The sequence below is a fragment of the Filicampus tigris genome, chromosome 12 (genome assembly GCF_054856515.1).
Source record: "Filicampus tigris isolate MCC_2025a chromosome 12, RoL_Ftig_1.0, whole genome shotgun sequence".
NCBI lineage: Eukaryota > Metazoa > Chordata > Actinopteri > Syngnathiformes > Syngnathidae > Filicampus > Filicampus tigris.
Window position 1 is genome coordinate 21941603 of NC_141228.1, and position 463417 is coordinate 22405019.

Consider the following 463417-nt stretch of genomic DNA (forward strand, 5'->3'; position numbering starts at 1 on the left):
AGTGACCTGTCTGGGGGTCCGCTGAGAAATAATTGTGATGTGCACCAGCTGGGCGCAGAGAATTCAGATGGAAATTGTACAAAAAAAGAGAAGCAGTGGTTTCATTTTTTTTTTTTTTTTTTTTTTACAACAGAATGTAACCATTTTTTATGAAAACGATATTTGGGCCAGAATTGCAGTGTTGGAAAATACAGTCAACGACAATATTGCGGGCTGAAGAAAGTTTTGTAATTAACATCCCCAATTTTTCAATTGAAACCTTTTCCCCCAATACATAACTTTCCTACTAATGATAGTGCAAAAATAATATGGAATCTTAAGTGTTTTTCATATTTGTTTTTCCTAGTCAACCATTTTAATGGAATACATGACTCGCAAAAAAAAAAAAAAAAAAAAAAAAAAAAAATCTTCCTACTAAATGATTTTTCCTTGTTTCATTTGACATGGACATCAATGTATTACAAGTAAAAAAAAAAAAGGGTGTGTGTTGCGAGACAAGTGTGTGTGTGTGCGTGTGTGTGCAGAAAACGGCAAGGCCGCAAAGAGATTAGTCATCTGCTGAGCTTTCCGACCAGGAACCTTGGCCATCCTTCCGCCCTCAGGCCACATGCGCTCATGTAATCTCACCAGTCTTACTCACAGGCCCGCGCATATTTACTCGGAAATCATGAGCTCATCCCGTGCAACTACAACTAGAATGTCATGGTAGACTTCCGCTCAGGCCGAACAATCCGAAACGTATGCATATGCTTAGCCGTCTCATTTGGCGACGCCGTTCCACTCCAATCCTGTAGGTGGCAGTAACTTATAAAAAAGAAATATATGATGCTGCTCTGTGTGTGTTGACGTAGCAGCTGTTTGTAGGTTTAGAATTACGGTTATGTCGATGCCATCTTGTGTTAGCTCGTCAATAGCTTTTTGCATGGCATGTTAGCGTTACTTTCGTCAAGATGGAATTATGGTTCGGGAGAACATTTAGGCATTAACACGCGGCACGTTTAATGCTCTTTTGTTTTATAGGTCACGATTAAGCACAATTTGCCTTATTTGGGGGACACCGAGTAAGAGAATGAGAGCGGGCACTAAGGAATACTTTAAAATGTGTCTTTTATTAAGTTTGAGTGTCTATGAATAAGTTTAAATCTGCAAGGAATGCGGGAAGGGTCAAACTTGGCAGCAACTTCTTAGCGTCAAGATGCCACAAGATGGCGTCAAAGCAAATTTTTTATATTAGACATGACTGCAACGACGGTTTGCTTTCCCTCTCTATAGTTACGTCTTTAAAAAAAATGTCACATTCACATTCACAGAGGTTGAAAAAAGTGACACGCACCTTTTAGAATATCATGTTTCAAAATCAGCACAAAACCTACAAAAAGTTGACTCTCTTCTTTCACCAGACACAAAAAAATTTGGTTCTATTTTTACCCCATTATTTTGTAGTTTGGAGTAGAACATGAGTTGGTTTCATCCAAAACAGCCATTTCTGACCCAAAAGTGGAGAAAACAAGCTTTTAATGAACAACACTGACTTTGACGCTAATATTTTCTGCTTTTGTGACTATAAAACAAGAAAAGCAAGATTAAGAAAGAGATTTTGATGCCAAAACGATTATTTGTAAATGACAAAAAAATGGCGGCATAGCACTACTTACGTGTAAATAAGACTCCTCAAATCACTTCAACAAACTACCCTAGCACCATTTTTATAATAGACGGAGCAATTTGCAAATCGTGGCTGTCCTGTGAAAAACACTTATCTCCAATTTTGGAAACTTTTTTTAATTTTCACTTTAATGCGACGTCTGTGACACGGAAACACGATTCATGTAAAAATAAGAAAATGAAAAACAAATGGAGATAAGTGTTTTTCACATGACAGCGACGAAATGCTGAACTGCCAATATGCTCGGTATTGTTCGAACACGGGCGCGGGTGTTCCTAATGAAGTGGCCACCGAATGTGGCTACGGAGCACGCATGCAATGCAGTCGACAGGGTCGAATGTAAGCCCAAAGTGCATCTGTGCTGGCGGATAACGATGAGGATTAAAAAAGAAAGTCATAATGGCGCATCCGACATCATACAGTTTGCTCGATAAGCGATATTTGCTTTTTTTTTTTTTTCTTTTATTCATCCCTCCCTTGCCTTCGTTTGTTCCTCAAAGCCAACCATACGTTGTTTGTGTTTGTGTGTGCCATCCCAACACCCCCTCCCGGGCTGAGTGTAATTGTTGTCTCAGTCCTGCTGTGCTTCAGTCAGTGTGAAAAGGAAGGAGCAATGTCTTCCCCCCGCCTGGCAAACAAAACGGTGGGAGCACAATGATGCTGCCGCAATCAGCCGCCGCCTCGCTTCCACCTCCTGCTGCTAAGGTGGAGACAGCACTTTTTGGGCTCGCCCAATTTCAGCAGCGGTGCAATGGAATGAAATAGAAATGCAGCGAGGCCTTGAGATAGGAGTTGAATTTGTTCCACGAACATATTTGTACGTCAAATCATGTTTTCCCATTGAAATGAATGGGAAAGGCAATAATCCGTTCTTGCCCGCCCTCAGAAATGGTTTGCAATATGTTTTTTTTAACACAAAAACACTCTCCAATATTGTAATATTGTAATTTGTTGGAAAATATCATGATAAAAAGTAAGGATATAATTGAATAGAACATAAAAAAAGAAAATGTTTGGCACATTTTTTGCTTCAAATCCAACGGAATTGTGCTGCTACTAGTCTGCTTGCCTTGGCCACCTTATATACTCCCCGTATATACGAATATACGGATATAGATAGAGACAGTTATATCGGAGACATTTTTCACAAAGGATAAAGAATACATGTATAGCGGGCAGTTTGGAAATGAGTGCCCTTACTTACGATGTTAATTATCTTAAAATATTGATTGATTTACAGATGTTTGGAATTACGGATGTTTGATACCACTTATTTTTTCCAGACCCATACCATCCACTCTTTGAGTAATCACCGATACGATACCTCTCATATTTTGACATATAACATTTCTCTGCACACAATGACAACCAAATCGTGAACAACGACTTTTCTTTCTGCGTGCTGATGGTTCGCCAGGTGTATCAATCTGTCGCAATATAGCGCCTACTACTGCCCAGGACAACTTACAGATTACTATTTTCGCTTTTAAGTATCAGTAACTGTTATCGACAACCTCCAGAAGATCCTGACACCTGAACATAATATATTGGCCCGATACCGATACCTGATATCGGTACTTGTCTGTCTCAATTTGGAATTAAGAAAATTCTGAGGAAAACCGCAAGTAAACATTGCAATGTAAAGAACTAAGACGCTATTGCAGCAATGACATTTTCAACCACTCACCGGAAAAATAGCAAAAATGGAGTTAGCCACTCTACTCATGTAATTGGCAGTGAAATTCACTTTACTTTTGTACATTTCAGGGACTTAAGTAGTGAAGTGGAATCAATACTCCTGGCAGTCTTTTTGTTCCAAAAGTATCCGTACGTCTACTTAAATATGAGTACCGCTGATTTTCAGCCAAGCAACCCGAGTTGCAAGGAGAAACGAGGCTTTCTTTTAACACGTCGCCCAGGCTTTATTGCGCAAATATGGAAGTAGCATTCCCCTGATTGCTTTAGCGCCGCTCGCCGACTGTATCAATAACAAGTGGAGCGGGATATTAAACATTTATGAGGAGTACGCCGCACGGCTAAGAAACCAATCTTGGCTGTCATTGTAAAGTATAACGTGCCGGCTCCGAAGTGGCTGGCAGCGCTCCCCTGTTAGCGTTACGCCTCGCCACTTTGACTCCGTGCTCGCGGCGACATTAGAGCAAAGCTATGAAAGGCCACAAGTGGGGGTTCCCGTGGGGGCACCGTGCCGCAGGTGGGCATCTGCGGGACGTTGTCGGTGTGAAGAGCTTGAAGGTTCCAGCTTAAAGCGATAAACAGGAAGTCACGCCCAGACGTTTTGATTTAGCTCAGGCCATTGGTGCAATGCTACGTTACCCAAAGGACAGAGCTTCACATTTGAAGTTTGCCTAAACATGTACAGAGGCATGAAAGGACAACAAGCCATTTTCACAACGCAGTGCTGCCGATCTCTCCACTTTGCGGTTCAAATTTCGTAGCAATCGAGCAAAATTTGTCTTTGAAGGATCCCTGAGAATGGCCGAAGGGACCCTAAAATGGCCGCCTCAAACCAAAATGGTAATCTTCCTGTGTCTTTTCAGGCATGGCTTCTTGAGACTTTTTTTTTTCCCGGTCGACTCATGACAGACATGCCTACAAAATTTCATTTGGCTATGTCAATTTATAGCTTCAAGGGCTTTTAAAAATGTGCAGCTATTAGTTTCATACTTTATGGCGAGCCAACAAACTTTTTCCATGCTAGGCCAACTCGCAGTGACGAAGTCTATCGGTCTAGTATGTGGTTCAAATTTAATAGGAATCGCACAAAATCTCAAGTTTGTTCTTGAGTTACCCGTGGCCAAAAATTACCCAAAAATCGTTGCTTCAAAACAAAACGTCAGGCTTCCGGTATTTTTTCAGGGATTGCTTCTTAGGCTTTTTTGGTGGGTCTACTCATGATAGACACACCTGCCAAAATTCATATCTTTAAGTCGGACTAGCTTCTGGGAGCAGAATTTTTTTTAATTGTAGTTACTAGTTTCATACCTGATGGCGAGTCGTCAAACTTTGTTGCCATGTGCCTTTTGTGTGCCTGTGCCCACAAGTAATGACAAACATTTAAAGTCTTTGCAAAATAAGATTCATTCATCTGTCTTAGTATACAAGATTCTGATTTAGCAGCAATCAGACAAAGAACCAACGTAAATGACCAAAATTTACCCCCAAAAAGCTGCTTTTAACAACAACAGACATGCTTTTTTGTGGGTCTACTTGTGATAGACCTGCCTACCAAATTTCATGTGGCCCAGTGAAACACGCTACACGGAGTGATATTTTTAAAATTGTGCTGGTCTTCATTTCATAGTTTACGGCGAGTCATCAAACGTTCTTGCTATGCTTCAACCGCATAAAAAAGACAAAAACTAACATTTTTGGCAATTTTGTGTTGACCATCTGCCTAGTATATGTGGTTCAAATTTGGTAACATTTGTACAAAATCTCTAGAAAATCTAGAAGACAAGTCAAGTTTTTGAGTTTCGAAAAAGGCCCAAAATGATACTAAAAGTGGTGCTTCAATCCTCGGTTATTTCTTTGTTCGTGGCTTCTTAAGCCTTTTTTTTTGCAGGTCTACTCGTGATAGACAAAATGTCATACTGCTATGTGCAAATGGCCTTATGTACACCTTTCTTCTATGAATATCTACCGGGTGTGACATTTGTCCCACGCGCAATGTTTGGACAAGCTCTGCCCTTGTAGTTATGAGTTTCCTGTTTTATCGAAAGTCATCAAATTTTGCAAGATTGTCTTTGAAGGACACCTTTGAAATGACCAAAAATAAACCTCAAATGTCCACTTCAAACTAAAACGCCAGACTTCCTGCGTCTTTTAAGGCTTGGCCTCTTGAGACTCTTGAGACAAATTTCATGTTGCTGAGTGAAACTGACTTTAGACTGTGAACTCAAAGCCAAGCGGCATTGAGCATCTCAGGCAGGAAGGAGACGCTAAGAAGGAGATGCTAAGCGACAACAAAGACAAAATCCAACCGCCCCAAGGCAGTTTCAAGGCACCCTCTGACCTCTGTATGAGTCCTGTTCCTTTTGTTTGGTATGTATGATCATTCTTACGCCGTTTTACTCTTTGACTGTTTCCAGATTCCCGCATGACCTCTCAAAGAACAACAGGCTTATGTTTCTGTGTGCAAAGGTGGTGGTTATACAAACAGTTCTCAGTACTGTTTCGAGCTCCTTCTTAAACATGCTAATCGGTTTCAAGGGAGACTACGGTTCCCAAGAAATCACTGCTATGAGGTTTTTACTTTCACACATGAATACATATAGTCCTGTGCGGGGGCGGCCAAAACGATATAAGAGTAGCAACCATTTTGGACGGATTAGGCCTTTTTCTGCATCTGGCAGGTAAGGGCTCATTTCAACTAAGAATCTGCAGTCTTCTGCTAGTTACTATTAGTACGATATTGCAAGCATTAGGGATAAAAGGAGAAGTTCGCAATTGGTGCCGTGACCCGGATTGTTGGATAACTGAATTGAATTTGAAATGTTTTTGGCTACTTTGTGGATTCCGTCCGTCACAGGGGTGATCTGAAACGTAACTCCTGCAATAAATGAGGGATTACTTTATTTTCTTTTTTGGTGTATTATAGGTCGCTGGATTTTGGTGAAAGAATGATATTTAGGGGTATTTTTACCGCGGTCAAATGTCAAAATTTGACCCAAACAGTGTGTAAGGGTCGAGGAAAGAGGCTAATACGTGAACCAGAAATGTTAGTCATTTTTGTTCCACTTACCCGTCCGATGAGCACCGGTTCGGGGCCTCGATACTCCTCAATGACGAAGAACTGGTTCCACAGCCAGCTCCTCTTCCGGCGAGAACGCGGCCGCCTGGTTCCTCGCAGTCTTCTGCCGTCGGCCTCCGCCTCCCGCGACCCCTCGTGACCCGCCTCGGAGCTTAACCGGAGCGCGGTGGAGCCCTCCTCAATCAACCCTTCAACTTCTCCACGAGTCCTCCGGTGGGTCACGGTTTGTCCGGCGGCAAATTTAGCCGCTAAGTGGGAAGACGGACGAAGTCCTGGCAGATCTTGCGAAATGACACGGCCGGCGCACAAGAAGAGAAGAAGAAGGACGACGTGTCCTCTCATCGCTGAGATCTCAGTGGGCGAGCGTTGGGGAGTTGACGTCCATCTTCTTCGTGCTCCACTGGATCATGTTGAGCGAATTCTGTGTGTCATTGTGATTTGGGGAGGGGGGGAAAGAAAATTGGGGGATTCTTAGTATAGAGGGAAAAAAAGTCAAAGAAAGAATGCGCGTTCAACGAAAAATCTTCTCCGTCTCCTTTTTCCACTTGCTCATATCATGGCAGCAACATGATTACATCTTGAGCGAAATACCAAAGAGCACAAAGCAGAGAACCTTAACAAGCAAGACATTTACTAAGCAGCACCTTTGCTATGTCGACGTTTCGCAGAGCACAGCAGACACTTTCATTGTCTCCCCACAAAGACGGGGGAAAGGTTGCTCTTATCGTTTCAAAGGACACATTTTCAGAAGGCTTCCATTCACAAGTTAGAGAAAAAGAACATTACATGGTTGACTTTAGCAATTTTGCTCTCAGACTCACCGGAGAGAAGACATAATTAGCTCATTAACCTTGTGGGCTCTCCACTGGCCACTTGGACCGTTTTCGCTGTGTTAACACAAATGTGATGGAAAACTCCAAGAGTGGGGACTGTTTTATCTGATTTTGTCATTTCAACTTCAGGTCTTTAAATATATATCGTTGAGATCAAATTGTAGCTTTTGGTTCATTGCCGGACAATTTTTGGCTAATTGAAACGGATGAAAATCGTTATTTACTGGATTGGAACATGCCATCTGGGAAAATGGGTTTCATTCTACTTGACTTAACACAAACCTTTTTTTTTTTTTTCTACCAGATTATATCACTTATCAACTTTTGCATAAGGGAGCAAATTCATGCAATATTCTTAGTTCCCCTAAAGAGGCGTTTAATGGCTTACTGCACTCCAGTGGAACAAATGAATGACGCAATTTGGATTTGAAGAAGTGGAGGTGACCATGGAGAACAATTACAATTAAAAAAAAAAAAGTTAAAAGTCTCTCTGCTGGCTGTAGAGAGGCTGTACTATCAGAGAGAGAGAGAACAAGGTGGAACTGTTCCGATAAAACTACAGTGTGAAAGTTTGAAAAAAAAAAAAAAAACGAAATTGATACATTTCATACGAATGAAAAGAACCGGTGTTAGTAATAACACTTCATGCCGTAAAAGACGCCAAAGAAAAAACATTTTTAAAAATCTTTAAAACGACAGACTACGGCCAGAAATGTGCACGAACGAGCTGAAAGGCCAATAAAACACCCACTTGAGGCCTTTTCAAAAAAATTTGCAGGTGCTTGGCTACTTCCGAGTGTCGGAACACCAGTGACCTCCGCTGACCTGACCTGAAAGCGTGACAAAAACTTGCTGTGCAAGTGATTGCGCCGCCTCGTATACTTTTCACTTGATTTCTTCTTTTCTCCCTGGAGGGAAGCCGCTTCTGCGGTGAGATAGCAAAAACTGTACATGCAAAAAGGGAGTAAAGGGGTGTGTTTGTGTGGCCGCGAGTACAATGAAGACAATCAGAGGCAGGCTGAACACCAATAATATATTCCGAGCCCAACGGGAGGGAAAAATCTTAAAAATGCATCCATAAAATTACTAAAATGATGTCAGTGTCAGTTCTCCTCCTAAAACAGTCTTTTCCTGTAATCGGAAGGCAAAAACTGAAAGGTTTTACTGAATCCCATTTACTTGAAAAAAACAAAAAACATTTGCGAGCGAGGAGGATAAAAGGGAGCGGATGTCGCAAATAGTTGTACAGAGAAGATCGCAAGACTGCTTGTCGTTGCCCAGGTTGCCTTTTTCTTTGCGTAATTGAGCAAAACATGGTGGCTAGCCTGCTAGCTAATGTCGCGTCTACAGCGCACTGTTTCCGTTTCAGTGTCAAAAGAACACGCCGGGGTCATAATCAGCTGGACATGTCATGTCAAAAAGGTCTACTGTTACTGAGTAAAGACGATATTTTCCATACTCATCGCTTTTGCTCTGTTGGCTGTAAAACAATTGTGGACTAAAAACAAAAAGCAAAAGCCACCATCTGCAGACCAAGAAGTGTGTTAGGATGATTGACTTGTGTGGTGATTTTTACAATTGCAACGTCACGTTGAAGTGGAAAATATTCACATTTGTGACTTTCGATCCTGGACAGCAGTCGAAATAAAAACAAGGAAAAATATTTACATTGATTGAATGATTTAAAGAAACGTTTTATTTTATCACCATCAAAAGGTGCAGTCGTGTTTTCTCCACTTTTTTTTCTCCTCAGTTTGAGCACGACACAAGTTAATAAAAGAGGGAAACTATTTTGTGTGCCGTGATGTATTTTGTTCCTTGTGCTATGTTATCAAAACGAGCACTGTAAATAATTGATAGCGAAAATTCCTTTTCTGCTTTTCACTTTTGTACTGAAGCACATTTGAGACTGTACTATTTTTCTTGTTACTTTGATTCAGTATTTTCACTTTGACCATAGTCTTTTCTTTTTTTTTTGACATAAGTAGGCCTGTCAACATACAACATAATGAGGGCCGGTAGGCAGTGGGCGGTGGGAAGGCCCCCCCCCCCCCCAAAAAAAGCTGTACCCCTCTGCAATGCGGCTTTTTCATCTCAAACTTTAAAAAAAATCTCTGTTTAAATCGATTTATTTCAATCACTAAAGGTGACGTAAAGATAATAATGTTTCTGTAGGTCACTGGCATAGAGAGATCAACAAAGATATATTGACTGATCATATTTTCCATTTGTAATCCAACCATTTACTGCCACTGCCATCAAACATGTTCTATATTATGCCCAATATGTAGAAACCCGTGTTCATGCGTAGTCAAATTGTTCTATTGCTGATTACCCAGGAAGGGAAAATGTTAGAATCAAATTCAATAAAATTGGATCACCGGTGTGCCATGGCACCCTGGTTGTGCCCAGAAAACTCATTTTAGTTTTCCGACACTGATATCGCCTTGAGGTGAGGGATGATGACCTCACTAAAGACGTCCTCCTCCTTACTCCGCCTTCCCTTAAAACGCTCAACACCAATGACACGACCTCATCTCATCTCATTTAATCCTCCCCCCCAAAAAAAACATGACGTGACTGCTTCGTTTTCCGTGTCGGGACGCCTCACCTGAAATCCGACCGCCCGCCCTTCCCCTGCCCCCCCCCCCCCCCCCCCCCCAACCCAAATTGCTGGCATCTGTTATCTCCTCTTTGCACGCACACATGGCAGGCGCTCAGGCATTATACACACACACACACACACACACACACACACACACACACGCACGCGTGTGCAAACAGATCCGGTTAAAGTTGTGTGAGTCGGATTCAAATGCGGAAATTCCGCCACGTGCGTGATCAATGCGGCGGCTAAAACGTGGCGCGAATAATGGCGGCGGCTAAACAAATGCGCTTTGATCCATTTGCATGCAAATGAGCCCCGAGCCGCTTTTTGATGACGGCGTAAAACAGCAACGCAACATTGTCACGGCAGTTAACGCCGCGCTACGTAATAACTTGTGGTTCAATTAACCGTTTCATGGTGATGCTATGCCAGCCTGTGAAAGGCGAGGCGACGCGCTCATTGGTTGCCATGTCAATCGCGGACTCTTGGCTCATTTATCAGGCGAACTCGGTTGTTGCGTTAGCACTAGCGTCACGACTGAGCTCACCTCGAAGAATTGCGCGCTCTAAACTTTACATTAATGAAGTAGACTAGCTCCATATCATCATTGATCATTCCAGCCCTGGAAAAAAAAACAACAACTACATTTCCTTCGTAGCGTGTCCCAAAAGTCACTACGCGCTCTCTTTTTCTTTTCAGTATCATTTGGACAGATGTGAAGCCGTGAGCATTTGGCAGCTTAGGCTTTGCAGTTTTTGTAAGCACGTCGTTCCTTTGCCCAAGGCTGGCCAAACGATACGCAGTTTAGCAGCAGCTTGAGGAGCTTCATTGCCTTCACAATGTTTCAGTGCAAACAAATAGGAGGCTGAAAGCAGACTAAACATTAGACCGGCTGGTCTAAGTTGTGGCGCCGGTGGTGGAATGTGACATCGGGTGGGGTGGGTGGCCGAGTACACAAACCGGCACGGACGATCGGGTTGGGAAGCAGTGTCCAAGTGTCTCTTTACGGCGGTGATCTGTGATCACCCTGGCCAATTTACCATCATCCGCAAGTGGCGATCTCGCAGTCCCTTATAAATGTAGTTTGCACGTCAATCTCCTGCCTGGACTCTAGCCTGTACGCCTCCCCTGCGCTCATTTTTAGGGAAATCAAAGGAGCCGCTTCCATTGGCCGGGAAGCAAGTCGGCTGTGTTTAACGCCCACTACGGCGCAAGCGCCTGCGAAAATACCAAAAGAGAGAAAATTCCACCCAGGCTTGCACTCTGCAAGAAAATAGGGCCCAGTGACTCTGGGTTATTCAACGACTTCAAGCGAAAGATTATGGTGCCCAACAAAGTGAATCTGGTCAAAATAATGTCTCTTTACTGTCCGAAGCTGCAGCTGGATCTAGTTTTTGTTCTTGCCGAGTTCCAGTGCAACCCTCTGGACTGACTTTCCCGGCTTTGAGTTTGGCGTTATGTTTGTCAAGAACAGATCAGGTTATGAGAAATTGCCATGGATCGCGTCAGTTGTATTGAACTGTGGAGCAGTGCGACGGCCATAAAACTTCCCAAACTGCCGCTGAACTGCAGCCAGAGACAGAGCAACGTCTTTCCAGCTGGCAATTTAACAACATTGCTCCCGTGTCGATTGGTCAGCTGTGGGCAAGGCAATGACATGCTTGCGCCACTCCATAAAATCACCTGGACCCAAATACATGATTTAAGCAGACTATATGCCGATTTTTTAAAGGTAGCTGGATCCAGATGATTTGATTTGATCAAATTCAAAACACCATTTTTTTTTTTCAACGTACCATTAAAGCATATCATCCGATCTTCAGAAATAAAGAAATAAAACAATAAAAAGTATTCTTTTAATCGTATATTTGACTTTTTAAAAAAAAAAATGTTTACAATAAAAATCTAAACTGGATTATATTTATTTGTAATCGTTTGTCACTAGGCCAGCATTGTAATATAGTCTGTAAAATTGTCTTTTTAAAATGACTATTATTAACTCATTCACTGCCAGACATTTTGAGACCCTCTTTTACACTAACGTTTGAAAAAAAAAAAAATTGAAATAATATAAATAGGTTCCCGGAATTGAATGGCTGGAGTGTGAAAGGACAAGTGAATTCGCCAATGGCAGTGAATGAATTAATATAACAAATAACTTAAAAAAAAAAACACGTACATTAGGACTTTCCCCCCCTATCTGTTGATATAACACATCACTACTATTTCATTTTAAAAATGTCATCCTTATGCAGGCTCCATACTGGACCACCCACTTCAGTTTCCAAATAGAGTTTGTTTCCTTTCGCCACGCCAGACAATTGCCACTGCAGTTCCCTCCCAAGGAGATGCCTGCCTTGTGGATTAGCACATTTCTGACACCATTTATCATCATCCATATGTAACACTTCGCGCTTAGCGATGTAAAAGCCTCTTTTTAAATCCTTCAAAAAAAAAAAAAAAAAAAAAAAAACCCTGAAAAAAAGTACGTCTTCTGGAGCACTTTTGTCTCTGGCGGTTATTGTGCTTTTTTAGCACAGCTTAGCTTTGGCGGCTTTGTGTCATTCACTCTTGTGGCGAGTGTGCGCCCGCGCCCGCGCCCGCGCCCGCGCGCGTGTCTAAGCATGAAACTGAAAGCGTGATTTGCTGGTCGGGATGATGAGTGGCGACATCACTCCAAATGGCAAATCGCTGTTCCCGTCGCACTTTGCTCTGCAACAACTTCCATTTTTATTAATAAAAATAGAACCCGCCGTGCAATGCATGCCAGGCCTTTTACACATAGTAGTAGATGGAGCCACTGAGTAAGAGAAAGGGATGAATGGTTGGATGGTTGGATGGATAGATGAAGGGAGGGAGGAGTGGGGGTTAATGGTTAAAGTACATGAGAGGGTACAAGCTTGGCGGGCTGAAATGACCAAAGCGGAGACACATTCGGTCCCATTTGAGCATCTCTGGTCGCCTTAGTGCTTATAGAGCTCTCATCCATCCTTAGTGCGCGCGCACACACACTCACGCCGATAGGCACGCACATACGCACGCATCTAAAGAAGTGGAAAAATAAAAAACGCTCAACCTAGCTTTTTTCTTATGTGGACAAGACAAAATGTCCCCATAAAGGAAAATGATTTGTGCCACATATAGGTAGAAAGACAAGGACACACACAAATCCAGGCACACATGCATGTCTAAAGGGGTGAACGGAGCTCATAGCATTTAAAAAAAATTTTTTTTTATAATGTCCCCATTAATAAAAATATTCCAACACTAAAAGGTAAATGTCAAGATTTGTGCCACATAAAGATAGAAAAACAAGAACACACACATGTGTACACATCCATACAGCGACGCAGGGAACCATCACTATTTACTGGGCTTGATCGAGCCCTGTCACCAATCGCCAAAATCTGGGAATAATTGACAACACCCAAAAGGGTTTGTACTTGCATATTAATGCCACAAGATGGTGGCAACGTACTTAACCGAGAAGATCATAAAGCATCGATAGGATGCATCCAGCATGTATACAATCGTGATCCCATTTTTCATTGCCATATTCCGTCGTTAAATTATTCAAAACAAACAAACAAACAAACAAACAAACAAACAAACAAACCACCTTCACGAGGCTCATCAATAGTAATAGCGTACCAGCCCTGACATCACGCAAACTAATTACGCACTAGCACTTTACACAAACGCTACGAAGACATTAATCTTCACTTTTGACATTTCCGCACAATGATAAATGCGAGCGAATACGGGCAAGGTAGAATAACGTCAAAATAGACGACACGGGCCATTAGTAGCTGCGTTGGGAAGCCGAGATTTCGTTAGACTTTCTGTTCCTGTCACCCAAAAAACCCAAGTCGTCTATATGGGGTGTTATAATTGTGCCCCTGTGAACTCTACCTAGCAACAAGTGACCACTGTGCTGCTGACCTTTGTCGCTGGTTGATCATCGCATGTCATGTCCGACCTGCGACACTTACCAAAGTTTTTGTATCTGGACTGTACGTGAATCACTCAGTGTTATTTTTACGTTTTACTACTAACAGGGGTTAACCTCTGTCCTTTTAAGACACTTTGGCAGAGTTCGTTTTTCAAGACTTACTCGAATTGTTTAATCGTTGTTACATTTTCCCATGAGCTGCACTTCTCCTTACAATTGAACGACAGTCAAAATTGAGGGTCAAATGCGATGGTTTAGATGATATTTTTTTAAGTAATTGTCTTCCAGTGATTAAATAATATAAAAATGTATTAAAATGTAATAAAAAAAATATATAATCGTGCACTTAACATCATTAATTTTGTGACTTTTTAGACTTACAACATGATCACGATTAGCCATGAGTATGTATTATCTTTTTACAACCATCATTTATTATTATTTTAGAAATATTAAAAATTGTCATTGAAAATATTCAAAGTGAGGGCAGGTTTTGGGGGGCCTCAACAAGATCAAAAACTGACCAAAGACGTTTAGAACCACGACTCCCCAAAACTCGCTGAGTTGTGTTCACCCGGGAAAGTTTAAAAAAAGATAATAATAAAAAACACTAGTTTCACGAATGAACACGAAATTATGGGGAGATGTCAATCATAACCAGGCACACAAAAAAAGTCTCAAGGACCCATGCCAAAAAAATGAATCTGAATTCAAACGTTTTGGTTTGGAAAAAGCCATTTCTCCAATCATTTTGCGCGTGGGAAAGTTGGGAAAACTGAGCGTCCAAGAACAGTTTCACTGTTCGACATGAAATTTGGTGTACGTGTCTATCAAAACAGGACACGCAAAAAGTCTCAAGGGCACATGACGAAAATTGCCCAGGAAGTTGACTGTTTTGGTTTTTAATCAGCCATTTCTCACTCAGTTTTTGCCTCTGGAAAGTTTGAAATTTTTTTTTTTTTGCCCCTGACGCCAGTTTTACCGATTGACACGAAATTGGATGGACATGTCCATCACAGGAAGACACGCGTCTCAAGGACACGAAATTCAAGGGGAAGTTATTTTGCTTTGAAGTTGCAATTTTGGGCCATTTCAGGGCTTTGAAGTCAAGGGTCAATCATTATTTGTTATTAATATCATAAAAACAATATAATAAAAATGGGGGGGGGATCAAGTGTATAAAGAAGTTAACCACAGTTTGAAATTAGACTTTTTTTTTCCCACGCATTGCCTACAGGATTTGGTGAACGGTGACGAGTGCACGCGTCCCCACTTTCCTAGGGGACTTTTTGAATTTCTTTCTCGCATGATCCAAGAACTGACAATGCACATTGATGAAACATGAGCGTCACACACATGCACGCATGCACGCACACGCGCGCGCGCGCACTCCCGCATTCGCACACGCACATCTGGCCCTGCTTGTTAGTGCTTCCCAAGTTAGCGGAGAGACGCACTAAAACAGCCCGCGGCGTGACCTTGTCTTGTTAAGAGGCCGGACAGTATAATAATATTAAGAACAACATGAAATAAAGTGACCTACTTGATGTACCCCCCCCCCCCCCCCCCCCCCCCAGCCCCCCACAACTGCGCCCCCACCCCTTGATGTGATTCACACACTCGAGCTGAGTCGTGTATTATAACCAAGCCAACACTGCTGAGACCGATGATGATGATGATGATGATGATGATGATGATATGGCTCCAATGGCTGCAGGTGATGCTGTGATGACTACATGGATGAGGATGATGATGATGATGAGCACTTCCTCCATGCACGTGCAAGCAAAAAAGGAAAATTGGTGGGAAAGAAGAAAGAAAGAAAGAAAGAAAGAAAGAAAGAAAGTCAAGCTCGGTTTGCCATACCGTCCCGGTGTGCAGCTGAAAGCGATCCTGCGCGTGGAGGAGGACGCGGAGGTTCATGTGAGCTTGACGCGAGGTCTGTCCCCTTCACCCACCCTCCCTCCCGCTCGCTCGCTCGCTCGCTCGCTTCCACTCTCTCTCTTCATCACTCTCATCCTCCCTCACTCGTCTTTTCCCTCCATTAGTCTTCAGTGTGGAGGAGGCGGCTCTCTAAAAGCTTGCTATTTTTGAGGAGGGACACTTTGCCAAGCATTTAGAGGGGGGGGGGTCTCGCTTATATACAAACTACACGCACATGCGTGCACACACACTCAGATTTGAATCAAGTTCACTTTTGACCGCTGGCGAGCTGTGCATTTGGTACCTGGGCCTCGTCATGTACAATAAAAAAAAATGGAGCATAACGGCACACAACTGTGCTACGTACATCATCTGGAGGAGTTCAGAATCAATATTTATCAAATAACCTGGCAAAAAAAAAAAAAAAAAAAAAAAAAAAAAAAGATTCGTTTTTGCTTTGATTTGCGAGCACAAACTTGATGGGAGTTGAACTCAGTTCATAATTGGATGGAAAATAATGTCCCAAGAAGCCGTGATAAACAAGTCATAATGGTTTAAAATAGCACCCCTGGTAAAATTACACACACACACAAAAAAAAAGAAAATTCACTGTTCAATACAAAATTTGATAGTCACGAAACAAAAAAAGTCTCAAAAACTCATACTGCAAATTGAACAGGAAGTTGGCCAATTTGGTTTGCAGCAGCCATTTCTTGCTCAGAAGCGTCCATTGGAAAGTCTTTTTTTTTTTTTTTTTTAATAGCCATGACACCACTTTCACAAATCGGTACAAAATTTTGTGGACTTGTCTCTCATGTTAGGATGCGCAAAAAAAGTGTCAAAAACCCATACCGTAAATCAAACAGGAAATTGTCCGTTTTGCTATGAAGCAGCCATATCTTGCTCAGAAGCGTCTATTGCTACAATATTTGGTGGTAACGGGATACGGGGAAAAAAAGGTCTCAAGGACCCATGCCCGAAGATGAACAGAAAGCCGTCCGTTTTGCGACTAGGGAATTCCCCCATACGAGCTCCAATCGAAAGAACGCATCGACGACAGGTGGGCGACGTCAACATTTTCTTTTGACGACGGATGCGGTGGCAGCATGGCGTCATGAGTTTGATGATCATTTGGGGGATTTCCCACGGGAAAAAGGTGTTTTGGGCCCAGCAAAATTTGCTGGCCAAGCGGGAGTCGTTAGTCAAGGACGCGTGGAACAACGATGGCATTTCACCGTGAGCGTTTTTTTCGCTCCCACCCGCTACACACCAATGTAATTCCTCTCCTCGGCTTCACGCTTCTGTGATGGGATTTTTATTTCCCGGCTGGAGGAATAGTTTTAATGAAGTGAACGTTTCTCAGACAATTTATGTGCCGCCGCGCTTCGCTTGCTCACGAAGCTTATTACCTCCATCACGGAGCTTGCGTGCGGAAAAGCGCTCTTGTACGCGTTCGACTCAACGCGTTGGAGTTCAGAGAGGAAGCCTCTCTGGAGGACCACTAGCTGCTCTCAAAGCAGAAATCCCGACGGAGGCAAAAAAAAAAAAAAAAAAACACTAGAGGAAATCTCTCAGGAGGGGAAAAGTCTAACATGGCGGACGGCGGAGGACGCATGCTATCTTGGCTCCGTTTTTAAAATGAGGAGTCTTGACTCGCAACTAATCCGTGCGGATTACAGGACGTTAAGCCCAATCGAAAGGTCGGGAGATCTCGCGGCCGTCTTGTTTATACGGGGAATTTAATATCACTTCTTTGTGGAAACAAAAGCGTCTTACAAAGCTTTTTGCATAGACACGCGGTTCTCAAGTGGGTTTAGTGAGAAATCCTGTCATGTGATTCGACTTAAAGCTTTGATGTTATTTATCGTTATTATTATTAATGTCTTAAATGTAACTTTTTTTTTTCAATGAACTAAGCATTTTTTTTTTTTTTTGGGCACAAAACCAAGAAAAACGGCTTCCTGGCAGTGTTGCTTGTTTTTAATCGGCTTATGGGGCAGTTATAATCGAGCCCCGCCAATTCTGCCTAGCAACAGGTGACCAGCCGTGAAGAATTCGAGCCAATCTGTTTCAATGTCTGCTATCCAGCGACAGCGATATTATTTTCCAATGGGAAGCAGCAAACCAAAGCGTCAATGAAGCATTTTCTGCCTTCATGCGAAGGACGTACACGACACATTAGCGTCGAGTGCTAACAAATAGCATCAGTGTCAAGGCTACGAAAACACTGTCATCAGATCAACAATCAACGACGGGACGGCGGTATTAATCGTTCTCAGATAAAGTGAAAAGCAATGTTCCCCCAGGGCATTCAGCCCGTCGAGTGATCCGTTAAGAGAGAAGAGCCGACTCACTCCAGTCGCTCTTCGCATGCCTCGTGGGGTCGCGGTGCGGTTATCGATGCTAAAACTTGCGCGCAAGCACATTGCAAAGCCAAGAGGCTATCGATCCCTCGCTCCTGGTTTGGGAGGAAACGGGGGGCAAACTTCAGCAGCTTCTTGACCGACACAGCAAAAGAAATGAACATCATCTTGTCATGTGGTGCTGGAAAATTTACTTTGAAAATGTGATAGATTAGGGCTGGGCTATTAATCGCAATTCAATCATGATTTTGATTTTGCTTTCTCTTAATTTTAATAAGATTTAAATATAAGAAAAACGATTAACGTGCCAAAGTTTCTGAAGTAGTGAAAGTACGCTGAATTAGGGCTGGGCTATTAATCGAAAATGTAATCATCATTATGATTTTGGCTTCTCTATATTCTATTTAGATTATAATAGAAAAATATATATTAATCTGCCAAAGTTCCTGACGGAGTGAAAGGACGCAGGATTAGGGCTGGGCTATTAATCGAAAATGTAATCATGATTATGATTTTGGCTTCTCTATATTCTATTCAGATTATAATAGAAAAAAAAAAACCATTAATGTGCCGAAGTTCCTGAAGTAGTGAAAGTACGCTGAATCCAATTTATTGATTCAATTAAAAAAAAAAAAACACGTTAACTTCCAGTCAACGCTCAATCACTGTCTGCTGGAACAGTTCATTTATTTCAAGTGTTCCATCTCATTGTACCGGTGCAGTTTTGAAGTTTGCTAACGTTGTTTGCTAGCTTACCATTACTTCATACAATCGAGTGAAGATGAGCTGTACGCGTGTACAACCGCTCAACTCTTGGTGTGTCCCATTGTTTATTACAGTAACACTGCAAAATATTGGCAGGGCAAATGTGTTTTTGTTCATCACCCAGTCATACATTATGTTATTAATAAGATTTCCAAGTCAGGTTTATTATGGATGAGGCTCGCTCCATTCAATCATACTTGTCTCGTTAAGAGGAGGCTTTGGATGCGCCGAGCGTGGTCTTGCAACTCCGCCTGGGATTTATTTGTAATGATGCACACACGAGCTAAAAGAAAAAAAAAAAGGGGGGGCGGGGGAATCTCACACTCAATTATCGCGTCGACGTTTTGACGCCTTGCCGTAATCCATACGCGCAGCCTGCAGGCCGTCCGCTATTGTGCTATCTTCACCCTTAAAATGACACATCAGAGCTTTGTCTCGTTTTCCTCGGCGGGCTGGCGCGATGACTTCATTTACGAGCAAACGCCACAAACGGGCGACTTCAGCACAATCTCGCTTATTCATTAAGCGGCACCGGGAAGTTCCGAGGAATCCCCGTGGTGTAAGGCCGCAAATCAATTTTCGTCTCATTATCGTTTATTGCCGCCCTATGGAAATCAATCAAGACGGTCGCACAAGTAACTGGCACCAGTGGAGATAGTTGCACGACGGAACATTTCATAATGTTTGTAAACAAGAGGCACCGGGGTGGCAGGAAAGACATTGGATACGGCTGACTTTGAATTGAAAACAATGGCACTGCCAGATACACCCTTAATTAAATATGTCGTTTATTTCCCTCTACAAGAGAAAAACAAAGTTAATCCATTGGAACAAGGACGGTTAATTGAGTGGGTGTCCTAAGTAGTTGTACGGAAAAGATCGTAATAGTGCCCAGCGGCAATTTGTAAAGCGACAGATCGAAAAATAACATTTTTCATCTTATTTTTGATTGACGCTCGACACATTCGTAAAGTCCTCATTCAAGCTAGTTAGCCTTTTTTCTCAATCTCAATTGTTTGCATTTTTAGGCAGGCAGGCCGCGTTCAGGCAGATAATCTTCGGGTCCTTCGTGTCTCCTGATGTTATGGCCGAGCAAGCGGGTAAAAGGAGGAGTGTTGGACTATTTTGGACTTACAGTATGTTGCGCAGTTTGAATCGCGTGGCGCAGATTTAGAAAGTTAAGAACAGAAAATGCGTTTGTTTTCCTCACGAGGTACTGTCACGTCCTCGTATTTTCCCGGAGTGTGTGTTGACATTGCCCTTCCGTGTTTGTATTATCAAAATATTTTTGGGGGCGAAGTTCAGATCACTCGTTACATGCCGGTATTCGCTAGCAGTAGCATTAGGTGCTCTTTGCTAGCTTAGCTCGAAATGGGATTTGCTACAGCATTTTAGACCTGTTGCGCTATCTACCCACAAAAACAACAACATCAAAAAAATAACAAACCGGCTACAGATACATCATTTGGACTCTTAAATAAAGATCAAACAGCTCAAGCACAGTTTGCTTATTTGAAAATTAAAGGCCATTCTGTTTCCTTAACATGTTAGAATTTTGTCAAAATGTCAGATAACATTAATTATAGTTTGTAATTAAAATATAAATGGGAATTATTATTATTATTATCTTGAAATGACTAATATTTGACAAAGCATTGTTGTCCAAAAGACTAAAACTAAAATTGAAATGGCTGCCAAAAACAACACTGCATAGAAGGTTTTATTTACGAATGGTGTTATTTCGAAGTTCGTGTGACGTCACGGTTAAATAGTCCTCCACAGTGGGTGAACCATCGGTCGTAGCATGGCACGATTAAAAAAAAAAAAAATGTCCACATCAAAATGCCGGGCAGTGCGGTGTGCCGTTGAAGTACATTTTATTGTCCGCGCAAACAAAGCGCGAGCTGTTTACGGGAGGCACCGATATATGCGCGGCCAAATCAGATGACAAACAAGCCTGGAGGCGACTGCCTGTGCTCGTCATTAATTTACTATTTGCTGAAAAGATGCCTTAGCACGTTCCCGCCGCTTCACAACGTGGAGAGACATTTCTTATCTGCACTGGGACCTGCGAGGTCCTTCGAGGACATTGAAAGAAATAATCAGAGGTGACCTAAGTACTCGCACCCTGCACAGAAACGGACGTAATACGACAAGTACCGATTCAAATCCTTTACTCGGGAAAAAAATTCAATAAAACTTGATTTTGCCCATTTAAACGTGACTTGCAAGTGATTTTCAGATAAGCCTCGACTCAAGTGAAGTGAAAAAAAACCAAAAAAAAAAAACAGGAGAGGCACACTCACGATGCACTTTCAGCTGTTTATTGAAGCGGACAAGCAGCCAAAACGCACAAATACAAAATAAAGACAGTCACAAGGAGCATGAAGTAGACATTAGTGTGTGACAAATGACCCAACGGAGCAGGAGTCAGAGCTCCTTAAGTCACTCGCTTGGCCATGACACACTAAAACGCACACGGTTCACGATGCTACGACTGTGTGGGCCGCTGACGTTTGGTTTAATTACACCTCATAATACTCGCTCAGTTCTTTACATTCACCTTTATTATGTTTTCAGATTTCATTTGGGGGTTTTAGAGGTACTGGAATGAGTTACCAGCTTGATCACGCAACAAATTAAACAATGAGTACCGTTTTGTTTTGGTTGAATTTTTAAAAAAAAAAAAGGGAAGTCAACACAAACATATTTTTTTCAAGAATATGTTCTATGCAAGCCCGCTAGTTGAAACACGGCATTCTGATGAATATTGCGTCTGATAAATATTGCCTTTGTGGAATAAGCGTTAATCCACTCGTTTTTAGCCATCTCCGGGGGCGGCCATTTTGCCACTTCTGTCGACTCAAAATGACATCACAAAATGTGGCAAAATGTTGTGAGCTATAACATGTAACCCTGGATTGATTGCCAACCAATCATAGTGCACATATCAACAAACACACACACACACATATAAGGACAATTTAGCGTCATTCATGAAACTCTACATGTTCTCGGAATGTGGGAGGAAACCAAAGAAGAGCCACACAAGCGTGGGGAGAAGATACAAACTCTACACCGGATTTGAAAGCCCAACCTCAGAACTGCGCTAGCGGATTAGCTAACCACGAGTCCAGCATTTGTCATTTTCAGAATTCAGACCTCACTGGTCTTCTTCTCTCTGTAATATTCCTCTTTCAAGTCCTCCCGCTCCCTGCGAGACCACCCGGTCGAGGTGACGAGATAGACGTCCACGCAATTGCCCGAGTAGGCGTCCCTGTGGGTGGCTCTGTACACCGCCTCCCTCGCCACCCTCGTGGCCTCCTCCACCGTCATCCCCCACTCCACCGCTTGATCCAACACCGAGTAGGCGTAAGGCGATCCCGACCCCACGGAGAAGAGCGTCCCGCGCAGGCGTCTACCGTTGCTGTGCACGTAGAAGACGCCGGCGCCGCTCTCATCCCAGCCGCACAAGGTGGTGGCCACGCACAGCTTGGTGCCCTTGAACGGGAGCAGCATGTGCCACAGCAGCTTGGCGGCCCCGCCCGTGGACAGCCGGCGGCCGTGTCGCAGATGGTAGAGCCGCAGCTCCCGGGCCAGGATCCGCTTCCAGATGTCGCAGTCGGCCGACGTGCCCGAGCTGGTGGCCACCAGGTGGCTGTGGATGGGCTTCACCTTCTCGACGTCGGGGTTGGAAACCTGGCCCTTGCAGCTGGAGCGGGTGTCCCCGGCGGCCAGCACGCCGCCCTGGAAGGTGAACGCCAGAGTGGTGGTGCCGTGAGACATGGCGAACGGCAGGGGATCCGTCGCCGAACTGGATTGTGGAGGATTTTCTTTAAGACACTCCGCAAGCGGGACGTAAAAGTCCAGAAGGCTCGTAGGCCGAGCGCAGTCTCTGGATTGACACAGGTCCTGTAGCGCCATCGCACACAAGTGCTTTGAGATCACGCTCAAAAAGATTATCGGCGATACTTTCTGTGTCGTCTGCCAGTCGTAGGGCCTCCGATTTTTAAACAAGAAGGAGCAGCGAGATTTACAGTTCACTGCTTCCTCTATCCTTTTGTTCTCCGTCAGAGACTTCGGTGTCTTTGTCGATCTTTGGTTGTTACGATCTTACGATCTTAAGATCTCTGTCGTCTTCAACATTGATCCTTTTTATCGTCTTTGTTGATTTCAATTCTTCAAGTTCTTTGGTGGACCGTCATGGGTTGACCCTTCGCGGTTGTTGACCCTTCGTCATCAAAACTTTGTTGCCATTGCCATCGATCATTGGTCGTCTGTAAGCTGTTGGCCCTGCGCCTTTGTCGTCTTCGGCAGTCCTTTGCCAGCGTCTTGGCGGATCCCAACAACCTTCCTGACCAATCTTCCGTAAGTTGTACGCCCTCCACTTTTTATACCCGTGGCATGTGCAGCGTTTACCATTTTCCCGCTTCCCTTCTTTGAAGCCAAACAGTCAGCAGCCCATGAGTCATTAGTCCCAGGTCCTTTTTCAGATCACATTTCTTCAAAGACGCGTCAAGGCAAGGCCGGCGAGTCGGCGGCGGCCGGCGGATCAAATGGAGTTAGACTCGGCGGCTTTTGAATGCGTCTCTCCTGTGGCTTGTTCTCGGGTAGAATCCCAAATAGGGCGACTAACGCGGCATCAGTCCAGCCGAGCGTGCGCAAAAAAAAAAGTGAGGTGTCCCGTTACGAGAGCAGCATGTAAACACGCACCACCAGAAACTCTCGGTGGTCCGACGGGCCGCGTTATCGCGCATGTGCAAGCCACCGGCAGCTGCTGGAATCGACGTGCAGCTGGATCATGTCTCCGCTTTTAATTAGCCCGGAAGCCAACACGCTTTATGCTATCGCTGCTTAATGTATCTCCATTGACTGCATGCAACATTTAAAGTGTACCCGCCGAATGCTCCCAGTGTGGCTCATTTGGCTGAAGTTTGTGCCAGTGTTCCCTTTGAGCGCATGTCGGTTGTCTTTTATAACCAGCGTTGAAGTTACAATAAAACAGGAAGGCGTTTTAAAGTTCACCTTGTTCATTTTCCATGCACAGCTTGTTTTGGGTCATGAGTGGGCCGAGAATATTCTCGTAATCATTTTGTACATCATATGATGGACTCCAGATCTTTTTCAAAAATGTATTATTTGACTGTCCTACATTCATAAATGAATGATTTTTACTAGCTACAGTGCAGGCGCTCGATTTTGCAGGTGCAGATTTCTCTGATCTCTTTCTGACTTCCGTATGTTGAGTACATAGGATCGATCTTACGCTGGAACTCTTTTGGGATTCCCTTAAAGAGTCTTTGTGCGTGTTCTGCGGGAACCTGGGCAAATGTGGTGGGAACACTAACAGTTCGCATATTTATGGCACCTGCAGAATGACGGTTTGACGATTCCCGCCTTTTCGACGATTTTCCTTGATTTAACAGTCGACATACATCAAATTTGATTGTTATTTTGGGGTCATCGAATTTCACGACGAATTGGATTGATGTTTGGTTGCTGTTGTGGTTTTTATGCTCGTTGACATTTGATCTTTTTGTTGTTGTGTCCCCTTCGTCATCCATCCTTTCTATCCATCTTTATTGATCCTTCTTTTTGCTGATCTATTTCCATATTTATTGTCAATCCTTCGAACTTCTCAGCACAAGTACTTGGAAAGTTAATGAAAGAGGGAAACAATGTCTTTCTCAGGATTTTTTTTTTTCTATATCCCATGTTAGCAAAACTGGCTAATGCATATAACTAAGTATCTGTATGTTCCCAGCAGGCCCACTTGTTGAAACACGACATTCTGATGAATATTGCGTTTGTGGAATATGAGTTTAGCAGCAAAATCCACTCGTTTTTAGCCATCTCTGGGGGGCGGCCATTTTGTCACTTCTGTCACCTGAAAATGACATCACACTTGCTCAGGTAACGACCAATCACGGCTCAGCTTCAGAAAATAGGTCAGCCATGATTGGTCGTTAGCTGAGCCCTGAGTAGTTGTGATGTCATTTTCAGTCGACAGAAGTCACAAAATGGCCACCCCCGGAGATGGCTAAAAACGGGTGGATTTTGCATAAAACATATTCTTGAAAAAAAGATGTTTGGGTTGACTTTTTCCCTTTAAGTACAGAGTGTGACTACTTTTGCCACCTAAGGTTGCTCAACAGGTCAGCTTCCTTCTCAGGTGGTAACGTTGCTACGATTCCACCTTTTGCAGCATCCTGTCCAGTGTTGCGCCTGCTCTTGTTTTATGGTCACTGCCAGACAGCGAGGTCACTCGTTTTTAATTCAGCCTCACGCCCGGCAGCCCGCGAGGTTTCAAGCCTCACGTGCGCGGCCGAGGCTTGGAACGCGTCCGCCGTCAGCTGCTCTGTGGCGCCATCCATCACCTTGATGGCGACAGCGTCCGTGACTGCGTCGTGACGCCGCTCAACGGACGCCGGCGGGCCGCGGCTCGCGTCCACCTGATACCGCTTTGGGGTCGCGTGAGAAGAGCGTGAGTGATGATGTGTGTCTTTGTGAGATGAGAGAAGTGTGCGAGTGCAATGGCGTATTTATCACGAGCCTTACGGGTCTCCTGCGCTGAAATATACGAGTGTCATAGCTTCCGCGGAGGGTGTGTCGTCGTTGAAGTGCCCGTGACACAAAGGCCAACATGAAGGATTCATAGTGGATGTATCCATGCTTATATGAAGGCAGAGGTGGCAAAAGCACTCTGTACTTAGAAGTACAGATATTTGAAAAAAATTATTGTAAAAAAAAAATTCTTGTAAAAAAAAAAAAAAAAAATCAGTGGTCCAGATGTGAATTTTGTCATTCATCGAGGTAATTGTATTCTCAGGAAGATCGCAAGTGGATTGGACCAGAACAGTTGTGACCGCTGCAATGTCCCGAGAACACTTTTGAGATTTTGAAATGTAACCAAGTACAATAGTAAAATATCAATTATGTAGAATATTCTCTGCATACAAAACACTTTCCCCTCTTTTATTAACTCGCAATCAGTGGGCGCAGCTTTTCTTCAAGCTAAATTCTGTGACGATAACCAGAATTGAGCTGGCAAGCTGTCCTACTATGAGCAAAACAAAACAAAACAAAACAAAACATCATTACAAAAAAAAAAAAAAAAAAAGAAAAAAAATCAAAAGAATTTTTGAACACCAGAAGCTAGCGCTCTTCAGGCTGGTACAACCACCCCCCTCCCCCCTCCCATAAATTTCTCAAGAATCCTTGAAATGATCATTAAAATTTCGCACCAACCCTCCCAGCAAAATCAGGCCATGATAAAAGTTCAGTTAAAAAAAAACAACAGACTTAATTAATATTTTACAAAACAATAGAACCAAATGCCTTTACTGTCATTGCAGACTATTATGACGAAATTGTGCTCCCCCACAAATGCTGATTATAAACATTTGTTTAATGGTTGCATGCAGAACTACTTTCCATTTGGTGAATTGTTGTGATTCCATTTTGGAACAGCTGCCAAGTCCCAAGAGACGCTCCCTTTGCAACTGGGAAAGTCCACGCCATATGGAGCAATTCTCTGCTGAAAATCACACACACTTTTAGGGCATGCAACTTAAGATGGAAAAATGGCTTTTCATAGAGCCATTTGAGCATTTAATCGACATTGTGGATATACTGATGCGCTCCTTGTCCTCAGGCAAAACTGTGCATCTGCGTACAATTAGTGACATTACAAAATTGTACTTATTAACATTACTTTACTAGTGGTGGAAATCAATAGTGGAAATAAACATGGCTAGTGAACTAGTGTGTCCTACGAGAGCCTCTTAATAGAAGAGAAGCGCTCCGCAGGATGCAAGGCCATATCTGACAGGGAACGCCCACATTTGAGGTTTTCCCCGCCCACAGCGCATAGCCGGCACGAAAGTGTGCAAATGACAGACTGCAGTCGATGGGAGAATCTACACAGCATGGCTGCTTTTTCCCCCTCTTACGCACAAGGGAGAATTTGCCCCTTCTGTATACGAACAAGGCTTTAATTAAACACCACCGGGTGGACATGACATGGACACAATCAGTGTTCCTTGCACCGCATGTGCGGCGTGAAAAACACCCATCGGCAGGGTGCAAATAGCTTTGATTGGCAAGTTCAAGAGCAATAATTACTGGAGGTGCTGCAACTCAGCCAGTGTGCGAAGGCACCGCGGAGACAACATGTGTCATGTTGCTACACAACAGTCACAACAATTGCACAAGGAAAAAAGAAAAAAGAAAAGAAAAAAGAAGGTAATTGAGGTGCTTCCTCCTTCTCTGCGTGCAGCTTGCAAGAAAATGACGCTCGCGAGTAGGATGATGAGGATGAAGAGCGGCACCACTTTGAATAACATCTGCTCAATTGTGATTTCATGAGCACTTGGACTGACAAAGACACCGACGCGCACTCTCAGCTACAAGATTACCGCTGCTCACACCAGTACACCGTAAAAAAGAAAAAAGAAAAAAGAAAAGAAAAAGAAAAGAGTCGCAGTCCAGCACTCCAGGACTTAATAGCAACCACACATAAATATGAAACCCCTGGAAAAAAATTTTTGGGCCATTCTCCGGTCTGGCCAGTTTCCCTGGTGTGGAAAAAAATCAAAAATCTATATGTTGACACTTGCTGTCGACTGAAAATGACATCACAGTTGCTTAGGGTTTAGATAACAACTAATCACGGCTCACCTGTTTTCTGAAGCTGAGCCATGATTGGTTGTTACCTGAGCAGCTGTGATGTCATTTTCAGGCGACAGAAAGGACAAAATGGCCGCCGCCTGAGATGGCTAAAAACGGGTGGATTAACTATTATTCCACAAACACTATATTCATCAGAATGACGCGTTTAGACTAGTGGAGGCAAATCATTGCGAAGAATTTTGGGGAGTTGACTTATTCTTGGAAGGATGAAAAAAAAAAAAATTAAAATAATTAGTGCGTAAAAGTAATCATTCTAATAATGATACATTCTGAATAGTTCATATTTTAAAGCAAAAGCAAAAGCCAGGATATTCATGCTACTCTCAATCTGGACCTGAACATTTATGGAAGAACTTTACAGTCTTCTTTTACGATGTTGGATTATGTAGCCTTCCTGAGTTCTGTCTCGCCTCACATAGTTTTCAAATTTATGTTAAGTGAAAATCTATTCCAAGCTTTAAAAACAAAGTGCTTACCTAGTAAAATATTTCAATAAACAGCATCAGTGCCGTTTATGAAGTTTCACAGAGAATGAACTGCATCTTTTGTTTTTTTTCACCCACGTAAATCCATTTCCTCAAACGTTTTCTCAATGTATCCCCTTAAAAGGAGGACACAATCTAACCCCGTCGATACAAGTGTGTCAAACAATCTGAAAAACAGAAACAACAGAAACAAAACTCAGTGGACTCAATTCCCATGTAACATTTCCTACAGGGGCATAAAAATTTGAAATCATCAAAACGGACTGCTTGAATGTCGCCACTTCTGAGTCCGGCCGGGTTCCCTCGTGTGTGTGTATCGCTTGGCTCGTTATTTCCAGGAGCGCTTTCGAGGGAAAAAAAAAAAAAAAAAAGGCGTCACGGCTACTCGGCGGGGGGGTGGTGGGCTTCATGTGGCTGTCATCGTTTGTTTTTTTTTTTTAAACGTTTGCTGTGGCAAATCTTCAGCTTAGCCACGCGCGCGCACCGGTGCGCACACACGCCGTTTGCTGACCACATGCTGCTCTCAAAGCTATCATGTCGTTATTTGAGCCAGCTGTCGGTGCCTTCTCGATTCGATGGATTATCCTCCAATTAACACGCACGCAAAGACATTTCACCTCTTTGCCACTTGTCTGAAACGTGTCTGCCCATTTGCGTTCACGTTTCATACAAACATCAAAAGACATCATAAACAACTGTCCTCCAGTCGCTAATAAGGAACGAAAGCGGCCTTATATTCAGGTATCGGGTGCTTGTGGAGGCTGCCGATACCAGCACCCGATACTTATACTGCGGCAGTTTGACACATCGGTGAATCATTATCTCTGTCAAAAAAAAACGTCTTTGTTGACATTTTTTTTTGTCATTGTGTTAAATGAGATCGTATTCTTAAAAGCACCAGCGGTATCGGCGGGTATCGAAAGGATATCGGTCTGAAAAAGTGCAATCGAAAACTCCTGGTTTTGAATGTTGGGGACAAGCTTGAGTGTCTCCATGTTGCTGACGGAAGCACTTTGAGTCTATTTGGAAAGATCAAATGGAATGCTTGATGTTTCATGCGCCGCCTTGCAGTGGTTGTTGTTGTTGTGTGTTTTTGGGTATGTGTGAGCGCGCTGGCACTTATTGATTGGCTGATTGATGCCCGTTCCTTCTGGGGGTGCGAGAAAATAAGATCCACCCGCACGCTCGCCTTCCTTACGAGTGCACTCATCAATCTGTTTGCCGTCGCACAAATTCCACTTCCCGTTTCCTAGCTGGGGGGCTCAATTAGCGGCAGGAAGGATTCAGGTGGGTGCACCGCTGGGATTTGACGCAACTTACATCAAAAAAGTGGAGGCAAACATTTAACCTTGGATTTATTTATTTTTTTGGCGCGAGAACAGCCCAGGTGTTCCGTGGAGGAATCAAGTCCACGCCACATTAAACAAACCGGAAGGGGAATATTCCACTGCCTGTCTGTCATTTGCAATTTTATTTCCCTCAATGCCCAGGTGTGACCAAAGTATGGCCTGAAGTCATTTACTTTGCATAATAGTATTAATATCCTGCATAGGTTCATATTTTGTTTGCATGACCGACAAATTCATTTAACTGCCATCAACTCTTTCACTGCTGTGGACGTTTATAGTCTGACAAATATATTTATCAAGTACGTTTTTCGACGGGAAGGCAGCGTTATATCTATTCAGATTAGGTGGTATAATCTTGGCTTGTTGTCAACCTGATTACGAGGGAAGTACTTTAATTTAATTGATTATTTTGTCATCAAAAGCCTTTTTTATTTATTTATTTTTTTTTTTAAATGCGGAAGTCAACCCAAACATATTTTTTTCAAGAATATGTTACCAGCAGGCCCACTAGTTGAAACACGGCATTCTGATTCATTTTGGGTTTGGGGAATATAAGTGAAGCAGCAAAATGCACTCGTTTTTTAGCCATCTCAGAGGGCGGCCATTTTGTCTTCTGTCAACTGAAAATGACATCACAACTGCTCACAACGACCAATCGCGGCTGACCTGTTTTCTGGATCTGAGCCGCGAATGGTCACAGTGAGCCGTTGTGATGTCATTTTCAGTCGACAGAAGTGACAAAATGGCCGCCCCCGGAGATGGCTAAAAACGGGTGGTATAACTCTTATTCCACAATCGCAATATTTATCAGAATGCCCCGTTTCAACTCGTGGGCTTGCATGGAACATATTCTGGAAAAAAAAATGTTTTTGTTGATTTCCCCCCCTTAAAGTGTTGTTTTTGTTGATTCAGGGCACTGGTTAACATCAAATTTTAATCAGAGATGGCTTTATGTGTCCCTAAATGTATTTTTGATGCTGATTTTAAACATGCCTTTACTTGTTTTTGAAACAAGGGCCGATTCGGAATCAGCGCAAAAGAAATCATTTCGAAAATTTTACTTCCTAAGAATGTGTCGACCAGTGTAATTTGAGGTGTCACAAAAGGAAAAAATACTAGCATCAAAGCCAATTTTCTCCGCTTTTGGTCAGAAACCGGTGTTCTTTGGTAAAACCAACAACAACAAAAAATCTCGTCCAATCAAGGTCAATTTTATTTATGTTATGTGAATGGCAGATGTATGTATGCATGTAAATGGACAAATAGAGATTTCTGTTTGGTATTTTACGTTTAATACAAAGTGAGTCCAGCTATTATGACGTTTTTAAGTGTTCTTTGCTTTCTCGTTCATTCAAACGTCAAATGGCTGATGGCCCAAAAAAATTGGCGCTTAAATGTATTTTGCCTGGCAAGAAGTGGCCTGTAAAGGAAGTAGGACAAACATTCTGAGGTAGCCAATGGCGGCGCGGCATCCGGCACACCCGTCGCCTGTTTTGTGGAATCCTAAAAGCCTCCAGGCAAAACGTACTGAGAATGAACTTTCACTATTGTCAAACACACATTTGCATTTTCATTTCAACCGGAATTTTTAATGAAGTTAGACTAAGTTGCATTTCAATGATCTTTAAAACGGCTTTTATATGCAAATTGCATACACGTATCATCGAAGACTATAGATGTCCTCATTGCCTCCGAGTTTCTTACTCATATAAAAAACAGTTGAAATAACATATTTACTAAAATATTAATTCAATATTCGTTCGAATCTTGTTGAGCATTATTTTTGTTATTCGGTGACTTGCAACATTCAGAGAAAAAAAAATGTCAACTCCTCCTCTGGGATATAAATGAAATATAGTTTAATTTAACACAAATGTGCAGAAACATATAGGGACGGACAATATAATACTATCTATAACTATATTAAAAATATAAAACTCACAGGCATATATTCTTTATCCTCTGCAAAAATGGACCAATATGATTGCCAATTACTGTGGAGCTGCATATAATTTACATCCATTTGTCTGTATTATATTTATTTTTTGCCCGGCTAAAAACACGATTGGCCGCTGTGGTAATTTATAAATAAATAAAATAATAAAAATAAGATAATACAAATAAAATAGGGCAGCTGTACGAGCACAATTGCAAACATGTAAACAAATGTGTCTGACGCCGCCAAACGAAAGTGAGCATTCGTATGATTTCGATTTTTTTTTATTTTTTATTTTATTTTTTTTAAACTGCGGCTCTTGCATCCGACCTCATCCAAGTGCGGCTCATGACGAGCGAGTGTGTCATCCAGTTACTGGCGGAGCAACAGGACGCCTGCGAGTGGAATCCCAGGATGCAATGTGATGTGAGGTGCTCTCTCTCTCTCTCTCTCTCTCTCTCGCTCTCTCTGGCCCTCTCTCTCTCTCTCTTTCTCTTTCTCTTTCTTTTTTATTGGTGCAGCGAAGCAGACGGCCTGCAGCCTGCAGCTCATTTCAATGACAGCGGCTAATTCAAGGTCGCAACCTCATTTTATTTGCATATCTAAAAACGCCGTGGTCGTCCGGCTTACAGATTGCCAAATGTTTCTCTTTTATCTCATGAATATAAAAAAGGAGCTGCGGCTGCTGCCAGAGCTTCAGCAGCTTTATTCTAAGGCGACCTCAACAAGTTGGAGACTATTTTAGGGGTTGATATTTTTCATCTTTACGCGGGGTGAATTATAAATCATTTGTCTTTTTTTTTTTTGCTTTAAAAAAAAAAAAAAAAAAAAAAAGCTCAGTGGAGATGTTGAATTTATGACCTGGGGGCTCGCAAGCATCCCCCAGGGACTAATGTGAAGACATTAGCTTTAGTTACTGTTCTCTTTATTACCAGCATCCGTCAAACATGTCAATACTGTGATTTTTTTAAAAACTGATTTTTTTTTCTCTGCTCCCGCCTGAAAACGTGTTTCCAGCTTTTGCCGTTCTTCTCATCAGAAGTAGAACGTGCATTGTATGGTTTCAGCAAAAACAAGAGTTTTGATCAAAAAGTGAAAAAACAAACTTTTCATGCAAAGAAAAAACATGCCAAGTAGAACAGTGACTTTGACACTCATATATTTTTTGTTTCGCTTTTGTAACACCTCAAACTACAAGTGGAGTGCCAGGTGCCCAGACTTGTCGGACTTCCAACGTGTTGGCATTTCTCTCCCACATAATCGATGTGACAACCCAAGATTCACCCGCTAATCTTTCTCTTCTACTCACAAGCTGTGCTGATCTCAAATCCAAACTGCTGCAACACCGCCATCTACTGGCATCTGTTTGTCATTACGGTGGTTTACTCACCTGAACTTCACAGGAAAAAAAAAAGCTCGTCCACGCCCACCCATCGAAAAACAAACTTGACTATTGTATATTATATTATAGTTAACCCTTCCCAATCATTTTTTGAGTCACGGTCAGAAATAAGCAAAGAAAAGACATTTCTTTCAGATGAATCCTGGTTTTTAGTTCTCAGTGGCTCCTTCAATGGAATGCCAGAAAACAGAATAGCATTGTTAGTTCACGTTGCAAAGCTGCAAAATGAACTCACATTAATATCACATTTTGTGGTCACTTGTTGCCAGGCAGTTGACAGAAAATCATTTCATATGGGTGCATGTGCATGGAAAAAAAAGAGCAGTGTAAGTTAAAAAAAAATAAAAAAAAATGGAGCAGTTAGCACTTAGCTTTGTTGTTCAAGATCTCCAGGCAGGAAAAAGAAGTACAAGAAACTCCAAATGTCATCCATCCACGATTTCCAGAATCTGTCAGCATTCCATTTTTATACTAATATGTGACATGTATCATTTATGAGTTCACGTCACTTTCCTTTCCTCACTTGTCTCCCAGCTGGGAGCTCACCTGTGCGTCCCCTTTTATGTCTTCCCCACTTCCTGTTACTTGCTTTTTCACTTCCTGGAATTTTCCCCTCCTACTCATTTAAGATAATTCAGACCACTTATAAACTATTGTGATCCCACCTGGAAAAAGGATGTTTTATTTACGATTAGGATGGATTGAAAAAAAATAAAATGTGTTTTTAAAATCTCAACCTACCTTTTCATCCCCCCCCCCGCATATTAATCAACAAATTATATTTGCCCTACTAAAAAGACAATTTTAAAAATTCCGTAAAATGAATGCCACTAAAATAGAAAAATAAACAGATCTGTCTTGATTATGAATGATCCAGAAGTGCACTCCATATCAATAGATGGCGCCGTTGCCGTATAATGCTTTGCCAATTAAAGAAAAGAAATAGTTTGCTATGCTCCAAAAAGTGACTGTTGTGTGTGTTTCTACTGAAAGGCATTTGAATGTACAACCAAGTAAATACTTTTAAAATATGTCTCCATATTGTGTGCGACCATGTGCTACTTTTCACCCGATAGTCTTGAAATATTCATGACGATATGCGGTCATGAAGGCGCCCTGGCTTGTACTTTTCATTCATTTCCCCCTAAGAACCAGAACATGTTTGCTTCATGTGACCACAACACATTTTTCCACTCATGCGTCCACTCGCAAGCCTTGAAGTGCATGATTTCTTCAGCTTTCTTTTGCTAACGGTAAATACACTTGCATTTTTTTTCCCCAATTTTTTTTTTTTTTTTGAATGCCACCAAGGTTTTATATGTGTCAATGTCTCCCATGGTGAAACCGCCATCCTTTAAATCCTCTTCAAAAAGTTGATGATTTTTTTTTTTTTTTTTTTTTTTACAAACCCCAACAATCCTCCACTTAACACCGATAAACATTCATTATGTGTTACCTACCGAGAACGGCGGAAAATGTGAAAAAAAATACTGGAAAAATTGGAAAATAGCCAAAAGTCAAATATCTGGCCTGGCATTTGGGTGTTCCAAGCATATTACAAGGGGGGGGCCAGTGCCCCCCTTCTTCCCACCTCTACTATGCTACTATACTATGATATCCAGCTTGGGATGATGCAGTCTTTAAAAAAAAAATGATTCAACGAAGGAAAGCAATCTGCCGGCAAATTAGCAAAAGAGTTACGATTATGCAGTAATCACTTCCTGGTTCCAACTCATTTCTGATCGTCAGCAAATAAGCTGTAAAAGTCTGCTGCCCTATTTTCATTTTGGCCTCGGCCTCCGTGCACGTGTGGCGTTTATCTGCATGGCGCGACGCGTCCGTCGCCTAACTCCTCATTATCGCCGTGGCGCCGGTCAGAGCGGATGCACACTCTTGGGGAGGGGGAGGGTGGTGGACGGGTGCAGCGGGGGCCGGGGGGGGGGGGGGGCGACAGATTTACTCGGCCGTAATCTCATCGCGCGGCGATAAACTTAATTAAACTTGGCCGCTGCCGCCATAAAAACACGCCAGTGCATTGTGCCTGCTGTTTATTATGATTGTTGTTATTATTACTATTATTAGTTCTGCTGCTCATCATCGGCCCCGGTGTTAAGCGAACCAAGGACAAACTTGTATTTTTTCACCCACCATCAGAGCATGGCCCACAGGGCTGTGGGCTAGCATCGGAGAGTATACCAACAGTGTAGCATAGCATTGCATTTCCTAATACACTTTAGCGTATTATAGCGTACCGCTTAATACCACCTTAATGCACCTACCACTAGGTGGCAGTTTATTTGTTTTTACTGATGATGTGACTGCTAACAAAAGGGAGAGGGAAGTCTGGCCTTCCCTGCCGACCTCGGATAAGAGGCAGGAAATGAATGGAAATATGATCAAATTTGGATTTTTTTCAGTTTTTGTTTTTTTTTTCATTCAAAAGTACAATTACTAACCCATTCGAGTTGGTTCAACGGTAAATGGAGTGGGAGTCCAAGCTCTAATATATGTGCGTAGTAGCTGCCTGCCAACAGCAACGAATGATTCAAGAAAAAACAAACAAAAAAAAAAAAAACAACAAAGTAGACGTAAGCCTATCATCATCATCATCCGTTAGGAACTTTGTCAGTGGATTGACATACAGGGCAGCTAGTCGAATACGTCACCGTCCGGTGGAAGTTGTGGAGCGCCAAGTATTTTTTTTTTTTTTTTTTTTTATAGATGGTTCTTGGTGTAAAAGGTCTATCAAGCGCTTCACAAGATTATCCCCGAAGGTTGAGGATGAGCATTATTCTCTCTGTTTGGCATTCAGAAGGGGAAAAGCATGAACGCTAAAAGTGAGTCACAGCGTTGCACCATATTCCTATACTATACTATACTATACTATACTATACTATACTATACTATACGGCAGACCGACCAACCCTCTTCCTTTGTTAACTGCGGCGTAGGTCTACTTTTAATAATTGAAATATGTGCCAATGCAAATGGGTCGCGCGCCATGAATAAGACATTAAAGAAGACGCTTTGCTATTTCCAGAGCGTCACACTGTTCGAACACAATCTGCATTTCTTCTGTTTTGGAGGCCTACCGTGGCTGTCTGCTGTCATTGCTGAGAGACTTGCTGTTGCCTCGCCTGCCTCCAGATGACGCTGTTTGCTCATATTTGCATGCGAGCCTCAGACCCGGCGCGACAGTTTTCCCCGCGGGAAATCATGTCAAGTGCATTTGAATCTGTCCAAGTTTCAATCTGTCGACCTTGTATAAACGTCAAATAGTTTTATAGTCACATGAGGACATTTTGATTGTTGTGCAAACACGCAGTCACACGCACACACACACACAAGTGGTCCCTGGGTTGTGGATAGATTTGCAAAAATGTTAGATACAATTGTTTGTGTTGTTTATTTTGATGTTGTTTTTTTTTACTATACTAAATGTTATGGTAATATTTAGTATGATTATTATATCGTATATTGATGCACAACCCTAAACAGGATAAGACGTATACTGAATTAATGTTAATATACATCACAAATATCACATGTATTATTATTATTATTATTGTTATTATTATTATTATTATTATTATTATTATTATTATTATTATTATTATTATTATTATTATCATATTTACACGAGAGAGTTAGAGAGAGAGCGAGAGAGGGAGAGCTGTAGAAATAAAATATATGTAATTATAATACATTTTCTCTAAACAATAAATGTAAAATAAAATTAAATAAAAAAAGTAATTGCATATTTTCTCGGGATAAAAATTCAGAATCTTGCACTATAGTCATGTTTTAAGATAGCCATAACATTATGATATTGTAGGCAAAGTTTAACAAGGGGTAAAAGTCATATTTTAACAAGTGAAAAAAACCAAAACACAACTATGATCCATAAACCCGCCTTGCCTTTATTCTCCCAAAAATGGGACTGTACTCTTGAAGTCCAAAATTTGTTAGCCCCTTGCCTTGTTGAAATAAGGTGGAAGCTGCACTTGAACAAAAGTAGTGCTTTGGTGCCTGTGTTGAAGTGAACTAAGGAGTTTCCATTAGAGACAAATTGTGCTTTGCTGCCATCTTGGTACCAAGAAACTGTTGAAATGAGTTCAGGAGCTTCCATTGGACAAAAGCAGAAACAGCTTTCGATTTGCGATGTGAACGGAAAGTTCAATTTCACATTGAAACTGAAGAGAAATCCACGACATTCAAATAGTGAAAATGTACTGATGGATGGCGAGTGTACGCAACATATCTAAGTATGTGAGATACGTGTTTATCTCACACGCAGTGGAAGGTTGTTGTATAATTGGATTGTGAATGAGATGACAACGATGACAATGATGATGACGATGATGATAATGATGATGATGATGATGCTAAAGGCTTTATAAAGGCAGCTTTATATGACAGTGCTGATAATGGTTCCTTAGCAACCATCTCACCTTTCATTTGGCTTGTGGAAAAACAACGTGGCAATCGGGGGTGGCAAAAGTCCTCACACCCAGATGCAGTACTTGTCGAAAAAAGAAAAAAGAAGACTCCGGTAAAAGAAGTATTGGTTCATCACCTTTACGTTTTTAAGTAAAATAGCACCGACCTCTTAAATGTACACAACTGAAAATACATTTTTAGTCTCCTCTAGACGAAAGCCGTTTTTGATCATTTCAGATAGTTCCCACGTCTGCGACATGCTCTCTCTTGAACAAAAATGCACACGTTTACGGCAGTTTCAACATTCACACCATGACTAGCATTTGCTTGACTTGAAAGACATTTGGTGAATCTAATACGCAGGGTCCAATTTGACGACGGTTAAAGACCCACCTTGCTGCTGCTGCACGTTCCAATAGGTCAGCTATTCAAACCTATGGCCGTTCGTCTATCAGTAGATGCACTGAGCGATAAGCCCGAGTGGACGTGGACAAAACCTTAAGCTAAAGGTCGCTGATGCTAACTGGCCCCACGCTAGCTATACCGTAAGGCTCAAATTAAAGTTGACCAAAGTTCAAGATTGAGACAATTAACTAAACACATACACGACAAAAAGCTAGCAAGCAATGTTAGCAAACTTACCTTCAAAAATATGACTTCACTCGGACACCTTTGCGGAGACAACACAGATGAATGAAACAATATTCATCCTGCTCATCTTCAGTGCTGCTTTGAGATACAAGTTCAATTTGTCGAGTGATCACTTTTCGCGTCAGACCTCTCAGCTCCTTGCAGAGGATAAACAAAATATATTGCTGCGCTGTTTGCGTTCAAATATCAGTTGTTTGAATGGTTATACGTTACGGGATTCCCATCGTGCGTTAGCATTAGCATTAGACTAGTGGATGAAAGGCGAAGCTCAGTATGTGTGGGTGTGTATGTTATGTTTAGTTTGACGGTAAACTTCAACTTGGTGTGGCAACAAATTGCGTGAAGCCTCTTTTTTTTGCTAAGTGATTTAAGTTGACATTACATAAGTTTATATTTTCATCGCTGGGTGTGTCCGGTATGTATGTATGTATTTTGGAATGCAATTCTCCATTATCAATTTCATTTTTTAAAAGTTTAACCTCTTCCTACTCTTTCGTGCTAGCGTTAGCGACTTGAGGTTCTGTTTTGGGATATATTTTTTTTTTATTTTTTTAACCGCATGTCTGGAATACATTTAGCGCATTGAAGAATTTGAATTTAAAATGGGGGTTTGGTAATTGAAAAACAATCGCCCAAGCTATGATTTATAACTAGAGAAGGTCATATGTGTCAAGTTGAGCGCTAACAACAGTAACAAAGTCAATTATGTAAATTAGCTGTCAAGCCACCAAAGGCACAAGCGATTGGATGTTCTTTGGCTGCATTCATTTTTTTTTCATATTAGAGTTCAGGCGCGGCAAACCGCAAAGTTCTTCCATCGGCGATCACGCTTTTCACCAAGGAGCCGCACGTTTTTGGTTTGGGTGTTTTGGTCACGTTGACCAAGTAAAATAAATGTTCTCAATGGCTCCTGTTTTCGCAACAATGCAGTGTCGTTTACATTGTTTTATTCAAGTTGACAGCTGACTGCGCGCATGGGAAAATGACGACAGAAGAAGGCATCATTTGTGGATCAATGAAGTGGATCGTTTGATTTCATGAATACCAGGGGAACTCATATAGACATTTTGACTGTTCTATTTGAAAGGAAGTTTCAATTCAAATGTTTTTATTTACATGCAGAAATAAAATGTTGTGTTACCTGCAGCAGTTTGTCATTGTTTTCTTGAAGGACACACCACAGTTTTTTTTTTTTTTTTTTTTTTTTACACACACAGGTTAAGAAAAATGAAGGCTTGAATGAACGAATGAATTTTATTTGAACATGTAGATGTCGACAACACAAGGCATCTTCAAGAAGAAGAAGAAAATCAAATTAAAAAAAAAAAAAAAAACACAGCATCAAGGCTGTTCAGCAGCAAAACAAAAACAAAATTACATTTCACAGTCAATAATGGAAACACAAAAACATTTCAGAGTGGTTCATAACAAAATAAAATGATATGCAGTTTTATCCTCACTTTGGTGTCAATCTAAGATGTTAGCTTTTTTTCTGTAAAATTCCTGCAGATGGTCCTGATTTGTTTTCTACGTCAGATAAAGAAAGACCCACATTTTTGCGTAGCTACGATGCGTTTCAACTTGCACAATTGAAACTCTTTCAACGGCGTAAGTGGACACTTTGTATTTGCCTATAAAGTTGTTAAAAATTTGATTTCATCGCTGTCTGATAGTGACGCCGATGAGTTGTTTTCATCACGGCTTGATTGTTCACATTTGTTTTCGGTTCCAAAAATTACACTAGATTTTAGACTCGGGAAAAGCAGGTCTAACACGTGGCGCACGTGGTGTGATGCATATAAACACAATTGAGCACGACTTAGATCTTAATATTTGCAAATGCTAAATATCTAAAACGGTATTGATATGAAAATATAAATATTATCTCAGCTCTGTCATTCATCCATGGAAAGTTTCTCTCACCTTACGTCTACCATCTGAGTGGATTAACGTGGATAAATTGCAATTTACCATATGAACGGACATGTTGACCTACGGCTCATTCACTGAGAAACGCGTCGAAATGGTTTTATGGACTGCAATGAGTTTTTCCAATTCAAACGAATTGAAAACCCATGAATCAGTTCCAGCCTCTAACCCCGCCCGACATGTTTTTAATTAAAAGCAATTAGCACTGTGTTAACAGTCATTATGTCTATTAGATGGCAAGCCAACGGAGGGATGAGGTGTTCCCCGAACGCAATCATTTTTGACATATCAGCTCGGTAACCACAAAAATACTTTCATCCACCTAGCAATGGTTGCATAAGATTTTTCTCTCTATGAACTGTCACCTTCACGTGAAGGAGCCATGTGCCTGTTGTTTTTGTGTGGTTTTTTTTTTTTTGTTGTTTTTTTTTTAATCTGCGTGACAAGATGCCAATATTCAAATGAGATGGCTGAAAGGTGGGTTAAGATGAAATGTTTAGAATGTAAATGACAGGCGTGCTGTGTCACAAAGGTTTTTTAAGGACTTTCTAGGTACACTCCGACGCAATGTCACCTGTTGGGAATTTTGCTGTTCAGATCGGTGCTACGGATTAGTAAGTGCAAAAAAAAAACAAAAAAAACACTTCAAACAATCAAAAGTTGAACATTTAAAAGTTCGCAGACGATCCATTTACAATCTCTTGCAGCGCATTTTAAGACCATTGAGAGAATTGTCATGCGCTTTCTTTTAGTCTTAATGAATTGCCGAAAAATCGGATTGTGACTCGGTATTGCCAGATACCAAAAAGCAAGTGCAAAAAAATATGTAACCGGGCCATGGGGAGTATGTGCAATAACACACAAACAATCAGTTGAAATGCACTTAAAATGTTTTTGGGGAGTCCGCCAGTCCTCCCTCAAGCAACTCCAGTTGGTCCAAAATGCTGCTGCTCGCCTCCTAACTGTTTTAGTGTTTTATTTCGGGGTGGCCGCTCAACTATTTTGTTGCTTCAAAATTTTCGAGGCTGGCTGTCATTTCTCTTAATTGTATCAGTGCTAGGTTAATTGTATCAAAAGCAACCTGGAAATTGTTCTCACGTACGATAAGAAGCGGCTCATTTGTCTTAGATGGGCGTTGAGCTTTTAAGCAGGCGAGCTGAAATCGAGGGACCGCCGGAAATCGTTGAGCTCCTCGTCAGTGACGTACAAAACGAGGCGGACTTCAAATAAAATAGTTCATCTTTATGAAATAGTTCATGTCTCATCGTTTAGTTTGATTATATTGCACATACCTCGGCCAGTAGTTCGACGCGGTTTTCTGCATTCAACGTAATCCAAAAGCAACATATCACATCAAGCATAAAGCGGAGATATATGACAGTTTAGGATCTCTTGTCTTAAATTCATTCCTTTGACATCAAACCCAAATGTTTTCATTCCACGGTCGAAATAAACCACCGGGCCTCACTGGACTTTTCCTTTTGGAGGACAGTGCCGATCATTCGTTCCACGGTGGCCTTCGCGTGTCCCCTGAAAACCAACCCCGCAAGTGCAATGCGGCGATAAGACAATTGCACTAGTGGCCTAAAAATAACACTTAATGGCAAAGAAATTCTGCTGGACTTTGGCAGCGTTAGTGTGTCAAATGACCCTTATTAAGTGTGAGATGGCCCCCACTCAAGTCATAAAAGAAGAAAAAATGTGAACAGAACAAGCAGTTACTGATGCGCGGCGTGGCGTGACGTGTGTAAAACGGGCATCGCAAACTACTTCGGAAAGCAGGGAATTGTCAAGGACCACATTTCATGTTGGTGCCATTATGAAAAACATTGACACGGGAAAATGCCGGCTTGTGCCGGAAGTGTAAAAGGGGATTATGATACTACCTCCAAAGGCGGAACATTGCCAGGGTGAAGAGTCGAATCCAGAAAAGGGGCCCTATTTTGGTCGGCGTAAAAACAGGCGCATCTTCATTTTCGTTCCGGGGCAAGACAGGTTTACCGTGTTTGGGAATTTGGCAGATCGTGTTGCACCTGGCTGTGGGCGTTCTGGCGCGTGTTTTACACAATACACAAAACAATTGTTTTTCACAATTTGGTGACCGAAATTAGACTGGATCATAGAACAGCAGGTCTAAGTTGTGGCGCAGGTGCTGTAACGCAATTTTGATTGAGGTGCAAGCAGACACATTCAGAGCTTTGTGGACGTGTGTAGTTGATTCAAAAAGTATACAATACAATACAACTTTATTTATAGAGCGCATTTCGCAACAGCTAGAGCTGTAGACAAAGCACTTTACATCCAACAACAAAATAGCAATAATATAACAAGTGAAAGCAATAAAAGAACAGGAAATGCTATGGCCCGTGGCAGAGATGAGTTGCCACTCTGTGGAATTGTGCGTCGCTTCCAGGAAAGTGATCGAGCGAGTCCTCCTCCTCTTTCCCGGCACAATTTCCACAACCCAAAATTCAGCATCGTGCCAAGAACATTCTGTATCGCAACCAAGACATTATTTTCCAACAAGTTACTTTTGGTTATGCTGACCTTGACCCGGTCGCACCTTTTTTTTTTTTTTCCTTTTTTTTGGGGGGGATGCTGCACTAAACAAGCTAAGTTGATAAGATTCCTCAGTGGCCCCACACATTGTGCTATTGTTCATTCACTCACGCCGCAGCGATACCCGACGTTTACTCACATATTTGGACTTTTGTGGAATGGAACCGCTGAACTCGGCACGACCTCGGATGTTGACAGCCACTGTTTACCCGAACGCTGACAAACGACAAGCGCCACTGGCCGCGCACTTTGAGTCATTTTGAGTCGGTGTTGATCTCGACTAAGAAAATGAAACCTCTTGATTGACTACGTAAACATACACAGCATAACAATGCAAAATGTCAAACAGATCGGTTAAATCGGTTATTCAGATTGCGCCAAAAACGGAGTGCCGGTTGTCGACGCTCAAACTGGGGACTCGGAGTGCCAGCACGCCAAGCACTACTGATGGAAACACAAAACAGAAAATAACGCCTTGTGTTATTTTGCGCTGCAGTATTTGAACGCTATGGCTAGCCACTAGCTCTTGAGCTAGCTAGCTAGCTGCTTGGGACTTGAGGATAACTTAACGCCATATTCTCATGCGTTATTTTCTTTCTTTTTTGCGTGCTAAACAGCAAGTACATTTTGATGTCCTGTCCTTCGCATTCAGCACCGCTTGATGAGGTCCAAATGAAATAGCTGAAAAAATATATAGCATAGCCAAATATAGCAATTGAGGCAGGTAATAAGGATAATGTCCGTTAACCGTCTTTCACCTTGTTCACCACCTTCCGGTGAATTATCAAGAAACACAAAATTATGAAAAAGTCATCATAATAATAATTAAGATGGACTGGCAGCGCTAAGTAGCTAGCTAGTCTGCGCTCCAAGTTGCCCATGGTCCACTCCATTGAAGAAGCTGACCAACAGTGGTTATTTTTCACCTTGGGGTGGAATAAAAACCTGCAAAAGGCTGGCAGTGTCAAAAGGACACAAATACTTTTTTGTTTTGGACATCAGGAATTGTTTTCTTTTTTTTTTTTTTTTTTTTTTTGCAAACTTGTTGGCACGCAGCCACCAAAACTGATTAAAAATGTTTGGTGTAACCCACGCAGATGCTGACCATTGATGTTAGTCCAAATTAAAAGTTTGAAACTCCTGTGAAGCGGAGTGATTTGTGAAGTTAAAAGTCTGAGTCCTATTGTTGTTGTTGTATAACAGCACACATGGAATGATTCAATTCAATCAAATTACTTGATCAGAAGCAACTCTCGTATGATTCTGACTGGCCATATAAATGGTATCATGTTAGTACACAACTTTTCAAATGTATTTATGGCATGTCTGACATTCATCTATGGACGATGAATACTTTCAGAGAAACGGGAAAGTGAGAGGGAAAGTTATCCTTTACCCTCTGATTTCTGCAAGATTGCCTGTGTTCCTTATGTTTAGTATGTATGATCAATTTTGGCCTGTTTCACTCTTTGACTGTTTCAAGATTCCCCCATGATCCTTCAATGAGCAACAGGTGCACTTTTCTGCGCTAATCGGCACACATATGGTGGGAACCGATAGTTCTCTGAACTGTTTCAAGCTCCCTTTTGAAAACTGTTACGGAAGAAATACACACATTTTTGGCCTATAAGGTTTTTTTTGTTGTTGTTTTTACAGTTTTAAGACTACCACCATTTTGCTTGATTGGACACGAATATCAAACTTTTCCATGTACTTTCGATCACTTTAGGAAAATTGGTTGAATTTCAGGGTGAGAGAATGACATTTAGGATATTTGCTTTACTGTCAAATGTCCAAATGGGTCAAATTGTATGTAAGTGTTAAGCTCCACTCGAATGCATCGCTGTCTTGTCTTGTGATTGTCAGTGAGCTTTGAAAAAGTGAACATTGCACCCGGATAAGAAGTTCAATGCATTGTGTAACAAGGACGTCTTCATATGGACTTCAGAAGAACTCTCACTCTGTACTTCAGTAGAAGTACGGTTTCAAGTATTAGTATTAGAGTATTGCTGACCCAAGTCTCAATCGGGAAACTACCGTTTTCTGAATAAAAGGATTTCCATTTCACTTAATTAATCTATTCAGAAAATCCATTTATCCTTTTGCTCACCCATGGTATTGCAGCGTGATATTGCTGATAGATTTTGACCCGCCTGTGCCGTGTCATATGTGTAGTAGCGCATCGGCAAGTGATGCTAAAGGTTCCTCAATCATTCCCTCAGGTGTGTGCTATCTGTGGTTTGAAAGCTGGAGTTGTCATAGCAACCGCCCCTTTTGCCAGTTCCAATCTCCACATGGTTTTAAGCAATATGGGGTTCCCCAGGGCTCATTTTGCGTGCCGTTTCGGTTTAATATAAACTACCCTTCTTGACACAGAATATGGCTTTTTTTTTTTTTTTTTTTTCCAACTTTGATGGTAGTGTCATGCAGGTCGCCAGCCATGAGAAGTGGAAAGCCAAAATCGGGGTGTGTGAAATTCAGCCAATTTTTTTTTACCCAATTCTAAACAGCTCAAAATGAGATGGCGGCCACAGTTTACCGATACAGTAAAATAGTGATATCGGTGTCTCGTCACGTGTTGTTTACCCCTAAAAGCCATGAAAATCAAATAACGCTTTTATGGACAATAAGACGCCAGTCAAAACATCTTACATAAGATGCAGGAGGCATTCAAAGGGGGGTGTCCTCGGCGTTTTATTGTTTGCAGATCATCCCTGCCACGTGAACATGATAGGAGATTACACTTTATGATTTGATGAGACTTTATGAGGGATTTGCTTTATACAGCATTAAAATTTAAACGCCACGGCGACGGGGCAGCCTGTAAATCCTGACGATGACTGTTTGGAAACGCTCTGGACTTGAACATTTTTCGTGTCGTTTTAAAATCACAACTTTGCCTTCTTATCTTATTTTAACATTGAGCAGGAGAGAATGCATACCACGGCTGACGAAGATTTGATGACCACACAAACACACGCACACACGCGCACACACACACACACAAATGAAGCCATTTACTCGAAAATGCTTTATATTCATAAGATTGGTGCTTTTGTTACGCTGAAAAAGTAAATAGAAATCGTACACTACTCATGGATAGGAATTTCAACAAAATGTAACAGTTTGTATTCAGGCAGAAAATAACTTTTTTTTTTTTATCTACAAATAACAAATGTTATTAAAATAACTAGAATGCCACAATGGGAACCATTTGGACTGATTAAAAAAAAAAAGTCATTTTGGTTGGCAAAATTATCTTCAAATGCAACCCCAGGCTATTTAAAAAAAAAAAAAAATCAAATTTAGTTCTCCGGGTCAAAGCGTAAATTAACTAGATGTAATGCTGTAAATTCACCAAAATTCACTTCATGTTTATCATTTATTAAGATTAGTACATCAGATTGCCTCTAGCCTAACTGCTTGGAAAAGACACCAAACTGAAGCATTCCCATGGCAGAATTAGAAGGAAGTTGAAGTAATCTTTTTTGTCAACAAATGTAAATGAAATGTAATGAAATGATCAAAATGTAAAGTGGTGTTCAAATGCAACCCAGAGCTCAGCTATTTATGTGTGATTCAAACAAAATTCTCTTACGCTTATAAGCAATAATGATATTATATTGCTGTCACTCATAAACAAAAAACAAAACCACTTGCGTTAAACGTTCTAAATCCAAAAGTAATTCATACAGATAATTGCCATCTACAATCATGTGCACAATGACACTTATATTTATTTCCTGCTCAGATTTATTTTTCAATCCTGTGCAACGGCATGCCACTCCTCCAATGAGTCGTATCATCTCAGCGCATTGTGCAGATGTGCCTAATGCTGTTATCACATCATCTAATAACTAACGGTGATAAAAGACGCCATTTACGCGGATTGGACGCGCTCATTGAAGTGATGACCTTGGACTGGATCCGTCACCGGAACATATTGTACTCCATGTGATTGGAATGGATTGTCCATTTCAGACACCAAAAATTAGATGCATTCCTTGAAAAAAAACAACAACTTTTTGTTGCTAGTAGAGTGATTCTCAAAATGTGCTAGGCTAATGTATGGACTACACTGGTGTCACAAGTGTGCATTTGAGGTGGTGGTGTGCAGGCAAAAGGTGGACTTAAGCGCACAAAAACAGGAGAAGTCATCTCAAAAACATGGATTTGTTTACAAAAAGGGCAAACTAGGCAGGCACGCACAAAGTCCCTCCCCCCAAAAAACACAATGTACAAAGTCACATAAAAAAAAAAAAAACACACACACACTCACACATACTCAACACAAACAAATCTCATCTAGATTAGCATGATTGACAACAGAAATGATGAACACAGACTGAACGAAGGCAGTGAACTAAATACAAGCAAACTGGCGAGACAACGGCACGTACACAAGACACGAGTGGCTGGAGGGAGTTGATTTTTATTAAAGCACTAAAAGTGCACAATATGGCTTCTATGAGAACCAAAACAATTATCTGGAGAGGCCACTGGATGACACTATAAAGTTGCTGTTCAAAGGCACATCAGATATGAAAAGCAATGAAGCCGTTATCAATTGTGTGTAACACACGCGTGTGTGTGTGTGTGTGCATGCATCTCAACGCGAATGTGTGCGTGGATGCGTATGGGGCTCGATAATCAAGCAAAGTGAAGGACTACCACGAGTAACACCATCTGCAATTTCCAGCCTTGATTCCACCCCGAATATATATGCATACTGTATATCGTCGCTGTCATGTGAAAAACACGTATGTCCATTTTTTGCAATTTTCTTATTTTTACATGAATGGTGCTTCTGCGTTACAGACATCACATTAACGTGAAAATATTTTTTTTCCTCAAATTGGATATACATTTTTTTTTCCACAGAATAGCGACCATATATATATAATATACATATTTCCACGACCAAAACCATGAACAATTCCTGATCTATTTTCTCAACCACAAAACAAAAAGCTGGGGCGTTGTATTTTTTCCCCTTCCATTTTTTTTTTTTTGTATGCGGCCCCAAGGGGAAGACGTTTGGACGCCTCGAATTTGGAAAGATGCTATGTTAACTTTGGATACCTCTGGTCAAATCAGAGGACCCGCAGTACAGTAATAATAATTTTTAAAAAAAGAGTTGTGATAATTTTGCTGCGGCAAGCAAATAAGTACACTATACTTAAAAATAAAAACAGTAATTAATTTTATTCACAAACATTTTCGTCTTAAATAGTGAAGCATAACACAGCTGTAAATTGTACATTTAACATTCAGAGTTAGAATGATTTTTCATCCATCCAGAAAAAAATACAACAAAAAAAAAGTTCCAAAGTGAGTGCAGATAACGACAGAAGGCTTTTTGTAGGCAAATATTCACCCGGTCCGGTGTTTAAGACAGTTCATAGCAGCCCAACTCTGAGATTACGGCGTGGAGCGGATTGTCCGGTCAGGGGAATCATTAACGCCAAGAGATGACTATGATGACAGGCCGTGTGCTTTCAAAGATGAGTTCCCTGGATGACCTTGGGGTTGTCGTCGGTGATCGCGGCCGGGTTGTCGTACAGCTCTAGGCTCTTCTTTCGCGCCGTTTGGTCCTTCTGGCAGCAGCTGCAGCACTTGCAGATGCAGCAGCAGTAGCGGCCGCAGAAGCCCAGACACGACGTCACCACATCGTCCCAGGGAGCGAGCGAGCGCAACGGCCGCGGCAGGAAGTTCCAGGTGCGCAAGAAGCGGGGCAGGAAGCGGGGGCAGCGCGACTGCAGTACGTTGATCACGATGATGAAGATGGCGATGACGATGACGGGCACCCCGATGCCCACCAGGACTTGCCAGCCGGCCAGCGACAGGCCAAATATGGTGAGGGGCAATATCAGGAAGCACAGAATGAGGTAGAGGGCGGCGAACCAGCGGTACTGCGCCGTGCGGTTGCCCAACCCCCTGGCCAGTCTGATGGGTATCCGGGTGAACGGGATCGGATACCACAACATGATGCCCATGATGTTGAAGAAGAAATGGCAGAGCGCAATCTGACGGGAAATGCAGATGATTAGATCTCCGATTAGTCATCGCAACAAAGACGCGCTAGGGCGGAGGTGGGCGACGCCGGTCTCCCGGGGCCGGTAATCCTGGACACGTCGCCCTTCTCCAACGCAACTGGTTCAAATGATCAGGATCGTTATCCAGATTCTGCGGAGCTTGCCGGTAAGATCATCATTGGAATCAGGTGTGTCGGCGCAGGGAGTCATACAGTTTTAACCCATTAAGGACGGGAGCGCATAACCGCGTTTCTACCACTAGGGCGGGGAGATCGCGGGAGCTCTCAAACGAATAACGGCAATGATATAGACAAGGCGATTGTGGACTTTGAACCAGTAGAACCAGTCGAACGTGATGTATGCTTAAGATGTATGTTTGTAGATAATGACAATATCCATGTCTTTGTAACAGAAAAGAGGATGGTAATTACCACTCGACTTTGATATTTGTGCCCAATGGTGGTAGTCTTAAAACTGTAAAAACAACAACAACAAAAAACCCTATAGGCCAAAAATGTGTGTATTTCTTCCGTAACAGTTTTCAAACGGCTTGAAACGGTTCAGAGAACTGTCGGTTCCCACCACATGTGTGCCGATTACCGCAGAAAAGTGCACCTGTTTACACACTTTATTTTCTTCGATTGAAATGGTAAAGATGAATAAACTCGAGTCTGCGTGAAAGCCACACGTCCAAGCTCTCAAATTCTTTGGGAATTATGTTTCTGTCTGCTACAGGGGCCGAGATAGTCGTTATTTTGTAGGTGTCGAATTTCTGGGGGAACCTCAGGTTTTCAAGGGTAATTCCAAAGACGACCGACGGGTTTTGGCGAGCTGTTGAGTCAGGCGCTTTGGGCCTTAATGGGTTAAACATCCAGGGTACCGGCCCTCGAGGACAGGAAAGCCCACCCCTGGTCCAGGACTTTGCCTTCTCTCGTACCTGCAGTGAGTTGGCCAGCGTTTCCCCCGGGCTCGCCATAGCCGCAAGGATGGCCGTGGTGGTCGTTCCAATATTGGAGCCCAGGGTTAGAGGATAGGCCCGCTCAAGGCTGATGACACCAATACCTAATGACAGACGCAGGTTTGGAAACAACGTTTCACTCCTTCACATTTTGTGCGCAATAACCCGAGTGAAATAATGCGCTCGGACTCACCGACGAGAGGCGTTATCGCCGACGTGAAGACGGAGCTGCTCTGAACGATGAAGGTCATCCCAGCCCCCACCATGATCGCGATATAACCGGTGACCCAGGTGAATGGGAAAGGGAAGTCTGCGGAGATCGCAAAGACGACAAATAAACGCCGCGGCGTGAGCAGGATGCGCGCGGGTCGGGTCGTGTCGTGTCGTGATTTGTTCCTGAGCTTTGTTCATCACACAGTTCAGGATAAGAGGAGCCTGAAGGTGAGGTGTTAAGCGCCAGGAGTGGCTTTGCCTGCTTTGCTCATCAAACATCACCACCAAAGTAGATGTGCTGACTATCAAACAGGCGAGAATGTTCATATGAGTACATGCAGCACGGGGGGAAAAAAAAAAAATGGAGAGAACACTGCAAGATGATCCGTTTCTCTGCTCTCTTACCTTTTTCCAGGCTGTAGTTGCATTGATTTTTATTTTTAGTTGGTTTTTTTTTGTTTTTTTTGCAGGATACACCAAACTTTTGAAGACCTCTTAAAATCTTCAAAGAGCGCAACGTACACCATTTTTTGCAAACATGAAAATACACCATGTGCCGCTTTAATCTTTGAACTACTGACAACATTCATCCTGAATTCCAAATCCAAATGTTGTCATTTAGAGCACTAATTTGCAGAGAATAATCGCGGTCTCTTTTTGCAGAGCTCCATGCTTTTAACTCATTCAGTGCCAGACATTTCCACGACCCTCTTTTACCCTAACATTTTAAAAAATACTTAAAAAAATATATAAATAAATTGCTGAGATTGAATGGCTGGACTGTGCAAAGACAAAATAAACACGTCAACGGCAGTGAATGAGTTGATTGAATATTGAGTGATTAACTCATTCAATCCCAAAGACATATAAATACGTCCTTGGCACAGAATGAGTCCAACATCAACACAGCAGGCCCGCAAGCCCAAAAACCAATCTGTTTGTTTGTCTTTCACCTGTGTTGAGCACCCTCTTGATGACGAGGGCCACCTGGCCCTTCAGCATGGAGTTGAGCAGCTTGACGATGAGGATGAGGCAGCTGCAGAGGATGACGAGAGACATACCCAGCAGAATGAGGCCCACCGCCAGGTCGGGCAGATTGGCGTTGACGAAGATATGGGAGCCTGTGAGCAGGGGTGGCAAACGTACTTATTTTTTTGACATTTTTTTTTTTCTTCTTCATTTTATTTCAAACATACAAGAAAAAAACAAATACAACTAAAATAAGAAAAAGAAAAAAGACAAGACACGACTTACTTACACTCTGCACTTGAGCAAAAGAACAGATAGATTGAAAAAGAAAGACTCCGGGTAAGTACTTATTCAACTCCTGTGCATGAGTAAAAAAAAACTAAAGTTGTTTTTTGCTGCCATTTATATAAAATACCAACTTTGTTAACTCGGCGCACCTGGGGAAAAACTCGAAACAACCTTGACTTTTATGATCCCACCGCTTTACTAATGTTGTGAACTGACCGGCAAAAATGCTACATTAGCTAATGCTTACCTTGACCATGTTAGTCTAGATTACAGAGGGAATTTTGGAACGTCAGAGGATGGTGATGATTTTTGACCCGGCATTAGACCCAACACCAAATCATTCTTGGAGCTGACACGAAACTGTTCTCTTATTAAACTAAGAGCGTAGCTTGGTAATAGCTTACTCCTCCACAATCCCTTTTCTCATCCCTCCATGTCACTGTTGTGACTGTTCTCCGGTGTTGTGCCAAAATGTCCTACACCGGTGCAAAACTTCCAACTGGAGGCTGATTTGACGGCCTGTTCTGACAAAATGTCTCCAACCCCAACCCGCAAGCGCACTAGGGATCGGTTTGACGTCTCGACAGGTCGAAAGGATTTCCAGAACAACGGTTCAGTTGGCCTCTCACTATTTTACGTCTTCCTTATGTCGCCAGGTGCCGGTACGTAACCGGTGGACCAATCGCATTACTTTGAATTCCAGACCGGGTTGTGTTTAGCGAGGCACCCCCGATCGGCATGAATAGCCTCTTTGAGCGGGTCGAAGGTATTTGCAGGTTAGCAGCCAGGAACAGTCAAAGGTGGTCATTGTCCAAGTGGATCTCCGTTGGGTCGGGGCGAGGGTTGAATGTCTCATATTACACCTCAGGGCTTGACTACAGGTATTTACCAAAAAGGCGATGAGTCGAGGCTTACATTTCTCTTGGTAGTCTGTCCAGGTGGTGTTCTTCTCCATCCACGTTTGGTTGCCTTCCTCCCAGCAGACGGCGCCGGCGGGGCAGCTGGTCACCGTCTCGTTCCAGAAAGTCTTCATTTTCCCAAGGGAGAATTCATTTTCAACAACCGTTGTACACCACATTGAGACATAACAAGCCATCAAAATGCTTACCCTTTGATTTACAGGTTTTTAGTTTGTTTTGTTCCCAAGCTCGTAATTCACTTTACTTGTACAGTGTTAGCTTGATTTTACGAGAATCCCTGACAGGTATCGGGATAAAGCAGACGATTCGGTTTTGCTCATTTCCTACTGGTTTTATAATTCTATGTCGTAAGCTGAGACAAGGCCAGGGATCCACAAAAAACAATCCCCCTTGAACTATAGCGTAGCAACATTTGCTAGCATAGCAACACTTGCTATGCTAGAGTTTATGACCCCCAGAATAATCGCTTCTGATTGTTCTTTTGCGATTCGTTTGAGTAGCGCGATGGGCATCAGCTCAAAGGGGGTGCGTCATATCAACGAGTACCTGTGGAAATAATGTCATGGGTAATACTGATGTGATGTATAGCGTAGCGCGATGTTTGAAAATATCATTGGAAAGCTCATTTTACATCATAGCAAAACCGCATTTCTGAAACACGGGGCACTGTGACTCATTTTTCTACGTCAGGTCACATAGCGCCGCTCTTATTTGTAACGAGCGAAATGAAATAATCCAATCTTTCCCATCTGGTATGATTCAGCGTCCATGCAGGTTTTCTTACCGTGTTGACCTTCTTCTTGCACCAAATTTTGATCAGACTCTTGTTTCTGGCGGCCTCATCGCCGGTGGCAATTCCGGTGATGACCGATTTATCCAGCTAAGAAAGAGAAAGCGGCGTTAGGGGAACATCACAGGGCAGGGATGTCCAACGTGTGCTTGTGTCCATGATGGTCTGCTAGAATCATTACTTGGGGTGCAATCGTACATGTAAACCAGGTCCTCAGCTTATGACAAAGTTGTCTTCCCATGGGAGGGACACAACCTGAATTTGTACTACTGCAACTGCGACTGCTATCGATATTGCACTTTCCCCAAAGAATGACGATAAAAAGGTCTGAATGGTCACGCAAAAGAATAGCTGCGGGACTGCAAATCAAAACTGAGCACGGATCATAATTCATCCAGTGCTTGTATTTGCTCAAAAGGCTTTTATTGTGAAGCATTAGCGCGGGTGCGTTCAAGAAGAACAACAATGATACTTGTGTGCCAAAAGGTTTCATGAAATAGAATGAAAGCCAAATTCCTTCCCGTGCCTTTGATTTGCCTACCTGGATAATGGAGTCTGTGAGCGGCTCGGTGATGATCTTGAGCAGGTCGGGCGCGTCCTCCCCCGACTGGATGTGGAACGACTTAATGATGAGGTGGGTGAGCTTTTCCAGGACCCCCGTGGCCACCTCCAAGGGCAGCAGCACCAGCACGGATAACCAGTTGAAGAAGTCGTGCACGGTGGCGCCGGCGAAGGCCCTGCACGGTGGAGATGGGGCGTGACGTTCTTCGACGCGTGCGCCCAACGAGCCAAAGTTTTGCCCGCCTTGGCGCGGAGCCACTTCTTGTACCTGCGGAACTCGTTGCGGTTGCCTGCCTGCATCATGGCCACGATAGTGTTGGTGACCGATGTTCCGATGTTGGCGCCCATGATGATGGGCACTGCGGACCTGACCTCCAGTACTGCAAAAAAAACACAAAAAAAAAAAAACACATTCAAGGGCATGTTTCATAACATCAAAGACGATTTAGAGTCTCTGATGACCCAATCGCGCAGGCTTTGGTAAACATTAACTCATTCGCTGCCAGACATTTTCAGACCCTCTTTTAACCTAACCTTTGAAAAAAAAAAAATGGAAAAAAAATATAAATAAATTCCTGGGATTGAATGGCTGGACTGTGAAAAGACAAATTTGTCAATGGCAGTGATTGAGTTAAAGGCATTTTTAGTCTTCGAGTGTCACCAAAAAGGACAATTAACTCAACTCAAATGGAATCCAACTGCTGACTGCCACGGACAAAAACATTTGTATGATTTTCAACGGATGGGGCTGAGGTAAAAGATTTTGCAGTGGCGTCAGAGCGGTCACGTACACGGTCATATACCGAGAATTAGAATAAACGTCCGGCAAACAATCCTTACATCCGGAGGACACCATGCTGACCACGATGGATGACGAGGTGCTGGAGCTTTGCACCAACACTGTGACCAACACCCCGATCACCAGACCGGCCACCGGGTTGGACAGGATCACGTTCTCCTTGAAGATGTCCCCGGCAGCTTTGCCTGCGAACCAAACATTCAAAGATGACCCCCAGCGTCTCAGCGACCTAGCCAGAAAAGTCGGCGGAAGACGGAGAACCTCTGTCTCACCTCCGACCAGCTGGAAGGCCGAGCTGAGCACGTCCAGAGAGCAGATGAACAAGTAGAGAAGTCCGAGTAGTAACGCCGGCTTTACGATGGCGGTCACCACTCGTACGATCTTCCCCTTGGTGTCCAAATCTGAACGGGTAGATGAGAGACGTTCCTACTAAATGTCATAATGCTGAACGAAACTGGCTTGGGGAGTGATTAGCGTTTAAAGTTTGATGGCAGATTCCGTTTGCATTTTGCGTCGTAAGTTCCTGAGAATTTTGGATCGCTTGATGAAACTAGCTCTGGTGAAAATGTTTCGATTTTAAGTGGTCCTAGACCCAAACTCTGTGGTGTTCCCCCGAGGAATTTGAAAGGGCTGCCTCAAACCAAAACCGCAGACTTGTGCATCTCAAAGCACGGGCTCTTGAGCCTCTTTTTGTTGGGCGACTCACGACCGACCTCTTGACCAAATTTCATGTGGTTTAGGGAAAGTGGCTTCGGAGATGAACCTGCTGCACTTTCAACATTAGCAGACCCAGGACCCCTCCTCGGTCCAAACAATCTTACCCGACCACTTGACACCCATGTCCTTGAGCTCCGGCAGGTCCCAGGGATCCTCTTCAGGCACGTCATCATTGACCAGGTCCACAGTGGAATAGGACGCCAGCATGGCTCCTTCCTTCCTGCCCTTTTCATTGTCTTCTGCTGGAGAGATATGAAGTCAGAACATTACAGAGAGGAAAGGTGGAGACTCAACGCGTTGAGCGCGATGCGACATACCAAGGCCGCGCGAGGACTCACTCCCCAATTGTGGTCTGGGCGCCATGACTGTATCTAGACAAAGACATCACCTTTTAGTCAGTTGGGTGTAACAGAATGTCTGGCGCATCGGACAGTCACTTTTATCATCCCGTCGCCTTGAGAGCAAATGTTGTTACTGCGTCCAACAAAGTCGACTGTAATTATCCGGCCTCGGGGGGTTAGTATTTAAAGCATGAAAGACGTGGTATGCCGATTGTGTCTGGAATGCCAGGGCAGCCATTTTCCCGCTGTCTTACGGAGAAAGCAATTGTCACTTTGCCACAAATCAATAAGGCATTTCTTTGGCAGTAGTCGCAGAATCATAAAAGAGGCACAATCGCTGCCGGCGCTTCTCTGGTCTTGCCATCATTCCGGTTGCATGTGAGTTGGAGCCGATTTTAGTTGGCAGAAGAAGCAGGATACACCTTGGACTGGACGCAGCCACACGCACCAGATCTTACAGACAACCTCACATGAAGTTTCTTAATTGCTAAATGGATACTTTGTTTTCTTTTGGGCAGAGAATCCGTACCAAAATGGGCACATTTTCTTCAGTCTCAACAGAATTCGATTTTTGTTTTTTTTTAACATTTAACAGACGGACATTGCTGTATACTTATTTGGTTGTTTGTAATTTTAGTGATTTCTGATTTCAAATTCAACGGCAGAAAGTATGATCTGAACCAGCCAATGATCTTCACTTGGAACTTACATACCTTAACTTTCCCGCCCCAGAAAATCTCTCCTTCACATAAATTGAACAATCGTGCTTGGTTGTCAATCGTTTCGAGCCCTGTGCCTCGAAACTATAAACCACATATTTATATCTTCAAATCAACACCTTTCGACGAGCAAAATGCAGCGTTCTAACACAACCTCTACAACGGTGCCCATCAAGATGTGTCCGATTGCTTTGAAGTGGGCCTTCCGGTCTCTTTCATTTTCATCTGGCCTTCAAATTGAATCATGCCTCTTCCAACAAAGTCACCAAAGCACAATTTTGTTGGATTTCTAATGAAACGAAAAAAAAAAAAAAAAAGGACTGATATACAGATTGAAGTCGCACACGCCTTTTGAGGAACCTGGAATGCTGAGTATCAGATTGCACGCTAAGACATTTCTCTGTTGAGTGCGTGGCTCACTGCGTACACAATACACAACTGCAGGAAATTAGGACCACTCAAACTCGTTTTCTTTGCAATTTCCAAAAGCTCATATTGCTTTCAACTACGCCTTTTTAGAGCCACGAGCACAATGTGACAAGCAGCTCTTTTCCCAATGTATGCGCCCATCGCCAATCACTTGACAATTCCAGTGAGACTCACCCGACTAAGCGCGTCTTTATGAAGGGCGAAGTTTATTCCCGGGCTGCTTGGCTGTGCCGGAGTTTTCGTAGTCTCGGCAGAACCGAGGGAGGTTGCGCCACTTGGTGCTGAGCTCCGAAAGCCGAAGGGGGGGCGCCGCACCTTGGGACACCTGTTGCTACGGGGAGGGTGGCCCTGCCTCCTGCTCTTATAGGTCCGCCACACACACACACATGCACACACACTCGCACACTGGGTGCAAAGGTTGGTCACACACACACACACACATACGCACGTACACACACACACACGTGCACCCACGCCTATATCTCTGCATGTGATTAGCATTGTGTGGAAGAATGAGGCGGAGTTTTTAATTTGAAGTACACACTTTATAAATATAGATCAGCCATAAGTAAATATCGGTGCCAAGCTTCGTAAAAAATTGTAGTTGGAAAAGAGGGTTAATCGCGATTTTGCGATTAATTAGTTTAAACATTTTAATCGCTTGACAGCACTAATATATATATATATATATATATATATATATATATATATATATATATATATATATATATATATATATATATATATATAATGACAGGAGGACATTAATCTGTTCCAGCCTCCCCAAATTAACCAATAAAACAGTTTAGTAATGAGAAAAAGAAGACTTTCTAATATTGACATCACTTACCGAAATCAAAAAGAATTCTACGGTTTTTTTTTTTTTTTTTTTGTCACGCTTTGTCCGACAATGCACATTGTGCCGCTCGTGCTGGTGTGCGCCTTGGTCACCTGGGGGCAGTATCGGAGAGACATTGGGAAATACTGTACTGGAGGTTCAGCTCCTCTCTTGGCTTCTCAGACAGAAGGATCATTAATCGTTCTTCTGGGAGGATAAAGAATATATGCCTGTGTGTATTTTCGTATTATCTGTTTGTACGCGTTGCTGCACATTTTTGTTCCGATATCTGTGGCTTGAAGGGTAACAGCACCACCACACACAGTAGATGCTAATTGATAGCCCAAGCGCCTATATGAGTTTCCTATTGTGTGTTAGCATTAAGCTACCGGACGCTATGTAGTTTTTGTCAACACACAATGTATAATTGTCTTTGTTTTGTGTTTGGTTTAAAAGAAAACAAAACGGAGTGATGCCTCTTTGCAAGTCAAATCAATCTCGAAACAGTCGTAAGTTAGGTCACTCAAGGCACCACTGTAAATCTATTTGAATCATTCAGTTGCCATGAAAAGTGGTTTAGACTGCCCTCTAATGACTGTCAGTGGAATACTCATTGCGTTAAACAACAACTAAACACTTCCTATCTAAAGTGGCGCCTCTACTTTTCAGTGCCCTAATCTTTGACTTTTTTGAGATACAAGCGGCTGATTTTTGTCTTGAGTTGCAAGCATAAATCTGGATAATTGTCCCTTTCAGACACACGCACACACGCGTACATGTGCACGCCAACTCACACAGCCATGGCCTCGCACGTTAATGACTCATTAGCAGTGCATTTACGGGGCCTCGATAGGCCCCACAAACAACTTTGCCTGTTACAGTGGGCATAAATGGTGTGAATAGTAGTTAATGTTTCACATGAAGGTTACTTGCCAGTAAAAAAAACAAAACAAAACCCAATGCCTCCGACCTTTCACCTATAGTAAAAAAGTTACGATTAAAAAAAAAAACAGGGTTCAACAGGTTGATTACGCTATGACGTGTTTTACAGCGTAGTGGTGGCAGTTTGGAAAATGTGGGAATGTGCCAACGTTCTGAGCGGAATGACCTTCAGACCTGTAAAGTACTGCTGTAACCTATGAGAGGAAAAGTCACTATATTGCATCATCCAGGAATTAGACTGCACCCGACTACTGAGCAGTGTAAACTCAGATGAAAACAAACCTGGATAAATATGATCAACTTAACTTGCTCCGCGACCATGCTTATAACCGCGGGCGTCAATCTGGGGGGGAATGGGAAGACCTATATATATATAGATATATATTAGAATTTTTTTGCCTGATCAAACTGTACAAATAAATCAAATGCAGCTCATTGTCTGAAATGTATTCAAATCGTGTTTCCAGATACGCCGCCTCTTCTTCTGGCGCCTTCGCCCGGCTGCGTTTGAGCGACTTCATCATTTATCCGGCGGCGCCACAGCCAATAAACGCGCGGTGGCCGCGTGGATTTTAATATCTATTTATCACGGCAGATGCTGATAACCTCTGCGGAAAGAACATCAGTGTTTGTTTTAATTACTATTTCATGAAACCTTGACCTTAGCCTGTAAAGTGTATCATTGGGAGAAGGGAAGATGGGGGTGCGGGGGGGGGCTATTTGGGGATGAGGGCGGGAGATGCAGGCATCCTACACTTTTCCGCGGTTATTTATTGACTAACCCATTAAACGGCAGGTTTTCCCTAGTGTAGGCCAACCTTTGACTTTTGGAATTCTGCCTCCATAAAGGGCCTGTAATCACACACACGGGCAGACATACCAGCACGCGTGCAGTGCTGTCACCACTAAGCCGTGCAATAATCCACACTTGTCACTCATCTCATATGTTTTCATAGTGATGTGGATGACTTTAGGCATAGGGTTAGCCTAAACCCAAAGGTTAGCCTAACAAAGGTTAGCCTAACCTAAAGCATAACAGTCAAGCGGGTACAAGTGCGTTATTGGGCGGACCCTCCCAATAATTAGGTGAGAGGTCGTGGTGTTTAATGAGCATTTGCGACAACTGATGATTTCAAAAACGTGTTGTCATTTGGAGAAAGGAAGCGTGTCCTCCAACAGTTGTACAAGAGTCTGCTGCCATCTATTGGTCAAAAGGTCACAGCACACACGTGCTTCTGCTGCATATCAATTCCAGCTATCTTTGCTATATGATACTAGCATGCGTCATTGAATAAAGACATTTAACATAATGATGAATACAGTTTCTTGCCTGTTATAATCAGTCGAATAAATGATATTTTCCAGAAAATAAGCGGCGTTCATACAAAGAAAAAGTCTTCCTTTTACTTATTTTTAAATATTTCATTTAACGAATGACAACATAACATCAATAACACGTATTAAATAAAGTCTCTTAAATAATCGTGCTGTATGCGGTGGCAACTGCAGTAGTGGAAAAATCCATCTTCCCAAATTTGAAAGATATCATAAAAAAAACAATAATTATGACATAATTATTGATGTTCTACATGTATATTTTTAAGTTGTGTTTCTAATTTTCATTTTTGGCTTCTTCAGTAGTGCAGCATCACCTGAGGAAACATGAACATATGATTTACAAATAGCACTCACGCCACTACTACTCGACCCCCCGCCCATGAATAAAATGACGAATACCAAGAAATCAATTTAAATAATAATACAAATAAAACATAATCAATGAAGTAATTAAAAATAAATGTGGAAAATTCAATTTATTATCATTTCTATTTAAACTTAGAAATGCCATCTCTTTCTCTCTTTTTTTGCCTTCTTAACGCTGTTAAAAGTAATGAAAGCGCTTCAAATTAATGTTGAAATATTTTTTTTTGTAGTTCAAAGTGAAACCGGTAGGTGGTAGCAGACGCTCACTTGTGGTTTAGCCTGTGCCTCTCTCAATCGGTGTCTGCAAAGGGTGAGCACTTGAACTCTACTCTTTTACTTGTGGTGAACTTATTTTGACACTTGCATGAAAGTTAAGAATTTTCAAAAGCTTTTTAAAAGCTGCTTTTGTAAATTTGACTTTTTAAATCCTTTTTTAATGAGTATTTACCAAATGGTAAACTCATTTAGATGCCCACTGAGCTGATGTCTGATGAGATTTGCTGACATCACACATGATGGTTTGATTTGGGCAGAAAATTTGGGCTAAACTCCAAATTGAGTCACTGCTACATTTTCCAGAAGCAAAATTGTCCTTTTTGCAAATATATGGTGAAGGTAGTGAGTGTGTGCGCGCCGTCTTACGTCGCTGAGCCACTGGGCAAAGGCGGAGGTGCGAGTGAAGACGGTGGGCTTCTTGGCCTCGTTGCACACTCGCGACGACACGAAGCTGGTGACGCCTTCCACGTACCAGCGGCCGTCCTCGCCCTGGCAGTTGAGCGGGCCGCCCGAGTCGCCCTAAATAAGAAGACGGGAAACGCTTACAGGCGGGAGGAAGTCAAAAGCGCCCCCCCCCCCCCCCCCCCCCGGATTGCGACTGCCGGCATCCTCAACGTACATGACACCCCGACACGGCGTCCCCGCCTGCGCAGATCATGGTGGTCTTGACGGTGACGCCCCACCAGTCGCTCTGGCTGCAGACGCTGTGCTGCACCACGGGCAGCAAGGCCTGTTGCAGCTCGGCCGGCATCGGACCGTGGCCTGCAACAACAACGCGACTTTTAGCCACATGAAAGCGCAAATGGATGTTTCTCCTCGCAAAGTTGACTTGTGAAGTTTCATGGGGTATGGTGACTCATCAAACGTCCAGCAATAACAAAACCTGAAATGACTCATATTTTTGTGTCGCCCCTCCGTCTAGGAAACGAGATTCCAATTCGGGGACAGTCAGACAAAAGCTTTCGACGTTTGTCTCGGAAGGATCCCTGGTCATGGCGCTAAAATGGCAGCTTCAAGCTAAAATGGTACACTTCCTGTGCATGGGCTTTAGAGTTTTTTGGGTGGTTCTAATCAAGGTAGACATGTCTACAAAATTTCATGTTGTTAATTCAAACTGGTTTTGGGAGTTGAATTTAAAAAAAACCATATCTCCAGGGCCAATTTTAAAAACGCTAAGGACCCAATTTTTGTGGGTGATGCCCATGATGATACTAAATGTCAACATTCACCAGGTTGAACACACCTGCCAAATTTGGTGAGCTTTGAATAGTGAAAAGTCATCAAAGTTGTGATTTATTAGGCCTTAAATGGCCGAGGACTAAAGTTGCTGACTTCATGTATCTTTTTGCACACGGCTTCATGTGACTTTTTGTGGGTCTGGTCATGATAGACGCGCCTACCAAATTCTATGTGTCTGCGTGCAAAATGTTTCCAAAATGACAGAGATCTTACTGTAAAGGTTGCCCCAGCCGGTGATGTAGCACGCAGCCCCGTGGGCGGGGATCTTGCCGGCCGGCGGGAGACAAGCCGGGCCAACGCTGTCCGTCATGATGGGACTCTTAGACAGCTTCAGCAGGGCCAAGTCATTGCTGATAAAATAAACCGGGTGAGCTGTTAAACCTTACTGCGCAGAAAAGTCAACTTGGACCCATTTTGACATTTGACATCACTAGAAAGGAAGACCTCAACTGTTGGTTCAAACTCACCCGTCGCCTACGTGGTCAATGTCCCATTTCGGGTGGACGACGATGCGCAGGATGTCGCGGATCTGCTCAGTACCTTCCTGCTGGTTCATGTCGTGCTCTCCCAGCACCACGCGGTAAATGTCCCCCGGCCTGACAACACCAACTCAATTCAATATGATTCAGTCCTGCTGGTCTGATGTCATACTCGATACGTAAAATGAGCGGTTGCTCACCAGATACAGTGGCCGGCCGTCAGCACCCACCGAGGCGCGACCAGAGTTCCTCCGCACGTGTGGTGGTAGCGGCTGCCGTGCTTCACCTGCAGGGAGATCTGACAACAAACAATAGCTTGTTCATGTTGACGAGATTGCTGCCGAGTGGCCGCCAGTCAATCGCAAAATTGATCGCGATATATGCCTGCCACGTCTCGGAGTTATCGAGCATACAAAGTGCGGGATTCAAACACGTAAACTTTTGACCGTGAGGCAGGTGTGCTTTCCACATTCCTCACTGGTTCATGTTCAGTTCCGTTCGTTACGAAAGGCGTCGCTTTTACCTGCCAGGGCCAGCTGTGAGGCAAAGCATCCTCTCCGTTTACCACCCGATTGGTGTTCGGCTGGATTGCTGGTGTACCACACCCAAGTACTGAGAAAATGAAAACAGTCGGCCATTTCAGAACTTTGGTAAACAACGCTCAAAAAAGGTACTGTACATGTGTATCGTTAATAGTTGTGTACATTTTATAGTTGCTAATAAGTAGGCCTTATGGAAGCATATGGATATTTGAACAATAAAGGGGCTAAGGATTGAACCCTGGGGATCTCCACAGGCCATTTGGTGTAAGACATAGTTATCAATTTCAACAAAGTATGCCGTGTTATCCTTGAGTCACTGACTATGACTTAGTAGAAGAACTCACCCAAAGCTATTTGCAGGATGAGGAGGCTCAGAGTCTGCAGCATGATGTCTGTCTTTCTCTCTCTCTTCTCACCTCGCACCGCCGTCTTATTATAGCTTTATTCCCCCCGCCCCCACACACACACACACACCCCACCACCATAACACATGGCAATCAGGGTCAATCCGAATGGGAAGAACTTCCTGTTTCACAGATGGCCGGGCGATTTTGGGGATCTTGAATACAGCTGCTGGTATCGTATACAAACAACGCGCCATGTGAGCCACAACAGAGGCACACCTGCTCAAAAAAAAAAAAAAAAAAAAAAAAAAAAAAAAAAATGAGGGCCAATGCAGAAGAAGAGCCGTGTCAGCAATTCTGCTTTTAAAGTACTAAAAGTATGTATTATGTTTAATCTATTAGAGTTTTCAATTATTGCCGATTGTTGTGAACTGATCTGAAAGTATCCAAAAGCAGTAACAACAACAACAACAGCAACAAAAAGGTCCAGCATGAAGAAAAGGTGAAAAGGAATCATAAATATTTCCCACATCAGACAGGGGACGTTTCCTTGCTTCTCATCCTCATCAGGTTTCACTATTTTCTCAACCTTCCCACCCACCACCATCTTGCAGTCTTGAAAGTGCGGGTCAAAGGTGGACTCCACCATTCCATGACAAGTGGGAAAAGTCCATCTGCTGCTGGAGGAAGCCAGCGAGAACTCTTCATGCATTTTCAAGGCGAGCTCGTAAAACTTTCTTTTGCACTTTGCATGATGGGGATGTGGCGAGCGAGAGATAGCAGAGGTAAGGAAACACTCACTACCGCAAGTGTCAATTATTGATATTGATGTTCAGAGGTTCAATTATGCACTTTATGACACCAAACCATGCTACTAAATCTTTTGTTTTCTTTGAATCCACAAAGCATATTGTTGCTGTCCTGTGAAAAACGCATGACCATTTTTTTTTCCTTCTTTTTAAAAAAAAAAAAATTACGTTAATGAGGTTTCCGTGTTACAGGCGTCCGATTAACGTGAACATTTAAAATAACGAAAGACGCAGGAAAGCGATGATATTCAATACATAATACCAGACAATTGAAGGGTCATTTTAGATGTGATAACTTTGTATAGGCTGGATAAAAATACATATTTCGCATTTATTTATTTACCTCCTTATTTTATGAAATAATTTAGTTGATCTTTTCAACTATCATTTCATATTCATCAACTGCAGGAATATATTACTCTGGCATTAGTTCCTTTCTATATTTATTCAGCCCCGTCTTTTCAGTTACGTATTTTATTTTACATATCAAGAGAGAGAGAGTGAGTCCTCCTGCTGTGACCACCAAATTTGAAACTTGATGTTTTTTTTTTGTTTTTTTTGTTGCTCTATAACGACTTTCCCTCCTTGAATAACATTCGGAAGATCCAAGAAGAGGCCTGTACGCACAATCTGGAGGCAATTGTTCACGCCTGGCCGAGATGTGCGTTTGGTCTTTTTTCTTTCCTTTCTTAATATGGCTCTCTGGGGGAAGACGGTGAGCGTGGATAAATTTCCTGGTTTTATGAGGCAAATCAAAGCATCGTTGCCTCAACCGTCGACTTGTTGCCGGTTGTCCACACGTCTGCTGGGGGGGACGTTCAAGAAGCGCTCGTTTGTGCAACACTTCCACGGCTCAGCTCTCAAGGATTTCAAAGCTGCTTTTGGGCGTAAACAAACAAAGCTTGGTCCTTTAGCGTCGGCCATCTGTTTTGGATATCTACTTCCGATCTGGGCTCATTTGAGTGAATTCCATAGTAGAAGTTCCATTGGAAGTATTTGCCCTAAAACGGCGGCTTCAAAGCAAAATGGCCGCCTTCAGTTCTATTTCCGGCTTTAGACAATTCTTGAGTATATGTCCACCAAATTTCACGTTGATCAGTGAAACAAGTCAGAATTTTAGTCAATGACAAATGGCTGCTTCAAACCAAAATGGCCGACTTCCTGTTCAATAGATATGCAAACCAATACAAAACTGGGAGCACATAACTGGCGTCAGGGTCTAAAAGAAAATTCACAACATTCCAAGATGTGTTATTAATTTCAAAATAGCTGCTTCGAACCAATATGGCTGACTTCCTGCTCAAAGTCATCCGTGGGTCCTTGAGATTTTTTTGTTCCATCCTGCTATGAGATACATGTACACCGAATTTCATGCCATATGTTGGAACTAGTTTTGGTGGGTTTTCCTAAATTTCCATTAGCTGCTCCCAAGTAAGAAATGACATATTCACTCCAAAAACAGTTGGGTCAAAAAGAATCCAATTTTGGTCAAAAATGGTCTTATCCACTACTTGGGTCAACCTGACCCAATTTTCTGGGTCGTTTTGTTTCAAACAACTCCAAAAACTGGGCCGTTGGGTTGATTTGTTGTATGCAATTGACCCTAGAAATGTATCGGTCCATTTTTTAACCAAACTAGGCTATTTTGTGACCCAACTGTTTTGAGAGTGTTTAAACAAATTTGATTGACTTCCTGTTCAATTTTGTCCATGGGTCCAAGATAGTTTTTAGTGTGTCCAATTATGATGCAAATGCTCATCAAATTACATGTTGATTGATGAAACAAATTTTCTTGAGGGTTGGTACAGAGTGAGTTTTGAATTTGGACAAATATACCAAAGAGAGAGAAAAAAAAAAAAGATTACATCATGAAGATGTTTGAATGTTGGCTCAAAGCAGACAGCTGGTACATCAATGCACAAGTTAAAAAGGTATCATATTCCAGGACGTTAACATTTACGGCTTTTATACATTTCAACCAGCTGGGAAAATGTGTAAGATTTAAATGAAGCCTTCATAAGCTCCCTGTACTGCCTTTTCTTTTATTGTATTTTATTCGCTGCAAAATGAAAAAAATAAATACATAAAAAGATTCCCATGGAGACATTGTGGTGGTGGACAGTGTTAAATCATTGCTTCCAACGAGGAATAGTGAAGCGGGATAAAAGATGGATGACGTGCCAGCAGCCTCTGCGGAGTTTGGGGCCAACGTTCCCTGCCAATTAGACCTTGGCAACATAAATCACACTTTAGGGCTGCGTGTCATCAAGCCGACCAAATGCAGACTCCGCTGCCACAAAAAGACGCGATACCGTCAACCCTCACTACGTCGCAGTTCACCTTCAGCGCTTCACCGATTTTTAATCGATACTTAATTTTTTGGGGGTGAGGTTTTAAAGGACCGTATTCAGTCAACGCCCTGTGTCCGTTTCAGTGTCTGGGTAGTTGCTGCTGTTTTGTTTAACAACTGCATTTTTGCATGGGTTTTAGTGCTCATTTCTGCCAATGCGGGATTGTCAATCTTGGCACGTGATGCAAAAATAAATGAATACGTTTAAAAAAATAAAATAAAAAAAAAAAAAGCAGCACAGTCTACGTCGTGTCCGATTTCAAATTGATTCCACGCAAGAATGTGGGGCAATTTCAGTTGGGTTACACATTAAGATGTCAGTCTACATTGGAGCGCATGCAGCTATTGGGTTGAGCTCATTTCACCCCAGGAGGGGGAGAAGGGGGGTCGCCCCAAATGAAAAGCAATATTTCAGCTTGTTACGTTTCGGTTCAAGTCGAGTTGCTTCAATCCTCACGAGTCTTGTTCTGGACCAGGAATAATGGCGGGCTTCTTTTCAGGAGGCGGATCAAACGTGAAATATTTTTTAAAAAATGTCTTTGGAGGTTCCGAACAGATGAAAGAGGCGTCCAGGCTGGTAATTGTCGCTGATAGATGAAGGAAACCCGATTCCAAAATAAGCGCGGCCCCCCGCTGGGGCTGAGCGGGGCTACGTCGCCCCTGCCAACCTCATCTTTTATTACAGGCTCTCTGTTTAATGATAAACCCTCAACACCTCGGCCACCTGCTGGACACTTGACGTTTTACTGGTAATCCACTCCACCGCCCCCCCCCCCCCCCCCCCAACCCCACCACCGCCGCCCTACTTCCTCCCCTAATAGAAACCTCATTGGCAGAATTAAAGGCAGTTTAGACTTGCATCCGAAGCACGTAAACAATCCAAAATGTTGAGCTATAGATCTTTTCGCCATGACATCAAGCGTACTTCCGAGTGGCAAAAAAACTCAAGAATTCAAAAAGTCAGACTAAAACTAAGTACGTAACTGTACGAAAATCAAAGCAATATTTGACATAGGAAATACTGTAAATCCAATAAATCGGTTCCAGATACCCAAAATTGTTAACGAAACTAAATCATACGAAAGTCAAAGCAATGTTTCCCATAGTAAATAATGTAAATCTGATAAATCGGTTCCAGACAACCATAAATATTGACAAAAATTTTAGAGAGAATAACTATAGTTCGACATGCAGAACAAAATGTGAAATAAATACAAATGACAAATGAAATGTAGACATAAAAATTAAGCCTTGGATTCCAGGGAATGAGTGGACCATTTTCAATCGAACAAAAACAGCTGGGGCAAAATTTTAGCCCCCGAAAAACTGGGCCACGCGAAAACCAAAGTTCACTGAGGGACTGGTTCACTTTTCGACTTTTCAGTTACACGGATTAACGGCGCAGACATGCGCTTTGGAGGCTGAAATAGAAAGCATGCTATAGAGCTGATGTTAGCTAGCAGGCTAGCCATTATTCTCAGCTTGCTGGATGACAACCCAACCAAACATTTTATACATATCTGTGGGAAAATGTTTTCCACAAACCCGATGATGGAGGTTCGTTTCCCGGTCTGTCCCTTTAGAAGTGGCTACAACGCCACCAGGCAGTCTTATGATCTTCTTTGTACAACTATTTATGAGGTCCACTAAATTTAGCCACCTCAGCCGCAAGTTCCGCTGGATTAATTTCCTTTTTCTGAAGGAAATCAAACAAAAAAACCTTCAACATTTTGTCAATGCGACACGTTTTTGTCATTGTTTCCAGGTGAGGTCAGCTGTAGTCACTCGCGCTTTGCCCCCTGGAGTACGACTGTTTGACGCCTAATATTCGCAAACATTATGAAAAGGTCACTTGTGGCTGAAATGAATGAAGATTTGTGCTTTCTTTACGTCCTGCATCCAATTTCCCAACCATATTTAACATGTTGCGTCTGGAGACATCTGGCTAGCGTGAGATCAAATTGGAGCGAACAGATCTACAATTTGCCGGCGTGCGACATCAAAAGCAAATGGACATAATTTGGCCTAAACGGCGACTTTGTGATGGCTAATGGCCCCCAAAATAGCCTGTCGGCTCCCATTAGACGGCTCGTCGCCTAACACGAACCGAGCGGAGTCGGGCTGAACTGTTCCCGCCTTTCGGACGTCGAGGGAAACGCCAAAGAGATGAGCCGCCCGAGTTAGTCTGCCCCCGCGTCGGCTAAAGTTTCGTAGCAGTGACTGATGGATAAAGAAGACCCTCCCTTCTTGACGACTCACGATTGAATCCATGCTACATACCGTACTGGACCCCCTACCCCCCATTTCATGTGTTGTCATTGAGCATTATTGCAGGGTTGAAATGGGGAGACTGCATGTCAACAAAGCAAACATCTAAGATCCATTTGCACTCCAACATATTGGTTCTGATTTTGTTCCACTTAAATAAGTTCCAGAACTGGGGATGAGCGGTTAGCATTGCTAGGTGCCAAGGAGAAGGTTCAGAATTTGAACAGCACGCAAAGTTGCCAACCCCAGTTGAAGTTTACTCGAAAAATAAACATAAAGCTAGGAGAATTTAAAACAAACACATAGCTTAGCTTGTAGTCCGCTAGCTTAATGCTAACACAAATTGAGAAATTCATCTACATATTAGCCCTTAAAGAACTAATATTTGAAGACTTTTAAAATAATAGAACTTAGTCATATACACTACTCACAAAACATTAGGTATTAGGGACTAATATTTATTTTTGTGTTGTACAAAAAAATTTGCAGAATGAATTAACATTTGTGTGAAATCTTTCCACGTCAATTTGTGCTAGCATGTTATCCAGGCTAGTGTGCTAGCGAACACAATTGATGAGCCACATGTGAACATGGTTTGTTCGTGTTGATTAATGCATGTAACACCTGTTCCTGATTGTGCACATGCTAGGTGCATGGTGTTGATGCTTTATGATCCTCTCCATTTCAAGTGATCGGCCGCCATCTTGTATTATCCCCTGAGCTAAGTACTTTTTGAGGTGGTACTTTGTTTACATTTTTTTTGCAAACATGAAAGCCAATTAGTCTAAAAAAAAAAAAAAATGTGAAAATGAAGTTTGCTGTGTAAATTTTGAGCACCACAAAGTGTGTGTATAGGTGCATGTACGTGTGTGCGCGAAGACAGAGGCCTCACTGTGTGGCTGCTCGACCTTGGGCAATGTGCCCGCAGGCTCCAGCTTAGTGTCGCAGACTTTGCCAACATATTTGTGTAACGTTTGCATAAAATGATAAATAAGCAGGTGTGTTTACCTGTCGGGTCGGCACGGGTTGGACGGGGGGGGGGGGGGCGTCCTGTGAGGGCGCCCACTGTGGCGTCGTTGTGATTTGTACGTGTTTGTCTAAAGCGTTAGGTTACGGGTCAAGCTGCCACTTTCATTAACACGCTTGGGAGGGGTGATGTACTATGAAAATAGAAAGTAGAAATAGAAAATGACATTTAAAAGTTATGTCGTTTCCAGAAAGTTAGCTCGTGAGAGTCTGAGCTCTACTGTTCTTGATCTTGTTTTTGCTAAATAAATTCAAATGCAACTTATACTACAGAGCGACTTAAAGACCATAAAATACGGTACACTATATTACAAGAAAAGAAAAACTACATTTAGGAGAACAAGTTTGATATTTAGGGTAAGGGTTCTATTTGAAAAACTCTATATTAAAGAAAATGGCATATAGTATTACCAGAATAAATGTTGTTTATTTTGGGGAGAAAAAATAATATATTTCAGAAATGTTGTGTATTGTCCAGGATAAAAGTTGAATATCTTTAATTTTCCAGGGTGAAGTCAAATATTTTAAACAAAAAAAATGTTTTTCTGGGTGGCGGGGGGAGTTGCATTACTCCAAGAAAAATGTCTTATTTGAGAAAACAAAAATGAAATGTGTATTTTCAAGTAAAATGTCATAGTTACAAATATAAGGTTGCACATTTTTGATTTTGAAGTTGTTGTATTTCAACCCAAAAAATTGTGCATTTTGGGAGGAAAATGTCTGATATTTTCAAGAAAAAGTTAGAATCAAACAATAACAGTCATGCATTTTTGAGGGCTTTCTTTTTCAAAAAAAAAAACAAAGTCATCCATTTTTAAGAGTAGAGCTGACAAAAAACTAAGACATTTTAAAAAAAAAGTATAATTCCATGAGAGTAAAGTCATAGATTTTTTTTAGACATTTTAAAAGAAAAGTCAAAAATAATATTGAATATTTAAGAAAAATGGTGGCATGTTTTTACAGTGAGACTACGGTGGCCTAATATAGAGCAAAATCCTCCTCATTCCAGTTGCGAGCTTGCTCAGGCGTCGTCATGATTGTGAAAGTTGTTTTTGAGAGTGCAACGGTGATTTATGGCCCCAGGGGCGCTCACCATAAAATGAAAGGCCCGACCCGTGTGGCCGGCCAATTTGCAGGTGTCAAGCGCGAGTGCGACTTGTATTCAAGCTGCTCAATGGCCCCATTATGAACCCGACACCTCCAGACGGGGGCGGCCCGAAAAACGGGAAGTGACACTCTTGAAATGCTTCAATTGTAACTTGAATGTGACGGAGGCTTGCCGTAATCCACGTTGTCATCTGTTTGCTGGATGTGCGGAGGTCATTTGAAGGGGATCATAATGTTCGAAGAAAGAAGAAAAAAAGGAGGTTTTTATGAAATTTATATTATCAAGCATTTTTTTTTTCCTTCAATTTTTCCATTTCGTTGCTCTGTATGAATGGCAACAACATGGAATAATAGTGAGGCAAAGCAATTTTCCAATTTTGGTAACATTACTTTTCTTTATTCTTTCTTCTTGAAATAGTCATTTAGATCAGGTATATAAACATATTTATTCGTGTTTATTCATAAAACATTGTTTCAAAAAGTTATTTCTCAAACAAATCACAGCTTTTGTTAATCCAAAATGATTTTTTTTTTAATTACAGTACGTTACTTTTTTTTTTAATGATCACTTTTTCTAAATCCTATGAATATAAAAAGATTCTGATAATTGTTTTCTTAAAAACATACAAATTTTTCTCTCTAAGAATATCAGCCTTTTTTCACAAAAATATGACTTAAAAAAGATTTTTTCCCCTCAAAATGACGCATTTACACTTTTTTTTCTCTTCAATATATACTTTCAACTTCGTTGAAAAATTGACTTTTCCCCCACTTTTAAAAAACATATATATTTAAATTTTTTTGGGGTAATTTTTAAACTTTTGTTTTTACCCTTTTTATGTCATTTTAAATATTTTATTCATCACTATTGTTTTCCACCCAAAATACAAATTCTGTAGTCTTTTCCTCCAAAATATAACTATTTTTTTAAATTGTAAAGTTTTGCTCAGTTTTTTTTCTCTCAAAAAACAAAACAAAACAAAAATCCGAAAAATATTGCATTTCTCCCCCCCACAAATATATAACTTTAATGTGTTTCCACAGTGTAGGTCTTTTTTGAAAGTATATAACTTCCCCCCCCCCCAAAAAACAACTTTATAAACATAAAACATCAACAACTTTTAAAACGTTTCTTTGCGGATTTTCCACAAATATGATCATTTTCCCTCCCAAATATCAGCTTACTTGACGGCAACACTGGATGGTGGGTGTTGAGGGGATCGGGGGTGTCATCATGGACCCGACAATTTCCCGCAAAGGCGTAAAATGTAATTGATGCCTTTCCTCGCTGATGTCATCATCACCCGTAGCCAAATTATTGCGGTAGGAGGTTGATGACGACACATTTTTTCGATTAAATCCAGCGTGTAACAAAGCCGTTGCGAACACGATCCCTTAAACATGGTTTGGGCTGCACATGTCCACTTTATGTGTGTGTGTGAGTGTGTGTGTGTGTGATTACTTCCAGGAGGCGGTAACGAAAGACAAATGACGTCACGCTAATAAAGTCGGACAGACAAACGATTTCTCAACGACGTTATCGGCGCTGACCACAAGTGACAGGCGCCCGTTGCATTAGCCGCCTATCGGCCAATTAGCATCCGAGGCTAAAAGTCAGACGCCGACAGTGCTTCATGGAAGCCATTAAAAGGGTGCGGGGGGACGGGGGGTGGGGGTTGTCCCTGACTCTGACGGGGACAGAAGGTCAGAGTTTACACAGGGCCATTAGTGACGAACGAGACACCGTGCTTCAGTGTGTGTGTGCGTGTGTGTGTATATGTGTTGGGGCAAGTAGGACAGTGCCCCACTGCCTCGGACAGATGGCGCTATTGGGTCACTGTTACAACCAAAGGTTTGTAGTCTCCTATAATTGCATTTGCATTAAGCAATTTTCTTTTTCTTTTACTGAAATGCTCTCATGTGCAGAAAGTTCTCACAAAGATTACTGAAAAACTCTCACATATATACATTACTGCAACATTCTTGTCATTTTCATACGCACGAAAGTCTCTTAGGATATGCACTGATCGTACTGAAACGGTCTCAACCCCACTATTGAAATGCTCTCATACACACGACTGAAATGTTGTCATGCGCACTACTGAAATGCTCTCTCCTAATAAAATTCTCACATTTCCACTACCGAAAGGCTGTCATACACTCCACTGAAACACTCGCACACACTAATAAAACCCCGGTTTCGACTGAAATGCTCTCATACACGATTGATGCTCACGACTAAAACAACTGTTTAGTCCAGTGTATATTATATGAGCTCACTTCACTAGATTGTGAGCATTTACCTCTCACTTTCTCGCATATAACTCTCACGCTCAGGTTAAGTGCTGTCACACAGACTAGTGTAGGGCTCGCACACACTACTAAAACACTCGTATATGCTACTACCATTTCAGTGTGTTACATGAGTGCATTTCAGTGGTGCGTGTGAGAGGTAATCCCAAATGACGCATGTTTGCTCAATCCGATGCAACTTTATTTATAGAGCATGTTTAAAACAACAACGTTTTCGAGACTACAAGCTTGGGTTACTTTGATTAGGCGGAGTTATGTGACAGTTCAACGCGCGCACACACGCACACGCGCGCAAACACGCACACACACGTTGACTGGTTGGTGTGCGTACGTGACGGGGGCGGCCTCTGGGGCCACGTTTAATTGTTTGGTCATCGTCTCCGTGCTCAGTTTGTCACAGTCAATAAAGCCACATTAGACCAGACCATTTTGGGGGGGCTTTTCTTGGGAGGAGGGTTTTTTTTCGCTCGGGGGCCAATATAAAGCGTCCTGCCTGAGTCGTCTGAGACCAATTCTTACTCAGGAACAGAATAGGGATGTTCGATACCTGTTTTTTTTTTTTTTTTTCCCTTTTTCAGACCAAAGTATTTGCTCTAGTACTTATCGAGACCGCTAGTACTTTTCACACATACAATTTCAATTAACACCCTCTCACCAGCCGCTAGGTTACTCAAGACGGTTGAAGACAAAGTTCAATAAATCCAATTGAAGCCGGAATTTTGGTTTTGGATGTCACTGAACTGCAGTTTGAAACTGTAAAACATAATATAAAAGTTGGAAAAGAGGAAACAGGCTATGAAAATATTTGCCTTGAGTTCTCTTTTAAAGGGAAAGTCAAATGGATTCATCATTCGGATTAAAATTACGTTGTGGAATATGAATTAAGCAGTAAAATCCACCTGGCGGCCATTTTGCTACTTGCTGTCGACTGCAAATGACATCACAGTTGCTCAGGTAACCGTCACGGCTCACCTGTATTTTGGGTTTGGTCATGTGACGTATGCAAGTTGACTTGCCCTTCAAGTAAATGATTTAAATCCATACGTCTGCGTTAACCTGAGTCTTTATTTAGTATCTTTACTTCAACTTAAGTCCGGTGTGAGTACGTTTGCCACCTTTGATAACTTGAAATAAGTAATGCACAACATTTTATACGTAAAAAACCCCGCATTTCATCGAGCCAATCAGACGCCCAAAACGAGTGGCGCTAGCTTGTCATGTAGCTCTGATGCTAATGCTATCAATGATACTAATGCGCAGGAAAAACAAACAGCAAAGATTTCATCGGGCTCACGTGACTGATCAAAGCACTTTTTACACGCATGAGCGCAGCACCTTATTGGCTGGAGCCTGTTGGTCCTAAGCGCCTGTCACTGATAACCGCGAGCGACCGGCGCGACCGTAGCCATAACATGTCACCGAGCGCACGATGGCCGCGCAGATAAGATGCGCAGCCCCCTCGCGCTCCGGGCCTCGACCCCGTGCCGCACAGCCTCACTCGGCATCTGCGGACCACCAAGCGAGAGTCCATCTGACCTCGCCCCGACCTGCCCCACCTCACTGTCGTGAACTCTGACACGCACGCACGCGCGCACACGCACACATAGGTTAAAAGAACCTTTTTCCAACCACAATTTTAATATTAATTTAAATGATATGAATACAAATGTGAATAGCAGTATATAAATATAAATATAAATAGTAAATACAAATTTTTCCACTAATATGCGTACACAGTCTAGGTTAAGGGAGCACATCCTGGTATTTTCAACCCCAAATTTGAAAACGACATTTAAAATATAAAAAAATAACACTTGTTTTTAACTTTAAAAAATATTATACCTAAACCAGCCCCGCCAAATATTCAGGTGCCCCGCCCCCTAAGGGGCATGCGTAGCGTCATGCTTTTTTTTTTTTTTTTTGCCATGCTAGAAAAAACATGTAACTGCACATCCGCTACAGTAGATGGCAGTGGTACTCTCATTGTCAAAGTGGGCACAGGTCGTATAGACAATGTTAAAAACGTTGTTGAGCACATCATTTAATTTGTTTGCTTTAATGTTAATAAGGATGCAATGTTTTGCAGAGGAGTACTTATAACAATTCTATAGACAAATGATTCTATTTATAGTCGTGATGGAGAGTTGGGGGTGGCGCGAAATATTTTCACGTACGTAAAAATTACGTAGCCACGTGGGGACCGACCAATAGCACGGTTGCATTGAAAACTACGCTTACGTCATGATTGACACGTCGCCAGTGTATGATGGATGACTTAAAATCCAGCTTTACTTTTCTCTCGGCCCCAAAAAGTGGACATCTCCCGGGGAAAAGATGAGCTGTGGTCCACCCTGTTTGATAGCGGCCCTTTTTGAAAATATGGCGTGAAACGCGGGTAAGTGTGGTAATATAACACGTCGTGTTTTACGGCACCGTCAGAGGGGGGGGGCGGAGCACGGAGGCCTTCGGTGTCCAAGACAACACGCGGTGGAGCGCTGACCTTGGTCCATGCGCGATGGGGAGGGGACGTTTGCAGTCCACCCGGGGATCGTAAATTCGCACAGATTTACAACAATGGCTGTTGAGTCGTGCGAGAAAGACTTTTTAAGACCTTTGTTGTACACTTGAAGCGGAGGAAAAACAAACAAAAATGAAAGAATGCAATTTCTGGAGGAATTGTGTGCAGATGGTGAAAAGCTGAAACTGAAATGAACTGAATTACTTTACTCATTTCTAAGTTACTCTGTTCCTAACTTCATTTGAACTGTTTGTTAGTTAATTCACTAGTTAGCTACTTTGTTTAGTCAGTAAGTTTGTTACTTTGGTTGGTAAGTTATTTTGTTGGCTTGCTACTTTCATTTGCCTTTTTCTGTAGCTTTTCCGTTCATGTTCGCATTTTTCATGTGAACTATGCGCCATTTGCTAGTTACTTCAATGAGTTTGTTACTTTGCCCAGTACTTTTTATTACTTACTTTGTTCATGCACAATTTATTTATTTAGCTGCCGAACAGTTAGCTAGCTACTTCACGTAAGCCCATACCCCATTGAGCAGCGAAGGTTTGCGAGTGTTTGCACGTGGCCCGAATGTAGATTTTGTTGTCAGTGTTGGTTCAGTTTTAACAACATTCACTACGTTCACAAACACTCGCAATGAATTAGCCGCTCAGTGGGATATGCGCTTTGGCTAGCTAGCTGTGTCAGTTAGTGAGCTAGTAAATTACTTTAGGTTTCTTAGTTGGCTCTTTTGGTGTTTCGGTACTTAGCTTGCGCATTCCTTACTTTGTTTGAACTGTGAACTGTTTGTTTATGAATCTGTTAGCTCGCAAATTCAGTTACCGGTAGTTTGTTAAATTAGGTTATGAGTCACTTTGAGGATTCTTTACTTCATTGGAACCGTGAACCATTTGTTTGTTAATCCGTTTGTTAAACAGTAATTTATTCCAGTAAGTAATGACTTCATTTGCTTTGTTTGTCACTTTGTTCAATACTTCATTCATTACTTTTTTTTACTTCATTGACTACTTTGATGCGTACTTTATTTGTCCACTTGTTACTTTGCTAAATTGACGTACTTTTTCGTTGTTTTCAAAACGATCATTTATGAAGTCGTCAGAAAAATAAATCCTCAAGTGTAGTACAAGTAGTTGTTTGGTTTAGTTAGGAGGCAGAAGCTGGAAGTCCCAAAAGAAAGTGACAACGGCCAGCAGTGTTTTACTGGCTTGTTGATTTTAGCCACCTGCAGACTGGACGGCGGTGCATTCAAGGACCTTGCCATCATTCTCAAACGCAGATGAACATAAAGCATCCACAGCGACACATGACCTCGCTTACCCAGCCACAATGTGTCTGACGAGGCTACATTTAAAAAAAAAAAAAAAAAAAAAAAAAGATTAAAACACTCACTCCTGACCTGCATATCACCCCCACGTGGTGATTTGAATAAACGCTTAACATCGGTGAAATTAACAAGCAGGAGTTTAAAACCTCTTTTGTCCCGGTGAATTATTCTAATCTCTCCCAAGTATGAGAAGACGGGCGCGTTAAGCTCGATATTAGCTCAAATAATGATGTCCCGTCTTTGGTGAACTTTATCTGGAGTAAAACTTTTGTTTGTTAGTTTCTTCATTCATGGATTACTTATGTTGTTTTTTCTTCCCTCACCCATACCGTGAACTGTTTGTTTGTTAATACTTCAGTTTAGTTTATAAATGACTTCAAATCATTAGTTACTTTGTTCGCACGTTACTGTCGCCGGTCAAGATTTGAGTTATGACCGAGTATCACATATGCTTAAGTGAAATGAAAAGTTTAGTAGCACCAAATAACATTTTTCTCCCCAAAATATATATAAATATATATATATATATATTTTTTTTAAAGTAAAATTGGCATCATGTCTTTCACTTGCAAGGAGCTGCTGTAGTCCACAAGTCATGCCCAGAATCTCACACGTAGACGAACACAAGTCCTGACGTCACTCGCTGGGCCGAACGTTCCCAAGAGAAGCTAGCTCACTTTAACGGGAAATTTGTCAATTTGGGAAATGTAACATTGAGTTCCCGGCGGGGGAGGGCGTAACCGAAAGGGGTCAAAGGTTTTTTTGTGCGCGGCGGTGAATGGAGGCGCAATGAAGACAGAGCTGCATTTAAGGGGCCCCACAAAGCCCGACGCCTGGAAATAAACAGCCCCGCGTCCCGTCTCCTTTTGGGGCCGATGGAGTCCATCAAAGAAGATGGTAATGTCGACACTCAATGCGAGCAGACTGAAAGAATGTCACATAATAAACACGGCCCAGGAAAAAACAGACAGAAATTGAGCTTTAAATATTTCCCACCCCGGTTACAACTTTCAATCATGAGTGGCGTTGCCATGCGGGGCCCTCCTGCTTTGTGTCATTATTTGTGGGGGGTGGGGGGTGGGGGGGGTGTACGTGTGGGTTAATAAGCTGTGTAGTAAAAGCGTGAATCAATAACGGCGTCTGCGGGGCAGTGGGAAGCGCGTCGGAGCGTGAAGTCGCGGCTGCCTCGCTTCCTGGATTATCAGATGGTTGACGGGGGCCGCCAGAGAGACGACCCCCCCCACCCCCACCCCCATCCACAATAATTAAATATGCACAGGACAATTGTCAACATGGTCGCTAATTACCAGAGCTGGGCATTTTACAACAAATTGAGCGTCCGTTATTCGTCGTCCGTCTGCAGCGTGGGTACCTTTCCGTCGTCCGTCATTATAGTAATATCAATATATTACTAATTACGCTGCATTCCGCAAAAGTGTTCAACGTTTCGACTGAGGCTGTAAATCTGCTCACAAACAAACTAAATGGTGACTAAATGTTGTTGTTGTTTTTTTTCTCGATGACTGGTTGGAAAGTTTTGAGGTGAGACGTCGTAAATTCCAGCGCGGCTATTTTTCAGTTCGCTTCTTTAGTTAGTCGAGTAATCATTAAGTCGGACAGTTACGCAGTCAGTTGATAAGTTCGCAAACATCATTCAATTAGCCAGTCTGTCGGTTAGTTAGTCGGTTATTCGGAAAGTTTACCATTCGCTTTTGTTCATTTATCCATTTTGTCCGTCTTTCATTCAGTTACTACATATTTTCAGTTAGTCCGTTTGTGAGTGTATCAGTCAACCAGTCAATTCGTGAGTCACTTTTTCAGTCAGCTGCTCGATTACTCCGCTTTTCACTCAGTCACTTAGTCTGTGAGGGAATCCATCAGCCAATCGGTTAGCTTTTCACTTAGTCACCTGCTTCGTAAATGGTTCAAGTCAGACAGTCAGCCATTTAAGTCAATCAGTAAGTGAGTTAGAGCGTCATTTAAATGGTTAGCTTACTAGCTGGTTTGTTGGTCTGTTAGCCAGTCAGTGAGCGAGTGAATCACTCGGTTGTTGTAACGCCACTCGGTTCATCGCTAACCAAGAAAACGCTTGCTTAATGCAATCGTCAGACACGTTTCTCTTCAGGTAATTATAAATGGATGCGAAAATTACTTGACATGACCATCTTAAAGACAAAAAATAATAACAAAGCTGCATATGTGAAGCCCTTTGAGACTTTCCTGTGATTAAGAGCTATAGAAAATAAATTTGACTTGACTTGACTTGAATAAACGTGTGTGTATTCCCACATCAATGAAGTTACTAGTCAGCCAACACAGTTGATGCCAGTCTCAAAGACAAAACTCTAACTTTAGACGCGGGCGTGTCCCCAGTTTGGTCTTGATCTCATTTGGCCTTGGAGGTCTTTGCTCCTATTGTTGCCCCTGGAGGACATACACCCACATGTCCGCGTGGACGATATATGAGCAATCCTCACAACAACTTGCATCCTGTTTCTGAGCAGCTGTCCAACATGAGACAAATATTGACTCTCTTTTTGCTCTCCCGGGGAAATAAACAAACACGGACCCCCCCCATCCCACCCTGCCGGGTTGCTTGTCATCTATTAGCCCACGCACACACGCGCGCGCGCGTAAAATGTTGTTTACGACACCGTGCGATGTTGGGAAAACAGGTGTCGCTGTGCATTTTGTCATTTTATTGTATTTTTTTTTTTCCTCCATGACATGGAATTTCAAAATGGGGAAGCGTGTCTCCCTTTGCCAGGCCTGCTCGGCCGCTCTCGACAATGCGACAGCCGTGGAACGTCAGATCGGGATCACCTGGAGCCTTCCCGACAGGTCGCAGTTAAGTGTCGTTAGTGCCCGACCGCATCGCAATGTGACGCGTGCGCAAAGCAAAGCAGACGGCAGAAACTGGAGACATCTTATCCGGAATGTGGCATTGCGTGGGGAATGTATGTGATTTGATTTTTCATGGAGTGGGGGGAAGAAAAAGCAATTAGGAAGTGAGGAGGAGGTAAAGAGTTTTCATTAGAAACCGGTGACACAGAAATGACACCCAAGGGGAGGAAAAAAAAAAAAAGAAAGCAATGAATGTGAATTGATGTTATCTAATGGAAATAACACCAGTGGAAATAATCTGTCGCCAATCCGAGACTCTGTTAACTGCACAGGCCTTGCTGACTGCAGCGTTTTATTATTCTTATTTTTGGCAAATTGGAATTATTGTTGCGAGAAATTTGTAGGATTTCATTCTGAATGATTGGAGTCCTATGTTCAAATAAATGGGGTTGGGATGTTTGATTGGCAATAGACATGAAATGAAAATTAAAAAAAAAAATTATGAACAACTTGAAAGTGTCCAAATTAAATAAAAATAAAAGTAGTCAATATTTTTTTCCCCAAAAAATAATCAACATAAACTAAAAAAAAAGTTCATTTTAAAATGCAGATTTAAAAAAAAAAAAAAAAAAAGTTAAAAATTCAAACACCAAGATAAAAAAAAAAAACATTTTACTGTATTTGTTTGACTTCTTCATCCGTGAATAACAATCCGACGAGTGAATACGACTTTGCTGATGGTCTAACCACGCCGTGGACTTTTTGCATTTTTAGGACTTCCTGTGTGAAAAGGAGACGAAATCTCCCGAAAAGAAAGTTTGCGTTCACAAGTGGAACCATTTGGTGAGCAAGCGGTTGGAGGTCGTTGACCTTGGTGCTCCCTTCCAGACGTTTTGGACTCATGTCAACTTGTTCCTTCCACGGCTCTCGCCAACGCACTGCACTCATCCATCACGAGGCCAAAGCTGCGGTGTCCTGCTCAACCTGGTTGCGTGTGCGCGATTGTGTGTGCGTGTGTGCTGTGCTGGGTGGGGGTGCTGTTTGATGTGGAGGGGTCAAAAAGGCACCTCTTTCCTTTGTAAGGGCACAAACAATGAAGAATGGAGGTGTTCTTCTTGGGTTTTTTTTTGGGGTGGGGGTTAACATGAAAGTGGTCAAATAATTTATTTATTAATATAACTCTCAGACAGTGTCAATCAATGCAATTGCGTTTCAAATGTACTGAATGGGTGATTTAATATTTACATGATGATATTGCTGCATTTTTCAAATGTGAGTTACTTTATCAAACGTCAACTGTGTTTCTCTAATTTAGTGTAGTTTTTAATTTAAACATTTTCACTTAATTTCATTTCATTTGTACTTTAAATGTTCCATGTTTATTTTTAATGAAAAATGTATCCCTCTATCTTAATGCAGTGATTTTTATTTATGAAAACATATTTAAATTAGGGGTGTTCGATACCACTTTTTTCAGACCGATACAGTACGTGTACTCAACTCTTGACCGATACCAAGTACCAATGCCACTAGTCTAGCACATTCGACACATAAAATTTCCCCCAAAACGACATAAATTTAAAGAAAAAACATATGTATATCCCAATATAGCACTTTTCCTGAAAATGTCATGAAATTCATGACAATTTTCTATAAACCTTTTCTATTTCTATAGATATACAGTCCCTAGAGAATTTGCATCTTAATGGTCATCTATCCAACATGTATGAGTATTTCCCAATTGTAAAACGGCCCAAGAAAACGATACTGGTATTAACTCCTGCTGCGAGTATCGATACCGTCGGGTATCGTTCTGATACCGATACCTGATCATTGGTACTCGCCCATCCCTAATTTAAATAGTTAAATCGCAAGAATATTTTTCTCACTCAACAAAATATACTAAAACATTAAAACATAAAAAAAAACTGGAAAAAAAAATAAGTTTCTCTACGAATTCTGCTGTAATGTTTGTATGAAAGCCCACTAAACCGTCCAGTGATGTTTTTACGCTGGATGGCGCGGCATTTAATTAATCAGGACTATCATGTGGCGTTGCCCGCCGCCTCCGCCTCGACACCGTCACACGCTCTCGGGCCAATTCGCAGCTGGATATTTTTGGCCTCACCTCTTCACCCTGCGCTTCATTTTTCTACGCCCCCTGGGGGACGGGAGGCGGAATCATTCATCCTACCAACGGGCAAAAAAAAAAAAAAAAAAAAAAACTGGATTTAGTTGTCCTGCGTGACTTCCCGACACGTTTGACGGCCGCGGTCGGGGAGCTTTGGGAATGGCACTGCGCCGCCTTTTTGTCTCCCTCGTGTTTTCTCTCCTGTCAGGAGGGAAGTGTGATAAAGTTGCCGATTGTTTTACACGGAAGGTCACAGGAAGGTCAGATCCGAAATCAATGAGGAAACGGCTCGGCTCCCCACTCTATTTCTGCCGAGCGAGGGCGGCCTGCGATATCGGGAACGGGGAGGGATCGTTAACACGACAGATGGAGGAAGGATGAGAGGCGTGTGAAATGTGAAACACAAAAAGCTTGGAATGGAAACACAGTGGCAGTGATAAGCACAATTTCATCCGCCATTGGAAACAATATAGCATTACTCAACGGCATATATTCTTGATCCTCTGCAAAGAAAATGAATATAATTGTGATTCCCCGATTCAGTACCCCCCAAAAGCAGAGACAATAAAACACGTGAACGTGTCATGGTAATATGCCAAGAATTAAGATATATGTGATGGAAACCATATCTTGAGTCACAGCTTTTATGTTTCAACAAAAAAACAAAAGATGTTATTTGCCCTCATTTATAAAATTAGAAAAATGAATGACTGTCAGGTTTTAACCTTTCAAAGTGATTTTGGTGTCATGCAAAAGTTTATTTAATGCTTTTTCAGGCGAAAATAGCAATTTTAGCATGTACCGATTTAGAGGCTTACTTTAGGTACGCATATTCTGCTTACGAATAAACAAATGCGGCTGCCTGGAGATTGGCGCTATATTTTCCTCGGTGGTGCCACTAAACACTTTCTTTATACGTGTCCCAGAAGTGTGAATGTATTTATTGCCATGTCCCAGGGTGAAGTTTGAGACTCTCCGTGCTGTTGTTTTCAGAGGCGTTTAACGTCCTCCTGGAGAGCCGTGAAGTTGGACCTGACCCGACTCGAGTGTGCTCGTAAATGCCACTCTGCGTCTACATCGGCCTGCGCTCACCCTGAAAAAAAAAAAAAAAAAAAAAAAAAAGGCCTGATCCCAAAGTCATCACGAGGTTAGTAGTACATTGAGTTCAGATAAGTAGTGGCTAGGACCTTTGGTGCATGTACTCAACTGCTGAGAGTACCAGGAGGCGTTTATTTAGTGAGGGACTCCGACTTACTACACTTTTTTTTTCACGTGTAAAAAGGCAGGCGTCTAATTGAGGGAGGTGTTATTTTTCCCAAGTAGATGGACACACGCGTTGACAAATTGTGCCACGGCATCTATTTGAGTGAGGAAACAGTCTCGGGCTGTTTTTTTTTTTTTTTTTTTTTTAAAGAAAAAGTAAGCATCAATTGGAGGGAGGTGTTCATTTGTCTTAAGTAGATCATGAGGCCGGTGACGAGAGGGGCAGCGTCTTATTTGAAGGAGGCATTTATTGAGGGAAGGAGTTACTACCTGTTTTTTCGTGATGGAGAAGGTAGGTGTCTATTTGAGGGAGGTTTTAATTTTTCTGAAGTATATGGACACATTGGGTAACAAATAGAGGCGCAGTGTCTACTTGCTTTTTTTTTTTTCCTGATAGGCAAAGCAAGCAATCTATTTGAGGGAGGCATATATTTGTCTTTCATTGATGATGCACCTGGCAAATAAGAGGGGCAAAGTGTGGTGCTACTGCATCTATTAGAGGGAGGTTTTCAGTTTTATGAGCACATGGATGGTATCTATTAGGGGTTCGGCATCTATTTGAAGGAGGCTTTCATTCGAGTAATGGGCTTCCAGTTTCTACCCATTTTACTCATGATGGAAATGGCAGGCAATCTAGTCTAGGTAAAAAAAAATGGTGTGTTGAATTTACTCAATTTCATTTCATCAAGTGGTTGCATGAAATATGATCATGTGGATCGCGGTACATTTTAGAAGCAGACTACTACTCTACTTAAAAATATATATTTGGATCCATAATAAAAAAAAAGAAAAAAAGAATTTTGCAAAGCATGTTGATTGGTATTTTTTGCACGACGGATCTCCGCAGATGAACTTTTTGGCGCAGAGTGCCCTCCAAGTGTTTGATGTGGCGAGAGCAGGCAGCCGATTGGCCGAAGCAAAACGCCAATTACGGCAGATTGTTGTCAGGGGGGCCTCCTTTGGTTTTGGTTTTGGCTGGCGGAGGAGCGAGCCCAGCCTGATGCGTTTAGTGCGCTCTGACACGGTCCAGATCTCCGCAGATCACTCCGTTTTGCTCTTTGGGGAGTCGGGAGATTGACGCCGCTCCCAGTGAACTCGGGGATATCCGTGTCCTTGGTGGGGCATCGTTTTGGAGGCGGTGGGGGCTAATCGTTTCCCCCCTCGGCTTGTTAAAACGCAAGCATTAGATGACATTATGCGCTGGCCTCTGGGACGCCGTTTGCGTGTCATTGCTTGCATCTGTTGCAGGGCGTGTCCCGCTCTCGTTGATGTGGACGATTTCGAAAAAGAGCGACAGAAGCGCGTGTGTGAACACGAGTGCAGAGGATGTTTTTGTGGTGTGAAACATGCTTCAAAGCAGCTTGTCCACAGTGAGGCGCGACGGGGACCACACAGGACTTGATGTAACAAGGAACCGCATTCATTTTCAGTGATATCGTCGCTGCAGTCCAAAAGTCAAATCGGGACATGTTGCATGTCTCGCTCAGCTCGATTCAAATGTTGATCTGCGACGACTAAACTGTTGCCAGACTGAAAACCCCAAAATGTTTTGCATACTTACATGGTGTGGAAGCCTCTTAAAAAAAAAAAAAAAAGATTTTTACCAAAATGTACACAATAACGGCCTTACTGTTTAAAAATGTAAATATTCTTCAAAGGTTATAAAATTAACACACAAACAATGTTGCTATATTTTCTGTAGAAAGGTGTTTATTTGAGGGAGGTATTTATTTGTCAGACGTGGACGATGCGCCTAGCGACCAATATTTTAGGGAGGTGTGCATTTGTTTTGGTTGGCAGATAGCAGTTGACACACTCAATGACTAATTGTGGCGAGGTCTATTTGAGAGAGGCATTTATTCGTTTCGGTGAGACGAGGCAACCGGAAACAAACTAGGGCATGTCTTCTATTCGACGGTGGCATTTATTTGTGATAAGTGGATGACACACCTAGCAGCTAATTAGGGCATGTCTCTATTTGAGCGAGGTGTTTATTTAACTTGGAGTTAGTGGATGACTCACCCTCGAATAATTGGAGCAATTTAAGGGTGGAAAACATTTTTCCTTAAAATGATAATGCTTCTGCTAAATATTTGCAGAATGGCAGTTATTTGCCTCAAGTGGATGACGCACCAGGCAGATAATTGGGGAACGGTATCTATTTGAAGGAGGCATTTATTTATTTATTTTGATTAGATGATGTACCTGGCCATTTGTTGATTCATGGCATCTGTTAGCGTGACATTATCTATTTGAGGGAGACGTTTGTCCTAAAGACATTCCTGGCAAATTGGAGCTTCTGATAGACTGGCTTCATTTATTTGAGAGGGGCTCTTTTTTTTCCTCAAGTGGATGATGGCTAGATCGACACCAAATTCAAACCACATATCGTAGATAGATGAGAAAATAACAGTTGTTTGTCATGCGTGTGGATGAAACCTGGCAGCAAAGTTTGATGACTCGCCATAAAAGACGAGGCCTAACTTGACGAGGTCAACGTCTCGAATCCCGTTGATCATAAAGAAAATCTCCCTCAAAATGGCTGCGGTCTAAACCCAAATCCGTGAAAACGTTCAACCCAGATTAGCATACATTTCAGGGATTATTTCCATTTTCGTCTTCTCTCGTCTGGAATTTAGAGTGATATCTGCTCAAAGTTCAGAGCAGTCTTTTTTTTTTATTTCTTTTTTTTCAAGAAGGGCTGTCTAATGTGTCGAAAGTTAGTTTTTCTAAGATATCAGGAGTCAAAAGTTGTTTCTTTAAGGTAAACGATCCCAAAAACAACAGGCTGTGACCTCTTTCCTCAGGAAGACTTTAAAGCGTTCCTTGGTCCGTCAGTCGGTCCTCCAAAAAAACGTCAGAAAAACGGCCGTCTGTCAGGGACGGACAGACGGACCGATCCGATCCGGATCTGACATTCAAAACAAAGTAAAGGATTTTAAAGAAAAAAGACAATTTGACCAATTTGGTCCCCTATATTGGATTATAGGGGACCAATTTTTTATTTAAATTTTTTTCAATATATTTCGAATTGACCCCCAATATTTGAGCAAAAATAATTTCCTTTGAAAATGGATTGGGGGGGAACAACACTTGTATTTTACATATATATATATTCTAAATTCATCGTTTAATCAGAAATCAGCCTAAAAAAATCCATATCAATCGGGCCGTAGCTAACAGCATAAAAGTTATCTTGAGCAAGTTATTTTTCAGTGTCGTAAGTCACCATGGATCAGTAAAAATGAATTCGCTTTTAGTAGATTTCTTGGTACAGGAGTTTTTTTTTCTTTTTGCTGTTTTTTTTTTGTACACAAGTATCTGTACTTGAGGACAAAGCGTGAGTACTTAGACTGCGCCTGTGCACACTTCGGCGCTCGGGAGGAGTCCGTGGAGCGTGCATGCTGTTTGGGATGTTCTTCGGAGTTACCGCTGGGCCGCGTTCCCAGAAATAACAACCTTCTTGGAAGGTGGCAAGAACGGCACCAGATGCGCGCAAGAGACACGGCGGCTTTCCGTTGCCAGATCACACTTTTTCGACCGTATCGCTCCCGTGGCAGCCGATGGACTCTTATTAGGTCAGCTTGAAATGAGCACAATCCCCCCCGGGCTGGGATTTATCCCACATCTCTTCCAATTAGCTTCCGCAGAGCTCCGGGAGATAATTGTGGCAGCGGCGGTGCCGAGACAACCTCTGCAACTGCTACATTCCCCATCTCAGCAACGGGATCAACATCCCCATCGCTCCCTCTTAATCCAGCTCGGAGCCCCCCCCCCTCCCCTCCAAAAAAAAAAAAAAACCCCATCACATCCCGTGAGCCTGCTTCCGCTAAGTACTTACATACGCTAAGCAAGTTTGGAGAAGTTTTGCATGCGTTGTCATTTCATCATCTCTAACGACGGGGCGGGGAGGGATTAGCGACGTTGCCTTTTTGATCCGATAATCCTCCGCTCCACTCCAATCCCAAACTTTTTTTTTTTTTTTTTTATCGCCTTTCTTCGCCGGACCCGCTGCTCAGACACAGATGGAAAATTGACCCTCAGAAAGGAAACGGGATTCAGGCAGTGGCAGGGATGAGGCCTTCAGGTCTTCTTAATGGCGCCGCTGTCACGTCGCAATGATGCAAAGCATCAATAGCAAACAACGCAGTACATTGACCAGTTCGAACTGGTTGACAGGCTTCATACCAAGTATGGGAACTATGGAAAAGTATGTATGGAATTTGATTCCAAACATTTCCAGGTGTGTAAAAAAGTAAAACAGCTCTATTTTCTAAAACGATGTTTCTTCCAAAATATCGATAAATCGGTTAATGTGTGTGTGTTTTTTAAGGTGCTTGGAAGACGAGGAAGAAGAAAAGGTACCACTGTACATCATACTCAGCAGAGATGCCGATTCTGAATTGTATTTGCGGGTGCAGATGGGTTTTGCTCATTGAATTTGGCTTGAGCTGACCGACCAACCAGAGGACGGAAAAATGCTGACGTCATTGTTGGCCAGCGCCACTGATTGTGAAGGCGGATTAGATTGACATGGCAACAAAGTGTCTTCAATCTGATTGGACCCAAAAAAATCCCAAAAAAATTCCATACAATTACATGGAACGCATCGTCGATTTTGACTTGTGAATGCAGGTGAATTCTTCTGAAAGTGTTCAGACTAGAATCCGGTGACAGGTGAGGGCGGTAATTCACGGCCCAACGAGAGAGATGAGCCCCGTCCGGGCCGTCGCGGAGGAGATTAAACGGCTTCCACTTTGCGTGGAGATAGATGACCGGGTGGCATTCATCAGCAGCCGGGCCGTCCCAAGGTGCTGGAATTGCATCTGCAGATGAACTCCGATGACTTGATCCCTCCCCCTCCGCACACACACTCACGCACACATTGTGTCATACATCACGTCTGGGAAATTCCACACGTGATCGATGGCCGCATCCTTCACAGCATGCCGACTAAAAATATTGACTGCGTCACTTGGTAGACGAAACGTTTGCCGAGGGAAGTCTCCCGTATTTGTCCTTGGACATGAATTGCCATTGGGGTAGACCGCTACGACGATATTTTGTTTTACATAACGGGACCCTGCACTTAGTAAACACCATACCCCAATTAGAACTTCTGGATTCAATTTTATTGCATTGACTGTACCTAGTGTTCGAATTGGCTCATTTATGGTTTTGTCGATCCTCTAACCTGCTAAGGAAACAACTGGCCTCCACTCTAATAAATGCCATACCTCAATTCGATCATTTCCTGGCTGAAACTTGAAGGCACTGACTCGATAGTACCTAGTTTTGAAATCAGGGTGTCTACATTTTCAGCCGTCCTTTAACCTGCTGACAAAAGAACTATTATATTTTGGCCTCCACTCTAATAAATGCCATACCTCAATTCGATCATTTACTGGTTGAAACTTGAGGGCAGTTACTCGACAGTGCCTAGTTTTGAAATCCTATCCTTTAATCTTTCAAGGGAAAAAATTACAGTAGTGTCACATCTTGGATTCAACTCTAATAAACACCGTACCTCAATTCGATTTTTTACTTTTTTTCTCCCGTCCTTTTTGAAAAAATTATGAAATGAATATCTGGTTGCAGCAAACACAGCAAAATTCATGAAATAACAAAATCTCATTCATTGATTGATGGTTAAGCTGTACAAATTCAATGGATGTTACCTCCCCTGTTTTTCCTGAAAACATAAAGAGAAATTTTCTGAAATAAATGCTCCTATTTTGAAATACATGAATTGTTGGCCAATTCCGCAATGACTTCACAATGTTTGTAAAACCTTTGCATTGTGCCGCTTTCGTTTGTGTCTCTAACGAAGTGGCCGTTGGGTGGAGGCTTCATTGTCCGGCGGATCCATGTCCCACTTTTGCCGTGCGCGACCCCTCCCTACCTCCCTCCCTCCCTCCCTCCATCCCACCACCAGCGCTTGCTTTCATGGGGCTCGTGGTCGCACACTGGAACTAATTAACTAAACCCGGGCCCGCGTTTTATGTCGACAACGTCTGAGAACGGAGAGCGACAGGAACTTAATTACATGGTGCCGGAGCCCAGAATAGCCACTGAAGGTTTCAACTGCAAAGCGCGTGTGCGTACGTGTGTGTGTGTGTGTGTGTGTGTGTGCGTGTGTGCACTTTGGAAGCCGCAAGGGGGGATATTAGAGTCAAGTGTTGCATTGTGGGACTGTGAGCTTTGCAAAGACTTGAGTGTCATGAGGCGCATACACTAGATTTATGTCCTCCTTTTTTGGGGTGGATCTACAAGGACTTGACTTGATTTAAGAGGCCGAGGGACATCACAGAGGACGTTTTGTTGGAAGGACTTTTGCGGCAGTGTCGGGCAGTCAGGGCCAGGACGGACTTCTCGACTGGCTTAAACAATCAGGAGTACCGTCTTCGATTTTCAAGCTAATTTCCAATATTTGTTCCGAGCTTGTGGCCCTAATTTGAAACGGAGCAGAAAAGGCAGACAGATGAATTGATTAGAATTCGATTACTGATTTGGAATAGCGGCGCTAGAGTGGGGTACGCAGGCGCACTGCCCTCCCCTAAAATATGCTTGGACCCCCAACACCCCAGGTGCCAGACCAAATAATTAAATTTTGCGTACTTTCCAATTTTTTTCCAGGATTTCTTTTCCACATTTCCCATCGTCCTTTGGAAGGAACACATAATGAATTTTTATCACTGTTTTCTGAAGAATTTGTGGGGACAACTTTTGTGTTGCTGTGGTGCGGACCCTCTGAGACATCCTTGGTCCCCCCAGCAAAATAATCCTAGCTCCGTCAGTGCTGGTTTGGTCCGTAGCATGTCATAAAAAAGGCAAATCTGCCTGCTTTCTTGGAGAACTACGGAAATCGTAGAATATTTACTTTTGAGAGGCTAAAATGACAACGATTTGGACCATTTTAAAGTAACCAAGGTGTCGCAATGACTAATCGATGATCAAAATAGCTGTCGATTAATTTGTTTATCAATTAGCTGTCCATTGCTCGATTCATTGTTGCACCTTGACTTGAAACACTGACTTAAATCTCTGAGCTTGTCTGAAAACCTACAATTCGAATGTCAATTTGCCACATAAAATCTTTTCAACTGACACCTCCCACAATTTTATCATGTTGTCCCCGTGTCTGTTTTTTCATGGCTGTCTCGTTTGGTTTTTGTGTCCACCAGTTCTCGTCAGCTATTTGCGCCTTCCAATCAGCTCCCTCTGTCACTCGTGTCTTATCCTGGCGTTGTCTCGTCAGTTTGCTTGGTTTTAGTTCACTGGTTTCTTTTCGGCATTCTTTCCCGTTTCCTGTTTTCGGTTTTGTTTGAGCTCATCTCTTGGTGGTCGGTTGTGTCACGGCAGCGCAAAGATTGAAAGACTTGTGATAATGTCAAACATGTTTGATGTCGTAAGGCCAAGACTAGGAAAAGCCTGATCTAAAACAGATGAGATTACCACCTTACACAAAATGATCAAGATGACTCCAGAAAAACTCTAAAACTTCCTTCTGGTTTTTAGTTTTGAGACTACAATCTCAGATCAACTTTTGTTAATTTTGTATTTTGATCAATCAAAGTGGCTTGTTTTTTTTTGTTTTTTTTGTTCTTTTGAATGTTGGGGTTATTTTGGAATGCAACCCTGCCTTGCCTCCCTGCTTGCGGGTCCTCAACCACGCCAAACCTCGACCGAAACCCTAATTGGAAACCCCAATTTCAAAACTTCAAATTGACAATGGGACTAGTCGTAGATGCAAAGTCCTTGGTGAGTTCAACCATCAGTCGGCCTCCCTCACGTGAGCCACCGCTACCTTCCTACCCGGTTGCAGCGAGCGGCAATTGCGCGACAGCGTCACGCTCCGACTCCCAGCTGTCAACACGAGAAAGCCGCACGGAATTCCCCCGAGCGTGGCGAAATGGCGGTCGAGCGCTCACCGGCTCCTTTTTGTTGTTTCCCCGCTAAAAAGACAACATGCATATTTTTGACAACCGGCAAGCCGGCTAATTACACACAAATCAATCAAGTGGGTGTGGCCCCGCCCCGCCTCCCCGATCCACAGCGCGGGTTTGTCGGGCGATCCCGCAAACCTCACTTATCCACTGTCGCACGCCGCACTCTTTCGAACGCCCGCTGTGTTCTTGCGGGGAGCAAATTGAAGGTTTAAAGATCCGCCTTTTGATGGACGGGAACAAAAAACAGGACGTCGCAGCTGCGTAATCTGCACTTTGACAAATGTATTTCTGCACTACAAAGCCGCGCTGTAGCACACCCTCCTTCCCACGGTATGTCTCCCCAAAAATTGGCTCACTTTTACACAAGTGGTAGGGACAGTTCAATTTGGTCTGTCCAGGACGGCATAAATGCCTTGTTGACGCATGACCCGGTCTGGGCTGCACCTATTTTCAATTCAACGTTGTTTACGCCACTGATGTGGGAGCAGGTGCTGTTCTCCTCCAAACTGGGCATGATCGGGTAGGGCACCTTATTGTGTACTTCTCCCCAAAAATTGTAATCAGAATCAACGCTCTTGCCCGACAATTAAGAGGCCCGAGCGCTTATTTTGGCACCGAAAGTACTTTGACTTCTACTGATTGTAGTTTCAACCAACCACCACCTTGTTACATTCCTCAACCAGATGTGTCAGAGTTTCAGTAATCAGATTCTCCCGTATGCTTGAATCAGAAAAGGCGCACGGCTTCGCAAATCCTCCCATCGACTTAAGCGTGCCACTTATGCCCCTTCATGAAATGGACGCATGCTGGGTGAAGCAACCTTGAAATCGGAGCACTCCCTCATTTTCCCCCATAAACGTCGGCGTCTTTTGTCTTCCGCTCTCCGGAATCTGTAGCCCACTAAAGGTCTAGCGCCTCTCGAAGATGAAATATCATATTGCAAATTTCGAGTTATTTCCCAGCTGCTGACAAGGATTGCAACAGAGTGCCAATCACAAACAATACAGTCATCGTAATCTCCATGAGTTCTACTTTTTTTTTGTGCCACGTGTGCAGTGTTTTTGCCTGGCAACCTGCTCAACTCAATTTGCACCATCTCCTAAGCATTCCGTTATGAGCACGGTAGTCTGATCAAAGTGTTTGTATTGGCATTATTAAAAAGTGAGTGCAAAAACCCACGCTCCTTCAAAGCAGCCTGTAGAGAGCCGCGCACCCGTCACTGGCTATGACTTCCGGATCCACGACGCAAGTTTATTTCACAATCCAATTGTGGCATATTTGCAACATCTCTATGGAATTCACGACTCGTGAAAAATCCACGATGCGAAAACTTGTGCTACCCTTGGACTTCACCAAAGCAGAAGTCTGGACGGGAGAATGGCGGCACCTTGAAAGTCAGTTAAGAAATTGACTTCAGTGCGAATGGGAGAAACTGCCCCTTGATGCGTTGGGTTTTCTTTTTGCAGGCCTTCGACACTGAGGTCAGGCGTATTAGAGGGTGGTGATAATGTCCTGGCCGACACGTCGTCAAGGTGTTGATGGATTGTGAACCTGAGTGATGGCAATCCCAAGTCACTGCTTTAGGGCAGAAGGATAAGCAGAAGGATCCGCGGATCCCAGGGAGGCCCCAAATAAAATACCGACAAAAGATTACTTCTCTCAGTCCGTATATGTACAATCCCAAATCTACCGTGGTCCATTTAGGTGACAGCACAACCTCTTTTCAAGAAGTAGCTGGTAGGTGTTTTGTCCATTTCATCAGCTGGAACAACACTGCTGAAAAGGCAAGAGAGACGTTTTTGCTCAATTAAAAGCTGCTTCTGTGACATCCTTGTCTCAAACTGGCCAACAGAAGAAACGTGAGTCACTGTGGCCAAATTTGGAGAGCCAAATTCGTACAGGAACCGATGGCGGAGGACCCAAACAGTCATTAGCAACCCGAAGAGTCAGCTAAATCCACCTCGTCAGGAATAGAATCTTCTGCTCCCGAACATCTGGCTGCTCAGGCAAAAGGAACCACAGTCACTTCCGAATTCAGAAGCACCTTACCACCAGCTACATCAGTCCCCAAAATAAAAGTCACTCCATTAATGGGACTAATTGTGGACTAAGGCCTAGTACACACTTAAGAATTTAAAAAAAAAAAGTGTTTTATGTTACAGACCCCACACAAAGATTTTCTAAAAATCTGTTCAACCACTGATCCAGCATCTAGTCCATCAACACAGAAATCTCGTGAGTTCTTACAAAAGCAAAAGAGAACAACGCGAGCGAGAACTGGTATGCTCAAGACGCAAAGTGTAACAGGACACACGAGAGAAGGGAATGATGATGAAAATTCACACCTAACACAACTCAGACCACAAGATAAATTCAAATAATAATCTCATAAAACAGAACAATCTGGCATTTGACGTCCATGGTTGGAAAGGGGCAAAAATCTGAAAAAAAACCCCATCCAGATTTATGTCATGTGTGTATGAGGCCGGTCAAGATGTCATGTCCAAAGTGCCTGTAAAGTCAATTCAGATATTTGTGCTGTCGTTTGCGCCAGTGCTTATCTGGCGCAATTACGACATGCGGTTATCTAGCTAGCTATGCCTACTCCTCGAAAATATGCTTTTTCCCTACTCATGTGGCCGCTCTAGAGCGCCTTGTTGTCCGCTGTGAGTGCACGTATGTAAAGGAGGAAGGCTTTTTTGTTTTAGGACTTTGAAGCCTCATTTTATATACTTTGCTTTTGTTTTTTTAAATCATTCTAACACGGCAGAGTTGATTACAAAACTCTTCTCTGTAGTGTCGAAGTTTCGGGAAAACACGGCAGGATGTTTTTGCACAGATTTCCTCGAGGCTTCCCCATCCAGGCTTTTATTTTCCTCCCTTTTCAGTTTGACTTCACAAAAGACATTCTGGTAATTAAAGCCAAATGACACATCCCTCCATTAGCCTCACAGCTGCTTGCGTTTAATCCCGTGCAATAAAAGCGTCCTGTTCTTCGGCTACCAAAAGTTATTTGTCACCACCGAGACAAAAGCAACATTGAATTAGCAATCAGACGTCTTAAGGAAAAAAAAAAAGAAAAAAAAAAGGACCCTTAGAAGCTCAACTTGTAAATGAACGTCTGGAGTGTGACGCTGGCGGGACCACATCAAGAAGCGCCACAAGCATCCCTTTTAGGAGGTTCGGAACCGAAAACAACTCACGTCTCCAAAGTTGACACTTGCGGAAAACATACAAGTCAAGTGTTACTTGATATTTTACACCCCCCATGTCACAGATTCCTCCAGATGGGATTTTTTTCCGAAACCTTGCGACCTTTGGAAACGTGTGTGATCCCGCCAACTACACCCGACCACAAAAGCCAGAGCACAAGCTTGTTTTTGTTGTCGGACGGCTTTCCTGCTGTTTTGACTGGGACTCTGAGCTCATACTTTGACATAAATGAAGTCCATCAGTAAAGCTTATTAAACCACACTTGGGCTTTAAAAAAGAAAAAAAAAATGTTATTCAAAAGGTAACGCTTGACTTGCGCCGCGATTGGTGCAAGCGACACATGATGAATCTCAGCTGCTAGGTGAAACGGCACATTTTGTCCAATCGGAACGATTTTTTTCCCCACCATTGCTCTGTTTTGAAAAGCCCCTCCGGTCCTGTTCAACATGTCGAATGGCGCATGTATCAGTTTGTTTTCTTGAAAGGAACAGTCATAGAAAAGGTTGTGGCAAAACAAGAATGATTTGAAGTAATTGAAAATATGCCAGTTGACTGCAGGAAAGACAAATGTCATACATGTTCTTGACGATCACGTACACCATTAAAGAAAACGTCCAGTTTTTGCTTTTCAAGATACGAGTAGTCATTTGGTTGATTTTGGCTTTGACTCGCGAGCAAAAATTTCAGATACAACCGCTGTATAGTGACAGTAGACTCAAGTCACTTAAGTAACAGTTTTACAGATAGTGATCAATTCTCCAAAATGCACGCTTCGAGTTGTATATTTCCACCCCAGTTGATGTTTACTTTCAAACAGAGAATAGCACATTGCGTCTTTGAATCAAACGTAACTTTGCATTCAAATTCACTAAATTAGTGCTTTAAAATCAACAATGCAAAACATGAAAGAGAAAACTGCGATTTCACTCGGAAGTACACATAAAATCTACTTCTTGAGACACAAATCATAACGCCAACTGCTGGTGTTGACTTCCTGACAACAGCCCACCAACTGAGGTGGAGGAAAGCCAAAGCACATTCGGATTCCTTTCCTTATATACCTTTAGGTAGTCTGATTGGCACCAGGTGTGGGAGATGAACCCAGGTGCACTCAATAGCTCATCATGAGGTGTGTGAAGCAAGCAAAAGTTTTCTTGACTAAAATTGAGAAAAAAAAAATCTTTGTTCATGACGTAAAATGAAAACAGGCGTGTTGAAAAAGATATAAATAACGGAAACGGAAAGTTGGAAAAACTAATCAAAATTAACAATTGGAACTAAATTATCATTCATTTTGGTCTTGGTTAATTACATACATGAGCTTTTTTTTTTTTCTTTTTTTTACTGAGGTGAGGTTCTGTCTGACTATATCTACCGGTATTTCTTTTGAGACAGCTACCTGTTTATCAATCCTTCCACCCCTTCATGTTTTATAATTTTGAGACAAGAAATACCCCGAATTTAAAAAAAACCCACACAACTAACACTAAAACTAATATTTAAAAAAAATGTAAAACAAAGCATTTTTGAAATAATAAAAATCGACAAACACACTCTAACAACTAATTGAATTTGAAAAAACAAAGTAAAAACACTATAAAAATTACTCTAACTATAATGAAAAGTCCCAAACAATTATAACCATGGCAGTTTTATATTTTTAATATTGCAACCATTACCGCAATTACCCTTGATTTAACACAAAATCCATTTTAGTTGACGGCTCAATTGCCTGATTGTTCACAAATTAACACTTGTAAAAAAACAATGAATTTCAATTGTGTATTTTGGATCATTTAAACCAACGTGATCACATTTTCAGGGTGGAAGAATGACATTTAGTATTTTCACAGTATTTTTATTGCTGCCCTATGTCAAAACATTGGACCTGAAAAGTGTGTAAAGATGAAATTGTTGTGACACGCATTTTTTAAACTGCAGTTTCAGTCGAACAAAAGCAAATAATTGTTGCCAAGACTATGTTAGCCCTGACCGGTTGTCACTCTGGTACGTCGGCAGCAGCGCCGGAACTCGGACCGTGTCCCAGAGACGAGGGGCCGGCCCGATCAACTTCAATCGAGTGCGGTGGTTAAACTGTTCCCAAGTAATAATGAGCCATTAGAGCAAGAGGCGGATGACTGCGACCAAGTCATTCCGCATGAAGTCAGGACTAACACACACACACGTACGCACGCACACACACACACACACACACACACACGAGCTGATGAGTGGCCGATGACATGAATGTGCACCAAGGCCGCTTTAGTGCTCAATCAGCGAATCACGTGCGCGCTCGGCGACGCCATCCAACACGCAGCGAGGACGCCGTCTTAGACTTGGATTTGGATCACTGTCACATTATGTCAACGCGCTCATCCCTCACACTCAATGAGGCCATTAGGCTGCAGACCAAACACACCAAGTGAGCGGCTACGTTCCATCGTTACAGAGAGACACAAAAAAAAAAAAGACATTGAATATTGCAATTTTAGGGTAGGTAAGAAAAGTTTGTCCATTCATTCGTAAGTTCGTTAGTTCACTTGTTAATTCGATAATTTGTCACTTATTGAGTTCATCGGTTTACCAGTTAGTCATTCAATAAATTATTTTGGTACGAGCAGTAAAAGTGTGTACAGCGAATCCTCGCCTATCCGCGTTTTGCTATTCAGGGATTCACATCATCTTCGGGTAGTAATAGAAGAATCCTCGTTGACACTGTAGCGTGGCATTCTAATGTGACATTGCATTGCGGTATGACATAGCGGCGAAACAGACATCGCTGCAAGACAGCATAAAGCGACTTTGTAGTGAGAGGAATGTCGTAGCGCAACATCATAACTGGACATTTTGCTGTAGCATGACATCGCAGTGTAACATTGTAGCAAAAAAAGGTAGCATAACATTGTAGCATAACATTGTAACGTAACAATGTAGCAAAACATCATAGCGTAACAACGTAGCGTAACAACGTAGCGTAACAACGTAGCGTAACAACGTAGCGTAACAACGTAGCGTAGCAACGTAGCATAGCAACGTAGCATAGCAACGTAGCGTATCAACGTAGCGTAACATCATAGCGTAATATTCTAGCAGAACTCCCTGGAACACATCAGCATTTTTAATGAACTGTCAAGTTCCACACCTTTGGGTGTGCTACCACCTGCACAAATTTTCCACGACATTAAGACCGGTATGATTCATATCTCAAAGTTACTTGAAAAAAACACTTGACAAAACACAAAGCAGTAAGCTGCCAAACACGTGCAAAGGCCCATAAAGCTGAGTCGGGATCCCAGTCAGGTGGTTTTGTCACTACAGGCGAGAAGAAGAATAAGAAGTCATTTGATCCATGGCTAATATAAAACATACTGACATTAGCAGCTTTAAACTGGATCCTCTTAAGAAGCACGCTGTGGTCATACCGTCACGCTGGCTGCCGCTCACGCCTAAAAGCACCTTAACACACTTTCCCCTGCGGTGTGTGCGTGCGTGTGTGCGCGCGTGTTCTTTAATGAGCGCTAACTTCGGAATGTGTGTGTGTGTGCTGCGAAGTCGATCCACACTGGCGGCCCTTTCCGTGTCGCGGCATGTTTTAGAGATTATGGTGACTTTTACTCTTAATGACATAATTTGAATCACATTTCTTCCACAGAAATTCATTTGCAACACACATTTTCCCTCTCGGAACTCTCAAGAGCCCGAAACACGTCTTGAAAGGGTGCGCCCAATTGTCTCTGCAGCGCACCAGCCACTTCGTCTGGTATACCTGCACAATCCGATAATCAAAATAACTGCCTTTCAAATGAAAAACTACAAATATTCTCAGCAGATCAAGGCCCTCATCCATGGCTAAACAATCCTACGGACCTTTGTCGCATGCTAAAATAATCTTCTAGACTTTTCCGAAACCGACGGCTCTATTAGCGTGATGAGGGACATGAGTATAATGTGCTTTGCTGATGATAGAAAGTAAGAAGCGGAAATCCGTTTGCGTCACAACGTTGTCCGTGCGTCGCCGTTTAAATCGGGATATTCCAATCGTCGTGTATACGGGACTAATTCTGTGCGGGTTATCCCAAATGTTTCCGAATTTGGACCTTAACCCGGATCTTGGCCGCATGTAAACGAACTACCAATTATACTGAATCCTCGTGTATTGTATTAACGTGACGTGATGTCAATCAAGTCAGGATGAGGTCGATAATGAAATGTTTTGTTTGATTGTTAACATATTTAACCTCAACTCGGCGTGATCCTTCGCTCCTTACTCTCTTTTCCCTTTCACTTGCACATAAAAGGCTAGCTCGCATGTACGGGCCGACCCCTAAAAGTTCCCTGAAGAGTCAGCGGGTGGCCCGGGAGGAGGCTATGTGAATCCCCCCCCACTTCTGGTCACTCATGAATAAGCTCCTAATTGAATTCACGGGAGACAAACGAGAGTTAATTGGCAGGATAACGATGACGGCATCTTACTATTCACAGGCCAGCCTTAAGAAAGAGGGGGGCCTCTTGCCCACCGCGGGGCTGTTCTTCACAGCGGGGGAGCCGAAGGGGGAGGAAGCGGGGGTCCCCCTGGGGGGCTTTTCTACAGTTCTTTGTGCTCTTTCACTTTGGCAGGAAGCAATAAAGCAATAAAAAAAAAAAAAAAAAAAAGTCCTACTAGATGAGTGTTGTGAGCTGCAGTCCCACTCCCCACTTTTGGCCTCATTGTGAAGGATTGTGCTATGGGACTGATTTGTAGCTGTCCCTCCGCTCAACACAAACACACATACATACATACATACATACATACATACATACATACATACATATATATATATATATATATATATATATATATACATATACATATACATATATATATATATACATATACATATACATATATATACATATACATATATATATATATACATATACATATATATACATATACATATACATATATATATATATATATATATATATATATATACACACACAGTATATATGCTAACGTAGGATGCTAACGTAACCGCTACGTTGGCCTTGAAGGGCGCTGGGTAGTTGATATCACTGCCACTCTTTCCCTTTTATTGCGCTCCTTCGCCGGCCCGTCGATAATAAAGAGGTGGCGAGCACGGTGGGCAAATATCTCCGCTGTCGCCGCTGCCGCAGCGGCTTCATATTGCTTTATAAATTCTTTATGAGGTAATATGATAGCAAATGCTAAAACGCTGAAAAAGAACACGGTGGGGCAAAAGAACTGCTGAGGTTGCGAATGCTGATGAAGGGAATGATAGGAGGAGTAACTTTAGCTTTAGCCGCTAGCAAGATGGTGGTTGAGGGTGGGAAATTGCTAAACCGTGCATTCTCATAAGATGCTACTATGCAAAAAAAAAAAAAAAAAAAGAAGCCTACTACTAGATTTGAGGTCTGTACAGATATTGAGTTGACGATACAAATTTGGTGGTTCATCTTGGTTTGTCACTATAATTATTAGAGAGAGATAAATGCCAATATGTTAGACGTCGGACAAGCTAAGGTACCTGAAATTCGAACAAATTATGCGCACGTGTGGATGCGTGTTGCAGTTCATGGAGTGAATGAGGAACGGCGTGTAAAAAAATCACTCTTCAACTCCAACCATGCAGTGAGTCACCGTCTCTCGCAGTCATTTCATTTCGGCTGTAAATAAATCCTTATTTTGACATCCAAAGTCCTTTATCACTCTTGTTTTTGTTGCTTTGTAGTTTGAGGCGTCACAAAAGCAAAAACATGAGCATCAAAGTCATTGTTCTGCTAGACGCTCCTTTTCACAAAAAGCTCATTTTCTCCGCTGCCAGGCAATACTTTCATAAGGCTTAAGAATAACGATGACATACTCAAGTTTCGCACAAAATCGAAATCTCAAGGTCAGTTATTTTTTATTTATTTATTTTTTTTGTGGGTCTACTCATGAGAGACACACATACCAAATGTCATGTTCCTAAATCAAACTGGCTTTGGGAGCTGGATTTTTCGAACATGACAGGGGCGCTAGCCAGCCATTTTTGGCTAGTTCCACCCCCAAATTTACTAAATACTTTCAGGATGGGAAAGCCCTGAGAATTTGTTTGGCTTCCGAACAGACGAAGCAACTTGAAGAGCGATGCGCGCATGAAAAGTTGAGCTGTCAGGCTTCGGCCGTCCTTTGGGAGCGCCGCGGCACTTTATCAGCCACAGCATGACCCTGCATCACCCAAACAAATGTGTCCGCTCACCTCCGCCTCCCGCCGCCTTCCTCGCTGGCATCCTTTCTCAACTTATACATCACAGGTGAGCGCTGACCATAAAGAGGATTTAACCTTACGTGGAGCCTCTTTCCAGTTGATTAATGGACACCCCTACTGCCCTTTCTAATCGCTCGGATTCTGCAACTTTTACTGCTTTTAAAGTCTTAACCCTGACATACAGTTGGGGTCAAATTTGACCCATTTTGCCATTTGGCAGCAAGAAAAATACCTTAGTCGTCATTCTTTCACTCTGAAATGTGATGACTTTGTACTTGAAAACGTCTTATTTTTTTGGACAGATGCTAAAAACTTTATGTATCTTGAGGTTATGTCTACTAAAAGGAATTTGAGATTGACCAGTGCGTGTTAAATGAAGAAGAATGGCGGGAATCTGGAAACATTAAGTCCAACTGGTGAGTTTTTCGAGTCACACCCAGTTGACGTTTCCTGTCAAAACCAACATCAAACAAAGAGAATAATATGCTGTGTATTTTAAACAACCACATAGCTTTGTCTTAAACAAGCGTGTTTAGCTCAGTGCTAACAAACAATGCAAAACCCCTTCGGCAGGCTAACCAATAGATTTGGAGTTATCACACTTTAAGCCTATTTGGACACAAACTATGAACCAACACATGTCAACAGACAATATAACAATAGTCTAAACCCAAATAAACATGCTTTCTTTATCCTCTGCAAAGAATGTCTAATACTATTGCGGCTTACTAATTCGGTCCCAGTAAACAGTCAAATTTGAGACTCAAATATTCAGCGTAAAATTTACTCTGATAATTTTACCCTCAAATAAATATAGACTTAATATAGTCTTTTTAGAATAAAATGTTTTCTACGAAATTTACTGTGCAAATACAGAGATTAAGGATTAATCATAAATCATATTTTGAATGTCAACGTTATAAATACATTTCAAGAATCCGTAGTTTATAATTTGATATAGAAAATGATGATGAGGATATTCCTAAAAATGATTTGTCTGATCCAGGGACTGAAGATTGAGTGAGAGAGTTTTGCAGTGGCTGTGTGTGGAGGTTAACTGGAAGACCAGGTAACGCTTGACTGGGCCGGCGGTGCTAAAAGCCGACCCGAAAACACGGGAATGGTTTTCGCGGCTAACTGCCGAAAAGTCATTGCATAAGGTAGGCTAAAATGGAACCTCAGGCTTCTCGACGTGCTATAACACGGTCCTGGAATGTCATTTTGGTTAAAGCATCTAGAACACACTCAAAAGAGGCTGTGGCTCTCAAAAGAACAGTCAAATTGCTCTCAAATCGCTAACCATATGGGGAACTCTGCTTTGAAATCGTCTGGCACCGAATCAGGTAATTGTGTTTTGTTTTTTCGGCATCCACAGGAGCAGATAGGATTACGTCGACCAACTGAGGCAACAAGAGGTTCAATATCTTGCCCAGTGACAGTGGTCCCGGGGATTGGCAATGGAACCAGCGAGCGGAGCCAAGCCTCCTCAAAAGTAGCTCAAAAACAAGCGCCAAAGGCACGTCGACGCGGACGTTTGAGGTTTTCCACTTTTCCCTCAGAATTATTTGGTACGATTCAAACAACCCCGTCGGACGACTCCCTCGAGTCAAATTTGTGTAAACATGTCAGAAAGCATTGGGCAGAGTCGGCGGCCAATCAGTGGCTGGCGCGGGGCGGCGGATTTTCAACAAATTGTCTTGAACTGATTAAGAAGTCAGGTGACGTTTCGCGCGTCTGTCCGGCTCGTGAAGTCACGTCTGTGTGCGCCGCTGTGGGCATGGAAAAAAACCCAACCAGTATCCCCCCAAAAAGCATACTGGGTACTTTGTGTGATTTGTGGTGGCCGGGAGGCAAAGTGAATGTTGCGGTGCTGACGATGTGGAGAGGCGGAAATTGTGAAAGTGAAACGCTCCCCTCAAGGAGCGCTGATTATGTGTTGGAAGTTGGAAAGTTTCAGAAAAATGTTCAACCCAATCATCACGTCTTTGGTCAAACTTGATATGGACACGCACGTTTCTAGTTTTTCTATGATGAAGCGTGCTTGTGGTAGTTCCACATTCTAGAAAGTAGCAAGTAGCAAATGATGTTGCACTGAAAGAAAAACTCAAACTATTGATGTTGCACTTCCCTAAAAAGAACACGCAATTTTGATGTTGCACGCTCTTAAAAAGTCGACAGTATTGCTATAACAATTCACCCCCCCAAAAAGTAGAGCAACTATTGAGGTTGCACTTTGCTAATAAGAAAATATGATGTTTCAATTTTCTAAAAGGAAGACAAACTATTGAGGTTGCACTTCCCTAAAAAGAAGACAAATGAGTGATGTTCCCTTTCCCTAAAGGTAAAAAAAAAACACTGAAAGGTGCACTTTTCTCAGAAAAAGAGCCAAAGTATCAAGGTTGCGCTTTCCTAAAAAGAATAACCAAAAAGTGATGTTACACTTTTGTAAAAAATGTTGCACAAACAAGTGATGTTTACCTTTCCTAAAAAGAAGACAAATGAGTAATGTTGCACTCTTAAAACAACAAAGTATAATTTTTTTCACTTTCCCAGAAAAGAGACAAGTGAAGTTTCCCTTGACACAAATGATGCTACACTTTCATAAAAAGAACAAAAACTACTGATGCTACACTTACCCAAAAAGAAGAAAAAATATTGAAATTGCACTTTCCTAAAAATGTTGACTTTCCCAGAAAGAAGACAAAACAATTAATGTTGCAATTTCCTAAAAGGAAGACACACTGTTGATGTTGCACTTTCCCAAAAAGAAAAAATAAATACCACACAAAACAAAAGCAGTTTCATGTTTTCCTCTACTCAAAGTGAACAGAATCAATGCCTTAAAATAAATGTCCGTGCCAAATGAATGATTATTTTGTTTATTTGTTTGTTTTTCCACTTTGTTTTTGGGGCGCACACCCCAGACCCATCATACATTCCTATAATAGTATGACCTTGGGGGATGCTTGCTTTTGGAACCTTCCGTGGTAAATTGTGGCCTTGCTAACACACTTAAGGAGCCCTCATTAAAAACTCTGCAACTTCTGGAAAAATGCTTCTGGAACGTTCCATTTTCAAATGCCTGCGAGCTGGAGCGGGGAGGGGGGCAAGGCGGGAATTCCCATCTTGCCAGAAAAGTGCGGCCATGTATCCCTGTAGCTGCATCGCCTACTGTGTAATTACCAGACGGGTGAGGCAACTTTAGACCTCACACACACACACACACACACACACACACACACACACCCATGCACACGCACACGCACAGTATCAATGTCAAAAGATGGACGCGAACACGAGCTCCTCTCGGCCGATGACAAATGGCGTCAAGAAAACAGATGCTTCCCCCGAAGGCCGATGAATCACATTGCATGTTATATTCATTAATGTGTCAATCTTCCAATGATTTTTCATTCTGGGCTCGTAAATATCAGCGGCAATAAATTATGCTTGAAATGAACTCGTGTAACAAAAACGGAGGCGAGAAGGACCCACAACCAACCCCCGCCTCCCCGCCACCATATATATGAACGTCGAGCTAAAGTGAAACATGGTGTCAAAGATATCCGGCGTAAAATTTACTTGGGGATTTTGGGGAGGGATTTTTTTGGTTTGTTTTTTGTACAAGGACACTCTCAATTTTTTTTGGGGGGGGTATTTGTTTTCCAGTTTAATTACACTATTTTATTTTTTGTACTTACATCTGGAGTTTGAACTTTTTTTTCATCGTGACAACTTATTCAAATCCGTATCATGAAAAAGTGACACTAAAAAATAATTTTTACTTTTGTTCTTGAGTACATTTGTGACTCATTTCTTTTTTTTATTGTCATTTAAATACTGGAGTGGAAAGAATGTCTTTCTTTACACAAGTCTCTGTACTCTGATTAAGTTCAATACTTGTACTTTTGCCACCTCTGTACACAGGCTTTCAAATGTAAGTATAGTAACCGAGTATTTGTACTCGGTTACGACAATTCCTTCAGCGCTGGCATTTGCGATCATCCAGATGTTGCTCTGTGGATGGGCGCCTGGGATATACGATCCAGCGCTTATTAAAGTGAGCTTATGTGTAATTAAGCCTCCCGATGGCTTTTCGCCGGCGGCTCATTTTTAAGCCCTCTCGCTCCGGCTGTCGCCCTCCTGGTGACGAGTGAGGCGTAAAAGCTTTTATCGGGTGGCGGCGGGAAAAAATGACAGGCTGTTGAAAAGCGAGCGGCGGCGGCGGCGGCCGTGGGGAGGACGTGCCCCCCGACGCGACCTGGCCATTCCCAAATTGTCCTTAATTTACCCCGGACGGAAGTGGAAAAAGAATGGCGCGATGACGGTACTGTAATGCTCTGGCATGTGGGCAAGGAGAGTCAAATTTGCAGATGCACTTTAAGCCAGAAACCTGCTGCTCGCCACAAGTCACACGCAAACTAGCCGGCTAACCCAACTCCAGCTTCTGATTTCAGTCACTGGGCCACGCCCTATAAAGGCACACATCCAACCTACAACACCTTGACCTTCACACACACAGTATGCTGGTCTACATCATTCACCTCATTGTTATTATTGGTATTATTGTGATTATTATTACAATCATTATTCGATTTTATTTTACCCACTATTTTACACGCTATTACTTCCACCTTTCTCAACCGATTCTCACCATATTCCAAAAATACACGCCAGGTGTGCTCCTTTTTTCCTCATTCCAAAAATTCAGTTTTCGACAAAATTCAACATTAATTCCCAAAGACACATTCGACATAACAGATTCACGTCATTCCCATTGTAGATTCTATTTCCTTCTCTTTGTGTTTAGCTCATTCAGGTCACCTCGAAACGACTTTCAACTTTCCCAAAATTCCGGCATCGCCAAAAATTCTCATTTTTCATCATTCTATATTTTTTTTCCAAAACTTCTCCGCTCATTCCAAATGACTCTTCAATATTGTTCAGTACTTTTCAACATCATTCTTTATCATTCAATATCATCCCACATGAGTGCATTTTTTTCATTCAGCATTTCAGCCTGCGCACACAATTGCTCCAAAAATTGCATTCTCGAGTGTTACTGAGAAATCACTCGGGTACAGTTTTAAACTGTGGAGAAAATTACATAATATGTCTCCCTAAATGTGCTTTACGTCATAAAATGAACTTGTAGTTTTGGTTCCCATGAACTCAACAAGCGGCCGCACCTGCCACAACTAATGTTTTTTTCTTCGACTTCTTTTTTTTTTTTCAGTGCTTTCATCAGTGCAACACCACGATTGGCCTGATAAGTGCAGTTTTTTTTTTTTGTTGCCTTTCTGTTTACAATCAAGCCACCGCCGCTCCAGGAAGACGAGAGCAACTGTGAACAATTTGATTATATACGGGCCAAGTAGATTTGCCAGAGCTTCGTCGCTAACATCAACGAGAGAAACAACAGCGCTTGGCAGCCGGATGAGTCCGTGGATCGGCCGGCGCTTACTCAAACTCTGGACCATGGGTAAGGTTAGGGTTAGGGTCTAGGGTTAAGTAGGTCAGTAGTGTGTGAGAGGATTTCAGAAGAGCGTGAGAGCATTTGAGTAGTATGTGTGTCAGTGTGTTAGTAGTGTGTATGTTAGAGAGTGTTTCAGCGGCGTGTGAGTGTTTCTAGAATGTGAGTTACAGCTTGTGAGTGTATGAGACAATTTGACTGTGTGAGAGCATTTCAATAGTGTGAATGAGAGTTTTGCAGTAGCATTGATGAGAGCGATGTGTATGAAACCATTTGACTGGTGCATGTCAGCATTCAAGTTTTCAGGAGTGCGTATTTGAGAGTGTTTCAATAGAGTGTGAGCATGTTTGTTTAGTGTGTGTGAGAGCATTTCAGTTGTGGGTGCGAGACGGCATTTCAATAGTGTATGAGACTGTTTCAATAGTGTGTGAGAGCATTTCAGTTGTGTGTATGAGACGTTGTAGCGTATGTGGGCTTGAAAATAAATAGTGTGTGAGCTTGTCAGAAGTGTGTATGAGAGCATTTCAGTTGTGTGTGTTTGCCCGGGAGCTTTTCAGTTATATGCGTGTGAGAGCATTTCAGTAATGAATGAGATTGTTTTAATAGAATGTGAGGGTGTTTCAGTATGGCGTGTGTGAGAGCATTTCAGTTGTGGGCATGACTGGGAGCTTTTCAGCGGCATGCGTGTGAGCATTTCAGGAATGTATGAGATTCAATAGTGTGTGAGAGCATCTCAGTTGTGTGTATGAGACAGTTTGAGAGGTGTACGTGACCATTTAACTGTTTCAAAGTTGAAAGTGCATTTCAGTTGAGTGTGTGTGTTTGTGTGTCAAGGAGCTGTTTCAGTGGTGTGCATGTGAGAGCATTTGAATAGTGCATGAGACTATTTCAATAGTGTGTGAGAGCATTCCAGTAGTGTATATAAGAGTTTTTTGAATTGTTTATTGAAACAAATGCAAATAATTCAACACAAAACATAATTTACTTTTCCGGAGTGTGTGAGAACGTGAGTATGAAAAATGAGAGAGTATGTTTCAGTCTATGAGTGTTTCAGAGAACATTTCAGTAGAGTATATGAGACAATTTGAGTTGTGTAAGTGGGCATAAAAAAATCACTAGTGTGTCCCTGATGGACTCTCACGTGTAGGCCAGCGTCACCTGGCCGTGTACCTGCGCTCCTCTCTCGGGACGTCCCGGGTGACAGGTTCCATGCTGCACTTTGGTCCCAATTAGCTGCCCTGTGCCGCGTTCCCGTGCCATGCACTAGGGAAAAAAAAAAGACATGAAAAGCAAGAAATTGAACAGGCTCTAATCCAGCCATTTTTTTTTTCAACATGCTGTTTATTTTTACAATCTCCAGCTGGACTTGGGTTGGAAGTGTGTGGAAGCAATCAGCAAACACACAAAGAGGGAGGCAGGGGGGCGGGGTTAGCGGGTGGCGGTTCAGGGAGTGTGCGAGAGCTAATGTCCACAGATTCGTATGTGACTAAAGCCTGAGGGATAAAGTGCAGAAATACATCACGGCTCAATTTGATGGCGGAGCAGCTCGCGTGTCACAACTGCCCCCAGAAGCGAAGGTCACATTTTGCCCTTGGTCTTTGTCCACTGGCCTTGTCAATGCAGTACTTGTGAAGACATCGACTTTTAATGTGAAGATTTTTTTTGCGTGTGTGATTTTCAAAAAAAAACCCACTTAATTAACAAAAACACATTGCCACAAGATAACACAAGATAATGGCAACCAAATATAGTTAACAAAAAAATCAAACTGATACCAAAACTAATAAAAACAAAACTAAAATGAATCATTTCCCCCGCCCCTCCCAAAAAAAACCCGAACAAACCTGCTGTAAAAACTAATTAAAACGAACTGAATTTTTAAAGTAAAAATAAAATCAAAAACTACAACCCTGCAGATAGCATCTATCAGTGGACACCAAAATGGATCTTTGAACACAAACGGTGCAGCAACACATAGACAGACAATATCCTATAGTCTTTAAAACAACATATTACTGCAGCTTAACTGACTACTATTCCATCTTTACACTTTGTAATTGTGAAACTCTTCGTACGTACGAATGTATTATACTGCCCCCGGTGGCAGAAGGAGCAACAATGAATTAAGCACTGTTCTTCGTACTTGAAGTACTTTTCTGTTGGAATGTGTTGCTGCTGTGTGTCAAACTAGCAGTTGTTTGAAGACGTATAATTCTGGCACCGTTGATGCCATGTCTGAATCTAAAATGTTGAGTTCCCTTTTGTTGTGTGTGTCAGTCGTCAAGCCGCGTAACACATGCGAGAGCGCTCCGCGCCTGCAGACGTCTTCATTTGAGCTGAGGATGAGGAGGATGAGGCTTGGCGGGAGCTTTGCACAAAGAGGAAGTCAAAACGCTGATTCAGCAACGTCTCCTGGATTTGCTTGTAAGAAAGCGCTTTGGGCATGTCTTTAATGTCGAGCTGAAGGTCATACGAGTCGGCCAAAAGTGGCACTAGTTAATGAAAAAAAACAAGACAAAGTGGTACCTGTTGATAGTGAGGACAAAGAGTTTCCAGTCTGTTTGTTATGTTTTTGTCGCCACCTTTTCTCGTCAGCCATGCTCCTAGTATTAACCAATCAGCTTTCTCCGGCCTCTAGGGTCTTTTTTCGTGTTTAGTTTATACTTGGTTCTGTTTCACATATTTCTTTGCTACTTAGTATCTTAGTCGTTTTATAATTTGCTTCGCAGTTTTTTTAACCTGCACTTGTGAGAAGAGTATTGGTAAAAAGCCTGCCAAATTTAAATAATTCAAAAAAACAAAAACAGAGTAAGCGTATTCGTATATAAAATTAGGCTTCAGGAGACTCCGCCCCATGACTACTCCACCCCGATCTAATGGACGCGCACCGTCTGCCACGGTCGGCCTCGCGCTTTCATCGTCGGCCGAGACAAAACATCGCGGGGCCTCCCAGTGCCGTCCCGTGCCGCCTGAGATTAAAAAAAAAAAAAAAAAAAAAATGGCGTTCCCGCTTCTTCACAGGTCGTACATCAGCATTAGAGCGTCTGACGGCAGGAAGCAGCAAAGCATGCTGGGAAGATGACACCATTTTGACGGATGGGGCGCTTCAATCGGACACACGCATTATCCCGGGGGATAATATTTCATGTGATGTCTCACGCTGATGAAGTCGTGATAGAAATGTAATGTGCAGCCACGGGTGGGCCAACGTTTACTCGCAAATTGTGTGTATGTCATACATAGTACAGAATTGTTTGCAAGTCAACAACCTGGTTGGAAAATCTGGAGAGAAACCAGGAGAGAAAGAAAAAAAAAAATGACTTCAACAAAACCCGTTGGAACCTGGTTTGGTTGCCTGGAGATGAACAAGCAGAAAAAAGCGCAGAAAGAGCAAAACATTACAATTTCCTCCCTGGTGCGTTTGGGTGTAGAGGTCGGGTGGCGTTGTTTATTTGCCGAAGCCGACAAAGCTCCCGCCCGAGTGGCCGGCCAGCTCTAATTAGCGGCGTTTGAAATGAGGCTATTAAAACCAATGACCTTCATTAAAACGGTATTAAGGGACAGATGCCTTCGCCGAGCATGGGCGAGGGGGGAGGGGCGAAGGGGGGTGTTCTCTTGTATAAACAGCTCTGTATCTGAGAGCGCCGCCGGGATTACAAACACCTGGACGACGCAAACATTCTTAATCATGGATGAAATTCATTTATATGTTGCAATAATTGGCCGTAATTGTTTCTTTGAAGGGCCTATTGCATCTGGCTGGCATGTGCTTAAAGGACTAACTCCAAGACCATGTTTGGGGGATTCCACAGGGTTCCGATGCGAGTACACTGAGAGTAAAACATTAATTTGGACCAGCTTTTAAAAAAAAAAAAAAAATACTGTACAGCGGTGCCTTGAAATACATGTGACAAGTTTTTTTGACATGCGTTTTTTTGTTTTGACTTGCGGGCAAAAATTGGAGATACAATATGGCTTCAAGCTGTGTTTTGACACAAGTGAAGTTTACTCTCAAAGTAAATAACAAACATAACATCTTAATGCTAACAAACACTGCAAAACACCAGTGGTGGTCTTATGAAAAGCACCAGTGTTGTAATGTTATAACGCTTTACGAAACAGATGTTTGATCATAAACGGTAGCGCAACACATGCAGACAGATCACAGGCACATGTTCTCTATCCTCTGCGAAGAATGGACAATATTACTATGGCTATGTATGTATTCAATGTTCACCCAGGTGATCATGGTGTGCAGTGCGCACCAGAACGAGCAGCACAATGTCCATTAAATTGAAAGGGGAAACAATATGGGAACAATTGTGTATGTCAGGGTATTAAAATATGATTTTATGAAGCACAAAACTGTAGCGTGCCATTTTTACAATTGTTTTTTTTTTTTCTTTTGATGGGCTGGAAGGATCGTCATTTCAGCATGCTCAAGAAACAAACTTGCAACTCAAGGCACCACGTCTCAACTTATATTTATGGTTTAGTTCAAATCTTAACCGTTGATTGGATCCAATCACAGACTGACGTGACTATTGTTTCTTGCATTCCCACTTTTTTTATTTTTGAATTTCTTTCTTCCTATTTCCTTTGCTTGATTCCTTTCTTTCCTTCTGACCATCCATTGTGTCCTAATTCAGAATATCTGATTTTTGTTCCTTTTTACCAAAAACTTTTGTCAAATATGATCTACAAAAAGTATGTCCTCGATTTGTGAGCTTTGAAAAGTGTAGGTACGCTATTTCCAGCAGCTTTCTTGCACGTGTCCCCCAGCCTACTTGCTCGGAGGTGTTCCGAGCCGGACGTGCAATTCTTTTTAGGAATTCAAGAAGGCTACGTTTAATCCAGCTGGGCTTCCACTTTTTTTTTTTTTTTTTTTTTTTTTTGGAGGGGTTGGGCGGCCAGTTGGGTTCCATATGGCCCGCAGACGCACCGCAAAAAAACACACTTGAGCACGCACTTTGGTCAGACATGCACCCTCACACGCTCGGAATCCTGGGAATTAGATTCATTACGCGCAATTTAGCCGCTATATGCTGCCAGTGCAGGACATGTGTGCAGGCGTACATGTGTGTGTACAGCCAGGTACGTGTGTGGAATGTGAGGCAGAAACGACTATTTCAATGTGGTGCACAGGTGAATCCTCATTTTGCTGACACAGTGGTACCTTGACTTAATAATGAGCCACTGTATACATTTTTTCAAGGTCTTTTCAAGACAGTCACTTGTTAGATTTTCAATTGAAAGTAATTGAAATTCTGGTCATCTGTTTATTAGAACCCCCCCCCCCCAATTTATTTTTTTTTTTTAATGAAAAATGAATCAAGGCACCACTCAGAGTGTGTTTGCAAGCCGCATGCACATATGGTTAGTGACCCTCCGCCACTGACAGACACCGGTTTTGCTGACGATTGACGGGACACTTTTTAAAAATGACGGACTAAGCACTGACTGAAGTGGATTTTCGCCCGTCAAAGTAAGCGTCACTAACCGCACCCGGCACCCGTTTTGCTGACGTTTTTTGGGGGGAACCGACTGATGGACCAACGGACTTCTAACGGAACAACTGACGGTTACAATTCAGTTCGTCACGGAAAAATGACGGTCTGACGAATGACGGACGGGTACCCAGGCCTCTGACGGATGACGAATGACGGACCAGCAACATTTTGTAAAACACCCACTTCGGTTAGTGAGTAAACTATACACGTACTATACTTTTGACAATTACTGCTTAAGATCTCAATTGGATTTTTACGGAACAAAATGCCTAAACTGACTCTATATCCACATGGCCCGGCCCAACACAACATATCTTTTGTCGTCACAATCTTCCTCTGCAGACTCAAAGACAAGTTCCCATTGAAGTGATGATTATTTTTCCTGTCACTCCTTGAGTGATGTACTCATTTACACGTAGAGCCTGTCACTCAGTAAGTGACCCCAAACCCGCCCCTTTCTACACTAACCACCCCCCCACCCCCACACACACACAACCTCCCAGCTCATCCACAGTGAGTGTCGCTGACGCTGACAACGTCCCATCTGGAAGCTCTTCCCTGAGATGTTTCTGCGCTCTGGCCCTCCCAGGAGGCCTCCTAAGCCCAAACCTCACCTCTAATGATGTGAAAAAAGCGGGGGGGAATATTTGCAGACATGAGCAAATCCCTCTCCCAGATCACTTTCCCCTCACATCAAAACGAGAGCAATTTGCAGAGGGATCCGTCATTTTGGCGCGGCGCGGTTCTTTAACACCTCCTTCGCCGCTGTGTGAAAAGGTCAGCGGAGCGAAAGCCACGGTGACCTGTGCCAAGTCAAATTGTCATCAAGGCCAAGTGAGACATTTTTCGCGGGATGCTCGCCTGCGAGGAGTGTCTGGAAGCGGCACCACTCGAGTGTTTCCTCGATGGAAAATATCTGCAGAGCGTACGATGGAGGCAGACCGACGCAGTCAAACAATGGTTGAGTGATGCCATTCATATGGAATACATGACTCTGCGCACAAAAGCAACACTTTGGACCATTTAGCAAGACAACAACACCTGCTGAAACCCGGGTGGCGGCAGCATAAAAAGCAATACCATCAGCCAACAACCTCACTGATTGGAATCTCGTGGTAAAGAAAGAGAAAAGAACTTTTGGAAAGTTGAAGGTAAACAAGGAGGAAAGAGAGCATAAAAAGCAATAACATGAGCCAACAAGCTCCAAAGTTAGAATCTGGGCGGGGAACCCGATGGGCACAAAAAGCAAAGCCACAGACAACAACACCTGTTTGAACCTAAATGGGAGGAAAAAGAGCAGAAAAGGCACCAACCCAAGACCATAAACTCAGCTGTTTGCAGAATCTGAGATGAAACAAGGAGAAGAGAGAGAACAAAAAGCAACGATGGAAGACAATGACACCTGTTGGAACCGGTTTGGGGCAGCTTTGTGGTAAACAAAGAGAAAAAAGAGCAGAAAAATCAATAACCTGGGCTTTTTCTAAAGATCTCGAGCTGATCTGCTTCCAGTTATCTCGCACCAGTGTTCCCGTCGGCCGCCGACAAAGAGACGGATCGAATTTCAGGAGGTGATTTTAATGCGACTCAAACCGAAACATGTTTTTCGATTGGAGAACAAAGGTGAGGGATGTGGAGTTGTTGGCAAAAGTGACAGGCGCTCCAGAAGGTCCGCCTTTCCAAAAACAAGGCCCCTACAAAGTCTTCGGTTTCCACCCAGACAAATTTAGCTCAGCATTCTGGTTTTTGTGCCGTCTAGAGTTTCAGCTTGTTTGGAAACATTTGGGACAAACAAGCACTTGGGTTTCCTCAGAAGTCCCGAGATGAAGAGGATGTGAAACAAGAGGTGCATGGGCCAATCGGTCAGTGCGGTCACCGGATTAGAAACGTTTCAGAAATCTAGCTAGGAACATGGCCTTGATTATTCGGATGGATGCCCATCAGAACCTGCAGACATCCTACAGGTAAACAGGTCACTTGGTGTATAGTACTTTAGTAATGGAAAGATGGATGGTCAATCGGTCAGTCCATTCAGAATTTTAGAAATGTTTCAGAAATATAGTTAGGAACATGGACTTTGGTATTCGGATGGACGCCCATCAGATCGTGTAGATATCCTACACTTGGGCAGGTTGCTTTGTGTACACTACTTTAGCAATGGAAAGATGGATGGACAAGTAGGTAGCGAAGTACTTCAGGTGGGTAGTTTGGTAGGTTTGAACACATACTCGACAAGTCGATTTTACCCAGTCCATACATCTGTATTTGTTTTAACACTTAACAACATTGGGAAAAGCACGTTACAGACAGTACATACGTATCTCCTTTTTCAATGTTTACATTTTAGGTCAGTACTCTTATGGAACACAGATGTATAAAATATATATCCTACACTGCATATCGGTTGATTGTTGCCATTGTATTATATTCAACGTACAGTACATCCATTTCAGAATGATTCTGCTCACTCCTGCTAGGCTAACCGCTATCTAACCTTGAGGCTACTGTCAGGCAAAGTAAAGTCTTTATTTTCATGTTGGCCAAACTGTCAACGATTCCTGGTCATTGAGCAAAACTTGGTTTCATTTCCGGTGAAAGATGTTTGAATGGCATCCAAAGTTTTGTGACACCCTGTCAACTTTTTTGCCTTCATCTTAGCACATCTAAGGAGGGTGGAAAATGTATAACAGATGATATTAACATGACTAGGGTGATACAAAATGAACAAAAATCAACACGACTTGGTTGGCTAGTCTTTCCGTATCAAGCCGAACTAATCCTCCCGATCGTGACCTCCATCACGGCAGACAAACAAATACTGATGCTTTGATCGACAACTATCTGCAGCGGGGATATATTTCCCCCGTATATATTACTTCTTCTAATCTTTTCGGATTGTCAACAAGGGCTCCAGTGCAAGAGTAAAAGTCTCTGGTGTCCGGCGCAAGAAGAATAACTCCTGAGATTTTCTGGCCTCAGCAGTTTTCCTAGTTTATTTCTAACAAGCATGTAATTTACGAGCACGTGAAGGTCCCGACTGGCGCGGACCCTCATCCTTCCATCTGACGCATGACTTATGGGATCAAGGCCGATGTGTGGCTCGGTGTCTTCTAACTTCCTGATTTGATCAGCCCTGCGGAGGGCCGCCGAACGGGTGCAATAAATCTGCCGCCGGAGCGTTGAGGGGAGCGCCCCATTTTCCTCATTCATATGAAGCACCTGCATGCCAGTTGCCGTCTTTTGCTCCCATTTCTGCAATCTTAGTTGTTCTTGCTGTGTACTAACCAAAGATCATCCCGTATATTTGTAAACAATGGCTACCATTGATTTGGTCTGAAAACCAAAACAAAAACACTGACATATACACCCCAAAGGTTGAAACTTGAAAGTCGCGGTCCCGCTGATACCTTAAATCTCTACTTAAGTACAATATCAAAGCATCAAACTTGATTGACCGCCACCATGAGAGATGACCTTGAGTTTTCCACTCTTGTGCTTCTGTGTGGGCGACTGACACACAGGATGCATGTTTGTCAGTGTGTGTGGTGCGTGTGGAGTCACGGTCAACAAGGCACGAACAACAGAGCCATTTCATTTGTTTGACTTCCTGTGCAAGATGTGTTTGGCCACAGCAGCTGCTCGCCATCACAACATAGTCGACGTATGTATACTCCTTTTCAAAGTAGGGTTTCAAGCCAGGGTTAGGGTTTCAAACAACATTTGTTTTTTTCAATTGATAGCTAACAACATATTTTAATGAAATGATAGCTGAGCCATGCGTCTCTGAAAAATCACCAAAGTGGGAGAATTAACGATATCACCACTCAGATTATTCCGTAATGGCACTGTGTTACTAAAATAATATTTTCTAAAGTCCAATTTAGAACGTTTAACTTGAAGTTTTAAATTATGACGTCTTCTACGATCCGACAGCGCATACTCCGAAAATGAATGAAAGTTCATGCCCACTAAACCGTTGATAATTCTGTATACTATAATTAGATCAAACATAACATGACGATGAATTAGAGACTGAAGATAGGGTTTCAGAATAGGGTTTTAAATCTGGGTAAGTGTTTTCAAAGTAGGGTTTCATGACATGGTTTTACATTAGTTTGGGGTTTTTTTGGGCTTCGAATATTGGTTAGGGTTTCAGATGGGGGATTTAAGCCTGGGTTAGGGTTTTAAAGATTGATTTCAAGACAGAGCCAGCTCTAAATTGGGGTTTTAAGACTAGGATGGGGTTTTAAAGTAGGGTTTCATGACAGGGTTAAAGTTATTAGGATTTAAACCAAGTTTAGGGTTTAGAACAAGTGTTAGGTTATTGGACATAGTTTAGGGTTTCAAATTAGGGTTTGAAGCCCGGGTTGGGAGGTTAAGATTTCAAACTAAGGTTTTAAGAAAGGGTTATGTTTTAAACCATGGTTGGTGTTTCAAGGTCAGTCAAGTCAGGGTTTGGGTTTTAAATAAAGATTTCCACGCCGGGGTTTGGGTTTGAAAATAGGGTTTCAAGGCAAGGTCAGGGTTTCAAGTTAGAGTTTAAAGCCTGCGTTGGGGTTTTAAGCATTCATATCATGTGTGTGCGTGTGTGTGGTCTGTGTTCAGTGGTTAATTCGCAGGCCTCAGATGCAAAACCTCGTCCAAGGGACAAAGTGAGTGGAGGCGGAGAGTGGGGGGGCGAGGGGGGGCTGGAGGACTTCTCGCCGCAGAAGTTAGCACCCCTGCTAGTGTGCACGTGTGTTTATGTATGTGAGTGTGTGTCACGGTTCAGTCGAGCGTAGCGCAAATCAGCACATGAAAGGTGGGTGGGTGCGTATCCCCCCTGCCAGTCCCGACAGGAAACAGGCCCGGGTGGCGGCAGTGTTGTGTTACGGCTCCAAACGGGCAAATTCAAAACATGAGCGAGGAAAGTGGGGACAAAATTATGTCAGACGTCGCTCACACGACAGCGGACGGCACAACTTGACTTCGCTCATTCACTCGTTTATCGTCATAGTAGGTTGGGTATTATTAGTTTCCAAATAGGGCTTCAAGACACGACTGGGGTTTCAAATTAGGGTTTTAAACCAAGGTTACGGTTTCAGAGTCGGCTTTCAAGACAGGGTTAGAGTTTCAAAGTAGGGTTTTATGCCAGGAATAGGTTTTGAAAGTAGAATTTCAAGAGAGGGTTTGATTTTTAAATGCAGTGTTAGTTGTTATAGGGTAGGGTGTCAAGCCAGGATTGGGGTTTTAAACAAGGGTTTGGGTTTCAAAATACATTTTTATGACAGGATAGTAGTTTCAAATTTGGGTATTAAACCGGTGTTTGGTTTTCAATTCAGCTTTCAAGGCAGTATTGGGGCTTCAAATTAGGGTTAAAATTCAGGCTTGGGGTTCCAAATTGAGGTTTCAAGTCAGGATTGGGGTTTCAAAAAGGGTTAGTGTAAGAACAAGTTGGGTTTTTAAAAAAAATGTATAGTTTCAAAGTAGGGTTTCAAGCCAGGATAGAGGTTACAAATTAGGGTGTCAACTGTTAAGTTTTTGAACAAATGTTAAGGTTTGAACGTAGAGTTTCTAGCTAGAGTTCATAAAAATCTAAAAGAGTTAAGAGTTAAAAGTTAGGGTTTTAAGACAGGTTTAGAGTTTTAAGATAGGGTTTCAAGCCATGACTGGGGTTTCAAATTTGGATTTTAAACAAGGGCCATTTTAACCCTAACCATTTAAAAAAGGGTTAGGGTTCTAAAAACCCGAAAAATGGGGTTTCAAGACAGTTTGGGGTATTTGAAAAAAGGGATAGTGGTTCCTATGTAGAGTTTCAAGCGAGGGTTGGTTTCAAAGTAGGGTTTAAAGTAAGGTTTCAAGCCCTCATTCCATCATCTCTATATGGCCACATGCACCATCAACTGGAGCCACGTCACAATTATGAAGATGTAGCAACTTGACCTTTGAACCTTTACATACTGCTCACATAGTATTTGACCTCTCCACATAATAAGTGACCTTTGAACCCCCTCGGTTGTGCGTGCGTGCGTAACATTTACCTGTTGCCACGGCAACACCTACTGCCGCTGTGCGTGCCGGCGCTTGGCTGTAAAGTGGCGCTGGCGGCGGCATAATGACAATCCGCGGAAAGTGGTGGGGCGCATGCGAGGGTTGCGGGGGGCAGGAAAAGTGAGTTTTTCCACCGCCAACGTACAATTAAAGGCACGCACGCGCACGCAGCGTTGTGAGGGGTGCAAAACGGTTCGAGTGAAGCGGAGGACGAGACGAGGGAGGTGAGCGGCGACGTCACGGCCGGCTGGGAAAGTCCCAAGAGAAAATGACATGTTGGGAAAGCCAGACGCAAAAGTGGGAATGTTGAGGGAAGACAACAGTGGACACAGCGATACTTGCACTCGCATGCTACCATACTACACTACACTCGCAGTACACTCACCTACACTACACAGTACTCTGCTATACTAAACCACAGTATGGTTTGGTACACCGTACTGCACTCCTTTCTTATCTGCTATACTATAGACCTGCTATCTTACATTGCACTTGCTGTACAACTTAAACGGCACCATATTAATACTACACCGTATTTCACAACTATACTCCATTGACCTTGTCTCCCATTCGTTTGTGGGAAGACTTTTGTTGGCAAGCATCTATGGGAATGTTTTTATTTTTTTTTTCTTTCCACTCGAGTCCCAAACAAGCAAACACAGACGACATTGTGCTCACAGCAGCTGGAGCTCCAAACAAGACGGTGGGATGAAGGTTGGACCCGTCCGCATCTTCCATCATCTCGTGGTGACGCAGACGCGGCCGCGTCCCGTAACCAGAACAAGGCGCACAACAAATCCTCCCACTGCACAATTTATTGACAAACACGGCATCTTCTCACACAGCTAAATCCGGCACGCCAGTGCACGGGCTGCTGGGAAGCGCAGATCACAGAGGCACCTTAGCGTGACGCCGCTCGGGCCCAATGAAAGGCCTCAATTAGCCCGGCCCGGAATAGAAGACAGATTAACAACAAGACGCAAACACTTTTAATCAGCGTCTCACTAACATGCCATTACATGAACTCATCAAAAACGCTGGAGGAGAACACATCAAACAGGACTTCAAGTGAAAATACATCCATGTTTACCGAAGCGTATTGCTCCCACACAAACGGAAAAAAGGCTCGATGTCGCGTAATTACCTGAAAAAGTTTGTTGTGATAATGATATATACTTCTCGTTGTGTGAATTTATCACATTATTTCAATATACTATGTTTTCACATTATAAGGTGACTGTGTTACATTATTTCAAGATACGACGCTTTCACGTTATAATATGCAATCATCACGTTATTTGAAGATACGATGTTTTCACGTTATAAGGTGAATGTATTACGTTATTTTAAGATACGCGTTCACCTTATAAGGTGAAATTACCATGTTATTTGAAGAGACATTAAGGTGAATATTATGTTATTTCAAGATATGTTTTCAAGTTATGTGAAATTATCAGGTTATTTCAAGAAATGATGTTTTCACGTTATAATGCGCAAATATGACATTATTTGAAGATACGGTGATTTCACGTTATAAGGTGAATGTATTGCCTTATTTGAAGGCATTGTTTTCACAATATTAAAGTGAAATTATCACAGTATTTCAGGATATGATGTTTTGACGCAAATAGGAAATTACCAGGTAATTTCTCGGTTTCATGATGTGTACGACTCTATTTTCATGTCCAGGACAAGCCAAGCACAAAAGTTTTCTTTCTTTTGGTATTTTCACACACGCGCAGCTAGAGATGAGCGATTTGTGCTCTTGTGGGCTCCTCTCTTTCCCTTTAAATTCAGCTCCCGACAGGTGCACAATCCATATAGCAGAAGTCTACGCAAGAGATCGAACATTATGATTTTGCTACTTTATGTTGTCAACGTTATTACCTGAAAACATCACATCTTGAAATAAGTTCACGTTGTGACATGAACGATATTGTTGATGTGCTTTTTACGTAATTATGTGATATTAAGGTCTTATTTTTAGTGTGGCAGAGATGTGCTTACGTAGACGTTTCAACAAATATAAATTAAATACTCCCAATACATACAAAATAAAACCACAAGGCACCAATATTCACTTTGGGAAAGTTGTGCGGTACAGTTTTGCACCTAGCTGCGCCTTAAAACAATCGACCATTTCATAATGCTTGCAAACAATAAGCGCCAAGGTCCTTCTGGGTGGCAGAAAAGTGAGTGACGATAGCTGACCTGAACTCAAGACAGTGACAGAAAATAACTTGGAGTTGGGCTACCAGACAATCAGCAATTCTTTTTTTTTTTCAATTTACTGAAGATTTTAAAAAAATGCGACACTAAGAAGATAGAGTGGTCTAACTCCATTTTTGTCATTTTTCATTTAAGTGCAGAAATATATACTGAATAGGCAAATCTATGTAGGGGGCAGTCATTGCTTCAATGCACTCATCACTTTTCCTGATTCTTCAGCGGAACACTGGGCCAACTCCACCTCTCAGAAGCACATCTCAGAATGTCAGGTTCAGAGATTGATAGACTTGACGGATATTTCATCCACTATTACATTTAAGTCAATTCATTAGCATTCATTAGCATGTTCACTATGTATGAATTTCCACCACGTGTATTTCTGAACTTACGTTCCCGCTCAATTTACCTCACGTAGCATCATCTTTTCGATTGACGCTTCACATATTCTCTTTACTTAATCGCTCTGCTTTGAGGACATACAGTAGAAGGGATTGTTTACTCGTTTAAGATCCGACACCTGCCACCCGCAAGTTTGTGACATCATGGTGAAAAGCTCTACACATGAGCGCCTGATGCTAAGGAAGTTAGCTTCTTAGGCCATTTTGTTGATACATTACAAGCTACAGACGTTGCTCCGCGATCCAGTAGATTTGGATAACTGTCATTCCACGGAGCAACAAGCACCATTGTAGGGAAACAAAGGAAAGATACATAACAAAAACAAGCGGCTAAAAAAACAATACAGTACTGTGAAAAAAGTCCAGTGGGTGCCACGTTGAACACATCGCTAGTATACAATTTTGGTTAGGATCTCAATAAAGATGCCTATTCAACGATTTATGCTCAACAAAGACTTTTACACAGTACTGTTTCTTTGGGACAATGAGTTATTCCATACTTCTGTTCATCCATCGACACGTCCGTTTATCCATCCGTCTCTCCGTGGACGTTCTCCATGTGCACTTTGAGGTAGTCGTTGCGCGTGAACTTCTTGTGGCAAAGCTGGCACTCGGCCATTGGCCGGTTGGGGTTGTGCGTCAGCTTGTGGCGACTCAGCATCTTCTTCAGGCTGAAGGACAGGTCGCACACCTGCAGGGACATCCACAGAAAACGTTTGAACAATGCTAGCAGATGGCATGCTAAAAACCTGTGTGGTCAGATTCATGTCAATCTGGGAACAACTAAATGGACGGGTGCTAAAGTATTATTCAGATTGAAAGGCCGGATGACAGTATGCTAACAGTTAGCATGCTAACAGATAGCATGTTGCATTTGTTACCGGCTTTATTTTTGTGGGTTTCTGCTTCCGGCTTTTGCTCCCTGTTCACGTTCTATTTTCAGATGCAAATTTTTGTCAACAGAGGATTTTAATTTTGGATGATATAAAATCCTACGTTACCCACCATATACTTGTAACTTGTGTTCCATGTGCTCCCTTTTTCAGGAGTGTGTGTGTGTGTGTGTGTGCGTTTATTGGGAAATTTCTCCCTGTGATCATGTCAGTGTGTTTACTGGAGATCAGGCCCAAGCGAGATCGCTATCACTTGTGGCTCCGCCCCACATCTGGACTCGCTCCAGAGAATCTCTCAAACACACACACAAATACGCACACAGTCGCAGATGACCCATCCATGCTAACAACCTAAAGTACTATTGATATAGATGAGTAGGATACTAGCCGTTGCGATGCTAACAACTAGCATGCTAACAACCTGTGCACACCCAGCATGTTAATCTGGTAACAAATCGTGCCAAAGGGTGCTAAAGTGCTGCTGAGATGGATTGGGTAGAATGCTAACATGCTAACACCTAGCATGCTGACAAGCTGCATGGACCATCCACGTTTTGTCAACACGGGACTTAGCCTACTAGTTTGGTTCTTTGGTGACTTATGTGATACATTTAAAACTGAGCACATATGCATACGACTGAAGTCTCTCTTTGCCAGTTTTACTTTGGTAGGATTCTACTTCTGTCGTTCTCAAACAATAGTTGTGTAGCATGGAGCTGAGGGATACTCACGTCGCACTGGAAAGGCTTTTCTCCCGTGTGCGTCCTCATGTGTTCATCCAGGCCTCTTTTCTGACTGAAAGCTTTGTTGCACTCGCTGCATTTGTACGGCTTCTCCTGCAACGCAAACATGCGCACATAGACACAACGTTACGTAATAATACACCCCTGACCATGTCAACGTATCTGTGGGTTAGGTGATTTCGAGTGGTTCCGTTGTTTTTTATTGTGCACATGCACGCTGTTATCATGAATAACTGTCAAATGACAATCACATGATATTACAGTTAGGGTTGGGCATTGAGTCTCAATCCATCGGTGTGCGTAAATTCATAGTACTTGAAGGCCTTAAGTAGGACTAGTAGTGAAAAAAACCTTACTCGTAAGACACTTATTCTACTAGTGCGCTGATTTGTTTTACTAGCGAGGACAAAGAGTGTACTATCACAGGGACATAAAGTATATGGCATGGCTGTTCAAACTGAACCACACCACAGTTCCAGGAAGAGATTTAATTGCGTATCAGAGCGCAGGGCGCCTGTACCAAGATGGCTTCTTCACCTCTGTCAGGGCGTGCCTCAAACCTGCAGGCCCACCCACGCCCTGATTGGACGCCGCTGTTAGTCATCGCAAGCGCCTTAAATCGCTGTGGGTGCGATAGCAAAGGCTATGGGCATGTTCAGAGCCGAGTTGTCACGGCAATGGGGGTGAATGCAGGAAGTTGAGGGCCTGGGAAAAAGCGCTATCATGTGGGTGGGGCTTGGCTGACAGGATACAAAAGGCATTGCGTGTGCGTGTGTGCGCGTGCACATCTAATTCAGGGGTGTCCAAAGGTTTTTTTCCAAAGGAAGCATACAGAAAATTGAAGGCTTTAAAGGATATTTTGGCATTCTTCACCTTTAATTTAATTATAGAATAGAAAATGTGATACTATTTTTGTTGTAAATATTTCCTTTACAATTTTGCAAATCAAGGAAACCTCTTTATGAAAGCAATGCATTACGACCGTTTTTACCAAAAGATGTGTAATTGGTGTAAGGAACAGCAGGCCGCAAATGGCCCCCGGCCCGTAGTTTGAACACATTGGTCACATGGAATTTCTTTTGGCCACTAAAAGAAGAAGGTTAAAGTTGAAGGGTCAGGAAACATATGGGCGCAGGGCTTTTAGCGTACCCACAATGCATCAGTGCGTGTGACCCCGCTAACAGGCAACATCTGTACCTGTTGACCTTCACTCTGCGCCAGCTGTTCTGCCAGGTGACCTCTGACCCGATGGAAAAGGCAAAGCCGAGAGTCTTTGTTTGTTTACGGGGAAGAAACGCTCACTTCCTCGCGTGGCGTCCTCGTTTGTAAAGCCACGTGCAAACAGGAAGTAGCCACTTGGGGCCTGTAGGGTGTCAGACGCCAATCTAATTGTTGGTTTTCTACACCGAGTTGAGTGTCAAGGCTAGTAAGCACTTCTAAAGGGACAAACTGGAAACCAAACTTCATCATGGGGAACGTCAGCTCTTCAGTGTGTTAACGTTAAAACTACGGCGGGAGAGACGGAGGCTAAAATCATCAAGCAGTCAGATGTTGCATTTTACGGAAAAGAAGACAAAGTATTGATGTTGCACTTTCCTGAATGAAGAAAAAAAATCATGATAACACGCTTTCTGCAAAAGAAGACAAATTATTGATGTTACCATTTCCCAAAAAGAAGACACACAATGTTGCACTTTCCAAAATATAAGACAAACTATTGATCTTGCACTTTCCTAAAAAGAAGACAAACTATTGATGTTGCAATTTCCCAAAAGGAGATAAACTATTCGTCTTGTGATTACCTACAGATGACAACCTAATAATGTTGTAATTTCCCAAAAGGAAGACAAACTATTGATCTGAAAAAGAAAACAAACTATTTCCTAAAAGAAGATAAACTATTGCTGTCATGCTTTCCTAAAAAGAAGGGACAAAAAGAAAGACAAACTGTTGATTTTGCACTTATATTGCAGTTTGATTTTTTTTTTAAATCCTAAGACGTTGCACTTAGCTCATACTATTTAAGTTGCACTTTCTTAAAAAGAAGAGGTAGGTACAGAATTGATGGGGACACATTTGAATAGATCACGGTGAAACTTTTCAACTTTTGATTTGCTTGTTTGGTCTGGTGGTTTGTTGTTATTGCGCAAAGCGTGCGGTCGCGCAGCTTCTCATTACATGCGGAAGTGTCCTTTCATAAGCCCTTTTAAACACACATGGCAGCATGTGCTTGTCTTTAATTGAGGTTGACGCAGGTCACTGTTGAAATCTAACAAAAACATTTGTGCTGGATGACCTGCCGTTGGCCCGCCGAGGCAGCTTTTAATATAAACGTCTACCCGTTGCGCCGCCAAAGCCACGCGACCGATTAAAAAAAAAAAAAAACTTTATTAAAAAGCTCCTCGTAACCATGGCCGTTCAAATGTGTTTCATTCGGATTCGCCGCTGATGTGGTTTTGCGCCCGGACACGCAGAACAAAGCGTAGCCCTGAGCCTTGCGTGCTAACGTTAAGAGCTGAACAAGCCGGCCAAATACAGCGAACCTCCGTTTAATTGCAGGGATGCGTGAAAATCCCGTGACATGAAAAGATGGACAAGCTGATCCAAAAAGTGGAAATTGTGGACAAGTGAAGTGGGGAAAAATGGAGCATTTAAGTAAAACACTTCAATTTCTTTACATTCTATTTTAATAAGCTAATGTTTGCGTACAGCACAATACTGTACAGTGCTATTTTCCCTCTTTAAAAGTGTATTTTTTGAATTTCTGTTTTCATGGTTAAAGTTAATCATTTTTACGCTATCCTCGCGATCCCGTTGACCCACTTGGTTGCAACCAACATCGGCAAAGGCTTCCTCGCAGAAAACTCAAAAACAGCATCAAACGAAATTGAACTTACAACGGTATGCCCATGGTCACAAGGTGAAGAAAAAACAGCATGAATCCTCTTACTTTCTCCTATGCTAGCTTTCCATTTACAGAGATTGATAGTATTGCCCTTTTGGGAGCTGCACGCACCTCTCACCGCACTGTCTCAATTGTGACTGCACAAACCGGTTGCCACGTAGCTGTAGATGAGTCCAATCGTAATAAGAGTCTAAGTTTCAATCACTGGAATGTTGCTTATCTGGTAAGGTGGGGAGAAAAAACTTGACATGCTAGAAAAAAACGGACTGCAATTTTGGAATCAGCATGCCAATTTTAGTTTTAATCAGCATAAAAATCGAACTCAACAGATTTTTTTTTTTCAAATTGTTCCCCAGTGTAACAGGCACTCTGCTAGTAGGCGTGGCTGTACTTTCGGCGAAATAGCGCTTGTCAGCTTTTGCGCCCGAACTCGTCATTAGTTTTACTAAGATCAATGATGACTTCATCGGGCAGCGCTGCTGAAGCGCTCAGGCGTGTATTTCACCGTGAGCAAAGGCAGAGCGGGCGGCTGGGAGTTGTGGAACGTTCATAAGCTAATCAGCGGTGCGCTCGAAAATGACACCTGCGTGTTCTGGACAGCGTTAAACGGCAAACAAACGTGCCGAGTGAACAGTGCTGACAGGATCGTACTGTCATCATCATTAATGGACAACTATGATGACATGACCCCAAAGAACAGCAATGTTTTAAGTCTGAAAAATAGCAGAAAAAAACAGAAATAAAATAAAATAAAAGGTCAAGAATTCAAAGGTTTCTCCTTCGCTTTCGCTGAATTTGATCTTGACTGTATTTGCCTTTTTCGTCACACTTGCCTCACTTTCAGCTGTTTTTCCATCTTTTCATCTTTTTATTTATTGATTCCTGCTTCAGTGTAGTGCATTTCGTAGAAATACAGCACTTTTACTGCTACGCCAATTGGACTACACGCACACCTGACTCATGTTTTTGCAGATTTCAAGCTTTACTCTAATGGACATTGTCCGCTTCTTCTCAGAACTCATTTTCTTCGGACACATGGTTACAAAAAAAATACATTTGGCAAAATTCCTGCACAAAAAAAAAGAAAAATTCCGGCACAAAATCTAACAGATACTTTTGCTGTACAACTGAAAATTCCGGCACAAAATACAACAGATACTTTTGCTGTGAGCGAACTATGTGACGTGATGGTGGCTAGATATTATGTAGTTTCAAATTTTTGACGCAAAACCTAATCGAGTGGCAGCGCGTAACTTGAACAACTCGTAGATTTTGGCTACCGACATAATGAAAATCGCACTAAATCCTGAAAGTCATCTTGACTGACCCCTGGAAATGCTGAAATGACCCTAAAATGGCCGCTTCAAACCAGAATGGCAGATTTCATGTGTATTTTCAGCCACGAGACATTTTTTGTGGATCTACTCATAATAGACATGCCAACTAAAATTCATATAACTAAACAAAACTGAATTTTTAAAAGATTTCCAGGTGGCATTAAATATACATTGTACGAGAACGACTAAAATGCATAGAGCACGGGAACGAAACGACGGCTGAATTTTCCTTCCTGCTCCTCGGCGACTTTACATTCACACGCTCGTATGAAAAGTTCACAGTCGCCTTGTTGAGTCGACTGTTTACAAAAAGGATAAACACCGTCTACTTTTAAGCATGTCAACGTATTGCTCGACACAGACAGCGAGTCTGGCTACTTTCCCAAGCTTGTATATACGGCGGGTGTATACATATTATAGGGAGGTTTTTGTCACCAAGGACATGGATAAAAGCTAAACACATACAGTAGAAGCCACTTCCCACATGTATTGACCCACAAGCTACTTTTTGTGGCTTAGAGGAAGCTTTTATTGGGGTAAATGTGTGGTGAGTCAGCGTGAATCACGACGAGTGGCGGGACGGCGGGTCGTGGAGAGGCCACAGGACAAGCGCAGTCGGGAGAAACAGTCGGTTGTGTCAGTGATCAGGATCGTTATCAGGTTATTTTCAAGGCATCGGCCGTTGGAATATCATTCAAATGTATTTGGACAAGCCCCCCCACTGATAACAGTTGCATTTGTCATAAATCATGTGGAGGAGGACTCAAAAGCAGGAGGAAAAAATGAAGATCAATATAAAGTAATTTAACTTCACGAAAACAAAAAGGCAAATTAGGCACTGGGATGATACCAAAACAACCAGGACCAAAACAAACTAAAAAAAAACACTAGGACTAGGACTTCACTTAACTTGACTTTTGAATAATGACCAACCACAAGCGAACCGACAAGGATTGAAAGAAAGCAGACAAACTAAATGCAGACAAGTTGACGATACAACGAGGAACACCTGGCCAAGATACAGCAGGTAGGAGGGAGCTGGTTGGCGAACACAATGGACCGAGATGACAAGCACAGGTGGACTCAATAACTTAACGAGAGACAGACAAAGGAACACAAGGGAGAACATGAAACTGAAGTGAAAAAAACCAAACTCAAAAGACAGACTGTGACCGCATTGTTCCAAATTGTTTCACAAAACAGTGATAAGATATTTCACAGGTTGCGAAGAACTGAAAATAGTCATTTGTAGAGTTTGCAGCGTTAGGAGGTCACGTTCACTGAAATTCAAGTACTTTTTTAGGTGCTACTTGGTGTAAAATGTTTGAGAATCACTGACCTAGGAAGTTTTGCTGAACTTGTGTTGCAGATTTCGCAGCTCCGTGGATTCCAGCCATCGAAAATGAGTTGGGCACATAGTTAAAGTCAAGAAATCGGGCTTACGTTCCGTGCTTAATCCTACCAACACGTCGGTAATGAGTATGCCGGTGAGATGATCCAGATGTTGGACGTTGCATTGAAGTTGTGCATTTTGGAAGACAACAATGCCAGCTGGCCAAAGGAGAGGAGAAGGCGTGTAAGACTTACTCGAGTGTGGGTGCGGATGTGCATCTTCAGGCCGTCGTTCTTGCTGAAGGCTTTGTCGCAGTAGGGGCACTGGTAGGGACGCTCACCTGAGGGATCAGATCGATACGTTGAAAGCAACATTTGGTCGCTACAATCCTTAACATTGAGCCAAAAAGTTAGACTGGACAAAAGCCTTGAGACCACCACTTCAGCCATCATTATGCCTTTAATTTTACCTCAGAATACCCAACCCTAACCCTCTCTAACCCACATAAGTTCCTTAAACACAAGATAGCAAGGCAAAAAAAAATAATACTAATGAGCCTATTTGGATGAGGAAAAAGTTTGAAGTACGGATATGTATTCAGATGTAGGGAGTAAAAGTAAAATGTCATTAAAAAAAAAATCTATATTCAAATATACAGTACAGAATCCTGAAAAATCTACATGAATACAAATACTTGGTTTGCCCCCACCATTTATGTGCTAAGGCGTCAGCATTCACACTGAACAAATCCAAAGCGCTAACTGCTGAACACGTAGCACTGCAATGTCTGACGTTGTGTCCTGTACCAAATTGACTCAAATTGTACCGCTTGGTGGAAAACCGGTAAAACAAACAACTTGCATAACCTCCAGCAAGTGCCGGTAAGAAGAACACACGTCTTTAATCAGGTCGTCCCGAAACAGCTGCTTCAACTGTGCGTCTGCTTTATCTCTGTGTGATCTCCAAAGCCGACTTGACCCGGCTACCGGCGGAGCACAAGCGTTTGCTTTCCGAGCCACACAAACTCGCTGCTGCCTGGCGAACGTTTGTGTTGGCCAGCAAAAAACGTATTGGCTCGCCGTCCCTACGCTTCAAGAGCACTTCAGAGGCAGGCCCAGTCGGAGTGAAAAGCGACTCCGGCCCCCCAAAAAAATGTAAAAATCCACCCCCCCCCCGATGGATCCCCATCTGAGCGCACCCCCGAATGATGACAAAGGGGAAGTGACAGGCTGTCAGTCAAAGGCCGCACCGACACATGGATCTATTTTAGCGTGCGCTTGATCCGCTTGCACCACACTTGATTGCTGATCTTTAAAAAAAAAAAAAAAGAAGCAGCATGAGGTCACTATTTATGAGCCATGAAAACCTTTTGACAGGATCCACTCAAAACGATCCTGGATTCACATTTTATTGCATTGTGAAGATTGTACATAGTGAAGCGAGTCAACCATATGTGACACTAATGTATCAAATATACCTTATAAATTCAACAAATGTCAGCACAGTGAGCTTTAAAGCATACTTTAAAATCGGCTAATGCTCGTCTACGAACCGAGGTTACTGGCAGTCGATTTGAGATCAGCACAACTTTTGAGTAGAAGCTAAATGCTTCGAGATATGCTAACATGGAAGTCATACAAGTTTAGGCACGTGACACTCCAACAGAATATGCGTGTGGTGTAAACAAATGATGCGTCGCCATAGCAAGCAGAAAGTGTTGCTATCATGAAAAAAAAGATCACACAGCTGATCGAGTGAATAGCGAACGCCATGTAAAAATGCCACTGACATTCAGCTTGAGCCACGTGATGAGTATAACGGTAAATAAAAGATTTTGCCGAGTGGAATATCAGTGAATAAATGATTGTTTGCCACCAAAATCCCTTTCCCAGTCTTGTTTTCATTGTTTTATAGCTTAAAGTATGACAAAAAGCCTAAAATGTTAGCGTCACGGTCAGTTCTTTTCACAAGAAGATCATTTTCTTCACTTTTGAGTGTTTTTGGGGAACCCAATCCATGATCGACTGCTGATTACAAAAGAATGGAAAAAGTTAGAAACAAATATTTTCATTCTCTGGCAAAAGAAGAGAGTCTACTCTTTCTTTTTGTAGGTTCGCTGCATATATTGTCACAGAACACAATTTGTGGGTCTTAAAAGATCAGTCAAATTGCTCTAAAACGTCTGGCAGTAAATGACTTAAGGCATGGATCCAACTCGCGTTTGTTTTATGGGTCGGTTTTGCAGAAAAATTCAACAGGAAGTGATGAACAGCTTTAAACTAGCTTGCATGTGAGAGGAGTAAAAACTATTATCATTATTATTATTATTATCATTATTACCTGGTCTATGTTGCAAATGTTCGCCTATAGCAGGCGGCTGCGGAACGTAGCATCTCCCGTCGGCCGCAAATTTTTGCAAAGGCAAGCGAGCACTTTATTTGAGGTTAATTAGCTGCATTATCTCGGGGATGTGCCAGGCAAACGCTCTCAATAAAGCCAAAGGCGTCCTGGGGAAAACAATATATAATGACTTCTTGGCGTTCTCACAGCTAAGCAGGCAAGACGCCAATGAAGATGATGACAATGTCGTTAAATCATTTTTTTAATTGTTTCATTAAAATCCAATTATGAAGTTGTTCTCTTGACAAGAGTGTGTTGATTTTGAATTACTGGATTTATTTTGATCAGATACATCTAATGTATATTTTTTACACCCTATCAAATGTATATTTTTTACACCCTTCCGTTTTACTCAGATTGCAGCTAGTATTCAATTACTCCGCTGCAGAGGTGATTGGTTGTCTATGAAACATTTAAACAGGGCTTTAATTGTACAGACCTTTTGAAAAAAAAATTGTAAAATATATAACGTGGGCAAGGGCTTCACAATTCATCGAATTGTAACCGTGATCACAATTTGGGCTGCCAAAATAACCAAAATTGTCTGTGATATTTAACATTTTTTCAACCAGTAGTCAGCCAACCATTGAGTTGCCTAAATAAAAAACGAGCGCACCCTGCAGCAGTGCCTTTAAAGTCACTCGGTGGACTGAGGAGAGCGAGTCATGTCGAGAGACGAAAGTACAACAAAAATTGGAGATGAGGAGCATCATGGTGAGGAGCTAGTGCCTCCAAAGGGATAAACATCTGTTGTCTGGAATTTGAGAGCTCTGTAAAGCCATATTTATTCAGTTACACCTTGGTAAATTTGAAATTACGGAGGATTTTTTAAATTAAGATGAATCGTTTATTCTTCCAAAGCTGGAGAAGCTTCGTTTTACATTGACAACTGTTAACGTGCAAAGTGTTTGTTGAAGAGTAGTGCAACGAGAATACAGATGTTTTCTTCAACCTAATTAATAATTATGATCAATAATTGTTTTGTGTCTATCATTTCAGCCATAATGTGGACCCTTGCCTATTTGGGGATTCACCTATTTCGCGAATTCATTTATTGGAGAATTAATTGCAAGCACTTTTTGTGTAACATTCATTTTAATCAACTTTAAACTTGTTCCTGCTTAAACAAAAAGAAGAGCAGAGTCATGTTTAGCATTTAGCCAGCTAGCAATTTGAAGCTAGCTGGCATCGGTTGGCTGGTGCGCGCCTGGCGGGCGGGGCCGTCTGCGCCGCACATTGGCGGACAATAGCCAGCTCCTGAGAGGGCCGCCATCCAAAGCCACAGCGTACCCTGGCACACTGTCCTGCGCCGCTATTAGCACGCTAATGCCTTCCCCAGCACTCAACCCGATACCACACACACGCACACGCTACACAAGGCATCGGGTTTACTCGCTTTCGAAACACATCTGCCCTTCACATTTTCCTGTTTGTCAACAACAACAACAACAACAACGGCCCGCAGGCTGAAAGCGCAACGAGGGAAAGGGGATCTTCGGGACATGTTGCGGTGCGTCATCGAGCTGCAGAAGACATTTACACGCCAATGTGGGGTTATGCGTTTTATGGCATCGTGTCACTGAGCTTACTCCTCTGGAGACCTCTCGCAGGGAAGTTTTCTGACCTGCGAGCCTTTGCGGTGTTTGAGCGAAAAGACAGGCCTCGTGGAATGTTTGAAAATAGACCACGGCGAAAATCTGATATACACTGCGGTATTTATAGTATGAAGTATTTCCGCATTCGCTGGGTGCGCCATTCGCTTGCAAAGTCCTGCCCCCTCAAAAAACAACAATTGTTTTTCACACGTTTTTGATCGATGGAAATGGCACTGCATAGTATAAAAACAAAATAAAACAATGTGCGTCTTTACGTGGCATGGCCGGGTAGCATTTTAGTCTGTGTGAGCGTCTGGGCGTGAGTTGTGGCCAACAGCAGCTCCTTGTGAGTGTTCTCATTTTGTATTTGTATGTTTTGACTATTTGTCCCCATTATTTTTTTATTTTTAATCCAGCAATGGCATATGTCAAGCTTGCTTGAACTTAAAATTTAGCTCGTACAAATGCCTCTCCCCAAATCAATTGTAATTACCTTAGTTTGGTGACGGATATTAAAAAAAGAGGTTACTGCTGAGCCCGTTTGAGCATGTTGCTAACCAAAATAGCATCACATACTAAAGCACCATGGTTCATTTTTGAGGGGGGAAAATGTTACAAAAACGACGGTATCGATCCCTGGAAAAAAAATAATTAATTGTTATCTTTTTCTGATTCAGCAATTTATCTGGAAGTCAAATGAGCATTTTAGAAACCACTGACAATGTAACACCCAAATTACAAATATTGTCATTTATAGGAGTTATTTGCAACTAAGGTCCATTGTTTTTTCTGTCTCTTAATTTTCAGGCGTTTATTCAGGCGAATAATTGATGTTAATTATAATTAACGGGGATGGATTCCAACCAAAAAAAAAATCGCACAAAGGCGAATTTGCGAATGCCAAAGCACAAATGTGGGGGCTCACTTTAGTGGATACTGGCCTCTTCTTTTGGTCTCATTTTCCTCAACTTCTGTGGGGGGGAGGGCATTTGGTATTTTCAGGCGGAAGTAACAACTGCACCACAGAGCTGCGATCGTTCTCTGTAACCGTGTTGCCTTTCAACCAGTGAGGTTGAGTGAACGTAACGGGAAACCTGCACTTATTCTCCAGATTGAGCCAGATTGCTCGGGGATTACGAGGAGGCGGTGGCGGTTTTACGAGTGCCGTGACGCTAACTGATTTAGCATGTGCTGAAATGAAACACCGTCTATTTGACCCCCGGGCATCTCGATGCAACAACCCTCGCGGCCCCCCCCACCTTTTCCCGCCGTGGCCCTCTTCTGCTAATCGATCCGTTTGGCGTCCCACCCTTCCATGACAAGAGATGAGAAAAGTACTTATATTCTCATTTTACCATAAATTGGAGTACAGACTGCTTGTGAAGAAGCGTTTTTTTTGTGCTAACTGTAATTATGACTTTACAACTGTGCTAGCATAGGTTAGTGATAGGCTAGAGCACGTTCAGACTTATAAATTCGGGCCCGCCTATTTTGACAAAGAAAAGAGTCGAAAGTATAGGTGTACTTTTCCAAACGTACGGCGAATGAAAAATTTTCACAAAAAAAAAGTACTGGCACGAGGAATTTGTACTTGATTAGCATATCTGCCTCAAAGTCAGGAGCTTCTGGGTTCAAATCTCATGCGGAGACTGAGCTGTTTCATAACAATTTAATCATTTTCTCATTTGTCAGTGAGATGCTTTTGTCCAAATACCCCGAAGATTAAGACTCGCGCTTCACTTTTTACCCTCCTCGGTAACGAAGTATTTGTAATTTATTACTTCCCCACCCCTGTCGGTGGGTCTGTTTAGCAGATGGTCGGGCTTTGTCGTGGTCTGCTGTTACGGAGAACGCTTTTGGAGCTTCGGGGCCTGAAAGACATTAGCACTGTCTGTCACGATTAATCCCCCGGCTTCCTCCGCTTGAGCCACAGTCCACTCAGTCCGCCGTCCTTCTGGCATGCCAACAGGGGGCTGCAGAGTAATACGATATCGTGGATAAGAGATTGCCTTTGATGCGCCCCGAGGAATGCCTGACAACTTTTTCAACTTGACCTTGGTGCTACAACAAGCGCCTCCACTTCCGAAAAAACTATTCTCGCACCCTGGCACGTGTGACGTATCCATGTCCATCAGACATTTGAGGTATCCGTGCGTACGTTTTCTAATGCTTATTCATGGGTGAGCTGGACCTCATCCCAGCCTATTTTTGACAAGAGACGCGCAGTCCGGCCTGGACTAGACAGACAACGATTCTCAGTCACCAGGTTTACAGCGATTTGTCTTTCAGTGAACCTCATGTACGCTTTTGGGAAGAGAAGAACGGATTCTCATTTTGAAATGCCAAACTGGCTGCAGAGCGCAGTGTAAAACAAAGCGACAAACTGGACACTGTGACATCAGTTAAATAAATCTTACATCACAGTGCGGATGGTGGTATGCACGGTGAGCAGCGAGTGAGGATAGAGTGGGGTCTTGCCTTGAGTGGGGAGTTTTACAGATAAACATGAACCTGTGAATTTGTCTGCCACCCGCCAGCCGAGAGAGGATAAGCAGTATCCAAAATCGATGCAAGAGAAGGAACTGAAGGACCACAGAATGAAACACAGAATCTTGGACAGTGAGGCAAATATGCTATTCACATTTTACAGCGTAATAACACATACCAGGCTGTCACCATGACCACAGCGGCGACAAAACAATGCGTGTTCCCGATTTTAAACGGTCTTTCCGTACTATTCAAGTCTGGTCTGCGCACAATTAGCTTTAACAAATGACAGCGAGACGGAGACTATTATGTGAACGAGTAACTTCGGATACCAGGACCCGAAAAAAAAAGTGAACTGTATATCAGCTTGTTTATTGGAAGTTGTCTCCCCTGTGAATGGAACATTTGCACTGGCCGACTCTCTGATGCGATGCCAGCGCCAGCTCAGCACGCACGGCAGACATTTGTAGGACATTAGACTCAATGACAAGCTTGTTTGTGTAATTACAGCAATGCTTCATAATCTCAAGTGGCAGCGCTTTCCTTTTTGGGGGGAAAGTCTGGAATGGCCTGTTGAGCTTGATTTGGAAACTGGCTATTATGCCGCGATTACACTCCAGCTGACAATGGTGCAACGGTTTGAATAGTGATGACCCAGTTGATCATTTGGGTTTGTTGATGTCATTAGGATTGCAATGTCAATCGCTCTTAGTCTCAAAACTTGAGTGGGGAATGACTAATTACTGGGTCAAACAAAGCACTGTGTTGCACTGAATCCAAGGACTAACTGGGAAGAAATATGCTTCCCGTCGTACCGCGGCCCGCTTCCAAGTTTTGATAGGCTCTTTTACGTACTGTCAGGTTTAGTTGCACCCGGTTTTATTACGGCCAGCCAAGTTTCTCATTTGCATCGTGACTGCCGGGGCGAAATGTTTTACAGTGGAAAACGGCAATCGCAGCCACGTTTGCCTCTCCCTATCCTTGATTGCCGTAGACGCGGGGAAGTTGGAGTTTAGTAGGCAAGGTAGACATCTTGAAGCAGGCCAGCCAATACACAGTCACATCTCACACTCGCCTCCCGCAACTCCTCTAAATTCATTCGTATGAACTCAGAAGTTCATATACATTTTGTATTCGTGGCAAATACATTATTTCTTTGAGGCAACCTAGATGATACTGAACGGGATTCAACTCGGCAAACTGAAGGTGGTGACAGTACTTCAGTTGTGGATGAAAGTGTCATAATGCAGGATCGTATATCTCACCACACAAGTGCTAGGAAAATGGAGGCATCAAGCATCTTTCTTATTCCGACACAGAAACACAAGTTTGAGCTGCGAAAATATATCTGCTTAAAGCCTAGAGTGGCTGGAACATGTCCTACCGGGTCGTAGCGGGGTGAGGTGCTTTTTTTTTACCTCTCTCTCTCTGTGACAACGAGGTTCTCTAAAGCTCTCATGTTCTTACTTGTCAAATTGTGTGATTGGGCACCGGTTCAGACTTCTCAGTCTGCACTTTTTCAGCAATCATTTTTAACATGTACATATAACCTGTTTAGAAACAAATCTCTGAATACACTTTACTTTGCTTCCTTTGATTTTTCTCTATGCAGCACCACAATTTTGGACAGCCCCGGTATAGATTGCGGCTGCTCCAAAGTCGATTTGAGCCTCCTGGCTTTTTTCACGAATACACGCAGTGACTTTTTGGAGGGTTGGGAAGCATGAAAGCCTGATTTGTTCAAACGCGGTTCGCCGGGTTTACACTGCAAACTGCGCCTAAACGAGACTTTTCCAATGATGTCAGAGTGACACTTGAGTTACGGCCTCAGTATTCTCCACCGTCCCACGTTTGGTCGTTGGCCATATTCTGCATGTACACACACATACGCGCACGCTGGGAAAATCCACCCTCACCGCGTTTTGATGCAGCGACGGGGCCATTTTTGCGGCAGCGTGGAGGCCAAGAGAATAAATGAGCAAAAGACGAGAAAGATTCATCACGACTCCCGAGTTCCACAAGGTCGCGGGCGCGCTCCGTCCAGCGTTTTTTGACAGCTGGCATTTTATGGCTTGTTGGTGATCTCATAGCGGGGCAGCTCGGCCAGGCCGCGCCAGCCGCTGCGGGACGACGACTAATTTGTTTGACTTCAGCATGATCAAACACCATTAAAGGGAAACTAAATCCAAGCTAAATATACAGCCACGAAGACGAGATTTACGGCTCCGCATTTTCCCTGTATTCCATTTCTCGGCTTGACCGGCTTCTCTCATCAGTGGTGGGAAGTAACAAAGTACAAATACTTTGGTACTGAACTTCATTAACTCTTACATACTGTTTGGATCAAATTTGACTAGTTTTGACATTTGGCCGCAATAACAATACCCTGAATGTTGTTTTTGCACCCTAAAATTTGATTACGTTTCCTGGAGTCACCCAAAATACACATTTTTAGAATCACAAATATTTAAAAATGTCACTCTTCTGCAGAGATTCTACAAAGTTTAAGTACTCGGAGGGCATTCCAGGTCATATTTGACCCGTCTATTAAAACGGATCATAGACTTACCACTGCGTGTGTAAAATTCAACCCACCTACTAAATACTAAAAACTACTGAGAGATGTTTTTACCCAAAAACAAGTGGTGTAAAAGATTACAAATACATGTTCCTTTTTGCCTTGTATAAGGACTAATCATCCATTTGTTAATGTCATAAAGGCTGTTTACTGTAATACATTTAGAAAAGAACGATCTGTAGTGAACAGTTTGATGAGGACAATTATTAAGAACGACATTCTTGGCTCAGAAAAGGTGTGCATGGAAAAAGAAACCGAATGGAAGGGTCAAGTAGACATTTGAAGTACCTGTGCTTCCTTGAGTATTTGCTTTTCTGTTGACTTCTTAACTTTACCAGGCGACAATTGAAGACCGATATCTGTCTTGTCAAAATGGGCTGCTTACTTTTTTCAAAAGCCAACAGCAAGACTTCAATGGAAAAGAAGAAAAAGCAACTGAAATCTTGATTCATTGATTGGCGAATTAAGATCTTGGAATCTAATGAGGCGTTAAAAAAAAAAAAACAGTGACAGTAGTACTTGAATCAGTACCTTGTAACGCAAGTATCTGTGCTTGTACTTGAGTACAGAGTGTGTGCGAGTACTTTTGCCACCTCTGTCTCTCATCGCGCCGGCCACTGTTTGATGGGATTGAGACGAGGGAGAAGAAAACTCCTGGGAATCCTTTTACAAAGTCATCTGTGTGGAGCGGATAAATAATCAAGGGCCAAAGGTTCCTGTGCAGCAGGAAGACAAACAAGATGAGCCGAGCGTCGTCCGTTGAGGAGGTTTTGGGCTCAGCTGGAGGCCGTCTTTCGCACATTACTGACAGCCAGGGCCGGAGCGGCCGCTTGCCAGAGCCCCGGGGCGAGTCAAACAATTTGCGGATATGATAAAAATATGTTTTCTTTTGCGACGGACATTGGAATGGTGGAAAAGGGAAATAAAACTATCACCACGGGTTTAACTTGACGTCTTCATTGTAGATGAGTGACTCGCAACTGGTGTGTCGTTTGGATTATTTTTGCATTCAAAGTGTAGATTTTTATATGGATAGCACAAAAAAAACGAGCATAAAGTCCTTCTTCTGTCTGAGAACGTCCACGTCAAATTGACCAGTGAACTTATTGCTGTTCATGACCGGAGGATTGAAGTTCTTTCTAACGACATGAACTGCTCATGCTCTAAACATGCACAGGTCAATTTGACCCAGGCTCCGTTGATACAAAATTAACTGGAGGGTTGAAGTTGTTTCTCACTACATTAGCGGCGTTGATTTCACACTTTTCAGAATTCTGACATAACATCTATACAAGTCTGAGAACAAGGTGACCTTGTCGGAATCGCCGCTTCGGGAACGACTCGCGCCTTTCACCGTAGCTTCGCACACGAAAACACACACACACACAACAAACACGCGCACACAAAAATCTCCACCTATAGAACGAGGGGACAGATTTACAGCCAGTCGGGGTCACGGGTCGTCCGGCTGGATGCTTTCTTGGAGTGCTCTTTTCTCCCTTTACTCCTTTCTTTCTTTGAGGTGTCCCTTTGGCTCCCACCCCTCCCCCAGCATTCCTCGCTTTTGTTTATTCTACATAAATACAATCGGACCGGGCCACACGGCTTTACATTCCCTACTGCCTTACACACAGACACACACATATACAAAGGAAGCTGCTGACAAAGATGGAGACCACACTGAGAGCAGCAACACCTGACGGCAACCAATGAAACGGAAGATCCGCCAGTGACGTTTTTACACAGCAATTGCCACAAAAGCATCGCACGGATCAGATCATTTCCACCTGGAACTTGTACTGAGTCCAAAAGTTCCAGGGTCAAGCACCTGGAGTAAAGTGTATGTCAGGTGTTGAACTTCGCATCACTCTCCTTGCCTATTGAAGATAAATCGTTGAATGCGAAGATGAACGGCACAGGCAGCTTGTGGAGGGAGGACAAAATAGGAGCTACAGTTTGTGCTTCCTCTTATGTGTTCCGGTTAAGAGTCAAGCAGCAACAATTTGAACCAACGGGAGATGTTTGAGGGAGGGCTGGCTGACTCCAAAGTGAAGTGCATTACAGTAATCCAACTGAGACATGAAGAAGCTATACAGCTTATTGTCTCAAAGTGCTGCTGTGTAGGAAAAGTCTTCAAATGTTGCTAGCTGCTTGAACTGGAAAAGGTTGTTCCAGCCAGATATGTTCAGCTGTAGGCCCCGTCCCAACAAAGGTCCCTGGATCTCTCAAAAGTTCTACCCCATTAGCAGAGTCTTCTTTTTGACCCGGACAAATCAACCCAGAACTACCATTTATACAACTGTTTTTGGGTCTGAATTAATGATGGGAAAATGAGGCTAAAAATTTGCCTAAGCCTCTTTCACACAGATAAAGAGCCCGTAAAATTGGCATGTCAAAGCCAGAAAAGAAGATCCGGAATTGCTTTTTACAGGGACTATGTGCACTTGAACAGAATGACATGGCATCCAGCAATCAGATCGCTTCCACCTAAATTTTCCGGAATTGTAAGTTCTTCCCACTTGTACTGTAGTTCCTGGAACTAACAAGGTTCCAATCAGTATACGTTCAGCATTGCTGTACCCCCTACAAAAGTTGCAGGGTTGAGTTCCTGCTGTTAAGAGAATGTGACTGTTCCTGGACCTCTTGAAAGTACTACTCCAGTCTTCTTTTTGGCCTGATAAGTTACCCCCAGGACCACAATTGGTTCCTTTGGTCCAAACATACAAAGGTCCTCCAAAACTTTGGGGTGTGAAAATAATATTAAATGTTCTTCCCACCACTCAACATTGTAGCATTCCTTTACACTATGTGACGGATTTGCCGTCTTTCAAACAGATATCACCGGAAGACATAGGATAGGAAGATCCAGCATTTATATGTCAGTGCTTTTCACACAGAAACCACAAACATTTTGTGAATTGTCTCATGAGATTGCAGGATGAACCTTCAACATTTACAGGTGAACTTTATTTGAAGTGGGGGCAGGTCAGTCACTCTATCACTGACTATGTTGTTTTTACCGTGCGTAATTTGTATAACTCTGTCCGCTGACGAGAATAAACTGACATCATTTGTCCAAACATGGAAGGAGAGAACACCGCGGAGAATAAAGATGGGGGGAGAGAGTTGGGGAGCCAAGTGTGTGTGTGTGTGTGTGTGTGTGTGTGGTCATGCCAGGTCTCGGCAGCAGTCAGTTGGTAAGGAGATGCGCAGGAATGCGTAGCTTTCCAGTTTAAGGCCCTTTAATGAACATCCAAGTGCTCCATTCTGTCTGGTAGCCGTGTGTGCGGCGCATTTCGAGATCATGTTTGGGGGTTGAGAAAATCCACAGAAAAATGTACCAATGGTGGATGTATCAAACTATTGGATGACTTTTTGTTCGCGGTTGATTTGAACACATTTTCATCTCGAAAAATTGGGTAATTTAAGCGAGAAATGCAGTGGAAAAAGTGTGCTGTAGTTGTTGATTTGGGGGTATTTCGATGGAAGCATGTCGGAAAAACATCTGGGAACTGTTTTAAATTGTGAAAAAAAAAATGCAGCATATGACTCGCTGACTCGTTAAATTTATCATTACTGCATGTTTACTCTTTAGTCCTTTACAATTTTGTTCCATTTTGGCTTCTTAAATTTTACGTTATCCTTCTTTAAATGTGCTTTAGGGTTTCCAAGCCACACCCCCACCTGAGTTGCAGACCAGCCAATCACAGCGTGGCCCAGAAAGGAAAAAAAGTATACGAACGTTAAATGCAACGTATGCCTTTGTAGACCTTTAATATTTTTTAGTTATTTGATAAAAGATTTCTTCTTATAGTTTTGTTTCATTTTGGCTTCTTTGCTTTTTCTTCTAAAATGTTTGAAGTTTGCTAAGCCACACCCACAAAGATGCAGACCAGCCAATCATAGCGCAAAACTGAAAAGAAAATGTGCGAATGTTGAATGTATTCAAGTAAGGTTCATCTTTGCATTTGCTTTTTAACAAATTTCAGACCTTTTAATTGAACAGTTTTGCACTTTTATATTAAACCACACCCCCTGAAACACAGACCGGCCAATCACAGCATGGCACAGAAAAGCGCTCGACTGCTTGTCCGTCTGTAGAAAAACACTAAGCGTTGTTGTAAACTCATTTGTCGAAGTGCTAACGTTACGCTACTAACGTGAGATCTTAGCCAGCTAAGCTAACGAGGCTAGCATGAGACGACTGACCTGTGTGACTGCGGATGTGGACCCTCAGCGTGCCATTGCTGGCAAACTTTTGTCCGCAGTACGGGCAGATCTTCTCCTTCTCGCCCGTGTGAGTCTGAAAAAAAAATATTTCTGCGTCAATACACTTTTGGTCACACTTGTTCCTTCCACATATACACCAGAAGGTGAAAATATTGCTCTATAAACACCTTTGTGCTCACTCTCTGGTTTAAAACATCTTTTAAGGGTGAGCAGTTTTACTGTATTTTAGATTTCATTCATTTTTGTACACTCCTTTTACAGAATGTAGACGATACAAGATGTCACTTTGACAAATTGTTGACTTCATGCTGCCAGGCAAAAATTGAAAAACTCACATATTTTCTACTCGAGTATAACTTTCTCGTGCAATCTTGGTATCAATGAATGTTGAAGGGAACGGTTGTTCTTGTTTTGCTTTTATACAATACAGTGCTATTTTTCTTAGTTCTTTTTTTTTTTAAATCAGAATCACGTAACAAAAATGTGATGTTTGTTGGGAGGGCTTGAACGAAAGAATAGCGTTTCAATGGGGAAAATGTTGAAAAACGAATAAATTGTTACAAGCTTGTCACAGAATGAAATGAACAGGAGGTATCACTGTATAAGAAAATATTACCCTGTCACAAGGTTGTAACTTTTCCGCACCGAAGGTCACGGCGCACATGTGCCCTCATATCCTTTTTCTTCATCTCCCGTCACCTCCTGACCCCCATCGCGCTCGCCGACCTTCCCGCAAACACCTCCACCCAGTCGAACGCACGCAAACCCGCACATGCTTGGCCACCGAGCAAATATCGCCGGTGTTGCCGCGTCGTAAACACACCGCCGTAGGGGAAATGCCTCGAGTGGGGAATGTGGGGAATTTACTGGTAACATATTTTATAGCCCAGTATGGATGTGACTGCTCAGCCAGCGAGCCTGTCATTTGTACTTCTGGCAGAGATGAGATAATCCGCTGCAAAATGTACAATGCGTGCATGTACTTGTTTGCAGCCAGACGGGAAACTACCAGCTGAAATGCCAGATAGAAAAAAAACAATAAAAAATGTGTAATGTGTTTTTTTAGGGGGGGAAAAAAATCCTCATGTAAAAAAAACATATAGTAATGACAGAATTATGAAACACTTTTTGTCATATTTTTTACATACAGATATACATGGAGACTGCTCCTCATTAAGATGTCGTAATATTAGCCATTCTTTGCAGAGGATAAAGAAAATATGCCTTTAAGTACTACATAGAGATACAGAAACTCCGATGCAATTCGTTAGCCTTACAACGGCCTTTCGCATTATGTATTTGCATTAAGCTAGTGGGGGAATTCCTGAAGCAAAGTTCATTGGTTGATTTTAAACAAACATTATGTAATTCTCTTTGTGTTATGTTTATTTTGACATTAACCTTCAGCTGGGAATGGCATTAAAACAGCTTGAAGTGGGATTGATCTCTATCTACCAAACTGTTGCTTGTTGTGAGGTGAGTAGAGCTGAGTTCACCACCACCAAACAGTGCTCTTATCTCAAAGTCAAAGTAAAAAATCAGCCAAAGTGAAGACTTGAATCTGAAAAAAAAAACCTCTCAAATAATATGTTTTTCAAATAACACTCAACTAGATCTCTCAAAGTCACACATTTACTTTTCTTTGTAGCCATCCGCTTCTCCTCATTGACAATTGCACGATGTTTTTGTGGTTCAGCAAAAAAATAACAGAATATATTGGAACCGCTCGGAGGACGGTGAGCTCAAACCGAGTGGAATATCGCAAGACTCACTGGTGGCATTGTAGCCACTTCTAGAATAACTACCAAAATACTTTGATTTTCAGCGGCAGAGCAAGAACCGCGATTGGTTTGGAAGGATTCCTGAGCACTTGGCAGCGTCAACACAATGTCCTCCAACACTCGGCTTATTGATTACAATTGTTTCTGGTGAAAATATCCACCACTAGCCCCGTTCCAATTTTTTTTTTTTAAACCTGCGGCCGGCCGGTTGAACTTTAGAAGACATTTTTCATTTGTACAAAGTCACTTGTCAGTTGAAAAAAATGATTGAAAGCCCAAGAAGGCCTCACGTTCCAAGGCGAACGTTTTGGAAGAGCAATGGCAGCGAGATCAAACTCGGAACGTGCGCCGAGCTGTTTGGCTTCACTCGTCGCTGCCATTACTTTTGATTTGCATCAGGCCGGACAAAATGTGAGGCGGCGTAGCAAGTCTAAACGAACATGGCATTGAGAAATATTTGACACGGTTTTGTGACGGGCAAAGTCTGCGGTCAGCAGGTTGTCGTTTCCAGCACCGGCACAACTTTGATAGTCACGAGGACCAGCTGGTGGAAAGGCCGCATTGGTGTCGCTATTTAGGAGTATTCTTTTCTTTGTCCAGTGTATTATTTTCTTACTGTAGTTTCGTCCAGTTTTTGTTTGGGTAATATTTTTTTTCAATATTTATGTATAATTCATCAAATATGTTTTTAGTTTTGGTCTAACAGACAACGAAGAAATTAATATAACTAAAAGAGAATACATTTTTATCTATTTTGTAGTCTTTATTCAAAATGGTAGTTTTGTTCTTAAGATTTTGTATTATTTCCTATTATGGTTGAATTTTTTTTTTTGTAAATTTTGTGTATTTTTCAGCATTTTTAATTTTTAGTTTTGTCTGATTTAGTTTTGGGTTTTTCCTAATATTTATAGTTTTTTCACAAGTTTCGAATGTTGTTGACAAATATTTTTCTTTCTGTTAATGTGTTTTGAATGTAATAGCTGTGTTCTTTTGCGTAATACTTTGCCATTGTTGTCTAATTTCTGTCTAGTGTTTTTGTATTTTGAAATCACGGTTTTCATCTTATGTTTGTATTATTCACAAATATGTCTGTATTTTTCATCTAATATTTTTAAATATTTTTGTTGCTAATGTTTATCCTTTTGTCACATTTGTGTATATGTTTACTTGTATTTGTATATTTTTCATCAAATATACAGTCTGTGTATTTTTTTGGTCTATAACTTTGTTTTTCCCGGTATTTCTAATGTTTCCCGTTTCTGTCTAACATTTGGGCAAAATGAGAGCGGGCGTAGTCAGCCTAAGCGAACATGGCATTGATAAATATTTGCCATTATGTTCCACGGGGCAAAGTTTGCGGCCAGCAGGTTGTCGTCTCCTGCGCTTGGGCCACTTTGATCCCGATCCGCGATCCCGCAGCGGCCTCCGCGGTCCCCACTGCTCTGAGACGGCACCCGTTGGCCACGCGGCAAGAAGCCGCTGACGATTTCAATCTGGACACACGTTGCCAGATCAGGGGGCTGCTAATCAGCGGCTGGATCAGTTTTGGGGGCTCTGTAAGCCCGCTGAGCGAATGGACGAGCTGCCATTTTGAATCAAGGAAGAGATCAATTCCGAGCTTTTGTACTGGCCTCCCTACCCGGGCGGAGATGGACGTTTCTTGACAGCCATCAACACTGCTGCGCTTACATTTAGTAGCGAAGTCATTTACGTGGCCAAGGCAAGCCATAAAACCTGCTTGAGAGGCATTACACAAGGCAAGAAGAAGTTCAAAGCATTCCAAAGTCATATGACTATCCAATACATAGAGGCACATATTGCCTAATATTTTGGCATTGTTTTCTAATATTGTTGTCCAGTGATGTCGTATTGTTTCTAATATTTTAATATTTTCTGTATTGTATGTTTTGTAATATTTTACAGTAAATTTATTATTTTTGCTATGATATATCTACTTGTGGATTTTACATTTTTTTCTAACATCTGTGATTTGTTTTCTTGTAATACTGCACTCCTTTTTAGAGGCATTTATGGGGTTTTGTCTAATATTTTATTTTTTGTCACTATTTTTCCCAATTCTTAAAATACTATTCTATTTTTCCAAATATTTTATTCTAAGATTGTTTTGGTATTTTTGCTGATATTTTTCCAAACTTTTCTAAAGCTGGTTTATTTCTTGTCTAATATTGCATGTATTTATTTTTCACAACTAATTCACTAGTTTGAGTGTAATAGTTATACATATTATGCTCATATTTTATTTTTGTCCCCCTTTTTAGTTTTTGTCTAATATCTTCCCTATTTTTTTAAATATTCCTATTAAATTTGTATTCATTTTATTCTTAAGCAATATTTTCTAAATTATGCTAATATTTATGTATTTTAAGAAAAATGTTAGTACTTTCCCTAGTATACTGTATTTGTATTTTTTTTTTTTTTTACAATATTTCCATATTTTTCTAACTCATACGTCACTTTTCTTTCGAGCATTTGGTTATTTTTTTCGTCTTTTTCCCCCTTAATATTTCAGTTTTTCTCCAGTGTTTGCGTATTTTTGTCTGACATTCATCCTCTCATATTATTGTGTAGTTTTTTTTGGTTTGGTTTTTTTACATATTTAGCTCATGTATTGCTTTGGCTTTCATTTGATTCATAATTTTACCTAATGTTTTGACATGAGCGTTTCACCCTGTAACCAAACAAAGAGAAGTCACCAACGCTCACCTTCTTGTGGCTCTTGAGGACGGAGGGCGTAACGAAGGCCTTCTCGCACAGGTCACACTTGTACTTCTTGTGGCCGTCGTGCACCACCTGGATGTGCACGTTGAGCGTGTCCTTGCGCTTGAAGGTGGCATTGCACTGGTCGCACTTGAATGTCCGCTCACCTGCCGAGAGAGGGCTTCTTTGTCAACAAAAGCTTTTCCCAGGCTAGACCTTTTTTTGTCGCTCCGGAACAATTTGTCCGAGGCTATTACGGCGACTATAAAGGACGACCCTGAGCCAACAATGTCCTCCTGTATTGCGCGTGACGTAAGTTTAAAGTAAACATGAAATGATTCTTTGACAGAATAGAACTAAAAACAGACAAAGGTCCAGACAGCAAATTGGGCTACAATCACAGCTTTTTCTCCTCATCGAACCCTTTCGTTGCATTCAGGAACAGCAATAATGTCCCGGGTCAAATAAATCTTAAAAACAAAAACAGCTAAGGCAGCAAGAAAGAGCTTTAACCCTCCTGGTTTTTTTTTTCAGTCACAGCAATAATGCAACTGGGTCAAATTGATCCAAGCGTGCATGTTTGAATCAGGTCTACTTTGTGGTGCAGGTGGTGTAAATGAATTAATTATTATCAGCATCTTTAATATACACAGTTAATCAGTACCTTATGTAGACACCACAATAACATCATCCACTTGATACTACGAAGGAGCACTGCTATCATATAGCCTGCCTCTTCATACTACCGTGGTGAGAAATGCCTTGAGCTTTATCGCGCCTTTGTCGTTTGTGACAATGCGGGCCACACAAACCGATGCAGTCACTCGTCCTACAGCGAACACAATATCTTGATGCTAAACTAACAGATACGCGTGAGACTCTTTTGCTACTGTATGGCCTTGAACAAACAGGCATAGTGCGCAGCCATGGGGAAAAACAAACCTTATTTCGCCATGCAGGTTTCTGTATTGCTATACGTTAGCATAGCAACAGTTAGCATGCCACCATTGTATCAAGTCTCATAGTACACGACCAAAGCGAGAAACGTAAAATCTTTATCAATCTGCCTCAGCGCTTTCTCGTCCTAGGTTGCTGTCTTGCTACATGTTAGCATACCAGCTGATAGCATTTGCGCTAATCTCGGTCAAAATATACCTGACCTCAACTCCTTATCCTCCTTTGACTCCTTTAGCCAAATGTGGTTGCTTGGTTCAGGATAACCTCCTAAATCAGAAGCAGTCTGATCTGGATTGGTGATGTTATTACTGACCTAATCACTTTAAAAAAAAGGGAGACCCACAGGGTTCCATTTTAAGACCGCTTCTTTTTCTTTTATATGTAATAACATCTGTGATTAATCATGGCAGGCAAACACAGAGAAAACCAAATATTTTTTTGAATCACATTTCTCCATAAGATTCACTTTTTTCCCCAGTAGGCCTACACTCACTGTAGACGTGGTCATTCCACATGCCCCTGAATAGGACCCTCCCCTCATACACAGTTCAGTAAATACTGGAAATGCTCTCCTGATACTACTTGCAGAAATCTTGTTCTTTAAGCAAAGCGTCATCTCATCTCCATCCTGATTATTATTTTTATTTATTTATTTAGTATTCTTAACACAAAACCATCAAAACTGGAGATGATTAGATTGTCCTTACTGTTATGGATGAGGAGGTGGCGCTGTAGCGAGAAAGGGGTTCGGAAGAGGGCCTTGCACTCGTCGCACTGGAACGGTCTTTCCTCCGAGTGGGTCTACGAGCGCAGAGAGCGGGAAGCAGAGAACAACAGAGCGGCGTCAGCGTGTTTATCCAAGTCGACGTGACGGGATCATCCACGAGGCTCTCGACCAGCGCCGCTCAGCTCTGTTGACTTGATGAAGACAAGCGGCTCGGAGGGGATTAAAGTTCAAAGTGCTTCTGTTTTTGCTCCTCCGCCACGCTGCCCTCTATTTATCTGCCTGAGTGACACCTCAATCCCCAAAGTAAACACGGAGGAGTCCAAGGGGTCGCAAGTGCGGAGCGCAGATTATACTTGCAGCCACCAGTGAGACCCTGATGGACAGCTCGGACGGCAGCCCAACTGACATGACGCTGTTTTCGAATGAAAATTCTGTCAAACTGCGAATTGGAGCCTGAAAATGTCAGCATGTAAAATTAGCTCTTGTGGAACGTTTACATTGGGGCGTTCCTCTGAATGTCTTTTAATGGCCCACCGCCATGTTCTTATCATAGATTTTAAATAAAATGGTTTGGTTAAATATTTAGGCGTTTAAATAAACAGTGTTTAATTCGCTTTTGTTGCATGCTTGATTTATGTGTTGCTCCTCTGTGTGTTTAAAGTAGCACTTGTTTAAAGGTTTATAATTGCCGTAACTTTTAAGGATGTATAGCACATTGAGTTATCTTGTGTATGAAATGCGCTCTGCCTTGCCTTTATATCTGAGTTTTACTGTAAGCGCCAACTGGGAGTGACCAACAGCTTGAAGCGAGCACGCTGAGCTTCTTAGAAGTTGTGGTGTGCGCGTGTGCGTGTGTGTGTTCGGATATGGTCTCGCTGTGAATGTTCACTTTTCATTTTGTGTCAACTTCTCACCTTCTTGTGGTTCTTGTAGACGTTGCGGTGGGCGAACTCTTTGCCGCACAGTTTGCACTTGTACGGCTTGTCCTCGCTGTGGATGATCTTGTGCGCCGTCACCTGGTCGAGGCGCTTGAACGAACGGCTGCAGATCTCGCATGTGTACGGACGCTTCTCTGTCAAGCCAAGAAAAAAAAAAAAAAAAAAGGTCAACATTTTACAAATGATAAGAGACGCTCTGAAGTGATGTTTATGAGGCTGGTTTGTCTCACCTGAGTGTGTGATCATGTGTCGTTTGAGCTGGTTAGTGGAGATGAATTTCTTGTCACATGCGTGGCAGTCGAATATTTCGTGTATCTGGGAGATTGTGAAAGAAAATGCTTGTTTTAGTAAAAAAAAAAAAAAAAAAAAATTATAGTATTTTTGCATTATTCACGCTCACAGAAAAGCATCCATAGCTGAATTGCACATATCATAGCAGCTATTAGAGTACAACCTAGTTTGTCCTAGATAAATATGACATTTTTTATAGTTTTAGCTTGCAGCGCTAAATTAGCCTAAAAAATGTCACAGTGAGGAATCATGTCCCCAAATGTAATCTTGCTGAGTTGCTGTTAGCCTGGGAGCTAACAACAATATTAGAGCTCAGCCCAGATTTGGCAATAATGTGTCACATGGACACAAAACTTGGAATTTTACTTCACAAGATGAGCAATACGATTTTCCCATTCAGATGCTAACATAAATAACTTGCATGGAAATGATCAGAAAGGCTTTTTTTTTTTTTTTTTAATCCAAACAATATTTCTCCCCTTTTCGCAATCAACCCTGTTGAATATACTGTTTGTCAGACATCTTCCAAGGCGAAGTAGTTTTATTTTATTTTAGTTTTAAAAAAACATTAACACTTCTCAAGTCACAAGTCAATAATATATATTGTGTTTATTTTCATTTAATATTGTCATATTGCTGTCTTCATTTTTTTTTATTCTTCATTTCATATTTTTGTTTTTATTTTCTGAATCCAATTTAACAATTTTATATTTTTCCTCTAATGCTTTTGTCTTGTTTACTCAATATTTTTGTATTTTTCATCTAATATTTTTGTGTTCTTTTAATATTTCTGTACTAGTCATCTAATAATTTCATTATTCTACCATCTATTTAATAAACGTTTCAATCTCTAATATTGCTTACCTTTCTGTGCTCTTGCAGATTTAGAGACGACGAGCACTTCCTGTTGCATATGGTGCAAGTCAGTTTCCTTCGCGCACTTCCTAAAAAAAAACAATTTAAAAAATTGTGTTGATTTCTTATATGTTCTGTTTGTATGCATCGCTGCTTCTTTATGTGTTAAAGAATCAGTTGTTTGAAGAGTTATAATTACTGTGACATTGATGCTAATTTCCATTATCCCATATTTGGTGTTTCATATCATTAAAACGACTAAACATCTGGTTTATTCAAAAGTAAATGAATAAATACTGTGATGGCGATTAGATCTTATTTGGTGATCACATGACCCTTATCCGTCCTGTCTGATCCACTTCCCCCCCACCCACCCACCGTCCAGACCACACCGGGGACCTAAATCTCAGCTCAATCACCCGGTGATATCAAAGTCTCCATCTCGGCTCACCCGTGGCCTACATCCTGCCCTAAATAGCCAAATTACCCGCAGCCCAGAAGGTGCCGCTGCGCAATTACGTGGTAATTAGAGACGAAGACGGCAGAGCTACTGGAGGAGCCGTAAAAGCGCCGCTGACCTGTGTGAACGTTCCCTTTATGTTTCTTCAGCGCGTCCTTGCTCTTGAAGCGTTTGCCGCAGCTTTCTTCCTTGCAGATGAAGCGGGCGTCGCCTTTACACGCCTCCTTGTGCTGCTCGAAACTGCAGGGATAGGATAGTATGCTAAGTCAAATGCAAAGTCTGTGCGAGAACTAAATCTTGAGTCTGAAGCTTCAAGTCCAAGTTACTGTGGTGCGAGTCAAGTGGAGTATGCAATACATTTCAACGTAAGTCCAGTAAAATCACCCCCACCCCCCACCCAGCTGACATAGTGTATGCAGAACAATGTGAAAGTCTACCTGGATTCTGAACTGAAGGAGCTGTGGCACAGGGAACACTGGTGATGGGCTTTGGAGTCTCCCGAAGGGCTCACCGATTCGGAACAGTGCAACACGCTGGAGGAAAAGTCCAAATCAATTCGCAATGCTTAGAAGTTGGGTAGTAACACTCAAGACACACATTTTGAAGGTCTTGTCTCATCTCGGTCCAGCCATATTCTGGAACCGCTCTTCTATTGACTTCATTCATGTGACAATAAGGAAAAAGCCTTCTTCCCAGAAGAAGAAAAGTGAGTGACTACCTGAACTGAAACAAAGGTAATCCGTGTGTCATGATCAAATCATCCATTTCGTTTAAGACTATGGTGCTACAAGACTGCTGACCAGGATGTTTTTCCTTCACTATCACGGCGATATATGAAGAGGGAACGCACTGTCGCTGCAGCGCTTGCTTGACGGGGAACTTCTTGCCGCAGTTCCTGCACTTGAACTCCTTCTCGTCCGTGCTGGGCCTCTGGTGCAGGCTCTGCAGGTGAGCGGCCAGGATCTCCTCGCTGGGGAAGCTGCTCTCACACAGCAGACACGGGTGGTCCTCCTTCTTGATCACCAGTTCTGGGGTCACACAAGTCAATGGCGGCGGTAAGATGGAGGAGTTTTTGCTGATGCGGCAGGTGTGGAAGAGTCTCGCCGAGCTTCTCTTTGAAATTCTGGGTTGCCAACCACTTCAATGACAAACTGTTGTCTGTAGATGGCGGCGTTGGGTAGATTTGGATTAAGGATCAGCACAGTTTTTGAGTAGAAGATAAAGATCAGGTGGTGGATTTCGGCCTGTCAATTATGAGTGAGAGGAATGCTAACAGTACGGGACATGTATTGCATAAGCTAGAGCTGCAACGGTATATTGGCAACTAATCGATTATCAAATGAGTCAATAAATATTTTCGTAATCGATTAAGCGTTTAGAGAGCTCGTTTAATTCAAAATGTCCAAATCCTCACAATTTCAGCCTCTCAAGAGTAAATGTCAGATTTCTGTAGTCTTCAATAAAAGCAGACTGATTATGTTTTTCAAAAGAAGTCATTTGGAAACATCTGCTTTGATTTTGGACAACGATGATCAACGTACCCATTTCAACCAGGTGCTTTGCCTCTTTGCTGCTCTCGTCCTCATCTTTGCTGACCTCCTCCTCTTCCTCCTCCTCCTCCTCCTCCATGTCGCTGTCCAGGAAGCCGATGAGGAGCTCCGTGTCCGTCTCGATGTCATCCACGGCCAAGTAGAAGATGTTCTCGCCATCCTGAACACCAGAGGCTGATTTGATTGATAGAAATTGCACAGCTCTCCGGAACATCAAAATGGATGCACAACAACGCTGTGGAGTGATCACAAGGATGACTCGAAGGCTAATCTCGAAAAAGTTTCCATTAAACAATGCAAGAGGGTCTTTAGCCCTTAATATACCGTTCGGGTCAAATTTGACCCATCTTGACATGTGCTTAACCATGACAACGTGCCTGCTTACAACACCCAGAGCATCCCACAGTTCCTGACGCAAAAGACATATATATTATTTAAATATTTTTTAATCAGCACAGTTTTTGAGTAGTTGTCACGTCGATTACACTGGCCAACATTTTTTTTTTTTTTGGGGAGTGCCAAAGATATTTTAATGGTCTCTGGCTAATTCTGGGCTGCTGAGTGCGAAAACTGACATCTGTTTCTTTTAAAAAGACAAACAATGCTTTTTTTCCTCCACATTCCTTCGATTAAGGTGATTTAAGCATTTTAGAAATCAGTTTCACTGTACAGTCTTTTAGTCATTTCAAAAAGCTACTAGTCACTGAGTTAATTCATTTTTCGCATGCGTGTCTGTGACGAGGAGATGATCGTTCGGCAAAGTGAAAAAACAACAGGTCAAAGAGGTGTACTTCACTACATTAATACCCCCAATAGCCTGCGTGATTGTTCGCCCGGAGGTCACCCGCATGCGTCGTAAAGTGCTGCCTTTCGTCAGCGCTGACATTTATTGTGCCGCTTAATTGTTATTTATGCCTATTTGAAATCCCCTCTGTTTGGACAAAATGCAGGTTTGACGTCATTGGCCGGATGTCTCGGGACAACAAAGTTAATGAAGGCATTTTTTGAAGGTTTTGATCTGGTGAACTTTGAACCCCGCTCACTTGTCACTCAGCGTGGTCGTAAGGCTCAAATATATCACCTTTGATTTTCGTATGTTACCTCCAAAAGCAGCCACGCTGGCCTGAAGCCCCAAACTACACACTGGCGGTCAAGTCAGTCTTTTAAAAAAAAAAAAAAAACTTCCGACTTTTTCTGCGTGACACGTGTACACTCAGGGCAAACAATGAGGCGCTCTAAAGTGGGCTCACCAGTATAAAGAACCAATACTCACATTGTATTATGACTATTTTGTTGTTGTGTGTAAAGTGCTTTGTTACAGCTGTAGCTGTTGGGAAATGCGCTATATGGAATAAAATTGAATTGTATTGTATTGTATTGATTTGTTGTATGCGCCTTCATCAGTAATTGAAGTCTCAAGGCTTTTTGAATATGATGCCACAAGCTTGGCACACCTATCTTGAGGCGCTTTGGTGTACAGCCATGATCGAGAGCTCCCCAGAGATGTTGAATGGGATTCGAGTCTGGGCTCTGTCTGGGCCACTCAAGGACACTGACAGAGTTGTCCCGAAGCCACTCCTTTGATATCGTGGCTCTGTGTGCTTCGGTTTGAAAGATGAACCGTCGCCTGAGTCTGAGCTCAAAAGCGCTCGGGAGAAGCTTGTCATCAGGAATACTTGTTCCAAAAAAAAAAAAAAAAATTCACATCATCACTATGGCGTGTAGTGTGTAGAATTTTTGGGGAAAAAAAAAAAGAATAAAAGTGGGAAAAGTGGGAGATTAAAATGTATTAAATTCATGTAGCTCATGATTTATTGTAAACAATACAAAAAAAATACATTAGTGGCACAAGCCATTTAAAATTTAGCCTACAATTGACAATTATTTAACGGTTGGATAATTTCTAAATAAAAATAATTACATGCCAAAAAAATGTGTATTTTATTGTTAATATAAATATTTATATACACATTTTAATGGTCCTTGAGAACAAAAATTTTGCTCACCGGACATCCAATGTGGGAAGTAAGAAGAAGTAAGTCTTTTTTTTAAACAAGTATTTGCATTTATGCTTAAGTACAGAATGGGAATACTTTTTCCACCTCTTATGGTGGATTCATTAGATGCAGCTAATGGGATTAAATTCTTTGCAAAAAAAAAAAAGATTTTGCAAGGATAATGATCGGTTTGGTTGCCAAATGACAAGGATAATCATAATAATAACAATATGCGGTACACACCACAACGATTCTGGAGCAGAGAAGCACGCTATTGTCTGGCGCGACTTATTAAAAGTGGTATTAAAAGGCTCCATTGTGTCCGCTGGAGAGAGGAAACGTACCTGAATGGCTGCCAGGTTCTTCTGCTCCTGCGAGGGCGCCTGGTGGACAAAACGCAGCCAGTTGGCGTAGCGCGGGTTGCTGGCGTCCAGGATATACAGGACGTCACCCTTACTGCCACGAACCTGCAATGGGCAAAATAGCACACGACAGTGTGATGCTTTATACAAACATACAGCAATAAAAACCTTAAGCAGGTTTTCCATTATGATCTCATCGTAAGGCATCAGCACAGTATCAATGCCAGTTTTGTTGACCAGTCTATGGCAATCTGCATCGTGTGTTAGCCTGAAGCTAGCAAAGCATTCTTCACATGTAGAAAGTAGCTTGTTCACCTACAAATCACACACAATCCAAATGGCAAAACGTACACTCACCTCCCACATCAGTCTCGTGTCGGAGCTTTCATCCAGCTCGCACGGCAGCTTCTTCTCGCCTGCGAAAGGGCCAAACTTTTCTCCCTTTGGAGATAAAACAAAAAAAAACGTTGTGAAACAGAAATAAACATTTTTTTAAACACACAATAATAAAAGTTGATAACATATCTCGTTAAAGTAGAAGTCTAACCAAAAATGTTACTTTACAGTAATATGTTCTACAAGCCCCCATTAGTCTAAACACGGCATTCTGATTAATGTTACGTTTCTGGAATAAGAATTAAGCAGCAATATTTATCTATATTCATCCATATGAGGAGGCGGCCATTTTGCCACTTGCTGTTGACTGAAAATGACATCACAGTGCCTCAGGGCTCAGGTAACTAGTTCAATCACGACTCACCTAGTATATTCTGGGTTTGGTCATCGGGTTTTGTACGCTGAGCTCTTATGATGCATTCGAGGAAGGTGGGAAGTCGGATTGATCCCTCTCGTAGCAGTTGCAACCTCAAATCTTCCAGGTGAATGTAAATAACAAAGACGTCTGATTCTGATTGTCCTTCATATTTTCTCGTCTTCATATAAATAAAGGATATCCTCTCTTCTAAGCATTTTAGACATTTCTGAGAGTAAATTGATGAAGTTAGCACAAACTATATTGTGTTATGTGAAGTTATGTCATATAACTTCATTCAGACTTCCCACTTTCCTGGAACGCACCATTAGGCCCTGTGATGTCATTTTTAGTCGAAAGCAAGTGGCAAAATGGCTGCCACCTGAGATGGATGAAAACAGGTGGATCGGTTTCTGCTGCTTAATTCATAATCCACAAACACAATATTCATCAGAAGACTACTGAGGTGAATAGAACATATTATTGTTAAGCAAATCTTTCACTTGACTTCCCCTTTAAAACATTATATTACGTTATTACACGATTTTGATTTTTTTTTTTTTGTGGCAGCAATATGCATTAAACCCCGAAATATTACATATTCGTAATAATATTATTACATATTGTATTTTGCAGTGGATATCACCGCAGAAGTCATTTGTCCCACACTTGTGTGTAACAAGTGAACGCAACTTGCCAAACTTCAGGCAGGGGGCGTGGGGACCGACACGTCATCTTCCCCCCCTTTTTTAAAGAACTACTTCAACTAAACAGCGAGGAGATGCTCCCTAAATGCCTATTCGCACGTCATTTGCTGTAAAGTTGACTAATTGTGTCGAAGTGATGTCGTGAAGGAGAACTCGGCGAACGTTAGAGGGGAAAATGGTGACGGTGGAGTGTAGAGGAAAAAACACACACACACAAAAAAAAGTTGTGTTGCGACGTGGCACTTCACGTCACAACTCGCTCGCCGCGTTTGACAGCCACTTTGAAAAGAGGGGCCAGCTCGAAACAAAACACGCCGATTTCGAGAAAGTTCGATCGAGGTGGGGAAATTAAGACAAACCTTTTTGACCCGCCGCGCCGTGAACAGACCGATTCCATCCTGGACTTTGGACGACTGGAGGGAGAATCTGTCCGGCACGTACATCCCCAACATGGTGTGCTGTCATGAGCGGCAAACAAAAGCAGAAAAGTCGACAAAATGGACGTTTTGGAGGCAGGACGTCAGAGGCGAGGGAGCATTCTCACTTAGAATTTCTTCACGTCCTCCACGGCGGGGATAGTCCAGGTGCGGGTCCGGACCCCGGTCCAGGTCGGACTTGTTGCTACTCGGCTCAGGGCAGGAAAGGCAAACGACGCCTTCTGATTGGTCCAAAAAGTTTGTAACTGGAAGCTGGACCTTTTGCTGCATCCAATCAATGCCGCCTCAGCAAAATCGTGATCGTTAAATTCATGGAATATGGATTGTTCTATTTATTTCTATTAAATATTTTGATACATTTCCATTTTGATATTTTGAGTATTGTTATATTGTACATATTACATACATATTTTATCATTACTTTTAAGGTGCAAGTTTTCTTTTAGTTTCTTATAGTTATTTAGATTATGATTATGTAATTAGATGCATTTATATTTTCTTGTATCGTTTCTTTATCAGATTTTATTGTATGCTATCAGATTTCATTTTGATCAGTTAACATTGCTAAAAAAAAAATACATTTTTTATTTTGAATTATCGAACATTTGCATTATTATATTTTTATCGTGTTTTATTTGTATTATAGTATTAGGTAATTTAATAAAAAAATATGATCTTACTGTATTTATTTTATTGGTATTCTCATATGAAATAAGACTGACAAGCTGTATAACGTGCCTGCATTTTGATGTGAGTGTGTTATTATTGGCATTATTTTATTATTCCAAATCAGACCTCCATCAAAAGTTAATTAGTTAGCAGGCTATTTGCTGGTTCACAAGTTGGGCAGCGCCATTTTTATTTTGGGAAGGACATGAGACAAATTCAGCGGGTTAAGGTTAGGATCTGTGTTCTCGTAAATCGAGCTCGCCAGATTTGGGTCTTTTGGGGTTCACTGATGATTTGCGTGACACCAAATCTTGCTCAAATTCCCAAATTATTTGAACATCTTTACCTATGTAGTGTGAGTGTATATGATGCTATTTATATTTCATTTTAGACAGACGGGCGTCACATTCTTTGGCATCGGTGAAGTGAATGTCTTTAAAATGACAGACTTCTCCCGTGGTTTATTATAAATCTCCAGCAAGATCCGGTCCAGACATCGCAAACCGCTTCAGCCTGATGGACGAGGGCGGCACTGTACGTTGAACAAATTGACAAAGCAGACGACAGAGACGCATTTGTCTCTTAATTAAAGACGTTCCCGACCAAGACTTGGACTCTTTGGGACCGCCGCCAGCCGTCGCTTTTTCTCGGACCGCCGGCTGATGTCAGCCCGTGCCAAAAATGACAAATCACGTTTAGGACACAGCCGAGAGGAGATTCTTTCAGAATGGAGCAAATATTTTCTCTGGAGGAAAAACCTCCCGTTTGGCCAACGCACAAACGCTTCCATACACCATTTTCCCAAATTGATGTGTGCATTTTTTTCCCCCCCTTCAAATGGCCCAAACCTGATACTGCTACGTTGGGAGGGGGCCCGGCCACCCCCGCCCGCCTTGCTGCAACTCCCTATTTCAAGGCCGAATAAACCATTTCCTGAAGCGGCGAGGTCATGGGTGTTTTCATTTGGATGAGCCTGTGTCGTCTTTTGGGGGAATTACAGAGCTGATGAAGCAGGAGAAATTACAAGGTGGACCTCACTTGTTGTTTTGCAGCTCCAGTTTTTGCAGCCTGGACACGAGCCAATGCTAATGTTAGGAAAACTTTGTTGTTGTTTTGTAGTACCATTTTCACATCAATGAGTCAGTCAGTTTGTTTTGAAGAACGGAATTGTTACTTTTGAAAACAGCTCAATCTGTTTTAAAAGTACTTTATAATTTTGATACAGTTAGCATGATTTCCTATGGCGAAATGAAGGTCAACCAGTGTTGTGAAACATGAATTGTTGTTGCTTTTATTTTTCTGGATGTGTGTGTTGAGGCCGACAACAACTGACCGCATAATAGCTCCCATTCACGCATGCGGTGAGTACAAGCATCCGCCTTTATCAGCAGCGCTTTCCTGGGCTACCCATGACACTCTGGCAGCTCCCTGGAAGCTCCTCCGCATTGTTGCGGGGCAACGGGAGGCCAATGGAATTCAGGTGGCAGGAGCCTCTGAGCATTTCCTCCAAGTGGGGAGCGCTCCATTGACGCCGAGCGTACTTGACGACATTCACCTGAACTTTTCGCCATGACGTCACACACGGACGTCCGGGTGGAATAAGCAAGATTGTCTGCCTACACCATCAAACAGGAGTGACACGTAGCACCAAAGGTTGTTTTAAGGATTCTCCAAAACATGGAAAGAAAAATTGTCACCAGTTTCACCTTTCAACACAAAATCAGATTGCAGTGGGAAAGTAAAGTTTCAAGGATGCTAGAAACTGAAAAGGAAGTCGAATTGTGTGATTTGAGGCGGCCATTTTAGGGTGAATCGTAGCCCTCGTACTTTGACAAAATCCTAGTAGGGAATTCAACCAACCAAACCCCATTTGGAAGCAGGTATCCTAGATAGATGGGTGGCAGTATATTGCCAAACTTGCTTTGCTATACCATCTAACGTGGGCAACTAACTTTCCACGGGCGCATTACTGATTGCGAAATGGCTGATTCAATCAAAAATGGCCGACTTCCTGTTCATTCTCATGCATGGCTCTTTGAGACTTTTTTGTGCGCTTTGTTATGATAGACATGTCCACTCAATTTTGTGTTGATGAGTGAAACTCATACTAGGGGCTTTTTTTTTTTTTTAACCTTTGAAGGGATGTTACAGAGCGGGAAATGGCTGCTTCAAACCAAAATAACTGACTCGGTTACATTTCCAGAATGGGACCTTGAAACCTTTTGGGTGCGTCTTGTTGCAACAAAAACGTCCACCCAATTTCATGTTGACTAGTGAAACTGGCGTTGGGGGAATTTGTTATTTCTATTTTCACGTTTTATGAAGTGAGAAATTGCTGATTGAAACCAAAATGGCTGACTTCCCATCCGATTTCGGGCATGGCTCCTTAAGTGTTTCGTCCACCAAATTTCATTTCGAGAGGTGAAACTGGTCTTGGGTACAGATTTTTTTTCTAACTTTTCAGGGGGCACTATTGAGTGAGTGAATTAGATCGCCTAAATCCCATGGACATTTACAAGAGTACACGATTGCAAAAAGTAAATGCTGCGTTTGCCGGTACGTTGTTGAACGTGTCAAGGTGACTTGTCTGACATGATCCTTGCGATCATTTCAAATGTCTCTGCGGACTATCACGTTCAACATAAACATGAGTCGCTTTCATCTCGACCGCGCTCCGGCGAAAAGAACACGACACCCGGGGTGACACAGGGATTACGTCTTCTATATTTAGTGTTTATGTACATGAATATTGGCAGGACAACTCTGTACACGTGACACACACTCGCGCACACATTCGGGCCATCGCACGCACACAACGCACACGCGCGCACATTGATACAGTGATAACAACACGACATCGGCAAGCACGGGACACAGTTACAAGAGAGCGATTACACAAGGGAATGTCATGGTAACACGTCATTGAGAGAAAGACACAGAGAGAAAAAAAAAGTATAAAATAATTTAAAAGTCCTGGTTCAACTTGGTGGAGAATCGGCAGCGAGATGTCTGTACAAGATAGCGTCCTCAATCCGTGGATCATTCTTTCTTCCTCTTTTCGGTTGGCCAGCGAAAATCCCAAAAATGAAAAAGTGACTGATTATTTTCTCATTTGTTTTTATAATCTAGCACTAAACAACAAATGAAAATGTTGTGCTTTTGCACGTTCACAAAATGAAATATAGAGAGACTGTATAGTATAAAAGATATCTCATAGGTTTACCCTTAACACATGCTTTGAACACATCGAAACACACTTTTTTTTAACACATTGTACAAATTTGAACACAAACGAAAAAAATTGCCAGCATAAAATGTACAGAAAATACCGTACGTATTGTAACATAGCCGAGAGTCTCCATCTGAGTGTCTCTGCGTGAGCTGTGGCCGACAGCAGCAGCGCTTATGTGTTTTACTGTTCTCCCGCCATTTCACTGATGGCTGAAAAGTGCATCGGCGACTGTGGCTGTCCTTTCCCGCATGCAAGGGCATCACAATAAGTCATTATACAACAAAAACGATCGCTTAAAAATCTGCGAGATAGTGAGGCGAAACTGTACAATAACACTTCAAACACATTTGTCTTTGATATAACACGGCGGGTGGATCACTTGATGACTAGCGATCGTGGTCTGGACTGATTGTGTCGTGCAGTGGTGGAAAAGTAGTCACACGCTGGAAGTCGAAGTACAGATACTTGTGTAAAAAAAAAAAAAAAGACTGGTAAAAGAAGAAGTACTGTTTCAACTGCAGTAGAGTCTTTCCATGCCAGATCACCCTGTGGGTTTAACCAAGCAGATTTGATTTCAATGAACCTTGGTGTACTTGTTGATAATGATTGCACAGCGCTAAATCTCAAATTTTAGGTCAATCAGAGCAAGGGAGTGAGAGCTACGGCTTGCCGATTGTTGACGTTTTCGTCAAAAAGGGGCGTGGCTGCCTCCCCGAGAACTACTGGGTCAATGTTCACGAAGCAGGCGTTGTTGGAAAGCGAATTCAACAAGGATTCCAAATCTGCAACCTTGTGGATCACATGACCTGACAAAAATGTTCATGAAATGTCTCTCAGATTCCTTTTTGCCGCTAAACAAAAAAAAAAATCAGAAAATAATTTTAGTGAACGAGTGAGAGATGACATATCATGAAAATGATGTCAAGGTTACAAGGTCGATTTCAAGGTCAAAATGTCAAGTGACGAAAATATGCACTAAACTTCTAAATGATTACATATTTGCAATCCCTCTTGAATTCCCTTTCCAACAATAACTCTCTTGTGAAGATTGACCCAGTAGTGACCCTGAGGCTTCAAAGGAAGGCAGCCACGCCCCTTTTGACCGAAAATGTAACGATTCGGTGGGCCGTAGCTCCCAAACCCCTGCTCCGATTGACCTCAAATTTGAGGTTTTGTGTTGTGCCATCACTATCCATAAGTACACCAAGTTTCAATGAAATCAAAATCTGCTTGCTTAACATTTTCAGATTTTTTGAGGGTGATTTGGCATGGAACGACCCAGATTCTAACCCATGCAAGCATGGAGAGAACTCCACACAGGAATGCCCGGATTAGAACCCTCAGAACTGGTGAATGTGACTTTTCTTTTGTGTTTGTGTGTTCCACAAAACAAAACCCCCAAAACATAACAAAATAATCAGTCACTTTTTTTTTTTTTTTTGCTTTTTGATTTCCAATAGTCAATAGTCGTGCGGCGACGATGAAAGACAAGCCTGCTCACGAGGTGGGGGGCGGCGGGGGGTGGGGGGTAAATGTAAACATAAATATACAGGTCTCCAGCAACAGTTCCGTCTTCCGCCACAAGTGAGTAGTCAGTCTGTGTATCTTTCAAAGAGTTAAATAAACTTATTCCATATATATATTTATAATAGATTTCTTCCTCTGTGCGTAGTCATTTTTAGCAGTACTTCCTCGTTTTCACCAGTTTGCTCTGGTACTTGACTGAGTGGCCGCTGTGCGCCACCACGTAGACGTCCAGCAGGTAGCTCTTTCCGGGCTCCAACCCCGCGACCGTCTCCGTGGTCACCGCCTTCTGCAGGTTGGGGCTGTAGAAGTACTTGCAAAGGACCTTCTCCGACTTGCGCCGCGTCTCAGGCCCGGCGCAGCGGTTCTGCTCGCGCCGCCTCTGCTCCTCACCGTAGTCGTCGGCCACTTCCTTGCGGTACACGCAGTATTTGTTCCGTTCTTGCGTTCCCAGCCAGGCCACGGTGACGGAGGAGCACGTCCGCAGCTTGTCGAAGGCTTTGATGCGGGTGTCCTCGGGCAGGGACGGGAAAGGCTGCTTGCTGCCCGCTCGGGTGGTGGCCAGCACCTTCAGGGTGGACGCGCCCTTGCGGCTCCCCCGAAGGCGGATCAGGTACTTGGCCTTGGGCTTGCCGCGCAGTTGGAACTGTCGCACGCCCTCCACGTTTTGCGAGAGCAGCAGCTTGCCGTCGCGCCTCACCTGCACCTGTACGGCGTCCAAGCAGGCGTGCACGAAAAGCGTCACCCGCTGGTGCGACGACACGGGGGCGAAGCGAAGGAACTTGCTGCCTTTTCTCTTGATGAACACATCCGACACTTTGCCGTCCTTGAGTTCCACCGTCTTCTGTCGGGCTTCTTCCTTGGTGCGGGCAAAAGTGCCCACGTAGGCCGTGCTAGTGTTGGTGGCCGAGTTGACGGCGAACACGTCAAAGTAGTACTGCGTATCAGGCTTCAGGTCGGAGACGGTGAAGATGTTTTTGTTTCCGATGCACAACTTGTGAATGTCCGACATTTTGGGCCTGGCCGGGTACGCCCGCGAGATCTTGTTGCTCATCGGGCCTCGGTCTTTGCCGGGCGGGACGAAGCCGAAGTGGGCGAAGTCGAACGGACTGAAGTCCCTGCCCGGCTTGGGCGCCAGCATGAAGGCGTCGTCGGCGCCAATCTTGGCCTCGGCCGCACACATGCTCTTGAAGTTGTGCTCCTTGTTGATGACCACGCAGTACTGCACCGGCTGGCCCATCAGGAAGCCGGTGGGCGTGGGCTTCCAGGCCAGGGTGACGGTGGTGCGACCCAGCGAGGTGACATCCACGCGAGGGTCGTAGGGCAGCTCCGGGTAGGGCTGGTCGGACTCTGGTGTGGTGGAGCCGTACACCTTGAAGTTGCTGTCCTTTTCGGTGGACAGCAGCTCCAGCTGGTAGAGGCCGGACGGCGTGCTGGTGGCCACGTAGGACTCCACGTCGTTGCCCTTGTAGGTAAACAGCTCCGTGCCCTCGTCCACCGTCACCTGCTGCTTCTGTTGGTCCAACGGTTCGGGCTCGCCTGAAAACAACACAGGCGCAACAATATTTAGTGATACGGTCAGTGTCAGTGTCAGTGTTGTCGGTAAAGTACTGCGATATCACCGGTATTGTTGGCAAAGTTTTACGACGCTAATGGCAATACTTTGCCAAACCATTGGAATGGTTAGCAAAGTATCTTGACACAATCGTTACTGTTGGTACAATTTTACGGCGGAAATATGTCGTGATACAATCAGTATTGCTGGCAAACGACTGTGATATTATCAGTGACTTTGGAAACATATCGTGATACTATTGATATCATTGAAAAAGAATTGTGCTAATATCGGTATCCTTGTGAACGTATCGTGATACTATCAGTATTGTTGGCACAGTAGCATTAATAGCAGTGTCGTTGGGAAAGTATTGTAATACTATCGGTATCAATGATAAATTAGTGTGATACTATCGCTGTCTCTTGCAAAGTTTCTTGATGATTGACACATACATGTAGAAGTTGGCAAAGTAATGGGATAAAATAACAAAAGCAAACTGCTGCTCATACTACCTACTGTATAACTACTTACTATTGGTATCGTTGGCAAGGTTTTTTCCATATTATCAGTGTCATTGGCAAAGTATTGTGAAACTATTTGTATTGTTGGCAAAGTATCTCGATACGGCAGTGCTGGTATCCCTGACGCGAGGAGTTTTTCCTTCCTCGTTCCGTTGAAGTTTGGATGCAGCGAGATGACGAGGAAGCCTCACGCGTTACAATTATCCGCAAACACGCTCGCCGTGTTTTCACTGCAAACATCCCAAAAAGATCAGAGCCCATGTCGTTGACTTGGCCTTGGCTACAAAGGAGCGCCTTGTGGCTTCGGAAACAGTTCAAGCTCTTGCTAGAGAAACCATAATATTATGTTTGTCAACCGGAGAGTGTTCTCGGCGGTGTACTAAAAATTAACGCTCCACTGATCTGCTCCCAGCACGGCCATGAGAACAAACTCCCCAGTCCAAATTTGAAATGCTTGCTCCACTTAAGGAAGCAACTGTGCTCCTTTTCATGCCAGGAACAAGTCATCAACAGTGAGCGCAAGCAATAAATCATCTGGATGAGGTCAGATGTGACATTCGGCCAGGTGTTCACCTACTGTGTATTACCGTCAGATGCTCATATGGAAAAGTGTCATGATACGATTTGCATTGCTCTCAATAAAACGTTGCGCTATCGGTGTAATCGGAAAAGTATCATAACATGCTATCCCTACGGAAATCTATAATGTTGGCCAAGTATTGTGAAAATATTGATTTCCTTGGCACGGTTTCCACCTATTCATTCTATTCAAGTATTGTGATACTATGTGTACAATTGGCACAGTATTGTAAAGCTGTCTGTAAGGCTGGCAATCAACTTCAATCAATTTCATTGGCAAAGTTCCGTGATATGAAGAGTATTGTGATACTGTCTATATCATCGTCACGGTATGATAAGGTTGGCAAAGTATCATGATACTATCAGTATTGTTGGCAAAGTTAAATGATGCGGAAAAGTATCATGATACGATCTGAATCGTTGGCAATCAATTGTGATACTATTGGTATCAATTATAAGAATCATGATACTCTCGGTATCTTTTGCTAAGTATTGGTATAGTATCTATAAAGATGGCAACGTTTTGTGATATGGAAAAGTACCAAAATAGACTCTGTATCGCTGGCAATAATTCATGATACTGGCGATATCAACGACAAAGGTATGTGATATGGAAAAGCATTGCGATATCATCAGTATCGCTGGCACAGTATGGTGCTACCATCAGTATCGTTGGTATAGCATCTGTGATAGCACGGTATCAAACTGAACAGAACCGGAGGATGCTTTAGGACTCTAGCTGAATTGCTCAAAGGGAAACGAAAGAGGAGGGAAGACAGACCCAGACGAGCAGAGCAAGACCCAACTTTAAACAATCAGGGCGGCCTAAGTAAAGGGACGCGATGGCTTTGATTCACGCGCGCCGGGACTCAAATTAAAGGCGAGCCGGCCCGCAAGCGGTCAGACGGAGCGACTTAATGAAAAGCCAGCCGACGCGCGCACTTTTCCACTTCAGACTAGTCATTAAGGTCCGCTTCGTGGTTCCTCCTGGTCCATTACCTGACGCCTCGCCGCTGGCCTCCTCGGGCAGCTCCTGCAGCGTCAGCGTCCACTCCAGCGGCGCGTCGCACGGTGTCACCGTCACCGATAGCGGCGTGTTGTCTTCTTCCACCACAAAGTAGTACCTAGAGGAACCCGCATCGAATTTTGCTTAAAGCAGGATAGTCAAGAGCTGAGCCCATGTGTTGCTAACCAAAACCGCAGCACATGTCAAAATGTCTCTCAGATGAATTATTAATCTTGTTGTAAAGCCACACGGTGTGAAAGTTGATCTTCGAGAATGTGGTCGCTCCACAATGTTGTGCGCATCCATTATTTGTTTGGACCAGTCTTCCTCAGTTGTGACAGTTTTTCTCCACTTTTTTCATCATAGTCCCTTTTTCAAAGTAGACTTTGATATGTGGCCGCTCCACAACATTGTGTGCGTCCTTGTTTCTGTCCTTTGGGGAGCTACACAACTTCATTTTACTACCTAGTCTGCCTCATTTCTTGCAATTTCTCATTAACAGTCCCTTTTTTCCAATGGCTACACAATGTTGTTTTCCTTCCGAGGAAGCTACATGACTTATTTACACTGCCTAATGTTCTTCAATTCTTCCCATTGCTCTACATTACTCCTTAGTAATCCCGTTTTCCAAATACGCAGTGATATTTGTTCACTCCACAGTGTTGTGTGCGTCAATGTTTACGTTATTTGTAGCAACACATCTGTGAGGTCTGCTTTAGTGCTCGCAGTTTGTTTACATTTCTCTTTCATTCGTGCGTTTTTATTTTCAGGGGACTCTGATATGTGGTCACTCCGCAATGTTGTGTGTGTCCTTGTTTATGTTATTTCTGACAGTCCCTGTTTTAAGTAAATACTGACATGTCGCTCCACAATGTTGTATGCATCCACGTTAATCTTCCTGTGAGGTATACAACACATTTTCTATGCCCGGTCTTCTTCCTATTTCTCTCCATTTCTTCATAATGGTCTTTTTTTTCCATTTGATGCTAACATGTGGTCACTCCACAATATTGTGTGCAGCCATATATTTTTTTATGAATTTACCAAAGTTATTTTTGTGATTTTTACCTTTTGGGCGTGTCCCTGAAGAGGTAGCCACTGATCTCGGCTCCATCGGGAATGACGGACGAGTCGTGGAAAATGGATTTGTCTCTGATCTGCATCTGGAAAAGTCCCTCATCTCGCGTGGGCAGCTTCTGCGCCAAAGTCCCCACAACCCCCAGTAGAACGAGCAGCAGCAGCCCACTCCTCCAGCCTTTACACTGCCTCATTCTGGAACACACATGGGATAAATTGTCAACTTTCATCAATTTAGCATCATCAGTTTTAGCTTCGCTCTTGGCAAAGCAATGCTCACAACAGCTAGCATGGCTTGAAAAAAGTTTTTTTCAGGCTCATTTTTTGACACGAGCAAAATCAGTCTCTTATTTATTTGAAGCTATATTTGTATAATTTTTTTGCCTTGCGGATGCGAGACCTTAATTAACGCTACGCGTGAGTAACAGATTAGCTATTGCGTGACTGATAAAAAGTGAAAGGATGGCGAGCGACCAAGCGGACGGAGGGATTAAATTTTAAAACACGGATGCGTGAAGGAGGGCAACCACAGCAGGTTCATAAACCGCTTTTTAAAAATCCCCCAAATCCGTGTCGTTTAACATTTATTGACATTTTTGTTGGCGCACAGATGGACGCGCTGTTGAGAGGATCTCGTATGTCCTATTGATTTTGGAGCCATTGATTGCGGCTGATGGGAACGCCAAATCCCTGGCGATTTAATCAGCGTAATGGCGGCAGATTAGCCAGATACTTTACCGCCATCCACGCCGTGTCCTTTAAATGACCCACGCAACCAACCAAAAAGCCACCCAACAAAAACACCAACCAAGCAGCCTCTCCCTTGCTGACTGCACTCACACACACGCCCACACACCCACCCACCCCCACACACACACACACGCACACAACTTCTTCTTGAACAAAACACCACTTTTTGTACCAAACTTCAATGTTGAGAGCAGTTTAAAAAGGCAAACAGCCTCTTCAGCTAACTAAATGGAACAACTCCTCATCCAAAGCATACCACATCATTTGCCCAACAACTCTCCATAGTGATGGAAAGAAATAGCTTTGACCTATATTATGCTATTAGTGCTTCTCAACTATATTTCTCTTGCACCTCCACCTAGAAGAAGAAAAAATTGTGCGCCCCCCAACTCTCTGTCACCACTATAAATAGTATCATAATTTTATTAACATAGACCAAAGATTTGAAGTGTATTAATTTGTGTGAAATTAAAAAAGAAATAATAAATGAAGCACAACACCACTGCCACCTACTGTAGTGGATGTGCAATTACAGTTTAATCTACTTTATGGCAAAAAAAAAAAAAAAAAAAAGCAGCATGTTGCAAGGGGTCAGATGCACCCCCCCTGGCATCACATTCACACCCCGCATGACCATATTTGTAGTGTCAAAGAAAGAAAAATAACAGAAGGCTTCGTAATGTTGCAGTCAAGTGTGGAGCGTTTTCACTTGTAGCGCCGATGTCACATTAAGATTTGTGCCTTGAGTGTCATGACTCATCACCATTAGGAAACACACACTCGCACACACACACAAGCACACGTGCTGTGCAGCCGTGCTGAGACACACTATTATGTCAACATAGTCACGTACACACATACAGTCATCGCGTGACATAACAAAAAAAAAAATGCATCTGGAACTTGTGAGCTACATTTGAGCAAATAAGAATGTATGATGATAGTTTACTGGGGGGGGGGGAAGGTGGGCGGGATTAAGGGCATTCATAAAGGCATGAGCATCTCGCGAACTAAAAGGAATAACTAGTGATCCAAAGCATACCACATACAAAGTAGTACGGCTGTACGGACTACAAGGCAACTAGATGACTTTGCAGTCATGATTTGAATGAAATGATCTTTTCTTGAGCTGGAAACCACACCACAATAAAATGCCAAATGTACCAGATCCTCCTGTGATGTTTTTAATTACAAAAAAAAAATAAAATCAATGACATCATCAGGGACCAATCGACGATAGCATAACTTTTATCACATTAGTGTCGTCTTCAACAAATTTGAAACCACTACCATGCAAGAAACAGACTTTAGTTTGCTCAGTTTTTGACGGATTTGATTACTTTTTGGGGAGGATAAATGTTATATTTTGTTTGGGTTTTTTTCTGGTTGTTTTTGTCCAAAGTTAGTTCTAGTTTTGTCATATTTTTGTGGATTATTTTCTTATCTTTTTTTTTTTTTTTTCATTTTTGTGAACTTTTTTTTTCAACTTTTTTGCCACACGTATACCTGTTTCTGTCATGTCAACGTCAACCTGACTTTTATCCCGCTAGTATCAACTTGAAAAAATATGAAGTCATGCAACCTCTCGCCTTTTTTTTTCCTCATTCTTGCCAGGTTGGATTTTTTTTTTTTTTTGTCAGTTTATCAAATTTGGAAAGGTTAGTGTAGTTTTTTTCAGCTTTGTCTTTCTTCCCGATTTTTGTCGAGGTTCTTCTTTTTGCCTGATTTATTGGTATTTGTCACTGGTGTCAATTTCACTCATTTAAAAAAACAAAACAAAATATTTTTTTCTCCATTTTGCCAAGTTTCTCTAAGTTCCTTTTTCCATTTTTTTGCCAAAGCTTTTTGACAAAAAAAATACATTTTTTAAAATGTTTTTGGTTTGTTTTTTTGGGGGGTTAACAATTTCTTTCATTATTTATGACATTTGTATTCATTTTTGTCATGTTTTTCTTACTTTTTCCTCATATTTTGAAACCAGTTTTTTATTAGACACTAAAAACGGTGTGTTTTTTTCCCCAAATGTAGTCCTATTTTTGTCTATATTTTGCCTGTTTTTTTGAGGGGGGGTGTTGCCGTGAAAATCCTTTTTTTCTTTTCATTCGTCGGGGGGTAGTTTTTTTGTCACATTTCTATCCATTTTACCATGCTAACAAAGTGGCTCTGACCCCCTCTGTCACTTCAACTCTCCCTCCAGCTCCTCATCAGGATGGAAACTAATCCTGCTCGCAGCCACATGGAATTCATTACCAGAATAAAAATACAGTTTGATTTCAAGTCAAATAAAGACATTTTGCATTGCGTCCAGCCGCATCGCAAGCCTGACGTGTTTTCCTTTCCTGCAGGCAGATTTGGGTGCCAGGGTGCCGTTTGGAGGAAGACGAGTGCCTGCTCCTCTTGGATGCTCCTCAACCCGCTTTGAAAATGAACACTAAGTAAGGCTTCAAGATCCATGACAGCGAACAAGTTGTCGGTTGCGTATCTTGGCGTCATGGCTGTCCCCGTGCCATCCCAAACAATCATCCAGAGCTCCCGAATTTTTCCCTTCCCTTGCTCTGCGCTTAGCGCCGCATTTTGGAACGTCGCTGCGTACCGTGGGGTCGGCTGGCGTCAAAATGTCATTCAGGGAGGGCAGGAAGGTGGAGTGGATTGTCATATACACTGGGAAAAAATTGTGTTGCATTTATTTAGTTTGATTTTGTCAAGTGGTTGCAATAAAATAAAATCATTTGGATCCGGATATTATTTTTTAAGTAGATGTATAGTCTACTTAAAAAATGCATCTGGATGCAGATAAGTAAATTCAACCAAAACTTTTTTCAGTGTATTTGAGTTGACTTTTGACAGTATTTGTGTGTCTACATACTTTGTATGTATGTATGTTTTGTCACCCTTTTCTCTGTTGTTGTTGTTGTTTTAGGGTAATTTTTGTGAGCTTTTGACATTTTTTGTGTGATTTTTTTTTTCTAGCTTTTTTTTCCAGTTTTTTTTTTTTACAAGTTTCTATTTTTTTGGAGCCAATTTTTCAGCTTTTTTTTCCTGAAAAATCCATGCAGGGAAAGGGAGGCAAGGCAGGAGGGAGGGCCGTCCGAGTGATGTGGTGGCTTTGTGGCCCCGGCTAAGGGAGGATGGCCCATGGGAAAGAGAGTCGTCCCCAAACAGCCAAGTTGAGGGGAGCCTCGTGGGAAAAGGCACACTCTATCCCTGACTCTGCTCAATGACTGGCTTCGCCCAATGAATGAGGCTTGGGACTTAGAAGAATTATCCCTCCATCCATACACGCATCCATTTAGCATTTATGCCATGATCCAAAGCATCCAGCATCATACGTCCTACCTGTCTATCTAAGGAACAGATCATTATCCAAAGCATACCACATCATGTATCCAACATGTGTTTATCTGTTTATCCAACACGCTGTAGAAAGTAACAGGACATGATCCAAAGCATATCACATCATATGCCATCTACAAATACAGGCTATATATATATATATATATATGCAACTGTATTACACATGAGTTAAATACAAATTGCACCTATATTGGTGTTTGCAAAACAGTTGTCCAAAGCACACGGTGACTGTAACAGTATTGCACTTAAAAAGTTAAATACGACTGAATTGTTCTTAACAAATGCCCCGCCCTGGATTAAAGCACTCACATTATGCATAGTTGTGACATTTAATCCGGTGATTCTTCACACAGTCCACTTTGAGAATGACGGATTTAGGCAACAGCGCTTCGCCTTAGCGCAGCCCCGACCGACAATAACAGCAGCAACACTGTCGGAATTTCTTTCAGCGGCAAGTTTTCAGATGCAAATGTGGCTTTAGTTACGCTACGCCATGCCGACCTTTTCCATTTCAGCACTTTTACTCTTTTTTTGTCTTGTTCATCATTCATTGTGGCCTCACCCCCCACTACCAAACTCACTTATTCACCCCCCCCACCCCCAACCAACACCCCACCCCTCACGACCTCCTCCTCTCCCACCCACCCATGCAACCTGCGACACTCAGTCATTGCCTCTTCCCTAATCACTAGTTGGGGATTTTTTTATATACTGGACATAGTTTGTTCCTTAAAATGTGCACTACAAATCCCTTTGCGGTGATTAGGGTGCAGGGAAGCAATCCCCACTCCCTACTTCATAACCACTATAGAGGGAGTTTGATATAGTGGACTGCATAGCTCAAGTCAAATGACATTTCGTTTTGGAATATGACGGGTGCGCTGTTAACTCATTCACAGACGAGGACGTTTATATGCGCCAACTGCCGCCGACGATATTCGTCAAGTACGTTATTGAACAGGCTGGCGTGCAAGGGGGTCGGGCATAACTCATCTGTGAAATTCAGGATGACTAACAGAGCCCTGTAGATGGCGACATTGTATCGCTTTGGATTTGCAATCAGCAGAGCTTTTGAGTAGGAGATAAAGATTTGGGGGTGAATCTCGGCTTGTCATTGTCGAGTAGGAGGGAGAGAAATGGCAACACGTTTTAGCACCTGAAACTCCAACGATGCATGTTTATACGTGGTATAAAGAAAGTATGCACAATTCGTGGAGTGAATGGCAAACGGCGTGTAAAAAAGCCACTGTTGTTCAACTCAAGCCAGGCGGTGAGTCAATGTCACTCATGGCGATTTTTTTTAGTTGTACAGCGTATCTGTAAATAAATTCTTTTGCCATCAAAAGCCCTTTCTCGTTTTTGTTTTTTTTGTTGTTGTTTCGAAATTTGAGGTGTCACAAAATCAAAAAATATTATCACATCACATCACATAAGTCACATCTCTTTTCACAAAGATTATCTCTGCTTTTTGGTCAGAAACCAGCGTTTTTGGGTCTAACCAATCCGTGTACAACTGTGAATTACTAAAGAACGGGAAAAGCGAGAAACAAACTTTTAATTTTCAGGTGAATGGAGAGAGTCTATTCTTTCTTATGATAGATTATCTACTTATATTGTCACAGAACATAACCTTCTGTGGGTCTTGAAAGATCAGACAAAATGCACTTTTTGTTGCACAAAATTGCTGGCTGTCAATGAGTTATGAACAAAATGCTTATTTCCTTAGACATTCAATAAAATTTTATTCATTTTCAATGAATATACATCCATCCATTCTTGTCCATGAAATGTGGGAGGAAACTGCATTACCCGGAGAAAACGCAAATCAGGTACAGGTCCGAAGCCCGGATTCAGACCAACAACCTCAAAACTGTGAGACGGAGGTGCTAACCAGTATACTGTAAACTAAAAACACAGTGATTTCATGAATAAATAATTCATGGTGCATTCAGGGTCCAATTCAAACTTTACAATGCAGGTTTAAAACTGAGTGATTTCATCAATCAGAACATTTGCATGTTGCATTCACGGTTTGAAGCTCCACAAATGTACAGTATTTCTTAGATTTGAACATTAGTGGTACTAATGGTCCACAAATCCACAACGAGATTTCTTGAATTAAATCAACGGAGGTGCGTTGATGGTCATCAAGTCCCGTTTTATGTACAAATTGAAATCAAAGTCCTTTCATAAATCAAAACACTTAAGGCGAGGTGCGTTCACGCTCATCAAGTCAACAATGTCATTTCTTGAATGAAAACAATTAGTGATGCATTCAGTGTCTGCAGTTTAATTTCTAAATTTGTCAGTGAGTTAAAACACTGGTGTTGCGTTCAAGATCCGCAAATCAAAATCTTTTTTTTTTTAATACACTATTGGTGAGTTCAGTGACTGCGTAAGTCAAACTTTTGAGAGCAAACTGAAAAAGTGATTTCATAAATTCAATCACCTTTGGTGCGTTCAGAATGCTCGCTTCAAAGTTGTAATTTCTTGAATGAAAAACACTTAGTGCTGCGTCCAGGCTCCGCAATTCAAACTCTGCGCACAGATCAAACCAACAATTGTGATTCAAAGCACTCGTGTTGCGTTCAAGCTCCGCAATTGAATGAAAAACCCCAATGTTGCGTTCAGACTCCACATTTGAAACATTACCAAAGTGACGAATCTAAACCTTGCCTGCAAACTCCACTCGTCAAAGTCTGCGTGCGAGTCGCGTCTTAACTCTTTCAAACGTCCATCTTTTCTTTTCTTTTTTTTTGGGGGGGGGGGGTCCCGGAGATGCAAACTTGAGCAAATAACAAAAACCAAAAGAAGCCACTTCCTCTCCTCTCTTTTTGAACGAGCACTTGGAGAAGCCTGAAAAAAGATCCCACGAGAAGAAGTCGTTTGAACGCAGCACAGATGCAAAGAAGACAAAAGTTACCTTTTGAAAGAACCAGCCGATGGATGTTGTGCTCCACGGAAGAAAAAGTTCCTGTTCCACGGCAGTAGTCCTCTCCCTCACACTGACACTCTCTCTCTCTCTCTCTCTCTCTCTCTCTCTCTCTCTCTCTCCCTCTCTTTCAGTGTGTCGTGTGTGCCTGCGTGGGAGCCAAGCGAGAATGAGGGAGAGGAGCGAGTGAGTGGGTGAGAGGGTATCCCGCGTGCATGCGTCCCTCCCCCGCCGCCCCGGAGACCTCCAGTGGATTGGACGCGCCAGCCCACTCGTGGAAAGAGAGAAAGTGGTGGTGGCACGAGTATCCTAAGGGTGGGAGGTAGCCAAGTAAGAATTCTCCATTCCTGGATGGAAGTCTATTGCTGAGGATAACAGAGGATGGGTCCCCCGAAATAAAATGGGCAAATTCGCATATTTTTGGGGGGGGTCTGGTTGCATATTAGTGCCAAACAACTATGTTGAAATAAGGCCATATCCTTGTCTAATAGGGGAAAAAAAATTGCTTTGCCGCCATCTTGTGGCATCTATAGGCAATTCCAAATCTTTTTGCGCGTGCCTCAGTTACTCTGGAATTTTCGTTTTTAAGGGCAGGACTTCACTGTATGTGCTTTTCGGGAGTGTGTAACTTTTCAAACAGATATGTGTGCTTACTAGTCTTTACTTTGCCCATTTTGGCTAATTATGTTTTTCAACGTCACGGAAGACAACACGATGTTAAAAAGTGTGGGGGGCGGGGGGTGTACAGGGATGGAATATTCATTTATATTACTATTTTGGGGGAATTGCTATTTTACAAGAATGAATATTTAACTTTACAATGACAACTTTATTTTATGACACTATCTTCATAATTTTCAAAAATGAATTTGTAATTTGACCAGAAATTTGCAATATAACAAGAGTAAAATTGCTGTTTTACTCTCAACTAAACCGAACTTCATTTATAGAGCACTTTCACAACCACCATATAGCTGCATACAAATTAAGTCAAAATCTGACCAAATAAAATAAAAACTAAGACATATTAAAAACAATAAATGAATTTAAAAAAAAAACAGAAAACACAATAAAACAATCCCGAGTCTCATGCTGAGTCAAAAGGTAAACAATAAAAATGTGTCATTTTAAGTTTAAATTATGCAAAAACGAGAATGAAGTTGTAAATGTGTAATATTAACATACATGCTTTTCATTTGTATGCAAATTACATTTAAATTGAACAAGATTACGTGTGTTATTTTACAATGGATTTTTATTTCTTTATTTTTAATGAACTAATTTTAATTTTTTTTTTTTGAAAATGAATTAAGTAAAGTGAATATTGCGAACACAAATCGGGCGATTGTGAGGAATAGGTTGATCGATGTCATCAATTGTGCGCCCCAAATTCCGCCGGGCAACTGGCCGAAGAATGTGAGCCAATTGTGTTTGATTGTTTTTTTGTGTCTGCGCCACTTCCCACTGTGTCCTCCTTGTTGATCATTCCCTCGGAAAGACAAAAAGCAACACGGCTAAGTCAATATTTGGCCTCAGATAAGAGTGAATGGATGCTTTGAATGATGGAGGGGAATTATGGGATGCCGCCGTTTCCTGCTCCCTGCGCGCACCCCACTGTGTGCACACGCATTCCTCTAATTACATTTGGACACTTTGGATCATGTCAATAAAAAGCTGTCCATGTATTCACGGGGAAGTGGATGAAGCAGCCTGGTAGCGAAACAAACTTGGTGCAATAGCGACATCTAGCGTATATAGGCGGTGTTTTCATTTTTTTTAATTAATTTTTTTTAGAACTAGAGTCTTTCACATCTCTGAGGAGTTATTTTGGCCATGTTGTAAGTGACACTAGCTCCTGGAGCTGAATTTTTGTAATTGTGTTGTCATTAGTTTCATTTATTCATTCAGTGACTCAATTATTCACCTGCATGCAATGACAATTTTTTTGGTACTTTTTGCTCTCCTGTCAAGGGCACAAGTTTCCAATTTTAAAGAAATTTCTAGGACAAGTTCATGTTTACTGGAAATGGCCAAAAGAACTCTTGAGTGTGTTTTTGGGGTATGGCTACTTGAGACTTTTTGGTGGGTCTACTCATGATTGAAATGCCTACCAAATTTTACGCTTCAAAGTGAAACTGTCTGGCTGAAATTTGCCACAATTTTGAGTATGGCAAAGCGTGAAAAGGCAACATTTCCAAGAGGGCCTCGTCCCCGAAATGGCCCCTGGTAGAACAAAGACAGCTTTTGCCGTTTGCGTTTGTGTGCCGCGGTGTCATCGGCGTGCGCTGACAGACGGGCTGTTTGCCGAGGGCCAGGTGGGCACACGGCACAACACGCAGAGGAAACGCGGTAGCAGAAGAAGGAAGCCACAACGTCCTCATTCGACCTTTCCCATCAGCTTCCTTCATTCTTTCCCTGCAGTCGTGCTCAGAGTCACACACTGTCTCTATACCACGTCACATCCTCTAAACTTTTTGGGGGTCCGTTTTTTGGGCGGATCAAATTTTATCATATCATTGTCCGTTTTTGTCAGGTTCTCTCTTTTTTTGCTGTTATTTTGTCAGCATTTTGTCCATTTCCATGCCAGCGTTTAGCTTTTTTTAAACCTTTTTTTTTTTAATGTGTTTAGTATGTTGTTGTTTAGACTTTTTGGGGGGGAATTTATCAGGTCAGATTTTTGTCCAAGTTTGATCATATTATTGTGGGGTTTTTTTTTTCTTTTTTTGACATTTTTGTCATTTTTTCCCCAGGTTTTGTCATTGCACAACATGAGAATGTCAAGAAACTCAAAACAGTGCCCAGTTTTATACACATCACAAAAATACACAACATAATCTGACCAATGGCAAAACACAAACTCAAGTTACAACGTTCCCCTTCAAAATAAAAGGCGTGTGGATGAGTTGATTTTGAAGAATACGATTTTAGCTGTTTTCTCTTCAAAACTTTTTTGTCTGACAAAAGGGTTGTTGTTTGTTGTTATTGTCACGTTATTCACATTTCGATGTTCCTGTACTATCCGCATATAATCCATGAAACTAGAATATGTTGCTGTGAGCTGGTTAGCCAAAATGCTACCGTGATGCTCCTAACGATCCCCACATGGCCCTGCAGCCGCAGGTTTCCCACGCTAGCATTAAGTCAGGCACTCGGAAAACATCAGAGCGTCTTTTGGCTGCCGATGAGAGAAAAAAGCTCAATTGAAAGCAGACGTGGAGTGGACACGAGCGAGCGCCGTACGTAGACATTATCCAATAAGAGGGCAGGAGATCGGGACATTAGGCTCAAAGGGAAGGCCGGGGGGGGGGGCTTGGGGGGGGGTGTCGCGTGTAAACAAAAGGCCAAAGTTTACATTGACAATGGCACAAGCTTTCTTGAGTCCTTTTAGTGAAACGTTAGAGCTGCGCAGCTCCGGGCTAGGAATGCGCAGAGTAAACACAGACAACATGAGGAAGACGACGAAGAAGAAGAAGACGAAGACGAGGAGACGCTCTCAGGTTCTGGGGTGGATTACAGAGGAGGAAAACATGACATCATCAACCATACGGAGAAAACGATACACCTTACTCAGGACTATCTGAAATTGTGACTTTTATTTTATTTCTGTACTTAAAAATACATTATTAGTATTTTTGTCAGTTAGGTGTGGTTTTTACAATTAAAAAAATATATATATTTTCAGGGTTTTCTCATTGTTTTTTGTGAGACTTTTTTCCTACAATATCAGTATTTGATATTCGTGTCTCAAAAAACTTTATCATGACCGTTAATGTGTCACGTTATCAATATATGACACTGATGTGGCAATACAGGTTTATCGATACTTTTTTATTTGATCAATAAAAATATATTACAATATTGATGTTTATGTTAATGTCATGTATGATAACAATATCTGATGACGCTGTATTGATGCTTTACCTTGAGAGACAGAACAATATGGCACATCACAAAGTCAATATTTGATACCGTACCATGAAAAATAATGACGCGATACATTGTGATACCAGCAAAATATTTGAGGCCAATATAGCGATACTTTACGGGATAATGCTCGTTTATCTCCCCAATTAACTCCTTAAAAATGGATGTAAGGATTCATCCATTTCTCTTCAGACCTTTTATCATATTTTCAGCCTGTTATTAAGCTGGTGGACACTGCCCTCAGATGGCTTCACATGTAATTACAGCTACGAAAAAAATAAATAATTAATGTCGAGCTAGGGGTGAAAAGGTCACGGCAGTATATATGTTCAAAGCAGTCACACTTCAATGTATATATATATATATATACTTATGAATTAGAATTAATAATTATTGTATATTAATAATTAATTCTGAATTCAAGGTAGTGTTTTTTCTTCTGTAACCACACACAGTCGCCGCTGGGTGGCAGTGATGTGACAGTTTTATAGACCGAGGCCTTGAAATAAGAAACTGAAAAGATTACAGTATATTCAACACGAGCACAAGTATCCAAATATACTTCATTCGCCAGTTATTGATTTATGATTTTTAAAATATTTTTCACCCCACATTAACAACAAAAAAACATGTATCACCATCCTTTTTGTGCTATACAAATAAATGTCTCAGTTTCCATAGAAACAAATGATAAACGTACTGTACATGTTTCAGGAGGCACTGCAGTAATAAACGTTTGGATTTGTTCGAATGTATTTTTTTTTTTTTTTTGCCTTTTGATGCGTACAGTATCTGTGTAGTCGGCATTGAGTTTAAAAAACAGCCATTGTCCTTCACTTTAGATTAAAAATCAACAAGTGTGAACCCTGCCTTAGATGTTAAAAATGAGTACCCCCTTTTATCTTACACAGTATGTCAAACACGGCATGTACAGTACACCTGCTGGCTCCATAATCGGCATCTGGAGACCCCCTCTGCTTTTTCAAGGGGCACTGGCGACCAACTCCCCCCCACCCCATCCCCCACCAGGCCCCCCGACATTGTATAGAAGGCAGATGTACACACACATAACCGCATTACCTGCACTAATGCAGACAGGTGCTCCCGCTTGATTTAATCACAAGCCCCCTGCCAGGAAGAACGCGCGGCCTTGCCTTCTTTTGCCCCTGACACACTTCACACTACACTCACTCATACTCACTATAGAACAATTCAGTGCACTAGTACAACAACAGATTTTTACTAGTGATATTTTTCCTGATTAATGTGTGTGATGACGAAACAGATCATGTGACGATCACACTCACGATCGAAGGAGCAGGACACTGGAGGAGTGGTGTGAAGATGCGGGACGGGATTAAGGGAGGCAAAAGTCTAAATAACTTAACATTGATCAATGGCAGTGGAGGGAAGTAATCAACTATACCAGAGCTGGGCGTTCCGTTTATGTGACGGACCGGTCCGTCTATCCGTCACGGACGAACGCCCGTTTTGCTAACGGTTGAGGAATAACGGGAATATTTTTCAAATAGACCGACTAAGCATAGTCGGAATCCCCTTTATTTAATTCATCACTCGTCTGTAGTCCATCATTAGTTTATTTTTCGCGGCGGGGCTTCGATGGTCGCGGCGAGCGCGGCGGGGAAGAATCGTGAGTTGTAGTTGCCGGGGGGAGAGATTTGAGTGATGGACCAGGCTGTGAATAGGCGTCCATTGCGCAGTAAGTCACTCTTTCTCTCTTTCTGTTCAAATATCGGCCAGGCAAGGAGGGTGGGAGTGAAAGTTTAGTCAGAATTGCCGACAGAAGACCGTTTAAAGTTAGATTTGGATCGGCCTATAGACGGGGAAAAAAAAATCCCCCCCCCCCCGGAAAAAGGCGAATGACGGAAGGGTACCCACGCTGCAGACGGATAAGGAATAACGGACGCTCAATTTTTTGTAAAATGCCCAGCTCTGAACGATACATTTTGAAACCCTAACCGTATTTTTGATTAAATGTAAATGTAAACATGTTTTAATATGTCTAAACGTAAAGCGTGTCAAATGTTTTAATGCAGTCTTCCTCTATCACAGATTTTCACCTATCGCATGTGTATGTCAGGAACACTGTTGACTGTATTCCCGTGCGAATGGAGTCGCATGCGGACAGGAGGCGGCCACGTGCCAGGGTGAAAGTGTGACCCTCGCAGATAAAACAAAATAGGGCAAGATTGCCATCTGACGTGGTTACGGCGAGCGTGCGGCGGAGCGACAACAAGAAAAGAAAAAAAGGCTGCAAGTGTCAGCGTCACAGAGTGCCATTCAGCTCCCGGGGAGAGAGCGGCCACAAAGCGACAATTGAGCACAACAAAGACACCACAGTGGGCCTGCAGGCTTCCAATACGGACAAAACCACCACGGCAACACCATTAGATGCAGCGATAAAAGCCATGACAGAGATGCCAAAATATACAAACATCCAAAATACATGCAAGCACATTAGCCGCTGATACGGCTATGGTCTTAAAACAAAATCGTCCGTTCTTTTGCTGATTTCCAGAATGTGTCTTTTCTTTTCAATAAGTAAGAAAAGGTAAATGACAATGACATTAATAAAACTTCTGATTTTTTGATTCGCTTTATTTATCCTGAAATCCAACAGCGTTGATCTTCTTTTTAGGTGAGTGTGGCATCGATATTTGCTCTTCTTTTTAGAAAAGTATCACGTCAATAATTTGTCTTCTTTTTAAGAATTTGAAACATCATTTTCATTCATTTTTTTTTAAAAAAAAGTGTGGCATCAATAGTTTCTCTTCTTTTCAGAAAGTGCAACATCGTTAAGGTGTCTTCCATTTAGGAAAGTGCTAGATCAACTGTTTGTCTTCTTTTTTTAAGAAAGTACCAACAGCAATAGTGTGTCTTCATTTTTTTATAAAGTGTGACATCAATAGTTTCTCTTCTTTTTAGAAATGTGTAACATCTGTAAAAAAAAAAAGGATTTGCATCTGTTTTTGTCTTCTTTTTAGGAAAGTGTGGCATCGGTGGTTTCTCTTCTTTTTAGAAAAGTACATCAATAATTTGTCTTCTTTTTAAGAAAGTGCCGACAACAATAGTGTATCTTTATTTTTTCTAACGTGTGACATCAATGGTTTCTCTTCTTTTTAAAAAAAAGTGCAACATCTGCAAAAAAAAAAAAAAAAAAAAACGACTTGCGCCATTATTTTGGGATGGTGACGATATGCAAAGCCATTTGAACCAGCCTCACTGATTTTGAGTGGGACACACTACTTGCCGCGTGTTCCCAGATGGGATTACAGGTACAAGGGCCACTCCCAATGATGGAGTCATCACGCCTGACGGTCAACCGGGATGAAGTGATCAATGCCCCCCCCCCCAACGCTCACACACACACACGCACAATGAGCCTGTCGAGTAATCAAGCGCAGCCAAAGCAATGCAGATGACCTGTTGCTATGACGACAAGCCTTACAGACGCGGCGACATTTGATAGGCTTGAGCAAGGCCAAGTGTTCGTGAGTGGCAAACGCGTACAAATATTTTTTTCACACCGATACCAGTCCAAGTAGTCAAGTCTTGAGTACTCACTGATACCACTAACACTTCTGATACATACTATTTTTATTAAAGCAATGACATATCATTTTAAAGGACGATCTTTTGCTTAGTTCTGACGAACGGAAGAGCAGTCCATCTGCAATAGAGTCCAAAATAAAACAAAGTTTACTCTGAATTTAGCATTCTAAATCTAAATCAATCCCAACCAACGGTCTTGTACTTAAGTGTAGAGCGAGAGTACTTTAACCACCTTGGTTTGAAATATCTTGCAACTGTTAGGAGAATATGGGCATTTTTTTTTCAGTCACTTTTGGATTGCTGTGTCACAAATTGTATGTGGTGGAGGCAGCTGGAAATCGCCCACACTCACCCACCCTCCAAATACACACACTCACACACAGAAAAGCCTTCATGCAACTATCAGCAGCTGGCGGCGTGCCCCATTTCGCCCCCCTCCAGCACTGGCTAATCACTGGTGCACCAAAACGTGGCCACCACACGGCCTGTAACCATCTGGGACCTTGCGGTGTGAATTTTCAGGCTGAGATGGTTTGAGACGGGCGGGTTGGTAGATTCCTCTTACATCCCAAAAAGGCTCAAGGTGCAGTGAGAAGGGCAGTTACAGTATGTTGCATTTGCGCATTTTGACGAGGTGCATGGGGTCGGTCTTTCTAGATCAGTGCTTCCGAGGAATTTCGCATTGCATCCTTATTAACATTAGAGAGAGGAAAAAAAAGAAATAGAAATTTGTCGAATAACTTTTATTGACATTGTTAATACTCCCTGCGCACAGTTTGACAATGACAGCGCCGCCTACTGTAGTGGATGTGCAATTACACTTTATCCTAGTACAACAACAAAAAAAGCATGTTCCCTGGGGTCACACGTAATGAGCCCCTCCGGAGGGTCTGCGCCAGTATTTAAGACGGGCTGGTCTTTTGTATGTCTATCTGTTGCAGTTGTTACTGTAGGCAGAGAAAAAGAGTGGCGAGAGGACGTAGCCTTGGGGCGTCCCAGTGCTGATAAATGTCCAACATCCATAGCGGTCAAGGCAAGGTTAAGGCTTCAAAGTAGGGGTTCAAGGCAGGGTTAGGGTTATGAGCTCTACTTAGGATTTCGAACCATGGTTTCAAAGGGTTAAAGTTTTAAACAAGGATTATGGTTTCAGGGCCAGTGTTAGGTTTACAAACTCGGCTTTCAAGCCAAGATTAGACTTTCAAAATACGTTTGGTGGTGACCCTTCCTGCACGTATTCCTTCCTCCCAACTTTAATAAGTTATTTTTATACGTTTAAAGATGCAAAAGGGGTGTCGGCCCCCCCCCCACTGCACTTTATGAATAATGAAGGTCCAAGGAGAAAAATGACGTAAACTCTGCGGCGCTCTTCGCAGGCGGGCGGGCAGCGAGAGAGGCGAGGCGAGGCGAGAAGAGGCAAAGCAGGCCGGCGTCGAGGCGCGCGCACCCGGGCGTGATGCGCCCGTGACGTCGGTTCCGTCTGAGACCTTTAATCCCTCTGCCGCAGCAGCCGAGGGGCGAGGAGGGGGGCTGCCAGCAACCGACGCGGACCGCACGAACTAACGGACCGCCCCCCCCCTTATCAAAATACCCCCCCCCCCCAAAAAAACAATAAAAACGCATACCCGGTAGGTCGTGGTTTAAAGCTCACCATATCGACCATACCAAAGCGGGAGCCGGTGCCGGTTCCGTACAGGCCAGACCCCCTCCCTCCCTCTCTCACCCGCCGCCAGACATCCTCCCTCCACATTGTCATCATTTAGAAGCGTAACGAGGCGGATCGGTGCTGCAAAACATGCAGTATGAGCCTGCGGGGCTGACACACACTCCGACGCCGCCGTCCACCGACGAGGAGCCCGCCAGCCGCGGCAGAGAGCCGGCGCCAACAAACCGCCGCTGCCCGGTGCCGCCGGATTACGAGCAGCGAGGCTTCCGTCCGACACGGCCCACCCGTGACCTTCAACTCGTCCGGGAAAGACAGAAGCCATTCGGCGAGCTCGCCCCCGAGTCGGCGGCGCCTTCCTTGCCCCTCGACTCGCGCGAGGACACCGCCGATGCCGCGACGCCACCGCCGCAGTCGACTTCCGTGATTCCGCCCCGCGTCGTCCCAATGGACTCCCCCGTGGGCCACCACGTCAGCAACAGCAATGAGTGTAACATGTTGTCCGGAGGTCTGGGCGCCGCCTTCCCGGAGATGCAGAGCACCGGCGGCGGCGGCGGCGGCTCGTCCTCGCCCATCCTCCCGGGCTTCGGCACGCCTTGGTCGGTGCAGACGTGCGGCTCGTCGCCCCCTCCGCCTCCTCTTCCTGCTCCCCCGCCTCCGCCCGCTCCACCTGCGCCCGCCTGCACCTCCGCCGACAGCAGCGGCGGCTTCTACGCTGGGATGCCGTCGTCATCGTCCGTCAACCCGGCCTTCTTCCAGGGCTTCTCGGCTAATCCGTGCTCCGGGATTAACGTGCAAGGCTTCGGCGGGGCCTTTTCACCGCAGATCCGCCGCTCTCCCATCAGCCCGCAGATGCACAACCAGCAGGGCGCCTTCCTGCAGCAGAGGAACAACTACAACCAACATCAGGTGGGCTCCAAACATTATTATTATTGTCCTATTCCAGAAGGGAATGTTTTTCTGCATACAGTCAACCTACACTATTTTAATAAGCAATATTTTTTATTTTTTATTTATAGAGACAAGTCCCCATTTAGAGTTGTTCGCTTTCAGTGCAGTACCACGTTATGCCGCAACATGCCAGGCAGTACTGAGTTTTACTGGAAGAGATGCAGTGTAATTAACAGCAAGGAAAAGAGGTAGATAGGTCCCCAACAGAGTTAAAAAAGGACAGCTTCTCCTTTGACTAGTTATGGAACCTTAAGACTGTGATAGTAGACAATGCATGTCCACCCAACATTATGTCGATTGTTTTAACTAGTGTTGTTGTTGTTGTTGTTGTTTTTACAACTGGGGCACAGTAACCGAGTAACTCATGTGAGGTTGTGTTGGGGACCCCTAGAATAGGTTACGTGCATTTTTACAGAGATAAGTGCGATTACAAAATGTTTCCGGTATGTAGATGTATTTCCATGACTTCTGATTGCAAATTCGTTGTTTACAATATATCTCATTAACAGGGATAGGCAACTTGAATGATGGAGGGGGCCAGAAATGTTTTTTACTGGAAGGGGTGTCACATAGGACCATGCACTTCTGAACCAGATGTATGACAAAAATGTCATTTTAAATACGGACAAAATATGTGCATAATTATGTCCGTTTTTTATTGAACCAATGCACATCATAGTGTCTGAATATATTTCATGCTCAAAGCATTTATAAAAGAGCAGCCTTCAACAACAATGGGTTTGAACTATCCCAAAATACCCATACTGTGATTTTTTTTTTTCTTTCAAAGAGCACTCATGCACAATAATTACCATTCAAGGACGGCACAAAACAGCTGAACAGCACACCAACATGAAGTGCAAGAACTCATTTTGAGCATTTTTTTCCCCCCGCAAAATTCAACTCACTCCAAATTGTAATATTAGTCAGGTACTATATTTGCCCTGCATGACTTTCCAAGTTCCAAAGACTTTCCAAAGTATACATCTCTATGGTGTTCACAGTCAAAATAGCCCTTTGAGAGAAAGCACAATGTGTGTTAGAGCGACCAAAATTTAGCATTGTCAATTTGTGATCTTACTAAATAAAGTACCAAGTGTTTTACAAGTAGAGTAAGAGTGTGTAACTTAGACGCGGACACAATACTTAGTGTAAGTCTCAAAGCTGTAAATCTTCTTAATGGTGACAAGTCAAGTTGCAGCCGACCGGGAGGAACTAAACCATGGAAATGTAATTAAAGTCTGATTATTATTATATTTCATCATCCATCATTATATTGTGTCACTGTCAACACTTCTTCACAATTTGCACCAATGGTTTTAATATTCCAACATGATTAGATTACATTTGTTTCTGTAGAATGAATAAACGTGTATACGTGTGAATATTCCTGCCAAAATACATGATTGGCTAGGTCGGTTAGAAAGTTAATGGAACGGAAAAGATCCAAAGCATACCACATCATATAATGTGACATTCACTTATCCATCGACTAATTGCTTTGGTTCCCCTCCCAGCCTATGATGAAGCAGTCTCCCTGGGGTGCTCACCAGGGCAACGGCTGGAGTTCGGCCGGCGTGTCCTGGGGGCGCGAGAACCGCAAGGGGGCCGGCGCGCCGGGCCAGGGCGGCCACGCGTCGTCGCCCCACAAGAAGAGCAACGTCATCGCCCCGCCCAAGTTCCCGCGCTCGGCCGCTTCGCTGGGGCCCAAGTCGTGGCTGGAGGACAACGTCTTTCGCACGGATGGCAACAGTAACACTTTGATGCCCTTCCAGGTACGTGACCGGCCAGCCAGATCCGACCCCCACCCCTTATTTTTTTCCCTTTTTTTTTTTTTTTTGGTTTTACACAACAATCGCATTTGTTTTTGGAATGTGAATCTAAATCAAAACAAATGAAACTAATACAAGGTTTAATTCAAATGTTCCCTTCTGGTGTGGGTGCAAAATGTGAAAACGCTCTGAAAAACACTCGCCACCTCTGGGACAATCTGATGCAACCCAATCCGCGCGGAGTGTTTCATGTCTTTCCCGGAAAATGAAATGATGTCATTTCATGCCGCCGTCAGACTTGGGGAGCGACGTGATTGGACGCAAAGCGCTCGACGTGGCCCGTGTGTCATCCTGGTTTGGTGATCATATCTCGCCAAAATGAGATTACTGTTGTGTGAGAGGGAACAAAAGTCTACTAACCACATTTCTGTCAATATACCGCATCTGCTTTGAAACCTCCCTTTTGTACGCTGGATGTGAAAGCCTGCATATCATTTTGATATGGTTAGAACTGAAATCCACTTATATTTAAGAATGCGTTTTTGGGCCCGAATCTATCCTCTGTTACCATCTTATGTCTGTTTTTAACGCAGGTAAAAAGCCATTTCTAATACTGAAAATATATGGCGGCATCTTGTTGCCAAGCAACTCTAATGAACTGAGGGGAGGAGCTGCATTTAGTCGCCATACCCCTGTTTATTAGAATGAAGTAATTTGCTGCCATCTTGTGGCATCTACAGGCAATTACAAACCTCTCAGGGTGACGTCAATTACTCTCGGTTTTCGCAATTTGTTACTTATCACTATAAAACTATAAAAACGGTCAAATTCATTTTTAATAAGATATTTTATATTTTTGTCTGAAGCGATACTGTTCTCTTGATATACACTGCATTTTGCTCTGCGGTACGGCATTTCAGAAGAAACGACGTTCACCACGCATTACTGAAAGAACCAAAATACTTCTGATACAAGTGCGGTGAAGCACAACGCTTCCCGTTTCAGGAAGCGGCGGCGACATTGCGGATGGTGCTGATCTTCATTTCCATAAACACTGTCACATCAGGAATTGTTCAGATTCCAAGACCTTTTCCTTCCTTCCTCTCTGCTTAATGTTTGGCAGTCGGTGACAAGCACTGCCAAGATGGCTCTCCGCCTTGAGCTAAGCCGTTATAAGAATACGTATACAGTCGCTCGGCCAACAGGCTGTTTGGCTGGAAGAAAAAAAAAAGGGAGCAGTTGATAAGCCACAGGTCTCATTGTGTTCACTTTCCTGATTGAAATCAAATGTTTTCAAGAAAAAATATGTAAAAGAGGGATTAGTATGAAATTGCTTGATAATCGTAATATCCATCGTATTTCCAAAAGTGGTGGCCGATGCTGTTAATTTACTCAATATATGGATACGTGAGCGTGGACAGTATGTAAGACTGTAGCGGATGACTAATTGGGTCACACCATCTATTCGAGGGCCGATCCCATTTCAACATGCATGAGCTCATCATGTTAGCCACAGACCAGAATAGTCGCGTATGAGGGCCTCATGTGTTTCGTTGCGGTACCCCCCGGTTCTGGTTTCCTTGGCCCGTGAATCTGGGGAATTGCCTATATGCAGCGCTGGCGAGCATACCTTGCGCACCCTTAAACTGATTAAATACGGAAAGAATGTTAATCCCGGCCGAGCCAAATACTGCCCAGGCTTTATGATTGTTATTAGAAGTATTATTACTGTGATGACATAAAACCCACTTACACCTTTTCCTTTTGTGCTTCCAGGACCGCTCCAGGTTGTACGAGAGTCTCAACATGCATTCGCTGGAGAGCTCCCTGATTGACATCATGCGAGCCGAGCAGGATCCCATGAAAGGTGAGCACTGCCTATCACTTTCCTGACTGCGTGTGTGTGTGGAACGGGAGGCCGCCCGAGAAGCTGTGCAGTGTCTCAGCACCAAAGCTGATTTCCTCCCCCGCTGAGAGCCTAATACGTGCGGGGCCTCCAGCTGGGTATTTACACCACCAAGTGCCTCTGATCACGTTAGCCTGGAAAATACGGGAGAGACGGGAGGGTGGGCATTACCGGTGTACCGCACAATCAAACCGCCTTATATTCGCAATTTTTCATTTTCATTTTGAGCCTACCCTCTGTTATTTGCGGTTTTTGGACTCGGGCCAAAGCAAGAAAGTATTACTTTGGTGCCTTGACATATAAGTTTAATTTGATCGGTGACCATGTTTCTTAACTAAGAACAGTTTTATCTCAAATCATCTTTTCCCATTGAAATGAGTGGAAATGCCATGAACCCGTTACAGCCTCCCCAAAAATAACAACAAAAATGGTTGTACAATGGACCCCCGCTATTAGTAAAAATCTCCACATAATTGACGGCCATTATCAATTCATTGAAATAAATAAATGAATAAATAAATAAAATGACATTTTTAACCCCCAAAATTGACTCCCCCGCACCCTAAAAAAAAAAAATCATATTTATAAAAATATTTTTGGGGAATCTGTGAATAGGTGAATCCGCTGATGCTGAACCACCAATATGCACGGGGTGGGGGGGGGGGGGGGGTCGGGGGGACACGCACTAATGTGTATTTCATTATTGTAGGCTACTTTATACAAACATACAATAATGACATAGCTAAGGGATTAATCCGTTTTTTCTTGTTGTTTTTCTTCGGTTCATTGCAATCATTTTTGTAGTTTTGGGGTTGGGGGACTGAAATGAATTAATGACATTTCCATTCATTTCAATTGAAGAAGATTATTGATTTGAGATATGAGTGTTGTGAGTTACAAGCATGGTCATGGAATGAATTAGACTCATATCTCAAGGCACCACACTGTCTTTCCAAAAACATCATCTTCAATTCCCATGGAAATTTACCAGGACTTTTCCACCCCTTTGCAGCCCTACTAACTACTTAGCCACCAATGTCGCCCTATTCTGGGACCTTGTAATAAAATCAACCATTAACACATATGGTGCCAAACTGACGTAAACCGTACTGCTTGATGGAAACGGTGCTTATACATTCAAATTATACCTTTGCACATTACCCAACCGTAGCAAAATTTCATGCAAATCGTCCTTTCTACAGTGTGCGTAATCCTGCTAACAAGCTAACAGGGATGTATTAAACATAACCACCCTGGGGGAGGTCATAAACGCACCACCGGACCCCCATTTCCACAGGCAGCTTTGTTGTTCTTCCTGGTGCAGCAGATGGAGAGGACACGGGCTAATTTTAGATGCCGTCGCCCTTTCGCACGCTGTGTTTGACAGCCAGGAGAGGCAAGGCCGAAGGAGAAGGAGGAGAAGAAGGCGAAGAAGGAGGGCTGGCTGGGGTGGGCTGCTGTTGCTATTTTTAGCAGCTCCCAAACGCACGGGACCTCATATATTGACATGGAGTCGCTTTAGCTGGCTTTCCTCTTTAGAGCAAAGCGATAGGCCAGTGTTTCCCAACCTTGAATGAAGCAAGGACACGTATAAAAAAAAATACATATAAGAGTAGACTTTGTCTTGGCAAAGATGATAGTACAGGTAAACGCCACTGTTTAGCTTTCCTGATGACGAGGTAAGGATTTTTGGGGTGGAACCTATTCCAAAAGTTGTGCTTTGCCGCCATCCTGTGGTATCTATACTCAATTACAAACATTTCAGGAGGGAGGTGTCAATTACTTGCGGATTTTTGCTATAACAGCTGCAAATAGTTGGTGTTCATTGTCCTACTTTTTGATATTTAGCTATTTAGCTAGCATGCAACGTTCCACCTCAGTGTGACTTGTGTGTTTCTTTGTCCAGGCCGAATTGGATGCCTGAACCAGGCCGCCGACGGTCTCCTCATGCTCAACGGTAATTATCTTTTCATGTTCACTTCCAGAGACACTTCTACAATAATAATTAAGTAGCACAAATGGCGCAATCTGCCAATTCTCGACGAGAGCAGAGATCCACGTGTGTTCCACTAGTGGTATGCCAGAATGACTGAATTAAATGTGATTTTTAAATTCAGCACAGTACATTTGTTAAGTTCAGTTCAGTTGTATTTAACTTTTAAGTGCAACAATTTTTTTTTCTCCAGACATTTATTCAGGTGCATTTTTAAAAAATCAAAGTCACAGTATTTGCAATGTATTTCATCGAATCATTATGTACAGTTTCATTCTTATTTTTTTCTATACAGAATGAATCGTGTTAATGTTCAAGTATTTTTTAAGCTCTTTTTTAAGCTCCAAATACCTGAAACATTCTCCTATATTTACACGCAGCCAGGAGCTATGGCAGACGTCGAGGTAAACCTCCAATTAATTCAGCACGCTTGCTTGTAATGTGCTTTTTTTTTTTCATTTTAGATATGGCTTGTTTTTAATCTGCCGTGCTTTTGTTTTTGTGGATTCAGAAGCCCCAGCAACCCGTAACTAATTGATTAACGTTCAATGACGACGAACACAAGCCCATTTTATTTCTCACCGTGTTCCAATTGTATGCTCGTTTTGCTCATTTTCCTAATGAAATGAATGCATTTTTTTAATAGATAGATAGGTAGATGGATATAGATTAAAGCTAGCTAGCAAGATAGATAGATAGATAGATTAAAGCTAGTTAGCTAGCTAACTATATATATATGATAGATAGATTAAAGCTAGCTAGCAAAATAGATAGATCAAAGCTAGTTAGCTAGCTAACAAGATAGATAGATAGATAGATAGATAGATAGATAGATAGTGTTGGTATTGTATATAAGACAGGCATGCTTGCTGTTGTTGGATTGTGCAGGAAGGCTTTGTTCTTTCCAGCTTTGTCTTTCAAATAAATTGTGCATAATCCTCATAGGCGCTGAAATAACACAACAACACGTGACTGGCCTTGCCCTTGATGTCACCTGCTCTCAATCTCTCCTCCCAGGCCGCTCTTCTCTTTTCCCCATCGATGACAATCTCCTGGACGATGGCCACGGCAACCAGGGGGTCCCGGGGGTCCTGGGCTCGGCCGGCTGCTACCCACATCAGAACGGCGAACGCATCGAGCGCTTCTCGCGCAAGGTGTTTGTAGGCGGGTTGCCGCCCGACATAGATGAAGGTGAGAATGACGGGCCCTAATCGGGTCTGCAAGGACAGCGATTCTTAAAAGTGTGGTGCTCGGGCTCCCTCTCGTGGTAGGCCCAAAAACGGACTGCTATTGTTCAGTTGTATTTACCTTTCTCATTTATACAGTTGCAGTCATAATTCATACATATGTACAAACAAGTGTTTTTGTTAGTGTGTCAACATTTACAGCAGGGGTGTCCAAACGTTTTTGCAAAGAGGGACAGATTTGGTGAGGTGAAAATGTGGGCCGGCCGACCTTTTAGCTTGACATTCTTTTTCACATCAACGCCAATAAATCCAAGCACATGTAAGCAAACCAGTCTGCCTTTTGTTTTTGACTTTTTTATTTAAATTTTAAGATTCTTAAACGTGTCTTTTGGTCCATTTGAATCGTGACATATCACTGACAAATAAACGTTCACTGAAATTTTTGATTTAAAACAGGGAAACAAGTAAAAGTATTCACCAGTGCAAGTTACATTTCAAACACCAATAACACCAATAGGGTTAATTTGAAACATGGCATATTGTTGAAAATAAATGTTCAGTGAACTTTTAGATAAAAAAAAAAAAAAAAAGGGAAATAGGTAACAGTCTCCTTGCAAATGAGGCAGACACAGTTGTTGCATATTTCAGTGAAAAATAGTCCAATTTCCGCCTTTCCTTAAATTGTCGGCCCTCGCTGTCAACTTTCCCTTTTTTTATTCATTGTAACCATTTTAGAAACTGTCTGGCAAGAGTCCCACAGGGTTACGGAGTTGGACAGAGTGCTGCTGCCCTCGTGTGTGTATTGAGCGTATTTTATAAGGCTTGTCAACGGAGCTACAGGCCAGACGTTATTAATTCTATGACAGAGATAAAATTTGACCGCGGGCCGCGTTTGGCCGGACTCTGGACGTCTGATTTACAGTCTGGGCAATACTGAGGAAAAACACTTGACTATTTTTCTGACAGACGTATCCTCTTCTTCATCCCCTGCAGATGAAATAACCTCCAGCTTCCGCCGCTTCGGTCACCTGGTGGTTGACTGGCCGCACAAAGCTGAGAGCAAGTCCTACTTTCCACCCAAAGGGTACGCCTTCCTGCTGTTCCAGGAGGAGACGTCAGTGCAGGCCCTGATTGAAGCCTGCATGGAGGAGGACGGGAAGCTCTACTTGTGCGTCTCCAGCCCCACCATCAAGGATAAACCTGTGAGTCCAATAGCATTGGAAACATAGAAATGATACATTCTCATAGGAAGTTTCCCACTTTCAAAATTCTTGACATGCTTGCAAGCCCAACCGTAAGAAAATATAGTCAAGGACTATTTCATCCGCAGGTGCAAATCCGCCCGTGGAACCTGAGCGACAGCGACTTTGTCATGGACGGATCTCAGCCCCTGGACCCCCGCAAGACCATCTTTGTGGGAGGAGTCCCCCGTCCCCTGAGAGCAAGTAATGACCGCCATTTTGTCTTTTCCGCGTCAGGAATCTTTGAGATCGGTAACGCTAATGGTCTCGCTTGCCGCCTAGTTGAACTGGCCATGATCATGGATCGCCTCTATGGGGGCGTCTGCTACGCCGGGATCGACACCGACCCGGAGCTCAAGTACCCCAAAGGGGCGGGGCGGGTTGCCTTCTCCAACCAGCAGAGCTACATCGCCGCCATCAGCGCCAGATTTGTGCAGCTACAGCACGGCGACATCGACAAGCGGGTATGATGAGTTTGCCGAGCTCCCTGCATAGAAGCACCTGTGGCAAAATCCAAACTGTGGCAGGGTTTTTACTTTCTGCACCTGGATTCCCCATCTTTGGACAGAAAACACCCTCTGATATGCACATTTCAAGGGCTCTCTGTGTGAAAGAGGCTCCTGACACTTCTTGTGCCCGATGTTGCAGGTGGAGGTGAAGCCGTACGTGCTGGACGACCAGCTGTGCGACGAGTGCCAGGGCGCTCGCTGCGGCGGCAAGTTTGCGCCCTTCTTCTGCGCCAACGTCACCTGCCTGCAGTACTATTGCGAGTTCTGCTGGGCCAACATCCACTCGCGTGCCGGCCGTGAGTTCCACAAGCCCCTGGTTAAGGAGGGCGCCGACCGCCCGCGCCAGATCCACTTCCGCTGGAACTAGAAGCTAGCTGTGTAACCCCCAGCTCATAACGCCAAACCAGGGGTGTCCAACCTGGAGCCATTTGCAGCCTGCTATCATTTGTTAGCTGCTCATAGTAGCATACTTAAATTCATAGTCAACTAGACAAAGGTATTTCAGTCACAAGTGATGGCAAAAATCAAACAATGAGTGATTCATTCATTTGAACAAAATAGGCTGAGTCACATGTATCGAACTGTACGATTTTCACTCCCTATACTCTAAAAAAAACAAAAAAACATGCAGACTGTATGGCCCTCGGAAGAAAAACGTTTGGACACCCCTGCACTAAACCGTACATGCGCCACTCTAGATGGCGGCCAAGCTTTTTTCGCAGCCACGAGCATCGCTTCTTTTCCACCCCACATCTCAGGCTCTTTTTTGTGGCACTGTCATCTTTTCATAGATGGAAAAAAGAAATTGAGTTTTATACATTTTTTTTTTTTTAGATTATTATTTTTTTTTAAGTGAGACGAAACAACGAAGATATGGGAATGTTTGCACGTGGGATGGTGGTCCGCCGCTTGCCACCCCCCATGCAGTGCGCGTCCTGCACTCACGCCCGCTGAAGACACTAACCAAAGGTAGTGAAACATGATAGGACGCAGAAATGCCGACACACGCTTTTAGGATGCAAGACTACTGACCTTTAGCCTCTTTCACAAAGGAGATCCTGCAAATTTGCAGAATCTGAGTTGTAAAAAGAGAATTTATGCACGTTTGCCTTTCACACGGAACTAGGGATGGGCACTAAATTTCCATGATAGAAATTTTTCCGACAGCAGACTATTTGAGACTGTACCAACAGTCAAATGCTAACTCTTGGTTCTGTCCTGCAAAATTGCCGCATCAGATCCGTTGCGATTAAGTGGAATTTTTGTCTTTTTGAAACAAGGGATGGGCAGTCAATTTCCTTGATAGAGATCTAGACAGGAAACGAGTTACGACTGTAGCCTCGTTCGTGCTAAATTGCTAGCATACGCCAGAGCCGTAACAGAATATGTCCGCCTTTGCCTTTCACACAAAACTAGTGATGAGCACTAAATGTACTTAAAGTCCCTGTAAAGTGACAATAAATATCTTGTAAATTGGACACACCCCAGAGAAGAGCGTTGTTAACAACCCTGCCAAATTTGAATGATTAAAATCATCGCCAAGTATATAAAATGAGGCTACTTCTACAAGCTTGAAAAATAGACTCTACTTCGTCCAGCATCTTTCATATGCCGACACATATCTAAATCTCTTTAGACGGATTTTTTATATACCGTAAAAGTGACATACATGCACTCTCAAGAAGCCACATCTGGGGACTATCTGAAGGGAAGATGCGTTTTCGGGATAGCTAGCTCTAAAAAAGCAGTTAGCTAGCTAGCTAGCTAACTAACCGCTCATCCCAATTGTACCGGATAAGTAGTGAATGCTCTCTTAGTTCTGCTGGATGCCGAAGTGCTTCACCGGGTGCCATCTTAGCCACACCCAAGCAGTCAGGAAATGGTGAAAGACAATTGAACGCTAAATCTCCATAATTCAGTACTACATAGTTCTCAATCTTTGTAAGCTTTGTATTTAGAAACAAATCTATGTATTCACTTAACAGGGTCTTAAATGGATTCATTTGGGAAACTAATGATTGGATACACTAGTATTGTGTTCATTAGATAGCCAACAAGTTCAGACCGAATGACCAGTTATCCTCTTTTTCAACAATTAGATGATAGGATAAGTTCAGCACAACGTTACGGCTCTGATACTACCTCCCGAGGCAAAATCATTTTCTGGCTCGACTTCGCCCACCTTCCATTTCCGCATCGATGCCGTTTATACAAAACAGTGACATGAGAAGAGGCGAAAAAATGCCAGGCATTGTGATTTCCATGGACTATTACCTCAGAATCTTTTCACTGCTCTCTATATTCAACGATTTTACAGTATACGCAACAAGCTATCGTAGGAAACCTCGCTGCTATCGAGAAAATAATAACGCATATACGAGTAGTAGACAAATATTTGATGCCGTTTAACCCTCCTGTTACATTGTGGGTCAAGATAACGCAAGAAACCAATTTTTTAAAATCGATTTTGTTGATTTTGTGGGAAATGGTTAGTAATTGATTTTAAAATGACATCAACAGCTCTGGGGGAAAAAAATAAGAGACCAAAAAGAGACCAAAAATATTGTCTCTAAATGACAATATTTGTATGTTCAATTCAGGATTCATGTAGTCATTAAAACAAAAATGTTCATTTTATTCAAACATATAAGGCCGTCTGGCTGAAACCAAATTGTATGAAAACTGTTAAACCCTTTTTACACGATTCATCAAACGTGTCAGATGAACATAGCCTACTAAATGTAACGAGGGTTAAAAAAAATAAAGAAATGTTTAATGCAGTGATGTATTTATGGCAGCGCATTTTTGGAATCAGCTCGCATGCAGGATGGACGTAAGGAAATTAACAAACGATAAAAAAATAAGACAAGTCAGTTCTAAGCACCGGTAGCATGAAGTTAAAAGGAGTGTGTGTGGCGGGGTGAAACTCCGGAGTGAAATAGTATTTAAAAAAGAAAAAAAAAAACCATATTTAAACTTGCATGCTTCAATGTTTATCCGTCCGTTTACGCCGAAAACGTGATTCTGCTGTAGACTTTTAGTGGACGAAAAAACAAAAAGTGTGGTGTTCGGTGGTTATGTGTGTGCGTGGTTTTTTTTTGTTGTTTTTTTTTGTCGTCCGTGTGTGCGTGTGTGTGTGTGTGTGTGTGTGTGTGTGTGTGTGTGTAGACCGAGGATCTGGTTAACAGACATGTCAAGGTATGGGGTAGGAGGTGGGGTTTACTGTTTCCAAGGTGACATGGATGCAAACGATTCGATTGGACGATGTCGTCCTGGAAGGTACTGTACAAGTGCGTATTTGCTGTGTTGTCATGGTTACGCTGTTGCTTGTGTTGACTACTTCCCCTCACTGGACCTTCCCTGGTTGCGTTTTTTTAAATACAGTAATATATATTATTATTATGCACTACTTTTCTATATCTTATATTCACCCGATGTAATTGAAGTGTAGATGCTCTGAAAAAGCCTCCTGTTATTTATTGTCCCACAGATGATTTATTGTGCAATTTTTATTTTTTCATGTGTAGCGTGTGAAGTCTTAAGTTATGTGTATGTGTGTGTGTGTGTGTGTGTGCGACTAGAGAAGGAAGTGAATATTTTCTAATATATTCTTAATGTTGTCCCTAATGTTTGAATACGGTCACCTGTAACACTTGACTTCCGTCGTATTTTTGTTTTTTTTGTTTGTTTTTTTTCTAAACGTTTGTTGTCTGTTTTTGTAAAGGAGAAAAAAATATCACATTTATTTCACTATTTTTGTAGACAAAAATTTGTTGATTTTGATTGTATTTTTCTATTTAAAAATGATTCTATTCCCCTCCTATAAACCCTCCTGTTACAGCGATGATGTTCTTGGGTCAGTATGATGCGGGGATCGTTTCATTATCCAAACGTGTCAGAAACAAAACAAAAAACAAAGCAAAAACAAAAAAATCTCCGTCCTTATTTTACTTCTGACTTTTTAATGACCCAATTTAAGCCAAACGGAGGTTGCGCTACAAAAAACACATTTAAACATTTGTTTTTGTTTTTTCTTTATTGTAAAATGCAACACAACAGAAAATCATGATATTTGTATGAAACTTCTGCCTTACATAGTTGTGCATTTTTTTTAATTACAAGAAAAATTTAATTACGCTGAGCATACACTAATTTGTCAAATTTAACGCACAAAATTATAGTGCTGCCTTTAGATACGCGTGACCTGACTTCTGATTTTCTTGACATGCGCGACACCGTTGGACTATTTTTTATTTTTTTTTGCTTTGACATAAGAGCAAAAATTTGAGATATGAGCACTGTACGGTCAGTGAACCCAACTCAATTAGATACAGTAAATATTCAAAAAAGAAGCTTCAAGGTGAAGTTTACTGTCAAACTCAACAACAAAACAAAGAGAATTGCACGTTTTGTCTTCCGCTTACTTAATGCTAACACACAATGCAAAACGTCATAGACAGGCTAAAGGAACCAGCATTGATGGTGGGGTCATTTTAAACCTTTAAACAACTGATAAGTTAAACAGAAACGAGTCATCAAACAAATGTAGACAGAAAATATAACAATACTCCTGGGCATATATTATTTGTCCTCTGCGAAGAATGACTATACTATTACTTAGTTTTGAAAGTCTTCTTTGTTTGTATCTTTATGACCGTATTATGCTTTCTGCTGTTGGCCAAATTGCACCACACTCCAGACGGAGACGCAATGAATGAATCATGATACACAAGCGGTTTAATTATTTATATTTTATTTATGTCTTTATGTTTTTATAAAGTACAATAGACATTTACCATGCCCCAGGTCAAATTGACCCGGTAACAGGAGGGTTCGTTATGTTCAAACCTTTAGTTCCAACACAAAAGGTTACCATACATGAACAAACACGCACACACACACACACAGACATCTGGATAGTTTTTAATATGCTTCTTATTTTTTCATACACATGCGTGACAGAAGGCAACATGAAGGTTTTGTTCTTCTTGAGATTCTCCCACTCTGAAACTTGAATTATTCTTCTCTTTCTCTCTAATAACACATTTTGAAAGGCTGACTAACCTCGATTCTGTGTTGTGACGTGCAATACCATTTCTAATGTTTGTACAAAAAGTAAGGATTACCGTGTAAAACCTTTTTAAGATGCAGATTTTATTTTTTTCATTGCATATTTTGCAGATTTTCTGATCCACAGTGTCGTTTTTTTACTGTCCAATGAGGAGAAAAAAAAGAAAAAGGAACCAGACCCCAGTTTTTTCATTGCAACTATTTTTAAATCCAGATATCTTTGTACTGATGTAAATGATTGTAGTTATTTTGAAAAGTGTTTTGCTAACAAAAGGAGAGACTTTTTCATGCATATTTTCACCTTGTTTTAACCTTCTACTTTTTTCACCCAACCGTAGCATAATTCTTGGGAGGTTTTTTTTTATTTTAAATAACATTGGTGTTAATTTGGTTTTCTGATGTGGAACTACAGAAGATTTTCATTGCTAAGATATTTTAATTAAGCTAAGTATTTCTAATTTTGTTGTTGACCTATTTCTAAAATCAGAGTTTACATACAATACAGGCTCACAAAAGCTGATTGTTATGAGGTATTTGGATGGTAATGATTTTTACTGAATGGTTATTTGATATGCAAAATTAATATTGTGTTTTATTTTTTATTTGGCCTTGTTTTGTATTTAACTTGTGATTACATTTTTTGTTTGTTTGTTTCAATTCACTTGCTAAATAAAGACCCACTCTGTTTGGACACACTATGGCCGTTTTTATTTTGTAACGGAAACAACTCTGGCACACCCCATTTTACAAAATGGATTTTTTTTTCACAGAAGGGAATTTAAACCCACTCAGGCCAGAATACGATACAAATTATCTTTTGTTTTTGTATTGGAACTGAAAACAAGAAAGTCATACAGGATATTCTAAAATTGTGCCTTTTTCTATTTTTTTGGTATGATATTATTTTGAAAATATGATTCTATTTTAGCGTAATTATTATGTAGTTTTTATTTGCATTTAATGCATTTTTCATCTTTTTTTACATTGTTTTCATTTTTAGATTTTTTTTTAAATAAAATAATATTTTTAATTAATGTATATATATACATATATATATTATTTGTGTTTATTTTAGCATTTGCATTTAATTTATAATTATTCCTTTTTCTCTATATAATCATATTCGGGTGTGAATACTGGATTGTTCTAAATGTGTTCATTGTTTTATTGACTTTAGTGTATTTTTTTTTCCCATAGTCTTTAGATGCATGGAAGTCAAGTGTGTCTCAAGTGCGTCTGCGTGTTCCCCATTGATGATGTCAGCTCACTTTAGAACTTGTGGGGCACAGAGAAGGGAGTGGATCCAGGCCGAGGGGCGGGCGGGCGGGAAGGTCGGGATGGAGGGTGGATTCCATGGAGGGAGTCCATCCAGCTGCTCTCACCGACTCACGGCAGGACGCCGTCTGCAGAAACAACGCTTGCACATATCTGACGGACGCAAAAAGACCAGGAACATGTTAGCGGAATAAAAGTGGAAGCGCTGCACATGAACGGCTTCCACATGGGGGGTAAGACTGACTTGCTACTCCTGTGGTGGCTCGATCATCTATTGGCAATCTGTGCGTACGTATGCATGTGCAGGAGATTTTGCCATTAACGGTAGTCATGCATGCGATTGGCTCGGATTGTGTTTTTCAAGAGACGAATAGTGAATGATTGCGGAGAAAAAGAGGCTTCAAGTTGTTTATTGCCACTCCCAGCTGAAGTTTGCTGTCAAACTGAAAATAATTCAAAGAGAATGACACTGCGTACTGTATTTCAAACAACCTCCACTAGCTTAATTCTAACATACAATGCCGAACACCAAAGACAGGCTAATGAATAGCATCAATGTGTAATATAATACTGTAACACTTTTTATTTGAACACAAACAGTGAAGCAACATATGTAGACAGCTAATACAACAATACTCACAGGCATATATTCTTTATCCACTTACAAAATACAATATTACTTGTTTTTTTTTTTTAACCGTTATTCAACCAGATAAAACCCAGTGAGATCATGATCTCTTTTTTTCATTCCCATTCATTTGACTGAGAAATCAGTGTTTTGAGTTACAAGCATGATCATGGAACAAATTCAACTTGTATCTCAAGGCACAGCTGCACACTAATGTCATTTAATGGCACAAAATGGAAAAGATTAACAAATGTACTCCAAAGTTGTTCCCAGTCAAACTTGAACCGTGTTCACGTACATGGATTTGAAATTTCCAAGTGTGTGCGTTCAATCAGGAAAATGTTGGTCATGCTGGGAATCTTGAAACTCATCTTCAAATGCATGCGGCAGTGGGAGCCGTGTTCAACAGGGAGCTTGAAACTGTTTCGCGAACTGTCTGTGTTTCCACCACATACGGCACAATAAAACGGCGGCTGTATCGAAAGTACGTTTGAAAATCCTCCGTCCGCACCGTCTCTGGTTGGCCTTTCGAGAGTCATGGGGGGATCTCGCCTTAGTGGACCGTGTGTTCAGCAAAAACACATTTTGAGCGCAAATCCAACTAAGTGTGAAGCACAGAAAACACAAACGCTTTGTAGTCATTTCTGTGCATGTTTCTTGAGGGATGGCCATCAACAAATGATGACATCATCATTGCTCTGGAGGCAAATGCTCAGGCGGGGTTTCATTCTTCAAAACCGCACTGACGCCACCGCAAGGGCTCCGGGTCAGGATCATTTTGTCCGTCCAACGCTCACTTCCTGTTTGTGCGCAGATCAACTTGTCCAGCGTGCACGCTTGATTTACGCTTGCAGGGCTGACACACATGTTCCCTTCTCCGCCCCCTTTGTTGGCATTGATCCATTTTCTCACACCGACACGGGCAAACGTGCGAACGCCACGAACAATTTGATGGCTGAAACCTCCGTGTTCTGGTTGGACAACCGCATGCTTGCCAGACAAACGGGACCGGAGCCCAGCTGTGTTGCAACTCGCACACGATGGGGATTGTTTCCCCGTGAGCAACATTCCTGTTTGGCTTTCTGTCTGCACAAGTGCAACCGCATGCCGAGGTTCCCCTGGACGGACAGAAAAATAGTGCCTGGCGTGATGTCATCTCTCGGGAATGTTTTGGCACGAGGACCGCAGTTGGCTCATGCACAAGAGGTTTAATTTTGAGGTCTTTTGACTCTCTCACACACACCCACACAAAAGTCCGCGGGTGCTTGAGAAGATGAGAGTGTGAAAATGAGTCAAGCCGTAATCTTCTCATTGTGAGAATCACATCTGGCCTCTTCAGAATTCCATCGCCAAATCAGTTTGGCTGACTAGATAGGTTTTGTGGATGCAGTAACTCATTCACATGTCACACCAGAACCTAACAGTTGAATAGATCAACAAGTAGGTAGAGTCCCTAGGTGGATGGGTTAGTTAGTCGGTAGGTACGATTGCTAGGGAAGTGAAAGGGCAGGTGGGAAGATGTGCTTATAGGCAGAGGTGGGTAATCCAGGTCCAGAAAGTAAAAATCCTGCCACAGTTTAGGTGCTTCTACTCAACCGGCAGGTAAACGAGTTCAGTTGATTAGAAGCACCTGTGGCTAAAACCAAACTGTGGCAGGGTTTTTACTTTCTGGACCTGGATTACCCACCTCTGCTTATAGATTCAGAGACTGCATTTTCCAGAAGACGAGATAACTAGTGGATATAGTATATTTACGGCTTTGTCGTGGGTTGGTAGGTATCTAAGTAGTAAGTAGTCGGGAGGTCAAGGCAACCCACTGCATGGTCTGTACCTCAGTTTTTGGGCCACAGTTCAGTACATTTGCAAAAACTGCCAAAAACTTTGCAGTGTACTAAATAATTTTGTCTTGGACAAAAGCAGCAAGACCGCAGAAACAAACAGCGGAAATCAGTCCTCGACAGGGTGTCCGTCCAGGCTCTCCCTTGAGATAAGGTAAGAAGTTCGATCATCCAGGAGGGACTCAGAGTAGAGTCGCAGCTCCCTTGTATCAAATTGATAAAAGGACAGATTATTTTCTTGTGTTTATCTTAAATGGCACCGGCACAGTAGGTGCGTTCAAAGGCATTCTCAGTAGACACTAGTTCAAATCGCTCGACTGTTGTGTATCCGGCTAGCATTCTATCAGAATACCAACGCAGGAGAAGCTTGATCATACTGCTTCTGTTTCCTTAAAAGTATGATTCTATTCTGTTCACAGTTGTCACTCTCTCGCCGTTGTATTCAATGGTGAAACCAAAACTTACTCCACACCGAAATTTTGAATGAAGCTCTTTCGTCTTCAGATTTGTCTCTCTCAACTCTTCTGCTCATGCTAGCATGTGAGAGCGCCAGTACGAAGCGAATTGCAAATGACTTGCAAAACTGTGGTCAATAAGGGGCGTACCGAGTACCTTTCCATCCCTGGTATATACCGGTAGAACGGGAGGTAGGTACCACAGGTAGTTAGGTCACATTATGTTCCTATAAATGGTGGTTAAAGTTGGTAGTTGGTAGTTGGTAGTTGGTAATGGGTAGGTATGTTGTTCAGTGGGAGGTGGCTAAGGAAAAAGCGTGTTCCTTTAAACGGTAGATACAGGGTAGGTAAGTAGGTAGGTCAGTCGTCGGTCAGTAGGTAGGAGGCAGGCGTCAAATTAGGAAGGGGGCAGTAGGTTGGAAGATAGGTTGTTTGTGAGGATTAGTTTGTTGGTACAGTCGGTACCTTAGTAACCAGACAGATAACATCATTTATGCTTGGTAGATAAATAACTTAGCAACCTAGGTACATTATTTTCGTCCCATATGTTTGGTTCAGTATCTTTGTTGTTTGATTGTGCAGATGTGAAGATGTGGGCCTTGATGGGAGCCGTGTGCCTGTGCCACTGCGTCGTCGGACAGCTGCTGAAAGGAGCGCCGCGTCTCCTCTGCAGCGTCCCGGGGGTGCCGGGACCACCTGGCAAGCCCGGCCCGGGCGGGACCCCGGGAGCGGACGGGAACGCGGGCGTCCCCGGAAGAGATGGCAGAGATGGCAGGACAGGGGAGAAGGGACAGAAGGGAGACCCAGGTATAATACATATAGCATATGTGCGCTGTTTGCATATGGTTTCAATTTAAAGCTATTATTATTATTAGAAAAGGTGGGGCTGTGTAAGCCTAAATAATTACGTTTTCATCCATCAGGCTTGTTTATGTCTTCGTACAGAGTTATATTTATTGAGGAAGTGAACACAGCTGTTTTCTATGAAGCATATATTACACCTTAACATGCAAAAACACCGCGAGTAGAGGTTTTCAAAAGCTGCTTGGTTGCGGCGTATTGATTGCATGAAATGAGGCGGCTGGAGAACAGATCGTTTGGCCCACGCGTCCAGCGTTCCAAAATGTCAACATGGCCGCGTTCCGAGGTGATTTCATGCGTGACACCGCATCACGGAAATGTGTTTCCGTTGTCTTTCCTTAAATAGCCAACCAGTTCTGAGACAACCCTGGTGTTTAAGGGGATACGTTGTGATAACTTGGCGTTTTAATTGCCTGTGCAGTACACAACAGTTGGGTCTCTGGTTACATAATCCACCAAGTTTTAAGTTTCAAGTAGCCAGCAAGAAGGACTTTTTCTCAGTTTTTCCGTGTTGGCCCTGAGCAGTCTGTATCCTCCTGTTTCCCTGATGGCAACAGGGAAGTGTCTGTTGTCGGGGTGCCTGGAAGCCTGGCAGTTCTTCATGGCTTTGAACTGCTTGGTGTAGGTGACCTGAATATTGGAAAGGATGGTCAGAGTCTGGTGATTTTCGAACCTCGGGGTGAGCTTGAAGTCCCTCAGCTTTCTGGGATTGCAAAATCGTTGATTGGCCTTCTTTACCAGAGTGGTGAGGTGATTTAAGCATGACAGGCCCTGGGAGATGATAATGCCGAGGTACCTGAAGCTATCCACCCTCTCCTTCTGGGCCCCATTTATGCTGAGTCGAAGAAAGACCCTCAGATTTTTCTTGAAGAAATCCAGCTGCTTTGATTTGGAGGTGTTCAGCTCAAGGTGGATCCCCCCCACACCAGTTTGGCAGAAGGATGATCTCAGCACGGTAGGCTACCTCATCGTTAAGATCAGACCTACAGTACGGCAGTTGTGTTGTTGGCAAACTTTACTATGATGTTGTAGTCGGCAGCTTTGTTTAGTCATGGATGAGAGGGAAGACACCAGCAGCTCAGCACAGAGCCTTGTGGGACCCCAGTGTTGAAGATGAATGAGGATGAAGTGTGGTCACCCTCACACAATCTGTGGTCTGCCAGTCAGGAAATTGAGGACTAACACTCAGCAGCTAACTCCTTTATGAGGGAGTCATTTATTTGTCTGTCTTAGTTACAAAATGAGTTTCATCACCAACTACTGGTTGGCATCTAAATTACAATGATTTGATACAAGACCGTTTTTTACTGGATTATTGTCAAAAAAAATTTCCCTGAGCACTGAATGCTAACGCTTGACTTTTGTGTTTCAGGTTTAAAGGGCAGGGTGGGCCCCACTGGTAAGATTGGCGAGCGAGGTGAGCGAGGTCCTACGGGTAAACGAGGTCCCGTGGGGGAGAACGGAGATTTAGGCCCTCCAGGTCCTCTGGGCCACAACGGCGAGAAAGGACAAAAGGGTCAACGTGGCGTTCGCGGGATTCCGGGCAAGTGCAAATGCGGGAGTCTCACACCTAAATCAGCTTTCTCCATGGGCATCACCAACAGCTACCCGACAGAGAATACACCCATTAAATTCAACAAGGTCCTCCTCAATGAGGGCGGCCATTACAACCCCCAAACGGGCAAGTTCATCTGCGCGTATCCCGGCATTTATTACTTCTCCTACGACATCACGCTGGCCAATAAACACTTGGCCATCGCTCTGATGCACAACGGACAGCATCGCATCAAAACCTTCGACGCCAACACGGGCAACCACGACGTGGCTTCAGGGTCTACGGTGATGTTCCTCAACCCCGAAGACGCCGTGTGGCTGGAGATCTTTTACCACGACCAGAATGGTTTATTTGCCGACCCGGGCTGGGCGGACAGTTTGTTCTCGGGCTTCTTGCTCTATGCTGACACAGACTATTTTGACACACTGGCAGCAGACTACGCATAATGAAAAGCAAGAATCAAGTTCAGCTAACAAGCTAATTACTGTGGGTTTCATGGTTTTATCATGTATGAGAAACTGTTTTTCCGAGGACTTGTAATATTACTGTACTGTACTGTACAGCACGGACAGACTCCATGTTGTATATTTGAATTTCAATCGCAAAATTTAATTGAACAACTGAATTTGAATTTGTATTGTTTAATTTGAAACATTGCGTTGAAAAACTGAATCTCAATTGTACAATTTGAATTTGAAGTTTTTCGTTTGGAACTGAACTCCAATAAACTTGAAAATGGGTTTAAAATTATGAAATGTTTTTCTATTTTTCTGGAACTGCATTCGATCCTCAATGAAGATAAGTTCTCTATAGTTTTACTTTCAGCTAATAAAAAGCAAATTCAATTCTCCAAAATCAGATTCAATAATTTGTGACAGATGTCCGGTTACTTTAGGAACAGCAGATAGATCTCCTTTTCGTCCAATCGGTACCTTTGGTACATTTTCAAAAATATTTTCACTATAAAATTGAACGATTTTTTTTTGTCCATAACAAAGTTTCAATAACACTGTGAGAAAAGTATCCGAAACAAATACTGTAAATGAATACCCCCAGCCCACACACACACACACACACACACACACACACACACACGCGCGCGCGCGCTCCACCGATCCCCCCCCCCCCCCCCCCCCGCACACACACAGACACATCAATACACCGTTCTAGTGTATAATTTATATAATCTTGCTCAAAGTTACTAAACGGCATTTCACCACTTCGTTGGGGGTTAGGTCAATCCTGGCTTGTCGCTTTCCGTAGAAAAGCAGAGTGGAGTAGATGGCGTCATGTCGTTACTAAGCAGCGGGGGGAGAGGCGGCATTTGGTGTGGGCGGGCTAATTGACACAAAAGCGAATAGCAGAGCGTTGTTTGGTGACAGACAGTTTTAACCAGCCAATGAGAGATCGCATGCATCAAAACGTCACACTGTTGTCGGACAACCGGGGATTAGTTGAAGTCACTTAAATGTTTGCTCTGTTAGATTCAGAATTACTTTAATTTAAATATGTTTTTCGGAATTATAGCACGGGAAGCACAAGCCTTTCAAACGAGCCCAGTACACCCACATAAGAGGGTTATAATGGACCAAACAGTTGCAATGTATTAATCATATTTTAACGTCAAAGAAATCCGCTACGGTCGCCATGGCTTCCCCGAGGTAATGTAGAACAGTTAGCATCTTTTTAGCTTTAGCCAATTGCGTTAATTTAATGTAATTCCACATGAAACCACGACAATTAGCCACGCGGCTAAGCTAACGCTAGCTGTTTCCATCCTTTCCCCCCCAGCGCCATCCGAGATAAGCTGCGAAAGCAGCGGCGGTCCTTGCAAGAAACATTGGGCAAACTCAAACGTGAGGGCGACGACGAGCAGGTAAAGTAGCACGAGAAGAGGCTTTCAAATGTGGTTTGATTTAGTCACGATAAAATACACTGGGGAACTTTTGATGCTGCTGGAAGTACAGATGGTTTGAGAAGCAGCATTGTGACTAAGTGGTGGGCACGTCTGCCTCACAGTTCAGCTCAAATCTCGACTCCAGATTCTCTGTGGAATTTTGTTACTGCTTGCGTGCGGTGTTGATTCTGTCATTTTCCCCTCGATTTGATTTAAAATGTGTCTTTTTTTTCATGACATTTGTCATTTTTTTGCCATACGTTTTGGGGGTTGTGTTTTTGACACATTTTTTCACTGATTTTGTTAGACTTTCTTTGTGTTTCTGCCATGTTTTTTCTTTTGTCGTAGTTTTCACATTTTTGTCCATGTGTTGTCATATTTTCAAAATGTTATGTTTTTTGCCATTTTTTTGGTCACATTATTGTCCAAGTTTTTGTTTTTCATTTTTGCCATGTTTTTATCAACGTTTTCTCAGTTGCTGTTGTTTTTTTAACCAGATTTCTGTCATCTTTTAATTGACTTTTTGTCACACTTCAATCTGTTTCTGTCATTTTTTTTCTCTCTTACTACCGGTACTCCTCTGTTAACATGCTGCCTTGGTAGGAGCAGGGCATTGGGGGCAGCATCTTAGGGCCAAAGGGCCCGACCAGAGTAGTTTTACTTCATTCTAACTTTATTTAGTGTTTAGGTAGGAAGCCTGAAATGCTCGGATGTGCGTGAATGAACCACCTCCAACATGACTCAACATGTTCTTTCCAGGCTCTTGTTCCGTCCTCCAGGCTGAGTGAAGAGTCGCTACAGACAACGATGAGGGTTGGTGTGCAATAAGATTCCTGTATTTTCAGTGTCTTTTTGACAACTGCATGTTCTGTGTCGTGTTGTAGGATCCTCAAAGCAGCGAGGAAGACCCCGGAGAAACCCTGAAGCGAAAATTACGGGCCCAGAGACAGATGAGAAGGAAAAGGGTTTGTCTTGTTCTCACTTAATTCTTATGTCACACATCCATCCGGGTGGCAATATTAGCAACTTAACACCTCCATGTCATTTACCTGTTTTGATAACTTGCAAATTGTGGTTGTGTAATAGCTATTGGAGCAGATTTCCACCCAGGAGTTCCCCGGTGATGACGTGGAGGAGATTTCCAGCGCTCAGCACCCCAGTGAAGATGAAGGCTCTTCACAGAGGACCACAGACCCTCCAGGAACGAGTGAGTCCCTTGTTTCCATTGCCACAAATTCCTTGAGAGCTTTGAATAAAAAAAAGGGATGCTATACGAGTAAATGAGCAAGTACCATGTCATAACCATGACATACTGTTCGGATCAAATTTGACAACAATCAAAATACGAATCAAATTTGACAGCAATAAAAATACCCCAAATGTTTTTTACCTTTCTGAAAATGACCCACAATACACAAAAAGGAAACTATTCAAAAGTGGAATTTGTCAAGTGCTACTGAGGCTCCTCCGGGTCAAATTTGACCCATGAAAATGGAATTTAGATTTACAAGTGTGTGTTAAAACAATTCACTTTACCATCTAGGCCTTGCCTCCAAAGCCCCAAAGAGTCGCACCTCGCAGCAGTTCGACCGCTTTGTGACGCGACGTTTGGAGGAGAAGCTGAGGGCGGCCAGGGTGAGCGTGGAAGAAATTTCGATTGTGTTGGGCAGGGCGAGAAGGATTTAATTTGCGTGTTGTCGTGCATTCCAGTCGCAAGGCGAGAGTCTCCAGCGTCAGGAGGCATCGGTGGTCGACGCCACTCGCCTGCGGAGCCTCCGGGACAGGCCGGCGGTCGTGAGGTCCGACCGAGAGGTGAGTTCAGGTGTCAAGATTAATCCACAACTAATCAATCATCAAATCAATCGGCAACTATTTTCATAATTGAGCAGCGGTTTGTTGAACTTAAAATTGTCCAAATCCTCTACTTTCAGCCTCTCAACATTTTTTTTATTCTCTGATGTCTGTAGTCCTTCATGAAAGCAGACTGATGAACTTTTGTGCTTAATCAAAATAAGACATCTGCTTTTACTTTGGAAAACAATGACCAAACCAGTAACTGATTCCGTTTTGAAAGGCTTGCTAAGTACAAGATCAATGCCTCCTGTATGATATTGCGTAATTTCTACGTTCTTTTTTTTTAAATCACTAAACAATACCAAATAAACAGCAATAATTGGTAAATAAACAGTAATCGGGAAAAAAAAGTTTTGCAAAACCCTTTGATGCAAAATAAATTGTATGCGACTGTGACAGCCCAAGAGGGAACAGATGACTGACGTTGAGCGTGCGGCTCAATTTCTGCTGCTGCGTTACAGGCGGATTCGGAGGGCGATTCCGGCACTCAGTTTGTTCCTCAGGCCGCCAGCACCAGGGTGAAGTTCCAGGAGACCACCAAACGAGTAAGATTGCAGCTCTTTACTGCATTTCAAGCACATGCCATTTTTTTTGTGTAAAGGCCTGGAAAAGCATTTCAAATGAAGAATGCATTAGTCCGGTGAAGTCAATGAAGTCAATTGAGATGTAAACAGCAAACAAACATCTCAAGCCCCAAAACAAAAACAAAGGAATTGACCTTGCTGTTCCAATACATTTGGTGGGAGCGATTTGTCCGCATTTATTTCTATTCCACGGGGCATGTTGAACAGGTGGAAAAGGATCGCCTAACCACCGAGGAGGCCTACAACTTCTTCACGCTCAACTTTGAGCCGGAGACGGAGCCGGAGGAGAGCACGAGCGGAAAGAGTTGCAAGCAGAGCAAAACGGGTGAGGAAGGTGGCGAAGAGCCGGACGATTCTGAGGAACCCAGCCAGGACCAAAGCCAAGACCAGGTAAGATGGACTTTGATCACGTGGCATTCAACGTGGTGGAAACGAACCATTTCACCATGACGTCATCTACTTCCGAGTGGCAGAAAATGGAGCTTTCCACTCGTAAACGAATTCTTCCGGGCCATTTATATTTCAACAGCCGTCATGTTTTGCTAAATTACTCCAGGGCAACCCGAGTAAACATTTTCTACATAAGAGTGAGAAAGTCTTTTACCTCAAGTGGTGTTTGTTCTCGTGGCCCGCCTTTAGAACGAGGAAGAGCCTCTCATGCAAGACGAGGATGGCAACGTCTTCGTCATCGAGCAAACGTCCAAGGACTTCGTGGAAGTGAGACGCGCCGAGTACATCGGCCTGCGGGCGCTCGCTCTGCGCCACCGCGCGCTCGTCTACACGCCCAGCTCTCAGACCGGTATGATAATCGACTACTGTTTGTTTCCTGCTGCCCGCATTTTTCGTGGTTTGTCGTTTATGCTCTTCGTGACTTCAGTGCTTTTATTTGGGATGGGCGAGTAGCAGGATCGGTATCGAGCCAATACTGGCCTTATTTCAAGGTATCGGTCCTTGTGAAGGATGCTGATACCAGGCTCTGAAACTTAAAGCAAAAAAAAAAAATCCCAGTTGGTGCCACCCTAACCCTCAAGAAATAAACTTGTTTTAGAAAGTTTGACTCATTACAACAGCATTCGTAGTGTTATGTTGCCTTTAAGGGGTATGGCCTGCTGATTGCCGTCATAGCCTTTGTGTAAGTGTCTGGTCATGAGTTGTGGCTTACAGCAGCTCCTTGCGAGTGTTGTCGTTTTTGCGTTTGACTGTTTCTTCTGTTCAATAAACGTTTTTAGTCCGCAAAAACCCCCCGTTTCATTACTCCACGTCATAGTGCCGATCTCAGCGAAACTACCTGAGAACATGAGGCCTCGCTATCTGGAGGAGGAGGGTCTTTACGTGGGCGAGCGGCCTGTCGTGACGCCCACCAACGAGAACATTCAGGAGAACCGCATTTTGAGAATGGAGGAGGTGAGGTCGCCGCCGCCGTCCTCCGTGTGTCCTTTTGACATTTTTTTCTGCTCTTCCGTTTAGGGAGCCAAGTGGTTCGGAGATGACGGCAGGATCATCGCTCTGCCAGACCCCATCAAGGAATCCTCTACCAGGCCGCCGCTCTTCCACATGCAGGACGACCTGGACCCCGCCCTGCAAACGGTGTACAGGAAGGTCAGCTTTTCACCACACGTCATCCAAAGTAGGGTTGTGAAATTCCGCGGCGTTTCAACTGGAAATCTTCAATGGCATTCATGGGAATAAGTTAAAATTGAAGGTTGTCTTCTTTTTTTAAAATTATTATTATGTTACGACCAGCTTAAGGTATGCCGCCTCTTGAGTGAAGTGAAAAAAATGAAGCGGTTTAGCTATAGATTACTCTCAATTCACAGTTCACCATGGCAAGTTTCCTATTCGTGATAGAGTATATCTATTTCCAAAATTCCCAAGTTTAAAGTGGAAGTCAACCCTTTCTTCTATTATTATTATTACAAGAATAAGTTCTATACAGGCCCAGTAGTCAAAACAAGGAATTCTGATTGATAATGCGATTATGGAATATGAGTTAAGCAGCAAAATCCACCCATTTTTAGCCACCTCAGGGGGCGGCCATTTTGCCAATTGCTGTCAACTGAAAATGACATCACAGTTGCCCAGGGCTCAGATAACGACCAATCATGGCTCAGCTTCAGAAAACAGGTGAGCTGTGATTGGCCGTTACCTGAGCCCTGGGATGTAATTGTCAGTCGACAGAAGTGACAAAATGGCCGCCCCCTGAGATGGCTAGAAAGGGGTGGATTTATCTGCCTGCTTCCACAAATATTAATCAGAATTCCATGTTTAGACTAGTGAAGGCGCATAGAACATATTATTATAAATAATTTTTGGGTGTTGACTTCCACTTTAAAGTCTCAAAAAAATGTACTCGCAAATGTCCCACCCCTTTGTAACCCTCATGCTATGCAATCTAGTTTGTTTTTTTGTGTCATATTTTGTGAGCCGCAGTATTGCATTACAGAATTTCTGTGCACACCCGTTCAAATCAATCGTTACTTTCATATCTCAGCCGCTCAATTCCAAGCACGCACAACATTACATCACCGGCGTGGCGGACGCGGTCACCAAGGGAAGCTACCAGCTGGATGTGGACGTGTCAGGACTCATCTTCTCCCATCACCCGCTCTTCAGTCGCGAACACGTGCTGGCGTCGCGCCTGGCGCAACTCTTCGACCAGTACCTCAGCCGACAGCGCAACAACCTCGCCGAGCACCTCACAGATAAGGTGCGGTGATGCCATGACGCTATAAGCAGAAGACGCGTCGCGCTAGGCAGTAGAAAGTGTCGCAATCGTGAGAGCGGATGACCCAGTTCGTGGAGTGAATGGCGAATGCCTTGTAAAAAAGCCATGCGGTGCGTCAGCATTGCTCTCTTAGTTGTATATCTGTAAATTAGTTTTTTTCTCAAGTATATGAATGATTTTTACATTATAGTCACTATTAACTCATTCACTGCCAAAGACGAATTTATTTGTCTTTTCACTGTCCAGCCATTCAATCCCAGCAACTTGTGCATATTTTTTAAAATAATTTTTCAAACCATAGTGTAAAAGAGGGTCTGAAAATGTCTGGCAGTAAATGAGTTAAAAAAAATGGAAAATATTGATTTCTATTTGTGTTGGTGTGCTGCAGTTGAACGGCTTGAGGAACACCATGAGGAACATGCTGGAGATCCACAGCGAGCAGAGCCTCTCCCAGGCCATGCAGCAGAGGATCGTGGAGTACAGCGTGGAGGTCAAGTGAGTGCTCTGGCTTTCCCCTCCCGGCACGATTCCCCGATTCCTGCACAATGTTCCCAATGCGTCGGGATGTCGCGAAAGGAACACGCGCCTGCTGCGGGACGGTGAGCAGGAGAAGGACAGGATGCTGCTGAAGAACTTGATCAAAGTCTGGAAGGAGCTCAAGGCCCTCCGAGAATTTCAGAAGTTCACCAACACGCCTTATAAGCTCTATCTAAGACGGTAATCTTTTTTTATTTTTTCCCCTCTACTGTCTTTGTGCCTTAACAGGCCAAAACATTAGGTACACCTTTTTTTAAACATAGGATAACATCTGCTGACAAGTGTGTCCGGTTACTTTGCTCCACACTATATGTGTAACTGATGTCGCGGGCCCCAGGGAGAACGTGGACCGCCAGTCGGACGAGCGCGAGTACGAGAGGGACATTTTGTCCGAGGTGTGGGAGCTGGAGGCCGAGGGCGAGGTGGACTACCAGAGCAAGCTGGCCGAGTACAAGAAGCAGCTTGACGAGTGGAAGGCCTGGAGGAGGAAACAGGTGGCCACACATGTTCATGCCTCCGCCGCGCTTGTTCTGTTTAAACCAGTGGTGGGTGGTCAGGAGCAGCAAGGCCGTCTCGGCTTCGGAAGCACTGACCTACATTTACAAGCAAACATTCCTCTTGGCTGCACTGCTTCCCGTAAATGTGTGTTGATGTTAAGATTTGTTTCTGATTTGTTTCCGTCCAAACTTTTCATTTGAAATGTCCCCCTTGGCTTTAGTGGCCTAGTGCTTGCTCATGCTGCATTCTTTTGGTCTCTTAATTCAAGTCAAGTCAAGCAGGAGAGTAGGGCGGGTGGGCGAGTGGAGAAGCACCAGTAAAACAGGCCAAAATCCCAGTGTCAGGCAGTGAGGAAAGTTAAGAGACAAGTAGCATACTAAAAACAGATCTTACATCGCTCTCTACAGAAATCCAAGAAGAAGAAGAAGAAGCGAAAGAAGAAAGGACAAACTCCGGATGAAACAGAAGAGGAAGACCAGGAGGCCAGCGAATCCGAGGGGCCAGACGATGACGGGCCGGCCAAGCCCGAGCCCCCGGAAAAGCCGGACTTGGACGTCATCGAGCAGCAGGTGCGGGAGAAAGCGTCCAGAATACGCCGCAGGCCAGGCGAGGCCAACCTGCTTCCGGAGCTGACTGCTTCTGGAAAGATCTCTGAGGCGGAGCTCTGCCCCAGGTATGACAATCGGCAGAGAAACACTCATTAGACACGGGTAGTTGTGAAGTGTCTCGTTTTTCTGATGTCATTTGTTCTCTCCTTTCCCAGGGGCGAAGTGGCTCGACGAGAGGACGTTGCCAGACGCTCCGTTTTTGTCAAGCTTCTGTACAACGACAAAGAAGTGTCGCAGACCAACAGCTGCATGCTCACGTCTGACTTCAGAGTGCACTTTGGGCAGATTTTCAACCTGAAGATTGTCAACTGTCCCCGAAGCATTACCTTGCAGGTACTGCATTTGCTTCATCCACACAGGATGGACTTGGCCCAGACCTTTTCACCATGACAGGACATTTATTTGCGGGTGGCAAAGGACTGCGCTTTCCCCGAGTGCCCTGCTAGTAAACAACCCCTTCTATGTCATGTTAAATCTCAACTTAAGAAGTATTACCTCACCCCTGATATTTGTATTTTGGCCTGTTTTACTGCCGACTTCCACTCGATTTAACCTCCTCACCCACAGCTGGATTAATTACGATTTTTTTTTTAAAGGAAAAATTGAAAAAACTAAACCCAACCCAAACACAACAAATGTTGGTCATCATTTTCACTTCACGTCAGCGCTAGTCACTTGCGTTTTGCTAATCCGGAAGTACCCTAGCTGGCACTCATTGTTGTGGAACATGACAAGGTCTACTTCAAGAGCTATTTCACATCCACGTTATCTTGCCTGTTTGTGCTTTTGTGCTGTGCAGGTCTTCGAGGAGGTGGGCTCGTGGTGCTCGCTCCTAGCACAGGTGTATGTGCCCGTGCCGCATTCGTCTGTGTTGCTGGCCAACGCCTCCATCGAGGAGTTTGAGTTCAGTAGCAACCAGAGGATGATGTTTGACCACGAGGGCGTGGGCAGCGGTCAGTGTCTCGCTTTGATATTCTGGTTCATATCGAAACACACACTACAAAAACGGTGACACCGATAGCTGTATTTTAGTGTAATGCCTGCAGGCCGTAATGATAAAAGTCCCCCTGCGTATTAAACTGGCTTGACGTCAATGAAGCGCAGTCCTCCATCCAAACGAGGGCCAAACAATCAAAATTTGGTTGAACACCAAATTGTACATTTATTTTTTTTCATGTGTTATTTTTTTTCCCTATTTTAAATCTTATTTCATTTGATTGTTTTGATGATCAAATCCACAGATGTTCCGCTTTCCTTCACGGCCGAAGGCAACGACAACGTGATCCTCCTCACCTCCGGTAAGGTGTCGTGCTGCGTTTCCTGGGGCGTCGACGAGGACGACGTGCCACTCGCGCCTCCCATGTCTCAGCATCCCAGTGCCCCTCACGGGTACGAGAGACGTTCTCGTGCTGTTTTACTTTTTTGATTTGCTCAAGTTGAAGTGCTGGACTTTGCACGCATCCAGGTTATGATAGTTAACAACAACCAATGAAAAAACAAAAATTGAAATAGAAATGAAAATGCTTTAAAAAAAAAAAAAAAAGTAACTAAAACAGCATGTTATGTTTATAAAACATTTTCGTCTTTGTCAAGTAATATCAAACGAGCTTTTGGAGTTAATTTTAGATGTATTTTATTTATTTATTTATTTATTTATTCATTCAGTCATTTTGCCATTGCTGTATGTCCATGCAAAAGAAGGAAGGTCATACGGTTTTTGGAGAATTGTACTTTACTTTACATTATTACACAATACTAGCACTTGACAAATATTCCATAGATCTAAAAACAAACAAACAAAAAAAACGAATACTAAAACGTATTAAACTAAAATTATGCATTTTCTAAAAAATAAAAACTAACAAACCTGCTCTAAAAACAAATTAAAATTAACTGAATTAGAAAAAAAATCAAGTCAGAACAAAACAAAAACAAACTTATTATGAAAAATCCCAAACTGTTCTAAATCTGTCGTTGACAGACAACCATCAGAAAGACCTTCTGGTCATTGTCCATTTGGAAAACCCATTCGCACCCACACTTGAACTTCTTTCAGGCCGATGTCTTGATGTCGCTTCAGTATTTCCATTTTATTTCCTGTCCTCATGATTATTATTAAAAATTAAAAAACGAATTATATGGGAAAAAAAGTAAAATCACATTTTGCCATATAATCAAAACAATAAATAAACTCCAATTTAATATGCAAACAAACGATTCAAGTATTGTATGCATTTTTTCATTTCAGTGGCATCGGTCAATTTCACACCATCCCCCCCGTCGGGTCGTCTGGCGATATGAAAAAAATCAGCGAGTGGGCCATGCAGTCTCGACTGGACCCCAACGATCCCAAAAATGCCTCTATTATGCAGCTGCTAAAAGTATGCACCCCCCAAAAAACTCAGTGTGTTACATCCTTCTGTCTTCATTTGTGTGCGTGTGTGTCAGGTGGCCAACAGCGGCGAGGTGACGGCCCCTGACTACTTCCGTCTAGAGCAGCTGCAGGAGGAGTTCAACTTTGCCAGTGACGATGAATTGGCGTGCTCCCGGCGCTTCCGCCTGCTGGCTCTCCGGAACCAAGAGGTGCCGGAGTTTCGCAACTACAAGTGCGTCCCCTCTCGCGAGAGAGAGGTCACCGATAAAGTGTTTCAGGTAAATCGCTGCCACTGAACGAGACGGGAAAAGACCTGTTGCCTCATCGAGAAATACTTTTACACATTGGTGGCATCCTGTAAATAGCATGAAAAATACTTGGAAAAAATTAAGCTTTCAAAATGTGAGGGTACGTAGTTTTAAAATTTTTGAATTATTTTTGAATTATTTGTTCATGAAAAGAAAATCCTGTGAAAATTACAGTGGACCCCCGGCTATTCGCAGGGCATATGCACTTTGCACAAATTCTCCTGTGCTGTCAAATTGCGACTGAGTGTTTTCCAGTTTTGAAAAAATGGTGTTATTCTACACCCAGTTTTGACAGGACGTGGCCAAACTACCCTTCACAGACATCGTCTTTGTGAAACGTCCTCCTGAGCATCGAGCAGCAAAGAGAACGTTTAAGATATGCGCTCTCTTACCTCCACAGATATTATGAGTCACGTGTAACGTTGAGAGGTTGTATGGGGACGGTTTAAAATTCTTAAAGAAAATTCCCCAAAATACTGAAATCTTCATCCAAATTTATGTGGGCATCTCTGCTTATGCCGTTCGTTGTGCGTTCTCATATTTTATTAACTTTGAAGTGGGCATAAGTAGAGATGTCCACATAAATCTTGTAAGTGTGACTATCCCTTTATAGCTACATTCAGTATAAGTTATCACTATGCTAATAAACAATCCAGGTTAGTTGACTTGAGAATTAAAATAGGGCGATCTTATAAAAAAAAAAAAACACACAACTGTATTACATTTTTACGTCACTTTGACATATAAAAAACTGAACGTGACGGTTGATTTGTATGCAGCAGGCGGCACAAGTGAGCTTCAGGTACAAATAGACACAAGTGAACAACTACCACCGAACAAATGTTCGCATTTGTCCCTGCATTGCATGCCTGTAACGATCACAAGAAATAACGATACAAGAAAAGCCTGTAGAAAAGTCTTGGGTTTTTTTTTGTTTTTTTTCCGACAGGACTACGAGAAGAGGCTGAAGGAAGGTGAGATCATTGACACCAAAGAGCATCTGGATTCCCACAGAGCCTTGGTGGCCAAGTACCTGCAGAAGGTGATTGAGCGATACACTCTGATGTCCCTTGAGATCAAATGTTTGAATAAGGTTGTGTGTTTAAAAAGTGTGGGGGGTATAAAAGGATTTTTTAAAAATCGTTTTTTTCCCCCACAGATCCGTGAGGCGGTCATCCACAGGTTCCTCCTGGCCAGCCATCACTTCCTGCTGTCCGACATGGTCATCGAGGAGGAAATGCCCTGTTTTGGGTAACCCATTCCAAAAGTGCTCATCCCACTCACCTACGTTTGCATCGTTTTAGCTCACCTCATGTAATAGACCTTTTCATAGTGTTTGTTAGCAAAGGCTACTTCCAGGTGGCAGAAAACGTGAGCAGCTACCGCTGACTTGAACTGAAAACGATGACAAAAGCTTTGGGTTATTTGCAGTAAATAAAAAATGGGCAAAATAAGAAAAAAAAGCTCCAATATTTGATTGTTGTTTTTTTTTTCCATAGCTGCGTGTATAAAATGTTTGCTTGTGCTCTGGGAGTATTTTAGCGAAACGTGGCTATCCTGCTAGCTAACGTCAGCTCTATTGGGCGCTATCCGCTTGAGCGTCAAAAGAGCACGTCTGCGCCATCAATCAGAGCAACAGAAAAAAACAATTAATTAGCCAGTCCCTCAATGATCAAGATACAGTAACTATGTCGGAATTCCCACCATGTGTAGTACGCGTGGGAACACGGTGAAAAGGTCTATTCTGTCGTGTGTTTTGAATGCATGCTCCATGTCCTTTTGGACAAAGCACTAACTTCATTTTCTGTGTTGTATTTCCTCTGCATGTTTTTCCAATCTGTGTAACAAAAACAAAAACACAAAAATGAAAAGGGGAGCACATTTACAAAGAGTGCCAGAGCGCCACCTTCGAGATGGCAGTGAGTTTTTAGAGCTGAGGAGCCCAGAGCCAATAGAAATGACTGGCAGGGCAGAGTTGCTGATGTAAGTACGAGCGACGTGTGTCTACGTCTTGAAAAGTGGATCTGAAAGCTTTTTACTCTGGGTCCAGTCAAGGTGCCGTTTAGGAGCAGTTTGCAATCACAAAGAGGGTTGTCAGGGTTTGTTTTTTTTTCAACGCTAGTGTATTTTGATCACGTTTTCTGTTGTATTTATCTCTTTTGTTTTCTTCTGCTATGCATGTTTAACAGTGGTGCCGGTCCAGGGTATGTTCAGTTCTTGTTTACCGCCCCCCCACCCCTTTCCCAGCTAGCTTGAAACCATGACCCATACTAGTAGCAACAGTCGGTTGTGTGTAGTATTCTATTCACTCCCGCCACGACTTTGCTGGGATATTTTCTCAAATTTTGTTGCAAATTGTTCACAAATATTTCAGTGTTTGAGTTTTTGATTCTGGTCAGACTAAGAATCCGTCTGGTGTTGAATGAATCCAATCCCAACTGACATACTTCATTGAATTTGGATTACTTTGAAGTCCAACTTTTTTTTGTTCGTGCAAATTCCTGGCGGGACTGAGCAGTGTTAGCAGATCAAATCCTGTTGGCTTTTGTTTCTGTGAAGACAAACTGTCATCAAATGTAGATCTGGGGTGTCCAAACGAGGGCAGCAGACCGAAAAATGAAATGCAAGGGCCACTTTGACATTCTTCAACTTTTCTAACCAATGCATCAAGCCATTATGTATAATATTGATTTGTTATAGTTTTTTGGAGGGAAATTGCTACATTCCAGCTTTCTGTTCAAGGTGATAAGTTTAGGATTTTCAAAAGTTTGGGGTCAGGCCTCCAAAATAAAAGCAGGCCAGTATAATAAAAGTTTCACCACACTTTGTTTAGGCACACAGTGACCTTTTTTAGCAGTCACACTCAATGAATAAATTCAAAATAGTGAGTGTGACTGGTAAATAATCCACCATGTGGCTGAAGAAAGTGTGGTGAGCCTGTTATTAAACTGCTGTGATTTTATTTTGAAGGCCTGACTTTTGTCATTATACTACTTGCTTTTATTACGCAGGTCTGACTATTGACAGGTCGTATTGTGCGGATGTTGCCCCCCGAGTGTTATTGAGCATATCGGGAGGCTTGTAATTGCCTTGAGCTGTTATTCACCGGAGCATTATGAAATGTCAGAAAAGTTGTTCCTACATCAGTTGTTGCTTTGCGTTTTTAAAAAATTGCCAACAGGCCAGACTTTGGACACCCCAGCTGTAGATTGACATGACTCCACCACTACTGAATTTGCTGACTAAATGTTTTGTTGGGAACAATCAGGATTTTGGGCCTCAACCTCTTCCACCTGGCTGAGCCCAAGCGTCCTCTGAAGCCTCAGAGGAAGGAGAGGAAGAAAGTGACGGCTCAGAACTTGTCCGACGGCGACATCAAGTTGCTGGTCAACATCCTGCGGGCGTACGACATCCCCGTGCGCCGCTCGCAGAGCAGGTGAGCGGCCCTCCGTCGCACAACTTTGCACTATGCAGTGGTGCCGTACTCCGCCCACACTTGTTTCCCCGAGTCACTGATACGAATCTGCATTTTCTTATCAGCACTCACTTGAGATAATTTGGCAAAATACCTGCACCAAAAAAAACGTAAAATGCGAGCACAAAACACAGTCGATACTTTTACTGCAAGAACTGATGGTTTCTTGATGTTGTGAAGTTCAATGCTGCCATCTTGTGGCAGAATACCTGAAACTCATTTTCAATTTTTGCAACATTGCAACGAAAAAAAATTGACCGTGCAGCAGCGTGTTACTCGAAAACACTTAAAATTGGGCCAGGTGTAAGTCAGGGCACCGCTGTATAGCTCCTGACTTCACCTAAAGTGTAACCCCATCGTTATATTTTAGTAAAGCAGGACAGTTGTCACAGGGCGCCATGCAGGCCAGCGACTGGTACGTCAGCCAGGTAGGACGCAGTAGCCGACGCCGGCACGTAAAGGTCAACAGCAAGCGGTGACGTGTTTGTGCTGCGACACAGGTCCAGGTGAGGCCCTTCGTGGAGGTCTCCTTCCAGCGCAACGTCTTCCAAACCACCACCGCCGACGGGCCCAACCCCTGCTGGAATGAGGAGCTGCAGCTGCCTTTCCGGTCGGTACAGTCGACCCTCAAATTTGAAGATAATAAATGCTCCTTTTTATTTTATTGCTTTCTTATATTGTCCGCTTCTTTCCCCCCCATCAGTGCACCAAACGGGGACTATAGCATCGCTAGCTTGCAGTCGGTCAAGGATGACGTCTTCATCAACATATTTGATGAGGTGGTTCATGAAATTGGGGTGGTGAGTTGTATGGTTTTTTTTTTTTCCACCCCTCCCAATGTCACGATCGATGTTGACAGTTTGGTCGGAATGTGAGAGCTTGTTGTGTACGCAGAGTGACAAAGACAAAGGCAAAACGCTGCACACTCGTGTGGAGAAGCACTGGCTGGGCTGCGTCAAGATTCCCTTCAGCACCATCTACGCGCAGTCCAGGGTCAGATTTTGTTGTTTTTTTAATTGTAGAGATGATGCTGTGTGTGTGATGCGTACAGATGTAATTGTAATTATATTAAGCAAAATGATTGCAGTTATCAGTATTCGATCACAGTATTGATCAAAGAAATATATCCCCCCAAAAACTTGATAAAATTAAAATACATGTTTTAACAAAAAAGAAATTCATATTTGAGAACATCAAAGTAAGTAAGAAATATCAATATAATAAGATATTTGAAAAATATTACACAAAAAATACACATTTGAATAAAAAACTGAAAGAGAAAATAGGTTTGACTACCGGTATATGAAAAATATTAATATTAATGTAAACATTTGAAAAAAATGTATACAAAAATGTAAACATTGGATTTGGGTTTTACAAAATGTGAGATGAAAGTAACTGATTACAAAAATATTACATCAAATATACAAAACACTAAAGAAAAATGCCAACTATTCTCACAAAAATATTAGATGAAATATATGCACATGAAAAAGTGAGAACTGTATCAGCGGGAAAAAAAAAAAAATACTCTGGAAAAAAATGTCAGAAAAAAACAAACAACTTATGAAGTTACAAAAACATTAAATGAAACAATACAAAATAGTAAAGAAAAAATACGAAACGTTTTCTGACAAAAATACACAAACATTGACAAAATACAAGGGTGTTTGAAGAAAAATACCTTATGACATTCCCAAAATATTAGATGAAGCAAAATTACAAACGTATTCTGACTAAAGTATTGGTCGAAAAACGCAAATGTCGAAAAACAAATGGGATTAGCATTAGACCATTTTTTGGGTGGGATGGATTGATTTAATATACGTGTGTGTGCTTTGTATCAGATCGACGGCACGTTCAAGGTGAATACGCCGGCCGTGCTGCTGGGTTACAGCAAGGAGCACAGCTACAGCAACACGGGCGCCTACGAGGCCATGCAGAGCCTCTGCCAGGGAGCCTTCATCACGCTCTTCATCACCATCGAGCCTCAACTGCTACCCGGCGAGTCCATCAGGGAGAAGGTCGGCCTCGTGAGGCGTCACCACGCCAACAGTCACTCCTTTGCATGCGTGAACACATGGACCTCCTTTAGGCCACTATTTCGGAAGTCTAGCATGCCGTTTTTACATTTTAACACATTTGTTTGCATGTTTATGATTCAAGACCAGGGACTCTGCACATATTTGCCTTTTTTTTTTTTTTTTTTTTTGGAGTCCTTTGTTTTGAATCTTTCCCCAGTAGTCCCCACGCCGTCATTCATTTCTCTCCTTTCTGCTCCTCTGCATGTTCTAGATAAAGGAACTAAAGGTAACCGTCCGCTAGCGTCGCGCGTTAGCCGCTCCTTCCCCGCATTCCTCTCGGCCCACCTTTGCATTTTTCCTCCCTAGTTTGACAGCCAAGAGGACGAGCGTCTGCTGCAGGCGGCCGAGCGCTTTGAGCGCGTGGCGGCCGCCGAGTTCCCGGGTCGCCCGTGCGGCACCACCGTGGTGGACCTCAACGGCAAGACGGTCTTCATCACGCGCTACATCCGGCCTCTCAACCCGCCACAGGAATTGCTGGCCGACGAACCCCAGGAGGCCACGGTGAGTGTGACGACTTCACCTAGCCGTTGATCCGCTTAAAATTTGTAAATGATTATCATATTTATTAAAATAAAATATTTGTTGCGTTTTTAATTGGAAAAAAAAGCAACGTATAGGAGAAAAACATTCAAAGAGGACATCAAATGATAAACTGATGTTCTTTTTATTACTGTCTGTACTGTACTTTTCATGAGTTGGGTGTGTCCCTTTAAGGGGTGTGGCCTAGTGAGTGACATCAGAAACTGGAGTCAATTAGTCCAGCGCGAGTTGCGATCTACAGCATCTCCCTGCGAGTGTGGTCATTTTGAATTTGTGCGTTCTGTTTGTCCCATTCAATCATTCATTTCCCTTAAGTGGCGGCAGAGCCGGAGTTTGCTCTGACCCTTTTGTGACACGACACAAAGCAAAAATTGGACCAAGTGACAGCTTTTAACTCCCAAAACGTGTAAGACATGCTCATAGTTTGTTAGTAATGTTTTACATCCAAACAGGCTCACGTGGCGCGCTTTGTGTCCCTCATTCCGTCTCTACCGGACAGAGTCTCCTTCGCTGGCATCTGTGACCTCTGGAGCACCTGTGATGTCAGTATAACGTACTTGATACTATACTGTGTGTGCATGCGTATATAATAATAATAATAAATGCCCCCCCCCCCCCCCCCCCCGCCCCCAAGATTTTTTTTTTTTCAATAATGAGATTGATAAAAAACATCTCACCCTTTTATATCATATTAAATGGAATATTTTTGTATATTTGTTTTTTTCCAGCAATTCCTGACCTTGCTGGCTGGAGATGAAGAGGAACACGCCGTGTTGTTGTGCAACTACTTCCTGTTCCTAGGCAAGAAGGCCTGGCTCGTTATCGGCACCGCAATACCAGAGGTTCGGCAACCATTTTGTATATACAGTCCGACATTGACCTTGATTTTTTTAAAAGTTGGAATATGTGTGTTTTCTTTTTAAAATTAAACCAGAAAAGTAACACTGGCCTGGTGTACTGTATTCAAAATATAAAGTAATGACAGAAATGAAAATGAGAAAAGCAGACAAAATAACTGCACGGAAATCATAAAATGCCGCTGGCCGGATGTTGTGCATAGTTGTTGTTTTTTTCCCGAAAGTTGTTTTGTGTTGGCAGGGATCCAGCGCGTACGTGCTGACGCTGGAACAAGGCCGCTACCTGATCTGGAACCCCAGCAGCGGACAATATTACGGACAGTACGACACCTTCTGCCCCCTGCAGACTGTCGGCTGCCTCGTCAATGCTGACAACGTTAGTAAATAACCGCTTGCAACATATACAGTACACAGTAATTTCCGAAGAACACACAAAAAAGTATTTTAAAAATGAATGTTTGAATGATGGTTGTTGTTTTTAAATTTGGACATTTCCAAAAGGGTTACCATAATTTCCCTAATATAAGGTGCCCTCTAATATAAAATGCTCCCCAAAATCACCCTTAAAAAGCATTGTTTTTTTAACATGTATGTGTACATGCTGCCCCAAAACTCAAGGAAAAGACTGTAATGACTCCATCTAGTGGCTGTAAAAAATACTTACACTTAGTTACCGGTGTATGCTGTATGATTAGGTGGACATATAATTTAACATAAATTCCACACCCTCCCTTGCAATGTGAAACAATCATTACATTAGGTGACTCTACAGTATGCAAATAGCTTAACAACATTCGCTGGCATAAAAGTGCCACGAATGGCTGTTGCCATTGCTAACGGGCTAATGTGGCTAACTGATCCACAGCCACAGGACTTTTATAACTGCAAGATATAATCACAGATTATGTACTTACTTTTCATCATTAGCTCAGTGCTGAGAAGTCATATTCTTATATTCTAAGAATATTATACAGGGGGCATTTTTTGTTTATTTGGGGCAGGTGTGGTTCAACATTCAAGAGCATGTGTCCCCCATGAGGATAAGCTTCGATGTGAGCCGAACCAATGGCTGGAGGCCCTTTTTTACGCGCTCTTTCGTGCATCCCGGACTCTCCAGTGTGCAGGTGACAATACTACACTCTGGTGTACGCATGGCTGCCGATTATTTTATAATAAAAATGTGTGTGTTTGTGTGTGCGCGTGCAGCCAGAAGAGCTGGTCTACCGACACTCGGACAAAGCAACCGCAGCAGAGCTTCAAGAGAGGTGACCCAAGCCACTTATTTTGTAAAAAAAAAAAAATAATAATAATAAAACGTATTCAGTATTTTAATGGTCATCACAAAAACATTTTCTTGTCCTGTTTGGGTCATCTGACAAATCTCAATTTGAAGTAATGGAATTGTTGTCGCGTCAGGCTGGAGAGGTTGCTGCGCGACAAGCTGATGGAGTGGCGCCCCCACCGGCCCACCCGCTGGAACCGCTACTGCACCAGCGCCCTCAAGCACTTCCTGCCCAGCCTGGAGCAGGGCGCCAGCGGCCCGGGGGCCGGCGCCGGACGCGACCTGGCCGAGGGCCACCGTCACGAGCTGCAGAACCTGCTGGGTGACAACCGGGTGAGAGGCGACGACGACCTTGAGTTTTTCCGGGATATAAGCCATTCGGACATTTTTTAACTTATTGTTCCAAAAAGAGGCGTAAAGCTTTTCATTGCCATTGCTAGTTGAAGCGCACTGTCAAATTAAACAAAAAACAAGAGAATTATGTTGTATATTTAAATAACTTTCGTTGGAAAGACTGATTAGCTTAATTACCAACAAACAATGCAAAGCTCTATTTGCTGGCTAACAAATAACATCAATAGTAATGGCGTTATAAGCCTTTATGCAACATATATTTGAACATGAGGACAGACAGTATAATATTATGACTCGCGAGCATATATTCTTTATCCCTTGCAAAGAATGGCTACTTTTACTGCATCTTACATTCATATCCATAAGTATGTATTATACTGCCCCCAGGTGTCCAAGGTGCGTATAGCACCATGTGCAGTGAATTATTATTCACTTATTTTTGTACATTTCATGGGCTTTTTTCATTGCTATATGTTTTTAGAAAGTAATATTTTAGTCCTGTTTTTCCTATTCAAAAAAAAAAAACATTTTTGTTGGGATTTTTGAAAGGTGGGAGCAGTTTAATGTTATTTCCATTCATTTCAATGGGGAAAGATAATTCATAATGATTACTGAAGTCTAGTAGTTGAATTGGGTACATGTAAAAGTACTAAGCAGTGAGTGTGAGAGGTCTGACGCTTCTTCTCCCTGCCAGATTTCAGGGTTCCCGCTTCACATGGCTTTCTCAGAGATGGGCCCCGTGGTGGAGGCGGTGCACAGCACGGGGGTGCACACCATTCAGACGGCCAACGTGGAGTTCGCCCTGGCCGTCTACGTGCACCCGTACCCCAACAACGTGCTGTCCGTCTGGGTGTACCTCGCCTCGCTCGTGCGCTCCTGACGCGCACAGAAACCAGTAAGAAAACTTTTTGTCATTTTGTACAGTCAAGCGTCGGAATCCGCGGCCGACTCGGCGTGTCGGGACGCCCTTGAGCTGCATTAAAAATGTTATTCAATTGTCATTTGACTTTTGGGTTTCATTTTGTGTTGTGCACATACATTTTCTCACCCTTGCAGGATTTTCAAAAGTTTTAAAAGGTCATCAGGCAAAAGCCATGCATTTCGTTTTGGAGATTCAAAAATAAAGTAGAAGGCATTTCAAGATCTCGTAGACATTAAACATAACGGCAATAAAGGAAAATCATGGAATTTAAACATAACGGCAATAAAGAAAAATCATGGAATGTACCAGAGAGTATTTAAATTTATAAGCACAACTCACTATACTTACGCGAAGGAAATTGCAGTTATATTTGTTACAGATGTCATTCACATAAAATGCACCTTTGTCGAAATATTGACTTTATTTGCACGTCTTTCCCCATTTCACCAAAAAAAAATTGCAAGCATGTTTGTAACATTTCAATTTTCGTTTTGTATAATTCTGGCTTTTTTTTTTAAATGTACAACCCCTTTTTTTTTATGTCGCCGTAACTTTTATTTTTCTGATCAAATGACAACCTTACTCTCTGCTCTTCCTTTTTTAAATGCGTGACAATGTTTCTAATCTGCTTCTAAACCCTTTTGTCAGGGTTGTCAAAATAAAAAAAAAAATCACCAAACACATCATATACTGGGAAAGGTTGGATGGGGTTGTTAGGATGAAAGAGTAGCTTTTGAAACACATGGTCCTTGGAGTGTATACAGAGAAAAGACGTCTTGACAGTTTCACACAGAAACGTACAGCAAGTGACACCCAGTTGGATAAAGTGCAATTAGAGAGGGAGAGGGCGGGGGCTAATGTTGGTTCACTCTCCGGAGCGACAGCACGCCCTGAATCCGCACTGCAGGTTCTGGCATCCGCTCGCCGTGTCGGCGTTTGGACCTGGCCACACACACACAAAAATAAGCAAATAACGTCAGTCACTGTACGATCAAGTAGACGATGTACCGTGCAAAAAGAAGTATACTAAAAATCCAAAATAGAAAGTAAGGGATGAGTGAATGATTGCAAATGCAGTAACTTATAATAGTATCGACTTATTTTTGTTACGTGTTTCAATAACGTTATTTTCATTAGACTTTTTTCTAAAGCTACTCTTATTCTTCTTGCAATGTGACTTGTTTCTCCTGAACTGAATATCTTGTTTGTAGTGAAATTTGCATTCTTGGACAAGGCATTCGATGTGGTTCTCTACCGTTGATGTTGTCGCAGTAGTAAAAATGTTCGTCGTTGAGGGCGGGGCAAGCAGACACCAGCTGGTGAAGCCCCGCTTCCGTGACCGACAGGCAACCTGACAGGTTGAGATGCTCCAGGACCGGTAGGCCTCCCAGCTCAGACATGGCCCTCAAACAAACAAAAACAACAACAGTGACAAACACTCAATACTCTTGGTCAAAGCTAAATTTGATTTAAAAGTTGTGAAGTTTTAGGTTTTTTTTAAAATACGCTTTTAAAAATAAACTGTATAGGGTTCCCCCTGAATTAAAAAAAAAAAAAAAAGGTCGAAGCTTTGCAGTGATCATTTTTCAGTCAACTACCACATGATCATTTGTTGACTCCCACGTCACTCACCAGGCCCCGCCTTTTAAAGCCACACACGTTCAACGTCAAAGGCAATTGTGGCATGTGAGGACAGCGCCCCCAAATGGACAACAATTATAACTGCACCTCAAATGCACATTTTGCTATTTGATACTAAAAAGATCAAGTATTATCCGATTAATCGTTGGAATAATCAGTAGACCTATTGTTTATTAAAAAAGAAAAAGAGATCTGCAGCCCTACCTGAGTCCCACGTCTGTGACCTGGTAGCATCCAGACAGACTGATGAATTTGAGCGTGCGTCTGGCGCCCGACTGGTTAGTCCTGTTGTCGGGGCGTTTAGCGTCCATTGGTGAGCGGCGGCCATTAGTCCTGAGGGCCCCGTCGCCGTTGTCGCCGCCATTGCAGCAGGCGGCGCGAGCGCAAAAACTGTCTGCCGACACGGTGTAGTGCAAAATTGCGGCGTTGCGGCCAGTGCCGCGGCCCCGCCTGCAGCAGCACAGGCTCCCCACCAGCTGAGTCTCCACAAAGCGCTCCTCCTCCTCCACCTCCTCGCACCCTCGCCGCGTCCACTCCACAGAGTCCTCGATGTCGGCCGGCACCCAGGCGGGCCTCCAGCCGCCGGCCCCTTGCTTCAAGATGACGGCCCGCTGCCGGCGTTGGCGGCGGCGCCGCGACTGCCACGGGGTGCTGAGGTCCCCCAGCGCCAGAGAGAGTCTCTTCAGGGCGTGGTCCGTGATCTTGTCGCAACCCGACAAGTCCAGGTGCTCCAGGGAAGCGCAGGCGCCCACGTACGACCAGCTGAGGACAATGTGGGGAACGGGCGTTAAGCTTTACAAACGAGGGCGTGATTATCAAGTAATCAAGAACCAAGCGGCTTGGTAAAGGTGTGACACGATCTTTGAGTTTACCTGTCAAAAGAAAAATCGGTGACATCCGTCTGCGTCAGGTCCAGATGAGCCACGTTAGGACACAGACTGAAGATCTGACGCACCTGAAAAACGACACGGCACTTAACACACTGTTCCTTCATCACATAAACACGGCGTTCGAGTACACAAGCACAAAAACAATTCAGGGATTTTTTTGGGACAATTTTTTCCCTTCTAATATTTGGGTATTATTCATCTAATTGTGTCTTCTTGTGATATTTTCTCACACACTAATATGCTTCTTTTTTTTTTTAAAACCAAAACATTTTCCCAAGTCCATTTTCTTCAAAAGATTTAATATTTGTCTTTGTGACTTTTTGCTAATTTCTCATACCATTGTATTTATTCTCACTTATTCTTTTAATAGTTTGAAATTAGCTTGAAATTTTATCAAATGTGTATATTTTTTAACAAGTATTTAAAAAAATATTTTTTCTCTAATATTTGTGTTTTTTTCCCCCCAATATTTAATTTTAATATTATAGCTATGGATATTTATGTATTTTCAAAATGTTTATTTTTTTTAACATCTGTGATTAATGTCTACATTGAAACATTTTTGCGATTCATCATATTATACTTCATGTGCAAATCTTTGCGTGCAAACATACGCACCATTTTGCTGGACACGGTGGAGCCGTATGCCAACACGAGCGACTTGACGTGCGGGCCCACGACCGGGAGAAGATTCTGGATGATTCCGTTCAGCAGTCTCTTCTCACGCTGCGCCGTGCTGATGGCCAACGAGTCGCCCGAGTCGCCACACTCATCTGAGACGCAAACAGCAGCACGTTTGACGGCATTTAAAGAAGCATAATAACAGTAGCGCCCCGTTGTTCATATAACGTGCTACCTTGACTTACGAATGCCCCAAATGACCCGTTTTTTACAGTTACAAACTGTCGCCTCATCAAATCTTGCTTTGGGTGTTTTTTTGTTTTTTTTTGCAGGGCTGGAGTGATTAATGGTATCTCTGTTCATTTTATAGGGGCAAGATGATCTGAGTTACAAGCTTGGTAATGGAAGGAGTTCATGTCTGAAGTCAAGGTATCACCGTGCGTCGTCATGGAACGAAAATAACAGAAGGTCACCAGATTCATCAATGTCGGCATCCTCATCCCACTCCTGGTACGCGCGCACTTCCTTCTCGCGACTCTTCACCCAGCCGTCGTCCGGCTCCTGGTCACAATCGCCAGGGGGGCCGTTGTAATAGTCACCTAAACACACACATCACCGTTACAGGTGACAAAACGTTTGTTGGAAAATTCATACAAAATTTAACACTTTTCGGGAAACATTACGACTTTAGTCTCAGAAATTGTCTATTTTTTCACCCTTGAGAAACAATTTTTACTTCGAATCCTTTACATTTCTGACTAGCTGTATTAAATTACAAATTCAGTTACATGAATTGTGTGTTTTCGTTTCGTACAATACTTAATATGAAGTAATTTCATTTCACTTTACCTCCTAATAAAATTAAAACTGTTTACCTAAAATTCACATCTTTTCCTGTAAAATTTGATTCTTTTTGTTATTGTGGCCTTTATTACAACTTCTTTTGATTCAATTTGATTACATTTACAACTATTTGTTCATTATCTAAATAATAAAATATATGTTCAAAATTCCTTTCCTGCAGCCTTTTTATTGCGATGGGAGTTTTTCCCTCTTCAAACTGGATTTATTTTGTTAAAACATTACTATTTTATTGACATATTACATTTTCCTGTAATGAATCACGCACTTGACAAAAAAAAAAAAAAATGTGGTTTACTTTTTTTTTTTTTTTTAAATCCCTTATTTGTAATTCCAACTTTATTCAGACACTCTGAAATGCCTTTGTTTGTATGATAGGTCAACAGACAGCAGTAAAAAAGATGACTTTTTTTTTTTCCCTGCATATGAATGGCGTTGATTACCTCTGGCCCAGCGTACAGGGTAAAGGTGCCGCCACAGAGAACCAGTCTTGGCCAGCTCAGACCAGGAAGTGCACACTTGGCTGCAGCGGCAAAGATCTTGAGGGCCCAAATAGCGCAAAATCCTCAAGATGACTTCAGCCGGAAGCTGTGAGATGTGCACGCAACAAGAGCCATCGTGCTCCACTTCTGTGGAAAGACCAGCTTGGCATTAGAAAAACAAATTTGGGACTACTACAAAGTACCACTCATCTTAAATTACGGTTCAGTAGAACCTGCAGAGACTCCTGGAATTTTTTTTTATTTTTTAATTAATACATTTTTACATTGAATTGTATGTTATGCTATCATGAAATCCAGTTTAAGTGCTGCTAACCATAGTCAGTTTTCTCGTGGTCTGCATATTTGAAGGCCTTCTGCAGCTCCTCCGCATGGCTCCACAGGCTGAAGCCTTTGAGGACGTCTGCGGCGCAGTTCCACGGCTGCTGAGTGCAGTGCTGCGCCATCACCTGCTTCTTGATGGCCTTCAGCTCCTCGTAGGTGAAGTGCTGCATGAGCATGGGCTGAAACACCTGCAACGCACAATCCGTGCTCAACTCCATCGCACCACTAGGTCAGCTTTTGCACTTTTTGCCCAGCCCCTGACAACACTGTGGCAAAAATATCCACGTTATCATTAGCATGTTATATAAACTAGCTAAGCCTCATGTGAAGGTGGGTTGTTAGCACTGCATGATTCAATTACTAAATGCAGTCTGTGTGACATGGGTTTGTGATAGTGTAGTTTTAATAGTGTGATAGATGTGAAAAAAAAATCTGATATTTGATGATTTAAAGGGTCTACCTCTTCTTCCTCCTTCATGTGGGGCAAGAAGTCCTGAGTGAAAGCCTCCAGTCTCTCCTTCAGCTGCTGGGCGTAGTTGAGCTGCTCATATTCACTCTAAAAACGTCAAACAAGCGTCACTGAGTGATTACGATACGTCAAAAGTGCCGTAGCTGGAAATGACAAAATGGGTTCACTGACAGTAGTATCAAGAACCCTTGAGGGTTGCAACCTCTCTCAGCTTTCACTTTCACCGTGCAATGAGTCAGCGCTTTGTACATTGGAATAACCGTCAGTGCGTGCCTAAACGGAGCACGGCCGCATTCTAAGTCAACACACACTCAAGTGTCACATGAAGACTAACTTTTTTTGGTGAATATTTTTAAGAAACCGTGCTTCTAAAGCGGCAGCATAACGGCAAGCCAACCTTGACGTTGTGCAGGCCCTTCTCGAGGAGCAGCAGCATGTCAGAGAGTTTGTTGTCCGAGTGCATGTTGTAGACGGTGCAGCAGCGCTGTTCCAGCAGGCCGATGATGTACTTGTTCTCGATCTGCTCGTGCATCTTGAACTCCTTGAAGGTGGCCAGCAGCGACTTGAGGAAGGAGCGGAAGTCACTGATGTTGGAGAAGTTGGTCTCTGACAGCTACCAATCAGAAACAAAATGTCAACCTCAAATATTTGTCGGCGAATTAAATTAAGAGTTATATATAAAAAAAAAAAATAGATCATGTTTGAATTTGTGAGGGAAAGCTCAAAATTAAAACTGTTTTTTAAACCACATTGTTAGACATTTGATCGTAAATAACTACTCAAGTCTGGTTAAAAAATGAATAAATAAAAGAAAACCTCAACAGCGTCTTTATTCGTTTCAAAACAAAGATGATTCCCACAGTTACTTTCAATTCATTAAGTGAAAAGTAAATCAAATGAAAAGAAACTGTTATTATTCGAGTTTGTGGAGGGGGAGTACGTAATCACAACATATTTGTTTCTATTCGACGTCATGATACGCAACAGAAACACCCCTCCTTCACTAACGCTAGTTTGCGTGATAAGCGCACGTTACGTGGCATTGCCGTACATAAATAACGTATTTTTGTTTTTAAATTAACAGATATTCAGTCTGATTATACGCTACACGGCAATAAATCCGTACCCGTGTTGTCGAAATAAAAAGCCTGTTGCATAACCACGTCGCTAGCCCCTCAAGCTAACATGCTATGGCTCGCGAGCGTCGTCTTTTGGAACCAACGTTGCCGCGATCTGCGTCTTAAAAGAAGGCATTTGGAGCACAAACCCTCTCTGGCAAACTCACCTTTTCGGAATAAAGGCCCACCAGCTGCTTCATTCGCCAGTGCGGGCCCGTGAAGACATCCACCTCGTCCGGAAAGGGAGCCATGTTGCGCAGACTGGAAGATGTGTATTTAGCGCCGTTAGCATTAGCATTGAGCTCTTGCGTAGTTGTCGTCGTCACTAAACTGGTGACGTCCTCTTTGGTCGTCAGGGGGCGTTGTTGCGTTTGTTCTGACTTGCCAACTCTGATTTAATCAAGTCGATTCATTTGATGAATACATTTAGATATTTAATGTGATCACAATTTACACTGTTAGTCTTTTACACCGTTCGTCTGTTGCCACACACTAGTTAACGAAATGACAGTAATAGTCAAGTAATGGCGAATCTTAGGGGGTCATGACTCATGACGGCCAACAATTGAGGCACTGTGTTGCCATGTGAATCTAATCCAAAAGAGTTTCTTTAACCAATCGCATTTCAATTTCAATGTTAAATTCGCCTTAAAGGGCCAACTACAATAACGTCAGCACATGTCTGTCCTCTGATTGGTTGGTCAGATCAGGCAAGTTCGACTATCTTAGCACGCCTGTAGCAATTAGTGCACCTTAATTTTAATTTAAGAATCTCTGGTGAGTGATGTATTTCACTGAAATGTTTGATGTACAATATTTGTTATGTTACTTATTAGCTAGATATTGATCGGGAACTACTCAGTCACGTGCCGTTACATTGCCTTTTTAAAAAATATATGCATAGGCTATAGTATTGATGGTTTCTATAATTGCACCACGACAGTGGTGGTATTAAGAGTTAACGTCCAGATTTGCAAAACGTTGACCGAATGTGCTTAATAGATTGTGTCATTCAGGACCCAGTTAACAATGTCATTTGCGCCGCCTTAATTGTACCCTGATTTTCACGCATCTAGCTCAATGTGTGAAGCTGTAATTGTAACACACATCACTCAAAAGTTTCCCAACCTTTAGCCAAGTCACATTGTTTTTCCATCAGACCCATAAAAAAAAATGGGCCACTGTAAAATGGGTTTTCTGATACTACCTCGGAAGCTGTCCAATTGTTGCAGGTTGACTCCAACACCTTTTGCACGTCAGTACCTTTCACTTAGACTCTGCTTGGAGGAGTTAAACTGTGCCTTTCACACAGAATCCAGAAAACCAGATTTAGATGCATGCATTGTACTTATAAATGTATAAATAGTGTAACTTATTGATTAGTTTCATGCTCAAATGAAAAGTAAATGCTGTAAATCATCAGCAAGGTCTGTTACATGTGTTAAACGTACAGTGTCAGAAAAGCTGTGTATGTGAAGTCCTGTACTCACAAAAGGTTTATGATATTCCTATTTTGGGTGAAATTTGAGGACAAACCTAAAATGGACTCTTTTCCTGTTTTCAGTTTGAGGAAATGAACCTAGTCACTGAAACGAAAACTCCCACAGAGGTCAAGAAGAAGAGGTGAGTGCACGCACCTTTTACTTGGAAGTTTCTGTTGTTACGATGCTGATGCTAATGGCATCGTTCTGGTGTTAATTGTGGAACCGGGCCAAGCTGTCTCTAGCTCAGAGGAAAGACCGTGTCGGCCAGACGAAAGCCAGCTTCCTTCGGGTTCAGGAGAATGGTGGAATTTAGTTCAAATGAATTGATGGAAATTCCCATTGATCCCACATTTATATGGCGTAAATCAGGCTACAATTTGATATTCAACCAAGGATGAAAAAAAATTTGATCCAATTGGCGAATCCCACAAGAGTCAATAATTAAAAATGAGACAAGAATAAATCCCCCCAAAAGATCTACAGCTGAAATAAGAGCTCTTTAACCCCCCCCAAAATTGTACAGGTTAAACGAATTCTTCTTAAAACCCCCCAATCCCTACCAAGTAGCACTAGTTCAAAAGAATCCTGTCAATCCCTCCAAAAAGAGAACAATAATAAGAATAAATCAATCTCCGAAAAGTTACTTTAATTGAAACAAGACTACCCTAAAGCCTACAAAGCAAAAGTAGTTAAACGGAGAATACCGTAATCCCCCCAAAACTGCCTCAATTAAATCAAGACTAAGGACTGTAAATAAAATCACAACATGTTTGGTTAAAATAAGATGACCTGAAATAGTTATGGGTCCATATAAAAAAGGCATCTGCATCTAGATCGAGATCAATTGACAAGAAAATGTTTTGGCTAGGAATCTGCGTAGGATAAAGTAAGACACCCGTAAAGCCTGCCAAAATCCAAAATTCAGCCTACAATCCTCCACCTGAGGACTCCAATATCTTTTGGTTAGGAGTCTTTGTTGTGTGAGATCTTCTTCCATAACAACATCTTGAGGTTGTTGAGAACCAGCGAGTGTTGGATCTCGGCCTGCTCTTCCCATCCCCGCAGCGCCATGCAGGCGTACAGCTGCTTCTCCAGTTCCTCGCGGATGTCCGAGGGCGCCCCCTGCAGGACGTAGTCCTCCAAAACCCGGCAGGCCTTAGCCAGGTTGGGCTTGGCCACCTCGGGGGTGCAGCGCCGCTTTGTGAGATCGCAGGAAGTGAGGCAGTCCACGCCGTAAACGCAGTCTGTGTCCTTGTCGCACCTCTGCTGCCGGATGGCTTCCTGGAAGGTGGCCTCGGGGACGATGTTCTGGGCGTTGGTCACCCTAAAATCGTGACGGCCGGTGTACCCGAAGTGGGCGGCGCTCAGGTCGCACATGAGGAAGCTGCCAAAGGACCCGTGAAACAGATCCTCTACCAGCTCCAGTAGCCCAATCGAGATCTTGGCTCTGTGGGGCCAGGCGGGGGTGAACCAGTGGTCGGTGGCGCGGCGCACCCAGGCCGGCACCCATGCTGGTGCCCTGACACCGTAGAGCGGGGCGTTGGGTACCTTCTCCGTCATGTAGAGGTCACCGCAGAAGCCGAGAATCTTTGGCATGTGTCCGCGTTCCTGCAGCGCCAACGCCAGCAGGAAATCGTTGAGCTGCAGCAGCGCCCATGAAGACCGAGCCTCTGCTAGGGAAATGTGACCGTCCCTGTTGGCGTCGGCCGCCGCCAGGGCGCGGACGGTCAGCTCGCCGAGGTTGGCCTGCTCCTCGTCCACTTTGGCCTGTGAGGAACACACCCGCAACTGTGTCAGACGCATACTGTGACCCCGTATAAAAGACGCCGGCTGCCGGGAGAGTATCAGAAGCCCTTTTTACCCCGCTAATACCAAGTCCGCTTTGATGAAGAAAGTTCCTTGTTTCCTGGAACTCCAAGGTTCGTTCTGCCGTGTCCCCACTTTGCTGAATTGGACAATAGCTTCTGCCACCCAAACTTGAATCAGGTGTGTTAGAAGAGGGAGACAGGCTGAACGGGGGCTCTCAAAGACCAGACTTGGGCAGCTGTGGTCTCTGAGTTCACGTGCCCGGGTTTATTGTACCTTCTGCCATCTGGAGAAGCATTTAATTGTTTTGCCCATGATATCATTTTTGCACCAATGAAGTGAAGGTGGAGAATTTCCTGTGATACACCTTTTCATTTCTCAATGACGGTGCCAGGGTACGTGGTTTGGGAATCACTGGTTTCACGGTCCCGCTGCCTACCTTGAGGTGGTCGAGGATCATCTCCCTGAACTTTTCCACCGACGTTCCCTTTGGTGGGGTGTCGAAGAGGGCGGCGGCCTCCTTCCTGGCCTCCATCTGGCTCCCTACGTCGTAAGCGGGGGCGTCGTCCATCTGACACCTGACCACGCCTTCCAGGTCGCCCCACATGCCCGAGTACACCTGCAAACCACATTCGGAAGAGAAAATGACAAAATAAACGTTTAAGAATTGCTGGATTAGCTCGCCACGAGGGTCTCGGATGGCGGTCAGATTAAGACGAGTAACCGTACCTGCTTGGTGGCATGTGTGCTGAGACACTTGTTGAGCTCCAACGTCTTCTTTTCACACAAGCTGCTGCAGGCTGAGCCGTCCAACAGGCCTTTTCTGTATTTGGCGCACTTCAACACAACATCAGCATCAGACAAAGGTGGCCGCGTGGCCGCCAAAATCCGCGGGAATGTTTTCTTGTCCGTCGGCTCACCAGAGCTGCGGTGCACTGGCGTCCTCGGCACAGCTCCGAGTAGGACGAGTACTCGGCGTAGATCACCCAGCTGCCCACCAACACCGCCAGCCAGCACGCGAACAAACACTTCAGGTGGGCTGACGACAAGCGCGCCTACGGGAGGGACGACACCGCCGAGAGTGCTTGAGGTCGGCTTCAGGAAAAGGGTTCATCGCGAATCCAAGAGGAAACCATCTCCCTGTAGTTTCATGGAAGCGCTTTTTCCTTTGGACGCTCCCTTCTGTCATCTTCTACTAACTCAAAAAGCCTTGAAACTCTTACCTTTGGTTGAGACTCTCACCAAGGCTTGAAACCCAAATTCTGACTTGTAACCTTAACGCCGGCTTGAAAGCAGCGTTTGAAACCCTAGCCACTTATTTCAAATCCTACTTGGAAAGCCTAACCAAGGCTTGAAACTCTACTTTCAACTCTAAATAAGCCCAGAAACTCTCATTTGAAGCCCTCTCCCTGACTTGAAACCCCAATTTTTAGAGTCTAAAGCCTCCCTCTGTCTTGAAACCCTAAACGAGACTTAAAACTCAACTGAAGCCCTACTCCTAACTTGGAGCTTGACACCCTAACTTTGACTTGAAAGCCTTGTCCTTGTTTGAAACCCAAATTGAGGCTTCAAACCCTACTTTGAAACCCTTGTCAAGGGCGTCAACTCTCTTTTGAAATCCTATCCCTGACTTGAAACCCTCACTCTGATTTGAGATCTTAACTTGCAACCCTAACTGCGGCTTGAAACCCTTACCCTTGTTTGAAATCCTGATCAAGTCTTAAAACGCTCATTTGTAGCCATTACGCTGACTTGAAACCTTAATTTGAAACATTGACCCTGGTTTGAAATCCACATCAAGGCTCAAAACTCTGCTTTGAAACCCGAATCAATTGATGCACTAAATGTAATTGTAATCCCTAACCCTAATTCGAAAGCCCAACCCATGCTTGAAACCCTCATTTTTAACCCCAATTCTGATTTCAAACACCAACCGAGGCTTGAAAGCCCGATCCGCTTTTATAACCCTCCTAGCTCTGGCTTAAAGTGCCAACCGCGCAGGCTACATTAACCTGCCGCATCCCAGCTTGTTTTTCCTTGCGTAGCCACAAGGCCGCAATCAATTCTCGCGGCCTTCAATTTGCTTACAGCGGCCTTCGCGCCACCGCCACAACCTGGACGGACGATCACGTATCGATCGCGACTGGCCGGCCGGCCATTAATTAGAAGAGGCTGCTGCCCTTATGGATAGTGACTCTGTTTGAATAGCGTGTATGTGACAATTTCTTATATTTTGATCATTTTTACTGTTACTGTGTATTGTTGAAGTAATATGGATCACCCTGCGTCTGTGTGAGTGGCATCCCTAATGACGTGTCCATTTGAAACGTACTGCTGCTGTGCAGTTGGAGGTGATGAAGAGCAGCACGTTTGACTTGAATGTTCACTGTTCATACATTATGGATGGCGATAAAGCTCAGAGCTTAACGGGCTCCCGATGGAAACATGGAGGAGGCGCTTCCGTGAAATGATGCCATTCGCGCGACACGTGCAAATAATAGCGCAAATATCAAAGTCTTTCAAATCGGTCGCAGAGAATTCTTTACTTGAGCCAAAATTTTGAGTGCGCAAAAGTATTGCTTTGCCAAACAATATTTGAGGCGTTTCATATAGACAAAAGTGGCGCTTTGCCGCTATCTTGTGGCATCTTGGCAGGTATGGCAGTGCCTACCCTGCACATGAAATAACTACATGATAATCTTTTCCCATTTTATTGATTTTGATTTGATTTGATTTTGCAACAGCACCTCCTATTGGTAACACTACCATACTACAACCAAGGTTGTCATAGTTAACGAAAAGAAACAAAAAAGAAATAAAACGGAAGTTGAAAAAAATATTTTTCTTTACAAATAATAAAAACAAAAATGCTTTTAAAAAAAATAAAATAAAACTAACTAAAACCATTACTACACTGTTGTACCATTTTTGAATTTCTGTCTCCTGATTCAAATATGTCACTTTGAGCGGCTCATAAATGTATTTATCTGGCTGTAATATCAGTGCCTCGCAAGCCACAAACGGTCTCTGTAGCGTAAATCACAACTTCCTTATCCATCTCTGATCTCTTATCTAAGTTTTCGGTGTTTCCCAGCAGAGTTCCTCTTCCGCGCTTAAGACCACCAGGGACCTCTTCACCTCAGGTCACCCTCGTCAAGTACTGCAGCTCATCAGGTACTGTAAATGGTCCACGTGAGTCCATGGAAAACTGTCAATGTACAGTACATGAATCTGTACAGTAAATCTATGAGTCCATGCAAGTCTGTGTGACTTAACGAGTTTTCCTTCAATCCACATATATACTTTGAGTGCATATTCAGTTATGTGGACTTGCATATTATGTACGTCTACACAATTCAGTATGCGTCTGTGAGCCGGGCTGAGTCTATCCGAGCCTACGTACTTGAAGTCCATAAAAGTCAGTTCACGCCTCGCCGCCTGACGGGAGGGATGGACCCTTGCTTCATCGCGGAAGCGGTCGCCGTAGCAACGGCGATGAGCCAACCCCTTCGGAGACGTATGTGTGCGGCACACGCAGCGGCTTGACTAACCTGCGTGTGGAGGGGCTTCCGGAAGAAGAAGAAGATGAAGAAGAAGAAGAATCTCCACGGCAGCTGAGCTCTCGCCATGGCCGAGCAGCAAACTGGCACCGAGCTGGCGTCAAGCCCCACCGGCCCACACGTGACGTGACGCACACCACCTCCCGGAGGAGGACGCGGAGGTGGTGTGCGGAGAGGCTGCTTTCAAGCGAGGCTCGCATCTGTCGTGATGCTCCCCCTCCCGCCCACTACACGCACGCGCACACACGCACACACACACACGCACACAACACACCCTCCCTCCCCATCACATTTTCATTTCTAGTCCAAACAGTCTACTCATTAAAAATGATATCAGAACAACACAAGAAAACTCCCAAAAGGTTTTATTATTAGAAATGAAAGACAAAAAACGGTTATCTCAGCAGTCATGGCAATGCCCTGGGATGCAAACAGAATCCCAATCTCTTCCATGGGCGCGTTCAGAAATACGCTCTGAGCACGCACTGGTTCACCCTGACCGGTTGGAAAGTCAAAGCTTTGCTCAAATTTGTTGTTGGCTTATTCAGAGTGCAACAAAAAACAGAGTGGCAGTGCGCGCACTGGATGCTCCAACTGGGGACACGTTCGGAAAGGAATTGGAGGGAAGTGCAATCTGCCTCTCAGAACGCACCCACTCTCAGAGGCGCGGGTGTCTAGTAAATTTCCCAAACGCGCCCTATAACGTTGAAAGCACGTACAGTGGCTCGCTTCATTGCTAGCACCATGTATTAAGGTACTTGACGTCAGTAGCGTAGCGTTAGCATAGCAGGTGTTTTCAGGGGAGAGGCTGGAACAGATTAAAAGACATTTTCATTCATTTCATTGTTGAAAGATGACTTGAGGTACGAGTGCCAACTTAAGGGCTCCACTGTACAGTAGTCTTGGAGCAGACAGAGATGTGCGTGTTGAACTTTACAGGTTCCTCACATGAGTAGTGGTTAGCATTTTGAGCTAACCACAATGTAGCATTAGATTTTGGGTGTGTGGCGTAGCATCAAATATTTTTGTGACAGGTTGCTCACACCTGCTGACCTAGATTCCATCCACAGATCTGATTGGCTACACTGTTGCCACCCACTGCTCAACAGAGATTGTCAGCGAAAATAGCTTTACTTTTATCACAACAATAAAATGGTATTGAATCAGATTTGATTAAAAAGAGACCAAATATTCTAAGCAGCGAGAAGGTACAAAGCTGCTGTGTGGGAGTGCAAAAAGCCAAAGTGGAAGCACAAACATGCTTATTTCCTGCCATTATGTCATCAGGATGCTGATTAGCTGCAGATTAGCTTCAGAGTGGGAGGATGAACAAAACAACAACACAACAACAACAACACTTCATTTAGGTACATCATCTATTGACAAGCAATTAAAAATATACGCAGTAATCTGCACTGTGTGCAGACTGCAGTGAAACACAACGTTGTTTATACTGATTATTGATTGATTATGCTGAGATTTGCTTCCAGTAGCTAAATAAGATGGTCCAAATCCCGATGACTCAACAGACTGACCCATTGGTGTTACTATAGCGCCCTCCTTGGTGAGAAATCTGCACCGGATGTAGACATGGAAAAATGAGCCACATTTTTACAGCTCGCGTAACCTAAGTCATGTACCATGAATCAATTTAATCCGCAATGTCTGTTTTTATAAAGAGCAGCAAGGCAAAATAAAATGTTAAAATATAAACATTAAAAACATTAAAAAAAGAAAATGATAAGGACAGTGAATCACCATCATAACATCTTTATTATTAACTTTAAAGGCCAACGGTTCAAGTAAAATTTCATGAGTTTCCCAACCATACAATTAAAGTCGAAGTAGCAGTCAACCAGTTTAATATGTTAAAAATAATAAAAGAGTCCTATTTGGCGTCTAGTAAGCTAGTGGCTAACATGAGAAGCTAACAGTGTGGATTTTACTACTCCAGATGGACTAGCAACAGAAGATCCATATTCAAAGTATTTTTTTCACAAATGGCTGAAAAAGTATAGCACAATGTAGCATTGCTCACACCTGCACACAAAAACAGGAAGCAGAAATTTGTCAGTCATCCAGCCGCCATAATGTCGTCACTCAGCAGCCAGTTGTAGAGGCTTTAAAACAGAGGACAACTTTTGTCGTTAAAAATGTTTTTTATATGGTCTGACTCTATGACAATTTTTTCTGTTAAACATTTTTTGTTGGGTTTTTTGCCTTGAAATACATTCACAATGTTTAAATGTGTTCAAAGCGTGTGGGAGGAGTATTTTACGGCTTCAACTATTTAAAAAAAAAACAAAAAACAACAAGGTTTTTATTTGGTCTCTCTCTATTGCACATTTTCGGCGTGTACCTCAGCTCATCCACTCCTCATCAAGGTGTGTCAGCTCGTCATATTTTGAAGTTAAATTCTTTCAAATGAACAACAGATCTCTCAGGTCACAAACACAGCTAGCTTGAATGGCACCCTGGGCGAGACCCTTTGGCACCCCCTAAATAATGTAAAATAATTTTCTTTTTGTATTTATTCCATTACTTTTTAAAATGTTATCTCTTGAATATGTCTTTTAATTATTTTCTTCTTTACGTTTTTTTTTTGTTTTGTTTTTTTTTTTTAATTTAAAAAGCATTTATTCAATCAGATTCGATTCGATAGTGTTATCTTATTGTTTCTATTGAGTTTTTTTTTTTAAATCTTGGAATTTTCTTTGAAATGTATTTTTGATTATTTGATTTCTGTTTTAACTGCCCATTCTAAAGCGCCTTGGCGGAATGCAGCTTTTCAGCGACAGGGTTGTCCATGTGTGTTCACAAACTAACCTTAGGAACTGAATGCCTTTTTACACTGCAACGGTGCAATGTCAGAACCCCGCTTTTCATGGTGGCGGTGCCACACCTCAAATTGAAAAATGTTCAATTCAGGAACGGCGATACTTTGATGTCAGACGGTACATCCAATGGGAGAGGGATTGGCGGAGTGATGTCAGAATCCTAACAACAAATTATTTTGGCGGACTTGAACAGTAAAAGGCTTGAAATAAATGGAGGAAGTAATGATGTCCCAGTATGCGGAGCTTTGGGACACAAGGGAAATGACACACAATCTTCCACACCTCCAAACCAGGAGGCCTCCAGGCTACTTCCTGGTTGGCTGCCGAGCAACCACTTACCAATATGGGCAGACTTGCTCCGGGACATCGACCCCTCCCCCTGGTGAACAACCATGAAAACCAAGTGCAGTGTGAAAAGGACTTCATGGACTAACTCTTCAAAGTGGTGTACTGTAATTAAACCCATCATAGACAAGTTGAACGAGTTGTCCATGTTCAACGAGTTGAAAGAACCACGGACTCGTTAGAATTCCGCCGCCTCATCTTTTTATTTTGCTCTAGAAAACATCTTCAAATCAATCAAAAAGAAGAACCGCTGTTAAAAAAAAAAGGCAATCCAAACCTTATCCTGGCATATGAAAAACATACAATGAACCCGCCCTGGTGCAATGCACATCCATTAGCATCCATATATACAGCACGTCCTTAAAACCAAGTTTGCTCACCAGTTAGCAGGATATTTAGCATCTACAGAAATACAACGTCCTTAATGTCAAATACCCTACATGGACCAAAGTCTGGGAAATGCCTGCTCATCAATCAATCAACCATTTAATCACCCCATCAGAGGTTTGAGTTATATAGGCCTTAGTTGTGAAATTCTTGCATTTTTCAAGCTGCTGTGTGAAAGGCACTGCATTGAGTTTCCCTGGATGCTGATTACTGTTTTCTAAATGACACATACTTGACTACTCGGTAAAGTTGTCAACATAGTGAGGGTCGCAATTGTGTTTGGCAGTATTTCTGCCAGAGAAAATAAGATTCATACTGGATGGCTCAGCTGACTGAGTCAGTGCCACCCACTCAAAACAAAGCAAGAAGGTGAAATGTGTACTGTAATACTTGATCCTTGGATCCTTGGGGTATGTTGGCAAAAGCATGTGGCATATCTGTTGTTAAGACATCTGGGAACTGTTTAATTAAAACAAAACTTGGAATATGTCTCAGGTCGGACACAACAAGTGAAGGAAATCTCCCCAGCAATGCAGCAGTCTTTCTGCCGATGTAATGTTCAGGTGTTGCAACACTTTAGTCCAGAAAGTTCACAAAAAGAAAGTTGTTTTTTTTGTAAGAAAAAAAAAAAGTCAGGAAAACCAAATATTTGCCAGTTGATTAGGTTGGTTATGAGAGCTAGCAAAGAGTCGTTTTTGTTGGTTCCTCGCAGAAACATGGAGGCCCAGCCAGCCTATTCAACAAAGAGATTTCTGAGCACTTTGCTCACTTTTAGGGGAAATCCCAGAAGAATATACAGGAACTCTGAACTTTGTGGTTTCCGTTCCTATGCAAACCGACACGGGATCTCCATGAAGTGTCTGGTAGGGTCTCCACATTCTTCTGAGGTTGCTCGAGAAAGAGCATCGCATGTATGACGGGTAGGAGCTGTATAGCATGAACGTGCAGCCGCCTGTAGCTTCGCGCCGAGGCAAGGCTGCTGCAGAACATCCACCACCAATAAAACCGGCACCGGGACAAAATACTTGAGGAACCGCCTTGACAAAAGTTGCTTTCAAGTGTGATTTTCCCCATGTCACAGTTCAGTGAGCTTCTCTTCCTGTAGTACCACCTTGCGGTATGTCGGGACTCTGCTCACGCCGGTGCTGGATGATGTCATCGTGGTGCTCTGAGCTCCAGAGATGTTGCTCATCTGGGGCAAGCCAAAATCTGGCAATTGGACGCCGCCTTGTTGGATGGAGGTTTGGCTCGTCCTCACCACTTTCCCCACAGGGACCTTGCCCTCTAGTACGGTGTGGGAGCTTGAGAGGCTCCCGGCATTGAACAGGTTGTCAGCACCACTCAGTGGGGCTTGTCCCCTGGATAATGTGGATTTTCCTTGAATTGTCACACTTGGTAAGGTTCCCGCCTGTGTGCCAGTTACCAGCATCATGCCAGGCCCCTGGGCTTGTTTCCCTGACACAATCTTCTTTCCTTTGACTACCATGCCTTGAGTTGTTGACCCCGGTTTACCAGTTACCAGCATCAGGCCAGGACCCTGGGCTTTTCCGCCGGATACCACGGTCTGTCCTTGTACAACCATGCCTTGTGTAGGTGATCCAGGGGTACCTGTAACCAGCACCATGCCAGGGGCCTGGGCCTGCCCCTGAACCACCGTTTGTCCTTGCATCAGCATGCCTTGCGGAGCTGCCAGCATCATGCCCTGGAGGTTGGTAGCCGGTGCCTCAGCCAGCACCATGGTGTTCTGGACTTGTGGCTGGACCATGTACTGCATGGGCTGCAGCACAGGGGCAGCAGCCGTGTAGTAGACTGGCTGCTGCTGCTGGAGCAGGAACATCTGACCTGGATTTTCCACCGTTTCGATCACTGTGGTCCTCCCTTGGTTCCGCTTAGTTGTGTTTTCCTTCAGCACCTGAGTCACGGTCTGGTCTACTCTTGGGACAATTGGTTGCAGCTTGGGGGGTTCCGGCCTTGGTTCGATCACGACTTTTGGGGGCAGTGGCGTGACATCTGTTTGGATCTTTTTGCCACCACACACCTCTGCCAGGGTCTTGAACTTGGGTCCAAGGTTGTCGAGGAACTGCAGGTCGTTGTCATTCTCCAGGAGGCTACAGCAGCCCACTGAGCCGGCCAAGGAGCCTTGGCCCTCATTGTCGTACACCAAGAGTGCATCCTTGACTGCAAGGTCCTCTCCCCTGCTGCCCATCTTCTGTTGAGGGAGGACAAAGACATGTTTTGATCAGTGGTGGGAAGTAATGGAGGACAAATACTTTGCTGATGTACTATTTCAGCGTGTATTTTTTGAACAAGTTAAATCAGTACATCAATGTTTACCAGAGTCTTTTTCTACACAACTATCTCCTTTATTTCTGCTTAAGTACGCAGTGTGATACTTTTGACACCTCTGATTGACATATAAAGGGACAAGTCCACACCTGAGCGTAGTACTGTGCAAGGATGTGTTGCGGCAGACCGATCTCATCATAAGCTGCCCCTGACTCTCTTTGGAACTGAGAGTAAAGCCTTTGCTGGTTTCTCATTCCCATAGTAGTATCTCTTTTGATACTGGAGAAATCCTCCTGAAAGCCATGCATGTTCCTCCCATCCATGTAAAATTGTGCATCCTGTTTTTGGAGGTCCACAGCATCCATTTGCGTCGGCATGTTCATGATCGGCACCTCCTGTGACAGTTCAAACATTGTCAGTACGTTTCTTCCATAAGTAAAGATCGCAACATTTTTTAGTACACACCGTGTTTTCTCCTTGGCCCTCGGTGCGGTAATTAATGAGGTTTGATTTGGTGTCAAAGGGCAGATCGGTAAAGTTTCCTGGGAGGCCTGCAGCTCCACCGCATTGGCAGAAGAGCAGCAGTAACGGGATGACTGCGGGAACAAAAATGGTTTTGATTAGCCAGACTATCAAACCAGCTGGGTGTTATGGCAAGACATTTGAGTATTTCTTCAATATCCTACTCGTGTGCTGTATTGTCCATGTACTAGTATGCCCTTTGTACTCAGAAGTAATTTAGCGGACAAGTTGAACGACTGTTTGCTGCCATGGTCGAATATACCCGTTAAGTACATCAGTAATACTTGTCTCACTGGTAACATGTCGTTGTCTCACTAGTAATTCTACTCGTGCGCAGAAATGTCTACAGTAGTGTAAGGCAGTAGTGGAGATAACGTGAGTTGAGTATATTAATTTAGACAAAAACAGTGGACTCTGCTCTCAACCAAACCAAGACAATAAAGAGCATTCCATTCCACCATGTTTAACTTACGCAGTAGCAGCAGCAGGCCCAGTAGCAGCAGTCCGATGCCTGCGGGTCCTAACTCAGATTTCTTGTCGGGCTGACCACTTCCGCCTCGCTTTCCGCAAACCACTCCATCCTCGCAGGTGCACACCTGGACTATCACTTTCTGCGGTTCCGGGCACGCCACCCCCTGCTCATCCTTCACCAATAATTCCACCTCGTGGGGACGAGGCCATATTGGATTTTGGGCTCTCAGGATGGCTGCAGTATCTGCCCACACAAATTCATTCATGAGAATTAGCTTGAAGATTAATGTCGACTGAGATTCAGAACACACCGGACGTTGTCTCCTCACCATTGAGATGCTCCACCTGCCAATTTCCCTCAGTTCCCTCTGGTATGATTTCAAAGGTGAAAGGAGCTCCGTTGGGGAAGTCATCTTCGTCGACGGCGGTGACAATGACTGCATCATCGGGAATGCACAGAGTCTCAAGGGTACTGGTCAGGGTGGGGCAGTGGTCGTTGAAGTCTTCCACCTGGATAGCCACAGTCCCAGTGGCGGTGCCCGATGGTGCATCTGTTTGTGGAGAAGAGACCAGCAAGAATCAGTGTCTTTTTCTGCTAAGGATTAACATAATAGTAACAAGTGAGATGAGACCTTGGTTGTCAAATTACTCCACAATGACAGATTTCAGCAGGGACCTGTGTTTGATGATTGTTAAATGGTGAGATGGCTCATTTCAGGAAGAATTTGCCTAATCTTGCCTATTCTTACCGACTTCTATTAAAGGGGACCACATCCAATTTCCTGGGGAATATAAATATTTGAGAACAATACATGTCAGAAGGCTAAGATTTGATGCAAACTCTGAGGCTGTCTTCACAAAGACTGGCAGGGCAGCACTGGGGTGTCTCACAGAATCTTCGGATGACTATTTTTTGAAAAGCAGATCCTCATAAAGACCAAAGCCATACTGGTCTGGGTTAGGACATCCCCTTCACCACTGCTTTGTGGTCCTTCTCTTCGAACTGAGATTTGGCGTTCATATAAAAAAGAGGACAAGAGACTCCTTTGTCCTCAGAGCAATAAAAGAGCTACATTTTCAAATACATTTGCCGTTTGCAGGTATCCGAACTGTCTTTTAAAAGTTTCCTTTTCGGACAAAAAATGCTGGCGTGAACTGACACAAGGGTCAGGAGCAGATTGTTGTCATGTACCTTCAGAAATGCAGAGTACTTTGGCATAGTACGTGCCATTCACTAACAAAGTGGACTCTCTGTCAGGCATCTTGTTCAGTCTGATATCGGCGGTCTTTGGATCAATGGTGAGCCAATTGTCAGGATCCGAACCTTTGACGTACCTGAAACACAATGCACATACTTAGCCTGTTTCAGGTCCGCGGGTATTTTTTACAGTGTTCCTCCACTACATTACGGTTCATCGTCGCATGAAAGACTTTAGAGTTTAGAGTTGAGTTAGTTTAGACCGAATTTAGAGCTGCTTGCTTTCGGTGTACTAGCACATTGTGCCACAAAATGTACTGGTGTAGCCACTCACCTGACATTCTCGGCCGGTTTCCCTGTGTCGCCATCTAGCGCGGCGTAGCGAGTGATGATGTTGTTCATGTTGAAAGTGGAGCTGCCTCCCTCCGACATGGTGATCACTTTGACTTTGGGATCAAAACGCGGACCCTCACGCTGGTTCTTGACATTGATTTTGATGGGATAGGTTTTGTATGTGTTGCCTTTCCACGTGACTCCGCCAGTTGAAGTCGTCATGCCGCTGCTGAAACCTTGTAACCAGCTGGTACTTCCGCCTCCCCCTCCTGCTCCGCCTCCCCCTCCGCCTCCACCTCCGCCTCCTCCACCTCCTCCGCCTCCTCCACCTCCCCCACCCCCTCCTCCACCTCCTCCGCCTCCTGCTCCACCAAAATCAATGTTAGCTGTGGATGGGTCGGATGGATCAAAAGGTGGAACCATGTTCAGCACGGCGATTCCCAGGTCCAGGTTCTTCACGTCTTCATAATCCACAGCCTGTTAAAGGACACATGCTTTCATGTACAGTGGTCAAGTTGAAGACCCTATTTACTTGAACAGTGAATCCCCGCCTATTCACGGCTGGGAATTTTCAAATGTGCCGATTTCCAGATTTCTTTCGGGACCCTATCCTCCATTTTTGCTGCTTTTGTGCTAAAGCCAAAGTTGTGTCTATTATAAAACCACGGCTTTGGCGTCATCTTGTGGCCAAGGAAATATTTCCAAGTCAAGGGAGTAGCTCCATTGAGGCCTTGTTAAATAGGAAAAAAGAGTTCAAGTTTTGGGTTCGGGTTTCACAGGAAGTTTTAAGAATTTGGTTAGTGTTTCAAACAAGGTTTACAATTTGATTTTCAAGCCAGGGTTGGGTTTCAAAATAGGGTTTCAAACCAGGGTTAGTGTTTTACAGTTTCAAGCCTGGGTTTAAATTTCAAATAAGTGTTTCAAACCATTTGTAGATTCAAATCTAGACAAGGGTAAGGATTTCAAATTAGATCGTTTCAAACATTGGTTATGATTTCAAAGGATGGCTTTCAGATTTGATTAAGGTTCCAAATGAAGGTTTTAGGCCCGGTTTAAGTTTTCAAGGTGATGTTTCGAATGATAGTTTCCAGTCTGGGTTTCCAACCGATGGATGCTGCTCTCACAGTTCCAGCTAATTATCGGCAGGGGGTTCATGTCTCACGTTTGACACAACCGGGACTCGCGTAACCTTCCGGAATGTTCCCAGCTGACATAACGTTTCCTGTCTCAAAATCTTACTTGGCATTTTGTACCTTATCGAGCATAAGGACGCCCTCGTTGGTGGTTGAGTCGGTGATCATGCTGAAGTACCCGGCCTCGTTGCCTTTGACGATCTTGAAGACACTTTTCCAGTTGTCCGTCCCGTGCAGGTCCAGGTCTTGCGCTTTGATCCGCATCACCTCCACGCCTTGCGTGTTCTCCTCGATGCTGCCCTCATACTGCCGGGGGAGCACAACGGAACATGATAAAGGCTATGACTGTGTACTAGCCTCACTAAAATTAAGGCATTGCAATTGGACGTGACATACCACGCTCTTTTCCAGGGTGGGCTGGTTGTCGTTGACGTCGAGTAGTTTAACGACTGCGGTGCTGGTGGCGCTGTTGCCGCCCGGCGCGCCGTTCAGGTCCTGACCCTTCACCGTAAGCGTGTACTGCTCCGTTTTCTGAAAGGACAAATGGTGGCGGCGCAAAAACCCAAGGGCATAAGTTTAAAGTAGGGGTTTGAAGCCTGCGGTAAGGTTACAAATTTAGGTTTAAATCCGTGGCTAGGGTTTCAAACAAGATTGTTAGGGCATCACATGAGGGTCTCGAGCCTGGATGGGATAGGTTTCAAGGGTTAGGGTTTCAAATTTGCATTTAAAAATAGGGTTAGGGTTTCAAGCCTGGTTGGGGCTTCCAAACTAGGCTACAGTTTCAAATTAGGTTTTTAAAACTGCATTAGTGTTTCAAGTTAAGGTTTGAGGTTTGGGCAAGGTTTCAAATGAGCATTTCAAGCCAAAGGTAGGGTATAAAAGTCTGGTTGAGTGGTTCAAACAACAGTTAGTAAGGGTTCCAAAGTAGGATTTCAAACCTGGGTTGGGGTTGAAAATTAAGGTTTAAAGCCACGGTTAGGGTTTCAAATAAGGTTAAGGGCATCAAATTAAGGTTTTAACTCAAACCTGGGTGAGAAAGTTTCAAAGGCAAGGGGTTCAAATTTGCATTTTAAGCTATGGTTAGGATTTTAAGCCTGGCTACTGGTTTTAAAAGAGGGTAGGGTTTCAAATTAGGCTTTTAAGTTTGTGTTAGTGTTTGAAGTGAAGGACTGAGGTTTTGACAAGGTTTCAAATGAGTGTTTCAAGGCAACGTTTGTGTTTCTCATCTGGCTGAGAGTTTCAAGGGCTGGGATTTCAAGGCTTGTCCACGCCGTACCTCTCTGTCCAAGTTGATGCGTTTGACGTAAATGGTGCCGTCATTCTCCATGTAGAACATGTCGTCAGGCGGATCCTGAGCCACCAGGCTGTAGGCGATCTGAGAGTTGGGATTTCCCGGCTCGTCGGCGTCTGTGGCCCTGATTTTCATGACGTAGGTCCCTGCAACAAGACGAGGGCGACCAATCAGACATAGGCGGCGGCGGAGCACAACCCCGCCGAGGCGACCTGTCCGTCCGCTTACCCACGCCACTGCGCTCGTTGATCGAGCCGGCCGGGATGACGTCGAAGACGGGAGAGTTGTCGTTCTGGTCCCCCACCCTGAAGCGGATGTCGATGTTTTTCTCCGCCTGACGACCGTCCATGTAGGTCGCCACGCCTGACAGCTGCAAGCACGGTGACCGGTCAGTTCACACTTCGGGCTGGACCATGCTATAAGGCTTTCAATCTCGGTTACCGGTTTCAAGTTTAGGTTTCAAACCTGGTTTCAAATTAGGGTTCCAAATAAGGATTGTGGTTTCAAATTAGGGTTAAGGGCTTAGGTATAGGGTATAGGGCTTTAAAACTGCAGTAGGGTTTCAAGCCTGGGTTATGGTTTAGGGCCTTGGGTCGGGTTCTAAACGAGGGTTAGAGCTTCAAGCCAGTGTTAGGATTTTCAACCAAGTCAAACAATCAAACCTGTTTTAGGATTTCTATCAAGGGTACGGCTTGCAAATTGGGATTTCCAGCTTTGTGAAATTAGTGATGGCAAATTAGGGTTTCAAACCAGGGCAAAGGCTTGAAAATAGAGTTTCGGTCCTGGTCATGGTTTTCCAAGTAGGGTTTCAAGGCTGGTCTAGGATTTCAAATGTTCTAGTGCTTCAAACTTGGGTGAGGGTTTCAAATCTGGTCTAGCATCCCAAAATAGGGTTAAGGTTTCAAATGAGTGTTTCAAGCCTGATTTTGATATAGTTGTTGATATTTGATGGCACCTCCTCACCCTGTCAAACAAGGACACTGATTGGCCCTTCGTCGGAGGACCCATGATTGGTCCTCGTCAACTCACATTGTACATGCTGTACTCCTCCCTGTCGAGCTTTTTGGTGAGCTTGATGTAGCCGGTTTTGGGGTCCACCACGAACAGGTGGAAGGGGTACTGGTTGGCACCCACGCCCTCCAGGGAGTACGCCAGGTTCCCCTGGCCGTTATCAAAGTCCGAGTGGATCTGAAACGTACATTGTTGATTAAGACACACCTTTCCTTGTGCTCAATTTGACCACACGGTGGCGCCAAACAAGTCTTCAATTCCCGGTACTGTTCTGTCCTGTAGCGTGCAGTACTGTACTCACTTTAGCCACATAGAGTTCATTGGAGTAGTCCGTATTTTCCGTGAGAACTTTTGGCGGTGGGACCCAGTGTCTTTTTTGTCTGGATAAGACTTTATCGCCCTCCACCGGGGCAACCGTCTGGAGCTGGGAAAACAATTCACATTGTGACATTTATTTAAAGCATTTACGAATGCATGTGCAGTCTCCTCATATAACACTGCTGGACATTCTTGCTGCCTTTTGTTTACATTCACAACCCGAAATTATGTATGGCATTGTAAAGGCTTAGGCAAAATGCGGCCCGGGGGCCACATCTGGCCCGCCCGCGTTCTCTGACCAGTCCTCGCGTCGACCATGAGGTCAAAGTAAAAACATAAAATATACAGTGCTTTACTGTCGAGAGTTGTGCTTCTTATGTATACACGTGTGTAGCGAGCTAGACTTGGCGACGTTTTCACGATATTTAGCGACTTTTCCGAGCCCTCTAGCAATTATTTTCCTTAAAAAGATACTCGCAGAAATGACAACAGTGGTCCTAATGCGAGCAATATTCTTATTTCCTGCACAGTGGAGGTAAGAGGGCCGTGAAGGTTTATCGTGATAGAGCTGCATGCAAATCTACAGTTTCACAAACTGTACAGATTGGGTGTAGTGTAAGTTGTGTCGTTATACATTCCCACTCACTGCACTATATTTGTATAATCTTTAAAGGGTAGAAAAATGTCATATTTATGACTGCTTATAACTGATGAAAATCAGTATTTCCTAAATATAACATAACATATCCAAACATGTAGCAGCAATTCATTGAAAATTGAGATTAGCATATTGGCTTGGTCCTCAGCAAGCGTCCCAGTTTTTCATGTGGCTCCTTTGCAAAATTCATTGCCCACCCCGAGTTTAGTATTTATGGGTCCTTTATAGAGTCTATGTAAAAGATTGATTGATGCCAATGTTGTTGCCTCAGATAACACCACTGACTATTCTTCCTGCAGTTTTCTTGTATTCACAACCGCAGACATGAACATGATAGGACTTATGGATGCAAGTACAGCCGTTGACTATCCTCGCTGCTCACATTCACAAGCACATAAATTTATGCAAGCCTGCACAGTTGCTTCATATAATGCTGCTGACTATTTCTTGCAAGGTGCTTGAGGTTTTGATAGTGAACGCGTTACTCTTCTTCCCACTGTTGCGTGAGCCTGAGGCTCGGACCGATGTCCTCAGGCGCTAGTCGGCGGCTTAATGCGGACAAACCTGTCGGGCGTGCAACGGAAAGTTGAGGCGGTGGTGAGGTGACAATAAGTCAGTCGGACTCTCAGTGCACACCCTGCTCTTGTCAACAGTCAGCAAAATGAAGTCCGCAGTCGGAAAACAACCATCATGAGTAATAAATAATACAGTAATAAAATGTCATGCCCGCAATATTGCTCGCATGAATTACGCCCTAATGTTCATAATGTTCATATTTCCCTGTAAAAAAAATGTTACATTGAACTGGGTTGCGTTCACTCAGCAATGGGATGTTCATAATGTTCCTTAGCCTAAAATCCTAAAATCTGAACACCCCAGTCCTAACACCCTACCATACAATTTGAATTGCCTAACATCCTAAGGCCCTCTCACCCTAACCCGGACGTCCTTACATCACAAAACCTGAACATCCAAACATCGTCATGGCCGATAATCCTGACACCTCCACACCCCAAACTCTAGCACGCCAAGAGTCACCCCAAGTATAACACATCCCCCTAGACCCAACTCTAACATCCTAAAACTGTATCCCCGACACTCCCATCACAACACCCAGACAACCTAACCTAGCACCCTAAGATCCAACCCTAATCCTAGAGTACATCGCTCCTCACGCGTGCTACCAGACACACGTGAACCCAGCGAGGCGCGGCCGACACGCCCCAGCTACCCGACAAGCTGCCAACCTGCCTGTCTGCCTGTCTACCTGCCACGCCCGCAGACTGAACCCCGCGCCGGCGCTCGCGCGCAGGTGAGCAACGGTGACACAGACTCACACAAGCGGGCGTGGCAACGTATCCTTCGGCTGCCAAAATCATCAAGTCGACACAGGCAGTTTGCAAAGAATGTACAGAAGAAATTTTCCCCGAGGGAATTGCTGCTGCTACGTCTTCGCCCACGTAGCAACTCAAGAGACAGGTTAGCATTAGCTAGCAACATCAAAGTTCAAATTGTAGCCCTAACGCTAAACTACCCTGAAAGGCCCTACCCTAAATATAAAGTAACCCGAACGTCTTTAACCCTACCGCTAACCTATTTCAAGAGGCCCAAATGCCAACCCTAACTTAATGCAATAATATCCTAACCTTAAATTATTCAGCATAGGGCTGCACACTGTATAAAAAAACAAAAAAATACCGTCATCACGATAATGGCACGTGCAATATGCGCACAGCAAAGACGTGTGATAAATTCATATGGTTAAAGAATACATTGATCCTGCTTATATTTACACATGAAAAATGTCTTTCTTTCATTAGATAGCAAAGATGACATTTCTTTAGGTACATGTTAAATATCGCAGTGTTTCTTTAGGTACATGTGAAATATCGCAATAATATCGCCATTGCAATATTCAACACCCATATCACTTATCGCATGTTCTTCCAATATCGTGCAGGCCTAATTTAGAGGATCTAAACCTTACATTAACCCTACTCTAATCCTGAACCTCACCGCTAACCTTAACCTAACCCTAAACCCCTAAACTAGCCATTCCGAGCGACCCAAACACTAAACCTAAGATACATGCTGGGTGACACAAAAGACGCATTTGACGCAATGCGAGTTGGGCAAACATGCGAAAATTTGCTCCTTCGCCAATTAGCTTGAGTTGGAAAACTTGACCCACAGATTTGCGTGCCGCGGCATCGCTACAGCCAATCGGCGTCGAGAGTGTCCTGCGTCACACAATGTCCCGGAGTACTTGAGGAGGACAAGGAGGATAAAATCATTGTTGCCTTTTGTGGCCACCCGGAACCTTTTGATAACTCCTGCTAGCAATACCGGGACCGTACGTAAAAAAACGTCCTCATCCTTCCCGAATGTTATCCTGGCATTAAATTAGTCCGATAGGCCCTAACAACATTTCAAAGTAACATTTTTTTCGTATATAAGTACATATACTGGCATGCTTCGAAAACCTGACTAGGAATTTTGCATATCGTCGCTGTCCTGTGAAAACACGTCCATTTTTTTCAATGTTCTTATTTTTACGTGAATGTCGCATTAACGTGAAAATTAAAAAAATTTCCAAAATTGGACATCAGTGTTTTTCACGGGACAGCGACGATATGCTCCATGTTTTGCAGCATTCCTGCAGCTAAGTTTGAGATGGCCAAAACACGGCGATACGTGGCCCGCTTATCAGCTGATATCAATACGTTATCATCCAATATCGATACGTTAGCCTCCGATTCAATCCAGCTTCAATACGATATCCGATATCGACAGTGTTGTCGTTCAACGTCCAACATTGTGCACTTGATAACGAGTTAGACTCTGCAACATGATGAGCTTATCTAAACGACCTACGCAAATATGTTTTCTCGGGTCATGCTTTTTACGAGCGGAGCCAAACGCTCATATTTTGCTTTGCTGCAAGTACAGACAACCTTGGAAAACGAATGCGGAGAGTTGAGCGCATTATTAGCCAGACAACTTGGGAAATGTTACATGGTAAGATTTCTGTGGAATTTACATTTTGGAAAGATCCCGAGCTTTTGTGTGAACGTCTTCCTTTGAACGCAGTCTTTAAAAGCTCATAGAGTCGATGAAATGTTTTGAAAATCAAACATTTGACACTATTTGATGTATTTATATCTTCGCCAACACTTTACTTTGACTTTAGATTTGACACCATTTCATACATTTGATGCAGCACTCTACCTACGTTGTTCCGCCATTCGTCCACATTATTACCAAAGTGTTAACATTTTTCTGCCATTTTACTCCATTTCAACCAACATTTTGCACTATTTACTCCATTTTGACCAACATTTTACACCATTTTGATCTATTCTGATCATTTTATTTGAATTTTAGTCAATTCATTGAACTTGCATTCGACACCAACATTTTACACGGTTCAGACGACAATTTTACCGGCATTTCACTCATTTTCAATCATTTTACGCCATCTTACGAACATTCAACCAACATTTTACACCATTTTCACCAAGATCTAATCTCCTCTGTTTTTTTTGTTTTTTTTTAAAACAACTTTGGCCTACTACATTGTAACCACAGACAAGTGATGATGATGGTCGTTCAACCTGCATCGCCAAGACAATTAGGAATCAACCTCATTCAAGTGTCAAGTAAACACACCCAAATAACTTTCCACATTTACGATGATCTACATTCTACATAAGGTATGAATATGTAACACATGCCCGGGAGGTCCAGGTTGACATTCCAAAATTCCACACCCCTTTCCTGCGACGGTGAACAACTGTAAAAATGTCAAAAGTTGTCAAAGTGGGTACTTACAGCCAGCAACAGCGACACAAACGTAATAATCATGACTGCTGCCCGCATCCATGAAACGAGGCCCGCGTCGCTTCCTGATAATGTGACACGGCCCGGCCCTGGAGGAGGCTTATTTATCAAGGGGAGGAGTCATTTCTTCTCACCGCGCACACGCGCGCACACCCTCACACACACCTAGCAGGCAGTGACAGGTTAGTGTGCGCTTATGAGAAAGCTGCTCGAAATATTTGGCCTCGCAGCAGAGTGAGAACACGTCGGTCCTGTCGAGACGTCGCCGTTCACTCTTGAACTCGAGAACATGCCTTCGACGTGATCACAACCTCGGCTTCTCCCATTTTGTTGCCGTCCTCGCTGCACTACGATTACGATACGCAAAGCGTAGTTATTCGCCGCCCAACGCTGTGTGCTTTCTTTGTGCCCGTGGGGACAGCAAATGTCTCCCATGTTGACAATAATAGCAAACGGAAATGCTTTGCAAACGCGTTTTGTCTTTTGCGCAAGTGACCTTTCACTGATATTGTATTGCGTTTCACCAACATTTCACGTCGTTTCACACATTTTGACCCAATGTTTTTACTTACATTTCTCACCGGTTGCAACATTTTCCACACTTGATCCATTTTGACCCAACATTTTACATGTGCTACTTTTTAACCCGTGTTTAACACTTTTTACAGTCAATGCTGTACTTTTATCCATGGGGCTTTTGGGGGGGGGCGGGGGATCCGCAAAACAAAAACTCTGAAACACATTATCAACAATCAACATCCATTTTTATGTTGAACACAATTTACACACACACATCTAAAACATTGGCAACAGCACTTTGGAATATACAGACAAAATATTTTTCAATAGCTACAATGTCAATAATAATTGAATTTAAGATTTAAAATATCTGCTTTTGCTGTAGCACACCTGTATGTGATGGAGAGGTGCACCTTTTAGAGTCCCTCTTGTTCTCGCCGCTAAATGGAGCAGAACTTGACCAAACACGCATGCAGTGACGTGAGCTGCTGATAGAATTTGAAAAAAAAAAAAAAAAAAAAAAAGCACGGGTGTAAGTTAGCAAGCAGATGATTGGATAAGTAGGCTTGGGGTCACGATCTGATTGGATGCTTCGGCCCTTAAGACTTTTAGCGTGTTTGGCGCCAACTTGATGTTTTGGCCCAATGAATACAATTGTTTTTATTTTTATGCTGTACATTACAAAAAAAAAGGGCAGTTGCACACCACAATATTTTGATTGATATATTATTTATATCATAATGTGGCCAGTGAGTGGATTCTGCCATCTTACAGTAAAACATGAAAAATCGTCATCGGGAAAAAAAACAAATATTACCATTAATTTACCATACTTACATCTTATTTAATATTCTACATATGCATTTCTAATGTAGCATCTAATCGACATCCTATTTAATCTCTGGGCACATTTTTGGAGGCCGCATCACATGTCAGAAATGCCCCAAAAATATCCTGACGTTTTGAAAGCTCCAAAAAGAGTTTCTCCGCAGTGAGAGTCACCGTCTCGCCCCAAAACTGCTGACAGGAGCGCCACGCCCAGAGAGCGTGAGTAAGTTAGTAAGTTAGTAAGTTAGTGTAGGTGAGTTTGCGGTTGGAGCACATTCCAGCGGCAGAACAATGTGGCTCTCACTCCACGCTGGGCTTCCACCGGCTGTGTTGAAGACAAACAGCCGCCTCGGTCGTCGGGCCTGTTTTGTTGCCGGATCATGTGTCATCGGCTCAGTTTCACTTAAGCCTCGTGATTGGTTCCCCAGCCTTGTAGGTCTGTCTCAAAAGTTGCAGAAATGCCGGAGGAAAATGGCGGTCCTTATTTCAGCCGTTGAGTCCCGAAATGGCAAAAAGACCTCAAATGACAAATTATAATCCATAACTGGTGGTATGGAGAGAGGAAGGATGGAAACAGTTTCTGGTGCATCTTTCGATCACTTTATTCAACAAACTTACAAAACAACAAACAGAAGCACATTCATAGAACACCTGCCGGTAGCCTCAACTGACGCCGGCACCACAGCGGCTAATGCTAATAGCCAAGCGACAGTACGTCCTAATACGTTCAGTTCCGCATCAATCAACAGAGCAGGCACGTCTTTTAAAGGTATACACACGGTCACAGTTACTATAGTGTCGAATGTGTAGATGGTGACAAAAATACGACCTGCACCTCACATGTATCTACTGTATTGTTTGTTGCTGATGAAGGCGGGCGGCTGCTAGCGGCCGTGATGACCGGCCCCGGAAATACACTGGCGGTTTGGGAAAATGAACATCTTTCCCGTGTAGTATACTCTCAAGAACCCCTTCCCCCACTGGGGGTGAAGGCTTGTCTCAAGTCCCCTCTTTTGGGGCCTTCACCTGGTGTTTTGAGTACAAGTTGCCAGAGTCGGTGTTGGTGTTGCCGAGAGTCGGCAGCATAAACGAGGCCTTGAGTCAATGAGTCACATTTAAGTGACTCACATGATGACTGAAGACTGAAGAGCAGACTAAGTTTGGATGAAAGTCTTAGCCACCACGCCCAAAACAAGTCATTCATCAACAACAACTTGTTTCGCTAGCTGGTGAGAATTTTTCAAGCGCTGAGAACTAAAGTGAGCTAACTCCAATTTTGTCGTTTTGCGGAAGAGTGAATTCCAGTTTTACAGGGCCGCAATCAAATATGCCGGCTTTTTTTTTTTTTACCGAAATGGTGGTTTTACTCAGATTTTACTTCAGTCCACCGATCTGTCAAATCTATAAGTATTTCATGAAAGACGATCCGTAACATTCACTCATGCTAATATGCAGTTGCACGTCCTTTACGAATCTTCTGTCAATCTCCAAAGGTTACTTTCTGGAATGGTGAAGCCTGCTTTCACGGGCGCAGCCATCTTGGAAATGGGAGTTGGGCTAGTTGCTTCACTGATGATTAGGAGAAGTGCTGAGTGCAATAATGGACTGACTGCCCCCTAATCATTTAAAATTGGAACAAAATATTGATTTAGACCAGGGGTGTCTAAATCCGGTCCTCGAGAGCCTCAATCCAGCCTGTTTTCGATGTCTCCCTCCGCCAACACACTTGATTCAAATGACCAGGATGGTAATCAAGCTTCTGCAAAGGTTGCTGATGATCTGATCATTTGAATCGGGTGCGAAGGAGACCGAACTTGAGCAACTCTCATTTAGACCCACCAGCATTCATCTGAAAGATATGCCTTTTCCCTATTTATTTCTGCACCTAATTTAACTCAAAAAAAAAAAAATGGAGTTAGCCGATTTCAATTCTCAGTGGCCTATTTATGTCGCGTTCTTGTGTTTTTGGTAATTTTTTGTTTTTACAAATATTTATCCATAACACAAATCTCGTTTTCCTTGTTTTTTTTGTTTTTTTTTTGTATCAGAATATAAAGCACACAAAGTGTGTTTCACCATTATGGTGGTTACAGTTGGGATTGGGGTTCGAGAAATGAGCTCAACGGTTGGTGATCGGGTTAGAGGGGAACGGTTTGGGTTAGAGACGCATTTAGGGGTTGGTTTTAGGGTTCCGGATTAACATATCATAATCGAATCTAGCGTGCATGTTTGCAGATGTGTTCTAATACCAGTGTGCATTGTAGCACTTTGCACAACCACTATGTGTCAAATCGTGAAAAAAAACAACACTGCAAATATGACACATTTAGGATTGCTGGTTGTGTTTAACCTTAGTCCCTAATCTGAAATGCATCAAAGTGAATCCCCACAAATTCCACCAGGAGCACAGTGGTCTTTTTTTTTACCTTTGAAGTATTTCTGTTCCACTTTGTAGTTGCGAAGATCATCTGAGCATAGGCGGGGTGTGGCCTTGAAACCTGCTCCGTTTCCCCCCCCCCCTCCGTAGGTGTGTCGGAGCGTGAGTAGTCGACAAACTGACACCTAAATAGGAGAAACTACGAAATTATATAAATCAAGATGACACATGACAGAAAGATAGCAGAAATGCATCCATAGGGACACGGGCGTGGCTGCTCACTGCAATATGAAAAATACTTATAAGGACATAAACTGACATTTAAGCTCACTCGTTTTAGCAAATGAGCAGATACGCTTATGAATAATAATGAAGCTTCCTGTTGAGCTTTCACGCAGTGACAGCAGGAAAAAATGGTGGTGAGTGGTGCCTGTTTGTGTGTTGGGGCTTGAAAACCGGTTCCGCAGCGAAAGCTCCCACATGCACAGGCACACACAATCTCGGCAGACACACCCAAAGTGCTCTTGTTTTGTATGTGTGGCCAGGTGCTTTCGTTTATTTGGAGTTCACTTGAGCTCAACAACTTGAATGAATCTCAGCATTAGAACGCACGTGCTGGCTAAAATGGCGTCTTTCCTTGACCCTAAAATTGGTTCATTGACTGTGTTTATTTATGAATTCGTTTTTGTCGCCATGGCCACCTGCATGCCGAATCCCCAGTTTCAAAATGACCGGCACTCAGCGGAAAAAGCCACGTTAGCGTGCGGCGCAAACTTTTTATCGACAGTGTAACCAACATTTCTGAGGGTGTTCTTGAAGTTCAGTTCATTGCACTGGAAACAGTCAGCAGGAATGACTCATAATCCATCTGGCAAAAGTTCCAAGTTTCAAATGACCACCTCATAGCCGTTTTTTGCGTGTCTCCTGCACCACCACCTTGCTGTAAATTGGGATTTTGGACGAAGCGACCTGAGGTCCAGTGGACATGGTGGTGTTGCTTTTGACGTTGAAGGACTTTACAGACCCCGAAGTGTTCCTCTTCTGGAACACACTCCCAGCTTCTTTAACGCCGGATGAGCCTTCCAACAAACGGACTCTCTGAGCTCCAGGAAACCGTTCAGCTTCTCCGCCTCCTTGCACCAGGGAGGTTCGGCCCCCCCTGAGAACTTTCACAGATCCCACAGGCAGCTTGCTTTCTACCACTACCATATTCTGGAGGCTGGGATGATTTCTGCTGTGGATCTTGGTCTGGACCTTCGGGTTCTCTACCAGCACCACGCCGGCATCCTCGGTGTGTCCGCCAGACAGCAACATGCCTTGCGCGGGCGCTGCCAAAACTAGGCCCTGGAGATTGGTAGCTGGTGCCTCAGCCAGCAGCATGGTGTTCTGGACTTGTGGCTGGACTACGTACTGCATGGGAGTGGCAGCCGTGTAATAGACGGGCTGCTGCTGGAGCAAGAACATCTGGCCTTGGTTTTCCATCCCTCCCATCACCGCAGTCATCCCTTGACTCCGCGTAATCCTGTTTTCCTTCGCCACCCGAGTCACCGTCTGGTCTACCATGGGGACAACTGGCGGTAGTTTCGGGAGTTCCAGCCTTGATTCAGTCATGACCTTTGTTGGTGATGGAATGACATCTGGTTGGATCTTCTGGCCGCCGCACACCTCCGCCAGGGTCTTGAATTTGGGGCCGAGGTTGTCGAGGAAATGCAGGTCGTTGTCGTTCTCCAGGAGGCTGCAGCAGCCCACCGAGCCGGCCGAGGAACCCTGGCCCTCAAAATTGTACTTCAAGTGAGCGTCCTTTTCCGCCAGGCTGCCTCGACCACCTTCGCTGTACACCCTCTGGTGAAACACGACAGAAAATGTGTCAATTGTGATGCTCGCAACTGCTCCAGAGATTAAGTTCATCCTGTGGTTGACCAGATGTCACTATTAATTCCACTCAATATACAATACAAATGCTTGGAACGTCCCTTACTGTCATATATACAGTACGAAGCTTTGATGTGTCCGGCTCCAAAAAGATTGGGGGAAAAAAAGTAACATTGACATGTATTGGAGGTTCAGGTTCCTCGAGAGCCATATCCTGCTTGTTTTGGATCTCTCCCAACTACCACATACCTGACTCAAATCATCAGGATCGTTTCAGACTTCTATAGAGCGTGCTGATGATCTGATAATTTCAATCAGGTGTGTTGTAGTAGGGAGGGATCCAAAACAGGCAGGGTATGGCTCTCGAGGAACCGGAGTTCTCTACCCCTGTGCTAGAGAATGGATTGTTGGGAATAAACGAATTATATAAAATTATATAAAAATAAAAAAATCCACAGAATAAATATTAAAAGTGAGCTAGTAAATGACAAATCCAAGCGTAAAAGCTGACAAACACCATTTAGACAAAGAAAAGCCACTCCTACTAGCAGACTGCCTATCACGGCATCACTTGATGGTGAGCCCTATTTGCATTTGAACTCTTCGAATGTAGGTCATTGCTTTTGCTGTTATTTAGGCCAGCAGAGATTGGGCCACCACTGGTGCAAAGCTATTTCTCACCTGTTGGTAGTATTGGGCAATCAGGTGGTCCGGTAGAGCAATGCTGTCGCGCGCTGCCACGGCCTGCCCTCCTAAGGCTGCACCCCCGAACCTGGAGTAGAAGGTGTTCATGTTGGCCTGCCTCCTTTCCCAGGACTGCTCCATGTTCCCCTGGAAGGTGTCCGCAAAGGCCGACTGGTTCATGTGATCGCTCACGTCTTGGGCGACCAGCTGTGTCGGGATGAGGTTTAGCGGCACCTCCTGCCACAGACCCGGCAAACAGACGGACAGAAGTCAAAAACTCCAGAAGTGTCCTCAAGAGTTGGCGCAGTGATCAGGACTGACCGCATTGTCCCCCTGTCCTTCGGTGCAGTAGTTGACCAAGTGGGACTTGGTTTCAAATGGTATGTCCGCAGCGCCCCCTGGCAGGCCCGTAGTGCCCCCACATTGACAGAAGAGCAACAGCAGGGGAACCACTGGAACAACAACACACTTTCTCCCGTATCTGAAAATCTCAATCTGTCATTGATGTTATATTAACTACCGGTAGCACATAAACTACAAATGCCAACTTGTTATCTCTGTCTTATTGCTATCAAATTTGAACAAAACATGTGAGAGAGATGGCGGACCCCCCCCCCCCCCCCCCCCTTGGATTTCTTTAAAAATGGAGCTCTCAAAGCCATTTTCCCTTTTCAACAACAAATTTGCTAGGCTTGTTTATCATAAGCAGACCCACAAAAAATTCTCACGAAGCCGTTCCTGAAAAGACCAACGATACCTCCCATTTGGGTTTTAAAGCCGCCATTTAAGAATCTTTTGGGGTATCACCAGGAGTCCTTCATACATGAACTTCTAGAGATTTGATGCTACCAAATATGAACCATATGTACGAGACAGATAGGGGGTGCTAAAGTGAAAACAATTTGAGTTTTTGTCATTCAGTGCGGCCAAGTTTGATGACTCGTCGTAAAACGAAACTCTGAGTCAGCTCCACAAGGTCGGGACCAAACGTCTTGAGCATCAAACGCTTGTGTGTGTTTGTGTGTGATGAAGGTGTGGTCATAAAGAGATTCAGAGGCTCCCCCTACTGGCATAAGTATTTGTATGCTATAACTCTACTCCTGATGCGCTGATTTCCATCCAACTTCCAGTTTGATTGCACTTACGCAGTAGCAGCAGCAGACCCAGTAGCAGCAGTCCGATGCCTGCAGGTCCTAACTCAGATTTCTTGTCGGGCTGACCACTTCCGCCTCGCCTTCCGCAAACCACTCCATCCTCGCAGGTGCACACCTGGACTGTCACTTTCTGTGGTTCCGGGCACGCCTCCCTCTGCTGGTCTTTCACCAGTAATTCCACCTCGTGGAGACCAGGCCATAATGACTGGTGGGCTCTCAGTATGGCTGCGGAATCTGCCCACACCAATTCATCCCTAAGATTGAGCTTGAAGATGAATGTCGACTGAGACCAGACGTTGTCTCCTCACCATTGAGATGCTCCACCTGCCATTTTTCCCGAGTCCCCTCTGAGATGATTTCAAAGGTGAAAGGAGCTCCGTTGGGGAAGTCATCTTCGTCGACGGCGGTGACAATGACTGCATCACCGGGAATGCACAGAGTCTGGAGGGTACTGGTCAGGGTGGGGCAGTGGTCGTTGAAGTCTTCCACCTGGATCGCCACAGTCCCAGTGGCGGTACTTGAGGGGATGTCTGTTTGTGGGAACCAGAAGGGCCAATAAAACTCACACCGTACATAAGTTGAAGTTCTGTTCAGATGCTTGTGTGAAAATGGACTCTGTTATAGAAGTACTGATTCACGTCTAGCAAGTGGATCAATACCTTGCATCTCCGATTCTGTTGCCGACGTCGTTACTGCTGCCGTGTAAAAATGTTTACATTTCAATTTAAGGCGTATTTCCACACTCACGCACCTGGTTAAACCGCAGTTAGTTTGCAACTAGTCTCTTGCCCTCACCCTCTGACAACTGGAGTTTGGCCTCTTTTACTGCCAATTCCCCCCTGAAGACTCTTTGGTGGATAAAACTCATTTACTGACAAGCCTCCCATTTGGCATCGCCAGCCATAAATGGCAGTGAAGGAGTTATGGGCTGTATAAATAAACTAATACTAATAAAGTACAGATAGCTGAAAATCTACTCAAGTACGGTAACATAATTATTTGTACTTTTACTTGCCACTGCTGCTGGGACTACACCAGAATAATTCAGCGTCTTTACAGCAAAAGAGACTGTGCATTGCTACAACATTGTCGTCGTGTACCTTCAGAAATGCAGAGCACTTGAGCATAATATGTCCCGTTGACCAAGAAAGTGGACTCTCGGTCGGGCATCTTGTTGAGTCTGATTTCAGCGGTTTCCGGGTCAACAGTGAGCCAGTTGTCAGGGTCCAAACCTTTAAGATACCTATAACAGACCATCACTCTGATTCATACATGTGCAAAATCCAGTTGCATGCTGTGCATTTGTGACCCGTGCCTTCAGCAGGGACTTAACTGACTTCATCCACCTTCTAATACCACCACTATCACAATTATAGAAACCATCAGTACAATAAAAAAATGGGATAGAACAGCAGTGGTGGCGAGATTGATGGGAATAAATGAATACACTTTCATGGGGAAAAAAATGTTACCCCGCTGGCAGAACTCACTTGACGTTCTCAGCTGGTTTCCCAGTGTCGCCATCTAGTGCTGGATAATGAGCAATGACGCCCTTGCTAGGAGTGCTGCCTCCCTCCGACACGGTGATCACTTTGACCTTGGGATCAAAATGTGGACCTTCACGCTGGTTTTGCACGCTGATTTTGACAGGATAGGTTTTTTGCGGCGTGCTTTGCGGAAGTCCTTCATAAAGTGGGGCCTTGTTCCTCACACTGAGTTCAAGTACAAGGTCCTTCACGTCTTCATAATCCACAGCCTGTGAAATAGTGCATGTTCTTTCAAATTGTGACTTTTGAAGCGAATATGGATCGCTTGTGTGGTTTTGTTTATTTTTCATGCGTACCTTATCAAGCATGAGGACACCCTCGTTGGTCTTTGGGTCCGTTTTGATGCTGAAGTACTCGGCCTCATTGCCTTTGACGATGTCAAACACACTTTGCCAGTTTTCGGTGTCCTTCAGGTCCAAGTCTTGAGCTTTGATCCTCATCACCTCCACACCCTGCGTGTTCTCCATCACGCTTCCCTCATACTGCAAGGGGAGCACGACTGCTCAGTTCATCACCCGACCACGGCCTTCTGCTTCTTCTACTTCTAACGCATCCAGTTCAACATCCTTCTTACTCATAAAGTACACTGATAATCAGACCTCCTACCACCTCTCTGGCCACCAGATCAAGCATGCAACAAACCTGGCGGGACAGAGCCTTGGCCCTCTCTGCCCCACGGTTCTGAAACTCACTCCCCAAAACCCGACATGACCGCTCAGATCCCTCCACCTTCAAATCACTCTCAAAACTCATGTTTTTCCAAACAGATTTGAACTTGTAAATACACCACATTTCATTCTTACAGCAAGTACCTGGTCTTTTTCCAGCGTTGGAAGGTTGTCGTTGATGTCCAGCACATTGATGGTCAAGGTACTGGTGCCTGTAAGTCCGTCAGGGTCACCGTTGAGGTCCTGAGCTTGCACTGTCACAAAGTACTGATCTGTTGTCTGACAGCGCAAAATCACAATGTTTAGCAAGCCTTTTAGACTCGCCAATTTTCACTCGTATCATTTCTTCGAGAGGAGCTGGTACCTCTCTATCCAGAGTTGATTTGTCCACATAGATCTTTCCGTTGTTGTTCATCTGGAACATGTTGTGAGGTGGGTCCTGCTTCACGATTGTGTAGAGCAATTGAGAGTTGGGGGTGCCTGGTTCGTCGGCGTCAGTCGCAGTCACTGTCATGATGGGCGTCCCTGGAAAACACAGACATCCAACTCAAGTATGCTGTTTTTTGTGTGTGTTTTTTTAATGCCTCTACCAAGGAGACATGTTAGTTTGCCAAGCAGAGTAATGAAAAAAAAAAACTGGGGCCGATCAGGAAGAAATTGCACAGAGGCCAAACGATCCAGCCCATCACTCTGTAAGTTGGCACATGCAGCAGCGCCATCTACAGGACTGAAGCGAAACAGTAATGCTCGGCCAGTCAACACACATTTAGGATTGTTCTGTGTGACATTTTAGTTTACTTTAAGTTCCAATTGCTGTGGCATTGCCACTACATGTCTCTTTTACAACTAACCCATTGCCCTAACCTTAACCTTATCCCTTAACGCTGTCCTTATCCTTGTCCTTAAACCCTATTTTTGTCCGTAGGCCTATAACCTGATTCCAACCCCTACCGCTAGTCCTAATCCACAGATATTTCGGTTGTGGATGTGTTTTAAGATGGGAATCTATTGTGTCTATCATGTCTGGTTACAGTGCGAGATGGAATTTTTCACCATTTTGCCCTCATTTTTCCATTGAACTATACAATGATCAGAACCAGGGAAATGGTTCTGTTGCTTTTCTACAAATGCCTACATGGAAATAGTCCAGTCACTGGTGGTGTACTATACAGTCGCATGGCTTCAGACTTTGGTGGGTTCAATTCCCACTCAGCCATAGGATGATGATCAGGATAAGCGGTATGGAAAATTCAGACAAGAATGCTGTACCAAATAAAATACAAATCAAGCAGGAGTTATTGTACTTTGCCCAACCAATGGAGCCTAGATGCCGCAAAATTCTTCATTTATGGACCTGTACGTTATTGCTCATCTGTTTTCTCACCTGCAGGGCTGCGTTCGTACACGTCCACGGGCTTCATGGCGTCAAACTGCGGTTCATTGTCATTCTCGTCCAGCACCTTTACGCGGAGGTCAATCCTTTTCTCTGCTTCGGTGCCATCGTTGAATCTGGCGATGCCCAACAGCTGTACAGGAGGAATACCAGCAACTTGACTTGACTTGACTACAGCACCACCATGGGGCGATTTGAGGTATTGCAATTTTCCCCAATTTTATTTTATTTTATTATTTTATTATTATTTTTTTTAGAGCAACACACCCCCTCGGCACCCCAGAGTTGGCACTACCATAAAACAAAAACAAAGCCTGTTTAGAATTTTTTTTATTTTTTTTTTTATAGTCTGTTTAGGATTTTGTATAGAGCAGTATCAAAACTTCTGCCTTTACAAAGACATTAAATGAAGTTCAAAATATTAGGAACAGGTCTTAATATGATGCATTAGTCATACACCAGTGCAAACTACAACCACAATTTGTAATAACTATCATCAAATGAATAAAAATGACCATTCTCTAAACTGTAATTGTATAATTAATTTTAAAAATAGTGTGCAGGTGTACCTAATGAAATGGGCCTTTTGACAAGCATTGTGATGCTTATCAAAACAAAGTCAATAAATTCACTATGATTCAGTAGTACAAATATATAATATGATATTAAAAAGTTGATTAAATGAAGGCGGGGTCGCTCACATTGTAGGTATCGATGACCTCCCTGTCCAGCACTTGGGTGACACGAATAAGTCCCGTTTTGGGGTCCACCACGAAGACGTTGAAGGGGTACTGACTTGCACCGACGCCTTCCAGGAAATAAGTGATGTTTCTGTCGGTTTCGAAATCTGATCGAATCTGAAACAGACACAGAGCAAAAACTGAGTACCAGTTGCAGAAATGGAACCTAAATGCTGGGATGCTAAACATGCTCCAGTAGTGCCTCCTTGTGGACAAAAGTGGCTCTTACCTTGGCTATGGACTCCTTTCCCGTGTGGTCTTCATTTTCCTTGAGTGGCCTTGGATGGCGGAGCCATTCTCTTCTTTTCCGGACCAGTTCATTCCCAGAGTGGAGCGACCGCACAAGTGCGCTCTGGAATGATAATGCAATAGACAAAACACAAGTACATGACATCAGTAGGGTCAGGTTTGTCATTCAATCCACATATATTTCAATGCACTTCCATTTAAACATGACCTCTTGTCTTTGCGGTCACTTTTTTAGCAGCTTGGTTTGTCCATTGCTAAGATCACACACTGCACTCGTGGATGAAAAAAAAAAGAAAAGTTTAGTCACCTATCTGGCTAGAATACGTGACTGAAATTTGGTGGCAATTGGATCAAACATCAAAAATGAGCCTAAAACGACCGCTTCATAGCTAAACGGCAGACGTCCTGTGTCTTGTCTCTTGCGGCTTTTTTATAAGAACATGAAATGTCATGTTGCCGAGACAAAAAAGCTTTCGGGACTGAATTAAAAAAAATGTTGTTGAATTACAGTTTTGTGTTTTATGATGAGTCCTCAAACTTTGCTGCTGTTCACCAGCCGAGCACTATGGTATTTTCAAACATCAAATTCTCACAATTTAGCATCATTCGTCTGTCCAGTATGTGTGGAAAGGCTTCAAATTTGGGTCACATGAGTTCATATTTGAAGGATCCCTACCTACGCCCAAAATGACGTCTTCAAATCAAAATGTCAGACTTGTATATTTTTTTGCTTAATGAAACTGGTTTCTGGAGATAAATGTTCAAAATTTGTATTCATTTTTAAGGTTATTTTCCAGCCTTACGGTTTCTTTTCAGGCATGGCTTTTGAAGACTTTTTTGTGGCTCTACTCACGAAATGTCTACCAAATTTCATGTTTTCTAAATTAAACTGGCTTCTATGCCTGAATTTAAAAAGAAATGTCCTCTTCAAATCCAAATGTCAGCCTTACAGTTTCTTTTCAGGCATGGCTTTTGAAGGCTTATTTTGTGGATCTATTCATGACAGACATGCCTACCAAATTTCATGTTGCTAAATTGAGCTGTCTTAAGGGGCTGAATTTAAAAAAAGCAAAAGTGTCCTTCAAATCAAAATGACAGCCTCACGGTTTCTTTTCGGGCATGGCATTTTAAAGCCTTTTTTTGTGGGTCTGCTTATGATACATGCCTACCAAATTTCATGTTGCTAAATGAAACTGTCTTAAGGGGCTGAATTTTAAACAAATGTCCAAAATAATACTTGGTGGCAAAATGTCAGACTGTATTGTTTTTTTTGGGGTCTACTCGTGATAAACACACTGATCAAATTCCGTGCCGTTAAGTGAAACCTGCTTTAATTGTATGGCTCATAAAAAGTCAATGAATTGTCACTCTGTCTGTGTGAAACCTAAGCCAGGTCAGTTTTAGCCTTTCTTCTTCCCACAAAAACGCCTTTTGTGTGCGCCCATGTCCACCTTGACACATTTCCACCTGTTTGCGTACCCAGTTCACCCTCAGTACACCTGTGTGTTGAATCAACATTATTATGTAAGGTAAAAAAAACAAAAAACAGTTGACTCCTTATGTGTTATAACAGCAAGTTACTGTAAGTAGGTTTAACGCTTTCCACCTATATACATTCCTAGCGTACACCTGTACATCTCCTTTCCTCGTCTGACTGACGCAAAACTATTAATAATTCAAAGTCACTCACCATTAGGAACAAAACACTTGCTGGAAAAAGCACTCGGACCATAATGATGCCTTGCAGGAGGTCCTCATCAAGTCTGAGCTGAGGAAGAGGAGAGGGAAGCTTTTTGTACAGCTAAACCCCCTCTTGTGGTGGCGTGTGCGTGCGTGTGTGTGTGTGTGGGTGGACGCATAATGTTATAAACCTGTGACATCAGGACCGCCTATTAACCGTCAACTCAAATGACGGCGAAAAAACTCCCAACATTAAAGTCGACACCATTTTTGACTTAACTTGTTCGGCACGCTGAAGGATCGCTAGCATAAGTCAAGAACCTTAAGAAGGTTTTGTACTTTTACTACAGTGAGTTTTGCGTGAATCAAAGATTTTAAAATCCAATTAATTGCAGAGTAGATCACATTTGATTGGATTTTAATGAATCCACGTCATTAAAAACGTGTAAAAACATACACATATACCGGTACATTGATTTTACGCTTATATTATTGTGCATTTATTTGTATACTATATACATTATAGTATATGCATAGTACATACTGTACTTAACAGTAGATCTCAATTTTTAATATATTTATAGTTTTTTATATAGTGTGTACTGTATATATTAATGTATATTTGACTTCTGCTTAACGTTTAACAGTGAAACATAAAAAGTGTTTTAAAAAAAAATATATATATATATATATATATATATATACTTTTTGCAGTTGACGTGTCATGTCCCCGCCTGCCAACAGCACCAACAAAAGCCAGAAGAAGAAAAAGAAGACGACGTGGAAGCTTTTGCATGGGAGCATCAGTCAAGCGTGTCCTGCATAAGCCCTCAGTGACTTCACAGAAAGAAACTTCAACTTGACCTAACCTGTTATAGCTTCCCTGGAAATGAAAACAGGTAAGATAAGCTCTGCCACGTCGACCAACAACCCAGCAAATTCGACTCGTAAAAAAACATATCCAGATCGAAGGGTCGCACATTCCAAGCAGACCATCCTTCTATCTATAGTAGACCTGATTATTGTTCTGGTCTTCTGACTGGACTCCCCGAAAAGAGCATCAAACAGCCGCAGCTCATTCGGAACGCTGCAGATCGGGTTCTGGCCAGAACAACGAGATCAGAACAGATGACCCGAGTCCCGAAGGCTTTCAAATGGTTCCCAGTCAGTGGGAGAATGAATTTTTAAAGTCTGCGACTGGTCTATAAACCACTGAATGGTTTGGGTCCCGATTACATTAAAAATAGCAAAAACAAGGTATACAGGCAGAACTAATTTTTGTTGTAGCTCCCTGGAACCTGAACTTGGGTGCCCACAACATTGTGGGCAACCACATAGCCGATTCTTCTGGGGAAACAATCTGCATAATTGTCTTAATTTTTTTCACCGAGTTGCCTGTTGAACTCTTGCACATATCTCAACCACTGGAGACCACAAATGCCTCAGAGGACTCAAAACTGGTTGTACTGGTCAGAGAGGCACGCACACACATTCATTGTGATATAAATCAATCAAAAAGTCAGCGGTCCAGCACACCTTGGGTGTGTTATGAGCTTTCCAAAGAAAAGTCTTCATGCAGTAAAGTCCAATGCAAACATTCTTGCTTCATTCCGTCCCCGCCCACAAATATTTCCAACTGCTTGAGGTGACATGTTCACACATGACCTTTAACATCGTTGCGTTACAATCGTTGCAATATTCGTCATTCCCGATGTTTGCTTTCTATTTGCGGTGGGAAAGTGCGAGAGACGACCACATAGGCAATACCAGCGTTGCCGCGGGAGACCACGTTGATCGACAGGATGGTTTGGAACAGACGCTCATTGTTGCTGTCGTTACTTTATAATCATACCACTCATTATGCTCGACCAATCAGAGCAGAGAGTGTGTAGAGCCCCGCCTTCCTGCAGGGCGCGGAGACCAATGAAGAGTTGTTTCACAGCATGCTAGAAGCGTACAAGGCAATCATGTTTTTTTTCTTGCTGTTGTTGCTACAGAGATGAAGAAAAGTTGCTAGCATCATAGCATGCTAAGCTGCTAAGTTAGCGTACAAAGCAATCTTGGTTTTTTTGGGTCTGGTCGCTACAGAGAAGAATGAAGAAGCGCTGCTAGCATTATTTATCCACTGTGGGATCAATAAAGGCATTCTTATTCTTATTCTTATTCTTATCGAGTGCTAAGCAGCTAAGTTAGCATACAAGGCAATTACCGGTATGTTGTTTTGCTCTGGCCACTAAAGAGATGAATGAAAAAGACTTGCTCGTATCATATCATGCTAAGCGGAAACCGATTCAGGCCCACTGCCCGAAGACGGCCGGGAAAGGCTCCAGCACGCCACCACCCTTGTGAGGATAAGCGGTTTGGATAATGATGGATGGATAGCATGCTAAGCTGCGAAGTTAGCATAGAAGGCCTTCATTTTTTTTGTTTTGTTTTGTTTTGTTTTTTTTGCTCCGGTTGCTAAAGAGATTAATGAAGAAGAGTCGCTAGACGAGCGGCAAGCTAAACTGCAGCCTCCATCTCCACTGGTTAGCATGCGGCTCCGCTAGCAACCCTTCTTCCTCTGTCCGTGTAGCGACCCGTCCCTCACAACTTAAACAACATTTGAGGGAAATCGGCTTGTACAATGGATGAACTGTCTTCGCGTTACAAGTAACTTTCTAAAAGTCTGTTCTTTGTTTGACGTACCTTCTCATGTTACTTACTGAGGTGGGTTGAAGGTCTTCGAGGAGCACAGAATCAAATTTCATTGGGGTGACAGGAGAGGAGGGTGAAGAAGAAAAGAGGAAGAGGAGGAATGCGGACAGTAAAACGCAATCAAAATGACTCATGATTCTCTTGAAACACATACATACAAACACACACACACACTCAATTATAAACAAAGACATACACTTAACAGTACAATGCATACAAATTACATATGGACACACACACAAACACTGGCCAAAAATACACACTAGTACACGTTAGGTGAGACTACGTGATCTTCTGCACGGGTGTCCAAACTCACTCTCATCACCTCCATCTTGATTTTTTAAACTAGCTTTCAGTGTTTTCAGTGTTCAAATGTCTTTTTTTTTTTTCTTTTTAAATGCTGCTGGCCACTGAAAAATGGATGGCGGGCCACAAATGGCCCGCGGGCCATAGTTGAGACACCAATGATGTACTGGATATGAGCTATAATTGACATGCAGTTCCCTCAGGAGCCCGTAGATGTCACTACTTGCCTACCCATCAGACAGCAGCATGCTCTACACTCATGGGGGGGGGGGGGGGGGTATTAGCATGGAGGCCACCTGCCGGGAGTAGCTCAATGGAGATAAACCAAAGCGACACGAAATAATTTGCAGTTAAAAAAAACATACTGTGTCATGATTTGGTTTGTTTGTTTTTTTTCTTGTTCTTGTTTTTACTCCTGATCTTGTTCTATTTCTTTTTTTCTTCCCGTTTGGTGTCATTTATTATTTTTGCAGTTGTTGTTTTTTGTTTCAGTTGTTGTGATTTGTTTGAGTTCTTTGTGTTCTTCTGTTTTTTTTAGGTTTTTATCCATGTTGTTGTTCATTGTCCTCTTTTGTTCCTGGTCTTGCTGTTATTTTTCTTGTTTTTGTTTTTTTATTTCATGTTATTCTTGAGCTTGTTCTTCATGTTCTTTTCCTTTTTTGTTCTGGTTGTTGCTGTTGTCACCCTTCTTTGTTTTCTTCCTGTTCATTGTTTTGTTCTCCTGTTTTTTTTTTTACTTGTTTTTTTCTCTTGTCGATTCTGATGATGTTGTTCTTCATTTTTGTTTTTGTTCATTTGTTCTCGATCTTGTCAGTTTTCTATTTGTTCTGTTTGCTCTTGTTGTTTTTCTTCTCTTGCTCCTCCTCTTGTTTCTCTCCTTGTTCTTGTTGTCCATCTCCTTGCTCACCTTCACTTTGTTTTTTGTTTTTTTGTGCTCCTTCTTCTGCAGGCTTTTTTAGCGTTGCCCGTAAACAATCTTCAGCGGATTAGACAAGACCTTGAACATCCCCGCGGCGCTTTTGTGACTTCAAACGCGCTCGTCCTCTCTCTTCTTCTTCTTTTTTTTTTTTTATTTTTTATTTTTTTTAATGAAGACTTGTTTATCATAAAAGCCGCTTCAATTTCAGCACCTCTGCGGAGTCGTTTACGCCTCACCTCTGCAAATGTGCGTGTTGGTGATAAGGATGGACTAAATCAACGGTGCGATATGGAAAAATGAACTCACACAATCATTGAACTAATCATTCACGTCGGCGATATGCAGTATGTACTTATAGCAGAAATGACTCCTTGATGTCAATACTATGAATCGGTCATGACGGGGAGATTGTACTGTACGTATGTGGTGATGTCGCCATCTAAATTGCGTTTAACGACGTGCGGGGCCGCTCTAATGGAGGCGCCGATTCCTGCTGGTTGTTGCGCCCGCGCGCCTCACCTCCATTAATTCCCTGAAATGGCTTCCGGCTGCTTACTGAGGCAAATCGAGACGGATGCAACGTGGAGCCGACTTTTAAGGACACGCAATTAGTTCCACCGGAGCAAACAGCAGCTTTCGTTAAACTCCTCCTTTGATGGAACCTGCGCTACACGGCACACAAACTCACACAATCCTCTACGTGCATACACACACACACACGCACATTTACACACACGCCTTTCCGCATTAACATTGTTTCTCACACACTTACAAATGCACGATTAGCCAGACACTGTCGTACACGCGCACAGTTTCTCATACACGTAGATGCACGCACACGCTTCATACACACGCAACCACACACCGTTCCTCATAGCCGTCCACACTGCATCAACAAACATCATTCAACACACACACACGTGCCCCCGGGAGTGTCATGACACCCCATTTATCAGCGTATCTATTTTTAACTCATTAATTCCCTGCACTGTAAACGACAAGAAGTGTTCCCGTACCCCGCCTCCATGTCCATGTACGATTGTGCCTGTTCTGCACCAGGAACAGGAACAAAGTGACCTCATTTGTTTGCCCTTTACTATTTGATTGACTTTTTCCTACATATTTTACAGTGGCGTCCATGTGGAATTTCGTCGTTAAGCTTTTTGGCTCGTTAAACTACGTAGCTGTTCCTGCGGCGTCCCAACAACGTGATTAATTAGCCCGCTAATGAAGTGTTTGTGAAATGCGGCGGTTAAAAGTGGTGCTGAGGCGCCGGAAAAGTCAGCGGCTTGGTGGCAGGAGCTCGGTCAAACGCCTCACAAAGTGTTCACTCCATTACGTGGCTAATTAGCTTAGCGTCAGGCGCGCGGCAGGGGAAGTTGACGAAGTGGAACGCTATTGCTATCGATCGGGCGCCTTCCATCAAGATGTTAGCGCCTCGTGCTCCGGGCCCGACTAACGCTTACGCCGCACCTTCAGCGAATGAGCGACACTCAAATTAAAATGTCAACACATGCGCAATATTTATTTCAGCGGATCTTGATTGCATCGCCTGTGGAGGTGGGGGGTGGGGGGGAGGTTGTGTGTGTGTGTGGGGGGGGAAAGTTTAGGGGTTACCCTGCCGGAGTTATTCAAGCATTTGGAGCACGAATGCCGACTTTGCCGCATCTCAACTTTGAGATTGGTCAACCTTTAAATGGAATGCGCTAACCATCTGTTAGCTGAGCTAGCGCTTTACTGACTTTAGCAGAATGATGGCGTTTGAAAGGACAGGCTACTGTAGACAAGGCAAAAGAAGACAGTGGAAAGTTTGGCCGGAAACTTGTTTGCCGGCCCCACATATAGAACCTGAATAAAACAATGACTGAATTGTTTCAACCACCCCTCCTTGAGGGAGTTGTGGGTCCCAATGATCCAAGGAGCTCAAAACACCCCAATGACGTCTACAGATATTGGATTACCTTTCCCGTTTCCGTATGCGGGTCACTGGGTCCCCAAAGTGTTGTCAGGGACTTCTGGGAACGCCTAGCAGAGCCCCCTGTCACAAAGAGTTTCAACTCCCACCTCCGGCAGAACTTCACCCAAGTCCCGGGGAAGGTGTTGGACGATGTTCTGCGCCTCCATTGTCGAGGCTGGAAGGTGGTCCGTGCCTGGCACGGCGGCAGGACCCGTTGGTGGACGCCAGCAGTGAGAGATGCCGTCAAGCTGAATAAGGAGTCCGATCGAGCCCGTGGGACTCCGAGGCAGCTGACGGGTAGCGGCTGGCCAAGCGGAAAGCAGCTTGAAAAAAAGGAGTTCGGTGACGCCAGGAAAAACAACTTCCAGACAGCTTTGAGGAAATTCCGGTCGGATTCAGAAAACAGGTCAGCCGTGATTGGTCGTCGTGAGCAGTTGTGATGCCTGTTTCAGTCGACAAGACAAAATGGCCGCCCCAGAGATGGATAAAAACGAGTGCATTTTGCTGCTTCGCTTAATATTCCACAAACGCAATATTAACCATATTGCCTTGTTCAACTAGTGGGCCTGCTGGGAACATATTCTTGGAAAAAAATAGGTTTGGATTGACTTTCACTTTAATGTAATCTACTTTTTTAGTAAACAATCATTTCTCCCCTTTCATAATGCATCGTGTTGTATATTGTTGTACAAAGCCCGAGTAGGCATCGTTTTAGGTAAATTAATTTGGTAAAACGTCTAAGATCATGTTTTGTGGAATGGGCAACACTTCTAAATGACTTTGAAGTAACGTCTCCGTGGAAGCCTTATGATGCCGATTTTAATCGATTCTTATTCGGAAATGTAGAAAAATAGTTTTTATATGCGATGATTTATGTGCTGCATAATTGATGAAGGACGCGGCGAAGCAACAATGACGGCGTTTGTGACACCGTAAGACAATAAGTGCGCCTCGGCCATTAATCAATAGCATGCATGCGTCTTGTCATGTGACTTGACAGCTCAAAATGATGTCATCAAATATTCATGAACCCACTGCAAGCCGAGACACCAAACAGGAGATGCTGACGCGTATGTTTATTTATTTATTTACTATTCTCTCTCTCTATCTCTATCTCTATCTCTTTTTCTGTCTCTCTCTCTCTCTATTTACTATTCTTTCTCTTTCTCTCTCTCTCTCTCTCTCTGGACGACTTATTGTCATTTTAAATTCTCAAACTAGTTTTTTTTTTTTTTTTTTCTTTTTTTTTTAAGCCAACTTGTTTTAATAAAAAAACAGGCCATTAGGGGGCACCTTAGAGCATTAACAAGCATCACATACGTGAATCCTGCACGGGTCTATTTTGCATGTTCGACCAACCGACCCCGAATGCAAAATCATGCACGTAACCCAAAACCTATACGTCTATACATGAAATTAAATGATGCCATTTTGAAAAGAAATGTGCTGTGGATTTGCATATTCAGTTTGACTGAGCATCATGGAATTCGGTAGACATGCCTATCATGATGAGTAGACCTGCAAAAAAGAAGTCATGCACCACACAAAAGAGGAAGCCTGCCATTTCTGTTCAGCTATTTTAGGCTTGGTCATTTCAATGGGTCTTTTAAAATCAAACTCAGACATGACATTTGGGGAAAATCCAGCCCCCAGAGCCAGTTTTATCCAGTAATATTTGGTAGAATTGTCAACCATGAGTAGACCTACAAAATGTCTCAAGAGGCCGTGGCCGAAGAGACCGAGGAATTCTAACATTTTGCTTTTTGTACACCAGGCAGATAGGTGACACTTAATTGTTTGACAATTGACTTTTTGTCATTGTGTGTACAAGCGCACCACGGCCTTTGCCAAAAACACGAGAAAGCCAACTAGCGAATCCATTTTTCAGGGTCAGCTGCTTGGTACCAAACATGATGCGGATCTCTAATTGGATACTACAGTTTGCGAATCTCTCGCAGCTCCTGTTGTTGTTGTTGCCCTGTGGAGTGTTTTGCTATTCACTCTCAACTTTTATACATGTCTGAGTTTGTGTCAGTGAGGCTTCTGGGAAATAATGCGTTGCCTTCCAAAAACTGGGAATAAAAAACTTGGAAGTTTACTAGATCTGACCTGAAAGAGTTCCAGTCGACTGTAAACAAAAAAACGCGGCTGAAAATCATGATCGACCCAAAAACCTTTTTTTTTTTTTCTTTTTCTTTCGGCAGCCTCGGTAATTTTTTATATGCATGCTTCTCAAATAACTTCATGCATAGATGATAGTACAGTTTACAATGGAAAGCCAGTTTTTCGTTCCATAAAAAAAATGAGAGATAAATCATATCAGACCTTTTTCCAACATTAAAGTAACCTAAAACCAGTCGAACTGAATAAAAGTGTAAAACTCGGGGATGAGCAGGGGTGTGTGGACCTTTTCTATCCGCTCATGCAGGGACAAGATGTTGCACCATGGCATCCTAAGCACGACCGACTGTGGCACTTTTCTTGAGACGTTTGACATTTTTGAATGTTTTCCCCCCCATCACCTCCTGTTAAATCTTCTTGTAGTAAACTGCTTGAAAGTCTCTTGTTTGACTTTTATGAGGCCAGTAGTACATTAAGGCGGGGCTTGTTTCAAAACTCTCTTTTTTTATAGCGTGTGCCAGAGGGGGGGGGGGGGGGGGGGGAAACCTTGTTGTTTGTGATGCGTCCGCTGCCTTTATCGCTTTCTTTTGGAGCCAGAATGACGCTGAGAGAAAGAAAATGGGACACCGGCAACTCATTTGCTGTAGTAAGAATGGGGAAAAAATTGTGAAGCTGTTTTAATTAAACAAAAGTAGCACTTAATATTGCACTTAAAAACACATGGGTTAATAACAGACTTAAATAGAATGTAAACATTAAAAAAAAAAAAAAAAAGATTTTTGTGCTTCAGTTGAATGGATACTGCGCTGCTCCTTTTTGGTATGCACTCCTTTGCGAATTTAGTATTGACATTTTTTTCCCGTGAACCTCTTTTGTCTCTGCTCTTACATACATTTTGGAGGTTCCATCTGTTCTCTTGCCTTGCGTCTCTCGGGTTAGCCTGTATACCGTCAAACCCAATCCAAAAAAATGAAGATCATTTTCAAAGTTAAAAGTCTGCGCAGGTTGCGAGGACGAGCGCCTTTGACGCGCCGCTCTCGTGTCTGCCGTTTGTTTGTTACGTCGTGCCGTCAGGGTCGACATCCTTCGGCTGAGCTGCGACATCTCGCTCGCGCTCATTTCGCTGCAATAATGTAATCAGCGCGGGTGCGTAATGGCTGCCGCCGCCTGCAATGAGCGTCTCCTAAGTCATTTTCAGAATGAATTGGCGCATTAGACGGCGGCGGTCCCCAGCGGCCAGTCAGCTGCTGATGAAAGATTTCATTAAGGCCTCTTGTTTACTACGCGACACATCGGCAGCGGAAGAGGCAACCCAAGCAATCGCTCGGCTGTCTGTTTGTTTGTTTTGGCTTTGTCAAATCAACTCCGCGGCTTCCTGTGAAAATGAAACATGAGCGCGCGGGATCAAAGATGAAAGAAAGAGCAAAGATCACTTTTCACTCACATTTGGGGCCCTAAAAGCCACGCATCCTTTCTGTGCCGTGATCGCTGATGAAATGCGACATAACCATATCACAGTCTGATTCTCAAAATCCCCTCGGAAGAGTGGTTGACGCACTTCCAAAAGGTGCGATAAAATATGATAGATCTTAATGGCGTTTTCCTTGTCGGAATGGGCGTTTGCGCCGTTGCGGGAGCGCACATAGCCAAATTGATTCCCGGCCATTTGAAGCGGCTCCTCTCATTCCCTTTGAATTTGAGCACAAGGAGAGGCACACGCGGTCTACTTGACGGACTCGCTCGAGTCCATGCAGGAGGTCAGTGCTCACAAAGTGGGCCACTGCAAAGTCGGCACTTGGGGACCGCCTTCCACCGGTGATCGTGCGTCCGTGTTGGGCTCTCACATTGCGCTTTCAAACCTGGGTTGCTGCTGTTGTTACGATTGTGGTTTCACTTCTTATTGTCGGTGAGGCTTCTGTTATTGTTGCTCTTCTTGTTTTGGTCGTGCATTGTTGTTGGCGGTGGTTTTGTAGTTTCTGTCTTTGTTGAAGTGATGATTGTAGTTTCTGTTATTTTTGTCATTTCTGTTGTTGGTGTCAACACTGTTAACGTTGGTGTTTCTGTCATCCATTTTGTTAGCTGTTTTTTGGTTTATTATTGTTATCGTAGTGGTTGTTGTAGTTTCTGCTGTTGACGTTGTTGTCTTGGTTGTACTTTCTGTCATTGTTGATTGTCGTGGTTGTTATAGTTGATGTTGTTCTTATTTCCTTCTGTCATTGTCGTTTTGTTTGTGTCACTGTTTCTGTCATTTTTCATTTGTTGCCGTTGTTGATTGTTGTCGGTGTTCACGGTTGTTGTCGTAATTGTTGTCATATTTTCTGTTGCTGTTGTTATTGTGCCGGTGTCTTGTTCATGAAGATCCTTCTCAGCACAAGTGCCCTGGTTTGATCCCCGACGGTGTCTCCCTGATGAAGCTTTCATGTTCTCATAGTCACAGTGGGGGGGAGGGGAGATTTTCCAGATTTTTTTTTTTTTTTGTGCAATCAAAAGCTGAAGTGACAGCGGGAGGGTGTGAGGATGTTATGAGGAACAGGATGTCCCTGAGTGTTTGAATCAATGATGCCCTGGGACGCACTGACAAGAGAACGTGCTCTCAATTATTCATTAAAGTGCCGTCCTCAAACACGCAACATAAAAAAAAAGTTTTGGAAAAAAAAAAAAAACGGGTTACACGATGTCATTCGAAATGAAAAGGAGACGTGCCCCTCACCACCACCCATTGTTTTTATCATGGTGACAAATCACAACCAACACATCATGCGAACTACAAGTACATCAAGAAATGTGTTTGGGTTTCAAACCTCAAACCTGGGTTTTGATTTCCAACTTGGGTTTACGGTTCCTAGCCCAAATTAGGGTTTCAAGCCTGCATTCGGATTTCAAAGCTCAAATCTCAACTTTGATGTATCATTGTGGCCCTCTATTTTGAATGAGGCTTTCAAATCAGGACTAGGGTTTCAAATTGGGATTTGGTTGAAATCAAATCATCCTCATTGTCGTCATCCACCTCCGTTTCTTGGCTGCGCTGTGAATATTAGTGTATTCACACTGTCTACAGTATATACTATCGTGGGTATGTGTGTGTGTGAATATTTTGGACCTCCAACAACATTTGACTCATTTGACCGCGGGGAGCTGGGTTGCCATGGCGACTCTACTGTACGCACACTCATTACCGCACCACACCAGCGTGCCTTCAGTCAAACTCATAAAGTGCCGGCAGTTTGCCGCCATGATCAGGGTGAAAAGACTAATTGGGCGTCATTATCGTCGTCGTCATCCTCATCATCCTCATCCTCATCCTCATCATCGTTCTTCTTGCAGAACCCGTAGCAGACGTACAAGTGAAGACTCCTCCAGAGGAACAAACTTTTAATGAGCTTCATCTCTACCCTGATTCACAGCCAGGTAGCACGCACGCACGCACCCGAGCGACACGCACAACTAGACTGCAATGATGATGACTAAAATTGTGTTTAGTTCTCATTAATGCGGCAGTGAAGAGGCGTTTGAAAGGTGTGAGAAAAGGTGAGGGTCGCTTTCAAACTAAGGTTAGGCTTTCAATTTAGGATTTAAAGCCAACTTTAGTGCACGAGGGTTAGTGTTTCAAATTTGCCTCGCAAGCCGGTTTTAGTGTTTCAAATTAGGGGGTCAAATTAGGATTAGTCTTTCGATTGAAGGTTTTTCGGGTTTAAACCAAAAAATACTTGTTTTACAAATTAGGGTTTGAAACTGGGATTGGCCTTTCAAATTGTGCAAGGGTAGGGTTTGAAGCCAAGTTTAGGGTTTTAAACAAGGACTGGGATATTAGATTCAACTTTAAGGCAGTTAGGCTTATAATCAAGGATTTTTTTTTCAAATGTTCAAAGTTTCAAATTATGATTAGCATTAATGATTTCAAATTGAGGGTTGAAGCCAAGGTTAGTGTTAAACCAGCCTTGTAAAAGTGAAGCTTTGACTTGTACTCGACACACACACACACACACACACACGCACACACACACACGTCCTTTCCTGTCCATTGAACACTAACACTGGTCTCCATGGTAACGGAACACCTGCACACCTCCAATGAAAGTTCCAGGTAATGTGTTCTTGAAAATATGAAAGCCTTCAGACGTTCTCATTTGAGCCCCCGCAGCCTAAATTTAGCCGCTGAGAAAGTTTGACGTCGGAGTTTTTTTTTTCTTTAATTAATTCACTTTAACTTTGTCGTCATGGCAACCCGCATGCTGAACCCCCAGTTTTAAAATGACTGTCACTCAGCGGAAAAAGCCACGCTGGCGTGTGGCGAAAACTTTGAGCGTGCGCAAACTTTTTTTCCACCCGTTGCTATAACAGAGCGTGCGGGCTGTTAAAAAGGAAAAAAAACCAAAAACATGTTCACGCGGTAGAGGTGATAAGACGGTGATAACAAGGATGTGATAAGATGTTTTTAGCTCTCATTAATTCTTACCAGAATTGCATTTGTAACATTTCAAAGGATTCCTTGCAAGAAAACGTTGTATGTAACCAAACGGCCTATCAATTAACCAACTCTCCAGTCAATCGACCAACTAACTAGTCAACTAACTTACAAGTAAATTACCTTAAAGCGGAAGTCAACCTAAACATATTTTTTTCAAGAATATGTTCCCAGCAGGTCCACTAGTTGAAACACGGCATTCTGATTCATTTTGCGTTTGTGGAATATAAGTGAAGCGGCTAAAATGCACTCGTTTTTAGCCATCTCAGGGGACGGCCATTTTGTCTTCTGTCGACTGAAAATGACATCACAGCTGCTCACAAGGACCAATCACGGCTGACCTGTTTTTTGAATCCGAGCCGCGATTGGTCGTTGTGAGCAGTTCTGATGTCATTTTCAGGCGACAGAAGACAAAATGGCCGCCCCCAGAGATGGCTAAAAATGAGTGGATTAACACTTAGTCTACAAACACAATATTTATCAGAATGCCTAAAAATCAACTAAAAAAAACCGCCAGCCAACCCTCCAACTAACCTGCCATCTTGTCAACCCGTGGTGGAACAAATGGGCATCCACACATACGTACTGTTTATGTTTCACTTGCGGTAGTTCGGAAGTGTGAGTTGAATTTAAAGATGAACAAACTGATGTCATTTCTGTGCATGTCTGCTGATGAAAAGAGTCAACACGGACGGGGCCTTTCGCGGCGGGTCTCGCTATTTAGCGCTTGCCTGTCTTTCGGCGCCCCCGCGGGATGGAGTGCGGCGGAATTTCCTCAAACGCGTCAATTACTGCCGACAGCTCGGCTCTCCCTCTGATCCCCGCCGTTCCGCACCTCTCGCTATGAGACCGCCGCGGGGAATTGGGAAAACACAAGCGAGAGGCTCACGTGAAGGTGCAATTGTCTGTAAAAAGCTTCAAGTGTGCAAATGAGGCATGGTGCAGGTGGCTGTGCCTGTGAAATTGACAAACTAACCATTTCACCAAGTAAACAACTGACAAAACGGACTACCAGATCGCCAATGAACCAACCACGCAACTGACCACTCACACAACCAACCACTAACCAACTACCCACATTAGCAGCAAACCCAACTTACAAAACCAACAACAATGCAACTAACCATTTAAACAACACAACTAACTACCTGAATGACCAACTACTCAAAGAATGACTCAACTAACTAACCAACTATCCGACTAACCGGCCAACCAGTCACTAATTACACTACCAACCAACCATTCTATCAATTACACAAGTAATTAGCCAGCCAAACAAACGCTGGATAGATGCAACTACCAACCAACAAATCCACTACAAACCATACAACCAACTAATCAATTGCACAACTAAGCTAAAACAAAAGCAAACCAAGCAATTACTCTACTATGCAACTGACTACCCACTCATTCGATTATTAACCATCCAACGACCCAATCAACAAACTAGCTAGCCTACCATCCAACTAAACAACTATGCACTGAATTTACAAGCCACAACCCACCCAACCTACAAAGCAACCTACTCACTAATGAACTAATCAGCTAATTAACCAATTGGCCTACTATCCAAGCCCCTACCCACCCAACTGACCAAGCGACCGCCTAACTTACCAACCATTCAGATAATTAACTGCCTAACCAACCAACTGACCAAACCCTTAAGTCAATGAGCTCACCTCGCCAAAAACATCTACCCAACAAAACTACCCAACCAACTTCCCTTCGCATTGGACTTGAGCCATTTCAATATATGCCAGAGACTCACTTGCATATGCTGTTGCTTAAACTATGCAAATAAGGCATGTTGCGGGTGGAAAGGTGGCCCCAGGGCCCAACTAACCACACATCAATGGCTCAAGCCACTCATCATTTGAACCAAATACACAGTTAACCAAATAGCTAACCCGCGACTCAACCAACCAGTTAACTGGCCAACCGACCAACCGCCTATGCCTGTGAATAATTAACATCGTTGGATTTGCTCCTAAGCCGTAAATTTGCAGACAGTTGGACAGAAAAAGTACCGGCGGACGAGTCCGGCGATGCATAGCGAGCGTTGGAGTGTTCTATCTCGGCGATGTAATTGGGGAAAGTTGATTTCCAGCTTCAGTGAAGCTGAAAAGCACTCGGCTAGAACCAAAGTTCCTCAAGCTTCTGACAGATGGAGGAAAATAAAAAGGGTCCGAGTTCTGCCCGTCGCCAGAAAAAGCGAGAAAGGACAAAAAAAATCATCAACGTGACAGTCAGGCCGTCAGTCGCTCAGTTAGTTTATCAGCGTAGTTGGTTTCACTTTTAGTTAGCATCACTTAGTCACTCAATTACTCTGTGAGTAGTCACTCGGTCTGGCAGTCGCTCAGAAAGTTAGTCGGTCAGTCATTCGGTGTAAGAATAATCAGTCAGTGAGTTAGTTCATTGGCTTCACTTTGTTTGGTTACTATCACTTAGTTAGCTCGTCTCCCAGTCACTTAGTTAATTACTCAAAAGGTCAATTGGTTTGTCAATCAGTCTGCCAGTCGGTTTGTGAGTCAGTCAGTCAAGAAGTCAATTAGTCAGTATTTAGTCAGTCAGTCAATCTGGAATTGAGTCAGTTTTACTTCGTCTCACTCTCGGGTAGTCAATTCGTCAGGTCAGTCTTTCAGTCTTGCCGCAACTTGGTCTGTTTGTTGGTCAGTCAATTAATCAGACAATCAGAAAGTTCATATTTCAATCCTCCATCAAATGGGTTACTTTGCCAGTCAGTTAGCTGGTCAAAAAGTTATAGGCAAGAGAAAGCAGGGAGGTAAACTTGTCAAGACAAGTAGGGAAAGGTTGAGGTTAACAGCTGATTAGCTGCTAACGGCTAGCAGCTAGTGACCAACTAAACACAGGCAGTCCTTTTGTTATACTCTGTATCTATTTAAAAACGAGAATATCTACGTGTCACTCTGTGCAAAACTTCATAAATGGCTACTAGGAAAGTAGTAATTGCTCTTTTTGAGTGTTGCGAACCGCCGACACTTGGCTGCATTTTCCGAAAGCCAGTGGTAAAGTGGGGAAGGCAAACACGATCCGCGTTCTACTGGTGACCACAAAAGGCGAGAAGGGACAAAAATATCAATGAGACCTAAACGGGCGGGAAGGGGGCGGTTCGGGGGGGTGTGGGGGGGGTGGGGGGGTGGGGGGGGGGACGCGTGGGCGCTGCCATTACCGGAAGCAGTCGGAAACGCCGGCTCCGGTGTCACCGAACGCCTCCGCCATCAATATGGATGAAGAGAGCAGTCGTGACGCCGCACATCCGCCGCGCCGCTCGGGTGACAGTCTCTCCTCACAGTTCAGCCGAGCAGCTGATTGGACCGCTGGCACACTTAACTCCACTGGCCCAGCGCAAACGACGGCGAAAAACTTTCCGTGAGACATGAGTCCGAGTTTGCTGATATAGCCCAAAAGAGTCTCAGACGGCTTCACAGGCCCAAAATTCACATAAATCAACAACATCATCACATGGATAGATCCCAGAAGCGTGTGTGTGTGGGGGGGGTGGGTGAAGCGGCAGTAAAACAGGCCAAAAAGAGACGACATTGGAGTGACGAGAAAGAGCAAACGATTAGTGTGGTACATTTCGTACAGGACTCGGAGGGGGGGGAATGAGAAAATACCACCACCTGATTCCGTACACGTTCACCAAAGCATTGCCTGAGCATGCTTTTTGTGTGTGTGCGCGTGTGTGTATGGGCGCTTTGAAGTGAGTAGAAAAGCTGAGTGAAATCCAGCGTGTGAGCTCAGCTGGCGCGTTTCTTGACAGCAGAAGGATGCGCGAGCTTCCGTCGGCCTGTCAGCTCGCTGCCGCGCAGCCGCGCAAATATTGAAGGAGGCAACGCGCGCGCGCGCGCACTTGTAAGAGTTGCGAGGCGCGTGATTGTTTTGCCGCTTTGAGGTGTCATGTCGATGACACAGCCTTGTTTGATATTTGCCTCCCTCTGAGAGAAAAAAAAATGATGCTAAGTGGAATTAACAGTCATTCATTGACTTGACTGCTGAGCTCCTTTGAGTGTCGCTTTGTACCCGTTGCATTAGCAAATGAAAATAGGAGATTTGCGAAGAGAGTTTTTAAATTACCAAAAAAAAAAAAAAAAAAGATTTTATTTTTCCCCCCAAAAAATAACTTAAAAATACCCAAAAATACAAAACATGAAAATACCTTAAATTCATTTTTTTTTTTTTTTTTTTTTGGGAGGGGACGAACACATGACTTTTACACTGCATCTTTATAATGAATACAAGATTTTTTTTTTTTTTCCTCCAAAAGTATTTTTCTCTCACTCCCATTCACACACAGACATAAAAGTATTGGCTAAGCTATTCTTGCTAATCAATACAGCAGCACTTCACCGGGCACATAATCTGTCTCTCAGATGAACTAGTATGGATCATATCGTAATGGAGCATCTATAATTTCTGCAAGTAAAAAAATCGTCATCTTCCAAAAATAATGACCTGGGCCATTTTTTTCAAATCTTTTCAGAAAAAAAAAAACCCGAACCAAATATTGACTTTATTTTAAAATGTTGCCTTGAGACACAAGTTTAACTTGTTCCCGTGACCACGCTCATAACTCAAAACACTTGTACCTCAAATCATCGTCCCCCATTGAAATGAATGGAAATGCCATTCATAAATTCAGCACGCTAAAAACCTCAACAAAAAAAAAATCCAACTTTTTTTTTTCTATTTAATGTACAAGAAAAGTTGCACTTAATATTGTATTTTATGAAACAATGCTGCAGTGACGTAATCAAACAAAATGTTGCAGACATACGGTTAATTGGACCAATTGAAGTCCGAATATGAAGCCTTCATGTAGTTTGGTTCATGCAGCTTGTCCTTTTTATTGTGATTTATTTACAAGTCAAACGTGATTTTTCTGTTCCCCGACTCCATTTTTTTTTTTTTTCCTTTTCTCTCGTCCTGTGAAAAGTGAGTCATTTCTGCCCGGCATTAGCATATGAAAGTGGAAGCTGTCGAGCGGCATCAAAAAGCACAAAGCAGCTTTTCACGTCGCCGTCACAACGTGTCACTCTGCCGCTGTCACCCCACATGGTCGACAAGTGACATCGCCTTGCAACCGAATGTTTTTATGACAACAATTGGATGACGTAGGACCCTTACCGAAATGATCAATCGGCAATTTTACAAGCATAACGTTGTAACTCAGGATACTATTTATAGTTGAGGCGGAGAGTCGGGGGTAGTGTCATATTTTCTTCTTCCTTGGGGGGGGGCGTGAGAGAAAATAAGTGAAAAGTGACCAAAAAAAAAAGTCACTATTCAATTCTATTAACATTATGTAAATAAAGTACCTGCACTTCAAAAACACTCAAAATTTTAGATGATTTTTTTTTTTTATTTGAAAGCTTATTTGAAATATGACATTTTTCTCAATAAGTATTGACTTTAATCTGGTAAATTCCTCTTTTTTTCATGATCGTTACAACATTAGTCTGTCCTATATATTTTCCCCCAACATTTATTTTTATTTTTACTCTATTCATGCAAAAATTAGAATAGTTAAAATTGTTTTGACTTTATCTAAATCTTTTTTTTTTTTTTTAATAAGGGCATTTTTCGGTTTTAAAAATGACCTTTTAACCAAAAAAAAAGTTGCTTTGGTCGGTCGGTTGCTTACTTGGTCATTTAGTCAGTCAATCGTTGGGTCAGTTAGTCACGCAAAAATGTCATCAGAACCGGCGCAAGGTGAAGCGTTTCTTTTCAAGTCTTTGTCCATTGTGTGCGGAATGTGCCTTAGCGCCATCTACAGGCCAGAGACGCTGCCCCGTCCGTCCGTCAGCCTTCCGTTCCGGCGGCGCCCTCGCCGTCATTTGTCATTTGTGTCACTTTGACGTGAACAACTTCATCCTGGGTTCCACTCAGCGTTTGTTAATCAAACTTTAACCTTGAGTGCATTCTTCCTCTTCACAGCCACACAGAGGGAGGAGTGCTTATAAATAGATTCCGCCAACATCTGTCCCCGTCCATGTGGCTCTCTGCTCCGCTTCGCAGCCGATCCAGTTCGTGACCGCCAGGTTCGTACCCGCTCCGTTATGTTGTTGGATTTGATTTATTTCAGGCAAATGCATATCTTTAGGAAAAGTGAGAAGATTAGCAATGACAAAAGCTGTTTGATATATGCCAACAAAAAAGACCAACAAAAAGTTTTCAATTATGCCCGAAATAAAGTGGGAAGAAGACAAAAAACGTATTCAATCCCTAAATTTCTTATTTACACAAAAACAACCAAAAATCCAAACGCAAACTAAGGAGTAAGTTATTAGCCACCCAGTTCATATCCACCAAATTGATACCCGCCCACTTCATACCTGCCTGCCACTGTGGGGACCAAAGGTCGAAATATATATGTGTATTTACATTCTCTTATACTTGGTACCTCCCCAGTTTATAGCCATTCAGTTCGTACGCATCCATTGCATGCATGCCCGGTACATACCCACCAAATTCCTACCTGCTCACTTTCTACCCGTCCACTTCATAAGCAGCAAATTCATAGCCGCTTAGCTAGGGATGTCACGATATCGGCGAAAGCGCGATATAAAAATTTCAACAACACATCGTCGTCGTCATGTCACGAGCCCAAGCCCAACCCTCTGGTGGTTAGTTTATTAGTTCAGTTTCATTTGATGCCGCCTATGTTTAAGACCCACACTAATCGCCAATAGGAGCGCGCATGCACTGGCCAAGCCTATTTGTAAGGCTTTTTTTTTTTTTTACAATATCGTTACATTTTTATATATCGTCAACCTCCCCTCAATATCGTGATAATTATCGTTTCGTGAGGTTCATATCGTGATATCATTGCGGCGACATCCCTACACTAAGTTCCTACCCATCCAAGTCACATCGGCCAATTGTCAAGCGCATCTTTCCACTTGTGATTCCTGAGGTGAGCGTGATGGGGAAGAAGGAAGGACACGGGGAAGATGAAGGCCCGGATCGGGACGCGGAAGCAGAAGCGGCGCCAGTCGCTGACGACTTGGCAGCTGGCGTCTTTTAATTATAAGACGCGTCGGCGTGTGCGCGTGGCTTCAATCTGCCGTCTCACGCCCACTCGCTCCTTCAGTTTCTTCTTTCTCTCTGCCGCCCCAAACGCTTCCAATCACACAGCAAGCCTTTGCAGATTTGCAAAATTGCCACACGCAAATTTTGCTGTAGAACATGACATTTTGCACCTCTCTGGGTATTTTCCTTTGAGAGTTGACTCTATTCCAAAATGGAGGGTCTGGAATGGATGCGAGTGGGCATCCGCAACATCGGCGTTGACAGATGAAAAAAAAAAAAAACACACACAAAAAAAAACCAAACAAACACTTTCCATGTCAGAGATGTTTTATGTGCAAATGTGATCCCCTGACGGAAAACGTTGATTCACGCGCGGTCGTTAATTTTGCACGCCGGCTGGCAGCCATGACGGATGGGACGGCAGAGGGGAAGGCGGCGGGATGAAAGATGGCCGCCGCAGTCGGGAGGGCAAAGTCGTCACGGTGACTAACGACGCGAGCGGTGAGAGAAAAAAAATCATCTTCCCAATTCCGTCCTCTTCGCTTGCTGTCCGGCCGCCAACGCCGCTGCCAAACCGCTCACCGGTCAGCTCGCTAATCGGCTAGTCGGTTCATTGCTAACGTTCAGTCAGTAAGTGGTTTAATCAGCAAGTCAGTCAGTATGTCTCCCGATGATGTGTTCAGGATGGCTGGGAAATAATAAACAGCAATATAAACAGCAAGCCGGGGACCGAAGGACCAGCGATTCTGTCCCCGGTGCTCTGGGTGTTCCTAATCAAAAGTCTCGTAAATGGCTTCCTCGTCTTCTTTTCTGGCAGAAATATTCTTTTTTAAGTATGACTTATTCCACTTTACAGTGCAGTTTGGTGCTGAATGATGAAAGAAGAACGTGTCCCACTTTGACGTCCCACATAGTCGGTCGGCTCTGAATAAGTAAGCGGCTTCTATTTCACATTTCTTTTGTTTTTTTTTCTTTCAACTTGTATCATGTTGCAGATGTATTTATTTATTTTTATTTGATGAGTTGAGTGGGGGGGTTGTCGAGCTGGCCCAGTTTGCTGCACCGCGCACGTGCCGGCACATGTGAAGAGAGCGTGAGAATGATGGCGTTGATTGATCAGCTTCATTGTTTCACACTGAAATGAGAACGTTGTGGTTGTTGTCACGTTCTCGCCGTGTTTCTTGTCACGGTTCTTAAGCGGGTTTTTAGCTGGTTTCTTGACTGTGTTTTTTGACCTACTTTTGGACTAAGTTCTTATCTTTGTTCTTGACTGGTTCTTAACGTGCTTCTAGAATTGGTTCATGGCAGGATTTTTGCCATCGTTCTTGATTCGGTTCTTGACTTTACACTTAACTTGTCTCTTGACTCGGTTCTGGACTTTGTTCTTGACTGCTTGTTGACTTAGTTCTTAACTCGGTTCTTTGGATGCTAAGGTGGTTTTCCACTTGGTTGTAAATTAGCTTCTTGAAGGAGTTCTTGCTATTTTTCTTATCTTAATACTTGATTGTATGTTGCCTTGGATCTTGACTCAGTCCTTCACCAGGTTCTTCCAGGTTCTTAACTTGTTTCTTGACTGCTTCTCAACACAGTTCTTCACTTTGTTTTTAACTTTGTTCGTAAACTGCTTTTTGATTCAGGTCTGGAATGGTTGTGGACTTGATATTTGACGTGTTTCAGGACAGGGTTTCTAACTTGTTTTTTTGACTGATCCTTGACTGCCTGTTGACCTTGTTCTTGATTCTGTTCTTGACCAGGTCCTTGACTGGTTCTTGATGTGGTACTTGACTTTGCTCTTAACTTGTTACTTCACTTGGTTGTCAAATTGGCGATGGACTGATTCTTGCCATGGTTCTTGACCAGGTCCTTGACTGGTTCTTGACTGTTTCTTGACTTTGCTTTTATTTTGTTTCTTGACTTGGTTCTCAACTTGGTGGTTGACTGATTCGTTGCATGGTTCTTGACCTAGTTTTTGACTTGGTTTTTGACATGTTCTCGACTTTGTTCTTAATTCTGTTCTTGACTGGTCCTTAATGTGGCTCTTAACCTTCGTGATCAGATTTTTTTCAACTCTATTCTCGTACTCCGTGACTTGGTTCTTAACGTGGTCCTTGACTTGGTTCTTGTTTTGTAAACGGTTATCTGTTTGTATTGTGCGTTAAGCAGACAATTGTACATTCACGAATGTTTGTAAACCATCCCAATTGTAAATAATTGTGTTTGAAAACCGAAAAACGTGTTTGTAACCGCGTGTGTTTGGAGACAATTGTATGTTTGAAAGCATCTTTTGTGTGTGATAAAAACGAAAAGCGCGCCGTGATAAAACTCCGCTGCCTCGAGGACCTCCGTTCCCACATGCGCGCAACCGGCACACACGCACACACATATTAGGCTGGCATTGTGTTGTAATTAGAGTTGACAGTGGTGAGCGGTGAGGAGCGTACAGAGTAATCAAGGAGACAGACCGGCGAGCAGCGCACAAACCCGGGCATCAAACATGAATGCCGAGGAAAGAGGGGACCGAGCCGCGCACGCTGACGGACCAGATGGAACTAGTTTTCGCGTTTGGGTGACGTAGCGATTGCTGAGTTCCGCCTGCACCGCGCTCGCACGGCACCTTAACAAATGCTCAGAGCGGGTTGCTATGATAACATAATGAAATAGAATGCAAAGAAATGAAGCGGTTTTGAGAGCTCCGTAAACGGAAATGGACTCAGTCATGTTACTTGGCCTTTGCGGAACCAAACTAAGTTGGGTCACTTGCTCATCATTCATTCATTCATTCACTTGTGTCTCAAGGAACCACTGGGTTCAGTAGTAGTATCTACTGTAAATCCCTCAAAGAGAAAGTCAACCCCCAAATTTTCTTTACAGTAGCATGTTGGATGCGCCTCCACGAGTCTAACTCATATTCCACAAGCACAATATTAATCAGTTTGGACTAGCGAAGACGCATAGAGCATTTTATCGTCATGAAAAATGTTGTGGTTGACTTCCTCTTTAGCCAGTTAAACACATAAAGATGATACATGATTTGTTGTCATTACCGTAGCCAATTTTAGGAGTCATCTGAACGCGAGCGGGCCGTACTTTGTGCACGGTCGGTGTGGGTGGACCCAACGTTTGGTCCGTTGACTTCATGTGGCATGTTTGTGTGAGGAGCGAGCGAGCGAGCGAGTGGGGAATGAAGCACCGAGGGAGCAAACAGATGAAGAGGAAAACGCCTGCGGGCAAACACAGCAATCTGGGAGAGAAAAGATGACTCCAAGCGGAAGTCAACCCAAACATTTTTTTTTCAAGTCTAAACACGGCACTCTGATGAATATTGCGTTTGTGGAATAAGAGTTAATCCACCCGTTTTTAGCTAGCTAGCTCAAGGGGGCGGCCATTTTGTCACTTCTGTCGACTGAAAATGACATCACAGTTACTCAGGTAACAACCAATCATGGCTCAGCTTCAGAAAACAGGTGAGCCGGGATTGGTTGTTACCTGAGCCCTGAGCAACTGCGATGTCATTTTCAGTGGACAGAAGTGACAAAATGGCCGCCCCCTTGAGCTAGCTAAAAACGGGCAGATTTTGCTGCTTAACTCCTATTTCATATTAATCAGAACGCTGTGTCTCGACTAGTGGGCCTGCATAGAACATATTCATGAAAAAAAATATATGTTTGACTTCCTTCTTTAAGAAAGAGAAAGTGAAAGAGTGGAGGAAGACTGCAAAGGACGATAAGGAGGACGAATGGATGGACACGGGGGGGGAAAAAAAATACAGTGAGGAGTTTGCACACATCAGACATACGCACCGCAGGACGTCCACTCGCAAACACACACATTGCGTCCGCTACGTAGTGCGCGCGCGCACACACACACACACACACACACACAAAAACACAAGCACATGTGCACACCACAGACACAAACCTACACACATTCACAACAAACACACACACAAACCCTACATACACACAACACCCCGTACTCAATACACACACAGACACTTTTTCATAGCTGTATTGATGCAGTGGGCCAATTTTTTTTCGTTTAGTCCAAATCCCCATCCAGCGTTCATGTGAGCCAAATCACAGCATCACCATCATCGTCTTCCTCCTCCTCCTCCTCTTCTTCCTCTCGTCACACTTTCAAAGCCGTTCTTTGTGTTTCGTCGCCGCGTCCCAAATCCGACATTTTATTTCATCTTCTTCTTTTTTTTTTTTTTTTTTCCCCCTAGGCAGCCAGAATCTCCCGCAGCTTTCCCCACATCCTCAATCATGGCGCACGTCCGCTTTGAAAAGTGCACGCGTAGCACTTTGACTGCTATACAAGTGTCAAAAGATGTCAACCACCGGTCATGTTGAAAGATAAAAAACGGATTATTTCGATTGAAATATCCCGAAGAAGTCATGTGAATTGAAATAATCTGTACCAGGGTCAAACTGCGGGCCCCGTACAGGTGATGTTTTAAAAGTGGTGTCCGGGACGTAGCTGCCGACCTTTCAACCCCGGCTTATTCAACTCTCTGGAGAGCGCCACCATCTGCTGCGATGCTGCTCATTTTCCTAAGCTTGTTATCACTTTTTTTTCTTTGTTTTTTTTTTTTCCCTCTTCGAGTTGCCATGAAAACGTCTCCTTCACCTCTGTGATCTTTACAGAAAACTTTTTACATTTCATCCGCCTCTGCGCTTCAACCCTGCCACCGCGTGCGTGCGTGCAATTTTTATATAAAAAGTATTTCGCTTTGTGTAGCATGCACTCACGCCGGCATTGTTCAACGACGCGCTAGAATGTGCTTCACTGTGCTGCAATGTGACAGAATTTGATACAATCTGCTTCAATAATGCGCTAGAAAGCATGCTACAATTTGTCACAAGAACCTCGATGTTTAGAATGTGCTACAATGGGATCGAGGATTGATTAGCCCATCGGAAGTAATTCATCTAAGCTAAATGATGCATTCAAGAAAAATTGGAAATTTCAGGCTCTTGCTGAAAATCGGCAGCCACCTGTCAGCTCTATTTACCGCGATCTATCTGTATTGCTGTAATTGTCTCTATCTGTTCGACTCGAATCCATATAGAGTATATTATCCATTTTTGTATTGAGTAGTTCTTTTTATCTATGTCATCTCTATATTTAGTAATCTAAGTTATCTATACTTTATTTAATACCGTTTTTAATGAGGGGAAGATGAATGAATCACTAAAGACAACTAAATGTTTTTGCTTCTCACTAAATTACTGGTATGGTATCAAACGTGTGCATTTTAATAAACATTCAAAGATTTTAAAAAGGAGAGTTTTTTCTTACCATGATAAGTAGTATCAGTTTAATGAATGATGAGTACTTTTTTGACAGTGAAATATACACATAAAACGTTCAGTCCTATTTACATGACTTACACATTATTTGTAACTATATATTACAGTCAAATTAAAGATGTTTAGTTCATCTTTGATGTCAGATTTCATGACGTTTTTCCTGTCTATAAAGCGAGTAGCCGTATAGTGCTTCAGATAGTTCCTTCCCTACAAACATTTTAAATAAACAATATTTAAAGCTTAACATTGTTACCACAAAAAAAAAAAAAAAACCCTTAAATTCCTCTGAGATTAAACAAATACAGGAGCTGTGGAAGAATGCCTGCCGTGTTTGTGTTGAGCGGTAGGGGGCGTCAGAGGGGCATTTAGGAGGGGTAGGGAGGAGGAAGAAGAGGAGGAGGAGGCAAAAGAGGAGAAAGAGGAGGCGGCGGTCGCTCGGTGGGGGTCTGGCTCGTCAGCTGAGCGCAGAGGCTCACAGTACAGGCGAGGCGGGAGGCTGGAGGGACGCAGGATCCCGAGAAACGAGCACGACATGCGGCCAGTGTGGATCTGGTGGACGCTCATGGCGGCCCCGCTGCAGGTACGCGCGCGCGCGCACGCGAGACCCCCCGCTCATCATCATCATCATCGCGCCCATCCGGCTGCAGCAGAGATCAGGAGAGATGCTGCTGTGATAGTAGCGCTTTTGTGAGAGTAGAGTATGCTTGTGGCTGCTGATCTGAGATCAGCTCGTCACGAACGATTTGTGCGAGAGGCAGTTCAGTTCGCTTTCGCCAATGATGAGTGACGGGGGTGCTTGTCGCTCATCTTAGAGCAGCTCGTGATGATGTTGATGTTACCATGGTGATCCTGTCATTCGTTCTTGACATCCCATCGTTTCATAATTTGCACTGTGGCGGCTGGAGGGTGGCAGGCAACGCACATACAAGAACACACTCTGAAGAACACACACACACACACGCACACGCACACACACAGCTTCCATCCTATGATAATTCCTGTTAAAATCTGTCCGTGCGTTCTAGTTATCTTTCTGTCAGTTTACTGGTTATCTCTGTTGTTCTCTCTATGTATAATAGATCTACCCATCTCTCTATCTATGGTATGTTAGTTCTACCTACTTCTACACTGTACAAATTCTGTTGAGCTAGACCCTTTACTCTGTCTTTACTAGCGTTACCTCTATTTACGAGTTCTGTTTGTCCAGATATTATTTTTACTATCTTCTTCCATGTTTACTAGTTCTAGTATGAGTGTTGAGTTCTTCTGTTTAGCTGGATGTCTAGCTGTACTAGTTCCAGCTATGGTTAGTTCTATCTCGACTAGTTGATCTACACTACGGTATATTTGTTTTGTGTATCATATCCTAATATAATAATCTATGCTTGTTCTGTATTCACTAGTTCAACCGATAGTGACTAAGTCTGTTTATCGAGATGGGTAACTTTACTGGTTCGAACCATTTTGACTAGTTCTATCCATCTTTACATGTTGTAGCTAGAGTGACTATTTATATCATGTAGTTATACTCAATAGTTCTATATATCTTGACTAGTACTATGAATCTTGACATCTAGCTCCTTTAGCATTCTGTCATACTAGTTCTATTTACAGTATATCTTTAAATATACTGCTTCTGAGTATCGTTATCAGTTATATCTATACTGGTTCTATTTAGCTATCTTTACTAAATTTGTTACTGTCCATACTAGTTCTAGCTCTATTGACTAGTTCCATTTAGCTGGGTATCTAACTATTCTAGTTGTAGCAGTGTTTTGTAGTTCTGTCTACAGTATTCGAGTTCTAGCTTAACAACTTTGATCCATCATCCTTAAGAGTCCTCTCAAGACTAGTGCTATGTAGAGTATCTTTACCAGTTCTATCTCCAGTTTATTGTGTATACTGGCTCAGTGGAAGAGCGGTCGTCTCCCAACCCAGAGGTTGTGGGTTTGACCATGTCGAAGTGTCCCTGAGCAAGATCCAGTCGCTCTGGATGCTGCGTCATCAGTAGCTGAATGAGAAGTCAGCATGAAGTGCGTTGAGTGCCTCGGAGGTGGGAAAGCGAGTGAAAGACCATTTACTAGCCTATCGCTAGCTCTATCTGTACTACTTATCGCTATACTTGCTTCACCCGTTCTTTCTCTCACTGCTAGCTACCATTGGCTTTGTAGTGCGACGCCAGAGGGCCGACTTAAAATGGCTCCGATGTGAGTGAATATGAGATGCTCATTACCTCAAATGACTTGACTTGGTTGTCATTAGCGTCTAGTTTATCTTAGTTTAGCTTAGCTTAGTTTGGGAAGCAGACTTGGTCGTAGAGCGTTTGCTGGATGGTCCATATGTGAGCTGACTTCCTGCTGACATAATCCGGCTATGCTAAATCCAAGTTTTTGGGTTAAGTGGAGGCAAATCAGTGGCCATACTTTGCCCCCAAGCCCCCCCGCCCCCCGACTTAATCGCACCCCCTACACGCTAACCCATTAGCGCGGTAACAAGCTGCAACAGATGCTTTACATGCGACGGGGGCGTGGGGAGGGGGGGGATATCGCGGTGGGGGGGGGGGGGGGGGGGGGGTCGTGGGGGGGGCGATCAGGGCCCATGTCGAAAACAACAGGAGACACGCTAATGATGATCACAGTGATCTGACCTCATTAATTGTGCGCGCTGCGGCTATCATTCCCACGGAGAGGCTTTGCTTTCATCGGAGTTTGTTGCTTATTTCCTGTGTTGCGATGGCTTCCATTCCCTGACATCACTGCATGATACCGTTCATTACCCCCTCCGAAAAAAAACATACCAAAAGCCAAAGAAAAAGCAAAACAGGTTGGTTGAGAAGTTGGTTAACTGGTTTGCTTGCTTGGTTAATTCTTACTTGTTTGAGTAGTTACTTATTTAGTTGCTTGGTCGGTGGTTAATTGCAGAGTGGTTGGTTTATGTGTTGGTTGGTTGGTTGGTTGGTCAGTAAATTGTTAATAGTTTTAGCAATTCATTATTTGGGTAGTTGCTTGGTTGGTAGTTGCAGTTGGGTTGTTAGCGACATGGGTGGTGATTGTTGCAGTTGTATACTTGGGCAATTGCTTGGTTGTTTAATTGTTTGGGTAGTTAGTTGCTGCGAGTTGATTGGTTGTTGGTAATTTGGGTATTGGTCGGACGGTTGGTGTCAATTAAGGTGGGTGGGTGGTTGGCTAGTTGCGTTGTTGGTTTTGTAGGCGTATGATTTGTTGGTGCGTTGGTTGGCTGGTTGTTTAGCTCCGAATTGCTAGCTGAATTAGCGGAATTGTTTGAGCAGCTAGCTACGTGGTTGGACGGTTGCTTGATAATTGTTTGGGTAGTAGGTTTGTTGGTTGGTTGATTGGCTGGTACTGTTACTTGGACATTGTTTTTTTTTTTTTTTGTTTAGTTGCATACTAAGTTAGTTGGTTAACTGGGTGGCTGGTTGTCTATTAACGCTAGGGTTGAGGTTAGGGTTATCAGCAACATTAACAAAAAATAAAAAGGTGTTTTAGGGCCTTACCAAAAGAGAAAGAAAAATAGGCAGACTAAGTTTTTTCAGTCAACGCTTTTAGTTGTGTTGTGCAGAAAACGTTTGCAAATGTGGATTTGTGAATCGGCAGCTCCAAATTGTATCTTGTGTCTGTTGTTGTGTGCTCACCCCGCATTTGTCGTTTGGTGCGCGCAGGTGGCGATCCTGGGCGGGCCGCCTTCGCCATGCGTGAGAGGCTTCTCGCAGGAGGAATACACGGTGGAGACGGAGCGCGAGCTGGAGCAGGGACAGCCCGTCGTCAACGGTTAGTCTTACGCGCACACACGTAAGCGCGCGCGCACACGCGCACGCACGCAGACGGAGTAATAATCCCCCGCTTGTGGTTGGGGGTTGTTTAAGAGTAATGCCGCCATTTGAGCCACAATGGAGATTGACGCGGGGGGGGGGCGGCTTTTGCAAAGACTGAGAGTGGAGTGGGATTAGGCGCATCCGCTCAGCAGCCCACACACACTTTGGATGTCTGATCACACGCACACACACACGCGCGCGCGTTGCATGTATTTCTGCATTGGCCCTTTTGAAGCTTTTATGTGCTCATCTTTGTTGCGCAAGACTTGAGTGGAGGAGCAAACAAGTTCAAAGTTGAGCAGTTCATTGCCTTGCCGAAATGCGTTTCGTCACTTTGGCCAAGTGACACGGCCGCTTGTCCATAAACAAGACAGCAAAGGCTGCCGACCACATTGCCAAATTGACTGATTTTTTTTTTTTTTCCGGAAGGGTCACATTTATCGTATCATCATCACCGTCGTATGACATGACTAAGCATATTTGATTGTTGATGTCTTTTTGGTTTGTTTTGGTTGTTTTATCTTTGTTGCAGCGCTTGGCAAATTTGTTATTGTCAGGAAGTCAGGTCAAGTGCTTTGAGTGAGCTCTTTGCGCTTTTACCATTTTGAAGAGGAATCAGCCATTTCAAAGTGCTCATGATTGTATTTTTTAAAGAAATCAATTACTTATTTTCATATACATATTCCTTTTTATTATTCTTTTTTTTTAATTGACAATTGATGTACCCATACAAATGCTTTAGAATCGATTTTTTTTTTTTTTTTATGTGAACGATTGGTCAAATTTGATTTAGGTCAGACATATGTTTTTTTTAAACAAGCCTACCATTTGAATGCGATGTGAAAATCCCCCCCCGAAAGTCCCCAACTTTCTTTTTGGGATGCCAAGAACGTGGAGGCTGCTCAACTTCCAACTTTTACTTGGAGGGAAATTCATGAATGCATTCATGCGTGTGCGTGATGGTGTGCGTGTGCGCACTTAATCACAGCCATGCAAATATTTGGCCTCATCTCAGCAACAGGATTTAAAAAGAGTTTAAAAAAAAAAAAAAAGTGCAGCTTATGCACAGTGGTGGCAGCTTAAGTTTAAGATTGAAGGGACTTAAATATTTACATTTGATTTGCGGCATGAAAGCAGAAGCTGTTTGTTTGCACCACGAGAGATTACCTGCCCAAAAATTAAAAACAAGTTTACATGAAGGAAATGATGTCGATGTTTTTAAGACATGCATCTATGTGACTTCTATCCACTCAACTGGCTTTCAGACAAGGCTTTAAATTCAGGTTCCAAGTAAGGGATTTGGAGTTAGGGTTTCAAATTAGGGGTTAAAAGGACGGTTTCAGACAAGGGGTAGGGTTTCAAGTTTGGGTTTGAAGACAGTCGGGTTCTCAGAGTTCAAACAAGGGTTGAATGGTGTCGATTTAGGTTTTCAGTTCAGTGTTAGGGATTCCAATTAAGGTGTCAAACAAAGATTAGGGTTTCAAATGGTGGTTTTCAAGTTGGGTTTCAGTTTGAAATTAGGGTTTCAATTTAAGATGACTTTGAGTTTGAAATTCATGAAACAATTTGCTTTTCCACTTGAATGAAAGCGCTTCGTGGTTGGAACTCGATTTGATTTGATTTGACTTGATCAAGTTTGGCTTTGAGCCTTCAGTCACGTCCGGCGCGGTCTGGGACTTTCGGACCCACTCAAACTTGGTTTCACTGTTTGTTTTGTTTTTAGTAAAGGAAAGGACCTCCCAACAGCAGCCGGGCTGCACTTCAAGTTTCGATTTTCAACTTCTGTCAATATTCCGACAGTTCAAATTTGGGTTTTAAGTTAGCTTTCAAATCAGTGTTAATGGTTCAACTTTGGCTTAGGGTTTGAAATAAGAGTTGAGATATCAAGTTAGGCATAGAGTGTCACTATACGGTTTGAAATGAGAGTTTCAAAACGGGGCTAGGGTTTCAAGTTTTAGTCTCAAATGAATGTTTCAAATTAGGGTTTCAAGCTAGTTTTAAGGTTTCAAATTGTGTTTAGGGCTTCAAACAAGGGTTATGCTTCAAATTAGGGTTTCAAGTCTTGCTTTTACGTCCATTCGATACCATTTTTTTCAGACCGATACCAGTATGAGTATTCGGTCTTTGAGAACTCGCTGATACCAAGTAGCGACACTGCTAGAACTTTTTCACACAAAATGTTGTGAACATGACCTTACATTCTGATGCAGCTGATGATTCACCGATGTGTCAAACCGCTGCAGTATCGCGCTAACTAAAGCTGAGGAGCACTTTTTTTTTTTTTTTTTACCTTAAGTATTGGTGGCTGGTATCCGCAGCCTCCATGAGTACCTAATACCTTAAAATAAGGCTGGTATCGGACCGATACCTGGTATCGGTTCTTGCCCATCCCGGGTCATGCTTAAGGTTTCAAAATAGGGTTTCAAGTCAAGATTAGGGTTTTAAATCAGAATCAGGATTAAAAAGTATGATGTCAATTCAGGGTGAGGCAAACGTTCGGCATTAGCCTGCACCAAAAGAGGAGGGCGGTTCATTTTCTAGCCGTTAGCCCCCCCCCCAAGCAGAAGCGGCGGCAGCCACAAAAACAACAACGACACAAGACTTTTGCTTGGAAGCGTCACCTCCTGCTTTCGCAAAAACAGCGATCGATACGCGGGTCTGCGAGAATGTCAAGAGGAAGCTTCGGCTTCGCTTTTTGCCGGCAAACCAAATTGATTCCAACCGTCGGACTGTGAAAATCAAACCAAAGAAAAAGTCTCCGTTCCGCCACGAAAAGGTCAAAAAGTGACTTTGGAGCGATGAGACCGGCGAAAACTCTCAAGAACACAGAGCTGAGCACGGGCGCGCGTGTGTGCGCGCGCGCGAGCGGGCGCGCGCGTTATGTGCCTTCGCGCCTGACTGAGCTTGTCCAGATGTGGCGAAGTGGAACAAGGCAAGAGCGTCTGGAGCCGACACAACGCCGCAGCCCAACAAACAACGGCAAAAAAAAATACATAAATCGAAAACATCAACAACAGCAACAGAGCCCGTGTTTGCATTATTACCGCGTAACAAGTTAGGCTTTCAAATTAGGGTTGCAAATAAGCGATGGGGCAGCCTCTAGAGAGTTGATTTCTTGCCAGTGTTAGGATTCAGGAAGAGTCACATTTAGTCATAGCAAAATATAGATCCAAAAAATGGATCTTGAGAAAAGATTTGGGGGTTTGGTCTCAGGTTTGGGTTGGGTTTGAGGGAAGCGTTCAACATTTGGGATGTGTAAAGACATTTTGAAATATATATATATATATAAGCCAATGAAAAAGGCTGCTCTCCCTCCACGTATTCTTCGGCCGCCCGTCAAAGCCGTTGAAAGCGGGCCGTCGATTGTTTACGAGCGTTCCGCCCAAAATGGCCGTTTGCGAATCGGCGCTTGAAGCCATCGCACGCCGCTGTGAATTTTTTTAATTGGAGCGGAGCGAGTGCGTGTTATTAATGAGAGAATGCAAGTCGGAGGGGCGAGACTGGCCGATGGCGGTGCACGGGGGAACGATGGGAAAGGAGGTCAAAGGTGACAACTGACTGATGGCAAACAGGACACAGGAAGTGGAGATAGTACCATCGATTCAATTGTTCGAAAACGCTTACCAGTGACTTTCACCGCGAGTGGAAAAAACCCTTTTCATCTTCGCAGTGGGCGTGTGGATGCGTGTGTATTTCTGGAAGACAACTCAGCATTTTCCACTCGGCAGCACGCCGTGGATTATTTTGGACTCGCTATATTGTTCTATTGTGTCGCTATCGTGAAGAAATCACCACATTACGGGAATTGTACGACATTTTAGTTGGGCGTGTGCACATTTTTTTTTTTCTCTCTCTGTGGATTATTGATTGTCGTTGCGGATGATTTCAAGTGGTTGTGTTTCTTTCTCTTTTCGCAACTTTCACGAATAACTGTCGAGAGGAGCGACGGCATTAATGACGTGACTTGTATCTTGTGCGGCAATTTTTTTGACCTTGTGGATCATTTGTCTTCTTTCTGTTTCTTTGTAGTGTGTAAGGTGGCGGTTATCACAAAGGGACAATTGCGTTACATTTGCTTCTACGTGTCGTTCACTGTGCCGCCTGTGACCAAGTTTAGAGTGGACACTTTTTTTTGGTCTCTGTGGATTATTTCAGCTGTCCATTTTGACTGTGCTGTTATTATGAAGAACTTGTGAGAGGTAAATGAGGAGCTTTCATGAGTTCACAATGTGATTGTGCACGACAAAGTTATTGACGATTTTTGCCACGGTGGATTGTTTGTAGTCATGGTGGCGGTTATGCCAACGGGACGGTCGCATTACCGTAACAGTATAAAACTGCGCCGCAGATGGACAAGCTAGCAGTGGGCAATTTTTGGGGGACTCTGTGGATTATTTCTAGTCATTTATTTCTATTGTACAAGTTAAAGTTAAAGTAGTTAAAGTAGTTGCATGATGTGTTACCGTGCCTAGTGTGGACTATTATTTTTTTGTTGACTTTTTGGATTATTTCTAGTCATTTGTTTCTTTTATGCAAGTAGCAGTTATCATTTAACAATTGTGTGAATCCCCCCCCTCAAATTTGCCTTAAAGGAGCTCCCGGAATGTCTTGCATGTAACTTCCTGATAGCCTGGAAAACATCCCCGGCGTCCTGTCGGCGTGTTTTTTTCGAAGCGCCGTAAAACGGAGAAAACCGTTTCGGGGAACCGAGTCGGGTTTCTGTTTCACGATGCCAGCAAACAAAAACAAAATGTGGGAAGGGAAAGTTGATACAGCTGCCAGGCCAGCATGCTTAGTCAGTGGACTGCCCCCACCCACCCCCCCTCATAAGTGTGTGCGTGCGTGCGCGTGTGTGAGTCACACCGAGGTCAGCTGCTCTCGTGCACTTCCTGTGGCGAGCAACAGGCCCGGCTGTTCTGAAGCAATTCTTTTCCCATCCATCCGTCCTATTAAGGCAGCAAGTGTCCATCGGTGATACGACGGCCGCGCCGCGCGCGCGCGCGCACACGCGCACACACTGTGGAAAAACCCCACCATTCCAGCCGACACGCACAGACCAAGCAAGCGGTTCCTCCCACTCAGGGCTCATTTCTGCTCCCAGTAGGCACAAAAAATAGATTTTGCAAAAAGTTGGAAACAGATGAACGTTGATGGAGCTTTTGGAATTAATCCACTAGAGGGCGCCGCTCCTGATCGAAATCAAGGCTGCTGCCGAATAAGTGATTCTAAGTTTGAATTGTATGTATATTTTTGAAGGTAATTACATTTATTTACAGCGTATATTTTTCAAATATATTTTCCATTTGCTTCGTACAAGAATGATATTTACAAGATGTAAATTGCGTGTTGGCACATATGCTCATGCATGCAAGTTTTTTAATGATAATTTCAGTACATTTATTCTTATTTCATATCATATCTTTTTTTATTTATAGTTAAAAAATATTTTTTTTGAAAATGAATTTGGATGTATGCATCATTGTTTGATTTAAAATGATTTTTTTCAAGAAAATATCTAAATTAATAGTTCATCATTTGGTTTCAATGCATGCTTATGTTCAAAGCATTCTTTTAATTTTCAGGTTTTTATTCATTACCGTGGGATACAAATGACGTATCATTCAAAAAGAATCATTTATATGCAGCACTGTATGATTTAAATGTGTTCTTCTTTCAACAGTTGATGCATTTTTAAGCCTTTTTTTTTTTTGCGCGTGTCTGATGTCTTTTTCTAAGTTAACCTTGAATAGAAAATGAGGCGCATTTTTGGCATCCGATGATTGCCGCCCGTTTCTGGAAACACTTCGGACTCAAATCCTCCTGAAATGCGTTTGGACGGACGTCTCCGGAAGCGTTTTTCTCACGTGTAGCACAAATGAGCCTTAGCGGTCCCTCCTCCTCTTGCCGGCCGGGGAGGGGGAGCGTGTCCTCCTTTCTTCCGGCCTGGCAGCTGCACGCGGGATGGAGCGAGATGGGGATCCCGAATCAAAGCGCTCCCATCCCCCTCCGCTTCCCTCCGTCCCTTCATCCCTCCTCTCTGAATGCGGCTTTCCATCCCGCTGCGCTCTCCTCCGCTCGTTAGCGCCTCTGCGGCGCGCTTGCCAACACTTAACGTCTTCGCCGCGCCGCCCGGCGAGAGCTGTCAGCGAGCGACGGCGTTTAAGGTGTAAACAAAGCGCCGGGACGAGAACACTGGCGACGTTGACGCGCGGCACGCCTGGAGGTCCTTCGGTGCCACTTAAGCGGCACCTTGAGACACGAGGGACCCGACTTACGAGGCTTCCCAGGTATGAGTCGGCCCAGTTGACCTTTGCTGTCAAATTAAACATCAAACAAAGTGAATTACGCCTTGTGTATTTAAAACAACCAAACAAGTTTGCTATAAGAATGCCCTTGCTAGCTTAATGCTAACACATCATGTGAAACGGCATTGACTGGCTAAGCAGGGATATTTGCTGACTCATAATCCCTCAATATTTTGATACTTATGGATATTTGAACCAAGGTTATTATAGACAATGAAAACTAACAAAATATCTCAACTATAAACTGACTGATGAACAGATTTTTGCTAACAAAATAAAAGTAAAAGAAAAATGCTTTAAAAAATAAGGCAACCTAACTGAAACTACATCTTAAGTTCATAAAAGTAACAAAAACTAACGACAGTTACAGTGAAAATGTTCTTAGTTTTCATCGTTAATTTAATATCATAGATGAGGTTTTCGGGTTGAATTTTAAATGTATTCATTTTGATATCGCTGGATGTACGCACAGGAGAAGGAAGGTCAAACAGTTGTTTGAGAATTGGAGTTAACTGGACTTCATTACACAATATTTCAAAACAAAAAACCTAATAAAACTAAACTAAAATGAAGCGTTTTTGGAAAAAAAAAATTGAGATTAAAAAATCATTTAAAAAAACAACAGTCAATACAAAATGATAAAAAACTATCATGAAAAATGACAAACTATTATAACCTTGATTTAAACAAACAGTAGCAACGCGAGTAGACAGCCAATATGACAATACTCACCGGCAGTTATTCTTTATCCTCTGCAAAGAATAACTCATATTACTGTCGGACTGAGGAGCTGAGACCGTCCGTCTCTGTGTATATCTGCATGTCTGTATTAGCTTGCCCAATGTGGACAAGGCGCACACGCCAGAAGCAGCAGCACAAGCGCAGAAAAAAGTGCCAAAAACGTTTTTTTTTTTTTTTTTCCTTTAAAAAAACCAAACCCAAGAAAACCAAACCCACAAAAGAGGTGAGACGTAACGTTTGCAATGCAAGCCCAGGGGCACTTTGACATCAATTTCAGTCGACAGCAAAGATTCATCCGCTTAATTCTTATCCCGCAAAGACAATATTCATCAGAATACAAACAAATGGAGGCACATTGAAAATATTATTGCAAAGAAAAGTTTTGCCCTCAGTTCCCCTTCAAGCAGTCAAATATTTCCTCCAGGAAAGCAAATGATCATTCTCCTCTGTGAAGATTTATCTTCTCTCCTCTCTCTCTCTCTGACAAGAAAAGCAATTATACTTATTTCATTTGATGGGAAATTGTCGAGTTTTTTTTTCCCCCCCCGGCTTCCGTATTTCAAAAAATGCTGACATTGAGAAAAATCGCCGCTTCTCTTCATCACATTAAAACACACGGAAAACACACATGCGGCCCTCGCTAAAGTGTGTGTGTGTGCGTGTAGGTGTGTGTGTGAGGCCTGTTTCTCATTATAATCTCTCCATTGAGTTTACAAATCCCAAACGCCACAGTTCAAGCTAGTGTGTGTTTGTGTGTTTGTGCGTGTGTGTCGTCCCGTAGGTGCTCTCTCTCTCTCTCTCTCTCTCTCTCTCTCTCTCTCTCTCTCTCTCTCTCTCTCTCTCTTCGTGTTGCGCTAAATCCCGTCCGCCCATTTGTCTTCCTCCGCCTCCCTCCCTCTCGCTCTGTCTCTGTCTCTCAGCCATTTGCTGCTAAATGAATGATGTCTGCACGCCCGACCTCACATCTGACTAACCGCTACCAGTGCGTGCTTGTGCGTGCGCGTATTTGTGTGTAGGGTGGGCGGGGACGGGGAGTGTTATACGTGAGGTGGTTTGCAGTTGGGCTAATTGAGTCCCCATTGAAGTGAACGGAAATGCCATTCATCGGTTGCAGAAACCCGCCGCCGCACCCCCCAAAATTGTGACGCGTCTTCTGACAAGGAAAGTAGACCTGTTGAAATATTGCACTTTTTCAAAAACAGATTTGAATAGCATAATTAAAAACAATCTGAAGAATTAACTCATTCACGGCCAAAGACATTTTTTTTTTTTGTCTTTTCACAGTCCAGCCATTCAATCCCGGGACGTTATTTATATTTTTTCAATTTTTTTCAAACGTTAGTGTAAAAGAGGGTCTGAAAATGTCCGGCAGTGAATGAGTTAAATAGTTAATGAGTTGATTAGTCTTGCGCATCAAGACTATTTCATTGAAGCTTCTTCTGGTGTGCACGACTTGGCCACTGGGGGCAGTAAAATACAGTCACGCAGACAAACGAAGAACTACTGGTAATGATTCAGCAAGGTGAAGTAACATTAGGTGGTTTTTTTTGCAGAGGATCAAGAATATATGCCTGTGAATATTGTTATATTGTCTGTCTACATGTGTTGCTCCACTCTCCATCCATCCATCCATCCATATATCCTTTTATATTGTTATTATTATTTTTTTTTTTAAGGGTTTGGAAGCAAAAATATTTAAATAAAAAATCCATTTCGGTATCAAATTTAACAAGAAACATGAAGTAGTGTCGTATTAACACGAGGCCATGACATGAGTCACGATTTTCTTCAGAGGACCACGAAAAAAAGTTTTTGTCGGGCCGGATCCGGCCCGCGGGCCTTGAGTTGGACGCCTTGCAACATGCTTTAGTGTTTAGCGTGCGAGCTTTTGTCTGCTGAGCTTAGTCCAGTGGTAATCAAATGTTTGCCGAACAATCGCTGATTTGTTCGGCTAAAGCTTCTGAAAAGTACTAGAACCATGCATGAGGCTGGATTATAGATGACCGTTGTCAACAGAAAGCACCAAAAAAAAAGGTCGTCAGGTCATGAAATGACCCAAAAAAAAAAACCGCAGGCTTTACTACCGTTCCAAATCAATTAATCATCTGTGCAACACAATCCACGTTAGCCTAAAGGGCTAGCTCCGCTTGTTTAAAAGGCTGCGCGGCCAGAACGCGAGCAGCCAAGCAGTCCGGGGGCCAGTTGAGCCAAAATGTTATTTCATCATCCGTAACGGCGTCACAAATGTGACAATGAAAGCAATGAAAGGTGGTGTAGAGTAAACGCCGGCGCGCCAAATGGAGCCATCTGCGTGGCCGTTAGTGGCCCCCGCGCTCTCTTTCTTGGACGCCGTTCGTTCGTTCATTTCGGCACCATGAGGCTGCGCTGGCGCGAGACCAAAGCAGCTCCAAAATGGCAGCCGGAAAACGAGCGGCCGATGGAAGACACCAAGATAAAGTCAACCGTAATGATCCCGTCATTACGAGTTGAATTCGGCCAGTCACTCAAATCGCTCCAATCTTGAATCATCTGTCCATTCAAAACCACTACAAAAATATTTCCAAGTATTTTGCTAAGAAAAATAGCAGTCTACAGTATTGTACGTTGGAAGAACATACTGTAAACTGTCATTAAAAAGTCTGGAATTCTAAAAAAAAAAAAAACGCCCATTGCCCATCAGGGGGCAATATAATACAGACAGGCAAAATGAAGGAAGAAGAGTTTCACAACTAAGTGACTCCGTAACTTGCAGTAGTATTTCTTTTGTTTTCGCAGAGGATAAAGAATCTGTGAGTCTGTCTTCAATCTATAGTGGGCAAAAAGATAAGAGACTTACTGTATATTTTTACAAAATATTTTTCTCATTCCAAAACACGTTAAAACGATGGAACAGATTAATGACATTTTCATTCATTAGAATTGGGAAAGATGATTCGAGAGTGTGTTTGGAGTCACGGAACTCATTAAGATCATAATCAAGGCATCATTGTAGTCCACTTTATAGAAATAGAGCTGCTCGTTTGCCAGCCACCATTTGGAGTCGATTTCATCTCCCGAAAATAGCTGTCAATTGATGTACATTATAAGTTTATTTTTTAAAAACGTTGTTTTTTTTTAACCCTTAAAAATCTTGAATAAGCAGGAATATCCAGCCAATAAGCGTTTTCTATCAAAAACGCAAGTTGATCCCCACTTCTCCACCCCCAAATAAAAAGTAAATAAAACTATAACTGAACCTTTTTGTGTGAATCCAAACCACGAATCCACGGTTGTCCGCTGTGCCGCAGCATCAATGCTAGTTATGTTAGCCTAGTCTATGGCGCGTGTGTTAGCATCAAGCTAGCAGACGTGCGGTTTGGTTGAATACACAACGTGTGATTCCCTTTGTATTATGTTTGAACGCCAACTAAAAATCGCCTTCTGTCTCGTGTCGAGAGAGTCGGCAAATGAGCCAAACCTCAAAATTCAGCTTGCAAGTCGAGTGCTTGTGAACACAGCCGACGTCTACGTTTTCACTTCATGTCGCTAATAGCTCAAATCGTCGGCGTTAGGAATACTAAGCCAGACCAGACTTCCCAGCAGCCTCAGGTGCTCCAAAACGCTGCTTTATCTCTTACTTTGTGTGTGTGCGTGTGGTTTTTTTCTTTTTTTTTTTTTTTTTTTTTTTCCCGGGCTGCTCGTCCCCTGCAGCACCGCCATCGATTTCCTCCGCAAACGAGATTTACGTCGTTTACCGCAGGCCTCGCATGAAAAGTCAGGATCATTTTTGCCGCATTTATTTCACCCCAGCCGCTCGAAGCCAGATTCCTCCCGCGGCGGCGGCGGCGGCGAGAAAGACGCTAAACGTTCCCAAGACGGACAAAAGGTGCGCTCGATTTGCCCCAAATTCAAGTGGTGATCTGTTTTCGAGGGGCAGCTAGCAGACCTGTGAATGACTCCATTAACACTCAGTGTGCGTGTGGCGCGCGCGCCGGTGTGTGCGGTCTTGGCGGCTGCCATTAGCCGCGCAGTCAGTGAAGCACGAATTGTAATTTACCTGGGAAGTCGCCACTCTCTGATCGGGACGCAAGATCCAATGCGAGATGGATGCCTCGCGGGGGGTGAATGGCTTTTCTCGGCATAATCATCTTGGAAACAAACAGCGGAGAAAATGCAATTATCCCAAATCGTGGCAGGTAGTAATGCTGACAGACGGTGTCACCAGAGAACCAACTGAATCCGAGACGACAACGCGACGTGGCAGCAATCATCAGATATTGCGCGATCATGCCCCCAAGTGGCTGTGAGCGGGATAGACATGACATCAGAGGGATTGGATCTTGTGCCATGACGTCATCGGAGGTCAAATTTGGGGAATTGCGGATTCGACTTTGACAAAAAGAGTTTCATTGGCGAGGCAAACGATATCGGATTCTCGAGCGCCTTTCCGTGACAAATTTCCGATTTCCTCATTTTGTCCAACGTAGCGGGTGACTCGTACCAACTTTACAAATACGCCAATGACTTTGAGTGGCATTGCATTGCGCCTTTTCATTGATGAAAGTCTTTTCATTTCGGATTCCTTCATTTTCTGGAACGCAAAAGTTGATTTGTCCTGATCCTAAAAGAACCTGAAATTTAGAATGGCAGTACCGTTTTTTAAAAGCAACTCCGAATCAGAGTAGCATTCCATTCCACTATTTCTTTCCCAACAAAAATCCACCGGATGACTGTGGTTTTTTTCTGATTTGGTCTCACGCATGGACTTTGGCATTCAGGAATAATATTGGGACGATGATATACCCCTGCGGGACACCAGATTTCCCGTCACAATGATACTGAGGGCAGAGCTTTCTGATGAGCTGATCAGTGGAATCGGGTGCGTTGGAGGAGGGAGACATCTAAAACCTGCTGGGTAAGGGGGGCACCCCTGACCCAAAACATACAGGGTCGGATCCGGTCGCTAGTGTGCGACTTTGAACCCGGCCCAAATGTCTCTTTTGTGGAACCAACGCGCTAACGCAGGACCAGGCGGCGCAAAGCTAAAAGCCAGTCGCCGTCATCTTCAACAGCCGCCGCGTTGCTGCGCTTTGACGCCGTCCATTGTGTCCTCATAAGCCGAATGGCTCTATTAAAAAATGAAATGAAAAATGCGGCGGGCAGTTTGATTTCCCCGCGGGCTCCTTGGCGTCTCCGTGCAGGCGCTGGCACAATTAAATAAAGAAGCGTAATGAAGTAAATCTCATTTGGCCACAAGCGCGGGCCCAGCCCATCAGCGCTTGTCGCAGCGCGGCGCTACAAATATTGATTGTGGGTCCCGGGCTGTCGCAATAACAGATGGCGACTGGCTTTAAGAGAAGCCTTTCCTTAAAACCACTTCGCTCGCTCGCTCGCTCGCTCACTCCGCGCGTGTGTGTCTATCCGATTTATATGTCCGTCATAAAGTGGATTTACATCTGTCGGCGAGTCAGCGCTTCCGAGCTGTCAATTTGCCGCCGTGCGCCACAAAAACGCGGCGAAGAGGTCCTGTTTGACGCCGGGCAAAAGGCCCGCCGATGCTGCGTTGCTACGGTGAGCGTTCGCGCGTGTCTTTGCCTGCGCGGCGAAACTCACTCGCGCGCCTCGTAATCGGTCTAATAGTCCTAATTTAGCAGTTGGCGGATTTCTTTGTTTATCCGGGTGTCGTTTTGCATTTTTGAACAGGTGTTCATAAATGATTGTTTGGTGTCTAATTTCTGATTTTCCAATTTCCCAACTTTCCGTTTTGCCGGCATTGAAGTTTCCAACGTTTTGGAATGCAGAAGGTTCGATATTACCAAAAGGTGCCTTTGAAACTCGCTCCCCCCCAAAAAAAGAAAAATCGGGCATTTTCAATCAAAGTTCATTCCGTAGATCAGAAACAGCAAAGTATCTGTGTTTGCTGACAGGGTGGACATTTTGGACTTTGTTTTTACCATTTAATGAGTACGTGGTACACCTTCACTTGGCGGCAGGATTCGCCGACTGTGAACTGGTTTTAACAAAGACACTTGGAATTTTGGAAAGGTTTTGAAATCAATTGCTATTCCACTCTGACAGAGTGGACATTATAAGCGGGACAATATCCAGCTACACGCGGAATAGGATGAAAATGGCCAAGCGAAAGTGTAAATAGTCACTTTGCAACTATAGTCACAGTTTCATACAAGAAAGGCAAAATGCTGGTCGTGAAGTCACTTCAAGGTGCCGTTACCCCGCAATGACAGGGTGGACAGCAATTTCAGGAAAACATGAGAAATGTTCCATATGATCGTGAAAACTGAATAGAAATGATCAAAATGACTCGTTTCTTCCATTTAGAGCACCATTTCACTGGATTTCCCCCCCCCCCAAGGCTACATTTTCCAATATTCCTGTTTTCTGTGAGCGGTTGGTTTTCGCAACCATTTTGCTGAACTTTTCTGAGACAAAAGCCCTCCATTTTTTATTTCCTCATTTTCTGGAATGCAGGCGTTGATTCAGGACAGAGTCCACTGATGGAACTTTGACTTCATTCCATTGCACATTTCTGAGACCAAAGAGTGACATTTCCGATGTCCTCGTTTCCTGGGAAACATCTGTTGATTTGTGCCAACTTCGGGAAAGAAACATTCACATGACATGACATAAAATTTGCATTCCGTAGCCTTTTCCATTGGAGAAAAGTCTGAATTTTGGACTTCCTCAGAAAATGGCAACTTCACAAAAGCAACTCGTGTGTTACGCGATTTTCCTTGCACTTGAAATGCGCTGACATCCCAAAAGCAACTCCCAATTTCGAGAAACATTTCAATGCAATTTTTGGAGACAAAAATCGGCAGATGTCCTTGTTTTCTGGAATCCAGCAATGGATTTATGCACATTTCCTCCACCTTAGCTTGAAATTGCGTCAAACTTTTCCTACACCAAAAACTGAGCCGATTTATTAAAAATGAAAAAGAAAGGAAGTATATTTTTGACGAAAATTTGCGGTTGTTTTCCAAAAGCAATGCCGAGGCATTTAAATTCCAATCTGCCTCTCGGCACAAAGGAACCCCCATTTATCACAACGTTCTGTTGCAATCGTCTCGAGAAAAATCGCACATTTTTAATTTCCAGCTTTGCCGCGCTGCAGTCGTCGATTTGCGCTGAGCTGGCAAAAAGCACGCTGGCACATTTCCTGACAGTAATAAAAAGATGAATGGCAGCGGTGGAGCTGAGGCTAGCGTTCCCGCTGGACCGCCGCCACCGCTCGAGTGTGTGTATGGATTTGCGAAATGTATTTCTTGTTTTGCGGGGGGCATTAACGTGCTGCCACTTGTAGAGCCCGCGAAGGGACAAAGGTGTGAAACGGCAGGTGACGGGCTCGGCCGGCCACGGCGCTAATTGCCGCCCGTTCATCCGTCAGCCGGTCGCGCTGGGAAGCGGCGTGAAATGCTGCCGTGGCTTTTTGTTTACCTCGGCGGGCGACGTTTTGATGGATTTGACGCGCCGCTTGGAGACCCCGCGGAGGACAGCATCCTCCTGCCTGGGCGGTTGCCACGGAGACCAGGCTTGTGCCAATAAAATGTGACGCTAGTGTGGCGGTTGTTTTCGGGGAAGATTTCACGGTTGTGCTTATCTGTGTGTCGTGTATTATTGTGTGCCCGTTTGCTGGGGTTTTTTTTGTTTTTGCTTTTTCAAATCAATACTGCGCTCCCCTTTCAGGAGCTTAGTCTGTTTTTTTTTTTTTGTCCCCTCTCCCTTCCTTATATTTTGTTCGAGGCGCTGTAAATGGCGAGCTGGCGGACTGCCGTTCTGTATCCCGTTATCGCTGTTTGTCTGTCTTGGATGGGTTGTGCCTAGAGATGTAATGATTAATCGAAAAATCTGTTTAAAATTGGTTCGTTCCAATTAATCGATTAATCGAAAAATTGATAAAAATATAAGAAGCATTACCTTGGTAATAATAGAAATCACTATTATCATTATTCAAACGATTATTTATTTTTGGTACAAAACAAGAACATTTTTAACCATAGAAAATATAAGTACAAATATATTTATTTGAAACACTATCTAAGTTCCTTTTGGACCAAACAAAATTATCAAATGAGTTATTATAGAATAAAAAAGGTGCAAATTCAAATAGATTCAAGTATGATTTCCTTGTGTAAACAAACAGTGCGTTGGGATATGAATGCATATTAATAGGATGTAACGATTAATCGAAAATCAACACGACCCGATTAATCAATTAATCGATATGATTAATCGAAAATCGAGTTGATAAAATTCATCTAGAAAATGATGTCTTGAAACGTTTTTCATTCCAGACGCATAGCACATTTTGAATGTGTATGCGCCAAATTGCGTACTGCCTTTGTGAATGGCTGCAGAGCCACACTAATGCCTAGAGACAAACATGGTAGCCATGTTTAAAAAATCGAATCGAATGGAAAATCCGGAACTGAAAATCGAATCGGGGCTTGAGTGAATCGTTGCATCCCTAGTTGTGTCTGCTCCATTTTGTTGGACCTTGTGGTACAATGACAATAAAGCTATTCTGATTTTGATTCTTTAACCAACAATAATTGGTTAATAGTGAATAATTAAAATTAAAAAAAAAAAAAAAACGGTTTTGGAAACACATTTTTATCTGATTATTCACTCGTGACAGTCCTGTTTTGAACAGGCGGGTCGGGTGCGCGCAGTCGTGCGATCACATTTTCTCTGTCGATTATTTTTATGAGGGGTTTTTCCCGTGATTATGAATGTGTAATTGAGTATTTTCCACAGTGTTGATTGTGCGTGAAGGTGCAGCCCATGAGAGAGAGGGCGAGTGTCTTCATGAAAAATCATATCATCCACATTCCCGGGTGGCTGACAGTGCCAAGACGCAACCTCTGGCGGGGCTTCAAGACACGCTTTATCTTGCGACAGCCAGCTGTCGCGCGCACGCCGCCAGGCTGGAAAGTTGAGCAGTATTTGTGATTATTTAGCACAGAGGGAAATTGTTTGGAAAAATTCACTAGTGAGGCTTTAATCCGGTTAAGTTCCCTTTGTTGACTATTAATCTTTGCACTTTGCGTGTGTGCGTGCGCGCGCCCGTCTGAGTTTATGTAAACGCGCGCACCTTTTGTGCGCTAAGCCTATCACGGCCGACCACGGCGGGATTTGGCCTCCGAAATCCATCTTTACAACGTAGCCGGCGTTCCGTGTTTTCCCCCCGATCAGCGTTCCGAGCGGCCCTCTAAACCCCCCCCCCCCCCCCACCCGCGGTCAAAGTCCGTGACGGTGTGCCGCCAAACGCGTTGAGGTGACCCTCGCTCTGTTTGATCGCCGCCCGCTCGTTGTGCCAACTTGCCGCTCAAGCGCGTTCATTGTCACAGTATTTGGGGATTTGACCCAAGTGGTCCACTTGAAATCCCGCAGACGACCTGAAAGGAGAGACATGGTGAAATTGTTTTGCCCGATTTGAAAATAGTGGATCTTCACCCAGCCTAGCTTCAAAGTCACGGGCGGGGAAACTCTGTGAAGGGGCGGGATTGTGTCGAGTATATTTAAACAGCAGTTGCGTAGTCTTTTGTAGTGCTGTGTCGCCACCTGGTGGCGTCTTGGTGCCAAGGTGTTTTGTTGGCGTGAGTTGAGGGGCTTCATGTAGTGATTTGCCGCCATCTTGTGACCGTCATATCGTTGCTGTCATGTTAAAAAACACTTTTTTTTTTTTCAATATTCGTATTTTTATGTGAATGGTGTTTCCACGTTACAGACATCGCATTAACGTGAAAATTATTTATTTATTTTTTTTTCAAAAATGTGACATTTTTTGGGGACAGTATTGATTACTCGCAGATTTTCACCCGGTCCATATCCCCCCAATTACCGCTTTCCTATTTCGCAAGAGCTTCGTTGTTCTATTTATCGGTTCGAAAAAGAAAGCTACGGTCTGAATTATCCGCCGTACGTCCGAGTGTGGCGCGTGCGGCGTTGGCTTGTTTTTCAGCCGATGCGAGCCAAAACCGCCAGCGACATCTCCTTTGTTCCGCTCCACTTTCTCCTTGCGCTCACATGTGGAGCGGCGGCGTGGTAAATCCGACGGCGTGGCTGTTTTTCCACGCCGGCGTAGATAACGGGCCAGCAGGTCCACGGGAAAGGGGGGCGGAGTGGGACACACGCACGAGCTTTCCAAGAACGGATGCATCGTGGGAACTGTTGGACCACCATTTTACATCTTGTCCCAATTACTGTTGCTACTCGTCCACAAAAGTGACTTTTGAAAAGCTTGTTGCTAGCTCTCTAAATTGTGCTTTGTAAAAAGGAGTAATAACGTAATTAACTCATTCACTGCCATTGACGTATTTATTTGTCTTTTCACAGGGCAGCCATTCAATCCCAGGAACTTGTATTTTTTTTTTTTCAAACATTAGGGTAAAAGAGGGTCTGAAAATGTCTGGCAGTGAATAAGTGAATAATTCATATTCCTGCTCCCTCTGGAGTGCCCGTCTTGGCCGCCAGGGGGCAGTATAATATAGTCATACAAACACAAAGCAATAAAAGCCTCAGGAAGCCGATTAGTTGTTTTGAGCAGAGGATAAAGAATATATGCCCGTGAGTCTACTATGCCAAATATCCATCGCTTAAAAGGGTTATCACGATATGTTAGCCTGTAAATGGTGTTATACATTATGTGTTAGCATTAAGCTAGCGGAAGCATTCTTAAGGTTTGTTTTGATGACCCAACGTCGTAACTTGCTTTGTTTTACGTTTAGTTTCAGCTTAAGGTCGTCGTGCTGTCCAAAAAAAAAAATCCTTGATAGGCGCCGATACGTCATTTTTATAAGTAAAAGTTAGTTAATTAGGTTCTACAGAAAAAAAAAAAAAATGTGGGTTATAAATGGTCTCAGTGTCACCTTGAAATGATGGTAGCAGCTGTTGACTTGACAGCCTGTGAATATGTTGTTGTTTTTTTTTTTTTCTTTTTCATGTGAAAGCGGAAGCAGTTCTTGTTTTGACGCCCAGGTAGAGGGGGGAACGCTGTTTTTAAAAATAGACGCGTGAACGCGAGCTGCGACTGCAATTAAGCCTAAATCGGGTGCGGCGTGAATGCGAGCAGGCGCGGCGCTCTGGGCCAGAACAAAGCTGACGGCGCTGACGTCTTGTTTTTGATTGGAGGATTAAATGGATTTACTTTCATCACTTTGAAGCGTTTGTTTAATTGGCACATCACACAGCGCGTCAAACTCCACTGACACGCAACTGCTAAACCGTGAAAGTGTTGTTTGAATCAAGGTGACAGGGCCCGCCCGCAGGTGGCGCTATGGAACATTTACAGTTTTCACACGGCTTGACTTTTGGTAGCGTGTCAACCAGCCTAAGAGCGTTTTTCACCACCGACGTCCTCTCGCATCTTTTCCTCAGTGAGCTTCCGGGACTGCGGCGATGGCAGCGGCGGTGTGCGTCTCGACGCTGACGACGGGTCCCATTTCCACGTGAGCCAGGGGGGCGTGGTCTACACGCGGAATCGCGCAGGAGAAGGGGAGAAAACGGCGGTGATCTACGCGCGAGACCCTCACACCAGACAGATCTGGAAGACCAGAGTGCGCCTTCTTGTCCAGCCCTGCACGACAGGGAGTGGACAGGTGAGAGCGACTATTTCAAGTGGACTTGTAAATGCTAAATGGCGCCGTCACAGCGCTTTTCTACCCACGCTACTCAAAGCGCTTCGCACACCGAACCTCATTTAGCTCCTGACGACGAGTTGTATCTCAACTCAACTATAGAGCACTTTAAAAACAAGCACATGCAACTGCAAGACCTTTTCTGGGTATTAACAATAAGGTGCTATACATGAAAAGTAGACAAATAAAAACAATGGCGGTATAACTATATAACTACAGGCAGCAAATACAATGAAAGCAGCAGGGGCCCCAAAATTGAACCCTGTGGAACACCATACAACATTTCGCCAAAGTGGGGCCGAGAGCAACCAAGGCCAACGCAAAAGGCAGTCATGCCTGCCGAATAGCATCGAAAGCACCCTAGAGCGCTACCGCCAATGCCCACCCGGTGCTGCAAACAAGCCAAGAGGATACCGCGGCGCGCCTGCATCACACGCTGAAGTCAGGTCCATCAAAACAGGACCCACATCGTCTCCGGCGTCATTAGCCAGGACGATGTCAATAAAGACCCATAACTGGGCTGACTCTGTGCTACGCCGCATTTTAAAACCTGACTGGAAAACCTCCATGACGTTATGTTCATCCCAAAAAAGATGTCAGCTGAGAACTATCGTTAGGGCAGGAGCTAAGTTCGGCCCGGGTTCTTTGCCACATTTCCCTAGAGTCTTGTGCAATGTGTATATTTTTGTGGAACTTAAATCATCTTTATGCCGTTCATTTTGAAGGGTAATATTGTAAGACGAGTTTTGGGGTCAGAGCTGATTAGGTTGAAACTATCAATAGGCAAAATTCTAATCTTTAAATGACTCCGTTTTTTTCTGTAGTGCCTATTACCGCCTGAAGACAAATGGCCCGGGTGCCACGTTTGATTTTGTTGCCCCCCAAGGGTGCGCTCAGCCCTTTCACGTGAACTCCGCACACATGCAACTACAAGAATGTGCAGTGCACTATAAAACCTCAGCAATCAGGAATTGGTTTGGCAGATTGTTGATTGCCGCAGACACAATGCGTGTCAGAGAGCCATCTGTTATTTTGTTTTGTGCATAATGGTGTTAATAAGCGCGCATTGAGCCCGCCTTTGATTGTCTGCTCTCATCCGAACGCGCCCTGGAAGGCGTCCAGGCGAACAAACAGTGTCAACACTCGCCGCTTACCACCAGCGTTTGACTCTGCGGCGCAATGAAACCTCGCTCCTAAGACCCACCATGAATAGCAAAACGATGGCACTTTTTTTTTTTTTTTTTTTTTTTTAGAATCGCCTGTACTCACGGTATCACCCTGACCGTTTCCTAATCGCCATTTTATTACTTTTTCCACTCCGCGCTGCGTTAAAGAGGGTGCTTTTTACGTTAGCTGCGCACTTACTGTGACATACGTTGAGCGGCTAGCTGTTAGCAACCGAGCCGCTGTAAACGACTGCCGGTAGACAGCCGGACATTTCTCTGCATCATCTTGACAATTTATGTGTGTATATACACCGAATGTCTAGCAAATAAAAGGATGGACTCGTGTTTCACAAGGGGGAGGGGAAAAAAAAAAGTTTGCTTCTACATTTTGCTGTTCTTTGGTAATCAGTAGTAGAACAAAGGTGATGGAGGAATAATGTTCCTCATCTGTTCGCGTGGAAGTTGACGACCTCGCTTTCTCAAACGGGGCCTCGCTCGCCTTTCAGACCTTCACCGGAATCGCACGTTTGTTCGCTATCAAGCTAGCCCAAAATCAACTTGCGGTCAATGCTAGCTACACCTCCGCTAACTTAGCAGTGATGTGAAATTTTCAATTTGTGATTTTTAAAACAAAGAATGTTTTCATCTCACATTATTCCTGCTGGAATGTATTTTTCATGCTATTCAACAAACGATTTTACTTTTTATGTCTTCTTTATGAGGCTTTTATGACGGTATATATTCCCCGGATAGCATTTAAGGCGGCCAACGGCGCCTGAAAATGTCTGAGGTCAGGCACTTTTTTTTTTTTTCTTCTTTTTATTACAAGCCAGGGCGAAGCCTCCGGCGTCGCTTCTCGGTGGTGACCCGCCACCGTGATGGAGCTGCGCGCAGACACGCGCGCGCGCCCGCGCGCACACACAGTGGCAGGTGGCGGCCATTTATCAGAGGGACGGTAATGAGGGCATTAATCCATGCCAGAGCAATGAGAGCAGAAATACCGCCAGTACATGCAGTCGCTGAGCCGTCTCGGTGTGTGTGTGTGTGACAGCCACAGGGAGTGCGAGTGTGTGTGCCCGCATGCGTGCGTGAAAATGACTGTCGCGCGCTCGCGAGGGACAGACACAAACAAGACACATTTTGCATGCATGGCCGCGTGTCCCACGGCGCATGACGCTGGTTTACCTCGTCTTGCAGGTGAAGCCCGGTGACGCAACACTGAGTCAGCACGCGCCCGAGACCAAGATGAAGACGTTGTTTCCGTGGCGCGGCGGCAGCCGAGCGGTCGTCAGGGGCGACGGTTCTCTGCGGCGAGTCAAGAGGGACTGGGTCATTCCGCCCATCAACGTACCCGAGAACTCGCGAGGACAGTTCCCCGAGGACCTTGTCAGAGTAAGACGCACGCAATACACAACAGGCAGCGCACCAGCTGCTGCAGGACACCCGACACAGAAGCTTTTGGATGCAGAATTTCCGTACGCACCGTAGCCTTTTTGCAAGAAAATATATTATTGTAATGGCACATGGAACTCAAAATAAATTTACACATATTCTTTTAAAGCAAAATTATATATATATACATATATATATATATATATATATATATATATATATATATATATATATATATATATATATTAGGGCTGTCAAAGTTAAAGCACTAACTGTTCAGATTAATTCAAATTTTAGAAAGCGTTTAAAAATGATTAACTCAATTTTATTTATATATATATATATATATATATATATATATATATATATATATTAGTGCTGTCAAGCGATTACAATTTTTTTACTAATTAATCGCAAAGTTTTCCATAATTGATCGCATTTTTCAACTACAATTTTGTACAATTTTGATCCTTGAAATCGATTCCTTTCCTGTGAAACACAACAGTTGCACGATACACCAAAGACATACAACTACTATGTTATATGAATTTGGCTGTGCAAAGTGTGCAAATAATTTTAGATTTCTCCACTAAGCCGTCAAGCAACTTTTTAAAGTAAAAACCGCGTCAAAGCCCGTCTTTGCGACAGTGACTCTCCTCCAACTTTGGCTGCACAGTGAGCAGAGGTCAGCTGCTACAAGAAGTCAATGAAACCGAGTTAACTGAGTTAATTTTTTTGTGCATTAAATTAATCTCCATAGTTAATGCTTTAATTTTGACAGCCCTAATATATATATATATATATATATATATATATATATATATATATATATATAATGTAATATATGTATAAAATATTATATGTGTATATATATATATATGTGTGTTTTCGTGGCAAAATAGAGCATTTTGGTCTCAAAATACAACTTTTTCGTGGTCAACTATTGCATTTTTTTTTTTTTTTAAACATTGTGTTTTTGTTGTCAAATATCAAGTAAATACGAGGAGTATGTTGAACAGAGAAGGTTCTGCGCAGTGGAAAAGGGTTACAAGGTTTCTAGTCCAACCACCGATTCATGAACAAGTGTGTCCCGATCGTTCACACTCACGTGAAAAAAAAAAAAAAAAAAAAAAAAAAAAAAAAGGGACAGATCATCATGAGGAAAGCCTTGTTCTTTTCTGGGTATTAACAATTTAATGCAGTGTGACAGTTGCAGCGATGCGCAACTCAAAGCGCACCCCCTAGGCGTGGCGGTTAACCCTCGCTCCGAGCGTCCGCGCCGCCGGGCCCAGCGGGCCTCATGTACATTTGCATTATTCATCCCAAAGTGATGGAGAGCCTGCGAGGGAAAACGGCTCCATCCTGTTTGGGAACCAAACGCAACATAAATTCTGACACGTGAAGGCGAGCCACTGTTGCCGTGGCAACCGACAGGAATCCCTGCCGGAGAGGAAACCTTGCACGCTACATTTGATGAACTTTATATTTGTATTCATTCACACGGAAAAAAAATATCCGAAACACCGATTAGCAGGACCTCGCCCCGCGCGTCACTTCCCTCCGTCTATGCCGCAGATTCGATCGGACCGGGACAAGAGCTGGATGCTGCGCTACAGCGTGACGGGTCCCGGCGCCGACCAGCCCCCGACGGGCATCTTCATCATCAATCCCATCTCGGGTCAGCTGTCCGTCACCAAGCCTCTTGACCGCGAGCACATTCCCAACTTTCATGTGAGTCTTGTGTACGCGGAGTGCCCAGCCGCCTTTCTGGGTTTTGTTCATTTAAGGGCCCGGTCGGCGCTGACAAGGCCCTTGTGAAACATCTCGGTCATTATTCATTCACTGGTCCATGTTGACCCGTAAAACACTCATTGGCAAAAGCCCAGCCTATCATGACTCTCTGCTCACCATGCGCACCACCACCCGCACCCGAGCACGTTCATTTAGCCCGCGGCCAGTAAAATGTTGCTTCCGCTTCCCCGTCGCCCTATTCAACGGTAACGGTGAAAGCAAAATGAATCCACAGCACTAGTACTCTACCCGTGCTAGTGGACATGAACGTTTTAGCGCCACCATGAGGTTCACTTGACACCACACATTTAAAAACAGAGATTGAGAGAGAGAGCGAGAGAGAGCAAAGGATCAGACAAAAATACTGTACAAACAGTGTAGTGAAATGCCCAAATATGTACATTGGAAAATACAGCCGTTGGTTTTTTTTGTAGGCGTAAAAAGCAGGATTTAAGAGGCTGTCAGAGTCAATCATTTAAAGAAAAAAAAAATGAGGGTGAGCTTCAAATACTTAATTGTTTTCGTTCTTCTACTTTATTTACTCCACAACAGTGTCCCGCCATCTTGTGGTCAACAGAGGAATTGCACCCGAAATAAATGGGAGGCGTAGCAAAATAGTTAATGAACCACAAACAGCGAAATAGCAATTCGGCTGAGTCCAGTCTCAGCCATCCTGCTTTATTTTCGACGAGGCTGCCGAGCTGGGCGCAAGAAATTCCCTCTCATGCTTGGAGATGAAAAAGATGAAGAAGACGCTCGCCTTAAAGTGGAGTCTGACGACGTCTAGCGCAGTCACCCGCCTCGCCGGGGAGCGAGCGTAACCTTTTGATGGGAAGCTGCGCGGCGGAGCACCGGGGAGCGCAAATCTGGAGTCGCAGCACGCCCATTTGCATTTAAGCCGCCCGATGAATATTCATGACGCTGGATGTAGTTGTCAGAAGTGTGCGCCGAGATGGGCGCGCCTATCTTTATTCATGAGGGGGACGACGCCCTAGACAAATTACTGGCCGAGGGTCGCCGACCAGCCGATAGTTTTATTCATCAAATGTGTCCCCTTTTTTTTATTTGTTTATTTTTTTTTCACGCCAAACGCATTCATCCGGCTGCTGACAACAACAAGGCAGGCCAGGTCCGCGTCTAATTGGCCCGATGCTGAGAGTCAAGCATTCGCACTGCTCTTTTGTACCTTTTTGATGCCGATGCTGAGAGACAAGCGTGCGTGACTATGCTGATGGCTGGTTTTGTGCTTTGAAAAAAAAAAAAAAAAAAACGGTCGCAAATTTACATGAAGTGAATCGGTAAACACGAGGCAAAAGAATATTAGATACATCATCCAGTAGAATGAAAACAATCGCACCGTTTTTTTTGTTTTTTTTTGTCACACTTTCTCCGTAAACACAAATTGTGCTGCTCCTCTCAGCTCAGTTCCTCTCTTGGCTTCTCAGTGCAGCAGTGATATCAGTTGTTCTTTACAGAGGATAGAGAATATATGCCTGTGAGTATTGTTGTACAGTATTATCGGGCTACATGTGTTGATGCGATGTTTGTCGTCCAATATCCGCTCCTTAACTCATTCACTGCCATTGACGTATGTATTTGTCTTTCCACAGTCCGGCCATTCAATCCCAGGAATTTATTTATATTTTTTGTCACATTTTTTTGCAAACGCTAGGGTAAAAGAGGGTCTGAAAATGCTAATTGTTAGCACGTGTGCCAATTGAGTTTCCCATTGTATTATAGCGGTTAAGTTGTGGAAACTATATTGTTGTGTTTACATGCACATGCACAAAGTGCAATGTGCAATTTTCTTTTTTTTTTTATGTTTAGTTTAGTGTGAACGTTACGTACAAAGCAGTGATTATTTGGCTTCTTGAGACTTTTGGGTGGGTCTACTCATGATAGGAATGCGTACAAAATCCTGTTAGCCAAGTGAAACTGGCTTCGGGGGGCTGAATTTTCTCAAATTAAAAATCAGGGAGCATGACCAAGACGGCTGTTGGTGAATTTTTGACGATGCAAATTTGGCCCAAGAATAATGACTGCAAATTTTTCAAGAAGGTCTTCGCATCGCATATTCGCCCTCACAAATCTACAAAACAAATCCCGCTAATGGGACCTCACAGAGCCACTAATGCTAATTGTAGCCTCGCGGTGTGTGTGTGTGTGTGTGTGTGTGGGTGGGTGCGCGTGTGTGTTTGTTGTGCACAGTTACGCGCGCACGCCGTCGACCTGAACGGCAACCAGGTGGAGACGCCCGTGGAGATCCACATCAACGTCATCGACCAGAACGACAACCGGCCTGAATTCACGCACACCGTCTTCAACGGCACCGTGCCCGAGGGCTCCAAGCCGGGTACACACACACACACACACACACACACACACACACTTTTACTCGCTGGCGCAGTTTACCAAATAAGTCGTCCGACTGTGGAATTTCACTTAAAACAAAAGATTGTCCTTAAAACAAAAGATTGTCCCGTCTGACTAAAGTTTGCTAGCTTAATGCTAACATTGCAATGGGAAATTCCATAGAAGAGCTAATGAAAAAAAAATAGCGTGGACGTTCCAATATTTGCATACCTTCAAACAACTGCTACGTTAGCTCTACACATCCAAACGTCAACGTTTTCAAAGTTCCAAGAGTTCCCCGTACTGCCTGCCAAACGCAACAAATGAATGAATAACTTTTTTTTTTTTTTTTAAATCACAAGTCAAGGATAATAATTGTTGAAGTTACTGTAAAAAAAGGGGGTTTGGTTAGAAAAAAAGCTGCAGTCTCAGAACATTTGTATTTATTACATATGAAAATGTCAAATTTGGTGCGGTTTTAGCAAGAATGATCGAAGGTGATGCGCAAGGTTTGCTTTGGCGGGGCAAATGAAATGATGAGACCAACGTAAATTTCGCAGACAAACTGGGCGGGAACCTCTCCCACGTGTCTACTTGACCAATATCGTTGCTAGCGTAAATGTTTACGATTTTTTTCTGTTTGCATTTCGGTCCATTACTTTTTGGTCTTTTTTTTTTTTTTTTTGAAACATGCTCTCTTGTTCGCCCGCAGGGACCTTTGTGATGACCGTGACGGCGGTGGACAAGGACGATCCCAAGACGGCCAACGGGATGCTGCGATACAAGATCCTGACTCAGAGTCCCCAGAGCCCGTCCTCCAACATGTTCACCATTAACAACAAGACGGGCGACATCATCTCCGTGGCAGCGGGCCTGGACCGCGAGGTGTGTGCGCGCCTGTGCGCGCGCGCGTGTGCGGGTTGGGGAGACGGTTAGGTGGGGGTGCGCGTTGGCCATATGGAGTCTCCGCCTGTGAGCGTCTGTCTGGCCCGCAGCGCTTCCCGCAGCGCTAAGACAGATTGTGTCTTTTTTTTTTTTTTTTTTTTTTTTTTGTCACAATCCAACACCAGTCGAGCCGGCAAAATGTTCTCGCTATTTGCCTTTTGCATGCCAGCGCGCGGCCGTCAAAAAGATGGAGACGGCGGACGCCCGTTTGCGAGTCGCACCGTGGCGGGGCTCGCATGCTGCGCAAGGAATCCAAATTCAGTTACGATTACGATGATTACACTCCGTGATGACAAAATCGGCATCATTGTAAAAAAACGATTATTGATATGCGTTTATATCCACTGTTTGTATCCAAAAAGAAATGTATCCGCTTGCACTTTATTTTATAACTCATTTCGTCAACTGTGTTTGGTCCCAAAGTAACTTGCATAATTATAGCGTTTCAAAGAAATGTATGATCTTTTTCACATTTTCTACGTTTTAAATATTTTCTTGTTTTGTACCCCAAAATAAATCATGGTTTGGATAATCGGGCATTGTAATTGGCGTGAAACAGCTTGTGTCATAGCAATGAGAGTCAGTCATATATTTCCACGTGGTAATTGGAATGGATTTCATTCCACTGGACTGAATCTCGTCGCGTGGTCATCGAAGTGAGCCGATAATCGGACCGAATCGTACCACGTCACCTCTCATGCTGAGTTCTTCGCGCTTGCGTTTGTTTTTCAGAAAGTGTCCCAGTACACGCTGATCATCCAAGCCACCGACATGGAGGGCAACCCCACCTACGGCCTTTCCAACACCGCCACCACCGTCATCAGGATCACCGACGTCAACGACAACCCGCCCGAATTCACCACCGACACGGTACGTCCGGTCGCCCCCCCCCCCCCCCCGCCCCGTCTTCAACCGCCACGTCCGCAACGGTTTCCTCCGCTCATCCGGCGACGCCTACCGCAGTTTTTCGGCGAGGTCCACGAGAACCTGGTCAACGTGATCGTGACCAACCTGACGGTGACGGACAAGGACCAGCCGCACTCTTCGGCCTGGAACGCCGTTTACCGCATCGTCGGCGGAGACCCCGCCGGCCGCTTCTCCATCCCCACCGACCCCGGCACCAACGAGGGGCTCCTCACCGTGGTCAAGGTGAGAGGCCCCCCGGACCCCTAACCGAGCGCTCCGCGCGGCGCTGATTTGCGTCGCGTGTTCCTCTGCAGCCCATCGACTTTGAGCAGACTCGCTCGTTCGTTCTGAACGTCGAGGCGGAAAACGAGGCCCCGCTGGCCCGCGGCATCCACCCGCCCCGCCAGTCCACCGCCACCGTCTCCATCCGCATCCTGGACCTCAACGAGAGCCCCGAGTTCAGCCCCAATCCCAAACCCATCAAGCTGGACGAGGGCATGCCCGCCGGCTCCATGCTCACCACCTTCACGGCGCAGGACCCCGACCGCTTCATGAGGCAGACCATCCGGTGAGAATTTCCGGGCGGGTTGCGGCTATGCACGGTCTGCTTGTGTTTTTGGGTTGTTTTTTTTTTTTTTCCCTTTTGTGCTCGGTTGTCTCGCCATCAGATTCTGATGTTTTACTGTCAGCTAGGGCTGTGCGATCAATCCATATTCAATTACAATTCCCATTATTACACTCCACGAATTGGCATAATCGTAAGAAATGATTATTAATATGTAGGGATGTAACGATTCACTCAAGCGCCGATTCGATTCGACTTTCGATTTTCATTTCCCGATTTTCGATTCGATTTTTTTAAAATTGCTACCGCGCTTGTCTCTGTGCACTAGTGTGGTTCTGCAGCCATCCACGAACGCAATACGCAATCATGTTTGGCGATCAATTCGATCCACACATTCAAAATGTGCTATGCATCTGGAATGAAAAAAAACATTTCAAGACATCATTTACTTGATGAATTTAATCAACTCAATTTTCAATGAATCAAATCGCTAAATTGATTAATCCGGTCGCATCGATTTTCGATTAATTGTTACGTCCCTATTAATATGCATTCATATCCCAACGCTCTATGTTTGTTTACACAAGGAAATCATACTTGAATTTGTACATTTGCACCTTTTTTATTATATAATAACTAATTTGATCATTTTGTTTGGTCCAAAAGGAACTTAGAAATGTATTTGTCCTTATATTTTCTATGGTTAAAAATGTTCTTGTTTTGTACCAAAAAATAAATAATCGTTTGAATAATCCTGATTTCTATCATTACCAAAATAATCGTGATTCATCTTTTTTTTTTTCATAATCGAGCAGCCCTACTGTCAGCTTTGGCTTCTTACGCTTGTCCTTTTGCAGGTGCGTTGTAGCTTTTTGCCCTCGATTTGAAGCTTTTAGCAGGCTGCGCTTTTATTTTCAGCTTGTGGCGTGTTCCAGGACGGTCGGTGGCTATTTCTAGTCAAGTTTTGGCCTTTTGCCATCAGGTTGTGGCTTTTTGCAGTCGGGTCGCGGCTTTTTGCAGCCAGGTTTTTAAGCAGTTGTGCTTTTACAGCTGCTGGCAGCATTTCATTTTCCGATAGTGGCATTTGACATATGGCTCTCTGCTGTTGGGCTGCGGCTTTGCCAGTCACTTTGTAGCCTTTTACAACGGATGTTCCATACCATTTTTTTTGCAGGCCGGTAGCAGTACGAGTATTCATTCTTTGAGCACTCACCGATACCGCCGCAGTGATAAAAAAAATTGGAGCAAAGAGCTTTCTTTTTGGCGCCAATGATGCTTTTCCGATGTGTCAAACTGCCGGATTGTGGTTGTGGAGTGCGTTTCTTACATTTTACCTTCCCTCTCCTTGAGTGAATAAATCCGTCCGTCTCGGAGCTTTTCACACTCCTCACATCTGGTCAAAATGTTGCCTCCCGGCGTAGATAAGACCCTCTTCAATTTTTTTTTCAAAAACCGATCCCAGACTAGCGGGTTTGCCAGTTGCGCCTCCAGGACGTCTGCGCCGGTTCCGACCGTTTGCTTCTAAATGGAGCGCTCCCGTCTTTGTTGCCTAGCAACCGCCAATGGGCGGCTGGCAAAAGGCGCATGGCCACTCAAACGCACTCGCCGTGTGCCACGAGGGGGTTTGCGATGCCTCGTTTTCCGCCGAGCAGCGTTGACCCGTCAGTGCGTCTTAACAGCATCAGTTAGTCGTGCTCAGAAAATCAAGGGAACACACGATTAGTATATCGTGTACAATATCGACATCTTAGCTCCTCACAGAGGACCAAGAATATATGAAATGACTGTGAATGAATAATGGTGTATTGAATGTCTAATTGTGTGACTGCACTGTTTGTGTTCAAATGTCAGTCACTTTTGTGTTAGCGTTAGCATCGCGTTAGGGGAATAAAGGCTACGTCTTGGGTTTGCCCTATGTACACGTGTAATTCTCTTAGTTTTATGTTTGGTTTGACAGTAAACCTGAACCGTGAGTAGCAGTCAACGGCTTGAAAGCTCTTTTTTGACGAATTTGGAAATTTGGCAAAGCGCTAGCTCATTGGGGAAATAGGTTGAGCGGAGTCAACCAAATGTGCTAATGTGCAAAAAGATTGCGGTTATGCTCCCGGGTTACATATGCTCTCTGATTGTTGAAAGATCTTTTAGAATTTATTCTGCTCCGAGTTGCGGGACTGAGCTTGAACAAAAGACGTTCTCATGCTCCGCTCCACTTTCTGGGAATAGCCTTCAGAAATCATTTGAAACTGAAAGAACTGTGTTTGAAACTCTCGGTGGCTCATTTTGAACGGATTCCCTCGGAATGTGTCGTACAATGTAGCTAGTCATGTTCTTTAACTTACTTTACTTTACATTCAATGTGTTTTTATGCTCCTTTTAAGTTGTTATTGTCTGGAACAAGTGACTAGGTGTGGTTTAACCAGAAATAGTCAAAAGTCGAGAATGAAACATTTCTACGGATGTAGCCGCACTAATTATCGAGCCTCTTTTTTTTTTTTTAAATGTCTTCTCTTTCTTTGTTTTTTTTTTGTTTTTTTTGGTAGCAGTGTATGACTGAAATTAGCCACGGCTAACAGCTAGCTTTCTCGCCCCCCGACCGCCCCAGGTACTCCAAGATGTTTGACCCCGCCAATTGGCTGGAGATCGACCCGGTCAACGGGCGCATCTCCACCATCGCCATTCTGGACCGCGAATCGCCGTACGTCAAGAACAATCTGTACAACATCACTTTCTTGGCCGCCGACAACGGTGAGACGACACAAACAACCACAAGGAGAGCCGACAAACGTGCTCTCGTTGATTTTCGCCGCATTCAAATGGCGTTTGGCCTCTCGTTAGCATTTTGAGCTAACAGCATTATTTTACGATGCTGTAGTACATGTACATTGTTTTTCGTGGTGATTGTTTTGAGAAATTCACGACTGTGCCATTTGAGAACTCGCCCTCGTGTTAGCATTTTGAGCTAACGGCAGCGCGCCGTTACTTTGGGAATAATGCATGATTGATTGTTGCCACGTTCATGAGACACTTTCATGCGGTCGTTCACATGGCTTGATCCCATTCTGTTATTTTTCCTGTTGCCGACGCCACGCTTGTCGTCTTGTTGGTCTCATCCCCTCGTCCGCCTTGCCGGGGGCAACGCTTCTGTAGTCTCCACTGCCTACAATGCTTGCATTTATTCCCCATGTTCCCAAATTCTTCCTCTGGTTCTGCTCATAATCGTTCTTTCGAGTCGGAGAAAAAACCATTGTCCGTTGAAAATGGAAAATAGCCGGAGAGGAACGGAATGTCACAACCGTGCTTCCTCTGCCTGTGCCCGGGAATGCCAAATTGCCAGCTTCCCTAACACAATCTGTGTGTGTGTGTGTGTGTATGTGTGTGTGATCTTTGTGTGTTTTGTGTGCGCAGGTGTGCCCCCTGCCAGCGGTACGGGCACCCTCCAGTTGTACCTGGTGGACATCAATGACAATGCGCCGAACGTCTTCCCTCCGGAGGTGGAGATGTGCGAGAGGCCAGAGGCCGGCGGCGGCATCAACATCACCGCTATCGACCCGGACCTCGGTTCCAATGCCGGGCCCTTCGCGTTCGAGCTGCCCACCCGCCCGTCCGACGTGCGACGCAACTGGACGCTCGGCCGACTCAGCGGTGAGCAGGCGCGTTTTTGTTCTGCCAAATACTGTTTTACTGGCAAAACATTTATTCAAACAAACATTTTTATGAACAAACAAAAGGGCGATTTTAAAGTCTAATGTTGGCTTTTGTGATTAAAAACATGATTTAGTGGGGGAAAAAAAGCATTTTCATCTCGTAATGTAGAATTTTTGTCATCAAAAGTTGTTTTAAATCAAAATCTTTAGTGGCTTAATAAAGCCTTTTTTTTCTGAACAAATAGTGTTTTAGTGGCAAAACCTAACAACTCCAAATTCTAAGGTAGCCATGTTGTGAGCAAATGCTAACGTAAAAGGCAAAATATTGCATTTAATTGACTTTTTTTTTTTTTAGTATAAGTCAGGTTTTAATAACATTTTATTAATAAATGTTGTCATTGTGAGTTTCTTGTTTTTTTTAGGCCAAATATACCTTTTTCATCACCTAATGGAGCCTTTTTTTAATCAAAACTTGTGTTTTGGTGGGTAAACATGACATAGCCTAATGCAGACTTTTTATGATTAAAAAATGAGTTTGATTGCCTTTGAAAATGGAATATAATACTTTTGTGGCTTAAAAGAGCCTTTTTCTGAAGTGTTTTAGTGGCAAAACATGACATCAACTAATATGGCTTTGTGTTGTAATGGGCAAACGTTGCCCTTTTAAGGCTAAATATGCTAGGCTAATATGTTCTTGTGAAAGGTTTTCTTGACAATAATCTGTTCTATGCGCCCCCACTAGCCTCAACGCCGTATTCTGATTAATATTAGAGTTGTGGGATTAAGCATAAAAATCCATCTGTTTTTATCCATCTCGCGGGGCTGGGCGGCCATTTTGCCTTGTACTGTACTTGTACTAACAAAATGGCCGCCTCCTGAGTTGCGTCAAAACTGCTGCTTAATTCATCCAATCCACAAATCAAAAAATTGACAAAAATTACAATAAATTATAGTAATATATATGTGTAATAAAAGCCCTCCTGGCAAAATATCTCGTTTCCATGCTTAACTTGTCACCAAAATGTCGTTCTGCGGCAGGTGAGCACGCTCAACTGCGTCTGCGCGGCGGGCCGCTGGCGCGCGGCGTCTACGAGGTGCCCGTCGGCATCACCGACTCGGGCAACCCGCCCATGTCCAACACGTCGTACCTGCGCGTCAAGGTTTGCCGCTGCGACCGCCACGGCGACTGCGTGGACGTGCAGCGCGTCATGGCCGCCGGGCTGGGCATGGGCGCCGTCATCGGCATCCTCATCTGCATCATCGTGTTGCTCGGTAAAAAGGACAAACTTCATCACAAAGTCAAGGAAAGCCTTCAACAATCCTTCACTTTCCCTCCACATTTTCTTATCTTTACAGCCGTATTCCATTTTGTTTTTCTCCTCAAAATTCTACGCAAAACATTCCATAATGATGACATGAAAAATGTTTCATTTGAATTTTTTCAGATTTATTACAAATTAAAACAATTACATGGATTGTATAAGTAGGGTTTCAAACTAGAGTTAGGGTTTCCAACTAGGGTTTCAAACCAGGGTTAGGGTTTCCAACTAGGGTTTCAAACCAGGGTTAGAGTTTCAAACTAGGGTTAGGGTTTCCAACTAGGGTTTAAAAGTAGGGTTAGGGTCTTCAACTAGGGTTTCAAACTAGGGTTAGGGTTTCAAAGTAGGGTTTCAAACTAGGGTTAGGGTTTCAAAGTAGGGTTTCAAATTAGGGTTGGGGTTTCAGAGTAGGGTTTCAAACTAGGGTTAGGGTTTCCAACAAGGGTTTCAAACTAGGGTTAGGGTTTAAAACTAGGGTTTCAAAGTAGGGTTAGGGTTTCCAAATAGGGTTTCAAACTAGGGTTAGGGTTTCAAAGTAGGGTTTCAAATTAGGGTTAGGGTTTCATAGTAGGGTTTCAAACTAGGGTTAGGGTTTCAAAGTAGGGTTTCAAACTAGGGTTAGGGTTTCAAAGTAGGGTTTCAAACTAGGGTTAGGGTTTCCAACTAGGGTTTCAAACTAGGGTTAGGGTTTCAAAGTAGAGTTTCAAATCAGGGTTAGGGTTTCAGAATAGGGTTTCAAACTAGGGTTAGGGTTTTCAACTAGGGTTTCAAACTAGGGTTTGGGTTTGCAACTAGGGTTTAAAAGTAGGGTTAGGGTTTTCAACTAGGGTTTCAAACCAGGGTTGGGGTTTCAAATTAAGGTTTCAAACTAGGGTTAGGGTTTCCAAATAGGGTTTCAAACTAGGATTAGGGTTTCAAAGTAGGGTTTCAAATTAGGGTTAGGGTTTCATAGTAGGGTTTCAAACTAGGGTTAGGGTTTCAAAGTAGGGTTTCAAACTAGGGTTAGGGTTTCAAAGTAGGGTTTCAAATTAGGGTTAGGGTTTCAGAGTAGGGTTCAAACTAGGGTTAGGGTGACATGAAAAATGTTTCATTTTAATTTTTTCAGATTTATTACAAATTAAAACAATTACATGGATTGTACAAGTAGGGTTTCAAACTAGAGTTAGGGTTTCCAATTAGGGTTTCAAACTAGGGTTAGGGTTTGCAAATAGGGTTTCAAACTAGGGTTAGGGTTTTCAACTAGGGTTTCAAACTAGGGTTTGGGTTTGCAACTAGGGTTTAAAAGTAGGGTTAGGGTTTTCAACTAGGGTTTCAAACCAGGGTTAGGGTTTCAAATTAAGGTTTCAAACTAGGGTTAGGGTTTGTAACTAGGGTTTAAAAGTAGGGTTAGGGTTTCCAACTAGGGTTTCAAACTAGGGTTAGGGTTTCAAATTAGGGTTAGGGTTTCAAAGTTGGGTTTCAAATTAGGGTTAAGGTTTCAGAGTAGGGTTTCAAAGTAGGGTTAGGGTTTCCAACTAGGGTTTCAAACTAGGGTTAGGGTTTCAATCTAGGGTTAGGGCTTCAAAGTAGGGTTTCAAACTAGGGTTAGGGTTTTCAACTAGGGTTTCAAACTAGGGTTAGGGTTTGCAACTAGGGTTTAAAAGTAGGGTTAGGGTTTCCAACTAGGGTTTCAAACTAGGGTTAGGGTTTCAAATTAGGGTTAGGGTTTCATAGTAGGGTTTCAAACTAGGGTTAGGGTTTCAAAGTAGGGTTTCAAATTAGGGTTAGGGTTTCAGACTAGGGTTTCAAACTAGGGTTAGGGTTTCCAACTAGGGTTTCAAACTAGGGTTAGGGTTTCAAAGTAGAGTTTCAAATCAGGGTTAGGGTTTCAGAATAGGGTTTCAAACTAGGGTTAGGGTTTTCAACTAGGGTTTCAAACTAGGGTTAGGGTTTGCAACTAGGGTTTAAAAGTAGGGTTAGGGTTTCCAACTAGGGTTTCAAACTAGGGTTAGGGTTTCAAATTAGGGTTAGGGTTTCATAGTAGGGTTTCAAACTAGGGTTAGGGTTTCAAAGTAGGGTTTCAAATTAGGGTTGGGGTTTCAGAGTAGGGTTTCAAACTAGGGTTAGGGTTTCCAACAAGGGTTTCAAACTAGGGTTAGGGTTTAAAACTAGGGTTTCAAAGTAGGGTTAGGGTTTCCAAATAGGGTTTCAAACTAGGGTTAGGGTTTCAAAATAGGGTTTCAAATTAGGGTTAGGGTTTCAGAGTAGGGTTTCAAACTAGGGTTAGGGTTTCAAAGTAGGGTTTCAAATTAGGGTTAGGGTTTCAGACTAGGGTTTCAAACTAGGGTTAGGGTTTCCAACTAGGGTTTCAAACTAGGGTTAGGGTTTCAAAGTAGAGTTTCAAATCAGGGTTAGGGTTTCAGAATAGGGTTTCAAACTAGGGTTAGGGTTTTCAACTAGGGTTTCAAACTAGGGTTAGGGTTTGCAACTAGGGTTTAAAAGTAGGGTTAGGGTTTCCAACTAGGGTTTCAAACTAGGGTTAGGGTTTCAAAGTAGGGTTTCAAATTAGGGTTAGGGTTTCAGACTAGGGTTTCAAACTAGGGTTAGGGTTTTCAACTAGGGTTTCAAACTAGGGTTAGGGTTTGCAACTAGGGTTTAAAAGTAGGGCTAGGGTTTCCAAGTAGGGTTTCAAACTAGGGTTAGGTTTTCAAAGTAGGGTTTCAAATCAGGGTTAGGGTTTGCAAATAGGGTTTCAAACTAGGGTTAGGGTTTTCAACTAGAGTTTTAAACTAGGGTTAGGGTTTGCAACTAGGGTTTAAAAGTAGGGTTAGGGTTTCCAACTAGGGTTTCAAACTAGGGTTAGGGTTTCAAAATAGGGTTTCAAACTAGGGTTAGGGTTTCCAACTAGGGTTTCAAACTAGGGTTAGGGTTTCAAACTAGGGTTAGGGTTTCAAAGTTGGGTTTCAAATTAGGGTTAGGGTTTCAGAGTAGGGTTTCAAACTAGGGTTAGGGTTTCCAACTAGGGTTTCAAACTAGGGTTAGGGTTTCCAATTAGGGTTTAAAGGTAGGGTTAGGGTTTTAAACCAGGGTTAGGGTTTGCAACTACGGTTTCAAAGTAGGGTTAGAGTTTTCAACTAGGGTTTCAAAGTAGGGTTAGGGTTTCCAACTAGGGTTTCAAACTAGGGTTAGGGTTTGGAAGTAGGGTTTCAAACTAGGGTTAGGGTTTCCAACAAGGGTTTAAAGGTAGGGTTAGGGTTTCAAACTAGGGTTGGGTTTAAAACCTGGAGTTAGGGTTTGAAAGTAGTGTCGCCTGTGCTTGCTCAGTGTCGGTGCCGCTGCTGGGCGTGTGGATGAAGCGCCGCGACAAAGAGCGGCAGGCCAAGCAGCTCCTCATCGATCCCGAGGACGACGTGCGCGACAACATCCTCAAGTACGACGAGGAGGGCGGCGGCGAGGAGGACCAGGTACGCCCACCGGGCGCCCTGCCCTCCCCTCCCTCACACCACGCCTTTCACCAGCGTTGGCACGACAACCAGTGTCACAAGATGCCCCCAAAAAAAGGAAATCATGTCCTCCAGACATTTCATTTAATTATCATTTTTATTTGGCATTTGGATTCCATTTTGTTTATTCGTCATATCATTTTTCATTTTAATCTAATTTGTTGTACTTTTTTTCAATTGTATATTTGAATTGATATTAATTTTGTAAGTTTCCAATTGAATTATTACTCTAACGGCATTGAATTTTTCCCTTTCCATTTACCTCTTAATTATTTGATTTTTCATTTCATGTGAAGTCATCCATGTTTCACTTCACATCTCAACTTTATTCAATTCAGAAAATCAATTCAAAATTAAAATTGATTGAAAAAAAAAGTCACTTTACATTCTGATGCCTTTTACGTTTATTTTTTTTTTTCATCTTTGTTTTGATTGTTGTATTCCAAACTCAGGATGGGGTTTCAAGTGAAAGCTTTGAGCCAGGCCTTGGGTTGCCTGGGCTCCGGTTGCAAGTTAAGCTTGAAAGGCGGGGTCTGCTTTTCAAATCAGGCGTTCGGAGTAGGGCGCCGAGGCAGGCTCAGGCTCGTCCGTCGCTCTTGAAAGCGCGCCTGCTCCGCTGCGAGTGACTCCGCCTTGCGCTTTGCGTGCGTTCAGGACTACGACCTGAGCCAGCTGCAGCAGCCCGACTCGGCGGCGGAGGGCGAGCGCGGCGCCGCCAAGGCGGGCGTCCGCCGTCTGGACGAGAGGCCCCTCCCCCACGAGCACCGCTACCCGCTCAGGTCGGCCGCGCCGCATCCCGGGGACATCGGCGACTTCATCCACGAGGTGCGCAAAACACCCTTGACAGCTTTTCGCCTGCATTCCGTTTCCGAGCCGCCGGCAGGCCCCGGCGCCGTCGCTTTGACGTTTGCGCGTGTGCGCGCGTGTGCGCGTCTTTGAAAATGGACGCTACTGGTCTTCATGTGCGATGGCATCTCCTTTTGGCGGCGTTTGTCCACCCTGACCCAAATCCTCCCTGCTGCAGAATTTTTTTTTTTTTTTTTGTGCACAGCGCCCCCTGTTGTTCATCTCCCGCAACACACACACGGAATGCAAAAACAAGCACAGTGCAACAGGAAGGATTGCAAAGATTGCACTTAAGTGGCCAAATGTTGATTATTTGTGCCCCCCCCACCCAAAAAAAATTGCTTTTCACAATTATTGGAAGACTTGTGTGTGTGTGTATTTGTGTAAATGCGTGTACACGCGCATGTGCATTTGTGTAAACGTGCGTATGTGCGTGTAAGATTTGAGTGAGTGCTTGTGTCTTATGTTCGTGTGTGTGTGTGTCTCGTAAATGTGCCTCGTGTGTAATTTGTTTGTGTTTTTTTCCCGTACGTCTCGTCTTTGTCTCCTGTCAATCTCGTGCGTGTGTCTTATGCACGCGCGCCCCCTTGTCCCACGTTCATCGTTGTCCCCGCTGGCTCTTGGCCCCTCCCCCTTTGGCCATCCAATCAAAGCAGCTGTTGCCGCTCACCAAGAAATTGCCCAAAGCCCTGAAAGGAGTTCTCCGACAATTTTCCATTCCGGCGACTTTGTTCATCTGCGACGGGTCTCCTCCGCGGGCGGGTTAACGCGGAGGTTGGGCAGTTTGACACGGGGGGGCCATTTTCTGCATAGTTGACTCTTGGGCTAAAATGATGAATCGAATACTTCTCAATCACTAGATTTGGATTTTTTTTTTTATACATATAGCAACAGCTGACTATTGGGCAGAAACTGTTGTTTGAATACACTTTCATCGGTTTAAAGGGATTTTTTTTAATATAATGGACTATATAGCTGCCACTCGGGCTGAAGCGATTAATCGAATACTCCCGATCACACTAATGTGTTTTTGATGTTGTGAAGTATATAGTTGACACTAGTGCTTAAACGATTCATTAAATAGTCCTTAATCACTATGTAATGATTTGTATATAGTGGACTGTAGTTTACTCTTAAGGTTGAAACGATTAATGGAATACTCCCTAATTACTGCCGCTGGATTTTTACGTAGTGGACTATATAGTCGACGCTAGGCTTGAAACGATTCATTTAATACTCCTTAATCACTACATAGGGATTTTTATATAGTCGACTTTAGTTTGCTAAAGCCGATGATTAATTGACTGCCCCCTAGTCAGTATGTAGGGACATGTATGTATATATAGTAGTCGACTAAACCGTTGACTCTTGGGCTGAAACAATTAATCAAATACTCCCTACCTAATCACTGTAACAGGATTTTTAAGCAGACTATGCCGTTGACCCTACAGCTGAAACGATTACTCATATGATCACTCTTAAGCGATGTTTACATCATTTAGTAGTCCACTTTTGAAGAATCACAATGTAGTGATTTGAGAGTATTCGATGAATCAATTCAGCGATAGATATCATTGACTCCGGTTGAAACGATTAATTGAATACTTGCGTAATTTCACTGGAGATTTTTGCTCACAATCCACAAACGGTCCGATCTCGGTTCGGGTTGAACTTTGCCTCTTTTGTTCCAGGGCCTGAAGGCGGCGGACAACGACCCGACGGCGCCGCCGTACGACTCGCTGCTGGTGTTCGACTACGAGGGCGGCGGCTCCACGGCCGGCTCGCTCAGCAGCCTGCACTCGGCCTCCAGCTGCGCCGACCAGGACTACGACTACCTCGGCGATTGGGGGCCCAGGTTCCGCAAGCTGGCCGACCTCTACGGCGGCGGCGGCGGCGGCGGCGATGACTGAGGGCGGGAGCGCGCCCGGTCCGAGAACCGCCCCGCCCCCCACCCCCCCGACCGGGAGGGACGCTTTTATTTGGGACGCGCGGCGGCGGCGCGGACTTCCACTTGAATCTCACATGAACACTGAGGTCAAACGTGCCTTTCTGTACATTGTCTTTGGCTTGCGCTGGCTCTGATTGGTCGATTTGGAGAAGGCGTAGGCAAAGTGCGGCCCGCGCGCGTCACAGGCGGCCCGCCGACCTTTTACGTTATCAAGAGTCTTGCAATTAATTCAGCCGGTTTCCCCTTAAATTTTTATCTTTTTTTTTTTATTAATGAGAAAATGACAAAATGATTTATTGTAAATAATTGAATAAGTGCTGGCAAAATAACAGTTAAATATTTATTCAGTTGAATAATTGGTTAATTAATTGTTTTAATTGGTTATCGCAATTATGAGGGTAAAAATGAGAATGAATTTATTTTTACTTTATTTTTTTCCCCCTTTTTATTTTTGATTTTTTTAATTTAGAATATATTTCTTTTTAAATTTGACAATTTCACACACTGGAATAAATTGTTATATCAGTATTTTATTATATTTATTTTATTCAATGTTTTGTTAATTATATGAATAAAAATAAGTTTACATTTTAAATTTCCAGTAAAAGATTTTTTGAGGTCATGTAATTGGCTAATTAACTACAATAAGTTCTAAAATCATATGAAATGAACTATAATCAATGAACTATAATCAAATTAAATAATGATCAAAAGTAGAAAGAATGTATTGATTATTAAAATGGACTATTTTTTTTTTTACATTTAAACACATTTATTCATTAAATAATCGTTAATCATCAAAAGAATAATACGGTGGCAGTTTTTTAATAAAGGGATGGAATTTCTTTTTTTTAATCTGATTCATCAATTAATCGTGAAAATAATTGACAGATTAATGGATTATTTTTAAAAAACTTCATTTGCAGCCCTTACAATAAATTTTAGAATTGGAAAATAAATCACGTTTGCGTTTTTTAAAATTTATTCTATTATATAATTGCTTTATTAATGATGAAATGGACCATTTTTGGCATCATTCTTTTCTTTTCTTTCATTTTTATTATTTTTGGCGAGAAGACATGTACAGTAAACGCCAAATTTTTGGTTTTGGTCGGTGACAAAGTAAAACTTATGCAGCCGTTGGCCAACAGAGGGAGCCGTCGTCTCTGTGGCGCACAAGTTGGCCGAGCGACCGACGTCCAAGCGAAGCGAAGCAAAGCGAAGCGAAGCTTTTTGTGTCTTGGCCGTGTTGTTGGTGTTTTTGTCGAGAGGGAACATTCCAGCTGGCCTCTCACTGCAAACTGTACAGATCGGACTTCTTTTTTGCTTTTTTGGCTTCTCTCTCTGGTTGTTGGATAACGATGGCAACCCATGTACAACATGTACATCTTTGGATTACACATTAAAATGTTTTTGCATGTTTCCAGCTTTTCATCGTGACCAAACTGCAGTTTTTCACCGGTGCTCATGCCAATTTTTTACATACAAAAATTTGGATGAATATCTTCAATTCAATTTCAAATTGGATGGTAAAATGGTCTTCATTCTTAATTTTGAAATATAGTTCAAATTTTTATATATATGTATATGTAATATTTTTTTTTTCTTGTTTAGAATTTAGAATTTTTTTATTGAACTTTTCATTACATTTTATTTTGTATTAAAACTTTTACAATTAGAGATTAAAACCATTTTTTTTAGAATTTTTATTAAATTTTAATTGCTTTTGCATTTAAAATAAGAATAATAAGAATAAGAATGCCTTTATTGATCCCACAGTGGGGAAAACTTAAGTTAGCAATAACATTCAATTGCAAAATAAAAATGTCTTCATTTTTATGATTTTGTTTTTCTGTAATTCTTAGTTTGAATTAGCATTTAGCATTGTTGAAAATATATATTTAAAAATGAAATCTGCCTTTTTTTTTTAACTTTAAAATGCAATATGGAAAATGTAACAATTTTTCAAACACTATTTTCTCCCCTAGAAAATCTAATCATATCCTTCTTATCATCATCATGAGTTTTTAAAAAAAAAAAGTTTAGATAAATGTTCATATTTCGATCATTCACAATCAATTAATGAAAAGCTTGATTTAAGCACAAAACAGTCTGATGTTTATCCGTGAAGGCGGTGTCCCTAATGAAGTGACCATGAGGGGTGAAGTCACGGCGGAGTCACAGAAAGGAAAGAAGTCGAAAAGCGGCTTAAAAAAAAAAAAAAAAAAAAAATCAAAGCATCATCAAAGGAGTCGAGCGGCCGCCCGAAGGTTTTCCACGTCAAAGAGACTCTCGCTCAAGCGCTCGTCGCCTCTTATCCTTCCAGAACATAGACCGCCCACGGACCCGCGCACGCATCCGCTCTCAATATTTAGCTCGTTTTTTTTTCCATTTAGGATTTCATATTTATACAAAATTTCAAAACTGAAGCACTAAGTAAACTTTCCGTCTGTATTCACAGTGCACTTTTTTTTTTCATGTTGCAGCCTTACTGTCCATTGGGTCAAAGCTAGCAAGCTAGCAGAGTTAGCAAAATGACGCACAGTGGCTAATAGCCAAGAAGCTAAACACAGAAAAAGTTTTTTAAAAACTGTAGTAAATATGTTGTCAACATTCACGGCGGAACGCGACCAAGCCCAAGTGCCGATAGCAACAATCTGCGATTAATTGACGCTACCTTAAAATTGCCGTGACAAACACATTGCGGCATACAAAGTGGAGGATTGGGTCAAAAGAAAAAATGTGAACAGACGAGGGATCAAAATTGACACTACGTTGTATTTATGATCTGAAAAAAAAAATTGGGAAAAAAATGAAAAAAAAGTGAATCATGGGCTGGATCCATTAAAAAAAAGTCCAAAAAGCCCATTCGTACTCACACGCTCCCTCTCGCTCTCCCTCTCTCTCGCTCATATGCTCACACACTCTTTGAGAATAGATAATGAGCTGTGATTGGTCCACTCAGTGTCTGCATACCAGCAATTAGTGTCAAAGAAGTTCAGCCTACAGTTTCTGGTAAAGAGCCGTCAAGCTCCTCCTTCATTAGCCGGCACCAAAACCTTTGTTACACACCCACACGTACACACCCTGGTGAATGTCAGGGTGTTGGCAGCAGAAGGTTCTGGAAGCATGTCATCCATTGTGAAGTACATTTCATGGGATAAAAATGCAGGAAGATTTGAGCAAAAGTGAGGGGAGAGAATCCTAATACAATACAGTAATTCTCAAATCAGAGCCCAAACTAAACAACCCAGTAAATAGACACATCTCTGAGTACATGGGAAATAAAATGTAGACATGCACAGTAAAATTAACTGGAAACGACAGATTTATAATCAAGCAAAAATTTCGGGCACATTGACCTGGACGTGTCTATTTACTGGTCCGGGGATGTGTCTACTTTCTGGATCACATGACTGAGACTAAAGGGGACGCATCTATTTACCACATGGTGTCTATTTAGACACATCATGATTCATTAAATAGATCCATGGCCCAGTAAATATACACATCCCCGTGATTTTGTTAATAGACATGAATCTGGACCACGAAACAGACTCATTCTTGGGCCAGTAATTAGACACATCCTTGTGATCCATTTATATAGACACATACCTGGCCATTAAATAGACTCATTCTTGTGCCAGTAAATAGACTTAAAAAACAACAAGTAAACAGACACTGAAACTGCTTCTCTCATTCCGCCATGTATCCCTGTTAGCATGGCATGCTAAAATTTGATGAGCGCCTGCACTTGGCACGTCACGCAAGTCAACCATGTTGTCGCCAACCAGGTTGACGGCGACAGATGACAGCGTACGTTAAGAGTCAACAAAAAAAAGAAATAATCCCCAACCTTCCTTTCCCTGCGGGATGGCAGCTAGCGTTTAGCGTTTAGCATTTAGCGTGACAGGAGGAGGACGTGCGGTCGTGAGTATGACTGACGTTCACTATGCGTTCAACAAAATTGTCCCGCTCCTCCGGGATGAAGATTACGACATCATGCGGCGTAGGTATGTTGTCAGCTCTTTGGAAATATTAGCGCCTGTTAGTATATTAGCATCAGACGCAAAAAGAGGATTACGATTGGAGAGTTTGTTGTGTCGTTTTTCCCGCCCAGCCGAGCCGTCGATTTGGAGCCTCTCTTTCTCGCTGTATTACTACTAACAGTGCTGAATTTATTTTTACATTTAAAACGGAAGCAGAACATTTTCGAGAAGTTTCTGTTTGTCATTTTTTTGTGCGGTTGCAGATAGTTACCATCTGCTTCTTGCTGCTCGCACATGGGTGAGGAAGGTGTTGGCAACCACTCACGTCACTGGCACATTTATTTTAAACGCTATAACTTGGCAACGCTGCCTTTATGCTGGCAATTATTTCTTGTGGTTTTTTTTTTTTGGTTTTTTTTTCTTCCCTTCGGTCGACTTCCTGCTGCTGTCTTTTACTTTGTCTATTTACTCACTCACAGGGATGTGGATATTTACTGATGTGGCTACTCACTTTTGCTGGGATGCTTCCATTTACTGGTCCACGCATGTGGCTATTTGCTGGCCCAGGGACGTATCCATTTACCGGTCCTTGTTTGTTTCAATTGACTGACCGGTGGATAAGTCTATTTGCTGGCCCATGAATTTGCCTATTTACTGGTTTATGGATGGCACCTTTACAGGGCTGTCTATTTACTGACGCAGGGATGTGGCTATTTACTTGCCCGGGGTCATGTCTATATACCTGATCAAAGACATGTGCTTCTTTACTGGCCCGAAGATGTGTCTACTGACTAGATCACAGGAACGTGTCTATTTACTGGCCCAGGGATGTACTCAGACAGTGACGAGCCAATTAATCAGACTCTGGATGTGTCTATTTAGTAGTCCAGAAATGCGTCTCTTTTCTAGCCCATGGATGTGTCTACTTACTAAGACACATCGGCCATATCAGTCGCCATCTGCTTCTCGCCACTCACACACGAGTGAGGAAAGTGTTGGCGACCGCTCGCGTCGCTGCCACCTTTCAAGCACGACAAGTTGGCAGCGCTATGCAAACGCTGGCAAACACTTCTATTCGTTTTTTTTTTTTTTTTTTCTTCTTCTACGTTGACTTCCTGCCGCTGCCTGTTCCTGCGCCAGACGTGTGTTGGTGTTGGCCGAGCAACACATTCACCCAGTCGGCATGCATTACTCCTCTGACTCGGTCCCATCTTCCTGCTGTCGGACTGTGCTGTCATCGCTTGACTTTTTAGGGACTGTGGATGTGCCATTGCCCAAAATAGATCGTTCAATCCTTTCAAAACAATAGACACTTCCCCGGCTGAACACATCCCTACTCCCAGTAAATAGACCGGTCCTTGGGCATTAGAGGGACAAATCACTGTTCCAGTAAATAGACACATCCCTGGGTATGTTAAGCGCAAATGTTAACTTTTTTGCTACTTCCTGCCAAGTCAACTCCGCCCGCCGCCATGGCAACCAACCACCACCATTGACTTTGAAATATGAAAGTGTCGCGGGGATATAGTTTGGGTTGTATTTGGTTTTTAAAAATACGAATGTAGACAATTATACTGTAAGACTCCTTTGCAAATTTCTGCTTTTGGTTGTCGCGTTTTGGTCCCAAACACTTGCGAAAAACTCGGCTTGGCAGTTTTTCAGCGCAGGATAAAGCGTATGTTTTTGTTTTTCATCTTAGCGCCTCGGTCCATCCTGCTCGTCATCTGCATTTCGCCGCCTGCGCTGCAAGGCTCAAATCTGCTGCTCCACTTTCACTTTTCCAAAAGCTCGCAAAGCCGCACATTTGGCACCAGAGAAGAAAGACGAAAGAGAAGCGCAACAAAGATGGAGGAGAGGCTGACTTCTTTCCTGACAGATTGAGGACTGGATGGGAGTCAGTCTTGGCACTTCTGTGAAGTCCAAACTTTCCAGTAGCTTCTTTTTTTTTTTTTTGCCTTCTTTCTTTTCCTCAACATCAATCATTCATGTTCCTGCTTCTTCTCGCCACAATAAAAGCACATTTGATTGTTGTCACTCACATGTCAAATGAAAAGACTTCTCATGAATCAAAGTTTCTCTTTACACTCGACCATCTTCAAACTTCTGCCAAGCTGTGATGACAACACTCTCATACATATATATTACGACTCATTACGGGAAATTACTTTACTCTCAGTCATCTACAGGCCCATGGATCTGTCTATTTACTGGCCAAAGGATGTAGGATTTAATAGCCCATGGATGTGTTCATTTGCTAACCCATCGTCTATTGACTGGCCAGGGACGGGGCTATTTGCTGGAGCACAGGCAGGGACGGATCTATTTACTGGTCCAACTGGGGCCTGTTGGTGTATTTTTTTTTTGTACGCCTGTGGGCTCTGTGCTGAGATGCTGGTTGCCGTGGCAACTGCCAGGGGAAGCGGGCAGTCTGACTCTTATCAGCGTGCTGGCAGAGACACACTGAGAAGTGAAGCCTTACTCGGGAAGAAAGACTGCGTGGCAAGTCGTTATTGTAAATCATGCGGAGCGCTTCTATTTCAACAAGGTTACTGTTTACACGTCTCGTTGCGATCTCGGCGTGTTTGTGTTGACGTACTATAAGGAAAGTAGAGTCGTACCTTCAAATACAAATGCTTGTTAAGACCTTTTATTTGGTAAGCTTCTGTTTGTATTTCACTACTTGGCAAACTTTAAAAGTACAATTTATTAGTATCATTTATTCAACATTCCTGTCACAACTTTAGCTACTAATCTGCTAACATGGAACCTTAGGAGCATGAAACGCCTTACTGTACATGATAATTTCTTTTCACAAAAAACGCCTTACTATGCATGATCGTTTTTTTGTGGTTTTTTTTTTTTTAACGCCTTACTATACATGGTCGTTTCTTTTCACAAAAAACTCATTACTATACATGATCGTTTTTTGTTTTGTTTTTTTCACAAAAAACGCCTGACTACATTGTTGTTTTCTACTACAAAAAAAACGCCTTACTATACATGATCGTTTTTTTTTTAGAAAAAAACGCCTTACTATACATGGTCGTTTTTTTTCCACAAAAAACGCCTTACTATACATAGTTGTTTTTTTTAAACGCCTTATTATACATGGTCTTTTTTTTTTTTTTTTTTTTTTTTTACAAAAATCATGTATATTAAGGCGTTTTTTGTGAAAAAAAAAAAAAAGCAACCATGTATAGTAAGGCGTTTTTTTTGTGGGGAAAAAAAGCGAGCATGTATGGTAAGGCGTTTTTTGGGTAAAAAAACGACCATGTCTGGTCCTTTCCTTCAGAATAACCTTCCATTGGATGTTAGGCAAGCCCCCCTCTCTGTCCATTTTTAAAAACCCGTTTGAAGACACATTTCTATTCTCTGGCTTTTGATCCGACCCGACACTGACAAATTCTCAGCTGTTTTCTGGTGTCTGCTTATACTGTATATAATGTTTAGTGTTAATTTATTGATTTTACTTGTTGTATTTTGGCTATTTTGTTGTTGTATGTAAAGTGCGTAACTGTTGTGAAATGCGCTATGTAAATTAAATTGTATTGCATTTTATTGTTTGTTCGTCTGTTCACTATCTTGCTCTAGGACACATCGACATGGTCGCAATGGGTGGATATCAACCCACAACCTTAAGGGTTTGGAAACGCCCACTCTACCACTGAGCCATGTCGCCCCCGTTGTATGCTTCTATAGAGTTTAATCGTGTATATTGAGCACTAACAAAAATATATGTATAATCATTCGAACAACAAGAAACGTTATAGAAACGTTCGATGCAGTGGAATGAGAAACGTTAGCAGCAGCAGGTCAAATGGAGTTGTGACATCTCCCGGCAGAAGGAGGAAATGGCAAAGGCAGCTGCCTCGATTGAGGCATACGTGATGCGGCGGTCGCGGAATAAGCGGAAGTGACGTGAGGGCTACCTCGACCGCTACCGCAAATTGCGCTTGCTCTTACAGCTGGGGCGAGCGAGAGAAAAAGATGAAAGGGCGACATTTAAATTACGGTTTTCCCTCAGCAGGTAGCCAAAAACCTGGGAGGTCGATAAATGCCACCCTCTAGAGGACGCAGACGTCATAACACCCACAAGAAAGACCCAACACATGGAAAAAGGTTGTCCATTTGCCGGCACACGGGTGTGTCTATTCACTGGATCAAGGGGAGCTTTCTATTTACAGGCCCAGAGATGGAAAAAATGCGTTTTCGGCCCATGGATCATTTATTTACTGGATCAGAAAATTATGTCTATTTACTTAACCATGGACGTATTATCGCTCCATCTGAAATGAGAAGTTTCGTGATTCTGTCATTTTAGCAAATAGAAATTATTTGGGTAATCCTAAATGACCTACAAGGAAGTTGAGGGAGAAAACAAGTGAGAAAACAAAAGTGAATGTTTTTGTATACAGCATCTGTAAACTTCTGGTTTCGCCGGAACTGGATCTGTCCATATACTAGATGGAAGGGATGTGTCTATTTGCTGACCCATAAACATGTCTTTTGACTGGATCAAAGGAAGTTTTTCATTTATCCATGCAGTGATGTCACCGGCTCCAGGATGGGATGGTTATTTGCTGTCCCATGGAGGTGTCTACTTAATGAACCACAGGGACATGACTATTTACTGACTCAGAGATGAGTCCGTTTATCAGCTGATTGAGGTGTCAATTTGCTGGGCCCGTGGATGATGTTTTTGTTATGAGGGGCATCGTTATGGTTGAAGGCACCCCGCCAACGCCCGCGTCCCCTTTGCAGGCAGATACATGCTGCCATCTAGAGGACGCAGATGTCATTACACAAAGTAAACCAAATGTGTGTGGGGGGGGGAAAAAGGTTATCCAAGGATAACCTCAAGTCGTTACTTTTTCAACACTCACCATTCAAAATGACACCTAATCCTGTAATGACACATTGTTGTCTACATGTGTATTTTTGATTTACGTAACAAAATGCTAGATTTTAGGTTATCTTCCAGTAATCCTTACAATTGTTAAATATTATTTCATGCCTCACTTTTTCCTATTTTTTTTTAAACATTTTTTTTGCCAAAATTGACCCGTCCCCCCAAAATTCTCACACATCTCGTGATGACAATGTGAACCAGTTTTGGGAAATTCTTGCAAATTTATTCAAAATAAAAAACAAAAGTACGGTGATCACATGTATGTAAAGAGTCACAGATTGATTAATCATTTTTTTGTCCCACCAAAGTCCCCAAAAGTGACACACTGGATGCACTTGAATTGCATCCAGAAATTATTCACTGGAAAGTATTCACAGTGCTTCACTTTTCCCCAATTTTGCCTCCTATTCCTTGACTATTTGTATACACGTGTCAATTTAGTACTTTGTAGTATAAAAATAAAAGCATACCAAATAAAAACCTGCAAGAAAGCGACCTAAAAAAATGATCGCAACTCGTGCAAGTTACATGACGGGTGTGTCGATTGGTCCCGCGCTATGACAACATCCCACGTACTACCGCAGTGGTCACCCAACGGTTTTTGCGGTTTAGATGAGTACCGGTACTTGCGTGCACGACTTTTCAATTGCCAATTTTAAAGCATTGGTACTGAAAAGTAACGTGACTTGAGAGTACTTCTATATTTCGTTAACATAGGAAGGAATTGTTCCACCAACCACTCTCGTCACCTCTCAGGAACATTTTGGATGTTTTGTCAGGAGCATTTTGCGCCTCAACCAAAACACGTGCCACCACAAAGATTCCAAATAACATGAACATTAGATTTTGATTTTAATTCAAATTCTTGCATTTGTCTATTTGCTGTCCTTTTACCGTCTTTTTCTTACATTACAAATATTTTGGTGGCCGTTCATTCCCAAGGGCAAAGATGATTTGAGAGGTGGATATCAATGAGAGCGATAAACGCTCAAACGCGTTTCATTTTTGGCCACCGCAACGAGCACGCTGGTGTCATGTGATGAGAGCGGCATGCCGCTGTCACTTCCCGTCAACGTCTGCAAAGGCCGACGTTCTACTTGAACGAAGGGCTTCCTCTGCTCGCTACGTGCGTTTGCTCACATGTCGCTGACGTAATCGGCCATGGTGTTTCTCGAGTCCCACTCATTGGTCAGGAGACGACAGAAGGGGCGGAGCTTTTCGAGCGCCGCCTTCCAGGTGTCGGCGTCGCGATCTCCCGGGTTGGTCGTGAGGTCCAGGGTGAGTTGGCGCGGGGGAGGATGTGAGCTCAAGGCCTCGGCAAACAGCAGCAGGTCTGCTGGCTGAATGAAGTTGGCCCTGGACAAAGAAAACAAAAATCGGACCTTGGAACCAATCAATTGTGTGACTAGACAAAGGGGAGGCAACCAGATGCTAGGATCAGGAAGGAAAAGCGATTTAGATGGTCATGAGACTCAAAATAATCACATTTCTTTACATCATAATTCCCGACTCAAACAAATGTTGATGTTGTATTTCTAAAAACAACAATGAATAAAAATGAAAGAAAATGAAACCGTTTTTGTCACACTTTCTCCTGTCCTGTGTGGACACTTTGACCACCTGGGGGCGATAGAAGACAGACCTACAGAAAAACTGCACTGGGGACAGCCTCCGCTTTTTCGGCTTTTGACGGTAAGCGCCACTCATCGCAGAGGATAAAGAACATATGCCCATGAGGATTGTTATTTTATGTCTACCTGTGTTGTTGCTGCAAAGTTTGTAATCAGATATCGTCGCTTCAAGTGTAACAAAACCACCACATAGATGCTAAATGTTAGCCCTTAAGGCTATAGTGTTTCCCATTATATGTTAGCATTAAGCTAGCGGAGGCTATGCAGCTGTTTTAAAGACAAAACGTGTCATTTTCTTTGTTTCGTGTTTAGTTTGACAGTAACCTGAAGTTGAGTGTAGCAACAAACAGTTTGATGTCTTTTTTTTTTTTTTTTTTTTTTTTAAGCATGCTGTAAATCAAACCAGGAAACATGTAGCTAACCACTCTTCCGCCATGATGCTGAGCACTCACCCGACATGGAGGTACTCCAGCGAGCTGGGCGCGGGTGCGGAGAAGAGCTGAGCCAGCACGTGCACGTGTTTGGCTGCAGACACGCGCACACGCGTTAAGCGCTCACACGGTTGGCCGCCAGCGAGAAAACGGAGGCGGGGCACACGCTGGGCGGACGGCGAGGCTTACCCAGCCGATTGTGAGACAAGATGAGCTTGCGCAGGGACGGCAGCGTCTTCAGGGCGTCCACCAGCTGACGCAGACTCTCGGCCTTGTCCGCGGCACACTCCAGTAGGCGACAGTCAACAAGGCTCAGCTCTGAAACGCCGCAAAAGGAGGAGGAGGAGGTGGGGGGCGGAGGAAGTGGGGGAAAAGGATGAGGATGAGAATGTGAAGAAGTGGAGGAGGAGAGGAAGGTGGCGAGTAAAGATGAGATGAGACAAAGGAGTTGGGAGGGGAGGAGGCATTGGTGAAGGGTGAAAGATGAGGAGAAGGAGGCGGAGATGGAGGAGGATGGGGCCAAGAGGGATGAAGTGGAAGGGAAGGTGGAGAAGGAGGTGCAGGGAGAGAGCATGAGGATGGGGAGGAGAAGTGGAGGAGCAGGAAAACCAGAAGGTAGCAGGGGAGGGAGGCAGGAGGAGTAAAGGGGAAGCAGCAGAGAAAAAAAAAAGAGAGGAGGAGGAGGAGGAGATGAAGAGGATGGTGCAGGGCAATGAAGTGGAGGAGGGGGAGCACAAGAAAGAGCAGAAGAACGTGGACGAAGGGAGCAAGGAGGAGGTGGAGGATGAAGCCAAGTGGAGGAGGCGCGCGCTACCTTCCAGCTTGCACACGCTCAGCAGCTTGATGATCTCCTCCAAACAATCGGACAACTTCAAGTCACGCAAGCGGAGACTTGTCAGGCAAACGTTGGACTCTAAACACAAGCAAACGCACGCATTGGACTAAAAGGGCTGCGCGCCGTATTCCACAAAAGTCCAGATTGTTATCCAAATTCTGATTTGTTATTTATTTGATCAAAATACCTTTGTTTTTTTTACTGTTCATTTCAAATCATGATATATTCTTGTGCCATTACCACAAATAATGCTCAGAAAACCGCCTTGACGTTGTCATTTTTTAAGGCGAAAAAAGTGGAGCAAACTTGAGTAGGCATCAGACAAGAGCGCAGACAGCAGCCAAGCGCAGCCGAACATGACGCCGTCCATTCCCAAAGCGGGACTGCTCACCTGCGAGTGTGTTGAAGAGTTCCTTCTGAGAGTGGCCAGTGGGCAAGCGCATGCCGGAAACGCGCAGCGAGAGCAGATGCGGGCACATTCGCAAGGCGTTCAAGAGGAAGTTGGCGTCGCGCTGGTCATCGTACAGCGTGACCGAAAGGCGCTCCAGCTCCACTTTGCCTGCGGGACCGTCGGCAACGTCAAGACGAGCGACACGATTCACGACTGACAACCCATAAAATGCTATGTTTCTATCTTTTTTTTGTTTTAGCCTTCTTTTGTCCAAAATCGAGTTGAAATAGAAAGTAAATAAAGTGAGCGTGTGGATGGAAGTCAGAGTGTCCTGATTGTGAACTGATGTCGCTTCCTGGAGGCACGGCGTTCTTACAATTATTTGATTCTTATTTCCACATCAATGCCGCCGTCCACTCACCTTCAGGCGGCTTACTGCCTATGCAGCGCGTCATGTTGTAGACGACGAGGCCCACCTCCAGCTCCTTCAGCTCCCGGTAAGCTGCCAGCAGGTCGCGCAGAAAGTTCTCGGTGCACAGCACGTCGTGCATGGACACGTGACGGAGAGAGCGGCGGGGACGTGAGGACAAAGCCAGCAGCGCTTCTGCCAGGTTTTCCTCCATCGTAAAGATGCCGATGGCCGACGTCACTTGACAAACAGCACAAGTGGAACAATCAACTAGAGCGGAGGCCACTGAGTCAAAAATGGACAAGTCCATTAAAAACACCACCAAAGTCTCTCCGTCACCAAGATCGTAACCTTATATGACGTTAAAAAAAAAGAAAAAACACATTTGACCACTGTCGGTGAAAAACGATATCAATATCAAACAATGTCAATTATATCGTCTTTCACAAATTGATCATCATTAACCAAAAAGCTGAAAATATACGGCTCAAACAATTACTTTAATAATTCCTTAATCTAGCAATGAGTTCTTTTTTTTGATTCATAAATTTAAAAAAAAAAAAAAAAAAAAAAAAAAAAAGATCTGACACTTTGTCTTTTTTACCTTTAACTCTCACTCTGACCACTGTGTCCAAAAAAGGTTGAATAAAATAGTGCTACACAAATCCGGCACAAATTAAATGTAGGTTGATTTGGAAGTTGGCCTACGGAGAGCACCGCGTTGGCGGAATGACGTGTAGCATGAGCAATTGTTGCTGCGGCTAGCTTGACGACATCTTCCCGACAGCGTACACGTGAATAGAAAAAACACAGCGAGCATTTCTTTTTTTTTAACCAAGAAACTCGAATTATTCGAGGACCCGTTTCAGCCCTTTGTTTCATTTTTTTTTTTTTCAATTTGTAAATGCGAGGACTCGGCCCAACCGCAACCAAGGAAGCTCCACTCACGTAATGTTTGCAGCCTCAGAGTGGTGAGGCTGTCAAAGGTGGGCAGGATTTTCAGGAGCTCAAACATCTGGTCCAAGTTGCAATCAGTCACTTCCAGACTTTGGATCTTTACAACTGGGCACGGCGTCACGCAGCCAGGATAAGAGTCTTCACAACGATGCAAGGGCTCCAACTTTAAGTGTTTGGCGCAGGGTCCATTTTCATCATCAGATTCAGATTCAGATTCAGAATCAGAACGTGAAAATCCCTTAAATTCATCATACCAGACGTCCACGTGCCGGTAATCAAGGATAGGGTCCTCCGGGACATCTTTATACACATAGCCGCGTTCATTGAATAGCCAGGTCAAGAAGTTGCTGAAAGGCGAATTCACGCTGAGGCGTTTCACCACGCCGTGGTCCAAAAGGCGATGGACCAAGAAGGTCATGAGTTGGCCCAAACCCCGGGAGTCGCCGCCGTACGTCCACTCCAGCGTCAGCGACTCCACCGTCTTCTCCAGACTGGAGAGAAGCGGATGCCCCGCCGTCAAGTTCACGGCGGGCTCCATGTCCGAGCTGAGCGTCACGTGGTTGACGTACTTGACCGCCGTCGACAGGACCGTGGGCAAGCGCATGGAAGCCCAGCCGTGCCAGTCGGTGGATGGATGGCGAAGAAAGCGGGCAAACATCAGTTGCATCACTTCCGCTCTTACTTCCTGCGAAGTGTCAAAGGTCTTTTTCTGCAATCGGACACACCGCAAGCGGTTAAAAGTGCGAACCCATTGAAGAACTCATTGGCACATTCATCGACTATTAAAATAATTGTTAGTTGCAGCCCCAGCTAGTTCTATTTCAACAACGTAAACTAGGGCTGCAAATAATTATTTTTAATAAGCCATTAATGTGTCATTATTTACTCAACTCACTGATGAATCTGATGAAAAAAAACATCTTATTAGTTTCGATCCCTTTGTCCATAAATAATTGGGCTTCCAACTACGATTAGTCCGTCTATTTTAAAATGTTTCCCGTCTTTCGTTTATCGCCTAAAAAAATGGCTCAGCCTGCGAACGTCACGTGACCAAACAGAAACGGGTGAGCTGGAATCGGAGGAACCGCAATGTGGTGACGATTCACTGTCGATGAGGTTGAGATAATGTGTGGGTTCTTTACGGTCACAAGTAGACACCGACCTGGTCCCTGCCCGCCAACTCGTGGTAGATCTTCATCCATGCTGAGTAGGTTGATACTCCGTTGCGCTCGAGGTCTGGCTGAAGCTGATCCAGCTGACACGGGTCCAAGTGAGGAAGGAGATCTTTCAACAGGTCTGCTGGCAGATCTGATTCAACGCGAACAAAAATAAAAGCTTGTTAGAGATGAGAGACACAGAAAGAAGATCATTCTGTCAAAGGAATGTTTCTTGTAACCATTTGTCCATTCGACCGCCCCCTTTTCCGCCAATAGGAAGTGAACTTTGCATCCACAAGAGAACATCTTAACGTAAGAAAGAACCAAGGAGCATACTCGGATGGGTTGATGGAGGAACATATCACCATTACCTTTACAAGCAAAACACGTCTTGTTTCAAATCAAATCCATTTTGATGTTATACAGAGCTGAAATTTTGCTAATTGTGTCAATATCCTAATATTTATGGTGCTGACTAGAGAATACCACATTTACAGTACTGTCAAGTGCATTCATACTGTATTATGGCAAGAAACGCATTGCATCCTACCATATGGAATCAAATCGTATCATTCCACGACAGAAATGAACCGTCCTCGATTCAGATCGCACTGAATGCATCAAGCCACGCATCGAATTGTCTTGTATTGGAAAAATGCACGCAATGAATCATGGGCAAAGAATTTCCAGATGTTTGTATTGCTTTGCACTAAAAGTGTTCATTTTATTATTTCTGTTGTTTTTATTGGATCACTTGGTCTTTTTCTTCGAAATGACATGCTCAAATGACCACTGTTTTGTTTCTTTGTTTGTTTTTTAAGATAAAGGTAATAATCTTCAACAACGAAATGAAGCAACGTGTGTTTCACTTGGTAAAAGTAATACAGTACTGTATTCGGTGTCGTCTGCGCTAAAATGCTCGTCGTTGTTTGAAGCGGCATCAACGCGAACAAATTACAAAAAAAAATGGAAAAGAAATGGTTCCACTTACTGAAAATCTCCGCTGCGTCCAAATGTTTGCAACTGAAATGATAATGGATGGCTTCTAAGCAGACGTTCCTTAAAGTTTTGATCTGTTCCTCCTCCATGCTTTTGGGAGAGCACATCGTTGTTGCAGTGTGAGTAAGTACAGGAGCTGGCGACGTGCTGTGTTGTTTGTGTGTATGTATGTGTAAAAAAATGCCATCAGAATTCCAGGAAGTGACGTCAGGGGAAGATGGCGACCAAGAGAACACTAGCGACCCCACTGTCAGGGAGGCTAGCAGACTCGTTTATGTTCTCAGTTTGTACCGCGTATCCTCACAAGATGCGTTTCAATAACATGCCAGACTGCAAAAATACCCCGCGGATCAAGAATTAGAGACATATTTCAGTCACATGATTATTTTTGTCCAGCATGCTAGAGGTCAAGATCTGGATTGAAACTGAAAGACTTGCAATTTGGTCCAAACAAGTGCTCATTGAGTCATGCTCGTCAACCTTTGTTTGCAATGCTAGATTAGCATAAAAACGTGCTAAGTGTGATTTACAGTTCAGGTCAATGGCGGAGTCTTTCTGTGTTTTCTAAATCAAAGTTATGTAATACAGTTCGCCAAATGTCTAAAAAGATTCAAGAATTAAAAAGAAGGCACACACCTAGGGCGCCACTAGTGATCTGAACCGGTACACACACACGCACAACACGCTCTTGTTGTGACGTCACATACGAGTATACTGTACCTTGAGGCACGTGCACTTTATTCAACATGTTTGAAGTATAAGTTACAATAAGAATTTTTATGTTCTTTTAATCATCAATGAGTTTATGGTAGTCGACAAATCAGCCTGGCGTCGTCATGCACGCGCCCCGCACCGTAAAACGAGTACGAGCACCACTGAAGGTCACTAAACCACAAAAGGACCTTTTTGAGGAGGGTGGGGGGCGCTGCGGTCCAATATAACGCGCATGCGCAGTGTCGGCGGACCGCTTGGCACGCAGACCGCAATATGGCGAGAGCGCCTGAGTGCGGAGGCTGCACGCAGCTCACGGGCTGGGAGGACGACATCCAGGAGATGCGCATCACCGGGGAGGAAGGCTGGGAGTCCACGGTGGTCCTCACTCCGCGCACGGACCGCAGCCCCCCCGCTGCGCCCGACTCTCACCCGAGCCCCCCGGAGCGCAGCCGGCTGAGCGACAACACGCGGCTGGCGACCCGCTACGCGGTGCGCATTTTCCGGGAGTACCTCAGTGACAAGGCGCGCAGTCCGGACTTCGAGAGTCTAGACAAGGCGGAGCTGTGCGCGCTGCTGCGCTCCTTCTACGCGGAGGCGCGCTCCAAAAGCGGCCAGCTGTACAGCAAGTCGTCGCTCGTCAGCATCAGGAGCTCGCTCAACCGCTACCTGAACGAACCGCCGCACTGCCGCACGCTGGACCTCACCAAGGACCCGGAGCTGCGCGGAGCCAACCTCGCCTTGGCGGCGGTCATCCGGCGGCTGGAGGAGCGGGGCGCCGGGCCGGTGGTGCAGAAGCAGGCCATCGCGCGCTCCGACCTGCGCCGCCTCTACGAGTCGTCCATGTTCGACGCGTCCACGGCGCCGGGGCTGCTCAACAAGGTTTGGTTCGAGACCTGCATGTACTTCAGCACCAGAGGCCGCGAGAAACAGCGCGAGCTCCGCGAGGACTCGTTCGCGCTGGCCGCCGACGAGCAAGGCCGGAAGTTCGTCTACTTCAGAGCCACGCGCGGCAGCCGGAAGTCCGCCACCGACGACGACGTCAGCCTGCGGCCGCGCATGTACGAAACGCGCACGGCGCTGTGCCCGTACGCCAGCTTCGTGCGCTACCTGTCCAAGCGCAACCCGCTATGTCGAGCTTTCTTCCAGCGGCCGCGCGACGCCTGCGGCCCGGCAGACGGCACCTGGTACGAGAACAAGGCCGTCGGCAAGAACCTTCTGGGCACTCGCATGCAGATGCTGTCTCGCGCCGCCAAGCTGTCCAGGACGTACACCAACCATTGCATCGGCGCCGTCTCCATAGCGACGCTCGACAGCATTGTGGGCGGCTCCGCGGCGACAGCCGACACGCGCGGCAGCGAGCGGTGTCTAGTTGCCGTGGCAACGCAACGCGCTCACACGAGGGCTCAAATCGGAAGTCTTCCGCATCCTCACCCCAAAGGACTGCGCGCGGAATCCGGAGCCAGAACGAGACACGCGCATGCGCTGTCTCCTGCCCGCGCCATCGTCATCCAGGTAGCCTGTAAGGTCACAGGACCATTCATTAGGTACACCTGGGCGATGTAATCTCTGTTCAAAATATCTGCCTTTACAAAGTAAGATATGCATTCATTTGGCAATACAGTCGACCTCCACATATACTCCCGGCCTGGCATCACCATATTGATAGATTTCTTTCTAATATATTTTCTAAAAAATATATAATGTGTCATGTGTCGCAGGACAGCGGTGGGCAGACGTCGGCGTCCCCGCCGGGTTCGTCCGGCATCCCCTTGCCGGCGCAGCTCAGCAAAGCCAACGCACCGGTCCACGTAGACGTGGGAGGTCACACGTACACCAGCAGCCTGGAAACCCTCACCAAGTACCCCGAGTCACGGTGAGAAACGTGCTGGAGCTTTCGCAGAGAAAGACTGGAATGTAGTGGTTCACATAGCAGAGTTTTTGTGTGGGTTGGGCGGGGGGTTCATTTAGACTAAATTTTGTTTGCAAAAATTGTAATAGGAGTGTGACATTTAGTGTAGTGGTTCACATTGCTGACAGTGTAGCTGCTTGGGAGGTTCATGACATACAGCGGTTCTGTAGCACTTCTGGAGTCTTATAAGTCTAAAACTTGTTTACAAAAATAGGAATGCAAAATTTGTAGTGTAGTGCTTCACACGGCTGATTTTAGTGTACCCGAATGGGAGGTTCATAACATACAGTGGTTTGCATAGTCACCTTAGTACTTGTAGCTTCTAAATTGTTGGGAATAGTATGTTTGAAGGGCAGTGGTCCACAATGGCGTAGAAAAAATACATCCACTGCCGATGCCGTTATGTGACGCGCTAGCAGTGTGTCAGCAGGATCGGGCGATGGTTCGACGGAAGCGAGCCCATTGTGCTGGACGGCCTGCGGCAGCACTACTTTATCGACCGAGACGGCGCCATGTTTCGCTACATCCTCAACTTCCTGCGCACCTCCAAGCTCCTCCTCCCGGACGACTTCAACGTGAGCGCACACACCCCCGGGCTGGTCGTGTAGCGCTTCACATAAAGCTTTCCCTCTCGTCCTGTGGCTGCGCCGCAGGAGTACGCTCTGCTGTATGAGGAGGCCTCGTTCTTCCAGCTGGCTCCTCTGCAGGCGGAGCTTCGGCGCTGGCGCAGCAGGCGGGAAAGCGAGAATGCGGTGGCGGCGCCATGGGAGTGCGTAGAGGTTCACGTGGCTCAAGACCCGCGCGAAAGGATCAGCGTGAGTGGTCGCAGGACCGCCCTGGAGGAGGTCTTCCCAGAAGTCAGAGAGTTTGCGTGCAAACTCGGAAGCGACAGAGCAGAAAACGACGGCGAGCACGTCTGTCGCTTTCCTCTCGACGACTACTGCAGCCTCAACTCTGTACAGGTATCAAAAACATTTCGATGATATAGTGTCTGTGGGACTTTTTATGTAGCTGGCTTGGGAGGTTTATGGAAGACTAAAGTGTCTTCAATGTTTATGAGAACAGCAACACTATGTTGGTATTGAAGTGATTCACATGGTATAGGCAACATTGGTGTAGCTGATTTGGAAGGGAAGTTAATCAAAGACTAAATCCTCTTGTGTTTACAAAACAGTTCATAGTGTAGTAGTTTACATAGCGGCCATTGTGTACTTGCTGTGGGAGGTTGGTAGTGTGGTTGTTCGCATGTCTGACTTTTGTGGCTGAAGATGAAACAGTTTTCAAAAATTAATGTAAGATTGGTTATGTAGTAGTTCACATGGTTGACCGGTCTGTCTGGGGCAGTTGGTTCATTCAATATTCCAAATTGTTTTTAATGTCTACAAAAACAGGAATGGTTCTCATATCTGACTTTTCATATAGCTCGTGTGGGAGGTTCAGGAAGTTCAAGATTCAAACTTGTTTTAAATGTTAGAAAGAAAACAGGAATGCAAATTTGGTAGTGTAGTACGTCAAATATTGTAGATGACTTGCGGTGGAACGGTTGATTAAAGATTTTAAAAAGTCTTCAGCGTTTACAAAACCAGCATTGCAAGCTTGACAGTGGAGTGAGTGGTTGGGGAACGGGAATGCTGTTTTGGCAGTGTAGTGGTTCACATACGTAGCTTGTGTGGGTTGTTCACGGACGACTAAATTGTTTACAATGTTCACGAAAACAGGACTGCTTGAGTGCTAGCGCAGCGGTTAATAAAGCTGCCGATTGTGTGCGTATTGTGGGAGGTGTTGTGAACTGTCTTCAGTGTTTACGAAAGCGGGAACGCTAGGTTGATCGTCTCGTGGTTCGCATCGCTGACGTTTGTTTACAAACCCACAATGCTCGTTTGGCAGTGTAGTAACAAGCGCTCGATTAATTGGTTGCGTCCCAATAAGTTTGTCTACAAAGTTTGCGTTGAACCCGCCAAAGTTGTGTGTTGCTTCTTACTTGTTTGCGGCTGCAGGTGCTGGAGCGCTTACAACAGGGAGGATTCCGGCTCGCGGGCTCGTGCGGCAGCGCCGACGCCTCCTCATACTTCAGCCAGTACCTGTTTGGCCGGGCGGGCGAGGCGGCCGGCCGGCGCCCCGTCGCGCGCATCAAACGTGAAGAGCTGTGAAAAGTCAAGTCGCCCATCAATCGCACATGGACAAACTGCTTCTGTCAAAAACGTAACAATGACGATGTCATGTGACAGGAAGTCCGGCACAAAATGGATCCTCTGTGGGGAAGAAAAAGCTTATTTTTAGGTACAACATGACACAAAATGCTTGTGGACATTTTTTAATGAAACGGTGAGAACAACATAAAGACAGCTTCAATGTAAGCTTCAACACAACATACACACAAAAAAAAAAAAGAGCACAGCATCAGAATGACTGTCAGACTGAACATGAAACATCCCTGCTAGCCTAATGCTAACTTAAAATGAAAAAAGGCTAACGACTAGCATTGATAGTCACAGTAATATATTGGACATGTAGCTATATTTTAACAAAACTTACAGGAATATATTCTTTATCCTCTGTGAAAAACAAATGCAGAGGACCCCCGCATATTTGCTGTTTGGCATTCTTGGGAGATTTATTATTTTATTTATTTTTGTTAACCCACGCCCTCATTCCACTTTTTTTTTTTATATTGCACTTACAATGATCAATTTTCTGTGGATGTTGACAATTCGCAGTCGGACCTTGTCCCTCGAATAGTGGCTCCCCACTTAATATTGCATCTTATTGTGTCACTAAGCATAGCAGTGGCTCTTCTTCTGTCATCATGAATGTTATTATACTGCCTCCCGCTGGCCATGGTGGGCACACCAGAGGGTGCAGCACAATTAATTCAATTGAAACGGGAAATCGTGATGCACAAAACTTTTTAAATTCTTTACATTCTATTTTAATTGTTATAGCTGTTTTTATAAAGTACAATATTCGTGATTTTTTTTCCTTATTAAAAAAGTTTTTTTGCGCAAGGCTGGAACAGATTGATGGTATTTCCAACCATTTGAATGGAGAACAAGGATTTGCGATACGAGTGTTTTGAGGAGCGAATTCCACTTGATTCTCAGGGCACCGCTGCATTCATATTGTAAATGATTCAAATTGTAATGATTGGAAAGGCCGGAGGGGTCAGAGCATGGCTTTGTAGAAGGTGAGAGAGCGTCGCAGGAAGTGGTCCTGCTCCATACACACCAGCAGGTCACGAAGCATCACGCGGCTCACGCGGTGGACGGCCTGCCTGGGCGCCAGCGACACCTGACGCGCACACAAAAAACATTGGCGCTGACATCTCATTGGCACACGCAGAGTTCAGACGCTCACTCATGATCTCTGTCACACACGCATGACTGGCACGAACCTGGCCTTCCGTGTTACTGAGCGGTCTCTTCTTCCTGGGGCCGATGGCCGCCAGAGCCGTGAGGTTGGCTTCTCGCTTCTGCAGCTGAGCTTCTTCCATTTGTTGCAACTCAACAAGGAAACGACGACGACAACAACCACGTCAGCGAAACCACGAAAAAACGCAAAGGGAATTGACACGGAGTGGAAAGTCACCTCTTTGGCTCGCTGCTTCAGCTGCTGCTGCAGCGGATCCTCAGAGTGTGAGCGACTCTACCGGCGTGAGACAAACGCGGGGAGAGCGAGAGACGTGGAGTGAGACAGAAGGTAGACGTGGAGGCGGACATATTTCGAGTGGGACGGGGTCTGACCCTGGCCAATCGCATCATCCTGTCTCTCTCCTCTTCGTCTTTCCTCTTCTTCCTCAAAGTGTCCACCTCCTCCAGGAAATGCAGCTGCGAGCGCACGTCGCTCACTTTGGCGTGCCACGGGTCCTCCTGCGGATGCCGAGCGAAGCGGCCAATGGGAGCTCGGACGCAACACAAAGCGGGAAGCCCGGCCGGAGTACCTTCAGCGCCGCCTTGCGGTGCTCCGCCATCACGCTGAGCTTCTCCAGGAGGCCGCGGAGATACTCCTGAGCGGCGTGAGAAACCAGAGCCACCGCCTCGGGGCCCACTTGGCTCACCCCCAGCGGGCGTCCCGTGCACAGGATGCGGCCCAGCACGGGGCCGGGAGACAGGAAGAGCTGATCCTGGCACGACTGCACCACTGAGCCCACCGCGCTGGTCAGGATCTGAGCGTTCTCCTCGCGCAGGTTGACGCCCGCCATGGACGCCACGTCGTTAATGTCGTCATCTTCTCTGCGAGGGGGAACGCAGGCAGGTTAGACCGCCAGTGGGAAACGATTTGCTGCCCAGGTGCAAGTTGAGCAGTATTTCACTTTGAACTTCAACACATTTGAGATGAAAGCATTTGGCGTAAAATGCATCCGAGTCGTCTTACTTATACGAGGCTGAAGTGTCTCTGAAAGAAAGTCTGGTGGCGCACGGTGGGTCTCGAGGAAAAGGTTGCTTCAACGAGAGCCCTCCTAGTAAAAAAAACCCAAAACAAACAAAAAAATAATAATATGGATTTTTTTAGACCATTACAATAAAAACATTTTTTTTTTAAAGGCCAGTTAGTTTTACTTAAAGTGGAAGTCAATCCAAACTTTTTTCCTAGAATATGTTCTATGCAGGGACACTATTTGAAACAAGGTATTTTGATTCATGTTACGTTTGTGGAATATGAGTTAAGCAGCAAAATCTACCCGTTTTTAGCCATCTCAGGGGGCGGCCATTTTGTGATTTCTGTCGACTGAAAATGACATACTTAATCAGGGCTCAGCTTCAGAAAACAGGTGAGAAGAACTACTACAGAGCCGTTTACACAAAACAGGAAAAATCACGGATTCAACGAGCAGTGTAAAATTGACTAAAGGGCCAACCTGTGAAGTTTTTTCCAATCTGGACCGGAGTGACTTTGGGCATAGAGGTGGCGCTGAAGTTCTTGGAGGTGAAAGTTCTGGACTGGGCCAACAAGCTTGCACCACTTGACTGTAAAACGGATCATTAGCAGGATTTGACATGACTTTTTTTTCCCCCAAGTTATCACTCAAACAGCACAGACCACCAGATGGAGGCTTCTCGGGCTTGGAGCTGGATTCAAGCTGGGCTTCTTTACGGCAGCGATGCAGGAGGACGAGGAGGAGGAGGAGGAGGAGGAGGAGGAGCAGGCCTGCTGGACGAATACCCGAGGGTCTGCGGTGAGGCGACGCACTGCTGGGAGACTTTTCTGACAGTAGAAGAAGCAGAAAAGTGCAATGCAGTGAATGAGTTAAACAAATATATTGAGCAATAAATTCCAATGAATTAAAATTTAGTGTGCTGGTCCCTCACTCACCTTGAGGAACGGCACCAAGCAGGGCTGCGGTGTGGACTTCAGCTCCTGATAGAGCGCCTCGGTGAACTCCTCCGCCTCTATTCTGCCTTCCTGCAATTAAAAAAAAACGTGCATGTCATGCGACCCGACGTCGAAAAACAGCGAGTCAAACGGCAATATCGACAAGCCCACCAGCAAACTCCTGACCAGGCCTCGCACGTTGTTGGCCATGTTGGCGGACTTGGAGTCGCTGGACGCCAGCTTCATCAGCGTCACCAGGAAGTTCTTGCACTTCTTCACGCTCTCCAGCGTCTCCTGGTGGCCGACAGGACAAAAGGAAACGTTGGCCTCAACATGTGTCCAGTCCAAGAAAAAAAAAAAACATCCGAGGCTGAACGACGGCTCATTTCTTGAAAAGCTTGGAAGTTTGATCACTTTTTTATCTCAAGGCACTGCTCTACAGTAAACCCACCTTCATCGTTAAGTTCAGATTCACAGTCCCGCTATTTAAAAAAAAAAATGTGTACAGTTCATAAGTCAATTTTGTCCCGCCTCCAGTTAATTTTGGGTGTAACTACACTGTCGGCCACTAGATGGCGGCATACTACTTAGTTTGACCCAGTAAATGTGAAAGAAGAGTGAAGATAGGAAGTAGGGCTAGTTCAAGCACAGCCTACTTCTTGCTGAACATTATTGAAATGGTAAATGGAGTACACTTATTTACAATGTCAAATCCTCTTCAATCCCGCCTTTTACGTCTACAGAAACTAAACGCTAGAAAAACATGCCTTGGAGATATTGAAATATCGTACTTATTGCAGGAGTGATCTGAAACAGAACCCCGTCAGTAGAAGCGGTTTTACTGTATTAAGGAAAATTTACTTTTGGTGAAATGATACTAAAGTGACGCGGCACTCGCCTGACTAAAAGTGGGTGGGGGCTCTTTCTTGGTTTCCACGGCGACCGGCGTCACGCAGCGGGTCTGGACCACAGCTGGCTTGGGAGTCACACCGACCACCTGATGGCACAAAACCAAAGTTGAACGCTTTACACAGAAACAATGACAACATTTCAAGCGTTTTGTATTAGCCTTTGAAATTTGTAGTTGCTTTTTTTGCCTAGCGTGTTTTTATTTTTTTATTGTGTTTTTGTGTAATATTTTCATCTAATATTTTGAATGATTTGACTTTTATTCATGTATGTTCTTATATTTCTAATATTTTTTTCCTATTCTTTTTGTTAGGTCTTATATTTTATCTAACACTTGTATATTTCTCCTACATCTTTATAGTGTATTTGCCTAGCCCTCATTAGATTATGCCGCTGTAATGTTTTGCCACTCCCTGAAATATTTATTTTATCAACATAGAGTCGATAACAATCACTTTGCTCACTATCATTCGTGATGTGAAATTTTCATTGTTTTTCATCTCTGCATAGACTAACAAATGACTATGGCGGGAGCGCCGAGAGGACGGTCTGGACATGCTCCAACCTTGACCATGGCGGTCTTCTGGACCGCCGTTGGCTGGAAAGTCTGAGGAGCCGTCATCCTAATCACCGTCACCTTCTCGTTGCTTTGACTCGCGGCAGCTGCCGTGGATACCTGAAGTTGCAAAGCCACACAGACGGCAACCGTGAGCAAATGTGAGTGCGGGCTCGCGGGGCGTTCTCATACCTGGGGGCCCAGAATTCCAGTGGCTTGCCCATTGCCGGTTCTCACTGCCTGTTGAGCCTGAGCCAAAGCCTGCTGGGACATCAGCATCAGCTGCCCGCTGTCACTCCGGATCAGCATCATACCTGTCCATTTAAAAATACTCATGTAAACATACCTATTTATACATTGGTGCTTTGCGATACAAGTTTAATGAAAATTATAAGTACCCCTTCCACCCTTTCTTCCCCCCCAAAAGTAATGTTTTTCAATAATAAAAATAGTAGTGACATCGTTAAAGAGAATGGAGGCTGAACAATTATAAATACTTTGATTCAATTCAGTGGACATTGTGCTACTCCTTTTGGTGTCCTTAGCCACTTGGGGGCAGTTTTATGCAGAGTTACAAACATACAGTACATGATGGAGACGGTCACAATTGCTCAGTAAGCTGAAATAATATTTGTCGTTCTTGGCAGAGGATAAATAATATACATAAAACCCATGGAATGAGCACTACAAAATACCTCTAAAATCATCCACAATAAAGTAATTGACCAAGAAAACCTCTTCTACTGCTTCTACTTCTTAGTGCTTTGTACTGAGGTGGAAGTGGCCATTCCTACCAGACTCAGCATTTTGACAAACTGTTATTTGGGGGAATCTTGTCATGTTGCTACATGTATTCTAGACATTAAAAAAAAAAATAAACTTCAGTCATGAGGTCAAAAATCACATACCTGGTGGAATCTGGATGTTGGCAGGCAACTGTGTCCGAGGCGCCATGGGCACCTGCGGTCCGGCTGACCTGGGCACCGTTATCACCACCGTCCTCCCCTGGACTGAGGTCGGGTTCATGGTGGTGTTGGCCTGGCTCAGAATCGCTTTGGGCCCATTAGCACTTGCACCGCCAGGGTTGGAAACCTTGGTTACCACCATGACGGCTGGGGAAGACATCTGAGGAGATGGAACCGAGGAGGTGGAGGTGGGTTGGTAGACTTCCCCCTTGTTAACACCCGGAGAAGGAACATGACCACACTTGGCTGTGACTTGTAGGGTCTTCACTTGAATGGTGGGCTCTCCATCTCGTACTGTCCCCAGGGCGTCTTTAGTCGTAGCCATAATTGCTTCTAAGTGGGAAACAAATGGGACTTAATCCAATTCGATTTGTAAGGCACAGCTTTTCCAAAAGTAGTGTTCCTATGGTGTCTTTACCCATAGCCATAAAGGCGATTTTACACAAGTGTATTGTAAAGGCGATTAAGGCACATTTTTTCAACAAACTTCATCAAAGAAACTTACCTTTGTGTCGCTACGAATACAGACTTTCTTAGCGCACCTAAACGTCAAACGACCTTGTCGCTACTTTAAACAGAGCTGCTGTTGGCAGATGTACTCGATTAATTTCAATTTAACTTGATTTTCAAAGTAAAATGTGCTTAAGATACACTCTAAGCAAGTGTTTCATACCAGGCTAATTATCTAACAATGGCCAGTTGGCCACCTCTGAAATGTTTGCTAACCATTCCAATTTAGTCAAGTCACGAGACTTTGCATGAAAAACGTTGCTAAGCCACGTGAGTAATAGGAGTTCCCATCCACATATTAGACTAAATATAAAATGATACATAGGTTATGCAAAATATAAGATGTTACAAAGATGGGCGCCAAATGTGTTCGTAGGATAGTCGGACCGGCGTCATTTCGAGGCGTGCATATATGTAAATTGCGTACTCTTCAGGTGACATGAACGCACCCTCCCGCCTTGACGCGCATACTCTGGTTACCAATGATGCATTCGGGCAAACAGAAAGAAATCTGGCATGTTAAATACATGTACCTTTAGTTTATTACAAGCTTTATAAATCAAAGAAATAGATTCGTTGTAACTGACAAGTGTAAATTTCGCACTCCTCAAGTGACGTAAACGTAACGCGCCGTTCGGTAGTTGGCTGTGATGCGTTCAGGACACATTGGAAGACCATGGACGTGTTAAATTCATGTTCCTCTCGTCTTCACGCGCGATACACAATAAATAAATACATTGGATTTTATGTGTCCAAATATGTAAATGACGTATTCTTAGGTGACATGAACGAGAGCTTTTAAAGCAAACCCTCGCGCAACGTGATGCGTTCGGTAAACATAGGAACTGTGCTGAAAATCACTTTCCTTTCATTTTAATTCCGTTTCCAAAAGATGAATCAGTCACGTTAATATTTACATCCAGCTTCTGCAGGGGAAATACCACCACCTTCTTGTTGACCACCTTGCTGACGTTGAGGCCGTTTCTTACTGTAGGAAGGCTGTACTGTTGCGACTGTCTTGAATTATCTGAAATATGACAGATCCCTTGGAGGAGATCTGATGTGATTGTGAGGCAAAAAACACACAAAACAAATGCTTTCATACCAGAATAACTTTATATGCAAGTTCCAATAATATGATTCATGTACAGTATAATATCAAGGACATCAAAGTCATACGAGAGTCGAGTATTAACATGTGACATCATGATAATGAGTAAAGGAAACAAAATGGGACACGTGGGCTTCACGTGCGTCCCGAGAGCAGCTGCAGGACCAGCTCCTCGTCCTCGGCCAGCGACAGGCCCGTGTCCAGCGCCGTGCGTTCCTCCTCTTCCTGCTGCCTTGCCTTCTTCCTCCTCCTCCCTGGTGCCTCATCTTCCTCACTGCTGCTGTAGCTGCGTTTAGCGGGCATGTCTTCATCCTCTGTGTCATCCTCGTGGTCATCCTCTGTGTCATCCTCGTGGTCATCGCTGTCGCGTCGTTTGTCAGGGTCCGGCAGTGTGCTGGGGTCAAACACGTCCTCGCCGCTGTTGGCCAGATAGGCCACCACCTCGTCGTCGTCCTCATCTTCGTCGCGGTCCTCCGACTTGTCGGCGTGCTGCTTGCTGGCCTCCCTCCTGGCCGCTTTGGCCTTCAGCCTCTTCTCTCGGTGTTTGGCCTTCACCTTGCGGCTGTACTCCTGCTTGTCGAACTCCCGGTCCTCCCTCCTCAGCCGCTCCTTGGCCTTCTCCACGTCGAGCCCCGACTCGTCGCCCTCCTCGCATTCCTCCTGCGCCGCATCCCGGCCGGCGGCCGAGCGCTGCACGGGCGGCCACACCTGCGTGGCTTGTCCTTCCTCGGTGAAGGACAACTTGGTGTTGACTTTGAATTTCCTTTTGAGGATCTTCTTGGCCTCTTTAAACTTGGTCATCTTTTCGGTCTTCTTCTTGCTGGAGTCATCCATCTCGGGCTGGTGGTCGTCCTCCGCATTGAAGACATCCTTTCGTTTGAGCGTGAGGAAGTCCAAGTCTCTCAGGTCGTCATCGTCATCATCCAGGGGGGGCTCTTTGGCCTGATCCTCCTCGTCATCGTCGTCATCGTCGTCGTCGTCACTGTCATCTTCAGATTCCTCCTGGCGAGGAGCATCTGCTCTCAGCTGAGCTTTGAAGCTGCTGAGTTCCTCGTCTTCCTCAGACTTCTTCTCCGCTCTCTGCGCCTCAGCTTTGTTGAGGAAGCGCACCCGCGGCGCCACCGCCAGGCCCAAGGACAGCGCGTACTCGTGGAGACGCAGCTTGAAGACGTCAAACACGTCCTTGTTCCTCATCAGGTAGACGGAGCGCAGGTAGGAGACGAAGCAGCGCTGGGCGCGCAACTTCTGCTCCTGCTCCTGAGCCAGGAAGGCCTCCAGCTTTTGCTGAACATTCTGGAGTTTCTCCGGATTCACCTGCAAGCAAGCGGCCGGTCAATTAACAAATCACAACATCAGCCAAGAAGTTGAGGAAAGAAAAACAGCAAGTAAACAAAGCGTTTTCTACTTTGCTGCTTAAACGGGTTGCAGCAGAAATCGAAACCACAAGTGAACAAGACATTTTGCAGTTTGCTACCATAGTGGATTGCAGAAGAGTAGATTTTCTCGTTTGCTTCCTAAATAGGCTGCAGGAGAAGATTAAAACAAGGCATACAGGCAGTTCTGTAATTTGCTGCCTCGACGGGCAGCAGAAGGAATCAAAATGGAAAGTAAATTGATTTTTTTCCTGCCTAATTGTGCTGCAGAATAAATCTAAAAAAAAAAAAAAGAAGAAACTGGAGGTTTTGTAGTTGTTGACTAAACGTTATGGAGAAGAAATAGTGAAAAAGAAATGTTCTGGTTTGTAGACTAATGGGTTTGTAGAACAAATCCAAAACAGGAAATAAACAGGAAGCATTATAGTCTGCTGCCTAAATGGGAGCATAACATAACAAAGCATAACAGTTTTGTAGTTGGCTGCTAACGAGGCTTGAGAAGAAATCCAAACAGGGCGTAAACAATAAATTGCCTAAATGGGCTGCAGAAGAAAATGAAAAAGATGTTCTCTACTTTGCAGCCTCATTGCGGGCTGCTTAAGAACTCAAAACAAAGTAAACAAGTGTTATACTTGGCTGGCTAAATGGGCAGCAGAAGAAATCTTATACATTCTAGCAAGTTGCCTTAACGGTCTGCAGAAGAAGTGCAAAACCAAAAGTAAAAGTATTTCTAGTTTTCAGCCTAAACGAGAAAACGAGGACACACAAAGAGAGAGTCAGGAGGACCCACCTGGATCTTGTTGACGGGCACCTTCTTCTCCTGCAGCTGGGCGATCATGCCCGTCTCCTCGGAGGGCAGCAGCAGCAGCAGGGCCTCGCCGCCTTCCTTGTACCTGGCGGTGCGGCCCACCCTGTGGATGTAGGTGTCGGCGTCCTCGGGGCAGTCGTACTGCAGCACCCAGTTGACGGCGGGGAAGTCCAGGCCCCTCGCGGCGATGTCCGTGGCAAAGAGCACGGCGTTCTTCTTTCGCAGGAAGTTGTCGTAGACCTCCACCCGCTTCATCTGCTGCTGCTTGCCGTGCAGCGCCAGCACAGGGAGGCCCGGCCGGAGGCGGCAAAAGATGCGGAACAAGTACTGCACCTCCTTGCAACAGGCGAAGAACACCATGATCTTCTTCTTCAGGTGACTTCGGATGAAGGAGAAGAGCATGTTGACCTTGTCGTGGAGCTGACACACCACGTAGCTCTGCTCCAGCGTGGCCGGCGTGCTGAATTTGGCCTTCTCGTGCACCCACACGTACTCGGGCTCCTTGAGGCTGAGGCGGGCCAGGTCTTTGACCGACCTGGTCTGCGTGGCGGAGAACAGCAGCGTCTGCCGGCCGGCGGGGAGGTTCTCCACGATGGCGTTGAGCGTGTCGGCGAAGCCCATGTCCAAGATGCGGTCGGCTTCGTCCAGCACCAGGATGCGCAGGTCGGACGCGTGGAAGGCCGCCGTCTCGTCCATGTGCTGCAGCAGCCGGCCCGGTGTGCAGATGACGATGTTGGTGCGGTGGATTTTCTCCGATTCGCCCTTCAGATCCTTGCCGCCGATGATGAGCCCCGCCGAGAAGTCGTGGTTCCTGCCCACCTTCCGGAGCACCTCGAAGGTCTGGTAGGCCAGCTCCCTGGTGGGCGAGATGATGAGGGCGCCCAGGCCGTCCACGGAGCTCCACTGCTGGCGGTACAGACACTCCAGCACCGGGATGAGGAAGGCTAAAGTCTTTCCAGATCCGGTCTTAGCGGCGCCCAGCACGTCCTTGCCCTGCAGCGCGAAGCCGATCGTCTGCTTCTGGATCTCCGTGGGCTGCCTGTACTGACACTCCTGCAGGCCTAAGAGGGTTTTCTTGGAGATTGGGAAGTCGGAGAATTTGATGACTTCCTTGATGTCGATGTCGCCGTACCTGCTCACCAGCCGGGCGATGTTCTCTCGCTCGACCTGCCACTCCGGCTTCTTCTTCTTCTGGATTCGTTCACGCTTGACGCGTGCTTTCTTCAGGTTGTATTTCTTTTTCCATTTCTCGAAGTCTTTGATTGGATCCGAGGTGTCTGCCATTTTATGTCTTGTTATTCATTCAAAACAAATACATCAGCAGAAAAGATACGGGGAACCACGCTCCGGCGGACGGACGCGTCTGTCAGCGTGGAGCACACGTCGCGTTGTGACAGCGTCATCACGGAAGGCCATGGTAGTCTTCTTCTTTTTGTGTTTGCAAACTATAATTGGGCATTAGCGCCACCCAACGATCTGTCATACGACTGCGTTGTCTTGCAAGCCACATCGTTTTCATACAAAGAAATGGAAATAAAGAAAAAATAATGAAATTAAATGAAGCGAAATATCTTACATTTCACTTGATTAGCTCCTCTCCCTCATATTTTACACTTCATAGGTATTTATTAGTCGATTCTATTTCATAATGTAGTTCCCAAGTACCCGTAATATTTTTTTCAGTTCAAAATTTGAGGACAAAGTTAATTCAACAGTGCCTTACTTTATTATTCATAAAACTAATATCTGAATTTCCTATTTAATACATTTCGACATGGAGTAGTAATTTAATCTATATAGTGATATATTTATAGTGTTGATTGTTTTTGCATGAGTTTTATTCGCCCAAATTTGTCGCAGTTGTTCTTCAGTTTCCACTTCAAACCGCCGGACAGCGCTCGAGAGTTTGATAGATCTTATCCAACCGCCATTTTTGGGCGTGAAGAAGATGTGTGACCGTAGACCGTCTACATGACAAACAAGAAGCCTGCGTGGACCAAAACAAGTTCCAAATCGATCGTTGTGACGGTTGCCAACATCCCCGCGGTCCTTATGCGACGCACGGCATGGCAGAGAGACAGGACACTGAGGTGAGTCGAGCCTAACAAATGCTGTTTCAAAGGAGAAAAGTGGTGCACTGTGGTGTGATTTCACTGTTGCTCCCGTTTAGTCATCAACCACAATCCAAGCAAGTGGACTTGGGTAACATCACATTTCGACCATTTGTCTTTTTAAGGCTGCCACCTCGCTTTGGCTCCGCACTTAACGCGCACCGCTGTGCTATTAATTGATGAGGTTCAGTTTGTGTCAGTGTGTTTGAGCGACTTCTTCATGTTGCCATTCATTAATTGATATCCAAATGCAGTCTTATTAAAAATGGGCGGGAAAATATGGTGACAACACGTCACTACGCCATCATGATGACGTCAATTAAGTACTGTACATGATAGCACCTTCACCCTCAATTATTACTACACCATAATACTGCAACAATACTTCACCCTCAACTACTTGTACTCTTAGCTGCGCCACTCAAGTACTAACGACATCCTCAATCAGGAGAAATAAAGACTTAAAGAGCTTTTTTTGAATAATGTCATTTGCTTTTTCTATGATCGAAATGGGCTCAAATCAGAGATTTTTGCCCCCTCAAAAAGTAGATTTGATTTTCCAGCGAGCTGTCATGTGTCTAGGTGGAGGATGCCGAGCACATCTACCTGCTAATGAAGGAGGAGTACCGCATCTCCAGGAATGTGCGTCTGGCCTGGTTTCTGGGGAAACTCAACCAAGTTATCTGGCCGGCATCCAAACAGGAGCTGGTGAGCTTCTTCTTCTTCTCATCGTTTGCATTCCCACCATCCAATCGACCAATCCTGATCTTCTGCTCCATTGCAGCTCAACTCCACCAACGAGTTGGACCTGCTGAGCGTTTTACCCAAAGGATGGCAGCGGGACCCGCCACCGCCCCCACGCGCCAACGCCGCCCAGCCTGCCCTGTTGGTGCCCTCCACTCGCGCCACCTTCCTGGCAAGAAGGTATCGCTTCATCATCGAGCTGGACCTCAGCCCGTCCACGGGGATCGTGGTGAGTCGCACGCCACACGTCCGCCATTTGCTTTTAATTCAAACGAATTCTGAATAACCAACTGCACGAATGAAAATCCATTCAGCATGTAAGCAAATGTTTCCCTAGCGTAGCATTAGCAGGCTAGCGCACTAACCTAGGAGCGCCATTTCCCAGGATGACAGCACGGGGGAGATGATTTTCGACGAGGTTTTCCACGCCTTGTCCAGATGTCTGGCCGGTCTCGCTCAACCCTTCATGGTCCCAGGAACCGAGCAGCTCTTCACGCCAAAGATCTTCACCACCATCCTGGTTTACTCCTCCATTTTCGGCCTCACGTCCCATCAGGTCTTCCTCTCTTTCTCATTTGCCGGACGCCGAAGTGTTTTCATTGGCTGAACTTGTAGGTTGGTGCAGGTCCTGGTGCAGGGATGTCAACTGGAGCGAACGGACCTGGGCCACTTCCTGCATCACATCTACCAGCAACTCAAAGCGGTGGAGAGCAACATCGCCCACGTGCTCAATCAACAGCATGAAAGTGTGAGTCAGCACTTTGGCAACGGGAGAGAATTTTTTTTACCCCTCATATTATTTTAATCTCGTCAAATTAATACTAGGAAGTCATAGCTCAGTGTTTTTCAAACTTTTTTGAGTCAAGGCACATTTATTTCATTGAAAAAATCCCGCGGCACACCATCAGCTGAAATAGTGAAAGAAAAGCTTATTTTAACAACATAAGTGTTATATTGTTTATATAAGCATAATAATAACATTGAAGAATGACGTTATATTATAACATCTTGAATAGGAATTAAATAAACAGAAAGAAAAAAGTATTTTATAATGTTTCATTTTGATACTTACTCAGTGTGAAACATGGGCCTGTTTGGATAAACATGCATCACTAATTCGTTTGTCTCTATACAAAGACAATTAGCGACCTGCTGCTGCTGCCACCTGCTGGTATGAAAGAATACTACAATGTAGTAAAGACAGGATGACGCTGCCAGGCGCTAGACCGCACAAGCACACAAATTAGATAATTTCCCACGGCACACCTGACAATATCTGGCACACAGTTTGAAAAACACTGTCATAGCTAACTGCGTTTGACCGTTAGTGCTCGGTGGAGTGCGGTCTCCACGGCAACGGCGTGGAGGATCAACCTCCCAGGAGGCCGAGCATCTCCATGGTGTCGGCAGACATGGGCCTGGTCAGCATGGTGCGCCAGGGCATCCTGGCCCTGCAGCTGCTGCCTCCCAACTCCAGCGCCGGTAACCTTGGCCTCCCTTTTCTTGATCTTGTATTGCATCACGCCAGCCTAACCCAGGCGTCATCATCCCAACCCAGGCATCATCATCATCACGGACGGCGTGATGAGCGTCCCCGATGTTGTTGTGTGTGAGACTCTGCTCAACCAGCTGAGGAGTGGAACCATCACGTGCTCCTTTGTGCAGGTTCTCCCTCACTCCGCCTTCTCAACCGCGACACCTTTGCTAGTGCACTCAAATTCTACACTGAACTCTTGCTATACCTTTAACTATAACTACTACGCCTCAACCACTATTAAAACACCCCTAAATACGACTACAATGTGATGGGATGATTGGTACGGTCCATTTAGGTGGGCGGGCCATACTCGTACGACTGCAGCTTCGGCTACATCCCTAACGTGGAACTGATGAAGTTCATCTCTGTGGCCACCTTCGGGTCCTACCTGCCCAACTGTCCTCCGCTGGACCCGGACAGCCACGACATGAACGCCTACCACAAGGCCTTCCTCACCTACTCCTTCCTCAAGACCCCCGAGGCCATCAACTCGGACATCTTAAGCGGTGGGTCACATCATTCGTCACCCCAAAATAAGGACTTTCGCCTTATTGGCCTTTTTGCTAATAAAAGATGACATTGTATGATTTTTTTTGCCTGGTAAGGTTGCAGCTTTTTAAAAAAAAATTTATCATCTATGTATTTCCTTATAAAAGTTTTCCTTGTGACCACTTTTTTAGTTGCAACAATTTTCTTGTAAGCTAAAAGAGTTTACTGTAATATTACAACTTTTCTGGTGATATGAGTGTTTACTATTTACTTGTAATAATACAACTATTAAAAGACTTTTTTAATTGCGACCGTTTCCCGTAAGATTCCACATTTTCTTGCAATACTACAAACTTTTCTTGTAAGGTTACAAATTTTTACCTTTTATTTCCACGTAAAAGAAATGACTTTTCCCCACTTTTTAAATTGAGATTTTTAGCTTGTAAGTGTACGTATTTTCTTCTAAATTTCAGCTTGTATCATTATGACTCTTTACCATTTCTTTCCTTGTAAAATTATGACCTTTTATGACATTTAAAATTTCTTTTTTCTCATAGGTTTCAAAATAGTATTGTAATACAATTTTTCTCTTGTAAAGTAATTACAGATTTTTAGGGTCTTATTACATCTTTAATCTTGTTATATGTTTTTCCTGTATAATTACATTTTTTTTAACATTCTAATCTTATTCTATATATTTTTTTCTCTCTTTAATTTTTCTTGGCAGTTTTTTCTTATCACCTTTGACATCTTTTTTGCTTATGAGGGTTACAACTTTTGACATCTTTTTCATTTAAGCCTTTTTAATGTCGAGGTTACACATTTTTGTGTATGATGGCAAGTTTTTGTAAGATGACAGATTTTGCTGTTATCTTCTTGTATACTTCCAATCTTTCGTAAGAGTATCAAAGTCTTGTAATGTATGTAGATTCTCGTCATTTTCTCATAAGATTGACTTCTTTTTCGTAAGATTGTGAGTTTTTGTAAATTCATGTATTCAAGAGGATGACTTTCTTTATGTAAAGGCAAGCCTTTTTGGGATGTTTGTTGTTTTGCAGTGTCCCAGCACAAGCTGTTCAACGAGCACCTGGTGTCGGCCAGCGGTAACCCGGCGCTGGTGATGCGCAGAAAGAAGCACACGGAGAAGGACGTGCACGCTCACCTAATCAGCGTGGTGTCTGTCAGGCTCAGGGAGGGCTACACCATCCGGGACATCAGCCTCACCAAAGGTTGCCCGAGAAAATCCGTTGCTCAGAAGATTACGTTTATTTATTTATTTTTCCTCATGAGATTGACCTTTTTTCCCTCATCGGATTACGATTTTGTTCCTTATGACACACATTTTTTTTTTCTCATTGCAACTTATTTTGAACGACTTCTTCCTTCCAATAAAACTGACTTTTTCTTTCTAAATATTCAGACTTTTTTTTTGGTAATATTAGTTTTTTTTCTCATATTGTTACTTTTTCGCTCCAAGAATTAGGATATTTTTCTCTAATATTGGCGTGTTTTTGTATTTATAAAATTACGATTTCTTTCTCATAAGATAATTTACAGATTTTTTTTTTTTTACTTTTTACTTTCTTGTCATAGATTAACGACATTGTTTTGCATAAGATGACGTATTTTGTTCTTGTTATTGCAATTTTGTTCACAGATATTTTTTTTCTCCTAAAATGTTCTTGTCAGTTTCCAATGTTTTTCATGCAAAATTACAACCTTCTCTTAGTGTTAGTTTAATTTGTAAGATTGGCAGTTTTTTCTCCTAAGATTACAATTTCCTATGAATTGTTTCTCGTAAGATTCCAACTTTTTTTTCTGGTAGGATGACGACACGTTATGACTTGACGCGTCTTGCTTGCTCTCAGGCGGCAGCCAGCTGGAGGTGAAGCTGGTGCTGCTGTGGAAGCACAACATGCACATCGAGTACGTGGCGTCGGCCTCGTGGCCGCTGGACCCCGGCAAGCGGACCACTCGGGTGGAGGTGACCATGGAGGGCAGCTACGACATCCTGCACGACATCAGCTGCACGCAGAGGAAGCCCATCACCAGCCCCTACCGCACCTCGGTCATCCGCCGCTTCTGGAACACTCTGCAGAGGTGGCGCACCAAACGCACCGAACGATTTTGACGCCGAATTATTCACCGCTTTCGTCCTTGCAGCATCAACCAGACAGATCAGATGCTGGTACACCTGCAGTCCTTCAACTCCGTTCCGGAGAACTACACCATCCCCGAGAGCACCAAAAACGGAGTTCCGCTCTTCTACATCCCGCCTGGATCCACCACGCCGGTAATCGCGACAACAATAGAAGCCGCTTTCACTCTGCGCCACCACTAACTTGGCACATCAGAGGCCAGAATTTATTTGCCTGAACCTCCCAGACAGAACTCTGGGGATTTATACATCCATCGCGGTTGATTGATAGGTGACGTAAGCAGCAAGTGACATGATGTGTTCTTGCGTTGTCCAGGTTCTGTCCCTGCAGCACGGCGGCTCCAAAGACTCGTCGCAGTCGCAGTTCGCCTCCTACTGGAAGCCCATCCTCTCCATGGATGCCAACTTCTGGCAGAGGTGGCTGCACATGCACCGCATCGCCATCATCCTGGAACACGACATGTGAGACGCACGGGCAAACACGCCACACAATCTTTGTGTGTTTTTGTTGCCGCATGTGCTCAGTGATGTGCGTGTGTTTGTATCCCTGTGGTCTGTTTGTGTTTGTGTGCGCGCGCAGGCCGGTGCCCAAACACCTGCACACGGCGGGCAACAACGGGCGCTACAGCACCATCCAGTGTCGCATCTCCCACTCTGCGCTCACCTCGCTGCTGAGGGACTGGAGCAGCTTCGTGCTGGTGGAGGGCTACTCCTACGTCAAACTCATATACAGGTGACCACGATGACGTTGACGATGCCCCCATTGAGCTTGTTGAGGAACTGATGAAAATGTTTACTCTTGTTGATGATGGAAATGATTTCTTTATCCGATTAGTCGGCGAAATCATTTACAAATTCATCGATGAAATAAAATAAACCCTAACCCAATAATAATCCTTTAAAGAGGATAAAGAATATATGACAGTTTGTGTTCAACCCGTTGCTTAAAGGGATTTATAGTACGACCACATAGTTACTATTTAGCATTAGCATTAAGGTAGCGCACTGCTAGTGCTAAGCAGTGTGATTGTTTCAAATAAACACGGTGTAATTCCCTCTGTTTTATGTTGCGTTTGACAGTATACTTCAACCGGGATTGGCGTTAAATAGCGTGAAGCTTCTTTTTGAAGAATTGTTCACAAATTCTATCTGCCAAAACTGCTGCTTGTTGCAATATGAGTTGAGTCACTGCAACCGTGCAGCGCTCGTAATGCACATTTTTGCTCGCGCGTCAAAGAAAAAAAAGTCGGGACACTCGCGTCTCAAGGCACTACTGCATTTGTACGCAAGTCACATCTACCTATGTCCGCTTTAATTAAGGATAAACTCAAGAGAGGAGGCTTTAAACGTGTAGTTGTTTTGTCAACACGTGTGAGGTCCACAGTATACAGTGTTGTAATTGTGTGCCTACAGTTCCCCGGAGCAGCCCCCAAGTTCCTTCTACCTGGTCCGACTCATCTCCAAGACACCCTGCATGGTTCTGCGATTGGGCTTCCCCATCGGAACGCCTGCGCATATTCGAAACAAGGTAGCAGGACATCTCAGGGCTTGAGCAGTGTCAATAATCGAAAAGATTCTAAAATGTATTGATACACTCGATTAGTGAGTCTTAACTTGTGCTACTTGTACCATTACTGGTGCACGGGTTCCGGATTCCCAGTAGAATGTGAAAGAATCACAGCCTAAGTACGATTCAGTTGTGTTTAACTTTGTAGGGCAATGCATTTGTATTCAGCCTTTAAGAACTGCTTGTTTTTAAACTAAAAAAAAAGTTTAGACCAATATCAGTAACCAGCAATGTTAGAAATGAGTGAATCTCAGTGTGGCGCGAGGTTGTACTTAAGCATCCACTCTTTGTCTCCCGCTGGTCAGATTGTTGACGAGCTCCGCGAGCAGATCCTCAAGCTGCGCTTCCCGCACCGCATTCAGAGCAAGGAGGCCACGCCCAAGACCAAGAGGAAGGCAGCGGCGGGACAGCCATCGCCGTCCAAGTCGCCCGCCCTCTCCACCCCCAAGCAGGCCATGTCGGACCGGCCGTGTGTGGTGGTGCTCAACAAGCCGCTCGAGAAGCTGCTCATCAGGTCGGTGTCGAAGCGCACACTTCAAAAAGCTGCGACTAACTATTATTTTCATAATCAATCTATTTATCGGATAAAAATAATTGAAAATAATGTCCAAGCATATAACAGCTCGTGTGAGAAGCTAGCGTACGGGCCTATATCTTTTTTCATTCTTGTTAAACATCACCAACGGGTGGGCTCAAATGCGCAATACAAGCCTCAAATGATCAAAATCAAAGTTCCCAGTTCACAAAAGTTTCTTTTTGGACTGTTTTGGATCTGTTGTCCAGATACGAGAAGCTGCCTCAGGACTTCCGGACTCCCTTCATCTTCGGCATGGAGAACTCGTCTCTGCAGCCGTCCGGAGGGGCGGCCCCCCTCAACGTGGCGGGCAACCGCGCCGCCTCGTCCACGCTGGCCTCGCTGTCCCGCTACTTCCTGCACCGGCGCTGGGTGTGGGCGGTGCAGAGCAGCCAGGGTCCGGCCGTGGCCATGCAGGCCGTCGCCCACATCCTCTCCATGCTCTCCGAGTGAGTCCCCAGCGTGCAGCGGTGCCTTGAGAGATGAGTGACCCCATTTACGAGTTTTTCAAGATACAAGCTCTCGTTTAGACAATTTCTTCTCTTTGATGAGCGCTTCTGGTGGCAGCAAACTCAGCTCAACTCACTCCACAAAAAGCAGCAGTTTGACCGATGGAATAAGTGAATCATTCTTTAAGAAGCGGCTTCACGCTGTTTTTTTTGCCACTCACTGTTGAAGTTTACTGTCAAACTAAAGATAAATTAAAGAAATGTCATGTTGTTTATTTAAAACAACCACCTGTCGTACACACACAATGCCCATTGAATTGAAGCAAAAAGTGTGTCAAAAACTGCTAAATTCTTATGAATTCTATTTAATGATGTCATTAATGTATGTTTTTATGAAGTACAATATTATAAAGTGCTATTGTTCTAATTGAAAAACTGTTTTTAGTGGGAGGCTGGAACATTTTCATTTCACCGGGGAAAGATGATATGATATGCACGTGTTTTGAGTTCCGAGCCCGGTCACACAACAAATTCAACTCGTATATCAAGGCACCGTTGTACTTGTTTGTTTTTGGTCTTCTGTTTTGTCCCGCTCAAGCACACTGACTCAGAAAGCTGTGTGTTTTGAAGGATCCGCCAGTCGGAGGGTTTTCATTTCGCCGCCAGCGGAGACGGCATCGTCAACATGGTCATTGAGCTGCCCATGAAGGTAAAATGTATATATGTAATATATCATTTTGTCCAAAGTTTTCCATAAACATACATTGCGCAGCTCCATGTGAACCGATAATATTTGTCATGGTGAAGCAGCGTGTGGCACGTTATCCAGGGCTACTTTGAACACCATGTACACAAATGTTTGTTTGCGGCTGCGCTAGGGCACGTCCGCCGACTCTGAGCGAGAGAGTCACTCGTGCATCGTCCAGTACATCCTCTTCCCGCCTCACGCCACCTCCACCAAGGACAGGTAGCGCCTCCGCCGCGCCTTCGCCTGACGTTTGCCGATGGGCGCCGTTTGTCAGTAAAGTGGCGCCGAATGTCGCAGCTTCTCCACGGACGACGACAACGACACGGAAGTGGAGGCGGTGGACGTGGACGTGGAGCTCAACCTGGTGACCGAGTGCTGGGTGGAGCCGCAGAGCGGCACCATCGCCAACTGCTCGGAGCAACATCGCCACCTGCTGGGCCTCGGCTACCAGGAAGTGCCTCAAGCCGTGCGTCACGCCGCGACCCTTCCCGGCTTGTTCGCAACGTATTACCCCCCCCCCCCCCCCCCCGAGTGGTCGGGTTGACTGCTGTTTTTTTTTCCCCCTCCATCAACCAGATCTTCCCCAGGGATTTAGCCTGCATGTCCACTATGATGACTTTTGAGTACCTGAGTCAGCTGTGTCAGAACAAGGACCAGGTCTGCTCTGTGCCAGCTGGACTCAAGGACGCCACAGGTTTGCAAGCTTTTCTTCGCTGTTTTCATTTCTAACAACCATATTTATTTAAATAGCAGCAGCCTGGCTAATACTGTATTATGATTCAAGTTTAGTGAATAAGCCTTAGACGTTAATAACTACAATATCTCAGACTTTTGTACAGTACTGGATATTTCTTGATTAGTAGTGTTTAAAAAAGTTTTTTTCAAAATGTTCAACATGTATTTTAGAAATATTCTAATTAATATCCTTATAGTTATTGTTTGAATTAATACAAGTAAAGAGAATTTGAAGTTGTGCTAGTGTTTCTCTATTGCTGTTTTAAGTTTTTGCCACAGTGTCGTTTCAGTACGGGTACTTGATGCAGGTATAGTATCGAAGTCAAAGTGTTGGTATCGAAACAACACTAATCCGTTCATCATTACAGTGCTTAACAAACCCGAAATTTACAAACAAAGTGAGCAAGACTCTTTCACGCCAACATTTAGAAAAACTTGACAAATATATTCGACATTGGAAGTAAACGTTTAGATTCCATTTGCCAAATTTTTACTGAGCTTCGTAACTAAGGTACAGAAACTAAATCGATCATGTTGTCAATTTTGAGGAAGACATCCATGATTCATTTATGAGACTCTCTGTGAGTGCGTTGTCCAAGTGCAAAACCGAAAAACTGCAATCCAATATGGGCGAAGCTGTTGTACTGGAAAGTTACTCTGGGTTTTTTTGTTTTTTTTTTGGTCCTTAACCTTGCTGATATGGGCGTGTCTTTTCCCTTCTGGTTTTAGGAGATCCTTCTGCCTCCGAGGAGAGCATTCATATGGTTCCTTTCCAGTTTGATCTCATCCAGCTTCTGCCCAAATGCCAGCAGGTGGAGCTCTTCTTCCTCACATTCGGCACAGGTACATATATTTTTTTTTTCTTGTTTTGAAACATTTAAAGAAGGGTTGTCTAATTTGTTCTAGTTGAGAGGCCACATTGTCAATTTGATCCGAAGTGGCCCAGGCGAGTATAATCGGGGCCTAATAAACTCCAAATAACGACTATTCCAACATTTTCCCATTGTTTTGGGCATACAACACTCCAATACAGAGGCGGCGCCGGAGGAGCATCTCCGCAGCGGCCCCTGCCTGCCCAACGAGCTGCTCCTGGGCCTCTTCCACAGCAGCCTGGAGCAAGAGCTGAGCGACCGCGAGATTCCCGTAGCCGTCGGCGACCACGCCGCCTTTGTGCGCCACGTCCTTGAGCGCGAGCGCGACGGCCACTGCACTCCCTTCCCCCTGCCCGTCATCAAGGGTGAGTGCAGACCGGCCTGGCACATCTCACGAGTTTCATAATGTTTTTTTCTTTTTCAGCAGAAGACTTCACGAGGCCTCTGGATAGACAGGAAGGGATGTCAGCGTTTCACTTAACCGGCAGCAGTAAAGAGATGACGGAATCCACCAGCACTTTACAGGTATTCCTGCTACAAAATAAAAGCAGTACACGCAACTTTATTTATGTTTGTGCATGGCCTAAAATAATATTTTTTAAAAAGTAACTTAAAACCTGAAGCCAACACAACATTATGGACACAGATTTAAATATTGGAAACTTGTGTTTTTGTTTCATTTTTAAATTAACATCTGACCATAACCTACCAAACCTTTTTATTTAAATTGCATAAAAAAATATCATCGATCCATCCATAAAAAATGGAATATTAGGAGAATTACAAAAACATTTTTTAAAAGCATTAATAATAGAAATAATTGGAAAACATAATAACATGCATTAAAAAATATTGTATTAATCATAATTAATCAGACAATAGTAAAACATAAGATAAAGATTGCATACAAATTAACTGAAGAATACACACATTTATGAAGAAAATACAAAAATATTACAATAGGGGCGAGAAAAACTTAAAAATCTGAAAAAAAAGGCAATACAAAAATAAAGAATATACAATTTTGATCAAAGTAATAAGACAATATTTGCCCCCCCCAAAAAAATTATATAAGTAATAATGATGAATATTTGAAAAACAAATTGAAAGAAATAGAACTATATTTTAACCGAATATCTGAATATAATTCACAATATAAGAAAACAATATTAGATGGCGTACAGTATACACAAATGTTAGGAAATGAAAAATACTTTGTATAAAATACAAGAATATTATGAATAAATTTGATATTAAAAAGAGGGAGAAGAGGATGTGTAGTCACGCTCTTTAAAAAGGTCAAATAAAGAAAATGGCTGAAAAGCGTTTAAACATGTTCCTTCCACATTCTAAGATGTGGTGAATGTTTATTGCACGTTTGACCGTCAGAGTTTGGCCAACGCTGACCTGGCGTATGATGAGCCTTCGCTGGCGGGGCAGAGCTGCTCCGTGCCCCAGTGGAGGTGCTATGCCAAGTACATCAGCTCCCAGCAGATCCTGCTCACCTTCCTGCCGGCCACCTTTGAAGGTGCCACATTTCCATTCCCGCTTATCGACAAACTGCCACAACGTACAAACCTTTTTTCTCGCCAGACGTCCTGATGCTGATGACCTCGGAGCTGGAGGCGGAGCCTTTGAGTCACGTCACCACGCAGGAGGACGACACACTGACGCCCGGCAACAAGTCGCAGGCCGGCTCGCCGTCCTTCGAGGTGAGGAGGAGCTCAAGTGGCGGGCCCCTCGATGCCACGTCGCCCGTTGTCTCGCCGTCTTTGGAGGGGCCAAACGGACCCACCGCGCCCCCCGATGCCCTGCCGTCGGACGGCTGGGATAGCAGGATGTCCGAAAGCCAGCCCGGAACGCCCGGCTCGGCTCAGTCTACAACGGGTGCAGGTGGGGGTGTCCCGGTCGCATGTTTCAACACTCACACTTTTTCTGGTTAAAACAACCACATTTTTCACGTTTGTGATGTTTGTGTTTGTTGTAGATTTGGGTGACAAAGTTCACTTCTCTGAGCCGCAGCGCTGCGCCATCACCGGCGGTGGCATCCTGGGCCGCCAGCTGTCCCAGCAGAGCGCCGGCACGCAGCTCAAGTGTCCCGTCTACGTGTACAACTGCTGCCTGGAGCTGCTCAAGGAGCAGCTGGTACACCCCGCCGCCACCCGACACCCCCGGGACGTCTTCTTCAGGTGCGCCGTTGACGCCTTCACTTTAGCCACAAAATGGTATTCGCAATCAGTGCCGAAAGGTCAAAACACTTATCAAACCTTTATGCCACGCGCAAACGCACATTAGGTGGGTCGGTCAAAAAAAAAAAAAAAAAATTAGCATAGGATACGGTGATGACTTTAATTCATTAATAAATAAACATTCCAAGCTCCCTATGGCGGCAATTGTAATTGCTGATTGTGTGTCTGTGGTTGTCTTGATGACTGAGTAGACCTCAAGAGGCTCAGTCTTGGCAGACGTTTCAGCAGATGAAGTCCAGGTGAGATGAGCTGCTTGTTTTTGTCCGCACGCTGCATCGTTGCGTAACGAAAAGAGCATGTCGACTCACCCGTCACATCATTAAGTACAGCTGGACGGCCAATCCAAGAGCTACATCAGAAATGATGCCTACTTTCACTCACACAGCTAGAGCAAGTCGCTCACTACGAACCGCTCGGCCCCAATGTACGACAATCGTTCAAGTTGTACCAACACTAAATGAGGACAGTTTAAGCCACATATCCACCTGAAGTTCTTGGAAATGTTGCTTTTTGTTCCCATGGTCCAAACTCACAACGGTCGTCCAAAAGTTTCAGGATGTTGTTGTCGTGTGCCTGATTTGTCTTTGGCTGTCCCTCAGTGGAGGTTTGAGGGGACCTCAGATGATTGCTGTAAGGATCGAGACTAACGCTGTGATACACCATGGAGTGCATTTATTTATTTATTTATTTATTTATTAATTTTCATTTTATTTATTTATTTGTTTCTTTTATGGGGTACATTTAGTGGAAACTCGTGAGCCATCATTTGTGTCATTGCAGAAGCATCCCAGTCATTCCCGTCTCGCTGTGTCGCGACAGGTCGCTTTCTCAGGAGCGCAGCAGCCCGTCGCCTTGCAACGACCTTCTGGCGCAGCCACACAAGCACAAGGAGCTGGCCCACTACTGCAGCCTGCTCCAGGAACACTACCAGCAGAGCTTCGCCAAAGGTGAAACGCTAATACCACAAGTCTGTGTATACACCTTGGTCATGGAATTCCACCACAGTTTGAATAGAAGGCCTCTGGACCTTTGAGTGACTTGTAGATACCTTCCAAGACAAGAGAAAGTCATTATTGTCTGGGTTGCTGTTCTGTGTCGAAGGTACTAATACGGAAGAGAGGGGAGTCAGTCATTTGCTGACTCCCACGTCACTCACCAGGCCAAACCCCGCCTTTTAAAGCCAAGCACATTCAAAGTCGCAGATACTTCAGTGTTGAATGTGAAAATAATACCTGCATCTTACACGCATATTCTGCATTGGTCTTGGTATCAGATCACTCGAATAATCAATGCGATAATCCCTTGAATAATCGCTTCTAAAAATATTCCATAGCGCCAGCCCTACATGTGACACTCACCTCTCCCGCCCTGTTATGTTGAAAGCAGTTGTTGCTAGCGATGTGTCTTGTGTGTGGCGTTCAGGCGTCTACCGGAGCCTTCAGCAGTCGCTCAGCATCAGCTCCCAGGACGTCCTGATGGCCATGGACTACTGCGAGGAGTCCCTGCAGGAGATTGACATCACGGCCTTCCTGCAGACGCTGTGCGGACACATCCGGGCGTTTCGGGAGAACGGCCAGGCTCCGGCGTGGACTCGGCACCCCAAAGCCACCTTCACCGTCGGAGAGGCCGAGGAGTATCGAGCTGACGGCAAGTCTGCGGTGGCCTCCTTGTCCAGGTAGAAGAACACGTAGATGTGCGCAAATTCTAAAAGCGTTCACGACGCTTCACTTTTTCCACATGAATTCCAAGGTTGAATACAATGAACCTCAGCATATTTGTCAGTTGGGCATTTGCCAAGTTGGCTTTAGTGCTCTGGGCAAATCCAAAACAGTTTTGTTTTGGCGCCATCCGGTGGCACGTGGGTGTGACGTAGTAGTATGTTGAACTGAGTTGAGACACACACAATGAATCAGACGTAAGACACCAGTTGGCAGCTCTTCGGCAACCTCGTAGACAGACTCGTACAATGCTTTTCTGCTATTTTGATACCTTTAGGCAATTCTAAACATCTGTGTGGGGGGGCATCAATTAGTCTGGGTTGTGAGTACTTTCCATGTGAACTGTACATAAGGTGATATGTGTGAAATGCAGTTTTGAGATGGAAGACGCCAGCGAAGCGGAGTCACGAGGTCCCGCCCCCCAGCCCCAGCTGGTCCAGGATGTCTCCGGCAAGCTCCCGGCGTTCTCCCTGGAGCTGCTCCAGACGCATCCCGCCTGTGACGTGTGTCCCGACGTGCACAAAATAATTCAGGTGAAATATCGCGGAGGAGTGAGCGCCTGCCACGCTGTTGTTGCGGCGACACTGAATTGCTTCAACCTTGGCAGGAAAAGTTCATGGGGATCGTGTTCCAGTATTTCAAGCCTGTGCCTTCCAATCCGCATTACTTCTTTTACTGCCCACCGTCTTCCAAGAAGGAGGTGAGGAAGTCCACATTCATCACCTCAATTCCGTGAAAATTGTCACTTTTGTGACGCTGTCATGTTTGGCTCCTCTAGGAGGACTCAGAGGACGGCGAAACGGAGGTGAGGCCCTGCGAAGAGATGGTGTCCGAGGCCGAGCAAGCCACCGAGGACGGTGAGGTTCTTCCCAGCGCCTGTCCGTCCCCCATTTTAATTTTTGGCGTCAGAGGGAAGATGGCGTCTGGCTCTTTCTGTTTATAGAAATGACGTCCGGCGGCTGCATCACCACGGAGAGCGACAACGACTTGGTGGTGGAATACGAAGAGCAGCCCAGCGGCGGCAGCATCAAGAGCCTTAGCGGCGGCGAGGACCGCTCGCACTCGGACTCGAACACCGTCAACCAGGACCAGGACCAGGACTCCTTCAGTATCCTGGAGGAAGGAGACTCCCTGCTGGAGGCAGAGGGGCCCCTGATTGACATGCCGCCGCTCTTCCTGCACGTCACCTGCTCCGTCAGCGCCAAGAGCTGCCACGGATCCACACCCATACACACCCTGCCCACCTGCCTTGGTGAGTAAGATCCAAATATTAGGGATGGACCGATTAACGGCCAGGTCAATTATCGGCACCGACATTTGGCACGAATATCGGCATCGGCCTTTTTTTGTAAAACTGAAGACCGATAAAGTTGGTATCTCATTGAGTGGTTGTGAAGTTTAACTCCAGTAAATTGCTTTTGGATGTCTCGGCTGCAGCTGAGATCATTTCCTGCCTGGAGGACGCCGAGGCCTTACAGTCGGTGGACCTGAACGAGCTCTCGGTCACGCTGGACATCTTCGTCCTCACTCTTCCTCTGGAGATTGAAGTCATGGCCGACTTTCATCACAACAGGTGAGGCGGCGGCGCTCAATGCGACGTTTGAAAAGAATCATGGCGTCACGTACGTGTACTCGCAGGTACACGTCTGAGAGCAGCGTGTCCCTGAACCGTTCTCCGGGACAGCCGTCGTCGTATCGGTCGGACGAGGAGCTGTCGGCCGTGCTGGAGGGACTGAAGGGAGCTGATCTGGACATGTGAGTGGAGAAAGTTCGTTCCGTGTGTTTGGAGTTAGTTTTTCGCGAGGCAACTTTGCAGCCAACTTTGGGCCGTGTTTACTCACTTCAAGGAGATATCCTTTCGTCCATTTTCTTGTCTTGCTTAATTAAAAAAGCCTATTTGAAGGGGGAAGTGTCGCTCTCTCTTTCTTGACTTAGATATTACAAATGTAAGTACTGTATATAGCCTACCGACAGTATCTACTTTTCTGCATTTCCCCCACACTTGACTTGCAAAATGCATTTTGAGTGTTCATCAGCACGTCTCCGCCAGGGTCTGCGGCGAACCTTTGTCCAAGCTGCCGCTTCCTCACAAACTGGCCATCCTGGCCACCATGGATGAGGTGAGCGCGCATGCGCAGTGACGCTCTCCTGCCCGTAGAGGCCGCCAAACGTCCCTTGCCCTTTCCTCTCCATCAGATCCGCTGGCTGCTGGAGGACGAGATCGTGTCGGCCCTTCGCCGCTCGCGCACCATCGGGCCGGCCACGCTGCTCAAGGTGGCGCAGCACGTGGTTCGCTCGGCCGGACGGCCGCACTGTCGCAGCGAGGACGTCCCGCTGCAGTTTGTCTTCAGGCCCGAGCAGTCGCTGGACAAATTCAAGGAGGCGAGTTGCTACCACTCCCACTTGGAGTTTACAGTCAAACAACAACAAACGAAGAGAATTGCACCTTGTCTACTGTATTTAAAACAACTACATAACTTTAAGTTCGCTTAGTTTAATGCTAATGCACATACTATGACTGAAAGTTCACTTAGCTTAATGCTAAGTAACAATGCAAAACACCATAGACAGGCCAAGGGTGGATGCTATGGATTCTATATTCCAAACGCAAAACAGTACCCTGTCATCTGTATTGCGCCCCCTGCAGGAATTCCGTCGCATTGCGCTCTCTGGCTACGTGCTCAACAGCGAGCAGGACAGCTTCTACTACGCGTCTCTGAGCCGGCTGCACCCTCAGAGGATCCACGCCGTCAAGAGGCTGTCGGAGAGCATCGCCGCCAACAGGGCAGCGCCTCAGGAGGACTCTCTCTTGGAGAGTGAGGCCGATGCCGAAGACGTGGTAAGAGAGTCTAAAATGTCCCCGTCTTTAAGTCTTTTAAAGACCCTGTAAAGGGAATTCAGAGATTAGGTTCTATAAACTCTTTACAGGTTTGAAAATGATTGCTGAAAACGTGTAAAGACTGACAACTACATAATAGAATTGTGAGGATATAGCGGGCGTGTCCGCTTTAGAGTGCCTCATTATCTGCTGTGAGTGTGCGCAACAGAGAAAGTCTGAAGAGTGAGGAGTGTGAGATAAAAATAAAACAATTATTTTCACTTTACAAGAACTTTCAATAACCAATAACTTCTAGTCGTGTTGCCCACAGGCCGCCAACTTTACTGCTGACACCAACGGAGAGGCGACGGGGGAATTCGGCGAACCGGGCGGACTCTTGAAGACCGATGGCGGTAACGCGCAGAGTTCGGTTAGCCTCCAGCTGTTGAATGAGTTCACCTCGCCCCCCAAGACTCCGTCCTGCGTCAGCCTTGCCGAGTCGGTGCAGTTGGCCTCTCACAGTGAGTCTACCCCACAGCGCATTTCTGTTCTAGTAACTTAGTTCTAGTTACTTGAGTAAATAGTAGTTGCATGTTTAACAATAAGTTAAGAGCCAAGTCACAAACCAAAACGGGTAGCAAGACCAGCTGTTCCATCCAACCCCCTCATCTTGTTTAGGGATGCCCAGCACTATTCTCTTTTGCAGGCTTCGGCAAGCTGAGGCCGACTCGTGTGCAGAGCGTCATCTCAAGCCAAGGAAGTTTGGATTCCGACATGCAGGGTCAGTTTGAAGTTCACTCTAAAAAAACAACAACAAAAAAGGGACACAGAAAATCCTCATCTTGAATCATGCATGGGGCCCTTGCATTGAACCTTGTGGAACTCCTCTCTTTTACACTATGCTCAGTTTTTAAACATTTTTTTTAAAGGATATGATGGCGGCAGCAGCGACTCAGAGTGCGAGAGTCCCACCCTGGATGAGCAGGAGAGTCAGACCCCTCTGATGCCCAACTTCTGGCTCATAGCTAAAATCCACCAGGACAGAGTCAAGGTCTACTCGCATTCCAGGTGAGATCGGTCCTCAGGAACCTTCAGATCATCAACTCGTGGTTCATGTCTGAGCCAGAAAGTCGTAGATTTATCTAATGTGTGCAGGAGTGTGAGTGAGGAACGGGAGATGAATGTCAAGGATCAGGAGAGCAGAGAGGACAAGCAGGAGCTGCCGGAATATCTACAACTGCACCAGATGGTGGTGAGGAAGATTGGAGAGCTGTGTCGCAGAGTTAACCAGGTAACTGCACCACCACTGCTATAAATATCAGTACTACAACCACTACCGTGACAACAAGCCCTACTTCCACTACTACTACTACTACTATTACTTCACTACAAATCTACTATCACTACCTACCACAAGGGTCGAAATAACCTTTTTCTTTGCAGAGCGGTTTTGCTAATCAATCAACTTTCTAATTTTGGGTCGCATTTTTTTGCAGGTTAATCCCAGGGACCTGAAGCAAGGGTTTATTTAGGGGACATTTCAGTGCACTAGTAGAATAAATTGAGCGCACTAGTACAGAAATTGCATTTTACTACTATTGAGGCAAAACTAGCACGAGTTGACATTTGCATGCTACTCGTACTACAAGTGAAGATGTTAAGTAGTAGAATTTTGGAACGTCGTCTAATACGTATATCCCGGTGGGATGTCAGTATTCTTTGCCCTCACCTCCATACATCTTGGTTGTTTGTCCGTATCAGCACATGCTGCTGCAGGACCTTCACGACAGCCACGTGTGCAACTCCCTCCTGGTGGCAGAGAGCGAGGAGGACATCTGGAAGAGCGAGTCCGCGTACAGGCAGAGGCGCAACGCCTCCGACGGTCAGTTGGTGCTCGCCACCTCCGCGCTTTGGTGTCGGATGGCGGCGCAGTAAGCGGCGCTTTATGTCCGCGCGTTGCAGATTACCACGCCGAGGAGAGCTACCAGGCCAGAGATTACTTGGCTGCCACAATGCACTTCATCCCAGGACACTTTTCCTGCGACGTGGTGTGGAGTACCGTCATCCACATACACCCAAGACTCAAGATGGGACCTAACATGGGCGTGTCCAGAGGTAGGCATGTTTGCCATGAGAACCACAAAATAGAAACAGAAAGTCAGACATTTTGGTGGCTGCTCTTCATGAGTATCTTGATTTGTTTTTTGGGGGGGGGGTTTTTGCGTGTGTTTTTGTTACCTCAGCCATCCAGGCCTTACGCTCCGTGCTCAACTCCTTCTGCGTGGTCAACAGGAAGAACATGTTTGTCTATCAGGAGCGTACCACCAAATCTGTCTTCTACCTCAGGTTGGTGACACCTTCTCTCGCTCTCAGTGAACATGCCTCGTTCATCGGGTGCCTTCCCTCGCATTTCATTTTGCTTGCTGCCTTGACCCCACGCAGACTTTACGAGACGTCTCAAGCAGGCAAGTACTCTGACGTGGACGGCGGCCTCCACACATCTCGCTCCCTCAGCCTGGCCAGAAGTCAGGAGCCGCTGTTCTCCGAAGACCTCATGGTAACATATATAAAAAAAAAAAAGTCTTTTACATGCTTCTTGTTCGATGTTGAAGACATGTAATCAACTAAAAGGCCAAAGAATCCCTTCTAAAGTTGGAATAATCTGTTCCTGTTTGTCATAAAACGTCATCAATTCCACTGGCGATATTTTATTGTATTTTTTTTGTTTCAAGCAATTTTACTATTATTTTGGCCATTTGCAGACAAAACTATCATTTAGATTTTGTCTGATTGCTACAAAATTGTAGTAATAACAGTACTCTTGGGCTCATTTTGGCCGTTTCCAAGCGTCCTTCAAGGACGAACTTGTCTTGGTTTTTTTTTTTTGCAAAGTGATCCCAGAAGCTATCTGGTAGGCAAGCCTATTATGAGTAGACCCACAAAAAGTCTCAGCAGCCATGCCCAAAAAGGCAAAGGAAGTCTGCCATTTAGTTTTGAAGCAGCCATTTCAGATTCACGTTGGCCGTTCTTTGGGTCCTTCAATCGGCATGAAATTTGATAGGTGTACAAATGAGAAGACCCACAAAAAAGTCTGAAGAAGCCATGGCAAAAATGTTTTTATTTGAAGCAGTCATTTTGAACATTTCAATGGGTCCTTGAAAGAAGAACTTGTCCTACATGTTTCCCAATTGTTACAAAATTTGAACCATGTATACTAGAGTTGGATCATCCAAAATGATGTCACTGATGTCATGATTGAATTTGCCATATTGAGGTTTTAGAGTGCACGCAAGCCGGGCAACAACCTAACTTATCCTGTGTACCAAATGACGTGTCCGTCAAGTGCTAATGATGCTGACTGATGTCTGATGTTTGGGCTCTCAGGGTTCCAGATCGTCTCTGGAGGGTTCTCGTCCAGTGGGCCAGGTAGACAAGCACATCCTGCTGCTGGTGCATGGTGTTGGCAATGCAGGTAACAGGCGGGATATCTTTGAGGCCGCCGTGACGTCAAAGAAATTCTGCTAGTGAGTGTCTGCGCCCGATAGGTCCTGAGATCACGGACGAGCTGGTGAAGGTCCTGCGCAAACGTCTGGATGAAACCACGCTGGACATCATCACCGTCATGCTCGTCAGGAACTGCAAGTTGACACCCGCCGACGTGGAGGTCACTTCTTCTATACGCAGCACCTTTCACACTGTTGAAAATGGCGCTTTCACATCTCTGTGTGGCGGTTTTCCGAGTTATTCTGGCAATTTTTGTGCCTTCCCAGCTTGTATCAGAGGCAGGACAGCACCCGTGTGAAAGCAAACGGCGGAAAAGCCAATAATATACTTCTGGCTGATGTTTACGCTTCACCCGCTGTGTTCAGTTCATCCAGCCGTCGGGCTCTCCCTCCAGCGAGGTGATGACGTTCGGCCTCCCCGCCTTCTGTCTCCCGTGGCTTTCGGCCGTGTCTCACTACCTCCGCCAGAACCTGCTCATCTTCCTGCATGTGCCCAAGTACACAGACAGCAACACGGCGCACCACTTCAAGGTAACGCCTCGACCTTTTCGGCTCCACAGATGGGGTGAAACATCTTACTAGAAGTTGCTTCCTTTCAAATTTAACAGATTGTCATGACCTCGATGAATGAAAATCTACAGGTGAATTTGTTCCGTTAAATGTTGTCGAATTGGTTCTGCAGCACTGCTTTCATTCGAACGCCGACGTGGCGGATGGCGACATCTACCTCTACAACAAGCCCGGAGGTCAGGGGACAGGAGGCAAAGGTACACCTGCTTTCACTTGGTTTGGACTGTCATGGATAAATAGATGGTTCAAGTAGTACGTAGACAGACCGCAGGTACCGATCTGATCTTTTATTGAACCTGAGATTGATAGTGTACATTGTCAGCAGCATTTCTGGGAACACCCTCCCTTGGTAATGTTTTTGTACAGCTACACAAAGTGGGGCAGGTGACCTTACCTCTCTGGTGCAGCTTCACCTTAGTTCATTCCATGATAGGATGAGCAACGTAACAACACAAAATATTTTTGGGAATGTAAATTTCAATCTTTATCCTCTTCCACAGTCCCAACTCTTAACTTTGAATTTGTGCAGCAACCCGTTTAGGCCCCAAACTAGGTGGACCTGAAAGAATTGCGATTTTCTGCTGGTCAAAAACACAATCCGCACAGACACAAATGCTACTTTGATCAAGTTCAGCGCTCATTGATCATACAATCTGCCACCTTGCAGGAATCGCCTGCATTACTCTGACGTTTGTGGATGCCGTGGGGAAGCCCCTTCAGGCCCCCGTCCAGGATTGCGGAGGACAGACGGACAACTGTTCAACCCCGCTGCAGCCTGAACACTTTGACCGCTTGACCACCGTGCTGAGAGTGAAGGCTCACAGCTGGAGCCAAGGTAAGGCCTTATGTTTTGGAATTGCTTCCAAAATATAATAGATTACATATTACAGTACTCCTTTTGTGTTACATTACAATATTAATAGTGCAGTCTTTGAAATGAGGTGCGCTACTTCACTGTTACTTTTGCCTCCCTTTCACCAAAATAAGTGCAGCGCTCTAACTTGAATATGTTGGTGGCCAGCCAATGACTGAGAAAAATAAAACAGTCACAAAGAAATTTGTGAATGATATACTCATTTCTTTCTTTAAAAAAAATACGTTTTCAGATTTGATAAGAACTTATCCATTTATAAATATATTTTAAAGTCAGATTCCACATCATTTCCCTCCAAAAAAGGATTTGAAATTCTCATGAGTTTTCCACCGACTTTTTGAATTTGAGCCTCTATCGATAAATATTTAGAGGCTGTGGCAGCGCCACTGCTGGTGCGCTTCGACGTGTGGGAGCAAGGCAACGTGAGCCCGGCGCAGCTAGCCGACAAACTGCAGGGGGCGCTGCGCCACGCCCTGTGCGATGTGCTCATGGAGCTACGGGTGCTGCCCAACCCGCTCTGCCTGCCCTGTGCCAACGCCAACGCACACACCCCCAACAAGGACCACGCCAAAGGTGTGTATGTATGAATATACGCAGAGGTGGGCATAAGTCACTTATGTGCAAGTCACAAGTAAGTCTCGAGTCGTAACCATCAAGTCTCAAGCAAGTCCCAAAAAATCATCTTTCTTTCTTTCTTGCTTTCTTTCCTAAAAAAGCAAACTGTGTTCAAATGCAAATTTAAAACTATAAAAAGGATGACTTGTCATGAGTCTAATGCAAGATTTTTCATTTTCTTAGTTTTAATTATTGAATGTTGAATGGTACCATTGTCAATTTGATGCTGATGAATGCTTCCATATATGTCAAAACAGTCATCAAACGTCTTGTCCAACCATTCAGGATTCATTATTTTGTACACTCACCATTTGTTTCGATTTCCGATGTTGAGGCGCGTTGAGTCTGCCCGAGGCAAAGGACACTCCCCGGCAGCGTAGCGGCTCTCGGGTGTTCAGAAGCAGCCCCTCGCCCATCACCTTAGCGCACCCCGGCAGCGGTGGCGGCACCTCTGGCATGGCGGGATCCGGCATGACGGGATCCAGCACGCCCGAGTCCACGACGCCCACCGGAAAAAGCATGCGTCGCAGCTTCTGGGACATTCTGGTATGTTGGAGCAAAAGCCTCGCTACTTAGCCTGTTAGCTAGCACAGGTGACAAAAAAACTCAGACTCGGTATTTAGGACAGACCACTGGAGAATCATATTGGATCATCTTATAAAACAAAAAATTATCTGACATTTGTCATCCTCGGTCGGGAAGGAGCAAAATCGGGACAAAAACAGACCAATTTTATTTATGTGCCTATCAGGCCTAATTTGATTTGCGAGAAACCAGCACGCCTGAGAAAAAAACAACCAATGAGAGACAGAAACTGTGACTTCCTTGTGCACTCGTGGGCACACTCATAGCGGGAATACCCCCGTGCCCCCAACATTAGCCACGTCTGCAACAATGATAGCACGACTTACTTCCCCTGACTAGCAACAGCCCGAACTTGTTGCTGTCGTTTGCGGCTGCAGAGCAAACCCGACTCGTCGGAGCTGGGCAGCCCGAAAACCACAGACGACATCGTTCCGGAGCGAGGCGAGGAGGGTCGCGTGGCGCGGCGCCGTCACAAGACGGACAGCGTCAAGCAGCAGTGGTCGCAGGAGAGGCTCGGCGAGCTGGAACAGGCACAAAGGTACGGACGGTCGGACGCGTTTTCGTTGAAAAAAAAAAAAAAACAACACACACCTGACCTTGCTTGGCAAACTTTGAGACAGCTGTGCCAGCCCATACTTTAAAAAAAATGTATACTTTACATTGCTATTGTTGCTAATAAAATAAAATAAACAAATATGAAGAGCTGTATGTACTTTATTGTATCATTTATTTCTAATATTTTTTAAACTAATTTGAGTATAATATCTTTTAAAAATGGATGTATTTTTTATCTACAAAAAAATAATTCACCCATTCTTTAATGACATAAACTAAAAAATTTCCAATTTTAGAGGGAAAAGGCTCTCATGTTACAGGGCGAGCGAGAGCTTATCGCAAGCAGCCAAATCTGGTTAACTTTGACTGAAAATGTCCACTTTTGTTGTTGCAGGAGGCAAGCGTGCCAGCTGGAGGAGGGCGACGTGGGCGCCCTGCATCCCGTCTACCAGCTCACCTGCCAGCCCTGGATCACTTTCATGGCCGAGCTCGGTGCGCCGTAGTCTCCGTGAATCAGCTTTTTTTAATTCAATAATTGATCATTTGGTTTTCCTTCCGGTTTGTACAGGCTGCCCGTCTATTCAGCAGTGCTCGGCCGACGTGGCGTCCCACTTCTTGCTCCCGTCTATCCTGGCCGAGCTGGTCAATCTGGTGGGATCGCTAGCTGCAGACACCAGCGTCAAGGTCTTCGTCAAGACAAGGTCAGTGCTTGTTTTTTTCTGATATATCAGTTATTCAGAAAATTGTAGGTAATGTGATTTTTCTTTCTTTCAAAAAACAAAACAAATCCATTGTTTCAATAATGCCTTCATGCCTGCTTGCAGCTGCCCCGTATCGGGAGACATCTTCGTTCCTTCGTCTGCCGTGCAAAACCTGTGGCGTCCTCCCGAGGCATCCCGCAGCTTCATCGTCATCGGGAGGAATTTCCAGCAGTGGTACTGCAGCACCGAGCAAGGTAAGCGCAACCCAACTGGACCACACCCCCTTAACCCCACGTCACGTGGCCAATGGCGTCGCCTGTACGTCTTTGTTTGTATGTGTCTAACACACGCGTGTGTGTTGTCTTAACATGACTTAGTGTTGAGCCGTGTCTTCTCTGTCTCTTGTCACACGTCTTGCGTCCGTCCCGTCTTTCCATCTCGCGTCGGCCGCAGACGACGGTTTAGAGGAGGAAAACATGGCGCCCTTTAATAGGTTCACACGTAAGTATGACTTCTTCTACCTTAACAGCTGTGGAAAAACAAGACAAACTCGACTGAGGAGGGCTCAAAATGTCCATTATTTTCATGTGCGACATTTCGAGTTTGTGACGTCATATGTACTTCCGGGTGGCATTTGATCCAAAAGAGAGCCGCTGAGAAAACAGAGGAAATGGCTTGAATGATGATTTAGTAGTTTGAATGGGACAGTAAAAAGTTTAGTCTCAGGGAAAAAAATTTTACGCAGATTCACCCATCCTGGATTTTTTTTTCCCAATACTTTTTTTCGTATTTTGGGGAAAGCTTATAGACGGTATAGTCCCACTTATTGGAGAATGTTTAAAAATAAGAAAACCTTTTTTGCTTTCAGTGCAATTATAATTCAGCTCAATTCTTCACAGATTTTCGCTATTCACGGGCCTGCCCGGTCCCTATACCCCGCAAATAGCGGGGCTCCACTGTCTTTTTCGATAGTGTATGCGTATACAGTATACGGTTAGTTGAAAACTGTTGTTTACATATGTTTGCATACACAAAAGACACATACACTTTTTTTCTCAATGTCGACATGAAAGCCGACAAAACGTTTCCTGTCCTAGGTCAATTAGGATTACCAAATGTTTTTTCTATTTTGATAAATAACTAAGTACTGAGAGAAACATTTTTTAAACAAATGTTTCGTTGCATTCTTCATTCCTTCTTTATTTTTATTTATTTACTTCATGCCAAGAACCACATAAACAAAACATGAATACCAACGTCTGCATATCTTTAACACCAAAGACATTTGAATATATCTTGACATATCAACAACCCATACCTACATATAAACATATTTACTTACATATACACATACTCCTATATAGTCACATATATACACATATGTTTAATCGTACACATATATCCCATTTTAAGTGTTTTATTTTCTTCAAAGAAGTTTACATACATTGCATTCTCTGATACTCAGTGACTTTTCTGCCAACCAGAAGTACCTCCGAGCTAATACCTACCTTATGTAATGGTCCACAGAGCATACAATGTGGTTGTTGAATGAACATCTCCAGAAATGTCTTTGACCCCCCCCTCCCTTGTCCTTCTGACCTGTGTGCAGCTCACAAAGGCCTCCAGCGCTTTGAGGCCTCTGAGCAGCAGCAACAGCAGCAGGGGGACTGTTCCAGCCTCTCGGGCCAGCAGCAGCAGGCGGGCTGGGCGTCAGGACCGGCTCCCCGCCAGAGGTTCCTGCTCATCCGCATCCTGGAAAAAAAGGTGATTGAGGGCCATTGGAGGTGGTTTTAAATGTGTGATTTGGCCGGAAACTGGACCACATCACACACGTCCTGTAATTCGGTTCGATTCAGTTTGATTTAAATCGGGCCAAATGGCAACAGAAGTTGTCTCAAGGCACATTACGTATGCCGTTTATGTACATTGAACCCCCGCTCTTGGCGAGGGATAGAGACCGAGCCCTGCCGTGAATAGGGAAGAAATACAGTACATGAAGATGCTCACAGTTCATCGGTAACCTGCAGTAATATCAAACTTATCATCTCACAATGTGCAGAGATAATCATGCCATTTAGTTTAACATTACTTGACAAACATACAGCCGTAGCTTTCTGTAGGCGTAAAAAGCAGGATCAAAGAGCATTTCTCATTGAATTATCTTAAAAATTAAACGGAACTGAAATACATCACGCTGCCATTCTTCTTTCAAATTTACAATGTCAAACAAAACAGTGTGCTGCCATCTAGTGGTCCAACAGTAGAATTAACACCAAAAATAAACGGGAGGCAGAACAAAATAGAGTTATAATTGTACAAAAATAATCTGCAAAATAGCTGAACCGCAAACACGGAATTTGTTGATGGGGCTTTACTCGATACAAAAACTTGCCTCAATTTGACGCGCTGCATATCGCCCACCTGCAGGTGACGCTGTACAGCTACAACTGGTCGCTAGATCTGGGCGCCTCGCTCAACCGTGAGTTGGTGCGCCTGGTCAAGTGGCAGAACGCCCGGGCCCACGTGCTGCACTGCCTGCTCAGTCAGAAGATGGGCCTGTTCCATCACCACTGCTTCTCCGACGCGCCGATCCACGACATCCATTCCAAGCGGGTAAGTGGCAGCCGCATACGTCACCGGGCGGACATCTGCCGGCGCTTCTGCCAGCTGAGGTGGAAGCGACCTGTAAGGCCAGCATCTGCTTCACGGGCCGCACCAGGCGGCAGGTCCCGCGGCCCCCATGCGTGCAGCTGTTGTGGCCCCAGGAAGTCCAACCGTGTCCTCCCTTAAAACACCCTTTAAAAAAAAAAAAGCAAAGATGTAGAATGGAAATATTGAAGTTTCGCCTAGCGACATGAAATTTGGTAGACTTGTCTTGAATGATTAGACACACAAAAACGTCTCATAGGTCTGCCATTTGGGTTTGAAACAACCATTGTAGGCCCATTTTCTCCTCGTAAAGATTTTTTCTGATTTTTACAAAACTACATGTGCTAGACAGATTAATTAGAAAAAAAACTGAAGTTTTCAAGCAAATTTGATGACTCATCATAAAACACAAAAAGCCCTCAGTGATATGAATGTTTTGAAAATTTCCTCCATTGATGTAGAAACAAGAAACTTGGTGGTCATCTTAATCGTGAGTAGACCCACAAAAAGAACCAAGAAGCCACAGTTAGTCTGCCATTTTGATTTGAAGCAAACTTTGAGGCTCATTTTGGCTGTTTCCAGGAGTCCTTCCCAGACAGAGTTGTCCCAGGGAGCCAGTTCAACATAGCAGCATGGAATTTAGTAGGTTTGGTTATCGTGAGTAAACCCACAAAAAAAGTCTCAAGAAACCATACCTGACAAAAACCCAGCAAGTCAGCCTTTTGGTTTGAAACAGCCATTTTAGGCTCATGTTCAACAAAGGTACAACCTCTGTAACGTAGCTCAATAGATTGTTGTTTACATTGCTGCTAAATGTAACCCATGTCTAGTAGACAGACGGACGACAGTAAATTGCCAAACTTTTTTGTGTATGCCATCTATTGTAATCCCGTTCCTTGCAGCTTGAACATTTGTCATGTTTGGTCTTGCTTGGTTCATCATAGAAGAAGTGACCAGGAAATGAGTCCATATATGGAAGTGCGTCGCCGCTGTATTGATGCATTGCTCATTGCGAAAGGAAGTGCTGTGTTGAGATTTGCTTTGGATTCAATCGATTTCCACTCTGACTTTACGCTGGGCTTTCATTCCAGTCCGTTGCCTCTTCTGAGCTCCTCAGCAAAAAACACAGCGGCTGCTTTTCTATGAGGCGACGGGCTGTTTTTTTGATATTTCTGCAGTCAAACGCAAAAGGCAACTTGTCAGTGCTTTGCTGATGCATTTCTATGAACGAGGACAAAGTCCCAACAAAGCTGGAAGGAAATGTGAAATTATGAAAACAAGTAGTAATGTCGTTATTTGTACTGGACAATGCTGCAAAACAAAAAAAACTTAAGTTCTGATCATGTAGAACCGGGTGTTGCTACGGCAGGCGATGTGCTCATTTTAATGTGCAACGCAGATTTGCTTCAGTGAATTAAATCATTTTTACACTTTTTCCCCCCATCCTTTTTTTGTCAACCGATTGATTCAACCCTACTACAAAGTGCCTGAAATTACCAGATCAAAAAGACAAGATTAGCAACTAGTCAACTTCGAGCTTTAACCATAGATGCGTAGTAGTTAAATCGACTAGGCGACGAGTCAGTTCAACCCCCATTTTCAAATCACATGATCAGCAATCATTGTTTTCAAGCTTTAAATGTCGATCCAGAATAGTAAAGTCGACTAGTTGACAAATCGGTTCAACCCTACCTACAAGTGCCCCAAATGATCATTGCCAAAAACACCTTATTAGCAATTAGTCGACTTCAAAAAACTTTATAAACATCGATGCGCAGTAGTACAATTCGATTAATCGGTTCAACGCCCTCTGTGAATACAGCATTTGACTTTTTTAACATGTAATATTTATTTTTAAGAAATTTGCAAAAATCATTTTGGGGTGTTTTATGTAGAAGGGGAAAACCAATGTAATCAATTTGGGAATAAGGCTATAACGTATTCGCACTCTGCACATCCGGAAAGTATTCACAGAGCTTCACTTTTCAAGACTTTTGGAATTTTGAGGAAGAAAATGAATCGAATCCCTTTCTCAGTACGACGAAGTAGCATGTTGTGAGTAAGTACTTGAGATTTACTGGAGCAGCATCTTCCAGCAAAGTGCCCTTTAAGTGCCCGCCTCCCCCCCGCCCGCGCGCCCCGCGTGCCCCCTGCGGCCAATTACCAAGCGCAAAGAACTTTAGCTTTCCCTCTGATGGCCTTCACGGCCGCGTCACTAACGAGCTCGGACAGGAAGCAGAGTCAGAGCGGCAGAAAATTTGCCTGAATCGGCCTTCATCTGTCACGGCCGTGACGGGAGGCGGAGGGGGGCACCGGCCGGGCCTCCGCCGCCTCTCCAGCTCCTCCCGCCTCGGGGCCGCCGCCGCTGCGCTCTGCCGTGTCGGCCCCGAGCTGCTCGGCTGAGCTAACGCGCCCCAAAGTTGCTCGACAAACAGCCAGTGTGGGAATTAAAAGTCACCATCTTTTTCTCCGATGAACTCTTATTTGTTGGCCGGAACAAATGATACGGAATAGAACATTAAATGTGATGTCAATAGGCTACATTTGAGGGGCATAGACATTAAATATGTAAAGATGCTACAATTTGCTACATTAGAGGTACTTTAATTTCGTGTTGTTCATAGGGGACATTCACTTGTCATAGATATTGAATACGATTTTAAAATGCAACATAAGATGCGTATGGACATTGAAGGCAATGTGTGACAGTCAAGCTTCATATCCAGTATTAAATCGGGTGTTAATCATTGGCATTAATATGCGTGTTGTCGCTCGTTGTCCAGGACCCCAACCCCTTCCTGGGTCCGTCCATGGAGCCGGACACGGTTCTCCGTAGCGCCGTCCCTCCCCTGGCCAGCAAAGAGCAGGGCCGCCTGGCGTCTTCGGGCCGCAGCCTGGCCCCGCTTCATTTCCCCTCCGAGCTGCTGCCCTTCGACGAGGCTCTGAGGGACGTGTGCGCCGTCAGGACGCTAACGGACGGGGACGCCGTCACCCGGCACGGCGGACAGCTTTTGGACATCAAAGCGGCCGAGAGGAGAGGTCCACAGACTCGGATTTTAAATTGCTTTTATTAGATTGAAGCGCTCTTATTCGCTTGTCTGCTAGCTTAATGCTAACGTATAATATGAATCATCGTAGACAGGCTAGCAGAATTTCAAACACCTGCTTCTTTAACACACACGGAGCAGCAATACATAGAGAACTACTACCGTATATTTTATGAGGAGTTTATTAGGGTACCATCTCTGCCGCTTCTTTTTATAAAACATTTATAAATATAATACCGTTAGTGTTGCTACAATCTTTGCATTGTTGCTATTGATTTCTTGGTTGTGTGCAGAGCTGGAGAAGCAGATGAAGATTGAGAACCTTTTTGTGACGTGGCAGCAGCGGTCGGCACAGTCCAACATGCCCATCGCGGTGCGTTCATCTTTACCTCGCTTTCAGCCATAAATAACAATGCTTTGCGACCCTGTGGCCCTTGAGCAGAAAGGTTTGCTTCTTGTCAGTCACGTCACCTTTCCAAAATCTCCTCCTCAGCTGGCCGACTTGGAAACCCTGAAGCAGTCGTCGCGCCTGGTCCACTACTGTGCCACGCCGCTGCTCTTTGACCCTCTCTTCCGCAAGCAGATCCAGGAGGAACTGGCTGCTCAGCCGCCCGTCAAGGTAATGGACTGGAGGAAAATGGAGGTGGCATTGATACGCTTCCGTATTGAACTGAAGCATAAAATGGGCAAAATTTGTTTTACTGGTTTGCATTTTATTTAATTATGGTATTACTGTATGTTTTCATGAAGTACATTATAGTGCTAGATTGCTTTTTTGGTGGGGGCACATTTTGTGGAAAATATCCCCCCTTAGTCAAGAGTTTTGGGTGGTTTAAAAAAATATATATATTTATTTTATATATATATATATATATATATATATTTTTTTTTTTTTTTCTCAATGTAATTATATGCTGATTTTTGCTATTTGCAAGCCGGCTATTTAGCAATCCCTGTTCCCCGTGAATACCAGGGGTCCGCTTGTATAGACAAAAAACACTACTGTATATAATTGCATGACGGATCGGTTTTAATATGTTTACTGAATGAACATCGAAGACTGTTAACATGGTCGTTGCCGTCCATTTTTCTGCCCGCGGCCCTCGGACATTTAGGACAGCCGTGTTGCGGGTTTTGTGGGGCGCTTATCACTGTTCACACCGTCTTGCAGAAGCGTCACCGGTCAAATGACTCGACGGCGTCGGGGCGCGACCGCAGCTACAGCAGCGACTCCGGCGACATGCTGCCCGGCCGGCTGAAGGAGGAGCCCTGGCTGCTGGACATCTCCAGCGGCTTTCTGCAGCAGTACGTGCAGTACCTGCAAAGCTTGGGCTTCATCCTGGTGCAGGTGCGCCCGCAGTCGCCCGCTCGCAGGTCTGTATCCGCCCGTGGCGCCCGCATTGCCTTTTACTGTTTCGCTTGCCGTAACAACAATCCGTTGCTCATCCACATTCGGGGCACGGGCAGGCTGGAGCTGATCCTGGCTGACTGTAGGCCAAACAAGCAATAGACCAGGAAAAATCAGGGCACATACAGTATACCATATACAAAGTATGGACTGCTCATCAGTAGGGCGGGCGATTATGGGTGGGAAAAAAAAAAATCATGATTACTTTGATTGATATTGAAATCGCGGCTATTAAAAACGATTATTCATTGATTTCAAAACTTTGGATTTATTCAATACCGAAACTACGGCTCCAAACTGCCTTCATGCCCCATGCTTATTTATCCCTGCATGTTGAGCACTTTATTCTCGAACATTATTTTTGAGGAAATATGACCTAAATATCAAATATTGTATTCAATTCAAGCTTCTTTCATTTTCATTCTGCTGCATCCACACCTTTGATGCACCGCACCTTTGCACATATTCAAACTGTAAATCCTATTTATTTTAACTTATTTTGTTGTTCTATTTTTTATTTTCACAAGTGTTGGGACATCCTAGGCTAACCTGGGACCTCGGGTATCATATTTCGGGCCATATCATTTTGAAATATGTGTTGGTAAGACAATGAAAATAACTTAACTTTGAATATAACTTGAAAGAACAACGAGAAAATTACTAAAATATAAGCAATAAAACAGGGTGGACTCTTAGCAGCAGCGTGGTGCCGTGCATGCATGGAGTACAGTACACATTTTGTTTTGAAATAATAGTGGAAGAAGAAAGTTGCAATTGAGCTGAATTAATATGACTTCATTAATATTACTCGATTTTCACAGATTAGAAAAAATCTATACCTTGAAGTATTGCCTTTCTGTATGTGTTGCTACAGCATTTGTGTGTGAATATTGGCTATTGGGGAATATCACTCCCGGAAGTCGATGCTAGTTTCCAGTTAGCATGTCAATGGGATTTTACATTGGCTTTAGCATTATCACTGGCAATCTTTCTGGAATGAATTAAAAATAAGTATTTAAATGTTTAATTCTTCTTCTTCTGTTTAATTTTACAGTAGGCTGTCATTAAACAGTTTAAAGCACACTCAGGGAGAGCAGAATAAAGACGAACAATAGACTCATCGGCGGTGAATGTCAGGACACAAAAAGACAAGCAGTGGACTGGACTGAATGGCGCGTTGGCTGCCCATGTGTTGTTGAAGCAGGCGTCAGTGTTGACACGTCAGCGTGTCCCCACCTCACGTTTGGCACTTTGGGAGGCTCACTTTGGTTTCAGACTAAAGCTGACCCTACCGCTCGTCCTCCATTTTGTTCACCAGCATCGCCCGCGCCCGCGCCGCCATGTTGAGCTCCATGTCGTCCGAGGGCAGGATGTCCTTCTCCTACGTCAAGCAGAAGAGCGAAGACAGCCCCAAGGTGAGTCAGCGCAACTTGCTCTGAATTTCCAACAACTGCCGGAATCGCTTTTGTCCCGTGCAAGGCACAAGAGGCAACATTCCAGAGATCTTTAATGCATTTCAAAGGTTCTTTTCGTAAAAATTTGTAATTGATTGTGCTTATTCGTTTTTTTTCTTCTCGTTTCTTGATGTAGTATGTTATTTCATCAATATGATTATTTTATTGTATTGTGGATAACATCAAATTAGATGTTAAAATAATCCATTTTACATGCACATTTTAGATGATTACATTTCATTAAATAATTGGTGAAAACTGATGATTCAATTGTAATAAATCACGTAACAAAACTGAAAATGATGTGGTATTTCTGTATTATATTTAACTATATTAAATATACCGGTACATTCGCCATTTTTATATTCTAATCATTGACGATGTAATTAATTTTAAATCAAATATAACAATGGACATTGATTATTTCATTATTGAAACACAAGTTTACTTGTGCATTTAACGTTTCTATTTTGTTAAATAATCAGTGAGTTAATGGTAATGACATTGATTTTAATGACATAAAAATGAGCGTTAATTATTGTAGCGTTAAAATGAACTATTCCAAATATACCTTTAACATGTTTTTTGTTTTATTCAATACTTTCTCAGTTCTAATTGAATTAATTACAAATAAAATATAAATGACTATGAATTATTTTACCATACTTTTGTTTTATAGATATTTTTCATGTCATTATCTAATTGGTGAATTATAATTACATACTGGTACTGCTTATTAACACTAAAAGAAACAATTTTATGCAAAATGCAGAACATTTAACGTTTTTTTTTTAAGAGTAGTGATAAAAATAATATACAGTAATTCGGAAAAATCATGAAATATTGTTTCACAAAATGATATTTTTCAGGTCATTCAGATAAGGTTTCTGTTTCATTCACACCAACAAAATTGGGGGGAGTTTTACTGAATGCAGTAAAAAAATGTTTTCCTCATTATTACTGTTTTACCGTCGATTTTTACCAATCCACTCTGCAGACCACTGTGTCCGCCACCACCGCTTACCACCTCCAGAGGGCGCTGCCAGGCGGGATCGTGCTGATCGAGCTGGCTTTTCAGGTACACTTAAAACAATAAAACAAAAAATCACATCACCCACCAGAAGCTTCCTTAGGGACACCTTCTGATGACAAACGACAACATTGTCTTTATGTCTCTCATGCTAATGCTAATGCTAAGGTACATATGTCAAAGTCCAGGCCCACGGGCCACAAACGGCCCGCGAGAAGGTTTTCTACGGCCCCTGGGATGATATTGCTTTATTATTAGATCCGGCCCGCAGCAAGCCGGTGTGGGTAGCAGATGTGATCTGGCCCTTTGCGCCTGCAGATGACGTCACGCTTTAAAATATATTGTAGCGTCTTCCAAGAACACAGACGTAGTTTAATTAATTACTTTATTTTATTTTTCATTTAGTAACTCTGAACATAAAAACACAACAGCCAGGGGGGGTGACAAACATAGAGGCAAAGAAATACATTTTAGAAATATAAAGCGTGACATCATCAGCAGGCGCGAAGGACCCGAGCCAATCTGGACATTTTAAAAATTTTCAATGAACTCAGTCCGGCCCACGGCTTGTCGCCAAATTTTTTATTTGGCCCTCCGTCCATTTGACTTTGACACCCATGTGCTAAGGTTTCAAAAATATTAGAAACGTTAGTCAGTATGTAGGCTACAAATACTGTAATGGGAAGTAGAATTGCAAATGTGGGAACAAGTACTCTCTAAAGCGTTGAATTGAGTTATTTATAGTTTTGAAGCGTCTTTTTCCTTTTTTTTTTTTTTTTGCAGGGCTCCTACTTCTGCGTCAAGCAGTACGCGCTGGAGTGTTCCCGCATCCCCATGGGACAGTCGGTCAACTCACAGGTAGGAATTCCCCCTCAAAATATCCAAACACAGCGATTTCAGAACATACACTCAGATGTGCGTACGGTGCCTTCAGGGGCCTCAAGAGTTCCAGAACGCACCACAACACTATGACCTAACCATAACGGCTATGGCAAACATCAACCCTTTTTTTTTATTTTCCTTGTATGTATTTACACATGGTGAAGCAGCGTGTGGCTCATCAGACCGGGGTTACTTTGAATGTCTTGTTCCAAGTTAGCAATTTGTCTTTATGAGGTGGCTTGATGTTTTTTTTGGTAGTTCCCAGTGTAAATAAGTCATAAATCGGACTTTCTTTGCGGCTTACCTGATGCCAGATGGACTCCATGATGTTGTTCCACCTATCCATGTGTCTCAGTCTTAAACCCCTTCCCTCCTCTTACCACTCCCCCCCTTACATACACACACACACACACACACACACACACACACACTTCCTGTCATCTCTCCATCAGGGCGGCCTGCTCATCAAACCTCGTTGCAAGCCGTTCCCGGACGCCGCCCAGGTGTTTGACTGTGCGGTACGTCCCGGCCACTGTCAGGCGAGGGGCCTGGGGGGCCGAGGAGGGGGGTCAGTTAACCCCACTTCGCCCTTACCTCGCCACTCTGCTTGCCAATATAATCAGTCTTTCCTTTTGCTCCTCTGGGTTGGCTGGCAGTCAAATGTAACAAGAAGCTCCTGGTTTACTTAAATGGCCGCATAGGCAAAGGTTCAATAGAACCTTTGAACTGCTGAGCTCCTCTCTGATTTCCTGGCTGCTTGCTGGTTGTGATTCACTCCCAGTTTCTCCTGATTTCCTGCAGCGTTTCCTCCCGCTTGAAATTCTTATTCTTCTTATTCCCCTATCGCTTGTATGCTTATTTTTGTCATATTTACTTTGAAGGAGTCAATCATGAGTCAAACATGGATGGTAAGTCAGTAGTCAACAGCTGTGCGGAGTTCCCCAGGGCTCATGTACGGGGCCCACGCTGATCCGACGACTGTTCTTTTCCCTTTTGGTCCCGGCTAAGAAGTGGTGCCACCATGAGACGAGCCCCCCGACTGAACCTTCCCATCAGAGTCGCAGCGGGAGTTAAGTTGGCCGCAAAAGAAGCCGTCCGGGAGTGCGGATTAGGGACTAGTCATAATGACGCCGGCTTGATAGTCACGCTTGAAGTGCAGGAACACCGCAGGGAGGATGGAAAAGTTCATGTTTTCATTCCTTCGTGTCAAAAGGATGGTCTTATCTTTTCACCACGGTTACCACTCGTCGCCGTCGCTTCTCGACTCCTGGATTTGAGCAGCAAAGGTCCTGGAAGGACAGAGTGCAGGGCGTTTAAGTTAAAAGCAAGATCTCATAAAGATGTGATTGTATTTTCCCTGATGGAGGCAGTACTTAATCACCGAGCCACAAAATAACACTTGTCAAACATTTGACTATGTGTCAGACACATGAATACTCAACTCAATTTTGTTTACAAAGCACTTTGTGTCAAAAGCCAAAGAATAAAAACGGGTTTTGAGACAGGTTTTAAAAATGGATGGTCAGGGTGCCTGTCTGGCGTACAACGGGAAGTCTTTCCACAGTTTAGGGCCAACAATAGAAAAGGCTTTAATCCCCCTAACCTTCCACTTCAACTTCGGTAACTCCAGGAGCAGTTGGTCATCTGAACTAAGGAAAAGATAGGAGCACAGTGATGGAGCAGCTAAGCGAGGTAAAGCGGGGCCATTTATAGATCCATCCATCCATCCATTCTCTGAACCACTTTTGAAGACTAAATAGCAGGATCTTAAAATGAAATCCAACGTGCTCGGGTAGCCAGTGGCGAAAAATGTGCTCCCTTTTACATGTTCCAGTTAAGAGGCGAACGGAAGCATTTTGGACCAACTGGGTTTTGGGAGGACGTTTGAGGGAGGACTGGCTGACTCCAAAGTAAAGCGCGCGACGGCAATCTAGTTGAGATGGGATGAAGGCATACGAGACAGTAATAAGTGACTTCAACATAACATGTCCCCTTTACGCAAAGCATCCACGCATGTTTTCAGGGCTCATCCCATTCAGTGTGATGGGGGTTCTAGGGCAAAAACGGTCCGACCACCATCCGCACTAACCATACGCCACGCAGCGCCATTAATCTGATGATTAGCCCCAGCTTGGTCTGCTACCTTTCTCCTCATTTCCCAGAATGCTCCGCTCGCTTTGGGTTGCGAGTGACGCGGGATTAAGCAACCAACCTGTGTTGCAGCTCTCCATGCTGTTCACCGAGGAGTGCGACAAGGTGCGCGACCTGATGCACGTGCACTCGTTCAGCTACGACTTCCACCTGCGGGTGGTCCACCAGTACCTGGTGGGCTGCCACATGACGCTGCGCCAGGGCTACCTGCTCACTGACTTCCTCAGAGACTTCATCATGCAGCACCCCGACATCCCCAAGTTTGGACGCAACCATGTCTTCCAAGGTGGTCCTGACGAGCATCCTCACATACCGCCTTCCAAAGGCATATCCTTCCTGTCGGGCGGGAACCTCGTCTGTCCAAATTCGGGCTTCCTGATTGTCCTCCTGCCATCCTCTGATTAAGGGAGTTTCTCCACCTCCACGAGGATGATCACGGCCCATCAACTGTACAACTACATCACCGACCACGCCAGCATGTACGGCATGAAGCCCCTGCGCATGTCCAAGGCCGCCGTCACCACCGACGCCAAGAAGGCCACGCCGGACCTGCACGAGTACGCCCTGGTCGCCTTGTGGAACAGGTAGGACAAAGGCCGCCGCAACAAACGACCGAGCTGCTTGGCCTGACTCGGAATTCTTTCCTTGCTCCAGCTCGGGTTCTTACAAGGACCTGGAGGGCCTTCACCACCACGATGACTTTGACGTGTCCTTGGTGGTGTGTCACAATGCTGCTCCCTTTGAGGAGCAGTCGGAGGGGGAGAGACACTTGCTGAGGTAGGAGAGGCCGATTGAAGCCTCGTCGTCGTCGGAGTCTTCTCGAGAGAAACTCGGTGTGGGGGTTAGACTTTTGTGAAATAGCCTGCTTGTGACGTCACAGTTGGGCAAAGTTCTGAATCCCTCATTCAGAGACGCCTTTGCAGAAATGATCAGTTCACAAAAGATTTCCTTGGTTGTTAATTTCATACTTGGTGGGTGGGCAGGTTATCTACACACAGTCACACACTACTATTTGTATACAAGACAAAGAAAAGTTATTTCCCATCACCGTCCCGTTGAAGACCAAAGTGTGTGTGTGTGTGTGTGTGTGTGCAGGTTGCACTTCTACGTGATCATGACGAGCCAGCGTGAGCTCTTCCCCCGACTCACAGCTGACATGCGGCGCTTCAAGAAGCTTCCTCAGATCCACCGTGAGCCCGGCGAGCTGGGCGGCCGCCCGACCCTGGATCGGGCGGAGGCCTGCGCGTCCCCCAGCGGCGAGCAGGACCTCTGGGAGGAGCCCACCGGATCCGGGTCGGAGGCCTGCGCACCTAGCGACGGCAATGAGTTCTACCCTCTGGTGGGCGCCGCTGTCCAGTCCCAGGGTTTGCTCTACCCGTCCCCGCTGTTCCCACTGCTCAGCAACGAAGTGGCCGCCGCCCGCCGGCAGATCCAGGCCAGCGTGGAGGAAGCCATGGGGCACTGCCGCCGCGACAACCTGTGGAGGAGGCTCTTCCACGGCGAGCACCTGGCACTGGACAAGCTGAAGCTGACCAAGTTGTCCTTCTGCGAGCTGGAGGAACTGCTGGAGTCTGTCCAGAGCCGCTCAGTGGGGGACATCGACCCCCAGCTGGTCAGAACCGCCCTTTCCTTTTAGCATTAACTCGCGAGATTATGGCCTGACATGTTGGTGGTCTTGGTGTCCACGCAGGACTGCTTCTTGAATATGAGCACGGCCTGGTACCAGAGTCTCATTAAAGTCCTGCTGGCTCGATTCCCTCAAAGTTGTCGGCATTTTGACGACGGCGGCATCCAATATCTGGTGAGACTTCATCTTCGTACTCCGCCCAAAACTGGATCACGCGGGCATCCAATCCAACCAGCTGTGTCTTCTTCGTTCCAGGCTGTTCTGAACCAAAAGTTCACCGACTGCTTCGTTTTGGTCTTCCTCGCCTCGCAAGCTGGCAAAACGGTGAGTTGTCAAGATGACGTCAACTTTACCAACCGGCGCACTTTCCGCAATCTTCTCGTCGTTGCAGAGTCTCAAGGTGGTTTTGCGAGAGCCGCTGCCGCCGCAGCCGCAGGACGGCAGCAGTCCGCCACCTCAGCTGGTCTCCATGTACCATCACCTGGAGTCCGTCATCAACACGGCCTGCTACAACCTGTGGACCGGACTCTTGTAACTAGCGCTCCTTCTCGTTCACTTTCATGCCTTTCGTCGCGCCTCTGAGGAAAAGCCAGTTTGTGCCAGTTGTTGTTAGCGAGCTGGCTAGCTCCAGAAGCTACGTCACGGCTTGCTCGTGTTAGCATTAAGCTAAGCTGCTCCAAGACATTTTTAAAAATTATTTTGGCATTTTGTGGATCGTGTTTTTTCCGCATCTGAGATTCTTGAATTTGGACTCCTTTCGGGTCCTGAAGGTCTGGAGGGGGGGGGGGGGGGGGGGAGCCTGTGCAGTTACGCACAGACTCCCCTCCCCATGATGAACAAGGCGGTGCGGGAGAGTGTTGCACACATTGTTTTGTACTCGGTGCCGAACAACCGGACACGAAATTCCCACACTTAGTAGGACTCGCAGACTCTGGAATGAAATGGAACATGTGGGACTTTCCATCCATACGTTTCAAAGGCAGGCTGCACCCTGGCATGGTCAGTGGCAGGACCATCATACACACATTCAGAGCTGGCATTACTGAACTTTTCATCCTTCTTGTAACATTAAGTGGGGAAGCCAGAGTCTATGATGGGAATGCTACTGTATGACTGACTGGTTTTGTACCCTGGATTGGTCACCAGTCCATCACAAGACCATACCCGTCATACAGTCACTGGGTGTGAAAAGTTGACCTTTTCATCCAGCCATGGCCAAGTGGTTAAAAATGCCACCTACCAAGAGCAGCCCCTCCCGACACACGCCTGGGGTGCCCTTGAGCAAGACACCGGTACCCTGAACTGCTCCCCAGGCGCTTAAGCGGGCCCTGCTCCACTAACAGTGTGTGTGTTTGCTGTGATGGGTCGAATTTCATGTACATGACAAAAAAAAGAGGACCCTCCTCTTCATCTTGCAGCGCTTATACTGTTCAGAGTGAAAGCAGAGGGCGAAGCCGGAATCTCTGACTGACAGACTGTGGACTCTGGACTGGATCCCAACTGTGGACTATTTGTGCCTTGTGTTGACTTTGCTACCACGTCAGTGTTTGTTCTGACATTTCAGTCCGTGCTTTTTTTTGTTTTTCTTTTTGCTTTTCACTGCCCAAACGTGCCTTACTATTTTTTATTTTAATTGACTTTGCGAGTCGCACAAGCTCTGATGAGAAGGACATTTACAGAGGGTTGTTTTTATCTCCCCTTTGTTGAGGGTTAGTGGCACGGCGCTAAATAGCGCCACCGTTAGCCAAACGTGTGCACACACTTTAGCTTTAGGAGGTCAAACACTGGAGGCCATAACACAAATGCATAACTGCATCCTCTTCAACTGTATCATCAGTATACTAAGTACTGTGTATTATGGCTCGCAACTGATTATTTAATTGATTTTGTCGATTAATCGATAAATTGGATAAAAAGAAACGTTTACATTTGCACCCCTTTATTCAAAAACAGGACATTATTTTAAATGAACGGTGCGGAAAACAGATAAATTGTGTGTTACTAGTTTGGTCCGTAACATGTCAGAAAATAGGCAAAGATGTTGATCGTTTTCTCAAAGTAAGAACAAATGTTTTGTCTTGATTCATCACAAATATAATCAGCCTGCTGTCATGGAGGACTATAGAAATTAGGGCTGCACAATATATAGAAAAAATATCAAGATAATGGCCGACGCCATACGCATATCGCTAAGACATGCAATCATTTCCGTATGGAATTGTATGCTTTAACTGAATTTGACCAGTAGATGCTTAATTTAAATGCGCATTGCCACCCGATAGTTGGACATTCTCTTGGGGAGTAACAATGAATCAGCCAAGAACACATTGAGCTTGCTTATTCTGCCGCATGAAAAACATCATTCTTTCATTAGATAATAAAAAAATGTCATTTCTTTAGGTATATGTTACATATCGCAATAATAGTGATATCGCTAGTCAACGTGCATATCTCATGTTTTTCCAATATCGTGCAGCCCTAATAGAAATCTTGACTGCTGAGAAGCTAAAATGCTGAGGAATTTTGCAATTTTAAATTTAAAAAGGTATCAAAACAACCGAGTATCAAAAGTAATTATGAATTTGTTCATCCGTTAATTTTACATGAATTGTTGCACTTCTACTGATATAGTACACAGTACAGGCCACTTCATGCATTGTGAAAAATGCTCAATAAATCAAACAAACATTCATTCTATCACTCTTCATTCTTTGGTGTGGTTGACATGATCAACTTTCACTTGGTGTGGGCCAGTTTGGCATGTTGGGCTAGTCTTGCCATTCAGAAACGACCTAATCAATTTTTTATGAAATCTGGGTGGGCATGTGGAACTATTTTATTATAGGGCAGGACTGGGTGGGGGAATGTAATCTACTACAATATACAAGTGTTCAAATTGTTTACTTCAAAATCGTGTCCTTATTCCTGCAACTGTTCATTTGCATTGTTAGTCTAAGAGCATAATTGCCCAAGTTATTTTTCAGCGTTTCCAGAGAACAAGACAAATTTAACAAACGGGAATGCAGAATTCCCAAACTTTTATTTTCACAAAATCTAAAAAAAAATGGACAAAATTTTACAAAAACAGTCAGCTTCATGATCGTTCTCCAACAGACAGGCTGTCGTCAGATCTCGTGCATCCGAATGAAACCAACTGTAGCGAGTCACCATGAAAAGGCGAGAAAAACACGAAAATATGAACGTGAACTTTTCCATGACACCGCATTCTTCTACTTTCATCATTTGGCCGAGTGCTCCTTTTGCCGTGGAGCGTCACTTCCTGCGGGTCCAGTAATCTTTGAGCCAACCCAAACCTTCCAGCGTGTTTCCTGCGGAAGTGCACAAGTGCAAGGTTAACAAAGTGTGTAGCGCCATTTCGGAAGTGGTGGGATGGCGCCCGCCGGCCCACCGAGCGGCTTGTACTCGCAGCCGACGTAGCCTCGGTAGCCGAGCGCCTCCAGCGTGGAAAAGACGTAGTCGTAGTTGATCTCGCCGGCGCTGTCCGGCTCGTTCCGGCCGGGAGCCTGAGCCACCTGAACGTGACCTGGCGCCACAATGTCACAATGCTGTCGTGATGATGTCATCGGTGGGCACAAAGTATACTGTGGAGATTCGATCGCGTCGGATGTTAAGATTAAGTCAATTATGGTGATTCAAATTGCGATTGTCGCCAGGTGTTAAGAATGACAAAAGGGAAAACGTTTTAAGACTGTTTTCCAAATGTCATTTTGTAATTGAAATCATTATTTGCATCTAAATGCGAGACCTTTTCTGGACTTTTTATATTTGTAAAACATTTACCAAATTAAATTACATGACAACAAATTCAGGAATTTTGGAGGAGAATTTTGTAAATATAGTTTGTCGTTCAAAATTATTTCTTGAATTACGAATAGAAGTTAAGACAATTTTTAACATTTAATTTTTTTGAAATTACAGGAACTCTTTTCTGAAATTACAAATGATTATTTTTTGTTCAACTATCTATTCCAATGACTTACAGTGACAGGCAGGACAATTAAATGATCTTCCACCAGATGGCAGAAGTTAGACCGTTCATCTGAGCATCCACTTTTTGTGGCTGTTTGTGATTGGTGGTGTGCTGTGAGATTTTTCTCCTGTCTAATATATGCCTTGGCTTACTCGAGTTTGGGAAACATCATTAAACAGGTTGCTAACAGTTAGCAAGTCGCTCACCCAGCAGCGGCAGATACCGCTGCATGTTTTGCGTCAGGTTTCCATCCATAATTTGCCAGTGGAAAACATCCTGCATGTGTAAAATGTGGACGTTAACCAAGTCGACATCAACTAACTCTTAGTGAGCGCCCACTCACCATTTGCAGTTTGATGTTGTCCTTGGCGACTTTCCCCAAGATGGCGGCAGCTGCGCATAAGGAGAATGAGCTCGAGAGAGAGTTTGTTTTTTCTGGTTCGAGCCATTCAAGTTTTTACCGTCGTGAGGCGACGACAGGAAATATCGAGCGTCGGTCAGCCGCGTGTTGATGGGCTCGATCAGGCCGGTCATCCCTTCCTAACGGCGACAGGAAGTGAAGTTTGTTGTTGTCGCGTTCGTCAGTTGCTACGGCGACACGTCCGCGGCATCACCTTGGAGAGCAGCTGGGCGGCGTAGTTGAGGTTACGCACGAACACCGCCTCCATCTCCTGGATGACCGCAGCGCCGCCGTCCGCTCCCGCCGGGATCCGGCCGGCCATCAAGTGGATCCTGAAAATTCAACAACACCGCAAGCCAGTCAGACCAATATGCCTCCTTTTACATTTAATTTATACATTAAAAATGTTTCGTGTATTTAATTATTTTTATTAGAAGAAAAAATTAAAAACTCAATACACAACTTGGCTACTTTGTAAATAAAATATATATTTTTACATTTAATTAAGGCGACTTTACGAAGGTATTTGTTCATTTTTTTTATTTTGGAAACATTTTTAATTTCAATGTTTTTTTTTATTTAATTCAACACTTTCAATAAAATCACTTTTAGACATTTTAACAGGTTTAATTAGTTAAATCTGTTTTTATAAAATTCAGAATTAAAAGAATTCATACAAATTATATAATTAACGATTTAGATTACATTTTTTTGTATTAAATACATTTTAAAAAGTTGAACAGTTTATGAATGGATTTTTTGGATTACAGTATTTTCTTGAAAAAAATCAGGGCTTTTGTTTTACACTAAATGTAATTCAAGACTTACATAGTTAGTTAAATAGCATGTTAAATTAAGAAGTGTTTAAACGTTTCATGTATTTTAAATTATTTTTATTACACGTTAAAAATACTCTAACACAAATTTGCTCTTTTTTCAATACTTAATACTTTCAAATTAAATGATAGAATTGTTTGAATTAAATCAGGACTTTTAGACATTTATGTATGGATTTATTATTAATTTGTGTGTACCTCATGAAGAGGCCAGTGCGTGCGTGCGTGCGTGCGTGCGTGCGTGCGTGCGTGCGTGCGCGCGCGCGACCTTTTGCAGTCCAGGGCTCGCGCGTACTCGATGGCCTGATCCAGTCCTCGTTTGAAGTCTTCTTCCCTTCCGGGTACCGCCGCCAAGCCCAGCTCGCCCTTCGTGACGTCACCTGTAACACGTCATGATGATGATGATGATGATGATGACGAATATGAGGAAGGGGGCTACTATACGTTTCGTTGTCCCGACCGGGAGGCGTGTTGATGAGGACGACCTCCAGGCCATGGTCGTCTTTGGCCCGTCGGAGCTCCAGCGGGTCGGCGTCGTAGAGCCAGGCCGCCTCCACCGCTCGAAAGCCGGCTGCGGCGGCCGCGCGCATCCGCTGCGGAAAGTCCGGCAGCTCGGTGAACAGCCAGCTGATGTTGGCGCAGAAGCGGAGCGCCGCGGAGGAGGACAATGACGACATGCTGGAGATTTCTCTCACTCTCCCCCCCCCCACAAAAAGTCTACCAACTTTCGTGTGCGGGCAGCTGTGACGTGAGCGGAAGTGCAATGACGACAAAACTGGTCACGTGACTCGGCACAGTTACGTTTCTCTCACGCCTAAACAAATAACAATAGCATATATACAAATGTGTAACATAACGTCTGGTTGTGTTACTTTTTTTAAACTTACAAAAGTCGCCTCGAGTGAGTATTTTGTCGTGTTAACCGTGACGAAAGTGAAGAAAAAATCGGTCACATGACCCGTCATAGTTTCATTTTTCTAACACTTAATAACACAGAAATCTGCGCACAATTATTAACAACATCATATTTTGTACATTAAACGTATACTTGTTTTCCTATACCATTTTGGAGTTGCAAAAGACACGGTGAATACTTCATGTTACGTCCACTGTGAAGTAGGCGGAAGCGGAGCGGAAACTACCAGTCATTCAGGACCCATTTTCTTCGAAAACAGTCCACACTTCAGCTGTGTCCCAAATCGTAGGCTGCGTCCTCCAAAGGCTGAATTTGAAGGCACTTCCGGTGCGCCTCGATCGCATGCCGGTGTCCAAATTGACATAGCCTTTGAATCTCGCCTTCAAATGTGGCCTTTTTTTCCATGCAGACGGGCCCAGAGCAAAGGCTGCTTCGGCGCACCCTTTCATAGCCTTTGTTAAGCCGCAATTATTTTAAGAATTTGGACACAGGTTTTGTAATATGTCCCCTGACGCTAGCAGCCGACCAGTCCACTGTTTGTCTACATGTGCCCTGACATTGGCTGGCGACCAGTCTAGGGATTCACACCACCTTTCACCCAGTCAGCTGAGATACGCTCCAGCGTTCATCTAAAGATTGTATAAAAAATAGTTTTCTCATTTTTTTTCCTGATTTGTGAAATTTTGCAGCCCTCCCGTAGGCCACGTTGGCAGTCATGTTGGCGTGCGGTCATGGTGGTGAGCGCCAGAGAGGAAGTCAATTAGCTGCCTGCAATGCCGCCCCGATGCCTGCGCACCCCTCCTGGGCAACGCTCATTCATTAGCGCTTGGGCTCACAGCGCCCCCTTTGGCAGAGGGAATTCATTACACCAATCACCACCATGAAAGTTAGCCCACTTTTCTCACTGCTGTCAATCAATGTGTCACGTTTCTGTCCAATTAGGTCACGTTTGAAGCAGCAGGTGGCGATACTTCACAATTAGCTGCAAGCGCCATGAGAACCATTGGGGTATGTCTTCGATATACTTGATATCCAGCTTAGGGTTCATGTACTAGCACACTCTTTGTCTTAACTAGCAAGACAGTTCAGCACACTACTAAAGCAACAAGGATGCACTTGTAAAAAAAAAAAAAAAACTGCGTAGTACAACTTTTCCACTAGTGCCACTTCTCAGTATGCAATTGTAGACTATGCTACACTAGTAACTCTAATATTGCTACACCACTAGGCCCAACTAGTAGTCATGTGTTACTAGAATGACTACTTACTAGTAATTCTTTCCACTACTTGTGCCATGTGTCACACACAAGTAAATGCTCATTGTTTGAGCATTTCTTCGATACTTGGATTAAGGTCCAAGTACTAGTATGCGCATTTTCCTCACTAGTTGGACAACCCTGGCATATTAGTTCATCTATGTATTACTAGTAGAAAGGCAAATCTGTGCACTAGTTATTAGTTAACACCTGCAAGCTACTAGTTAGGGTACAAGTGACATTATATCATTTTACTAATTAACATTGAGCATTTCTCAAGTAGTACTAGTAGCGCCTAGATGTCAACTAGTAGCCTAGATGTCAACTAAATGTATTTTTACTGTATTTTTTTTTTTCTAAGACTGTGTTGCTTTAGAAGTGACTTCCAAAGGATTTAAAATGATTTTCTATGATTGTTTTATTTCTAATGTGCGTCATTTACGGTGGCGAGTGGAGGGACATTGTGCAGTGACGAGGATGCTTTGTGCCATCTGCCACTGGAAGTCTACCTTGAGAGAATGAAGCTAATATTAGCATGCATGCCCTCAGGAGGGCGGGGCCATCTGGTGGCTTCTTCAACATGGGGATGAGGGATGGTTCAGGGGGGGGGCAGCTTGACCACAACTTTGTGCATATACAACATGTGGACAGTACCATCACGTTTTGCTAACAAAGGACTCCGAGTTGGATTTTGGTGACTAGTTATAATGTAGATGATTAAAAAACAATGTATATATATGTATATGTGTATATGTATACATATATATATATATATGTATATATGTGTGTGTATATATATATATATATATATATATATATATATATATATATATATATATATATATATATATATATATATATATATATATATATATACACTCGCATAATATGTCATCAATGTTAAAACTAAAGATGTAAAATGAATCTGAAGAAGCATTGGATAATAATATGTAAAAGCTGTCAAAAGTGATGCGAGTGTTGGGACATCACGAATGACGTGTACTTGAGCGCCACAAATTAGCCGCCAAATCCAAGCAGACCAATCACCGTTGCCTCGTGCGCTGGACTTTCCGGAAAGAGCCGGGCTCCTCCGAGATTTTCCGAGCGACAAGCGAGCATCATCGCGAAGCTCAACGGCTTTCTTTCTTCATCTTTTTCTTTTCCTCCTCCTCCTTCTCCTCCACCTCTTTTTTCTTCTTCTTTTTGTTGACGGGCAGCCACGCAGGCGGACCGAGCGGAACCACCGGACGACACTGGAAGAGGAGAACCGTGCACGTGAGCCAAGGATTTATCGGGACTTTTTTCTTAGGATTTTGCGGTGGATCTTGTGCGTGTGGACTGATTTTGTTTTTGTTTTTGTTTTGGGGTTCTTGCGTTTGTTGATGTTCTGCTCTGGACCACCTGAAGGAGAAGAAGACCACGTCGCACCTCCACCTACTCGGGAACATGGTGAGTGTGCGCGCGTGCACGCCGTCACACCTGTACGCGCGCCGTTCACGCGCTGTGTTCAAATGAGTGCGTGCCTGTCAGCGGACTACGTCAAGTGCAAATGTTTATTTCAATCTTTTAATAACACGATGACATAAATTCAATACAATTAATAGTACCAATCATATCAAAAACAATAATAATAGTAATAATAATAATTGGAACAATTTGGTTATGATACATTACTGATCTATTAAAATTTGATTGTGTAGTTTTACTTGAGTTATTCTTCATTTTTTTAAATTGAAGTTTATATATTGGATAATTTTATTTATGTCTCCAATGAATGTGAAAAATAATACAGATAAGCTTTTTATGATGAATTATAATTGATTTATTAAGACTAGAGCTTTTTTATTGTTTTTATAATTGTATTTATTCATTGTTGAAATATGAATGTTTGCTAATTCTCAACCGTCATACAAGTATAAAAAGGAGTTTTAACACTTAACATACAAAACATTTTTTAAAAGCAAATTTAATGACAATTAGAACAAATAAACATTTAAAAATAATAAACTGGCATTGATTAAATATTGATTCATTGATATTCTATTTTTTTAAATCTTAATTATTTTGTACATTTTATTATATAAATGTATTATGTTGCATTCAGTTGCATTCTGATTTTAGCTTCAACTGCCTTTCCCATGTCACTCCAAAATTTGGTCATTGAAATACAATTTGCGAACCAAAAGGTGACGTTATACAGTGCTATTTTTTTTGCCACGAAAATGTCATAGTCGTTCACTATATTAAAATATCCGACCACCGAACGTTTAATTTTGGCACAAAAATACTTTACTTTGCCCACGAAATCACTCTCGATTATCATAAAAAATCTGAATAGCGCCTTGAGATACGAGCTTCATAAGTGTGCGACCACGCCCCACTGTAACAATTTGTTCTTCCATGTTTCTTGGCACTCGGTAAAGTAGCTTTACCGCCACCAACTGGTACTGCCCCTGCACTGCAGGAAACCAATGTGAGTGGTTTGACTCATATCTCAAGGCACTTCCACATTTGAAAGCGTTGCCACTAAAAGACTACAGTCTACTAGCTCTCACCAGTTCCGATGTCAACTTTAATTTCCCCGAGCAACATGTTATTTGAGCGCGTCAAAGGCATGCAGGGGCGAGCGAATCATCCCGAGAGCGAGCGATGGAATACTGATGAAGCTCCGGCACATGATGCCGCCTTCATCTTCATCTTCCTCGTCTTCTTCATTCATGCTGGAGGACTCGCACTCGTCTGCATGCACGCCGCACTCCAGCCACAGCGGCGCTACGCTTTCACGACTCTCCCATCCTCTAGTTTGACACTTAAGTGTGACATTTGCCCACCAAAATGTCACAATTGCCACCAAACATTTTTTGGGACGTAAAAATGCTACAAATGTTGTGTATTGTCACGAAAAGGAGAACTAGGCGTGTTTTCCATGCCAAATGTAATCTTTTCCCATTAAAACACAGTTTGCTCACAAAAGGCTGTACAACCACTCAAATATTACATCTTGCCTTGTCAGTCTTTCGACAATTAGATACAGTTGCTTACCACAAAATGTTTTTGTCTACAAAAATGCAATACTGAACATACTCAACATTACTGCATATAGAAATAATCGAAAAATAACCATGATAATTTATGTTCCAGACCACGCCCGCAATAAGTGATATCCGCTACATAGCTTAGTTGAAATACTCCCTAGGATATGTTTTATGCCATTTATCACACTTCATTTTTAAACACACAAATAATACAAACACATTTAAATATGTAATTTATTGAACGTTGGATAACTCAAAAATATTGTATACTGCACTGTCATGGAATGGAACGATCCTTCTGTGTTACAGTACTGTAAACGATCCCGACTTTTCCAAACTAACAAATTTATCATATATCTTTATTTATATATATATATTTCTCCTTCTTCTTCTTCTCCTTCTCCTTCGTTCAATTTTACACCATCTCAAAGTAAGTTGTGTGGCACCATCTAGTGGTCAAGAATAGAATTACAACAAACCAAATCCACGAAATAGCTGGACTGCAAAGCCGCAATGGCGGGGGAATGTACTGTATACTCAAGCGCACACACACACACACACACACAAAAAAATATATATATATACCACGAGGCGCTATATATTATACCATGAAAAATGTGATCTTCATCCTTAAAGATGGACGTCATTTTGGGGCCATTTTTGTGGCGCCTGTGGCAAGCGCTTCCCGAGGAGGCGATGAATCACGGCCATATGTCGTTAGCATGTTAGCGCCGTGCTAGCGCGCCGCTCCGAGCGGAATCCAGTCCCGGCCGGCCGAACTTCTCCGGCCCGGACGCTGGCGGGATGCCACCCCGCTGAGCCTGGCGCGCTCTCGTCGCCTCGACAATCTGTCGCTCCGCGGGACGCTTCGGGGTGGACCGATGCCAGGCTAACCCAAAAAAAAAAAAGTCCTCAACTCTGAATTGTCAAACAGAAGAACGGGGACACCTTCCGCATATGTATATTAACATGTAGAATTTGAGTTTTTGGGGCACCCATGACTGTGAAAAGTGACCAAAATGATCATTTTTGTACAAAAGTATTGGGACGCGCGCTAACGTTAGCTAACTATGCTGCATCGTTATCCTCATCCGTGTGAAAGCAGCTGGAGTCAGTTGCGTGTGAGATGGGCGTCTCGGGCCGTGTGTCCGTCTTTCATCCTCCGGTCCGGTCAGACGTTCACTTTAACGAGCTCTCCTGAGGGCCTCCATAGAGAAGACTTTCATCTTTTTGTGGTCGTAGGAATCAGCAGATTCTTCTTCGTCTTTTTTTACTACTCTGCTGTGAAATTGTGATAGTTACAGGACAGAAGAAAATATGCTGGGAGATTGACTCTGCTCTCTCTTTGCAGGTAATATACATTAACGGCTGTTAATGTAAAAAAAAAAACAGATAATTGACTTAATGGTAATATTTTGTTTTGTTTTGTTTACACCTCCATTAAACAACAAACGCAAGATTAAGAAATGGCTTTTGATCAACATTGTTATCAACGCTGACTCAGCACACGGCCTGAGTTGAACATCGGTGGCTTTTTTTTTTTTTTTTTTTTTTACACAGCAATCGCCATTCACTCGATGAACTGCGTGATCTTTTCCCCCGATCGAAACTTCTATTTTTCGATTATCTGCAGTCAGACTGTTGAAAAACATGCTTGACGCACGTAGTCGGCCGCGGGAGTTGAACAGTCGGATTCCGGTTGCTGAAGCGCAGTCACGGAGTTCATCTTGACACCGATATGCGGGGCTTCGCTGTCTGGCGTTCAAAATCAACGGCAATCAATCTTGCACTTACATAATCTTGGACAGGCACAAGGCCGTGCGTGTGCGTGCGCGCGCGCGCGCGCGTGTGTGTGCGTGAAGGTGTTGAAAATGTAGCAGCTTTTGGACCAGTGGGAAGTAGACCAGCATTGTGCTGATGCCGCACTTCATCGCGCACACACAAACACGAACATGAACGCACACATTTTGTCTCGCTTGATGCACTGGAGGCTTGATGGGAACAAACTAGAGGCTTTAATAGATTATCGAAAATGGAGAAACACCGATAATTGTTCATGAATTTATGAAGGAATAAAGATCAGATGCTCTAAAATAGCCTTTTGGCTAATTCGGACTTTTTTTTGAACCGTGATTTTTCATGTGTTATATGAAATTGCAATGCCCCCTTTCAAATAAACGAATCTGAAAACGGAGGTCGTTACACTCCCCTGCCTGTGTTTTGCTCGTCGTCTATTTGAGGGAGGCGTTTATATGACTTGAGTGGACGACACCGCTGGCAACTAATTGGCTCGTGCTAGCTACTTGAGGAAGTATTCGTTGATCCGACATCAAGCAAACAAAAGTCTTTTTTTACTCCAGGTAGTGGTGAGGGAAGTGTTTTAGGGGGTTGCCGGTTGTATGTGTGTGCGTGCGTGTGTCGAAGGGGTGGGGGTGGTATCCATTTCAACAACACAAAGCTTTTTTTTTTTTTTTTTTTGCCTTCAAAAGGCAAGCATCTCGCGTTTCTGCCACACATGAATCACCGCAGAAAACATGAAGTCACGCAGGGTCAAAAGTCACACGACACCAACACAAAAGCGGGCAGGGCCGCCCCCCCGGTGGGTGTGGCCAATCGGCGGGCGTGGCTGCATCCCGCCCGGCCGCCGCTGACGGAGGCGCCGGCGTCTCGCGCGGCGTTGGGTCGAGGCTTTCGTTGCGGTGCTCTTCTTACCGCGCCGTGCTCCTCGTGGGGGTCAAAGTTCACGACCCCGAGGAGCCGCGACAGCTGTTCAACCCCACCTGGAGAGTCTGAACTCGTACTGTGAACCACTGTTTATCGTGGGGGCACGCTCTTGTTGTTCATTTTTCTCTCTGCTGTGACATGGCGTGCGCTCACGGGAAAACGACGAGGCGCTCTAAAGTGGCCGCGATAACCTGACACCCGTGTCCACATAGAAGGACTTTACAAAAAAGTCCTTGCTCTTCCATTTTTGTCTATGTGGCGTGCGCACACTCAGGGCTGACAACGAGGCACTCGAAAGCGGCCGCGCAAGCCGACCATCTTTCGAAGCGTTTTCGGTTCTCAAATACGCGTAATGCTTTCAGAATTCAACTTACACGGGCTTCAATGGAGGAAGTTCTCAACATTTGGCAACATTTGCGGATTTTCTGTACGTTCGAAAAAGCGAGTGTGAGTTGTCTGACGCCCTCATCCACGCTCACACTTTTGCTGTTTCCCAACAAACATTCCTCCTCCTCCTCCTTTTCTTCCTCTTCTCCTGCGGTAGCACTGGAGGGAGGAGCCCCTCTCACCTGGGTCAAACCTCCAGCACAGTTCCCACCCTAGTCCCGCAGCCCCCCACCCCCACGATTGATGGCCCCCCTGGCCCCTGGCCGGAAACCCGACACCCGTGACATCATCCACACTCCCGAGACGCGGGCCGCTTCCCAGCAGACGCGAGCAAACGATCTCCGCTGTCGAATCGATCACGATTCTGCAACCGGCCTCCACCTGTGGGTGACCCCGCCGTAACCCCCCCCACCACCGCCACACTAATGCCCCCCCCCCCCCAAAAAAAAAACCCTCCGACGACACCCCCGGGCTCCATGCTGAGAGCAGCCAGAAGGAGGAGCCTTTTTTAGGGGCTTTGCAAGAGAATTCGTCTAAGGCTGCCTGCGTTGGTGAATCTCAGGAAATTCTTCTTCACCCTCCTTCTCTGGAGGGCGTCTTCTTCTTCGGAAGAGTCTTCTTCATCCTTCGGAAAAGTCGTCTTCGTCCCTCGGATGTCTTCCTTTTTCTTTTTCTTCTTTAAGCCTTTGGACCTTCCTGTTCCTCCTGAGGAGTCAGAAAATTCTTGTCTTCTACGAAGTGGTCTTCATACGGTGTACCCGTGTGGTGCAGGTGAGACACCTGCTTGCACATCATGTTGCTGCTTGTAGTCAATGGATATGAAGTTTAGTTTTGTGGGCCAGATGGAGTAGATTGTTATTGATTAGAACCACGTGTCTTTATTTTTGCTTTTTAGATCTTGCTGCCCCTGTTGTTAATTTCTGTATATGTTGTATTAAAATTGTATTAAAAAGTTGTACTAAAAAAAAATAAAATATATATATATATATATATATATATATTACGTATACATGTTATAAAATGATAGTCATGAAATTATATTTCCATCTCATAAAATTCAAAATGGCATTTTCATCGCACATTTGTCTGCACATAAACGAATGTGATCTTTTCGGTTCATTTCCTTCTTTCCTTCAATAATCCGACGACTGTTGAATGCGACGTGTGTGTTTGTGAGCGGAGTGTGCCCGCCCGTGCCGGCTAGTCAGTTAGCGACTGCTGCAATTGTTAGTAAGTAACAAGATCGAGTTGAATCAAGGAGAGCTGCTCGGTGACGCGGCCGCGCACTTTGAACCTGCCGCAGGTGTCGGCACAAACATTGGCATCGCGCGTTCAAGAAACAAGGTGACTAAAGTCAATATACGCTACGATATATGATGTAGTTGTGCTAATGATTATCCTGAGTTGCATGATTGTAGGTAAATTGTTCTGCACCTTGAGATACGACTCTCATTTGTTCGAAACTCAAAAACACTCCTTTCTTAAATCATCTTTCTCCTTTGAAATGAATGGTAATGCCGTAAATTAATTTCAGCCTCCCACAAAACAAAAAAAAAAAGAAACAAGATGAATTTTTGCTAGTCTCAATAACTCCGCAAGTTTTAATAATGTTGGTTGTTTTTGTCAGAGGATAAAGAGTATATTTGTCTATTGTGATATTATGTCTACATGTGTTGCTCCACCAATTGTGTCCAAATATAATTTTTTTTATGGAGTCATATCGCTGCAACTGTTGAGGCTAATCATTCGCCTGCCTATGGCATTTTCCGTAATGTATTCGTATTAAGCTAGCAGGTCCATTCTAAGGCAAAGTTGTTTTAAATACAATGTGCAATTATTTTCGTTTCATGTTTAGTTTGACAGAAAAAAATCTGGGATTGGCGGGAAACAGTTTTGAGATTTTTTTTAAGAATAAGCAACAACAAAAGGTTTTATCCTTTTTTTTCTTTTCTTTTTTTTGCTTACATTAGAAAACACATTTTCTAGATTTTTTTTTTTTTAGTAATAATGCATGCCGACTGAGTGACTAGAATTGCATTTGATGTCCCAAAAAAGTAGACGTGAGGTTGTCAAATTTGACCCAAATTGTATGTGAAATTATTCATTTGTTTTGGTTCTCAGTGGCAACTTTTAATAATAATATACATATTTTTTTCAATTCCAGTTGTCGGGGAGGCATGAAAAAAAACAAAAAACACTTTTCGCGCTGTCCGGCTGGTTGCCGTGTATTTTCCGGTGAGAAATCTGACACATTACGAAGCAAAAGAGTCCCGGGGGAAGTTTAAGTTTCATGCAGCTGGAATTACGTCTGTGAGACACAACATTCACTCGCTCACACACACACACGCACGCACACACACACGCACGCACGCACACACACACGACTGTGGACGTTCCCCATGAGTCGGTTCCCACCAGCGGAACGCGGCTGCTCTCTTACATCATTGCTCAAAGATCCGCTAATGCTAATTTAATGCTTCATTTTCATGACATCATTGCGCCAAAGTACATCAAACTTCTGATTTTTTTCCCCTTAACGGGAAAACAGTCGTTCCTTGCTTTTAGGCGTTTAATATGTTCACTGACAAAGCTCATAACTTACCTTGAATGTCTGTTGTAGCTTCAAAAAACAAAACAAAACACTTTATGTTTTTGAAGGAAAATAGCTCTGTATTTTGTAAAACCATAATGAAACATCATAACAGAGAATGTAAAAAAAAAAAGTCTGAAGAAGCCATTGTGAAATCGGCCATGTTGGTTTTAGGTGGCCATTTAAGGCTCATTTTGTCCATTTCGAAGGTCCCTTCCAAATTTTGGAAAATCCAGCCCCCAAAGTCAATCTCACTTAGCTACATGAAATGTGGTACACATGTTTATCAGGAGTGGACCCACAAAAAAAGTCTCAAGAAGCCATGCATTAAAAGATACAGGAAGTCAGCCATATTGGTTTGGAGCAGCCAATTTCAGTTTATTCGGCCATTTCCAGGGGGCATTGGATTTTGGGGCGGACCCCGAAGTCGATTTCACTTAGGAACATAAAGTTTGGTAGACATATCTATCATGAGTAGACCCACAAAAAAGCCTCAAGAAGCCATGCCTGAAAACACACAGGATGTCGGCCATGTTGTTTTGAAGAAATGAAGAAATCATCTTGGATGTTTTCACGGCTCATCTAACTAACAAAAATGCACAAGTGTTTTATTTATTTATTTATTTCATGTCTGAGAATATAATGTAAATAATGTATTGGTGGGCCGCCCTGCTGCCGCGTACCGGAATGTGAGCGTGCAGGTTAGTGTACGATTAGAAACGAGACCACAATCAATAATTTCAACAATTTTCCACCTTTATTGTGACCTACAACCTGTCTCGTACGTCGGAAACGTTTCGCTCGGACGTAGAACCACTCGGGCGGGCGGCGTCGGTGCCGGCGGCACCCGTAGACGCGCTGGCTCCTCCGCGTTCACATTTAAGCGCGTTTACGACAGGTCGCCGCAGGGCAGCTGTCCGGTCAGGAGGCGTCGTCACCTTAAGGACATGCCAACATGACTTTTTTTAAATTTATCATAAGTTGATCCTCCAAAACGTTCTCAAAAAGCTGTGCATGAAAAGACACAGGAAGTCAGCCATGTTGTTTTGAAGCGGCCATTTTAGGGTCATTTGTACGTTTTCATTTGGTTTTCAACTTGAACTTTAGCCTCATTTTGGCCATTTCCAAGGGTCCTTCAAATTTTCCAAATCTGACAAGAAGTCGGCCATGTTGACTTTTCAGCTCATTTGGGCCAAGGTCCTTCAAATGTCTGTGACTTTCAGCTCCCAAAGTCAGTTTCACTTCGTAACATATAATTTGGTAGGCAGGTCTAACATGAGTAGACCGGCAAAAAAGTCTCAGGGAGCCATGCCTTAAAAAGCCACAAGAAGTGATTTCAAGGTAATTTTGGCCAATTCTCGGGATCCTTCAAAGACAAACTGGTCCTTGGGATATTTTCTCATCGCTACCAAATACGATAATATCACTCTAAATTCCGAAGAGTTTTCGTCCTTGTGCGGGGGCAGAGTGTGGTATTGAACTTTAATGAGTCGCCACGAAACTGAAAAGCAGAATAAGTGATAGGCTCCCTGCTGGCGATTGGCCGCAATAAGTCATGTGACGTTTTCAGTGCGAGTGTGCAGAGTCATTGATTATTAACAACAACTTTGTGCTCTTTTCCATTTCTCCCGGCAGGTGCCTCTCGGCGACGGCTTGACTTTTTAGCCAATCAGCAGCCGGAGCGGAGACGATGAGCATGGGCCGCACGTGTCGGCCCGACGGTGGCGCCGTTCCCCTCCTGGCGCTCTGGTTGTCCTTGGCCTGGCTGGCGCTGCCGTCTCGCGCCGACAGTGAGTACGGTACGCTGCTACGTCATTTGCTGCACGCCTCATTTGACGGCCACGTTTGTCCTCGCAGGCGCGCCCAGCTTCGTCAAAGCGCCCGATGACCAGACGGGCATCTCGGGGGGCGTGGCCTCCTTTGTGTGCCAAGCGCTGGGCGAGCCCAAGCCGCGCATCACCTGGATGAAGAAGGGCAAGAAAGTCAGCTCGCAGCGATTTGAGGTGTGTGTGATTTTGGAAAAAAAAGAGTAAAACCATTTCGAGTATGTAAATTAAATTCAAATTGAATCAAAATGTTTACGCTTAAATAAACAGTGGAACCTGGAGATATGAATGGTTCTATTTACAAACAATTTGGGTTCTGCTCAAAATTTCTGTATATGTGAATGGACTTGGCATTGACACGCAGAATTGAAAATTCTAATAAAAGATTTTTGTAGCTCATTTTTGAGCCTTTTTTGTTTGTGTGTTTAAAAGTCCCCAAATTCAAATTACGTGTCTTAACTCATTTTGCTCGGAAGACACATTATATGAAAAGCACCTTTCTTTTTGGTGCTGTTGGCGTTTTAAAAGGAGATCGAAACGAGAGCGTCGTTGTTGTCGTTGTGAGGGTGCTCGGTTCTCTCTTTGCTCGTCATTCCTTCGCGCCCACCTGAGCGCCCTAATTGGCCGGCGGCGTTGCGGGCAATCCGGAATGTTCTCCAGGAATGTTGGTCTTCTTCGTGCTTGGCTGCCAAGTGAAGCCCGAAGGCCAAAGTGACGCCTCCCCACCGGGAGGACCGCCGCTCACCGCCTCCCTCATTAGTGCAGGAATGCCATGGCGGAAGTGCAAGGCCCCGTGGCCCGACCTCGGAGTCTTTAACACCACCGCCCCCCACCCACCCCCAACCATTCCATTCCCGAGACCCCTCGCATACCTGATCTCCACTCAGGCGCGTCATTGGACGCAAAACTTCCTCCTCGCTAGGTGGTCCTCACTCCAAACGCTTCCACGTCTTCAGTCACTTGAGCAGGAGCCCCAGCCAAAGTTCGGATAGTTCACTAAAACTGACCAAATAACTACAACTAAAATTGAATTTTTTTAAAATAAAAATTAAAATGCATTTAAAAAAAATAAAATAACAAACTACATCTTGCGTTCATAAAATGAACTAGAATTATCGTGAAAATGTAATCCGTTTGTATGACATTTCGGGGTTCATTTTAAATGTATTTATTTTAGTATTGCTGTACCTCCGTAGCTACGGAAGAGCCAAGGTCAGCTTGTTTGAGAATCGCTACTTTGCTTAGTGACCTTTTTTTAATCTTGTAAATGACAAATCACCAAAAAACTAAAACTAATAGAAACGGAACTAAAACAAGTATTTGAAAAAAAAAAGATTTTTGGGGGTGGGTTTACAAGATTTTCACGATTTGCGGGCCGACACATATTTTGTCCTTATTTAAAATAGCATTTTTGTCATCCATCTGGTTAAGAAGTATGTGGTCCAATGTGACCCCCCCCCAAGTAGCGCTAATGAAAAATTGTGACCCCCTCACAGAATTTAAGTTGCCCACCCCTGAATTACATTCATGTCTTTTTCCACCACAGAAAAATAGTTGCATTTTAATGTTGTCAATGTATGTTCTAATAAGCTACTTCTGTTCTCTTTGCTTCGCCTTTGATTGTCTTCAGCTGTTGTGTTTGTAAATGCTTTGAGGTGTTCTGCGAAGCACATTGAGTTGCCTTGTTTATGACATCTGCGATATAAATAAAGTAGCCTTGCCTTGCCTAAGCTAGGCTAAACTAGCTAGTCTCCCACCCACGCAGGTGATCGAGTTCGACGACGGCTCGGGTTCGGTTTTGCGCATCCAGCCGCTGAGGACGCACCGCGACGAGGCCGTCTACGAGTGCACCGCCGCCAACAGCCTGGGGGAGATCAACGCCAGCGCCAAACTCACCGTCCTGGAAGGTAAGACGCCTGCTTTCATGGGCTGTGCAAAAGGGGCTCAAGACACAGCTAGGGTGGTAAACTCCACACCCACGTCGCTCCCCGTTCCACCTCAGGTGCCTAAAAAGATGACATCAGATGATTCGACACTTTTCACACAGTACAGAGACCCGTGTGTTCCATATCACACTCATGTCCCGGCTTTTCGCTATTACCGTTCACACGTGTCTCCGACTCACTTCCGTCTACTTCCTCAGACCTTTTAGCCTCTAGTCGGAGCTGTGATAATACCCCGGAAGAAGGGAAATTGACAGGTCGACCTCTGTAGGTGGCATGTAGTCAAAAAAGTGACCCCGAGACAAGCTCAGTGGCTCTAGTGAGGCGCCGAGGTGCGCACCTGTTTTCTGTTTTCTGCACAGTCGTGACCCACCAGGCATAACTTCCGCCGCACGCACGTATATTTTCACGCATGTTTGCACGCCCGTCGCAACAAGGTCACCACGCAGAGATGCCAACGGTCAAAGTGACACTTTTGTCCCTGCATCCATTTTCTGAACCGCTTACTTTAGATGATATTTTATTTTTATATCCCTAAGACACGCCCACGACATTTATTCGTTGATCTCAAAAGTTTATATCGTCGCTGCCCTGTGGAGAAACACATGTCCAATTTTGGCACTTTTTGAAATGTTCATGTTAATGCGATGTCTGTGATAGGGAAACACCTTTCCTGTAAAAATGAAAGAAATGGACAGCGATGATACATAAGGCGATATTATTCGTTTATTTATTTATGTTTGGCTATACTATGATACTATTTTTATTTACATTTTTTATGTTGTATGTAGTTTTTTTTTGTAAAACTGTGCTTCTAGTTTTATTTATGATTTTTTTATTTAAAAGGCGCTCCAAATTGAATGTATAAACATTATTATTATTGCTAAGCTATGCTACTATTTCTTTTTTGTTGTAGTATTTACTGTTCATATTCCATTTACATATGTTTATTTTTTTAACTGGGTTAGGGTTATTCTATCATAATTCTATTTTAGCATTTTTATTGCCATTTTGTTTTTAAATGGTGTATTTTTTTTTTTAATTACATCACAGCGTAGAATTTTACATACCAGACAAGCACAATCTGTTTTTGGAATGCATTGCTTTAGTGCCGAAACCCCTCTAAATTCCTTGTCCTCCTTCCCCCCTCTATCACTTTTGTTTGACTGCCTGATCGGGTTGCGGGTGTGCTCGCCTTAATGGTGTGCGCCTCATGTTCACACTTTGTTCGTGACGTGTTTTGAAACCGGAGCGGCTCTCAAATCTGTGCTGGAATCTCAGCAAAGGAAAAGAATATCAAGATTACACACTTGTTACGTTGCAGTCCAATGTTCGAAACAGTAAAAAAAAAAAATGTAGTTTTGGTAGAATCTTAGCAAACGAAAATGTTAAAATGCAAGCATATAGTGTGTAGGCAGACATGCATGCACATGCACAGTTCCAGTATTTTTTTTCAGAATGAAATAATCTGTAAGGCATTTATTTTTAAGGGTAATGTTATCAGATACCTAAATTAAAATGACAGAGGGGATTTTCTGTATAAGTGATAGCGTATATACTGTGGTATTAGTGGACAGTATACAGTGTTATTGTACATTTATGCCCATACTAATAAACACACAAAGTCTTAAACATGTGAACGACAGTACTGTTATATTGCTTTTTTTTTTCTTATTGAAGGTTTTTGTGTGTACGGTCAATCCCTGATTTATCACGCGGTTCATCATTGTAGCCCTCTCTGTATTGCAGATTTTTAAACAGTTGTTTTTATTGTTTTGTTTTGTTTAATTTTTAAAGTGAATAGGTAAGTCGGTGGTTCACTGTATTTGTTGTGTGGATGTTTTGTTGTGTCAGAGGAGCAGATCCCCCACGGCTTCCCGAGCATTGACATGGGTCCTCAGCTGAAGGTGGTGGAGAGGACACGCACGGCCACCATGTTGTGCGCCGCTAGTGGAAACCCAGACCCCGAGATCTTCTGGCTTAAAGACTTCCTGCCCGTGGACATCGAAAGCAGCAACGGACGCATCAAGCAGCTGCGCTCAGGTACAGTAACACACAACATGGCTGCTACATTTCAACACCCAACACGGCTGCCACGTGAACACGCAAAATGGCCGCTACGGAACATGGCAGTACACTAGTCGGAATTCCCTCTCCTGGAAAGAAGATCAATTGAACGCCGCCATCAAGGCAAACACACCTGTGTCCCAAACCCGCTAATGCTAATTAACACGATATGCTGCTCCACTGCCTCCTCTTGAAGCAAACATTGTGAAAAGATAATAAAGTACTATTATTTTTCACAATGACACCCCATGAATCTGCCAGTTGACGCCGGAGTGTCATGGCAGGTCCAGCCCGTCTGCCCACCCGGTCCTCCGGGCCCATGGAGAGCTGCTGATGGCCAAGTGGGGCCACACAGCTTCCGGGGCCCCTCTGTCCTGGCACTTGGTTTACTATCCAGATCGATGACCTCTGCATAGTAACCAAACCTCCATATGTCTCTGACTCATATAACAGACTTTTGGTGTGCTATTGTTAGCAAAAAGGTAGCACAATTAGCTTATTTAGCATTCCACCATGGCTATAAACATACAAAGAGTAGCTAGCTAAGTAAGCACTAAACTCTAAAGACAAAAAGCTGTCTGGTTACTAATTGAAACTAGTTTCCATTAGTCATTAACAGCACAGTTAGGTCAGGGCTAGAGGTAGCGTATCCTAGCAGTCATGGCTAATGCAGTTAGCTAAAGTATAGCCGAGTGGGCAGTATATGTCCTAAAGAGTGTAAAGTCAACTGTGATTAAAAAAAAAAAAAAAAAGTATCGTGATGCAGCCTAGCTAGTTAGCAGTTAGCTAGATTGTAGCATTGTAGTAGGTAATATTATGTTAGCATTATTGATTGTTAGCAGGTAGCTCAGAGTAAGAAAATTACTCTGAGCTACCTGCCTGTATTGGTAGCTAAGCAGTTATTTGCTTGTTAGAGTGAAGCCTTGTAAGTGATCTCGTCTTTGGATAAGACAGGTAAATCGAGGTTAGCTGAGTCCTTGTTCATAAAATGCAGTTGGCTATACTGGCGTAGCACAGCACATGGGAAATACTCTACCATGGTTTGTTAGCTGGTGTATGAGTAATACAAATAGCTCGGGGTTAACCAAGCAGTTTGTTTGTAAAATGCAGTTAGCTGAAGTGTAGCTAAATTGTTAGCTGGTTTACGAGTAAGACAGATAGCTTAAGGAGAGCTGAGTGTAAGACAGGTTAGCTAAGTAACTGGTATCTTAGCAACTGTTGTGTACTGTAAGAAAACTGTGTAAATATCAGTTGTAGTCCATGTTGACAACAAGGTGTAGCATTTAAATAAGCACCTGTAGAAAATGATAGTGTGAGAATGAAAACCTGGGAGGAGAGCACTTAATAACAGCTTAGTAAAAACAAGAAATACTTATTATACACTTATTCTAATTACACATTAAGAGTTGACAGTCTTGTTGTGTTGTTTCCTTCGTCCCCAACTAATGGAAACTTCTTTCTGGTCTTATTTGCATTGACTTTACCTCACCAGGTGGTACACCGATAAGAGGTAAGAATGCTGGACTCCAGAAACCCCCCCTTAGCCCCTACCTGAACACCCCCAAATCACCAAACCTCCTCATTCACCTCCACTTTTATCATTATCATTTCCATTTTTTCTCTTTCACCATTTGATGCTTCTTCTCAAAAGAACACTCAAAGCAGTAGTGTTCTTTGGTGCCTTTCGATTTGAATGGAATCACAATTATGCCAATGCGACTCCTTAGTGTCCGATTGCTTAGCATCTTAGTGCCAACAGTTGAAGTCAAGAAGAAAAATTTGGCCGCCTGTGGACTCCGAATGCTAATTCAAGAGAAACTTTAGCAAGGACACTTAGCATGCGTGTAACCGAATGTTTGGTGAGTATGTTCGCAGGTTGTTAGCTAGTTTGTGACAAAAGCTGATAGCTCGAGGCCAGTTAACCTGTCCTTGGAGGTTTACCTGAGTGGTTGGTATTGTTATCAATGGTTTGGTTTAAAACATCTAGTCCACTATTTCATTTCTTTGGAAATGGAACTGGAAGTGTCCTAGCGTGCCGAAACATTTTACCCGCATCCAGCGCTAATTACGCTTGTCTTCCCTAAGGGACCGGACTGGTCCACATACGATGTTGACATCTTACAAATCCATCCCATGATGCATTTCGCAAATGTATTTTGAAGACATGTCACAGTTGCATGAAGTAGTCTGTCACCGTGCCTACAACGACACGTCTGTTTTCTGTCTCAACTTAAACACAAATGTCCGACAAAAGACCACAAAAGTATTTACGACGTGGACATGAGGAGCAGACGCCATGTCAGGTAAGCGTGGCGCGTGAAAAGTCAAACGACAAGTACCCGCCAACACAGGAAATTAATTTTCGGCAATATCCGTGTTTGAATCGGGACTGAATCATATAGTATTTGGATCGTATTTGTAGCTTAGTGTATTAAAAGGTCTTGTAATTAGTGTAAATTGTATCATAAAATGGGTTAATCCCATTATACTTGGAGTGAATCGTATCTTAATTAGAATGAGTTGCGTCGTAGAGTGAATTGTATCATAGTTGGATGAAAGATATTTTATTGAAATTGGAATGAATCATATCATAATCAGAGTAGAATTTTATCATAATTGGAGTGATTCACATCAACCATGATATGTGAGTCATTGGAGGAGAACATTGGAATGTAGCTGGAGTGAATTGCATTGTAATTGTAGTGAATCGTTTGTCTTTGTAGTAAATCCTATTGGGTTGTAATCAGTCTTCATTGACACAAAGAAAAGAGCCACCACACTAAAATGCGCTAACAGCTAACCGTACTAGAAGAATACGCACTATGCTTGTGTGGCCGTTAAGTGGCGGATGACGCTGATGTGACCTTTGACACACATCCGCAGGCGCTCTTCAGATCGAGAACAGCGAGGAGTCAGACCAGGGCAAGTACGAATGTGTGGCCGTCAACTCGGCGGGGAGCAGATACTCGGCTCCGGCGAACCTCTACGTACGAGGTAAGACCAGGAGGACCTTCGCCAAGGCCTGCTCACTCATCATGCCAGGACTTCCTGCTTTGGCCTGTCCAACTTCCTGTCTGGAGCTTTCTTCGCTTCCTTCATTTGTCTTCTCTGTTGAACTGATTTGTGTTCAAATGACTGTTCAGCATGCTAGCAGTTAGCTAGCTAGAAGCACAGTCACCATTTTGAATCACGTGCTTGGTGTTGTCGTTGATCTTCACAGGTCTGATGTCGTCCTCTTCTCCTCGTGCTTGTTGTTTTTGCATCAAGGCACCCGTTCAACCATTCATGCCTTCATTTAACATTGATGCATGAATCATTCCTCTCTTTATCCATCCAGCCATTTTTCTTCCATCAATCACTTTGTTCATTTGTTCAATTGTTCCTCTCTCAACCATCCATCCACTCACCCATCCATTCATCCGTTCATCCCTCTATCTATCCATCTGTCGGTTCGTGGTTGTTCTTCTGTCTGTCCATTTGTATGTTCGTTCATTCATTTGTCTATCCATCCGGTCATCCATCATCAGTCATCCATCCGTCAGTTTGTATGTTTGTCCTTCTGTCTGTCCATCCATCCGTGCGTGCGTGCGTGCGTGTGTGTCTGTGTCCTGTGCATAATGTTGAGTGTAATTATGATGTCAAGTCGACATTACAATCAAACACGAAACAATGATGATGTTTAACATAGTCAAACATGGATCAGGCTTCTGTGTGTGTGTGTGTGTCTCTTTAATTGAGCATATTTTGGGCCTGTTTTACTCTTCTCTGTTTTTCCTTGTCTCCTTCCTCCTCGCTTCCCCTCTCTCTGGTTGTTGTTGTTGTTGTTGTTGTTGTTGTTGTCGTCGTCGTCATTGTTGTTGTCGTCGTCGTGGTTGTCGTCTCCTCCTGCGTTACCATCCCCATCACACAAAACCCAAACACTGCAAACACTGCAGACCAGCGAGAAGGTTTGTTTCTGCACTCGTCCCGGACGGCGGAGGTGCGCTGGACAGGAGCCAGGCAGCGTTGGCATGTCGCCAGGCGCCTCAGGCCCGTCCCGGCCTCACCCCTCGCACCCCCTCTTCCTCTCTCGCCGAACCCCCACCCCCACCCCAGCCTGCACCCCGAGACCATACCCGTTCCCCCTTCCTTGCTACTGCTTTGCCTGTTGACGCCTGCACTTGACTGCTTTCCACTTTTCGTGAAATGAAACCGCTCATTTTCACTTATTTACTTTTTTTCAGTTCACAATAGAGCATGGAATCAAAGTTATGGTCCGAACTCTTGAACAACAGCTACAGCATCAACATCAATAAATAACATTATCAAGAGTGTATTATTCACTAAACTAAAATAAAATAAGCAAATATGAACTAAAGTTAAAAAAAAAAAGTAATTCATATAGAAATAAAAAATAATTGTTTACTGAAATGAAGGAAAATGTTAACGTAGTAAAAAAAATACTTATTTACAGTACTTATGTAAGTAAGGAAAAATATTGACTGAAGTAAAAGAAAATCCTTTATTACTGACTTAAGTAAACGAATGGAAAATGCAAACTAAATTTAAAAAATCATTAAATCAACCAAAAAATGAAATACACAATAAGTAAAGTTTAAAAAATTCACTTTAGTCGGCCTATAATAAAAATGTCCACTAAAGTAAGAAGTAATACTGATTTTAATCAAATAGAGGGGAAAAAAATACAGTGCATAAATGGGGGGGGAAATGGTTTTATTCACTTACTGTAATTAAAATGAGAAGAAATGTTAGTAAATTGAATTTTAAAAAAGTAAGACAAAATGTATTATAAGATTAATTAAAACAGTAAAAAATGACAGCTGAAATACAAATCCTGCCGTCTGGTTGCATGTGGCAGCACCCCACCAACACCCTGCATGACTACCGACCCCCCCCCCCCAACTTGTGTCCCCGCGTTGTTTTAGTCTTTTTGCTCTCTGGCATGTCTACACGCCTGTTCTCACTACGTGTATCACCGGTGTCGTCATGGCAACCTGGGTATGTCGGCTAAACACAAAAACGTAAAATTGGTTGCATCGTGCTCTGCCCTACGCGCTAATGTGCTCATGCTAACGCTTCCCTCCATGCTAGCATGTCGTAACTTCACAGCCTCCTCACGGGGAAACCGGCCACTTTATTAGGTACACAGCACACCTCAACGAGTGGCTGTTGAGAGTGAGATAGACTCCCCAGAGATGTTCACGTGTCTATTTCAAACATCTGGAAGCCATTTAAGGACGCGTGTCTTTTAGGTGGCTGACCACGCTGCATTATTTAACATGTTCCCTACTCAAAACATTTTGGGGTGGCGTATCGCAAAAACAAAACCCGAGTATGGACTGACTCACAAAAGTGATCCGCATCAATCAAGTCACAGGAGTCATTGTTGTTGCCGGCGGCTCCGCTAACGCCAGTCAGTGAACCAAATTATGAGTCTGTTAGTTTGAGTCAGCGAACCAAATCGACTTGAGTCGATGAACCAGATTTCGGGCGTCCGCAGTGTTTGCGGTAACTTGGCTAACTCGAGTCAGTAAATCAAATCATCCAAGTACGGCAGTGGCACTAACGCAAGTGAATGAACCAACTCAACTCAAGTCAGTGAAACAAATCACAAGTCCATCTGTGGTGATACCAGTGAATCCGCCACCTTGAGTCACTAAATGGAATCATCCGAGTCTGCGGTGTTTCCTGCGATTCGGCTAACTTGAGTCAGTGAACCAAATGGAGGCAGTTGAATCCAAATCATCTGAGTCTACCGTGCTTCCTGTTAGTCCGCGAACTTGAGTTTATGAACCAAGTCCACTAACTCACCAGGGCATAGGACGCGGGTTAATCAAGATCTCGGACCGGCAATTTCTGATTCAATACAAAGATTCAACTAATTAATCAGGTTGATTGAAAATGGTCGTCCCGGTGAAACGCCCTCCTCTGATGGCGCGTCTCATCCTCCATCCTCCCCATGCAGTTCGTCGCGTGCCACCCCGTTTCTCCATCCCGCCGTCCCACCACGAGGTGATGCCCGGGGGCAGCGTGAACCTGACGTGTGTGGCGGTGGGCGCCCCCATGCCCTACGTCAAGTGGATGAGCGGCGAGGTCGAGCTGACCCGCGAGGAGGAGATGCCCATCGGACGCAACGTGCTGGAACTGGCCAACATCCGCCAGTCGGCCAACTACACCTGCGTGGCCATCTCTTCGCTGGGCGTCATCCAGACCACGGCGCAAATCACCGTCAAAGGTGCAACAAATGTTTTTTGTTTATTTTCCCCCAAATGGGTGCTACTACTGTATTTCCCATTCAAAGCATGTAGCAAAAATTCAATACCTTTACGTTTTTTCTGAAAGGGTGTCTGTATACTGTAAACTGAATTTTCAAATACTGTGTGCATCCAACAGATGGTGCTGCTTTTTCCCTATTCAAAGCATGCAAAATTGCTGCATGCGTTGAATGTGAAAAAGTGGCACCATCTGGTGGATATAATAATACTCTACAAAGAAAAAGAATAATACTGTGATACAGTTATATGTCATACTTCTCAGTATTGTTACATTTTTGCAAAAAAAGAGTAAAAGATTGTGAAATGTTGCTGCATGCTTTGAATGGGAAAAGTGTAGCGTCATCTGTTGGACCAATATAAGAAAATAAGACAGCACTAGTCTCAATTGAAATGGTCAGCCGAAGGATTGCATTAGTTCGTTACATATAAATGTGGGATAAATAATGTTATTTCCGTTTGCCCCGCCCCCAGCCCTGCCCAAGCCCCCCACCTCCCTCATGGTGACCGAGACCACCGCCACCAGCGTCACGCTAACGTGGGACTCTGGCACCTCGGAGCCCGTGTCCTACTACGTGATCCAGTACCGAGCCAAGGCATCGGACAACGGCTTCCAGGAGGTGGACGGCGTGGCCACCACCCGCTACAGCATCGGGGGTCTCAGCCCCTTCTCCCAATACGACTTCCGGGTGATGGCGGTCAACAACGTGGGCCGGGGGCCGCCGGGGCCCGTGGTGGACACGCGCACCAGTGAGCAGGCGCCCTCCTCGCCTCCTCTCCGCGTCCAGGCCCGGATGCTGAGTCCCACCAGCGCGCTCGTCCAGTGGGAGCCTCCCGAGGAGGCCAACGGGCAGGTCCGGGGGTACCGGGTCTACTACAGCGCCGACTCTCGGGAGCCGCTCGGCGCCTGGAACAAACACAACACGGATGACGGCCAGCTGACCACCGTGGCCGGACTCGTCCCGGACGCCACCTACGGCTTCAGGGTGCTCGCCTTCACCTCGATGGGTGACGGACCGCCGTCGGACGTCCTGCTCATCAAGATGCAGCAAGGGGGTGAGTGCATCTAAAAGACCATAAATACCTATCATACCATAACATATCAAACATACTATGTACCCTACCGTACCGTATTTGTATCGTACCGCACCGTACCAAGGTATACTGTGCGATATCATACATAAAAAGTAATTTTATATCCTATCATAACGTATCATATAATACCACATCACACAAACTCATACGTTATCTATACCATTTCATATTATCTCATACCATACCATATTGTATCATGCTGTACCATATCACGCCACATTACACCAGACATACTGTATTATATGGTATCCAATGGCGATTGATTCATTTAAGCGGATAAAACTCCAAATATTGAATATACTTATACTGGCCCGGTCGGGACCAATGTCATTGAAGTTTGGCTGGCCTGAGACAGTCACGTAGTGGCCCCGGGTTTGTCATGCAGCCGGAAACAAAGAAACATTGACAAAGAAAATGACAACAGACTGCATATTGTGGAAGATAAAAGCCACCTACAAAGTCAAGCGACTTTCACAATTTCTTACCCTGTTGCACCTTTTCACACCCTCATAAATCAAACCCAGATTCTTCTCGTTGCTTTTTCAGTTCCTGCTCAGCCGTCGGATTTGGAGGCCGAAGCCGAGCTGGACTCTCGCATCATGCTGTCGTGGCTCTGGCCCGCGCAGGACCCGGTCGTCGGGTACGAGCTGCGCTACTGGGAGGCCAACGACCCCCAGGAGAAGGTAGATAGAATTTAAATTCCTCTTTCCCATTTTGATCAGGGCTGAGCAAGGTAGGTTAAATTGGTTAAAAGATGCGGAAATATAACAGATGACGTGGAAAGAATAGGAAATTGACAATTATTCAATTCAATTAAAAAATTGACATACAAGCTTTCCACCAGACAGCACGATATTGTAATTCTAATTCTAATTTCCCATTTTCAAAATGTATTCTATTAAATAACTGACTAATCAATTATAACAAAATTAATTATTAAAAAGGAAACATTTAAACATGTGAATTTCTATTGAATTATTAGAATCAACTATTTTGCATGTTTTTTCTGCCTTTATCTACAAATGAGCTAGCCCCATTTTAAAAAAAACAACAAAAGTTGCCCCGGAGCCCCAAAGTTTGCCCAGCCCCGACATCGAAGATCCAAGATGGTTGACATTTGAGGCCTTGCTGATTGTATTCCGGCAGCACAGCGTGACCTTTGAGCCCACCGGCTCTTACGCCGTGGACGGTTTGAAAGCCGACACCGTCTACGTGTTCACGCTGGCCGCCAGGTCTGAGACGGGCTTAGGAGTCTTCACGAGACCCATCGAGGGCAGGACCGCCCGATCCAGTAAGTGCAAAATGTCTTTTCTGTTTCGTGTGTGAGAGGTGGTCCTCTAGATTCATATTAATTTAGCATGCTGCTAACTGCTCCTAAAACACTCAATGACCAAAAGACAAGCTGGTATAATGTCCCAAGAGCCGTGCAGAACGCGGCTCGCCAGACTCCTCAGGAGTCAGAAAAGGTGGCAAAATGTTCCTCTGGATCTGTACAAGGTTAGCATGTTCCTACCTGGACTCTAAACATTCACTGGACTGGATTAAAGAATGGAAGCAAAATATTCCATTGGATTTCTACTAGGTTAGCATGCTGCTAACTGGTCGCTGAGCATTCGCTGGATTCCACAATGCCAAAAACAAGGAGCCATGCTATTCCTCATCCATGCAAGGTTAGCACACTGCTAACGTGTCCTTAACTAGTCACTTGACTTTATAAGACAGAAGACCGGGTAGCCTCTAGATTTATGCTAGGCTAAGATGTTCCTTAAACACTCACTGGACTCTCCAAGAAAAAGACAAGGAGGCAACATGTTATTCCGCATCTTTCCTAGGTTAGCACACTGATATTTGGCCCTTAAACTCTCAGTGGACTCTACAAGACCCAAGTGAAGGTTACAACATGCTCCTCTGGATCTTTGCTAAGTTAGAACGCTGCTAAGTGGACTACAACCCTTGGCTGTTCTACTTGAGATCAAAAACAAAGTAACAAAATGTTCCTTTGGATCTGTGATAGGTTAGCACGCTGCTAACTGATCCTAATTAAACTCTCACTGGACCCTTCAGGACCAAAGACAAGGTGACACGTTCCATTAGCTTCAAGATAGGTCAGCTCCCTGCTAAGTGTGCCTCACCAAGTCCAACTTGGACCTGTACCGTCATCTCCAGCCAGTCCTCGCTCCCCCGCCGCATTGTGTGTTTGTGCCATTTCACCACGTGTGCATACTTTTGTGTGTTTTCATGTTAGCGTGTCGTCTTCCATGATGCGTCTGTGTTCCCATCAGCCCCCTCGGTGCCCCCCCAGGACGTCAGCTTGCTCAGCCTGAGCTCCACCAGCATCCAAGTGAATTGGGCGCCGCCACCGGCCGCCACCGGGCCCTACGATGCCGGCGCCGGCGTCACCGGCTACTCCCTCGCCTACCGTGCGCTGGCCAGGGAGGACGCGCAGCGCCACCAGGTGTCGGGCATCGGCGCCGACGTGCGCAGCTTTGTGCTGGAGGGTCTGGAGAAGTGGACAGAATATTCCGTGTGGGTGCGAGCGCTCACCGATGTCGGTCCTGGACCGGAGAGTCCGCCAGCCCGCGTTAGGACGCAGGAGGACGGTACGTGGACAGAAGGACGTCGCCAGGAAGTCAAAAGGCCTTCATTACGACCTGCTCGGAAGAACAACACACAAATTTGAAGAGATGCTGAAGATGCTGATGTTTAGTCTGCTAGTTTAGTTTAATTCTAGTTACTAATTAGTCATTTTTTTTAATGTAAACTTTCTGCTTATGTAATTTATGAATTCAATTCGAATTAGACATTTTTCTTTTGGAAAAACATTTCACTTATTTTCATTATATTGCATTAAAAAAAATAATCAAGTGAACACATTTAACATTCAAAATTATAATATTTGATTTGATTTAACGTAATTAACGTCAGGTGATTTAAATAAACACATTCAACATTGCTTTTACTTCTAAACATGTATTTAATGTGTGAAATTAACCCTTTCATGCATTGTGGTCACTACTGTGGACAGCTATTTAAAAGTTGCTTTCGCCCATATTAATTCATCTAAATTTAAAAAAATATTTTTAACCCTTTCATGCATTAATTATGATTTAATGTTATTATTTAAAATAGAACTCTATTTTTTAGTTCAATTAATATAGGCGACAGCAACTTTTAAATAGCCGTCCACTGTAGTGACCACTTTGCATGAAAGGGTTAAAAACAGTTTACATTGTGCTTGTTACAAATGCCTTTTTGCTGATTCTATTAATTTTGAGCTTGTTTTTTTTTTTTTAAAGTTCATTTCCGATGATAAAAGCCATTTTGTTGTTGTTTTTATCGTCGTTGTGGTTGTTCAGTGCCTGGAGCGCCGCCCAGAAAGGTGGAGGCGGACGCCGTCAACGCCACGGCGGTTCGCGTGAGCTGGAAGCCGCCGCTGTCCATCAAGCAGAATGGCCACGTGCGAGGCTACCAGATCGTCTACTCCAGGATGGAGCGAGGCGAGCCACACGGCCAGCCCCTCATCGTGGACGTGGCCCAGCCCGACGCTCAGGTCCACCGTCCTCTCTTGCTTGCTTTCCCTTCTCAACTCACATGCATTCGACTTTGTGTTCCTAGTTGACCAGCGTTGTTCAAAAGTGACGCAAAAGTATGGGGACAACAGTCCTAATACTTTTGACCACCGTAATGTACAAATGAATATTTGTCCAAATGTATTTCATGAGTTAAAATTCAAACGCAGGTCCCTCCATTTACGGGGCTTGAACAAATGTATTTGGACGCTGTCCGATTACAACACAAGTTTTTCAAAAGCCTGAAACAAGTTAAAAGGGGGGCAAAATCTGCAATAGACAAAAGTATTGGGGCACCAGGAAGTGGTGACTGAAGAAAATGTGGTCGAAGGTATTGGGGTAGAAAGCTGAAAATGAACACAGAAATGTAATGAGAAGCGAAAAGTGAAAAACTGGAGGTCAGACAAAAGTACTGGGACAGTTACAGGAAGTGAAGAAAATGTGGGGTTTGAACAAATGTTTTGGAACACCGACAGGAAGCGGAAAGTAAAGAAAATGTCGATTTCGGACAGAAGTATTAGGACACCTCATTTGTATTGGGACAGGAAGTTAAAAATGAAGACAATGAGGACTAATGTTTTGGGACATTCACAAGAAGTGAAAAGTGAAGTTAGGACAAAAGTATTGAGACAGCTACAAGAAGTGGAAATTGCACAGAATGTGGACAAAAAAAGAGGTTCGGACAAAAGTGTTGGGAATGGAAGAGGAAACTGAAAATAATGTGGACAAAATAATTTGCGCACCTACAGGACATAAAGAGTGAAGAAAATGTGGAGTTCTTACAAAATATCGGGACAGTCACAGGGAGTGCAAAGGGAAGAGAAGTGGAGGTGAGCTTGAACATATTCTAAATATGCAGACTAGGAGACACAATTAGTCTCCTGTTGTCTATCGCCTTTGAGTCAAGTGGAAGTTTTGGACATAAATCTTGCTGCCACAAAAAAACACGCAAGCCAAGAAAAAGAGAAGAAAAGAAAAGAAAGCAAAGACGCTCCATCAAGTCACACCAAGAAAAGTCACCCTGGAAACAATGCGTGTGCAAAAACAAGCAGATTAACTCGGACTTTCCCACTCTCCTTTTTCTTTTTTGGCAAAGCGGATAAGAATCAGCCTGCATGAGGGAAATGGAACGTGGCCTGGGGGTGGCAGGAGGATGAGGAGGAGGACGAGCGAGACACGCACAGACGTGTCCACGCGCACCCTAACAATCTGACTCATCTCATTTTTGTCTGAGGACACGCAGCGCGGCTCCTCGGAGACGTCCTCGTTGAAAACAAATAGCGTGATTACAGAAAACAGTCAGGAAATAATCTAATCCTGATGCAGTGTGTAATATCACACCTGGAATTTCCCGAGGGATTCAAAAAAAAAAATCTATCCACCTACCACAATCTATCTACTCTATGTGTGTCATTTTTCGAGGTTGGTCGGACCACATGTGAAAAGGGGACCACCACCCCGCTCTTCTAATCCAGAGTCACTGTCGATGTTGTAGAAGCATGTCAACCAGGACAGCCCCCCCCAACATCCAGATCCCTTTGGAACTCAGGGCGGATCTTACCTAATAAGCGTCCAACAGGGAGTTTTTTAACCACTTCGATGAGTCCGACCCCCGAGATAGGAGCGCCTGCCTCGGAGACCCAAGACTCGGCTTCCTCACGGGATGTCGTTTCGATGGAATTAAGGAGGTCTTCGGATTGGACACGAAGAAAAACGTCAGGACCCATTCCCCCACCCGAACTCGGAGGAAGGCTTACCCTCTCGTCTACTGGGGTGAACCTGGTCAGCAAGTATCTCACCCTGGGCGACTCCACGGTGGAGTCGAGTCCAAACCCTCTTGAGAGGACTGGTACCAGAGCCCCATCTTTGTGTGAAGAGACTCAACACACCCTCACGCACCAGCTGAGTCCTCCTTCCCTGCTGGAGACGCGACATTCCACGTTCTTTTGAGCAAGCTTCTGTAGCCTACGATCGGCCCGCCAAGGTGCCTGCTCACCTGCAGGCCCGACTCCACAGGGTGGCCTCGGTGACCTGCGTCTGGGTGAGGGGAAATGAAGTCCAAACGTTTTTCTCATCATAAGGCGGTTCTTAAGATGTGCTTTGTCTGGTCCCCACAAGACTTGTTTGTGTTGCTGCGTAAAGCCCCAGGCAATTTAGCTGCTAGGATTATTGGGACACCCCTCCACCACGTAGATGAACCTTTATTCTAAATTGTGAATCCCACCCTTTGTGTATTTGGAAGATTGATTGCGACTGGACAAGATTGACATTCACGCTTTTACTCTTTGTCCTGCAATTAGCTGACGGACATTGTCGTAGCAAGACAGAAAAGAAAAGACAGGCAGACATGAATAAAATGGCACTTTTACACTTAGGAAAAGCTTGTGTACGTTATCGTAGCATCTCCCTGTGCTGGGTTTTGTTCGGACACGCTCAGTGTGACGCTTCGGTCACGTGACCCGCTTGTTTTGTTTTTGGGGAGCTAGAGCGAGCAGCTTGATGGCGACCGATCTTATCTGATCACTCCACGCTCATGCTCTGCCGCCATCTTCATCGGCGCGCAACTGCATTAAAAGTTCACGCAGTCAATCGTTACGCAGATTCCATTTGTCTGAGTCTTTTATATACGACACATACATGACATGTACTCCTTAAGTACATAGATTCATTCGTGATTGGACGTGATGTCACACTGTCTTCGTGCAGTCATAAGTGACTGCACATAATTGACCACACTATTAGCGACAATTGTGGCTAACTCCATTTGTTGTGTGCTGTTAGCATTTTTGGCTCAGGTGCGGCTAGCCTTGCACTGTAATGCCGAGTGGATGTGGTGCGTGTGTGTAAGGTGAAGTGGGAATCTGCGCGTTGCCTCTGATCAGCGTCATTGTCAGCATCAGCAGAGCCAGGGGGCGCCACTAAACTTATCAGGCTGAGGCCGTGAGACAGGTCCCCGCAGAGACACCCACGGCAGGCGCGCGGCTTTCATCGCAACGCCTTGGATTTGGCGGCTCGCCGGGATGAGACGGGTAGGCTGCAAATCGGCTGCGACGCTCCTCCAGGTGAACAAAACAAAACGCGGCCGAGACCACCGGCGGAACGTTCTGCTCCAGCGCCGGCTGCCATCTTACTGTGACCTCACCTGCCTCCTCTTTCAACGCACCTGCATTCACTGGACCAAATACTCTACAAACAACACGTGACTTTTTTCTTTGAAACTTTAGGTTTTCAGAGTTGATTTCTGGATGTTGTAGGTGCCACATGGACAAAATGTCTGTGGCAGTGATGTCGTTCACCTGCATGATGGCTGAACAACTCTTGCCTCATTTTCTCCCCAAAAGGTCTGCTGGCCCTGATCATGACGTTGTCACCCTTGAAAAAGAGACCTCAGTCAGTTTTTGCATACCTTCCAAGATTTTAGAGTACCCCGGGTAATTGTCCAGTTGCACTCAAATTGGTCTAGAGAAAATGACATATTTGGGTTTTTAAGCCCAAGTAATACAGCAACAACTAGAGGTCCTACCTTTCATCATTCATTTTGAACAAATTCTGACATAAAACAAAGAATTGTTCTGTAAATAAAGAAGATACCTAACCTGTTTTTGCAAAATCCACACAATTATATAAACCGACTTTTTAGAAACCGCCACCTCCAGAGAGTTGGGGGAACCTCCCCAGAGGCACACACAAGAGCGGTGAGCACCAGACGGGCGTTCTCACCAGCACCCGAGCTTGGCGCTGTTTGAAAGCAAACGAGCCATTTCGAGGAATCGAAAAACTGGGAACCAGTTCTCAAAAAGAAGCCTCAATTTTCAATTGGCCTATATGGTGTTCCGATCATTTTTATCCAAACTGTTCACTTCCTTTCCCAACAGGAAGCCATCTTGACGGGCCTTCTGCCGGAGACCAGCTACTCGCTGACGGTGGCGGCGTACACCACCAAAGGGGACGGCGCCCACAGCAAGGCCCGGCTGGTCACCACCACGGGGGCAGGTGCGATGGGCAGCGCACTGTAGGACATTGTACTATGACGTCACACGTCCTCCCAGGTGGCAAAAGCTCAAGCGTTTTTCTGATGAGAAACCTTCTAAGGCAGAGCAGCTGAGAAAACAGGAAACGGCCCCTAATGGTGGATTTTAGAATTGAGATTATACATTTCAGAAACCTAAATAAAAACAAAAAACAATTAAACCTTTTGGTGTATATTTGGTGGTGGAACGCCAAACAAACATGACAAATTTTTGTTTCATTTCAGGTCAGTGGTAGTCACTCATTTTTCTGCCACCTGGAAGTATCCTGACTGTTTCCGAACAGAATCAAATGTATATTCTCATTATATTAAGGCTCATTGGACTTAATTTCCTTGCTTTGTGTTTACAGTACCAGGCAAGCCCACCATGATGATCAGCACTACCATCGGCAACACGGCGCTGATCCAATGGCAGCCGCCCAAGGAGATGGTGGGCGAGCACATGGGCTACCAGTTGCAGTACAAGCGGGCCGAGGAGGACGCCTTCGCCGTCAGAGTCTTCCTCAAGACCGACGACCACTTCACCGTCACCGGCCTCCACAAAGGGGCCACCTACATCTTCAAACTGTGTGCCAAGAACCGAGCGGGCAACGGCGAAGAGTACGTGAAGGAGATCAGTACCCCTGAGGACGCCCCCGCCAGCTACCCTCTCAACCTGAGTGTGGTGGGCCTGACCGCCACTGCCACCCGCTTGGCCTGGGAGCCGCCACCGCTGGCTGAGCGCAATGGGAAGATCGTCAAGTACGTGGTAGTGTACCGCGACATCAACAGCCTGAACGAGAGCTCCGACGCCACCGCCGAAACGCAGATGAGCCTGAACGGCCTGCAGCCAGACACCACCTACGACATCCGGGTGCAGGCCTTCACCGCAAAGGGCGGCGGTCCGCTCAGCCCCAGCATACAGAGCAGGACCATGTCGACCGCAATGCCGGGTCAGCACAACCCATATCTTCCTATTCAACTGCACAAGCTTCCAATGGAGATTTTCACATTGTTCTTATCGTGGTTCTTGACTTGGCTCCTGAATGGTTCTTGATTGTTTTTTGACTTGGTACTAGACTGGTACTTGATTTGATTTTTGACCTGGTTCTTGCCTTGATTTTTTTTTTTTTTACTTGATTCCTGACAGGTTCTTGGCTTGTTTTTTGACTTGGTTCTCGACTTGGCTCTTGGCTGGCTCTTTACTTGATTTTCAACCAGATTTTTGATGGTTCTCGACTAGGATCTTGACCTGGTTCTCAACTGGTTCTTGACTGTTTTTTGACATAGCTTTGACCTGGTCTTGGACCGCTTGATGACTTGTGTCTTGACTGATTCTTGACTTGGTTTTTGACCTGGTGCTTCACTTTATTCTGGACTAGGTTCTTAATGATATCCTTGACCTATTTCCTGGGGTGTAGTTTCTGAATTGGTTCTTAACTTGGTTTTTGACTTAGTTTTGACTGCCCCCGGCCGCTGCAGTAACTGGAGCTAAGAAACCGCAAAATGTCCCTACTGTCTTGAACTTTTGTCAAATAAATGATCAATTCTTCCGTTTTCCCTCAGTGTTCACCAAGAACTTTGGCGTGAAGGCAGTGACAAAAACATCTGCGCTGCTTACCTGGGATGTTCCTGAGATCTTCGAGTCCGAGGTGCCCCTCAAGGTAGGCTCCCTCCGAAGTGTCCGATCGCAGTATGGGAGCGTCGGTGATATCATTATAGTGGCGATGATGTCATCCCCGGCAGATCCTCTACAACCAGCAGAGCGTGGAGGTGCGCGGCGAACACAAAAGGAAGCTCATCACGGAGCTCACACCTGACACCGAATACTCCTTTGTGCTAATGAGCCGCGGGAACAGCGCCGGCGGACTCCAGCAGCAGGTGTCCATCCGGACCGCTCCTGACCTTCTCCTGAGCAAACCTTCAGAGTATCCGCAGGATGCGGAGGAGGGCGGGAAAGTCATGCTGCGGCTACCCCGGGTCCCACCGGGAACACCATTCAGGTCTGCGCTGTCCTGCTTTTGTTACGGTATCTTATGTAGGTTACGTAGCTACGTTACTGATGCCCGTTAGACTGTAGGTTACGAGTGTGCTGTGCACAGCAGGTGGTTCTACATTGTGGTGGTTCCCGTCACCCCAGCAACCCTGAGGTGGGAGAACCCTGAAGACATGGACCTCCAAGAGGTAAGGGTATGATCGCCGTTTTGTTTTAGCTCGCTTGCCAAAAACATGGTGAAAGATGGTGGCCCTAAAGATGCATAAAGGCTCAATATTTGACCTAAATGTGGCACGACTAATATCCGAAGTTGAATTTTCAACAAATGACAATCAAAACAATTGCTTTTGAGCATGGTGGAGGTAAAAAAGCTAATGTAAGTAGCATATGTTGCTAGCTAGCTTTAGATATTATAGCTATTTGTACACATTTTAACCCAAAGAAAGTAGAAGAAAAGCAAATAAATTTTAGGTACACCCAGAATCCGTCCGAGCAACATAGATGCTAACAAATGCGTGTGGCTTGTCATACACGCCTTCTTTTAGCTCCTTTGCCCAAAACAAGGTGAAGTACGGTGGTCCTAAAGACTCACAACTTGCTCAAACGTCGACATTGGATCATATCAATCACGGTACAGTATTTTTTCATCTTTCGTGCAGCTCCTGGAAGGCGAAGACGACGCCCAGAGGAAGAGGAGGCAACTCGAGAGCGACTTCCTGCGGCCATACGTGGCGGCCAAGCTGGACTCGCTTCCCGAGGTTTTCACGCTGGGTGACGGCCACGCGTACCACGGCTTCCGCAACAAGGCGTTGCCAGGGCAACAGCAGTACCGATGCTTCGTGCTGGCCGAGCTGACGCACCACGAGACTGTAAGAGTCTCCATTTTGGGAACCACGTCGCGGTGCTAGCTTGCTAAATGATAGCATCTTTTGTGCAAAAATTAAATAAAAAATACAAGACAATAACAAGTGTGAAGGGGAAACAAGATACAGAGAAAAGACAAAAGACAAGCACGTAGAATGTTAAATAGACTTCCATTTCGATGCTAAATGTTAGCATTTGATGTTTGGCCCCTGTGTAGCAGAGAACGCTGGTGGCTAGTCCGTTTTCGGAAGCCATCCTGGTGAAGCTCCACAGCGGGATGGCGCGCCACTCCGAGGACCCCGAGATGCTTTGGGTGATGGGACCCGTGCTGGCCGTCATCCTCATCGTCATCATCGTCATCGCCATTCTTCTCTTCAAGAGGTCAGTGACACTGGATTACACAACATCGCATCGCAGCCTTATTTGACAGAATAGTTAGCGTTAGCTTTAGCGCTTGAATGTCACACGCTTTTGACCTTTGAACTCTTTCTCTTGCTGCTTTTCTATTCTCTCTGGACGCAGCAAACAAGAAAGGTGAGCTAGCACTTCTTTAGGGTTTATTCAATGCTACCTTTTTCATTGATATTTTCTCTGTGCTATTTTTTTCAATGTTCTTTTTTTTTTTCAACACTTTACAAAGCTAGTTTTTTATTCAATGCTGCTCAATTCAAAGCAGCGTTGGTCTTTTTCCACCAGGAAGCGAACGTCTCCATCGTCCAAAGACGAGCACATGGCAGGCGTGAAGGACTCGCTGCTGGCCCACTCGTCCGACCCCGTGGAGATGAGGAGGCTCAACTACCAGACGCAAGGCGCGCACACAAAAGCACAAACTCAAACGCACACACTGTTGGTTTTGATGGACAAGCTATTGTGTGTCGAAAACAGTCCGATCTCCAAGCCTCACGTCACAGGTCCACTGACCCTTTTGTGACGTTTTCCCCTCCTCCCAACAGGTGGCGGTACCCTCAGTTGTCCAACCACACCAAGTTAGTTGTCATTCTTCTCAACCTTTCACCTCAGCAAAATAGGATTTTGGGGCCATCTATTTATGCCAGCCACTATATTATATTGAAGATCTGCCAAAGGTGTCAAACTGAAGGCCTGGGGGCCCGATCCGGCCCCCCCACGTCAATTTTCAGGGCCCCCTAAAGAATATCAAGTGTGTCTATAGGATTTTTGTCTTTATATTTTGCAGAAAATATGGATCAAATTGCATTTTTTTTACAGATATTACAAGCATTTTTTTCCACCAAATGCTTAACTATTCTCGGGCCCCGCCTAGTCGCGGGGCCCTAAGCAAGCGCTGAGTTCTCGTATGCCTTGGGCCGGCTTTGCTCTCACGTATTTGTTTGTGCTTTTTTTTGTGTCTGTGTGAGCTCAAATCTTTTCCCCCGTTTGTTGTCCCTTCAATAGGAATGAGACAACACCCTCCCATCGCCGCCTGCGACCTGGCCGACCACATCGATCGACTCAAGGCCAACGATGGCCTGCGTTTCTCGCAGGAGTACGAGGTAGTGCGCTCACACACACACACACACTTTGACGTACAAATGCCTCAAAAGTTATTGAGCAAATCTTGCGCAACGCGCGAACCACTTTTGGAGTGTGAATCATATTTTATTCATATTTTTGTGAATCGTGTCGTAATTAGAATGACTCAAATTGCATTGTAACGGGAGTGAATCGTGTTACATAGCGATTGGTTTGTAATTGGAGTAAATCCCCAAAATGTTTGGATTGGATGCGCTTAACCAAGTTTGCGTGTCTCCCGCCCCAGTCCATCGACCCCGGTCAGCAGTTCACATGGGAACATTCCAACATGGAGATCAACAAGCCAAAGAATCGCTACGCCAACGTCATCGCCTACGACCACACCCGAGTCCTCCTCACACCCGTGGACGGTGAGCGGCAAGCCACCTCCCGCGTTGCCGTTCCGCCGCCGCCCGTTTCATTCAAATGCGGCCTCGTCACAGGAGTTCCCGGCAGCGACTACATCAACGCCAACTACGTGGATGGCTACAGGAAGCAGAACGCCTACATCGCCACACAGGGACCGCTGCCCGACACCCTCGGAGACTTCTGGAGGCTCGTATGGGAGCAGCGCTCCTCCACTGTCGTCATGATGACCCGCCTGGAGGAGAAGTCGCGGGTACGACCGTGACCAGGGTGTTGAGGGAGAGGAGGATGTTCATGTGTGTGTGTGTGTGTGTGCAGGTGAAGTGCGACCAGTACTGGCCCAGTCGTGGTACTGAAACGTACGGCATGATCCAGGTGACCATGTTGGACACCGTGGAGTTGGCCACCTACAGCGTACGCACCTTTGCACTCTACAAGGTCAGGCGAAAAAAAAAAAAAAAAAAATCATATTTACTGTACATCATATTTAATCTTATATGCAGCTAATGTACTTGATTTATATTGACGTACCACATTTACATCACATTTGTCTTTGCACTTTTAATGTAGCCTATTTACATGATAATTAATGTCATAATTAATAAAATACATCACAATGCACCATATTCACATCCTTTAGTGTTTATACACCGCTAATGCAGCGTATTTGCATAATGTTTCGTTTCTGTACACCGCTAATGTATCAATTTTATATAATAAATAATTGATAACCCAATTTTAAATTAAGGTATTTTATTCACATTACATTTATTGTATACACTCTTATGTACCATATTAACTGCCACACACCTATAGTTTGTGGATTTTACTTTATATTTAGTGTCTGTACACCACTGATGTACCACATGTACATCAGATTTACTTAAAGGGTTGAAAAGGGAGTAGCTTGCTGCGTGCTCTGTAAACAGGAGACATGACTGATAGAATATTTACATCTTGTGTCATGTATACCCCTTTATATACCATATTGACGTTATCTTTAATGCATGCGCCTCTACTATACCAAATGTAAATCATATTTCATGTATGTACCTCTAACCTACAATACTGCCATCATATTTACCATATTTACATCACGCTTCATATGATGTGTGTCTCATATTGACATGATAGTTGACGGTCAATGTTTGCATTAGAATGGCTCCAGCGAGAGGAGGGAGGTGCGGCAGTTCCAGTTCATGGCCTGGCCTGACCACGGCGTGCCAGAGTATCCCAGCCCCACGCTGGCCTTCCTGCGCAGGGTCAAAGCCTGTAACCCCCCGGATGCCGGACCAATGGTGGTCCACTGCAGGTAAACGCGCAAGAAAGCACAATTACGTACTATTGCTGAAGCAGAGTGGCAGTACAGTTCATTGGATTTTATTGCTGCCTTTGCTAATGTTGATGACTGTCAGTGGATTCCAATTTAAACGTGTATCCTTCTTGGATGGATATTTTGCTTTTTCCCCCCAAAAGTTTAGTTTTCACCCAAAATATTTTAGCGCGTTAGCATAGCCTGATAGCGCGTGTTGACACCTTTGCAGCGCGGGGGTCGGCCGCACGGGCTGCTTCATGGTGATCGACGCCATGCTGGAGCGCATGAAGCACGAGCATTCGCTGGATGTGTACGGACACGTCACCTGCATGAGGGCCCAGAGGAACTACATGGTCCAGACCGAGGACCAGTACGTCTTCATCCACGAGGCCCTACTGGAGGCCGTCGTGTGCGGAAACACCGAGGTGGCCGCCCGGAACCTTTACGCCCACATAAACAAGCTTAGCCACGTGCCGCCTGGGGAGACCGTCACCGCCATGGAGCTGGAGTTTAAGGTCAATAGTGGCTGATATTTGGCACTAACAGTGAGGACTGTGATGCAGTTTAAAGGGTTTGGGGAGGTGTACCTCATGAATTGGCTAATCACTTTCCCTGAGATGAAATATCATTTTGATACAGTATATTATTCATATGTGTGCTATATAAAATGTTAATGGATACTAAATAAATCATAAAAAGCTAAATGTTCCAAAATGTGGACACTATTAATAACAATAATAGTTGTATGTGGAATGTTTATATTTAATCTATAATCTTATATTTATATATTATATAAATATTATATAAATATATTATATTTTTTATATATTTTGATATATTTGTATTAATATACTATATTATTATTATATATATATAAATATTATTATTATATAAAATATTATATAAAGTATATATATATATATATATATATATATATATATTGTACATTTATACTTAGCATGTTTTGTTTTTTTTGCAAAATTTGTCTCCACATTTTTGCCCACGATTTGTACTTTTGGATTTGTTAGTATGAATATAATTGGTATCATAAATATTAGAATTTTTTTGGGATTGCTTTCACATACAGTGCATATTTTCTTAAAGTTATTCGTACCTACAGCGCATAGAATATTTCCACATTCAGTATGTATATTTTGTAGAATTTGATTTGAATTATTTCCGCGCACGCAGCTAAGCCAACACATGTGTGCGTCCGTGCTTGTGTGTTTGTAGAAGTTGGCCAACTCCAAAGCACATACCTCACGTTTCATCAGCGCCAACCTGCCGTGCAACAAGTTCAAGAACCGCCTGGTGAACATCATGCCTTTCGAGTCCAGCCGCGTCTGCCTGCAGCCCATCAGAGGCCTGGAGGGCTCCGACTACATCAACGCCAGCTTCATCGACGGCTACAGGCCCGTCCGCTCGTCGTGTGTTTCTACACTGCCGCCCGGTGGCGCTCGGCCGTAACTGGCCGGCTTTGCCTTTGCTTCTCCAGACTGCAGAGAGCCTACATCGCCACCCAGGGACCCCTGGCCGAGACCACCGAGGACTTCTGGAGGATGCTGTGGGAGCACAACTCCACCATCGTCGTCATGCTCACCAAACTGCGCGAGATGGGACGGGTAAAACAAGAACGGAGGAAACAGTGAAATCTAGTAGCACGTGGGCGCTATCGGTGGAACGCTCACCCCTCAATCCACGTCATCCCTGCATGACTTCCCGTTCAAAAGTTATTTCCAATGAAACGATCCAAGGACAACCGAAACACCCCAAGTCCCAGTTCAGTTATTTTCACACATCGAAATATAGGGATTAAAATTCAATTCATCACTTTATGTGCTCCTGCTCAAAAGTTATTTTCAACGGTACTGAGCTGCCGAATAACCCCAAATTCTGACTCTTGCACTTCCTGATGTCGTGGAAGCATGTGAGGTTTACGTATGGAGGAAGAGGGAGGGAGCGCACCTGCTCCGTTGATTAATGTGCGTTGTCCTAAAAGAAAAAAATGACACCAGCAGGTACTAGTTAGCCTGAAGGACAACATGAGTAGCCCACATTCTAAATGTAGCTCACCAGTGATGGGACACTGTGACTTACTAAGAATTTTTTTTTTAAGTCCTTTCAGAGCTGTAATTTCAATACGGTCATGTCGCAATGTTTTTGCTCAGGATTATCACACTGTCAGCATCTAATATCGCTCTTTGCCTGCTCTGCAGGAAAAGTGCCATCAGTACTGGCCCGCTGAGCGTTCAGCCCGCTACCAGTACTTTGTAGTGGACCCCATGGCCGAGTACAACATGCCGCAGTACATCCTAAGGGAGTTCAAATTGACTGACGCCAGGGTAGGTGACGACCAGTCATTTGCTATCTTTGCGCGAGGCGCGCCATAAGTCGATCTCGGTCCTTGTTTGTTCGTCAGGACGGCCAGTCAAGGACCATCAGGCAGTTTCAGTTCAGCGACTGGCCCGAGCAGGGAGTTCCAAAAAACGGAGAAGGCTTCATCGACTTCATCGGACAAGTCCACAAAACCAAGGAGCAGTTTGGCCAAGACGGACCCATCACTGTGCACTGCAGGTGAGCGTGGCCCGGACAGCCGTTAAGGGACGCGTACTTGCTTGGATAGTTCATCATTTGGTCAGTCATTTCAGTTACTTCAGTCAGTCAGTTACTCAGTCAGCTAGTTCGTTCGTAATTTTGCTAGTTAGTAATTAATGATTGGTTGCACTAATGCTGCGTGCCCGCCCACCAGCGCCGGCGTGGGGCGCAGCGGCGTGTTCATCACGCTGAGCATCGTCCTGGAGCGGATGAGGTACGAGGGCGCCGTCGATGTCTTCCACACGGTCAAGACCCTCAGGACGCAGCGACCCGCCATGGTGCAGACCGAGGTAAACATTGTGTACTCGTTCCGCACTCCCCGATCATCAAAAAAGAAATTTTGATATACGGTAGTGCTCTACAGAGGATAAAGAATATATGCCTGTGAGTATTGACACATTGTCAACATACTCTCTGTATGTAAAGTTTAAGCGTTTTAACACCACCAACATAGATGCTATTTTTTAGCTCGTCTATGGTGTTTTGCATTGTGCGTTAGCATTAAGCTAGCGGAAAGCAAAGTTGTGTGGTTGTTTTTCCTTACTTCCCTGTTATTTACGTTTAGCTTGACTGTGAACGTCCACTGGGAGTGGCAATAAACAACTTGAATATTTTTTTTCAACCAATTGATCATGTTTTATGCCTCCAGGACCAGTACCAGCTGTGCTACCGGGCCGCACTGGAGTACCTAGGAAGCTTTGACCACTATGCAACATAACAGCACCCCGACGAGCACGCTTCTGCCAGCTATGCCAACTGCGCGCCGACCACGAGCAGGTGACCGCCAATCGGGGCACTCCCGAATCTCGGCGAACCCTCCCGGGCCCCTGAGCACCCGTCGCCCCTTTCGTTGAGCTTGTATAAATGACTTTCTATCACGTCTTAATCTTTTCACTTTCTATAAGCACTGCTGAGGACATGTCTTTTTCAACATGCTCCCACATATTATCATCATGATTATTGTAATTATTATTATTAATACTCACCCGCTGCTACTTTGTTTTTCTACCATAGACATGATGATACTCTGTTACTTTTATTTTATGTTATTTTTGGGGGGAGACCGGGGGGAGTGGTCCTAACTCCCTGATGATGGAGCACTTCAGACACATGGATCAAACACAAACTTTATGGCTGGGAAATGCTCAACAGGATGTTGAGCCACAGCAAGTCGGGTTGCACTTCCTGTTATTTGTATGTAGGCCGTGGCCAGGTCGACAAGGAGCAGGCCTTGAGATTTCGCGATTTTAGAATGATATAATAAAAAAGCAGAGGATAATAAATGATGTGCCACTTCAAAGATGGGAAAATATAGTTTATGAGGCTTTGTGATTTTTTGAGCGGGGAATGACAGCGCTTCAGTCATCTGTGGATGAGGCAGGATGCATTAAGTTCAATAAATCTATATATATTTTATGTTGTCTCGCATATGTGATCTCTCTATTTTGAAATAAAAAAATGATGCAAATAAAAGGCCTTGAAAAGCTTGATGTTGAGACTCTTCATTCCATTTCACTTGTAAATGGGGGAACAATATAACAATGAAACGGATATTTTGGGATTCAATACACAAGACAAATACAGCACTAAAAAATGAACAAGAACCTACAATAGTTAATAGAGGAACGTTAATAACAAGTATTATACATACACGTGCACATAAATATGCACATACGTAATTTAGTTTACTTGATCATACTAATTTGATTAGTTTTGTGTGCGTAAAACAATCACGTTATCTGTCTTAAAAAACAAAACAAAACTGCAGCCTTCTAATTGGTTGTCAGTCCCGGAAGCCCCTCCTCCTGGCCCCATGTAAACAAACGCACACTGAGCATGCGTCACCGCCGTAATGGAGGACCGTCTTTTCTACCAGGACTTCGCGTCTCTCTTTCTACTCCGCTAACTCGCGGCTTCCGAGGCCGAGCGACACGTGCGCGTTGCTTCACACGTAAGTTATTTTGGACGCTTTTGCGTAAGGTTTGCGCACGTAAAAGTGTGATCGAAAGCAAGTTTTGCAACGTAGAGAGACTGCAAGCAACAAGCTGTTTGCTAGTTGTGCTAACTTGCTAATCGAGGGCAGCTGTCACTTGAGTGCGCTCACACCGCCACTCTTCCCGTTTAAGTGTTGAACTTTTTTCACGCGGACGAGCGTTTAACGCACACTTTGTCAAAGTATTCTTGGTCTCTTTTGACTTCCGAGTTGATTTTATCCTCACAACGCGAAGCGGGCTGTCCTTAACTGTTAGCATGTGTAGCTAGCAAAATATTTTTCCGAGGAGCTTTGCTGTCACTGGGCCACAGTCGGTGACAGACACGCCCTTCAGCCAATCGTAGGCCGGCGTGACTTTAATTGGCCGGCTCAAGTAGGCGGGCTCGTTTGCGATTGGACGGTTTGTTAGTATGATAGCGGCACTTTAGCGATACCAAATTTATTCTTTGTTTGTTATTCCCTTTATCGGCGGTACTTTTAGACGTTAGCGTTCTTTAGCTTCTGTCCGCAATACTCCCGATTTTTGCTTAAAAAAAAGTTGTCTAGAGTGGGTCAAGGGAAAAGAAAATACATTTTGAGGTTAAAAACAGCACACTGAACTAATTTGATCAGTCCCTCACTTAATGCGATTGGTTTTTTTTATTATTGCATAATCATAAACTGATCAGTTGCACTTGTCCTCATCCTTTATTTCCCGTAAAAGAGAGACACTGTTGATGTTGTGATTTCCTCCAAAGTAGATATCAGTACCAATTTTATGGTCTTTTGCTCACAAGTCAAAGCAAAAGGAAAATCTGCCATTCGACAGCCTCGTTTTTGGCAAAACTTGCAAGTGGTGTATTCTCCAGCTTTCAGCAGAAAGAAAACATCTCAGGATGAGCGGAGACTCGGCCGCCCAGAGCGCGGCCCCGTGCAGGATCATGACCTTCACGCCAACTATGGAGGACTTCCGAGACTTCCCCCGCTACGTGGCCTACATGGAGTCTCAGGGAGCGCACCGAGCCGGGATGGCGAAGGTTTGTGGAGCGGCTCTGCGGCCTCGTCGGCCAAACGTCCCGCTGACACGTTTCCCGGCGCAGGTGATCCCGCCCAAAGGCTGGAGGCCGCGGAAGACGTACGACGACATGGACGAGCTGGTCATTCCCGCTCCCATCCAGCAGGTGGTGACGGGCCAGTCGGGCCTCTTCACGCAGTACAACATCCAGAAGAAGCCCATGACCGTGCAAGAGTTCCGCAAGACCTCCAACTTGGACAAGTAAGTTTCACATACAGCAAACTAGAGTAGAATAAGGTTTTATTAAGTAGTATTTATACACTGTAAAAACTTTTTTTTTGGGGTGGGGTGGGGCTAAAACAGGACAAAGTTGGAAAAAAAACATTTAAATATAAATTATTGACATGACACAAAGAAAAATCTTGAAAAAAAACTGGGATAAACCACCAGTAAGCTTTTTCCACGAAAAACTGGGCTTGGGTCCCCCCTCAGAAAACCAACAATTGAATGAATAAACAGATAAATCTTTTCAAGCAGCGGCACTAGTCAGCAGCATTTGTATATACATAACACTTAAAACACTGACATACATGATTGGATGTCTTGACATGTTTCAGGTTCTGTCATCCGCGCTATGTGGACTCTGACGAGCTGGAGCGCAAGTTCTGGAAGAATCTGACGTTCAATCCGCCGCTTTACGGCGCCGACGTCAGCGGGAGTCTCTACGACCCGGTGAGTAGCCTGGGGGGGGGGGGGGGGGGGGGGGGAGTCCGGACGGCGGGCCGGACGGGCCCGCGGCCTCGCTGAGCGATTTGTTGGCGCGCAGGACGTGAGCGAGTGGAACATCGGCCGCCTGGACACCATCTTGGACACGGTGGAGCACGAGAGCGGCGTGAAGATTAAAGGAGTCAACACGCCTTATCTTTACTTTGGCATGTGGAAGGCTGCCTTTGCCTGGCACACGGAGGACATGGACCTATACAGCATCAACTACTTGCACTTTGGAGAGCCCAAGTCCTGGTACGGCAGCAAAACTCTCACTGTTGGCTCACAAATTGGTTGCTTTCACTTTTTTTTTTTCTTTTTTTTATTATTGCTTTTTTGTTATTCTAATGTAAAGTGCTATATAAATAAAGTTGTGTTGTATTGTGTGTGTTGTTCATATTCTAAACAGGTACGCCGTCCCGCCGGAACATGGGAGGAGATTGGAGCGCCTTGCCAAGGGTATGGACTTTTTTTTTTTTTTTTTTTTTCTTCATTGTTTTGTGAAAGCGAAAGTGATTACCGTGACGCGTTTGCGCCCAGGTTTCTTTCCTGGCAACGCTCAAAGCTGCGAGGCCTTCTTGCGCCACAAGATGACCTTGATCTCGCCGTCCATCCTCAAGAAGTACGGGATTCCCTTTGAGAAGGTGACGCCCGCTTTGGCCTTTCGGGAGTCCCTCCGCTACGCTCCGTCGCTCAGCCTGCGATTGCTCACGTTGGGCGTGAATTGGCGCAGGTGACGCAGGAGGCGGGCCACTTCGTTGTCACCTTCCCGTTCAGCTACCACGCCGGATTCAACCACGGCTTCAACTGCGCAGAGTCCACCAACTTTGCCATGCGCCGCTGGATCGACTACGGCAAACAAGCCACGCTGGTATGCCCGCTTACTTACAATTGATCAAATTCTTTTTTATTTGAAAACGGTGAAAAATAAAGAGCGTTCTTAACATTTCACAAAGTCATTGATTTTGTTCAACTTAAAATGCCATGAATTTAATTTTCATTTGGAATGATTTAACAATTCATATTTTGCGCCGCCACTTGTCAGTGCTCGTGCCGGCAGGACATGGTGAAGATCTCCATGGATGTGTTCGTGCGCAAGTTCCAGCCGGAGCGCTACAAGCTTTGGAAGGCGGGCAAGGACAGCGCTCCCATTGACCACGCCAAGCCCACGCCGGAGGCCGCCATCTTCGGGAAGGAAGGCCCGCCTCCCGACGAGGACGCCGGCGAGCGCCCGGCCGCCAGGTAAGCTCGTACGCGGAGGGGAGGCGCGACCAACGTCTTGTGACGGACGTCTCCGCGCCTCAGCGCCAAAGCTCAGACAGCCGCCAAGCGACCGCTCGACACCACCGAGGACGTCGAAGGCGAGTCGGCCCGAGAGGAGGCGGAGCCAAAGAAGGCCACGATGGAGGCTCCCGGCCGAGTCGAGACAGACGCGCACGGTAACGTGCGCCACAGCTTACAGGACATACGTCATTTGGAACTTGGAGGTGTTGCAAAGAAAAGGATCAGGACATTTTCTATTTGATTAGTAATCCAAAATACAGATTTTTTTTTAAATGTATTTTTTCAGTTTGATAAAATTAAATGAACACTTTTTTTAATCAGAAAAGACAGAATCATGAAATTAATTACAATTATTTTTAGATTTAAAAAATGTACGATTGTTCCGCAGATTTTTTTTTCAACTTTCAACGTATGAACACTTTCATTGGAAAAGGGTTGAAAAAAAGCCAAAGGAAAAATCAATATTTTCATGTGCTCTATTAATAAAGTTGAGTTGACTTCGTTTGATAATATTTAGAAAAAAAAATCTCTTAACATTTAAAAAAAAGTAAACTTTTTTTTTTTTTTTACATTAAGTTTTATAAATTATTCTTTTTATGTGTTTATTATAATTTTATGAATTGATTCTTTTTTCAACTTAAATTGTTCTTTAAAAGTTACATTTTTGTAATCTAAGGAAATATTCAATTACATGCTTTTTTCCAAAGCATCGAAAAAAAGGTTTATAAAAAGCCAAAGAAAAAGCTTTGATGCTTGTTGAATGCAGGGTAAGTGTAATTTTTTTTTCCTTTTCTCCAGACCAGACAGTCAAGTTGGAGTCCAAGTCTGAGAAGAAAGAAGAAATCGGAGAGGTGGAGGCTGAAGAAGAAGAAGAAGAAAAGCCTGACAGACAAGAAAGTGCATCAAGGGAGGAGGAGGAGGAGGCTGAGGCCGCCACAAACCACGCGCCCGAGCCTGCGGAAGGCCAGCTGGCGGAGGCGCACTCGGCGGAGGCGGGCGGCGGCCATCCCGAGCCGGGCTGCGCGTCGGCACGCAAAGCGTTCCAGAGGACGCTAAGCCCCGCCGATGTCCTGCACGTGCACAGTTACGCCAAAGGAGATTACGCCGAGGAAGAGGCGCCGGCCAAAGACGAAGACGACGACGGCGCCGACGGCGCCGACGGCCACAAAAACGTCAACAAAGTGAGTCTTGACCACGCGACGCATCTTTCGGGTTGAAGCCGACCCGTGAATGTTCCGGCTTCCAGTGTCAAATGGAGGCAAAAAAAAACAACAACAAAAAAAAGCCGGGAAAGTGCAAACTTGTTCTGGGGCTGTGAAAGGCGCGTCAAATGACCGTACGGCTTGTGACCAGCAGGGGGCAGAAGAGTCTCGAGGCACCGCGGGGCACAACGATCTGGGCCAGCTGCCCGGGCACCACCCGCTCATCAAGGACGGCCTCGCAGATGAAGGTGCGCCCGCCGACGTTTTGCCTCCGCGTTCCGTCACTCACATGTGCTCTCGCGTGCGTCAGAAGCTCCGGAGGAGGCTTCCCCCGTGGAGGAGGGCGGCCTGGAGGGCGAGGGATGGGCCAAAGCGCTGGCCCACCTGTGGCAGAGTCGACCCCCTAACATGAAGAAGGAGCGCGAGTACAACCGGAGGGCGGGTTCCAAGCCGCCCTACTGCTCCGTCTGCTCGCTCTTCGTGGCCTACCAGCAGGTACGGCGCCACCGCGTCCTCATCGTCCGCGCCGACATCCCACCCAGGCGCCGCCGGGCTTTCTCTCTCTATTGGATTTTATCTTGAAATAAAATCTTGCAATATCAGGAGATTAGAGGAATAGTTTCTTTTTTTCAAAGTGCATTTTTTTAATTGTAGATATTTTTTTTCTTATTTTCAACCCCCCCAAAAAAAGTGCATTCCTTCAATAAAAAGTGTGTTTTTTTTTAAAGATGGAAGTTTTCCCGTTTCCAGACGGAGGGCGTGAGCGGCGCCAACGCGCCCGTCACGGCGGCGGGCGGGTACATGCGCAGCAAGCCGCTGATCCCGGAGACGTGCTTCGCCACCACCACCGAGGAAGACTCGGAGTGCGAGGAGCCGCCGGCGACGCCGCGTCTGGAGGAAGACGGCACCAGCCTCCTGCTCAGCTGCTCGCACTGCAGCGTCCGCGTTCACGCAAGTCAGTCGCGCCGCCGCCGCCGCCGTCGTCCGGACGCTCCCGAATGCCGCCCGCTCACCTCTTTCCATTTTTCTGTCGCCTCCAGGCTGTTACGGCGTCGATCCCGCCAGCGTCAGCAAGGAGTGGAAGTGCGCCCGCTGCAAAGCCAACGCCATGACGGAGGTCAGGACAAAGATTAAAAAGTCATCTTTTTTTCTAATTGAAATAAATCACCCTCATAAATAAATTCATAAATACCTTTTTTTTTTTCAAGGAAAAGATTTTATATTTTAGAGAAAAAATTTTGCGAGACTGAATTCATCTCATTATAAATTACGTTATATTAGCGTGAGGAAAAAAAAAAGTTATACGTTTACCAAAATAAACATTTTTTTATTTTTTAATCTTTCTTTAAAACTAACACTTTTTTTTTTTAAATCATAATTTTACAAGAATAATCTGTTTTTTAAAATAAAATTTTTTTAAAAAGTCCCTAGATGACAATAGTCATGTTTTTTTCCCAAGAGAAGTCCAGAATGTGTGCACACCTCCAACAAACAAAACAGCTTGAGGATGTTACTTTTTATTTATGATTATTCTTCACCGCCCGGCATATAAACAACTAGCACACAAAACGCTTCCATAGATGTATGTGGATGCTAGCTAGATAGATTGATGCTTTGAAATGTTTTTGGTTTTTTTTTCTTTGCATTCCAGAACTGCTGCTTGTGCTGTCTGCGGGGCGGCGCGCTGCAGAAGGCCAACAACAACAAGTAGGTTTTTCTTTTTGTGCATTTTTTTTTTTTTTTTTTGTCTGTTCAAAAGTGGACGCGTTGGCCTAACGTGCCAACGGCGGCAGGTGGGTGCACGTCCTGTGCGCCGTGGCCGTGCTGGAGGCTCGCTTCGTCAACATCGCGGAGAGAAGTCCCGTCGATCTGAGCGGCATCCCCCTGCAGAGATTCAAACTGGTGAGTGAGTGAACCCAGAAAAAAAAATATTGCGCCGTGGTACGCTAAGTTGAATTTGTTACGTGACCCGTCTTATAATTTTTGCTTTTGAGATGATGAGGAAATGCCAATAATCCATTCCAGTCCCCTAAAAACATTTTTTTGCACGTTTGTAATGAAGAGAAAATAAGTGCATCAAACATTAGAGTAATCCCCCCTCCATCGCAGTTGCTGTTTTTTGGGGGTTTTTTTGGTACAGTTTATAACCAATTTTGTTCTGTTCTGCCTCCAGTTTATTTTTGGGTGTAATTATACTGTGAACCACTTGATGTCGTCACACCATTTGTCTGACACTAAATTTGAAAGAATGAAAGCAGGAAGTTGGTCATTTTCAAGATCAGCCGAGTTTTTGCTGAAGATGGGAAATCCGGTTCAATCCTGCTTTTTATGCCTACAGAAAGCAACGGCCGTTAGGTTGATTTTATTTTTTAAGACGGCAAGTTTGTTAGTCTGGAAAAAGATGATTTAAAACAATTTTTTTTTACTGTAAACACATCGAGGGATCGTTATATTGTACAATATTTGTGCTTCGTCCATCGCTCTTACTCTCTCCCTCCATATATGTTTGGAAAGAAACTTAAGTGCCTTAAATGCTGTAAAAACATACCTCAAGAGTGTTTCCGTAGCATCTGGAATGTAAACCCCTGTGATGGATGGGGTGTGTGTATACTTAAAAAAAAAAAATGTTTTTATTCCACTTCAGCCAAAATTTGAGTTCAAAACAAACTTCAGATGCGCCAAGCGGAATTTGGTTTGCAACACAGCAAAGCCAAAAAAAAAAAAAAAAAGAGGCGAGTGATGTTTGGTCCTGTGCGGCGTATGAATGAGTTGTTTGCCTGCCGCGTGCTGTGTTTGCAGAAGTGTTACTACTGCAAGAAGCGCATGAAGAAGGCGTCGGGCTGCTGTGTGCAGTGTTCGCACGGGCGCTGCCCCACCGCCTACCACCCGACGTGCGCGCAGGCCGCCGGCGTGCTCATGCAGCCCGACGACTGGCCCTTCGTCGTGCACGTCACGTGTTGTCGACACAAAGGACCCGCGCACATACAGGTGAGCGCCCCCGCCCGCGCTACTTTTGGAAGTTGGTCTTTGCTGGATGTTACCAACACTTTGCTCTTCCGGGAAAAGGAAAATACACATAAGTGACTATAAGACGGGAAAAAAAAGTTGTATATTTGTCATATTTTTACAGGAAAAAAAAGTCTGAATGACAATAACAATGAAGTTGTATTGTTTTTTTTTTCGGGAAACGGCTGCATTTTTCAACAAAAAAACGTTCTAATAGTCTATTTTCTAGAATAAGATGTTCTTGAGTAGTCCAACTTCCGTTTCATTTTAATATGGACTTTATAGACGCAGTTAGCGATGAATATGCTAACGTCTTCTTTTCAGATGTCAAAAAGTGTTTGCGGCTCGCGGTGTTTCTTTTCCGTGGAAACCGGGTCGATCTGGCTCTTTGAGTGTGAAAGGTTGCCGCCCCCTGTTCTGGAGTCAAAAAAAAAAAAAAGAATATGAGGAGAATTCAGTCGTATTTTTTTTTTTTTCAAAGAAAGTAATTAAATGTTTAACTAAATTAAATAGTCATGTTTTTTTCGAGATACTGTAAATAAATCAGAAGAACGCGTCAGTATTTGTTTTTTTTAAAATACAGTAGTGGTACATTTGCATGGATAAAATGCTTTTGTTTAGTTTTTTTAAGATGTGTATTCTTGAGAATAATTTTCCGAGATCAAATAAAGTCTGAATATAATGAGAATAAAATCATATTTTTTTTAAATATGTGTAGTTTTTTTTTTTTTTTTTTCAAGAAGTTGTACATTTTCAAGAAAAAGATGCATAATACTTGTGCGTAGTTATAGTTTAGTTTCGTCAAGAAAAAAACATTTGGTAGAATAAAATCTTTTTTTTTTTTGTCGTATTTTCTCAAGAAAAAAAGTTGTATAGGCTATCATTTGGAAAAAAGATGTAATATTACTTTTTCCTGATAGTCTAGCTATTAGCGAACAATCATGTTCTATTTTGAAGACAAAATGGGGCTGCATATTTTAGGGAAAAAGCGTCAAGAGCAGGAATTTCTGGCAAGTAGTGGCTGTGTGGTGCATTTGAGCAGGCGCGTTTTGTCTCGCCGTGCGTCAGCGCAACAAAGCCGCCATGCAGGAGCTGACGGTGGGCCAGAAGGTGATCTGCAAGCACAAGAACGGACGCTACTACCAGTGCGACGTGGTGCAGCTGTCCAAGGAAACCTTCTACCAGGTCAACTTTGACGACGGCTCCTTCAGCGACAACCTCTTCCCTGAGGACATCGTGGTGGGTTTTCCTTTTCCTTGCACACACACACACATACACACTTGAGTGCCGGGACAAGCATCAACGCGCGCCGTGTGACCCGGCAGAGCCGAGACTGCGCCCAGCTGGGTCCGCCCCCCCAGGGGGACGTGGTGCAGGTGCGCTGGACGGACGGCCTGGTGTACGGCGCCAAGTTTGTGGCGTCCCGCGTGGTCCAGATGTACCTGGTAGGAAATAAAACCGAGCCGTGGATTGTGTCACCCGTCCCGACCCCTTTTCATGCCAATGAATCATTTGTGCACGTGACGTAAACGTGGCGGCGGCGGCGGCGTGTGCGCGCAGGTGGAGTTTGAGGACGGCTCGCAGCTGACGGCCAAGCGAGACGACGTCTACTCGCTGGACGAGGAGCTGCCCAAGAGGGTCAAGTCCAGGCTGGTGAGCGCCCGCCCGCATTAAACAAGAGCACACCGGATGGCGCCAAAGGATTACTTTTACCACTCTGGCCTGCCGTAGGAAAATGCAGCAACTGGTCGAATTTGCCGGCAACGATGACTTAATTTTTGTCGTCTGAAAACGATTTGTTTTTTGTTGTGGAGAAGCAACAGAGCAAGCTACTCGCCTTCAACCCTTTCAAGTCAAATGGTCAAATTGTGAATTGCGACAGGCAGGCGTTTGCCGTCCAGTGACGTGATGTGTACTTTTGCCGCCGTGTTTGTGTGCAGTCCAAAGCGTCGGACATGCGCTTCGACGGCATCTTCGAGGGCAAGGAGATCATCCGCGAGTCCAAGAGGCAGCGGGTCATCAACTCGCGCTACCGCGGCGACTACATCGAGCCCGTCATCTACAGAGCCATCATGGAGTAGCCCGCCGGGGGGAGGAAGCACTTCCACCGTCAGGACCACTCGGGACTCCTTTTTTTTTTTTTTATTTGAATGACTTTTTCTATTCTTCCCAAACGGAGGGAACATCAGTATTTTTCTTCCTCCCTCCCCGGAAGCGAGAACAAGAAAAAAGGGCGGCAAAGTATTTCATTTCCTCAGCCTGACATTGGTTCCCGGGAACGTGTCTTGACGCCGTTCTTTGCCCCAGACATGACTTGGGAACCAATCGTTTCAATAATATGCAAATTTGTGGATTTGATATCAATCCCTTGACCAACCTGGACATCTGGCTAAGCAAATGACTGACCGAGTGCTGCCTTGACTTTCACCAGTTCAATTTGGCCACAAATGAGTATTTTGTGCACACGTTTGAGCGATCTTGTCGACATGGTTTCAATTCCACTTCCCAAATGTCACGTGTGGGGCTCCATATACACCAGTTCACGTGACTGCATTCACGCATTGCTTACCCAGAATGCACACGGTTGCATCTTCACACGTGTACTTTGTACGTCCAAACATTTGTCTGCTAAAACCGTGTTGTTGTTTTTTCTAAACCTGTACTCGGTGCTTTTCAATGCCTTTTTTTTTTTTTTACACACAAAATCCATAAAGCAATCATGTTTTGTACATGACCATGTTAGCTTTGCCGCCTGCCTAGCTTGTCACTGCTACGTTTAAAAAATATATATATATTTGCTATTCAAAAAAAGCAACTTCACTGAAAGCGAGGCGACGAAACAAGCTAAGCTATGCTATGCTAACCTAACCCAACGTGTCAGTCTATCGAATGGCCGATTTTTTGTTTTTCTCCTGAAGCGTCACAGATGCTATTTTTTCTACCACAAACAGAGAGAAACATTTTTAAAGATTTGACATTTTAAGGTCTTCCCTTCAACTTTGTAATTTAAATTTAAAGCGCTTTTAACTTTTAGCAGGGCAATTTGTGTAGTTTTGGCTGAGAGAATTATTCATGAAATGTTTTTTTTTTCTTTTGTTTTGCTTTTTAAAGAAATGTACCAGTATGTCTTTTTTGTAAAATATGTTTGTGTTTTGTGTGTAAATGTCAAAATACACTTCCAGATAGTCACGGATTTTGTAAAAGTTGTTTCAGTTAAAAAAACAAAAAAATCTATATATATAAAAATGATATTAGTAACCTTCAGACCACTGTCTTTTCTTTTTTTTTGTAACTGTCTTTGCGGCTGTGTTTCCACTGCAGCTCAATTCCGATTGTTTTTTTTTTTTGTCCTTATGCGATATAAGAATTTTTTCTTGAAGTGTGAACAGTACAATCTCGATTTTTTTATAAAGTCGATGTGAACTCTTTTTGTAGATCTAAATCTATGCGTCGCATCTCCAGTATGAATGCTTATCCACACGCCTTCGATCTATACATCATTAACACTAGAAAGTCTAAAGGCCAGCCATGTATAGTCTACAATAAAGTACCACACAATTTCAATCAATTTTTTTTCACAAAAAACACCTTACTATACACGTTTTTTTTTGTTTGTTTTTTTAAACGCCTTACTATACATGGTCATTTTTTTTCTTAAAAGAAAAACGCCTTACTATACATGGACTTTTTTTTTTTTTAACGCCTTACTATAATACATGGTCATTTTTTTTCTTAAAAAAACTGCTTACTATACATGGTCTTTTGTTTTGTTTTTTTCACAAAAAATGCCATACCATCTACATGGTTGTTTTTTTTTTTCACAAAAAAACGGCTTACTATATATGGACGTTTTTGTTTTTTTTAACGCCTTACTATAATACATGGTCATTTTTTTTCTTAAAAAAAACACCTTAATATACATGGTCATTTTTTTTCACAATAAAACGCCTTACTATCCAAGGTCTTTTTTTTTTCACAAAAAATGCCTTACTATACCCTTGCCCTACAAGGAGGCTTCCACTGGGC

General features: G+C 43.8%; 22 protein-coding genes and 1 long non-coding RNA gene across 57 annotated transcripts in view; 8 read left to right on the forward strand and 15 right to left on the reverse strand.

Annotated features, from left to right (window-relative positions):
- The window catches only part of cdh24a (cadherin 24, type 2a), a 42764-nt gene extending 14326 nt beyond the window's left edge, over window positions 1–28438 (reverse strand). For 2 of the 3 annotated variants that reach the window (XM_086047633.1, XM_086047632.1), the window contains exons 1-2: window positions 28049–28437; window positions 6429–6858 (exon numbers count right to left, since the gene is read on the reverse strand). In XM_086047633.1, the coding sequence (XP_085903759.1) occupies window positions 6429–6779 (351 nt within the window). In that variant the 5' untranslated portion in view covers window positions 6780–6858; window positions 28049–28437. Of the gene's footprint in view, window positions 1–6428; window positions 6859–28048 lie in introns of all 3 variants that reach the window. The other variant, XM_086047631.1, reaches the window with a different exon arrangement.
- On the reverse strand, window positions 21266–23543 carry psmb11b (proteasome 20S subunit beta 11b). The gene has a single exon (XM_086047700.1). It carries the CDS (start codon window positions 22803–22805, stop codon window positions 22038–22040), a length of 768 nt encoding a protein of 255 aa, XP_085903826.1. The 5' UTR covers window positions 22806–23543; the 3' UTR covers window positions 21266–22037.
- Window positions 28439–46735: 18297 nt separating the features above from the next.
- Window positions 46736–60324, reverse strand: LOC147139157 (sodium-dependent phosphate transport protein 2B-like). Of its 5 annotated transcripts, none has more exons than XM_086046717.1 (13): window positions 60189–60324; window positions 54891–54944; window positions 54678–54815; window positions 54129–54257; window positions 53898–54041; window positions 53326–53437; window positions 53038–53233; window positions 52491–52586; window positions 51702–51813; window positions 50483–50650; window positions 49510–49626; window positions 49296–49420; window positions 46736–48349 (listed from the first exon to the last, which is right to left on the reverse strand). In XM_086046717.1, the coding sequence occupies exons 2-13, from the start codon at window positions 54934–54936 to the stop codon at window positions 47822–47824; spliced, it is 1911 nt and encodes a 636-aa protein (XP_085902843.1). In that variant the 5' UTR covers window positions 54937–54944; window positions 60189–60324; the 3' UTR covers window positions 46736–47821. The 5 variants fall into 5 exon arrangements, with proteins under 5 accessions (XP_085902843.1, XP_085902846.1, XP_085902844.1 ...); XM_086046720.1 differs by lacking the exon at window positions 60189–60324 and adding an exon at window positions 56237–56762 and having other exon boundaries at window positions 54678–54812; window positions 54891–54938; XM_086046718.1 differs by lacking the exon at window positions 60189–60324 and adding an exon at window positions 56237–56762 and having other exon boundaries at window positions 54891–54938.
- Window positions 59417–119983, reverse strand: LOC147139158 (chymotrypsin-like elastase family member 3B). The gene is made up of 10 exons (XM_086046724.1): window positions 119930–119983; window positions 106436–106528; window positions 62427–62521; window positions 62064–62152; window positions 61741–61838; window positions 61529–61657; window positions 61275–61411; window positions 60442–60584; window positions 60189–60341; window positions 59417–59494 (listed from the first exon to the last, which is right to left on the reverse strand). The coding sequence occupies exons 2-10, from the start codon at window positions 106474–106476 to the stop codon at window positions 59477–59479; spliced, it is 903 nt and encodes a 300-aa protein (XP_085902850.1). The 5' UTR covers window positions 106477–106528; window positions 119930–119983; the 3' UTR covers window positions 59417–59476.
- Window positions 106179–154679, reverse strand: prdm5 (PR domain containing 5). Of its 3 annotated transcripts, none has more exons than XM_086046723.1 (18): window positions 154569–154679; window positions 154384–154482; window positions 152924–153007; window positions 152549–152587; window positions 150199–150367; window positions 149508–149685; window positions 149095–149190; window positions 148776–148897; window positions 148207–148286; window positions 147282–147366; window positions 147028–147185; window positions 146094–146187; window positions 144436–144596; window positions 139910–140003; window positions 126895–126980; window positions 121054–121158; window positions 119930–120120; window positions 106179–106528 (listed from the first exon to the last, which is right to left on the reverse strand). In XM_086046723.1, exons 2-17 carry the CDS (start codon window positions 154474–154476, stop codon window positions 119956–119958), a joined length of 1809 nt encoding a protein of 602 aa, XP_085902849.1. In that variant the 5' UTR covers window positions 154477–154482; window positions 154569–154679; the 3' UTR covers window positions 106179–106528; window positions 119930–119955. The 3 variants fall into 3 exon arrangements, 2 of the variants coding, with proteins under 2 accessions (XP_085902849.1, XP_085902848.1); XM_086046722.1 differs by having other exon boundaries at window positions 152549–152671; XR_015088912.1 differs by lacking the exon at window positions 106179–106528 and having other exon boundaries at window positions 120078–120120; window positions 126647–126980; window positions 152549–152671.
- Window positions 154680–157842: 3163 nt separating this feature from the next.
- On the reverse strand, window positions 157843–171812 carry ndnf (neuron-derived neurotrophic factor). The gene is made up of 4 exons (XM_086048507.1): window positions 171652–171812; window positions 164616–164819; window positions 163541–163665; window positions 157843–161425 (listed from the first exon to the last, which is right to left on the reverse strand). The coding sequence occupies exons 2-4, from the start codon at window positions 164816–164818 to the stop codon at window positions 160041–160043; spliced, it is 1713 nt and encodes a 570-aa protein (XP_085904633.1). The 5' UTR covers window position 164819; window positions 171652–171812; the 3' UTR covers window positions 157843–160040.
- Window positions 171813–177279: 5467 nt separating this feature from the next.
- cpeb2 (cytoplasmic polyadenylation element binding protein 2) lies at window positions 177280–196142 on the forward strand. Of its 2 annotated transcripts, XM_086047074.1 has the most exons (11): window positions 177280–177304; window positions 180531–181726; window positions 183286–183543; window positions 185317–185407; window positions 187353–187403; window positions 187820–187843; window positions 188457–188630; window positions 189620–189828; window positions 189957–190071; window positions 190150–190331; window positions 190516–196142. In XM_086047074.1, exons 2-11 carry the CDS (start codon window positions 180950–180952, stop codon window positions 190741–190743), a joined length of 2109 nt encoding a protein of 702 aa, XP_085903200.1. In that variant the 5' UTR covers window positions 177280–177304; window positions 180531–180949; the 3' UTR covers window positions 190744–196142. The 2 variants fall into 2 exon arrangements, with proteins under 2 accessions (XP_085903200.1, XP_085903201.1); XM_086047075.1 differs by lacking the exon at window positions 187820–187843.
- A 656-nt stretch (window positions 196143–196798) lies between these two features.
- Window positions 196799–202799, forward strand: c1qtnf7 (C1q and TNF related 7). Of its 2 annotated transcripts, none has more exons than XM_086047076.1 (3): window positions 196799–196954; window positions 200225–200449; window positions 201876–202799. In XM_086047076.1, exons 1-3 carry the CDS (start codon window positions 196933–196935, stop codon window positions 202502–202504), a joined length of 876 nt encoding a protein of 291 aa, XP_085903202.1. In that variant the 5' UTR covers window positions 196799–196932; the 3' UTR covers window positions 202505–202799. The 2 variants fall into 2 exon arrangements, with proteins under 2 accessions (XP_085903202.1, XP_085903203.1); XM_086047077.1 differs by lacking the exon at window positions 196799–196954 and adding an exon at window positions 199056–199341.
- Window positions 202800–203500: 701 nt separating this feature from the next.
- cc2d2a (coiled-coil and C2 domain containing 2A) lies at window positions 203501–227203 on the forward strand. Of its 3 annotated transcripts, none has more exons than XM_086047382.1 (41): window positions 203501–203719; window positions 203850–203934; window positions 204715–204768; window positions 204840–204920; window positions 205042–205162; window positions 205499–205590; window positions 205666–205767; window positions 206271–206354; window positions 206601–206783; window positions 207033–207192; window positions 207661–207797; window positions 207861–207992; window positions 208885–209100; window positions 209507–209613; window positions 209695–209835; window positions 209993–210149; window positions 210561–210826; window positions 210917–211094; window positions 211561–211714; window positions 212003–212150; window positions 213010–213142; window positions 213210–213413; window positions 214393–214485; window positions 214603–214694; window positions 215316–215426; window positions 216712–216879; window positions 217289–217346; window positions 217419–217528; window positions 217622–217718; window positions 217813–217911; window positions 218766–218942; window positions 219214–219228; window positions 219309–219503; window positions 219995–220084; window positions 220271–220384; window positions 220641–220775; window positions 221401–221523; window positions 221606–221664; window positions 221816–222014; window positions 222730–222930; window positions 226480–227203. In XM_086047382.1, the coding sequence occupies exons 1-40, from the start codon at window positions 203706–203708 to the stop codon at window positions 222913–222915; spliced, it is 5070 nt and encodes a 1689-aa protein (XP_085903508.1). In that variant the 5' UTR covers window positions 203501–203705; the 3' UTR covers window positions 222916–222930; window positions 226480–227203. The 3 variants fall into 3 exon arrangements, with proteins under 3 accessions (XP_085903508.1, XP_085903510.1, XP_085903509.1); XM_086047384.1 differs by lacking the exon at window positions 215316–215426 and adding an exon at window positions 215633–215647 and having other exon boundaries at window positions 226480–227202; XM_086047383.1 differs by lacking the exon at window positions 219214–219228.
- On the reverse strand, window positions 223360–229944 carry fbxl5 (F-box and leucine-rich repeat protein 5). The gene is made up of 11 exons (XM_086047395.1): window positions 229549–229944; window positions 228661–228876; window positions 228255–228350; window positions 227787–227982; window positions 227414–227599; window positions 226583–226708; window positions 226107–226261; window positions 225471–225553; window positions 224803–225360; window positions 224213–224361; window positions 223360–223899 (listed from the first exon to the last, which is right to left on the reverse strand). Exons 1-11 carry the CDS (start codon window positions 229630–229632, stop codon window positions 223823–223825), a joined length of 1926 nt encoding a protein of 641 aa, XP_085903521.1. The 5' UTR covers window positions 229633–229944; the 3' UTR covers window positions 223360–223822.
- On the forward strand, window positions 227549–335694 carry LOC147139165 (cadherin-2-like). Of its 6 annotated transcripts, none has more exons than XM_086047392.1 (21): window positions 227549–228023; window positions 230946–231004; window positions 235769–235845; window positions 263901–264102; window positions 267317–267471; window positions 277897–277980; window positions 295082–295190; window positions 313657–313877; window positions 316280–316474; window positions 318050–318205; window positions 320474–320618; window positions 321330–321502; window positions 322295–322432; window positions 322526–322711; window positions 322783–323036; window positions 325636–325778; window positions 326439–326675; window positions 327716–327949; window positions 331300–331439; window positions 332133–332303; window positions 334016–335694. In XM_086047392.1, the coding sequence occupies exons 6-21, from the start codon at window positions 277948–277950 to the stop codon at window positions 334232–334234; spliced, it is 2754 nt and encodes a 917-aa protein (XP_085903518.1). In that variant the 5' UTR covers window positions 227549–228023; window positions 230946–231004; window positions 235769–235845; window positions 263901–264102; window positions 267317–267471; window positions 277897–277947; the 3' UTR covers window positions 334235–335694. The 6 variants fall into 6 exon arrangements, with proteins under 6 accessions (XP_085903518.1, XP_085903519.1, XP_085903516.1 ...); XM_086047393.1 differs by having other exon boundaries at window positions 228009–228023; window positions 235766–235845; XM_086047390.1 differs by lacking the exon at window positions 227549–228023 and adding an exon at window positions 230068–230158.
- On the reverse strand, window positions 231497–236429 carry LOC147139166 (divergent protein kinase domain 1A-like). The gene is made up of 5 exons (XM_086047396.1): window positions 236223–236429; window positions 233592–233726; window positions 233401–233508; window positions 233111–233290; window positions 231497–232632 (listed from the first exon to the last, which is right to left on the reverse strand). The coding sequence occupies exons 1-5, from the start codon at window positions 236298–236300 to the stop codon at window positions 231829–231831; spliced, it is 1305 nt and encodes a 434-aa protein (XP_085903522.1). The 5' UTR covers window positions 236301–236429; the 3' UTR covers window positions 231497–231828.
- dsg2.1 (desmoglein 2, tandem duplicate 1) lies at window positions 239598–252923 on the reverse strand. The gene is made up of 14 exons (XM_086047808.1): window positions 252853–252923; window positions 248347–248469; window positions 248064–248222; window positions 247263–247404; window positions 247020–247180; window positions 246140–246274; window positions 245864–246049; window positions 244612–245087; window positions 244272–244414; window positions 243409–243630; window positions 243081–243323; window positions 242552–242682; window positions 242236–242481; window positions 239598–242009 (listed from the first exon to the last, which is right to left on the reverse strand). The coding sequence occupies exons 1-14, from the start codon at window positions 252898–252900 to the stop codon at window positions 240876–240878; spliced, it is 3549 nt and encodes a 1182-aa protein (XP_085903934.1). The 5' UTR covers window positions 252901–252923; the 3' UTR covers window positions 239598–240875.
- LOC147139168 (desmoglein-2.1-like) lies at window positions 254786–269327 on the reverse strand. Of its 2 annotated transcripts, none has more exons than XM_086047385.1 (14): window positions 269278–269327; window positions 264873–264995; window positions 264605–264760; window positions 263895–264036; window positions 262875–263035; window positions 262655–262789; window positions 262139–262324; window positions 261786–262051; window positions 261396–261538; window positions 260604–260825; window positions 260287–260529; window positions 259463–259593; window positions 259139–259378; window positions 254786–258427 (listed from the first exon to the last, which is right to left on the reverse strand). In XM_086047385.1, exons 1-14 carry the CDS (start codon window positions 269320–269322, stop codon window positions 257486–257488), a joined length of 3135 nt encoding a protein of 1044 aa, XP_085903511.1. In that variant the 5' UTR covers window positions 269323–269327; the 3' UTR covers window positions 254786–257485. The 2 variants fall into 2 exon arrangements, with proteins under 2 accessions (XP_085903511.1, XP_085903514.1); XM_086047388.1 differs by lacking the exon at window positions 269278–269327 and adding an exon at window positions 266583–266716.
- Window positions 335695–343371: 7677 nt separating the features above from the next.
- lrrc41 (leucine rich repeat containing 41) lies at window positions 343372–354712 on the reverse strand. 3 transcript variants are annotated; one of them, XM_086047369.1, is made up of 9 exons: window positions 354585–354712; window positions 348987–349132; window positions 347816–348533; window positions 346880–347107; window positions 346459–346626; window positions 346047–346145; window positions 345422–345550; window positions 345254–345326; window positions 343372–344526 (listed from the first exon to the last, which is right to left on the reverse strand). In XM_086047369.1, the coding sequence occupies exons 2-9, from the start codon at window positions 349020–349022 to the stop codon at window positions 344307–344309; spliced, it is 1671 nt and encodes a 556-aa protein (XP_085903495.1). In that variant the 5' UTR covers window positions 349023–349132; window positions 354585–354712; the 3' UTR covers window positions 343372–344306. The 3 variants fall into 3 exon arrangements, with proteins under 3 accessions (XP_085903495.1, XP_085903496.1, XP_085903494.1); XM_086047370.1 differs by lacking the exon at window positions 354585–354712 and adding an exon at window positions 351427–351502; XM_086047368.1 differs by lacking the exon at window positions 354585–354712 and adding an exon at window positions 349973–351380.
- Window positions 350857–355573, forward strand: LOC147139170 (uncharacterized). 4 transcript variants are annotated; one of them, XM_086047362.1, is made up of 5 exons: window positions 350857–352209; window positions 352413–352567; window positions 353031–353178; window positions 353257–353565; window positions 354601–355573. In XM_086047362.1, exons 1-5 carry the CDS (start codon window positions 350968–350970, stop codon window positions 354751–354753), a joined length of 2007 nt encoding a protein of 668 aa, XP_085903488.1. In that variant the 5' UTR covers window positions 350857–350967; the 3' UTR covers window positions 354754–355573. The 4 variants fall into 4 exon arrangements, with proteins under 4 accessions (XP_085903488.1, XP_085903489.1, XP_085903490.1 ...); XM_086047363.1 differs by having other exon boundaries at window positions 353034–353178; XM_086047364.1 differs by having other exon boundaries at window positions 350857–352206.
- LOC147139171 (transcription initiation factor TFIID subunit 4-like) lies at window positions 354902–361270 on the reverse strand. Its single transcript, XM_086047366.1, has 15 exons — window positions 360849–361270; window positions 360287–360676; window positions 359571–359692; window positions 359388–359498; window positions 358812–358910; window positions 358085–358207; window positions 357914–358003; window positions 357641–357805; window positions 357459–357567; window positions 356975–357059; window positions 356541–356832; window positions 356344–356469; window positions 356189–356245; window positions 355995–356102; window positions 354902–355891 (listed from the first exon to the last, which is right to left on the reverse strand). The coding sequence occupies exons 2-15, from the start codon at window positions 360666–360668 to the stop codon at window positions 355766–355768; spliced, it is 1995 nt and encodes a 664-aa protein (XP_085903492.1). The 5' UTR covers window positions 360669–360676; window positions 360849–361270; the 3' UTR covers window positions 354902–355765.
- A 680-nt stretch (window positions 361271–361950) lies between these two features.
- On the reverse strand, window positions 361951–365541 carry ddx10 (DEAD (Asp-Glu-Ala-Asp) box polypeptide 10). Its single transcript, XM_086048434.1, has 2 exons — window positions 364128–365541; window positions 361951–363278 (listed from the first exon to the last, which is right to left on the reverse strand). The coding sequence occupies exons 1-2, from the start codon at window positions 365427–365429 to the stop codon at window positions 362100–362102; spliced, it is 2481 nt and encodes an 826-aa protein (XP_085904560.1). The 5' UTR covers window positions 365430–365541; the 3' UTR covers window positions 361951–362099.
- Window positions 365542–366078: 537 nt separating this feature from the next.
- On the forward strand, window positions 366079–407257 carry szt2 (SZT2 subunit of KICSTOR complex). 5 transcript variants are annotated; one of them, XM_086047637.1, is made up of 75 exons: window positions 366079–366235; window positions 366839–366964; window positions 367041–367229; window positions 367386–367556; window positions 367626–367748; window positions 368329–368482; window positions 368559–368665; window positions 368833–369043; window positions 370085–370255; window positions 370895–371126; window positions 371190–371319; window positions 371501–371646; window positions 371765–371917; window positions 372598–372712; window positions 373057–373265; window positions 373535–373774; window positions 374405–374483; window positions 374653–374741; window positions 374820–374988; window positions 375099–375216; window positions 375987–376100; window positions 376291–376494; window positions 376554–376654; window positions 377519–377657; window positions 377723–378022; window positions 378117–378318; window positions 378570–378617; window positions 379198–379325; window positions 379801–380053; window positions 380470–380629; window positions 380704–380796; window positions 380875–380953; window positions 381040–381348; window positions 381534–381669; window positions 381735–381851; window positions 382147–382216; window positions 382293–382478; window positions 382744–382935; window positions 383246–383435; window positions 383621–383695; window positions 383844–383982; window positions 384070–384205; window positions 384676–384796; window positions 384877–385029; window positions 385158–385260; window positions 385357–385471; window positions 386299–386386; window positions 386460–386578; window positions 386784–386948; window positions 387100–387184; window positions 387655–387822; window positions 388231–388434; window positions 388811–389022; window positions 389439–389599; window positions 390011–390108; window positions 390185–390317; window positions 390441–390571; window positions 390771–390818; window positions 391927–392081; window positions 392745–392930; window positions 395750–396005; window positions 396307–396386; window positions 396507–396632; window positions 397185–397387; window positions 398740–398836; window positions 399873–399953; window positions 400689–400763; window positions 401240–401305; window positions 403011–403224; window positions 403345–403522; window positions 403593–403715; window positions 404034–404550; window positions 404629–404739; window positions 404821–404889; window positions 404957–407257. In XM_086047637.1, exons 1-75 carry the CDS (start codon window positions 366212–366214, stop codon window positions 405098–405100), a joined length of 11112 nt encoding a protein of 3703 aa, XP_085903763.1. In that variant the 5' UTR covers window positions 366079–366211; the 3' UTR covers window positions 405101–407257. The 5 variants fall into 5 exon arrangements, with proteins under 5 accessions (XP_085903763.1, XP_085903764.1, XP_085903767.1 ...); XM_086047638.1 differs by having other exon boundaries at window positions 376557–376654; XM_086047641.1 differs by lacking the exon at window positions 401240–401305.
- A 314-nt stretch (window positions 407258–407571) lies between these two features.
- hyi (hydroxypyruvate isomerase) lies at window positions 407572–410554 on the reverse strand. 3 transcript variants are annotated; one of them, XM_086047647.1, is made up of 8 exons: window positions 410253–410470; window positions 410061–410172; window positions 409171–409288; window positions 409018–409096; window positions 408900–408949; window positions 408763–408832; window positions 407975–408109; window positions 407572–407894 (listed from the first exon to the last, which is right to left on the reverse strand). In XM_086047647.1, exons 1-8 carry the CDS (start codon window positions 410467–410469, stop codon window positions 407839–407841), a joined length of 837 nt encoding a protein of 278 aa, XP_085903773.1. In that variant the 5' UTR covers window position 410470; the 3' UTR covers window positions 407572–407838. The 3 variants fall into 3 exon arrangements, 2 of the variants coding, with proteins under 2 accessions (XP_085903773.1, XP_085903772.1); XR_015089021.1 differs by having other exon boundaries at window positions 407873–407894; window positions 407975–408167; window positions 410253–410554; XM_086047646.1 differs by lacking the exon at window positions 407572–407894 and having other exon boundaries at window positions 407964–408167; window positions 410253–410554.
- On the forward strand, window positions 410088–451635 carry ptprfa (protein tyrosine phosphatase receptor type Fa). Of its 3 annotated transcripts, none has more exons than XM_086047642.1 (37): window positions 410088–411716; window positions 413182–413239; window positions 413372–413413; window positions 422336–422490; window positions 422558–422703; window positions 424292–424433; window positions 426324–426512; window positions 428029–428046; window positions 429420–429530; window positions 430472–430483; window positions 432502–432771; window positions 433283–433864; window positions 434450–434586; window positions 435050–435194; window positions 436186–436503; window positions 437260–437453; window positions 441348–441465; window positions 441853–442434; window positions 443048–443145; window positions 443228–443484; window positions 443584–443665; window positions 444137–444346; window positions 444559–444722; window positions 445038–445150; window positions 445295–445327; window positions 445755–445852; window positions 446119–446242; window positions 446315–446490; window positions 446556–446675; window positions 447395–447549; window positions 447782–448067; window positions 448786–448964; window positions 449048–449174; window positions 449769–449894; window positions 449972–450126; window positions 450302–450437; window positions 450797–451635. In XM_086047642.1, exons 4-37 carry the CDS (start codon window positions 422391–422393, stop codon window positions 450863–450865), a joined length of 5772 nt encoding a protein of 1923 aa, XP_085903768.1. In that variant the 5' UTR covers window positions 410088–411716; window positions 413182–413239; window positions 413372–413413; window positions 422336–422390; the 3' UTR covers window positions 450866–451635. The 3 variants fall into 3 exon arrangements, with proteins under 3 accessions (XP_085903768.1, XP_085903771.1, XP_085903770.1); XM_086047645.1 differs by having other exon boundaries at window positions 410089–411716; window positions 443587–443665; XM_086047644.1 differs by lacking the exon at window positions 430472–430483 and having other exon boundaries at window positions 410089–411716; window positions 443587–443665.
- On the reverse strand, window positions 421782–424839 carry LOC147139176 (uncharacterized). Its single transcript, XR_015089022.1, has 3 exons — window positions 424628–424839; window positions 424423–424532; window positions 421782–422660 (listed from the first exon to the last, which is right to left on the reverse strand). It is a non-coding gene; the product is annotated as an uncharacterized LOC147139176 (long non-coding RNA).
- A 344-nt stretch (window positions 451636–451979) lies between the features above and the next one.
- On the forward strand, window positions 451980–462655 carry kdm4aa (lysine (K)-specific demethylase 4A, genome duplicate a). 4 transcript variants are annotated; one of them, XM_086046568.1, is made up of 22 exons: window positions 451980–452098; window positions 452989–453156; window positions 453220–453395; window positions 453752–453866; window positions 453961–454154; window positions 454309–454358; window positions 454440–454543; window positions 454633–454770; window positions 454945–455141; window positions 455205–455338; window positions 455982–456364; window positions 456537–456633; window positions 456696–456880; window positions 457136–457340; window positions 457426–457502; window positions 458037–458092; window positions 458179–458287; window positions 459185–459373; window positions 460460–460630; window positions 460717–460836; window positions 460952–461044; window positions 461332–462655. In XM_086046568.1, the coding sequence occupies exons 2-22, from the start codon at window positions 453016–453018 to the stop codon at window positions 461470–461472; spliced, it is 3075 nt and encodes a 1024-aa protein (XP_085902694.1). In that variant the 5' UTR covers window positions 451980–452098; window positions 452989–453015; the 3' UTR covers window positions 461473–462655. The 4 variants fall into 4 exon arrangements, with proteins under 4 accessions (XP_085902694.1, XP_085902696.1, XP_085902695.1 ...); XM_086046570.1 differs by having other exon boundaries at window positions 456699–456880; XM_086046569.1 differs by having other exon boundaries at window positions 456540–456633.
- The last annotated feature ends 762 nt before the right edge of the window (window positions 462656–463417 follow it).

What these genes read in the sequence shown, in the direction of transcription:
- psmb11b (XM_086047700.1), bottom strand. Translation starts at nt 22,805, where the DNA reads ATGGCGCTACAGGACCTGTGTCAATCCAGAGACTGCGCTCGGCCTACG.
- LOC147139157 (XM_086046717.1), bottom strand. Translation starts at nt 54,936, where the DNA reads ATGGCGCCCAGACCACAATTGGGGAGTGAGTCCTCGCGCGGCCTTG. An exon ending in TCACAGACTCCATTATCCAG is followed by an intron (nt 52,587 to 53,037) that starts GTAGGCAAATCA and finishes TCTCTTTCTTAG; the next exon opens with CTGGATAAATCGGTCATCAC. An exon ending in GGCGATAACGCCTCTCGTCG is followed by an intron (nt 49,421 to 49,509) that starts GTGAGTCCGAGC and finishes GTCTGTCATTAG; the next exon opens with GTATTGGTGTCATCAGCCTT.
- LOC147139158 (XM_086046724.1), bottom strand. Translation starts at nt 106,476, where the DNA reads ATGGAACCTGTCACCCGGGACGTCCCGAGAGAGGAGCGCAG. An exon ending in CATCCTGCAAATAGCTTTGG is followed by an intron (nt 62,153 to 62,426) that starts GTGAGTTCTTCT and finishes TCATTTTCTCAG; the next exon opens with TACTTGGGTGTGGTACACCA. An exon ending in CTCACAGCTGGCCCTGGCAG is followed by an intron (nt 61,839 to 62,063) that starts GTAAAAGCGACG and finishes GTTTGTTGTCAG; the next exon opens with ATCTCCCTGCAGGTGAAGCA.
- prdm5 (XM_086046722.1), bottom strand. Translation starts at nt 154,476, where the DNA reads ATGTTGGGGATGTACGTGCCGGACAGATTCTCCCTCCAGTCGTCCAAA. An exon ending in AAAGCACCTGGTTGAAATGG is followed by an intron (nt 149,686 to 150,198) that starts GTACGTTGATCA and finishes GTGTGACCCCAG; the next exon opens with AACTGGTGATCAAGAAGGAG. An exon ending in CCACATCCGCAGTCACACAG is followed by an intron (nt 126,981 to 139,909) that starts GTCAGTCGTCTC and finishes CTGATCCCTCAG; the next exon opens with GTGAGCGTCCCTACCAGTGC.
- ndnf (XM_086048507.1), bottom strand. Translation starts at nt 164,818, where the DNA reads ATGAGGCAGTGTAAAGGCTGGAGGAGTGGGCTGCTGCTGCTCGTTCTA. An exon ending in TTCAGGGACACGCCCAAAAG is followed by an intron (nt 163,666 to 164,615) that starts GTAAAAATCACA and finishes GGGTTCCTCTAG; the next exon opens with GTACTACTTTGTGGTGGAAG. An exon ending in GGCCAGCGGCGAGGCGTCAG is followed by an intron (nt 161,426 to 163,540) that starts GTAATGGACCAG and finishes TGTTGTTTTCAG; the next exon opens with GCGAGCCCGAACCGTTGGAC.
- cpeb2 (XM_086047074.1), top strand. Translation starts at nt 180,950, where the DNA reads ATGCAGTATGAGCCTGCGGGGCTGACACACACTCCGACGCCGCCGTCC. An exon ending in GAGCTATGGCAGACGTCGAG is followed by an intron (nt 187,844 to 188,456) that starts GTAAACCTCCAA and finishes CTCTCCTCCCAG; the next exon opens with GCCGCTCTTCTCTTTTCCCC. An exon ending in CCACCATCAAGGATAAACCT is followed by an intron (nt 189,829 to 189,956) that starts GTGAGTCCAATA and finishes TTTCATCCGCAG; the next exon opens with GTGCAAATCCGCCCGTGGAA.
- c1qtnf7 (XM_086047076.1), top strand. Translation starts at nt 196,933, where the DNA reads ATGAACGGCTTCCACATGGGGG. An exon ending in GAACGGCTTCCACATGGGGG is followed by an intron (nt 196,955 to 200,224) that starts GTAAGACTGACT and finishes TTGATTGTGCAG; the next exon opens with ATGTGAAGATGTGGGCCTTG. An exon ending in GGGACAGAAGGGAGACCCAG is followed by an intron (nt 200,450 to 201,875) that starts GTATAATACATA and finishes TTTGTGTTTCAG; the next exon opens with GTTTAAAGGGCAGGGTGGGC.
- cc2d2a (XM_086047382.1), top strand. An exon ending in GAGGCGGAGCTCTGCCCCAG is followed by an intron (nt 210,827 to 210,916) that starts GTATGACAATCG and finishes CTCCTTTCCCAG; the next exon opens with GGGCGAAGTGGCTCGACGAG. An exon ending in GCAGCAGAGCTTCAAGAGAG is followed by an intron (nt 221,665 to 221,815) that starts GTGACCCAAGCC and finishes TTGTCGCGTCAG; the next exon opens with GCTGGAGAGGTTGCTGCGCG.
- fbxl5 (XM_086047395.1), bottom strand. Translation starts at nt 229,632, where the DNA reads ATGGCTCCCTTTCCGGACGAGGTGGATGTCTTCACGGGCCCGCACTGG. An exon ending in TGCCGACATTGATGAATCTG is followed by an intron (nt 226,262 to 226,582) that starts GTGACCTTCTGT and finishes TTTGCGTCTCAG; the next exon opens with ATGAGTGTGGCGACTCGGGC. An exon ending in ACCGATTTTTCTTTTGACAG is followed by an intron (nt 225,361 to 225,470) that starts GTAAACTCAAAG and finishes CATTGTCCTCAG; the next exon opens with CTGGTCGTACGTGGGCGCCT.
- LOC147139166 (XM_086047396.1), bottom strand. Translation starts at nt 236,300, where the DNA reads ATGGCGAGAGCTCAGCTGCCGTGGAGATTCTTCTTCTTCTTCATCTTC. An exon ending in GGAAGCCCCTCCACACGCAG is followed by an intron (nt 233,727 to 236,222) that starts GTTAGTCAAGCC and finishes TCCCTCCCGTAG; the next exon opens with GCGCGCTTGTCGTCAGCCCA. An exon ending in TGATCCTCGACCACCTCAAG is followed by an intron (nt 232,633 to 233,110) that starts GTAGGCAGCGGG and finishes TGTTCCTCACAG; the next exon opens with GCCAAAGTGGACGAGGAGCA.
- dsg2.1 (XM_086047808.1), bottom strand. Translation starts at nt 252,900, where the DNA reads ATGCGGGCAGCAGTCATGATTATTACGTTTGTGTCGCTGTTGCTGGCT. An exon ending in GCATCAACTTGGACAGAGAG is followed by an intron (nt 246,275 to 247,019) that starts GTACGGCGTGGA and finishes TTGTCCTTTCAG; the next exon opens with AAAACGGAGCAGTACACGCT. An exon ending in AAACCGGCCGAGAATGTCAG is followed by an intron (nt 244,415 to 244,611) that starts GTGAGTGGCTAC and finishes ATTGTGTTTCAG; the next exon opens with GTACGTCAAAGGTTCGGATC.
- LOC147139168 (XM_086047385.1), bottom strand. Translation starts at nt 269,322, where the DNA reads ATGAAATTTGATTCTGTGCTCCTCGAAGACCTTCAACCCACCTCA. An exon ending in AGGTCATCGATACCTACAAT is followed by an intron (nt 264,037 to 264,604) that starts GTGAGCGACCCC and finishes CCTCCTGTACAG; the next exon opens with CTGTTGGGCATCGCCAGATT. An exon ending in GTACGAACGCAGCCCTGCAG is followed by an intron (nt 263,036 to 263,894) that starts GTGAGAAAACAG and finishes TGTGTTTTCCAG; the next exon opens with GGACGCCCATCATGACAGTG.
- LOC147139165 (XM_086047389.1), top strand. Translation starts at nt 291,935, where the DNA reads ATGCGGCCAGTGTGGATCTGGTGGACGCTCATGGCGGCCCCGCTGCAG. An exon ending in GCACGACAGGGAGTGGACAG is followed by an intron (nt 313,878 to 316,279) that starts GTGAGAGCGACT and finishes CTCGTCTTGCAG; the next exon opens with GTGAAGCCCGGTGACGCAAC. An exon ending in GCCCGAGGGCTCCAAGCCGG is followed by an intron (nt 320,619 to 321,329) that starts GTACACACACAC and finishes GTTCGCCCGCAG; the next exon opens with GGACCTTTGTGATGACCGTG.
- lrrc41 (XM_086047368.1), bottom strand. Translation starts at nt 350,087, where the DNA reads ATGTGCTCTCCCAAAAGCATGGAGGAGGAACAGATCAAAACTTTAAGG. An exon ending in ACTCTTCAACACACTCGCAG is followed by an intron (nt 346,146 to 346,458) that starts GTGAGCAGTCCC and finishes GCTTGTGTTTAG; the next exon opens with AGTCCAACGTTTGCCTGACA. An exon ending in CTTGTCTCACAATCGGCTGG is followed by an intron (nt 345,327 to 345,421) that starts GTAAGCCTCGCC and finishes GCGTGTCTGCAG; the next exon opens with CCAAACACGTGCACGTGCTG.
- LOC147139170 (XM_086047362.1), top strand. Translation starts at nt 350,968, where the DNA reads ATGGCGAGAGCGCCTGAGTGCGGAGGCTGCACGCAGCTCACGGGCTGG. An exon ending in GCGCCATCGTCATCCAGGTA is followed by an intron (nt 352,210 to 352,412) that starts GCCTGTAAGGTC and finishes CATGTGTCGCAG; the next exon opens with GACAGCGGTGGGCAGACGTC. An exon ending in GCAGCCTCAACTCTGTACAG is followed by an intron (nt 353,566 to 354,600) that starts GTATCAAAAACA and finishes TTGCGGCTGCAG; the next exon opens with GTGCTGGAGCGCTTACAACA.
- LOC147139171 (XM_086047366.1), bottom strand. Translation starts at nt 360,668, where the DNA reads ATGGCTACGACTAAAGACGCCCTGGGGACAGTACGAGATGGAGAGCCC. An exon ending in TGAAGCAGCGAGCCAAAGAG is followed by an intron (nt 356,103 to 356,188) that starts GTGACTTTCCAC and finishes TTCCTTGTTGAG; the next exon opens with TTGCAACAAATGGAAGAAGC. An exon ending in TCAGTAACACGGAAGGCCAG is followed by an intron (nt 355,892 to 355,994) that starts GTTCGTGCCAGT and finishes TGTGCGCGTCAG; the next exon opens with GTGTCGCTGGCGCCCAGGCA.
- ddx10 (XM_086048434.1), bottom strand. Translation starts at nt 365,429, where the DNA reads ATGGCAGACACCTCGGATCCAATCAAAGACTTCGAGAAATGGAAAAAG. An exon ending in TGCCCGTCAACAAGATCCAG is followed by an intron (nt 363,279 to 364,127) that starts GTGGGTCCTCCT and finishes GCTTGCTTGCAG; the next exon opens with GTGAATCCGGAGAAACTCCA.
- szt2 (XM_086047637.1), top strand. Translation starts at nt 366,212, where the DNA reads ATGGCAGAGAGACAGGACACTGAG. An exon ending in ACGACATCCATTCCAAGCGG is followed by an intron (nt 392,931 to 395,749) that starts GTAAGTGGCAGC and finishes CTCGTTGTCCAG; the next exon opens with GACCCCAACCCCTTCCTGGG. An exon ending in CCCAGGTGTTTGACTGTGCG is followed by an intron (nt 401,306 to 403,010) that starts GTACGTCCCGGC and finishes CCTGTGTTGCAG; the next exon opens with CTCTCCATGCTGTTCACCGA.
- hyi (XM_086047647.1), bottom strand. Translation starts at nt 410,469, where the DNA reads ATGTCGTCATTGTCCTCCTCCGCGGCGCTCCGCTTCTGCGCCAACATC. An exon ending in CCTCATCAACACGCCTCCCG is followed by an intron (nt 410,173 to 410,252) that starts GTCGGGACAACG and finishes GACGTGTTACAG; the next exon opens with GTGACGTCACGAAGGGCGAG. An exon ending in CGAGCCCTGGACTGCAAAAG is followed by an intron (nt 409,289 to 410,060) that starts GTCGCGCGCGCG and finishes TTGAATTTTCAG; the next exon opens with GATCCACTTGATGGCCGGCC.
- ptprfa (XM_086047642.1), top strand. Translation starts at nt 422,391, where the DNA reads ATGAGCATGGGCCGCACGTGTCGGCCCGACGGTGGCGCCGTTCCCCTC. An exon ending in CATCAAGATGCAGCAAGGGG is followed by an intron (nt 433,865 to 434,449) that starts GTGAGTGCATCT and finishes TTGCTTTTTCAG; the next exon opens with TTCCTGCTCAGCCGTCGGAT. An exon ending in GGGCAGGACCGCCCGATCCA is followed by an intron (nt 435,195 to 436,185) that starts GTAAGTGCAAAA and finishes TGTTCCCATCAG; the next exon opens with CCCCCTCGGTGCCCCCCCAG.
- kdm4aa (XM_086046568.1), top strand. Translation starts at nt 453,016, where the DNA reads ATGAGCGGAGACTCGGCCGCCCAGAGCGCGGCCCCGTGCAGGATCATG. An exon ending in TCTTCGTGGCCTACCAGCAG is followed by an intron (nt 456,881 to 457,135) that starts GTACGGCGCCAC and finishes TCCCGTTTCCAG; the next exon opens with ACGGAGGGCGTGAGCGGCGC. An exon ending in TCTTCCCTGAGGACATCGTG is followed by an intron (nt 460,631 to 460,716) that starts GTGGGTTTTCCT and finishes GTGACCCGGCAG; the next exon opens with AGCCGAGACTGCGCCCAGCT.